Source organism: Homo sapiens, chromosome 12 (assembly GCF_000001405.40).
Source record: "Homo sapiens chromosome 12, GRCh38.p14 Primary Assembly".
Lineage (NCBI taxonomy): Eukaryota > Metazoa > Chordata > Mammalia > Primates > Hominidae > Homo > Homo sapiens.
Window position 1 is genome coordinate 84,840,680 of NC_000012.12, and position 474,224 is coordinate 85,314,903.

Below are 474,224 nucleotides of genomic sequence, written 5' to 3' on the forward strand. Positions count from 1 at the left end.
TTGGATTTCTGTCCTACTCAAAATGTTGACATTGTTACTACAGTTATTTTGACACTCAAATTATCTTATATTTGTTAAGTAGAAGCCTGTTCAATGTTGTTGCTGTATCTTTTTGACACACCTACATTATTCTTTGAGCACATTCTTACTCCAAGCCCAAGTGGTTCCCGGCTCATCCTGTATTTCCTTGCCCAAGCCTTGGAGTGAGCCACTTCTTCAAAGAATCTTGCTTCATTTTAGTGAATAATTATATTTATGAACCAAGACCAATGTGCTAATGTGCTCATTTCAAATGAAGCGTCACTATATATTGGCTGGTCGGTGGAGAGATTTGGGAAATATATGTGTATATATATATATATGTACACACACACATGCACACATACACATATATGTGTGTGTATATCTATATATACACACACACGTACAAACTCATACATGCATATCTATTTTAATATCAACTTATATATAATTTATTCTTGAAAATCATGATTTCACACTGCTACTTCAAATTCTAGCCATTCCATTTCCATGTCTGTAACTCCATTTTTTAACAGTGTGAAACTTAGCTTCCTTATTTCCTTATTCCTTGTTTGCTTATTTTCTTCATCCTCTTATATCGTATGTAGCAATCTTACAGCAGTCTTGGTAATAGCTCAACACCTATGGAGGGGGAAAAAAGAAAAGAAAAACGAAGAAGGAGATAATCTCACCATGTCTTTCAACTAGTTCAATTTCACCCTTGAGGTCTTAGCTCAAATGCAACTACCCTTTACAACTGGCCTTTTCACACAGGGCCACAGAGGGCCACACAAGTCCCACGTAAAAATATAAGAAAATTGACTACCTAGTTTTTATAATGTTTTATTTTTTCAATGTGTCAAATTTTTGATGCTTTATTCCAGTAAACTGGTTAAGATCTTAGACTTTTTGAGATTTGATTCTGCCATTTATTAGCATTATGAACTTGGGTGATGGATTTTAATTCTCAAATATAAAATGGAGCTCATATTACAAAGACAGCTAACTCATACAGATGTTGTAAAGAACAAATGAGATCAGAACTTAAAGTTCTTGGCATGAGTTTTATCTGGCATGTAGTAATCACTTCAACAAGAAACGTTAGTTGTTGCTGAAATATATTTGGGGTAGTATTGTTGTTGCTATCAGGTTCAATTGATGTTAATATTAGCATTAGCACTCTTAAGATTTTTTCCTACAATAATTTATGTATCTTCCAAATCAGAATCATATGCTATACAGTTACCATTAAACTATCTGAAGATTTTTTCTTAAGAAACATATAAATTCACAACAATAAAAATCTTGCATAATTTTAGCATAGTATTCATAATGATGTGAATATATTGATTATGTTAGCCTGCCTATTACAAAGAGATTCTATTATTTTCAAAGTTGATTCATGGCATTATACACACACTAATACACACACACATATATAGACACATAATATATGCCTAAGCAATGATGAAAAAACTGGCAAATTCATCTTTTAACTGTTTATATTTTAATAAATGTGTTTTTAAAATATATTACTAATGTCCAGAATTGTTACTAGAAAATCAATACATTATATCAATTTTCTTGATGCCTGCTTTTATTTAGAAAAACAAATGTTTAATGATTATCTGTATTTTGTTTTTAGGAATCAATAATGTTGGTCTCTCATGTTTTTTAAATAAAGGTTTTATTTCTAAATGGAAATAAAATACATTTTATTTTAAAATTGCATGATAATAGAGTACACAAAATAAAACTAAAACAACAACAAGAACCAAAAACAAGAGGATTTTACATAAACATACACCTTCCAAGCAACCAATTATTAGCATCAATTTACTTGGACATAATATGAATGAAAATAGCTGAAAACCTATTGGTATGGAAATGTGCCACTGCCCTCTTATGGAAGATACTTGAATGACACTCAGTGGTTTCACAGATCACTTTTGGAGTGGAGATATAATTAAGATTATAGTGAACAATATGGTTCAATTCATTATACTTTATTCTGTTCACCTATTGTTTAGATTTTTGTAAGTTAATTTCCTAACTATAAAATATTTTAAAATTATATTTGTATAATATTAAAATTCCCCTTAAACTAATCAACTAATCAGTATAGAATTTTGACAAATTTCCTTTTTATATAGCGTCCTTCAAACTTGTATCAGAATTATAATAGTATGTTTAGTGAAAAATTAAAATACAGTAGTTGAGCATTTATGTTTGAAGGTGGGTGACATAACTCATTTTAATGTTTAAATCATGGCTGGTTAACACAGATGGAAAAGCTGGATAGATGTCGAAAATAATAGTTCACATTATGTAACATGTATTATTTGACATGCATTGTTCTAGGTCTAAAGCATTCCACATTATTAATCCACTATATTCTTACATCAACCTTATGAATTAAGTACTGTTATCATTTCTAATTCAGATGGAGGCATGGAAAAGTTACATTAATTATTCAAAGTCATTTGGATTCAAAGTAGAAGAGCTGGTATTTGAGCCAAGGCAATCTGGTTTCAAATAATTTATATGAAGATCTTACACAGGCTTACCTTGTTTTATTACACTTTGCTTTACAGAGCTTTGCACATACTGTGGTTTTTCTTTTACAAATTGATGGTTTCTTCCTTTAATCCAGCTAGTCTATCAGAACCATTTTTCCAACACCATGCTCACTTCATGTCTCTATGTCACATTTAGGTAATTATTGAAATATGTTAAGCTTTTATATTAGTATTACAACTTCTGTGGTGATCTCTTATGTTAGATTATTGTGGTTTTGGGGTACCATTAACCTCCCCCTTATAAGACAGCAAAGTTAATAAATGTTGCCAGTATTCTGACTGTTTCACCAACTGGCTTTTCCCCAGTCTCTCTTACTCCTAGGGCTTCCCTATTCTCTGAGACCCAAGAATATAAAAACTAGGCCAATTAATAGCATTACAATTCTAAGTGTTCAAGTGAAAGGAAGTGTTGTTCATCTCTCACTTTAAGTCAAAAGCTAGAAATGATTAAGCTTATTGAGGAAGGCATGTCAAAAGCTGATATAGGCCGAAAGCTGATATAGGCTGAAAGCTAGGCCTGTTGCACCAAACAGCCAAGTTGAGGGTGCAAAGAAAAGTCTCTGAAGGAAATTAAAAGTGCTACTTCAGTTGTCACACCAATGATAAGAAAGCAAAACAGCTTTATTACTGAAATACAGGAAGTTTTAGTGATCTAGATAGAAGATCAAACCAGCCACAACACTCTCTTAAGCTAAGCCTAATCCAGAGCAAAGTACTAACTCTCTTCTATTCTGTGAAATCTGAAAGTAGTGAGAAAAAAAGAAAAAACTGAAGCTAAAGAAGTTGATTCATGAATTTAAGGAAAGAAGCCATCTCCATAACATAAAAGTACAAGGTGAAGCAGAAAGTGCTGATGGAGAAGCTGCAGGAAGTTATCTAGAAGATCCAGCAAAGATAATTAATGGGATGACTACACTAAACAACAGATTTTCAGTGTAGATGAAACAGCCCTGTATTTAAGGATATGCAACCTAGAACTTTCATGGCTAGGGAAAAGTCAGTATCTAGCTTTAAATCTTCAAAAGACAGGCTGACTCTCTTGTTACAGGCTAATGCAGCTAATGACTTTAAGTTGAAGCCATTGCTCACTTACCATTACACCAATCCTAGGACCCTTTAGAATTACGCTAAATCTACTCTGCCTGTGCTCTGCAAATGTAACAACATAGTCTGGATGACAGCATATATGTTTATAGCATGGCTTACTGAGTATTTTAAGTGCGCCATTGAGAACTACTCCTCAGGGAAAAAAAATCCTTTTAAAATCTTATTGCCCATTGCCAACGCACCTGTTCATCCAAGAGCTCTGATGGAGATGTACAAGATTGGTGTTGTTTTCATGTCTGCTAATATATTCTTCAGCCCAAAGAACAAGGAGTAACTTTGGCTTTCAAGTCTTATTATTTAATGAATACATTTTGTAAAGCTGTATTCGCCAAAGATAATTATTCTTTTGATGGATCTAGGCCAAGTATATTGTAAACGTCTGGAAAAGTATCACCGTCTAGATGCCATTAAGAACATTAGTGATTCATGGGAGGAGCTCAAAGTATCAACATTAACAGCAGTTTGGAAGAAGGTGATTCCAGCCCTCATGGATGACTTTGAGGAGTTCAGAGTCTTAAATGGAGAAAGGAAGTATAGATGCGATGGAAATAGTAAATGAACTGGAATCAGTAAGTGGAGCCCGAAGTTGTGACTGAATTGCTGCAATCTCATGATTCAAATTCAATAGATAAGAAGTTGCTTCTAGTGGATAGCAAAAAAAAAGTGGTTTCTTGAGATAAAATATACTCCTAGTGAAAATGCTATGGACATTGTGGAAATGACGAGAAAGGATTTAGAATACTGCACAAACTAACTTGATAAAGCAGCAACAGGGTTTGAATGGATTGAATCCAATTTTGAAAGAAGTTCTGTGGGTAAAATGCTATCAAACAACATCACATCCTACACAGAAATCTTTCATGAAAGGAAGTCAACCTATGGGACAAGCTTTATTGTCTTCTTACTTTTAGAAATTGCCACAGCCACCCTAACCTTCAGCAACCACCACCCTGCTCAGTCAACAGCCCAACCATCAACATTAAGGTAAGATCCTCCACTAGCAAAAAGATTAAGACTTGCTGAAGACTCAAATGAATATTAGCATTTTTTAGCAACAAAGTATTTTTAATTAAAATATGTACCCTATTTTTTATGCATAATACTATTGCACAGATAGTAGACTACAGTATTGTGCAAACATAACTTTCTATGCACTGGGAAATTTAAAAATCCATGTGACTTGCTTATTGTGATATTTGCTTGATTCAGGTTGTCTGGAACTGAACTTGCAAAATCTCTAAGGTATGCTGTGTATTTATCCATGATCCCTGAAGAGAACTTAGCAATGGTCAGCTCATCTCTACTTATATCATTATAATGAGTTTCCACAATTTAAGTGGGCAAACTAATTTGATCCTATAATAAGAGTGTAATTGTTCATATGGGGCTCTGTTTATTCTCCTCTAATATTTCTTCCTCTTTCAATACCTGCTTCTCTTCTACCCCACCTACTTAAAAAAAAATAAAAATGAAAAACATGTGTCTTCTATGTCAAGTGCTATGTAAGTTCTGGGAACATGATTCTGAACAAAACAAAACACCTCACTTTTGGGAGTTTATAGACTAATGTAAGAAACAGATAATTTCAATATAGTGTGATGAATGCTGTGCTAAGGGTGAGCAGAGCACACAATCAGGACAAACAGCCCCACAAAAGAAAATACCATCTGAACTAAGAACTGAAAGATGTGTTGATTCTAGTCAAAGTTAAAGGGAAGAATGGAGAGGGATGTGGATATAGGTAATAGCATGTACAAGGAAATGAAGTAGAAGAAATTTAGAATACAATAGTTAAAGAACTATGAATATAGCAATTGCTAGGGGACAGAGGCATAAACTTATTGCAGAGAAGGAGGGTTACCATCTTAAACACTTTGTACTGTAGGAAATAAAAAGACTTAAAATGATTTTTGTACTTTAGAAGGTGTATGTTTATGTAAAATCTTGTTTCTTTTTGTTTTCTTTGCTTAATGCTTTATTTTACACACCTCTATTAATGTGTAATTTTAAAAGAAAATGTACTTTTATTTCTCCATAGAAATAAAACTTAGTAAAATAATATTAAAAGGTCAACATTATTGATTCCTAAAAACAAAATACAATCATTAAGTGTGTTTTCCTAAATGAAAGCAAGCATCAAGAAAACTGATATAATATATTGATATTCCAATAACAATTCTGGACATTAGTAAAATATTTTGAAAACACTTTCATTAAAATGTAAATAGTGAAAAGATTAATTAGTTAGGTTTTTCATCATTGCTTTGGTATTATTGTGTGTGTGTGTGTATGTGTATTACTGTTTGTTAAATGCCATAAATCATCTTTGATAGTAATAAAACCTCTTTGTATTAAGTAAGCTAGCACAATAAATTTATTTACATCATTTTGAATAATATGCAATATAAATCTAATACTGCTAAAAGTAATAATAAAGTATAGATTTCACTATTTTCCTTCATATTTCTAGAGAAAAATACAAATAACTGAAATATTTAAAAGTATAATTCTAGTCTGATCATTCTCTTAAAAACCTAAGTCAGCCTTGTTAGTTATTCAATGAGCCAGACAAGGTTGCCATGTCTGGCTGATCAGTGAAGGGCATCAAAGAATGGAAAACAAAAGTAGGAGCTCACAGTCCATTACTCTGTCTAGTGCACACTTTTCTTTAATGATGTTACAAGGTAATACAATTTTATATTAAAAGATAAAATCTCATCCACATATAATTAGTCCTTCCTCTCTGATAATCAAAACTATCATGTGAACACAGAAATTTATATTTCTATTCTGTCTATTATCAAGTAATTATAATTTTTATTAAGACAAAGCATAATTTAATGCCAAAAATATTTTTCCCTATTCCAAAAACTTTTTTATGGCCTTAACATTACCTGAAATTGTATGACTATAATTTTTAAAAGTTATTATACTTTAATAATATACAACTATTGAATAAACTAAAAAAAACTACTTGTGAAATTTCAGATATTTTCATGTGGAAAAAAAAAATTGATTAAATAGAAAATTAGCTGGCAGAATCAAGACAAAATCTCAGAATTAATGTTTATCAGCATTATATGCATCATGAAGTGCACGCTGATGATGAGAATATAAAAAAAAGTGAATGTTTCCACCCATCATCACCATCATAGAGGTATTTGCTGACTCTGCCTAAGTGAATCAGTTCTAACAGCTTAATTTAAATAAATTGGAAATTTGAAAATTTGGAACCTCTGGAAAATTGAAGTTTAGTATTGAACTATTTTATTTTCTAAAAACACACAGGTAAATATACAACAAAGTCATGACAAAAATAACTGTTGTTTTTGCTATTGAAATGAGTGAATAGCAAAACCAGAAGATAGATTTATTTACTTATTTTGGTTGAAATTTGTTTGAATAGAAATATTTTATTAACAGTTGAGAAAAAATAAAAATGAAACAGTCCTGGATAAGAAAACGCTCCCTCTGCTTTATGGATAAGTTATTATTAAAAGAGTTATAAAGTAAAAACACAATAGAAAATAAGTTCCATATCATGATATTAAAGTGTATATGATGTAAATAGTCAGATTTATTTTACTGAAACTAATTACTAGAACCAGTTTGCCAGTGGCTTCATTTGGCAAAAGAAATGGAGAGTAGGGCTGGGCATGATGTCAAGTGCCTATATAGTCCCAACTACTCAGGAAGCGAGGCAGGAAGATGGCTTGAGCCTAGGAGGGTGAAGCTGTAGTGTGCAATGATCACATTTGTGAATAGTTACTGCACTCTAGCCTGGGCACCATAGAGAGACCTTTTCTCTAAAAAGAAAAAAAAGAAAGAAGAAAAGAAAGGAAAGGAAGAGGAGGAGAAGAAGAGGGAAAGAATGGAGGAAGAAGGGAGGGAGAGAAGGAAGGAAGGAGAGATGAAGAAAGGAAGAAAGAAAGGAAGGAGGGAAAGAGGAAGGAAGGAAGGTGGGAGGGAAGGAGTGGAAGGGAGGGAGAAATGGAGGGAGGAAGAAAAGAAAGTGAAAGAAGAAAAAGAAAGAAGGAAGGAAAGAAAAAAGAGAGAAAGAGAGAAGGAAAGAAAGAAAAGAAAGAAAGCAAAGAAAGAAAGAAAAAGAAAGAAAGAAAGAGGGATGGATGGAAGGAGGGAAAGAAAGAAAGGAAGAAAGAAAGAGAGAGAAAGAAAGAAAGAAAGAAAGAAAGAAAGAAAGAAAGAAAGAAAGGAAGAAAGATGGAGGGAGGGAGGGAAAGAAAGAGAGAGAGAAAGGAAGAAAGAAAGAGGAAGGAAGAAAGAAAGGGGAAAATAGAGAAAGAGAAAGAAATAGGGTAGATATTAATATTTAGAATAGCTGGTTGTTTGGTTGGTTGTCTATTTCAACATTTCATTACTTGATACAAGAACTCAGAAAAAAGGAATTTGAAAAGATTAAATCTCTTGTAGGAATGCTTACAGAAAGAAAGAATTCAAATTATTATTTCCAAAAGTGGATTTAGAAAGTATAGAGTGAATAGTTAAACTTTGATTTGATTTGTTCAGCAGCGATTCGGACATCCAGGTCCCTTCTGCTCAGACAGGCAATCTTCATTGTTCAGTTCTATAAGATATTAATTTCATTATTGTAATGCTCATATGTTCCAGTATTAATCCTTTTAATATTTGCTCAAATTGAAATCTTTAAAATGGAGGTTTAAAAAGGCATATCCCCGATGAGACAGAGAGTGCTCTGGAGGGAATAAATATAAGCCAGGTGTCTGCATTATTAATTCTATTGACCTTGCACTAATGTGTGTAAATGCTAGTGATGAGCAGATAGAATGGCTGCCACATTGTTATTGTGCTTGAAATTTTTAAAATTTACTCTATATTATCAGGTCAAGGTGTGCTGGGGTTTCATGTTCTACTTTTTTTTGCTTTTTATAATGAAACATTCCTTAAAAACACTGAAACAACCAATTTTTGGAACTAGTATATTAGACTGTTCCTGAAAAAATTCTATTCTCAGAAAAACAAATGTCAATCTCTACTAATTAGTTTTTTTTTAATCTTCTTTACTATGCAACTGAATATACCCTGAAAAGGCAATTGATGAAAAATAATAGCAGCTGGGATATCACCACTCATCTGCAGGAGATGGTTTCTTTTATTTATGCAGCACCACATATGGTATTGCAGAGGCACCACATGGCACGTTTTTGCTGTTCAAACAATTCAGGTGTTTTGGGTTTTGGTGGTGACAGTGTGTGTACATATGTTTTGATGGTGGTACTAAAAATGATCTTGGTGTGTTAAAGCAATAACCAAATCCAAAGGGCATTTAATTTAGGACAAGATAATGTTTAGTCCCTTTTTTCTTTTCACCTCCACATGAGAGGTATTCTTAAGACAAACTTTTAGGTAGAATTTCATGTCATAATAGCTAGAGGATGAGCCAACTTTGGAGTTAAGCATTTGAGGCAAAATAACATATGAAGCATTTTATTTCAGTTCCAAATTTTGAAGGTGAAAATATGCTATACTCAGTAATAGATAGCTTATGGAATGTTTTGTTTTAATATTTCCAATAGTTTTCTAGAGTTTTAAGGTTTTCTCTTTTTGTCAAAACTTTATGGCTCAAAAATTTACAACTAAGCACTTTCATTTTCATTCTGTTTGAGAAAAGGCAATAATAATTTGTCTTATTTCATTTTGTGTTGCTATAACAGAATACCAAAGTCCAGGTAATTTATGAAGAAAAGAGTTTAATTAGCTCATGGTTCTGCAGGCTGGGAAGTTCAAGAAGCATGGTGCCAGCATCTGCTTGGCTTCTGGTGAGGGCTTTTGTGCTGGTCACAACATGGTAGAAGGTCAAAAGGGAAGAAGACGTGTGAAAAGGGATCAACCAGGAGGAACTTCCCTTTATAACAACCCAATCTCATGGGCACTATTCCATTCTTATAAGAACTAATCCAGTCTCATGAGAGAGAGAACTCACTTCTGCAAGAAAGCCACCAAGCAATCCATGAGTGGTCCACTCCCATGACCCAAACGTCTCCCATCAGGCCCCATATTCCAATACTGCCACATTGCGGATAAAATTTCTACATGCATTTTAGTCAAGGAGAAACCACATCCAAAGGATATCAAAATCAATATTTTACTTGTCATTTTTAAATTTTCTTTGCACCCATAATTCCTAACCAAGAATATATATTAGAATAACTGTGAAGTTTTAAAACTATACTCTTGTCCTGCTTCCAACCCCAGAAGAATTTTTATTTAGTAGGTTGGAAATTGATATGGTTTGGCTCTTTGTCTCCATCCGAATCTTATCTTGAATTCTAATCCAAATTGTATTCCACATGTGTTGGGGGAGGGAACTCATGAGAGATAATTAGGTCACAGGGGTGGTTCCCTCATGCTGTTCTTGTGACAGTGAGTGAGTTCTCATGAGATATGATGGTTTTATAAGGGATTTTCCCCCTTCACTCAGCACTTCTCTTTCCTGCTGCCATGTGAAGAAGGACGTGTTTGCTTCCCCTTCTGCCGTGATTGTAAGTTTCCTGAGGCCTTCCCAGCCCTGTGGAACTATGAGGTAATTATACCTCTTTCCTTTATAAATTATCCAGTCTCAGGTATTTCTACATAGCAGTGTGAGAATAGACTAACACAGAAATATAGCTTTAACAAGTGTACAGGTGATTGAAAACATAATTATAGTTAAGGAGCACTATGTATTGATCTTGAATTTACTGGAAACACATACTGATTTGATGATTTGTTAAAAAGAAGTAACTTCTGCATAAAAATACACATAAACACAAACACATGAAAATGCAAATATATTTTCATGAAATTATGTCCTAAGGTCTCACTGTATCAATATACTAGACTATCTCATTATGACTCTAATACCTTACTCAGTACATTTTCTCCTTCATTCTTTTATGTTTTAATTTTTTATTTTTAATTATTATGGGTATATTGTAGGTGTACATATTTGTGGCTGATATGGTTTTTCTGTGTCCCTACCCAAATCTTATCTTGAATTGTAACGCCAACAATTCCCACATGTCATGGGGGTAACCCAGTGAGAGGTGATTGAATTACGGGGGCAGGTCTTTCCTGCACTATTCTTGCAATAGTGAACGAGTCTCACAAGATCTATGATTTTAAAAATGGGAGTGTCCCCGTACGAGTTCTCCTTTTTGCCTGCCACCATCCACATAAGATGTGATTTTCTCTTCCTTTCCTTCCACCATGATTGTGAGGCTTCTCCAGCCACGTGAAAGTGTTAAGTCCGTTAAACCTCTTTCTTCTGTAAATTGCCCAGTCTTGGGTATGTCTTTATCAGCAGCATGAAAATGGATTAATACAGTGGCATACATGAGACATTTTTATACAAGCCTGCAATGCATTATAATAAAATCATGGAAATGAGGTATCCATCCCCTCAAGCATTTATCCTTGTGTCACAAACAATCCAATTATACTCTTAGTTATTTTAAAATGTACAATTAAATTATTATTGACTATAGTCACCCTCCTGTGCTATCAATAGTAGGTCTTAACTCATTCTAGATAACTATTTCTTTTGACTCATCAAGCATCACCACCTCCCCCACACTCCCCAACTCTCCTTCTACCCTGCCTAACCTATGGTAACCATCCTTCTACTCTCTATCTTAATGATTTCCATTACTTTGATTTTTAGATCTCACAAATAAGTGAAAACATTCAATGTTTGTCTTTATGTTTCTGGTTTATTTCACTTTACAAGATGACCTCCAGTTCTATCCATGTTGTTGCAAATGACAGGATCTCTTATGCATTTTTATGACAGGATATACTCAATTGTGTAAAAGTATCACATTTTCTTTAACCATTTATCCATTAATGAGCACTTAGGTTGCTTCCAAATCTTGACCATTGCTGTGACAAACATCGGCGTCTAGATATATCTTTGATATATTGGTTTCCTTTCTTTTAGGCATATACTCAGCAGTAGGATTGCTGGATCATATGGTAGCTCTATTTTTAGGTTTTCAAGAAAACTCCTAAAGGTTCTCCATAGTCGATGTACTATTTTACACCCCCACCAAGAGTGTACAAGAGTTCCCTTTTCACCACATCCTTGCTAACATTTGCTATTGACTGTCTTTTGTTTCTGCATTCTCTATTCTGTTCCACTGGTCTATGTCTCTATTTTTATGACAGTATCATGGAGTTTTGGCTATCATAGCTTTGAACTATAATTCGAAGTTTGGTAATATCATTCCTCTGATTTTATTCTTTTTGCTCAGGATAGCGTTGGCTACTCTGGGTCTTTTGTGGAACTGATTTTGTATGTTGATTTTGTATCTTGCAACTTTACTGAATTCGTTTATCAGTCCTAACAGTTTTTTTGATGGAGTCTTTAGGTTATTCCAAATATAAGATCATATCATCTACAACAAGGATAACTTGACTTTTTTCTTTTCAGTTTGGATACCCTTTATTTTTTTCTCTTGTCTGATTGCTGTAGCTAGGACTTCCAGTACGATTGAGATGTTGAATAATAGTGGTGACAGTGGGCATCTTTGTCGTGTTCCAGATCTTAGAGGAAATGCTTTTAGATTTTCCCCACGCAGTATGATACTAGCTATGGAGCTGTCTTATATGGCTTTTATCATGTTGAGGTATGTTCCTTGTATATCCAGTTTTTAAGGGATTTTATCATGAAGCAACGTTGAATTTTACCAAATGCTTTTTCAGCATCAATTGAAATATCATATGGTTTTTATCCTTCATTCTGTTGATACAATATATCACATTGATTGACTTGCAAATGTTGAGCCATCCTTGCATCCCAGGAATAAATCCCACGTGGACATAACGAATGATCTTTTAAATGTATTGTTGAGTCCTGTTTGCTAATATTTTGTTGGGGATTTTTGCATGAGTATTAATCAGAGATATTGGTCTGGCATTTTATTTTTTTGATATGTCTTTGTCTGGTTTTGGTATCAGAGTAATACTCGTCTCATAGAATTAGTTTTTAAGTATCCCCTCTCTTATTCTTTGAAATAGTTTGAGTAGGATTGGTATTATTTCTTTTTTAAATGTTCGGTAGAATTCAGCAGAGAAGCCATTGGGGCCCAGGTTTCTCCTTGCTGGGTGAGTTTCATTGCAGCTTCAATATCATCATTTGTTATTGGTCTGTTTGGGTTATGTATTTTCTCATGGTTCAATCTTGGTGGATTGTATTGTCTGGGAATTTATCTGCTTCTACTAGATTTTCAAATTTATTGGCATATAATTACTCATAGTAGCCACTAACAATCCTTTCAATTTCTGCAGTATCAATTGTAATGGTTACGTTTTTCATCTCTGATTTTATTTATTTGGGTCTTCTCCCTTTTTTCTTTGTTAGTCTGGCTAAAGGTTTGTCAATTTTGTTTATCTTTTCAAAAAGCCAACTTTTTGTTTTGTTGATATTTTGTATTTTCTTCATTTCAAATGCATTTACTTCTGCTCTTATCTTTATTATTATGTTTTTCTACCACTAATTTTAGTTTTGGCTTGCTCTTCCTTTTCTAATTACTTAAGATGCATCACTAGATTGTTTATTTGAAGTTATTCTCCTTTTTTGATGTAGGCACTTATAGCTATACATGTTCCTCTTAGTATTGTTTTCACTGTATCCCATGAGTTTTGGTATGTTGTGTTTCAATTATCATTTGTTTCCAGAAATCTTAAATTTTCTTCTGAATTTCTTCATCGACTCACTGGTCATTCAGGACCATATAATTTACTTTCAATGTGTTTGTATAGTTTCCAAAATTTCTTTTGTTATTGATCTCTAGTATTATTCCCTTGTAGCCAGATACGATGCTTGGTATTATTTCATTTTCTTGAATGTTTTCAGACTTGTTTTGTGACCTAATGTATGATCTATCTTTTAGAATGATTCATGTGCTGAGGAGAAGAATGTGTATTCTGAAGCTGATGCATGAAATTTTCTGTAAATATCTATAAGGTTTATATTTGGTCTGTAGTGCAGATTAATTCTGATTTTTTTTGTTGATTTTCTGTCTGGGAGATCTGTTCAATGCTAAAAATGGGGTCTTGAAGTCTCTGGCTATTATTTTATTAGAGTTTCTATCTCTCTTTAGATCCAATAATATTTGCTTTATATATCTTGGTTCTTCAATGTTGGTCGCATATGTATTTATAATTGTTATATCTTCTGACTGAATTTACCCCTTTATCATTAAATAATGACCTTCTTTGTATTTTCTTGTAGTTTTTATATTGAAATCTATTTTGTCTGACAAAAGTATAGCTACTCTTGCTCTTTTTTTTGTTTGTTTCCAATGATTTGGAATATCTTTTTCCACCTTTTATTTTCAGTCTACATGTATTTTTATAAGTGAAGTGTGTTTCTTGTAGGTGACAGATTATTTGTTCTTGTTTTTTCATCCATTCAGCCACTCTATGTCTTTTGATTGGAATATTTAGTTCATTTATAATCAATGTTATTATTGACAAGCAAGGACTTCCTCTTGCCATTTTGCTAAATTTTTTCCAGTTGTTTCATTGTCTTCTCTTTTTTCTTTTCTTCCTGTCTTCCTCTTAGTGAATATTGTTTTCTCTGGTGGTATGATTTAATTTTTTTGCTTTTTGTATATCCATTGTATGTTTTTCAATTTGAGGTCACCATGAAGCTTGCAAATATTATCTTATAATATATTATTTTAAAATGATGACAACTTAACACTAATTGTATAAATGAACAAATATCCCAGAAGAAACCTTATAAAAACTCTATACTGTAACTTAATCTCCTACTTTAAAAACTGTTTTTATTTCTCTTCATATCTTATTGTACTATGTCTGAAAAGCTGTTGTACTCATTTTTAATATTTCATCATTTAGTCTTTCTACTTAAGATGAGTATTTTACACACCCCAATTACAATGTTATAATATTCTATGCTTTTCTATGAGCTTACTATTACCCGTGAGTTTTGTATCTTCTTGCTTATTAACACTATTTTCTTCCAAATTGAAGAACTCCCTTTAGCATTTTTTGTAGAAGAGGTCGGGTATGAATGAAATCTCTCAGCTTTTGTTTGCTTGGGAAAGCCTTTATTTTTCCTTCAGGCTTGAAGAATATATTTGCCAGATATACCATACTAGGGTAAAGGTTTTTTTTTTTTTTTTTTTTTTCTAATTTTATTTTTGGCTCCAGCACTTTAAATATGGTATGCCACTCTATTTTGGCCTGTAATCTTTCCATTGAAAAGCCTGCTGCCAGACATACTGGCATTCCATTATATGTTATTTATTTCCTTTCTCCTGCTGCTTTTAGGAGCCTTTCTTTATCCTTGATCTTTGGGAGTTTGATTATTACATGCATCAAAATAGTTTTCTTTGGCTTAAATCTGCTTCGTGTCCTATAACCTTGTTGCATTTGAAAACTGATATTTCTAGGTTTAGGAAGTTCTCTATTATTATCCCTTTGAATGAATTTCTATCCCTGTCTCTTTCTCTATCTCCTCTTTAAGGGCAATAACTCTTATATTTGCCCTTTTAGGCTATTTTCTATATCTTATTGACATGCTTGATTCTTCTTATTTTCTTATGTCTCCTCTGACTGTATATCAAATAGCCTGTCTTCAAGTTCACTAATTCTTTCTTCTGCTTGATCAGTTCTGCTATTAAGAGATTGATGCATTTTCTGTATGTTAATTGCACTTTTCAACTCCAGAATTTCTGCTTCTTTTTAATTATTTCAATCTCTGTTAAATTTATCTGATAGAATTCAGAATTTTTTCTTTGTGTTATCTTCAATTTCTTTGAGTTTCCCCAAAACAACAATTTAAAATTATCTGTATGAATGATCACATATCTCTTTTTCTCCAGGACTGGTCCCTGGTGCCTTTTAGTTCATTTAGCGAGCTCATGTGTTTCTGAATCATCTTGATGCTTGTGGATGGTCAATGCTTCTGGGCATTGATGAGTCAGGTATTTATTGTACTCTTTGCAGTCTGGGCTTGTTTGTGCCTGTCCTTCTTGAGAAGGCTTTCCAGATATTCAAAAGGACTTGTGCCTGAAGCCCAATAATGCTGTTTTTTGTTTGTTTGTGTGTTTGTTTGTTTTGTTTGTTTTTTTGAGATTCATAGAGATACTCCCTTGGTGACTTGAATAAGATCTGGGAGCATTTTCTGGATTACCAGGGAGAGACACTTGTTCTCTTCCCTTAATTTCTGTCAAATAAATGGAGTCTCTCTTTGTACTGAGCCACCTGGAACTGGGAATGTGGCATTGCAAGTACCCCTGTGGTCACCACCACTGGAACTATGCTGGGTTTGACCTGAAGCCAGCACAACACTATGTCTCACCCATTGCCTTCTGTAACCACCACCTGGCTACCAACTGTGTTCACTCAAGGCCCTACAGCTCCATAATAGGTAGGTAGCAAAGCCAACCAGGTTTGTGTCCTTCTTTTCAGGTGTTGGGTTCTCCCAGGTCCCAGACAGGTCCAGAGATGCTGTCTGGGAGGCAGGGATTGGAGTCAAAAATCTTAAAAATTTACCCAATGTTCTACTCTTCTGCAGCAAAGCTGGCATTCAAACCACAAGACAAAATTCTCTCCACTCTTCCCTCCTCTTTCCTCAGTCAGAGGAGCCTCTCTCTGTGGCCACTACCACCAGCCCATAAGGTGCTCTGCCAGACCACCACTGATGTTCACTTAAAGACCAAGGACTCTTACTCACCCTTCAGAAAAGTGGGCTCCCGTCTGGCCAAAAGCTGGTCCAGAAATGCTGTCCAAGAGCCTAGTCCTTGGCTCAGAGACCCCAAGACCCTGCTTGTTGCCCTAGCCCATTGTGGCGGAGCTGGTACCTAAGGTGCAAGACAAAGTCATCTTTATTTTCTCCCTGATTTCCTTAAACAGAAGGAGTGTTTTACTATTGTCACTAGAGCTGGGAGTGTGCTGGGTCACATATGAAGCCAGTACATCTCAGAGCCCAAGGCCCATGGCATACTACCTGGGTATCACTACTGGTTATTCAAGGCACAAGGGCTCTTTAGTCAGCATGTGGTAAGTCCTGCCAGAACTGGGTCTTTTCCTTCAGGGCAGAAGGCTCCCTTTTGGCCCAGGATGTGTCTAGAAATGTCACCCCCAGGAGCTAGGGTCTGGAATGGGGACCTCACAGCTCTACTCTGTGCCCTATCCTACTGTGGCTGAGCTGGTATCCAAGATGCAAGATACAGTCCTTCTTACTGTTTGATCTCTCCTCAAGCAAAAGGAAGGAGTCATTTTTGTTGCTGCAAGTCACACTGCCTGGGGTTGGGGGAGTGGTGGCACAAGCACTACTCCCTTAACCACCCAGGCTGGTGTTTCCCTAGGTCATGTGCCACCCTAGTCCACCCTAGTCCCAGCCCAGCAGTAGGAATTGCCTAGGAATTGCAGTCCTTGTGTCCTAGACTGCCTTTCAAGTTTACCTAGGACCCCAGAGCACTTTGGCCCATGTTGGTGAGGCTTGCTGGGACACCCAAGTTTTGACTGCTGGGATGGGCGATTTCTTTCCGGATATGTTTGGTCTAAATGCTCTCTCTGTGCACAGGTGCTGACTCAGCCTAGCACAGCTTTTCTCTCCTCTGTGGCAGGGCAGCACTGAGTTATATGTAAAAGTCCCTTAGTCACTGTGCTTTCCCTTCCCCAAGTGCACAGGCTGCACAGCAGGCCCTCTGTTAGGAAATGGGAAAGAGGTGGCTTCAGCAATTCAAGAATGTCCCCTACCCTCTTCAATGCCTCTTTCAGCAATATGAAGTTAAAACCAGTATTGTGAATGTTCACCTGATTTTCTTGTTCTTGTGATCGTGCTTTTCTGTGTATATGCAGTTGTTAAAATTTGGTGTTCCTGCAAGGAAGATAAAAGGTGTAGGCTTCTATTCCACCATCTTGCTCCACCCCCTCATCCTTTTATTCCACTTTATTATCCCTCCCGTCACAGTCCCTAGTCTCCTTTCTGTTTGAAGACAGACAAATCTTGGCTACATCACTTGGAGGTGCAACTTTAGGCCAGGGTTTATAGAAGTAGTGGAAAGTAATACAAATTTGAAAGCCTCAAATTTTACAGTATAGAGAAGGCTATTTCAAACCACCATTTGTTGATTAACTCTTACATTTCCTGGGGAAAGGCAGGTAGCAGGTCTCACTGGCAAAGAAGAGAAAATGGAAAAAAAAATGAATAGCATTTATACTCTAATTATAATGGTGTCTTGTATAAAGTACTTAGAATAAGTTAGAATTTTAGTTAATAGAACCTGAGTGAATAAATCAATAAATAAGTGTACAGCTGAAGAACTGACTGCATGAAGGAAGCAAAAAGAAGAGAACTTTGTTCATTTTTCTTTAACTTCTTTGGCCAGATTTCCTTATCTGCCAAGTGAAACCATAATAAGGGTTTTAAATTCTATTTCAATTCAAAAATAAGATTCCTGCATTGTTCATATTACTCAGTGAATAGAAGGATGGAGAAATAATTCCTAGTGCAAGGCAGGTACCCGACTGTAGATTATATCAAAAGGAAATGAAATCAGCACTTCATAGAAAGATCTGTGCTCCCACGTGCATTGCAGCATTATTCATAATAGCCAAGATATGGAAACAATTTAAGTGTCAAGCAATGGAAGAATGAATAAAGAAATTGTGACATATATACACAATGGAATATTATACCATTTGTGAAAGCATGGATAAACTTGGAGGACATTATGCTAAGTGAAGTAAGCCAGACAGAGAAAGAAATATAGCATGACCTCACTTATATGTAGAAATGTAAAAAAAAAAAAAAAAAAAAAATCAAGTATATGGAAACAGAGAGTAGAACAGTTGATTACCAGGAGCGGGAAGAAGGTGAAAATGGGGAGAAGTAGGTCAAAAGATTCAAAGTTACATAGAATGAATAACTCTAGAGGTCTCATGTAAAACATGAAAATAATAGTTAATAATATTGCATTGAATATTGAAAAAATTGCTAAAAGAATACATTTTAGGTGCACTTGCCACCAGAAAATGTAACTATGGGAGATGATGGACAAGTTAATCACTGCAACTATGTTTATGTATATCAAAACAGCATATTGTACACCTTAGATATATACTTTATTTGCTTTCACTATATTTATATACATCAAAACAGCATGTTGTACACCTTAGATGTATACTTTTTTTTTTAAGAGCCCCCATGGCAAGAGAGTGAGAGAAGAAGAATGGTGCTATTTGGCAATACATTATTGTGTTACGGTTAAAGTCTGGCAGGTTAAGTATTAAAGATTAGGGTACCATATAAAAATATTGCCTCAACACAAAAATAAACAAAATTTTTATTAGTTCAGCCTCTGAAATAAGGAAGCACATTTGTGAATATTCATACATAAAATGCTGTCCAAAATAAATTATTCACAGAAATAGGTAAGATATAGAAGAGAGAATATAGAATGCTGTCATTTATGTAATATATTGTATTTCCAGAAGGATACAGAAGAAACTGGCAATGGTGATTGCCTTTAAAGATGGAGAATGGATGGCCAGGAGAAATGTTGGATGAGAACTTACTTCACACTGAATTGTCATAATTTTTTAGTTTTGTATAATGTGCATATACTGCCTATTTATAAAATATTAAACATTTTAAAGGGATACAAACACAATATTCATGAATATATTTTAAAAGACTAAAAATTTATGCACCAGTGGATTTAATACTTTAAATGCTGTGATACCATTTATTAACATCTATCTATAGCAGAGCGAGAATACTGGCTGAAATAAATCAATTGATATGGCATGTGTATTACCTCACTTATTTTGCTGCTATATCCATCATTGTTTTAAAAATGTAACTGATCTGGTGGTAGGATAAATGAAAGATTTTTAACTAGAGGACACTCAGTGAGGTTCCTCTGCTCTATCCAATTTCATATATACAACAGTTTTATTTAAAAATCATAGTCTTTTATACTTTGCAGACAATATTGAATCAGCAAGCAGTCAATTGTACACATGGTTTCTTGGGAGGCTGTAAGTACTTTTTCAAGAATCATAAGACTACATAAGAACACCATTGAACCATAATACTCTATTTTTCCTTAGACTCTGAAGCGGTGGTAACTCTATTCAATTAATGTAATTCATCCCACTTGGAATGTGATGTTTAGTTATTATGAAATGTCTAAGTGCTGACTGAAATGAAAGACAATCCAGTTCAGGTGATACAAAGAAAATCAATGTGAAAAACAAACATCATTTTTAAACTTTGTTTATTTGTAGATTAAAATGTAATGCATTACAATTTTAACAATCACTTAAAAATGATTTATATTTGCATAAAACAGAAGCAAAACAGAAATATATTAATTAAAATGCCATCTTGCTTCAAGTTTTCAAATTAGTACTTTAAGTACTTAAATGCATTGCAAGTATATTGTATAAATATACTATGAATAATCTTGAAACCACAATAAATATCAAGTAGGTTTTTAGGCACACGGCATAAGAAAAATGCAGAATCTGCATAATTCTTGAGAGTGCTGAGTAACTCACTCTTAGTTCATTTTCACACATATATTTTACACAAAATATACAGCCATCACTCACATGATTCTCAGTCACCTCTGAATCTCATCTTTCATCCCAGCGTTAGTGCCTTCTCATGCTTTGATTGCTATTGCTCTATACAGCTATTACATAAGAAAATATTTTGCAGTTTTCTTCAACTAATTGCCTAAGAAGGTGTCAATGCTACCAAAATCAATACAGCCTATCTACATAATATATTCATAGAAATGTGCTGAGAGGCACCCACTTACAGAACTGCTCATTGTGACACTGGAAGTTACCCTGAAGGCAAACTTATAAATTTTAATGTATACCATTTTTAATTGTCAACACTACTAAACCCAGAAATTATTAGAAACTGAGGTAATACCATTTTTTTAAGAGATAGAAATATTTGAAAATACACCAAAGGTACTTAAAAAAAAATCCTGGCAAACATGTACCTCAGCCCTCCTAAGATTTGTCTGCAATCCTTTCTGCACAAATGTAAACCAAAGAATCCAAAAGAATGCTCAAGTTGAACTGACATATACTGTTAGGATTAAAGATCACAGCCACGGAACACCTGAGATTGCCCTCTGATAAGTGAAGCCTAATGCTTCTCCTACTAGGGCCAATGTTCATTGGTAAAAATGAACCAAATAAAACCCACTGACTTTTCCCCCAGCTACAAATCAGATTCTGGCATATCTGGCATAATATCTGCCATCAAGTACCCTATTCCATACCGTCCATTGGGAGCAGTATCCAGAGTTGGGGATCCACTCTGTTTTCGATAAATATTTTTACCAAAATTTGGAGATGGCATCTCGCTCGGTATTTTTCCGTGAATGAGGCTTGTATCATCGCCCTCTAAGTTCACAGGCTCTTTCAGGACCCTTCCTCTCTTATAGGTCACAGATGCTAAATTACCAGAACTATCATCTATAAGGTTGAAGCGACGAACAATGAAAACTACAGGGACTGGGAGTATTGCAAAGACAACCAGAGAGACACAAACAACCAGTCCCCATGTTGGATAGCTCAGAAATTCTTCAGATGCCTGTTAAAGAAGAAAATAATAATTATTAGTAATCTATCTTTCTTTGCACATACATAAAATATTGTACTTGCTTCAAGTTTGTAAGCAAAGAATCTGGGCTGGCTTTGTGACTTGCTTTGACCAATAGAAAGCAGTAGAAGTGACACTCAGCAACTTCCAAGACTAGGCCTCAAAGGCCTTCCAATTTCTGCTTCTTTCTTAGAATATTGCCCTGAATATGATGCTTGGAAACGTTATAAGTGAAAGACCACCTAAAGAGAGAGCCCAGCTCTCCTCCAAGCTGAATGCAACTGCTTGAGTTAGCCCAGGCAAGAAAAGAAGAAGAACTGCTCAGCTCAGCCACAGAACTGTAAGAAATAATAAATCAATGTCGCTCTTAGCCATTAAATTTCAGGGTAGTTTGTTACTAAGCAATAGATACCTCTTAAATGTGTCATATATCTTTCTAAAATCTGGAAACCAAACTTTTGAAGCACATCTGGCCCCAAGGGTTTTGGTGAGAGAACGGATTTGTTTATGCCTCAGTCTAGAATTATTAACCATAGGATAGTTAAAGGTCAGAAGTATCTCTGAAAATAAGCACTTTTATTTTATAACAGCTGACATATACCTAATGATTTCATTATTATTCAGCTTGAGAATAGAAATTGAAATAGTTATTGCTAATATAAAAATTATAACAGAACTTTACTTCAAAATTTACTTATTTTAAATTGTACTTTGCTAATATATATTTTTCATCATTACATAGAATCTGGGATACAATTTTTATTTATTTATTTGTTTATTGATTGATTGAGTGATTGATAGTGACTTGCTTTGTCACACAGGCTGGAGTGCAGTGGTAATCATAACTCACTTTAACCTTCAACTCCTAGGCTCAAGCTATCCTTCAGCCTCAGCCTGACGAGTAGCTAGGACTATAGCCGTGTGCTACCATGCCCAGCTAATTTTTTTCATCTTTTGTAGAGACAGGGATTCTCTGTGTTGCACAGGCTGCTCTCAAGCTGCTGGCCTCAAGTGATGCTTTTGCCTTGGCCTCCAAAAGTGTTGGGATTATAGGTATGAGTCACTGCACCTGGCCTGGGATACAACTTCATAAATTCATATATTAAAATATTTCTAGAGTTTTGATTAATATGTTTTCTAGAGTCAAAGGCCCAATAATTATTGGTTCATCAGTGTTAAGATGGATATATCTGCTTTAATAAGGACAAGGTTAGTGCTTCACATGTGTTGAAAACATCCACAATGTATTTAAAAAATCACATATGCTCGGGGCAGAGCACAAACGTAAATCTCATATCCTTGCATAAAAGCTATGCCATTCATTAAACAGCAAAAAATACTGTGATGGAGACAAAAGAAAAAGCCCTCTAAAAAAGCTTTTTATATATCTTTTAAAAATGTAATTCCCTTATTTTGTATTTACCTTATCTTCAATCCATGCGTTATAGCCAGGAGGACTTAATCCCATATTCACAACACTAGCTATTAGCAATGATAATAGCATTAGAGGAGAAATATATTTCCACATATAGTAGTAATATCTGCTGGGAGCAAAGCCCAGCATATCTTTTAGGTCTTCCATAAACCTGAATAAAAAGAAAGTATTTAATTATTCCTTAATTTAATATTGCTAAACCTTAAAAAATGTGCATTATATTAATGGTCTGACAAACATTTACCATTGATACCCTATGACATTTTATACTGTATCAAAGTTCCTCTTGGAAGATGACTATAAAGTAAAATGAAGCCAGGTAAGTACTATAATTTTTATTTAGGGAAAGCTCTCTTAAGCCAATTACTGATTTCTCCTTCTACTGATAACTTTCTATTCTATAAACAAAATATTTTCAGTATATTAAAAATTTCTTGTCTCTTTTTTAGTAATACAAGTAATAATTACAAAAAGGAATTATTTAGAAATTATTTCTTTTAGTAATTACTGCTTAAATATTATTAAGAAATATTAAGTAATTATATATTAAGGAATTATTACTATGCTATTAATACTATTCTATCAAGGAATTATTACTTTTAGTAATAATTACTTATTAGTAAATAATTTTACTAATTACTACTTTTCCTAATAATTTTACTATTACTTTAGTAATAATTAGTAAAAGTAATAATTCCTTAATATCACAGCATTAAAAGCATAATAATAATTCCTTAATATCATCAAATATACCTAATCAATGTTATATTTTCTGAACTCTTCTTTTTACATTCCGAATTTCTAAAAAGGTCTACATATAATAACTAATTGTTATGAATTGTTATGTCTCTTGAGTCCATTCTTTCTTTCTTTTTTTTTTTTTTTTTTGAGACAGAGTCTCACCTGTTGCCCAGGCTGGAGTACAGTGGCACAATCTCGACTCACTGCAACCTCATCTTCCCAGGTTCAAGCAATTCTCCTGCCTCAGCCTCCCGAGTAGCTGGGATTACAGGCGACCACCATCACGCCCGGCTGATTTTTGTATTTTTAGTAGAGATGGCGTTTCACCATGTTGGTCAGACTGCTCTCGATCTCCTGACCTCAAGTGATCTGCCCACCTTGACCTCCCAAAGTGTTGGGATTACAGGCTTGAGCCACCACACCTGGCCCAGTCTTAATCTCTATGTTTCTCTTCCCTTTTTCATTTCTTCCAAGTTGCTCCAGAATCTTAAAGGACATCTTCAATGTAAGAATTCTACACCTGCCCTTTAGAAAAAATATGAACTTTGAAGACCAAGAGACCTCATTTCAGATCACAGTTCTGTGTTCTTTTGATGTATATCTTAATCTCTCTAAGCTTCATTTTTGGTGTTTTCCAAAAATATAATATAATACCCACCTTTGAGGGTTATTACTAGAACCATAAACAATGGATGCTTAGCATACTACCTCACATATGGTACAAAATCGACAGATGCATCTATTAGTAGTAGTATTTTTTCTTCTGTTGTTATAAATAGTGTTATTCAGGAACACTAGCATTAAAAAGAGAGATTCTTTAGTAAGTCTATCATGAATAACGAACTGTCTAAATGGAAATCTAAATTACAAATGTATTTATTTACAGATCAGTCCAAAAACAATATCAAATTCCATCATGGTACAGGTTATGAGTTTTGAGTAGCCTAGTAAAGCTTAGAGAAACCTGGCCTTGAAATGAAGGTCAAGGTTACAGTACTGGCTCTACAGCTAACATATTGTATCCTCCTGTAAAAGAAGGGGCAGTTTCCCATCTGTAAGATATGGATCATGTTAGTTAACAAGGAGTATTTTTTGATTACACACTTTATTTTTTAAGAGCAATTTTAGGTTCACAGCAAAATTGAGCTGAAAGTAGAGAGATTTCCCATATAGCTCCTACCAATATATGTGCATAACCTCCTCCATTATCAGCAACCCCCACGAGAGTGGAATGTTGGTTACAATTGATGAACCTACATAAGTTAACACATCATTATTACCTAGAGCCCACAGTTTACACTGGAATTCACTGTTTGTGTAGTACATTCTCTGGATTTGGACAAATGTATAATGACGTGTGTCCACCATTACAGTGTCATACAGAGTAGTTTCACTGCCCTAAACATTCTGTGCTCAGCGTATACATCCCTGGATCTGGCCCAACCCCTGTTAACTGCTGATGTTTTTACTGTTTCCATAGTTTTACCTTTTCCATATTATAATATAGGGGAATCTTACAATATGTAACCTTTTCATATGTGACTTTTTTCACTAAGTAATGTGCATTAAAATTTCCTCTGTGTCTTTTCATGGATTGAATAATATTTCATTGTCTGGATGTATGACAATTTATCCATTTACCTACTAAAGGATATCTTGTTTGCCTCCAAGTTTGGGCAATTATGAATATAGTTGCTATAAACACCCACGTGCAGAATTTTAAGTGGGCATAAGTTTTCAACTCCTTTGGGTAAATACCAAGTAGCATGATTGCTGGATTATACACTAAGAGCTATTACTACTATTATTATACAGTACATGATTATTAAATGTAAGTTCTCCTAAGCTTCCTGACCTGGAGCTTTTGGCAACCACAAAAAACATTCTCTAAGCTTTGTTATAAAGCTCATTCAATACCCACAATATTCTTTATGCTGCTTAAAAGGACTCTGGCCTTCACTTAAGGTGCATGCATTACTACTTTACATAGGGCTGTAATGAGCTTGGTGATCTTACTACCTCTCAGTCCATGTATGTGATTAGAGACAGTGACTATAAAAAGTATTGGACAAATCCTCCAAAGGTCTTTTTCCCTTGAGAGAACTCTGGTGCTTCACATCATTTCAAATACATACACTTTTCACATCAGTGTACCTGAATGGTGTGAAAAGTATGTGTATTTGATATGAATTTATGAATAAATAGTGAATTTATTCATTATTTATGCGTATAGTGAATTTAAGTAATGACTCTATATAAAAATAATGTTTCTGTGCAGCAAATGACATATACATCTCAGACCTGGGAAAATATCATTTCCCAATATTGTCCTGCTATATAAGGCATTATGACACATGCACTCCTCTTATAAATCAATTTAGCAATATAATTAGGAGATAAGCTTTAGAGTTAAACAGAAATGGACATGAGTCCCAGGTCTGCTGCTGTCCAGGTGGGTGACAGGCAAGTCACAGGGTGTCTCTCTAAGCTTGATTTTCCTTATCTGTGAAATGTAGATAACAATAAAGAACTCAAAAGAAACTAAGGTTCTTGGAACTCTGCCAATACTTACTAAATCCTGAAAGTTAGCTATTTGATAACCAGGACCAAATCAAAGATCTAAAATTCTACATACTATTACATCCTATATAATTCTATTTGCCCAACAGGGAAATGTAATTTACCAAAACTGTTGAATCAGTGAGAGCCTGCAAAAGGTTTGATTTTTTAAAGAATTGTTCCCTCTATTCATTTATTTCCTCTTCTAAATGAAATGAACATTGATAATTGATGTTTTCAAACTAGAGATTAAAAGTGAATACATAAAAGCAAATATACTTACTTATCTATGCCATAAACAAAGCATACAGCAATATTCTCCAAAATGACTACAATTAGCAGAGGCAGTGTAGCAGAATAATCATCAAACATTGTAACAAAGTAATTTCCAGAGCGTTGCACAAATATCAGGCCAATACAAAATGCCAGAAGACAACAGATAACTAGACAAAAGAAATAAATGAAAAAATGAGACTCTATTCAGAGACAAGGCCTTTAAACTTTATTATAAATTATTATATTCAAACTTTTAAAACTTTTATAACATGTCCATCATATAAACAGGCAATACCTTTCCTGATACATGGCATATAACCTATTAGGAATTAGGTTACCTGGGTGTAGCCTCAACATTCATACAAATTTATTCTAAGACAGTAATTCATCTCCCTGAGCCCGTGGAAACTCATTTACCAAGTACAATAATAAATGAGTCAAAGTTTAGAGAAAAATTTAAAAGTATAAATTTCCATACTCTATTCGTATAATTAATAGCAAAGTGACTTCTTCAGGCACCAAATATTTATAGGTCATTTATTCATTTAATAATGTTCTACAGTGTTGAAATATAGATGAGATTTTTGAATTAATAATGAGACTAATATTGCTTATATTATTATGAAATATACATATTATATATTTGATTGAAATATGGTTACTTTTCAAGCATAAGTGGAAAAATCTGACCAGACTTAACCTCAGCAACAATCCACATTTATATCTTTATCTTGCCTGAACAGATTAGTTTGGAAACAAATTATAATGGAGTTGAGCAATCTGATCATCCACATAACATCTAAGAAAAATCATCTAAAAAGAGTTTCCCCAGTAATAGCTAAGAAACAGATGCATAAATTTCTGACCAGCTACTACTTAGAAAAGTTTTTGAAATTCATATAATATTCCCATATTTTTGTTAGACTCTGTTCTTTTGTGCTCATTAGCAGAGAAGCCTCCAAAGGTAAAAGATGACTGCATTCCATTTCTCAACCACATTTCGGCAGAGGTGAGTAAACTTGAAAGAAGTAGAGTAGTAATGGCAGCTAAGGAAAAAAGACATCCACGGAGTCAATCATATGAACACTCCCTAACAATTTCAGCAAGTATGTGTGACATGAAGAAATTACCTCCATCTCTTAAGTACTATACTAGTGCTGTGAGTTACATCTTACAGAAATGAATGTCATATGTAAACATATAATGTAGAATAAGAAAAGTAACATTTACTTGGATTCTACTGCATATTAAATTTAAATGCTTATCACAGTATAAAATAATATTGCATTCTCTTACTTAATTTTTATGACATCCCAGTTGAACAATGTATTACTTTGTTTACAGATGAGAGAAATGATCCTGAAGAACGTTAAGTAATGTGCTTAAATTCTCAAGCTGGAAGTAGCAGAGTTTGGATCTGCACCCAAATCTGTCTGCCTCAACAGCCTGTGTCACTTTCACTATCTCCTAATTACACCCCAGTATGAGGCAAATATAAAAAAGTGCATTATAAGTGGTACAGACAGTAAGAGTTTTGCTGGAGATGTGAGGGAAAAAGATAATGAGTAATTCATTTGCCTAAATCTTACTGCATAAAGAAGTAAACACACCTACCAAAGAAAATGAGGTAATATTTCATTGAGGTCAAACACGACTACGATTTGAAGTATCAGTATGATCCCAAAAAACAAGAAGTGGGAAAGAGGGTACATTCCCCTTTGCTCTTTCCAAATAAGTCTTCCAGAAGGTCTTAGAAAATACTACTTTGTGTGATTTTCCCTTTACACTGTTACTTTTTCCTTAACCTGCAAGCCTTTTACTACAGGAGGGGACGGTTTGGATATGGCGAGCAAGGATAAGAATACAAAAATGACTTTAGCCTGCATGTCAGGCAGGATATGGATTTTCATATTAAGTGGAAATCACTTTCTTGAATAATATAAAGCAGTTTCTCATTTCTGTTCAGCTGAATTGTGGATATATAGCTATCAATATTAACAGACTGCTGAAATTAAATTGTTTTATACACGCACACACATGCACATGCACAAACACATACAGACATAATTATCAGAGCAGCAAATGATAAAGGTATATATTTGAGACTTATTTAGACATATATTATTAGTAAATTTTTTATGGCTAAGAAAGAGCTGGGCACGGTGGCTCACGCCTGTAATCCTAGCACTTTGGGAGGCCAAGGCGGGCGGATCACGAGGTCAGGAGATTGAGACCATCCTGGCTAACACGGTGAAACCCCGTCTCTATTAAAAAAAATACAAAAAATTAGCCAAGCGTGTTGGCACGCGCCTGTAGTCCCAGCTACTCGGGAGGCTGAGGCAGGAGAATGGCGTGAACCCGGGAGGCGGAGCTTGCAGTGAGCTGAGATCGCACTACTGCTGCACTCCAGCCTGGGCGACAGAGCAAGACTCCGTCTCAAAAAAAAAAAAAAAAAAAAAAAGCCTTGGGGAATTGCACACCACTGCCCAGCATTCATGGTCATCTCTACAAAATTTGTATCCAATCTTATTTTACATCACTTACCAGTATTGTTTCTGTACTCTAGTATGGTTGGCTTTCTTATTGTTGCCTTTATCTTCATTTATGTATGTTTACTAGCTATCCTCTGACCCTTGAGAAGATCCTTCCTCTTTCCAATTCAACTTTCATCTCTTTCTCTGACAGTTCCATCGTATATTTAGATGACCTAGACTCTTTTGAATTCTTATATGTAAAATCCATTATGCTATCAGTATTTTACATGCTGTAAGTCTTATCTATGCAATCTGATTTTAATTTTAGTGTTATTGTTTTTGGAGAAGAGTTTTTTATATATTTGTATATCTCTTATAATTTATTTTATATCCTTTATAGCCCTTAAATGGGAGTATGATGCATTAAACTGGTACTTTAATAATCACTTGTAAATTGGACCTATTAACTACCATCCATATTGATAAATTGTTTTATTTTCTTCTCTACTTGGAGACATTAACTACTAGTAAATTACTACTGCTGCTGTATATGAGAACGGGATTTAGGTTTATCATTTTCAGCTATGCACTTTTTGGATAGGAATATCACATCTGAACTGCTCTAATTATGATTATTTGACTTGTATAAAAATTATACACAAACAGTCCATGACTTTATTCTAGTGTCAGTCATTCTTGATAATGCATTACTATTAATGAATTATAACAATAAATATTTATTATAAATGATAAAATATAATTTATATTAAAACATCCATATTATATTATACATACAATAAAAATTATACAATTAAAATAAAATAAAATAAATTATACAATGTATACAATAATAAATAGTGATAATAGACATTAATAAAACTCAAAATATAAGACTTTCCACTTTTCATCTCTAATCTTTCACCAAGAATAAAATGGCCTGGATTTGTTCAATGAAAAGTCAAATACAAAAAACTCACCAGTAAGAATTTCTTTCCTCACTTTGAAAGTGTCCACAATAGGCGTGACAATCCCTTCAATGGTTCCAAACATACTGCCAAGGCCTAGATTGACCAGCATGAGGAAAAACATCACTGACCAGAAGGGAGATGCAGGAAAATGTGTCATCGCTTCTGTAAAGGCAATAAAAGCTAAGCCGGTCCCCTGAACAGCCTGCAAAATACACAAAATAGCAACATTAGTACAGAGTAATTATTAAACAATGGCTCTATATGTCAGTTACAATGAGGAGGAAAGATCTCTGAATAATGGCCAGGACTGCTGGAAATAGACATGCTCAAATCAGCTCTTAACCTGATAAATCATGTTGTCATTCTCAGAACCTGGATTTAATTAGATCAAGCAGATCCAAATAATGAAATTTTGCCTATAATTAATAAACAGAGTACACGATTGTGTTGTATATACTAACTATTTCACAAGGCTCCTAGAATGAAAAACTATATTAAAGAATACATAATATTTTTGGTTTTGTTAAAGCTTATGAATATGAATAGTGACATATTATCATAGATATATAAATACAAATATATATATACAACTATTTCTGGCTCATATATAAAGATTTTAAAAATTTGGTTTTACCTTACCTCAAAGTGGCTCAATCAATTGTTGTTATATATATATATACATATACACTATGAATAATAAACTTGTTTTGATTTAAGAGAAAACTGCAAATGCAAAATAAAAGGATGTGAACAGAATAAGTAGATTATAAAAAGCCAATTTTTAATTTAAAAAACCTACATCTTTACCTTTTTTTACTTCTGATATTCCTACCTCCCTGATTAAAAAAAAAAAAAAAGTTGGGCTGATATACTGGTTTGCATAATTCAGAAGACACAATGAATTTCCAGTCAAAACTAATAACAAAATGAATAAAAAGACAGATACTCCAATTGGGCAGAAAGAAATTGAATTACTTGCAAATATTAATGTGAGTTTATTTTATAAATATCACAAATATTGAGTTGTAAAATAACAACTTACTTTGTCTAACTAACTGTACCTATAACCAAACTTCAAGTTGTGTTGTCTCATAAAGACAGATGAGAATTAAAAAAAAAAACTTTGAACGGTACATTAGTAATTAATTAAATATTTCCTTAAGGAATTCAAGGTTTTTATATTAATGATGGCTTTACTTTTTAATGAATAATATCCACACATGATTCTTTATGTTAGTCTCAAGTACAGTTAACTATCTTAAAGCAAATAATTAGTGACTAATTTCTCCATTATATTTTCCTTTTCGACATACAGGAGACAGTGGCAGCCAATATAAGGACATTTATTAATGGTGACCTATTTCTTATTTAATACAACATAGCTAAGAAAAAGAACTTCATCGGTTGGGCACGGTGGCTGAGGCCTGTAATCACAGCACTTTGGGAGGCCAAGGCGGGCAGATCATGAGGTCAAGTGTTCGAGACCAGCCTGGCCAAAATGGTGAACCGCCTTCTCCCGTCTCTACTAAAATTACAAAAATTAGCCAGGTGTGGTGGTATGTGCCTGTAATCCCAGCTACTTGGGAGGCTGACCAGGAGAATTGCTTGAACCTGGGAAGCAGAGGATGCAGTGAGCCAAGATCGCACCACTGCACCCCGGCCTGGGCGACAGAGAGAGACTACGGCTCAAAAAAAAAAAAAAGAACTTGATCATGACTTGTGGAACACAACTATTAAAATTTCTATTTTAAATATTATTCATGCATCAAAGCAATCATGTATGTGTAAATGAGAGCCATAATTCTAATTCTGTATTGAAAATTATAGCAAGAAAGATTTCAGACTAATCATCATTCTATGATGAAAATCACTTTATATTCATATTTTAAATTATTGTGGCTCAATCAATGAAATAACTTTTTAAAATAAAGCAAATCTTTACCATTTAAGAAAACATATTCTCTAAAATTAAGAATGTAAATTCTGAAGGACTTATAATGCCCAGGAGCTTCTCCGGGCATTTTAAGAGCTTCTTCGGGCATTTTAAGGCCCTTTTCCTGAAGGGAGTCTGCTGGATAATGCATATTTCAAGTGAATGATAATTATTTTATTGCTCAAACATGGCTTACTAACTTTATTTAGCTCTTCTTCAATTTTACAGGAATTGAGATGAAGAGCAGGAAACTCTTCTTCTTTCACTTTTTGAATGATGTCATAAACTAAATGATAATCTTCTGCAGTAACAGTTGAAAGGTTGATATGATGGGGAATAATATCCTGACTAATGTTCCCCATTTTCAAAAATTTCATGATCGTCTCTGAATTTCTGAAAAATAAAACAACATACAAATGAGCACATAAGAGTTCTTTGGTGTATAGTTTGTGAACGACTATGCCATTATAAGCTAATGAATGAGCAATGTTCCCAACACAAAGAAATGATTAATGTTTGAGGTGATGACTATCCCATTTACCCAGATTTGACCATTATACATTGTATGTTTGTGTCGAACTATCACATGTATCTCATAAATATGTATAGCTATCATGTATCAATAAAAGTATAAATAACAAGATAAAAACTAAGAAAAAAGGCAAATGGAAATTAATATTCATACTGTGTAATGCATTTCTCATTTATGACATTTGCTTTGAAGCCCAGAACTGCAAACACCACCAATGTTGCCAGGACAGAAGTGAAAAAATTGATGAAGGACACCAGGACAGCATCAAAGTGGCAGTTGTTGTCTCTCTTGTTGTAGCTTGAAAAGGCAATGACACCACCAAATCCCAGACCTAAGGCAAAGAACACTTGAGTAGCAGCTTCTCTCCAGACCTTGGGCTCCAGCATTATTTCAAGCTGTTTAAAAATAAACATAATAGAATCAGCTACAAAATAATGTTTCAGAATAATTAATTTTTATGGAATTTACTGTTTATGGAGTATACAATGATATTTATGCATCCAAAGTTTATTTAAATCGGGAAATAATATGTTCTTAAGCATAAACATCTATTTTTAGGAAACAAATAATTATGAGTAAGAAAGTTGATCAGTCCTTTACATGGAGATTTTAAGTACATGGGGATTTTCTACTTACATGGTGGTTTTTAAATATTTTAAGAATATCAAAGGAAATATGAAATGAGAATATGAAGAAAAATTAATTATCCTCAATCATTTCCCATTATGTCTTTTTTTCTTTCCATAGCAAAACAGGTCAATTACCAATAAAAGTTAATAGTTGCTTCACTAACACTCCATGTTTTGTGTTTTCTGCTGTTAATCTAATGGTCGAAGCAGAAAACAATTATAAACTTCGCAGAGTTGAACTATTTGTACTTTGCATATTCACATATGTATTCTTCATTCATTCAAAAGTCTGCTAAAAGATTTTTCTTTGAAAATTGAAGAAATTCACCTATATTGTCTATAAGATACTCTTTCAGATCCAAAGTTCTGACATTGAACAGATATTAAATATTGAACAGATATTTCATGTAGTTGTGCTTTATGTCTTAGATAATTATCACTGTATATAATCAAAACTTAAATGAAACAATTCAGATCAGCCAAGTGTGGCCCAGATCTTAATAAACAGTTCCTTTTGATTTCAGTAATAATAGCGTTTAAATTGGCATTTTATCTCTTTTTGCCATTACAATCAAATTGCCTTTATTGAGAGCAATGTCAAACATGACTAAGAACACGAATTCTACAGAGAGTTTCAGATTCTGATTCTGCCATTTAGTAATTTTAAAATAGTGCAAACAATGGCAAATGGCGTGTCCTCTCTGAGTTTCAGCTTCTTCAGAAAGATCAGAATAATAAGAAGTGTACCACTTACCACGGTGCCTACCACACTCTAAAAATGCTCAGTAACCGATAACATAGATGAGCTATAGCGGCATACACACCGGTAAGCATTTTATATGGTTTAACTCATTTAGTACTCACAACAACCCACGAAGTTGTTGCCACTATTAACTGATTCTTAGGAAGGTTATGTAACTTGCCTAAGTTTACACAGCAGCTCTGAGGTAGAGATGAAATAAGAACATAGGTAGATTCCAAAATCCATATTCTCTCAAACAATAGGATGTATTGCTTCAACTAATTTTGGTTATTAAAATCTATGAAATATGCTTATTAAACATAATCATGATTATCTTCATAATTTATGAACAATTAACATATGCACATTGTTTACTGACCATTGCTACATCATATTCTATTAAAATACACTCAACTGTCTATCTCTGCTTTAGCCACTAGATGGCAGAAAAGACCTATTAACTAAAGACATTACCAGCAGCCCAGTTTCTGAACTAAATCTCCACTCACTGTTTCACAAGTATTTGATGTGCTTATGTACTTTCTCCCCTACATAAACAATGTAAAATTTTTAAAAATTACAATTACTTCTCATATTGAGTATCACATCCTACAGAAATGTAATAGAGTCTTATCAACACTCAATGAAAAGTTAGCTGAAGGAAAACTAACATTTTAATAGTGATCCCTAGTCTAGGTCAGAAATGTTAATTCATGCTGCAGTTTTCAGTACTGGGGCCATATAGAATTATTACATATAAGCATTTAAATTCTAAAATATCTAGCTAAATCAAATGTTTAGAATTTTGTCACAAGCAATTGTCAGTTTAGAAAGAGAATATATTCTAGAAATTCACACAGAATTTTGGTTGTCTTGAACTCAGAAAACATTTTCTTCAATATTATACATATAAGTATTTTTGGTCATTAAGTGTGGCCCATTTGTAGCAGATTTAAATTATAGTGTGGCTGAAACTCGTAAATCTTAACTAGTTGTTCACAGAGAAGTTCCAAGAACTCTAAATGTTAAACAGGAATTTTGAAGTAGCTGAGAAAACCAGACACCAGTGTCAGCATTTTTGCTACTACAGAATGAATACCAACTCAGAACCACACACACAAAGAACACAGCTTCTTTTACGCAGTATCAAGGCAGCCGCCAGGAGTGACAAAGAATTCCAGAGAAGCTAATCCCTTATGCCCAAATCTCACAGCACAATGCTGCCTGCACATTCATCCTTCAGATAACTTTTAATTTCTAAACTAATTTTGAAATCGTATCTTTAGACAGTTTCATCTTAATGTCTGCCTATGATAGTATTAGCAAACTAATAGTGGGGTGCACCATATATATATATATATATATATATATATATATATATATATATATATATATGAGAATCAAAAACGTGGTCCCTGTTAAAGCAGTATAAGAAATTATGATTAAGCCCACACTTATGATTAACCAGGTTAAGTGGGCCCACCGTTGAGTTTAGCTCTACAAAGTTGCATGATGGATTATAAGTTCTGAGCCCTTGATGGAGTCTAATGAGAATTTTCCTAAAATATATATGCATCTATAGAAGTTACAGAACTTCACAAGCTGATTACTATAAATATTCTTCCAGAAGCTACAAAACTACAAAACCTCAAAAAAATTAACTAAGAAAAGAAAACACTTATTTTCTCTGAGAGAGTATTTTAGGGCTCTTAATCTTATTTTAGGGTCCATGGATTCTAGATGATCAGTCAACTTCCAGATACACTAAGCAAATTAATATGTTCATTTTTTTTTTTGGGAAAAAAAATCCTCGTCACTTTTTCAAAGGGATCCATGACACAAAAAGGTTAAAAACCACTAAAATAAAGGGGAAAGAGTTAAGGAAGACTGAAAAATTCTGAAGTCTAATCAGTATAAAACTTAGAAATAAATTTATTATAAAAGAGAGATTTTTGAAGTTGAAATAGTGGTAGCCTTACTCTAAAATCAAAATGGGATATAAAAAATGGAGATAAATGGCTATAATTATACATAAAAAATGCTGGTTTTTCCTAGACTGGTTAACAACTATAATTTAAAAGTTTAATGTACATACATTAGAACAATTATTCCTTAAATATAACTTAGAATATTTTAACAATAAACATAATGCTTTCATGATCATAAGCCTTAAATAGAAATATGGTACATACCTTAGGGGTAAACATGTGGCGAATGCCATCAATTGAACCATTTAAAAGGAATGCTCTGATGAGGAAGCAAATAAGTACCACATATGGAAACAGAGAACTAAAATATATGATCTGCAAAGAAATAAAAATAAAAATAAGTGAGATACAATGACCATTTTTTTATAGATAAGATTTTATATGTTAGTTTCTGTACTTTGACAGTCACTGTTTCATGACAGGATTAATAAAACTATTAATAACTTCTAAAGCCATTTTTTAAGAATGGTTTATGAGTCGTGATTCAGCCTTAAGATTTTATTTGAGATACAATTTACATTTAAAACACACTATCTCCTTTGAAAAAATCCATCAGCTATGGTGTAGCTTCAATAGTGTTGATTCCTTATAGTTCATAAAACAAGAAATATTTAAGACAGAAATGAACAGGCACTAACTACCTAATGAATTCCTACTTTTTTGTTGTTGTTCTAAGTAGCAAAATAAAGTCCTATTTCTTTTTCTTTTAACCAAATTTTCATTGTGATTCTGTAAAGCTTTCAATGCAGTATTGTTCCTATGCTGTATCTTCCAGAACCCAAACAATCAAACGTGTAAAGATTTTACTTTCCGCTTCAGCAATTTTCACTGTTAAACAGTTCAGCAAATATTTATAATAGAAAAGGAAGTGTGCTACTCAGACATTCACTGCCTCCTTGACATCTTCCTCTGGAGGCCTAATAGGTCTCTAAAATATTTCAGGTCCAGAGGGAAACTTCTGAATTTCCCTCAAAGCTATTCCCACCCATCTCTATTTCAGAAAATGGCCCCACCCTCCATCCCATTAGTAAAGCCAAACATCTAGAAATGGTTCTGGACTATCCATAATATTCTCCTAACTGAATTGCTGGCTGCCCCTTGGTTTATGTCATACCCTGCTTAAAACACTCCAGGAATTTCTAATGTCGTTGGAGTGAAGTGCTGATTCCACCCTCTGGCCTGCAAAGTCTTACCCTAGAGTGCCTGCTTGCCTGGCCACCACTCTTCCCATGGAGCTCTGGCCACTCAGGCCCTTGCTATCCTGTGAGTCTACCAAGCTCAGCCAGCCTTAAGATGCAGGGCGGCACCTTCCTTCAGAAGCACCTCTTCCTTATTTGCAGATGACTTGCTCCTCCTTACTATTTTAGTCTCATCTTCATCTTCTCCCTGAGGTCTTCCCTGACCACCCAAAATAAGGTGATGCCTTTTTCTATCCTTTCTCTCCCATCTGCCCCCTGCCAACCCTCAGTGATATTACCCTAGGTTTGTTGTTGTTGTTGTTTAGAGCACTTAGCACTTTTCAAATTTTATTTATGTGTTTCTGTGTTTATTTTTTGTATCCTCTAACAGGGTATAAGCTAGTAAGGGTAAAGATATTTTCTGTTTACTACCATATCTCACACACCTAACACAGTTGCTGACATAGTAACTCTATCATATGTATCTGTGGAAGGAAGGAATGGAAGGAGAATTGGAACAATGGAGGAAAAAGTGCCATAGCAGATGATGCTTCCGGGCAGGTAAAAGATACTGAATTCAATAATAACTACAAACAACATTAATATAAGGCAACACAATAAGGGGCACTCTCTAGTTTTACCCACTTAAGAATCATATATAAACACATGGCACACCTTAAGGAAAAAATATGGATAAAATGCCAGCATACTTTAGAACACAATATTTTAAAAATAAATTATATTTTAACTTAATTGGTTGTAATGAACATAATTTTTTAATAATTTCAAATTGGTTTAATCCTTTGATTAATCCTTCACTCAAATTTTTTGATTTTTTAAAAAATCAGAATGCTTTCGGATGGATTTTTTCATTCTCCCTGCGTACTTTTGGCATTCATTAAATTTGGCAGTTGCCTTGATCTCACTTGAATTAAAGTAATCCCCTTTATGATTCTTCTTCAGAAATGTTGTGGCTAGCCAGAAGCATGGATTCACTTTTGAACAATAGCTTCTTTTTATGTTTTTAAACAAAACTCAAATGTACTGCTTTATAAATAATATAATTGACTTCCATTAATTCTGCTTATATAAAAGTGAAAATGAAGATTATACATTATAAAGTCTAGATAGACTGATTATGATTTTATCTAATAAAATATGCTTTTTAATTTTGTTTTAATTTTATATTTTATCTTTATATTTTTAATATAATTTCTAATTAGGTACTAAGAAAAGATTCTTCCTGTACTCATATTATTCGAGGCTAAAATACTCTAATCTACCCTTAGTATGTCCCACTTCCTCAAATCCCATAAACCAACTGATCACCACACCCAGCTAATTCTACCACAGAAATCTCACATCTGTCCCTTTGCTTCACCTCTCAATAGCACAACACCTTTCAGTATGAAAACAGTTTCCTGCTCATCTTGCCTCCAGATTCTGTTAGCTTTCCTCTGCATCCCAGAAATCCATTTTTCACAGTTGCCAGAGCGATCTTTCTAGAAATCTGGTGCTATCACTGAACTATTAAAAATCCTCAAAGGTTCCACACTGTTTGCTAGCTAACAGCCCATCATTTTACAAGAGTCCACAGAGCCTCCAATATCATCAGTCAACTTGCATATCATCCTTCGTCTTCCACAAGCTGCACAAGTTGTATGCAAAAGTCACACAGAAATACTCAGCAGTCGTTGAGCTTTGTACATGCTGTTGTCTGTGCCTACACACAGTTCTCTGTGAACTTGCTGGTGAACTTCTCTTCAACCATCGAACCCTACTCCAAAATTTACATCCCCCGTGAAGCCTTCTTGCAAATCCAGTTTAATTGCAATTGCTGACTCTACACTATCACACACTTTCTTTTTTTTTGGAGACCGAGTCTCACTCTGTCGCCCAGGGTGGAGTGCCGTGGTGCAATCTCGGCTCACTGCAACCACTGCTTCCCGGGTTCAAGTGATTATTTTGCCTCAGCCTCCCGAGTAGCTGGGATTACAGGCACCTGCCACCATGCCCGGACAATTTTTTGTATTTTAGTAGAGACGGAGTTTCACCGTTTTGCCCAGGCTGGTCTCAAACTTGTGAGCTCAGGCAATCCACCCGCCTCGGCCTCCAAAAGTGCTGGGATTACAGGCGTGAGCCACCGCCTGGCCACTATCACACACTTTGTATGTGCTTCTGTTACTCCACTTAGTATGTTCTAATCATCATTACAATATGTTGCAATATGGTTGTACAATAATATAATACTAAAACATATTGCACATTAAGATAAAACTTATAGGAATTTAAGTTTTTCTTCTTGTACACAATTCATTCATTGAATTGTGGGTTCCATGAGGACAGACTGTGGCCTATTACTCTTTGCATATCCATCAGTGCCTGACAAATAGCAGATATTCAAATATATTGTTCATTGAGAGAGGATTTACAGGAATTTGAGTTTTTCTTCCTGCACACAATTCCTAAAATTGCAAGCTTATGGTTATTCTGCAGTATTTTGAAAATTATATTCTAATTATATGTCCAGACATTTCAATTTTCATTTATTAATTCAACAAACATTTAAATTCTTAAGGACACTGATCTGGATTCAGTAAGACTCTAACACAGTTTCCTAATAAGTTACAAGAACATTTCAAGCCTACAAGATGGAGAAAAATAAGTCAATATTTCAAACATTTAAGTGATATTAAGAAGGCAACACATCAATTTTATTCCTCTGTGAGCAGGTAAGAGGACAAAATATTTCATTTTTAAATTCCATGATTTAAAAAGATGTGTCTTAGGAGTCAGCAGGTTACTTAAATATCTGTGTCATTTATAAACACAAATTATTTGCATTCACTCATATGGCTCTAATCTTATTAGACCAAAACAGCCACTTGCATAATATTATTAAAATGAGTTAAATTCAACCTATTCACTGTATTTATACCAACCACTTTCTTCTCTCCATGCGTTACGTCTTATAACTTGAAGTTATTTTATAAATTTGTTTATTGTTTGCTGCCTCTGCCACTAAATGGAAACTCCATGAGGACAGGCACATTGTTTACCTTGTTAGTTGTATTTCCAAAACTAGATCAGTGTCTAGAACATAGTAAGTGCTTAATAAATATTTGCTCAAAATAATAATGAATGGGTGAATGATTATTACACATTGTCCAAGAAGTATACATTTTTAAAACTGGGAAATGATACAAAGAAACATGCTCCTTTGACTGATTTTTAAGACCCCTCCCCCGGGCCTTGACAACTATTATGCCTGTCAAAGCAAGTACGTTAGTAAGAGAGACTATTTTATCTTTCAAAAGATTGTATAAAACATTTTCATTTTACTAAAGTGTTTAAAAAATCGAAAACAAAAACCATTGTTTTACATATGAAAAATGTTTATTATAAACATACCTTCAGAATGTATCATTCTTTTTGAAAATTCTGTAGCCCAGTTTTAGCCCTGTCTATCATGTATTGGTTGCTTAATTCTGGCCAACTATTTATTTTCCCTGAGCTTGTCAACTTTGCAGTAAAATGGGGATAAAATATGCAAATTATCTAGCTGATAGAAAGAATAAACAAGATAATGTATGCATAGTATTTAGCATAGTAGTAGTAACAACAGGAAAGTAGTCAGAGTAGAAAATACTACCTTAGAGTTAAAAGCAAGCTTGGGGCTTCTCATTTCTGTCCTACATATTTGAGACAGTCATCCCCTTAATAGATTCTGTAACTAGGGCACATGCTACCTCTGTGTGACCACCTCCAGTGATGCTGAGCTCTCTACCATTGAGGCAACTGATTTCATTATTATCAAGTTTGATTCTTGAAAGGCCTTTCTTTCTTTGAAGGCTTACCACCATCACAACCTCCTCCATAATACCCACTATTTGATCATAGTTTTGCTCTCTATGGCCACACAAAGCAGCCCTATTCTTCTTTTGGTTTAACTATTTGAAGACTTTGATCACTGAGCTGAAATTTCTCATAATAAAAAGGAAAATACAAGATTTCAGTAAAATCCAGTATTGCAGATGTGGTCCAACTGATATGTGCCTACCTAGCCCAAAGGACAATGTCCCTATCATACCCCTCTTTTAATTCATGCAGTTTCCACTTAGCATTTTGGGGTATATGTATATGCATGTATGACTGTGTGTTTTGACCAAGCACATCACCAGCTGACTCATTCTTCTTTTAGCTGCTAAATCCTCTAAGTTGTTTTTCCATGTGCTAGCCTTAAACAATATTTCTCTCTTCTGTACTTGTGACACTGTTTATTTGGAGGCATTTTCTGTTTAGTAGGTAAACACAAAGCTTAACCTTTAATTCCTCATAAAGTCATTGTTATTATATTTAACTCATTGTTTCAGATTGAGGAATTGTGACAATTTTGGCTTCCACATCTTTGCTCACATTACCTACAGCTAGCTTTCTCCCCATCAGTGCCTGTTAAATTCTTTCTTCAAATATTGCCCAAATACTAGTCTTTTCCTGAGGCATTCTCATTAAAATAATAAATGTATGTACTAAATAAATTGTATTACATTTTCTATATAAATTTACACTACATGACATGAGAAGAACAACCCCAAGATTCTGTGATAAGAAAAGGATGAATAGTTCTTTAAGTGATGCTAAGACACAGACTAAGAAGAAACAGAAACAAAACGTGGTAGTAAGAGAACCTGAGTACAAGAGTTTTTGAGCTTCTCTGGATGACCACAGTTGGTTTTCTTTCTACCAAATGATATTATGTTAGGAATCATATAAATATGGTTAGGTCTTATTTAAGAATCCACTCCTTCATTTATAATGTGACGGGAATGTGGCTCTGACATAGTGGAAGACATACACAATTGAACAATTCGAAGTTATTTAGTCATATAATACAATAACATTGCCAAAGACTTAAAGATATTTAGATGTGTTAACAAGTATATTCACAAATTCAAAAGACAAAATGATACAGAGTTTCCTTCAGGAAGATAAATGTAAAATCAGCTACAATTTACAAGTTAAAAAGTCACTAAAATTTTTAATTAAATATAAAGTAACAGGAAGCAAAGATGAATTAGACAGACTTCTGCCCTAAAAGAGTTGACTAATTGGTGGGACTAGGACGGGGTGAGACATTATAGTGTTGCAGTTAAAGAACATGGGCTCTAGATTTAGACAGACTTGCATTTGACTCCAAATACTAGAACTTAATAGCCACGAAACTTTGGATAAGTTAAACTAATTCCTCAAACCTGTTTATTTTAAATCTGTAAAATGGTTCTGAAAATAAAAATTACTTCTCAAGAGTGGTTTTTATAATTAAATGGGATAAAGTATAAAAAGTAGTTATCACAGTACCCAAAGCAAAATACATTTGTAATAAATAATTGGCTTCAATTACTGTTCTTACCCTAATTCTTGTCAGAAACATCTTTATCATCATTTATTATTATTGTTATTATGACTACTTCTACTATTGCTGCTGCTACTACTACTACTATTGCCATTCCTGCTAGTATATGATGATGAGTGGTAATAAGTTAGCCTGAAATCAGTTATACTTTGAAAAGGAAAATAGCACAGCTGGACAGTTAAACGGCAGAGAGAAGAGCCAACAGTAAATTCTTGCTATGATCCAGCCAAGAGATGTGGAGAGCTTTAGAACAATGGCTGTGATAATGAAAAAAAAAAAAAAAAAGTAATACGAAAGCAAAATAGTGAATAGCAATTACTTTCCTAGAGCGTCCTTTAAAAATAATAACAAACAAGCTACCTAGAATTCACTTAATGTCTTTTTAAACCACAACCATTCTAATTTTCAATTTGCCTTAGAAGGAATGATATTTAGTCTTTTACATTACTCTGAATTCCTTGTTGGAATTATTATTAACTACTTAATGATGTTCAGAGCTTTAAGAAACACTTCACATTACATTATTTCAAAATGTCTTATGCAGCTATTCCTTAGAACACCTACAGCAGAGAGAAACAAATGATATCAAACAAACAAAATGAATGAATTACTCATTTTACCACTTTCCCCAATTTCCATAATTTAACTAATTGGTAATTAGAGAACTGAAACATTAGGACTAATTGAATAAAGGGCAAAAAGAAAGGACTTTTAAGTATTCACAAAAATTTTAAAGATCTTGTTGAAATAAGGAAAGATTATAATTAACCTTAGATTTCACTATAAAACACTGTTTTTATTTGTCTTTTTAAAAATGTAAGCACACTTTTGAAGTGTCACTTTTCACTAATATTTAACTACCTAGAATGAAGTGTTATGTGTGATTTGCCCACAGAAATCTGTAACAGAATTTGAGAGAGGGATGAATCCAGAAATGGTGATTAGCAGAATGAGGAAGGGCTCTAACATACTAACTTTTCCAGAAGACTGAATGCCTTTGATCATAGCCAAGCAAACCATGACCCAGGCAGCCAACAAGCAGATGGTCATCTTCCAGTTTAAGCCCCCACTTTCAGAAATGGAACTTGAAATATTCAGTGCTTCCCTGTACCAGTAATAGGTGGTGGCAGAACTTTGTTCACATTCTGGTTCTACAACTGTAGAAAGAAAAGTAACACACAATTATTTCAGAATATAAAGAGCAATGCGACAATTTCTTTTCCAATAAACCTGTAAGTGAATTCTTAATGCTTCCTAGAAAAGTACTACCATTGTATAGCAGCATGTAAATTCACAATGAACAATAAAAATTCAACTGTGCAACAAACAGAAATGTATCCTGTTAAATATTTCTTATGCAGTCCTGCAGTAAGAATATGTGAACCTCTTATCAAAGTAATTTTTATTTATTTATTTTTATTTTATTTTATTTTTATTTTTGAGACCGAGTTTTGCTCTGTCGCCCAGGCTGGAGTGCAATGGTGCGATCTCGGCTCACTGCAACCTCTGCCTCCCGGATTCAAGTGATTCTCCTGCCTCAGCCTCCCAAGTAGCTGGGATTATAGACACCCGCCACCAAACCGAGCTAATTTTTGTATTTTTAGTAGAGATGTTGTTTCACCACATTGGCCAGACTGTTCTCAAACTCCTGACCTCAGGGGCTCTACCTGCCTCGACCTCCCAAAGTGCTGGGATTACAGGAGTGAGCCACCGCACCCAACCCCTTATCAAAGTAATTTAAACAAATCAGGTTTATCACCCCTACTACCCTTGGAATTATGGGATTGACTCCCTGGGTAAGCATTGTCAAATATGCTAGCTGCTGGCCACATGTTGCTTTAGAAATGGGGCCAATCTAAAGTGACATGGGTTACAAATGTGAAATTTGAACTAGATTTCAGATTCAGTATAAGAAAATTATTGTGAATTATTATATTAATAATGTTTAGAGTAATTATATATTGAAATAGTATTTTTATATAATAGATTAAGTAAAATATTTCATCTATTTCTTTTTACTTTCTTTAAACATGTTTACTTGAAAAATATAAACTATATCTGTGCATTACAATCTATGTTTACTAGACATCACTACTATAGGTGACTGCTCTTTATAATATTTATATTATATTATGGGATTTAAAAAAATGATGGGAAAAGTATGAAACAACAGAACCAAAGACATAAAAGCAACTATTTTCATTCAAATTCTTATTTCTGTCCCCTTTCTGTTAGTTTTAATGAAAATGTAAGGCATCAATCAGGGCATACAAAATAAAGATTATCAAAGTTAATAAGTGAAGGCTTATAATACTTTACCCTAATATCTTAGGGCATAGTAAAGTAACTTGGAAAGAGCTAAAAAAATTAGATGGTCCCAAAAGTCTATCTCTAAGAGTATGTCAATCCTGAATGTGAGCAAAGTCTGTTATAATGATAATTTTGAATGATGTTTCTACATTATTTTAAAAAGAAAAAAATCTTGAAAGCTTGTACCTTTGCCACTCTTATAATGCTTAAATACCAAAACACTGTATTATACATATCTTACAAGTGTGTGAAGCATTTTTCACCAAAGGACACTGATCCCAAGGCAGGGGTTGCTGAAAAGACTGAGAAAAATAAAACAAACTCCAGCCAATGATGACGTTGTAGTAGAGAGCTACAAAATAGCACACCTGCAAAATAAAATGATATCCCATTAAACCTCTCATACCTCTTCCATTAAAAGAATGAGATCAAATGCATAAAATTTTATTTAACATTTTAAAATCCTCTTCATTTTATTATTTATTTGGGACACATTATCTTTTCTAAAAAGTTAATGTCTTTCTCAGGACTTAGAACAGGCATTAACAACATTGAGCTATATTAATATTTATAGTTAATCCATATGCCAGTAACGTTTTCTAAAACATAGTAAAAGAGTTGTTTATTAACACACACTCCAAAGTTTCATTTAAATGTTAATTATATAATTTGAAACCCTATAAAGATTACAGCATACACCAACAAAAGGAAACTTACTACACAACTTGCAAATCCAATCCCGCCCAGTTTAGGGCTTATGTAATTCCATACACCAATGCTGCCTCGCCGAATTCTTTGACCCACAGAGAGTTCCAAGAAAAAAAGGGGAATACCTATTACCATAAGTAGTATTAAATATGGTAAAAGATATGCACCTAAAGAAACAACAACAAAAAATAGATTATATTTTCAATACAGTAGAAAATACACTAGTTCAGTTTATCCCATTAAAGATAATATTTGAATTACTATATAGTGCAATTATGGAGAGCTCTGAAGAAGACACAATTTCATTACTTTGCACTTTCTAGATTCTGAAACTTGAATTTGATTTCTACAAAGAGTTTCTGATAATAAAATAATTAGGATAAAATTAAGAATATTAATGAATAGCTTTAGCTTAAATTTATTTAAAGAGTAAAACAGTTTCATTTTCCATAAAAATAATTGATTATTTAAAATTCATTCTTTTCTGGGGCAGGTTTCACAAACTCCTAGAAATCTTATTCACACAATGTTTATGAACTCATTTATTAAAATTTATACAAACTCATTGAAATAATGCATTCTAAATCAGAAAAATTAGAGTGAATGAGATTTTATGGCATTAACGTTGACTTTTTTTTCCAAATAAAATAACATCATGGAAGAAGAAACGTCTGCTTAGACTGAAAAAGAAAAAAAAAAAACAGCAACATAACTTCTACCAGAGACAAATGTCATTTTTCCCATAAATACTACATAAAAGAAGTACACAAATAGATTTTGTTTTCCAAAATTATCAGAAAAGGTAGTGAGAGTCATTAAGAAATTAAAACATTTAATATCTATTGTAAAAATGTATATGTTATTATCCTTGTAATAAAATTTCCATATTTTAAAAAGTATTTTTTAGTTAAATCACAAATTAAGACATATGACTATGACTAGTGATTTCAAAAGGTACCTAAATAGTTTGACAATGTTAATACAAGATTCTATTAACTGAATTATAAAAAGATGAATGTGAAACCTTTACTCATTTCTTTGTGTCTTTCTTTCCTTTTGGAGACAGGCTCTCACTCTGTCACCCAGGCTGAAGTACAGTGGTGTGATCACTGTTCACTGCATTCTCAAACTACCCAGCTCAAGGGATCTTCCCACCTCAGCCTGTGGAGGTCGTTCCTACATGAGGCTACATGTGCAAATTATTATTAAATGACCTCTTAGCTAAACTTCTTACATTCAATTTTTTAATCTGCAGTTTTGTCCAACTAGATACTGTTAAATGTAATGGTCTTACAATCAATGGTAACTAATTCCTATTTTCTATAAAGAGCCTTTTATTATACATTTCCTACATATTTATCATATGTTTAATGGCACTGAATAGATTTTTGAAGCTATTCGAATCGTCTTAATGGAATATTTAGTGGAACACAAATACATAGTGAGTAACTGTATTCAGCTGAAGCAGTGAAATAATGGATTTTTTCAAATTATTTATCTCAGCATCTGTTTATCTCTGTAATAATGATTATATCCAGGCATTTCCCTACATAGTGGTTGCTACATAATCTGAACCTTTCTATGACTGATTTTCAGTCTTTCATTCTTAGTTGATTCTAACAAAACTACATATACAATGTAAAAATTGGATGCATGAGCTTAGAAAACAAAATTCTAATTCTAAAATGATTAGTAACATTCAGGAACTGCTGACCTGAATGTTTTTCCCAAAGACTGAAAGTGAATTTTAACATCTGCATCAAATCTTAGATTATGAATGGATTTTTTATACGCATGTGAATGAGTAAGAAAAAAGAGAGAGAGAAAGAATTATGACTGAACTCATTAGGGATTTTTTTCCAGTCATGTGTGGGTGACATGCTGTTGGATACTTAGACTTTTCTTCTATCTCAAATTCTTCTATAGAAAACAGTATGAAGAACCCTTAAAGAACTGAAAGTAGATCTACATTCAATCCAGCAAGCCCACTCCTAGATATCTACCCAAAGGAAGAAAAGTTATTATATGAAAAAGATACTTGAGGCTGGGCACGGTGGCTCATGCCTGTAATCTCAGCACTTTGGGAGGCCGAGGCTGGCAGATCGCTTGAGTTCAGGAGTTCGAGACCAGCTTGGGCAACATGGTGAGACGCCCCCCGTCTCTACTAAAAAAATAAAATAAAATACAAAAAACAAAGGAAAAAAAAAAACAGCTGAGCGTGGGCTGCGCGCCTGTGGTCCCAGCTACTCGGAAGGCTGAGGTGGGAAGACTGACTCTTGAGTCCAGAGATGGGGAGAGGTTGCAGTGAGCTGAGATCGCACCACTGCACTCCAGTCTCGGTGACAGAGTGAGACCTTGTCGAAAAAAAAAAAAAAGCCAAAAACAAAAACAAAAAAAAGACACTTACATGCATATGTTTACAGCAGTACAATTCACAATTGCAAAGATGTGGAACCAGCCTAAGTGCCCATCGACTAATGAGTGGATAAAGAAAAGGTGATATTATGCACCACAGAATACTACTCAGCCATAAAAAGGAACAAAATAATGCCCTTCATATTAAATTGAATGGAGCTGGAGGCCATTATTCTAAGTGAAATAACTTAGGAGTAGAAAACCAAAAACTTTATGTTCTCATTTATAAGTAGGAGTTAGGCTGTAAGTATGCAAAGGCATACAGTATGATGTAATGCACTTTAGAGATTCAGAAGGGGAAAATTGGGATGGGGGATACGGTTAAAAAACTACATATTATGTACAATGTATGCTACTTGGGTGAGGGGTACATTAAAATCTCTGAATTCACCACTATATAATTCATTTATGTAACAAAAATCCACTTCTACTCCAAAATCTATTGAAATAATTTTTCTTTTAAGCGTGGCACGTTGGCATGCTGGATACCTTGAACTAAAGGAAATTGGAAGGACCTCGGAAGCCAAGGCTTCCTGGCCTTTTTCTTTACTCCTGTCTCCCACTCTTTTTTTGTCCCTGAAGCAAGTCACAGACACAAGATTTCTTCCCCTCAAGGTGGGTCATAGAAACTAGAATGCCTCTTCCCCAAAGCAAGCCACAAAACCTAGAAAGGTCATCTTCTCCCTTCTCCCTTGAAGATCCTCATTCCGGAGACGTCCTGTTTCATATCCAGGAGGAAGGAATGCCACTCAGAGAGGCCAAGAAAAATCTGAACAGACAGGACTTGCTGGGTTTGCTTCCTTTAGTCTATTCTCACTAGATCTACCCTTTTGTCCAATCACATTTCTATATGGCTGCCTATACTTCAGGTAATCTAAGCATAAAAACAGTTGCCTGGGCGCGGTGGCTCATGCCTGTAGTCCCAGCACTTTGGGAGGCCGAGGCAGACGGATCATGAGGTCAGGAGATCAAGACCATCCTGGCTAACACGGTGAAACCCTGTCTCTACCAAAAATACAAAAAATTAGCTGGGCGCGGTGGCGGGCGCCTGCAGTCCCAGCTACTCCGGAGGCTGAGGCAGGAGAATGGCATGAACCCGGGAGGCGGAGCTTGCAGTGAGCAGACAGAGATTGCGCCACTGAACTCCAGGCTGGGCAAAAGAGCAAGACTCGGTCTCAGAAAAAAATAAAAATAAAAATAAAAATAAAAATAAAAATAAAAAAAACAGTTTTCCCTGAGTCTTTGGGTCTTCATTTCTGAAAGTTCCCATGTCATGAAAGACTACGATTTAATAAATGTGTTACGCTTTAAATACATATATTTGAACATGTACTATTTGCCAGCCATATTTCTAAGCACATTACCTGTAGCTATTAATGTATCCCTTATAAGAATCCTTGGAGATAGATAAAATTATTAACCCTATTTTACAGGGTGGAAACTAAGCCTGAACAAATGAGGTAGCCTGTGAAAGGTCACATGGGTAGTGTGTAAAAGAACCAGGCTTCAAACAGTGAAATTGACTTCAAAACCTGATCTGGAAGTCTCTATACTATACCACCTACTTCGCCTAACCATTGTGTTTTAAAAGGATAATATCACTAGGCAAATAAACTTTATATTGACTCTATTACCTTTTTTTTCTATTACTCAAAAAGTGCTTAAGTGATTCATGAATAAGATTTTGATAGCCTGAGGCAGAGGACTATCTTCTGGTTGTTTAGTCAGAAGATATTCCTCCAACAATTAGAAGACTCAATGCCATACTGAATGGTGAGTACAATCTTTGGTACTGTAACAACCATTCTAAAGTGAAAAATCGGTTGGTATTTTATAATATGTACACTACTGCTTTCTAGTATTTCCATTTAGTAGAAAAGAAATAATACTAGAAAAGATATTTTGACTTTTTTAATATATGGAAATAAGAAGGAGGAGCCATTTGTGCTAAGAACCAATTACTACATATAAAATCTTTTAGCACTCTCCAGCAAGACAGAAATTGTACTAAATGGAAGTCAACCTGACTTTTCAGCCAAATCAGCTATCCTCCTTAATAGTGTGGTCAATACGACTTACAAGGCAAAAAAGTCTTAAAACCAGAATTGATATTCTGCTAGTCTTGGCAAATGGAATGATTTGTGAGAAACAAAAAGCAGGATAGTACATAGTTGCTTACAGCTGATTTAATAAATAATTCATGTGTGAGGTTACTGGCTAGCTAAGGAGATTTTCAGTATAGGGATGCACAGTGCGTCACTGACTCTACGTTCGATCTTTACCTCTAAGGCAGATTTGCCAAATGGACTACTTTTTCCAAACCTTTTGTTTTGTGCCTGTTTGAATTAACTAAAAGATATCTTAAACATATTTTGTCACCATAACATCTTAGAGTTTCATGTTTCAGTGGCCAGGAAAAAATTTACATACGCATGGGTTTTATTATTTTATTTGATGTAGGGTTTGTAGATTACAACCACATTAAAAATAAACCATATTTTTGTCCAGTCAATAAAATTATCACAAACTAGAATCAAATACCAAAATATTCTTTATATACTTTGTGTCCTGAAATGCATGACTTATGGAATATTTTATTTTCAGCCACACTTATTTTAACAGCATGTACGTGTACATAAATAATAATATTTCATATACATAGATAATAACATTTCAATCCAATGTTAGTTAAATTAAATTCAGTTTGGTTTTGGTGTACTATAGAATTAGCATCATATGTAAACAATTTTCCCCTTTGTAAAGTTTTTTCCCTAGACTTCTAAGATAATTTTGCTAAGTAAGCCTTTATAAGTACAAATGTAAATATTAATAGCAAGAATAGCAATGATGTTGCAGATAATTTTGTTTAAAATTAAGGTTGCTAATTTCTTTAAAGTTGTCTTTGAAATGGAACATTGTTCCAAAATACCCCCATAGAACTGGAAAGGAAATGCATAAAATGCCTAAGAATGAAGAATGTCTAGCATTGTATTATCTGTTTACATTCCTTCTGCTGGGATCTAAATGTTCTCATCAGCATTTGAAGATTATAATTATTCTAAGTTACATATCATTTTGTATTTTTTGAAGAATGAGGCAACTTAAAATTAAGAATTAATAAATCACGGAGAGAAAATTCTCTGTTTTCCTTCACCAGTATTGTCATATATCAGAAGCTTTAGGTTATTCTTCAAAGGGAATAATTTACAAGCACAAACGATGCAAGAAAAGTTTCACTCAGTTATTCAGAGTTGTTTAATAAGCTTCCGGAGAAAGAAGTTGAGAATGTGTTACCCTTAAGCAATCCCTGAGCATTCACAGCAAGCCCATCTGCTCCTGTGGAAACGTAATCTGAAAACATATCTGGGCTCACTTCCCACAAAGAAGTGGGTTTCTCTAGCTTTACAATGAAATTGAAAGTTTCAAAAATAATGAGAAACAGCAATAATAGGAGCTATTTGAGAAACCCAATTGCAATTTACTACAGTAATTTATCACTTAAAAAGATTACTTACCGCCCCCATTCTTCTGACATAGGTATGGAAATCGCCACACATTTCCTAAACCTACAGAAAATCCAACTTGGGCCAGGATGTATTGTAGTTTACTGTTCCAAGCTGGTCTTTCATCTTCGACTTCAGATCCTTCTTCAACATCTGTATCTTTCTCTTCCTGGCCATCAACAATTAGTTCACTTGTCTTAAAAGCATCATCAGCTGCGTCTTCATTGGAAAGAAGGTCTTTGACAGACTCAGTAACATCATCATCTAATTCTCTTTTTACCACCTTGCTATTTTTGGGCATTGGAGAGTATGCGAAGTATTTAAAAAAAAAAAAAAAAACTCCCTTATGGCAAATGTGTTAACTCTATTTTTCAAAACAATGTTACTTGATAGGAAGTAAAGACCGAGGATGATATCAAATAAATCCTTGATTCAAGGTGATAAAGCCTTATGGATTCTGAATCCGTATGTCCAGTATTCTGTAGGTACCTGTAAAATTATAAGTTGAAATGTGATCATATTTAATGATGAAAAAATTTAAATACAGAATTATTCTTTTTTATTTTTATGATAGAAACCCTTTCTACAGAGTATAAAACATGTAACTGTCTTTAGCATTTCAGAGCTTAATATTCCCGTAAGTATAAGAATTTTAAAGCACTTATGAGCTTCAAATACAATTTTCTTAGCTAACATCCTCCTTCTTGCAAAAATCTCAGATACACTCCAATGCATAATGAATATTCTGTTCATTAGTAACTAAACTTTTAGGACTCTTTTTCTTAATTCTTTATTTTTTCCTCCCTGACTAAAGCAGATATTTTCTTATATATCCCTGATTTTGTTCCTTGTGGAATTATAAACACAATTGCAAACCAACGCTGTAAATTTGTCTCATATATAATCTCTTCTGTTCAAACATTCGTCATTCACTCATTTGATATTAATTGTTCTTCTCAAAAATTTAACCTAGTTTATTTTATTTTATTTTTGGAGACAGGGTCCCACTCTGTCACCCAGGCTGGAGTGCTGTGGCAAAATCAGGACTCACTGCAGCCTGTACCTCTCCCAGAGATCCTCTTGCCTCAGTCCCAGAAGTAGCTGGGACTACAGGTGTGTACCACCACACCCAGCTAATTTTATTTTTCTTTTCTTTGTAGAGATGAAGTCTCACTATGTTGCCTAGGCAGATCTCGAACTTCTGGGTTCAAGGGATCCCGCCTTGGCCTCCCAAAGTGCTGGGATTATATTGCATAAGTGATCTCACCCAACCCATTTGATATTTATTGTGATGAGGCTTTATGGGATACAATAATCAATGAAACGTACAAAGCATGTTTTTAAGGATCTTATATTTAATAGAGAGAAAGGTACATCAAATAACAATTCTGTAGTGCAGAATTTAAATGACCCAACATTATTACAACAGGAAAGATCAGGAATGTTGGATAAAATTAGAGTTGAGCATAAATGGAGTGAGGTCATACCCAATCATAAGGAAAAGTATAAATGAGACAAGAAATGCTCAAAATGTACATTATATATGTGATCAGTCTCTTAACAGCTCAGGAAAAACACTGTAATCCCTTTGGGATTTTTTTTTTCCTTTCTTTATTTGTATGTTACGTCTCCTATCCTTTTCCCCACTCAGACACAGACCAAGTAAATATATAAGACATGTCTACAGTCCAGCGACACTATGTTAAAATGTGACTGAAAAATATGACTGCTTCTCTTCAAATCTGAATTAGGAAGTTTATGAAATGGTAGCCCAAGAATTCCGCCCTTCATTTCTGGAATAAAATAGAATTTATTAAGAGAACTGCTATTAGATTGACATTAAAAGTCAAAGAAAACAGCTATCATATTTCAATCTATAATCTTAATGAGCAAGACAAAGTGTTGGGTAACCCAGTGGAAAAAAAATTACTTAACTTACTATGTAACTAATTTGTTGCCTTTAGGTTGGGATGATGTTTAGTTGTTTTAAAATTAAAATATATACCCTAAGAGCAAACACTTCTCGTTTAGGATTTGGTGAAGATTAAGAGAAAACTGTTTAGAAAATTGTGAAAGAGATGCATTCCCAAAATATTTTGAGTGATAGACACATCTCCAGAATAGGTGTAAAACTTCCCACAGTGATTATTTTAAACTGATAAGAACAGATACTACACTTGATCTTAGCAAAAAGGCCGAGAAGCGATCACAGTGACTATTTCACAGAGGCCAACAAAGTTTTGATATGGAAATAATTCATGAGGTTTGACATTTTGTCTGTTTAATTTATATTATTTTCCCCTACAGCTCAGTAAATATTAGTTGAATACATTAATAAATATAGCCATTGAAAAACTGAAATAAACAAATTTCTAGATGGTATTTGCTGGAAGAAAACAACCTGACATATAAAAAATTGTGATTTGTAAGACATGAATTATCCAGAAAAAAGATTTACATTTATTAAATTATCTGAAGATAAAATGTGTTGGCATAGTAGCAAGTGATATATGGATAAGAGCATGGATTTTAGTCTGACAAATTTGGAGTTGTGTCCTAGCACTATAACTTATTAATTGTGTAAATGCTGATAGTTATGCCTCTCTTAACCTCAGTTCCCACAATAAACTTTGGTTTCTTATTCCTTTTGCTTTTTCCATACAGACAGAAAAGTAAGGAGTGTATCCAAGCTTAGAGATACTATTATAGTAAAAACACTCAACATTTTACAAAGAAAAAAAATTTTAAATAGTGTGAACCATGAATCTCCCCCAAATTTTTACGGAAAATACTATATCTCTTCTATACATTTATATTCTTTGGACAAAAAATACACACACAAAAATCAAAATAAAAGGTAATACCTTTGGCTACTACTGCATGTTTTTTACACACCAAGTGAATAATCCTCACCAATTTACATAAGTTATCCTTTGGCAAAGTTTACACTCAAATATTCTGATCAAACTACCTGAAGGTCATATTTTCTATTTTAAAAAATCAGTATCTAATGTAAACAAATTTTAAATGTAATATTATATCATAAACACTTTGAATATAAATAAATATATACTACAGATATCGTATAACAACTCTAGCCAAACTTTATAAAATAAAATACTTATTAAAAAGGGAGTTGAAGTGGGTATTTGCATGCATTAAAAGCTCCTTTTCTCATATGAGCAAAAAACTATAATGAATCCTTAATGATATTATAAATAAAATTATCTAAGCTCTCTTTTCTTACTATTTTTCTTACCCTGTCCCACTTCTTGGTCTGTCTGGGGTGGTTGTAGGAAGATAGGGGAAGAATTGTAATTAACATTAAAATATTCACAATAACATGTAAGTCTGGGAGAAAATAAGTTATTGCCTTGAGAATGACATTGTTTATCTTACTCACCCCCATATTACCAATGTTTAAACTTGTCTGTTGAATGAATGAACCGAAAGGTTTAAAGAATAAGATCATATAACTAAACAAGTATTTTGCACTTAGATGTTTTCATTTTTGTTTGTATTTTTTTTTTTTTTTTTTTTTTTTTTTTGAGATGGAGTCTCACTCTGTCCCCCAGGCTGGAGTGCAGTGGCATGATCTCGGCTCACCACAACCTCTGCCTCCCGAGTTCAAGCAATTCTCTGCCTCAGCCTCTTGGGTAGCTGGGATTACAGGCACCCGTCCCCATGCCCGGCTAATTTTTGTATTTTTAGTAGAGACGAGGTTTCACCTTCTTGGTCAGGCTGGTCTTGAACTCCTGACCTCGTGATCCACCCACCTCGGCCTCCCAAAGTGCTAGGATTACAAGCGTGAGCCACCATGACCAGTTTGTTTGTATTTTTACTTTAAGACCATGCACCCACTGAACATAAGAATTGACTTCTTGTGCACAGTTTTCATACAGCCAAAAGTAAATAGATAAATTTAGTTTCTGAAGAGATTTATTAAAACTAAGTATAGCAACAATAATTTAGAAGCCAGATCAATTTCACATTTTTAAGAGTAACTTTCTTGAAGGATAACCATTTTTATAAATTCTAAAAGCCCGCCTAAAAACTTAGTCCATAAATGTAGTCCATAAACATAGACAAAAAAGAAAATCAAAAGAGAGGTTGGCAATTGCCAAAAATGTATTACAATTGTTACATCTGAGAATAGAAGAAGAAATGAAGAGAAATGTCCAGGAAGAGAGATAGAGTGATAAAGTATCAGTGCTCGATAGGTCATATGGACAGTAGTGGAATCAGTATCAAGTAACAGCACAATCTCTGCCAACTTAGCAGCATCCATTCTTGTGATAGACAATCAACTAAGGAACAAGCTATCACTCACTGCACTTCATCTGCACCGAAGAGTTGTAATACTTGTCCTCATCATTATTTGGTAAGAGCCTCCTGTCTACAACTGTACAATAGAGCAGGAGTCAACAAAATATTGCTCATGGGCCAAATACAACCCACCATCTGTATTTTGTAAAAAAGATTGTATTGGCATGTATCCATGCCCATAAAATATTGCTCATGGACCAAATACAACCCACCATCTGTATTTTGTAAAAAAAAAAAAGATTGTGTTGGCACGTATCCATGCCCGTAGATTTACATTTTGTTATGGCTGATTTTGTGCTACAACAACAGAGTTATTGTTATGGACCGTAAAGCCTAAAATGTTTACTAACTCTTCACTGAAAACATTTGCCAACCTCTCTTTCAGAGAATAAATCTAAATTGAAAATGTGGAGTTCCCCAGCTCACTCAATTTGTATGGCACTACTTCCCATGTCAAAAAATATTCCAATATAGAAATTTCCCTATTGAAAATGCGTAGTTCCAAATAATGAAAAATATGTGTATGGAAATGGAAAGATAGAGGTGATAGTGGACACAGGAAGAAACATAAGCAAAAGACATATACAGAATATAAATATACACCAGGAAACAATGTGCTTCAGAGTTACAAAGAAAACATTTATTTAAAATAAATTTCATGGAAGTGAACTAAAAGATTAACTGAAAGAAAAAGGTAAGTGGATGAACACAAGAAATGGGAGAATTCATCAGAGGACTAAAAGTCACATTAGAAGCAACTGAAGGCCAGGTGTGGTGGCTCACGCCTGTAAACCCAGCACTTTGGGAGCACTAGGCGGGTGGATCACTTGAGGCCAGGAGTTCGAGGCCATACTGGCCAATATGGTGAAATTCCCTCTCCCCTAAAAAAATACAAAAATTAGCTGGGTGTGGTGGCAGGTGCCTGTAATCCCAGATACTCAGGAGGCTGGGGCAGGAGAATCATTTGAACTGGGGAGGCAGAGTTTGCAGGCAGCGGTTGCAGAGATCATACCACTGCATTCCAGCCTGAGTGACGGAGCAAGACCGTGTCTCAAATAAAATAAATAAAATAAAATAAAATAAAGAAAAAGAAACAACAGAAACTAGAATAAACACTACTGAAACTATATCTGAGGCATGGAGGACAGATGTAAAGAAAGTTCACAAAAAAGAAATGAAAAGTTACAAATATCTTAAAGTAATTTAGAAGAAAGCTAATGAAAACTGAAGTCAGCTAAAGGTAATCCAACAAACTTCTAATTGGTATAGCCAAACACAATAATACAATTAATAAAACACAAAATACTAAAAGAAAAGCAGAGGTTTTGCTTGAAGACTTGTATTTGCAAATAATAACAATACAGAAGAGTAAACACTGATAAATTACCAAGATAAGAATTCCTAGGGATTTCAAGCAGAAGTAGAAAGATCAAATTAAAACACTTCTCATAATATCTATTAATAGATGAAATTAAAACACTTCTCATAATATTCATTAATTTCAATAAAACTAAGAGAAAAATATATGATCTCCAATTTTATACCCAATTAATTTGTATTCCGATTATAAAAGCCACAGGCAAATATTCCTAAGCATAAGAGAAATGATGAGCCCTATGGGATGAAGGAGTGGGGTATGGAGGGAAAGACTACATAATCATAAAATTTAGCCAAACAGAGAAAACAAAGTAAAAGATCTTAGTAAAGAGGAGCCATGTTGAAGAATAGAAGTGAACATTAATTTAAACAAGGAAATATGGTTTACTTTTTATAGAAATTATGTGCAGGGGACAATTGTGAATTAAATTACCAAAAAAAATCAAAAATTGAAATGAGAGGAGAAAAAGAAATAAAAGTGTGAAAATATGCTCATCTTTCATGTAGGAAGTAATAGATACTGTGTAAATATGACTTGGTTGGGCACAGTGGCTCATGCCTATAATCCCAGCACTGGGAGGCTGAGATGGGCAGATCACTTGATGCCAGGAGTTCAAGACCAGCCTGGCCAACATGGTGAAACCCCATCTCTACCAAAAACTACAAAAATTAGCCAGGCCTGGTGGCATGCACCTTTAGTCCCAGCTACTTGGTTGGCTGAGGCACAAGAATCACTTGAGCCAGGAGGTGGATGTTGCAGTGAGCTGAGATTGTACCACTGCACTCCAGCCTGGGTGACAGAGTGAGATCTGTCTTAAAAAACAAACAAACAAACAAAAAACAACTTATTATATAAAAGAGGATAATGACCTCAAGCTCTTCAGGTTTTCATATAATCTTTCTTATTTGATTGTAATGTGACATTATAAGAATCAATACGTTTTGATGTGAAAAGACATGTATTGGTCCCAAATATTTATACATAGATTTTAGAAAGAGACTATCTGAGTTCAAATTGTAACTCTGTCACTTATGATTTTATGACCCTGGCCAAGTTATTAAACTGTGCTTCAGTTTCTTCATTTATAAAATGAGAACAATAATATACTTATCTACTGATAAAGTACATAAGTCAATGTCAGCACACTGAGAGGACTCAATATATTCTCTCTTTTATTACTATGATTATCACAACACTAAGACTATAATATAACTGATTTGTTGTAGATGCTTCTGTAATATTAAGGACAATGTTAGGTCCAGAGCCAATGCTGCATGTTTAATTTTCTCCTTAACACAACTTTTTGTTTGTCTCAGTTATCCATGGCTGCACATCAAATCTCCTTTATATTTAGTGGCTTTGAAAAACAATTTAATTCTTTCATGATTCTCTGAATTAGCAGTGTGAACTAGGCTTACATGATCAGTTGTTCTTGAATTCGGTCCTGCACTGCAGTGATCTGTCAGTTCCAAGAAGGTGTTCTAATATGGTCTAACTGACATTCTAGCAAAAGTCAGGCTGTCAGCTGGAGCACTTTGGTTTGCTTATAAGTAATCTCTCCAAAATACTAGCTGCAACTTGTTCATATTGTAGCTCAGATTTCCAACTGTAGCCAAAAAGAAAAGGTGAGCCCAATGTACAAGTGCTACTAGAGCCTCTCTCTATTTCACATTGGCTAATGCCTCATTGACCAAAGAAAGTCTCAAACCTAAGTCCATACTGATTCAAGAGTAGAGATAAACCTTACTTTTTGATGGAAGGGACAAAAAACCCTACTGCAAAAGGCATGCGTAGAAAGGAAAAAAAAATACTGCCACTATCTTTGAAAAAATTCAGCATTTGCTTAGTTTCCACCTCCCTGGAGTTTTAATCTTGAGGAGAGGCACAAAGTGATAAAAAAGTAGGCATGTCATCCAATTCCATCAAAGGCATTATGCCCAGGCTGTAAATACTACCGTAGTCATGGACATTGGTTCCTAGTTTTCAGAACTATTTTCATTCTTTCCTTTTTCCATTTCATTGCCAAGCATCCCATTGTTTCTTTGAGCTCCTGTGACTGCCAATATTACTTTTCTTTGCCTCTTATCCAGCATCACTTTCTAAAGCTTGCAAAGAACCCCAAATGGCTTACAAATTATGAATCAAAAACTACTGCTATATTTCCATTCATCTATCTATGTATATGAACATAAATACACAAATATGTTGGGAACTTTACAGTATTTAAATTTGAACTTATATTTACCTCTTTCTCAATCTCTCATTTTTTGTATCGCTTTAGTTATCTTCATATATTTTTCAAAATAAATCTATTTTGAAGCACTTAAAAGTAGATCCAAAATTTTTAAAATCATGATAATAAATTTCCAACTCAGTGGTTCTTAACCCCAACCATTTTACTTTTTGTGTTCTTTTTCAAGATTGTTTCACCTATTCTAGGTTCTTTTATTTCCACATAATTTTTGAAATCAGCTTGACAATTTCTACCACAAAAAACCCAGCCTACTAGGATTTAAAATTGAATTACATTGATTTCATTGATCTATTTGGGGAACACTGATATCTACCAAATTGAGTTTTCCAGGCTATAAACTTGGTGTATCTTTTTATTTATTTCATGTCTTTAATTTCTCTCAACAGTGTTTCAGAGATTTCAGTGTATTGGTCTTGCACAACTTTTGTTAAATTTATTTCTGATTAATGTGTGTTTGGGGTATGATTGCAAATTCTTTTCTTAGGTTTCAATTATATTTTGCTAGTATATGCAATATAACTGATTTTTAATATAGGTTTCTGCCCACAAAGATGCTAAATCAAGTTTTGCATCTTTCTAAGATCCCGAGGGACCTCCACTTACATAATCATGTCATCAGTCAATAATGATAATTTAACTTTCATTTTTATAATTATTTACTTTTATATCTTTCTCTTGACTTATTTTACTGGCTAAGACATCCACCAAAACATTGACTAGAAATGCTAAAGGCAAACATCTTCATTTATGTCTCGGTGTTATTTGTAGTCAATATTCCCCTACGTTCAATGTTAATTGGACATTGTTTTCATAGATCCCTTTATTAGTTTAGAGAAGTTACTTTATATTCCTAGTTCAGTGAGGTCATTAGTTTGAATTACTGTGTTAAATTTTGACAAATTATTTTTGCCTTTATTAAGATAACCATATCAGTTCTTCATCTATTCATATGGAGTATCACATTCGTTGCTTTTCTATCTTAAAACAATCTTTCATTTATGAAATAAACCTCACTTGGTCAAGATGAATTACTTTTTAATATATCACTAAAATAAATCTGCTATATTTTGTTATAGATTTTCTTTCAACTACATTCATAGGAAAGTGGGTGTATATATGTGTATAGATATGTATATATATACATACATATATACATGTATATATGTGTATAGATATGTATATATATACATACATATATACATGTATATATGTGTATAGATATGTATATATATACATACATATATACATGTATATATGCATACACATATACGTATATATGTATACGTATATGTGTGTGTGTGTATATATATATATAATGTATTTTGCTTCTCTGGTTTTGGTGGTGTCTTAGAAAGCTTTGAAATGATTTATCTTTTATTTTCTGAGAGTACATGTGTAGAATTAGTTTCATTCTTCTTTAAAAGTTTGGCAGCACTCGCCAATAAAGCCATCTGGGCTTGGGGTTTTCTTTCTGAAAATGTTTTAAATTAAAAATTCAATTCATTTCATTGATATACAGCTACTAAGATTTTCCTTTTCTTGTTTTACTTTTGGTAAGCCATCTTTTTGAAGGATTTGTCCATTTTATGTAAGGTGCCAAACTCATTGCCCTAAAGTGTTCTATAATATTCCACAGTTTTTTAAACACATATAGAATTCGTCATCATATCTTATCTTTATTACTGATATTGGTAATAGGTCTTTTTCTTTGTTTTTATCTTGACCAGTCTTGCTATAATATGTTCACTAAAAAATTAACTCAATACTTTCTGCCATTCTTGTTCCATCCTTCAAAATTTTCTACCTTCCAAGCCATTGTTACAATCTCTTTTGAAATTATATTAAATTTTAATTAACATTTCCAGTGAAAATATGCAAACACTTGAAGTAGCAGGTAGGTGTCTGCATCTGACATATATGATGGATGACTCAAACATATATATCTGCACTGGCTAATTTTTGGCATTTGTCACAAGCTTAGTATTCTATAATAAAGCACTAGAACACTAGTAAATTATCTCCCTGTCTTTGACAACTTAAAATTTCACTGAAAAAAAAGTTTTATTTAAATACAAACTAATTTGAATATGAAATGTTTAATTATTTATAGATTCAAATGAAATTCATTTTTCTATTTTCTAATATAGGACAAAAATAAAGACCATCCAAATAAAATCAAAATTTGGACCATACTGTAATGCTCAAGAAAAATTGTCACCGTATGCCAATTAGTTTATAGTTATGGTATAATTATAGAGGAAAAATATTTTCATCAAGAGATTTCATGAAATACTGAAATAATAATCTTGATGAATAATATGAAATATTTTTAACAATATAGAATTCAATAAATTGAAATGTATTTTGCAAATTGTATCCTGGTTTACATAAAATTTTTGCACTGAGCTATCAAATAAAAAATTACAGAGCCAATCAAAAGGAAGGGAACTTTTTTTACAAATAACAATACCAAGTCACTATTTATACTTCATTAAATGTATATTTTTTTTCCCAAAAGGTGGGCTACAAATAACACACCTATCAGAATGGCTAAACTTTGTTTTTTAAATTAATAACACCAAATATTGGTGAGGACATGTAGAAACTAAATCAATCACATGTTGCTGGTGGAAATGTAAAATGGTACAGCCACTCTGAAAAACAACTTGGTTACTTTTAACACTAATAAAGACTTCTCATAGTAACCAGCAACTATATTTCAGAGATATATCACAGAAAAATAAAAAAAAACTTACAAAACTTGTACACAAATGTCCATAGCAGCTTTACTTATAATAGAAAAAAAATGGAAACTATCCAGTATGCGTTTCAATGGGTGAATGGTTAAACTGTGCTACATTCGCACCATGAACCACTACTCAGCAGTAAAAAAGAACTATTGATACATGCAACAACTTGCATGTACCTAAAGGAAATGATACTCAGTGAAAACAATATAAAAATGCCAATTTCAAAGAAATACATATATAACAATTTTTATATAACATTTGTGAAATAACATAATTATAGAAATAAACAACATATTCATGGTTTGAAGAGTTAGGGATGGAGAGGGTAAATGGGTGTGCTTATAAAAGAGTAGCAGGAGAGAATCATATGGTAAGGCACACAGGTTACTATCTTCATTGTGGTAAGGGATAGAAGAAGGTATACATTTTATAAAATTTCACAGAGCTATAAACGTGGACATACTATGGATTATACCAGCATCAATATGCTGGTTTTTATATAGTACCGTATCTGACATAAGATGTTAGTGGTGGGGAAGTCGAGTAAATGGTGCATACACCTCCATGTGCACCCTTCTGTGAAATCGTAATTATTTCAAAATTAATTATAATCATAAAGCAATTTCCATAAATTGGAGTATATTTTTGTTGACTTCTGTGAATCAAAGATAGACAATCTTTCAAAATTCTTTTAGAGATTTCTGAAGTAGACAAAAAGTTTTTAAGACAAAGTTTTATTAACGTAAGGTATACCTCATGTAAGTGACGAGTTAATGGGTGCAGCACACCAACATGGCACATGTATACATATGTAACAAACCTGCACATTGTGCACATGTACCCTAAAACTTAAAGTATAACAAAAAATAAAATAAAATATACTAATATGCCCTAAAAAACATTGAGAATAAAAAAAATTACTTCAAATTTAATGTCTTAAAACAACAGAAATGTATTCTTTCATACTTCCGGAGACCAAAGAATCCAAATTAAGTTACAGTCAACCAAAATCAAGGCGTTACCAGGGTGGTATTTTCTCGGGAGGCTCTAGGGGAGAACATGAACCTTGCCTTCTCCAGTTTCTGGTGGCTGCTGGCATTCCTCAATTTGTGGCCTCATTACTCCATTCTCTGTTTCTGTAGTCAGATTGCCTACTTCCTTCTACTTCAGTCTAACATCCCTCTCCATCTTTCCTATAAGGATGCTTGTCATGGCATGTAGGGCCCATCTGGATCTTCCGAAATCATATCTTCATCTCAATACTATATCTGCAAAGACTTTTCTTCCAAATTAGGTAACATTTATAGATGTCAGGAAGTAGGAACTGGACACATCTTTAGGAGGCATATACTATTATTTAAACTAATTTATACTATGTTTTCTAAAAATATTAATTTAAAGGCACTGAATATGTTTTATTTGTTCATACATCCTTATACAATGTTGTTTGATCTTTTATAGTTATTTGTTGTAGTAGGCTGTTTTCCCTTCTTTTAAATCTGGGTTAACTTTGGTTTGCTTTGACCAGAAGGTAGCAGCAGTGAAACTATGCAAGTTCCAAGGCTATAGAAGCTTGGCAGTTTCTGCTTTCCCTCTTTTGGAAGCTAGGCACCATGTAAAACGTCTGCTTCTCCTGCTAGAAACCCCACATGGAAAGAGGGAGAGAAAGGGAGAGAAAGGGGGGAGGGGCGGAGGGGGAGAGAGAGAGAGAGAGAGAGAGAGAAATAGTCTCAAGCAACCATCATCTGAAGTGAAGCTCCAGGCATAAGAACAAAGGTATTGATATTCCAGCCCTAGCTGAACAGCCAGGTAACACACCAATTAGAGCAAATGAACCACCCAAATGAGCCCAACCACCCCACAGAAGAATGATTTTAAAAAGTCATTATTTTAAGACACTATGTTGTAGAATGGTTTGTTGTGTAGCAATAGATATCTGAAACATTTGTCTATGGATAAGATTACTTATGTATTGGATTTAACTAAAATTATACAAACTGTACTGAAATTTAAAATATTGTCCAATAACCTGTTCACAATGTGGCTAGATCTATGTAGAGGATATGTGGTTTAGGTTTTTAAATACACACAGTGATTTCATAGGTATTAGAATAGAAATAGGTATTAACTTTCAAAGCCACATTTAGTCAATCATATGTAAAGCTGCATAAAGTCAATTTCATGCTTAAGGCATCTTGGATATCGTAAGTGAAACAGGAATTATCATTGCAAAATCTGCAGACATCAAAATGACCATGAGAGAATACTAACAAAAACTCTACACACATAAATTTAGTAACTGAGGTGTAACCAATCAGTTCCTTAAAAAACACAAACTACCACAACTTAGCCAATAAGAAATAGAACATTTAATAGCTATATAACTAATAAATAAGTTGAATGCATAATTTTAAAACTGTCACAAAAGAAATCTCACTGGAAAATTCCACCAAACATTTAAAGAAGAATTAACATCAATTCTACACAATCTCTTCAGGCAATAGAAGATGATAGAATAATTTGTATTTCATTTTATGAAAGCAGTATTACTCAGGTACCAAAACCAGGCAAAGATCATAGTAAAAAATAAAAAACTACAGATCAATATTCCTAATGAATATAGACACAAAATTCCTTTACACAGTGTTAGAAAACAGAATTCAGTGATGTATAAAAAGAATTATATTCCATGATCAAGTAGGGTTTATTCTAAGTATTCAAGGTTGGTTCAATATTCAAAAATCAATATGTGATATACAATAATGACAGGCTAAAGGAAAAATCACATGACTATATCTACTGATGCAGGAAAGACAAAATTCAATGTCCATTTATGATCAAAAATGTCAAAAATTAGGAACAGAAGGAAACTTTCTCAACTTGATCAACAGCATCTACAAAAAATTTACAGTTGATATTATATTTACTGGTGAAAGACTAAATGCTTTTCCTTCAGGATAAGAAGCAAGATAAAAACGTCCACTCTCACACTCTTATTCAACATAGTATTGGAAGTTCTAAGTAGTGGCATAAGGCAAGAAAAAGAAAATACAGTCAGCCCTTAGTGTCCAAGGGACATTGTTGAAGGACCTCCCACAAATACCAAAATTCTCAGATGCTCAAGTCCCACATTCATCTGTGGGTCCTGCATCCCACAAGTACTATATTCACATCTGCATTTGGTTGAATCTGTGGATGCACAACCTAAGGACACAGAAGCCTAACTGTATAAGTCACATAAATCAAGAAACAAGAAAAGTCAAGTTACAAATTTATGTATAAGTCACATAAATCAAGAAAGAAGAACAGCCAAGTTACAAAAGATTTCCATCACATAAGGATTCCCTGTGTTGGCCTTTTTTAACTACAACCACTGTGCTCCAGTCCCCAGGCTCTCCTTAACTCCTGGCAACCTCTAATCTGTTCTCCATACTTATTTTTTGGTCATTTCAAGAATGTTATATGAATGTAATAATACAGTATTCAATTTTTTTGCAGATATTTTGATTGTCTATATTATAAATTCTAATGAATCTACAAAAATACCTTCTAGAGTAATAGTCCAAAAAAGTCACAGAATACACGGTAAACATACACAAATCATTTACAGTTCCATATGTTACCAATAAACAAGTGAACACAGAAATTAAAAATGCAATAGCATTTACAATCATTAAACTGACATAATTACACGAAAATGTAACAAAACCTGGATGGTACATTTTTGCTGAAAACTACAAAGTGCTGATAAAGTAAATGAAAGAAGATCTAAATGTATGGGAAGACATGCCATGTTCATGGATTAGAAAACTCAACATAAGAAAGATGTCAAATTTCCCTAAATTGATATATGGTTAAATGAATTCCTATCAAAATATCAGTGACATTTTTCTACAAAGAAGATTATTTCAAAATTTATATGAACAGGCAAAAAATTAGAGGAGCTACAACAATTTTAAACAGAAGAATGAAGTGGGAGGAATGATTCTATCGAATTTTGTGACTTATTATATAGCTACAGTAATGAAGTCTATGTGAGGTTGGTGAAAGGATAGACAAAAATGAATGTAACAGAAGAGGCTACCCAGAAAGAAGTGCACACAATATGCCTAACTAATTTTTGATAAAAGTACCAAAGCAATTTCAATGGAGAAAAAAATAGCTCTTTCAACAAATTGTTCGGGAAATAATTGGACATCCCTAGGCAAAAGTATAACCCTGAACCTAAATCTCATATCTTATACAAAAATTAATTCAAAATGAATTACAAACTTAAGTGGAAAATATAAAACTTTAAGAAACAAGTCATCAGATTAAATCTTTGAGATCTAGGGTTAACCAAAGAGCTCTTAGACATGACAAAAGCAGGATTCAGAAACACAAAAATTGATAAACTAGGCCCCAAAATTTGAAACTTTTGCTATGAGAAAGAATCTATTAAGAGGATGGAAAAAAAAAAGCTTAAAAATGGGAGAATATATTTGAAGGTCACAAATGACTGGTGTTTAGGATATATAAAGAACTCTTAAAACTCGACCGTTGCCAGGCGCGGTGGCTCACGCCTGTAATCCCAGCACTTTGGGAGGCCCAGACGGGTGGATCATGAGGTCAGGAGATTGAGACCATCCTGGCTAACACGGTGAAACCCTGTCTATACTAAAAATACAAAAATTAGCCGGGCGTGGTGGCGGGTACCTGTAGTCCAAGCTACTTGGGAGGCTGAGGCAGGAGAATGGTGTGAACCAGGGAGGCAGAGCTTGCAGTGAGCTGAGATCGCGCCACTGAACTCCAGCCTGGGCCACAGAGGGAGACTCCGTCTCGAAAAAAAACAAAAAACAAAAAAAAACTCGACCATTATAAATAAAATAAGAAAACAGGTAGAGATATTTCAATGAATATTATATATGAATGACAAAGAAGCACAAGAACTGAGGCTCGATATTATTAGCCATTAGGTAAATGCAAATATAAAATACTATGAGATGTTGCTATATTCCTATCAGAATGGCCAAAATATAGTGACAACCAAATTCTGGCAAGGATGCAGAGAAAATGGATCATTTATTCATTACTGGTGAGAATGTAAAATTGTACAAACACTCTGGAAAAGTTCGACTGTTCATTTAAAAACTAAACACACTGCTACCACATAACCGAGCAAGTGTTCTCATTTATCCCAGATAAATGAAAATTTATGTTCCAGAAAAGCCTATGCAGGAATGTCCATAGCAGTTTTATTTACATTAACCCTAAACTAGAAATAATCCAGATGTCATTCAATGGGTAAATAGTTATAAATTCTGGCACATCCATACCATTAACTACTATTTAGCAAAAACTACCAATATACATGACTTAGATGAATCTACAGAAAATTATGCTGAGTGAAAAAACATCAATTCAAATACATTGAATACTGTATGATTACATTTATATAATATTCTTGCAATGACCAAAAAATAAATATGGAGAACAGAGTAGAGATTGCCAGGAGTTAAGGAGAGCCTGGGGACTGGAGTGAAGTGGTTGTGGTTATAAAAGGCCAACACAGTTAATCCTTATGTAATGGAACTCTTTTGTAACTTAACTGTATCAATGTCAATATTCTGATTAGGAAGGTTTAATATAGTTATTACAAAATGTTATATTTGCAGGAAATTTGTCAAGAGCTCACAAGAACTCTCTGTGTTATTTCTTACCAACTACATGGGACTCAACACCCATCTCAAAATTAAGACTTTTTTTAATACCCTAAAATTATGCCTTTTTTGCTAGTATAATTAAATAACTTTATTGAATCAAGTACTAAATATGCTTCTCCAATATAATTTTATTTCTAAAACTCTTGAAAGAGGAAGCTTTCTTGTAAATTCAGAAACAACAACAAAAATCAGGGGGTCGTCAAAATACTCATTGACTTTTGTACCTTACTAATTCCATGGCATGTGATGAATGAATAAAACTCTACCAAAGGTGTTTATTTGCCTCTGTCTTTACTTTAAAATATTTTATATATTTATATTTTGAATACAAAATACTGTAATAAGATATTAAAGGGCAAAGAGTAAAGAAACATATATATATATATATATATATATATCTTCCTACCCTTTCTCCCTAGAATATACTGTACCATCTGTACCTCCCAATAAGTAACCAAAATCTTCAATAAATATTTTCTGTATATTCAAGCATATATATATGTGTGTATACACACTTAAACACTCTATATATATTCAAGCTAATATGTGTTTTCTCCCCACCAGCCCCCAATCTGCTTCTTTTTACACAACTATTACTATGTGCATAATTCTACCTCTTAGTTTTTCACTCTAATAAATTCTTCAAAACTCTTGATCTCAATGTAATAGCTTCATTTAAAAAACTACTGTATGATATTCCTTGGTATGGTATACCATATATTTAGATCATCACTGATAATTTGCTACTACAATGTTCCAACAAATTATTTTGTATATCTTGCATCTCCATATCTGTAGAATAAATTCCTAGAACTGGAACAGCTTGATCAAAAGGTATGAGCTTTTATAATTTTGATAAATATTACCAAATAGCCCTTGATAAAAATTGTGTCCATTTGCACTACCACCAGCAATGCATGAGAGTGCCCGCTTTCTTCTACTGTCTTCTGTATAACAAATAATCTCTTTGATCTTTGCCAATCTGATAGGTGAAAAAGTTCCCAAAGTATGCATTCTATTTAAAAATAAAAGTCAATTCATCTTATGTGAAAAGATACCTTAGCACATTAATCACAAGGAAATAAAGTGACCTTCAAGGCTGAACACAACTTACAGCTCTGCCCTGTGTCAAGTGATACTCTGCATTTGAAATTGCCCTATATCCCAGTTTATTTTTAGGGCTTGTTGTTCACAGAAAAAGAGATGATCATTACTGGTCAAAGTTAATATTTAAGCAGATAAATACATCAAAAATTGTTTAGTAAAGACAGCCAGAAGAGTGGTATGATAAGCAAAGTAGAAATAAATCTAATGATTCCTGCTATGTAACCTTGAATGTTGTTCATGCATCCAACTATGCCTGTAGATTTTTATTAATACTATCTGCTGAGAAACCATTTCAAAATCTACTCTGCACAGCTGCATAAGAATATACTAATATATCCTATCATGCATATGTATGTAGTAATAAAGAATTAACATACTCTTCCACAAGGTGAGAGGTCCATTGAGAAGTGAAAGAAAAGTTTTTAGGAGCTTTTGATAGCCACCAAGCTCTCTTTTGGGTCTGCTATTCTAAGTCAATGATTCAATTTCCTAGATGATATAATCCCAGAGTTAAAAAGAATGCAAATATCTTACCTATTCATATACAAATTATATTTTATGACAAGAGAAGCATATTTACAATTTCAACTATGATCACTGGGTAAGGTAGTAACTATGAATACGGACTTTAGAGTTTAGTAACTATTCTGACTTATTTTAAATGTTTCAGTAGGTGACAAGGAAGGCATCTCATCTGATTATTGGCATCTCTCATAACTGTTATCCAGTTTTAAGATTCTGCATTATTTCATATTTATTCAGTGATAGAGTACTGATCTCCTAGAAACATATAAAAATAACTTTCTTAATTCGATTAAAATACTACATCTCGAGTTAACTATATTAGAATTATAAAATAATTTTTCAATCAACTATATAATGTGCAATCAGAAAAAAGAAAAGCTTATCAACAGTAAAAGATTATCTTTCTTTAAAAATCCTATTAATTCCTGTCATCCTAAAAAAAAACACAAACTGAAAGCTTTATTTAGAGAAAAATGGTTAATAAATTCCATTTTAAATTTGTTGGGATATGTTTTACCACAACAAATACACATGGATCATTGATGATTCCATAGAAAAGGCAACAACACATAAAAATAAAATCGCCTGATTTTGATGGTCAAATATCTTGAATTTAATATGAGAGAAAAAAATACATACTGTTTGTTAGTCCAAACTGCACCATGTTGTAAGCTCCCTGCTATTTTGCAGACCTTGGTGAAAGCGAAACATTTCACAGGGGTTCGAGCTGTGAGAAACATCCCGTCTAACCAACTGACCACGAGTTGGACAAAGGCCTAACTAAAGAGACATCCCTATCATATCTTGCTGGACAAAGGTCCAAGGAACACCCTGAACAACAGAACGACATCGCGCCGGAACAAGAGCCAGAACCGCCTCTTCATGGAAGCATCTTATTAATATCCCGCGGAGCAGCAAGCCATACTGCTCAGACCCCTTCTGCCCGTACCTATAAATGGCCCCAGCCTGTAAGCGGCAGCGGGCTCCGGCATTAGGCTGGTCCTCCACTTCTGTAGGATTTATGCTGGACAGAAAGCCTGAATTTGCTGTTGAGCCGCCCTCTTTCCGTGTGTGTGTGTGTGTGTGTGTGTGTCTTTAACCCTCGCCTTCCCTTCAAAACCTAACACTGTTCAAAGAAGATTTAGTCCATCATTAAGTATTTATTAAGAACGTACAAGTCAAGCCCAGTACTGGGCGCCTAAGACATAAATAGGTCTGTGTTTCAGCAATGATCTTGCAGAAATGAGGTTGGGTGGGTGAGGGGCTTGTTGGGGCTGTGTCTGCACATAATAATTCCTCAAAACAAACACTTTGTTGCTGGCACAGCAGAAAAGCAATCAGGCATTGACAGGTAGAAAATAGCTTTTACAGCATGGGCGATGAGGAGCCCCAAAGCAGCATATAAAGCAAATCCTTCATTTCTCCCATACGTCTTAAGTAGTGAACCGCAAGGATGGTGCAGACTAAGATTGGGTCTACCTATAAGATCTGGAGGGGAAAACGGCAAGACCAGAAGAAACCGTCGCAGACTTATTTGCATAAGCACCCAAACACTGCTTACGTCACTGCGCCGGAGTCCGGACCCCGCCCCGTCTTACTCCAGCCTTTCCCAGCTAGGGAGGAGGATGGAAAGGGAAAGCGGGACGCTGGAGAGCGCGAGCCTGGGGGCTTTGCTTCCTAAAACGCACATCAAAGGCTGCTTCTCAGCTCAGGAAAAATAATTCCCGTTCCCGCAGCCTGTGCCACTGGGTGGGTCATGCCTGTTCCCGAACGCCTCGGGCGTCTTGATTCATTCTTATGTATCCAGTTGGTGCGCTACGTTAGAGTGCAAGGATTTCCCTGTACTCAATACCGTCTTCTTCCCAGTCACACACAGACCAGCCTAGTGAAAGAAAGGTAGAAACGATCTGGGTTTCTAACTGCTTCCCATCTTCTTACAGTCCCAGCAGCACCACCCTCACCGCCACACTCTCAAATTCCAGGATGCGCAGAAACACAGGAGCCGTGATTTCTCCAGCAGCCACGTGCCTTTCGTACGGCGAAAGGCCCCCTTTCGGGCCATTTATCACAGGATACCTCAAGCAAAGGGGAACTGTGGTCACGTGAAAACACTCTGTCCTCGGTAGTCGCCTTCTGCCTTTGCTAAAGCGAACGGAAGCGAATGAGGAATAAAGCTCTCTGCTCTCCCCGCCCCATCGCCCACCTGCACGAGGTTTAGCTTCCAATTCACCTCGCGTCTCTCTCTGCCCCAACCCTCCCAACTTTCCTCTTGGACTTTCCCGTGTTGGACCCCACCCTTCAACCAACCCCGACTTGGCTTGGAAACGAGTAGGTCTCTGGGGATGCTGTGGGCAATTTCCACGACGGGAAGAAAGGATGGCGGCACGTTTCAACCCATGTGCTTCCCCTTACATGTGCAGCCTGTCGCCCCCCACCCTGATTGTACAGAGATGCAGAGTTAGACGGTTGCCCGCCCAGCCCAGCTTCTCCCTCCCAGGGCTTTTGAGCTGCCCTCCCTCCTCCCACCCCAGGACGCAGCGAGTCCTTCCCGGCATCCATCCATCAATTCGTTCCCGGTGCTGGTGCCCAGGCTCCTGGGTGGCTAATGGCGAGCCCCACCTCACCCCCAGTTGTGCCCTTAGCGTAGGCGCTTGCCATTACCGTCAGTGTGTCTTGACCAAGCGCCTCTTGCTGCTTCCACGTCCGGGCAGCAGCAGCAGCAGTCGCGAAAGGGTAGGGTCCAGGTGGCTGTGACGGAGGCCGAAGAGGAGCTGTTGGCAGAGAAGCAGCTTCTTGCCTAGGTTGGGACCCGGAGCTGGGTTTTGGGGGTCGCCGCCCTGCAGGCTGGCAAGGAGAGACTCGTGAGCGCCTGTGTGTCTGCCAGGGAAACAGCACGGGATACAGGCGCGCGGGTGCGGGTGCGCGTGTACATGCGTATGTGTGTGTGCGCGCGCGCGTGTGTGTATGTGTGAGGGTGTGACGGAGGCGCCCACGTGCTCGGCCCGCCCGTGTTACGGCCGCCTACCGGCTGCAGAGGAGAAGGGTAGGCTGTGGGCGGCGGCGGGGCGCGGAGGGGTAGCCAGGAGCGCAGGCTGGGCTCCGCACCTCCCTGCCCCAAAACCCATTGATGCAGCGGCCACTGCGGCTGCCGAGCGGCGTCTTCCCAGAGCCCGGGGCTGTGCCCGCCCGATGCAGGATGCAACTGAGGAAGCCCGCTCCAAAGCAAAACAAAACAAATTCCTCCAGCCATGCCGTCTTTCTCCAACCCACTCAAGCGAAAGAATGGACACCAGTTACCAGCCGCTGACTTTTGTCTCAGTGAGAATAATAATAGGCATGGTGCTACCTGGCACCATCTGAATATTCTCCAAGAGTCAGTAATGGGACTAGAAAAAATGGGTGACCCAAAGAACCCTTTTCCCTACCTATTCCCCCAAGCCGGCCATTTACATCTCTTGCGAAAGAAAAAGCCTCTGGGCATTGGCTTCTCCGTCAGGCGGTGGCCTCATAGCGCTCAGTGATTCTCGCCAGGTTATGAAAGGCCGTTTTAGAAAGCTGGCCCTCACCCACCCTGTGTTGGTGCCTCAGCAGCAGACTTTTTTCCAAGGGGTCTCATTACAAGATGAAGCCTGACTTACCTCTGCTAACAATCAAGGCATGCTCGTAATTAAGCCACGTGGAGAATTCCTAAAATATACACCTCTGAACACAAAGCTTAGCCTCCTTTTGAAAATGGCTGAACCGTCCCCTAAACAGTGCGTATGCTCTAAGGATGAAATTTTCCGTCCTTGAAACGTTCAAAATTTGAAAGAAATACAAAATGAACCTAGAAGCTAGGTAGAAAGGTTCAGTAATTTAGCAAAGTTAATTTTTCACTTCCAGATTATTAATATTACTCTTAAAAACTACTTTTGTGCACTTTTAGGCCTTTTAACAATCCCTTAGATTTTTACGGTTCGTATCCAATTAAGATTGAATTAAATTAAAAAGGCCATTGCAAACAGGTTTTTCATGCAGTGAAAAATCTCTTGGAAAGAAATCACAAGACCTAAATTTCAGGTCAGAACATTGCTACTAATCCTTAGCTTTTAAAACAGCCAAGAGAGTTTTTTCTCAGCCTCTCTTCCAATCCCAACTTTGAAAAATTAAAAGTTAAGAAATTAAATTAGATTTGATTCCCTGATACGCCTCCCCTGCCATGAGTAAATAAATGCTCTTTGATAGATGCGCCACGTGAAAAAATAAAAACAGTCAAAATAAACCTTTTATAGGACTTTTTTTGCTTTTTACTTCACATTTTGGTGACAGGCAAATATTTAATGTTGATATATAAAGAAACTGAAATACAGTACCAACATTATCAATAACAACTGAGAAAATTTTAGGAAAATAAGGAGAGCTGTGTCCACCATGATCAGGATTAGGATTATCTGTGGGAAACAAAGTTATCCATATGCTGGCAGAAATCGTTTACGGTAGTACCAAGAAGTACGAAAATTATTTCTCTCCCACGCTTTTTCACTAGTGTCTGATACCTAATTCCAATACATATGCATAGGTCACAAAATATTTGTAGAGCGATGCCCTCCATAATGACTGATACTAATTTATGTCTCAATGCCAATGAAGAGAAGTAGGAGAAAGCAACTATTGTTTTAAGCTTCCCACTAAGTACCTGGGGCTTAATAATATCTTATTTAATCCTCTCAACTAATTAATGAGGTGATTTTTCCTAATTTAGAGATTAGAGAGAGGTGATACTCAAAAAAAATTGCAAAAAGTCAGAAAACTTGTTCAATGACAGAATGGAGAAATAAATTCAGATATGCTGGCCTCAAACTTCATGTGCTTTTATACTATCCTGTAACCCTTTAACAAATTATCTATTTTAACAGGAGGAAAGGGTGGAATCTCAACACAAGTGGTAGGCAACTTTGAAAACAATAAATAGATGAAGAATGGAGAGACCTCAAAAGGAGAGTCTGGGAACCCTAGCCAAAGGTAAAATGTATTCATTTTTAAAATTTAACAACAATGAGTCTTCAAAGATTTAAAATTCAATTGCTAATATATTTTAGGGTAATGATTACAGAGTTCTTTCTCTGTCACCATAGGGCAAAATGGCCAACATGGGATTGGTGTGGGAGGAAGAGGCAGCACACAGAAAGGAAAAAAACAGAACTTGGAAGAATTAACTACAAGTTAAGGGAGACTAGTGCTTCCAGCCACACTGTATTTAATAATATTAACAAGGATTGATTAATGTTAACTATGTGTCTTTGCAATGTACAGAATAATTTCTATATTTTATGAATATATACTTCTTAATTCTTACACCAAGCCTGTGATGTAGGTCTAGTTTTTACAAAACATTGCCAGAAAAGAAACTGAAGCTTTGATTGTCCAAGGTCATACCGTCAAAAGGCATCTGTTAGATATTGTAAAAATAAAAACCTGCCCTATCTAAATCACTTTCTGAAATTGATACCTACTTTTAAGCAATTAATGTTACACTTATTATTTTTAAAATTTGATAAAAGATCACATGAAGGAAAAGAGTATTCTCTTTGACTAGAGGAGAGAAGGAATCTGACTCACCAAGCCTTTCTACCTTATTTCTTAAACCAAATCCTTTAGAATAACAATATTATGTAAAAACTTCCAAAGATGTAGCACTAGAGTTCAGAAAAATAATTCAAACATTTACTAAAAGATGATTTTAAAACTACAATACTAAAGAAAAACATTGAAATCAATTCACATCCTAAGATTACATTAATTCATTTGCTTATATTGCTATATGGGCAGTAGAGTATATTGTGAGGATTTTTTTTTTGCATTTTAATAAAACTTTTTATTCTAACGTCCTCCATGCCAAATGTCATTTGATATATGGTCTCCAAATTTTTATGAAAACAAAGTCTGCACAAGCCCAAAATATCCACTGAATATTCTGTTCTATTCATACTACTGATGAAGAACTGAGAGGTAGATGCAAGGAAAGTAGGTTCTCTGATTTCTCAGTGGGTAGAGGATGGGTTAACTGAATTGGCAAATGTCAAAGTAATCAAATCAATTTTTTAACTAATTGACTAAGATAGTAAAGCAATCAAGACAATGTAGGAAATGATTGAATTTTACTGTTTCTGCACTTTGAAGATAAAGCCTAAATGGCCCTGGCGAGTAAAAATACCAACACAAGCTGTCATTTTTTTGACAGAGAAATGCACCCCCTACCTCTGTAAACTGATTATAACCACTAAGTTTTTAAGTTGCCCTTTTATTATAATGTTTAATATAATAGCAAACTATGTCTCTAAAACATTTTATGTGTGTCAGGTACTATGCTCAGCATTAGTCTATATAGCTACTTAAATATCCGAAACCAAAATATTTAATGGTATTTGTTTTGTATAAAGTATATGAGGTGCCTTTTATTTGCTGCACAATCTCATTGGTATATACAGATTCTATAGGCTCCATGATTTTTATACGTACTTCTAAAATATAATTTGAATACAAAAGTGATACTTGCTCATTGAATACATTTCAATCTATGAACTTGTACATGGTGAAAAGACCCCTGTGTTTATGTTCCCCTGACTTTGAGGAGGGTCCCAGGAAAGAGGGTAGAGTTAGATTTTAAATAGAGTGGTCAGGGTAGGTCTCATTGAGATTTTACTGGTGCAAGGACACGAAGGATTTGCAGGAGTTAGCCTTGTAGATATAAGGAGATAGGAGTAAGTTCCAGGTAGAGGTCAGTGAAAAGGGTCTTTTCAGTCAGTTTAAAAAGATTGTAGGATCAGTGAATAGACCCTAAAAAAAGAATTTAACTGATATGTTTGAGGAAGAGAAAGAAGACCCAGATATTGCAAATATGTCTTACTCCGTAGAGACAAGCTTATGGTTTTTACAATTTAATTTATTTTATAAAATTCATATTCATAGATTTTCTGTTATTGAACCATGCTTGCATCCCTGGAATAAATCCTACTTGATTATGAGATACTATTCTTCTTTATATAAATTGATGGACCCAATTTTTTCATATTTTTATAGAGTTTTTCATCTATACACATAAATGTATTTGATAAGTGATTTATATTCTCCTTATAAGGTTATTCTAGCACTGTAAAATGAGATCCAAAGCTTACACTTCTAGTCTCTCAAATACCCTTTTATGATATAGACATTGTTTCTTACTCACCTGAGAAATCAAGGAAAGTAGGAAAGTGGTAAGATAAAGATTTCTTATTTATGCTTTTTTTTTTTTCTTTTGAGACAGGGCCTGGCTCTGTCATCCAGACTGGAATGCAGTGTTGGAGTCACAGCTCACTGCAGCCTCAACCTCTCAGGCTCAAGTGAACCTCCCACCCCAGCTTCCCAGGTAGCCGAGACTACAGGTGCATGCCACCATGCCCAGTTAATTTTTTCATGTTTATTTATTATTATTTATTATTATTATTTTTTGAGACAGAGTCTCGTTCTGTCACCCAGGCTAGAGTGCAGTGACGCGATCTCGGCTCACTGTAACCTTCGCCTCCCGGGTTCATGCAGTTCTCCTGCCTCAGCCTCCCGAGTAGCTGGGATTACACATCACCATGCCTGACTAATTTTTTTGTATTTTCAGTAGAGACGGGGTTTCACTATATTGCCCAGACTGGTCTCAAACTCCTGACCTCATGATCTGCCTGCCTCGGCCTCCCAAAGTGCTGGGATTACAGGTGTGAGCCACCGCACCCGGCCTAATATTTATTTTTCTAGAGACAGGGTCTCACCATGTTGCCCAGGTTGGTCTTCAACTCCTGTGCTCAAGCAATCCTTCCATCTTGGCCTCTAAATATACCAAGATTACAGTTGTGAACCACAGTACCCAGCAATATGTTTTATTATTTATTGAGTTTTTCTATTGGTCTATTCAAGTTAACTAGTTCTTCTCGAGTAAATGAGTAAATGTTGGCAATTCATTTCTTTTAAAGTGTTCATTTCACCTAATTTTTAAAAGTGCTTCAATAATTTTTGTACTATTTTCTTTTGAATTTTAAATCCTAGATTACATTTATAGATATATGAACTTCTCCATAGGTTTTGTTTCAACCTTTTCTTCATATCTCTTTCAATCTGTTAAATGCTAAACATTATCTATGAGTCTTTTCAAAGAAACAACTATTGATATTATTGGTGTTATAATTTTTTATTTTCTGTAAATTTCTTTTCTTGTGTTATTTATATATTTCTCCTACTTTCTTTGAGTTCAGTCTTTTCCTAGGTTTTGAATTTGAACAAATATAGTACATTTTAATTTCTACATTGCTTCAAGGTTATAATTTATTTTATAAGCATAGCTTTAGCTGCAACCTAAACATTTTGGTTATATAATACTTTAAGTGTTCATTTAAAATAATTTCAGGAGCCTCTCTGAACCTATTCTGGCTTGAAGAGGCCGCCCTAAAAATAATAACCATAATTTCAATTCTTATTTGCTTAATTTATGAGCATATTTTAAACTTTTTTACTGTTTATTACTTATAGTTACATTTAAGTCATAAAACTTAATATTTGTGATATCAATTCTGTTGGATTTGTTGAGACATTCTTTGTGGCCTAGTACTTGTTCACTTTCATTTACATTATCTATGTTGTTTTCCAGAGTATGTATGTTTTATTTGTTAAATCCAGCTTATTAATTGTGGATTTCAAATCTTCAAATATGCGGCATAGACCTTTAAGACACATATGATTGCATAATCCTATTCCAACTGGATTTAGTTTTTTATTTGTTTGTTTGTTTTGAAAAGGATTTTTGCTCTTGTTGCCCAGGCTGGAGTGCAATGGCGCGATTTCAGCTCACTGCAACCTTCGCCCCCCGGTTTCAAGCAATTCTCCTGTCTCAGCCTCCTGAGTAGCTGGGATTATGGGCATATGCCACCACACCCGGCTAATTTTGTATTTTCAGTAGAGAAAGGGTTTCACCATGTGGGTCAGGCTGGTTTCGAACTCCTGATCTCAGGTGATCCTCCCGCCTCAGGCTCCCAAAGTGCTGGGATTACAGGCATGAGCCACCATGCCTGGCCTAGATTTAGTTTTTTTAAAAAAATTTTAGATTAAAAAAAAATGTGGGATGTTGGTTTGTTTTCTTTCTTTTTCTTTTTCCTCCTCCTCCTCCTCTTCCTCCTTCTTTGTCTTCCCCTTCCCTTCCTTCTCCATCTACTTCTCCTTCTTCTCCTTCTCCTTATTCTCCTTCTCCTCCTTCTTTGACTTCTATACCTCCCAGGGAAGACTTTGGCTATGTTGGGTCACTTTCCTACACCTGAGCCAACCAAGGTGGCTTCAGAAATGAAGTTCGTTTTTCCATATGATCAGAGTGGCATAAACTTCTCCCAATGAAAGAAAGCACTATTAACAGAAAAACAGCAAAAGGGAAAAAAAATTTTAAACACTCAAAAACATGAACAAATAAAATATCTCCTACACTTCATGTATGAAAATACATTCTACAGGGAGTATAGCTACCTTGGATACTAGGAACTGAAGAGTTTGAGTCATTGAGAAAAAGTTTGATGGTCTAGCATATAATTAAATGGTGATGTTTGGGCCTGGCTTTCTCAGCTGTTGGTGGAATCGTGAGTCATGAGAACTCAAATGAATGAAGAGCATCATCCCTGAGTAATGGTGAACTCTGGCCACCCCCCAGTGTTATTTCTGTATCTCATCCTTCCCCCCTCCCCACCACAAGCAATATAATAGGGGTGGACTAGTCTAATAATTTGGTCACTAGTCTAATAATTTGGAAGTTGGCTTTAGACCTAGAGAATTTGGAATTCTCTAGGTGTACAGGGATTTGGCATGCGTAATTTTATGCGGGTAGTAAATATTTACTCCCCCACCTCCCAAATCTGAATTTGACATATGCTAGAACCTCAGTAGGTAAATGCCCTTGGATTATCAGACCACATTCAGCAGTACAGTAGTCTCCCTTTATCCTGGGAGAATATGTTCTAAGACTTTCCATGGATGCTTGAAATCACGAACAGTACCAAACTGGATTGCCAAACAGTTGGAACATGTTTCTTTTAAGGTCTTTTATCCACAAATTTGATGCCTTTTCCATCTTATCTAAGCACTTATTATGCACTGTGGCTGTAACTTTTGCAGTTTGAAGTGCTATGGCAAAACCAGCACAAGTCTATTTTTTTTCACAATGACACAGATAGAAGAATTATTCTTAATGTAAATCTTAGCAACCTCAGCATACGATTGTTTCTTCTTTTCGTATTGAGAGCTTTCATATTTTTATTTTTATTTTTTAATTACTGAGACAGAATCTCATTCTGTTGCCCAGGCTGGAGTGCCTTGGTTCAATTATAGCTCACTGTAGCCTCAAACTCCTGGGCTCAAGCAATTATTCTGCCTCCGTCTCCTGAATAGCTAGCTGGGACTACAGGCCTGCATCACTACTCACAGCCTCACATTTTACTTAAAGAAAGCACTTTACTCCTTTCCTCTGGCATATCCAAATTGCTAGCGTCACTACTCTTGCACTTTGGGGCCATTATGAAGTCAAATAAGGGTGAATTGAACACAAGCATTGCCATCTCATGATATTCTATCTGATAACCAAGGCTGATACTAAGTGACTAATGGGCAGGTAGTGTCTACAGCATGAAGAATCTGGACAAAGGAATGATTCATGTCCTAGGCAGGATGGTGTGGTACAGAACAAGATTTCATCACACTACTCAGAAGGGAGTGCAATTTAAAACTGATAAAACTGTGGGTAAGGGGAGCCACTGTAGCTGCAACTCTTATTTCTATAAATTAACTTAATTTCTAACTCTGAACTCACATACAATTTATCTGCAAAGAAAAAAAAAAGTATACCTCATTCATTCTTAGGGCCTCCTTGCAATCTCCAAGCATCCTCTGTGCCCCCACCTCACTCCTATATTTTTATATCAAGGATTTTGGGACTTCCTATAGGTCCCAGGCAAAAGAGTTGGTATCATCTGATTATTGGGTTATGTATCTGCAGAGATAATCACTAAGATGTCCACTGTCTTTGCTCATATTATTCCTTCAGGTTCTATGGGGTACCACTCTTCCCATTCCAAGTTTGGGACACAAGACTCTGCTAAGGCAGAGTCTAAGTCTATGCTTAGAATTCCCCCCAACCTACAGTTAAACCTTGCTGATTCCCTGTTGCCTCTTTAGCTTAACAGATGCTAATACTAAGCCAGAAGCTATTAGGGTTTATTAATTGCAAGGCAGTTTGCTTGCTATCAAATAAATACCCATGTATACTTCTTCACAGACCCACATATGCTACCATGTGGCCCTCCCTACTCAACCTCAGTATATCTTTACTGAAAAACACATGCCAAAGAACAACACCCAGAGAGCTGGAAACACTGGAAAAGATTTCGTGATGCCCCCAACTTTACTTTATAGGGAAGGTACGTAAGTAAAATCTCATTATAACATCCTCCACAGGGAATTGTCCAATAATTACAATGACAACATTGTAAATTAATAAAATGGTTATGTTAGTCTCTGTTGCATGAGGAACACAAAAATAAACAAAGGCAAAGTTACTCACTGTTAGAGAATAAGAAATAAAGGAGGGAAGCTTGTCGTAGTGAAAAAGGGGCTATGTCATTCATGGGCTTCAAAGTAAGGGGCAGAAGCGGTTTAAATCAAGATCAAATATCTACATTTGGGTTTCAAATATTGCATTTGTAGCTCCTATAGCTTGAGTTTAGTCCCCCAACTAATACTTCGGTGACATTTCTTAGACTCAGTTTTACCACTGCTATGTAGTCTCTTTCCTAACACTAGAGAGATTGTCAGAATCTCATTTACTACTGGCAGGAAAGCCTTTTAATGTAAGCAGATTCTGGAACCACTTTCAGACTCCTTTCCTTAAAGTCACTTCCCGTAGAACCATTCTTGTATGAACATTTTTATTAGTCCTGGTTTGGTCAGCAAAGCAGAGCCACCATAAATGTTACAGGAATAAGATATTTAACATAGGAAATAGGACTTCAAAAATTTGGCAGGAATTAATGTAGGAGAGTAAAATTCTAGAATGCTACAGCCAGAGAATCAAATATTTACCAACAACTTTAGTTTCAAGCAATGTAGCAAGCTGGTTGTATGACCTCCTGAAAATTGTGGCTTCTATTTCTGTCTTCCAAAATACATGCCAATGTATCTTATTGTCAAGCTCTAAAAACCTACAGGGAAGATGATTCTTTGAAATGCACTGCCCACTACACTAGAAGAAAGTAACGGTAGCAAGAAATTGACAACAGCCAATCCAGTAAAGTATTTCCATCTATAACAGAAATTTTTTTCTCATGAGTGTGTGTTTGTGTGTGTGTGTGTGTTATTTTTGTTAGATGTTGTTATTATGGCAATGCTGATTTTTACAAAATGAATTGGAGATATTTTTTGTTTTACCAAATTGTCGAATAGCATGGATGTATCTTCCTGGAAGTATCTCTTCTTTGCAAGATTGAAATAAATTAGCTTGTAAAGCCATCTGGCCTGGTAGTCTTTGGGAGGTAATTCTTTCACATTTTCTCCAAGATCTTCTAAAAAAAATCTGCCTATTTAGTTTTTTCTTCTTTCTCCACAGCCATTTTGGAAATCTTTTCAGAAATCATTACTTCAAGAATATTATTTTATATTGAAAAAAATCAATTTTTCCTGTAAGCTTGTGTTTAGGTTAGTTCAGGTTGCTGTAACAAATTACCATAGACTAGGTGGCTTAAATAACAATCATTTATTTCTCACAGTTCTGGAGGTTGGGAGTTCAAAAGCAAGATGCTGGCAGGTCTACTGTCTGGTGAGGGACTGCTTCCTGGTTTGCAGATAGCTGACTTTTTGCTGTGTCCTCATATGGCAGAGAGCAAAGACAAGAAAAACGAACTCAAGAATCCCTTTTATAAGGACACTAATCCCATTCACGAGGTATCCACCCTTATGATCTAATTACCTAACTATGGATCAGTCCATGGCAGCTTGTCTCAGACAGCCTTACTGCACCACTATTTACCAAAAAATCTGAGTTCCTTACAACACAACACACATTTATTACTCACTCACATTACATTCCTGCAACTGTAGTTTGCTCAACTCTACTCAGCTCTGCTCCACTTTGCCCCATGTGTCTTCTCATTCTGGAACTTTGCCTGAAGGAGCAAACTTTCTACAGGACACACTTATTCTCTTAGGGAATAAGCGGGAAGGGAGGAACAAGAGGAGAAATCAAACCACACAATTACAAATAGAGCTTCTGTTTAGATGTAGTATGTTTCACATTTTTCAGTTTTCATTGTCCAAAGCAAGTAAAGTACATTTGTGGCTGCTCTTAATCTAGAGACATAGTATGGGGGGAAAGCCAAGTTGTCCAGCCTTCTACTCTTGCCACCAAACCCCACAATATAAATCCAATACTTAATGGCAGAATGGGGACAAGATTAGCTATGATAAGCACTACCATTTAGAGTATTCATTGGTTCATAGCAATTCTTAAGTCTCACTGAGCTAACTTTGTTGAGTGTTCCTACCCTGATCAAGGAAATGTTACTTAGAAGTTATGGTTCTCCTCCCCAGAAGTAGCACACTTGTCTTTTGTTCTCCATGACTCCTGGGTTCCCACTTTCTTTCCATTATTATCTTTGGCCACATCTGAAATGGAGAGTTTTTGTGCCTAAAGTATCTCAGTCTCTCTAACTAGACTGATGGTGTTAGGGCAACAGGAGCCTACGAGAGCCAGAGTAATGCCATTTTAAAATCAACTCCATTTTGAGACTAGCAAAGCACATTCCTTGCCAATCACAACCCATATTCACAGATGCTTACAGCAAAAGAAACAACCTAAGGATACCTGCAAGGACACACTCCTACAAGAGCAAAGTCCAGATCTCTCAAAACCAATAACAATATATATTCTTCAGATAATAACAGTTATGATTGCATGTAGTCACAAACTAGACTGTCAAGGCTAGTTCTCTTTAAATAAATAGAGTAATAAATTTGTCATAATGCCTGCTCTCCCACATGTGGACACAGCTTAGCTTAGTCTTTACATAGACAAGATCCCTATATGAGAAAAACTTAAAGCCAGGGCATTCCTCCTCTTGTTTGCTTGCTTAACCTACTGTGCACCCAGGCTGGAGTCCAGTGGCCGATCTTGGCTCACTGCAACCTTCACCTCTCGGGTTCAAGCGATTCTTGTGCCTCAAGCCTCCTGAGTGGCTGGGGTTATAGGTATGCACCACCATGCCTGGCTATTTTTATTTTTATTTTTATTTTTATTTTTAGTAGAGACGGGGTTTCACCATGTTGGCCAGGCTGGTCTCAAACTCCTGGCCTCCAGTGATCCATTCAACTTGACCTCCCAAAGTACTGGGATTACATTTTTACTTTTACCAGTCAGAGAAGAGAACAACTTATATTTCCAAATCCTGCAAGTGTTGAAATTTCTAAACTGCTTTTCTCTTTCATCTCATTTTGAAAATGAGCTGATTCTTCCCTGAACTTAACTCTTTCTTGGAAGATATCTTATCAAGTGCAGCTAATACCAAAAAGCTCATTTAATAACATTCTGTTTAAAAACTCCTTTTCCCAGAGCCACAGGTTCATTAGATACAATTATGTGTTTTTTAAATATTGCAAGTGACATGTTTACCAAATATTTTACCATTGCATTATGTGTGTTGCCATTTTTCTCATCTCTAGTAACTGTTTACTATCTATCTACAACCTGATCACGAGCCAATATTACATGTGTCAGTTTCTTGTTGATATTTGCTTATTTGTTATGTGTTATGTCAGGACCAACTTCTTGTATCAATTTCTCTGCTAATCCTCTTTATTGAATAACAAACATGCTTAATGTGGCTTATTCTGGAGCTCATGTAGCAGATGCCTATGTGTCCAGGCAAAGAGCAGAGGCAAGAATATAAGCAAAACCACATGGTCATATTCATAACTGCTAAGACATTCAGAATATTTTATTTTTGTGAAAGACCCAACTCTTAAACTTATTTATATATTTTATCAATTTTCCTACTTTCAAATTTATTAAATTTGGCTTTAACTCTGTTATGTTCTTCTGCTTTTATTGATTTGGTTTGTTTTTCGATTTCTGACTCCTTAAATTAATGCTCAATTCATTTTCCTTTCTTCCCTCCCTTCTTTCTTACCTTTTTTTTTTTCTTTGTTAATAAGGAAGTGATCTTGCCAGTCACAAAGTGATGATGTATTCAGCCTGTTTCCTAGAGTTGCTGACTCAGTGTCAGGAACTTTCCCCAGATGCCCGTTTATTTCAGCTTTCTCTGAAAGTTACTGTATGTTGTCTGTTGGCTTGTTGGCTTATTGGCTTATGGTTTGAAGTCCAGCTGCTTTCAAATTTATAGAGTTCCACTGCAGGAAAAAGAAAAGAGATAAATGGTATCTCTGCCTCATAGTTGATTAAAGATTTTACCCCTTGCTCTACAAATCAGAGTGCACTTAAGATGTTCTAAAAAGGCATATCTTTATTATTTAGAAGTGACACAACATTTTCAAGGAGAAAAATAATCCTCTTTATGTCTTCATTTGCTATATCTAGTTAAAATTCTTCACAGTTGTTTTTTAACATCTTTCTTTAGTGTTCACTTTATATTCAGAAATTTCTCCTTTAAAATTCCCTTTGATCATTGCAGTGAGGAGCCAAGGAGGACTTAATTGCCTGTGTTCGTCTTACTCAAAACTTTTCTTTTGAATCATAAACATATAATGCAATACAGATTTGAATAATATCTAAATACGCTGAAGTTGTAAGGAGGCAGAGTTTTTACTGGTGGAGAAGAGTGATACAAATAAGCAATGCTAGAAGTCAAAGAAGGCAAAAAATTTAAAGAAGAACCCCCTATTCTCTCAGCAAAATTCCAGGTATCAGAATAAGTTCATTACTTAAAGGTATAATTTAAGCTTTAAATGATTAAAAAGAGATGGGAACATTCAAAAGGATACAGGAAATAGCTTGAAAGACTTCCAACCTGATATATATATATGTATGTGTGTGTGTATATATATATATATATATGTATATTTAAATTGTATATTTGAATGGAAATTCAGTAGAATTTTATAAATTTTATACTTGTATATATAACATATACATTTAAAAATAAAATATATTTATAAATAATAATATATATCAATTTTAAAATAAAATTCATGAAATTTTACTGAAAGTGTCTAAAGTCAAAGACACACCTACCAATGAGTATACCTAGCAGCCTGGTCTTGGCTTCCAGATGTTATTCTCAATTCACAAGAATCAAAGTTTCTGAAGGGAATGGCTGCGTGAAGTTCTGGGACAGAGACAATACAAAATGAGCTTGCAAATATCTTGTGTCAAAAGTGATTAAAACGGGATAGGGACATATCTAAAGGAAACAGAAGTAGCTTAGAAATTAATAATAACAGTGATGTGGTATAACTGAGTAAATAGAGTAAGTCCAGACCATGCTCACAATAAATAAATCAATAATTATGGGGGGATAAAAAAGCTGCTTCTTACAGTAAAATGCCAACTAATAAATGTTGATGGAATGAAAGACTTAGAGAAACAATCATTTTGCATCCAGGAGAGTAATCATAGATTAGAGTAACAATATGATTTCGAAAGCTAGTGGTTAACATTTTTTCCAATATTTATTATGAAAAATCTCAAACGTACAGAAAAGTTTAAGGAATTGTCTAGCAAACACTGATAACCCACCACTTTGATTCTACCATTAACATTTTACTACATGTGGTTTATCACACATTGTGACATGATGAGGATGTATATTTGGTCTCTGCCCCCACAAGCTCCTAAACTGCTTGTCATTTCCTGGTTGACAGAAGGATTTCTTGTTCTAATGAGGGAACTCTTGTTGGGCTCCTGATAGCTTCATAGTTGGGGCTGGTTACCAGAAAGACCAAGCCATAATTAGAGTCTTGGAACTTTCAGCCCCACCCTTTATTTTCTGGGAAAGGGAGAGGGGCTAGAGGTTGAGTTAATAATTGATCAAGCCTGTATGAAGAAACCCCTATAAAATCTCCTAAACTATAGAGTTCAGCAGCCTCCAGGTTGGGGATGCATCCATGTACCTGGCATGGGGCACACCCCCACTCCATCAGGACAGAAGCTTCTGTGCTGGGGACTCTTCTAGATCTCACCTGATATGGACCTCTTCACCTGGCTGTTCATTTGTAACTTTTATAGTATCCTTTTCAACGAGCCTGTAAACATTATTAAATTTTTCCCTGAGTTTTTTTGGCTATTATAGCAAATTCTCAAACATGAGAAGAAGGTGGTAGGAAGCCCAATTTGTAGCCAAGCCAGATAGAAGTGAGTACCCTGGGCACTAAATACTTGTGACTGGTGTCTGAAGAGGGAGCAAGTCTTGTGGGACTTAGCCTTTAAACTGTGGGGTCTGCACTAACTTTGGATAGTTAGTGTGAGAATTGAATGAATTGTAGGATACCCAACTGGAGTCCACAGAAAATTGGAGAATTGGTTGATGTGGAAAGCTTACATCTTTGGTGGGAACTGAGTGTAAAGAAACAGTTTCCTATACACATTAGACCATCTTTTCATCATTCTACCTAACCATCAAACCATCATATTTTATTGAAGCATTTCCAAATAAATTTTAAACATCAATGCATTTTCTCCCTAAACACTTCAGCACATATTCACTGGAATTCAATATGTTTATAGTTCTTTTTTTTCCCTTGGAGATGAAATTTACATAAGACAAAGTTAACAAGTCTTAAGTATATCATTTAGAATCTTGACACAACTCTGTAACCCAACTACTTGTCAAGATATAAAACATTGTCATCACTGGAGAAAATTTGTTCTTTCCTCTTCCCAGTCAACACCTACATCATTACCCAGAGGCAACTACTTTTCAGATTTTCTTTTTCCAACATACATACATTTTACATCTCTACAACTTTGTATAAATAAAATAATAGAGTAGTGTCTTTTATTAATGCTAGTTTCACTGAGCATAATGCTTTTTGATTCATCCATGTTGTTTGCGTTTCTTTTTATGGCTGAGTAGAATTCTTTCAGATGAATACAAATATACAATGATTATTCATACTCTTAATTATGGATATCTGTGATATTTTCAATGTGGAATGTTTAGAATACTTTTGCTACAAATATTCTTGCATATTTCTTTTTGTGTACTTTTTTTTGTTCATTTCTTTTATGTAAATTCCTTGGATAGAACTCTTGTGCCATACCATAGTTGTTGTATATTTAGCTTTAAAGGAAACTGGTGGAACTTTTAAAAAATGGGTCTATCTTCCAAGTTTGTGCTCTCAATGACTATGTATAGAGTCGAGAGGGACTTTACAGGAAGAATAGGATTTTTTTTTCAAGGAGAAAATTTAGAGAAAGATATTTCAGATCAAGGGAATAATACCAAAAAAGTACACACCTGTCAGAGTACATTTCGCCCATGAGAAGAAATTAGATATGTGTTTGGATATAGTGAGAGATGAGATTGCAAAGGTAATTAAATCGTGTCCTGGAGATTTGCTTGATCACAGTGCTAAAGATTTGGGACTTATTGCCACAAAAAGTGGGCAATCATAGCAGTTTTGGGGAGAAGGAGTAACCATTTATTCATTCATTCTTAATAGAAAACATTTCCAAACTGCTAAGCATACATAAGCACTATAGTGGTCTCTCTAATAGTTTAAGAGGAGATGCAAGGGGTCTGAGACGGTATAATCTCAGGAAAGGAAAGAACATCTCTTGAGAATCACTGAAAAGGTGAAATCTAAGAGATCTTGTGGTTAATTAGATTTAGTTTTCTGAAAGAAAATAAGGGTCTGTTGTTAGCCCGAATGTGAAGAGTTGGGAAGCTAACATTGCCTTAACCAGAACAGGAAACCTAAAAGATAGTCAAGTTAAAACCAGAAAGCTGGAAGCAGAAAGTGTTTTTGAAGACACACGTCTTATGAAACACAGCAGTTCTGCTAGGATACCAAGTACCTCGTAAAAGAGCTTCTAATTGTGAGAGTTTGTGTTCCAGGTTTTACATAAGAAAATAAAACTTATTTAAACTGTTCTGCAATAAACACAGGGCTATTTTAATTCTAAGTTGATATGCCATAGTCCAGTTACAGTTATAAGGATCTGTCAGATAATTTCTTAGAATAGTTTTGTTTGTTGTAGGAAAGAAATACAGCCAAGAAGATCATATTTCCTTTGAAAATAACAATATTCAATGATTTAAAATTGGATTTCAAGCCAAGTGCAGTGGCTCACCCCTGTAGTCCCAGCACTTTGGGAGGCCAAGATAGGCAGATCTCATGAGCCCAGGAGTTTGAGACCAGTCTGAGAAATGTGGCAAAACACCAACTCTACTAAATATAAAAATTAGCCAGTCCTGGTGATGTGTGCCTGTAGTCTCAGCTATTTGGGGGCTTGAGGCAGGAGGATCACGTGAGCCCAGGAGGTGAAGGCTACAGTGAAGTGAGATCATGCAACTGTACTTCAGCCTGGGCAACAGAGCAAGATTCTCTTTCTAAATAAATAAATAATTTAAAATATATATATATATATATATATATATATAATAGATTTCAGAGCTTTTAAAATGTATTAATGTGCATTTTAAAAGGATTCTGAATCACTTTTCCAAAGTGCGTGCTAGAATCCAACCTCAGTATATCATGTTAGAAAGGTCTAATCTATCTTTCTAGAGCTTGATCTGTTTCTTATGCCCATAGTGCTTGGACTGAATTCTTTTCCAACCTCAAAAGTGGATCCACATGTCTCAAATATTGCTCATGGCAAGGATTTCCTGCTTGAAAACCTACTTGGCCAAAATATTACCTCTGAAAAGAGTTTTGGTTTTTTTGTGTGTATACTACATGCCAGATAAGCCCTTGGATGTTGACTTTATTCTGATTAAGGAAAGGTCCTTAGAGGTCTCAATCAAGTATCAAGAAAAACATTAAAGTTCATGGAGCTACCATCTTTTCATCTTTTTCTATATACAATTACATACCACATAACAACATTTCAGTCAAGGATGGATTAAATATATGATGGTCTTCCCATAAGATTATAATGAATCAGAAAATTTCTACCACCTGATGACATTATAGCCATCATAGGGTCATAATGTGATGCATTATTCATGTTTTCAGTGATGCTGGCTTAAACAAATCTGTGCTGCCAATTGTATAAAAGTGTGCTGTAAGGTCATAGGCCTTCATATTCATTTACCACTCACTCACTAATGCATCCCAGAGCAACTTCCCATACTGCAAACTCCATTCATGGTAACTGTCCTATAAAAGCATATATTTTCTTTAAAAAATCATTTATACTCTATTTTTACAGCACCTTTCCTATGTTTAGATATGTTCAGGTATACAAACTTACCATTATGTACAATTACCTGGAATATTCAGTACAGTAACATGCTGTACAGTTTTGTAGCCTAGGAGCAATAGGCTATACCACAGAGATTATATGTGTAGTATGGTACATCTAGGTTGGTGTAAGTACACTCTTTGAGGTTCACAGAATGACAAAATCACCTAATGATAAGTTTTTCGTAATGTATCCCCATTGTTAAGCAACACATGATTATATAGTATATTAGCGAATTCTATCAGCTATTTCATAAAACATTTCTCATATTGATCCATTTCAAATTATTCTTTCTGTTTCTACCATTGTCTCAACAAACATTTTACTTATGAAACAGCTCTCATCGCTGAGCTGTAATCTCTGTGAGCTATCATTTCTAACTTTGAACATCCCAAACACAGCTAGACATTTTATTTGAACATTTGGCTGCTCTCTTCAGTATGTTAGTCTTGCTAACCTTGAATCTACACAGTCTTGACAGGCAGACAACACTGCTGAAGACCACAGACTCAGAAGCCTCTTTTATTGGGATCGAAGCTCAACTCTGCCATGTGCTATCTGTATAGCTTTGGAAGCTCACTTAACATTTTTGTGTTTCAGCTTTCTTCTCTGTAAAATGGAGATAATAGCACCTACCTTACAAGATAGCTGTAAGTGTTAAAAGTTATGTAAAGCATTTATAAAAGTGGCTAACATCTAAAGAGGTTCTTAAAAAGTTCATGGAAAATGTGCATTATGAAAAATCTATGCATGAATTTCAATTTTTTTGCACCAAAATAAACATTGCAGACAATGTCCTAAAGAAATCAGCACTTTACAAATGGAAAACTCATTTTATGAAAAGACAAGAAGATGTTGAAAATGAATTCTATGGTGGCAGACCATCAACAATAATTTTGAAGGAAAATAAATTGTTCGCTTTTTCATGCCCTAATTGAAGAAGATTGAGGATTAACAGCAGAAACAATAGCCAGCGCTGCAGACATCTCCATTGGTTTAGCTTACACAACTCTGACTCGAAAATTTAAGTTCAACAAGTTTTCCACTTGATGAGTGCCAAAACGATTATACCCACATCAGCTGCAAATAAGAGCACAGTTTTCCATGAAAATTTTAAACAAATGAAACCAAAATCCTGAAGCATTTCTTCAAAGCATTGTAGCAGCAGATAAAACATGGCTTTACCAGTAGGATCCTGAAGACAAAGCACAGTCAAAGCAATGGCTACCATGCCAGTCAAGAGCAAAAGTCATGACAATAGCTTTTTGGGATGTTCAAGGCATTTTGCTTGTTGACTTTCTGATGAGCCAGAGAAAAAATAACATCCGCTTTTTATGAAGGTTTTGAGAAAGTTAATCAAAGTGTTACCAGAAAAACACCTGAGAAAGCTTCACCAGAGAGTCCTTCTCCACCATGACAATGCTCCTGCTCATTCGTCTCATCAAAGAAGGGCAATTTTGCAAGAGCTTTGATGGAAAAATCATTAGGCATCCATCTTTCTGTTTGGATTTGGCTCCTTCTGACTTCTTTTTGTTTCTAATCTTAAAAAAATCTATAAAGGCCACCCATTTTTCTTCAGTTAATAATGTGAAAAAAACTACATTGACATTGTTAGATTCCCAGAATTTTCAATTCTTTAGGAATGGACTAAATGGCTGGTATTATTGCTTACAAAAGCGTCTTGAATGTGATGAAAATTATGCTGAAAAATTGTTTTTATTTTTATCCTTTAATTTAATTTTCCTCATGAACATAATATATACAAGCTCCCTTGTGTATATATTATGAATTTGTTTCACTTTCCTTGTTCAATGCTAGAATTTCACACCTTGTTGGGGAGACCTAAAGAATCCATAATGGAAAAAAGTGAAGTTTCCACTACATAAGAACAAATAAAAATAAATATATAAAGCCAAAGAGACCAAATATAATGTCTAATTCAAAAAAATTAAATGTGAGAAAATATTTACTATGTGCCTTGCTTTCCTTGCCTTTGTATAAGCTATTGAACTTTCTTTCCTTCTCCAACTGACAAAAAGCTATTTGTTTTTTAAAATGCAATTTATTTTTTACTGGCATAACAGAAAAGTGGGGTAAAAGGTAAAGGAAAAGTTATAAAAATTCAAAATATTCAAGGTGAATAGTAAAATAATGGGACATCAATGATAGAAATAAAATTATCAGATGGGGAACCATTTTTGAAGAAAGACATTATTGAGATCCAACTGAAAGTTTTCAGGAAACTTAGCAATTATGTAGAAGAAATTCTACATTGTGTTAGAAAAGAACTCTGTGGCCAGGGAGGTCAAATAATTTGTTTATTGTCACATGGCTAGTTAAAGAAGAATTAGAAGAAAAACACCCTAAATACTTTTTCACGTACACTATGCTACCTTCTAACAAGTAACATACTTGAGGTCAAAATTAGACCTCCAGTTAGACAGTCCATGAGAGCACTAGATCAAGTGTCACTAGATATGATACTAGATCAAGTGTCAGGCCTGGATATTTAGAGGAACAAAGATTTATATTAAGGGCGAGAGAACATAAGTACAGAGCAGTATGCATGCTTTGATATCTTAAGAAATAAGTCATGAAAGGAAGAAAGAAAGGAAACTATAAAAAAGGAAAGAAAAATTCTGAGAGGAAGTAAGCACAGAAAGAGAACAACAAAGGTAATATGAAAGAACTTTGACACATGTACCCTAAAACTTAAAGTATAATAAAAAAAAAAAAAGTCAAAAAAAACCACTATGGAATACTATGCAGCCATAAAAAGGATGAGTTCATGTCCTTTGCAGGGACATGGATGAAGCTGGAAGCCATCATTCTCAGCAAACTAACACAGGAGCAGAAAAGCAAACACTGCATGTTCTCACTCATAAGTGGGAGTTGAACAATGAGAACACATGGACACAGGGAGGGTAACGTCAGACACTGGGGGCTGTTAGGGGGTGGGGGGTTTGGGGAGGGATAGCATGAGGAGAAATACCTAATGTAGGTGATGGGTTGATGGGTGCAGCAAACCACCATGGTACGTGTATACCTATGTAACAAACCTGCACGCTCTGCACATGTATCCCAAAACTTAAACTATAATAAAAAAAGAAAAAGAAAAGAAAGAAAAAAAAAAGAACTTTGAGTAACTTCATCCTGTTTTTGTTTTGTTTTGTTTTGTTTGACAGAGTCTTGCTCTGTTGCCCAGGCTGTAGTGCAGTGGCACGATCTTGGCTCACTGCAACCTCCGCCTCCCAGCTTCAAGCGATTCTCCTGCCTCAGCACCCCATGTAGCTGGGAATACAGGCACCCGCCACCATGAGTGGATAATTTTTGTATTTTTAGTAGATGTGGGGTTTCACCATATTGGCAAGGCAGGTCTTGAACTCCTGACCACAGGTGATCCGCCTGCCTCGACCTCCCAAAGTGCTGGGATTACAGGTGTGAGCCATAGTGCCCGGCCTGAATAACTTCATTCTGATGGTCATTTGCCTCTATTAGGGTTCTATTTAGTTTCTGTAGTATTAGGAGAAAAAAACAGAGAAAAATAATCAGTAACAGGAAAATATAGTGCCCTAGAAATTTAAGGAGTAATCAGGCAACAGGAAGTTGCCATAATTTATCTTAAATAATGCATTGTTAGTACAGGAATAATAAGGAAAGAAATCATTGTCATTCTTATTAATTTATTCAATAAATATGTTTAGGAAAATCTAATTTGTGCTAGGCACTTGCCTAGATGTAGGTTTTAGAAATCTGAGAAAGAAACATTTGGATGGGAAGTTGACCTTGAATTTGGGAACAAAATGAAAAACAAATGATAGGGTCAATAATAAAATAATTATTTGATTTTGTTTTCAAGATTAACACATTCTGCTCTGCAGCAAGCTATGTATTACTAGCACATTCCAGTCTACAAAGTGTACATATAGATTTTTAAAAATCAGCCAAATTAATGCTGTTTTTTAAAAACTTCATCTTTCAATATTAAGGATTTATTTCATTGTTTAAATTGATGACCATACAATGTTAATACGCATAATTGAAGTGTCCATGAGATTGAATCTTAGGTAGGTCTTCTTGATCTTTGAATTTTTAAATTTGAAAATTATTCCTGATTACTATAAAAATAACTGAATTCAAAGATATGGCCAATTGTGACTTAGAAAAAAATCTATTCTTTTTTTTTTTTTTTTTTGATGGAATCTCACTCTGTTGCCTAGACTGGAATGCAGCGGTGTGATCTCAGCTCACTGCAACCTCTGACTCCTGGATTCAAGCAATTCTGCCTCAACCTCCCGAGTAGCTGGGATTACAGGTGTGTGCCCCCACGCTTGGCTAATTTTTGTATTTTTAGTAGAGATGGAGTTTCACCATGTTGGCCAGGCTGGTCTCGAACTCCTGACCTCAGGTAATCCGTCCACCTTGGCCTCCCAAACTGGGACTACAGGCATTAACCACCGTGCCCAGCTGAGAAAAATATATACCTATAAGATAAAAAATAAATATAAGAATAAACTTTATTATTTGTTTTGCGATAAAGGTTGAGGCATTTTTGTCTGTATTCTCTTGGATATTACTATATTCCAGGACATAAAATTGGGAAAGTAGGTCTATATACACATAATTACAGTCACAGGACAAAAAGAAAATCAGTAATACATATTATACTCTACCCTCAATGGTCATTACATGGAATATAATCAAGTAATTTGTACTCTGTAAATAACTGGATATATTTAACAGTGCTAAGTTTTTGATTTGAAAAAAAGTTGGCCCAATTTAAAGAAATAGTTCACATCAACATCAAAAATGGCATTTTTATTTTGTCGTACTTTTTCTTTATAAAGAAATGATTGATGTGAACATATTGCATTTAAAGTGGTAGTGCAGAACTATGCCAACCTCATTATATTTGAATTACTAAAAATGTATCGTTTTGTAAGAACATTAGCTAAAAAAAAAAGGAAAATGAACCTTCCAATAAACAGTTAATACCTTTAAAGTTACAGTTCTATCAGAAAACTTCTGCTTCATAGAAATAGTTCTTAAAATCAGAGACAGTATAATGGGTATCAAGCTAGCTAAATAGATTTGATAATGCCTATTATCTTTTTGTAAAAAAAATTCTTTACTCAAAAAATTTTTAAGTTTAAATTTTGTGGTTAAAAATTGATTAGAAAGATTACTAATTTACATAAAAACTGGCTTATTATCATACCAGCTGCTGAAAAATTTGTGAAACAAGTTTCAGGTTGGCAAGCAGAACTACAGGCTGTCATAGATGTAAAAATATCTGCAAGTATGAAAGATGTTTTATGCAATTAGAGAAGAAGTACAAATCCAAGTTTTGAATTTCTCAGAGTTTCTCTTGTAGACAATTTTCATTCTCAGTGAAGATAGGAAGTAACAAGAGAAGTTTACCTGGCAAAGGTGGATACCCTGCAACTAAATTGACCTCTTCTCAGGTAAAAATATTATTATAGACAGGATCATGTAAGCTTAATGAATCAGCACGCTACAAGATATAGATGTGCGTTGCACATTTTCTTAATAAAATTAAATCAACGGGTAGTTCAGATTTTATTTTAAAGTCTTTCTATCCTTACTCCTGAGAGAGTTCAGAGTTTTAAAATATGTCCCTGTGGTTTCACCTATTTTCCACTCAATAGTAAAATAGTCAAAGATTAAAATATCTTTCTCTAAAAAACATTTCTCATTTTTTTTGCATTCGAATTGTTGACAGACCAAAATAAAACAAAAAACAAAAAAATTCACAAGAATGTTCTGAAATAGTTTCGTGATTTGCATAATATTATTCATTCTGTGGAATCTACTAGAGGTGATTTTTAGAAGAAAAATTATAAAATTATCCAATGAACTCAGCTTTTCAAAGAGCAGATGCTTCCAAAGTATTTTTAAACTGAACTCCTTGTGTTACATGAAGTTTTATAAAAACTTATCTCTAATCATTTTATTCAGTGACCTAATTATCTTCAGTCTATCATTTATATTTACTAGTTAAAAAAAAAACTAGAAAAACCCTGGTTTCAATTACATTGAAATACAAATATCAATTTAAAGGTACATGTAAACATAGTCAATATAGACAATGCATGGTTACTACAATAATGCAAACAAGATCCTCTGCTTCTCTATCACCTGGACTTGTTCTCCAATTTATTGGATTAGTTACTTTCACTACTGTTATGGGCTTTAGATAAAAATAATTTAAAAATAAAATTAAGCTAAAATAATTAAATTTCTACTTTATATATTCATGTGTCCATTTTTTTTACTTTAGGACCCTATATATTTTCTCAGATCAAAAATAAAATCCATATTGCCACTTATAGAAGGTAAAAACAGGGTTCATTTCCAATTTGTTGTCAGATTTGGGAGCTATATTACTTGTTTTTTTCTTACTACATAACTTAAACTTATAGAGGTTATTGGAAATTTCTGTTCATTTTGTGCTAAGTTTAACATAAATTTTACAAACTGTAAGGTCAAATGTAATTATATTTGTTGCACTACTTTTTGTATCTTTATGAGAAGAACAGTACCCAAGAATACTGTATTAATTGTTCTCAAGAATATCTTATTGGCTTACATTCACATTGCCTTCCAAAAAAGATTTGTATTTAAAATAATTTTTCACTCCTTTCTTTTTTCATCCTTTCTCTTTCACTGGTAGTGTCTCTTTCTTGATTACATATTTCTGTTAGGAACACAACAACTATTACATTCTCTCACCATAGTAATAATATAATTGATGAAAGGATTGAGTGAATTAACCTTTGTAATTATTTTATTAAAATAAACATGAGTATCTGATATTCTGAAACATATCATTAGATGTCACATAATATTTTTCATTACAGAACACATAATAAACAAAATAGCCAAACATAATCGAAAAATTTTTAAAAGCTTTCTCAAATTATTTAACTTAAGAAACTTTACAGCAGTGGCAAGATGGTGGAATAGAAACCTGTGTGGTTTGTCCCCAACACTGAAACATCAAATTTTAGCAACTATCTGCACACAGTAAAGTGCCATCACAAGAACCAAAAATCAGGTGAGCAATCAAGTACCCCATTTTAACACCATATTTCTGAAAAAGGCATCGAGGGGGGCAGGAGAGACAGCCTTGATGTACCAACAACACTCCACTCCCATCCTCCAGGCAGTGGCTTTCTGGTGTGGAGCGAAAATCCATGCACTTTGGGGAGGGAGAGCACAGCGACTGGGAGACCTTGCACTGAACTCAGTACTGCCCTGTCACAGGAGAAAGAAAAACCATGCTGAGCCCAGTCAGCCCCTGCACACAGAGGGAGCCTTTAGACCAGACATAGCAAGAGGGGAATTGCCCATCCCAGCAGTCAGAACTTGAGTTTCTTGGCAAGGCTTGCCAACACAAGCCAGAGTGCTCTGGGGTCCTAGGAAACATGCAAGGCAATCTAAGACACAAGGACTGCAATTTCTAGGCAACTCCTAGTGCTGGGTTGGGCTCAGAGCTAGTGGTCTAGGATGGCATGTGATCTAGGGATACACCAGCCTGGGTGGTTAACCCCCAACCCTAGGCAGTGCAGCTCGCAGCAACAAAAGTGACTTCTTCCTTCTGCTTAGGAAAAGGAGATCAAAGAGTAAAGAGGACTAAATCTTGCATCTTGGATACCAGCTCAGCCACAGTAGGATAGGGCACAAGGTAGAGTTGTGAGGTCTCCATTCTCCATTGCAGACCCTAGCTCTGGATGACATTTCTAGACACATCCTGGGCCAAAAGGGAGTCTGCTGCCTTGAAGAAAAGGACCCATTCCTGGCAGGATTTATCACCTGCTGACTAAAGAGCCCTTGTGCCCTGAATAGCCAGTAGTGGATACTCAGGTAGTAACTTGTGGGTCTTGGGCTCTGAGATCTACTGGTTTCAGGTGTAACCCAGCATACTCCTAGCTGTGGAGGCTGTGATGAAAGACTCCTTCTGTTTAAGAAAAGGAAAGTTAAAGGGACTTTGTTTTGTATTTTAGGTACCAGCTCAGCCACAATGGGCCAGAGCAACAAGCAGGGTGTTGGAGTTCCTGAGCCCAGGCCTAGGCTCTTGGACATCATTTCTGGACCAGCTCTGGGCCAAAAGGGAGCCCACTGACCTGAAGGGTGAGTCCCAGTCCTGTCGGTACACAACACAAGCTGACTGAAGAGCTCTTGGCCTTTAAGTGAATACCAGTGGTTGCCTGGAAGAACATCCATGGACTGGTGGTGGTGGTTGCCACAGGAGAGGCTTCTCTGCTTGTGTAAAGGGGAGGGAATAGCAAGAAGGTCTTTGTATTATGGTTTGAGTCTTAGCTTATCCACAATACAATAGAAATCAGGGAAACTGCTAAAGTTTTTAACTCCAATTCCTGGCTCCCAGCCAGCATCTCTAAACAAGCCCAGAGACTGGGATAACTTACTGTCCTGGGCAAGACTCAGTGGTGTGCTGGCTTCAGGTCTGACCCAGCACAGTCCCAGTGATGGTGGCCACAGGGCTGGTTGCGTCACATACTCCCAGTTCCAAGTGGCTTATTACAGAGCGAAGGAGACTGTTTGTCCGGGAGAAAGTAAGGGAATAGAACAAGAATCTCTATTTGGTTATGTAGAGAATTCTTCCAGATCTTATCTAAGACAACCAAGGTGGCCCATCTATGAGTCTGCAACAACCACAGCGTTATTAGGCTTGGGACCTATGCCCCTTCAAATACAAGGAAAGCCTTCCCAAGAAGGACAGACACAAACAAGCCTGGATTGTAAAGATTACAATAAATACCTAACTCTTCAACACCCAGAGAATGACGAACATCTACAAGCATCAGTATCACCCAGGAAAACGTGAAATCACCAAATGAAATAAATAAGCCACCAGGAATGAATCCCGGAGGAACAGAGATATACGATCTTTCAGACAGATAATTCAAAAGAGCTGTTTTGAGAAAATTCAAAGAAATTCAGGATAACACAGAGAAATAATTCAGAATTCTATCAGATAAATTTAATGAAAAGATTCAATAATCAAAATCAAGCAGAAATTCTAGAACTGAAACATACAAGTCACATGCTGAAGAATACATCAGTATCTTTTTTTTTTTTTTTAATGCAGTGCTTTATTATTCTCAACACCAATGGCAGTGGCCTCCATAGGACAGGGGAATGAGTTCCGTCGACGGAGGGGTGGCCCCTTCTTGCTGGCGATGAGCGAGTTCCTCAGAACCACGATGTCTCTGTCCTCACGCAGGAACGTCTTGGAGATGTAGTGGTCTTTCTTGATTGGCGTGGACTTCTTCTTGCCATTGCCACTCTTGGGTACCTCAGTCCACATCTCCTTCAAGTATCTTAATAGCAGACTTGATCAAGTAGAAGAAAGAATTAGTGAGCTTGAAGAAAGGCTATCTGAAAATACACAGTCAAAGGAGACAAATTAAAAAAGGATAAAAAACAATGGAGCACTTCTATAATATCTAGAACATTGCCTCACAAGGGCAAATCTAAGAGTTATTACCCCTAAAGTAGAGACAGAGAAAGAGATAAGGGTAGACAGTGTATTCAAATGGATATCAGGGAATTTCCCAAACCTAGAGAAAGATATCAACATTCAAGTATACGAAAGTTATAGAAAACCAAGTAGCTTTAACCCAAAGAAGACTTCCTCAGGGCATTTAATAATCCAACTCCCAAAGATTAAGGATGAAGAAAGGATCCTAAAAGCAGCAAGATACAAAAATCAGACAAAGACATAACAAAAAAGGAAAATGGCAGGCTAATATCATTGATTAATATTGATGCAAAAATCCTCAACCAAATATTAGAAAATGTAATTAACAATACATTAAAAATATCATTTATCATGACCAGTGGATTTACCCGAAAGATGTAAGGATAGTTCAACATATGGAAAGCAACCATTGTTATACATCATATCAATAGAATAAAAGACAAAAAGCATATGATCATTTTAATTGATTCTGTTGAAGCATTTGATAAATTTCAACATCCCTTCATGGTAAGAACCATCAAAAATTGTGTACAGAAGGAACATACCTCAACATAATAAAAGCCATATATGAAAGACCTGCAGCTAGTATCATATTGAATGGCAGGAAATTGAAAGCCTATCCCCTAATATCTGGAACATGATAGGGATGCCCACTGTCATCACTGTTATTCAACTTATTACTGGAAGTCCTAGCTACAACAATCAGACAAGAAAAAGAAATAAAAGGCATCTGATTTGGAAAAGAAGAAGTCAAATTATCTTGTTTGCAGATGCTATGATCTTATATTTAGAAAAACCTAAGGTCTCTGCAAGAAAACTAGTAGGACTGATAAACGCAGTAAATTTGCAGGATACAAAATCAACATACAAGAATTAGTTTAATTTCCATATATCAACAGTGAACAATCTGGAAATTAATCAAAAAAGTAATCTCATTTAAAATAGCTACATATAAAATAAAATACCTAGGAATTAACATAGCCCAAGAAGTGAAAGATTTCTTTAATAAAAAGTATAAAACACTGATGAAAGAAATTGAAGTGGCACAAAAAAATAGAAAAATATTCCACATTCATAGATTGGAATAATTGACATTGTTAAAATGTCCATACCACCCAAAACAATCTACAGATTCAATGCCATCTCTGTCAAAATAGCAATGACATTCTTCACAGAAATAGAAATTACAATCCCAAAATTTATATGGAACCACAAAAGACGCAGAATGGACAAAGCTATCCTGAGCAAAATGAACAAAACTGGAGGAATCACATTACCTGACTTCATATTATACTATAGAGTTATAGTAACCAAAACAGCATTGTATTGGCATAAAAATAGACACGTGGAGCAATGGGACAGAATAGAGAACAGTTTGGAGATTACTCAAAAAAACAAAAAAATGAGCTACCATACAATCCAGCAATTCTACTGCTGGGTATGTACCCAAAACAAAGAAAATCGGTATATTGAAGAGATATCTACACTCCCATAGATCTTACAGCACTGTTCACAACAGCCAAGATTTGGAAGCAACATAAGTGTCCATCAATAGACAAATGGATAAAGAAAATGTGGTGCTTCACTTGAACCCAGGAGGTGGAGGTTGCAGTGAACTGAGATTGCGCCACTGCACTCCAGTCTGGGCAACAGAGGGAGACTCAGTCTCAAAAAAAAAGAAGGAAAAGGAGAAGGAGAAGGGGAAAGGAAATGAAAGGAAAGGAAAAGAAGAAGGAGGGAAAGAAAAGGAAGGAAAGAGGGAGGGAGGGAAGGAAGGAAGGAAGCAAGGAAGGAAGGAAGCAAGGAAGGAAGGAAGGAAGGAAGGAAATGTGGTCCTTATACAAATGGAGTACTATTCAGCCATAAAAGAAATGAGATTCTGTCATTGCAACAACATGGATGCAACTAACCTCATTATATTCAGCGAAATAAGTCAGGCACAGAAAGACCATCATTGCGTGTTCTCACTTATCATTAGGATCTAAAAATCAAAACAATTGAACTAATGGAGATAGAGATTTGAAGGGTGGTTACCAGAGGCTTAGAAGGATAGCGGGAGGCTGAGGGGTAGGTAGGGATGCTTAATGGGTACCAAAAAAAATAGTCAGAAAGAATGAGTTCAGACCTAATATTCGAGAGCATAACAGAGTGACTATAGTCAATAATAATTTAATTGTACATTTTAAAATAACTAAAAGAGTATAATTGGATTGCTTGTACCACAAAGGATAAGTGCTTGAGGAGATGGATACCCAATTTTCCATGATGTGATTATTACACATTTCATACCTGTACCAAAATATCTCATGTATCCCATAAATATATACTCCTACCATGTACCCACAAAAATTTAAAAAAGAATCTTTAATGCTAATATATTTACTGAGTACCTTGTAAAGTTAAGGCAAAGTGATATATATAATATGCACCCTGTCCTCAAGCAATTCACTCACCATTCATAAGAGAGACAATACAAATATACTTAAAAGGAAGAATGAGTGCAACATTTTGAGTAAGTTATTTAGCATTATACGGCCATTTTAAGAACATAATATCTAGCTAAATTAATACAAGAACACATCAAACATTTTAAATGAAACTTAAAAATTGGTAAACTTCAAAACGCATTCAGATACGAATTACCTCTCATTCCTTCTCCATCTGTCATCCCTATATGAACCACCATCTTATCTTTTATCTACATTATTCTCATAGCCTCCTTACTGTTTAACCTGATTCTGCCATGTCTCTCTATACTTCATTTGCAGTAGCACATGTAATGAAACTATACTTTAAAAAATGGAAGGTATATTCTGTCTCTTCCATGCTTAAAAAGCTGCAGTGACTCCCCATCTCATTCAGAGTAAAGTCAAATTTATCAAATGACCTATCAGATCTTCTATGATCCCCCTCCTTTCCTTATCACACCACCCAGGCTTATTATGTGCGATTCTCCCTTGCTCATCTTCTTTGCTCAGTTAGCTGCTGCCACATTGGCTTCCTTTCTATTCTTGAACACTCCATGCATGCTCTACCCTTAGTAGGGCCTTTGCAGTGGCTATTTCCTCTACCTGCAATATTCTTGCTCCAAAGTCAAATGTTATCACCTTTAACTTTGCTCAAGTATCCTTGACCATGTTTTTTGTTTGTTTGTTTGTTTTTTGTTTGTTTGTTCTCTCCCCAAGATGGAGTCTCCCTCTGTTGCCCAGGCTGGAGTGCAGTGGCCCGATCTTGAGTCACTGCAAACTCCGCCTCCCAGGGTTCAAGCGATTCTCCTGCCTCAACCTCCTGAGTAGCTGGGATTACAGGTGCACACCACGGGCTGGCTAATTTTTTTTTTTTTTCTTTGAGAGGGAGTCTCACTCTGTTGCCCAGTCTGGAGTGCAGTGGCACAATCTCGGCTTACTGCAACCTCCGCCTCCCCAGTTTAAGTGATTCTCCTGCCTCAGCCTCCCGAGCAGCTGAGACTACAGGTGTGTGCCACCACGCCTGGATAATTGTTGTATTTTTAGCAGAGACGGTGTTTCACCATATTGGCCAGGCTGGTCTCAAACTCCTAACCTTGGGATCTGCCCGCCTCGACCTTCCAAAGTGCTGGGATTACAGGCGTGAGCCACTGCGCCCAGCCTAATTTTTGTATTTTTAATAGAGACAAGGTTTTACCATGTTGGTCAGGCTGGACTCGAACTCCTGACCTCCAGTGATCTACCCACCTCGGCCTCCCAAAGTGTTGGGATTATAAACCTGAGCCACCGCGCCCAACTAACCATCTTATTTTAAATCGCATACTACTCCTTAGCCTGGCATTCTCAATTCTCCTTAACCTTCTTTATTTACTGTTTTTCCACAGCACTTTTTACATTCTAATGAACCGTAATTATTTAGTTATTTGTTATGCTCAGTGTTTACTTTTTCTCCTTAACTCCATGAGGCTAAGAGTCTTTGGATTGCTTGCTGATATACTTCAAATCAGTAGAGTAATGCGGGACTCGCAGAGGGAACTTAATAAAAATGTGTTAGGTAAATGAACAAATGATTATATGAACGTATAGGAAATTCTAGTTTGATTTTTATAAAAGGTCAACTTTTACAATAATGAAAGTTACCTATATTGTATTTGGATTTTAATTTAGTTTTCTTCTTTATTTCTAATTATGAACTTTTGCTAGAAAAAAACTAAAATAACACCACTATGTATGTAGGAGAAACAAGAAATAATAAAAGAAAAATTATCATTGCACCTCTGTTATTATTGATTAAATATAAAATTTCAAAGTTAAAGTCTAATTATTTTCTTATTTGCTATTCAAAAAGGAATATCTCTTGTGATGCTACATTAGATAAATTATTAGTCAGATCTTCCAACAGGCAGATCAAAGCCTGGGCTTTGGACCACTGCCTGAGAGGGGCACCTTATGTAGGTTTGTGGAAGGATGAGAATGAATAGCTTTTCCCCCTTGATGAGAACAGACCTCTGCACACCTGTTTTGTTCCTGTCTTCATTGGTGCTGGCACTCTTTTTTTTCCCTTCCAGGACATAGGCCATGGATACATACTTAAGGATATAAACAGAACTATGTGAAATTAATTACTATTTTAACTATGGCTCTTCCTCTTTCTCTTCTGCAATAATAATAATAATAAGCATATCAGAATGCTAGTAACATTAGTAATTTTATATATAATCCAAGTGGTTTCATGAAAATATTTTAAAATTTATAAAAGTTAGCTTTTATTGCCTGCAAATATAAGGTAGGAATATAGATGACAAAGCAACAAAGGGTTTTGACACTGAGTGAAGAAACACTAGCTCATCAATTTCTGAGCACGCATTTGAGGGAAAAACAGGAAGTGAGAGGTTCCACTGATACATATTGACAGCTGACTATAGAACATTTATTGATTCATTGATTCATTAATTATTCAATAGATATTGAAACTTACGTCTCAGAAAATATATTATTATAACAGGGTGCAAATATAAGACATTGTCTTTTTAAAAAAGAAAGTATAAACTAGTAGGAGAAGGAGAGATAAAAAGATAATTAGAGTGAAATATGCGAATTTTGCTAGGCAGCAAAATATAAGCAAAAATTCCGTAGAAGAAATAAAATAAAACTTTATCCTCTCTGAAACTAAATAGCCAATATTCACTAAAATTTAGCTCAAGCAGTTCCCTATTTTGAGCATCCTATGATTTCGACTGTAGAATAAATTCTTTGACTTAGTTACACAAAAATATGCATGTATAAACTAAATCTCTCATGGTGATATAAACATGGAATGGACATCTAATTATTTCTTTCTGTGCTCAAAGTATTCCAATGTGCTCTTTTTTTGTCAGTTACTACATGACTTTTTCTAACTTGAGCCTCAAACTTTACCTCTCATGTTCTGCCTCCACATCTTGCTTTTCTAAAGTCAAACTTCTCCCCTTTCCAAAAACTGTGCTTCTTTTGATTTAACAAGGCAGAACCACATATAGCTTCCTCAAAACAAACTATGCTTTTTCATGCTTCTGAATTGTTGTTTGTGCTGTTTGCTATTTTCTATGCCTATAATACCATTCCAACTTCCCCTAAGAAAATTCTGCCTATTCTTTAAAACTTTTTATATCCAAATTATGTGAATTTTTCCCTGAGGTCAGAGTCACCCACTCCTACTTAGTACTCTTGAAATTGCATTTAAAAGTTTTTATTTTGCATTTATATATCACATTTTAAATGTTCCCATATTTCTTTCCGTTTCTTGTTAGCTAAAACATTCTGAGAATAAGAGATACAACATCCATTTATGCTTCCATTATCTCTCATAGTATTGGTATATAGTGGCTGATCAGTAAATATCAATTAAAATGAGCTTAATTTGAACGTTATATGTTTTTGTTATTTTTTGTTTATGTCATGGGAAACTTTTTTAAAGCATCACATTTGCCATTTACTTCTCAACAAATATTTACTTTGCCTTAGTCTCCTAGCCTACATGAATTCATCACTTTGTGTTAAACTCATAGACAGCTAATATTTTTTCATTATATCTTTGCCCAGAGCCACATTTTAAAACTACTAACATTTATATAACTTCCATTCACAACTCCAAATCAGGAAACTATGTATCTTTGTTTCTAGTTGAAGTACCTTCTAGCTACTTAATGAAACACATATATTTTTCAAATGATAGATTACTCAATCTGGCAAAGACAATCTGTTACTGTAGAAGATACATATTCATTTTTCTATTCGTAAGAAAATCATATTGATATTAACCTAAATTACTCAGATTCTTATTGTTTCAGGCAAGAAGGAAAATATAAAGAACCCAGCCATGTTATAATAAGAGCTGATCCTAGTGCTTTCTGTGTATTGGCTTATTTCAGTGTGTCACATTTCTGTTATTTCACTGACTCAACACGTTGGTGCAGGTTTACGAATCCTGACCTCTCGAGAAATGGTCCTATATTGACTAGCTGACAATATTTGAAACATTTGTGAAAAACAGAATAATTTGTCTGCCACTGAGAAATATTTTTATATTTATCAGGTCATATGAGTGAAATCACAGAATTAAATTATAATATTTATTTCTAGGCCAGAAGATTTCCTTAGTCATTATAGTGATTTGTCTGGGATGGGAGTGGGGAGGACAAGTTTTAAAGAAGAATTCTTTAATGCACCCATATTTTAAAATTTGAAAAAAAAATGTAATCTTCCTAAATCTTAGGCTAATTTTAATACAAATAATCAAGTTAGTTTAGAATATGAGGTAAATAATATACGAAGTCAATAGCTAGATAATAATATCAACCAGCACCAAAACATAAAGACTTGGGAGTTCACTCTAGAATAAATTTTGAGTTAGTTTACTCTACCCTGATTTACCCTGGAAATTTTAATAAGATTTGTGGCAATTATGACTTCCAACCTAGCTTTAAAAGGCAAAAGATTTATATAATCTGAAGAGTAACCAGAGTTTAACCAAGTTTAAGTCCACAGAGGAGTTATGATAAAGGAACACCAGACGTTCACACATATTTTTACCAATGAAAGTAGTCAGCTTGATTCTTGAAATTGAAAACAGTACTGTTTTATGATTGTGGAGATGGGGCAGGAAATGACAACAGAGGACTGTGTTTTCACAGTCAGTTTCAGCTAGTTTCATTGAGCGATGTAATAGTACCAAACATCATCTGGATTCTGTGATTTTTGCTTCCTATGCTGTATTAATATCACAATCTCTAAAGTCTCCAACATTTGCATTTGTAACTCTCATCACCCATCAACCCATTTCAAAAGGAATCTTTGCATAATCTATATTCCTAACCTTGTTAGACCCAGATGCTAAAGTAATTTTGTGATTTTATTCTCAACACTCTTACTATCTTAAAATGGACACAGAGTATGATTTTATATGCAAATGTCTGTAGATAGTATTAAAAGAGGAGGCTAGCAACATGGAGATGTTATTTTCCTGTACAATATGATAAAGGAAGCTTGGCATTATGAAATCCAACCTTGTTACTATCCTTTAGGTGCATATAAGAAAATGTATTGATCTTCTTATATACCCAACAGAATTCTCCATATACACTGCTGCAAATACATAGATTCCACTCTGTTAGGAAAATGTGTTGTTCATTAAATGATGTTTGGTGAAAACAAATCCGGTGACTGACAATCGCCAGGGGTAGAAGATAGGGAGAAAATTGCTACAAACATGTTGCTAAGATCAGTATACATGAAAAAATGGATTTATTAACAATGCCACCTAGCTAGTACCTTTAGCCAAAAAATTGGTAAATGGATTCACTGTTGTCACCTTAAGACAGTGCTGCAGGTTTTCAGCACTCAAATGCATTGTGTCTAGAAACAGAAGCTGATGGGCCGTGCGCGATGGCGCACTCCTGTGATCCCAGCACTTTGGGAGGCCGAGGCGGGCGGATCACGAGGTCAGGAGATCGAGACCATCCTGGCTAACACGGTGAAACCCCGTCTCTACTAAAAATACAAAAAAAATTAGCCGGGCATGGTGGCGGGCGCCTGTAGTCCCAGCTACTCTGGAGGCTGAGGCAGGAGAATGGTGTGAAGCCGGGAGGCGGAGCCTGCAGTGAGCCGGGATCGCGCCACTGGACTCCAGCCTGGGCAACAGAGCGAGACTCTGTCTCAAAAAAAAAAAAAAAAGAAAAGAGAAACCAAGAAGCTGATGGTAGCCCTAGGCATTGGAAACACTGTAAAAGAATAATATTCTTTTTGATAAAATCTCAAAAGATTGACAACTCAAATTGTTATTTTTATTTTGAAATTCAAACTTCTCTTTAATAATTTGAGTTAAGAGTTCATTGTTAAGGATGTTAGTGTTTAGAGAATGTTTTGTAAAGTCAAAAAATGCAAACTGATCAGACAAGTACATATAAAACCAAATTAAATGATACTACCCATACAACATTTTTCTTTGTTTATGTTATTCATGTTGTGAATTAATATTTGAAATGATTGGACACTTTAGGAGGTGAAAAAAATCACTGCAGTAAATTTAATGTAAACTAATGGAGCAATATTGTATCTGTCAGATTGTGCTTACACTTTTTTTTCACTTTATAATCTCTCTTTTTAAAAATTTTTAATTAAGCTATAACCCAACCCAACAAACCTGCCACACATTTCTTTTATAATATAAATCATGCTTCCAGGAAAATTTTTACAAGTTCAGTCAAATGTTGGAATGTATTAAGAAAGCCATAGTTGGGTAAAATGAGTTTAATATCAATATCCTATCATAAGGCACTTATGTGAAACAAAGTGAAGATTTCTAAATAAATTGAAATGCTCAGACCTTCTCATGGTATGACTTACATTATGCTAAGACATGCCCCCTTTTTCAACTTAGTGTATGCTTGATATTACAAAATAATCATTTATAGTAACAGAAAAGCATTCATTTATTTATCCATCTATTTGGTTGATATTTATTCATTGGTTTGTATATGACCTACACTGTTTTTAAGGAATGAAATATGTAGTTTGTATCTGATATGTATTTTTTCTTTATCCAACATCAGTTCCTTTAAGAGTAATCCCCTGCTCCTTTTTTTTTTTTTTTTTTTTTTTTTTTTTTGAGATGGAGTCTCACTCTGTCGCCCAGGCTGGAGTGCAGTGGCACAGTCTAGGCTCACTGCAGCCTCTGCCTCCCGGGTTCAAGCGATTTGCCTGCCTCAGCCTCCCAAGTAGCTGAGATTACAGGCGGACACCACCACGCCCAGCTAATATTTGTATTTTTAGTAGAGACAGGGTTTCGCTATGTTGGCCAGGGTGGTCTCGAACTCCTGACCTCAAGTGATCCACCTGCCTTGGCCTCCCAAAGTGTTGGGATTACAGGCATGAGCCACCATGCCCAGCCACCCTTTCTTATACCATGTGTTTCTGGTAGAGTTGAGTTTTTTTTGTTTGTTTGTTTTTTGTTTTAAATGGAGTCTTGCTCTGTCACCCAGGCTGGAATGCAGTGGCATGATCTCAGCTCACTGCAACCTCTGCCTCCAAGGTTCAAGCGATTCTCCCGCCTCAGCCTCCCAAGTAGCTAGGATTACAGGAGCCTGCTACCATAATGAGCCCTAACTACCCCACCACAGAGGTGAGCACATAATCCAGGCTAACCAAAAAAAAAAAAAAAAGTGAGAGAAAAGAAAAAAGAACAGATCATTCCACTGCACGTGAACAACTGTTCCATGATTGGGCACATAATAACTTGAAATCACTGTTTGCCTGTGAGTGAAATCTACACAGAAGTAAGCTCGGATTACTTGAGAGTGGAATCTACACAGAAATAAGATTGTCTGAGAGTGAAATCTACCCAGAAGTAAACTCAGAGAAGAAATGATTTCCTATTCAGTGAATGGTACTGGCATAACTGGCTAACCACATGCAGAAGATTGACATGGGACCCCTTCCTTTCACCATATACAAAAATCAACTCAATATGGACTAAAGACTTAAATGTAAAACCTAACACTGTAAAAACCCTAGAAGAGAATCTAGGAAATACCATATTGAACATAGGCACTGGCAGTGATTTCATGATGAAGATGCCAAAAGCAATGGCAACAAAAATAAAAATTGACAAATGATACCTAATTAAAGAGCTTCTGCACAGCAAAAGAAACTATCAACAGAGTAAATAGACAACTTAGACAGAATGGGAGAAAATATTTGCAAACTATGCATTTAACAAAGGTCTAATATCTAGGATCTATAAGGAACTTAAACCAACAAGCAAAAACAAAACAACCCCATTAAAAAATAGGCAAAGGACATGAACAGACAGTTCTCAAAAATAAATAAATAAATAAAAGACAAACATGCAGGCAACATGCATATACAAAAAAAATAAGCACCGCTAATCAGTAGAGAAATACAAATCAAAATTGGAGTGAGATACCATCTCACACCAGTCAGAATGGCTATTATTAAGTCAAAAAATAACAGATGCTGGTGAGGTTGCAGAGAAAAGGGAACACTTATACACTGCGGGTGGGAACGTGAACTAGTTCAGCCACTGTGGAAAGCTGTTTGGAGATCTCTTAAAGAACTTAGAACTATCATTCGACCGAGCAATTCCATTATTGTGTGTATACCCAACGGAATATAAATAATTCTGTCATAAAGACCCATACACATGTATGTTCAATGCAACGTTATTCACAATAACAGAGACAGGGAATCAACCTAAATGGCCATAATGGTGAACTTGATAAAGAAAATGTGGTACATATGCATCATGGAATACTACACAGCCATAAAAGACTACGCTTTGAAGATCATGTCCTTTGGAGTAACACAGATAGAGCTGGAAGTCATTATCCTAAGCAAATTAACACAGGAACAGGAAGCCAAATCCTGCATGTTCTGACTTATAAGTAGTCCACAAACATTAAGAACACATGGACATAGGAACAACAGACAGCGGAGCCTACTTGAGGGTGGAGAGTGGGAGGAGGGTGAGGATGGAAAAACTAACCATTGAGTACTATGCTTACTTACCTGGGTAATGAAATAATCTGTATACCAAACCCCCACAAGATGCAATTTACCTATATAACAAACTTGCACATGTACCCATGAACCTAAAATAAAAGTTTGAAGAAAAAAAAAACACACAGAAAATCATACAGAAACTGTCTAAAGAAATTATCTCTCAGACATGAGATGGAGGATATGCATTAAACTTACCTTTCATAATAAAAAGAAAAGAAAAGGAAAAGCAGTCACATCAACTTGCGAATGATAAGAAGAATCATAAAATTAGTCAGATTTAAAACTGATCTTGAGCAATGCAGGGAATTCCGGCAAGTACATGAGTGTGAATGCTGTTGCAGGCCTGGGCAGTATGAGCACATGTGAAGTATCTGCCTGTTTGCCTTCCTTCTTTCCTCCCTCCTTTCCTCACTTCCTTTTTTTCTCCCTCCCTTCCTGTCTTCCTTGTCTCCTCCTTCCCTCCCTTTCTTCCTTCTTTCCTTCCTCCCTTCCTCTCTTCTACCCTTTCTTCCCTTCTTCTCTCTCACTCTCTCTTCTTCCTTTCCTTTGTCCATCCTCTCCCTTTCTCCTTTCTTTTCTTCCTACCTTAAGCATTTTGGGGGCAGTAACTAAAAACCATAATGGATGCTAACGTTAAAAATGAAAATAAAGAGTTCCTGTCTTCTAGATCATGGAGTCAGAATGCAATATCTATATATTTTTGATTTTTGATGGAATTTTAAGTGATCCATGCAAAGCAACTTTTTTTCGTATTCCTCTTGGAATTCAGATAATACAGCATTTCTATAAGTAGAAATGTATAAGAAGTATGTTTTGTGGAAGTTGGATTTAAATCTTTGATATATGCCAAGTGATCAAAAATTATATATTGCCCTGAGTGTATTTAGAATATGAAAAATTGGGTATGAAGTAGAAAATAATTTGATTTTTACATGAAATATATAAATTTATTTGAAACTATAAAATACAATTAAACATTGTCTTTCTGACTCTATTGTTATGGTGTGTGATATGCATCTTTAAAAGAATGGTTTTAGCACTTTTTAGAGAACTGTGTGGCTGATGACTTTTCACATGGCTTAAATAATTATCCAATTAAATTTGTGCATATAAAGCCAAATGGAAAAACACTTTGTTTCTAACAGATGAATAATTTGATGAAGAAGGAATAGAGGGATAATGTATAGATAAATTAAAAATTACACACACACAGTGGAAATACTCTCATAAGAGGACAATTTCACCTTAATGTAATAAAAATTAAATGTCAATTAATTTAATGATTCTAAGAAAATAATTATATTATTTAGACTTCTTCAAGACTGTAGAATCTTCTATTTTTTTATATTGGCAACTATGAAATTGCTTTCTTTTTGTAGCCAGAAAGCACAGCTGACAGATAAAAAAAAAATTGTTAATTTCATAACTCCTAAAGACTAAATGGAGACTGGCATTAAGATTTGAGATATTCAATGCTATTTCTGTACAATATGTTTAGCTTGTTGTTTTCTCAATTTGATGTTGGGATATGGCCCAGAGTTTTTCTTTCTATTTTAACTGTGCTCTTGAGATATGCATTTCATAATTTTTGTCTCTATTACAATTGAAAAAAATGTCTACATAAATTACTCTAATTACATAAATTACCTAAATTAACTGAAGACAGTAAAAGGAAAACTTTGCAATTATCCGTTTCACTTAACATAGAATTTGCACAATATTATTTTAACAGATGTCTGCTTTATCCTTTGTTTAGACACAACTGTAAAGCACTTTTTGTGAGATTTCAACTGGGGAATTTTCTATGAAGATGTAAAATAAAAAATATGTTTGATTACAATAAAATAAAATTTATTCAATTATTCTGTGAGGTGCACATAATTAGACATTATAGGTAGTTCTAAAAGTATAAACATCGTTTTTTTCCAAAATTTTATTTATGAGAAAAAACTTTTTTAAGAAAAGGAAAATGAGTGGCTTTTCTATAGAATCTCATAAAGGTTTATTTTATCCACTAATAAGCTGTCTTACAGCAAATTAATACTCTGCTAATAAATGCCTGTGTATAAGACTACCCAGAGAACATAAAATGTTTTTTTAATAAGAATAATAGAATTAAACAAAAGTTAATAGAAATTATTAACGAGAAAGAAATGAGACAAAATATTTTACGTTGATTTTTGTTCAAACATTGATTTGGGTAAACTTATACTGTTAAATAAAGAATTGTTTAAAGCAATGTTACTATATTGGACATTTTGGTTATCTCCATTATCTATGACTTTCCAATACATTAGCCCATTGGTTTGTAGAATTCATCTCAGCTCAGTTAGGTGCTGCGAGTAATCTAAGCTTCTCGTTCTCAACACTGACGGCACATTAGAATGAGCAGGAGAGGTTTTTGTTTTTTTTTTTAAATCTAATGGTGTTAGGGCCTCACTTCATAGCCTCTGACCAGTATTTTTTATTTCTAGGGTCATTCTAAAGTGCAGCCATTACTGAGAATTATTGGTGGAAACTAATTACAATATTGCGTTTATCTATCCGACGAATATTTTAGAAACCAGGTTTGATTCAAGCGTGGGAATGTAGAATTGTAGATCCTGGTCAGGCAGTGGCATCTGGTGTCTCCTGGCAACATCAGAGAATGCATACCCACAGACAGATGAAACCTATGAGGCACTCTTCATGAGTGATATCTAGTGACTAGTTTGTAATGTGTCCAAGACATATAAAGATAGTCCCCATTGCATTTTAAGAAAATACATCTAAATTTCACATTTTAGATCCAGGTGACATGGGTTATTAGAATCAATTATGGTAACACTTTAAATTAAGTGTATTAGAGCTTCAGGGTGATATGCTAAGGTAGCTCCCTTGCTAAGCCCACTCTTAGGACTTGTCACAATCTGGAAGAACACACAGAATACTATTGCCAACATGACCAGGAAAACTGGAAAATGTCAGTTTTAGACATCCCAGTTGTCTCAGTGCTTTCTCAGTACCCTCCGCTGAAAATATATTGTCTACATTTATCACAGCAAAATATAACTTCTATAGAATTTGTCAGTGTTTATTTTTATCATGTCTCTAACCCATTCGCTTATGGAATTACCACAGCATATGATATAATTCTGTCCACTGACACATGAATGAAAGTTCATTGGGATTCCTAGAATACATTTTCACTGGGACTTCTACAAAAAAATTTCAGACACCTCTTCTAGATGTTGTAATATGGCTTTGAACCTTACAAAATGTTGTATCCTTTCGTTTGTATCAAATGAAAATGAAACTGGTGAAAGGAAGGTGGTGAATTGCAGAGAAGCATGTTGGAGATACTTAGGGCACCTCTGCAGCCTGGTCTACTTCTGGATTTCTAGTTACATGAAGCAGTAACTGCTGCCAAGAGCATGATTGCCGTAAGAGTTAGTACATGTTTACCCAGAAAACAGTATGTTCAGGCCCACCATTTTTATCTAAAATGCTTGGGATCGCAAGTATTTCATAAGCATTTGTATTATTTTAGGAAGGCCGTATACATGTTACATACTGTGAAATAAGCTTAGCAGAGCCTAGGACAGCACTACATTATCAAGAAAAAAAATCTCTGGAACAAAAAAAAGTGTGTGGATGAATGGTTGGCTAGAGAGATGGAAATAGATATACTGATACACAGGTATATACAGGTATTTGTGTACACATGTATACACACACATTCACACTATGTATCATAAAGACTATAAATAGTCTCACTTCAGTTCACTTCACGTCTTGTCTAAATTAGTCATAAGCCACTTTCAGTTTTTGGATTTCAGATTTGTGGACAAGCATTGTGAACCTTTTATACTTATATTACTCTTCTCTTCCTCTCATTCTTTTTTCTCTTTACCCTTTTATGTTAATCTTAGATTATGGCACCAGAGATAAGAAGATAATGTGAACAACAAATATAATTACAATCAGTCCTGTATGACTGATTTTTAAGATTATTTTGTTAATTTTTAAAACTCAATTTCTTCTAATTATATTTGGCAATGATAGGCTATATTAACTCATAATTCGAGCAATTTGAAAAAATTCAATTTAATGCTTATTCATTAAAATGTTCAAGAATCAATAATAATTTAATCATAAGACATAAGTACACATATTAAGATTGTAAAACTAATGGTCATCTAATTCTCTTAGATAATTAGGTTATATACAAAGATTGTCCAGAAATTGCATCTAATTAAAGCATGAATGAAGTAATCATCAGAAGTTCATAAAAGACTTTCCTTCATCATCTTCCTTTTCTCCCTGGTCATATTTCTCACTTTTCATTAGTTCACAAATTAATCATTCCAAGCTATTCAAATTCGGAGAGCAAGAAACTCAGAAGTAGCATAGCCTTAACAAGGGATGCATATGATAACACATTAAATGTATTTCAAAATTTTATTTCCAGGTTTTGCATACCGTGATTTTATATGTTTAGTGTTACAGAAAGGTTTAAAATATCTTAATCAGAATTTAAATGCACCGTGATCCTTGGGTATATGTTTTACATTTCAATCTCTACATTTTTTTCCACTGTAACGTAACTTTGCACATGAGTCATTTGAACTAGTTTATTTATAAACATGTAGCTCTGGCTGAAGAGACCTAAATGATTCCTTTAGTTTTAGACTCATCCCCATTTCTTACTCATCACCTGAATAAGGATATCCTACAGATACTTCCAATTCAAGAAGGTCAAAACTGACCGCAAGCTCCTAACAAAGCAAGCTCTCCTTTTTTAATTCTCCTTTTCATTAGATGCTATTCCATTTGCATTCAGTCAGGAACAGAGATACTTGGGGGTCATCCCCGACTCCTCTTCATCATCAGTTTCCACATCCAGTCTACTTGCAATGTTTGACAACATACTTCATAACTATCCTTTATCAGTTTTCTTCTTTGTCACCCACATTAACAAGGATTAAGATCAGCTACTTAGTGTCTCTTGCAGTGGCTGTACAATCATGTTGTGGTTTCCCTGATGCCACTTGTGTACCCTTCATATTCCTCTGTCCTAAATTGGCCAGAGTGATATTATTAAAATGTAAATATGGCCATGTCATTCCTATTCGAAATTCTGCAAGAACTTATGACAAATAATGTTCTATATGATGTGCCACTGCTTAACTCTCCAAATTGATTATCTGATAAATTCTGTTTCAAATGTTATCTTTCAATGTGTGTTTTTACCTACATAAACAATAATATGTTACCTGTTAGGACCAAGCACTGGGGATACAAAAAAAGTAATATATGGTCCCAACTGCTAAAAAGGCCACAGGCATGTAAACAAAAACTAACAAAGTTTTTGTAATAGTAGAGATATCCACCATATTTGATGACAACACAGGATGGGCTGAGGATAGCTAAATATACTTATTTATTTTCCGTTTATACACCAACTAGTGCACTTTGACTTTCTCTCCTTACCACTTTGCAACAGGTGCATCTTTCAAGGTCATGAACATTTTTAATTTCTTATTGAACAATAATATTTGACATACCCAAAAGATAATCTCTTTTAAACTTTATAATCCTTTGGCGTACATTAGAAAATTAGACTCTATAATTCTGTTTTCTCCTTAATAACACTTTGTTTTGTTTTCTCTTAGAGTCATCCAGCTCTGTTTCCTCTTAACCACTGTGTTCTACTCTTTATTATCCTTAAATGCTTGTTGAACAACCTCATCCACTTTCATACATATCAACTACTTACTTTATATTGTAATGTTTCACAGATGTCTGTCTCTAGGCTTGACCATCCTTTTGAGATTTGGATTCCTACATCTGACTACTTAACAGGTGTATATCCTCTAGATACTCCTGAAACAAGGTCTATATGCCCCATGCTATGAAGCAGCATCAAACATTCTAGTCCCCACATGTATCATCATATCGTTCTGATTGTATATTTTATCTTTCTCTTGTATTAGGTAGTTTTTAGAAAGAATACAAGTCTTGTACTCATTCTTTTGTAATTATTGCCAAATATTTTATTCTTTTTGATGCAATATTCAATGGAATTATTCATTTAATTATCAGATTTTTAATTATATCTATTTGATTACAATTGATTTTTTCTGTAGAGACTAAAACTGTGTGTGTGTGTGTGTGTGTGTGGACTACTATTTGATATATTGCCCAGGTTAGAGTGCAGTGCCTATTCACAGGCATGATTGTAACACACTACAGACTCAAACTCCTGGACTCAACCTATTCCCCTACTTCAGCCTCCCAAGTAGCTGGGACTACAGGCTTTGAAGGCAATTGATTTTTGTATATTGATCTTGCATCCTGTCACTTTGATAAACTCACTTATTAGATCTAATAGCATTTTGTGGATTTCTGAGGACTTTCTATATAGAAGATCATGTTATCTGCAAATAGTGGTTTTTTAATTAATTAATTTATTCTTGGCTCACTGCAACCTCCGCCTCCTTGGTTCAAGTGATTCTTCTGCCTCAGCCTCCTGAGTAGCTGGGACTACAGGCATGTGCCACCATGCCCAGCTAATTTTTGTATTTTTAGTAGAGACAGTGTTTCACTATGTTGGCCAGGATGGTCTCAATCTCTTGACCTCGTGATCTGCCTGCCTCTGCCTCCCAAAGTACTGGGATTACAGGCATGAGCCACCCCGCCTGGCTTATTTATTTATCTTTAAAATTTGCATGTATTTTATTTATTATTCTTCCTCATTACCCTAGATACCAGTACAATGTGAAATGGAAGGGTGAATGTGATTTTTTTTTTCCATAGAGGAAGCATTTCTTCTTCTTTTACCACTAAGTATGATATCAGCTGTGTATTAATCATAGATGCCCTTTATCAGGTTTGAGGTTGAGGTTGAAGTTTGTCAGGTTGAAGACATTCCCTACTGTTCCTAGTTTGTTGAGTATTCTTTTCAGGAAAGGGTTTGAGATTTTGTCAAATGCTTTTCCTACATATATTGAGATGACTATGTGATTTTTGTCTTTTATTCTTATTAGTATGGTATATTACATGGATTAATTTTCAGATGTTAATTCAAACTTACATTTCTGGGATAAATCCTACTTGACCATGGTACATCGTCCTTTTTGTATGTTGCAACATTTGATTTGCCAGTATTTTGTTGAGGATATTTGCAAGATGTGTTTATCATATTTTGGTATCAAGATAATGCTAGCCTAATAAAATGAATTGGAATATGTTTCCTCCTCTTTCATACTTTGGAAGAGTTTGCAAGGGACAAATATTATTCTTTGAATGTTTGGTAGAATTTACCAGTGAAGCTGAGACTGGGCTTTACATTGTAGGTAGCTTTTAAAATATCAGTTCAATTCCTTCAATTATTAAAAGACTATTCCAATGTTCTACTTCTTCTTGAATTAGTTTTGTTAATTTATTTATTTCTAGAGCATTGTCCACTTTATTCAGGTTATCATATTTGTTGGCATATAGTTGTTGATAATATTAACTTACAATCCTTGTATTTCTATAAGATCAGTAATAATGCCTCTTCTTTTATTCCTGATTTACTAATTTGAGTCTTTTATGGTTTCATTTATGTCAGGCTAGCTAAACTTTGCCATTTTGTTGATTTGTTAACAAACCAACTTTTAGTTTGGTTGATTTCCTCTATTGTTTTTCCAATCTCAATTTCATTCATTTTCACTCTAATCTTTATCATGCCTCTCCTGCTTCCTTTGGGTTTTATTTGTTTTTCTTTTCCCAGTTTTTCAGGGGAAAGCTTATATTATTTGAAATTTGAGATTTTTTAAATGTAGGCATTTATAACTATAAATTTCTCTCTAATCACTGCTTTACCTGCATCCTATAGATTCATCCATGTTGTGGCTTTGTTTTCATTTATCTCATGGTATTTTCTAATTTCTTTTGCTATTTCTTCTTTGAATGATTAGTTATTTAGGAATGTGTTTTTAAATTTCTACTTGTTTTGAATTTCCCAAATTTTCTTTTATTATTAATTTCTAATTTCATTCCATTGTGGTCACAAAACATACTATGTATGATTTTATTCCTTTTACATATATTGAGGTTTGTTTTATGGAGTAACTTATGGTCTATCCTGGAGAATGTGCCATATACACTTGAGAATGTGTTCTAGGGATATCTGTTAGTTATCATTGATTTATAGTGTTGATCAAGTCTTCCATTTCCATGTTGATTTCTACCTAGTTTTTCTATCCATTACTGAAAGTGAGCTAATAATATCTCCCACTATTACTTATTATTGAATTGCCAATTTCCCCCTTCAATTCTGTCAATTTTAAAAAATATATTCTAGGGCTGTCTTTAGGTCCATATATGTTCATAATTGTTTTCTTGCTTACGAACTTATACCTTTTCGTTTAAATGTTCTTCTTTGTCTCCAGTAACAAGTTTGCCTTAACATTCATTGGCATATACTTGTTGATGATATTATCTTATAATTCATGTATTTCTATAAGGTCAGTAATAATGGGCCAGGTGCAGTGGCTCACGCCTGTAATCCCTGCACTTTGGGAGGCCAAGGCGGGTGGATCACCTGAGGTCAGGAGTTTGAGGCCAACCTGACAAACATGGCAAAACCCATCTCTACTAAAAATACAAAAATTAGCCAAGCTTGGTGGTGGGTGCCTGTAATCCCAGCTACTCGGGAGGTTGAGACATGAGAATAGCTTGAACCCTGGAGGCAGAGGTTGCAGTGAGCCAAGATTGTGCCATTGCACTCCAGCCTGGGCAAGACTCCGTCTCAAAAAAAAAAAAAAAAAAAAAAACAGTAATAATGTCTCTTCTTTCATTCTTTTATTCTATACTAATAGTATAGCCACTACAGCTCTGTTTTGTTTACTATTTGCATGGTATATTTTTTTCATCCTTATATTTTGAACTTATATGTGTGTTTAAATTTAACATGTGTCTCTGGTAGACAGAATACATGTGGATCATGTAGTTTTACCAAAAATTCATTCAACTAACTTCTGCCTTTTGATAGGAGAATTAAATTCATTTATATTTATTATAATTGCCAACATAGTAGGATTTACAGCTGGCATTTTGCTATTTGTTTCTATATGTCTTATGTCTTTTTCTTTGTCTATTCTTTCATTACTGTTTTCTTTTGTACTAAATTAATATTTTCTCATGTGCTATTTAAAACCCCTGTTTCTTTTACCGTATTTTAGGATTTTTCTTAGTGATAGCCCTGAGCATTACAATTAAAATATTAACTTAAATATTTAGTTCAGATTAAGACCAAATTGATTTCAATAATAGTATATGAAAGTTTATTTTAATAGAGTTCCATTTCATCATCGCTTCTTTATGTTCTTATTTTCATACTTATAAGCCCATTGATACAGTTTTAATACTTTAGCCATTATTTTTAAATCGAGTAGGAGAAGAAAATAATTATAAACAAAAATATATTTATACTTTCATTTATATTGACCTATGTGGTTACCTTACTGCTCTCATTTACTTTTTGATGTGAATTCAAGTAAAATTTTAGTGCCTTAATTTCTGATTGAAGGATTTTCTTTAGTGGTTCTTATAAGATATGTCTGCTAGTAACAAATTCTCTCCATTTTCATTTATATGAATATCTCTGTATTTCCCCTTCAATTTTGAAGGATAGTTTTACTTGACGTAGAATTATTGGCTGACTGATATTTTCTTTTAGAACTTTGAACATGTCATTGTACTGTATTCTGGTTATTAATATTATTGAGGATTCATTGTATGTGATAAGTTTTTCTTCTTTCACTGTTTTTAAGAATCTATGTCTTTGGCTTTCAACAGTTTGAATATTTTGTGTCTAGGTGCAGTTCTCTGAGTTTATCTTACTTGAAGTTCATTAAACATTTTGGATATAGAGATTAAATGTTTTTCATCAAATTTTAGAGTTCCAGCCTTGAAAATATAGTAAGACTACATCTCTGCTAAAATTTTAAAAAATAGCAATTTAGCCAGGCATGGTGATATGTGCCTGCAGTCCCAGTTGCTTGGGAGTCTGAGGCAAAAGGATCACTTGGGCCCAGGAGTTCAAAGTTGAAGTGAACTATGATTGCCATTGCACTCTAGCCTGGGAAACAGAAAGAAACTTTGTCTAAAAATAAATTTTTTGAGAAGTTTTTGGAATTTTTTTTCAAATATTCTTCCCATTTCTCTCCCTCTCTCTTTCTAGGATTTCCATTATGTGTATATTGTAACACTTGTTGATGTTCTACAGGTGTCTGAGGCTCTGTTCAGTTTTTCTTTATTCTATTTCCTTTTCATTATTCCGACTGAATATACTCAATCACCAATTTTCAAGTGCACTGATTCTTTCTTCTGTCAATTCAAATCTTCTGTTAATTCCATCTAGTGATTTTTTTTTTAATTTCATGTATTGGACTTACCTATACCACAATATTTCTTTCTTTCTTTTTATAATTTCACTTTATGGATAAGCTCTATTATGTGAGATATTGTTCTCACACTTTTCTTTCACTCTGTAGAAAAAGATTTTTCCTTTGTTTCTTGAATAAATTTATAATAGCTTATATAAATTCTTTGCCTAGTTAAGTTCAAATCTGAACTTCCTCAGGGATAATTTATTTTTACTTTTTTTCTATGTAGGGGCCACCCTTACCTGTCTGTTTGCATGTCTCATTTTTTTAATTGAAAACTGAACATTTTAATTCACATAATGTGGCAAATTTGTAAATCAAATCCATAGCTGGTTGTTATTGCTGTTTCGATGTGGCTAATGCTGGTTTTTAGTGGTTTTCCTGGACTTATTCTGTAAAAGCTGTATTTTCTGTCATGTGCAGCTTTTGAAGTCTCTGCTCAAAAGACTATCTTAGTGATAATCTCATGACTAGACGTCATCTTTGGATGACTTAATCCAGTAAGTTTTCTACCCCTTGCCAAATGATTCTGTGCTTGTGTTGGAACATGGAATCAATGCTTTGGCAGTTTACAGCTCTGCCTTCTTGTCTTTCTTTACTGGTCATTCAGAGGCTCATAATCAGCTGGAGTTAAAAGATTAGTGATTCTGCATGACTTTCCTGAGCATGTACATATTTTTACACATGCATGTGGGCCAGATCATCAGAAAGATCTCCGTGTTTTTCAAGGCTCTTATAGTTACCTGATTTCCAGATCTCCCTTTTCAGATTTTTTGGCCAGCCTTTCATTTGTCCCGGTTGCTATCACTGCCTCACATAGATGAGATCCTAAATAATTGCTGCTGATTGTTTTTGAAAAATTACCTAGGGATGTTTATTTTTAATTTTTTTTCCTTTTTTTTTCATCGAGTGAGCTCTGGGTCCATTCAAATAAAGACAATTCCTATAAATGGGACTTTTCCAGGGAACTGCCAGACATATCAAATAGTGACAATTCTCTAGAAATAAGGAATTTTTGAGGTGCTGTTAACTTGGTCTATGTTCTCTATGTTCAGTGATGGCTAGACTGTTGGTTTCAATAGCTGTCATCATAGTGAACCTGTTGGTTTTCAAGGCTGCTATGGAGCTGAGAGGGCAAATTAAGACACTAAGAGGTTCACAGCTTTTGCTAAGATTCTGCTATTTTTCATGAATAAATACTCAGACCGTTGCAAGCCTTTGGTTAATTTCCAGAGTTCCAAAATGATTTTAACAATTATTGACTGTTTTCTCATTGTGCTCATGGAAGAATAGATTTTTGATGTCCTTACTATGCCATTCTGGAAATACTGCATTCCACCTATTTCGAAGGACTATCTTCTATTCTTCTTTTTTTCACCCCCAGCGGAAATTTTACATAAACACACCTGCTATCCCATTATTCCAAATGCCTTTCCTTTGGTCATAACTGGGACAATATGAAAAAGCTTCGATTAGCTGCTGGGGTTGATTACAAAAAACAATTCAATAATCACGACATTAAAACTGCCAGAATAGATGTTTAGATAGCATTGGCATAGAATAATAATTAATTGCTTCTCTTGATGTTTTGAAGGAGAAAGGAGCTGAGATAAATAGGGATGCAATTTTTCAGAGCACTTATGTAGATTGAGACTTTTAAATGACAGTATGCTGATCTCCAGAGACAGGGTAAAATAAAACCCCATATGATGTCACCAGAGTTTCATTTCTTCCTGGAGATAATGAGGATGAGCATGGAAAAGTGTGGGGAGAGGGAGCCACTTTGCATCATCTAGAATAGATGGTCAGAGTCTACATATTGACTAACAAAAATTAGATAAAGATATCATACAGCAGTAGCAACATCAAGAGTAAGAAGGCAGTTATAACAGGAATGAATATAATTTTTCCCCAGGGAAAGCCTGAAATTTGGATTAAAATGAATGATAATATATTAGCCAAAATAATTAATGCCAGCTACTGCAACAAAATTTTAGGGACTTATAACCAAAGATTTTTTTTCCCTCACTCACATAACATCGAAAGTGGCTTAGGTGCTTCTCCTACAAGAAATCTGTTCTTAATAATAATGAAGATACCCATATTATTTCCATCTTGCAGATCTACCTTCTTTGAATTGTTTCTAGCTGCACAGAGGAGAAAAAAGAAAGAATGAAGAGAAAAGACCCAAACATCCTTGGCTGCCTCAAAGCAGAGGTGACCCATTGCTTTACTTCTGCTCCTAATACATTGATGTTAAATAACTACCTACCTGTACCCAGCTAGACACGTTGTAGGTTTCTGTGAAATACAGGAAAAACATGTGGATAATTGGTTAGCACTAGCTATCTCTGCCATACGCTCACAATCTAACAAACCAAAGGATAACGAACAACAAAAAGAAAATATTCTATTGTGTTTCTGAATTTGATGGCTTCAAACTTCACCTAGTAATTTCTATAAGTTAGAATTAAATTCCACTGTGTAAAACTTGTTAATATTAGTTTCAATTATAAGAAATCTGAAAAATTATGACTTTAAAATACAAATATTACAAAAACTGTTTGGCATTTTTATATGAAGATATACTTACCATATGACCATCAATTCTTAGATATTACCCAAGGGAAACAAAAACCTATGTTCACACAAAACCTTATGTTCACACAAAAATGTGAATGGGAATATTTATGGTGGCAAGAATGGTTAATTTTGTCAACTGAGCTTGGCTGTGGTACCCAGTTGTTTTGCAAACATCAGTCTAGATATTGCTGTGAAGTTTTTTTTTAGATGTAATTAACATTAAAATCAGTACACATTGAATAAAGATTAACATCAAAATCAGTAGATTTTTGAGTAAAGCAGATTACCCCCTGTAATGTGGTAGGCATTATTCAATCAGTTGGAGGACCTAGGAGCAAAGACTGAGATTTCCAGCTGGGAAGGAATCCTGTCTCTAGACTGCCTCCAGACTCAAGATTGCAACATTGACTAATGGCAGAATTGTCAGTCTGCCGGACTTGCCATCCCCTACAATCACGTGAGATGATTCTTTATAATAAATCTCTCTTTTTTATTCTCCCTCTTTCCTTCTCTCACAGAGTTTGTTCTCTGCCTCTCTCTCCATATACATACACACACCCTATTAGCTCTGTTTCCCTGGAGAACCCTGACTGAGCATAAATTGCTTAGAAGAAGAAATGGCCAGATGTACAATTGCATAGAAACTCATTAGTTGGGACAAATGACTTGACTGAATGGTCAGGGACTTGGAAGAAACATTACTGGAAAACTGATAACAGGGAAGTCTGGAGAAGAGGTATATGGATAGACTTCTATGAATGGGCCAAAAATGTCAAAAAATAAAGTGAAGATATTTATGTCCCTTGTGAATGTTCACTAAAGAGTGACCCCAGCATAGGAAAATTTTAATCATTAAATGGACAGGATAACCCGTTGTCTTTCCCCACTGACTTTCACTGTATTCTATTCTTTTTCAAGGGAGTCACTAGGTCTAACCCATGGACTCAATGGAGTAGATCACATAAGGGTGTAAATACCAGGCAGGGGGATGGAGATCATAAGAGTCCTATCTACTATGTAGGGTCTGTCTTCCTTGATTAGACACTGGAGAAAAGGAGTTTCTCATTAGCACTGCTCACAGTATTTAGATGATAGTTTTGAAATAATAAATGTCTTCTTTATCTTTGTATTCCCTTCCTTCAGTATCCAGTGCAGGTTTAGCATGTAGGAGAAGTTCAATTAATATTCTTTGAACCGAGCTAAACTGAGATTCCCTTTGTGAACTCTTCATTCAAATTAGCCCTGAAAAGCCACCATCTCATGAACACATCATAGACCTTTTTTTTTCCATGTTTTTATTCATTCTATTGTCTACTGAGAATGGCTTTCTCTAAACTCTGCTTTAAATCCATTTCAAATTCTATTTCCAGTAAATTTTTATAGAATTCTACTGAAAATCAATAATGGTCATATTTACATATATTACATTGTTGTTTTAATATTATTTAGATTTTCTGCTGACTTTTAGCTTTTCATACTTTCCTATCTTCTCATCTCTACCCGGCTAAATTGTAAATGTGCTGAGAACAGAAATGCTCTTGTGAAATTCTTTACATCACTCAAAAAGACATATGGTGTAGCACGTGATTTTATGTTTTCATGGTAATGGATTGTAAGGCATTTTTAATATTAAGCAGTATTATGAAAACTTAATGTACTTATTTTTCCTTATGGTTATTATAATCCTTTTAAAATGACATGGCATTATTCAATAGCATTTTTCCCTTTAGGGTAATGTATATTAAGCCAATAAAAATAATGAAGTTTTATTGTACTGGAAAGTTAATTGTAAATTTCAAGCGTCAAAATATTCATATATACACAGAAGCACATTTACTGACTCAACTCAAGTCAAATTTTGCCCAAAACTAAAAATTTCACCAAAACAGTGAAATACCTCTTCAACTTACAGTATTCATAAAAATATAGATCCTTGTATATTTGCTACATAAATGATGACCACTTTTTTTAGCCAAATTTGTAATATGGTAAAACTTTTTATTTTATATTTGTTTTGACTTTTTATTTTTTATTATTATACTTTAAGTTCTGGGATACATGTGCAGGCAGAACGTGCAGGTTTGTTACATAGGTATACATATGCCATGGTGGTTTGCTGCACCCATCAACCGGTCATCTAGGTTTTAAGCCCCGCATGCACTAGGTATTGGTCCTAATGCTATCCCTCACTTGTCCGCAGCCTCTGACAGGCCCTCGTGTGTGATGTTACCCTCCCTGTGTCCATGTCTTCTCATTGTTCAACTCCCACTAATCAGTGAGAACATGCGGTGTTTGGTTTTCTGTTCCCGTGTTCTTTTGCTGAAAATGATGGTTTCCAGCAAAGGACATGAACTCATTCTTCACTCTTTTTTATGCATAGTATTCCACGGTGTATATGTGCCACATTTTCTTTATCGCATTGATTGGCATTTGGGTTCGTTCAAAGTCTTTGCTATTGTAAATAGTACTGCAATAAACATACATGTGTATGTGTCTTTGTAGTAGGATGATTTATAATCCTTTGGGTATATAATCAGTAGGGGGATTGCCGGGTCAAATGGTATATCTGGTTCTAGATTCTTGAGGAATCACCGCAGTGTCTTCCACAATGGCTGAGCTAATTTACACTCCCACCAAGAGTGTAAAAACATTCCCATTTCTCCACATCCTCGCCATCATCTGTTGTTTCCTGACTTTTTAATGATCACCATTCTAACTGGCATGAGATGTTATCTTATTGTGGTTTTGATTTGCATTTCTCTAATGACCAGTGATGATGAGCTTTTTTTCATATGTTTGTTGGCCGCATTAATATCTTCTTTTGAGAAGCGTCTGTTCATATCCTTTGCTCACTTTTTGATGGGGTTGTTTGTTTTTTTCTTGTAAATTTGTTTCAGTTCCTTGTAGATTCTGGATATTAGACTTTTGTCAGATAGATAGATTGTAAAACTTTTCTCCCATTCTATAGGTTGCCTGTTCACTCTGATGATAGTTTCTTTTGCTGAGCAGAAGTTATTTAGTTTAATTGGATCTCATTTGTCAATTTTGGCTTTTGTTGCAATTGCTTTTGATGTTTTAGTCATAAAGTCTTTGCCCAGGCCTATGTCCTGAATGGGATTGCCTAGGTTTTCTTCTAGGGTTTTTATGGTTTTAGGTCTTATGTTTAAGTCTTTAATCTATCTTGAGTTAATTTTTGTATAAAGTGTAAGGAAGGGATCCAGTTCCAGTTTTCTGCATATGGCTAACCAAAACCTAACATTTTAAAGTGAGACTCTTACACAATGTGAATGCATGGTCACCATTGACATAAGCCATCAGCAAGCACTTAATCCTTCCTTTGACCAAAGTTCTACATTCATTAAACTGTCCAGGACTATTCAGAGTGCCAGTGAAGTCTATTTCCACCAGTGCATTGGTTCACATCAAAATAAAAGAAAACTGTATGGTCAGGCTTTCACTTCTCAGTCACTAATTACTGAAACTTTAAAAATATTGATTTGATACAGCTTGATTTTATGTCTATATAATTCATTGAATTGAACATATTTATGTTTCCAATTTTACTCTGTAAGAAGTTACAGAAAATTACATATATTATGGAAAAACTGAAAATAAAATAACATTCTGGACACTTTTTCATGCCACTTATAATACTTCAAGTTTTTATTGTACTATCAATTTCTATTTGATTAAATCCACAACTACCCACATACATTTTACTCTTGCTTAATCTCCTAAATTTATAGAGTAATTTATATTCAGGTAAATTCATGCCACATTAACTGAGAGTCAGGCTAATTCAGAAGATGCTTTTCTTCACATAATGCTGCAGTAATAAGTAACTTCAGTAGACATTGGCTATGCTGAACAGATGCTGGAGACTCCAATGAGTCTCAATTTTATGGCTACACTAAGAAATGTTTGACTTCAGCTTAATTTTGTTATTGTTGCAAATCTGGACTGTAGTCTTAAGAAGGCAAGGGTCATATCTCTGTCCCTCTCTTTAATGTTTCTTATATCTAACTAACATAGCGCTGGGCATGCAAAATTCATTCTGTAAATACTTATTGAATAAATTAATTTATGCTAGATTAATTACAAATACAATAATCATCTCTCTACACTACTTATAAGTCATTCCCACTCTTTTTCCCATTAATTAGCTTAATGTACATTTTTTTTCTTTTTACTCCAAATTTTCTTCACTTTTTCTCCTTATCTAACCTTGGTATCCATCTCATAATGTCATGATCATGAGCCACAAATGGTTCTGTGTAATAGAATAGTGTCTCATATGCACATCAAGATTCTATGTGCAGGCCCTGAACTTGACATACATTAACTCACTTAATACTCCATATATTTGTGCTGGTGTTTTTATTTTTTAACTTGTCACTGACTTGAAGCTCATGTGAAGTTGGGATTATTAATATGTCTATTTCACAGATAATGAAACTGAGGCACCTAGAAACTGGTAATGTGCTTAAGGTCATACAGCTAGTGACACTAGGATTTTAATTTTGCCCATTGGACTCCAGAATGTGTATTCTAACATAACATTCTAGCCACTGCAATCTTATGCTGCCTCACCACTATGGTGTGATTTAAATTATGATTCACTTTTATAATCAACGTAGCTCTCATTGTATAAGAGCCTCTCCTTAGATAAGTTCTTATAAATAATTGATGCTTATATCTCAAATATATTGCTTAAAAGTTAACGTTTGTATTTTAAAAATATATTTTCCATCTACAAAATTTGTAATCAGGCCCAGATTCAAATTTTATATTTGCCTCGTATTAACTATGCCACTTTCACTATGTTACTTATCTTTACCTCTTTTAGTACAATTGTTTAATCTGTGACACAGCTAATACAACTGCTCTGAAGTTAAATAAGATGAAAAAACATTTTAAAGTACTTAACACAGTGCCCAAAATATAATAGCCTTTCAATAAATATAAATAGTAATAATACATTTTGTAAGGATTCTAACATAATTACTGTATTTGCAATATTTGTGCCAAATCTCCTCCCATATTTAGTTAAGGTTTATGGTTCAACATCCTGGGTAGCATGTTGTTAAATCTCGTGATCAAACATATAGTTTAGAAAGATTACCTATTGCTTTATTATTTAATTGCAAAAATACACATATTTCATGGGAGATGAATAAAGGCCTCTAAAAAGTTGGTCTTTAAATATAAAATATTTGCATGAACTCATAATGTTGAGTGTACTAGATCACTATATTGACACTTTGAAAGTATATATGCATCAACTATGCCCTTCTAGTTTCATCTCCATTGATAATCTTATTTAAAATCAGATCTATTCATATCTTCAAATTAAGAAATAGAATATAAAAGGACCTTAATTTCATTTTGTTTTCAAAAGAAAAAAATAAGTCAATAAAAAGCTGTGTTGTACAGGAAATAACACGTTTAACTAATAAATGCCAAAGGATTTATTTCAACATTGTAGACTAATGTTCAGTTATGAATGTACACTTTGAGGATTAGCCTGTGGGTACAGGAAACAACATGTTCAAGAGATCACCTTTTCAGAACAATGAAATACCCTAAAGCATTATGAGGCTTAATTGAATAAAATTTCACCATATACACCCATTTATAAGCCTACAACTCTTGACAAGTTCAAACTTCATCAAGAATTCAACATCAATAAAAATTAATTTCTACCAGCCATGATGCGTGAAACCCTAATCCAGACAGGACGATATTACTAACATCTACATTCTTTCTCCAAGACACAGTTGCCTCTAAGCTAATTGTAAAATGTGTTTCTCTTTTTTCCATTTCCCTTGAAGAGAGTATCAAACAAATGACATCCCATTCTTAGATTATTTTTTAAAGGACAAGACTTTAAAATTTTATTTTCCTTCAAAGGAAGTGATCCATCTCTGTAAAGCATTTACATATGTAGCTACAAAATATTCTTAGCCCTTCATAAATTAACAGTAGGATTATAAGAATAAATGCATTAGCAATATTAAAAGTATTATTCATTTATACAAATTTAGTACCTACTCAAAATCTCCAACAAATCAGGGCTTTCGACAATCGTTAAATATGAGTTGTGTGCCTACTATGTGAAATATGTATAAATTTCTTATTAATCAAAAATAAGGATAGTGCAGACTAAAGCAGAATGTGGTTAGTTTGTTGTAGATAATGATTTCATAGATTAGAGTCTTAAAGACTAAGAAATTTTGCTAAATTATATGATTAATTCTAAAAAGTAATAGCTATCTTATGTTGGATAATTATAAACAAAAACTAATGGGGTGAGCATGGTCTTAGTAAGTGCATACTGTGTCACTCAGATTATTCATAAGACAAATGATTTTAAATATATTCAGTTGTTTGTACCTAAGTGTTTTCCACCCTTCTGTTATGTTTTGATTACGTATTCAGTCTAAGAATATACAGGCTGAGAGAATAGAGTTATTGTGACTTTATTTGTCTTACTTGTCAAATTATTTGAAGCAGACTTTAGGTCAACAGCATTTAAAATTTCTATTAAATAGTGAACAGCTGAAGGAATTTTCCAGGAAGAATGAGAAGGAATGAATAGACTTTTCATAGATCCTAACATAGAATAAACAAGCTACGAAAAATTCCCTTTGTCTTCCTCATACCATTTTCTCTTTTTCTTCTTTACTTTAAAATCTACTAAAAAATGCAACCCTTGCTCTCTTTGGTTTTTAGAAATAAGTTTATTAGACTATTTAACAAGTCATTTAACTTCTCAGTGCTTCAGTCTTCTCATCTGCAACATAAGGTGACAGGATTAGAACATGTGGCCCACAAACTTTACGTGTGTGTAAGAATCAACATGGAAAGCTTGTTAAAATACAGCTTCCCAAGGCCAGCTTCAGAAATCCTCATTTAGTAGGATTGGGGTAACCCTCTGAATCTGGTTGTTTTTAATACACCCCTAAATATTTTTGAAGCTGGTAGTCTACATATCTTATTTAGAAGCCCTGAAAATATGACAAATTCTCTCCAAGTCTCCTTCCATCTCTCATAAATCGCCAGGTCAATATTTCCCTTAGAGTCCATAAAATGAGTGAAAACTAATTTTCTGGCTCCCAAAGGTAAAGTAGAGAGAATCTTGATATTATCAATGTGTTCCAATTCATCCATTCAGTTTTTTAACATCTATGTAGAGGCCACTCTAAAAGTCAACAGAGTATTGCAAGAGAAAATATACCTTCCTAGTGGTTATATTGTAGGTCATGGAGCATTTTATTAAATATTAAAAGACTATACAGAGATTGTATTATGATATCAGAACAAATACTCTTGTTTGAAAGTGTTGAGCTCTTATAGATTCAAGGTGATAACAGAAATAAAATGAATATGTACCTTGTCTTTTCATTTCAGTTTGTAATGGAACATCAAGAGGAATCAAAATTACGAAGTTTTAGAGGTTGTCTATTATAAATATTTCTATTCCCTCTAAGGTGTTATCTGCTCCCTGATACCAACAATCCAAGTGTCTTTCTGTTTGTATTCTGGTAGCACAGTTCTTCATTCACTGTAGACATTCAAAAAAGGACACTGAATGAATGAGAATAAATAAATGGAAAAGAATGCATTCCATCATTGAAGTACTGACAGAGACTCAGTGAAGAACTGGACTCACTTGTTAAAAGGCAGATCTATTTTTAGGGCATGGTCAGATATCTTCATTCCTAACAGAGGCTTTTAAACATTTGTGTTGTGCTTCTTTGTAAAATTAGCTCTTATGTCTCTAAAAATGTGTGAAGGGCTGCCTTTCCTTTTGCCTCATCTCCACTACCGCCATAGGCAACATATCCTGAAATGCTCAAGGAAGTCCCATTTTATTCAAAAAATTTTGCTACTTACAGCCTGTATGATTGAAAATCTTAATAATTCCAGATTACTTTTTTTGGAGTTAATGAGTCTTTCTGTGTACTACTTAATGTATACCTATCATATGGCAATAATGTAACAGGTTACAAACAATAGCTAGTAACATCTGAAATCATGTGATTCTTGTTTTATTTTTATTTGTGAGAATTACATCATAAAATGAGGCTTAATATTTTATATCACACTAGCTCAAATTCGCATGATTTAAATCTTCACAAAATGCAAAACACACACTCTCACCATTTTAATTCTGATGCACAAGTCTGAAAACAACTGGGATAAGGCTATCTTGGCAATCTCTTGTCAGTCTCCTTATTTTCTACATGGCCTTGCTTGATAGCAACATGTGTAACTGGAGTGAATAGTTATTTAATTTAGTCACTTGCTCCCGAGGAAAGGGGATACTGTCATCTAGCTTGTCGCAGTGTACAGGGGATGAGATTTTTCATGTGATTTGCTTTAGACAGATAAAATGCCATATGAATAAGGCAAAACATTAGGAGTCAATTCAAGGCATAATTAATACTTAATGTTTTAGCAGAGGTAGATTTATTTACTGAAAAAAAAGAAACAAGTTTAACATACTCAAGAAGAGGCAAGAGTATTCTCATTGTTTTAGTTATCTACGGTCATCTAACAAACCACCCCAAAATACCGTGGCTTCAAATAACAACCATTTTGTTATATCTCAGCTTCTGTGATACTCAGATTTAGGATTACTACTTAGTACTTCTCTTTAGCACTTTCTCTGCTGGTCTTGCTTTCAGTCTTCACAGTGTTACAGTTGAATGGTGGCTGTGACTGACATCTGGCTCATTGTTCCACCCCTTGGCCTCTCTTCATCCAGCAGATCTGCCTAAACTTCATTAATGTGGGGATTCGTGTTCTAAGAAGGAGAAAGGGGGAGTTGCAAGGCAGACTTTTACATTCCCAGACTCACAAGTCCCAGAGCATTTCTTGATTCACATTATGTTGGTCAAAGCAGGGGCAAGCCCAACCTAGATTCAATGGGAAGGGGCATAACCGGCACCTCTTAATAGGAGGAACAGCATTCAGGAAAACAGATGAGTGGAATTGTTTGGAAATTCGCTACCACACTTATGGATCTTCTAGGGAAATATTGATATACCCAGATTACAGATTATTGTGATCTCTGAGGACAGTTGTTGGATGCTTTCTGAAAGTATTTCTGTGAATTCTTTCTGAAGCCTTATATGGTTAAACTATACTATCCAGTATTATCTATGTACTTTTACAAAAAGGCAGAATAGCATTAATTGATTGTGTGGAGCAGACAAAGAAGAAAAGCTGGAAATCCTCTTATCACTCACACATCAACTCCTAGACCCTTGCTGGTATCACAATCCCACAATGAAAGATTCTTGTGGGTACAAACATTCTTTCTCTCTGAACTGACATCCCTAACAAAGATGTGATGTGTAAAGGATGCTTACTTACCCAGACTATGACCTTTGCCATTCTAGGGAGAGTTACAGGAATAGTGCAGGGTTTAAGATATTATCCTAGACAGATGGAAGACAAACCAGAGCAGCCCTAATTTTCCATGAGGTGGGTTCTACATTTTAAGGTTCTTCCCTCTTCTTCTAATAGTTTTTTTTTTTAAGACAGATGAAGATTGCTTTAAAGGGCCTTCTTTTCTCAAGGATGTGCCATCAGAAACTAAAGAGATGTATCTGTTATAGACTTACTTCTTCCTGAGACTGATTTGGAGGTATGAGATAGATTTTGTATTGTCTGAACTGCTGCTTCCTGCTATTTCTATTTCTATATTTCTAATAATACAAAATAATCGTAGAAAAAAACCTAAATGCTCAGACTTAACAATTGCTTTATGATTTTTTAAAACCCCAATAACCAAGAATACTTAATCCAAAAATTACTTAAGAAATTTCTGAGGTGAGCCAGGGAGTCAGTCCACATATGCCTGAATATAATTCTCTTTGAATCATGGAAGAGGAGAAGAAAATAGCAAGCTTATATTTCTACATTAGAATGGTTAAAAAAAAAATCTCCTAACCTTCTCTGAAAACTGGGTACCATGACAGAGCTTCACCACATGACTAGGATAAAAGACTGGGTCATGGCCTCAGTAATCCCTTGATTCAAGAGATTCTTCCTATAACCAGTGTATTGAACAAGTGGCTGTCATGAAATGTAACCATAAAACATATTTGATTTTGCATCTGTGGAGAAATTTTTCTTGGTGAAAACATGGGAAGTTTACACCTTGTTTTTAGACAATTAAAATTTCCTGGGTGTCTTTAAGTCATAAAACAGTGTCAATTTAATATTTACATTATCTGGTCCTGCATACTACTCAAAACTTTTGATTTCATTCAAGATAATAGCCAATTTTTTTTTTCCTGAAGCTTCTAACTCTTCTGTCCCATCTTTTAACTGTAACTCTGATTTTTCAGAGTTGAAATAAAGGGAGGCAGAAGAGTAAGGAGAGAAAAATAAGTCATGCTTGACTGGTATTCTTTTATCCTGGCTACATTATTGATGAGCTTTCCAAGTTTTTAAAGCTGACAAAGTCCCTAGTGGCTGTCTTCACACATTCCTCAGAGGCTCCACATTCACATTCAGTTTCCTCAGTCTGAGTGAATGATTCTCTCATGGGACCTTTTGCTTAATCTTGCAACCCCAAAAATATATTAGTTTCTAGCACTTAATGCTGAGGTTCTCTTGCTCCTCAAAATTGATCCAACTGGTAAGGCCCAGGACTATCTGCATTCTGCTCTTTTACATGTGCCCCACACATGGCCTTCAGGAAACACTCACACAACCTTTGTTTCAACAGTTAGTAAGAGGAAATGCTGATCCTAGCTAAGTGGCAAAACCTTTTAACTCTTGCCTTTGGAGCAGTTTCCCAGGCCATCCCTGCTGTTTACTACTCACAGATGAGGGTCAGGAAAAAATCTACTATGCTTCCCCAAACTCAAAAGTGGAAGTCAAGTTTTCTGAAAGGCCCATTGATGGGTCCCTCAAACTCTCGTTCTCACTCTCGCTCTAAATTTGAAAGGAAAAGGGAGAACCCCACTTCACTCCCGTGGGGAAGATTCTAGTCAAGATCTGGTCTTTCAGCTCTTTTATGTGCCTGAGGTGAGCCAAGGTGTTCAAGATTCATATAAGTGGTTTTGATTATAGCTCCTTGGAAATCCTTGAGCACCATCTGCATTACTTTGGTATTTGAGAAGCAGAGTAACGTAGTGGTCAAAAGGACAGCCCTGGAGCTAGGTTTCCCAGCTTCATATTCCAATATACTTAACTTTGCTAGTGTTCAGTTACCTCTTCAATAAAATGGTCTCACTTAGCTGGCATAAATAGTGCCTACTTACGTTCTTCGTGATGATTAAATAGGACACTGAAAGGAGTGGCCCAGAAGTCAACACAAGAAGAATCTTATTTTAACACCCTGTTAACATTATCATTATTGCCAGAAATGTCAATCAAAAGCTGGAATGTCAAATATGTTAGGGAACTTCCCTCCATAAGAGGAAGGAAGGTGAATGTCTAAGGATACTTTAACTTTAAAACTCAGATTCAATTATCCAGGCAACCTAGCTAAAGGTTCAATACTGCTACTAAGTAACAATGTGATCTAAGGAAGATTCTTTAATAACTTGTATGCTTAGATTTCTTATTTATATGTAAGTTTCATAGTTTTTCCCGCTTCAGGACATGGAACTGATGGCAGCAGGAGGCAGACAAATCCTAGGCAGACAGAGCCAGGTCCATGGTAAAACCAGACCTTCAAGCCCATGACAGTTTAAAGCCTAGCTACAAGTCTCAGGTAAATCCTTGGACTGGATTGAGAGCCTCTCTTCCCATTTGGAGTGCTTTCCTCTAACTGATACCCACCTTTCAGCTATTTTACATATAACTCCCCTTCCCTAATTTGTTTTCTACACTGTCTTGGCCATCTTTGAGCCATACCTTAGTTTTAACCCTTTTTGCATACTCACAAACCAATCTGAGCCCATAAAACCCTTGGACTCAGCTGTACTGGGAGAGAGACCACCCGGCTTTGGGTGGGAAACCACCCTTGCATTCCCTTTCTGCTGAGAGCTGTTTTGTCACTCAGTAAAATTCTTCTCCATCCTCCTGACCCTTCAATTATCAGCCTAACCTCATTCTTCTTGGATGTGGTGCAAGAACTCGGAACACATCGAACGCAGGTACAAAAAAGGCTGTAACACTGTGGCCCTCTTCCCTCTGCCAGTGAAGGCAGCCACCCCATGCAACAGAAAGCAGTGGCAGGGCCGAGCCAGCCTTGGAGCCATGGAACAGAGTGAGGTAACAGGGTTGGCAGAACTATTAATGCACCTCCATCTGTCAGGCTGCAGACAGGGGACTAAAAGAGCAAATTAGCATGCTGTAACACTCCCTCTGGGGCTTTGGGGTCATAGACACCCACCACATTTCCCTCATTTGGGTGCCAGAGTCCACCACAGGAGTGGCTTGCTACATGCCTGGTCCAGCCACAAGCCCCGCAAGGATCCCACTCCTGTGTCAGTGCTTGGAATGGCTGGCCGGACCCCACACTCACTTGCTCACACTCCCCTCCCAATGAGGGTTGGGCATGCGGTCATGGCAGCTGCAGGATCTGCACTGGAGTGCAGGCCTGGCACAGCCCAGTGGGCCAAGTGGTTGGGGTGTCTCCTGTGGTGAGCCCAGGCCCCAGGTGATGCAGGGGCATCACCAGCCAGAGGTCTCTGGCTGGCAAAATGACTGAGAAAAATCCTGCATCAAAACTTCTATGTCAATAGATATTTATTCAATAGGTACCTATTGAATGAAAGGTATTTATTCAATAAAGTACTTATTAAGCAAATACTATGTACCAGGTTCTCTAGGCTCTGAGGATACAGCAGTGAACAAAAACAGAAAAAATCATCTCTGCCATCAGGTATATTATACACTGCTGACAGGACCCAGAAAACAAATGAAATATGTGTTATGTCTTACAGTTGCTTCATTGTTCATAAAACCACATGGGAACTGACTTCAGGAGAGGAGTAATGGCCTGTGTGTCTGCACTTCCTTGTTGTGACAGAAGTAGTCCCATATTTAAGACATAAAATGATTTCCAGTCATCTCAGGCACAGAGTGGTTATGGGACTGTGAATAGTATTCAGGAAAGGAAAGAATGAGGCTTTCACTGGGAGCATGCAGAGTTCTGGTGCCATCTCTTTTGCTGAGCAATGATGATGTTGAGACTAGCAAGGAGTAGCCTTATTTGAAGAACACAGATCTTCTGGACTTCCTCTTAACTCCTGATGGAGTCTTTAGAGGCTGAGGAGAGGTAGTCTTACATGGTGCTCCTTATCCCATGATCCTTTCTGATTCTTAAAGCAAGAAATCTTTGAGACTTGTTCCGGTATCCTGCAGATGTGGGGACAAAGGATGATAAAAAAAAAAAATCTGTTTTTAAGGCTTGTATGTGTTTTTGGATTCTTTCTAACTAGAATTAAATACTGTTTTGTGATCTGTAAAAGAAGAACCTAGAAACACTAGTGTCATTTTAAAATTCTTGTTGGATTTATATTTAACAGAATGGCTAATACGAAAAAGACTGACAACACCAAATGTGAGTAAGACTGTAGGCCAATCTGAGATCTCATACATTACTGGTGTGAGTGGAAAATAGTACAACTACTTTGAAAAAAAGATCTGGCAATTTTTATAAAATTAAGTATACACCTACTATGTGAACTCCTGAATAGAATTTATTCAGGAGAAAAGAAAACACATGTTCACACATATATAAAAAAATACAATGATATTCATAACAGCTTATTCATAATAGTCCAAAACAAGAAACTGCCCACCAATTAGAGAATAGATAGACTGTGGCTTATTCATAGAAGATACCAGTCATCAGTGAAAAGGAATGAAACAACACAGAGGAATCTCAGCACATGGAGCTGAGTGAAAGAAATACTACACAAAAGAGTATGTACTACATGATCTATAGGAAGTTCTGGAACAGAAAAAAAAAACTAATCTATAGAAAAAAAATAAGAGTAGTGGTTGTCTCTGGGATGGTAGGAGCAAGGATTGACAGGGAAGGAACATGAAAGAACTTTCTGTGGTTACAGTAGTCTTCTTTATTTTGATAGGGATTATGGGTTGCACAGGTGTATGCCCTGTGAGCAGTTCCTGAACGGACTAAATGGTACACTGAAGAATTTTGCAATTCATTATACGCAAGTTTTACCTCAGCTCTAGTTAATGCCATGCATGTTTAAATATATGGGAAATATATTGCTCTCTGCACCTTATTTGGAAAAGCATCAAAAAATAAGATGAATTGTTAGAGGGGTAGTGGGATTAATAATTATATGATCAAACAAATTTATAAAGGGTTAAAAATAGAATCTGGGTAATGGGTACATGTTTATTTACTAAATAATTCTTTTATTTTCTGTGACCGTGATAATTCTCAAAATAAAATTTTAAGAAAAAATTTTAGTTTGAGCAGGGCATATGATATTTTATTATCATATTTTCATATTTTAAAAATTCAAACAATAGAAATATCTTAGTTTTATTATAAAAGATGAATTTATTAACTAAATAATTATTTATTAAGTAACTAATTGTCAATCTTCAGTGAGAACAGGCACAATAGTTTATTCCTGCCCTTATATTCTAATGGAAGAAGAAAAGGTACTTATTTTACAATTATTTCACAAATAAATAATATAACATTTGTATTTAAAATAATGTTTTAAAAATAATTTTCTTGTAAAATTCCCAATATTGCTTGAGTATTTTACTTATATTTGATTTGAAATATTTGCAATTAAAAATAAGGAACTGTTATGAAAATATGTTGTAGAAATTGGTTTTCTGGTGCTTTCTATATTGAACCAATAGCTAGCAATTTGTCTCCCACTAATATTCTTCATGTGTTTCATGTAAAGCACATTAATATTAGCCCATAAAATAAATGTACCCGAAAAGAAACCAGCAGAATAAGTAATCATTAAGAAGTACAAACTAGAACATTTTTAAGAAAACCAAAAAGAAAATCTTTTTGAAACACAGCCAGCAACATCACAAGATTTATCCTTAATACCTACATAATATAAATTATATCTGGCATGTCTCCTCAGTAAAGTCACAGTGTCCAGACAAACTAAATAGCTTTAAGCAAGTTAATTTGTAATCTCGTCCAGTAAGTGTATATGCAGCTGTCAAAAAACATTAGTCTTCTAGTTACTGATTGAAATACAAATCCTATTATCTCTATTATTGAAATGCTAATACCAAGCTTTTAATCAGTGAGATGTTAGGTCCAGTCCTTAGTCTTACTCCATTCTTTTTCTTTGTTCTTTTCTTTTGTGAATTTACCCAACTGGTCCTTTCCCTAAGCTCCAGTCTTATTTTGCCTAAATAATATTATGTATTTTTCTTTAAATATTTCCAACACTAAACTTTTCATCCTTCTCCCAAAAAGGACATGCAATTTTCTTTCTTAACCATAGCTCTACTATTTTCTCATCACCCAGAAGTTAAATTCAGTTCATTCTTCTGTTAATCTAGTACATTAAGCCACTGAATTGTATTAGATTGTTTTCTCTAAAGTTTCTTATGCCTCTTTTTTTTTCTTTTTATACTCATTGTCTCTAGTCTAGTTTAATGACCTTGCACTGAACTATTGCAATAGCTTTTAAAAGTAGAATTTATTGTTTTTCTGATTATTAAAAACAAATAGAAATAATTTAAAATATGAATTATTTAAAGCATAGTTTTTGGTATTGCTGTTCTTGTTAAAAGAACTGTTAACATATTATTGCATATGCTTCTAGTTCCTTCTCCCTTTTCTTTGAAAACAGTTTTTAAATATGTATACTACTTTTTCGTAAATACATCATATATATTTAAATCTACATTTTTATATTTATTTTATTACTAATTTTGTCTCACTATAAATAACTGATATAGACATCTGTGTGTGTCTATATATAAACATATATATATATATGTTTGTACAAACATCTGATTATTTCCTAAAGATAATACAAAGAAGTGGAAATAGTGACTTAAATAGTATTAATTATTGAAACTTAAAGTGATCTTGTCAAATTTCCTTTCAATCCTACTTCCCACCGTGTATGAGTATCTGTTTTGTCATCCTTGAAAAAAAAAATTCGGCATTATCACTTATAAGTAATACTTATCAATTGTGTAGCTTAAAATTTTATCTTGTTATACTGATCAGCCCTATTTGCTTAGTGATAAAATAATTACTCCCTTATTCATAAGTTTTACAGATCACTTATACTTCTTTATTGTTAATTACCAATTCGTAAATTTTCTTATCGGAGGGGCTGATCTTTGCTTATTTGTTTGCCATAGCTTTTTTTTTTTTTTTTTTTTTGAGACGGAGTCTCGCTCTGTCCCCCAGGCTGGAGTGCAGTGGCGCGATCTCGGCTCACTGCAAGCTCCGCCTTCCGGGTTCACGCCATTCTCCTGCCTCAGCCTCCCGAGTAGCCGGGACTACAGGCGCCCACCACCACGCCCGGCTAATTTTTTGTATTTTTAGTAGAGACGGGGTTTCACCGTGGTCTCGATCTCCCGACCTTGTGATCCACCCGCCTCGGCCTCCCAGAGTGCTGGGATTACAAGCGTGAGCCACCGCGCCCGGCCGCCATAGCTTTATAATCAGGATGTCTGTCTACAATTTTTTCAATTCTAATTTATCCTGTGTTTCATTTCAAGAGAAATATTGCCAATACAGTATTTGCTTGTCCACATTGTAAGTGTTTCTGTATTGCCCTACAGAGTCAAGACTTCAACATTCAAGCATTCTAATTCCCGTCTACCTACCTATGTATTAGTACATTTTGAATTGCTATAAAGGAATATCTGAGGCTGAGTAATTTATAAAGAAAAGAAGTTTATTTGGCTCACAGTTCTGCAAGCTGTACAAAAAGCATGGTGCTGACATATGCTTTTGATGAAGGTCTCAGGAGGCTTCCAATCATGGCAGAGACAAAGGGGGAGCAGACATATCACATGGTGAGAAAGAAAGGGAGAGAGAAGAGGAATCACACACTCTTTTGAGAAACCAGCTCTCCTGTGAATGCACAGGAGACTCACTAACTCATAAACACAGGATGGCACCATGACATTGATAAGAGATCTGCCACCATGACCCAAACACCTCATATTGGGCCCAAACTGTAACACTGAAGATCACATTTCAATGAGCTTTGGTAGGGACAAATATCCAAACTCTATCAGCCTGTCAATAAGTATCACTATCCTGAACACCAGTGATATATTTACCTTTCCCAAGTGTATGCAAAAAGACCCTTCCTTAAAGTCTCCTCTTTCTCTTCTCCATATAAAACCTACCTATCCTTCTGACTCATGCCCTGCATGAACCTTACTCAGTCACTGAAGCTCATCTGAATCTTCCCATATACTCTTAATTCTACTTCATAAATACACTTTTAAGTCTCTTATCCTGCCACCTATCGAGACCACGTCTTAATCCTGTGCTACCCAGGGTATGAATAGTACCTGCTACTGTGCATAATTCTTTCTCTTTTAGAAGCCTTAGTGACATTTTTAAAGGGTAAATTTGATTACAGTACTTATTCTCTTGCTTAAAACTTTGTCAAACTTTGGTACACTTAGGACAGAATATAAAATTCCTTATATGTCCTAAGATATCCTATAAGATTTGGCCACTCTTCCTCAGTCATCTCTCACTAGTTCCAACACCATCACCTTTGTTCACTATTATCCTCAAATGTCCCAAACTTCTTTCCTAATCATCACTATCCTATATCCTTCTTCCTCTGTGTTATTCTGGTCTTTTCTCTATACCCACATTCTATTCTTCTTGCAGTTATTCCTGTAACTGTAACTTCCTCTAGGTACACTTAGGTTTGTTCACTTTATTACTGAGGCTTACAGTATCTGATATTTTTCCCTGCAGTGCTTATGACAATTTTAATCACCGCCCTCATTCTTGCTTTTATTTGTTTAATATTTGTTGCCTTCCACAAGGTCAAATACTATGTCTCTATTTCTCATTACTGTATCCCAAGTACCAAGCAGAATGCCTGGCAAAAGCAGGAAACTCAAAAACATATTGTGGTCTGACAAAAAAAAAAAAAAAAGAAAGCCTAATTTATTCTATGGGTAGAGTTTTACTTGTTCTTTGAATTATTCCTGCGGTATAATTTTATTTTCTTAAGCACATTTCATTTCTTTCAAGTTAAAGACTGTATTCTATACTTCTCTAAAATCCATATAGCATACAACAGTTCTGAAACACAGCAGGCATAAAAAATATACCAGTTGAGATAAATGTGCAGTTGAAGAGTCGCAACTCTGATCATTTGGAAAAGAAGGAAGGACAGAGAGTCAAAACAAAAATTTGTACTGACGGAAACAGAAGAGAGGATAAAAATATCACCACTGATGGTTGACTAATAATCAAATTATTTTTATTTTATCCATTTTTATTTTTATTTTTAGAGACAGGTCTTGCTTGGTCCACAAGCTGGAGTGCAATGATGCAATCAGAGCTCGCTGCAGCCTCAAACTCCTGGACTCCAGTGATTCTCTTGCTTCAGCCTCCCAAGTACCTAGGACTACAGGCACACATCACCACACCACACATCAATTGTTTGTAGAAACAGGGACCCTATGTTGCCCAGGCTGGTCTGGGACTCCTAACCTCAAGCAGTCCTCTGTCCTCAGCCTTCCAAAATTCTGGAATTACAGAAATGAGCCATTGTGCCTGGCCTCTTGAATTATGAATATTGAAAACGTTCTTAGTTTCCTAACTACTTTCTGCTTATTTTGCTTATAACTGACATGAGAAAATCTGGCAATACATAAAAAATAATCTGTTTAAATGAAATTTAAACAAGAAGTTGAATTCATTTTTTTAAATTACCACTTTCTCTTACATGATGATAAGTATTAGTAGTTTTTATTTTATTTTATTATCAACTGATCTTTTCAAAGGTCAAGTCAATCAAGTAAATAGGCTTTTGGTGTTGGGTGGTAAGGTCGAGAAAAATCAAAAATCAAATTTGAAAACAAAAATATAATTAAGCCTGAGTTTAGTGGAATTTAATCTAGTTAGCTATAGGCTAAATCCAATACCTTTGCATCTCCATAATTAGGCATAAGCAGCAGGCAACTTGTACTGGTGACCAGCAGTCCACAGCCCAGATTGAGGAGACAAACTGAGCTTTGGGATTGGAATGGAGATGTGACTAGTGAGAGGAATTTTAAACTGGTAGAGCCCAGAGCCTTAGCTTCATCTAAAACAGAAACTCCAGGGGCTACTCTCCTGACCGCAAACCCTAACAGAGCCTGGAACCAGAATCAGTTAACCACTGCCAAATTATTCAGTACCTCTGTTTTGTTTTGTTTGTTGAGTTTGTTGTTGTTGTTGTGTGTGTGTGTGTTAAGTAGAGTTTCAGTGCCAAATTCTTCTTTTAAAACAGAATAGTTATGTACTGGGGATCTTAGGTGCTGAGTTCTTTGTGGGTTTGGAAATGCAAATTTGAGTTCAGGGACCAAAAAAAAAAAAAAAAAAAGCAACTTGTCCATCAAAACCAAAGAAGTGTTAGGCACCCCAGGAGGGAAATTTAGGTGACAGGGCTAGGGGCCAGGCCAGGAGTTAGAAGGGAACAGTAGGGGGCAGGACATGAGAGATTGCAATCTGCTACAGCAAAGACTCTTCCCAAATCTCCAGTTGAGTACACGGAAGCCCATTAAATATTTTGTCCAAGTGGACTGCTTGTGTGAACCACTGAAGGGGCTGAGATTCACGTCTGTGTCGATCTGAGATAAAACATGGAACACAAAAGAGAAAGCATCCCTGGCAGAAGCAGAGACTTCTAAATACTCCCCCCAAAAAAAGTGGTAAGATTTTTTAATCTCCACAGTTTACACTATGTTTAGGTGGCTGCACAGGGGTTGGAGCCTAAAACTAGCATCCCCAACTTATCTTCTTTTGAGAAAAAATAAGACCATCTCTGAAGGAAAACAAAGTGTGAAATTCAGTGACTGTTAGTAAAATAGTCAAAGAAGGGGCTAAGTAAAAGGAGGGAGTTTGGCTTGAATCACTAAATTATTTTTATAACTTTATTAACTTTTACAAATTATTAAAATGTGAATTATAATCTTATTTCTTCCATTTAAGGTTTTATCTTAAGCCAAATCGTTTCACAATCTTGTTCAAATTGTCTCATTTATAGCATGTAATTGATAATGTTTGCAGCATGTGACAGAGCTAATCTCCTAGGACCATTAGATCTCACAGATTTATGGCTTTTTGCCTGCAAAACCGAATCAAATATTTGAATATATATTATTAGCTAAAAGAAGCACATACTGATTAGTAAAATGGATGCCATTAAATAGTTCAATTTTCTTAATTTTAATGAAGGGCTCTTATGGAAAATTATATCTGAGTAGGCAAAGTAAAATAAAAGCATATTTTCTATGATAGTACCAAATGACATTATTATTCCCTATAATAAATAATTGAAAAATATTTGTCTATCCTTATTTTATTTTATATTATTTTTTGAGACAGGGTCTCTCTCTGTCACTTAAGCTGCAGTCCAGTGGTGCACCATCTAGGCTTACCACAACCTCTGCCTCCTGGGCTCAGGTGGTCCTCCCACCTTCAGCTTCCTGAGTAGCTGGGACTATAGGTGTGCACCACCACGACCAGCTAATATCCTTATTTTAAATGTCTTCACTTATTATATTTGGAATACATGATTCAACTACATATAGAAATAAATGTGCACATTTGTCAGTTTGATAATATTTCAAAATATTCTATTAGACAATAATAAGCAATAATTTCAAAATTCAGATTATATTTTGGTGTTAGTTTGTGAGTATTCCTTTCTCTGTTTTTGTTTTTCACTTTTGCCTGATCTCTCTCTTTTTTTTTCTGTGTAATTGCTAAATCTAGCAAAGTCCTAAAACAGTAAGTCAGTACCTAATAATGACACAACACAAATATATGTGAAAATATATTGTTTAAAAATATAGTTACATGAAAACGTTCTAATCCCATGTGATTTTCTATTTTACATATGAAGAAACTGAGACTCAGAGAGGTTAAGCGAGGTCCGATACCAGATCCTGCTGCCTCTAGGAGGGGGAATGGGAGCAGGGTACACCAACACTGGTATGCCAATAAGCTACACCATTATGGTGTGGTGGATGACGTGAGGGGGTGCTACATACAGCAGCTGTGTGTAGTATGTGCCTTTCTCTGTTGCCACCACAATTAAGAACAGGATTAAGAATTCAATTAACTATTACGATGCTTGTTTTTAAAAAGCTAGAGAAATGAATTTTCAGAGGAAATTCTTTTTCTGTAGTTTATACAACAGATGAAAATGAATAGAATTATTCATTTTAAGATCATATACATGGAGTAACATTATCTATGCCTAACGCAAAACTAAGATTTTAAAAATTATATATATTTGTGTATTGATATATGTAGGTAGTATATATATTTAAATATAATACAAATATAAATATACATATTTATATAATAGCCCAACATATTTATGTAAAAATATATAACATATTTATAAATACATAATATACAAATGATATACATCATATATAAATATATCATATGTATTTTTAAAAGCTATTTTTAAAATATTTACATTTATATGTTCTAATCCCACGTGATGCTCTATTTTACATATGAAGAAACTGAGACTCAGAGAGGTTAAGTGAGGTCAAATATTATATTGCGAGGTAGTGAAGGAGGAGAAATTCAAATCCTAATTTCTGATTTAAATCCATTTTCCTTCAACATCACCAAAAACTGAAGAACATAGAGGTAATATAGATATAGACAAATGACACCTAAAAACCAAATTCCCTTTTTGTGCCATCAAATACTTAAAAGTTTCCAATGATTTGATTATTTAAATAGCATTATTAATCTATACCTGCAATAGCAATGTGAGAATTGAGTAATGCCTCAGTGAGTTAGGTTAGTTAATGTGCTCAATCCTCTCTCACTTTAATTAGCTGAAAAATTGCTTCAACTTTTCAATTCTCTTTGTCCATGGAGACTTAACTTGAGATTCAACTTTCGTTTTGTGAAAATCACATTGTTTTTTTCTCAGAGAATCTGTTCAACTTTCTTCACCAAAATGATTGACAACTGTTCAGAATGAACAAAATTCAGATAAAACTTTACACTAAGAATTACTGATCCATGAAAGAATGGTTTCTTTACACTGAAAGAAAAAAAAATAGTTGGATTTAGAATTTTAAAACATTTTATATCATTTTATATACTTATATGTATTTATACCATAACTGTCATCTACTTAAATATATTTATGCTTTTATATATCTGTATGTGCATATTAAGTAGTAATTTTTTTTAAATATGTGAGATCCCCAAGACTGAGACACATTTACTTGAAGTAAAATCACAGGAAAAACAGCATATACAATGAACTATGCAGCAATATGAAAATTAAAAATTAAAGTTTGATATCGACTGGACCATACCCTTTTCTACATATGACCTTGTATTTTACATATTTTATGTATTTTTTATTGTCTTTTAAATAAGGTTGAGAACAAATTGCTATCTAAAATCAAGAGAAACAGCAACTGAAGAATCGAGGAGTTTATACAGTCTATTCTCATTATTCAGGCAAAAGTCTCAGTTTGTTATGAATCCCGTTTTGACTCTTCATTTTATCTAGTCATAGAGGCAATGAATTGATTACACATTAACATAGAAAGGAAATAAATTTTATTTAACTGAATTTAGAACCATATTTTAAAGGCCACATGATTACACGGCATATAAAATCATAAAACTTAAAGGCAAACTGCCTTTGAAATGTTTAAGCTGTTTCCAACCATCATGTGTTTGCGTGTGTAATGTGACATACAATAGCCAGTTTTTGCCATCTGTAGTGTTGCCCTTAGCAACAGAAAAGCATGTGACAGTGCTTATGTGACTCTGCTGGCCTGCAACAGTGTGTAGAAGGATTTAAGCAAAATGAAACAGACAGAAATATTGATCCAGACAACTGGAATTTTCAAGTGTATTGCAATGATAATGACGACTGGAAAGGAAAGAGAGGAAGGTAACAAAGAAAAGCCAAGAAAACTATTTGGAGTGAGAGACTATGGTAATATAAAAGGTATATTTTCTAGAAGTTATTATAAAGTTTAAGTTAAATTATGTACATGTATAACATATAATAATTTTCTTCTTTTGCATCATCATGTTATAATTTGCATTTAGTAAATAAAGTTAAACCCTACTCTGTTGCTGGACATGAAAGGGGGTAGTTCTATGTCACACACATCTTTCTCTGTTGCCATCACAGTTAAGAACAAGATTAAGAATTCTATTAACTATTACCATACTCGTTTTCAAAAAGCTAGAGAAATGAATTTTCGGACAAGATTATTTTCTGTAGTTCATACAACAGAGTAAAATGTATAGAATTATTCATTTTAAAATCATATATATGGAATAATATATAATCAGGCCTAATGCAAAACCGTAAGTTATCTCATATATATATATATATATATATATAGTTTTGGAAGCTTCAATAATAAAAGTAGGAAAGAGAAAATTCTGTAGTGTACATTTGCAAACAAACCCAACTTATTCACCCTGTTTTTAAGAAACTCTGGCTATATATCTTCAACCAGAAAGAAAAAAATGCAGACGTGACAACATGAGGACATGTGCTAGATAAATAGCATGTAAAGAAATATGCATCTGGGTCATTTAATTATTCAATCAAAGTTTCAGTGCATTTAATAGTCTACTGTGAAGAGAACTATGGTGGAGAGAACAAATCTCAAAAGGGAAAATACCTTCACTTTTACTATCGTATATTTACTATTGTAAAGAAGAAAATCAATAGATGAACTTTACACTTCCCAGATAGTTCAATTGTTAGGAGAGCCCAAAATACTGAGCATTTGTGATACCTAATTCCTTTATATTACCTCATTGTGAAATTATACCCATCTTAGAGATGAGAAACGTGGGGTGTTTATAATAGAGTGTGTTAATTTCCCATTGCTTCTACTCAGTAATTAAGTCTATATTTTCACCCAAGCCTTGTCCCCTACTCTTTTTCTCCACTAATTCACTTGGATAGAAGGAAGTGTGTATGCATGCACATTCAATATCACAGTGTCTCGTACAACTGCAAGAAATGAGCAGTCCTTTTGAACTCTGAGCTTCCAAAAAGTCAAACCAATAAGTACATGACAAGTTTTAGTTCTCTAATTTTTCCAACAAATATTCATTTAGTACTGTTTCTATGTCAGACATTGTGTTAGTCACTAGAAAGAGAATACAGGTAAAACAGGTGTGGTTCCTGCCTTATGTGTTCCAGCCTTGCCTCATGTATTTGTGTCTTCATGGAATTACCATGGTCTTTCCTCTTAGTCCTCATCAAAATGGTAAAATACAACATTAATCAAGTGTTATCTTTAGTTTTGTTTTCTAATAAGAATGATAAGAAGTGATCTTATTTTCACTGCTATAACCTAGAACTGTGTCTGACTCCATAATTATGCTCTAATGAATTACTAAAGAAATTAGACCTAACTATGTAATTAAAACTATGGAAGGAGGCATACTGGTTGTATAAGGAGCAGAGAAAATGCCAGATAGCTTCAGAAATGAAGAAGAGATATGAAAACAGAGATAGTAATTGGAAAGAACACTTGAGAAGTTTGGCTACCAATGGGAACAACAAGATAAGATAGCTTGAAAAAAAGAAGAGATAATAAAAAGTTTTAAATTTTTGAGTTTAACTTTGCTTTTTTTTTTTCTTAAGGTAGAAGAAATTTGAATAAGCTTAACCGTTGATTAGAAGTATGGCAGATGCTACTTGTCCTCCAAAAGTTATTCTCTTTTTCTATAAAAAGTGTTAGCTTGGCACATGGCCAGTGAGTTAGAGACTAAATTTCTTAACTTCCCTTGCAGCTAAGTGTGGCTCTAGACTCTAGCCAGGGGTATACAAGTGAAAGTGATCTTCGCAACCTCCACAAGGCTTAGTTAAAAGCAAACTTTGTGCTCTCCACTTCTTCCCTTTCCCTCTTTCACAGGCTATAATGTGGTAAAATCGTGGGGACTTAATTCCATCATATGGAGGTTACTGAATGTATCAGAGACAGCCTGCAGTTCATCACCACACAAATTAGGTAAGAGAGAAATAAGCATTTATCTTATTACTAATGTCTTTATTTTAGAGTCTCTTTTCCCCCATGCTTCTTTAGCTTACATTTTTAGCCTAGGAAGGATCCAGTGGAGGGAGAAGTTAGAGGCACCATAGTTAAAATAAATAAGTAAGGTTCATAAGAAATTGTAAAAATAAAGAATCACACTGTATATTGCATATATGAAAATATAATATGTATAGCAGTCTTTCCTGGCTCTGACACTTGAGAGAAATTTCTTTTGAGATCCTCATATCTTCAAGATATATTCAAGAACATTTTAAAATACATATATTGTATTTTATACAACTGCTTATTTTAACATTCCTCAATGCCTATCTATGAACTAATGTCAAACCTTATTTAATAAATATGGCTCTGTGAATCTAAATTTATATAGAGACAGCTCTATTAATTGGTAATAGGATTTTTACGTAATAAAATTGGGCAATATACAGGAGCAAGTTTAGTACTAGAGGAATGAGGATGCTGTTAAGGATAAAGACATTTTAAGTACATATTGTGAGTCCTGCACAATATTAGGTAACTTAACTATATTAGTTTATTTAATAGTGATAATGATGCTCAGAGATAAATTTTATTAAATTAGGGTTTTAGAAATGTAGAGTCAGAGAGGCCATGTATTTGTCCATTGTCTCACAGCTATTAAGTGGTTTATACAGAGTTCAAAGATGAAATATCCAATTCCTAATTCTCTGCACATTTCACTAGTCTCCTGATAACAAAATTCTTATTTGAATTCTAATTCAAATGTCTATCGTCTTAAAAATAAAATATCTACTAATCCAACTCAAATATCTAATAAATTATCAATAAGTAGTTTAAGGGACTATAATTAATGGAATACTAGCTTAAAAAAATTGCTTATTCCATTTCATGCCCGTGTCTTAGGGGAATTATAATTAAATGTGATCCTACTCCAAGTCTACATACTAAGTCTGATTAGATTCATTTGTAATTTGTCCTAGCCACTAGCCATTACTTTGTCATAATCAGGAGCTCCTCTTTTTACAAACTTCTCTAACTTGCAAACTTTCAAGGCCGGGCATGGTGGCTCACACCTGTAATCCTAGCAGTTTAGTAGGCCGAGGTGGGTGGATTGCCTGAGCTCAGGAGTTCTAGAACAGCCTGGGAAACACGGTGAAACCCAGTCTCTAAAAAACAAAAAGTTAGCTGGGCATGGTGGTGTGCGCCTGTAATCCCAGCCACTTGGGAGGCTGAGGCAGGACAATCAGTTGAATCCAGGAGGTGGAGGTTGCAGTGAGCTGAGATAGCGCCACTGCCCTCCAGCCTGGGCAACAAAGCAAGACTCTGTCTCAAAACAAAACAAAACAAACAAATAAAAAACTTTCATAGATTTGAAGCTACTTTTCAGAACAAAAGTATGTCACCTCTGCTTGTTCCCAATAAAAGGAACATTCACTAGTGCAACACTGCTATGTCATTATAAACGAATTTAGAAACAACCTTTCATCAGTTACTGTTTTCATAGAAAAGGGAGCTTTTGAACACTTTTGCTCCAGTGTTTCTCAAATCTTAGCCGTCAGTAAATCCCATGACTGGTGCTTAGCTGGTAACAACCTTCAGAGAATAGAAGTTGAAAAGGTTACTCTGTAGTCAGACTGCTTGTTCAAATCCCAGATCTTTTCACGTCCTAAAAGCAGGTTACAGTGCAAGTTACTTCATGCCTCTCTGCCTCAGTTTCCTTATCTGTGGAAAAGGTTGTTGTGAAGGGAAAATGAGATGATTTATGTAATTACAGTTAAAGAATATTTAAGATGCATATTGGTTAAAATATCCTAAACTTTTGCATTTTATTTACACATATGCAGTCATTATTCTACCCAGACTTTGTTTTTTTCTTAAGAAAAAGTATTAACTCACTCAAACTACACGGTTATTAACAAATTTAAAAATTTTAAACTACTGTAAAAAACAGTTTTGAAAACATAAGATACACTTCTTAAATCTTAAGAGGAGATTTTTAAATATGTAGAAAGCTGAAAGCTTATACATAAAATGATGTTTCTTTATTAAACTCTAGTACTATACTTACCTTTGTCACAGCTTCGGTTTTTTAAAGTAATAATTCAAAGAATTTTAAATCTACACATATGTATGCACAGAAACACACATATACAGCATGTGCATAAAGCTGGAGTTTTAGCTCAATGCTCAACTATATCCATTGGTACAATTCACTCCTATGGCAGGTATGAAAGGGACAGTGTTTCATTATTTATTTATTTCACTGCTTCCAAACAAAGATTCACACACCAAATTATGGAGGTAAATTATGAATGATAAGATAAAAGCTAAGGCCTGGCACACAATGGCTTATGCCTGTAATTCCAGCATTTTGGGAAGCCAAGGTGGGAGGATTGCTTGAAGTCAGGAGTTTGAGACCAGCCTGGGCAACAAAACAAGACCCTATTTCTTTAAAAAAAAAAAAAAAAATATATATATATATATATATATATATATATAGACAGGTATGATGGCACACACCTATAGTTCTAGCTACTCAGGAGACTGAGGTGGGAGAATTGCTTGAGCCCAGGAGGTTCAAGGTTGCAGTGAGCTGTGAGGCACCACTACACTCCAGCCTATGCAACAGAGAGATCCTGTCTCAAAAAAGATTAAAAAAAAAGATAAAAAGATAAACTCTATAAGAAGAAACTAAACATAGAGTAACTTAAAAGAGGTTTCTCTTTTAATTGGTGGTCTGGTCCCATGTTCCTGGGTTCGCATGCCATCTTCGCTATCAGAGACTTCACTATTAGAGACTCAGATATTTTCCATCTTATTGCTCTGTCACCCCTAAAATATGGTCCTCGTCCACATAGCAAAAGGTAGTTTACCACCACATCCACATTTCAGCCGTGGGAAGGGGAAGGGAGATAGGGTACAAACTTTTATTTTTATGGGCATGACCCTATAGTTGAAAATATAACTTCCAATTGTATTCATTGACCAGAAAGTGATTACATCCACCACCTTAGCAGAAAGAGAAGCTAGGAATTGTAGCCTAAGCTAGGTAGGCATAAGTCTAGCTAAGGCTTATGTAGATGAAATGGAGAAAAGGAATTGGAGACAGAAACATCAGTCTCTAACATAGTACAGCAAAGCCCAATTCTTTTGAATCCACAGATTCAAAACTTGCTGATGATCTTGTTTGCCAACCTATTTTACTTTTTCTGAAAAATTTAGGTTTATGTACAGAACAATAAATAATGACTCTGAGAAAAATATTTTTCAGTTTATTCTTGAATACATTGTTTAATGCCATCTGAGCTTTCATTTTGAATGGAGAGTAAAGCATAAATAAAGCTCAGTTTAGGGGTTCAGCCTGGGAAAGACCCCCAGGCAGGGGAAGCAAAATGTTACTGTGGACTTAAGGAAAAGGAAGTTGGAAATAATTTTCAATTTTCAGTGTTAAAAAAGAGTCTACGAAGAATATGCTGGGCATGACATCTTGCTTTCTTTTCTCTACTAGGAGCAACGTAAGAAGAGAAAAAGAAAAAGGAATTACAGATTAAAAAATGCAAGAGAATATAAACAAATAAAAATATGTTCAACTGGAATTTGTATTGGGATTGTATTAAATGGATGAACTAATTTGTGAAGAAATGATATCATTCCATCCAAGAGCATGGAACTCCTATTTTTCCTATTGTCTTCTATGTTTCTTTTTAAAAAGTCTTAAGTTTTCTCTGTAGAGTTTTTTGCATTCTGGATGATTTTAATTGAAACATACTGTATAGATATTGTTACTATGATAAGTGGTGCCTCTTATTAGATTTTTTAATTCATTATGATTGGTAAAGCAAATAGGAAAGATTTTGAGCATAGAAAACTGCCTCAATTACCTCATTACTTCAAAAAGTATTGCCATTGGTTCTATTGCTTTTTAAAAAAATACATGATGATATCTTCTGCACATTATGAAATTTTATCTCAACACTTTCAATCACCGCATCTCTGTTTGACACTGATGAACATTTCCAAAGTGAAATATTTTGCTCTCTTTATTTTTCTCCTTTTGCTCTTTGGGGCCTCTTTACTTTCTAAACTTGTCACTTCTTGGTTTATCTTCCAAACCTCTTGGCTTTTCTTTTGTGTAGTATACTTTAGCTTCATTCTGGGAGAGTTTTTCATTCTGAACTTTTCGATTCACTAGTTTATTCTCCATCAGTATGTATGCTAATTTTTCTTCCATTGACTTTTTTTCCCAAACACTTATTTTTCATACTTTATATTTTCACTTGGAATTTTGGGGGAATATTTTGTTCTAGTTTCAAATTGATCCTATATTTTTTGTCTCCTTAAGTATATTTATCAGGCTTATTTTAAATTCTTGATTTATATGTTATAATAATGCTACCTTAGATGGCATATGCTGCTCAATTTTTCTTTCCTTTTTCCACTCTAGTAGTGGTAGTCCTCTGGCTTCTGGTTATTTTTGTCTCTAGAGTTATGTTATGTTATTATAACAGATGTGAGAAAGGGCCCAAAACCAGGTTTTAGCCTGTGTCTGCTCTAATGAGTTAATGTGATTACTCTGGATGATCTTCAGAGTAGAATACAATAAGCAATTGTTGTTTATTACAAGTTTCGAATTTGTAACTGTGAAATCTACTGTGCTTCCTAATTTAGCACCTTTAACAATCTATGATCTAGGCTATTGCTTCCAACTTTTAAAGTTTAAGGGAAAACATTGATTGTCCCAAGGAAATGTGGTCAGAGGAAATAACAGAGGTAATACTCAAAATAAGAAATACTCAAAATAAGTTAATGTGAAAAATAATAGTATAGAAGCAGCTCAAGAAGGAAATGATGAGTTGCAAGGTCAGATTGAAGAACTGTTCCAGAAGGCAGCAAGAAACAATAATGTAAAATTTTTAAAATTAATAATAATAACAAAAAACTAAAAGACATGGAGGATAGAAATAGATATATATGGTGTGTTGTATGAGATGAGTCAGTTAACTTATGAGCAAGCAACCCAACCATATCTAAACATATACCTGAGTATGCTTTAACTCATGTACTTACAAAATTGCATTTCTTAGTGAAAAAAAAATCAAGAAAGAAAACAATTCCTAAGGTTAGTGATGAAAGTATAAAGTCAAGAGATAAACTAGTGATTTTCAAAAAAAAAAAAAAGTAACTTTAGAGTGGCAAATCAAATGTCACTCTGTTCATACAAGATTCATGAAACTGTTTCAGAGAGGGTTTTGTTCCTTGCAAAAGTTGTTCACCCACAAGAGACAGATTTTGTAAAATTTAAAATGTAGCTAATTTTCCATGTGATTAGGCAGTGTAATTTAAAGAAACTCAAGATTTTCTACAAATAATTTTTTGAGGCAAGAAGATGCTAAAGTCACTTGTACTGCCACTAAACTTTACTAAAAGTTGGTTTGAACACTTTAATTGCTTTTGAATAGATGATTGAAGCTGTGAAGAGGTGGCAGCAGCTGACATGTTGCCATGGTAGCATTTCCTCCCCAGCTGAGGAGGCTATACAGAAGAAAGGATATAGGTCAGAAAGTGTTTATACTGACAAAACAACCACATATTAAAATCAAATGCTTTTGTAAACATCATAAGCCAAATGAGAGTTGTGAAATCTAGTTTCAGGATATTAAAGACAGACTGATTTATCTTTAGGATGATGTATCAAGCTGTACTGTGAGAATGGAGCATTCAAGGTCAAGAATACTCTCCTTCCTGCATATTGGCAATTCAATTTTAAAAGATTGAAACACGATGAAAGTGTTTCTATCAGTTTCTTCTGTGTTCCTTGCAATAAGGATATATTTAATTGAAAAATTCTTCTTGAAGGTAGTTCATCTCTGAATAAACTACTCCAGGGTAAGGAAGATCAACTCTATGATCAATAAATATCTGTTGGTTAATTAGTCTTGTACTTTGACAAAATTTTATAAATGCAATTAAGGAAGATCTAACTACAATGAGAGAGGGAATAAGAGAGAGAAAGGTGGGAAGAAATGGAGTAAAGTTGGCCAGTAGTTCAGTGGGGAGACAGAATGAAAGAAATATGATGGGAAGAAGGAAGGAAAGAAAAAGGGAAGAAAGGAAGGAAGGAAGGAAGGAGATAGGTAGGTAGGGAGGGAGGGAGGAAGTGAGGGAGGGAAGGAGGGAAGGGCGGGCACTAGGAAGTGTCAGTCTTCCTGATGAAAGGAAGAGGGTGCCATTTGCAAGACAGTGGCTGAAATGGAAATTTGTAAATTGCCTTAACAGCATTAATCATTCCTCACATCTTCAGACAATTGAACTGTTTTTCATGAGGAATTCACACTTCACCATTTTTATTGAATTTGGTTTAGATAAGGTTAACTCAAGGTGCTGTTCTAAGTACAGCATCTGATTGGTTTAAGCTAATAATATATCCCATTCTTCCCTGGAAAAAGTAGTTAGTTCAGGGACAGGCAGCTAACCCAATCCGAGCATACTTTTTTTTTTTTTTGTTCCTAGAACATAAAAGCCCTTTTAACCTTTTCCTGGATTGTTAATACAAAAATTTGAGGTCTCTCTGCAGCCATCTCGGTACAACTAGGAAAAAGCTTGAAACTGGTAGAAGCCATCAATGAAGTCTGAAGATAGAGACATCGTAGGAGAAGGTGACTTGCATCTAGTGACATTTAAGCCCTGAATCTGAAACCAATCCTATAAACATTATAAAAATTAGTCAGGGAAGAAGGGAGGTGGAGAAACAAAAATAAACCAAGATTGCACCAAACTTAGCATTAATCATTAGGTAAACTTGATCTCTGACCCACTTCCTAATAGTTGTTTCCTGCCTACTCCACCCCCACCCCAGAATCACATAAACCTGGTCACAAGATTACAGCTCTCCCTAAATGTTCTATAGATGACAACTTAAACATTATGAAAAGTTACATTTTCCATTAGAGATATTCATTCAGGTCCTGCATACTAATGAAACTACTGATGCTAGCTGGGCTGAAGGATATCACTAATTCCAGCTGATCTAAAAGACCCTATGAGGAGCCGACACACCAAAAGAAATGTAGTTTCCACAACCTGATGATTTCATCCCCCTTACCTTAACCAATTAATGACCCCAATTTTCCAGTCCCTAGCCCTTCACAATCCCCTTAAAAATCCCAGCCCAGAAGTCCTCAAGGAGACAGATGTAAGGGTCTCTTCTTGTCTCCTTACTAGGCCTCTCTTTGATCATTCAACTCTTCCACTGCTACAAACCCTGCTGTCTCAGTGTATTGGTCTGTAACTGCACAGTGGGCATATGGACCTGTTGGTTCTATAATAAACCTGTAAACTAAAAAATATAATTCTAAGCTCTTCAACTGACTGAATGGACCCACTCCTGGCCAAGGGAACCCTAGATAAACCTTAAAAACTGAGTTCTTGGCCGTGATCAGAAGACTTATCAGACATGCCTTGTTGCCAGGTGCAGTGGCTCATGCTTGTAATCCCAGCACTTTGGGAGGCCGAGGTGGGAGGATCAACTGAGGTCAGAAGTTCGAGACCACCCTGGCCAACAAGGTGAAACCCCGTCTCTACCAAAAATACAAAAATTGGCTGGGAGTGGTGGCAGGTGCCTATAATCCCAACTACTCAGGGGGCTGAGGCAGGAGAATCACTTGAACTCAGGAGGCTGAGGTTCGCACCGTTGAACCCAGGAGGGGAGATTGCACCATTGCACTCCAGCCTAGGAGAAATGAGCAAGACTTCGGCTCAAGAAAACTTAAAAAAAAAAAAAAAAAAAAAAAAAAAAGACATGCCTTGTTATACCCCCTCCTTTTTGGAGTTTAAGCACAACTGACAAACATTAAGTTAAAAATAGAGGTCATGAGACTGACAGAACACTCTTTGTGTGAATAAGATAACAAGTTATAAACAAAGCCTAAGGCCATGCAAGGCAAGGGTTCAGTCAGGCCCTGCCCTACAACCATAAAATCTCATTGAACAGTTTTTTAAAATTATACACCTGGTATAATGTGGCTTACATTCCAAGGTGAGTCTGGTATGGCATCACATGACAGATAGCAGACCCCCTTGCCTTAACTAAAGCATTCCTTTTAACTGACTTCAAGTCTTTAGACAAAGCTTAGCTCCTTTAACCAAATGCCAAACTAACAATCCTTAAAAACATCTTATGACTTAAAAATCCCAGCTTTGAGATGTCCCACCTTTTCAGGCTAAACCAATGTACAACTTCCATGTATTGACTTAAGATTTTACCTGTAATTTCTGTCTCCCTAAAATGTTTAAAACCATACTGCAACCCAACTGCCTTGTGTGCACTTTCTCAGGACCTATTGAAACTGTGTTCCTGAGGCATGGTCACCATATCGGTTCAGAATAAAGCTCTTTAAAATGTTTTACAGGACTTAATTTTTTTTTTTTCATTAGCAAACCGATTACAACAGAAGGCAGAACTATCCATGAGCTGCAAGAGAAATTACATCCCTTATTTTGACTGAACCAGTTTGAGCTGAGTTTTCCATTTCTTATTTTGTAAAAGAATGCTAATAAAATTTCCCTTGATTCCCAAATCGTCCCACCCCTTTGAACCAAATGAAGGTAACTGAAGTAATTAAGACAAAATAATGGTCATCTCTTTGGGTTAGGATTCCATGAAAATCCCTTGAACTCATATTTGTCACCTCCCATGTGCAACAGAAAGGATTTAAAAATAAACAAGACAACATCTATGACATTGATCTGTGAAATCTGCAGATGTCAGGATAAAATCACTTTTGCTAGATCCAGACAAAATAGGTCTGAGAAGGCACAAAGGAGATGGGTTCATACAAACACGCTTAACTAAGAAATTGTTTCCAAGGACTTTCTAAAAACCCCACAAGAAATCCTTTCACATCTTTCACATGTTTCCTGTTTTCCACAGCGTGTATGTTTCACACATATTCATATACTCCTATGACAAGACTTATTACTAGATTTTCTTTAGGACTGTAGTAATTCGGATAAGATGTTCTGGAAAGAATATTTGCCCAGTAATGGCATCTCTGCCAATGAACTGACAACAACTCTGTCTTTGAGTCTCTAGAACGAATAAACTCTGTTTATAAGTAGCTTATGTGAACTTTTCCCATGTTACCAATAAGAGCTTCCTTTTACCTTTCCCTCACCAGATGCACTTGTGGCTGGCCACTCAGTGCATACTGGATCCTAATACTTATTTCTCATTCCCTCAAAAACTCAACATAGTTGGACATATTTTTCTCTAATTTTTGGAGGGAAGGGGAGCCTTGATAGAGCCTAGAAACTAACAAAGGCCAGGATGGGTAACAAATAATTAATAAGGAGGTAGATATTTTATTGTCATTATTTAAAAAAACCTGAGGAATTAAATTTAAATAACTGCCTAGAGAGGTGACAGAATTGATGGAGTATAGAGCTGCAGACCAAGCTACTTTGATTTATATGAACTGTCAGCCAACACATAGTAGTAAATATTATGTGCTGTCTATGTTACATTCATATACCAATAAATCCCACCTGTTTATGGGCATTTCTATTAGTAATAAAAAAAATAGCTGTTAAATTATAAAGAATTTGACTGGCATTTGCCTCTGGTTCCTAGGAAACAATAAATTATTGGGATTTTCCAAGTGATAGTATTTCTTTGTTATTCACAGCAGGCTTTGATAATTTATGTTAATGAGATGACCCATGATGGTCATTACTATTGGCTTCTGTTAGCCAGATGATTTGTGATGGGCATAAGCCACTGCCAAAAAACCAACCATGTGATAAAGGTATTGGAGCTTTGACTCACATGGTATCAGCCCAAGTTCCAACATCAGGGGAAAAAAGAAAGGCTGGAAGTTGAATTCAATCAGGTGCTCAATGATTTAACCAATAATACCTACTTAATGAAACTGCAATAATGACTCTGGACATCAAAAATTGATTATCTTCCTGGTTGGTAAATACACTGATGTGGCAGGAGGGTGATGTGCTCTGATTCCGTAGGATGAGTTCATAGAAGCCTTGTGTTTCTTTCTAGGTTGCACTGTATGTGTTCTTCATTTGGCTGGCTCTCCTGACTTATGTCCTTTGTAATACAACTGTAATCATAAGTATAGTGCTTTCCTGATTTCTGTGTCCTTTTAGCAAGTTATCAAAACTGATTTAGAGTCATGGAAACCTCTGAATTTATAGCCAGTCAGTCATAAGAAGTATGAGTGTCTCCTGATAACTCTAAAGTGTGGCTGTAGTGTATCAAGTCAGGGCAGCCTTCTTAGGGACCAAGTCTTATAATTTGTGGAATCTGTGCTAACTCCAATTGGTCAGCTGCAGAATTGAATTGCAGTGCACCCAGTTGGTTTTAGACAATTTGTGCTGAAATGGAACAACAACATAAACACCATAATAAAATTTCAGGAACTAAAAAAATCTAAGCAAAAAATGTATCTCAAGTCCAAATCTAATACAATGATATTTAAAGAAAAAATAAATTTTCCCTTGGCATTTTTTCATTAAAGTATAGCAAGGATTTAAGAAGAATTTTATGGAATGCACTGAGCTTTTGGGAGACACTTTAATGAAAGATTTGTGAAGAGAGATATTTTTAAACAGCTTTTAAATTAGAGTTGCTGCTGTTCATAGCTCATAGTTGAAGACTGAGAGAATTGCAGCTGCACATGAAGACAGCCATACCTGAATTCCTTCTGCACCTTATTCTGCAGTAAGGACAGAGTACTTCCAAAACATTTCATATGCCATTGGAGTCATTTGAAGTAAGTTAGGTGGGAAGAAGCTTCTGAGGCTCAAGCAATTATGTGACTCAAGAGTCTAGAAGTGGATCCAGGGCTCAAATTCAGGTCATTTAGTTCATAACTGTGTGGTGTTTTTCTGCTATAACATACTGGCCTAAGGATAAAAATAGGCTTCCACTAAGTCAATAAACAGGGAACATGTATTTACATATTCATTATTTATTATCGTTTTTACAAATCCTATAAAGTCCACTTCTCAAACCCTACTGACAGTAATATTCCCTGTAAGAGATGGACCTTATCAGAAATCCACTAGTATTGTCAGGAAATAGTGTTGATTTAATGTCAGTTATCGTAATTTTATTCTGTTCTGTGCAGTTGTAATATTTTATCCAGCAAACTTCAACTACGCCAGAGTCAGCGTAGACTTAGCTACTGAAATCAAGAGTGAGAGAAGGGTGGTTGAAAGATGTTACTAATGAATCCTGAATCTAAGTTAAAAAAGAGATGAGGACAGGAGGTTGGTGTTGACAAATAAAAAAAAATTCTAAGCACCCCTAACATATCTCTTCTTGGCCAAAGGGACCCCAGAGAAACCTTGGAAGCTGAGTTCCAGCCATGATGGCATAGGAGGTTGGGCATGCCTCATTATAATCCCTAATTTGCTATCCACTATTAGGCTTTCTTTCCTAAGGGATAAAGAGAAGTCATCCCTTTCAAAAGACTCCATCTCCGATTTCAACCGACTGATTTAAACTGGTTCTGATTTCAACTGCTGCTCTTCCCTTTTGCAGTTTCAACACTACTGACCTGCATTCCTTCTTAATAAGAGACCAGCAACTATGGAGTGATTCTGGACAGTCTACAGAGGATCCACATTAAGTATCTTCCTGTCTTCTCTTTCATGTTTTTTAGACAGCCAAAAACTCCACCCTTGGACCCATGAAGAGGCATGAGGCCCAATTGTGCCTGTGCACGTTTCTCCTTTTGGAAATATTTATGACATTCATGACTCCTTCTATAGCTCATTGAATATGTATATGTAGCCACCCATTCAGCATACATCTGTCTTATTCTTCTGAGCCTCCTCAAGTGCCTGTTTCTGGCCTCTGCCCAGAGGCTATGCTTCCCAGGCTGTGAAAATGGCCACTTGCAGGCTGCAACCCTTTATAAGAAATAAAGCTCTGCTTTCCAAATTTATGAACCTGTCATTCTTTAGTTGGCAGTATGATTAGCGAGGATGTGGAGGGCTCAATAGACTGGAGGACTACAGAGTAAAAAAAGTGTTTCTATGGGGCACTTAGAGGCAGGGTGGAAGTGTGGGGAGATACCAACATATTTTTCTAGTCTCATTTTAAGCCCTCTGAGTTCAGAGGACCAAGAGGCCCAATCACCCTAGCTGGTTGGATTTAGAAGAAAATAATATAACTCAAAGTCAAACACTGGTAAATTCAGAGGTAAACACTAAAAGTATTTTTTTTTCTTGCAAACTCCGACATACCTGAAAAGCAAACTTCCTAATGCTGTGTCTGTTTTGTTCACAGTTCATTTTGAGGTGACTGGTAGAATTTGATGGATTTTTGTGTGAAATTATTCTAGACTTTTTAAAAGAATGTCCCTCTGAGGTGTTCCTGAAATCAGGCACAGTAGTAACTTACCCCATTTAAGCTGTTCCAGGAGACTAGGAGACCAGTTCAGTCCAGCTTCTTAAGACATGAAAACACTTCTCTCTCAAAGTCTACTCTGTCACCCTTACTTCATGGATTCCAGTGACTGGCATATCATGAATATTCCTCAGAGCAATTAAAATACCAATATACTATATTCCTCAGAGCAATTTGGAATTCAGTATAATTTGTTTATTTTACCAATATGTGAATAATATTCCTTTACAAGGCATTAGGTCACATTCTTAAATACTTTGTAAACATCAAAGCATTTAATCCTAACATAGTAATACCTAATTCATAGGGTTACTTTTTATTATATGTATATTTTGAATAAGGAAACTGAACTACAGAAAGGTGAAGAAACTTGCTTAACATCACATAATAAGTGGCATGATTTGAACCAAGGGCATCTGACTCCAAAATTACGTATTGATCACTCCACTTTTCTGCTTCTCAGTGGTCTGTAAAGGACATTAGGTTTCTACCAACAGATTTGTAGGAGGCACTTTAAGCAATGGAAACAGAATGAACCAACGCATGGAAAGCAATAGGACATTTTTACAAAAAAAATCTAACGTGCTCAGATGTGACTGATCTGATGCTGGAATGAAATAGGAGTGGTATGAAGAGACAAGACGGCCTATTAGACACAGCTGGGAAGCAACTCTCTCACTGAAAGAAACCAAAATATTGAGTAAACCGTCACATTTTGAACAGATCTTTTAAGAGAAAACACTGAAAGTTGACAGACATGCAACAGAAACACTGAGATGGAAGACAGAGGAAGCTGGGAACTCTGAATAGAGTTGCTGAGCACCAGGACCAGCTCCCATCCCTGAAAAGGTAATTAGGAAGGGGTAAGGGAAGGAACTGCAGGACAACACACTCCCATTGTGGACCTCTGGGATCCTCACTACAAGAGATTCCACAATCCCCATAGTCAATTGAATTGGTGGGGGAAACTGCCTGCAGAGTAGGCCGAAGCAGAGCTCAGGCTGCATTTCTCTTTACTGATGATGTGATTCTATACCTAGAACACCCTAAAGATTCCACCCATACATAGGTTTCTAGGACTGATAAAGAACTTCAGTAAAGTTTCGGGATACAAAATCAATCTTTCTTTTTTTCTCTTTCTTTCTTTCTTTCTTTCTTTCTTTCTTTCTTTCTTTCTTTCTTTCTTTCTTTCTTTCTTTCTTTCAATGGTGATATGGTTTGGCTGTGTCTCCACCCAAATCTCAACTTGAATTGTATCTCCCAGAATTCCTACATGTTGTAGGAGAGGCCTAGCGGGAGGTAATTGAATCATGGGGGATGGTCTTTCCCATGTTATTTTCATTATAGTGAATAAGTCTCATGAGATATGATGGGTTTATCAGGGATTTGCCCTTTTGCTTCTTCCTCATTTTTTCTCTTGCCACGGCCATGTAAGACGTGCCTTTCACCTCCTGCCATGATTCTGAGGCCTCCCCAGCCATGTGGAACTGAAAGTCCAATTAAACCTCTTTTTGTTCCCAGTTTCAGATATGTCTTTATCAGCAGCATGAAAATCAACCAATATAGATGGGGTTTCACCATGTTGACCAGGCTGGTCTTGTACTCTTGAGCTCAAATTATGCACCTGACTTGGCCTCCCAAAGAGCTTACAGGCAGGAGTCACCATGCCTGGCTTCTCAGTAGCATTTCTTTTTTTCTTTTTCTTTCTTTCTTACTTTTGTTGTTGTTGTTGTTGTTGATGGCATCTCACTCTGTCTACCAGGGTGGAGTCCAGTGGCATGAACTCAGCTCACTGCAACCTCAGCCTCCTGGGTTCAAGTGAGTCTCCTGCTTCAGCCTCCCAAGTAGCTGGGACTACAGGCATGCACCACTACGCCTGGCTATTTTTTTTTTCTTTTCAGTAGAGACAAGGTTTCATCATCTTTGCCAGGCTGGTTTCAAACTCATAACCTCATGTGATCTACCCACCTCAGTCTCCCAAAGTGCTGAGATTACAGGTGTGAAACACTGTGGCTGGCCCTCAGTAGCATTTTTATACAGCAATAATGTTCAAGTTGAGAGCCAAATCAAAAATTTATCTAATTTGCAATAGCCACAAAAAGATTAAAATACCTAGGAATACATTAACCAAGGAGTTAAAAGTTCCATAAAAAGAGAGCTATAAAAAACTGCAAAAATAAATCAGAGATGATGCAAATACATAGAAAAATATTTCATGCTCATGAATTGGAAGAATCAATATTATTAAAATGTTCATATTGCCCAGAGCAATTTACAGATTCAACACTATTCCTACCAAACTACCAACGGCATTTTTTTTAACAGAATTAGGGAAAAAAAAATCTAAAACTCTTATAGAACTCAAAAAGAGCCTGAGTAGTCAAAGCAATCCTAAGCAGAAAAAACAAACCTGGAGGCATCACACTACCTGACTTCAAACTATAATATACTGCTACAGTAGCCCAAACAACATGGTATTGGTACAAAAACAGACATATCGACCAATGGAACAGGACAGAGAACCCATGAAAAAACTTTCCACCTACAACCATCCAATCTTTGACAAAGCCAACAAAAATAATCAATGGAAAAAGGCACCCTATTTAATACATGTTGCTGGGACAGCTGGCTGTCCATGTACAGAAAAAAATGAAACTAGACCCCTTCCTATCATAATATACAAAAATTAACTCAAGATGAATTAAAGATTTAAATGTAAGGCCTCCAACTATTAAAATCCTATAAGAAAACTGATATAGTTTGGCTGTGTATCCCCATCAAAATCTCACCTTGAATTGTAATAATCCCCATCTGTCAAGGGCAGGACCTGGTAGAGGTAATTGAATCAATAGGGGTGGTTTCCCCCATGCTGTTCTCATGGTAATGAGTGGGACTCATGAGATTTGATGGTTTTGTAAGCATCTGGCATTTTCCCTGCTCATTCTCATGCTCTATCCTGCTGCTCTGTGAAGAGGTGCCTTCTGCCATGACTGTAATTTTCCTGAGGCTTCCCCAGCCATGTGGAACTGTGAGTCAATTAAACCTCTTTCTTTTTTTTTTTTTTTTAATAAATTACTTAGTCTTGAGTATTTCTTCAAAGCAGCATGAGAACAGACTAATACAGTAAATTGGTACTGAGGTGGTGGGGCACTGCTATAAAGATACTTGAAAATGTGGAAGTGACTTTGGAACTGGCTAACAGGCAGTGTTGAAACAGTTTAGAGGGCTCAGAAGAAGACAGAAAAATGTGAGAAAGCTTGGAACTTCCCAGAGACTTGGAGGGCTCAGAAGACAGAAAAGTGTGGGAAAGTTTGGAACTTCCTAGAGACTTGTTGAACGGCTTTGACTAAAATGCTGATAGTGATATAGACAATGAAGTCCAGGCTAAGGTGGTCTCAGATGGACCTGAGGAACTTATCGGGAACTGAAGTAAAGATCACTCTTGCTGCGCTTTAGCCAAAAGACTGGAGACTTTTTGCCCCTGCCCTAGAGATCTGTAGAACTTTAAACTTGAGAGAGATCATTTAGGGTATCTGGAGGAAGAAATTTCTAAGCAGCAAAGCATTCAAGAGGAAGCAGAGTATAAAAGTTTGGAAAATTTGCAGCCTGACGATGAGACAGAAAAGAAAAGCCCATTTTCTGGAGAGAAATTCAAGCCAGCTGCAGAAATTTGCATAAGTAATGAGGAGCCAAATGTTAATCACCAAGACAATGGGGAAAACATCAGGAGGGCATGTCAGAGACTTTCATAGCAGCCCCTCCTATCACAAGCCTGGAGCCCTAGGAGGGAAAAATGGTTTGGCGAGCTTGGCCCAGGGTCCCCCTGCTCTGTGCAGCCTCAGGACATGGTGCCCTGGATCCCAGCTGCTTCAGCTCCAGACATGGCTAAAAGGGGTCAACATACAGCTCAGACCATGGCTTCAGAGGGTGCAAGCCCCAAGCCTTGGTGGCTTACACATGGTGTTGGGACTGCAGGTGTGCAGAAGTCAAGAATTGAGGTATGGGAACTGTGCCTAGATTTCAGAGGATCTATGGAAATACCTGAATGTCCAGGCAGAGGTATGCTTCAGGGTGAAACCCTCATGGAGAAACTCTGCTAAGGCAGTGTAGAAGGAAAATGTGGGGTTGAAGCCCACACATAGGGTACCCACTGGGGCACAGCCTAGTGTACCTGTGAGAAGAGAGCCACCATCCTCCAGACCCTAGAATGGTAGATCCACTGACAGTTTGCACCGTGCACCCAGAAAAACCACAGACACTCAATGCCAGCACATGAAAGCAGCTGTTAGGGGTGCTGTACCCTTCAAAGCCACAGGGGTGGAGCTGCTGAAAGCTGTGGGAGTTTTCCAAGTATGTGGGAGCCCACCTCTTGCATCAGAGTGAGCTGGGTGTGAGACATGGAGTCAGAGGATATTATTTTAGAGCTTTAGGGTTTAATGACTATCCTATTGGATTTCAGACTTGCATGGGGCCTGGGGCCCCTTTGTTTTGGGCAATTTCTCCCATTTGGAACAGGTGTATTTACCCTATGCCTAGGTATCCCCATTGTATCTAGTAAGTAACTAACTTGCTTTTGAGTTTACAGAGTCATAGGCAGATGCGACTTGCCTTGTCTCAGATGAGACTTTGATCTTGGACATTTGGGTTGATGCTGGAATGAATTAAGAATTTGGGGGACTGTTGAAGGGGTATGATTGTGTTTTGAAATGTGAGGACATGAGATTTGGATGGGGCCAAGGGTGGAATAATATTATCTGCCTCTGTGTCTCCACCTAAATCTCACTTTAAATTGTAGTAATCCCCACATGTCAGAACCAGGTGGTGGTAATTGAATCATGGGAGCAGTTTCCCCCATACTATTCTCATGATAATGAGTGAGTCTCATGAGTTCTGATGGTTTTATAAGCATCTGGCATTTCCTCTGTTCATGCTCATTCTCTCTTCTGCCACCCTGTGAAGAGGTGCCTTCTGCCATGATTGTAAGTTTCCTAAAGCCTCCCTAGCCATGGGGACGTGTGAGTCAATTAACCTCTTTTCTATATAAATTACCCAGTCTTGCATATTTCTTCATAGGAATGTGAGAATGGACTAATACAAAAACCTAGGAAATCTTCTCAATATCAGCTTTGGAATATAATTTATGGCTAAGTCCTCAAAAGCAATTGCAACAAAAACAAAAATTGACAGTGGGAACTAATTATACTACAGAGCTTCTGCACAGCAAGAAAAACTGTCAAGGGAGTAAAAACAGACAACCTACAGAATGAAAGATAATATTTGCAAACTATGCATATGACAAAGGTCTAAAATCCTGTATTTATAAGTAACAATTCAACAAACAAAAAACAACTAATCCCATTACAAAGTGGTCAAAAAACATGAACAGACACTTCCCAAAAGAAGACATACAAGTGGCCAACAAATATATGAAAAAAATACTCTACAACACTAATCATCAGAGAAAGGAAATCAAAACCACCATGAGATATTATCTCCCATCAGTCAGAATGGCTTCTGTTAAAAAGTCAAAAAGTAACAGATGTTGGCAGGACTGTGAAGGAAAAGGAAGGCTTATCCACTGTTGGTGGGAATGTAAACTAGCTCAGCCACTGTATAAAGCAGTTTGGAGATCTCTCAAAGAACTTAGAACTACCATTCAATCCAGCAATCCCATTACTGGGTCCATAACCAAAGGAAAATAAATCGTTATACCAAAGACACATGCAACTCTATGTTCATCACAGCACTATTCATAATAGTAAGGACATAAAATTAACCCAGGTGCCCATCAACAGCAGATCGCATAAAGAAAATGTGATACATATACACCATAAAATACTACACGACCGTAGAAAAGAATGAAATTATGTCCTTTGCATCAACATATATGCAGCTACATGTCATTATCCGAAGTGAAGTAATGCAGAAACAGAAAACTAAATATTCTATGTTCACACTTGTAAGGGGAGCTAAACATTGGGTCCACATGTACATAAAGATGGGAACAGTATACACTGGGAATACAGGAGGAGAGAGAGAAGGAGTGGGGCAAAGTTTGAAAAACTACCTATTGGTTACTATACTCACTACCTGGGTAATGGGCACTTCAATTGTGCTTTAGACCTCAGCATCACACAATATACTTTTGTAATGAACCTGCACATGTATCCCCTGAATCTAAAACTTTTAGTCAAACTATTGAATTTTGTCAAAAAATTAATAATAAGAGTGTTAAATGAAAATAGTTACAAGATAGTAATGACATCAATGAAGGAATAAAGATTCAAAGCAAATATTTTGGGTGAAGGTAATGTATTTCCATGTATTGAAAGCATCATGTTCAAGCCGTTTTGGTAGACTAGAATTATCCTTTTTCAGAGAGTGTGGTGAGAGTTCCCAGTGTGAATCTAGGTTCAGGGATTCACTAGAAGAACTCACAGAACTCAGCTCGTGACTATGACTTATTACAGTAAAGGATTACCAAAAAAAGTCAGCCAAAACAAACAAAAAAAAATGGGGCAAAGTACAGAGGAAATCTGGCACCAGCTTTTAAGAGTCCTCTGCCAATAGAGTCACACTTTACACATCTATTTCCTCTAGTAAGGAGGTTGTGGGAACACATATGAAATATTTTCTACCAAGGAAGCTCATTAACGATTCAACATCCAAGGTTTTCGTTGGAGATGGCTCACATAGGCACCTTCTGCCTAGCAGATACCTACATTCCAAAATCCCAAAGGGAAAGCAAGTATTCAGCATAAACCACGTTGCTTGTAGCAACTTTTTAGGTACAGTAAGCCATTCTTATTTAAGAAAAGTTTTATATCCATGTTGGAAACTCTGTATCAGCCAAGTTCCCAGATGTCAGCTAAGGGTCAACCTAGCAAGCAGGACTTTCTAAGGCTAGACAGGCTCAGGCCTGCCACATTAACTCTTTTCTGCACAAAGGGTCACTAGAAAAAAAAGTCCACAATTTGTCAGGTAAAGAATATTGCCTTCTATTTTGAGTATGAGAGTCTAAGTGAAAAAGATATCCATGTTTTCTTAAATATATTCATTTATTTGATGTATGCCTGTGATATGATGGAGGTACCAAATCACAAGAACCAAAACTGGTCTAAGTGTAGACTGTGATTGAGGCCTTAAAGCTGAGAATAAATAGCTGGAGAACCCCCTGTCTTGGTCCATTTTGTGTTGCTATAACAGAATACCTATGGTGCATAATTTATCTTAAAAAAATTTATTTCTTGCAGTTCTGAAGGCTGGGAAGCCCAATATGAAAGTGCTGTCAGGCCAGGCACAGTGGCTCATGCCTGTAATCCCAGCACTTTGGGAGGCCAAGGCGGGGGAATCACCTGAGGTTGGGAGTTCAAGACCAGCCTAACCAACATGGAGAAACTCTGTCTCTACTAAAAATACAAAATTAGCTGGGCATGGTGGTGCATGCCTGTAATCCCAGCTACTTGGGAGGCTGAGGCAGGAGAATCACTTGAACCCAGGAGGCAGAGGTTGCGGTGAGCCAAGATCATGCCATTGCACTCCAGCCTGGGCAACAAGAGCGAAACTCTTCTTAAAAAAAAAAGCAAGAAAGAAAGTGCTGTCATCTGGCAAGGGCCTTTGTGGTGCATCCTCCCATGGCAGAAGGTGAAAGGGCAAGCAAGGACAAGGTAGAAACAACAAGAGATGGTTGAACTGGCTTTTTACAACAATCCACTTCCAAAATAATGAATTAATTCCCAAGATAACGACATTATTCCATTCATGAGAGCAGACTCCTCATATCCTAATCGCTTCTTATTGGTCCCACTTCTTAATACCATCACAGTGGCAAATCAATTTCAACATAAATTTTGGAGAGCCATTCAAACCCCATAGCACCTCTCTCATATTCTTAAGTATACTGCAAGAGATTCTTGCAAGTCTTGCAAATAGGGTCGTCCAAATGAAATGGGCAAACCTTAGTCTATCTCATACCTCAAGAACTTATACACATCAGTGTAGTGTGGGATGTAAAAATAATGTTTTTTTTTCTTGTTTTAAATAGGAAAAGAAAACTTATAAAGTGTATTGGTAGAGGGCTTAATGAGATTTGGATGCTCAGAAGATGAAAGGCCTCTTTTTTTCATCCTCTGGGCGATATACAACTCTCCCTTAGGAGACTCGGGAAGGAAAATTTCCACCCAGCAACGACTGTAGTATTGGGGCTCACAGGTTTAATTCAGAAAAAATAAAGATAAGTGATGTTTCTGAAACACCTACGCTTTCTGAAGGCAAATCTATATCTGGTACAAGGTCTATGGGTTGAAGAGAAATCAGAGATATTATGGAAAAAAATTAGTTGGCTTTGAAATATACTAAAACTCAAGAATGAAATTGCTGAGGTGAAAAAATAACTTTGGTAATGTTTTTAATTAAAATGGATAAATATATGACCCTATAAATGCATAATTAATTGGTATGATGATCTACAGGGTAACTTCTTATGTTTGTTAAGAATTACTAATTAAATGCATAGTTGCAGATATCCAATACTAGATTAGATTTGAAGGAAAGGCAGATTAGATTTGAAGAAAATGCTTTATGCCTAAAAGTCAGCTAACAGTGGACACAAAAGTAAACACTAAATTTTTGTATCTTTATATACTACAGACTTGAAAAATAATCTCCCAATCCTGTTACCATTTTGTTTTTAATTCATTTGAGGTTGTTAATAATGTTTCCAAATTTTACTGTAGAATTACTCTAACACTTTTAAAACATTTTTTATTTTTTAACACGGAAGAAATTCTTATAAGCCTCAATAGGTTTAAATTGATCCATGACATGCTAGCCATACTTTTACTTAATAGAATTTGGGCACAGTATATAGCAATATACTTAGTAGAATACAAAAATTGCTTACTCACATCTGACATTGTTGTTTAAACATTTCCTAATACATTTTGTTCCTGGAGTTTTAATAGTAATAACACATTTCAACATTGAAAAAAGTTATATTTCATCCTCTTGGATGAAATAAATGAATAAATAGTAAACCACTTACATTGGAATATCGGTGATAAATTTTGATTTGCCAACACTTTAATGTGTCTCTATCCTAGAAATTTAACAATAAAAGACTCTGTTGATTTTGTATATATTATTTCTAATTCTACTGCATATGATACTTTTTGTTTTGTGTATATCTTTTTGTGGGCATTTTGTATATAATCTTTTGTATATAATATATTATTTGTATACAATATACATTTTGTATATAACATATTCTTTTGAATATAGCACATTCTAATTTTGTATATAACATTCTAATTCTACTACATATGATAGTTTGTGTTATATATTCACATATATTTATACACATATTAAACAAAGATTTGTATTTTAATAAAAACCTGTATAGATTCTTACAGACATATTCTATTGTCTAGTATCTTTTACATTGTTTCCCCTGAAATAAAATATCCTACTGAGAGGAATCATTAATCAAGGAAATCAATAGTTTTGCATATTTCAGTACATGTGTCTTCTCAAACATTAAGGAGGATGAATTACTACTATAGTTGAATATGGTCAGTTACAGGTTTAATAATACATCCCAACAATTGTTAAGCACTTTCAATTTATAAATGCAACTAATATTTTCATTATTGAAATATTGAAACTGGTGAAAGTTTCATCTCTATAATTTGTCAAAAAATAGCTTCTGCTCTCCGTTTTTGTCATTTATACAGTGTTAAAATCCGTTATTGTTCAGTAGTTATTTATAGTTCTACTAAAAATATGCTATCATTCTCTCTAATATAATAGGTGGTCCCCCACAAAAAAAAGAATAAAGAAGCAAAATAAAGAAGCTAAACTTATATCAGTAAAACAAGTGGTGTAGAGCAGTTTATCTGTTTTTTAAAAAAAATATTTTCCAGACCTTTATCATGGTAGTGAGAACATTGATTTTTAGTGTGTGTCTTCCTTTTGCCAGGGACTCTTATATCCCCGAACGGTTACTCCTCTAAGATCAGAAAGATAAAATGAAGGTATACAAATATTAAACAAATGCCACAAACACTAAACAAAAGCTTAGGACTGGCTAATATGATTTCTATTGTGTTATTCTCTTAAACATTTGTTTCAACGAAATCTTTTTAAAGAAGTTTTGATTCACAAATATCTCTCATTCAGGTTCCTAGAGAGAGGAGATGTGGGTGGCAGCGAGTAACTGAACTCGCATCTCTTATTTACCAAACACATCTGGACTTTATGATAGCCTAATGAAATCAAAACTATGGAATATAGTCAGCATCAAACTAAGAGGACAACTGGGCTTACGCTGATGGCATATGGAATAACCTGAACTTTTAAAGTTTATTAACATTTATTGTTAGGTTCTGAGCAGGGCTTTGAAGTTTTAAAAATGACTCAAAAAACAGCTAGCCTTAAGTTTTTTTGCTGACTAGTGGGGGATGCAGACACTCAAGAAACCATTTCAGTAAGATTTTTAAAGTGTTAAGTATTAAAATTACCTTGTTTCTTCCAAAGTCTTTCCCATTTTAGAAAATGGTAATTCCATCCTTCCAGTTACTCTGGTCATCCTTAACTCCTCTCTTTCATATTCCTACATTCAAACTGTGGGTAAATTCTGATAACTCCACCCCGAAATGCATACAGAATCCGATCACTTCTCAGTAACTTCACCTCTACTCTTCAGCCTAATCCACCACCATCTAGATTATTAGATAAAATCCAGTCTGTTTTCCCTGCTTCCACACTTGCCCCCTTTATTTTTAACATGGCAGCTATATTGCTCCTATTAAATACAAATCTGACCATGTCACTTATGAAAAATCTGCCAACTGCTTTACATCTTACTTGAGTAGAAATGAAAGTCCTGAGAGTGGTTGTCAAGTCCCGTCAAGACCTTTTACCCCTCTGAACCTTTCTCCATTCCTCCCCAGCCTCTTTACTAGGCACACTGCTTTTCTGCCTTTCTTTGAACTCAACATGCTCACAGCGCACTTTCCCCTTATTTTCTTGTCTCTATCAGTACTTTACTCAAAAGTCATTTTCTCAGTGAGGTTTTTTGTTTGTTTGTTTGTTTTTGTATATCCTGTATAGAACTGCAATCCCCACAATCCCCCATCTCCTGCTTATTCTACTTCCTCATTTTTTCTCTATAGCACTTCCTGCCATGACATTATGCCAACTTTATATTTTGTTGTTTGGTTTCCCTGACTTGAAGGTAACCTTCATGAGGGCAATGTTTTTTTAAATTTTTTTTATTTTGTTTTGTTTGATTCACTGCCATTTCCCTACCACTCGGTACAGTGCTGGACATATACTAGTTGCTGAATAAGTAATTGCTGAATTAATGACTTTTCTTTCAGAAGTGCTCTCTGAACCTCTAAGGCAAACTGGCATTCCCTCTCTTGGTGTCTATAAAAATTATTACATATATAAAATGTATTTGTTTTCATATCTGGCTGCATGACGGGACTCAAAGTTTAACGACAGGGACAGGGCCAGCTACTTACAAAGCTACTTACATGGGCCTCTTCTAAACGCAGGTTGCATGCCCCTAAAGTCAGCCCTGTATATCTTTTCATCTTCATATCCCAATAATTAGCAGTGTCACTGGTGAATGTATTATATGTTCTCCATAAATGCTTGTTGACTGAATGCATACATCCTTATCGAGAACAATTCTAAAATATTCTACTTACATAGTACCATCTCAATATAACCCTGATTTTTGAAACATAATTAAAATGGGGAGCCTGAAGCAAGTTAAATGTGTTTGTGTAAATGATACGACCATTTGAAGGGAAACTCAGAATTAGATGTTATCCTAGGTTCTAATTCACTGTTTCACTTCTGATCCAGATTAATTTTTAGGCCTTTCCAAATGTTCTATCTCAGATTTAAATAAAAAAACAAGATTAAGAAGAGAAACATGATTCTGATCTACTCTATTTCATTTTGCCAAATAAGTAGTTATTATATCCAAGGTATAAAGCAACTTCCTTCAAAACAATATTCCCTAGAATCATAAAGGTGATTGATTCAGTCAGTGGTGCATATAATTTTTGAATTAACTGTATTAACTATGAATAGGCAATCTACTATATACTTTTTTGATGTAAAATCAAATGATCTATAATAGTCATTTGATTAACAATAGTTTGGTTTTCAATTCCTAAGAGAGAGCTTTTTGCTATCAGTGTGATCCTGTGACATACTTTAGAGAAAACAGAAATTTGAAGATGAGTTTTAAATCCCAACAGAATATTTCCCAAAAAATAGAAGGTACATCTACTTGACATATCTAAACCTAAAGAAGGTTTCATTGAGGAAAATGGTTATTGTATTTTCTTTTGTGCTGACATTAAAAAGTCCATAAGTCTCTGAAATCTTCAATGTTCTAAATAGATGGATGAAAAGAGATATGAGTGAATTTGTAAATGAGAGAGAGCTTTCTATAGGAGTTGGAGCAATGCAGGATCTTCAGTTAATCTATCTTTTCTTCATGTCCTCAAGGTCAAGACAGCCTTTTGCTGTCATGAAGATTTAGTACAGATGTTAGTGTCATAAAATATTTTTCTTTTAAATGTCCTATAAAATCAGTATTGTTTTCTTAAGATTTGCAAATAAAAGGTACATGATATGATTGATTACTTAATTAGTATTTTCTGAACATCATATAGGTATTTTCTCTACAAAAGAAACTCAAAACATATGGTGATACTTTTGAATTTGGTATATATGATAGTACCCTTTAAATTCAGGTGAACTTCTGAACGGTAGAATTTAATATTTTGAAAAACAAAATTAATATAATTTCATGAATGTTTTATTATAGTATTCAGTAATTCAATATTACATATAATTAATAATTTGAATACATCTGTTATTTAATACAATTCAAAACGTTTTTGGAATAAAATAATATAATGTGATTTTTTAAGAATTAACTGGTTTCTTCTGAACAAATTGAAATCCAAAGGTCACATTTCTGCATGGATTATATTCTTGATGTTTTTGAAGAAACAAACTGTTAATGAGACTTGGAAAACCTGGAAGAAAAGGGAACAATAAGAGATTAAAATTTAATCAATGATAAGAGTAATTTGCAAAGTTAACAATATATAGTCACCAAAATGCGTATTGTAAAGGGAAAAGGGATCAAAACTGGTGAGAAAATTTCAGAATAAGGTACATACAGTTGTGAATAGGAAGTCTGCAAAATGAGTCTTCAAGAATAACCCACCTGTTACCAAGTTCACGTACAGAGGAGAATAAGGAAAAACCTTTAGGTTTTAATTACATTAGCTATCACTGAGCTACATGCCTGGACAAACTGCTGATGGTTTTCTTGTTGTTGTTGTTCGATATCTTTCTAACTATGTCATTAAATGTACAAAACTGCTTCTTTTTTTTATAGATAATGAAAGGTGGCTTGTAAAGGGCAGAAGATAAAATGGAACATGGATATTACCTCTGCAGTTTTGTCTTAAGATATTCCAGCATGAACACAGTAGAGAATAAACATTTAAAAACAATGATATTAATGTGTATAAAGAATGTCTTGGTTTACTACCATTCTGAGACTAAAATTGTTACCAATTGAAGAGATGAAAACTTAGGTCAGGGGCTTCATGGATCTATACAAAGTCAAATGCAGTATGTATTTGTTTTAGTGGCATAGTCCCCACTATAACACTCTATTTACTCTCAAAGTTTCTTTGAATCCATAGCCTGCACTTATTCTTAATAGTCTTCACTGAGACTGAAGAATAGCGTCTTGCTTCTGAAACTTAATTCTGCAGTTGACACCTTTAGGTCATGGAATGTGTCTATTTTGCATCTCATTGTATATTCAACATCTAGTACAGTACATGACACACAGTAAATGCTCCCCGTCCCTCCAAATACATTGAATGAATGAACATATGAGTGAATAGTGGATCTTACTAAAGTCAAACATCTGCCTAGATTTCAGAAGTCTGGCAACTTGCAGACTGCCCAACATGGTGCTCTTACTGCCAATATATGAACATATACACACACACACACACACACACACACACACACACACACACACACGTAAATATATCTATACATCAATAGATCTATTTATAGATATATATAGAAAGAAAGATAAAAATATACATAGGTACTATACATAGTAATAAAATCACTACCTCCAGGATGACCACTTATTAATAGGCTCCCCTGACCTGGCTGATTAAGGAATCACCTGTACAACTCTTGGATGTAAAGAGCCTCAAAGTCCTGGCTCTATTATATGAACTTATCTGATTAGGTCTCCACCTGATTGCTCTGCAGTCTATTCTGTATAGCTTATACTTAATATTTTTCATTTTAACATATGAACAAAAGCTTACCTCTGAAGTTAAAAGTCCAAAGTTAATTCCGATTAAGGTTAACACATTAACATTATACCATGCACTGATTTTATTTTCACAACCCTAAGAAAAAGAAGTTATTCAGATGGACATGGAGATGGAAATGATCTTATACATAAATCTTTACAAAAAATAAAAGGTAAACAGAGATTAGTAATTTACCAAAGTCTAAATAGTAAGTCAATATCTAATTGGCGAACTGGACTTTTAGTCCAGAAAGCTTTCTACGGCAGCAGGACACCTCAGTTGCTAATTTTAAAATTGCTAAGATGTTATCATGTAATTAAAATCAGAAATTTGTTACACTTTAGAAAGAGATTTTCTCTTCTGCAGACTATTGTAATTCATCAGGATACAGTAGTTTCCCTACTTACCCACCAGCAATACCCCCAGTGGAGGCCTGAAAACACAGACAGTATCAAACCCTAAATATATTACATGTCTTCCTATAGAAACATATATATAATAGAGTTTAATTTATAAATTAGGCACAACAAGAGATTAAAACAATAACTAATAATAAAATAGAACAATTATAACAATATGCCAGCATCACTATTCTTACACTTTGGGGTCATCATTAAGTAAATTAAGGGTTCTTGAACACAGGCACTGTGATACCTCAACAGTCGATCTTACAATGAAGATGACTACTAAGTGACTAAGGGTGGGTAGCATCTGCATCATGAATACACTGGACAAAGGGATGACTCATGTCCCAGGAGGGAACAGGGCAGGAAGACACAAGATTTCATCATACTACCCAGAACAGTGTGCAATTGAAAACTTATGAATTGTTTATTTCTGGAATTTTCCACTTAATATTTTCAATGGTTGAACTCTCACAATGTGAAACTGCAGATAGGGGCAACTACTGTATATATCACCACATAAAATGGTTATTTCCCAAAGAGTAGATGCTTTTTTTTAAAAAAAAAAAGTAATGTTCCATTTATTTATGAATTAATTATGCAATTGAAACAATACATCTTAAGATTAGAATAAGCTTAATATGTAAACTATACAAAGTATTCGCAGTTCTTAGGATGAAAAAATCTAGTTATCAGTATCCCACACCTGTAAATCGCAGTTGCTCCAGACAACCCTTTACTCTTGCTTCTGCTACACTTACTTGAACACCACATTCATCATTGCTGGGGTCCACTCCCTTTAGTTTTTGCCTATTCTTTTACTCCTGGTGTTTTAGCTCCCTTTCCAATCTTATGCACCAAGGCTTTGACAGAAGTGCCTCCTCTTTCTGCAGGACTTCTCAAGGAAGGCTGGGGAGAAAGACTGATGATATCCCAAGTTCCAAGAATACATAAATCATATACTCCCAGGAAATTTATTTACTTTACGTATTATACACTGGAAATGACACTACAATTTACCTAATTACGTGTTCAACTTAGGGAAGTGGATTAAGAATGTAGCCACCGTCAACAACATTATTTTTATATAAAAATTTGCTCAGAATTCTAAATTGACTTGCAAAATAAACAAACAAAATACTATAAATACTTGTAGAAGCCTAGATTTATCTTTACCTCAAGGTAAGTTGCATTCAGTGGCTCATCACAAAACCATTTTCTTAAAGTTGACTTTGTGCAAGAACATGGCACCTGTCCTGAATTTTCTTTGTTCTTATTCTTTATCCAGTCTGTGTAATTATGTTGGCCACAACACTGTAACTAGGAAAAAGCTTATATGAATTTTACCATAAAATGTTCAAAATGCAGTTAATTATATGAGATTAATATTGAAGTGGTTTTTGTGATGAAGATAACTCATTAATTTTTCCCCATGAACATGTAATGAATTAAATAAGTATATCTGTGCTTGTTTAATTCATTACTTTGTTTCTGCTATTATTGTTGTCAGCCATAGATAAAGATCTCTGCTCACATTAGTGGCTTGTGGTTGGATAGAATTATTACATCTGAATTTTATCCAGGATAGAAGATATACTTGATATGCTTATGTATAAATGATGCTTAGGACCATAATATAAAACAATCACTGGAGCCATATCTTGCTCCCAACTGTAGCAGTTCTCTTTGTATTTAAAGAATATGCAGTCATAACTGTTTGGTATACCTAAAAAGAGATGCAGGGTAATATCTACTTTTCTAGGATTAATGTGAGATGTTAACTTTCAATTTTGTATTGTGTGAAAATTACCACAAAGAACCAAAATAAGATAATAAAAATAGTCATAAAATGATCCAACTTTTAAGAAATGTCTCATTTGTAGTGCTGATTCTGGAATCCTATCAAGCAGAGTTAGGAGGATATGAAAGAATCTGTTTACATATTTGTCACTTAGGAAATAAGAGAAAGGTGAAGTAATTGTTTTCTAAACTTTTATGGAAAATGATAACATTAGTACTGCCTATGTTTACAATATATACCAACAATCTACGACAATTCTAGGAAATGCTGACGACTAAAATATTGATTGAGAGTTAGGTTACTGAAAGTTAGTTTAAACAAACAAACCTACATATATTATCTCAGTTATATTAATGGCTAGGAATTGAAAGCTGGAATTTCACTAATAGTAGTGATATGATAGACAGAATTGTTTCCTCATCATTTTCTGCCCATAGGAAGGTTCACTTCTCTGCTGTAAGTTGTAATGCAGTTTGAAAATACAATACATGTACGGATCACATACATAAGAGAAAAAGACAATGAGTAAAAGTATTTGTAATTACATTTCAATTCTCTTAAAATGTATTTCCGTTATCATATGTACTATAAATAAAACCTATTTTTTTATGTGAGGCATATAATATAGCAGTAAAAAGTACAGAATCTAGTGCCAGATTGTGTGGGTTTGAATCTTGGCTCTGCCACTTATTAGCTGCGCAATCCTCATTAAATTACTAAATTTCTCAGTTTTTCATCTATAAAATGAGGATAACAGTTCCTATGTTATAGGGTTGGGAGGACTGAATTAGCTAATATATGCAAAGCACTTACAAAAAAGTCTGGGACTATGTAAATGTTTGGTATTTTTTTAATTGGGCACTTATTATATTCCAGGTGCTGATCTATTTCTGTAAACCATTTAGCCGACAATACCCTTCTCTTACCCTTCCACTGCACCTGTCTGGAAAAATCTGCACTGTGAAATAATAATCTTTAAAAATTAGCTAAAAAGTGTTAGTTGCATTTATGCCCTGGATCCAAGCCTTTCTATATATAGCCTTTCTATAATATATAGAATATCTATATATTACTTCATTTATTCCTGCCAACCAGAGTTAGAGGTTAGTATGCCCACTTTACGAATGTGGAACTTGGAGTTTAAGAGGGTTACTTGTCCAGAACCACAAAGCTATTGCACAGCAATCCTGGTATTCAGACTCAAATGGTAACCACAATGCTGCCAGCAGAGACTACTGCTTAAACTTATCTCCCATCAGGTGCAGCAGGATAGACTATCCCACTTGGCAAAAGACCAGCAGCACTTTTCCAGGTGAAACTAAGTTAAAATGCACATCCATTAACACAGAAAAGAAGATAGGAGTTACAAAAGGAGGATATAAATCAAGATTTGTAAGTGTGGAGAATGCCCTTTTTGCCCAGTTTGTTTGAAAGAAATACAACAAACTTTCATCCATCTGCCCCATCCCCTGCCCTGACCTATTCTCTCTTCTGTCCCACAGTGGTCAATACTGACATCTAATTTTTTAGTTAATTTCATCTTACTGTTTTCTGTAAGGCATTCAGAATAGTCCACTTGGTTATATCTTCAGGCTTATCTTTAGATCCATACTCAGAAATGACAAAATCAATTTTGTCATGCCATAGTTGCTGAACCTGTAGAAAATTGTATTAAAAATGAAAATTTCATAGGAATGTATCCATAAAAATTTCATAGAAATTGATGGTTCCTCAAGAGTACCATCATGAAAAGAATATTCAATATTATTTTTCTGTTTTCTGTTTATTTCTTTTTAAAATAACTTTTTAACACTTTCAGTGGATATCAAATCATATGGTTTTTCAATTCATAATCTATAGGAAGAATATATTAGGCTCATTTTACAATTAAGGAAGAAGTAATGTGCTATTCTCATGCATATCTAAGGGAGATTTCTTCTCATACTCTCAGGAAAAAAACTGTAAAAGTATTTTATATAAGCCAAAAAAGTTTGTTGAGTGTCTTTTCAATGGACACTAGGCTTTTTCTGGCAAACTTCAACATTCCTTGATTCTGTGGGGGTTTGTACTGTACTTTTCATGGTTTATAATTTATTTTACAACTTTAGAAGTTGTAGAAAACTATAGTTATGCAAGTTATACTTGGTCAGACAAATGTACATTTTTCTCGGTGAAGGTATATTTAATTCCTTCTCTCTCCAAGCCTGTTTTGCGTCTATTAAGTGATGGCCTATATAAATGTCTTCTTTGGATTCTCCTTTGAATTAGTTTTCTATCATACTGGTTCCCTCATTAATTAAGATGTTAAATAAAATAATTGACTTTTGAAATCTACTGTATATTTCTACAAAAGTTATGATTTTTAAATTTTAAATATTATCCTTTCATAGTACTATCAGGGCTCAGAATACAACAGCTCCAAAATATAGCACCTTGGTATGTGAGTATTTTAAGCTCAAGGAAATTGAGAAAACTGCAGAAGCAGGAAGGTCACTTTCTGACCTTCTCCTGCCTTTCTCCCATGAGGCAGGTCATAATAGAATTCTCTGACCCATTTCCCCTGAAGGTATAGCATCAGATCCTCATTCCAGAGGGGTCCTGTCCTATATGCAGAAGCCAAGAAGCATCTGAACAGACAAGCCTTGCTAAATTTCCCCTAGTTTATTACCATTAGATTATATGCTTTTGTCCTCCAATCACACTTTCACATGACTGTCCACAAAAATAGATTTCCTTGGATCTTTATTTTTTGGTCTTTATTTTTTGGAGTCTTTATTTTTTGGTTAAGTAAATTTGTTATGCTTTTCATTTGTTAGTTTGTCTTTTGTTATAGGGATCTCAGCCAAGAGCCTTGTGATGAATGAGATATAACTTTTTCTCTCCAATACTAACACAAAAATGATCAGATTTGGATGGGGATAAACAAAACTCTGCAATTTCAAAAATCTAGGTAATGCAAAGGTAGAACGATTGTCGTAGTAACTTAAGCATTTACAAATTTATATAATTTTTTATAACAAATTACTAATTTGGTCCTCAATAATACCAAAAGGTAGGAAGAATAGATATTATTACTGTTTTATGAATGGAATACAGACACTCAGAGAATTTAATTATTTACTTTTGTTTACAAGGAGCTGAGACTTTTAAATATAATCATTTGAATACTAGTCTTAAGGATTTTTACTGAATTATGCTGTCTTTGACAATAAAAACTAAGTAACTGGTGGGAATATCACAGTAATTATAAAAGGCATGTAAGCTAAAATCTTACTTAGTTACTTATATATCTGTATTTTAATACATTTAAGAAGATTAGAATAATGAAAAGGAGATTTTAGATCTACTTTATACTCTGTTCATTTTTATTTAGAATAAATAAGATATATAGTGCTGTTGAGAGTGTGTTGGGGGTGAAACATATGGCCTCGTTTTGTTTCTAAAACATTATTTGGGAGATCCAGAATGCATATAAATGACAATTTCATACATAAGTACTTTCCTATGTAACCTATGTGACTAATGTATAAATAAAATTCCCTTATGCTTACTCAAATTTGGTAAGCATCTATGAAAGGCCTAGTTTATCTTCCACACTGAGTTAGGTACTGTAAATGGCATAAAAGATTTAGAGGCTTTTAAGAACTTAATCCAGTTTGAATGCAGAAGACAAATTGATGTAAACAAAGCTGTTAGCTCTGGGGTCAGCTAATGAGTATTTGAGTCTAGGCTCTGTCATTTGGCCATGAAATACTTTAACAAGCATTTCTCATCTCAAAGCCTCAGTTTTCTCTTCTATAAAGTAGGACTTACAGTGCTTCTTTAGGGGTTGCTATGAGGATTAATAATACAATGCCTATAGTGTTTATCACAGTCTCTGGCACATGGTAGTTATTAATCAGTTCTTATTTCTAATATATAGAGAGATACAGGAGTGTGTGCATAACATTGAAGCAAATATGGGTGACTGATAAACTATATTTACATATTGATAGCTCTTATGTGTCATATTTATGTTCTATAATGAGGTTGAAAAGTTTGAGGATGATAGATTGGGATTTGGTGTTTTGCCAGCAAAGCAGCTTTCCAAAACTTACCTGCTGCAGCTAACATACCTTTAAAACTCACACACACACAAACACACGCACACACACACACACATACATTTTAGATGTGGAGAAAAGTAATTTTAGTTCTAAATGCCAGGCCATTAACAGTAGGCACTGGATGATGAGCTGTCCAGTAAAGAATGAAGTTGGAGGGCAATGGTATCATACAGAAAAGATTGTTTTTGAACTTTGGCCATTACAGAAGAGTATAGATAGATATAAAGAAAATCTAGGAACCATATAAATTAATCAGGAGATCCTTCAAGATTAATTAAGGCGAGGTAAGAGAACTCTTGAGTAGCTACTTTACAACTGAAACTTGATAAATTGTCAGTTAATGACAACTCTGTAAGGTAGGTAGGTATTAATTATATTTTACAGATAAGGACATTATATTTTACAGATACAGCAACAACTTGCTGTAAAGCAAGTTGGTGATCCCTAACCATATTCATATCTGTATGACTTCAAGTACATGTTCATTTTACTATAGGACAATTAATCTTCCGTGATATAAGACAGACCTTGACTGAACTGAAATACTGAAATGTCCTAAAGGATTAAAAGTAACTGTAGGTTGTAATAGGTAAGTTTTGTTGATCAAAAGTTTTTTCAGGCTTATTATATGCTTTTTTGAACTAAATTTGATAAACCTAAATCTTGCTCTAATTAATCACTCATCACTCTACCTGTGGAAAATATAGGAATTATTCAGTATGTCTTGTTTAAGTGAAATTGCTAAATTTCAAATTAGTTAGAGTCTAAATTTGTTTCTTTGCAAAAACATAATACAGTGATTGGGTCAGTAGTGGTAGTCAGAGTTGGTAAGAGGAGAAGGTAAAAATTTGAACTCCTAAATCTCAGTACCACCTCCTCTTCCTCAATACTGTTTGATATTTAAAGCTACTTTCTAATCATATGCAAACAGAGTTAAAGGCAAGTTCCCCTATCTACCCTTTTCAATGTGACTCCTGGCCCCTTCCTATACTCTAGTACTTTTGTTAAATATTATTTTCCCCTAAAGAAATTTACCTTTGGCTTTTAATATAGGATCAATGGTCTCAATACTCTAAGGTATCCAATTTCCTTTAAACTTCAAATAACAGGATGTATTGAAAAGGATTTACTTTCCATACCTCCTCTTTCTTTGTGATGATGAATGCTGAAAGTACAACCTGAACAGCAAAGGTCCATGTTATCAATACTGCATACTAAAACAAAAGAAAAATAGAGATGATGACTATGCTACTAATATATGTTTTGTATGCTCAAATAATGGGAAAACACACACCATTGGAAATATGCAACCATAAAGTATATATGGGTATTGCTGAGGCTTCCTGCCTTCACAAATATGAATGAAATTAGTGAAATAGCAAGGCAAAGTAAAAAACAAATGAACATTTGGATAAGAGCAAGAGAGAAAGAAGTGATAGTAATTAATGAGCACCTTGGTCCAATAGAGTTGTCGATGATGCCATCTTAATTCAGTTCTAAAGCTATTATAGGGTGAATTTAATTATCTTCACCTCACATTATTTTGCTAAAACTAAAGACTCACTAAATTTCTGATGTACTATTTAAACTTATGCAGAAAGTAGAACGTATAACAAAAGCAACTGCAATAATAAACTTAATTCTTTACGTATACTTGGGCTATTTCCTGAAAACTGAAAATACTTGTATCCAAACCAAATAAAATAATTTTTACATTTATTAGACTATTTAATTTTTTTTTAAATGGCCAATTTAGTCTTCTTCATCATAGCTGTTGTCCACCTAAAAAAAAGGCACAAAAGAAAATTATCTCTAAATATGTTGAGTTATTCAAGAATAAGAAATAAAGATTATAGTCCAGATTGCATGAAATGGTAAACTACCAGTTCATTCTGTGAGGAGAGGGTAGAGAGAAGCATTTAGTAGCAAAATGGGCGAGATTTACATAAACTACTTAGAAACAGAGTTTATTGGTTCTAAAGATTGAAAGCCAGAGTTGTTGCCAGTTCACTGGTAGAGATGTCATTACTGGTCAAGTGCTCTTCCAAGAACATCTTATCTGAATTACTGCAGTCCTAAGGAATATCTAGCCATAAACCTTATAAAAGCAGGAGATGACTGAAGACAGTCTCTAGCTGGGAGTTTTCAGAAAGTCCTTAGAAACAGTATTTATTTCAGACACGTAAGCATGAGCCTCCTCTCCTTTAGGCTTTCCTGGCTCTATTTTGTCTGGGTCTGACAAAAGTGATTTCCTGCTGGTAACTGCAACTTTTACACAGCACATATTAATATATAAGATTTAGAATTTGGCTGGGCACAGTGGCTCATGGCTGTTAATCCCAGCACGTTGGGAGGCCAAGATGGGCAGATCACTTTAGATCAGGAGTTCAAGACCAGCCTGGCCCACATGGTGAAATCCCTCTCTACTAAAAATACAAAAATTAGCCAGGCATGGTGGCTCGCACCTGTAATTCCAGCTACTTCGGAATCTGAGGCAGGAGAATCGCTTGAATCCGGGAGGTGGAGGTTGCAGTGAGCCGAGATCGTGCCACTGCACTCCAGCCTAGTGACAGAGCGAGACTCCACCTCAAAAAAAAAAAAAAAAGATTTAGAATTCATAATAATTTTAAAAGTAAGCGGTCTGAATATTTACTAGGCAAAATATAAGTACTAATGATTTACTGTATTATTTATTTACTTTTTACTTGACCCTCAGAGATAAAAATTATTTAATTACACATATTTTATACATCTAATACTTTAAAATATCTGACCAAAATTTTCTTCTTGAGATAAGTTATGTTTCCTAGTTTCAGAGAAAAAAAAATTCAGAGACAAAAATGTAATCTTTACATCTATTTAGATGTTTAGATTTTTAACTTCTACATGCAATATCTCACTTAATCTTATACTAATAAGGGATTGGTAGAGGCAGGAAAAATTATATGAAACCTTTTTTTTTTTTTTGAGATGGAGTCTCACTCTGTGGCCCAGGCTGGAGTGCAGTGGCACCATCTCAGCTCTCTGCAACCTTCGCCTCCCAGGTTCAAGCGATTCTCGTTCCTCAGCCTCCCTAGTAGCTGGGATTACCAGTGCCCACCACCACACCAGGCTGATTTTTGTATTTTTAATAGAGATGGGGTTTCACCATGGTGGCCAGGCTGGTCTCCAACTACTGGCTGGTCTCAGGTGATCTGCCCACCTTGGCCTCCCAAATGGTTGGGATTACAGGCGTGAGCCACCACACCCGGCATATGAAACAATTTTTAAAATTACTGGGTATCTTAGATTAGAGTAGGAGTATGTTAAATCACCTTTAAGACATGGAATAGCTTTTTTTGTTGGGGGGGAGGTGGGGGATGGAGTTTCACTCTTCTTGCCCAGGCTGGAGTGCAATGGTGTGATCTTGGCTCACTGCAACCTCCGCCTCCCAGGTTCAAGCGATTCTCCTGCCTCAGCCTTCCAAGTAGCTGGGATTACAGGCACCTGCCATCATGCCCGGCTAATTTTTTGTATTTTTAGTAGAGATGGGGTTTCCCCATGTTGGCCAGGATGGTCTTGATCTCTTGACCTCGTGATCTGCCTGCCTTGGCCTCCCAAAGTGCTGGGATTACAGGCGTGAGCACCGCACCTGGCCCAAGACATGGAATAGCTTTTAGGCCTATAATATTTGCCCATAAGTTGACTGTGTGAATTAATTTGGTTCAGAGAAAGATATATTCATCAGAAAAATATTGGTAAATTCAGAGGAGAATAGCAAAAGTGTCACAATGGCCAAATTAGCAATACCCTTCCATGGAATGTCTAAAAGGAATGGTAGTATCTTGGTTCCAGGCCCTAATCTGTCAGATCCTATGTTCATGTATATCCTTATGATGGCGTCTATCAGGCTTTCTCATTCAGATGCCATTAATGCTTGAATTATATGAGGCAGAAACTTAGGAAATGTTTGTTTTACTCCCTCTACTTTCCCCCTTCATTTCCTATCCCCTGCCCACTACATTGTATAAGTAGTAGACTCTGCATTTCCTTTGCCTATATGGAAATTTGTGACAAGAAGAAAAAAATCAAGGTTTTCTTGCAAGCCATTTCTGTTCTGGTTTTTATATCCAAAATCTGAAGCTCAGTGAGAAAATTATGCTAAGGATCCTGGAAAGAGAGAAAGATAAGATTTGAGAAGAGAGGGTTGGCCTTGGAGGAGAATAAGAAGAAAGAATAAAGTCTCTTCTTAGACTAAAAAGATTTTGAGGTGGAATCTGGAAGTCTGTGGGTTTCCAGAGCAACAGAGCATAGTCCTTGGAATCCTGGCACTGCCCTGGTAAGGTGGTAAAACCCCAGAAGGAAATCAGGGTCCATACCTAAAATGCCTGTGCCAGGGTAATATTCAAATAGTAGTAGAAATTACTATTAATAGGAAGCAACTGATTCCTATGCCAGGTGTACCTCCCAATTGCTGTGTCACTGGGGAGGTCTGACTGCCTCAGGGAAGGAAGACTGAAGGAATGGAACTGAGGTACTGGTTATTTACCAATATTTCACAAAAGGGTTTCACTGATATGCCTGTATGGGTAAATACTAGATGAATAGCAGCCCTACCTTTGGCACTCATGGCCATTCAAAGAGCAGAGTGAGTAGACCTGAAGGGACCATGTGAGCTGGGAAAGTGAGTGTGTTTGTGGTAACTGGCATAGACTGATAACTAGTGTCCAGGGTGACTACCCAGACTTTCAGTGCTCCATAAAAGCTGAGTATCTCTGCATTCTTCCTGGTAAGGGACAAAATGACAGCAGCTGAACTTCCCATCTGCTTGGCTGCAATTAAAATCAATTTGATTTAGAGAAAAATGTAAAGGCTATATTTCATCTGAGTGTGTGAATTGTGATCCATAACTGCCACATGTATGGTAATTGGCTCATGTCCAAGTCAGTACTCTGGAATATAATTTGCCTTTTCACGTTACAAGCCTCGAGAGAAACAGTGGGCAACCAGATGCTAGAGTCTGCCTCTTTCAGTAATTATAGTTCTCTTTTAAAAATAACAATTTGTGATCTCAATTATAAGTTACCTTTCATGGCAATGGTAGACACTATTATTAAAGAGGGGAGGAAAAGAGTGGGGCAAAGGTTGAAAAGTAACTGCTGGGTACTATGCTCACTCATTAGCTGGGTGACAGGATCAATCGAATTCCAAACCTCAGCATCGTGCAATATACCCATGTAACAAACTTGCACATGTACCCTGAATATACAATAGAAGTTGAAATTATAAAAAAATACATACATACATAAGTTACCTTTCCGCGTGCCATGCCCACAGAGAGAAAAATGTGCTGACTATAGATCATGTTTCTTTTTCCCTGGTAAGCTACATTCCTCATTGACTTGAATACACTTTATTCTAATTCTAGCCTTCAGATTCTTAAGTTTGGTGAATTGTAGTTCACCCTAGGAGATGGAGAGTCCTATTGACTCTGTGTTGAAAATTAAATGTCCAAATGTGCTGAGGTACAGATTCAATTCATAGAAAACGCACTAAGAAAATCCTGTCAGGAAAAGTGACTTTGTTGGAGGGAGGAGGGTGTGCTTCATTTGAATTACTCTAAGGACATACTCTACTGCAGTGCCATGCTAATATAAATCAGTATTCATTTGTGTAACTTAGATACTTAAAAATCTAAGACAAAAATTCAAACTATTGACATGAAATACGTACCACAATTAGGAGCCATCTGATTTCGTTGTGAATTCCTATATAACCCAATAGACAAAAAAGAACAGTAGAAGATCCCATTCCAATCAAAATTTGAGAAATAGGTACTATGAAGTGATTATTTTCATCTGTGAAAAGTACAAATTTACTTATTATGAAGTGGTATTTTATATGAAGTGGTATTTTATTTATTTTCTATTTAAGAATAATTGCAGCAATCAAAAGTTTTTCTGAGCAGCTGTTGCCAAACCACTAGGATTCTCTGTCTCTCTCTGTCTCTCAATTTTTGACCTCATGTACCAGCTCTTACTTTTAGAAACAACCTTTCTTCCTTTTCTGACATGAAGAGAATTTCTTAAATTTCAGAAGATCGCTTTACCCTTATCCTCCTTGTCTTCTATGATAGAATAAATTTTTTTCTAAGATTTCATCTATGTCCAATGTATATTCAAACATTCATGTATTCATTCATTCATCAAAAATCTTTAGAACTTAATATGTGTGAGTTAGATGTATACACCCTGAATTTATTGCTAATATGATCCCTTTCAAACTATATTTTATTTTTCCCCATCTAGACTGTGAGCCCTCAGTGCTAGAGATTATATATATTTATCCAGTCAACAGGCTGACTGTTGAATGCTTGGTGCTATGGCACAAACAGCAGAACAATAAATGCTCAACAAATAATTGTTTTAAAAAAGAAGGACGGATAAATAAATTAAACATGTGGGAGGTGTTATGGGAGAACAGTGTAGGCAGTAGTGTGCTGGAGTGAGCTTGTACTGGCTCATAAAAGCCAATTGTGATATTTTCAGGAAATCTGCAAACCAACTGAATTCACTTTGACACCTTGAAATTGGCCATTGAGGAGCTGTTTAAACCATGGAAATGGGCAGATGTCATAAATCAATATTCTCTATTCCAGAACTGGTTGTTAAACGTTTGCCGGCATACTACTGGGAACAGAGGCACCTAAACCAGTTGGGGGAGAAGGTTAGAAGGTTTGGGCAAGGCTGCTGGAAAAGGTAACATCTGAGCATAGGCTTTATTGGTCATTGTAAATAACCAGGTTGGAATGGTGGAGCATTTCTGAGACATCCAGCAGCACAGGGTGTGTAAGAAACTCAGCTTTGTTGGCACTTACAGTTTGAGTCAGATGAGACTAAAAATGTTTGCAAGGATGACATTATAGGCACTTTGTTTTTCAGTCTTCTTCACTGAAATAAAGCTCCATGTGGATAGGAACTTTATTTTGTTTGCTCACTACCATATCCTCAGCTCTTAGGGCAATGACTGACACAGAGAAGATGCTTAGTAATATTTGCTGTACGAGTAAATAGTGGCAATGGGGAGTCACATAAGCTTTTAATAGGAAAGTTACATGGTTAAAATTGCATTTTTAAATTTTCTTTTTAAAGTGACAACTAATAATTGTACATATTCATGGGTGTTGTTTTGATACATACAATATATATAGTGATCAGATCAGAGTAATTAGCATGTCCGGTCATCTCAAATATGTATCATTTTTGTGTGTTGGGAATATTCAATATTCTTCTAGCTATTTGTGACTATGTAATACATTATTGTTAACTACAGTCATCCTACAGTAGTATAGAACACCAGAACTTTTTTCTTCTACCTAGCTGTAATTTTGTATCCTTTAAAAAATCTCTACAACTGATGAAGACTTTCAGAAGGAATGCTGGACACTTAATAAATTACAGAGAAATACTGCCACCTGCTGAATAAATTGTGTATACAACTGTTAAAAATTGAATGTCTATTTCACTGAGAGAAAAACAAAAATAGATACATACCAAAAGCTGTTAAAAAATTATTTCTATCTAATAAGAGCCATGCACCAAATCCCATGAATAAAAGTCCAAGAACCTAAAAAAAGAAAGTCAATGCTTATTTTTTTGTAATTGCCTATACAATAGATTACATTTTCTTTACTGTATAATTATGAAGATTCTTACCAAGAAAGCTCCATTAATGAGATTAAGAAAGTACTTAATAATTATTGTTTTGTTATTTCTTAACATTCTTTTTCTTCCAAGATATTGATGATTCTGAAAAGACAACCATAACTTTTTAAACATTCTACACAACAACTTTAAATATTTCTCCCTACTTATGTTCTTTATTTGCACATTTTTCTTCTCAAATCAATTATCAGTATAACATACTTCCATCTCTAAATGAAAGGATTTATTGAAGGTATCTTGAAACTGTACCTTGCCTGCATTTTCTTTTTACTAGAGAGTATCTGTACTTAAAATAATAAATATATATCTGCAATGCTTTGACTAGGCAATCAAGAGTAAGAAGACATTTGTATAACAAGTCAAGTAGCCTTACTGAATTTCTTGCAGTTTCAAAAAGTATAAGATATTTTGTTTTCCATCTTACTGTATTTTTAAATTTTTATTTTAATCCTAACCATTAGATAGCCAGGAACATTTCCAGTCTTAATATACCTTGTTCCCTTGGCTGGAAAGTTTTCCTCACTTCTGCATGCCCTTCCCCTTTCTCAGAATAATATTAGCTCCTCACTGAGGTGTTGGTTTGGGGATCTTTCTCTTAACCCAATTTGTTGCCTCTCAAATTTCTCATTGACCTGTCTTCTTCCCCACAGAGAGTCAGGGGTATTTAAGTGGCGAGAGTATGTCTTATATACCATTGTAACCTCCAGGTTTAGCACACAGCAGGTACTTGATATATATTTGTTGAATGCATGAATAGATAGATGAATTAAATTACTTAATCTATAATTTAGTTTAGTATGCAGTATATAAAAAAACTAAAGTAGCTTTCATTAAAACTTATTTTCCAGGTAGTCAATTTTCCTAAAACTTTCATGGAAAAATCAATACCTACTCCATTGGTTTTTGGTGCTGGTTTCATTAGAGATGAAAGTTTCAAATCTAATCTTGAGTATGTTCCCAGATTTTCTCTTTTCTCTTCTCACTGTTTTAATTCTAACTAGCACTATAATTTTAAACATACTGTAGTTTACAATGTTTTAATATATGTAGCGCATGATTGACATGATAGAAGCAGATTTAATAAGATTATTTTAAAGCTATTTGTCTGTCCCTAATTAGGCAGAAAGCAATTTGTTTATTGAACTGAAGGATCCTTTGAAAAGTGGAAAAAAAAGAGATGTCTACATTAGTCTATGTACTACCTTCCCTACTTTATCGTAAACCATCTTCCTCGTAAAATCTCCCAGTGTTCTTCTCAGTTTACGGAGTCACTACAGGTTATATCTTCTACCTATGCTTTGAATTCTCTTGCTGTCATTTGTTTTTTCTACTTTCCATCCTATTGTCTTATTCTTTAATTCCTCTAATGCCTGGCATGTTTTGATGGGACGCTCAGTTGGAAAGACTGCATGATTTTTATTTCAGTTTATTTCAAAGATGCTATAAATCTACATTTTTGGTTCCAATTCTATTTACTACCACATGTGAAAAGCTCTCTCACAGCCTGAACGAGAAGATAGGCACAAGGTCTTGGCCCCTGTCTGTGAAGAAGAAAGAGAATGGATACTAATGAACCAGAAAGCTCTGTGGTAACTCTGATGTGAAATGTTGAAGGCATGGACTTGAGTGTTGATGTGGTAATAATTAGCATGTTAGGCAGGGTCAAGCTGCAATACTTTATCAAAGGACCCAAATATAGAAGTAAACTTTTATTTATCTCAGTTCAAAGTAGGTGATTGGTTCACTTCTAGAAAATCATGTTAGAAACTTGGAGCTAACTCTGGCCTGTTCAACATGTGGCTTCCAAATTGGCTCCAGGTGCCATCTTTTATAGCTAACAGAAAGGGAAGGGGATGAGTAAACTCAGGCAGGCATCTTTTAAGCAAGTGAGGTTGAAGTTGTACACTTCTCTTCCATTTAGAGTCCACCAGCACAGACTTGGTCCCACAGCAATACTCAGCTCCAGTTGAAGGCAACCATGTACCCAGGATAAAGAAAAGAAAATAGGGTGGTGAGGGCCAAACAAAATGCCCACTGGTCAGAAAAGGCCAATTACAGAAGATAATTAGAAAAAAAAGAGAGCTTGGATTAAGCTTTAATATGCTTTACTGTGGAAAAGAATCAAAGACAATCAGAAAGATTCATGTAGGATGGGAAAATAAAAGAATAATGGTAATCACTGGAAATTTAAAAATTCAGGAAAATGGTTTAGAAGAAAAATTCATAAATTCAATATTTCATGATTAAATTTGAATTGGTAAAGAATATCTGTGGGTTATGTCTCATAAGGACTATAAATGGAGTGCAGATAAATGGGTAGCATAGGCTGTACAGACTTGAAAGTCATTCATAGAGAACCAGTGTCATGGGTGTGAATGAAAGAGAAGAGGGACTGTCTATAGATGGAAATGGGCAGAGGTTTGATGGTAGAGAATGAAATGATACAATTAAGAATTTGGAATTTTTAAAGCTGACTTTTACAGACTGAGAAGACAATCAAGGCATGATCTCATGGAAACCAATAGAGAAAGACAGTTCTAGATCATGGTGTCATATCATGGTGTTACATGGTATAGAAGTCAAAAGGGGTGAGAACTTAGTAAGCGCAAATGTAGGCAACGTGGTAAGGAAGATGTTTATGGTAATTTCAAAACTGTGGTTCAAGGTTACAAAGTTAAAACACAACAAACTGTGCATCCAAGCAACGATTCAAAGAAGCCCATGACTATGTTTACAAAGAATGGTAAAATGAGATGTTCATGTGTTGGCTTTTTCAGCCATAAGCTCCACATACTGGAAACAACGTCAATGAGAACAATGACGTGCCAACACAAAGATACACAGTAAGTTAAGTGTAGTTCTTATTTAAATATTTGTAGTGTGAAAGATCTATATTTTCTTTTGCTATAAACAAAGAATTTGTTTCTAACTTAATTAAATAAGGTCCTGGTGTGGCATTTATTTTGTTCAGTTCCTGATTAGTTAATTGATGTTGAAAGCTCAACAGCAGAGATGCTATAGGAATGGACAACTTACAATAATTAATCTATTCATAGGTATTATTTTGCACTAGTTTAATAAACTCTAATTGCTTCTTGTTATTGTTTTTATATTCTAAGTTCCAAGAGATGGGAACACACAAATGAACAAGTAAGAGAATGTCAAGGAGTCAAATATTAAAACCTGAATTATGTGTTGAGGTGGGGACAGGAAATAAAGGAAACAGGAAAGTTTCATAGAGAAGATGATTTTGAGATGACTCTTGAAGGAAGATTAAGAAGGTCCTAGTTAGATAAAAATGGGAGAGAGATAGGAAATATTCAAGACAGAGGGAACACTATGTTCAGAAGCTTTATAATGAGGTGTAAGGAGGCATGGATCAGAGTGGCAAGAGATGAAAGATAAGCTAAAGAAGTAGACTCAGTAAAGATTGTGACAAATCTTATATGCTTTACTAAAGATTTTTTTTTTCCTGAAGGTAATAGGGAGTCGTAATTCTGGCCTCAATGTGGAAGCCAAATTAGAAAAGACACTTAAGATAGGGGGATAATTTATAAATGGCTGTGGGAATGGAAACAGTATCACAATATGAGAGATGTAGTAGGAAGTAGAATTGCCAGCATTGGGATAACCAAAGAATCAAAGATGGAATGTAGTCTGTAGAAATGATGTAATTAAACTTTGAACATTATCTCATATTCTACATTGTCTCATTTAAATTGATTCCCTTTATCGTCGATATTTTGCAAATGCTATTATCCCCAATATCATCAATGAGGAGAGAAAGACTCAGCAAGGCAAAATTACTTGCCAAAGGTCACTTAGTTAATAAATGGCAGAGATGAGATTTAACTCCATTGATATAAACCACCCTCTCAATAACTTTCCCAAGCCCCAGTATCATCATCTGTAAATGCAGATTGTAATAGTACATGCCTCAAAGAGATGTTGTGAAAATTAGATGAGATTATGTTTGTAAAGCTCTTAGCCCAGTGCCTGGCTAGATGTTAGTTATCTCGTTATATCATAAGGCTAGAATCTCGTTATATCATATCTCAGTATAGAAATATTAAGATTATACAAGAGTCATGCATGTGAGAATGGGGAATGGGATGGAAACTGTGGGAAAGTCATAAATTCTCATTTTTCTGTGAAGTGGTTGGTCATGACAGCAGCTGGGAGGGAGCACAAAGAGAGTTAGAGAATCTGAAGGCTTGAGACACACTTTAAGTGGAACAAGAGAATGAGAGGCCTAAGAATACAATATGTGGTACTATGAGCTACATAGTAAATTACTTTTACTCAATAATTACGGTGCCTCAAGAAAATGAAACAAAGAAATACCTGCTCTGCAACTATTTTGAACACAACAATGATATTATGGGATATTTAAATTATATCACTGCCATATGAAGAATAAAGCAGTTGTTGAAAAATGCTCTTAAACTAAAATGATTTCACTACAACACATTTTCAAAGGAATATTAGTCTTGTCAGATAACAAAGAACAAACAGTTATCTCTCATTCTTTCATTCTCTCAATAAATATTTATTATGTACTCTCTAAAGGAAATATGCATTGTTAAGCCAATATGCTATAAATCAACCACACCTACAAATTGTTTTTAAAATTTAAATGAAATGAAGTTAACATGTTCAAAAGAAACAAAAGTCTACTCAGGTTAAAGAGTCATAGGCAAACCAACATACTCAATCTGAAGTTACCGTTTCTAGGAATAATGCAATTAAAATGGACTTCTGCTAAATACTACATGGTTGATAAACAACAGTGTCAAGTTAAATTTACTTATAATCTACAAATGTATTAGATAACTGCTGCCTTTTATTTTTGATTAGTTATATTCTAGCGAAATTATGACTAATTGATAAAGTTGTCCTTTCTTCCAAAGTAAAAAATCGCATGACAATATAGGAGATCTATCACCATGAATTAATTTATCTTCAGAAAATCTTTCACTGTTTTTCTTTTTTGCTGTCAATATTTGACAAAGTAAGCTTTGAGAAGGAAAGGAACTAAGGCATTATTTCCAAAATTATTTGATTATGAAAACTAGTTATTCAAAATTAATTTTGAAATTATTAAAGGATTTATAATTTTTAGAAGTCTGGATAGTTTCACAATCAAAAATAAAACTAATCTTAAGATTCTTATGTGAACTTCAACACAATATGAAAGTCTATTTTAAATGAACAGTTTGAGGTTCGAACACAGTAGCTCATACCTATAATCCCAGTGCTTTGGGAGGCCAAGGCGGGAGGATTACTTGAGTACAAGAGTTGGAGGCTACAGTGAGCAATAATTGTACCACTGCACTCCAGCCTGGGCAACAGAGGGAGACCCTGTCTCTAAAAAAACAATAAAAAATAGATAATTTCAATAGTCTATAAATCAGCAATAAAACCAAACTTAAAAAAAAGAACAAATTCCATTTGAGCATGGACTTTGATAATGAAAATACTCTGAATTTAATTAGACCTGAAACCAAGTGTAGTTTATTTTTTAAAATCATCTTTCCTGAAAAGGAAACTAACATGTGTGCTTTTAATATGAGAAATCTATTAACGTCTCACTTTATATTATTAGTTCTTATGTTGATGCAATTCAAGTTTATTGTTACCAGGAAATGTAGTCTATTTTTTTTCCAGAGGCTCAGTGAAATATTTGCTTTTAGCTTATTTTATAGCAGATACCTTTTACAATTATGGCTACTTCCTTTTAGAATTTAATGCCTTATTTGCAAACTTTAAAAGAAAATTAAAGTAAAAAATATGTTATTAATTAAAATATTATTTTGTACCCTATGTATTTGCTCCACAAAAAACTTTAATAAATTAAGTTAAAATTAAATAGCATGACATAAACTTAGAAATTAAGGTTTTATATTGAAATACTGTGTGACAATATTTTTACAGTAAAATAACTCCAGAAAATAATTTTTCAAATTTCTCACCCACATCCCTTCAGTTAGAGGTTTTTGATGGGCATTGATTGATGATTTTTTTCTTTTTTCCTTTTTCTTTTCTTTTCTTTTTTAAAAAACTGTTGTCATGGAAGGCAAACAACTTATTGACTTCTCTTCCATACTTCTATGTCCCACAAATCACTGTTCAGGATTAAGGGTTTGTGGAATGAACACCTTATACATGGGCAAATCACCAGATGGAAATATAAATATATGTAGCTCAGAAACAATTTAAAAAATTTAAAAGTGAGATTACATCTACTTGGGTAATTATAACAAAATTTCATTTTATTAAGTATTTTCCAAAGTTACTTAAATATTAAAATCTACCTGTAAAAAACCGTAAGCTCCTCATCCAGTCCCTGAAATGCTGCGTTCGTTTCAATTTAGAATCGAGATTGTTTGTCCTTCTAGAGCACCTGTAGGGAAAAACCGGTGTCTCTTCCTTGTGATTGGCTGTTGCCATGGATACGCTTTGTGTAGCGGCTATGGGCGCTGTCTTACAACAAAGCCAAGGAATCTCGCTGCTGAGGGGTGAGCCGGGGTCTTAAGACTGGGATTCCCGTTGAGGGAGGTGAACAGCTGTGGGAGCTCAGGCCGAGCCGGGACTCTCTCTGCCTGGCCAGACTTCCAGCAAAGGGAGAGACCGCGGGTCAGGGGATGGCTGTGCGACTCTGCGAAGCTCGAGGCTCCCTTCCACCCTGGAGATTTCGAGAACTCATTCAAAACTTAAAGAGATGTCTTGGCTATGTAGGGATCATTCGATGGTTACTCACTCACCGCTCCCCACAAACCAATTGACGTTATTTTCCTTCCTTCCTTCCCTTCTTGTCGCCCTCCTTTCCACCCTTTCTTTTTCTGTCTCTCTTTCTTTCTTTTTTTTTTGGTAATATATAATTTATATGAACCTTATAAAGTAGATTTCTCTCCCCTTTCTTTACAGGGGTTGAAGGGGGAGTTCCTTAAGCTTTTCTACTTTTGACAGCTTTAGTGAACTCCAAGTGATTCGTTATCAACTTAGAGCACTTTAATGTAGCCCATTTACAGTGAGACCCATCCATGACTGCACGTCATATACAGTAACCACTAACTGCAGGTGGCTACTGAGGACTTGAAATGCAGCTAATCCTAACTGAGATGTGCTGCAGGTGTAAAACACACAACAGATTTCTAAGAATTACTGTCCAAAGAAAGAATATAAACTCTTTGCAATGATATTAATAATTAATTTTGTTATTACACGTTGAAATATTTTGGATATATTGGGTTAAATAAAATATATTATAAAAATTAATTGCACTTCTCTTTTGTTTTTAAAAAGTTGCTAATAGAAAATTTAAACTTGCGTAAGTGCTCAAATATGTAATTGGACAGGGGTGATCTAATGAGCCAGTAGATGAACAGAGAAAGTCATGTAAAGGAAATGACTCTTACCTCCACCATACTCTCCTGCCTCTCTTTCTATATAAAGTTTAGTATACCCGTGCATTTTGCTTTGTAGGCATAAAAAAAAAATCTAGCTTTCCTTCTAATAAAGCTTTTTAAATGCACTTTGAGTTCCATTGCAGGATAATATTTTGCCCTGGTTCTGTCTGGAGTTCCATTTCACTTTGTTTTTCTTTTCTTTTCTTTCTTTTCCTTTTTTTATTTTATTTTTTATTTTTGAGTGAGTGAGTGAGGGTGGAAGTTATGGGTAGAACTGATTTTGAGATGATTGAGTAGAGTGAAAGGAGGAATTAACGAAAGGGAAAGAGGATGGAAAGAAGGAATGAAGAAAAGAACAAGAAGACAGGTGGAAAGGTCAGGCCCTTGAGTAAAGAAAGAAAGGTTTAAACTAGTGTCATGAAAAATAAAATGATAGCTGACTAGTACGTTTTCAAACCTTTTTTGGGACTAAGACCAACAGTGAAAAATAAAAAACAGAACATTAACAACAACACATATTACATTGCAACTCATGCATACATACCTACATTTATATGTATTAATAACTGAAACAAAAATTTTATAAACAATTCTGATCTTTATTATATATAGTAAAATTATATAAACATATAAATCAATAAGAGTATTAGCGTACAATTACAGTTGATCATTTTGTAGTCAAAGTTTAAAAAGAATGATTGAAGAGATAAAACAATGTTTGGTGTAACCATAATAAGGTGTGATAAAAGTTTGTTAAATTAAAACATATTTAAATAAATATGTTGGATTGGTATGACAAATTAGAGAACACATAATTTTTAGTGACATATTAGCCTCTTCATTTTTTAAAGCAGTTCTGTGCTTTATTATGAAGAATAATGGACGATGATGATGCAAAGCTCAAAGCAGAAATAGAAGCTGAATTGGATAAACTCAGCATTTCCTCCTTGGAAAAAGAAGACATTGAGAGTGATGCAAAATCAGAAACCCAGAGTGATGATAGTGATACAGTGAGTATTGCACTTTTGAGCCTTTTAACAGGAGTAGGCTTTTCAGGAGAAATATTACTTTTCTCAGGATGTTTTTATGTACTTCTCATTTTTAGCAGCATTGTTATAAACAATTTATATAAATATAAATTATATTGAATATATATAGTCACCTATACATCTTCGTAAAATTGGGATTATCATTATATATATTTATATCCTGATTTTTGTTTTTACTTGTGAACATTTTAGCATGATTAAATTACATGGGAAGAAAAATGTATATGAAATCTTTTGACATATCAAAATGGTTACTTTTGGAAATAAAACAAATTATCCTTTTATTTGTGTATATTTACCAATGTTTATATGCTTCAGAGTTTATTCATAGATTTATTCATTTATACCAATATCCTTAATCCAACTGGAATTTATTTTCAGGAATGTTATGAAATGTAGAACTAATTTGAAAATCTCCTGCACATATTGAGCTAATATTTCCAGTGTCTCTTGTTTAATAATCTAATTTTTCTCAATTGATTTATCATATGTCTTACTGATAGTTATTGTACATATGATCTATCCAAGGCTGTCTGTTCTTTTCCATTACTTTATTCATTATTTTCCTACTGTTGTATATTTGTAAATATTGAGTGGACCAAATTCTTCACATCTTTTTATCATTTGAAAATCTTAACTAAGCTTTTTTTGAAAAAGAAAATTTTTTAAAGATTTGAGAACTTTGTTATTTTATTAGGATTGCACTAAACCTACCTATTACATTTAGAAAAATTAACATTGTTACATTATTATGTCTTTTATCCAGAGCTCATTTAAATGAGGCAAAAAAATCTGAAATTCTTTATTTGAGTATGAAATCCAACAGAATAATGGATTGTTTTATATTTTATTATACCTTTTTATATAAAGGAAGAAGAAAATTTTAAAGCCCTTCTGTTTCAATTAAGATACCTCACTATTATTTATATCACTTAGAATCAGTGTAAGTATTATTACCAGGGGAAAAAATTATTAACTAAGGATTTACAGATTATGAACTATATTTCCCAAGACATAACAACAATCTCTACAATCCAGGTAGCTTAGAATTCTATTTCTTAGTTAAACAAGAAATAGAAATCTCAATGCAGGACAGATGTCAGAAAAGTAGAATTGATATTTTTGTCACTATTTTTAATACACTACTTTATCAGGACTCATTTTATGACATATAATTTTACATGCTTTTCTGTAGTACTAAAAGAAAGGTAATATTTTCTCATTATCTTCTAATGTTCATTCTCAAAACTAAACACTGAATTCCATTAGTTAGGATAGAGAAAATAAAGCTGGCTGTAAATCCTAAATTCAACACATGAAAACCCAGTATGGCAGACAATATTTGTTTTTAGTTAAATAAAAGCAGGTGCATATCATGTTCTTCTATATAGAAGCATTTATATCGTTTCATTGATGCCATGCTTGAGGTCCCTCAGTGAAGTGTTGTCATCATGTAGATATATGTAACTTCAAGATTATTATTAAAGTTGTTCCTAGATGCTTCAAGTATTTTGTTGTTATGAATATTATTTATTTGCATTATATTTTCTAACTAGTTACGGTGTTTATGGAGGAAGGAATTTTATTTTTGCATTTTGCATATCAATATATTTAGCTATTTAGAAAATTTACAAATCGAGTTACATAGGCTATATTGGTAGATATTTTATAATAGCTTACAAATGTGACTAAATTTGTGTATGATAATCACAAAGCCAGTTTTGAATGTAATAAATAATTATATCAGGTATTAGTTTGATATTAAATATTTTGAAAAAATAATCTTGCAGTTTTGATTAATATTTGATAATATTTATTTGAAGTTGGAATTAATCTAAAAATATATACAACTATTGAGGGCATTCAAAAATAAACAGCCTGTAATAAAGTTAACGAAAGTGATGTGTAGGTAACTCTTTTCATTTGTTTTCTTAGAGTTTTCTAGAAATGCACAACCACCTGAAAATTAAAAGTAAACTCTAGCCAAATATATTTGTCTGAACTGTGCTGTTTATATGGAATCTTTTTACTTCATTTACATGTTTTGGTCACATTTTTGCTGTGGAATGAAGGGTCCAAAATTTGACACATAATTTTGATAATAAACACTTTCACAGTTTCTTGTATTATTCAAATTTTTAGGATTCAGTTGAATTACCAGAATCAGTTCTTCACTGTATTAACATCATAAAGAACAGGAGTAAAGCTGTTGAAGAGCTCATTCTTCAGGACCTGGAAGATACTGATATTTTAAGTAAGTACTATTTTCATCTGTCTGGCAGATAAGCTTTCTGTAAGTATGAACAAATTATAATTTAGTAAACTAAAGTGCTTAAAGTTCTTATCTCTTACTGTGCACATGTGTATACATTTAGTGTATTTCTAATATATCTACAGTATATTGGACTGTTGGGTTTAGTTCATTCATTTTTTTTTTACTATCTTTCTTAGGTCTTCAGTAAATACCATCAGCATTTTGTTTCCGCAGTCCTAATTAATACCAGACATCCTATTATTTTATATTAAAGAAAATAAAACTAATCAAGAGAATTTTTTTGGCAGTATCAGTATATACATCTTTTTTTGGGAAAAATATAATCACTTATTTGAAAAGCCCAACAGTATTTTGCTTGAATTGTGCAAATTTACTTCTTGGAATTGTTCTAAGACTAATGGAAAGATCGAAGATTTAATTAGAATTAACCTTGGCTTGGTTTATAATGAGAAATGGCAGCATTCTAAATGTTCAACAAGACCTTTTTTGTTGACTAATAAACCTATTTTTAAAAATGACAGACAAATATTTAATGTAAAAAATATTCATGATATGTTAAAAGCTATTTTAAAATTAAATGGCATTTATGTATTAGTATAAATTACAATGTAGATATTCATATTCATTCAATAAATATTGCTTTGTGATAGAATGTGTTCTAGTCACTAAGAATACAGCAGTGAACAAAACAGGCAAAGATTCTGTTTCTCTGTTTTAATGTTCCAGTGTAGGGAGACAGATAATAAACAAATATGCAATATTTCAATAGTGATAACTGCTATGAAGGAAAAAAATGTAAGGAGATAGAGACTGGAGTTTGCTATTTTAAATAGTCAGGGAAGGTCTCTGTGACAAGGTGATATTTGAGCAATGACTTAATGAATGTAAAGCTGAGCCACATGGTTATCTAGGAAGCCTGTATTCTGGAAAGAGGGAAGTATAAAGGCCCACTGAGTGGATTTAATATGTTTGAATAACAGCAAGTAAACGTTTCTGGTTGTATGTGAGAAAACAAAGGATTAGATGATATAGGACTCTTCCAAACTATTTTGTGGACTTTGGATTCTATTCTCAACATATAAAAAATTTTGAGTAAGCAATGACAGTATCTGAATTTTATTTGGAAACAATCATTCTGTTGACTGTGTAGAGAATATGCCTTGAGGTAGTCAAGCTACTACAAGACTATTGCAATAATATGACAAGAGATGAGAGTGGTTTGAGTAGACATGAAGAAATATGGTCATATTCTGGACATTATTTTAAGGTAGAAAGAGAAGCATATATTGGTGGACTGGTACAAAATGAAGAAAGGAAGGTGGCTCCAAGAATTTTGTCCCGAACACCAGCATGAATTGCTATGTAAAGATTTACTGTATATTTTGACAATGATTATCTATGGTTGAATTATGAAGAATGTTGACATGTTTTGTTTATTTTTACTCAGGTTTAAACACTGAAAATATAAATACATTGACAGGTATACAGCCTATTTATAGCCTAATTATAAAAAAAATCAAGGAAAACACAATTGTAGAAATTAGTTACATGAACTGAGATACAACTACAGTTACAGCAGTGGTTTAGAAAATTATGAGATCTTGTATATAACTCTAACCTAATCTAATCTAATCTGATTTCTAATAAGATCAAATAAATCAGAGCCTTATAAAAGATATTTGACAATCGTAATGAATAAAGTAATTTTCCCAGAAAATTTAAATTAATTTAATTATTTAAAATCGTTAATTATTTAAATTATTTAAAATTATTAAATTTATCTTAGTAAAATTAAGTATAAATTATTAAAATTATTTTAATTTATTAAATTAAAATAATTGTTAAAATTATTAAATTTATTATCATCATAAGTTTATTATTCATTAAATTATACTAATATGTATTATTTATTAAATTTGAATTTATTGAAATTTAATTTAAATTATCCTGTGTAATAATTTAATAATTTACATTATGTATTCATTCTTATATGAATTATTTAATTTAAATTATTTATTACATTATTTGTTACACGGGATGATAGTTTAAAATTAAATTAATGATTTTTCAAGAAAACAAATTATCAAAATTATTTGAAAAAGTGAAAAACAAATCAATAATATGGCAAAGAGGTGGAAAGAGATTTTTCAAATGTTGCTAAACTAGGAAAGATGTTATAACTAAATTCTTACAACCTATTAAGGAGCAAAAATACTTTATTTCTAAAAGCTATATATTTCAGATCAAAATTGTACAAGCATAGCACAGATAAAAGAAACTAGAAGCTAGTTGCACTTATGAATATAGATGATTGGGGTTCTCAGTTGTAGAAAACAGACACTCTAGCTACTTTAGGCAGTAAGTTTTTTTGTTTATTTTTATAAGGAGAGATGTTCTAAATATTTATTGCTGTGTTATGAATATAGATGTATTGATCGGGGTTCTCAGTTGTAGAGAACGGGCACTAGCTGCTTTATGGGCAGTAAGGTTTTTTGTTTATTTTTATAAGGAGAGATGTTCTGAATATTTATTGCTGTGAAACAAAGTTAGAAAGTTAAAATAATTTATTACTATATCTTTTGGTTCTGTTGGTTGACTGGGCTCACCTGGACAGTTCTTGCTTGGGTTTTTCATGCATTTATAGTCAGATGTTGATTAAGTCTGTAGTCATCTGAAGGCTTGACTGGATTACAAAAAAAATAGCTCATTAAAATGTCTGGCTATTGATGCAACCTGTTGGCTGGAGAGTTCAGATGTGGCTTTCAACTGGAGGCACCTACATGTAGCCTCTCTCTGTGGCTTTCGCTCCTCAGATCATGTAGATTCTGAGAAGTGTTCTACAGCAAAATACCAAGAGACCAAGGTGGAACCTTGTAGGGCTTCTCATGATCTTTTCTCAGACATCATGCGTCATTTCTGCCACATCCTGATGGTCACGCAGGGTCAGCTTATGTCCTATGTGAGAGGGAACTACACGGGATATGTATACCAGTAGGTGTGATTCTTTGGGAGAAACATCTTTGTTTCTATAGTAGATAGAGACTATCTACTAGAATAAGTAACCGAGTTATTAATAAGACTGAAGAAGCAGTCTCTAGTCTAAACATCCAAGGTGTAGAACAAACCCCACACATATATCATAAAACTGGGCTGCATCAGAAGCTGCTGTCTGCTATACTTAAGAAGTTCAGAGACATTAATCCTCTACTATACACTCCTGTCTCCCAACTCCAAGCTCCTTCTACCACATTCTGGCTCATAGAAATTAAAACATCATCACCTGCCTCCCTTTATACATAATAATTTATGAAAAAAAGAGTTATGTAAATATATTTATGGACATAAACTAAATCACTCTCAGAAATCTAGCTGCAAAGGTATCTGGATGATGTCATTTTTTTCTTTTTGACCTCTCACACAGGAAAGCATGCCAGAAAGGTAGTGAATAGGTGTTAAAAGAAAATCTATAATATCTGACAAAATAGGTGTGAATAATCAGTTAGCCAGCAGAATGGTCCTCTGTAAAGTTAGTTTGCTATTAGGAAACATTACCATGTTATAACATATTAATTGAATGAAAGAAAATAAACATAACTACATCTGCACACATAATTAAAAATTATAAAATTCAACAACTCATAAAATAAGAAATATAATTCCTCTTCATTTACATGGTAATAATTATAATTTTTAAATTAATATTTTTATTAAAATGTTTTCAATATCTTGTGCAAGGTCATGTCTGGTTTGTGGCAGATAGAGTTGAATTTTTGTTGATTTCTAATCAAGATGCCGTTGCAATATCAAGCCAGGCATGATCCTTTTTGCCTGGGAAATAAACTTCAGGCACTAGAATATGGAAAATGATAGAGTCAAAGCACTTTAGAAATTTATTACTTTTATTTTTAGAATAAATATATCAGATTTCCTCTATTGTTTATTCTTAATAATTTTTCTGTTATTCTGAGTTACTCTTACTGATCAACAATATACCCTGATAGAATTTGAGGTTAAAAATTAAGAAAGGGTTTGAAATTTTGAGATGTTGTATTGTACTCTAATATTGGAAGTTATATACATTTTTTCTTTCTCTAGGCTGTAGTTATGGAGCAGTTTCTAATAATCATATGCATTTAAGAACAGGACTATCAACTGAATATGAAGAAAGTTCAGAGCAATTAATTAAGGTATATATTCAATATTTGACTTAAAATATTCACTATTACAATTAGAAATTTTCTCTCTTACACAAGATTGATACTTCACTGATTTTAAGTTCACTGATTTAAATATTAAAAATTTAATTATTCTTAAGCAAATCATCTGTGGTTTTATGGTTTCTTCTGGCATATGATATAAAAACACTCAATTTTCAGTCTTTAAGAATATTAAAAGTGGTGGGTTGAGCCATTTATACCTGGCAATTTAATGTGCATGTAGATAAAATAGGAGAACTATATTACACAAATTTTGTTGTCTAAAAATTCTGAGGAAAATAATGAATATACTCTTATTTACTCTTTCTTAGGATTGTACTATGTTCCTGCAGAGACGTTATAGAAAATTTAAATTTACAATACTTTATAGTAGTTTTTAGAAACAAATAAAAGAAAAACTTACTTAAAAAATAAGAAGAGCCTTAGCAGTTTAAGTTAAAAATCCCACAAATGGATTTAAGAGAAAGTCTCTCCTAAAGATTCACTTCTTAGATTGACTTTTACCTCTCATTTTATCCAGCTTTCTCTCCTTTTACCTATTTCTCCTCCCTAATGTGTTTAACATAATTTGAAAATTTCTTATATATCTCATTCTTTTTTAATGTTTTACTCTATTGAATTTTTTGTAATACTCAAATTTGAAATATTAATTTTCAATTATTATACTGTTACTTCCTTGGAATAAATAGCCTGTATCTTTCCAACTAAAGTATGGTGAAAATATAATTATGGAAAATAATTGATATAAATGATGTATATATAATTTAGGTTACAGAATAGTTCTCTTTCGTATCATATAGAATATATAAAAAGTTTGTGTATGTGAACAGTCACTACAGTCAGAAAAATAGAATATATTAAAAGGAAAACATTAGTAGAAACATTTTGAAGTGATTGTCAGATGGTTTAATTGAATATTGTGGAATAATACTAAATAATATTAAAGACTTATTAGAGTTCCGAAAAACATAAGGAGGGTTACTAATGCTTGCATGGGAAAATTTTTTATTCATTGTAAAGAGAATAATTATCAATGTGCTGCAGATTTGTATTTGAGAGATATCTGGAGTACATTAAAATTCTTGGTATATACATATAAATATTTAATGTATTATTAAAACGACAGCTTTACTCTCTATTTTGATTTTCTTTAATCATTGGTACTCATTTAACCTCTTAGATATTATCTGAAATAGAAAAAGAAGAATTTATGAGAAGTAAAACCGATTGTGCCACTCCTGATTTTGTTCCTGAGCCTAGTCCTCATGACTTGCCTATGGATGAACATGTTTTACCAGGTGGACTAAATTGCTCAATGATATGTTTGTTGATTTTTATATGATTGATCATAGTTATTTAAAAAAAATTGGACAGTTGATGTTTGTTCTGATATTTAGAAAAGCAATTACAATGTTTGAAGATTATTGTGCCTTTGCTATACTTATTAAATTACATATCATCATACTTTTATGCCTTCTAAATTTACTTGATTTAAATATTTTTTCCACATGTTCAGCTGATTGCAATAGACTTGACTATCCCTGACTTTATTTAGTATCTCTTAACTATCTCTTAATGACACACATACACACACACACTTGTGGGTTTATTTTTATATTAAGTTTTGTGGAATATTTTAAGTCAACTTATGTAACTTTATTCACTTTGGTGAAATTTCTACGTCTATTCAACAATGTATTTTATTGTTGCATATTCTCGCTTTGGGAATATGTTAACATTATTTTTTTACTTTAAGATTCCTCAAGGATCTAGAATTAGAAATACCATTTGATCCAGCCATCCCATTACTGGGTATATACCCAAAGGATTATACATCATGCTGCTATAAAGACACATCCACACATATGTTTATTGCGGCACTATTCACAATAGCAACGACTTGGAACCAACCCAAATGTCCATCAATGATAGACTGGATTAAGAAAATGTGGCACATATACACCATGGAATATTACGCAGCCATAAAAAAGGATGAGTTCATGTCCTTTGTAGGGACATGGATGAAGCTGGAAACCATCATTCTGAGCAAACTATTGCAAGGACAAAAAACCAAAAACCGCATGTTCTCACTCATCGGTGGGAATTAAACAATGAGAACACTTGGACACAGGAAGGGGAACATCACACACCAGGGCCTCTCATGGGGTTGGGGGAGGGGGGAGGGACAGCATTAGGAGATATACCTAATGTAAATGATGAGTTAATGGGTGCAGCACACCAACATGGCACATGTATACATATGTAACAAACCTGCACGTTGTGCACATGTACCCTAGAACTTAAAGTAAAATTAAAAAAAAATTAAAAAAATTACTTTTATACTTTGAATTAGTTTTGACAGTTTTGATCTTACAAATGATGATGTTATTTTTCTTCATGAGTGCAGATGATGCTGATATAAATTTTGGATACTGTGAAGTGGAAGAAAAATGTAGACAGTCTTTTGAGGCTTGGCAAGAGAAACAGAAGGAATTAGAAGATAAAGAGAAACAAACTCTCAAAGCTCAGAGGGATAGAGAAGAAAAACAATTTCAAGAAGAAGAAGAAAAGCGACATTGCTGGATGAAACAATTTAAAGTTGAAAAGAAGAAATTAGAGAACATTCAGAAGGTATTTTGCTTTTGTTTTTCATGTATTTTTAAAATCAGTAGCTACCTCTGAAGAATATTGATATTTGGATTGTGTTGCAGATTGAGCTTAATAGTATGACTTTTAATTACTCTCTGATAGAGGAAGAAATTGACTGTGAATTAACAGTATTTAATATGAGGTCCTTGATTAGTTTTTATTGAAATTCATTGGAAGGTCAGACACACTTCTGATCTTGGGGGCCAATGGAGTCTATGAATTTCAAGGGTCATCATGGATAGCCTGAAATTTACAATATAAATTGTTGTTTTTCTTTATATGCTTCTAAACATTGGAAAAAGCAATGAAAAATTCTTGAGTATGCATTAACCTTGCTCTGTGGTCTGGCATATGACATGTAAAACATATTTAAAAGTAGTTCAACCATTTAGAGTCAGTCTGCGCCCCACCTTCATAATTAAGCTACTTCCTTGAACTGGCAACTTTTTGGTGTGAAGTTTTGTACTGTTTTCATTTCTGTCGTATGTGTTGTTGGTGTTGTTTTCCCCCTAGGAGATCCACACAATCAGATCATAGTGGTGGTATATCGGTATTGAGAAACTGGTGGATTTTAGGACACCACTTGCAGGTCATGAGAACCTTAGAATATTTGGATAACAGGCATGACTGACTTCTCTATCTTTCATGATTAAAGTTGATTTATACATTATCCAGAACTTGCTGGGTTTGAGTGTTGCATATAAAGAACATTAGCTTGTTCAACATTTTTTAATCCTCCATGTTGAGGACATTTCATTTCTTGACTGTGTAGAAAATAAACACATTAAAGGCTGGGCGCGGTGGCTCACGCCTGTAATCCCAGCACCTTGGGAGGCCGAGACGGGTGTATAACGAGGTCAGGAGATCGAGATCATCCTGGCTAACACGGTGAAACCCCGTCTCTACTAAAAATAGAGAAAATTAGCCAGGCATAGTGGCGGGCGCCTCTAGTCCCAGCTACCCGGGAGGCTGAGGCAGGAGAATGGCGTGAACCCGGGAGGCAGACCTTGCAGTGAGCCAAGATCGTGCCACTGCACTCCAGCCTGGGCGACAGAGCAAGACTCCGTCTCAAAAAAAAAAAAAAAGAAAGAAGAAAAAAGAAAATAAACACATTAAATTGTAATATTGTAGAACCAGTTATGCCATGACTTTTTCTAATAGTAAGATATGAATCTTTAATTTTCCTTTAGTTATGTTTTCTTTCCCATAGACCAGAATGACATAGTCATTTCTGAGATCAAAAGCTTTAAAAAAAAGAAATCCAAAATAGGATTGAGTATAATGTAGATTATTGGAGTAGTATTTGTTGGTTTGTACTAAAATACATAATTGCTATTAAGTGTTAGTAGTATTTTCAGATTTAAGAAACATCTGATTTCAATCCTATTCAGCAAAGTTGTCATTTTTATTTGTTTTATAACCAAAATTTGCTGACTACCTTAAGGGCAAAGCATTCAGCTGTGTGCTTAGATGATGCAAAAGAGATCTAACAGCAAATCCCACCCTCAAAGAATTATAACTTATTTTTTTGAAACTAATTTGCAATTTATCATATAATTATGATTTAAGGAAATGCAATAATATTAGGTGTAATGAATTCCTAAATATGTCCTTCATTATGCCTTGGAGCTTAAAAGTTTCCAATGGTTCTAGCCCATATTTTGTATGATTGACTCTAAATATATAATTTACTTTCTGTCAGTAGTTCTTTCCTGGGTTGTTTGTTAGCTGCCTCTCCATTCCCCAAAATAGCAATCATAAATCTCTTAAGAATTACACCCAATTCCTCCCCCCTCATTATTAGCAAATAACCACATAACATTTTTTTGCATCAAATACAAACTTCCTCTTTGAATTACACAGCTATTTAGTATCAACATCTGTACTCATCCTTTTTAAAATTATTATTGGCCTTCCCTCCTATCCCAGTAAGAAATGCTTCTTTCTTCTGCCAAAGGTTAGCTTTTCCTCCTCTACTTTATATTTTATCAGTTTTCAACCTACACCTGCTTTTTCTATATGCTGAAACACTCCTATCATCTTCCTCCTTTTTTATTGTTTATAAGCATGTTCAATTTCCTCCCATCCTAAAAATAAAACAAAAGAAAAATCGTGAGATCATTCTTATGTTTTTCTTTAGCTGTTCTTTGATTGGCTTTTTAAAGGCTGTGTATGATAGGCTTCTTAAAGAGTGGTTATTTATACTGTATCAATTTTTTCATTTCTCATCCAATTCTAATCCTGCTAGGTTTTTTGCAGCATTACCACACTGAATGAAACTGTTCTTGAGGAAGATAACCAATGACTTCTATATATTATACTCACAGGTTTCTTTCAGCTATTTTGGACTCTGTAGCATTTTATGCCAGCAAAAATTTGATGGTTGACCATTTTACTTTCCCTTGACTTCTGTGAGATCACATTGTCTTGATTCTGTCACATCTTTGGCAATTACTCATTGATATCCATTTTAGACTTCATTTTCTCTCTCTGTCCTTGTGTTTTCCATTAGGCTGTTCCTGCATTGCTATAAAGAAAATGCCTGACACTGGGTAATTTTTAAAAGTGGCACACACTTTTAAATGACCAGATCTAATGTGGACTCAGAGCAAAATCTCACTTATCACCAAGGGGATGGTCAAAGACCTTCATAAGGGACCTGCTCCCATGATCCAAACACCTCCCACCAGGCCCCACCTCCAACACTGGGGAGTAGAGTTCAACCTGAGATTTGGGTAGGAACTAACATCATGGATTCTATTTTTGTCCCTTTCTTTTCTTACTCCATATACCTCCACCTTGATAATTTCATCTTAATGAATTCCCTAATGTGTCCTTTATTATGACTTGGTGCTTAAAACAAATGACCGTTGATAACCAAATCTACAATTGTATCAAAACAAGGTAGACTACATAACTCTCCTACAAAAACTGCATACTCAGAGAACTTTATGTATCTAAAACTGAATGCATTGTCTTTCTTTCTGAGTTGTTCTTCCCTGGAATTCTTAATTTTGATAAGCCACACTATTATCATTAGTCCAAGATAGAAAAATGAAGGTAATGTTTTATTCTTCCTTCTTTTTTATTACTATCTTTGATCCAATTATTGTATTATCCATCTTCGCATCCATGTACTTTACAGCTCCTTTGTAGTTCAAGCTGCCTGAGGGTCTAACTTGGGATATTTACTATATTCTCTAATTGGTCTCCCTACCTTTGGTCTTACATTTCTCACACTTATCCATAGCACTGTCAGACAACTATTTATTTAAAAATACGTTACTTCCATGCTTAAACCTCATCAAAAATTCCCATAGCTCATATGAGATAATGATCAAAGAACTTTTCCCACTTTTTAAAATATCTAATGAATTGGTAATTTGTGGCAATTTCATGTTTACGTTGTCTTTGCATTTGTTCTCACTCTTGCTACCTATCTACAGAAGGTCCTACTCATTCTCACATGGTCATTTCCGATGCTTTCTGATACAGTTTGGATGTTTATCCCCTTGAAATCTCATGGAATCACCAGTGTTGGAGGTGGGGCCTAGTGGGAAGTATTTGTGTCATGGAGGTGGATCCCTCATGAATAGCTTGGTGCTCTCCCCATAGTAATGACTGAGTATTTGCTCCGTTAGTTGCCACAAGATCTGACTGTTAAAAGGAGCCTAGCACTTTCTCCTCTCTCTCTCTCTCTCTCTCTCGCTCCCTCTCTTGCCATGTGACTCACTGGCTTCATTTCTCTTCCACCGTGAGTAAAAGCATCCTCAGGCCTCACCAGAACCAGATGCTGGCACCGTTCTTCCTGTACAGCCAGCAAAATCGTGAATTAAATAAACCTCTTTTCTTTATGAATTATCTAGCCTCAGGTGTTCCTTTACAGCAACACACTAATATAATTTGCTCACTGATCTCATTGTCTCCTTGGTTCTCTTTTAATTTTATCTAATGTAAACTGATGATTTTCATAAAAACAGTGATGTAATTATTTTCCTAGCTCAAAATGCTTAATAAGTGCCAAAAATGTTTCTCTTCTTGAAAACCTAGTGATTTCAAATACAGTCTTTTGCATAAAACCTTTCATGATCTAATTATCATGCCCATTATTATTTTTTATATTTTTCTCTTGCAATAAACTTATTCTGCTAGATTTTGGGTAATGTGTAAATTTATGATAGTGTCTTCACATTATCAGAAGAGTTTTTGAAGAAGGGGGTTGTATTTTACTGATCTGTTTATTCTGAGGAGTCTTATCGAATGTGTTGATAAAAACTTATTGAAAGAAAACCATCACTTACTGAACTGATTTATGTGAATTAAATGGTATGACATGGTGAGAAAACAATTGTAACACAAAACCCATTTTACAAACATTATTGTAATTTTTACAATGCCTAACAGTGTTTCGAGCCAATACATTATATTCTGTGAATAAACATACTCAAATAAATACAACTTTCCTAGGTTGCAAACTTCTTTATGTTCTCAGAATGGAAACCCTAGGTATTATGTGACACTTCAGTTTGAGATTAAAGTTGTTATCCCAGTACTAAAAATTGAAAGCCATTGGTTGGGTTGTCAGCTTTAACTATTGTTTACAAATATATGTTATGAGAATCATATATAATTAACATAATATTTTTGATATTTGAGTATAGTCATATTTATTATTATCATATGTTCAGCAAGAACAGGACAAGATGAATGATGAACTCTATAAAGAAGAGAAAATTTGGAAAGAGAAATTTAAACAGCATGAGGTATCTATTTGTTGTTTTTATTTAGCACATTAAGCTTTCTTTATTTGAAATACATTACTATGCTTGAAATGGTTATTTTTAGATAATGCTGCCTAAGTAGTATAAGATTTTAGTTTATTACAGCATTAAAAATTTATTAATCCTCAGAAACACTCCTTGAAATAGAATGTCTTAAAAATGAGAGTTAGCTGGTTTGGTGAGTGTTGTCCGTATAAAATTGTAATTCTAACATTTCTTTTAAGGTTTGATGAAATGTACCATTTTGAATATTTCTTTATGTTCAAAGATTGTTATGAAAGCTTACTCTTTTTCCTAAACACAATTAAATTTGTTTTGAATATAAGATTATTCTGATGATACATATACTGATGTTTTAGTTTTTATTTACTCTAGAGTTTTCATATACAATTATTTTAAGTAATTACAAATTTAAAGTAGATATCTCCATAATCCTGTTATTTAGCTAAACATTATCCTTTTTTGTATTCCTTTCAAATCTTTTTAAAATTTATATAAACCCGCTCCTGCAAAAGTAGGTGTCTACTACACATTGTCAAATTAAAAAGCTGGTTAAGCATGTAAAGAGACAGAGTCATATGAATGACAAGTGACAAAAAAAGACAATAATAGCTCACCTATAGATAATCCAAATGGTAAGTATAGTAGAGCTGTTAAAATACCTATAATTATCATCCAGTAGCAAAATACTTAAACAGGTGATGTGAAAAGAAAAATAGCATCTATAATGAAGTACCAACTCTACATTCTAGAGTTTAAAAAATTCAGTATATAAAATTAAAATTTAGTGGGTGAATTTGATTGGACATAGCAGATGACACCATTAGTGAAATGAGACAGTTCAATAGAAAATATCCAAATTAAAGCACAGAGAAGAAAAAAAATTGCAAGAAGAGGAAAACAGCACAAGAAATATGTGACACATGGTGAAAAGATATAAAATTTGTATCATATCTTGAGAGGAGACAGAGAATGGGGCAGAAGCAAAGAGGTAAAGAGATAATGGTTAAAAAGATTTCAAATTGTTTTTAAAAAATCAACCAGCATATTCAAAGATGAAAAATAATTTCCAAGTAGGATAAATACAAAGAAAATGCTACCTTGGAATAAATAATACAATTATTGAAATTCAAAACAAAGGAAAAATAAAGTCTTAGAAGCATCTGGAGGATAAAAGACGCATTACCTAAAAAGGAGTAACAGTAAAACAAATAGCCATCTTTAAGTAAAATGATGGAAGAAAGAAGACGATTCAAAAAACGTAAGTATTCAATGATAATGGTTTCTTTGTTTATTAGTGTTCTTTGAATCCTGACTCTTCCTCCATTTTCTGGACTCAATTTTTAATTTCCTGTAGTATACACTTAAATAGTTGTCAAAAAACATTTTTGGATGCTAGATTTTCTCAATCTTTGTTTGCATATTTGAAAATATTTTGTTTTGTTTTTTGTTTTTTAAGATGGAGTCTCGCTCCGTCGCCCAGGCTGGAGTGCAGTGGCGCCATCTCGGCTCACTTCAAGCTCCGCCTCCTGGGTTCACGCCATTCTCCTGCCTCAGCCTCCCGAGTAGCTGGGACTACAGGCGCCCGCCACTGCGCCCAGCTAATTTTTTGTATTGTTAGTAGACACAAGGTTTCACCGTGTTACCCAGGATTGAAAATATTTTTAGTTTGCTTTTAAAAATGAATGGTCAGTTTCTTCGGGTGTGGAATACAGATTTATTACCACCCTTAACAATGTAAAGATATGACTTTGTTGCATATTTATTTTTGCCTGTGCTATCTATGATTGCAAATTTGATGCCTTTTCCTTACATTCTTTTGAAGCTTTAGGATTTTTCATTTTATACATTCATCCACACATATTTACTGGTTTTCTACTAGGTCAGGCACTTCTCTGAGTGTTTAAGATATGACAGTACATAAAATTGAAAATAATCCCTACTTTCAAATGCGATACACAATTTCCAAGGAGGAGAGATACAAAGAAAATCACACCTTGGAATTAAATAGTACTATTCAAATTCAAGACAAAGGAAAAATAGTGTTGGAAGCATCCAGAGGCAAAAAGACACACCACCTAAAAAGGAGCACAGTAAAACTAACAGCTTACATTCCCCAGAGGTCTGAAATATTGCTAGCATCTGTCTAAGTGTGTTGTGTATGTGTGCATGCAATGTTCGGTCTTTCTCCCATGGCTTTTTGTTGTTGTTTTTAAGAAAACGTATTTTTCTATTATTTTCTTCCCTTCAGTTTTTCTCAGTTCTTTATTCAGGAACTCCTACTAGTCATATGTTGGAGTTTCTGTGTTAATCTTCTTTACCTCCGACATATAATTTTTATCTTTGTTATTATTTGTTGTTTGGGGAAAACATCTCATTTTGAAGTTTTTTTTTAAGTAATCAGCTATCCAGCCATTCTATTTTGATTATTGGTTTAAGTGAGTCGTTTTTATTTGAACACTTGAAATATGAGGTTATTCCTGTTTAAATATTTTTTCTAAAATATCTTTATTTAAATTTTTATCTAGTTTATTTAATAGTTTGATTTTCTCAGAAATTGGTTCTTCCTTCTGCTGATTAAAATATAGTCTCATATCCTTTTTGTTAGTTTCCGTTAGATATTTGCTCAATTTTGTTGATCTTCTTACTTTTGGTTTAGGACTCTAGTAAAAATAATATTTTCTCACCTAACTCTAAATATTTCATTAAATGCAGTAGTATGTGGTTATCAACTATTTTGATCATTGAGAAGGGATAAGATATGTGAGTAGGCTGGTTCTGTATATTGTTTGTATGTAGGGACTATCTGGCTTTCTTGGTACCATAAGTTTCACAAAATAATTCCTGTTTTTGCAGTCTCAATACTAGCTCTGAGTCTTCTTTATCAGAACTCTCATTCCAGAAAGTTTGAAGTCCTTTTCTTTTACGTGGTTTTTAGCCTGTGGTTTCCCTTTTGTTGTTGTTGTTGTTTGCTTGCTTATTCTGTGTCTTTCTGATTTTATATGCTTTCTATCTTCAAGGAAATCTTCAATTCATATCTGGGTGGCTTAGAATACATGTAACATTAGAGTATCAACTTAACATGATTCAATCTCCTAAATATTAAAAAAGTAATACCCTTTAAGATAAATGACTTTAGTTTCTCTAAATAAATTTTATAGAAACTTTATTAAGACTTCAGTTTTAGTATTTGTTTTCAATCTACATTTCAGATGACATTTTAGTAACATCTCATGTTTAGTTTATGCTGACTACCATGTATCTTACTTTGTTTTAGGAGTATATTAGAAACTTGCATTTACAAATGGAAGAAGAAAGAACAAGATTTAAAGACCAACAAGAAAAAGAAAAAAATTCTTTGTTAAAACAGCAGAATAATGCAGCTGTTAAAATTCAAGCTAAATATAAAGCATTTGTTGCCTATCAAAAATATGGCCCAATTATTAAAGAGCAAATTGAAAGTAAGAAAAGGAAAGCACAAGAGTGGAAGGAAAAGGAAGCAAAAATACGACAAAAGGAGGAAGAAAATCGAAAAAGATTAGAGGAGGAACAAAGGATAAAAGAAGAGAGAAAAAAGCAAAAGGAAGAGGAAAGGAAAAGGAGAGAAAAAGAATATGAAGAAAAAAAGAATATTGTGAAACAGGAAAGAGAGCAACTAATAAGCAAGGAAAAAATAATATTAAGAGAAGATGCAAGCCAACAGCTAATAATAAGTAGTGCATTAAAGAAGAGCGGATATAATAACAAACATTTAAGTCTTGAAGATATTTCAAATGATAAGGGTGATATAGCCAAAAATCTAGTGGATGAAAATTCAAAGAAGCAGGAAGATGTTCTCCTTTGGCTAGTTGAGGAATCAAATATGAAAGAAAATGTAGATAGACAGACTATATTAAAAGAATCAATACAAGTAAAGTTAAAAGAATCTATATCAAGCCAAACAATTCTGGCAGATTTTAAAATGGAAGAAAAAAATGAAAACCTAGCAAAAAAACGATGTTCAGAAGAATTGGTCAAGCAAGAAAGAAAATATGAAAATACAGATAACAAAACTGAATTGGGAAACTCTGATCTAAAAGGAAATCTGAAAGAACAGTTTCCATTGCAAGAATTAAAGTCTGATGCACAAAAAGAAGAAAAAATCATGAAACATGTCATAAATGAGAATACAGGACAAAAAACCCAGATAATATTAGGACATAACCAAGAAATCAGTGAGGTGAAAACCAATGAAGAGCAGAAAATAATCAAAGATAATCAGCAGAAAAAGATACAAAAAGTAGAAAAAGAAGAGATACAAGAACAGAATGGATTATTATATAAAGATAAGGATACTTTAGTTATTTCAGTGAAACAAAGATCACTCTCACTAACATCAGAAAATTCCAAAGATGTAAGAGAAAACGTAATATTACAAGAAAAAGAAATTTATTCAAAATCCAAAGAAATTGAGGAGAACCCAAAAGACAATGCTTGGAATAGTGGCATTGTGATTTTTAACACAACTGATACCATGATAAATATAGAAGGCAAAAGAAATGACCAAGATTATGTGTTAGGTAGACATGCTCCTTGTGAGGGCTTGAGTAACTATAATGCAGAAAGCTCCATGGTATCTAAAGAAGTCAACTCTCTTAAATCTGAGATTAGAAATATTTCAGAAAAATGCCATGAAAATGCACCTGAACCTGATAGCATGACCTGCTGTGTATCAGAGTCAACCCTTCTATATTCTATTGAAGAAAGGAGACTAGCCTGGATAAAATCATTTAAACCTTGGCTTGAAATTTTCAAGCAAAATCAACAAAAGAAAATTGTTAGAAGAAAGAGACCTGTGAAATGCCCAGCCAACATGACACCCGCTTTGGATAAACTGGAAATTCTTCGATGTGGCCCTTGGGATACTTTACAGCAGGTATTTCTAATTTTATAATAATTTTTCACATTTAATTACAATTAGCTCTTTAAAGTATAACTTTTCAGATCTTAGAAAAAGAAATATTTTGTATACAAGAATTGTCTCTTGTTTAATAAAGTTATGAATGAAATATTACCCCATTTGGGAGGGGATATATCTCAACAAATTGTTCGAGGCATCTTCCCTAAGTGACACTCTATAAAAAGCTTTGATTTATATTTTTTAATATCTTGAAGCCTGTGTTCAAGGGCCCTCCAGTCATTATTTAAACCTCTAAGAATGGAAGCATATAGAAAGTTAGGGTTAGAATTATAGTAGGAAACTCCTAAGTAAACAGAAGTTTGCTTTAGACTTGAGCCACCACACCACCTAGTGGCTGCTTTTGGAATAAAGTGGATTTTATGTCCATGACCACTGTTGTGAAAGAAGGGCTTGCATGATAGAAGACCCTGAAGACCCTAGAATTCCCATCTAGCAACAATTATTTAGCGTGTGCTATTTAAAGGTGGTGCATATATGTCTGAAATGTAAAATAGTTGTCATCAAATGTTACTAATTTTATATGGTTATGGAGAACATAGTTTCAACCAAAATTAAGACACAGAAACTAATAAACGTATAGAAAAAGAGAAAATAATATTTTAAACAGTGTAACACTAGAAAGCACTTATGATTAAAATACATATATTTAGCTAAGGCCTGAAAGTCAAAAGTATTCAATAAAGTTTATTTAGTTTCTTGATAGACTTTCTTGCTAGACAGATGCCTAGGAGAAAGAACAATCATATTAATAGATAAACATTATTTTGTTTATTCACTCAGCAAATATTCATCTATCCAATAAGATGATCAATATTTATTGGTTGACTAATAAACAAAGAAAACCCAGTCTTTTACGGAGCTTAAACACACATAAATACGTTATTATGGATCTTGAGAATTGCTGTAAATAAGGCTTCAGAGTATCCTGTGAGAGAATAATAAAATAGTGGGATTTTGAAGATATTTCTGGTATATGAAATAGCAATATAAGAGATGAGAACTGGGACATACACTTTTAAGTGTCTTTTATTTCCTGGGTAATGTATTTGCCACATCTGTCAGGTCTGCAGAGCTACATATAGAATCTCTCATCTGCTCTTCTCCAATTTTTTCCTTGCGCATGTTATCTCTGGAATCATGTTTTAGCACTTTTCTTTCTCTAACATATTGCTGCAGGCCTTCCAATATGATAACATTAGCAATTATTTAGTTTTCCTCATGAGTATCTGTTAAAGCTAGGCAAGAGTGATGGCTTCATGCCTACAGTGTACTTGCTTCAAAAGTGAAAATGAAGTTACAGAAACAGTAGTGTTCCTCCCTTGCTTTGTAGGTCTCTGTTCTGTCCAATGAGAAGGAAGTTAAGATGTGTGAGCCTCTTTCTCCTTGGCATTTCTTCTCCAGCTGACTCTCTGTTCCTTCTTTCGAACGTTTGTCAATTTACATAAAATGATAATTAACTCTTTCTTTTACTTCTTAGAGCAAGGCCTGGCAAACTATTAAAATCTATAGAATACCTGAAGCTTTGTAGAAATGTGGATTCTGATTCAATAGGTCTGGTGATCCACCCATTCTCCATTCTTGCAATGATTCTAAATGATGATGTTGGTGCTGGTGAGTGGACTAATCTGAGTAGCAGTGTTCTAAAGGGCACCATAATCCTCTCATCCCTTCTTAAAGCAACTATCTCAAGCTTTTAATTTAGCTTTGAAGCATCAAATAGGCAGTATAAAGATGAAAAATACATGTGAATGTGCCATATAGATGCTAAAATGTTAAGAAAATATCATCTTTTGTTACCAGACAACTCCTGTAAAGATTCTGTTTGGTAGATGGCTTACCATGGTGTCTTTATTCACCACTGTTACTACTGATCCATGGCTCAGTTTCTTTTTGACTTTCTGATCTTTTAGCTTCAGATCTTTATCCTTATCCTGATCACTCACTGCCATCCTTGGGATGTCCTTCTGGAGATCAACTTAGAAAAGTTTATTGTCTCCCAGTAATGCATTCATTTTGCTTACATTAATCTCTTACTTTGAGACTTCAAGACATAAATCGGATCTTCGTGTTGTTCATACTTCTTTACACATTGCCAGGCAAATAAAGATACTCCTCAAGTTACAATGAAGTTACATCCAGATAAACCTACATAGCTTACAACTGGGCAAAATCATCTGGCAACGTGGTACACTGTAGAGTATTTGTTGTTTACCCTCATGATCATGTGACTGACTGGGAGATGCAGCTCCCTGCCGTTGCCTGACATTGTGAGAAATGATCATACTTTATATTGCTAGCTTGGGAAAAGATCAAAATTCAAAATTTGAAGTATGGTTTCAACTAAATGTCTATTGATCTCACACCATCATAAAATTTAAAAAAAATTCTACGCTAAACTATCTCTTGTCAGGAACTATCTGTAATGACTTTCATTACCTGATTATAGGATGGATGAGTGGGGGGATGAATCAATTGATGAATAAAGAATTCCAGTCGAAATATTTAATGTAGAGGACGGGTTGATGGGTGCAGCAAACCACCATGGCACGTGGCACGTGTATACCTATATAACAAAACCGCATGTTCTGCACATGTATCCCATGTATACATGTAACCTAAAGTATAATTAAAAAAAAGAACTGCAATTGAATGTTAATCTTATCTCCTCATTACTACCAGTTTCACAGTTTAGATAAAGTATATTGACTGAAGAGGAAATGAATGTAAAATTACTGAAGTGTAGCTTATTAGACTACTAAGTTCTATGTTAAGACTGTTTCTAATTTTATTTCTGCCACTTATGGCTGTGACACCTTATGCAAATGCTTGACCTGTATGAGCCTCAGTTTTGTCTTTCACAAACTGGAACAGCAATATCTATTATATAGGATCACTGAGTTTTAAAATGCTGTATGTAAAGAACATGGCCCAGGGCTTCTAATACCACTTGTCAAATGTGGGTCTCAAGCAAGCAAAGAGAAGGCAAATGGATTGTTTTCGAGGGCTGCTTAATAGCCCGTTTCATCAAAAAAGTTATAAAGTTGAAAATACTAGACCATTGGGTTATATGCAGTAATATCTCAAAAGAGAAGACTAAAGAGCAATAATTATGGGTAATGAATATATTTTTATTTTTTATTTTTAAATGTTTTAACTATTTTTTATTTTTGGCATTTTGCTACTAATGGTAACTTGTATTAAGTAATAACCACCACAAAAAAGGGCACTGAGCTTAAGGATTTTTAAATATTTCTTTATACCATAACGTGAATAATAATATTTTAGCTGCTTATTAACTTTTAGATCAAGAAGTCTCACTTCTCTTATACAAAGTAAATTGTAATGAACTGCTATTGGAATAATAGGTGACATACCTGAAATTGTTTTGTAGCTGTTTTATTCAAACCACTAATCAAACCTTGGACTCAGTCCCTTTGCAGCTGATTTTTAAAACAATATTATTTTTCCCTGCCAAATAGATTTGAGATTGGACCACTGAATAAATGTTCTGAAAAAGTAAAAAAAAAATAAAATAGACTTGTTGCTTGCATTACTTTTGTAATTACGTTTACCATAGATGACTGACACTTCTTAGGTTGAACTCAAGAATAATTGAGAATAAAATCTCTAAATGTATGTTGCTGAGTTAGGGAATTTTATCTACAATGGGCTGTAAAGGATTTGGGAAAATACAGATGATTAAGTAGAAAATTGATTTGGAATCTGTTATTAAAATATAATGAGAGTTTCATAGCTTCTATAGGTGGAATAGTTCATTCTCAAGTCATGAGAGTCTGAAAGTATAACTTTTTCAAATGTTTTTACATAATTCTTTATAAGAAAAAGGAAGTAAAGTATGAGAGCTATAAATATAGTTGAGTTTTGCCACAGGCTAGGGAAGTTCATTCATTTATTTATTTTAAGAAACATTTACCCAACACCCATTATGCTCCAATTGCTGTTTTTCTAGTTGACCATACAGTAATGAACACATACGATTACTAATTCTATATTGACCTTAATTTCGAAGCATAAAGTGGTTTTATGTATGTGGCTCCTGTCATACATGTATCCATAATTAATACAAAAATTTATTTTGATCTCATGTATTTGGAAAAATCTGTGGTCGAGTAGGGGACTATATTGCTATACTATAAAGATTTTTTTTAAATGTTCAATGAAAAGAGCTTCAATTAAAGGAGGAAATAGGAAGCTCCTCATATTCAAAAGTAAATACCACTAACAAGGATACTGTAGCAGTTACTTCTGTACTATAATAAGATTAAAGGACAGAAATTGCCACATCATAAATAACTAGAACTTAATTGTGCTTGTATAGTTGATTGAAAGCAACATGTTACTAAATCACACTGAATAATATAAATTATAATGTTGAGTAGCATTTGTTACTATACAGCTGTAATTGTTGAATTTTCAATTCTTGAGTGCTCAATTCTAAATAATGTTTTCATTTTTAGTGTAGAGCCAGTTTTCCAATTACAGAATGTATATCTGTTTGTTACAGATTAACTAGGCAGTATATAGAAGTTATCTCCCTACAAATTGATGAGTATATTTTCTTTCTGAAAAAATTATTAAAAATAAATTTGTTTCAAAATTGCTTTAGATTATGAATAGTTGAGACATTCTTAAAATGATTTTGAAACTAGAAGTCTTATTTATCTGAAGTTTTAATTATTGCTTTTGGTACTTAAAATGGAGTGGTCTAATTCCTTTCTTTATATCACCATGAACACATGGTCCTTCAATTTACTTACATAAATATGTAAATTTAAAACTTTTAGTTCAATTTAATGCACAGGAAATGTTCCGTACAAAGAGGAGTTACTGCATTCTAAAATTTTGTACTTTTTCAGTGTTTTTTGAAATAATAGTGCTTCCAATTTTAATATAATGTTTTTATAATTTTAAGTATGGTATACACAAGAATATTCCTATCAAGCTAATGATTTTTAACTTTTACTTTAAGTTCAAGGGTACAAATGCAGCTTTGTTATAAAGGTATATTGCATGATGCTGAAGTTTGGAGCATGATTGAACCTGTCACCCAGGTAGTGAGCATAGTACCCAGTAGGTAGTTTTTCGACTCTTGTCCCCTTCCTTTCACCACTTCGTGTTTTCCCCAGTGTCTGTTGTTCCTATTTTTATGTCCTTGTTTACCCAATTTTTAGTTCCCACTTATAAATGAGAATATGTGGTATTTGGTTTTCTGTTTCTGTGTTAGTTGGCTTGGGATAGTGGTTTCCACTTGCAACCATGTTGCTGCGAAAGGCATGATTTCATTTTTTATGGCTATATGTTATTCCAGGCTATATATGTACTACTTTTTTTTTTTTAATCTAATCCACTGTTGATGAGCATCTGGGTTGATTCCATGTCTTTGGTATTGTGAATGGTGCTGCGATGAACATACCGATATATGTGTCTTTTTGGTAGAATGGTTTATTTTTCTTTTGATATATATCCAGTAATGGGATAGGTGGGTTGAATGGTGGTTCAACTCTTAGTTCTTTGAAAAATCTCCAAACCGCTTTCCACAGTGGCTTAACTAATTTATATCTCTACCAACAATGAACAGGTGTTCCCTTTTCTCTGTAACCTCACCAACATCTATTATTTTTTGACTTTTTAGCAAAAGCCATTCTAATTGGTGTGAGATGGTATCTCATTGTGGTTTTTATTTGCATTTCTCTGATGAGTAGTGGTGTTGAGCATTTTTTCTTATGTTTGTTGGCCACGTGTATGTCTTCTTTCAAAACATCTCTGTTCATGTTCTTTGCCCACTTCTTCATGGGGTTATTTGCTTTTTACTTGCTGATTTAAGTTCCTTGTAGATGCTGCATATTATATGTTTGTCCGGTGCATAGTCTACAGATTTTTTTTCCCATTCTGTAGGTTGTCTGTTTACTCTTTTAATAGTTTCTCTAGCCGTGCAGAAGCTCTCTAGTTTAATTAGGCCCCACTTGTCAATTTTTTTTTTTTGTTGCAATTGCTTTTGAGGACTTAGCCATACATTATTTGCCAAAGGTGACATAAAGAAGGGTATTTCCCATAAAAATTAATTTAAGATAGATGAAAGACTTAAATAGAAGACCTCAAACTATGAAAATCCTACAAAAGCTAATGATTTTATTTAATCTAATTTTTAACTTTTGTGGGTACATAGTAGGTATATATATATTTATGGGACACATGATATATTTTGATTCAGGCATACAATGCATAATAATCACATTATAGTAGATGGGGTATCCATTATCTCAAGTATTTACCCTTTCTTTGTGTTACAAATAATCCAGTTATACTCTTAGTCATTTTAAAATGTACAATAAATTATTATTGACTTTAGTCACCCTATTGTGCTATCAAATACTAGATCATATTCATTTATCTTATTATATTTTGTACCCATTCATCATCTCCACTTCCCTCAACCCCACCCCACTACCATTCCAGCCTCTGGTAACCATCATTTGACTTTCTAATCCTATGAGTTCAATTGTTTTATTTTTAGTTCCCACAAATAAGCGAGGATATGCAAAGTTTGTCTATCTGTACTGGTTTATTTCACTTAATGACTTCCAATTTTATCTATATTGTTGCAAATGGCAGGATCTCATTGTTTTTGATGGCTGAATAGTGCTCCATGGTGTATATGTACCACTTTTTCTCTATTCATTTCTCTGTTGATGAACACTTAGGTTGCTTCTAAATCTTGACTGTTGTGCAGAGTACTGCCGTAAAAATGAGGGTACAGATAACTCTTCATTATACTGATTTCATTTCTTTCGGCTATATACCTAGCAGCAGTATTGCTGGAACATATGGTAGCTCAGTTGTTTGAGGAATCTCCAAACTGTTCTCCACGGTGGCTGTACTAATTCACATTCCCACCAACAGTGTAAGAGGTTCCCTTTTCTCCACATCCTCTCCAGCATTTGCCTGACTTTTGCACATAAGCCATTTTAACTGGGGTGAGTTGATATCTCATTGTCGTTTTGATTTACATTTATCTGATGATCAGTGATAATAAGCATCTTTTCAGATGACTGTTTGCCATTTATATATTTTCTTGAGAAATATCTATTCAGATCTTTTGCCCATTTTAGATTGGATTATGAGACTTTTTCCTATTGAGTTGTTTGAGCTTCTTATATATTCCGGTTACTAATCCCTTGTCAGATGGATAGTTTGCAAGTATTATTCCCTTTCTGTGGACTGTCTCTCCACTTTGTTGATTGTTTCCTTTGCTGTACAGAAGCTTTTTAACTTGATGTAATTCCATTTGTCCATTTTTGCCTTGGTTGCCTGTGTTTGTAGGGTATTACTCAAGAAATATTTGCCCAGTCCTGTGTCCTGGAGAGTTTCCCCAATTAAAAAAATATATTATCAGTTTCATAGTTTGGGGTCTTAGATTTAAGTATGTTTAATCTATTTTAATTTGATTTTTGTGTGTGGTAAGAGATGGGGGTCTAGTTTCATTTTTCTGCATATGGATATCCAGTGTTTTCCAGCACCATTATTGAAGAGGCTGGCCTTTCTCCAATGTATGTTCTTGGCACCTTTGTCGAAAATGAGTTAACTGTAGATGTATGAATTTGTTTTTGCGTTCTCTGTGCTGTTTCATTGGTCTGTGTGTCTGTTTTTATGCCAGTACCATGCTGTTTTGATTACTACAGCTGTGTAGTATAATTTGAAGTCCATACCACTTTAAAAATCAAAAATTGTTGAAAACTCAGGGAGTGAGCTAATACATGATTATGTTGTTGCTTTTATGTATCTTACCTTTGGACTTGAATTTGTCATAGATGATTGCAATATTTTGTCCTTGTATGTGGGGAACAAAAGAGGCCAGATAGCTTAACAAATTGAGTTGTTAATAAATGTAGGCTTCAACATATAGTATTACTTTTCTTAAATGAATTTTCTAAACAGTTTTGTAAGGCTAATATTGTTTATATTCAGTTTTGTTAAATAACACTACACACTCCAATTTTCTTGGTTCCTCTAGGTTACAACAGTTACATTTCAAGATTTGCCAGGCTGTGTTCTCTCCACACTGGCAGAGTGTACAAATCTTCAGTTTCTATCCCTTCGACGCTGTGGATTAACTTCTTTGCACAGCCTGAGTAATTGTAAAAAACTTAAGTACATTGATGCACAGGTATGCTCTCTGCCCTACTGTTATTTATTTTATAATAAAATATAAAATGGATTTATGTTTACATTTCAGAAATGACCCTTTTGAAGAAACAATTACTAAACTAACCTGTAACTCAGAGCCTGAAGAGATCAGGTGGTATGGTAAAGTTTTGAGAAGCAGAGAGGGAAGTTTATTGGATGATACAACCTAAAATGACCTATCTCTTTTTGTAGCTAATATGGTTATTGTTTTCATTACTTTTGCTGCACAACAAATGATTATATTACTTAGTAGTTTAAACCAACAACCATCCTATTTGTTCATGGGTCTGTGGGCCATTAATTTGACTAAACTTGGCTGGGCATTTTTTCTGATTTCTATTATATTTACTGGGTCTCTTATGTAACTGCAGTGAGATGGAAGCTAGAGCTAGAATGTCCTAAATCACTTACCTTATATGTCTGCTGCCTTGGCAGGATTGTCCGGAAGATGGGAATCTCTCTAGTTATCTGGGGCTTCTTTCCAGGGTGCTTATAGGGTATTACTCAAGAGCAGGATCTGAAGAGTGAGTGTTCCTAAAAGACATGCTGCAGTATGCAAGTGCTTATAAAACATCTGCTTACATCATGTTGGCTAATGTTTTATTGGCTAAGCCCTGAGGTCATGTGGAAGGGGACCATATGGATATGCGAATATTGGTTTCTGATGTGTACTGGGAGCTACCAAGGTAACAGTCTATTAAAATCTATCCTCTGGCTTATAATGATTCACATCTTTCCCACATGCAAAATACATTCATATCCCAAATACACCAAAGTATCATTAACTTAAGGCATCAGGCTCAAGCTCAAAGCACAGGCTTTTCTCATCTAAATCAGATCCAGGTGGAGATGAGGCTCACCAGGTCCAGTTCCTTGGATGCATCCACTGAGGTGAAGCCCTCTCAACTCAGATATCTGCAATCTAAAATTAAAAATTATCTACTGCCACCCCACATACAATGGTGAGACAGGGCCTGATTAACAACAATAGCCGTTCTCATTCAAGATGAGAGAGACAAGAATGACAATATATTAACTTTTTAAAATTTATATTGTTTAAAATACTTGTTATCCTCTGTATTTTCTGTATTTTAAAACAATAATATTTAATATATTAAAAATTAATTATTTATTAGTTTACCTAATATTTTCATCCAAATAGTATAACAGTTTGCAGGGTTATCTTAGAAGTTAAAGATTCAGATATTAATTTGGAGATCCTATCTCATCTTTCTTTCCTCTTTTTGAAAGCTTTAAATAGTTCATTAATAAGCCATTGAAATAAAACTAATTACATTTGTTCTTTGCTTCAGGAAAACCATATTGAGGCTATTGAGTGTGAAAATTTGGAAAATCTCTGTGTTGTTCTTCTTAATAAAAATCAACTGACTTCTCTTCATGGTTTGGATGGCTGTACTAATATTCAGTGTCTTGAACTTTCATATAATAAAATTACTCGAATTGGTAAGAACAATGAAATTTTAATATTTAAAGATATATTTCTCATAATTTATTGTGTTTTATTTATTCCTTTTTAGGAGTAGGCCACCATCACAAATCTGCATATTTTATTTATGTTATACTTTTAAAATTTAGATTAAAAAAATAAAATTACTTTTAATGTCTATAAAAGGAATATGCTCTCCCACCACTGGCAACTCTGTAGTTCTTAGCAGTTAGTATATTTACTTCTCTGTTTCTTTTCCTACAACCAATAGTAATTTGAGCTCTATGGGAATATAACAACTTGATATTGTGCCATGATATTTTTATGGATCATCTGCTTCCCAAATGCCTCAGCAATTGTTGTAACTATTTGCTGGTAAACCTTTTTCATCACCACTCTCATTAGCTACATACATCACTTGGACTTATCTTTCCTTCTTTAGATAAAGTTGCTAAAACCACATGAAAGATTCATCAGGCTGCATCTCCCTAAACTTCTCAGTCCCTCCAGAGCTATATCTACATGTAACTATATTGACTTCCTTCCTTATATCTTATAATTTGTATAGGTAGCAATGAAAATCTCTTTTCTTACTTAAGGACCAGTCCTTTTATTTTTTGTTTTAGCAATTTTTTTGTGGACCCAACTTTTATCTTTTATTTTTTATTTATTTATTTATATTTTTGATATGGTCTTGCTATGTTGCCCAGGCTTGTCTCGAACTCCTGGACTCAACAGATTTGCCCACCTCAGTTTCCCGAGTACTGAGACTACAGACATGTACCACTACAGTCAACCAGTCCTATTTTCTATAAATATTCCCATCAGCCCGTCAGGACCTTACTCCATTATTTTACATCAGCCTTCTGTCAAAGTGTTTCTATTGCTGTGTCCTTTCTCTCACATTTCTAAATGAAATTAAAACAAAAGAGAAAATGAAAAAAAAGAAAACCTTTCCTCTTACCTCACATTGAGTTCTGTCATTGCCTCCCATCTCTTCTTCCCCTTTATTGTCAAGTTTCGGGAAAGAAAGAATGTTTTGTGTTTGCTTTTACCTCTTATCACCCAACTTCCCTCTTCTACCCACTGAAATGCGACTCAGGTTACTTCTGCATTATTGCCAGCGTGATGATGCTGAAATAAAAATTGTATTATTCACCTCCTGGCTTGATTTCTTCTATTGTTTTTTATTATTTAATTCATGATGAAATTCTCAAGGGCCTTGGTAGAGGCTTAATAATGGTTAATGAACAATCGAGTATCGCCAAAAAGTTGGGAACTGGATTAAAATTTTACTTTGATATGGGACAGATGGCTGAAATACTGGGCTCCCAGAGGATACCATACTGTCCACCTTTTCAGTCCTATAATCATTGGAAAGTTTAATCTAGACTGAAATATCAGAGTAGAAAGGGTGTAGATAGAGGAATAGAAATAAGCTTAATTTCTGTGTCTAGTCCTGGTTATACTATTAGTTTTGCTTGTTTGTGTATATTTTGTTTTTTCTTCTTTTATTGTGGAAAATTTCAAACATTTATAAATGTACAATAATACATAGAAATTCCATATAACCATTAGTTATATTAAACATTTGCTTCATCTTTACTTTTTTGGGGTTTTGATTTCATTTTTTTCTTTCATAAAGGAGATCCCCAGACCATGTAATTCCATTCCTTCATACTTCAGGAGACAGTTTTGAATAATATGGCCGTCTCTTACTTAACCCCATTGCATTATAACACCTAATGGAATTAATAATGAATCCTTGTATCAACTGATAGCACGTAATCAAATTTTTCTGATTTTCTAAGTGTCTGGGTTTATTGGAATCATAACATCAATGAGTATATATTACATTTATCTAGGTCTTTGAAGTCCCTTTAAATCTGCAGCAGTCCTCACGGCTTTTTTTTTTTCCCATTCCGTTGATTTGTTGCAGAACCTGTGTGAATTGTCTTACAGAATGTCCTGCCTCAGGCTTTGTCCATTTACTTTTTTTAGTTTCAATGAAATTGTTTCATTAAGCCCTGTATTTTCTTATTTATTTATTTATTTATTTAATTTTATTATTATTATACTTTAAGTTTTAGGGTACATGTGCACAACGTGCAGGTTTGTTACATATGTATACATGTGCCATGTTGGTGTGCTGCACCCATTAACTCGTCATTTAGCATTAGGTATACCTCCTAATGCTATCCCTCCCCCCTCCCCCCACCTCACAACAGTCCCCGGTATGTGATGTTCCCCACCCTGTGTCCATGTGTTCTCATTGTTCAATTCCCACCTGTGAGTGAGAACATGCGGTGTTTGGTTTTTCGTCCTTGTGATAGTTTGCTGAGAATGATGGTTTCCAGTTTCATCCATGTCCCCACAAAGGACATGAACCCATCATTTTTTATGGCTGCATAGTATTCCATGGTGTATATGTGCCACATTTTCTTAATCCAGTCTATCGTTGTTGTACATTTAGGTTGGTTCCAAGTCTTTGCTATTGTGAATAGTGCCGCAATAAACATACATGTGCATGTGTCTTTATAACAGCATGATTTATAATCCTTTGGGTATATTCCTAGTAATGGGATGGCTGGGTCAAACGGTATTTCTAGTTCTAGATCCCTGAGGAATCGCCACGCTGACTTCCACAATGGTTGAACTAGTTTACAGTCCCACCAACAGTGTAAAAGTGTTCCTATTTCTCCACATCCTCTCCAGCACTTGTTGTTTCCTGACTTTTTAATGATTGCCATTCTAACTGGTGTGAGATGGTATCTCATTGTGATTTTGATTTGCATTTCTCTGATGGCCAGTGATGATGAACATTTTTTCATGTGTTTTTTGGCTGCATAAATGTCTTCTTTTGACAAGTGTCTTCATATCCTTCGCCTACTTTTTGATGGGGTTGTTTGTTTTTTTCTTGTGAGTTTGTTGGAGTTCATTGTAGATTCTGGATATTAGCCCTTTGTCAGATGAGTAGGTTGCAAACATTTTCTCCCATTCTGTAGGTTGCCTGTTCACTCTGATGGTAGTTTCTTTTGCTGTGCAGAAGCTCTTTAGTTTAATTAGATCCCATTTGTCAATTTTGGCTTTTGTTGCCATTGCTTTTGGTGTTTTAGACATGAAGTCCTTGCCCATGCCTATGTCCTGAATGGTATTGCCTAGGTTTTCTTCAAGATGGATTAAAGACTTAAATGTTAGACCTAAAACCATAAGCTCTGTATTTTCTATAAATTGAAGTTAGTTAAAAACGGTTTGATTAAGTTAAAAAGTAAGCTGCTTTGGCGGGAATTCTTCATAGGTGGTGTTCTGTGCTTTATATTTGATTGCATCCGCAGTCATACAGTATTTGACGATTTACTTTTAGTGATGCTACACTTGAGTGTTTGGTGTAGCTGATGATAGCCTAAACGCTCCATTATAAAGCTCGCCATCAACCTTTCATCTAATGTTCATCCGTTAATTAATATGACCTGGATCAATTAATGCAGCAGAGGATGTGATTTGTGAATTTTCTATTTGATCATTTCTTCCACAGCCTTTAAGCTGGAATTCTTTAATCAATTAGAACTATTTTGTTATCCTGAAATGGTTTGTAGCAGAATGACAGGGCTAAATGCTTACTATTGTATGGAGAAATTCTTAAAGTCTTAGTGACTCTAGTTACTTTCAGTGGTGCCAACTTGTTTTTTGTTTGTTTGTTTAGTTTGTTTTACTACTTGTTCTACCTTTCTCTCTCTCTCTCAATATTCTTATGAAAATATACATTTTTACAGCTCAGAATATTTCAGTCAGTTGCTCTGTTATTCGTTTTGATACTCTAATTGTTTTGTATTGTGAACTTGAATTGAGGATAGCAAATATGCTTTAGACTTATAGCTGTATTCATTTTTTCTTCCACTATATTCCTTGGTTTATGGCAACATTAATATAACCACGTGCCATATCTTATCCATAAAATAGCTTCAAAACAACAATGCCACTATTACTATTTATAATATAGCTTACTAATTTTAAGATTTATTTACATTTTTTGTCCTTGCACTATCCCAAACAGATATGATTAAAATAGTATGTTATAAAATCATTTGAAATAGTTTATCTTTGGGATTAGATTATAAATTGATAATTTAGTTTGCTAAATTAATTTGATAAATTAATTCACTTTTCCCATTTGATTGTGTTTAACTTTTATATGTAACACAGATTCATGATTCCAAGATGAAAACTACATTAAAAAAGCATACTCAAGATATTGTGCATTAGTCCATCCTTTTCACTCTTCTCTCGCATTTACTCTTATATGTGGAATTTTTGTATAATATGTACATATATAATACGTAAAACATATATATGTGTGCATCTATATATATGCACGTATCTAAGGAAATACATGTTATGTATGCTAATCCTCTCACAAAATGTAGCATATTTTAAGTACTGTTCTTTGTCTTGCTTTTTTTACTTAACAACATATTATGGAACTTATAATTATTTTTCCATAGCTACTTAATATTCTATTGTGTGAAATGAGCAGAGTTTTCCTATTTTTGCCTTGCTGATGGATATTGAATGGTTTCCAATCTTCCATATTACCATAATGAATATGACACCTATTTAATTTCATATTTGATCAGATATATCTTCAGGTTAATTTCCTGCAATTTGTATCAATGGGTCAAAAGATACCTATAATTAGGAAGATAGTGTCAGACTCCCTTTATATATATTGTGCCTATTCTCATGCTGCTGATAAAGACATAGCCGAGAATGGGTGATTTATAAAGGAAAGAGGTTTAATAGACTCACAGTTCCACACGGCTGGGGCCTCAAAATCATGGAGGAAGACAATGCAAGAGCAAAGGGATGTCTTACATGGTGGCAGGCCAAAGGGCTTGTGCAGGGGAACTCCCATTTTTAAAACCATCAGATCTTGTGAGACTTATTCACTACCACAAAAACAGTATGGAGGAAACTTCTCCCATGATTCAGTTATCTCCACCTGGCCTGCCCTTGACGTGTGGGGATTATTACAATTCAAGGTGAGATATGGGTGGGGACACAACCAAACCATATCATTGCCATTTAGTACTTTTACCACAAATGCATGGTAATACTAGTTTCTTGGCTTTTTCTTTTCTGTTTATTATGCTGTTCTTTTCTATTTTGAGTTAAATATTTCATACAATTATTTTTAAATTTTTTCAATCGTATTGACATACTTAAATCTATAGATTTTCCTCTGAGCAATGCTTATTCTGTAACTTGTGACATGTAGATATTTTCATCATTTTCATAATTTTAGGGTTTTTAAAAATGTTTTACCTTAGATTTAAAATTTCCATATAGAAAGGTCATTTTTTTTGGTGATTCTTTTCAGTTTTATTGCTTTATAGCCAGAGAATAATTTTTATGCTATTTCTGTTTTTGGAACTTATTTTGGCTGTCTTGCTAATCTAATATGTGGTCAATTTTCATGAATGTTTTAGGTGTACTTGAAAAGGAGGCAGGGTTTTTTATTATTGGGATAAAGAGTTTATTTTGCATGTGTAAGATCTACCTTACTGATAATTTTTTTAAAGGTGATCTGTTTGCTTGATTTACTTTGGACTGAGGAAGTTGCCTGTGAATTTGCTTGTTATTGATTTGTCGTTAATCAGCCTTTTTTTTTTTGGTAAATCCTTTGGTTTCTGTTTTGTGAATGTTACTGCCGTGCAATTTTATAAATGTCTTATCTTTTTCGTAAATTTTAGCTTTGACTATTATGTTTTTTTCATTCTCTCTTTAATGCCTTTGAAACTAAATTCTACCTTGTCCGATATGGTTTATTTTTATTTTTGTTTGCCTACCTGGCCATCTTTTTTATTTTTAACCTTTTGAATCAAGTTTAGACATTTATTTTTATACAGTATAGATTTAGGTTTTATTTTTTGCTCCAGGTTTAAATTTTTTTCTCATATAAGCTATAACCACTTGCATTTATTAATTCGTCTTATATATTTGGTCTTAATTCTGTCATCCTACTCAGGATATTCCTTCTTTCTGGAAGAAAAACTTGTTGACAATGCAGGGTTCTGCCATCACTTGGGCACCTCCACTTCTTACTTATCCCTGGCACAAGTCTGGATTCCAACTGGATTATGTTGGTCCTGGATACCTATTACCTCACTTACAAAAAATTCAGATTGTAATTTCCTTATCTCCCACTTATACTGGAATTGTAAGTTGTGTTTATTTTTTATTTTGTTACTCTTTATGGATTTCTAGAGGAGGTATGGGGAGGGTTGGATCTAGGCAGTCACCATCATCTCCTTTATTTTTTTAAATATAGGTAAAATATAGCTGTTTTCACAAAATAAGCTTTATTTTGCAAACATTTCAAGGCATACTTTTGAAAATATAACATATAACATGCTTTAATGTGTTTATTTGCCTGCGTTCTTGTGCTGCCTGCTTTGGATTACTATGACTTCTTCCATATGGAAATGCTGATAGTTTTGACACAAATATTTTTACTTTAAAATTTTAGTTTAAAATAATTTTGTTGTTGTTGGAGTGAAGGCAAGTGCATTGATAATGTATGTTACTATATTGGCACACACTGAAGCAAACTTTAAAAAGAAAAGAAAGGCTGTTTGTAAAAAAAGAAATGCTTGAATTCCCGTTTACTTCATTTTCATTGCCAGCAGTGCTGTACGAATTTTTTTGGTAAGTAGTGGATTTCCTGGCATAGGATATCAGCAAGATTTATGTGAAAACTGCCATAGTATTAATTGATAAACCTGAGATATCTCTGTGCATGCAGTACAGAGCAAACAAGGTAAAAGACTTCTTTGGTGTCTGTTGGGTACAATGAAAACACTGTATTTATTGAGTGTGAGAATAGTATACATGAGAAAGTAGATTTTCTGAAGAGCAGTTGGAGTCTGTTTTTCATCTTCAGGAAATGCTTAGAGATTCTGGTTGAGCTAAGTGAAAAGCATAGATTTTGTCTTTCAGTGATATATTGATGCTAAGAACTCTTATGAAGGGAGACAAAGATAGATTTGTGTTTGTAAGTTAGTGAGTTACTATTCCATGCTATAATATTTCTTAAGGAGGTGAAATAAAATTGGAAGCAATACCACAATATTTCACATTGGTAGTTTCAAGTTTAATTTGTTTCTAATTCTTACTGTGCTATAGTTATCACAGTAGTTAATATGTAATGTTAACTGTATTCTTTTTATTAGAAAATATTAATGTACATATTTATTTGGTTGATACTATTTGCATTTAAGTGAATGAGAATAGTGAATGTATCAATCTTTTTAAGGCAATTTATTTGAAATTAGTTATGAATGTTTTCCATTCTAATTAAACTATGCAATTGTAAAAACAAAAATATAACGTGAAATATTCATACCAGTTTTATTTTATTTTTTAATTTTTATTTTTGTGGGTACATGGTAGGTGTATATATTTATGGGATAATGTGATGTTTTGACATAGGCATGCAATGTGAAATAATCATATCATGGAAAATGGGGTATCTATCCCCTCAAAGATTTATCCTTTGTTTCTACAAACAAATTACAATCTTTTAGTTATATTAAAATGTAAAATTAAGTTATTATTAACTATCATGCTGTTGTGCTATCAGATAGTAGGTCTTATTCATTCATTCTGTTTTTTTTATATATATATACATTAAGCAAGCATCCCCAACTCCTCCCAGCCCCTTACTAACTTTCCCAGCTTCTGGTAACATCCTTCTACTCTCTATTTTATGACCAATTTTAAATAAGAAAATCTTTCATGTTGTCCTTTGTTTGAAATTTCCCATAAGTAAATTTAAGGCAAAATTGGTAAAACTGTGTTTTCTATATGAGATGTGGCAAAAAATATATTGAATGAATGTTGCCACATGATTGTTAAAGTTTATAAAATGGTTCATGGAAAACCTTTAGTCCTTTGAGTCAGTATTTTTCAGTTAGTTTTTAAAGTAAGAATAGCCAAAGCAAATGAAAAATGGGATTTATAACTTAAAATCTAGTTGTCTTTATTTCTCTTATTTTATGTTGAATTTCATTGACTTTCTAGCAGAAAATTTTGAAACTAAATTAATTTTGAATAAATCCATATTTGAAAAAAGTTATTTTTTACATTTTATTTACATAAAAATACAATTAAGTGTTATACAGTAATAGATAGCTTTCTTACCAATAGGTATTTAAGTGCTTTATACAAATTAACTCATTTGCTTTTCACATCACTGGCATGAGTTAGGTACTATTAAATATTTTCGGCTGGGCACAGTGGCTCACGCTTATAATCCTAGCACTTTGGGAGGCTGAAGAGGGAGGATCACTTAAGGCCAGGAGTTCAAGACCAAACTGGGCAACATAGTGGGGCCCTGCCTCTACAATTTTTTTTTATTAGCTAGGTGTATTAGGCCATTTATGCCTTCCTATAAAGAAATACCCAAGACTAGGTAAAAGAAAAGAGGTTTAATTGGCTCATGGTTCTGCAGGCTTTACAGGAAGCATGGTACTGACATCTGCTTGGCTTCTAGAGAGGCCTCAGGAAACTTACAATCATGGCAGGAGGCGAAGCTGGCGCAGGCAAGTTGCAAGCAAAAGCAGGAGCAAGGGAGACAGAATGTGGTGGTGGTGGGGATATTGCCATACACTTTTAAATAACCAGATCTTGTGAGAACTCTATCTCCAAGACAGCACCAAGCCCTGATGGATCCCCCCTACCCCAATCATGATCCAAACACCTCCCAGCAGGCCCCACCTCCAGCATTGAGGATTAGAATTCCACATGAGATCTGGACAGGGACAAATATCCAAACTGTATCACTGAGTATGGTGGCATGCTCCTGCATTCCCAGCTACTCGGGAGGCTGAGTTGAGAGGAACTCATGAGACTGCAGTGAACTGTGATCATGCCACTGCACTCCAGGCTGGGTGATAAAGAGAAACCTTGTCTCAAAAACAAAAAAAAAAATTCTGACCCCACCAGATAAGAAAACTGAGACACAAAGAAGTAAAGTAGATTATCTAAAATTACACAGCTAGTAAATGATAGAGACAGGATTTGAAACTCAGCAGTCTATCTCTAGTGCCTAATTTTTAAATTACCTTATTCTTCTATTCTTCTACTTTTTAAATAAATATACATTTCATAATTAAGATTACTACTATTTTTATACTACATTAAAACTCTTTATGCTGAACAAATGTAATGATTTTGACATTTTTTCAAAATAAATTTATTGAGTACCTATATGTATAAGCGCTTTTTCAGCACTGAAATATTTCTGGGGATGTAGCAATAAACAAAATAAATGATTATCTTGACTTTTTCCACACAAAACAAACGACTCTCTTGACTTTAATATCATAGTGATATACATTTTCTCTATATATATGGAATTGGAATAAGTTATTTCTTTTATTAAATATTGAATAAAAATAAAAATAAATATAATGTTAACATGTAAGAGTAAATGATCATTTTTATATTCTTGTTCATGATGTATCTGTTTCTGTTTAGGAAAACTTTAATCTGAAAAAATATTTCTTTAATTTAAGCAATATATTTGCCAATTTATAAATTTCACATCATATATTCCTAAAAATTATCATGTAAATAGTAGAGATACTAAGAGTTTTTTTCCTTCTTTATTTTCTAGATAATACTGCTTTCTGGAAAATTGCCCACTAGTATTGTAAATATGAAAGATATGGAAATAATTTAACATTTTCACATAGGCTTGATTGCTGTGTCGTGGCTCATAGTGCTTGGAATAATTCTTGCTTTCAAATATTGTCTTTGAATCATTGGGAGGAAAAATAAAGTAAGAACTCTAGACATTTTGCTTATAAGAATCTTTTTCACTATTACCTATTCAGTGATTTTTTTTTTTTTTGGAGTCCACTAGATGGTGCTAGCTTACTTGTTAGTTTTGAAGGGCAACACAATGCTTAGTGTAAAGCTGAAAGGGATCTTAGGTATCTCGCCAGTCTAGGCTGCTTAGTTTACAGATGAAAAAACACCCACATAGTTTTCATCTAACTCATGGCAGAGGTAGGGCTGGGATCCAAGTTTCCTGATTCCTGTTTCAGTATTACTCTTTCTATACAACATGTATAATCCTGAAGTACTTTTGCACTAAAATTAAAAAGTCTCAAGTGCAACTTTGTATATTTGTATGTGTGAATGAAAAACCATCAGACATGGCAATCAGTGAACAGCTGAAGGAGGTTGATCTTCAGTGAAAAACCTCCAGCCTAATTTAACATTTTTAATTTTGCTGTTCCTTACAGAATTTTCTCCCCTGTGGCAGGAATGTTTTATTAGACCATTGGCTCATTTCTGTGGGAAGAATTATTTGAAATAGATATTTGTAGAAAGTATGGCCAAAAGTTAATTTTGCCATGGGCATGAGCCCTTTGAAGAGTAAACACACTTGACTTAAGTTTTATTTTGTGAGATCTAGGAAACTTTAAAAGAGCTGTTAAAAGAATATATTTAACCAGTAAGCTAAACAATATTTAAGCAAGTCTTTATTTGTATTATATTTAAGTCCTTTGAAAAGGCTCTTTAATATTTTTGTGGCTATTGTTTGTTTTATTTTGAATAGGGCAGGGGAAGAAATATTGGATATTTTATCTGGGAAAGAATAATTTTCTTAGAGGTGTTAAGGAATTAATGGTATCCTAAGATAGGACTTGCTATAAGTTTATTTTACTCAGTTGTCAGCCTTTATTTGACATTAAAGAATTTGTAAAATTAGGACAGGCATGGTGGCTTACACCTGTAATCACAGCACATGGTGGCTTACACCTGTATTCACAGCACTTTGGGAGGCCAAGCTGGGCAGATGGCTTGAGCTCACGAGTTGGAGACCAGCCTGGGCAACATAGTGAGACCTCATTTCTACTAAAAATAAAAAAATAAAATAAACAAAAAATAAGCCAGGTGGGCTGGTGCATGCTTGTAGCTCCAGCTACTTGGGAGGCTGAGATGGGAGAATCACTTGAGCTTGGGGGATCAAGGCTGTAGTAAGCCGAGATCACACCAATGCACTCCAACCTGGGCACCAGAACGAGACCCTGTCTCAAAAAAAAAAAAAATTGATTAAAGACAAAGGGTAGCAACTTACTCTAACTTCATTTACATCTAGAACCCGCCCACCCCTTCCATCCAAGTGCATTTATGGAATCGATTACTGTTTAATCAGTTGTGAATAGAGTTTTTGGAATGTATATTAATATTGTTTCTCCTTTAATGTTTGACTCAAAATTCAGCCCTCTCTGAAGCCTTATTTGGTCACCACAAATTTATAGTTTTAAACTCCTTGTTTTATTAAGAATAATTATTGGGAAATAATAATAGCTATCATTTTTAGTAGCTATCTTGTGAAAATCCTGTATAATATTATTTTTAATCCTCATAATGAGGTGAAGTTACCCTCACTCTATAAATAAAAAAGCTAAAGCTCAGAGAAGTTAAGTCACTTGTCTACCTTCAAATAGCTAGTTTGGGAGTAGGCTTGTTTTTTACAACTCAGGACAGCCTACTTCAGAACCTATATATTTTTGTTATGCCACCTGCCTGTTGATTAAGTGTGGTACTGATAATATTAGCAATGACTTCATGATTATTGTAGTTCAATCTTTTTATTCTTATATATTTTTTTACTTTAAATGTTTTTGAGGGCATGCTATTTGGTGCCTGCAAATTTATAACTGTTACATGTTTCTGTTAAATTGACCAGTTTCATCATTTTAAAACGTCTCTTTTCATAGGTAGTAAAGCTTTCTGCTTTAGTCTTCTGTGTCTTATATAATTAAACGAGCTTTATTTTAGATGCAGGACTGTTTTACATTCTCAGAAATTATTGAGGACCTCTCTCAAATAACTTATTTGTATGGGTTATGTCTAGCAATATTGCCAAGTAGTCGAAAAAAAATTTTTTTACGTTTTATTAATTCATTTAGAATTTCAAATAATAAAACTTTTGGATTCACAAAAATTTTATAAATGTTAATTCTGTTTTCTAAACAAAGAGTTATACTGGGAAGAAGGGTGTTGTTACACATTTTTGTAAATCTCTTTAATGTCTGACTTAACACAAGACATCTGGGTTCTCATATTTGCCTCTGCAGTCAATTTGCTATAATATCACAAGTCATGTAGCCTCTGGAAAACTCCACTATACTCTCTTGACCAAATGAGAGTGAAAAACCAAATAGCATTTTGGAATTATTATGAAAGCAGTACTGACTTTACAGAATCTTTAAAAGCATCTCTGGGAGGTCTCTGGACCACACTTTGAGAACCACTAGTTTAGTGTTCACATGATGTATCTTTATCTTTTTTTTTTTTTTTTTTTTTTTGAGATGGAGTCTCACTCTGTCTCGGCTTACTGCAAGCTCCGCCTCCCGGGTTCAAGCAATTCTGTTGCCTCAGCCTCTTGGGTAGATGGGATATTACAGGCGCTCACCACCATGCCCGGCTAATTTTTTGTATTTTTAGTAGAGACGGGGTTTCACCATGTTGGCCAGACTGGTCTCGAACTCCTGACCTTGGGGTCCGCCTGCCTCCACCTCCCAAAGTGCTGGGATTACAGGTGTAAGAGCTGCCACCATGCCCAGCCTCTATCTTTTTACTTAAAATATGTCTACAAATTTTGTTTCCAGTTTGTCTCTTTTTTGTAACACGAAAATTTGTTGATTTTGTTATTGCTTTATCTGGACTGGCTTACAAACTCTAGCTTTGATTTGTAGCCATTAGTCCTTAGCAATTAATTAGTTATATCATTAATTTCATATAATCATTGATGTATTTGAGATTAAACCATCTTACTATTTTTTATTCTGTTCATTCTGCCTGCTTTTTTCTTTTTGCCCTTATTTGGTTTGACTGAGGTTTTAAATTATTTCATTTTTTCCTCTTATATTTACCAGCTACATATTATTTTTCTATTCTTTTAGGTTACTATAGAAAAGATGACTATACCAATGGTAGTATTATTATGTAATAATATAGTATAAACTTTCCATTGCTCTTTATTTTGTCTTTCATCTACAATGTTCCTTCTGCCCAAAGAATATCTATTAGTATTTCCTTTATTGTAGGTCTGCTGGTGATGAATTCTTCAGATATTATATGCTTAAGTATGTTTTTAATACACACGCGCACACACGTACCCACAAATACATATACGTACGTGTGTGTGTCTATTTGAGGTATAGACTTACCATTTGTATTGCAATTTTTGCATTGTAAATATATTTTATTGTATTCTAGCTTTCCTGGCTTAAGTTGATCCTTGAAATATAATTTTCTTTTTCCATTTTTGAGATTTTTTTCTTTGTCCATTTTGGTTACCTTAATATTCACTCTGTCTGAATTCATTGTGCCTCCTAAATCTGTGGCTCAGTGTCTGTATTCAATGTTGAAAAATTCCAAATACACATGTTTTTATGATTTAATATATGTTAACAGATATAATTATTATATGTAACAATATATATTTAATGTAATATAGAGGGCATAATATATTTAATGTCTTTTATATGAGATGTATGTCCTATACTTTTCTTATATATGTATATTTTTTATAATTATACTCAAAATTATTGTATATTTCATTTGTCTCCATGTATTTCTCTGGATATTTTCTTTTAACTCAATTTACAGTTTCCTAGTCCTTCAAGCACATCTAATATAATGTTCAATCTATCCATGAAAGTGTTGTTTGCAGTTGTTGTAGTTTTTGGTTTTAGAATTTTTACTTGTTTTTTTTTTTACTTGACATTCAATTTGCATTTTTATAGTATCTAGTATTCAGGTATTTAATTTTAACTTTTATTTAACGTGTTCAGCAAAGTTTTTTTATATTCTGTGTCTGGTAACTTCATTATCTGGATTTCCAGTGGGTAGTTTCTATTACTTGTTGTTTTTCTTTATTTTTGGTCACTTAGTGTTATTTTCTTGCTTATTTTTTATTATTTGGCAGACAGAGAATACTATGAAAAAATAAAATTGTGGAACCAATTAGAGGCTAGTATATTATTATTTTCCTCTAGAGGTCCTTAGTTTTTACTTAGGGCAATCTCTGTGTAGTTGAATCTATACATTGGTATTGAGATTATTTGAAGTTTAGCTTCAGGCCCTCAGAACCCTTTCTGTATTTGAATGATTCTTACTCTTAAGGGATAGTGCATGCTGATCCCAACCAAAAGTAAGGTAGGGGTTTCTTAGGTCTACTCTGATGAAGAGGGCCCTAGAAGCCAAATTGTGACCTCCTAGGTTTGTAAGCTTTCTTTCTGAGGATTACTAGATATCCTGAAAGATGTGATCTTCTCACTTTTGAATCTTAACCGTATGATTCGGTAGTACCATTTTAATCCTTTAATGTCTTGAGCAGATATGTTTATATAATTTTCAGTTTTTCTACTTCTCAACAGATGAACTGTCCTTCATTACCTAGTCCATTATTACTATAATCAGAAAGCTTGTGCAACATATTCTATTTCTCCTTCCTCTCCTCTGTTGTCTTCTTTTGGATTGGCTTTTTTTTTTGTCATTTCTTGTTTTATTCATGAATTCCTTTAGTAGCTATATACTTTATTAATTTAATGGTTACTGCAGAAATTAAAAGTACACACTTAATTTATCTCAAATTAATATCTTTACCTCCTGTTTCCTGACTTAAAGGTGTGTGTGTTGCAGGATTTTAAATGTATTTTTATTTAACTCCGCAAGGAAAACATAATGATTATTTTTATAAAGTTTAATTATATTTGCTGACATTTGTCATTTTTATGCCCTTTATTTCTTCTTCTTCTTTTTTTTTTTTTTTTTTTTGAGACAGTCTCACTCTGTTGCCTTGGCTGGAGTGCAGTGGTGGGGTCTCAGCTCATTGCAACCTGTGCCTCCCAGTTTCAGGCTATTGTGCCTCAGCCTCCTGAGTAGCTAGGACTATAGGTGTACACCACCAAGCCTGGCTAATTTTTTTGTATTTTTAGTAGAGAAGGGGTTTCACCATGTTGGCCAGGCTGGTCTCAAACTCCTGACCTCAAGTCATCTGCTCGCCTCGGCGTCCCAAAGTGCTCAGATTACAGGCATGAGCCACTGTGCAGGGCCTCTTCTTTTATTAAAACTTTGACTCACTTTTCTTCCTTTTGATGTAGATCCTTTACATTTTTCTCTAGTAAGAAAATTGGTAGGTGGGAAACTCTACTGGATTTTGTCTGTAAATATCTTTCCTTAACACTTATTTAAATTATAATTTGTATTTTTCTAGGTCGAAGTTTATTTCAGTAATTTGAAGTATCAATCTATTATTATTATTGTTATTATTATTAACTTTTACTTTCACCAATGCAGTTAAGAATGCTATCGGTTATTTTTGGACTTTTGAGGATATTTTCTGTCTTCTTCAAATATCTTTTCTTTGTCTTTGCGGTTATGCACCTTTACATTGATGTGTCTAGGCAGGGATTTGTTTTTGATTCATCCTGTCGGGGCTTATTGCAGTTCATGAATATGTGGATTGCTTTTTTATTGTATCTATTTGTCTGCCATTATTTCTTCAAATATTTTTTCCTTTTCATTTGTTTTCTCCTTCTGAAACATTATGTATGTGTGATATATTTATTTTTATATCCTTGACTCTAGGCTTCATGTTGCCTGTATTCTATATCTCTATCTCTCTTTGATGCCCATAGGTAATTTATATGTATACATCTATGTCCCAGTTGACAAACTTGAAATTGCTCTTAATCGAGCTCATTGAGTTTTAAAACTTCAGCTAATTCTAATTTCCATGTAGTTCTGTTTCTGTGTGTTTTATTATTTCTGCTAACTCTTATGATACCATATTGCATTGTGTATTTCATGCCTTTTATTGTTTGGGTTTGGTTTTCTTGTTTATTGTCATCTTTTTATTTGCCCTGGAACATAAGTTTGTGATTATTCTTAGATTTGGAATGAAAGTTTGGCCTCTAGAAATAATTTTTCAGGTGGCTGGGGACACAAACAATCTACAGTCATTTATGGTACGTTTCTAGTGGCGGTTTTCTGATCACTATCTGAGCAAATCTGAGCTACAAACCTATGGGAGTGTCAGCTTGTGTTTATTATTTTTTAAATGAGATTTTTATCCCACTCTACTGAATATTGAGATTCGGGATAAGAGATTTAACTTTCAGCAATGTATAGCTGATTGATGTTCCAGGTTTGTGTGGGATTGTAGGTTATACCTGTCCACCTTAGGTGCATTTTGAATTTTGTTTCCTTAAGTTCTGAGGCTGCAGAAATGGATTGTCATATTCATCAGTTTAACAAGTTTTCTCACTTTAAAAAGTAGCTTTATTGTTTTGCTTATCTCTCTTTGCTTGCCATATTTATTTAGATTTTTGAATGAGAATTCATTACTTTCATAGCAGCTCTTTTGGAAATATTCTAAAAAAGATGACTTTTTAGTTATTTGCAGAGGTGAGGATGATCAGGCTATCTGAACAGAAATTTCTGAAAATGGATTATTAATTTTTTTCTAAGTAACTTTTTTTTTTTTTTTTAAGACGGAGTCTCACTCTGTCGCCAGGCTGGAGTGCAGTGGCCTGATCTCAGCTCACTGCAACCTCCACCTCCCAGGTTCAAGTGATTCTCCTGCCTCAGCCTCCCGAGTAGCTGGGATTACAGGCATGTGTCACCACGCCCAGCTAATTTTTGTATTTTCAGTAGGGACGGGGTTTCACCATGTTGGCCAGGATGGTCTCAATCTCTTGACCTCGTGATCTGCCTGCCTTGGCCTCCCAAAGTGCTGAGATTACAGGCATCAGCCACCGCACCCGGCCTGGTAATTTTTGTCTACATAATTAATACCTGCCTATTGTCTAAAAATTATACTGTAAAATGATAAAGCAGTAATCTATAATTGTGTCATCCAGATACAGCCAGTATGTATGAGCCTTCCAGATTGTTTTCTGTGCATTTGGAAAATCACTGCTGTAATTCTCTTAACAATAAATTGTATTTTTATATGTCAGTAATTATTTTTCTACTTGTATTTATCATATAAGAGATACTTGAAAGCAGAGATTCTGTCTTGTATTATTTTCTGTCTCCCAGATGACATGACACAGTGCTGAAACTAGTAAAACCAGTCTCTTATGAGTTTTATATCAGAGTAAAGCTATTTTTGGAAAAATAGATTTTCATATTTGTAAAAATGTAGAGAATATAATTGGTTTATATCTGCTTACATATAACATTCTATGCCTATTATTTCAAGAAATTAGAAACAAAAATCACATACAACTATTAAAATAAAATTGCAATAAAAATAGCAAACACCTGAATAGAAATTCAATAATCTTTGAGTACCAACAAATGTAAACACTAAACAAAATGTGCTCATATATGAAGGAGACATAGCATATGAAAAAAGTTGATTAAAATAATAATTTTTTTGAAATGAACATTGTAATAATTCAGCCAATGATGCCTACTTTTTCTATATAAGTAAATGTAGTTAGGGTACAGTTTAATTAGAAAAAGTTCAAGTGGATAATTAAGTAACTTTTAATTGATAATAATACTTATTATTGCTAGGGTATATGTAAACTGATATGTTTTCCGCATAGATTTTATATTTTAATATTAAAGAAATGTTTAAAGTTTTAGTACTGCTTTTGAAATGAAGTCTGAATTTTACACTACTGAAACAGAATATCAATTTTAATGTTTTAAAAGTACAGTGAGGCTGGGCATGGTGGCTCATGCCTGTAATCCCAGCACTTTGGGAGGCTGAGGGAGGCAGATCACCTGACGTCAGGAGTTCAAGACCAGCCTGGCCAACATGGTGAAACCCTGTCTCTACTAAAAATACAAAAATTAGCCAGGCATGGTGGCGCATGCCTGTAGTCCCAGTTACTTGGTAGGCTGAGGTGGAAGGATCACTTGAACCCAGAAGGCAGAGGTTGCAGTGAGCTGAGATCGCGCCACTGCACTCCAGCCTGGGCAACAGAGTAAGACTCCATCTCAAAAAAAAAAAAAAGAAGTACAATGATTTATAAAGTAAGTCATTCTGGAAATATATTATGGTACTAAAAATCATTTTATAATGCCAAAAAGCATCCACTTGTCAATTATGGTTGTAACATTTATTCTCAGACAATTTTCCTACAGATAATTTACTAAGATGAGACATAGTATTTGTTTTTTTGCGTGTTTCCCCCGCCCCCCAATTTATTTAGTTTCAGGGATTGTATTAGTCTGTTTTCACAGTGTGATAAATACCCGAGACTGGGTAATTTATAAAGGGAAGAGGTTTAATTGATTCGCAGTTCCGCACAGCTGGAACAGTTCTGCAACAGTTCTTCAGGAAACTTACAATCATGGTTAAAGTAAGCAAAGGAAGAACTTGCCAAATACTTACAAAACCACCAGATCTCATGAAAACTCACTCACTATCACAAGAACAGCATAGGGGGATCTGCCACTTGGGTCTCTCCCTCAGCACTTGGGGATTACAATTCAAGATGAGATTTTGGTGGGGACAGAAAGCCTAACCATATCAGGGGGAATATGTGCAGGTTTGTTACACGGGTAAATGGCATGTTGCTGAGGTTTGTTGTATGCATAATCCCTTTACCCAGATAGTGAGCATAGTATCCAATAGGTACTTTTTCAACCACTCCCTGCTTCACTCTCTCCCCTCTGGTAGTTTCTACTATTTATTGTTCCCATCTTTATGTCCATACATACCCAATGCTTAGCTCCCACTTATAGTTGAGAAGATGTAGTATTTGGTTTTCTGTTTCTTTGTTAATTTGCTTAGGATAATGGTCATCAGCTGCATCCATATTACTGCAGAGGACATGGTTTCATTCTTCTTTATGGCTGTGTAGTATTCCATGGTGTGTATGTACTACATTTTCTTTATCCAGTTCCCTGTTTCTAGTCATCTAGGTTGATTCCATGTCTTTGCTGTTGTGAATAATGCTACAATGAACATACAAGTGCAGATATCTTTTTGGTGGAATGATTTACTTTCCTTTAACTATATATTTAGTAATGGTATTGTTGGGTCAAATGGTAGTTCTAATTTCTTTGAGAATTCTCTAAACTGTTTGAACAGTCACTGAACTAATTCACGTTTTCACCAATGGTGTATAAATGTTCCCTTTTCTCTGCAACCTCTCCAACATCTGTTATTTTTTGACTTTCTTACTAATGGCCATTCTGACTAGTGTGAGATGGTATATCATTGTGATTTTAACTTACAATTCTCTAATGATAAGTGACGCAGAGCATTTTTTTCACATATTTGTTGACTGCATGTATGTCTTTGATATAGCTTAGATATTTGTTCCTACCCAAATCTCATATTAAATTGTAATCCTCAGTGCTGGAGGTGGGGCCTGATGGGAGGTGTTGTGTCATGGGGGAGGCTCCCTCATGGCATGGTGTTGTCTTCTGGATACTGAGTTGTCGTGAGGTCTGGTGGTTTAAAAGTGTGTAGCACCTCACCCCCACTCTTGTCACTTGCTCCTGCTTTTGCCATGTGACATGCCTGCTCCCCTTTTGCCTTCTGCCATGATTGTAAACTTCCTGAGGCCTTGCTAGGAGCCAAGCAGATGTCAGCACTATGCTTCCTGTAAAGCCTGGAGAATATGAAACAATTAAATATCTTTTCTTTATAAATTACCCAGTCTTAGGTATTTCTTTTCTTTTTTTTTTTTCTGGAGAGATGCACCCTCCTCCGAAGGAGGTTGTGATTATAAATAACAAAATAAATATCAAATTTGTGTAGATACAGTTGATGAAACTGAGATTCAGGGAGGTGGTGCCACTTCACCAGAACTCAACAACTAGAAAGTGACAGAGTGTTATAGAAACAAGTCTGTCTGAAACTAAAGCCTGGTTCTTTGTACTCAACAATGGAAATCTCTCCTCCTCCTGGCTTACAGGGGGAGTAGAAGCCCAGACTGCCTTACTCACTACTTTCTCCTCCACTTTGCATTCAACGATTGAATCTCAGATTGTTCTTCATTATTATTATTATTATTATTATTATACTTTAAGTTCTAGGGTACATGTGCACAACGTGCAGGTTTGTTACATATGTATACATGTGCCATGTTGGTGTACTGCACCCATTAACTCGTCATTTACATTAGGTATATCTCCTAATGCTATCCCTCCCCATCCCCCCACCCCACGACAGGCCCTGGTGTGTGATGTCCCCCATCCTGTGTCCAAGTGTTCTCATTGTTCAATTCCCACCTATGAGTGAGAACATGTGGTGTTTGGTTTTCTGTCCTTGCAATAGTTTGCTCAGAATGATGGTTTCCAGCTTCATCCATGTCCCTACAAAGGACATGAACTCATCATTTTTTTATTACTGCATAGTATTCCATGGTGTATATGTGCCACATTTTCTTAATCCAGTCTATCATTGATAGACATTTGGGTTGGTTCCAAGTCTTTGCTATTGTGAATAGTGCCGCAATAAACATATGTGTGCATGTGTCTTTATAGCAGCATGATTTATAATCCTTTGGGTATATACCCAGTAATGGGATACCTGGGTCAAATGGTATTTCTAGTTCTAAATCCTTGAGGAATCACTACACTGTCTTCCACAATGGTTGAACTAGTTTACAGTCCCACCAACAGTGTAAAAGTGTTCCTGTTTCTCCACATCCTCTCCAGCACCTGTTGTTTCCTGACTTTTTAATGATTGCCATTCTAACTGGTGTGAGATAGTATCTCATTGTGATTTTGATGTGCATTTCTCTGATGATCAGTGATGATGAGCATTTTTTCATGTGTCTGTTGGCTGCATAAATGTCTTCTTTTGAGAAGTGTCTGTTCATATCCTTTGTCCACTTTTTGATGGAGTTGTTTGATTTTTTTCTTGTAAATTTGTTTAAGCTCTTTGTAGATTCTGGATATTAGCCCTTTGTCAGATGGGTAGATTGCAAAAATGTTCTCCCATTCTGTAGGTTTCCTGTTCACTCTGATGGTAGTTTCTTTTGCGATGCAGAAGCTCTTTAGTTTAATTAGATCCCATTTGTCAATTTTGGCTTTTGTTGCCATTGCTTTCGGTGTTTTAGATATGAAGTCCTTGGCCATGCCTATATCCTGAATGGTATTGCCTAGGTTTTCTTCTAGGGCTTTTATGGTTTTAGGTCTAACATGTAAGTCTTTAATCCATCTTGAATTAATTTTTGTATAAGGTGTGAGGAAGGGATCCAGTTTCAGCTTTCTACATATGGCTAGTCAGTTTTCCCAGCACCATTTATTAAATAGGGAATCCTTTCCCTATTTCTTGTTTTTGTAAGGTTTGTCAAAGATCAGATGGTTGTAGATGTGTGGTATTATTTCTGAGGGCTCTGTTCTGTTCCATTGGTCTATATCTCTGTTTTGGTACCAGTACCATGCTGTTGTGGTTACTGTAGGCTTGTGATGTAGTTTGAAGTCAGGTAGCATGATGCCTCCAGCTTTGTTCTTTTGGCTTAGGATTGTGTTGGCAATGTGGGCTCTTTTTTGGTTCCATATGAACTTTAAAGTAGTTTTTTCCAATTCTGTGAAGAAAGTCATTGGTAGCTTGATGGGGATAGCATTGAATCTATAAATTACCTTGGGCAGTATGGCCATTTTCATGATGTTGATTCTTCCTATCCATGATGATGGAATGTTTTTCCATTTGTTTGTGTCCTCTTTTATTTCGTTGAGTAGTGGTTTGTAGTTCGCCTTGAAGAGGTCCTTCACATCCCTTGTAAGTTGGATTCCTAGGTATTTTATTCTCTTTGAAGCAGTTGTGAATGGAGTTACTTATGATTTGGCTCTCTGTCTGTTATTGGTGTAGAGGAATGCTTGTGATTTTTGCACATTGATTTTGTATCCTGAGACTTTGCTGAAGTTGCTTATCAGCTTAAGGAGATTTTGGGCTGAGACAGTGGGGTTTTCTAAATATACAATCATGTCATCTGCAAACAGAGACAATTTGACTTCCTCTTTTCCTAATTGAATACCATTTATTTCTTTCTTCTGCCTGATTGCCCTGGCCAAAACTTCCAACACTGTGTTGAATAGGAGTGGTGAGAGAGGACATCCTTGTCTTGTGCCAGTTTTCAAAGGGAATACTTCCAGTTTTTGCCCATTCAGTGTGATATTGGCTCTGGGTTTGTCATAAATAGCTCTTATTATTTTGAGATACGTCCCATCAATACCTAATTTATTGAGAGTTTTTAGCATGAAGTGCTGTTGAATTTTGTCAAAGGCCTTTTCTGCATCTATTGAGATAATCATGTGGTTTTTGTCTTTGGTTCTGTTTATATGATGGAGAAGTTTCTCAGTTATTTCTTTATAGCAGTGTAAGAATGGTCTCATGCAGAAAATTGGTATCAAGAAGAGGGGCATTGCTATAAAGATACCTAAAAATTTTGAAACAGCTTTGGAACTGCATAACAGGGAGACATTCAAAGAGTTTGGAGGGCTTAGAAGAAGATAGGAAGATGAGAGAAAGTTTGGAACTTATTGGAGCCTGGATAAATGGTTGTTGCCAAAATGCTGATAGTGATATGGACAGTGACATCCAGGATGCAGAGGTCTCAGATACAAATGAGAAACTTATGGGGAATTGGCAAGATTATGTGTGTTATGCCTTAGCAAAGAGTGAGGCTGCATTGTATTCATACCCTAGTGATTGTTGGGCATTTGGACTTGAAAGTGGTGATTTATGATTATCTGATTAAAGAAACTTCTAAGCAGCAAAGGGTTCCAGACTTCGCCTGGCTGCTTCTAACAACCTGTGTTCAGATGTGGTAGCAAAATAATGACTTATAGTTGGAACTTGTATTTAAAAGGGAAACAAAGCATAAACGTTTGGAGAATTTTCAGTCTGGCATATGGTAGAGAAAGAAAAAAGCTTTTTTGGGGGGAGTAATTAAAGCAGGCTGTAGAGAAATTACTTGCTAGAGATATTTGCATGACTAAAAAGGAGGCAAGTGCTGATAGCCAAGACAATAAGGAAAAAGCTACGAAGGCATTACAGCGATCTAAGAGGCAGCCTAGGAGGACTGAATGGTTTCCTCAGCGAGGCCAAGGGCCCCACTGCCCTGTGTGGCCACAGGATACTGCTCCCCACATCCCGGCTGCTCTAGCTCCAGCTGTGGCTCAAAGGAGCCCAGGCACAGCTTGGACTTCCACTTTGCCTAATGCACATCATAAGCCTTGGCATCTTCCACGTGGTATTAAGCCTACAGGTGCACAGAGTGCAAGAGTGGTGGATTCCTGGCAGCCTCTGCCTAGGTATCAGAGGATGTATGGAAAACCCTGGGGGTCCAGGCAAGGCAGAGCCCTCATAGAGAACCTCTACCAAAGTAGGGCAGAGGGGAAATGTGTGATTGGAGGCCCGACACAGTCTCTACTGAGGCACTACCTAGTAGAGCTAAGAGAAGGGTACCACGGTCCTCCAGACTCAAGAATTGTAGATCCACTGGCAGCTTGCACCTTGCATCCAAAAAAGCTACAGACACTCAACTCCAGCCCATGAGAGCAACCTCTGGGGATAAACCCGGTAAAGCTACAGCAGTGGAGTTTTCCCAGACCTTGGAAGTCCAACCCTTACAGCATTGTACCCTGGAGTCAAAGGAGATTATTTTGGAGCTTTAAGATTTAATGACTTCCTTGCTGGGTTTTGAATTTGCATGGGGATTGTAGCCCCTTTCATTTGGCTGATTTCTCCCTTTTGGAATTGTAGTGTTTACCCAGTTCTGATACTTTCATTGTATCTTAGAAGTAAATAACTTGTTTCTGATTTTACAGACACATAGGTGGAAGGGACTTGCCTTATCTCAGATGAGACTTTGGACTTTTGAGTTAATTCTGAAATGAGTTAAGACTTTAGGGGACTGTTGGGAAGGCATGATTATATTTTACAATGTGAGAAGGACATGATATTTGGGAGGGGGCAGGGGTGGATAAATATCTAAATACAACTTGGTTATTTGTTCCTGCCCGAGTCTCATGTTGAATTTTAATCCCCAATGCTGAAGGTGAGGTATGGTGGGAGGTGTTTGACTTATGGGGTGGATCCCTGATAGCTTGATGCTGTCTTTTCAATAGTGAGTTCTCATGAGATCTGGTGGTTTAAAAGTGTGTGGCATCTGCCCCCTCTCTCTCACTTGCTTCTTTTTTTTACCTTGTGACATGTCTGCTCCCTAATTGCCTTTTACGATGATTGTAAGCTTCCTAAGGTCTCTCTAGAAGCTGAGAAGATGCCAGCACCATACTTTCTGTAAAGCCTGTAGAACCAGGAGCCAGTTAAACCTCTTTTATTTATAAATTGTCCAGTCTCGGTTATTTATTTATAGCAATGCAAGAATGGCCTAATACAGTCTTCCTTTGAGAAGTGTCTGTTTATGTCCTTTGCGCGTGTTTTAATGTGGTTGTTTTTTGTTTGTTGAATTGTTTAAAAATTCCTTATAGATTCTGTATTTTAGACCTTTGTCAGATGTATAGTTTGGGAATATTTTCTCCTATTCTATAGGTTGTCTGTTTACTCTGTTGATAGTTTCTTTTGCTTTACAGAAGCTCTTTAGTTTAATTAGGTCCCACTTGTCAATTTTTGTTGTTGTTGTTGTTGCAATTGCTTTTGGGGACTTAGTCATAAATTTTTTGACAAGGCTGATATCCAGCATGGTGGTCCCTAGGTTTTCTCCTGGATTTTTATAGTTTTAGATGCTACATTTAGATCTAATCCATCTTGAGTTAGTTTTTGTATATGGTGAAAAGTAAAGGTCCGGTTTTATTCTGGATGTGGATAGCCAGTTATCCCAGCACCATTTATTGAATAGGGAGCCCTTTCCACATTGCTTGCTTCTTAAAAAATTTGTTAAATATTAGATAATTGTACGTGTATGGCTTTATTTCTGAGTTCTGTATCCCAGGGGTTCCCATCTTCCAGGTTATGGACCAGTAGCGGTCCATGGCCTGTTAGAATCCAGGCCTCACAGCAGAAGATGAGTGGTAGGCAAGTGAGTGAATCTTTGTCTGTATTTACAATGGCTCACTGCTGTTTGCATTACTGCCTGAGCTCCACCACCTGTCAGTTCATCAGCAGCATTAGATTCTCATAGGAGCGTGAATCCTATTGTGAACTGAGCATGCAAGGGATCTAGGTTGCACACTCCTTACGATAATCTGGGGAGTAGCTGCAAATACAGATTAACATTTGCAGAGAGTTTTGACTGCACAGAGATCATAACAAATCAGTTGCTTACAGAATCATATAAAAACCCCATCAGTGAGTGGCAAGTAACAATCAAACTGCATTTGGTGGCAGGCTTTATGGTGTCAAGAGAGTTGATGTACTTCAATTATACAGCTGCAACTTATGGCAGATTTTTAGTCAGAATCCAACACTTATTTTAGTCTGTGTGTGGCCCACTCATTATTTTATTTATCATTTCCATCCACACCTCTTTCCTGCACTGTGCACTTGCCTCAGTCACAGTTTTTGTAAGCCCACAAGATAACCTCAGCCAAAATGAGTAAAAGCCAAACATCACCGGAGAGTTTATTTGAAAACCGTGAAAGACTCTTCAAATGATGAGACATCAGAAGACTCTGTAAGACTGCCAACAAAAGGAAAGTTGCATCTAAAAGAAAATATCAAGATTTCCACTTAAATCACGAGTTCATTGCAACAAATGATTCACATTCTCCAAGTCCATTTTGTATAATATTTGGCATCTGGCTATACAATGAACCCATGAAACCTTCAAAACTTCTTTGTCACATGGAGACCAAGCACCCTGCACTAACCTTTGGTGTTTGTCAAAAGGAAAAACATGTAGAACAGAAGCAGTTATTGAAGGCCACCACTTTATCAAACGTGCCTGCGCCGACGGCATCATTCTTAGAGACTAACCACATCGCTAAAGCAAAGAAGTCCTTTGCTATTGATGAAGAGTTAATCCTGCCTGCTGCTAATGACATTTGTCATGAAGTTTTAAGAGAGGCTGCAGTTTAAAAGATGACACATGTTCCTCTTTTGGCTAGCACCATAACCAGACAATTAGATGAAATAGCAGAGGATACTGAGAAGTAATTGTTGGAGAGGATTAATGAGTCACCATGGTACACAATCCAGGTTGATGAGTCTACTAATGTTGACAACAAGGTAACAATACTTGTCTTTATGCGATATATTTTTCAGGAGGGTGTGCATGAGGATATGTTATGTACACTTTTGTTGTCAACCAACACAACAGCTGCAGAACTATTCAAGTATTTGAATAATTACATCTCAGGAGAATGGAATTGATCATTTTGTGTCAGTATATGCACAAATGGAGCAGCTACCATGACTGGACAGCTTTCTGGTTTCACTACTCAGGTCAAAGAGGTTGCTTCTGAATGGAAGTTATGCATGGTGGCATCCTTAAAGAAATGCTGGCTAGCTCAAAAATGTCACTTGAAATTAATGTTTTGCAGGATATGACTAAAATTGTCAACCACATTAAAGTGCATGCCCTTAACTCACATCTGTTTGCACACGTACGTGAGAAGATGGATGCAGAGCATGCATGTCTTCTCTTATACAGAGAAGTGAGATGGCTTTCTAAAGGTAGATCACTGGCCAGAGTTTTTGAGCTATAAGAGCCACTCCAAAGATTTATTTTAGAAAACACCCACCACTGGCAGCACATTTCAGTAACACAAAAAGTGTCCTCACATTTGCTTACTTCTATGACATATGACACCTCAACAAACTCAACCTGTCACTTCAGAAGAGAACAATAATTGTGTTCAAGTCGGCAGATAAAGTGACTGCATTCAAAGCCAAACTGGAATTTTGGATGCAACAAGTGAACACAGAGATTTTTTATATGATTCAGACAGTAGCAGAGATTTTTGAAAGAGACTGAGCCAAGGCCTCCTTTCTCCGAGCTGCTGCATCATTGCCTATCTCAGCTTTCAAAAGAGTTTGAGCATTATTTCCCAACCACAAAAGACCCCTGAACTGAGAAGGAATGGATCTGTGACCATTTGTGAATAAGCCAGGTGAATTGACTTTGGCCAGGCTAGAAGAGGATCAACTGCTTGAGACTGCAAATGATGGTGGCCTTAAAAGTACATTTGAGACAACTTCAAATCTCCATACATTCTGAATTAAAGTCAAAGCTAGATATCCTGAGTTTGCCAGAAAAGCGCTGGAAAGCCTGCTTCAATTTGCAGCATTTAATCTTTGTGAAACAGGGCTTTCTGGAGAGATAGCAACCAAAATGAGATTACTTTGTAGACTGGACATAAGCAACACACTTTGCATGTCACTGTCTTCCATCACCAACAAATGGGGCCATCTATTTGCAGGAAAGCAAGCTCAGGGCTCCCACTGATTCTACTTTGTGGTGAGTTGTATAATTATTTTATTATATACTAAAATGTAATAATAATAAAAATAAATTTCACAATAAAGGCAATTTGCTTGAATAATCCAGAAACCATCACCATGAAACCGGTCACTGGTGCCAGAGAGGTTGGAGACCACTGCTATATCCTGTCCCATTGGTCTATTTGTTTTTGTACCAATACCATGCTATTTTGGTTACTATAGTCTTATAGCATAGTTTGAAGTCTGGTAGTGTGATACCTCTGACTTTCTTCTTTTTGCTTAGGATTTTCTTGTCTATATGGTCTTTTTTATGTTCCATATTAATTTTAGAATAGTTTTTTTTCTAATTCTATAAAAAATGATGTTGGTAGTTTGGTAGAAATAGTGTTATATCTGTAAACTCCTTTGGGCAGTATGGCCATGTTAATGATGTTGCTTCCTTTAATCCATGAGCATGGAATGTTTTTCCATTGTATTATCTCTGATTTCTTTCAGTGGTGCTTTGTAGTTCTCTTTGTAGAGATCTTTCACATTCTGGTTAGATATATTGCTAGGTGTGTACGTGTGTGTTTGTGTGTGTATGTCTATTGTAAATGGATTTGTATTCTTGATAGGGCTCTCAGCTTCAATATTACTGGTGTATAGAAATGCTACTGATTTTTCTACATTGATTTTGTATCCTGAAACTTTACTGAAGTCATTTATCAAATCGAGGAGCCTCTGGGCAGAGTCTTTAGGATTTTCTAGATGTAGAATCACATCATCAGAAAGTGAGGTATTTTACTTCTTTTTGTGTGTGTGTGCCTTTTATTTCTTTCTCTTGCCTGATTGCTCTGACTAGAACTTCCAGTACTGTGTTGAATAGGAGTGGTGATAGTGGACATCCTTGTCTTGTTCCAGTTCTCAAGGAGAATGCTTCCAGCTTTTGCCCATTCATTATAATCTTGGTTGTGTCTTTGCCATATAGGGCTCTAATTATTTTGAGTTATGTTCTTTAAGTGCCTAGTTTGTTGAGAGTTTTTATCATTAACGGATGTTGGATTTTATCAAAAGCTTTTTCTGTGTCTATTGAGAGGATCATATGATTTTTGTTTTTAATTCTGCTTATGTGGTGAATTACATTTATTGATTTGCATGTATTAAAACAGTCTGGCATCCCAGTAATAAAGTGTACTTGATTGTGGTGAGTTACCTTTTTTTATGTGCTGCTAGATTTGGTTTGCTAGTATTTTGTTGAGGATTTTTGCATCTAGGTTCATCAGGGATATTGACTTGTAGTTTCCTTTTTCTGTTGTTGTTCTGTCACTGCCAGATTTTGGTATTAGAGTGATGCTGGCTTCATAAAGCTTTGCATCATGCATGAGGTATGGGGGAGTCCCTACTCCTCACATTTTTTTGTGGAATAGCTTAAGTAGATCTGGTGCCAGCTCTTCCTGGTACTGTATAATTCAGCTTTGAATCCATCTGGTCCAGGGCTCTTTTTGGTTAGTTAGTTTAGTTTTTCTTTTTTTTAAAATTACTAATTCAATTTCAGAACTCCATATTGGTCTGTTCAGGGTTTCTGTTTCTTCCTGACTTACTCTTGCAAGGTTGTGTGTTTCCAAGAATTTATCTACTTCCTGTATATTTTCTTGTTTGTGTGAATAGATGTGAATAGAATTATTTATACTACTCTCTGAGGATATTTTGTATTTCTGTGGGATTGGTTGTAGTACCAGCTTTGTTGTTTCTCAAGACACTTATTTGGATCTTCTCTCATTTTTTCTTGTTAATCTAGCTAGTAGTCTATTTATCTTGTTTATCCTTTCAAAGAAAGAGCTTTCAATTTTGTTTATTCTTTGTGTGGATTTTTAGGTCTAAATTATGTTTGGTTCTGTGGTGATTTTAGTTATTTCTTTTGTTCCACTAGTTTTGGGGTTAGTTTGTTCTTGGTATTCTAGTTCCAGTAGGCATGATGTTAAATTGTTAATTTGAGATTTTTCTAACTTCTTGATGTAGGCATTTAGTGCTATAAACTTTCCTCTTAACACTGTTGTAGCTGTTTCCCAGAGATTTTGGTATATTGTATATCCTTTTTCATTTGTTTCAAATAATTTGTAAATTTCTGCCTTAATTTTGTTGTTTAACCAAAAGGCATTCAGAAGCCAGTTGATTTCCCTGTAGTTGTGTGGGTTTTGAGAGACCATCTTGATGTTGATTTGTATTTTTATGCTACTCTGGTCTGAAAGTATGATTGGTATGATTTCTGTGTGTTTTAATTCATTCAGACATGCTTTGGGCTGAGTATGAATTTGACCTTAGCATATGTTCTGTGTGTAGATGAGAAGAATGTATATTCTGTGGTTTATGGGTAGAGCATTCTGTAGACACCTATTAGTTCCAGTTGCTCAAGTGTCAAATTTAAGTCTAGAATTTCTTTGTTGGTTTTCTGCTTAAGTGATGATCTGTCTAATGCTATCCATGGGAAGTTGAAGTCCTCCATGATTACTGTGTGGCTAAGTCTTTTTGTAGGTCTAGAAGTACTCTTTTTATTAATTTAGGAGCTCCAATGTTGGATCTGTATGTATTTAGGGTAATTATGTCATCTTGTTGGATTAAACCGTTTATCATTATGCAATGCCCTTCTTTGTCCTTTTGAACTGTTGTTGGTTTAAAGCATAGTTTATCTGACATATGTATAGCAACTCCTGCTCTTCTATGTTTTCTCTTGCATGATAGACGTTTCATGAACCCTTTACTTTGAGCCTATATGTTTTGTTAAATGTGAGGTAGACCTCTTGAAGACAGCAGACAGATGGGTCTTGTTTTTTATTCAGCTTCTCAATTTGTGCCTTTTAAGGGGGCATTGTATTAGTTTATTCTCACACTGCTATAAAGAACAACCTGAGACTGGGTAATATATAAAGAAATGAGGTTTAATTGACTCACCTTTCTGCATGCTTAACAGGAAGTATGACCGGGAGGCCCCAGGGAACTTAGAATCATGACAGAAGCTGAAGGGGAAACAAAGCACCTTCTTCACATGGTGGCAGGAGAGAGAGAAATAGCAGGGGGAACTGCCACACACTTTTAAACTCATCATTTACATTAGGTATATCTCCAGTGCCCTCCCCCCTCACCCCACCCTACCACAGGCCCCAGTGTGTGATGTTCCCCCCGCTGTGTCCAAGTGTTCTCATTGTTCAATTCCAACCTATGAGTGAGAACATGCGGTGTTTGGTTTTCTGTCCTTGCGATAGTTTGCTCAGAATGATGGTTTCCAGCTTCATCCATGTCCCTACAAAGGACATGAACTCATCCTTTTTTATGGCTACATAATTTTAACGAACAGAGTAACACCTACAGAAAAAAATGCATAGTCTAGTATCTAATTTAAAGAACATTTTCTAGATTTTTAATATCTTCCATGAAACTTTACACACTTCCTCAGCATCTTTTTCTCATGCTAACTCCTGATGGCTGATTTAAGCAACCTTCTCAGTTTTTTCCTTATGACCACTGAGTTACAGTTTCGAAGGCTCATCTAATATTTTGTAGATAGTATCATACTGATTTTAAGTTTATCTGGTCAAAGAGGAGGTCCCTCATGACAATATTGAAATACCTGAAGAATATGCTACTAATTCATTGGTTCTGTATTCAAATGGTAGGAAAATGACATTCTAATACTATACATGCAACCTGAAGCAAGGATTCAAAGTTCAAAGGCTCTGGAATGAGTTAAAAACTATTCTTTTAAGAAAAAAGTCGTTATATCTCTCCCTTGTTTTGTTCTTATTTGAATATAAAGCATTCATTCCCAGTGTATGCCTTTTAGTACTTTGTGCAATTTTTAATTGATAGATAATTATGTCATTCAAAAATATGTCACCCAGATGCCAGTTTAAATAATAACACAGTTTACAAGATATGTTTCACCAGGAATTTGGACTAAGTCCTCACTTGTAATTAATGATAGTGAGAAATACAAAGGTGCAATTATTTAGAAAAAAAATGGAAACTTTCTTCTAGAGTCTGGAAGACTGTATGACACAGGTGATCTTATAACTTTTTTCTTCTAGGTGGTTTAGAATCTTTGAAAAATCTTCAACAACTAATTTTGGACCACAATCAGTTAATTAATACAAAAGGTCTTTGTGATACACCTACCATTGTATACCTAGATTGCTCCCATAATCATCTTACTGATGTAGAGGGCGTTGAAAATTGTGGATTGCTCCAAATATTGAAGTTACAGGGAAATTATCTGAGTGAGGTAATTGCTTTGAATTAATTGATTTCTGTGATAAAGCAACACTTTTCTTTTGATAGAAATACCAATCACATATTAAAAGCAATTTTGAATAATTATTTTGTTCATTTTTCACCATGAAGTAACCTTTATCAAGAATATTAAATATTATACAGTTAATTAATAGAAATTTTATTCATATTTAAAAAGTCTTATACCTTATGATATGCACTTTATCAGAATCTATCTGTTGTTAGTTTTGGAAGGTTGTGTATTTTTTAATTGGGCTAAATGATAAAATATTTTGCTTAATATAAACTAATGAACCAAATTTAAATATAGCTTCCATCCTTGGAGAATCTTGTTTTACTAAGAGAATTGCACTTGGATGATAACAGCATTTCAACTGTGGAAGCATTTTCTTCATACTGGCTGCCTTTACTACAAAATATTACTATCTCTCAAAACAGGTAAAAGCATACTTAAGAAATAAATTCAGTGAATGATTGTTTAAAATAAATATGTGATGTTCATAAACTACCATAAAAGTTAGATTTCTCTAATAATTCAATGAGATTGCATCAAAATAAATTAGTATATAAATTATAAAAATAACATTATAGAATTTTTAAAAATTAAGATGAATTATTGGCATACCCTAAAATTTTAGTAGAATTTTAATTGTCCATTTATCTTTCTAATTTTATTTCTTCTCAAAGATGCACTTGTATAAATCTCTCAGGGAAGATTTGTTTATGTTTATACGGAGCATAGTCCTTGGAAAATACAGGAGGTAGTTAATTTAATTCAGAAGGATGTCTCATTCTCTCAAATGGTACTTATTAAGTCCTGGAAGGACAATTTTTACTCTGCTCTCAACTTGCTTGTCTTTTTGAAACTGTTAGGATGGATTTAAATTTGTTTTCCCTAAGGATATAAAGTAACACTTAAAAAAATACCTTAACATTCAATTGAAATGGGTACCTGCCTCAGAAGATCTATTTGAAACCACCAAACATCTGGATCTTTGCTGAGAATAACTGGCTAAACCAAAGCAGGAGCACAATATGTGTATTTCTCCTCTGCTTAATATTTCATTGTAATCCATTCACTATAATATGATTAATTTCTTCATCAAAGGCACAAGGAGTAGGGGAAAGAAACCACCTTTAACAATAAATTGTTTCTTTAAGTTATACAATGCTCACAAAACACACGAATAAGGACAATATCATTTTTACATATATACCTATTTTCCCCCAAGACATATAAAATCATCTCTCAATCTCTTCCACAACAGTGTTCATCTTTTAAGCAGGCATATACTAAATGACTTAACTTCCACCTATTACAATTTGACATTGAAAAACAAATATGTATTCAAAAAATCCCCTCAAATTACTTTAATCCAATGTAAAATTTAAAATTTGACTTGAATTTAAAAGGACATTTGTTCCCAGAGCCAGCTCCATCAGATAATACTGTGTAAGTAATTTGGGCAATTCACAAACTCCTTGGATCTTTTCAGAATATTTTCCAGGTACAGAGTATACTTTCAAAATGAAATATTCAGCTATGTTTTGGACATACGCAGTAAGTCACGGAGGAATTGAGATACCTAACGTATTTTATAAAAGTGGACCTCAAGCCACATTAATAAGCATAAAATATTTAAAGAGATTATAAAGAAAATCAAGAAATTTTTTGACAAGTAATGCCTTTAATTTATTTGGGCAATTTAAGTTATCAAAGATAGTCTATTTCTAAAAATTAAATTTAATACTAGCTGATAGACTTTTGCTCTATCAGTATGATATGACATATGCATATCAAGCTGATAAAATGGGAATTATATAAACTAGAGAATTAAATATTTTTTAGAACTGAGCATGATAATTGGAATGATTAATACAAATGTTTTCTATTTATAATTTTGTTTGCATAATCTTATAACGTTTGACTATTGAGATGGGGTTTGCTATTTGGGGGATAAAAAAATGAGTAATGTATGTTCTTACACCCACAGAGCATTTTGGCATAAAAGAACTTAATTTTTAAAACTCATCTATACCAAAAAGTAAAATTATTGTATAATATATGTGATTTTGACATTTCAAATAATACTGTCACTGATACTGGAATGTATTTCTTTTGAGTCTGTCAGAGCTCTTTGTACCTGTAACCTTCTGCCATTATTGAGAGGATGAAGGGAGAAGGCCCAAGAGCACCAGGGAAATGTCATTGATAGCAAAGGACATATGGAATACTAAAATGATTTTGTAATGTCATAGTGTAAAGATAATCTTCAACCTTAGAATATTTCACAAGTTTATTTTCATTGACTGTAGAAATTATCTATTTTAATTTATTTTAATTTATGCTCTTACATGTGAAATGACTTTTTAAAAAACCATATTAGGTTTGATAAAACCAAATCTATGTTTAAATATTGAACCTACAACTTGGTCAGTAGATGTTGAGCAATTCTGCTCTCTGACCCTCAGTTTTTTCTCACAAGTATAAAAGTGGTAATGCCTATCTTACCTAGTTTATGGGATTTTAATGATGATCCAAGAGGAAAGGGAGAATAATTTTATAATGTGATATTTGGATTTGTGTTTGGTATGGATTTTAAATTATATATACTTTTCCTTTAATTTTTGATATTTTCATCACAAAGAAGATATTATGTGTCCATATGCTTTTTTTCCCAACAAATGGAATACATATAAAGAATGATACTTAGTACATATTGTTTGAAATACTTGTTTCATCCTGATTTCTGTTTTAAATTTTCAGTAAGACATGTGACTGTTTTAAGTTTGACTTAGTGGAGTTCTAACTGGATGACTCTCTGGCTTTATAAGCCTTTTTACTTCCAGTGAGACTCTAAGTAGGAGCACAAAGTGGAAACTATTACCCATTGGCTGTTCATTGTACAAATCTTTTGCTTTTTGTCGTCTTTGAAATTTATATCTTTTTAATGCCCAGGGCTAATGTGACAAGGTCAAATGGTTTTAGGTTTTCACTAATGTCCTTTGTCTTTCTGGTTTGAATTTTCTTGGAAATAATATGCACAGAATGTCGGTAAAAGGAAAAGTTCTAGAGGTTTTTTAAAAAAGGATTATACTATTAAGTTTCTACCATCCTAATGAATAGTTATAAAGGTGAATGAGTAGCCAGTTTTCTTGATTAAAATTTCAGAAGAAGAAAACAAACATGATATTAACAGCACGGTTATCTGAAAAGATTACTTTCAATATTACAAAAAGATTTTTTCAAAGCGTATATTTCTTCACTTTGATTGATTTTTGCAAAGATTTATTGATTTTTGATTCTAAAAAAAATTGTTGGTTATTTGCATTTGAGGTCTTTTTATAACCTATATGTTACCGTATAACTTACTGGCTAAAAACATGAGATACTCTGAAAAAAGAAAAAAAGTTGTATTCTGAATGGTTTAATATGCCATTACTATTAATATTTCAAAATCCTTTCACTGGAAGGGTGAAGAGTTAGTATTAGAAATATATTAAGGGTAGAGCACAGAAACAATTTTCTTTTTAATAAGTACATTTATTAAAATTTTATTTTTACTTGAATTATATTTATATATATATTGCATGTAACAATTATACAGAACGTGCTTGAATAGGAAATGTCATAAAATTGAGACTTAAACCCACTAATTATGTAAAGGTAAAGCCTGAATTTCCTCTATCCCTCCATGTCTTCCCACCCCACTTCCCTTCCCTTCCCTTGACTTTTTTTTCCTTTTCTTTACTTCAATATCAATGTGAAATTTCAGTAAATTTCACTGTTATGGAGTATATGTACAAATAATTCAGTGTATGTAATGGCCAATACATTCTCACTTTTATTACCTTGGATATTTTTCTCCTGGAAATTGCTTTTAAGAAGTGGGATCTTATATGTTTAATATGAATGTAATATTGTATTTAGGATTGGCAACATGCAGAGAAATGTTCTCCCAGCCTCATTATATCATCTACTTTTTCATCAGTAGTGTATCTTCTTTCTCTCTGCTAATGCTGAAAGGGATAGTACAAGGGAAGAGTGAAGGTCAATACAAGGGTTAATCTTCTGCCACACCCCATGAGGCTTCCACTCACAGGGTTACTCTGTGAGCTTCTGACCTGAGAATATAAAAATAAGAGATTTTGTTGTTGTTGTTGTTGGTGGTGGTGTTTTCTATGGCAGTGAGTTTGTAGAAATAAAGAGGTAAAGGACCCTTCCAGGACAACTGGAGGGAGAGTATAAAAAACACGAAAGCAATAAAAGTGAAAATTAATGCATACTTATTTATTTTGTAACAGAGATAGACCTTGAGCCAAAGCATATTTTGAACAGCTATGGAATTATAGTGGGAATTAATTCAGAAGGCTTTTCTAATTGTGGCAAAAAAAAAAAAAAAATATATATATATATATATATATATATATTTTACTAAGGAGTTTTTATCTTGCTTAAAGATTCAGATGAGCTGGCTTCATTTAATTTCCAAATAGCTACAGGTAATGTGATATTATGTTACACAGTAAGTGTAGACTTGTCCTAGTTGGAAATGCAAATCAAAGTAGAGTTAATTTACCCTTTATAGCTTTTGTTTCCAATGACGTGGGTATTTTTAATATCACTATTTTTGTTTGAATATGGGTTTTCGATAACAATTATAACTTAGAAGACAATAAAAACCTTTAAATGGAGGAAAATTAATTATTACTATATTATAATATGCATAATTAATTAGTATTAATTTTAAATATCAGTGTGTTTTGGCCAAGTTTAAGTCCATTCTATTGAGGTAAAACATTTTGTGTTATTCTGTTCTTATACTCATTTATTTACATATTGAGTATATTTCCAATTTAAAAGTAAGCCCAGTTTAATTTTGAATACTTACAGTACTATAATACTTTCAATTAGTAAAGAAAGATTTTTTAAAACAAAACTAGTGATTAGTTAGTTCTCCTGTTGAAAAGTAGTAATTTCTCCTGTTGAAAAGTGATTTTTCATTTGTACCTTAAAAGTTTTGGTTATGTGTTTTAGGCAGGGAGAAAAATAAATAAAAAATGTAAATTCTTTGTAAATTTGGCCTTATATGAATACAAAACAAAATAATCAGAAGAAAACACACTTATTCTTATTTAAATAGCGAATACACATGAAAATCCATGATTTTTGTGATTGAAATTAGTAATTTCAGGATTTCTTTTACAAAATGAATAGAAGTCTTCCATCATAAATACGTAGAAGTCTATAATTACTGCATTTGTAAAAAGCACTGTTAGCAAGTGCTATAATTTTATTGTACAATTATAATTGTATATATAAAATTGTATAAAATGTGTATAATTATATAATTGTATTATAAAAATGTATTGTTATATAGTTACAATGGTAACATTAAGGACTTTCCAATTTAGAATTTTGATGAAGTTTTTGTTTTTGTTTTCAGCTTGACTAAAATCGTACCACTTTTTCATTTTGTTTCATTGGAAAAGCTAGATGTCAGCCACAATTGTCTTTCTGGTAAGTTTAGCATAATATATATATTTTAATAATAGACTTTTGACTTTCTGTTTCAAATATGATAAGGGGTTGTTTTAAATGCATAAGTTAATGGCATTTACATATAATAAACCTGTAAAATAAAGCATGCTGAAATAATTCACTTGAAATTTTATTTCCACTTTTACAGTCATATTACTTCCACATCTTTCTGGTAGGCCTAGCCAAAGTCACAGTTATCCTTTTATTTAAAAGTCATACATCTTTTACTTATGAAATATATAGCCTAATGAAGATGAGCAAACAGTATACCTTTCTAACAGGTATAGAGTAGTCACTCATTAAAAATTTATTAAAGAATCATGACTTGAATTGACTCCTTCCTTTCTTCAAAATTTCCTCATTCCCAGTCCCAGTCAGTCCACTCCTAGAGGCAGCCACAGACTGAATTTATCACCACACATTAATTTTGTCTTTATATTAATTGGATCAAACAGTACATTCCTTTTTTTCTACAACTTTCTTTGTGTGATATTAGCATCTGACATTCTACCACTTTATATATTTATTAAATATATTTATTTTTCTGAAGTGTAAGGGATATATGAATATATCACAGTTTGTTTATCCATTCCCCTGTTGAACATACTTTGATTGTTTGTGGTTGGGGGTTTATGAATACAAAGTTCCTATGGTTCTTGTACAAGTATTTTTGCAGGCTTAAGTTTTCTCTTCTCTTGGGTAAATGTGTAAGAGTATAATTGTTGGATAATAGAGTAGGTGTAACTCTAAAAGAAACTGACATACTATTTTCCAAAGTAGTTGGAACATTTTACAACCACACCAGAAATAAGAGTTACAATTGCTCCATTCTTGAGAGCTTTTAATAATTTACTATGTTATCTCATTGTGGTTTTAGTTTGCATTGACCTGATGAATAAAGACGTTGAACTTCTTTACAAGTGTTTATTGGTGATTTTTGCACCCTCTTTTGTTGTGTCTATTCAAGTGTTTCACCATTTTGGAAATGTGACTATTTTTATTTTTCTTATTGATCTATAAAAATGTTTACATATTCTGGACATCATTGTCTTATAAATTTCTAGCCTTTGTTTTACCTATCAATTTTCTAAATGGTATATTTAGATGAGTAGATATTTTTAATTTTTTCGTTATTTTTGTGTGTCCTTTTATAATAAAATTTTCACTCCCAGGTTGAAAAGATAATTTTCTGTGCTTTATTCTAGAAGCTTTTGTACTTTCAGTTTTTTACTGTTAGGCCTATGATCCCTCTCAAATTAATTTTTATGTATGGTGTGAAGTAGAGGTTGAGTTCATTTTTTATATGGATATCGAATTGTTCTAGCCACACTGGTTGAATAACCTTTTTTTTTCATAATCGAATTACTTTGCCACCTTTGTGCAAAAATTGTTTTACATTTTGTTTTCTTTGGGATATGTTTCCATTGATTGCTTTTCTCATAACTATGGCTTATGTTTTCCTATTTCTTTGGATGTCTAGTAAATTTTAACTATTTGTTGAACATTGTAGATAATTCTACATTGAACATTGTAGATAGTTCAGTAAGTCAGGGTGTTGTTGTCTTCCTTTAAAGGATGATAAGTTTTATTCTTGCAGGAAGTCAAATTAATTATGAATAATTTTTAAATAATTTTTTTCCTGCCGGGCTTAGTTTTATTCTATTTTAGGACAGGTCATTTTAGTTTTCTTTCTTTCTATTTTTTTTTTTTTTTTTGAGACAGAGTTTCATTCTTGTTTCCCAGGCTGGAGTGCAATAGCATGATCTCAGCTCATTGCAACCTCCATCTCCCGGGTTCAAGTGATTCTCCTGCCTCAGCTTCCCAAGTAGCTAGGATTACAGGCATGCGCCACCATGCCCAGCTAATTTTGTATTTTTAGTAGAGATGGGATTTCTCCATGTTGGTCAGGCTGGTCTCAAACTCCTGACCTCAGGTGGTCTGCCCGCCTCGGCCTCCCAAAGTGCTGGGATTACAGGTGTGAGCCACTGCCTCCGGCCCTATATTGACTTTTTTAAGGTAAAAAGGTCCATGCAATCTATTTTGTTGTATATACAATTTTAACACTTATCCTATTACTTTAGATTTTACTTCTTCAGATTTTGTGCTTACAATCTGTCACAAACTATTCTAAGTCTTTTACACACATTATCTCATTTAATCCTAACCCTATAAGACAGATATGAACCCGAATTGTAAAGCAGATTTGCAAAAGTTCACACAGCTGTTAAATGGTAGAAACATATATTCTGACAATAGTCTGTGTCCTTAACACAGTCTTCTTTAAAAAGCATATAGCATTCTGCAGAAGAAATAAAAATATTGCTTTTCTTTAATAGCAAACCAGTAAATACAGTGGTCATAGATTTATGATATTTGTTCTAAATCTGTGATGATACCTTTCAAAATGATTTTATTTTCTGTAGATCTTAAAAGTGCCATAAAATGGTTTGATGCATGCTATTCTCTCCATGAATTGTCTCTTACTGGAAACCCACTTCTTCAAGAAACAAACTGGAGGTAAAGAGGCATTGTTGCACCCCATGTATATCCATTATTATAGTTGCAGAAAAAAGTTTGATAAAAATTGTCCTGTGAATAACAATTACCTAGGATAAGTTAATTAAAAAATTAAAAGTCATTTTAAACCAAAAAAGTTTTGTAAAAGTAGTTTTAAAAATGTTTTTATTCTAAAATAATTTTCTTGCACATGTGTGAACTAATACAAAATTGAAATTAAAATTGTAATGTAAACCATTAATTATGTGACAAGTTTAGTGTGATATTAACTTGGGTTTTGCATTTATAGAAAATATATTTGTTGAGAATTGCTTTTTTGCCAATAATATAATTACATAGCTTCCTACTTAAATTGTTTCCTTTTTGAGAGTAATTTGGTTTTGTTTTATTTTCCTAATAGAGAAGGATGGTGTCTGTTAAAAAGTTTGTGTTATAAGCATATTTAAATTCTTGCTCCTCTTTGGAATATTGCAATACCTAAATGTAAACCAAGAAAAATATTTTGTAATTTTTAATACATTTTTGTAGAAAAAAGTTTTCTCATTTACACTTCTAATAATATACTAACACGATTTCCCCCAAATTGACCACCATCTTTTTTCAAAAATTAGCTATTTTGTGATAACTTACATAGCATAATTTTTATCATTTTTGTTTATGAATATGAATATTTTGTGAAAAACTGGACATTTTTATCACCTTAAGAAATACCTCATGCTTTTTTGCAATAAGTTCCCTCCCCTAGTATTTTAAAAACATCTCTCCACTCTTTTATGGCTTTCATTGTTTCTGGTGAGAAATGTCTACTGACATTCTTGTCTTTCTTTCTCTAAGAATGATTTTAAGATTTTCTCTTGATCACTGGTATTCAACAATTTGATTACAGTATGTTTTGGTGTGGTTGCATTTAGTTTACTTGGGATTTATCACACTTTTTGGATCTGCCATTTTCATAAAATTTGGAAAATTTATGGCCATTTTTTTTTCAGATTTTTTTGTTCTCCCTTTCACTACCTATTCTGCCCTAGTAGCACTCCAGTTTCAACAATATCAGACCACTTGAATTATCCCAGGAGTTGCTGTTGTTTTCTTTTACTTATTATTATTTATTTCCCTTTCCATGCCTCACTCACTCCGAATAGTTTCTATTGCTTTGTCTTCAAATTCTCTGATATTTTCTGTTTAAGTATCTACTCTGCTTTCAGACTCATCTATTTTTCATTTCTGATTGCAGATATATTTTTCCTCTATATAAATTTGTGTATTTCTTTAACATTTGTAATTTCTCTTCTAATCATGCTCATGCTTTCTGGAACCTTCTGGAACATATGGAAAATAATAATAGCTGTATTAATTTAACTTCCTTATCTGTTCTTTCCATCATCTCTATCATTTGAAGGTCTACTTGTATTGAATTTTTTTTCACTGATTCTGGATCATATTTCTCTGCTTCATTGCATGCCTGGTCAGTATTGGTTGTATTCTGGACATTTTGAATTTTATATTCCCAATGCTTAATTTCATTGTATTACTTTAAATAGCCTCTATTTTATGTTTGGTGTGCAGTGGCTAAGTTACTTGGCACTAATGCGATACTTTCTAAGCTTGCTTTTAAGTTCTGTTAGAATGGTCCAAAGAAATCGTTGGAGTAATGCTAATTTAGCCCTACTACTATGATGACAATTTTCTGAGTATTTTTTCCAGATGTCTCATATAGAGACAGGCTGGTCTCGAACTCCTGGGCTCAAGAAATCCTCCCACCTCAGTCTCCCAAAGTGCTGGGATAACAGATGTGAGCCACTGTGCCCGGTCTTCTATGTATTCTTTTAACTTTGCCTGTGGGAACTAATCTCCTATGTCAGTTCCTATAGTTCTGCCTTCAGTTTCTACTGGTCCTTTCCCCTGAATTTAGATGGCTTTTTCTTACACATCAACAGAAGATTACTGATTTGCCAAGTTTAAGTGAATTACCTCCCAGAATACTGAGAGAATTTGCATATGTCCACTGTGAAATTTTCCACTGTGGAATTGGTGATCATTCTGGCTTACACTTTTGTCTTTTTTTATGCTCAGAACATTCACTTTTGAGATGGTTTCACATTATTTATTGTACATTTGACATTTTTATACTGTCATTTCACTGGTACATCAAGGCAGGATAAGCCAAGCATAAACAAGGCTACAATTTAGGAAAATGAGTTTGCCAATACAAACATGCTAAGTATAGGGGAAGGCACACATTTACTAAAATACATATTAGGTAGCAAAATATGTATTAGGACCATTAGAGTTTAAATCAAATCAGGAAAACTTGTCAATTTGTTCAGGCAGTTAAAATACATTTATGAACAAAACACAAACTAAAAAAAAAATAGCTATAACACCTGATCCTAGGGCAGAAGCTGTTGAATTTTTGCCCTGATTTGGTTTCTCTGCAAGGTGTGGCCATGTCCAGGAAGATCCTGGATCTGACAATTTCAGAGGAGTATAAGATATATTACAGAAGAATTAAATGTCTGGTTATGTTTAAAATTCCCATATCTGACTTAATGTACCTGTAGAACAAGCTATTAGAGTCTGGGGAATAGTCTGTCTTCCCACTCTTGTCTGAGGCTACTGCAAACCTCTGACATTCTTTCTAGGTTAATTTGTTTCCTGGATTTGTTACTTGGTCTTTGGTTAAGAAGGTAGAAGCATTTTTACACTAACTCAAACACCTATGTAATTTACTGCATATTGGTAACTTGTATATCTTAGAAGAGTTATTATCTTGGCCCAGAAAGTCCATTTTTCTTTCTTTTTTCTTTAGAGCCAGGTTTCCAAAAAAGTTTCTAATAGTACAATGTTATTTAGGGAAATCTGGCATGTTTCCACGTTTTAGAAAAAAATTTGTCAACTTCCAGTTTAGAAATGTCTTTTCCAAGTGTACGTTAAGCTGTGCAGCACAGATGAAAGAGTATGACCTAGTACAGTGGTTCTCAAAGGTGTGTCTCTTGACCAGCATCAGTCATCATCACCTGGAAACCCAGCAGAAATGCAGTATTTTTGACACCATCCAAGCCTACTGAATCAGAAACCTAGGAATGGTGTTCAGTAATCTGTACTTTAAGAAGCCCTTTTGATGATTCTGATATATACTAAAGTTTGAAAACCACCATTTTAAAACAAGGATATTCTACCCCTACCCCATACTGTGTGATCCTGGACAAGTAACTTAATTTTCTTTTTTAGATATGTGGTCTTTCTATGTTGCCCAGGATGGCCTTGAACTCCTGGACTTAAGCATTTCCTTTACCAAAGCCTCCTGAGTAGCTGGGACAAGAGGTGTATGCCACCATGTCCAGCTCTAACTTAACTTTTTTATGTCTCTGAATCCCCAGTAGTAAAATGAGGATGATAGTCTCATGGGGTGGTTATGAGAACTGAATGGTATAATACGCATAATTTATTTAGAACAATTCTTAGAACGTGGTAAGATAATGAAAATTTACTATTTCCCATTACCATGTTAACCAGATTATATATGGGATCTTATTTAATCACCAAGTATTTTATGAACTCCTCCTGTATGCAGTGTCCTCAGTGTCCTAACATGTTGGACATTATGAAGGAGATTTAATGTAACCCATAATTTTAAGACATTTTTCTAATCATACTGGGGAGATAAAATGTAGGCACAGAATTGATAACCATGAAAAATAATAATGATCAAAACCACTAATACAACATTCACTCTGTGCTCAACACTGTTCTCATTTAATCTATACAATATGCCTAATAATTATGTATGTAACCCAGCCTCCCATTTTATAGTTGAGGAAACTGAGTCCCATAAAGGCTAAATAACTTGACCAAGGTTACATAGCTATCAAGTAGAGGAGCCAGGAAATCTAACTCATGCAGTCTGGCTGCAAAATCTACGCTTGTAACTCTTAGAGTTTTTGTGTCTAATAAAACACTAGTGTCAAATGATTATTGTAGGCAACATATAAGCTTTAAAAATTTAGAAAAATCATCTCAGTTTAGTGTGACAAGGAGAAACGGCCTTGGCTAAAGGGGCACACTTTTAGTTAAACCTCAGAAGTTTGCTAAGATTTAAAATCATAAAGAACTAATAAAAGCAATTCTGGGGGAGGAATATCCAAGAAAAGTAAGGAAGGTCAGATGTAGCTAGACTCTGTTTGAAGCTAGTCTATTCAGATGTAAAATGGGTATACTGGGAAATACCATTGGAAGGAGATGAGAAATCAAGTACTTACAGTGGTCAGAGAATAGACGAAGTACTCTCTCTATATATTACTTTATTTCACAGCACCCCTGTAAGTTGGGTTCTGTAATTGTCATTCTCATTTTAGAGAGGTATTTACAAAAGCCTAGAAACCTTATGATTTGAATAGTACTTATCTCATAGGGTAATATAGGTTAGGCTTCATAAAAAATAACCCAGAAATCTGTGTGGTTCAATACTAGATTATTTCTTGTTTACATTACATTTGATGTGGGTTCAGCCTGTATAATGTAGGCAGACTCAGAAACTCAGGCTGCTTCCATTTTGTAGACCTGTTTCATGTGGCTTCACTGTACTTGGCTTTTGTAAGCTAGTGGATTGTGGTAGGAGAGAGGGAAAGGGACCGACCATAGGGAAGGGTACAACTGACATATAACCACTCTGCTTTCACAGGTGGCAGTCATCACTTCACTCATATTCCATTCCGTTGACTGGTTCCATTCATGTAACTGGTCATATCACCAAACCTACTGCACGAGAGGCTAGAAAAGGTAAAGAACAAGGCAGTCATCACTTCACTCATATTCCACTCCGTTGACTAGTTCCATTCGTGTAACTAGTCATATCACCAAACCTACTTCACAAGAGGCTAGAAAAGGTAAAGAACATCAGCCAACACTAACAGTCTGTGTGAAGGCTAAATATGCTACCACATGAAAGCAATTTATAGAGTGCCTCTCACCTGCCACACTAAGAAAATATTAACTATTGTTTTTAGTGAGCAATAGAGAACATTTGAATATATGTGTGGTTATAAAAATGGTAGATTACATGTTTAGTTCTGAATATATTTCTGGCATTGTCCCAGACATTTTGTATTTCTACCAGAAATAAGCATTTTGGGAAGACTTTTTTCATCAGCAAACCGATAAGAGATTAGGAAACAAGTGACCAAATTTATTAGAGTCCAGGAATTATAAAGGGCTAAAATTCAGTCATGGAAATAGCCCCAAATTATTGTACAGATTCTTCCAGAATAGAGCTGGAAGGGGACATATGTACCATATATATGTATATGGTATTAGACATTTTATATATATATACACACACACACACACACACACACTCTCTCTCTCAATTCTTTCATTTTGTTAATAAATAAAAATTGAGGTGCAGAGATTAATTAGCATACATTAGATACGACATGTTTGCATGCACAGTTTTCTAAAAAATGTCAAAATATCTAAAAAATGATTTCTAAAAACATCTGAAGTATAAAAGTTTCCAGAGATGGAAAGATTAAATAAATATTGTTCATTTTATTATATCCTTGGATAGGACATTCTTCAATCTTGCATAGTTTATCATCTCCTGAATAGCTAGACTACATCTTCTTAGATTTGGATCTATTTTCTCTTAAAATGATTTTTATAGGGTTTATACCCTTGATATTATTTCCTCTCTTTTATTTACACATAGTTTTTAAAATCAATATTAATATTTTCTATTAATATTAAAGTTAATGTATAAATAGGCTATTTCTATACTTTTTATATTAATAGCATAAGAAATATTTCTAACTTGGAATATATATTGTTTTCCCATTCATACTAAACATATGCTATTATTTTCTCATGGCTTTCTTTTGCTTTTTAAGAGTTTTGCTTCTGAAAGACAAAGCAAGAAGAATTTTATGTTCTGAAATAATCTCTTTGGGTACTGGGGATTCTGTAGTTATAAAAATGGCAGTTTACATTTTTATTTCTGGATATATTTCTTGCATTGTCCCAGGCACTTCTTATTTCTACCAGAGAAAATTGGTCACTGCCTCAAGGCATGGGTTATTTTAGGGAAGTCTCAAATATTTTACTCATTCAGATGCGATTTCAGGGAAGCCATTAAAAATGCGTTAGTTGGACTCATGTAATGAGAACATACTCTTCCCCTCTCATTCTCTTATAGATAAGATCTTTTAACTTACTATCTCACAGGCTATCTTTAGGGCACAAAATCCCTGTTCTCCCGAATGTCTGGATGGCTTTTCTTGCCTCTTATTTAATTTATAATAAGCTTATGGCTTCCCTCTTGTCTTTTTGCTTTAGCAAGTTGGCATTCTGTTTACTCAGAGATAAATATCTCTCTTCATTTATTGGGGAAAGGATATAATCACTTTTCCTTACTAATATTATACTTTAGTCCTTCACCATGTGCCCTTTGGATGCATATGGTCAATTCTCAATCCGGAGACATTTGTGGCACCTTGAGTACAAATGTTCAGACCAGTTTCCTTAACTTTTGTTGAATACAAGAACAGAATTGCAATTTTAAAGAGAACAGAAGGAAACATAATTGGTGACAGAATTACCATTTATATCTTGGAAACAAATTCTGGAGGGTGCAGAGTACATTTCCTTTATTTTTTTAAAGGACATATATTCATTTACGCAGAGAGTTTAACAGCTTGATCTGCAGTACTGAATTGTGTAGATTGCACTTAGTTTGTCCATTTCAGGTTTGTGTTGTAGCATTTCACTGAGATCTGTTAAATTGAGAAATTTTATTTATATCCATTAATTTTTAAAAGGATATAATCTAAAACAGCCAACTAAAATGTTATATCCCTAATGGAAAAAATTTTGTTTATTGTTTTTGCTTCGGTTACATAGTACCAGCACAGTCCCTTGTATGTAATAGACACCCCAAAATATTTGTTGAACAAATACATTACAGTATTTAATTACATTGTAATGTGTAAAGGCTTGAGAAATTGCGTGTTTCTGCCCCCCTCCGCCAAGTTTTTCTATTGAACTCATTTAATTTTACATTAGTGATTAGAAATGTTATTCCTGATAAATTGACAACTGGTGTTATTGCTAATTCACAGTAATTGTCAGTATCAGGAATTGTGAAACTACAGTACTCAGACTTCTAAAGTGCTGTAGTATTTATCACATTCCCCAGGTTTCCTGAGAAACTGAACTATAGGACATATTACTACAAGAAATGTCAACTGTTGATGTCAAATCATAAGGGTATCAGAAATTTCAATTATTCAAATGAGTTTTGTGTGTGTGTGTGTGTGTGTGTGTGTGTGTGTGTGTGTGAAAGGCCACCTAAATGTGTTTCTAGACCTTTCGTGCACTGGGTATAGGACCCCCTCATCTGGAATAGAAGCAATCGATATTTCCACTTACCTGTAGTGACTCAAGTTCTGGGGCTATGCTTCTTTTACACTGGGTTTAAAGTACTCCTAATCTCCAAGTTTGGGATCCTCACTTTTAGGAGCTGGATCTTAAAGTGAAACTTCTCATACAAAAACAAGAGTATAATTACATCTAAAAGGCACTGCTTGGCAAGTAATACTGTTTATAATGAAAATATCTGATGGGTTGTTTTTAGGTGGATTTTTTTTTCCTAGTAACTATACGGGCCAAGCCTAGATGACAAATAAAAAATACTAGCTTTTCCCATGATTCAGAGCACGTCCTTTTAGGGCCATGAATTGTTTGTTAGTTGTTGAGCAAAAATGACATGAATTATCTTGCTGATCTGGTGTCACTTTCCATCCAAATAGCTGCCACATTGCCAGTTTCAACAACCAGAAACAAAATTAATGTCTCAAATAATCTTTCAATGTATTTTTTATCATTTTGTTTGCATGAAGCATGAACACTTATTTTATTGACTAAAACATACTTGTGGGAAAATAAATTGACATATTTTATTACAAATTTGTAAAGATAAATATTCACATTTTACTGCTTTTGTTGAGTTTATGTGATTTAGAGTTTTACAGAAAATACATAAGAATATGAAAGAAAATAAATAATATTTATAAGTATGAAAAATGATTTGGCTATAATTTCTATATTTAAATGAACTTTTCTGGACTAGAGTAATTCCCACTTTAGAATGTTGGCTGTCAAGTTTCATTTACATCAGTTGGCCTATACTTAATTTGAGAAATTCATTTATCTAAAGGATTTTAAATCTGTAAATCTATAAAATATGGATTTATTAATCAAAGGATCAACTCAAACTTTAAGCAGTGTATTCCAATGAACTTTACATAACCCCATGATACCAACAAAAGGATTAGTTATAAATTTTCCCAACTGGCTTCTTACTTTCATGTCTAGCCAGTGATAACAGGGACAATGCTGATGTACTAAAAAAATCTCTTTTTAAAACTTAATCCATAGACTCAGTTTGAAATCTCCTTTGGGAATTTCTCTCATTCATTCATGATTAATAGAGCTTCTTAAGTGGTGGAATATTCACCAGGAAATTTTCACCAAATGAAATATTGGTTCAGCCCTTGATTAGGAGGCGCCCAGCTGGAAAAGCTAATGTTGAGATCTCACAGTATTCTGATACTTCATTTCCAACATTCATCAACTTGTTATGACACTTTCTAATATATTCATCATAAACTCTTATAAGTCTGCATTTAGAACTTGAGGCCAATCCATGCACTGCTCTGTTATGCAGTTCTGAGGATTGTTCTTTAATAAGTAAATAACATGAAGAAAATGTTTAAAATAAAACACTAACTCCAATCTGGATACTGATTATATAAATCACAAATTTCAAGATATTGTTATAGTCTTAAATATCCAAGCAAACTAAATATCTACATTCAAAGGAATTCCAAATACTAAATCATTTGGAAACTTTTTATATAAAGGTGATAAACATAACATCAAAGTATTCCTAACGTAAAAATTCAACCTCTCTTGATCCACATTCCCTAGAATTGTTCCCCATACCTGAAATATTGGATGTAATATTTATATCAGCATCTATGACCAAAATATAGTATTTCATGATAAAATCATTACTTTGTTCCTTGCTGATCTGGTATCAGTTTCCATCTGAACAACTTTTGTGTAGTAACAGTTGCAACAACTAGAAACAAACCTATACTTCCATATTATCTTTGAATGTATTTATTTTTATTGTTTGGAGTATAAAATATTTTTTATTAAATAAAATATGCTTATAGTAAAATATATTTATCTGTTCATTTTTCTGATAAAACAAATATTTATATTAGATTATTGTGTTAAAGTAGCTCTTCATTTTGTCATTAATTATTCTGCATAGAAGCCCAGTGTCTCTATGTATTTGAAATGTACTCTCTAAATTCAGAGTTCCAGGAATACTGTTCTAAGACACGGTCATACTCTTTATGTAAAACAAGTGGAAATGTTAACCGGTGAACAAATTATCGTAGTATAACTGCAGCAGTGCCACAATATTTCTTATTGTACTTAGCAAATTCTTTTTTTGTTGTTGTTTGTTTGTTTGTTTGTTTGAGACGGAGTCTCGCTCTGTCGCCCAGGCTGGAGTGCAGTGGCGCGATCTCGGCTCACTGCAAGCTCCGCCTCCCGGGTTCATGCCATTCTCCTGCCTCAGCCACCCGAGTAGCTGGGACTACAGGCGCCCACCACCACGCCTGGCTAATTGTACTTTTTTTTTTAGTAGAGACGGGGTTTCATTGTGTTAGCCAGGCTGGTCTGGATCTCCTGACCTCGTGATCCGCCCGCCTCGGCCTCCCAAAGTGCTGGGATTACAGGCGTGAGCCACCGGGCACGGCCGGGTTCTTATTCTTTAGTGTGCATAAAGAAGGCTATATTTAAAAAATAAAGCTTACCCCAACCTATCAGCAGGGTTATTTCATACAATCAAAGACAGCAGTTTTCTTTTTTTCTGTTACTTTTATTTTAGGTTTTGGAGCAGATGTGAAGGTTTGTTACACAGGTAAACACATGTCATGGGGGTTTGTTGTAGATATTATTTCCTCACCCAGGTATGAAGCCCAGTACCCAATAGTTATCTTTTCTGTTCCTCTCCCTCCTCCCACACTCCTGGCTCAAGTAGACCCCAATGTCTGTTGTTTTCTTCTTTGTGTTCATAATTCTTATCATTTAGCTCCCACTTAAAAGTGAGAACATGTAGTATTTTGTTTCTGCCTTAGTTTGCTAAGGATAATAGCCTCCAGCTCCATCCATGTTACCACAAAGGACATGATCTCGTTCTTTTTTTTTTTTTATGGCTGCATATATTCCATGGTGTATATGTACCACATTTTCTTTATCCAATCTGTCATTGATAGTCATTTAGGTTGATTCCATGTCTTTGCTATTGTGAGTAGTGCTGCAATGAACATTTGCGTGCATGTGGAAAGACTGCATTTTTCAAAGCATCCCAGGTACAACTGATACAGTAGTTCATAAACAGTCATTTCGGAAACACTGCCCTGCAGTGTTGGAGGCACACTATAAGGATCTAGCCTTGAATTTCTTTCTTGAGGGATATAGAGAGTGAATAAGAAGCAGTTTGTTAGACCTTGGGAATATCAGGTAGCAGCCAGAGTGTTATCTTGCTTTGATGACGTCTCCTCATTCAGCCAAAATGAGACTTGAAAGATGGCTACTCAAAAGGGTCTCACAGGCATTATTGCATTTGCACTACCACTGTGGATCCAGGATCACTTTTCCCGGTGAAAAGTATGGAAGTTTCAACAGCTTACTGTTACTATTTAACTAGAAATTATTATAGTAGGAGAAGAAAAAATCTGCTTCATATAACTCCAAAAAGATACAACTTAAAAAAGAAAATCTGCTTTATTAATTTTTCTTGTAAGATATATCTATTTCAAAGACTAGAACATGACTTTGGCAGACCTCCTTTTTTCACATTCATTCACTCAGGTCCACTCTAGAGATCAAGGTGTCAGACAAAAATCTGCTTGGCATCCAAAGAATTAGAATAAACTGTGGGTTATTCTCAAGAGCTATTTCCATCAAGTTGTTGAAGCTTTATGTTTAGTCTTCTAATTTAGGAAATTGAATCTTGAAAAAGGTCCAGCAACAGAATCAGAGTATCTTCTTTTTGATACTGGTTGAAGAGATGCATTCTTAACTGCCAGTACACTTTATTGTCACATCTTAAAAACATCATTAGTTCATACCTGGCATTTTATAATCATAACTAAGTAAGTTATTTTGGCATCACAGTCATGCCTTTAAGAAAACTTGACTGAGTAATTTTATGGAGATTTAGAATACAATGTAGCTTCATCAGTAATACAGTAAACAACTTGGTGAGGTGGGTTATGGACAGCTGATTTCTTCATTTATTTTTGGTTATTACCAGTTTTATTTTCAGAAAGTAACCTTTCTTTGTTTTGAAGAAAGCCCTGGTCAAAGATTATCCCTGGTGATTATCTCTGATTATCTCCTAACCCCTCTGATGAATAGCTGTTATCTTAACATAACATTCTGCCTTTGAACCATGTCTTAAAATTAATGCAACCAGAAACACGATGTATGTTATTTATTCCTTTGTGGCAAATAGGGTAGTTTATGATTTGGTAAACATTGGTAGCTTCAAAACTACTGAACAAGTTCAAAATATATGGACTCATATTTTCTTAACTTGATCAAACTATTTATTAGCAAAGCGTCAAGATTTTTATCTGCTTCATAATATGTAGATCATCTGATAATTACCTTGAAGAAACAAATCCAGTTTATTTCCCTCTTCCCTTATTTAAATATTGATGAGAAAAAAGGTTTCAGTTTTCTTTCAGGGGAGGGAGCAGAGTGGGGGTTGGGAGCTATTTCTGCTCTCAGTACATGAAAAACTATGTTTTTTTTTTTTTTTTGCTTTTATAGAGGAAAATGTATTTATCTATCTCTTGTAATTATTTTTTAATTTACTATTACTACCAAGACTACTAAGATTATAACTATACACAGAGATACATTATTACTTTGGTTGGCCCTAGGCATTTTTGCCTTCATGGGCCACTTCTTTTGTAATACATATACATATGCTAAAATTATATTTCATAACTGTTTGTATAAATGAATATTTCATCTCAGACTATACAATCTAGGTAGAGATCTGCCTGAAGTTTTATTTCTTAAATCTTAACATTTTAATAATCTCGCTTTGTCATTCTTCATTTAGTGTTTAGGAATTGTTACTTTCTTTTTTTAATTAATAAAATTTATTTTTAGAGTAGTCATAGGTTAACAGCAAAACTGAGCAGAAAGTACAGAGTTCCCACATACCTCAACCCCATACATGCACAACATTTCCTGCTATCAAAATTCTGCACCAGAGAGGTATATTTGTCACCATCAATGAGTCTACATTGACATTGTCACTCAATGCCCGTAGTTTACATTAGGGTTCACTCTTGGTGTTTCATAATCTATAAGTTTTGACAAACGTATAATTACATGTATCCACTATTGTAGTATGATAAACTATAGTTTCACTGCCCTAAAATCTGTGCTTTGCCTATTCATCTCTGCCTCCCACCAACCCATGACAACTAGCGATCTTACTGTCTAAATAGTTTTGCCTTTTCTAGAATGTCATTAAATTGGAACAATATAGTATGTGAATTTTTTCATATTGACTTCTTTCACTTAATAATATGCACTTAACTTTTCTCCACCTCTTTTCATGGCTTCCTAGTTCACTTCATTTTAGCACTGAATAATATCCTATTTTCTAGTTGTAGCACAGTTTATTATCCACTCACCTACTGAATGACATCTTGGTTGCTTCCAAGTTTTGGCGATTATGAATAAAGCTGCTATAAACATCTGTTTACAGATTTTTGTGTGAATATAAATTTTCAATTCATTTGAATAAATGCCAAGGAGTATTATTGCTGGGTCATTTGGTGAGATTTAATTTAGTTTTATAGGAAATTGTCAAATTGTCTTCCAAAGTGGCTGTACCATTTTGCATTCCCACCAGCAACGAATGTGAGTTTCTCTTGCTCTATATCTTCACCAGCATTTGGTATTGTCAGTATTTCTGGGTTTTGGTTATTCTAATAGGTACGTAGTGGTATCACATTGTCTCGTTGTTATTTTAATTTTCAATTTTCTAATGAATATCATGCCGAACATCTTCTTATATGCTGGCTTGTCATCTGTATATATTCTTTAGTAAGGTGTCTGTTGAGGTTTCTTGCCTATTTTTAAATTAGTTTGTGCATTTTCTGATTGTTGACTTTTGTTCTTTGATATATTGGATAACAGTTCTTAAACAGATACATCTTTTGAAATGTTGTCTCCCAGTCTGTGGCTTGTCTTCTCATTCTCTTGAGATTGTCTTTCATACAGTAGAAAATTTTAATTTTAATGAAGTCAAATGTATTTTTTCTTTCCTTGATTTATACCTTTGGTGATTTTTGAACTCTCCTTCCTTTTGCATTTTATCTAAAAAATCATCATCATACCAAAGGTCATCTAGATTTTCTCCTATATTATATTCTAGGAGTTTTAACATTCTATATTTTACATTTAGGTCTTTGATTCCTTCTGAGATAATATTTTGTGAAGGGTGTAGTCTGTCTAGCTTCATGCTTACTCATGTGGATTTTGAGTTGTCCCAGGACCATTTGTTGAAAAGACCATCTTAGCTCTATTGTACTGGTGTTGCTCCTTTGCCAAAGATCAGTTCGCTATATTTGTGTGGATCTATTTCTGGACTTTCTATTCTGTTCCTTTGATCTGTCTATTCTTTCACCAATACCATACTGTCTCTACTACTATAGCTTCATATTAAGTCTTGAAATCAGTTAGTGTCAGTCTTCTAACTGTTGTTTTCCTTCAATATTGAGTTGGCTATTTTGGATCTTTTACCTCTCTATATAAACTTTAGAAACACTTTGTTGATATCCACAAAATACCTTGCTATAATTTTGATTGGCAGTGAGTTTAATCTATAGATCAATAAGGGAATAACTTATATCTGGACAATATTGAGTCTTCCTATCCATGAACCCCCCCAGTGGGATATCTCTTGATTTATTTAGTTCATCTTGGATATCTTTCATTAGAGTTGTATAGTTTCCCCATAGGAACTATTAGTTTTTAATTAGGGGATTAACTTTATTGAAGGAGTTCACTTTTCCCCTGTAACTATCAGCAGCCTGGTGAAAAGAGACCTACACTCTCTCCTTGAGAAGGGTTTCGGCTAGTAGTTCTAAATGGCTGAGCTTGATGGAAAGCTCTTGCTGTCTGACCTGGCTTTTTCACAGCATTAGTTTTTGTTTTTTTGTTTGTTTGTTTGTTTTTTGTTTTTTTTGTTTGTTTGTTTTTGTTTTTTGAGATGGAGCCTCGCTCTGTCACCAGGCTGGAGAGCAGTGGCACGATCTTGGGTCACTGCAACCTCCACCTCCCCGGTTCAAGTGATTCTCCTGCCTCAGCCTCCCGGCTAACTGGGATTACAGGTGCGCACCACCAAAAATTGATATAGACTTTTGCAAATACCTTGAAGATTTTTACCTTTATAATCCTTAGCAAGATTCAGGAGAAAATATAATTGTAGATGTTCCAGATCATGATAAACAGGGTAATATCCTACCTCTTTTGTTTTAGTCCTACTCTCAGTATATTTTACTAAGAGAAACAGAATATACCTCTATTTCTGAAATAAAAGACAACTTTTGGTAAGATTATTATAGTTATCTTCTGTTTAAAAGTTTATCTAATATTATTATTCTTTTCATAATGCATCTTTTTACACTCCAAATTCCAGCCTGAGTTTCCAAGTTTCAATCTTTCATTTGTGTTTTAGAAGAAAAAGGTTAAAGAACTAACTCTAAAACTTACTTTGTATATGACCTGATGCCATGCTTTTTAAAGAAATGTAACAACAACAAAAACAAAATCTAACTCTATCATTTTCCCTACAGTCACATTTTCTGAGATATATATCCTATGCTTGTATTATTTAAATGATTAGTATATGGTTATTTAGATACATACTCTCCTTATCAAGATCAGGATTATTAACTTTTTTGTTGTTTTCAATAGGGATTCTCTACTTAAAGTGTTGCCTGCTCTGAGAATCCTCAATGGCAATATACTAAACTCTAATTCAGAAAGCCGCACTGAAGAACACAATCAACTGGGATCAGCAGGTTTCCTGGCACTTTGTCAGTCTCAGATTCGAGAATTCAACTTGCTAATTGAAAATTATATAACTGGAAAAGGGTAAGATTGTGATCTTCCCATTGATGTATTTAGAATCAATAATGTAATTTATAAATGTGATTTTAAAGTATTCTGATTAACACAATTATACTTTTTTGGATTAGAACAGTGTGTTTTGGGGATATTCTACCTTTAAAAACTTTGGACATCATGTTTTTATTCTTGAAATATATTAATATGTATTTTGAACATAATTTCAAATATTTAAATGCTACAATATTAGATAAAGAAAATGAAAGCATGTGGATAGCATCAAGACAAGAGGCAAAAATTCATAATTATTCAGTCATAATTTTATTCAATAATTATTGTAGGCAAGACTATTTATCCCCAAATAATTCACAAATTAACATAAGAGAAAATTGGGTAAACACCTAGAATAGAGTGAGGTAAGTTTTATAACACATGTAATTTATATTACATATTAAAATAGTGTACATATACTTACGTATCAAGGTATCATGGGAGCACAGTAGAAAAAAGCAGTCAGCACTTGCACCCATTTAGACTACAGAAGTTGACAGTAATCAGAATCAAATGTTGAAGAAAGAAAACTTCCTATTCCCCACCTCGAATTCTGAATGCATTATAATTGATATTTCTAAAACTGTACTTTTTAATTTGCATTATGTCAGGAAATGTAAATTATAAACAAAGATGATTTTGTATTGTTTCACTTACAATGACTCTTCATTGCAATTGGAAAAATAACATGCACTTCCAAATGTCTAAATTTTCCTACTAAATTATATTCTTAAGGTTTTGCTATTGATACTTTTATATATGCTTGTCCTATGTAAAAGTTCGTTTTCTGTGTAAATATTTTTGAACATAGTCTATTTTGATTAAAAAGAAATCTCACATCATTAAAAATAATTTCAATTGTTATAAGTAATGTTTAATGTAACAAATACTGCGATTATTTACATTTGTCTTTATGCAAATCTAAAATAATATTTACTTGTATATATGTGGTAATATACAATTTTGTATGTAAAGGTGACTCTTCACATTCCCTTGAAGTCCAAATTTCAACATGAGATTTTAAATGTAGTCCTTTGGAACTTAAGTTTTATTTTAGCATTGAAAATGGAAAGACTATAGGAAGAAAGAAAATTCTAATTTTATAATATGTAAAATAGACTATATTTTATATGTTGAATGCATAAGTGGTGGTGAGTTCAACAAGTAACCATAAACACTTAATATTCTAATATTGAACTTTTTTTGCATTATTAGCCAATGAAATGAATGAAATACAAAATATAAAACATATATTGGATGAGCCTATGCTAATGTCTAAAATTACCTTTGTGAACATAGGAGCTATCAAATTGTCTCTACATTTTTGGAAATAATTGTAACTTTCATTTTGTTTGATGTGATTAACATTTTATTTTTTATATACTGTATTTTTTCAGAAAAAAATTAGGCAGCTTGTGGCAATATATTAAATATAGCCAGAAAATACAAGTTAGAAATAAGCAAAAATTTTTAGACATGAAATAAAAATAAAGGAAGACAAAATGTAGCCAAGAATAAGGCTCATACAAGTGAAAAGTCCTTTACATTTCTTACTGAGAACTTCAAATCCAGCCAACATTAAATTTTGATTAATTATACAAGTTATAAAATTCAAAAGCTAGAAATCCAATCATTGTTCAAGAGAATCTTAGCCATTAATGTCTTAAAGTACTTGAATTCTCTTTGCAATAGATTATTATTTTTCCAGAGATAAATGGGAATAAAAATTTTCCCATAATGTAAGTTCTTTGTTTAAAAGTCCAATACAAATATTTTGCGTGGCAAAAGTCAATGTAGAAAGCACTTTTAACTTTATTTCATAAATAACTTCTCCAAATTTAGTCAGCCATGATTTCTCATGTTTATGGTAATAAAAGCATGAATTTTTCTCATTCATTTATACCAAAAATACCTAGAATAAAAATGGTCCTAAAACTTCCAGACATTTTGTCTGGACTGATGGTTCTAAATTAACTAAACAAATGTTTTCAAATTTTGTTATAAACGAGATCAATTTTTATATAAACAACTAGAAATAATCTATAATGAATGTTGTACTGAAGTTTAATATTCATTTGAGGCCATACAGTGAAATTTTCAAAACTTGCACAAGTTTTAATATTTGCTGGTACTATTCTTATTAAATGTTCTCATCATTTATTTGTTCAGAGATGTATTTACCTTGGATACTGCAGAAAATCTCTGTCATTATTTTAAGAAATTGATGATACTTAGTACTGAATACCGACATGCACACGAACGAGGGGATGTAACTATCACCAAGAAAGATGAATCAGAAGCCCAGAAAAATCATTTGGCCCCTACAAACAGTGACAGCACTCTGCAAAATGGAGTCTTCTACTCTTGTGCACGTGAAGGTGAGCCAGACTCACCAGATATTCCTGAGAAATGGATGGACTCTGTCTCCAGCCACTCCCCATTAAGCAAATCCGCCACATGTGAAAATATGGAAGGAAGACATCAGGAAATATTAGTATGTCAGAAGAGAGAAGACAGCAAGGCAAGCAGTATTCCCACCATAAGAATCCCATTTAAGGAAGTAGTAATGACAAATTCTTTGCTGAGGAATCACCAAAATATTGAGCCTAGTGAAAAAATGTAAGATATATAAATAATGTTTCTTTTATAGATGTATGTTTACTCCTTTTGATGGATGATATTAGTCAATGGTACCTAGTAATTTGCTGAAGGATTCAAATCACAATCATATTTCATACCGATTCCATTATGTTTTCGTGAGGTGCATTATGTTTTCATGAGGTGCACAAATCATTAATTATAGTGCATATTAATTTGATTAAATTCTCATTTAATTTCTAGTAGTATTTAAATGAGTAAATGTGAGTTTTTTTCTGCCTTGTAATTTCTAAATAATTAATATGTTTTAAGGAGAAATAAAATATCACAGTCTAAAAATAATAAAAACATTTTCTGAGTAATCAAGTATTTTCATTTTTTAAAAATATACCTTTGCAGGCTGGGCGCGGTGGCTCATGCCTGTAATCCCAGCACTTTGGGAGGCCGAGGCGGGCGGATCACGAGGTCAGGAGATCGAGACCATCCTGGCTAACACGGTGAAACCCCGTCTCTACTAAAAAATACAAAAAATTAGCCGGGCGTTGTGGCGGGTGCCTGTAGTCCCAGCTACTTGGGAGGCTGAGGCAGGAGAATGGCGTGAACCCGGGAGGTGGAGGTTGCAGTGAGCCGAGATCACGCCACTGCACTCCAGCCAGGGTGACAGAGCGAGACTCCATCTCAAAAATAAATAAATAAACAAAATAAAAATATATATATACCTTTGCACATGCCATTTATTTGCCCATTGATTTAATAAACATTTAAAGAGCATCTTTGCACATATTTGAATGTATGTGCTATAGTTTTTTGGCATTAATAGATCTATAAGGTAGGGCAATATTCTGTATGATTAATCAAGTAAACCCCCTTATAACCATTAAATAATTTTAGAAAGCTAATGACTATTGAACCAGCAAGGATTAGGTTTTACTTTGGCCTGTCAATTTCTTCTTGTTCTTTTTACTTTTGGCCTCAGAGTCAAGCTAAGAAAAGAAAAATTGCTCAGATTTATCTTCTTTTATAAATTACTGGTGCTGAGCAGTGCAAATATCAGAATATCACAGTAACTAGCAAATCTTGCTTTTCCCAGTCTTCCTTTTTTCAAAAGTTGTCAGGGTAAAGAGTAATTTTTATTACTCTGGGAGCTAGGTTAAGTAATTTGATATGCTGAAACTAACTTGTTTCCTAATGTAAATTTTTAATATTTATCAAAAGTGGCTTTAATATTTTCTGATTTATGTTTTATCAGTTTATTTAATTGGTTGCCTTTGCTCCAAACACTTCAAACGTTGCCTATTGAAATTTCATATAAACAATATTTTTAACTTCTTAATCCTAAATAAAATAGCCAAATGATGATAGTAAGTAAGGAAGAAGAACTGAAAATATAGATAAACTAAAGACCCAAAGAATAAACGGGAAAGAAAATGTATACCCGTTGCTGAATCTTAACATTCAGTGATTCAGGAGATTCACTGCCAATTGTATAAGAGTTTCCTAAGAATTATTTGCATGTGCTCTTATTCTAAAGACACTTTTGACATTATAATTTTGCCAAAAACATGATGATCATGATGATGATCATGGAGTTGTTTTTCTTAACCTGTAGTGCACCCTACATTCAGGAAACCATAAAGTCAGCTTCTTTATCTGCTTTCAATGTAGTGAAAAGCAGTCCATATGTTAGTGTCACTGAAGAAAATACCCCTCATCTACCTTCTGTTTTTGTTTTCCCTGGGGAATTTTGATGATATTAGGCTGAGGAATTCATGCAATCAATGACTTTACAAGAAATTCACAGTTACAGTTCGTGAAACTTGCATGTGTCTATAAAGAAATATAAGATACTGTCTCAGGTTTGATGTGTTTTCCCATAAGCCTTTTAATTTTTACTGGTTACATATTACAAATGTGTTTTCTGATTCTTTTATCACCCAAAGTGCCTATTAAAGGTGCTTTGAAATCCCCTAATCCATTTTTGTTCAAAAGATGAAGTAATGAATGGATGATTGAATGAATAAATGTGAATTATATTTATATCAAAATTTACAAAGTTCTGTTTACCCTAGGAGGAGGAAATGATTTGTTGGAATATGAATATTTTTTTCAAAGTACTGGAAATTCAAATAGCTTATCTTAGACCATATATTTTAGCCTTTAACTTCAATATTCTATTCGTAGTAAAACAGATTGGAGCCTTCTACTGGCCTTACATAAAATGGGGATGATGATGTTAACAATGATGATGATAGTAATACCGATAATAAGCCAAAACAACAATAGAAAATGGCTTCATAATTCCTTTCTAATTTCCCAGAAATGTATTACTATGAGAAAAAAAATGTGTGGTCATATCTAGTAGAGTTTATCACTTCATTCCACTTTGCCTTAAACTAAATTGTATAAGGAATGGAGAAGTTTCATTGGATTTGGCAATTATAAAATTATTGAAAACTATTTCAAGGGAGCATTAGGAAATGGAGATAGGTCAAGAATTACTAATCTTTTTAAGCCAATGTCAGGAATTTGAAAAGAGAGTAAGAGAGAATAGTCAGCACTTTGACTACACTCTTTACCTTGTAATATTCCTCTAATAATCTATGTTGGGAAAGTAAAACATTTCTGATTAGTAAGAGTTAAATTACTAAACACACTGACAATCCACTTTTATAATCAATGTACATTTTAAATCACGTTTTGCTAATGTTGCTGGGCAACTTAAGGAGATATGGAAAACACATAACATTGATCCATTCAGTGCCTGAAATTGGCAAATAGATGTGGACCAGAAAAATGTTAAGTATTTACTACTGAGTCTGTAAGAGTGTAATTTAACTGTTTGTGGGCAGAGAAGAAAGTGAAGCTCCTAAGCACCTGATAGGGTCCTTCCTCTTACAGTAAAGGAAGCCTCCTTCCTCTTACATTCGAAGGTAATTTCTCCACAAGGAATAGGATTTTACCCGCTCTTGCCAAGTAAACATTGGCTCCTACATTTGTCCTCTCTCTTCTGCCTCACCACTTTTTCCCCTTCTCTCTGGACAAATATCCCCAGAATGATACAAGATCTCTATAAATCTCTCTCCTTAAAAGAAACAAATGAAACTCCCTTTTACCCACATACCCAACTACTGGCCCATTTCTTTTCTTCAGATTGGAAGGTTTTCTTACTATTTTTACTTCTATGACAATGGTTAAACAAAAGAAGTGGTCTTATTTTTAAATAATACTTTATGTGTTCTTTGTTTAAAATCTTGTTTAGGAGGACCTTTTATCTACAACTCTGTATTTACAGATAATAAAAAAAGTGTGTGTTTTTTTTTCTCCTCTTAATAGTATGGCAGCTGTGGTAATCCAGTCATACTGGCGTGGTTACCTCATGCGCAGACAGACTCATTTCTCCACAAGGCTACATACTGCTGCAACAGAAGGCCTGCCAAATTCTTCCATCAAGAATCAGACTATTTTAAAGAAAGGAAAAAGAGAAAATATTGTGAATATCCGAAAACAGAGGGAGAAGGCTGCTATTCTTATTCAGGTTAATTTCAATCTTTTGGTAACATAGTTACAAAAGATATATTAGTTGTCTTTCATGATTTATTCTGTATTAAAAATAACCTCCAAATCTCAGTGATTACAGTTATGTAGATTTATTTCTTATTCAAGTGACATGTTGGCTGCAGGTTAGCTGCAGGTTAGCTGCGGGTTGGCTGTGGCTCTGCTTGATATCTGGATTGAAGGAATAAGCCTTAAATACAAAATACCATTGCATGACTGAGGGTCAAGCTGGACCACACAACCATATTTAAAACTTCTCATCAAGGCAGGATGTGGTGGCTCAAGCCTGTAATACCAGCACTTTGGGAGGCAAAGGCAGGAGGATTGCTTGAAGCCAGGAGTTTGAGATCAGCCTGGCCCAGAAAGCGAGACTCCATATCTACAAAAAATACAAAAATTAGGTGGGTGTGGTGATGCACACCTGTAGTCCTAGCTACTTGGGAGGCTGAGGCAGGAGGATTGCTTGAGCTCAGAAGTGTGAGGTTGCAGTGAGCTATGATCATACCACTGCACACTAGCCTGGATATAGAGTGAGACCTTGTCTCAAAAAACAACAACAACAACTTCTCATCAAGTATGTCATTTGTCACATCTGCTAACATTTGATTAGCCAAAGCAGGTCTTGCTTGGCCTTGATAGCTATTTCTATATGTTTGAAAATCTACCAAAATAATTGTTAAAGTTTTTCAAATACTTTCATTTAAAAATTTAGAAAGCAAATAATTAATAGACTTGACTCAATCTCACCAAGACCAGGGTTTTCTTTTTAAGCAGTATAAAACATTACCATTTATTATTGTAAAATTTTTGTAACTCAGAAGTCCGAGCACAACATGGATGGATTTTCTGCTCAGTGTCTCACCAGTCTGATATCAAAGTGTTGACTGGGGCCTTAGATCTCGTCTGGGGCTTGGGTCCTCTTCCAATCCAACTTGTTGCTAGAAGAACTCATTTGCTCACAGCTGTAAGACTGAGGTTCCCAGTTTCATTCTTTCTGTTGTCCAGGAACTTCTCTCAACTCTTAGATACCACTGGCGGTACCTTACCAATTGGTCCCCACAGGCAGTTCACAAAGTATATTCCAAGACCAGATTTTAAAACGAAGTTCATGTTGATCACACTCATTTTTAAAAATTTATTTACTCATCAAATTTTTTTAGAAGGTACAACTTGTCAGGAATTGTTCTAGGCTCGGGAAATAAAACTTAAAATCAACAAGATTCCTACCTTCATGGAATTTATATCCTGGTGGAGGATGCAGATATAAACTAAATAAAATAAGATCTGTAGAAATTCGTGTTAAATGATAGTAATTAAACAAAATTTAGCATTTCCCTTTATTCATTCAGCAAATATTTCTTGCTACAAAAATCTTTGTAGCTTACATTCTGTTGGAATATGCAGTTCATAAATATGTTAGCTATGAGAAATATTGTGGGTGAAAATATAAAGCAGGAAAAGTGGGATGGGAGTATCAAAGAAAAGCTTATCAATTTAGATAGGATGGATGTGTAAGACCAGGAAATGTGACATTGGAGAGAGACTTAGCCATTCGATATCTGTGGGAAGAATATTCGAGGCAAAGGAACATCAGATTCTAAGGCCATGATTTAGTAGCCTACTCACAGTGTTTAGGAATTAGCAAGAGGCCAGTGTGACTAGAGAGTGATGAAAAGGAGCAAAGTAGGATTTAAAAGTCAAAGGTCTTATATGATATGGAAAGACACTGGTGGAATTTGAACAGTGGATTGACGTGGTCGAGTTTACTCTCTGTCACAATTATACTGTAAGAGGACAGAGGCAGAAAAAGCCAAATCAGTTAGCATCCTATTACAGTAAACCAGGCAAGAGATAACGTCAGCACGGACCCGAGTATCAGCAGCGGAGGTGGTAAGAATATCACATTCCAGAATATGTGTTGATTTTATCTTGAGAGTAAATACATGAGAGATAGGAATCAGGAAGGTCTCCAAGTTATTTAGGAAGAGCAACTGGAAAAATGGCCTTAAAATTCAGAAAAAAAGAAATTACCCTTCCTCTCAAGTTCTCAGCTCTTAATATTAAAGACATAGCTTTCAAGAGAAACACCTTTGCTGAGTTGCTAATCAAGGTATCCAGTATTTCCATTTACTTAATTTGTCTATACTGTACTCCTCCTGAGAACAGTGCATAGGCAAACCTGTTTTTGTTACCTGATAGAAGTGGGAGTGAGGAGACAGCAATTGATTCAAGGAAACTCTGAGAAAAAATAAAAAGAAACTTCACTTACTATCTCCAAATGTTATTTTGCTACCTAAGGAATGTAGACACCATGCATCCAAACTCCCGCCTGTCATCGGTGGATGAACAATACATTTTTCAGCATTGACAGTAAACAACTATTCAACTTTTGCTTCATTCCTCTCACTAAAGAGAAGGTTCATTACCTTATGAAGTAGTCTAGTTGTGACTGATACCTCTGTTGTGAGTTCTTTGGTTGAGCTTCTTTGTATCAGTAACAAAAGGAAGCATCATTCAGTCTTTCTTTGTAACTTAATGTAAGTCTCTTTTGTACATCCTATTACTTCACATCATTGAAGTGAACTCCATTTTCACATCTGTTGGGAACAATCATCTAGCTTCTTAAATGACTCATCTTAAAATATGAATTTTAGACTGCCTAAACATTCTGAGGGAGTACAGTGTGATATAGCAGAAACAACCGGGGCTTAAGAAGGATCAAAATGAAAGGTTTTGTGAAGGATGTGCCAGAGACTGCTCTCTGTTCACCAAAACCACATTCTTCTCTTCTTCCTGGCATAGAGCCAGACTAGATTTCCAAGCTTTCCTTGCAATTGAGCTCTCAGAGTTCTCGTCATTAGAATGTGAATGATAGGCCGGGCGCAGTGGCTCATGCCTGAGATCCCAACACTTTGAGAGGCCAAGGTGGGTGGATCACTTGAGGTCCAGAGTTCGAGACCAGTCTGGCCAACGTGGTGAAACCTTCATCTCTACTAAAAAAAAAAAAAAAAAATTAGCCAGGCATGGTGGCAGGTGCCTGTAAACTACTTGGGAGGCTGAGACATGAGAATCTCTTGAACCCAGAGGGGAAGGAGGTTGCAGTGAGCCGAGATCACACCACTGCACTCCAGCCTGGGCAACAGAGTGAGATTTTGTCTCAAAAAAAAAAAAAAAATTTCAATGGTAGATTTGTGCATATCACTTTCAGATCTACCCCATAAAATCTCCCACAGACACTCCTTCATTTCATTTTCCCTTTCTGATTGGCTGAAATGGAGACAGCACCCAAGTCACCTCATGTTAAAGTGCTGTCCCACTGGCTTGTTTACTCTCAGTGTTTGTTATGTGATCAAGAGATAAACTCTTGTTTTTGGATTATTATGCATTTTTACTCTGTTATAGCACTTACCCTACCCCACTTAAAGGATATGAGCTACACCTTAAGTAATAGTAGGACTCAATGTAGATAGGTAAGAGATAGGAATTCCAGGTATAAAGGACAGTGTAAGTAAAATAACATAGGATTTAATGTTACTTAACATAGGATTTCATGTCACTAGAATGGTAGTAAGCTTCAGCACAACAAGAATACCATAAGAACTAGAATCTTAAGAGAATGTAGGGGTAACATGGTGAGAGATGTGTGCAGTTTCAACAAGGAGCAAGTATATAGTATGCTACAGGGGGTAAGAGTTGATGATAGTTGGAGAACAAAAAGATGTTAGATATGTCCAGTAGAGAATTGTCAGGCCAGAGAATTGATTTGAATATATGAGAAAGAGAGATGAGTTAATCATAGATAGATTACTAGGATAAAAATGTGACTTAGTCAGAAATAAATAAGTTAGAAGAAGAATATGAATATTACTTACCCACATGTTTACATGACCATTATTTCTGATAAACTAAACAGAGATGGCTGGGTCTTGAATTTCTGACCCTAAGCAGATTCATGAGGGAGATATAGATATCTCTGTGTGACACACCAGAAAACACACATGCTATGTATTTTATAGTCTGGAGCTTTGCAGAAGCCCAGACCCTGATGATTTGAGCAGGATCCATTTTGAGCCACAGTGAATCAATCCTTTGGCTCATGTCACTTAGCGCTGGATGAAAGGTTGCCCTTGCCAGCTTCTTTTCACTAGGTCTGCACTCAATCTTGATATCATTATGTTGATATTTTAAAAAGGGAGGAAGGTAGGTAAAAAAAAAAGATATGATGACCTCAGGAAAAAAGATAATCAAGAGAAAGAGAGCATGTTTCCCTGATTCTTGGAACCTTTCGGGACAGGGTTGCAGAGGAAGGGATATGCAGGGTACCTCCCTAGCAGGAAGAAGCCACTTGGCCCATTTGCCATGTTAGGGAGAAGGCGTTCTGAAAGAAAGCAAGTAACCAAGAGAGCATAAATACCCAGATATGAAAATCTAAGGCTGGGCCTGGTGGAGCACTCCTGTAATCTCAGCACTTCTGGAGGCCAAGTTGGACAGATTGCTTGAGCTCAGGAGTTCAATACCAGCCTGGGCAACATGGCAAAACCCTGTCTCTATAAAAAATACAAAAATTAACTGGGTGGCATGTACCTGTAGTTTCAGCTACTCAGGAGGTTGTGGTAGGGGATCTCTTGAGCCCGGATGGTCAAGGCTACAGTGAGCCAGGATTGCACCACTGCATTCCAGCCTAGGTGAAAGAGTGAGACCCTGTCTCAAAAAAATAAAAAATAAATAAATAAAATAAAATAGAAATAAAAATAATTTTTTAAAATACCAAAATGAAAGAGGTAAAAGAAAAATAGTGTTATTTATCTCTGTGGTAGCTTGCATGCACTAGTCATCCAGACCATGTGACATGCCAATCATAAAGAGGGCAAAGAGCTGATGGTATGCTCCATAATGGGTAAGTTAAAAAGAGTAAAAAAGTTAGAGGTAAATATGATTAAAATTAATCAACTGTATTTTTTAACATTATACAATGTTAAATATCACATGATTTTCTTATTTGTTGAACTAAGTGAATAAAGTTGTCAGAAATAAAGCATCAAGGAAATTGGGGGAAATATATTTATTGAGTGCATATTAGGTGATAATCACATGCTTATCATTGTGTTTAAATTTTCTAGTTTAATCTACATGGCAATCCTATATGATTTTTTATATTTTTCCCTTTACAAATAATTTTGACCTTTCTTGAAAATATTGATAACAATCATAATTTGAGTTAGAATTTTGTAGGTTGGGTAAAAAGAAAGTTGTATCAGTAAAAAGTAGAAAAACATAGTTTAGGCAATAAATAGACTAGATAACATAGCCCCTCCTGGAGTCTCAAACCTACGCACACTTTCCTGGAAAAGAGATCTCAGTATGTGTAAATGGAATCTGAAACCTGACACATAAGCAATAGCAAAATAAATTGTAATTCTTCCGAGGGTGTGACAATATATTTCTTACTTCTCCTGTGGTGAGGTTGCCTTGGAGAAAGCTATGAAGGAAGCTGCTGAAATAGATGGTGAGGTTTGATTGAAACAGGTTTCTTCCAGGAAGATAAAGTGGCACTGGGGGTAGACGGAGTGGATATGTTTCAGGGTTTGAAAAGGATAATTGAATTTTCAAGCCAGACATGTTGGATGGGTAAAGGAGTAGAGTTATGAGGAACTAGCCTCTTTGACAGTGCTGTCTCTCCACTCAGAAAGTAGGGTAGGTAACTATACCTATTCCTAGAAGCCTGAGCTTCTCACAGCTTTTTGGGAAGAAGGAAGGTTAACATTGAATGACTCAAGTATTTATCACAGTCTGGGAAAAGAAAATCTCTACTATACTGTATCAGATAAATCAGACTATTAATAAGCATAATTAAGGACTGGGTTCACCACTTGTGAAAAGCTTGTAAATTCCAACACAGTAGTATCACTGAGGCACAGTATGCCCATCTGTATCAGCATCTTCCAACTCCTGCTCAGGACCACAGTCTCAAGACTATTGGCAGCAGTAGAAGCTATAGCACAGCTTCTGATTTGATTAGTGCAAGACCAGTTGGCCACAGAATGAGAGTGCAAGAATGCATAGAAGACAGCAGTTGTAGGCCACTGCAGAAATCTTGCTCTACTGAGCTTAAGCCAGAACAAGGGTATAAGGAATAACATTCCGGCTATTAATTTTGCCTGCTGATGGTATATTTAGGTTGGTGGCTCATAGGCTCCATTATGCACATATATTCAAATGTTAAATACACAGTGGGAGGTCCTTAGGATACCCTATTTAAAATAGCAATACCTCCCCAATGCTCCCCATCTCTTGTGACTGTTATTTTTGTCCATAGCATTTATTTAGCATACAGTTTAGTTCCCTTGTGTATTTTATTTTCAGTCTCAGTCCCCTTTAAAATGGGAAGTCCATGCTTAGAGATTTTTTTGTCTGTTTTAGTCACTGCTATGTCATGTGTGCCTTGTATATAATAGACATTCAGTAAATTTTGAAAACCATGCTACTTATTTACCCTCCTTGATTTGTATGGGGTGGGCTCCATGGAAGAATACTGTTCCTTTGCATTTCCATCAAGAATCGTGGTTATATCCTTAATCATTGGAAATTATGAATGACAACCAGCAAAAGAAGCTTGTAAGATCACGTGAAGCTTGATTTCTCACTTTATGTAATTTTATTGATTGTAAGAAAAAAGATAAGTGCACTATCTGTGACTTTCTAAACATTTAGTTACAAAACATTTCAAAAGTACAGAGAAGATCCAAGACCCCATATACCTACCTTCAACATGAGTTGAACTACTGGTCAATATTGACTCTTTTAAAACCCATTCACATCTACCTCCTCATCACTAGATTATTTGAAATAAATTATTCCTTTCATAAATATTTTAGCATGAACTTCTATAATTCAAGCAATTATATTGCTTTGAATATAATTTCAGTACATTACCAACCTTAAAAATAACAATTATTTTTCACTATCACCAAATATCATATCAGTATTACAAATTCCTGTAGCATTTAATACGTCTTTGCAGATTTTTCTTAATCAAAATAAAAGTCATCACTCAAACTTTTATATGTTAAGTCTTTTATTATACAGCAACTCCCTTCTTTTTCTTGCAATTTATTTATTGAAGTAACCAGGTCATTTGTCCTATAGGGTTTTCCAATTTCTGAATTTTGCCAAATGCATCCTCATGACATCATTTAACATGTTTATCATCTCCTGGTTTTCTGTAAATTGATACTAAGATCTACTGTTTGTTCTGATTCAGGTTTTTTTTTTAGCAAGAATATTTCATAGGTGGTGGTTGTATTACAAAAATGAGATACATAGTATCTGGTTGCCTCTCTTTAAGGAATATTACTGGCCATTGGTAAACATTGCCTAGATCGATTATTGTATTAATGGTTTGCACAATGGTGATACTTTCTATCTACTATTCTTTATTAACTAAAGTATGTAAAAATACAAAAAAAATACTTTATTTAACTAGTTATCCTAAGGTACAGTTCAAATTAGAAAGGCAAGTTAAATGCTTGATATTAATAATTTTCCTTAATTTACCAATTTTTAGATTAATGAGGTCTCCTAGCATTCTCCAAAGGTCACCAAAATGGGTACTATGATAATAAACACAGATTTTAAATATATGTGTTTGATTTCATTGCAGTTAGTAGTCTCATCAAGTTCAATTTTTGCCACAATTTAGTAGTCTTTAAAATTGTCCTTGCTTTCTAATGTGACACAATGTTCCAGGTTCATTTGACATACATTTTGCCCCAGGCCTAGAATCAGTCATTTGTCTAAAGATCCTTGGTTTCTTTAATGGAAATGACATATAGAGCACCCCATCTGGATTTTAGAAATACTTGTTTCTACTGGTTTGGTCATTATTTATATAATGTACATTCAATGTACTTAGTTTGCAGATAGATATTTTTAGGAAAAAAAATATACCATGGGTACATATTGATGTTTTGAAATTATAGTTAGGACTATAGGATTTTTACTTATTTAATTGTATATTTGCATCTCTTTTCTTCTATAGAAAATCTTGTTTTTTACTGACATTATCATAATTGCTTTCTTTACTCCTCTCCCTCACTCCTCCAACCTGCGTGTACTTGTGTATGTGTATGTGGGTGTGCACACACATACGTATACAGTGGAAATAAAGACCACACAAATGAGAAAAAAATGGGCTACTCAGAGTATATGCTAATGAAGGAGTCAGCCATCATCACTTGCCTTTGGCATAGACCCCAAAACGTGGAAGGGAGTGGGAAAGTTTTTAGTGGAAAAAGGGAACGCTTCAGGTATGCTCTATTGGAGGTTGTTGGCATGGGGAAAGTGGGTAGGGAGAGACTAGAAGTAGAACATATTATGTGATTGGTTTGGGAAGCATATTTGGCTTTCTCTGGTTGTTCCTGAGTTAGAAGCAGAGTTAAAAACAAGGAAGCTGGGTCATTGATCAAGTTTTGACCATTCTTGGCTAATTGCTGCAGAGGTTGTCACTTAGCATTCTGGGTTATTTGCTTCAGAGATTATGGTTTGGCTTCCTAGGCTGGCTGTTAACAAAGGTTGTGGGTGACTGCTATTGTCATAGAGGGTTTCACCATTTTGTATATTTCACTTTGCTCTCTCTCTCTTTCTGTATATATATATATTTCAGAATGAAAATACCAATCTCATTACTAACAATATGATTACTGAAAACCATTTTAAAATCTCTTTTGTGGCCAAATTTGTCTTTTGAGTATATTTCACCTGGGGGTAGCCAAATAAATCTATTTTAAGTCACTTTAAATAACTTGTATGGTTATTCCACAGCATGAAACATTTTTTATATTTTAGGCATTTCTTTCTGTTTCATATTTACTTAATTTGTTTCACAGTTCTCTTAAGCATGTGCATAGTTTGAAAGTCAAATCCAAGCAAGATGTATTTAGAGAAGTCTGGCTTCTATTGCTATACATTCTACCCTGTTTTATGCCTTTATAGGTAACCATTTTTAAAATTAATTTTATAATTCGAGCTTTTTAAAATTTATATATATACATATATACTTCAAAATATGTGTTAATGTAATGTATATATTTATACACAGTTTTTCATAGCTAAACAGTAACATAAAAAACACTTATTTCTCCCTTGGTTTTTACACAGTATATTCTGAAGCTCATTCCACATGAGCATAAATATATTCTTTATATTTATAAATATAAAGATATCCATTTTTTACAAGCTACATTGTACTTGGAGTTATAGTTAGGAAAGCTCATCCTACTCCAGGATTACTGAGGAATCTGAATATTTTAAATTTTGTTATTTTATGCTTAATTTATTTAAAAATGAAATTAATTCATCATTATAGGCCATAATACTCCCTGTATAATATGGCCATTTATATATGTTGATGTTTTCTTAATTGTGCTTTATTTTATACATAATCATTTGAACATTAGCAAAATGGGTTTTGCTTTGTATCTCTTTCTTCTTAGTTTAGAATGGGTCCTGGAGGAATTGTAACATAATTGATTGGTTGACCTACATGTGCAGTTGAGGGAGTTTTAAAGATTCTTTTTTGCTTACTACAAGGAAAGTCTCCTGAGATTCAGAACTTTAGACACATGTCGTCGTTTAATTTATCTTTCAGTTTTAAGTGTCACATAAAGTTCAGAAAACAGATTATTGTGTCATTAAACTTAGGTCTAAGATGTTTTATCTTCCTAATGGGATAACACAGATAATCTGGTTTAGGGTTTGATCTATAACTTTGTATAACATACTTTACATTTTTGTTTAGGCAGTTTGGAAGGGCTTTATTTTGCGAAAGAAACTGACAACAGCTCTAGAGGCTATTAAGAATGAAGAATCCGATGAAGAATACAGAGAAATAGATTTAGAGGATTTTATATTTGATGAAGTAAGTACGAACTATAGTATATAAATATTGGTCTTAAAATACATTAAGTGTACTATTTTGAAGATAAACCAGTTTCTAAGGTGTTTATCCTATTAATATTGTTACAGACTTTTTTCCTAACATTGAGAAACTTTTCCTAACATCATCTTCTTTTATCCTACAAGCTTGTATAGTGTGCAAAGGTGGCAGCAAAATACTTACAAGAGCGTCTTTGTGCCCTTCAACCATGTTCTCCAGTTATCAAAATTAGGGAATTAACATTGATGTAATACTATGATCTAATCAACCTTATCAAATTTGTGAGTAGTCTTACTAATGCCCTATATTTAGTCTGAGATCTAATCCAGAATCATAAGTTGCATTTAGTTGTCATTTTTCCTTAGTCTCCTTTAAACTAGAATAGTTCCTCATCTTTTCTCTGTATTTTACAAATTTAATACTTTTAAAGACTACTGAAAAATTATTTTGTAGAATATCTCTGAATTTGTGTTTGTTACATAGTCTCTTCTCATTGTATTCAGGTTATGTATTTTTGGTGAGAATACAACAGAGGTGATATTGTGTTCTTCTCAATGTATCACTGCAGGAAGGTGATGAAGTTTCTCAGGACATAAAATTATCCTAAACTGCATTTGGCTTAGCTACACAGTTATAAATCCCCTGCCTTAAAACTTTTTTGTAAGTGGATGGGATATAAATTAATATAACCGTAAAGGTCATATGATATAAAACAGAAATTTTTAAATGCTGTAATTCCATAATTTAAAAACACTTAAAATCTTTTATGCTAGAAAAAAAGCCTATGTTAAACAAACATGAAACATACAAATTTCTCTTTATTTTCTTTCATCTACCTATATGACCATCATTTTTCCAAAGTTCTCCTTATCTTTTTAAAACCTGACCATGAAGTTTATACTCTGATCATTGTAATCATGGTAGTCTTACGTAGCAGATGTGTGAATGGAGTTCTAGTTAATTTTTTGCAGCACTTAGCCAAGGCTCATGAGGAGTGAACAAGGATATGATGGTGAGAGAGAAACCTATGAAGATTCAGTGACTCATCACAGCAATGGAATTTCTAGGACTGTAATAAACTGGGACATGTTGGCATTACTTCCAAAGTAAGGGGTGGATTGTTGCTTCATGTAGTTTCCACCACTAAGAAGAATGAGTTGGTAAACCTCTTTAGGTTCTAGAGGCTGCATAGATCATTCTTGGGAATACTGCTTCAGGTTTAAAAAGGGCCCAGAATAGGAAAGATCTTTTCAGCACACCCATGCTATGTAACAAAAAGGGCATCAACTGTAGACATTCTGTTACTAAATCATTCAAAGATATGTGTAAGAATACATTTATTGTATCTTAATGAGCTTCAAGGTTCTCTTACCAGATGTCATCTCACAATAACTGGTCTAATTTATTTCTGGTAACTTTAATGTGTTGATAGGAAAATGAAATGGAAGTAATATCACTACGTGCCCTAACTGCAAGAGGTAAATATAGTCTTATGGTTTCATGTGTACATATGTGACACGTCAGTGAGAATTTTGATATTCAATTGTATGGTATTTTTCAGAATTCAGCTAGGAGACTTGAACTCCATTTTATAAACTTTTCAATTTTTTCTATCAAACGTAATTTACTGAAAGTCTCCAAATTACACTGCAATAATGAATTATGAATTTGTGAAAATATTATCAATAAGACTATGAAGATGAAGGTGTTGTAGAGACAGAACACTATTGCTCACGTCTGAATTATTTTCATAGGCATAATCATACCTTAATCAAAAGGAAGCCCTTAAAAATTCAACATTAATCTATTAGGTTAGGAAACTGCTTTTTTGGAACATGCTGCTGATTAGCACGTTTCTAGAAATGTCAGCATTAATATTTTTAGTTGATATTTGGGTAGTATAATTGTAAAATCTACCATTATTTTGCACTCTCTCAAATCTTAAATGCTCAAATAAATTGAACTGTTTCTTTCTTCACATTCTTGGTAAGGTCAGCTATTTATTCTCAGGAAAAAAAACTGTGTTTCTACTTCTATGTAATGAAAAAAACTAGGTATCATGAAAACAATGTAAATGCTTTTAAAATACACTTATATGCAAAATCTTTCTGGCTACTTTCTATTCTAAATTTATCTCCAATGTTTTTCAAAACTGAATTTAATTTACCTTGTTTTTGAAAATATTGAGTAAATCGAAGCCTGCTTTCCTCACTTCAGTTTTCCACAACAAACCTCAATGTGGAAAATACTATTTCATAATGACTTGTATTAATAAGAAGTCAGTTTCTCTTCTTTCTGATGTGTTAGTACTGACTATAATAAAATATTCAAAGCGTTTTGGAATATCTGAAATAGCAAGAAACCATGGAGATTTTGTTCGTAGTGGTCTTGTACATTTTTAGTTGATTTGTTCCTAAGTATATATAGAAATACAATTTATTTTTGTATATTGACCTCATCTTCAACCACTTTGCTGAAATCACCCATTAATTTTAATAGATTATCTGTCAAATATTTTGAATATACTGTATACACAATCATATCACCTGAGAATGACAGTTTTCTCTTTTTTTCCAGTTCTTATACCTGTTATTTATTTTTCTTGCCTTATTATCCTGATTACTGCTTCCATTATAATGTTAAATAGTGATGATATTAGCAAGCGTCTTTTTCTAGTTCTTTGTCTCAGGGTGAAAGCTTTCAATATTTCACCACTAAGTAAGATGTTTCCTATAGGTTTCTTAGAGAAACTCTGTATGGTTTAAGGAAGTTAACTTCCTTAGAATCTTAGAGATTAAGATGCTGCTGCTGCTGCTACTGATAATGATGATGATGGTGACTTTATATGCAATTTGGATTTTATCAAATACTTCTTAATACATCTAACATTGACTTTCAAACATTAAACCTTGTATTCTTAGAATAAACTAACTTAGCTATAATGCATCATCTTTTTCTACCTATTACTAGCTTATATTTGCTATTATTTTATTTAGCATTTTCTCATTTTATTCAAAAAGAAATTCACTATGTAAATTCTATTTCTTATACAGCTCCCTCTTCAGGTTTTAGTATCGTATTATGTTGGCCTTATACATTTTGTTGGGAAGTGTTTCCTCTGCTTCTGTTTTCAAGGGGAGTTTGATATAAGATTGATGTTCTTTGTTGTTCAAAATTTTGTCTCAGCATATACTATATTTTTTGAAATGTTTCATGTGAACATAAAAGGAGTATGTATTCTGTAGGTAAGTATATTGTTATTAAAAATCTCATTTACTTTAAGTTTATGGTTTTTTTTCTTTAATCTTCTGTATCCTAAGTGATTTGCAGGAGGGGCATTCTATGAGGTATTGAGAGAGGAGTGCTAAAATCTCTTACTCTGCTGGTGGATTTCTCTAAATTGGCTTTTATTTCTGTCACATTTGGCCTCATACTTCGGGGCTGTGTTTTTGGGGCATACACATTTTAAGGCTAGTTGAATTATTGTATCGCTGAACCTCTTATAATAATATTTTCCTCTTGAACAATAGTTTCTCTCTTTAACTAATTGCTTAAGGGCCATTTCCTTTGATATTTTTATACCTACAGCAGCTTTTTTTTTTTTTTTGGCTACTGTTTTCATAACGTATATCTTTCTAACCATTCTCATTCAACTTTACTGTGATTTTATATTTAAAATGTATCTTATAACTGCATATAGTTGGGTTCTGCTTATTTTTATATTTTATTCTGGCATTATTTTTATTAGAGTATTTAGACTGTTTTAATTGATTTTAATTTAGAATATAATTTGGTTTATACAATTTTCATTTGTTTTCTATTTGTTCTATGTTGATTTTTTCCTTTTTATTACCCTCTTTTGCATTTATCAAGTATTTTTGTTTTTCTATTTTTCCCTTTATTCACTAGTTAATTGAGTTTTATTTTTTCGTGTGCTTCATTCTTTCCTGCCATTAACATGCTTCCATCTAGGATCATTTTCTTTTGCCTGAAAGACACTCTCTAGTAGGAGTCAGTTTTTGATTGCTTGAAAATTTATTTCTTTTTTCAATATTTTGGAATATTTATCTAAATATTTATCTTCTCTAAGAATAGAATTCTAGTTAGGCTTTCAATTTTTAAATATGCCATTTTGTTAGCATTTCTGGCTTCCATAGTTCCTGTTGAAAAGTCAGTATTAAGTCTTAACTTTTCTTCTCTGAAGATATTGGCTTCCTATCCCATCCCCCAGGTAACTTTTAAGGTTGATTTTCTATTTTTGTTTTTCAAACTGGCTATGATTTTCTTTATTGCCCTGCTTGGAGTTGGTGAGATCATACAGCTTCTTGAATCTGTGGTAAATATCTTTCATTAGTTTTGGAAATCTCTTGTCCAAATTTATTTCAAATATTTGTTCTTTGATGTTTTGAAGTATATATACATTGTGAAATATGTAAACCTAGCTAATTAGCATATGCATTAGTTAACACATTTTTATAGTGAGAATACTTTCATTCGCTCTCAACATTTTTCAAGAGCACAATCTGTTGTTAGCTATAGCCATCATGTTGCATAACAGATCTTTTGAACTTATTCCTCCTCTCTAAGTGAAATTTTGTATGCTGTGACCAAGATCTCCTGCAACCGCCACCACCACCCCCACTGACCACCTTAAACCCTAGTAATCACCATTATACTCTCTACTTCTGTGATATTAAGTTTTTTGGATTCCCTGTCTGAGTGAAACCGTGAGGTATTCTCTTTCTGTGCCTGGCTTATCTCACTTAACATAATATCCTCTTCGTTCATTCACGTTGTTGCAAATGACCAAGTTCCCATCTTTTTTATGGATGGATAATTTTCCATTGTGTATTTTCTTTGTTCATGTATCCATTGATGGACACAGTTTCATTCCATATTTTGGTTATTGTGAATAATGCTAGAGTGAAGACAACGATACAGATATCTCTTCAACATACTGATTTTATTGCCTTTTGGTATACCTAGTAGTGGAATTGCTGGGTCATATGACAGTTCTATTTTTAATTTTTTTGAAGAGCCTTCATAGTGCTTTTCATAATGGCTTATACTAATTTACTTTTCCACTAACAGTGTGTGAGGGTTCCCTTTTGTCCACATCCTTACCAGCACATGTTATCTTTTATCTTTTTGATATAGCTATTTTAACATGTGTGAGGTGATATCTCATTGTGGTTTTAATCTGCATTTCCCTGATGGCTAAAGCTGTTAAGCATTTTTTCATATACCTATTAGCCACTTGTATGTCTTCTTTTAAGAAATGTCTGTTCAGGTCCTTTGCTCATTTCCAGTTGATTGATTTGTTGTTTGTTATTGAGTTGTTTGAGTTCCTTATATATTTTGGATATTAACCTCTTATCAGATATATGATTTGTAAATATGTTCTCCCATTATGTAGGTTGTCTCTTCATTTTCTTCGTTGTTTACTTTGCTGCACTGGAGCTTTTTAATTTGATGTAACTCCATTTGTCTATTTTTTGCTTTTGTTATCTATCTTTGCTTTGCTTTTAGGTTCATATTTTTAAAATCATTGCTCAGACAAATGTCATGGAGTGTTCGTGGTTTAATTTGGATGTTTCCTACTGACCTACTTTGTGTTCATTAATCATGCTCCCTACTTTAACTCATGATGTTTTTAGCCTATTATATTCTTATTTTGTTATTCTATTTTTAGTTATAAAATTCCTAATTGATTCTTTTTTATAAATTCCATTTATATGTTGAAATTTTCTATCATGTCCACTATTTTGTTGAACATAATAAGTATGGTATTTTCAAACCTTTGTAATTTAATGCAATACCTGGATCACTTGCAGATATCTTTCTATCAGGTGTTTATGTTTTGTTTTTTAGTCAGCTTAAAGAAGCAAGAGGTGTGTCCCTGTATTGAGCCAGAACTGAAATCTTTTTAAAATTTTTAAATTTTAGTTTCAGGGGTACATGTGCAGCTTTGCTATATAGGTAAATTACGTGTCGTGGGGTTTGAAGTACAGATTATCACATCATCCAGGTAGTAAGCATGGTACCTGACAACTAGTTTATTGATCCTCACCTCCTCCTGTCCTCCGCCCTCAAGTAGGCCCCAGTGTCTGTTGTTCCCTTCTTCGTGTCCATGTGTACTCATTGTTTAGCTCCAACTTATAAGTGAGAACATGCAGTATTTGGTTTTCTGAACCTGCATTAGTTCACTTAGGATAATGGTCTCCAAATCCAGAATTGAAATATTTATAAATGAGTATTTCAGTACTAAACAATCATTTTAAATCTTCTAGGCATTGTTCTTACCACAGTGAAGAAAAGAGATAAGATCCCTGACTTCATAGTATTTACATTTTATTTGAGGTAACAGACAATAAATACATATATAAATATATAGTAGAAAATAAGATATTGAAAATTACTGTAAAAATTAAGAAAGTTTAAGATATAGAGCATAGTGTTTAATTGGTTGATCAAGAAAGGCCTGTGTAAGGTATAACACTTTACTAGAGATGTGAAAATAAAGTGAGGGAATAAGTTTCATATAAACAAAACAGTATACTATTTTGGGCTAAGTGTCAGGCAAGTATGTAAGGCTTGAAATAGGAAATCAGCGTAATAAAGGAAGAGAAAGTTTACAATAGGTAGACTGATTAGTAAAGGAGAAAAAATAGAGAAGAGAAGAAATACAAAAGTAGCCAGGGATCAGTCCACATTAGGCCTAGGATATGATGTCAAGCACTTTGGATTTTATTTCAAGTGTGATAGAATGTTATTATTGGGTTTCAAGTAAGGGAGTTAAATATTGTTCATATTTTAAGTGGATAATTTTGTTTGCAATGCGGAGATTACTTCATGTGACCTATCTTTACCCCTTTTCCATTGCCATCACTTTATTTTAAAATCATCTTAAAACTTCAGATGATGTAATTGAATTGTTTTGTTTGTTTGTTTTTGTTTTTTGTTTTTTTGTTTTCTTTTTTCTTGCTTAAATTTTTCTGTATACAAAACTTACCTGACGAGGATTTCCCTTTTTTCACTGATTTAGTTGAAAAAAATAGTTGCCTTTAGGATTAAAACTTCTGGATTTTTAAGACATATCCTTATGTAATTATATAAAATCTTCTCAAACTTATTTTTTCCTTTCCTGCCAACAATGCTTACAATATGGCAGACACCATGCTTAGTGCCAGGATAGGTAAATAGACAGAAAAAACATAGCTCTAAGTTTAGGGAATATCAGAAATATATTAGAATGTTTTCAGTTAATTATAATTTTTATAAGAGGAGTAAATATAAAATTATCATGATAAATTAGCCAGGATCCAAAAGCCTAGATCAACTGTCCATGAAATATTTCCTTAGATTGATTTGTTGCCTCTCTGAAATGTGATTTCATTTAACAAGTGATTAACCACGAACACTTACAACCAAGAGTCATTTTATTTTAGTTTTGTTAAGTATAGTTTACCCTAATTTATTAAGTGCCAAGAACTATGAGGGATCTGAGATTTTATCCTACATGAACTCTAACAAGTTAGGATGCTGATAGAAGGAATGAAACTTCAAGAGACAAATACAGTTATTACCTGTAACAGCAGGCAGCAAGAGCTTCATGTACCAATTCTCCTTTTCCCCCAAGTTCCATAGGAGGAAATCTGAAGAATGTCTTCCTAGTAGTCTTGAGCCTAGGATATCCCATGTCTTCTAAACGGCTGTTAGCAACCCTGCCCATCCTGTGCTCCACAGAAAGTTGTTATCTTTATTACACCAGACAGCAAACAAATTTCTGCCCTCTACTCCAAAGGGAAACACAGTCTCTGCCTTCCCATTCTGTTAGTTTTATGAACATCTTTGGAAAGATAGTCTGTAACAAAATCTGTCGTAAGTCATGCAGAATTGTTAGAGATCCATGGAGAATTGTATCCCAAAAATATCCATCCCTTGTTTTTACATGAGAAATTTTCTAATAAGTATACTATTCCAGTGGCCACCCTGAATAATCTGACAGGGGCTGGGACAAAAATCAATTAGATTTGCCTCATGGTTCATGCAATTAAGGTTACTATCAATAGTCCAGGTGTTTTCTCCTTAATTTTTAAATTGATCTTCCCAATAGGCTTGAGACTTTAATCCAACTATAGCTGGACTCCTTCTTTTCCCTCAGGAAGGAATTACAGGACAATTCTGCCATCCAGAATAACCCTGGTCAGCGAGTTGAAGCTGAACTGAATGCTTTCTAGGGCTATAGTGCTGTTGACTTAACACTTAAAAGTATGTTATGACCACCACACCTTCTAGGTGGTAATTGTCCACCCCATGGGATGACTGAGGATGGGGATGGGGAAAATATCCACATCTGTTTCACAAGGGAAGTACAACATCTGGGGCCATGCCCTGCTGTCTTGATGGATTTCTTAGTAAACTTAAGATAAATTACTATGAAATTCTGTTCAGAGCCCCTTGGAAGGGGATGGCAGGTCCATTAGTAAGTTAAATTTAAGGTGCTTGCAGCAGTTTGGGACAGTCCTGCAGAAGTTTTGTTTTTGTTTTTGAAGGAGGCTATAGGGGCAGTTCAAAAGATAAAAATCTCCCTCTTTCATGCTTCCCAGGATTTAAGGTATTCCTTTCAAAGATTCTGGTTTTTTGTTCTCCACCTACTCCCTCAAAATTAGGGTGTTACATTTCAATAGTTATAACTTCACCATTTTTCTAATCATTCTGTATTAACACTTAGACCTTTCATCTTGAAAGTTCAGGAACAAGGAACAAGTGCACTTTTATAAACCATAACTAAGATTAGTTTGAATACTCTTACTCTTCTTTTGGCCAGGCTGTACCTTGTTTAATCATTCTGGCCTATACTCGCTGTTAGAGAAAAGAGATACTCATCATACCCAGGAATAGTCAGGATAGAATCCTGAGTTGTCCAAATAGATCTATATTACCTTCCATGCATTTTTCCTAATCATTGCCTAGGAAGTGACTGCAAGAATATGATATTTTTTGGGAGAGAGCCATGCTCACTGATAAAATTGCTTTATATAGATGTGTCGATAGAAGGAGGTGATAGAGGTAGGCGCAGACTATCAGTTCATTGTTGATTAGCTTGTGTCACAACTGTCACAATCAAATGGTACAGAAAACTGAAAACTTAGGCAACTAATTTCAAAGGCCACATTTGTATGGCCAAAGCCAGCTGATGGATAACCTAAAAGATATTAACAGTGGCAAAGATTTGAAGGTGTAGTGTAGTCAATTTTCCAACAGGAAGGGGCAAAAATCCACGAGATGAGAGACATCCTTCACTATAAGACAAATGAGAAAATTTTTCAGGAATCACAAGTCTGATATAAAAAGTAGGTCTACCTTAGATATAAAGTTAGACCCAATCAGTTACTTGATTCCAGTCATTCTTATTAGGGAATGGGCCCTTACCATAGGCATCTGTATGAATAACACAGACAGGGCTATAGGCAGCTGTGATTTGTTTTCCCTGTTTGAGGGCCCAAGTCATGGTGTCTTTGGCTTTTCATGTGGCAGACCCAACTGTTAAGCCATTGGCAACAGTCCAAGAATCAGCTTGCTTTCAGCTTAGCCAAACCATCACTGAACCAGGCTCAAGAATTTAAGCGAACTTGGGTGAATTGAGGTCCCTGTGAGACATCAAATTTGGTTCAGGCAGTGAAGTGGAGATGAGTATTCCCTGAGATAGATAGCTGCTATTTTTTTTTTTTTTCATGAGAAACCGAATGCTACTGAGGCACATTTTTGAGTATACCATTTTCTTTTTACAAGTGAAACCTTTTGGGACCTTCTCACCTTGTTGGTCATTGAATTCAAGTTGTCCCACCCAAAATGGGAATTATCAAGCCAGTGAGTCACAAGAACTCTAAGTGCCAGTCATTTAGTTTCTAAAGGAATCAAATAGAACGACAATAGGTGCTTTTCCATAGGAGTGTACCTGATTGCTGTATCAGAAAGGCTGCAAATCCAAAACCAGAAGTGATGTCTCCAGATGAACACTGCCTCCATTGCCAGTTACAAATCTATCCAAGTTCAACTTCATTTTCAATACATAAGTAATAAGTACATTTGATAATAATTCTCAAGTAGCTAGAAAGCTTTCCAGATCCTCGGTTGTAATTTAAAGAATATCTGAACAGAAGGCTTTCTTTTTTTTTTAAATGTATTTATTTATTTTACTTTTAGTTCTGGGATACAAGTGCAGAACATGCAGATTTGTTACATAGGTATACGTGTCCCATGGTGTTTCACTGCACCTATTGACCTGTCCTCACAGATCCCTCTCCTTGCCTCCCCACCCACCAACAGGCCCTGATGTGTGTTGTTCCCCTCCCTGTGTCCATATGTTCTCATTGTTCAACTCCCGTTTATGAGTGAGAACATGCAGTGTTTGGTTTTCTGTTCCTATGTTAGTTTGCTGAGGATGATGGCTTCCAGTTTCACCCATGTCCCTGCAAAGGACATGATCTCATTCCTTTTTATGGTTGTGCAGTATTCCGTGGTGTATATGTACCATCTTTTCTTTATCTAGTCTATCATTAATGGGCATTTGGATTGGTTCCATGACTTTGCTATTATAAATAGTGCTGCAGTAAACATATGTGTGCATGTGTCTTTTAGTAGAATGATTTATATTCCTTTGGGTATATACCTAGTAATGAGATTGCTGGGTCAAATGGTATTTCTGGTTCTGGATCCTTGATGAATCTCCATACTGTCTTCCAGAATGGTTGAACTAAATTACATTACCACCAACAGTGTAAAAGTGTTCCTATTTCTCCACAGCCTCACCAGCGTCTGTTGTTTCTTTACATTTTAATAATTGTCATTCTGACTGGTGTGAGATAGTATCTCATTGTGGTTTTGATTTGCATTTCTCTAATGATCGGTAATGTTGAACTTTTTTTTATATGTTTGTTGGCCATGTAAATGTCTTCTTTTGAGAAGTGTCTGTTTATGTCCTTTGCTCGCTTTTTGATGGGGTTATTTGTTTTTTTCTTGTAAATTTGTTTGAGTTCCTAGTAACTTCTGGATATTAGACTTTTGTCAAATGGGAAAGTTGCAAAAATTTTCTGCCATTCTGTAGGTTGCCTGTTCACTCTGATGATAGTTTCTTTTGCTGAGCAGAAGCTCTTTAATTTAATTAGATCCCGTTTGTGAATTTTGGCTTTTATTGCAATTGCTTTTGGCATTATCGTCATGAAGTCTTTGCCTATGCCTGTGTCCTGAATGGTATTACCTAGGTTTTCTTCTAGGGTTTTTATGATTCGAGGTTTCACATTTACGTCTTTAATCCAGCTTGAGTTAGTTTTTGTATAAGGTGTAAGGAAGTTGTCCAGTTTCAGTTTTCTGCATATGGCTAGCCAGTTTTCTCAGCACCATTTATTGAACAGGAGATCTTTTTCCCATTGCTTATTTTTGTCAGGTTTGCTGAAAATCAGATGGTTGTAGATGTGTGGTGTTATTTCTGAGGTCTCTGTTCTGTTCCATTGGTCTATGTGAGTAGAAGGCTTTATTAAGCAACAACTGAAATTTGTATAAATTTGCAGTGGTAAGCATGATATATTAACATACATTTTAAAAAACAGTGGTATATTTATAACTCCTAGCCAATTCCTCCTGACATTTTGAGATTTTATTTCCCTCAGCATACTAGGTAATGCCAAATCTATTTGATATTAATAAGCTTGAGTACATATAAATTCGTTGTCTTGGTAACATATTTTTGTTGCGATTATATAATTACCAAAAGCATCTTTAACATTTTATATAAAACCTTCTCTTTATGCTTCTAGAAATTTCTAAGAGATAGTAGTTAAATAATTGTTCTGGGATTCTATAAAAGTTTCTATAAACTTTCTATTCAGGAAAAAAAGGTATTTTCAAAGTTTTCTGTACTTTTAAATATTAATTAGAAAATGTCAATTTTATCCAGACTTTATGTAGCCTTTCCAAGGAAGAGCACTCTATCAACATCTCTATGATGTGGCAAAGAAGTTTATTGTGCTTTGTGGGATCTTGTCCTGCTGAAGAGAGAAAACAGCTGGATTTCTAGAGAATATAAAAAGTAGATGGTTTGGCAGGTGTTTAAGAAAACAAAAATTTTAAAAAGGCTGTTTGTATAAAATCAGTGTAAGAGTCAGGCAACTTGCCTGACAGTGCTGGTCGTTTTCCATAACCACTCCTCAGGTGGCATGTTGCCTTTGTAATATTGTCTCCTTCACATTTTCTCATCAATTTAGCAGTTTTCAGCAGAATAAAAATACTAATTCAATTATAGCTGATATACTGGCCCTTGATCTTCCCTGAGATATGACTGGATTTTCCCTTGTCATTGAAAAGAAAAAACAAAAAAACTCTAAGTTCTAAATCCTGTTTACAATTTTACATCAAATAAAAATTTCCATCCCCACCTTATTTTAACAGAAAAGTCATTAGATTTATTTGTCATTCATGATGAGCTAAAGAGAGAATTCTGATTGTATAAATCAGTGGGAGTTTACTGAGTTACTAGCCTGATTTAACAAGCAATCAACATAAATGGCTTAAATACATTAGAAATAAATGGCCGTATCTTTTTTTTCTGTAATTTTCCAAAAGTACCAAAGCATATGTGTTTCCTTTTATTTTAGAGTCTCCTTGAACTGTAGCCATTGTTTCTAGATTGCCATTTTCAACCCTTTTCTTTCTGTGAGGATGAGAAGGAGGAATACTCATGGCTCTGGTGAGAGAGCTTTGTCTCTCTCTGCCTCTCTCTTTTTCCAATAACGCATTTTTTTTAACAAATATTGAATTATTTACAAATACTGAAATTTGAATTTTTAATTGACAAATAAAAATTGTATATGTTTATTGTGTAAAACATGAGATTTTGAAATATGTATACATTGTGGAAAGGCTAAATTGAGCTTATTAACATGTGCGTTACCTCACATAGTTAACATTTTTTTTGTGGTGAGAATGCTTAAAATGTATTCTCTTAATGATTTTCAAGAATATACTATATTGTTATTAACTATAGTCACCATGTTGTGCAAAAGAGCTCTTGAATTTATTCCTCTCATATAACTGACAAATAGCAATTCTTCAACCAAATATATATTAAACCATATATAACTATGATATATATATATATGTATATGTTAATATTCGCTACCTAGAAGAAATTTAACAATTGATCTGTCTAGCAACTGAATAGAGGCACACTATTTACATAACATTCAAATGGTGCAAGTTTGGTTAGGTATCCTAAGACTAAATTTCATTAAGTGAAATTCTGTCATTGCACTACCTGCCTGTAGTCAATATGTCCTAGGCCTGCCTTTCCAATGGTCTTTCAAAAGGCAGTCAAGACACACTGTAATTGTGTGAATGAAAAATTGCATTTACATCCCCTCAGAATAAATTATTCTAGTTTTAAATCATAAAATGTTTGATTATTTTACAACCTTTTTTAAAAAAAATTGGTATTCTAAGCATCTTTTTTCCCCCAAAAAATTACAGAAACATAGAAATTAATTCTAAGCCATATTATATATTCAATCAAGTAAAAATCAGATAATTACATCCTAAATTATACAACACTAATATAATTAGCAGGTTCCATTGTGGAAAGATAGAGTAAATTTGGAAATTCCATAAATTGGAGAAATATGTCTTAAGAGAGGGAGTTTAAAACAGGAATTTCCAAATTTGGGCTTAAATTTATAATTTTGTTTTTTGAACAGTTGAATTAGAGAATATAAATCAGGGACCATGTTCCTTGTATTGTTTAATTCATTGCCACAAAATGTGGTTTTTTTACTCTATTCAGAAAATTTGTGAAAATAAAAAAAATTTAAGAAAAAGCTGGTTTATAGACTTTATAGAAAAATTGACACTAACATATTAAAATACTATAAATTTTCAATAGTGATGTCTGTAGTGTAAGAGCTAAAAAAATGACTTTACTCAGTTCCATCTAGATTTGGCTCAGAGTCATAGTTATAAACAGTTAAATACACTGAAGAGTCTGCACCTCATTTTTTAGAGCATTCAAATATCAAGTTTTCACTTTATCCAAAACTTAGGGATGAAAAGTCTTATCCCATTTTTAGCATGTTTTCATTAAACAGATGAATATCATCTCACAATAGTAAGTAGAAAATTTCCTGTAAATAAAAATTCTGATATACTTTGTCAACATTTGTAGTCTATAAGATGAATTAAAAGAAACATTGTAAAAGTTATGTAAGCTAAATTACATACATTTTAATATTATTTGTGCAGGCTGCCTTAGAAGAAGAATGGCTAGCATTAGATTCCACCCGCTTCCCTTCACAAACACTGCTTCTTTCAAACCAGCTGCATTGGCCAAAGGTAACATGTCATGGAAACTTCTGAGTCCTCGATCTTTGCTCATTTCTTAAGGTTATGCTATGTTGCAGTGATTAATAATACAATTTATTGACTTGAAAAACATAATTACTTTTAGAAGCCTCTGACTTCCTCCTCATCCCCAGATGTAATTTTTCATGTAGCTTTTCTTTCATTTGCTCCTTTTTTTCTTTATTTTGGATTTCTTTCAACACTTTATTTCACAGTAGCAAAAGAAAAAAAATGATATGCTTCAGCTGCATATTTGGCAGTAGACTAAAATCACTAGTTGACAGCACTTTAAAAATACAAAAATATGCATTAAGAGGGCAACAGCTGAAGATTTTCAGTCAGAGGTCAATGGACTGCAATATCTGTTATTTATTTGATAATCTTTGAAGTTTTAGTTTTCTGAGATTTTTAAAGATCTTTGCAATTAATCATTTTCTATGTGAGAGCTATCCCAAAAAGCATAATTTCCACCACTACAACAAAGGACATGTATAATATATTACATAAATTTCATTTTATTATAATTTTAATTTTATAATGAGTTTCCCTTAGGAGGCTATTTGGTAATATGCATGTAAAATAATACAACATAAATGCTAGGATTTTTTATTTTACTTCACACTTATTTACTTTTTTTGTGAAAAGATTCCTGGAAACTTAAAATGGGATGATACTTCATTTAATTTACCAAGTAATCCAGCTCAAGCATGGTTATGTAATGACAAAGAAAATTTGTCTTCTTCAGAACACACACAATTTAATAGCAGGTAAGCTAAACTATTGTTTTAGAGAATCAACTTGTGAATGACAACAGTATTACATATCATACAAAAGTAGTACAATTATAAAACTAGATGTGAATTTACTTGTTTAGGAAACAGAATATTTAGTGTTAAAAACATCATGGTCATGAAGAGTTTTCAGTGTAAGGAAAATGAATGAAGTAGGTACATTAAAGCAACTACAAAATTTATATGTCAGGGAAACAATGTAATTAATTATTGTAAACAAGTGGATCTTTAAATACTATATAGGTACAGATAATGATTAGACTAAAAATTCCAGTGCTATGTTACTTTTCACAAAGGGATTGAAATATGCTTCAAGTAATTGAAATGTAAACATTTTAAATTAATGGCAGACTTTTATTGCCTTTCAAGATAATGTTTTTTGCTAACTTAGATTTTATTTCCAAGTTTGAGACAACATAAACAGTTTGTAGTTTTAAAAAGTGCTGATATACTTGTGTTGATTCAGTTAAAAGTGGTTTTTTTCTATTGCCAGATCAGAAAATAAAACTTCTTCCTGGACACCTGAATCAAAGACCAGTAGAAAGAGTTTGCTAAAATCTGAAAAAGAAAAAAAAATTTCAGAAGAATGGTATGTAGTCAATTTGACACTAATAAATTAAAAAATTGAGAGATTGCTAAAAGTCCAAGACAGATACTTTTCAAGATTTTAAGAATACCTATATTAGTTTTTTATAAATTGTCCATCCAATTTAGTTTCTTAAATGGGAATTCACATTTATTTTAGTATGCTATAATTCAGATATGCATGTCTATTTTTATATGCATATCTAAATATGATCCGGGTATTTGTTTTACCTTTATTATATTTAATCTTTTAATAGGGGCTTTAAGGATATTTCTACTGCTCAGCAAATGTTGAAGAGGGCACAGAAAATGAAATCGAAGAAACTAAAGAAAAAAATAGGTGAGTAATTAGTGCTCTTTGAATAATAACTGTGTATGGAAAATTGAAGATAACTTCTTTAAAATATATTTTATAAATTATGTTTAATAAGAACAGTAATCAATTCACAGATGACTATGTCTAAGATACTCTGAAAAAAAATAAAACTTAAGAGAAAATTATGCTATGCCATTGAATGATTTATACTCTTAAACACTATTTTTACTTTTTCGGCTCTTTCTTATATACTTTGCTATTGATTGTTCTAGCTATTGTGTACTGAGAATTATAAGTTGTTTTAAAACTGGTTCATTTTGGCAAATGTTGACTCTAAAGAGTATCTGTTTCACTCCTTAGTCTTTTGCGTGCTTTTAAATTGCTTGATTATTCAATAAATTGTATAAATTTATCAGTTCAGTGGATTTTAGCTATGAAGACTTCACAACTTAGAATCTTGGAAAAGCAAAGTTTATATATTTTATGATTTTGTAGGACTTGCGAAATGTTCTAAAGCATCTTTTATTCTATCCCACTTACAAGGCTACTCTTTAAATCATTTGTTTTTCTTTGGATACCTCTAATCATTTTAGTGTAATTACTTAATATATGGAGTCAGAGAAGAAATATCAGGATATTATGATATCTTTAATTAAAACTATTTAAAATAATTGCATGTAACTTTATATATAACTGTAAATATTTACTCATATAAATATAAGAACATGTATTTCTTTTGTACATCAGTTTTGTTTTCTAAAGTTCTTACTGTTAGTAAAAAGTTTCCAAAAAAGACCAGTTACTCATGAGCAGTGCAATAAATGTATACTTTTCCTATAGATCTAGCTTATGTAATCATATGAAAAAATATTTCATAAAACTATTTTTATCTTTTTCTATTAATTATATTTTAATTATAATTCAGTAAATTCTAAGAACCAGATATAAATATAACATTTTAAAACAAGTAAATGTTGCAAAAGTGCTTTTGATTTTCAAGGAATAACTGATATTTATTGGCACATCACTGACTAGCCATTGATAAGTTACTGGTGATTCATTTTTATATTCTGAAGTGTTCAACTTGCATACCTTATTGTTATGTTAGTGATATCTTAATTTTTTTACTTTTTTGTGATAACATTTTTATTGAGTAGTAAATTTTTTCAGGTTTAAAACATTAACATTTCAAGCATTTTTAAAGAAAATATAAACACCTTGCTTTTTAATTTGTTTGTACCTCCTGCACTCTCATTTTGTAAGCTCCTATTAAGTTCATCAGGCTTCTCTGAACTGAATGCTATGTGGTGGTTACCCAGTGAAATAGTAACTCCAGACTCTTAACGATAGTGAGATTCTCTTTCAGTTCTCTAGATATAGAATCTAGTAGTGTAAATCTGGTAGTGTAATAAACTCTATTATTGCTTTGATGTCTATTTCTACCCATCTTCAGCAGTATCAAAAACATTCTTTAAACAACTGTTTTGAGAATAATAACAATTTCTGAAACTCCTGGGGCAAGTTCAAATATCAGAGGTGGTTTAAGAACTGATTCAGCCAATATTCAACAAATAATTATGACATAGTTGTATTCAAGGAATTTTGCTAGGCCCACTTTTAAAAGTATTTGTAATGTTTGCAATAAATAGCCTCCAGTAGTGAAAGCAGAGGAAAAGCTTAGCTTGTCAGACTTCCCATATGATTCCGTCTCTGGGAAATATATAGGTCTTTCTTGCCAACTCTTGTAATTGAGGGTTTTGTTGGGGGTGAGAACATTTTTTATAAAGCAGCATAGCAAGTGTTTTAGCAGAGGATTCAGTAAGGAATATATGCTAGTACATAAAAATCATTGCTTTAATGGCCACGACTAGAGATAATTATCAGGCAAAAATTAAACCTCTTTTATCAGTCACAAGGGGGCATGACAGGGTAACAAATGAAAGAAAGTAACCAGACATCCAGCTTAATGACCACATCTTTAACTTAACATTTTGGGTTAGGTTAAAATCCTAAATGGCAATTGTATAATATTTATGGGGACTGTTACTCCAATAACATGATTATAATCCAAATTGCATTCTTATTACCGTGTAAGGTTTTGTATCTCTATGTATCACTTTTGTTTTGCTTTTTTTATCAATATATTAGAATAATGAAACAAAACATTTTATGTTTAAAACATGAACGCTGAAATGTAAAATTTAGTGATAAGTTTTATACTCTTCTCACTTTTTTCATTCTATTTTTCATTCACAACAGATATACAGATTAGAAACATTAAAGAGAGGATTAATGGTGAAAAGCATGAAAAAGAAAATCTGAGAGATATTTTCTAATCATCACATTTTGTCTATCTTCTGTTCAGTTGATGATGTAGAACTTATTTCATTTTGTATCTGTGAGCAAATTATTTAAGATTCTGTGCCTCAGGTTTTCTTCTTATAGAATAAAAAATGTTCAGTACTTTTTCCAGTTTTATAATTCAATCGATCTGTGATATACCATTAACTTACTTGCATCTGTCTCAAATAATGACCATAATTTAAATTTTTACTCACTAATGAGTTAAAACAATGTTTTAAATATCTAAATTTGGTTAAACACTGAAAGATTTACTAGCAGTTTTTAAATATACTTGGAGATACATATCTTACATAGACAACTTGCCAACTTGAAATTTTTAAGCCACTAGAGAGCAACATCGTCTATAAAACTGCTGCGAGACTAACTAGATCTACGGGAGTGGGGAGCATGGCAGGAGGGGTGTCAGAGAATACAAACAATTAATTAATGTAATAAATTATGGCCTACAATCTAACAAAGTAGTAATCCTCAAGGAAATGGAGCACAATTGCAAGAAGTATGGTAGCTTTAATTCAAATTTCTGCCACAGAAAACCTTAGAGCGCTCAGTAGCAAGCACTTCATATTTTCTGTTTGTATTTTGTACATGTTTTTATCAGTCAAGGGATATGAGTCAATAATATTTTATTTATTTAAGATGAAAATGAAAATACAGCAAAAAGCAGAGGGTCAATTAATTTAAGAAAGTAGAATGTAATGGAATCAGTTGCAGAGAGAGGGAAGAATATGAGGAAGCTCATTTATGAAGAGGCAACAAACTGAGCGAGGAAAGATGTGGTATGGGCAGCTACTAGGGGAGACTTAGTATCGATGACTTCTATTGGTAGAAGTGAGACCATCTGATTAAAAGAGGAGGAGGGTGGAGAAGGAAGAGGAGGAATTGATTGAAAGCTACACGGTAAAATCTAAAATTGTGAGGAGTTATCATTACTTATACAGTTTATGTTTGGGTTATAGTGGTTGTTTTTCCTAGTGAGTAATTGCTTTTAACCTCTTGATTGGCATAAGCTTGAACCAATAATGACTGGTCTTGTATTTCTGGGTTTTATTTGTTTGTTTGTTTGTATTTATTGTTGCTTCATACACAGAAGCAGTTTCAGAATTTGGTGATCTGTGTTGAAATTTAGCAGATATCCAGGGAAGTTTAGAATTCAGTAGTGCAGTGAAGAAGATCCTGTGTAAGGTGAGAGTTACTGGTTTATTGAAAACATGCAGGGTCAATAATCTCACAACACTGAGTGTAATTGGTAGCAAGACTGAGATGAGGTGGATGCAGAAAGGGAGTGGGTGTTTGGTTTTGATGTGGAGCACTCCTCAGAGTGCTCAGAGAGAATGGGGTCTGAGTATAGGGATTTTGGTGGAGATTAGCTGGTAAGAGGTTTAAGGAACATAGTACGAAGACCTAACATGGATTTTTTGCCAGGAATTAAGCCAGCATTAAAAAAAGGCTAATTTTTTATGTCAAGTAAACAACTCATGGGCTATAGCAAAGCCATCAGATTGCAGAATGATAATAAATGTAACTAAAGAATGTTAAGGGGGAGGGACCAGCAGGGAATAGTATAGACAAAACTCTACCAAAATGAAGTTTATTCAAGATTTATTTTGTTTACCACATCAATTTTCAGAAAGATTTTACAAGAATTTTGATCAGATGTTACTGTGTTATGCTCTCAACCACAAAAAATTAATAATAAAATTCATCTGAATAGTAAAATCCTTGAGGGCTGAAACACTCTTGACATCTCAGACCTACTACCACCATGCCTAGCACCTGGTAGATATCCAATGAATGTCAATTGACTAAAAAAAAAAAACTAGATAAAAGTCACTAATATACATTTTACAGTATGTGTGTGCATTTTAGTCATGTAAATATATGCTTATATTTGGGAAAATTTAAATTAGTAAATAGTACTCCTTTTAAGATTATGAAATATTGCTAGTTATTCAAGCTTATTTTACAGCACTGCTATACACCTTATTTTACACCTGCAAAAAATGGGTAATAATAACCAGATTTGTATGTAAGAAGAAAAATACTAAAATAAAACAATGAGATAAATTAGAATTATAGAAGTTGAAAAGGGATTGTACAAGGAATTTAATAATATGGATACTCTAATGCTTAACTAAAATTATATTATTTAAATGAAATAATAAACTGTTAAGTATAGAGATGCATGCATAATAGGGACATGGTTACTTACCTAGGGGTTTCTTGAAACATTTTTGAACATCTATTTAATACCTATTTCCCCAACACTGGGCAAGTCATTGCTGGGAGATAAAAAGATTTATGTTTATAAGGCAACTTACACCTGCTGTTGATTACCACAGAGGAGTAGACTTAAGTGTACAAAACTGACTTTATAATGAATAAAAACGTGTAACAAACTATACTGTTTACAATTACCTTATCCCTTGGCTTTTTTTTTAACTGGGTTGTGTTTTTATTTATTTATTCATTTTTTTATTGAGGTAAGAATACTGCATTATTACCAGTGGTATTTTCAGGGACTATCAAAATCAAGTGATTTTTTTTCTATCTAAAAGTACTATGTTTCTTACTTCTTATAATTATCCCTTTGCAATTTGAATTAATTCAAGATTAAATCAATTTATGCTGATGCAATCAGAATGACTGATAATGTAGCACTATTGCTCTTGGAGAATAAAATTATTTTGAGTAACTTTAGCTAGATAACCTTTCTAAATATTTTGTACATATTAAATTATTTGACCTTGATAATAGTATGAGGAAAGTATGATTGTTTTATTATTTGGCCAAAGAAATGCCAAAGAACTTATAAAATATCCATAGCTTCTGTTCAGTGCACTGTGTTAAATGAAATGGAGCCAATTATGGTTCTATGTATTTTTATATATTGCAGTAAATTTTATGAAGAATGTAAGTTTTTTTTCTAAGAATATAAACTGGAAATGTTTCATTGTTGATGTCATAATTATGTCTGTGGTTGAGAACCTACACAAATGTGTGCATGGGACTGATTTTTTTTACACAAATGATCTCATTAATTTGTACAGTACTACTAGTACTTCAAAAACAATATTACTTCTGTTGGACAGAGGAAGAGACAGAAGGTGAGAACAGTTTTTCCGGAGTCATACAACTAGTAAAATTTGGCACTAGGATCTAACCCAGGTCTGCTGAATTGTTTGTGATGTTGTCAGAAAATACATAGATCAAATAAAAAGGCAAGAAGAGCAAGAGAGTAGAGAGATGGTTATAAGACACCGAACAGTTTGCAAGCCCATGGTAATGTCTTTCCTCATTGACTAATTGTTCTTTGACATGTCATTTTTTTTTGTAAATGACTTAGATGATATATAATACTTATTTTATGAAATATATATACACAGATTTTATTATTCTTACTGATAGTTCATATTGAATTCATAAGAAACATTTAATAACACCTGAGATTACATATATTAATACTTATGAAATGTACCTAAACATTGTCCAACATTTTCCCTAATCTTGAGAAATACAATCATTGTGAAAAATGTAAATCATACTTAGTAAAGATGAATTATTACTAGAAGACTAATGGAAATTGTCAGGTTGCTCATGCTGGAGAATAGCTATGCAAATACTATTTATTTTTGCTACTTTAGCATTTAATTAAAATATGTAATTTGGTATTTACAACATTAAAAATCTTGTTTCTTAATTTGATATGTATAGTCTGCATTCACAATCTATTTTTTGTAATATTAATAGATCTTGAATATTCTTGTCTTTGAATATATGGAGAAAATTTATACATCTTTGTTATCTGAAAATACATTAGGGCAAAGAAAAACCACTATTTTAGGTGTTAAATTAATGAAATAACCTTTTCCTACCTGTTTCTTATTCCATTAGTTGTCTTGCTTCCATCTTTTGTATCCCATCTCCCCACAGTTTAGATGGAAAAGTAGAGTATTTCTGTTCTTTAAGTATTGGCTATTTGTTTAATCAGATAACCAATAATACGTACATGGTTGGCTACCTTTCCATGTTATGAAGCTTAATATAACATCATCATCAATTTCATAGAGCTTTATAAAGTGGATTTTTTTTTTACTACCACCATATAAGAAATATGTGGACATTTAGAGAAGGAATTAACCAAAGATGAACTCTGCTCCTTTCTTATTCGTTTTGTTTAGATTCCACTGTGCGTCTAGCCTTATTCAAAAACAATGAAAATAAAGTGTCTCTTCCAAAATCACCAAAGATGGTACAGCCCAGAAGAGATGGTTACTTTGAAGGTATGGCTTAATAACAGATACATAGAGAGGTAAAAAGATAAAGAAAGATTAAAAGAATTATATTTACAATAAATTTTTAATTCTTAATCATAAAGTATATATATAAAGAATTATGTATAACATATACTTGAATAACTCAAAATATGGCTCTTAAAGCTGAAGTGCTAATTTAGTGTGCTGAAATATTGATATAGTCATTGAAAATTTGTATCAATGTTTACATAAATTTTAATTTTTTTATTTATATATGAACGTTTTATAATGATGTATCATCAGTGACATTAATGTTATTTAAATTTTACAGTGACAGATATATTAACTTGTATCAGTGGAAGTGATCACATGTCGAAATGATATTCTGTTTACTGCCAATTTACACAAATTGTATTAAGCCCTATAAATTATACTCTGGAATTTAAAATATTTTACAATATTTGAAGTTTGCCCAACTCACTGTTGGAGTGAAGGATTTGCACATCTAGGTGGTGATAGTTCTGATTATATCTCTGATTTCAACGTTCAGAAAAAACATGAACTTAAATTATTAAACAGAAATATTTAAATGTAATAAAGTAGCAAGCATGATGCAAAACAGTGCAGCAAACATGACTTAAAACGTTTGCCATCTGCTTTCCTTTTAATATTAATGTTTTTTAGTTTTTATACTAAAAAATTGTACTACTTTTTTAGTATAAAATTTTTATTTAGTTTTAAATTTTCATTTTAGTATAAGTTTTTTATAATTTAACCTATAGTTTGGATAGCAATTTTAATAGAAAAATGGAATCATATTTTAATGAAAAGGACCTATGAACATTTTCAATATTTTGTCTTCTATAAGATTTAAATAAATCTTAAAATTTAGGCATCTTCATAGCACGATTGAAAATGGAAACAGTTTGATTTACATTTCTGTTTTGTAATGTCTAAAACTAAAGAAAAGTTTGTTAACCACCAAATTTACACCATCCTAGAAATGCCTACTGAAGTATGTAGGGGTAGAAGTCATGGAGTCTAGAATTTTCCGTAAAGTAGATAGCAATAGTCTGGGCGTGATGGCTCACGCCTGTAATCCCAGCACTTTGGGAGGCCGAGGCAGACAGATCACGAGATCAGGAGATCGAGACCATCCTGGCTAACACGGTGAAACCCTGTCTCTACTAAAAATACAAAAAATTAGCCGGGCGTGGTGGTGGGCTCCTGTAGTCCCAGCTACTCGGAGGCTGAGGCAGGAGAATGGCGTGAACCCGGGAGGCAGAGCTTGCAGTGAGCCAAGATCGCGCCACTGCACTCCAGCCTGGGCGACAGAGCGAGACTCCACCTCAAAAAAAAAAAATTAATAATAAAAACATACATAGAAAGATAAATAAAACAAGTGTGGGAAATTATTTTGAAATTGTTGGACCAACAGATGATAGTGTGTAAAGATTTCCTTTACATTCTTTTTTTATATTAAATATTTTCCATAGTAAAACATTTAAAAATTTTGGTGCCCATTATCCATGTCAAAACACAATATTATTTCAACAAATATTTATGGATTAATATTTTGATAGAATTAAAATATATTCCCAATTTAAAATAAGGCTTGGGTTTTAATCATTGAGTATATTTCATTGTTATAGTCTTAACTCTACCATTTCAGTCTTTTTTTAAAAAATGTAGAAATTCTGCTAAAATCAGTAATAACTCTACAGATATTGTTTATTAAATAGGAATGTTGTTGCATTAGAAAAGAACTGCCTAGGAAGAAAGATAAGCAGGGTGTTTTTATCCTTTAATTTAACACATATCTCAGACTCATAAAGAGAATCTATCCTAATAGGTTCTCTTGCATCCTATCTTGTTCTATTAAATGTGAAGCTACATTACCATCTAGAATAGTATAATATGTATGTATGATATGTTTATTGAATTGTGTACTGGTATAAAATATGCTAGAAATAGTTCAAAGTAGTGATAAATTCAAAGTGGCCTATAGAATATAAAACATTTCCACATAAGCTTTACGATGTGATGTTCTATGATTTTGTTTTCTTTCCCCCAAGTGAATTTTGTTTCGTTTGCTTTCTTTTGGAACCAGGTAAAGTACATTTGGCATTTCATTAATTTCACTGAATGAGTTTTATGTATTTACCAGATTTTCTAATGTGCTATAGGTTTTTGTTGTTGTTTGTTTAGGAATAGGCTTGGCAAAAACAGTTTTATATGGAAGTTTTTTTTAACAGTTAATATGTTTATTCTTGTCCCTCTTTTTAAGGGGAAAACAGTGACGAAAAGTGAGGCAAAATCATTTGTTCATTGCTGGCCAAGTTGAACCCCATGTTGTCTTTAACTGCTGCTCTGGAATTATTCACTTCACAGAATCACAGATATTTCCTGATGCCACAGAGTGCAGCTTCCAAAGAAATATCCCAACTTACCCCTACTGCCCAGTAGAGAGTGCCTCCTGAACCCAATTCTTCTGAGATACAACTTTATTATAAAATGCACCTCTTTTAAAAGTGCAATACAATGAACTCTACTATATTTACAGTTACATAACCATCACCAAATCTAGTTTTAGAACATTGGAAGATCTTTTATTCCTTAAGAAAAAAAATCAAATAAAATTAGTGGTTGGGCATCTGATGCCCCCCAGAAAAGTGAGGAAGATCAAAATTAAATTTTCCTGTAGGTTCATATTGAATAATTCCATGTGGAACAGTATCTCAGCACAATGGTATGCCAACACTGTCTTATAATTTCCTTGGTTTTGTTGAAATTGGATCATACTGTAGAACTGCTTGACTATTGCTTTCCAAAATCCACATTTATTTTAGTAACATTGTATAAATTTAAAAAAAAATTACTTTCTATCTCCACTCTGCAATGTTGACTATATGGGGTTTCCATGATTCTTCTTACAAATTTGATTTTTATTGTGGCTTTTTCTGAACATCCCTAGCAAAAACATTAGTAGCAAGAAAGGATGGTAGATATATCTCTGTTGGTCTATGATTAAAAATATGCTTAAATTCAAGGAATAGTTGATATTAAATATCAAATTATATTAAAAATATAAGGTAAAATATTATACCATTTTTACAGTCTATGTTTTACAGGATGTTCTTCTATTTTTTCTATATTCATAAAATGTTGACCATTTTTGTCTGGCTACCAGATTTAGATCTTTAACTTAATCAAGTCTGAGGAGCCTTTGACCACGCCTGTCCCCAGAGTCACCTCATATATGTGCCATGTGTCACCTATTAGCCAGTTTTTCCTATGAGACAAGTCTGAGAGCCTGAACACTTTGCAGATTTAACATTGGCTTATTTTATTTATTTGTTTATTTATATTTATTTTGAATCAGATGCCTGTCTTTGTTTACCTTTGTTACCAACCTGTAATACCTACTTGGATTTCAATATCCTATATTGTCTTAGAACTCAAAACAATTTCTTGGTTATTGCCTTAAAGATCTGCAGCCAAGTTTCTTTTTTTTCTGTCTTAATTGTTTAGTTTGGAGCTCTGACATCATTTATATTCATCACTTGCATAAGAACAAGCATAGCTTAATGGACATTAGTGTAGATTCTGGAGTTAGTCCAACACAGTTTGAATCTTGTCTTTATCGTTTATTAGCTCTGTGACCTTTGGGAAGTTGTTTAACTTCTCTGTTTCTCATTATTTTTCATCTATGAAATAAGAGGCGAACAGTACTTAGGCATGGGGAGTATTGTGAGGATTACATAGATTTTATTTGTGAGAATCTTGGAACACACAATCTAAGTACATATTAAGTGCTCAAAATGTAATCATTAGCAATAGTCATTTTAAAAGTATGGCATCCCTTCTTGTTCTTGTTTACAATTAGTTCTCTTTATTCCATTTATTATTAAGTACTGTGCTGAGAGTTTTACTTACGTTCTCTGATTCAGTGCTTTCAGAAACTTTGAGAAAGGTATTATGACTGTCAACATTTTACAGATGATAAAACAGTAGTATTGAGAGATTGATAGGTGACTTGACCAAGGTTTCTACATAGAAAACAAGTGGCTGAAGGGAAATGGTAATAATTTCTTTGACAAATAAAGCTTGCAAAATCAAAACAAAATACAAATGTTAGAGAAAAAAGATTACCAGGTAACCATGAAATTTATACCACTTAGAATTAAAATACTTAGGAAAAAAGTAAAGACTAATTATTAAAATAAGGTAAAACTCTGAGAAAACCATAATCAATTTTGGTTTTTATTCCTTTCTCATAGTTGCATTAATATAATTTAGGATATCATTTAGTGCCAACATGGTAATGAAGATTTGATTTGTGACCTATAGTTAGCTGCTATCTTGGATAATGTTATTATTGATATTATTATGATAACCTAATATTAAATATCAAGTCTGTGAGATTATTAGTAAAGAGTGACCATTTTTAAAATAATTCCAACTTTTATTTTAGATTCAGGGGTAACATGGGCAGTTTTGTTAAATTGTGTATGATACTGAGGTTTGGGCTACAAATGATCTCATCACCCAGATAAAGAGCATAGTAACAAACAGGTACCGTTTTTCAGCCCCTGGTTTCCTCCCTCTCTCCCCACTCTAGTAGTTCCTGGGGTCTATTGTTTCTGTCTTTGCGTCCATGTGTACCTGATGTTTAGCTCCCACTTATAAGTGAGAACATGCGGTATTTGGTTTTCTGTTCCTGCATTAATTGCCTTAAGATAGTGGCCTCCATGTTGCTGGAAAGGACATGATTTCTTACTTTTTTTTTTTTTTTTTTTTTTTGAGACAGAGTCTTGCTCTGTCACCCAGGCTCAAGTGCAGTGACACTATCTCTTCTCACTGCAACCTCTGCCTCCCAGGTTCAAGCAATTCTCCTGCCTCATCCTCCCAAGTAGCTGGCATTACAGGCACACGCCACCACGCCCAGCTAATTTCTTTTGTATTTTAGTAGAGACGGGGTTTCACCGTGTTGCCCAGGTTGGTCTCCTGAGCTCAGGCAATCCACCCGCCTTGGCCTCCCAAAGTGCTAGGATTACAGGCATGAGCCACCGCGCCCGGCTGATTTGATGCATTTTAATGGCTCCATAGTATTCCATGGTATATATGTTCCACATTTTCTTTATCCAAACCACTGCTGACGAGCACCTAGGTTGATTTCAGGTCCCTGCTATTGTGACTAGTGCCGCGATGTACATACGAGTGCATGTCTTTTTGGTAGAAGGATTTATTTTCCTTTGGGTTTATACCCAGTAATAGGATTGCTGTGTCGAATGGTAGTTCTATTTTCAGTTCTTTGAGAAATCTCCCACATTTTGAATCACATGTTTTAATTTTCAGATATATGAGAACCTCCCCACAGAGCCTATATTTTTGCTTCATTATTCCTATTTTTATTTATACATAAATTAAGTCACTTTCCTGCCCTCATCTACTGAAACTTCTAAATTTGCTACTTCTAAAGTCAATGCCAAATTCAGACTTCTGGCTTTGGTCAGGGAAGGAAGTTAGCCAAGCCAGGAAAAAAATTTAGTCTGGCGCAACAACTTTCTGAGGAATACGGGTTTATTTAGTCTTAGCTCCTCCATTCCCTGGGACAATTGTACTCGATTTCAAGTCAGATTTTCTTAATTCCCAGTCTGCTGCTGTCATCACTAACATGCTTCCTATTTGTTCTTTTATAAAATAGAAGATTTGCAGATAACTCATGGTTTTATAAACATATATTCAAATATTTTTGTATTAAATGTTTAAATATTGAATGTATTAAGAAACCTATAACTTCTATAATTTTTACTCCAGAACATTTCTTTTGTGATACTTTTTACTTTAGAATTATAAGCATTTTCTCCTCCTGACTTCTCCTTTTTAATGCCAGCTTAGAGAACAGTTTATGTTGTGTAGATTGCTTTAAAGGAGGTCTTGCATTTCCCTAGCTGTTTATAGTACTTGCTAATAGTGCCAATGACTATGTATTAAGAGATGGCAGCATAAATGCCACAGGGCATATGCAGGCAACAAAATACCTGAAGGCAGCCCCGTAAGAAGAGATGCTCATAATTTTATTCCACTGAGCAAGATTCAATAATTAGTCAAAATTATCATGGATGCAAAGATTTATAAAATGTGATTTATCAGTATGTCAGTCTCCAACAAACACTATATTTTGAATTACTGTTTTCCTACTAAGTTTTGAGCTCCATGTATTTCTTTAATACCCCTAGCCCTTAGCACAGTGCCTAATGTATAATGGATAGTTAATAAATGTTTTTTGATGAATAACTGAAAAATACAAAGGACCCTGGCATTAAAGAGTGTCAAACATAGATGGAGTTGCAATATGCTTATATAATATTTTTTAACATGCTGTTTGCTTTGCCAAATTAGACTCATTGCCCTATGCAATCCAGAAAAATCTCTTCACTTGGCTAATTTGTATTATCTCAGGCATTTAATTTTTTAGGAAGACTTTTCTGATTCTAGTTTAGAACACCACTCACTGTGTGTCCTGAATAAACTTTTATATGCCATATGTATTATTAGTCAGGGTTCTCTAGAGGGACAAAACTAATAGGATAGATGTATATATAAAGGGAATTTATTAAAAAGTATTGACTAACACGATCACAGAGTGAAGCCCCACAATAGGCCATCTGCAAGCTGAGGAGCAAGGAAGCCAGCCCGAGTCTCAAAACCTCAAAAGTAGGGAAGCCAACAGTGCAGTCTTCAGTCGTTTGCTGAAGGCCCAAGTGCCTCTTGCAAACTGCTGGTGTAAGTCCAAGAGTCCAAAAGCTGAAGAACTTGGAGTCCAATGTTCTAGGGCAGGAAGCATTCAGCATGGGAGAAAGATGAAGGCTGGAAGACTCAGCAAGTCTCTCTTCCATCTTCTCCTGCCTACTTAATTCAAGCCAAGCTGGTAGCTGATTAGATGGTGCCCACCCAGATTGAGGGTGGGCCTGCCTTTCCCTGTTTACTGACTCAAATGTTAATCTCCTTTGGCAACACCCTCACAGACACAACCAGGAACAATACTTTGCATTCTTCTATCCAATCAAGTTGACACCCAGTATTAACCATCACAAGTCCACCCCTTGTCAACTTGAACCCATTCACATGTCCTGACATCACACATAATCTTCAAATAAAGACAATAATAAGGTCATAATAATGCCTAACCTAACGCAGCTAGCATTCATACAATCGGAAGTGCACTAATCCTTAACCTAAATGCTATTACATAAAGTTAACAACACTTAAATCCTGTCATGAAGTCAATAAATTTTATGGCACATTATAAAGGAAAAAGAAAGGAAATAAAATGAAGATATTTTCTTAGTACAAGTGTATACATGCACAAACAAGTTCTTAATGAAATAAGAAGAAAATACTCTTGACAATCACAGTCCTACCTTCTTCTAATACCCATCCCATTGCCTTCAGCAAGCACCTCAGCAGGTCATGGTTTTTTATCTGGAGGAGTGAACCAAACCTTCATTCCTGAAGGGGCTGGGCCATTTGTAGCCCTGCCTGGAGTGGGTTCCTGTAGTTACCTACTGACCTTAATCACAGGGCATGGTAATACTAAGGGACACCCTAAGGGATCTCCTGTCCCACTCATATTCCGCCTTACCTCCATCATGAAGTAGTAGACTTCATCTTGATACTCTGGGCCAATCACCCCAGCCAACACTACAGCTCCCTTGTTAGCCTATTGACTTAGAGGTAGGAGGAGCACAAAGTAGCCAGGTGGCAATCTTAACTTCCAGTTTAATGGAATTATTGTTGTATCTCCTGGTGGCAGCATTCCTCCTTTTGGAACTAAGACCTCTAGGCCAGCAGAATATAATGTCATAGGAATAGGAAGCAAAAATTTTGCTAGTGGGTCACTAGGGGTGATGGTGAGTGGTGCCACTTCCAATTCCGCCCCTTAATTCCTGGACCTGTGAATCCTGGCTATGGGAGAAAGAGTACCATATATTGGACACTGATTCAGGGCATACACAGCCTTCTGGAGAACTTTGCCCCAGGCCTGCAAAGTATTGTCACCTATTTTGTATTGTAATTGTGACTTCGAAAGGCCATTCCACCATTCTATCAATGCAGCTGCTTCAGCTTCAGATGATGGGGAATATGGTAAGACCAGTGAATTCCATGAGCATAAGCCCACTGCCACACTTCTTTAGTTATGAAGTTTGTGCCTTGGTCAGAGGCAATACTGTGAGGAATACCATGGCAACAACATATCATCAATAGGGTAAAACTAACCTGTCTCACAACACCACTCACTATGTTTCAATAGTATCCTGAGGAAATTATTATATACCATATAATATAATAGCCTCCTTAGTGTTGCTTATCATTTATCATTTGTACAAGGCACTGTTCTAAGTATTTTATCTCTACTAATTAATGACATTCTCACAAGCAGGCTTTTGAGATAGGAGACAAAACTTCATTCCTTTTGGAAAAGATAGTATCAGTAGAAATCTGCCTGCATTTGCAAGGAATGAAGGATAAAATAGCAAAATCTTGTAATCTGTTTTTTGCATGATTTTTTTTATAAGTCTTGACTAGTAGGGAGAGAGGAACCTGGAGAAAGAGTCAGTAACAAAACTAAATAAAATTGAAATGTAAGTTGGAAGCCCTTAGATAATTGAAGATCAGGAGCTATGTTTTGATTTTTTTAATGTGATATGATAGCTCTTGATATAATTAAGTATCTAAAATCTTTTCATGGCCTCCTGTTGTCCTTTGAATAAAAGCTGGACTTGATATTAAATATCATGTCCTACCGGACTGTAATTGTCAAGCCCTCTTTCTGTTCCTCAAGTATGATAAGTACTTTATTATTTTGTAGCTTTCGTATTTCATCCTCTTTCTGCCTAAACAGTGCCCTTAGCATTTTACACAAATGGCTGTCTTATTGTTTAGTTTCACATTTATCCAGTGTGAGAACCTTTCCCTGTAACACTATTTCACATAGCCTTTTCCTCTCTTACCAGCTCCTCTCTCTCATAACACCTGTCATTTTGTGGCATTTATTTGCTATTGTCTCATTTATTAATTTAAACTGCTTACTTATATATTGTGGCTCCAACAATAGTATGGAAGGAGAGCCATGTCAGAATGGTTTATTCTTATATCCTCAGCACTTAGAGCAGTGCCAGTAGTATATTGGTTCTCAATAAATATATGATTAAGAAAGAATGTAAATGTACATGACATCTTATAATTAAAACTTCCTAAATATATTCTAGGCAGTATCACATCATTTAGTAATACAAGGTTTGAAATAAATTTCAATTTTCTACAGAAAAAATAAATCTGATTAGAGAATTTGGTCCAGTGAAGCATAAAACAAACTATAACTTTTAAAACGTTTATATCTGGATAAGGTAGATTCAGGGAATGGCAATCTAAGGTCTGAGAGCAACCTATTCAACTATTTTTTAATCCAAATCAGTTATAAATAGCTCATATTTTTTGTATTTCCCCCTAATTCTGCCATAATTGAATATTTGTGTTCTATTCCAAAGTATGTATTTGTATGTGCATATTGTATATATATATATATATATGTACTTAAATGCTGATATGAAGTCAGTAAAACTTACATCACATAATAAAGGAAAAAGAAAGGAAATAAAATGAAGATATTTTCTTAGTACAAGCATATACATGCACAAACGTGTTCTTAACAAAATAAGGAGTCATATATACTATGCATATACAAAAAATTGTATATGCATAGTATATGCACATATTATATGTATATATAATTTACATATCCCATGTATAAATATATATATAACATATATACTTTATAGATACACTTTTTATACATATATGTGTGTATATATGAGAGATATGTATATGGTTAAATTTTTAAATAGGAAGAGATTTCAGAGCTCTTAGAGTTTTTTGAAATGGACCATATGTAGCCTGTGTACTTTTTGTTAAAAAAAAAGAGGACTTCCACTTCTCATAATAGAGGACTATGTAATTCTGATCAACTGTACTTCAGAGAACAACTACAAAAGCTGGAAAATTTTTGTTTTAAAAATTTCAGTGAAGTCATTGGAGACCTAACAAGTAAGAAATTATAAGTCAAGAAGGAAATCCAAAGAGCTGAGAAGCTGATAAAAATTTTTGATGTTACTTGCCTAGGTCAACTGGAAATAGATTTTTCACTAGCCTCTTACCTGAAACAAAAATAAATCATCTCCAAAAATAGATAACATAATTCTAGACTTCTTTTTATCTCCACAGTTTTTCATATAAAATATCTGGCACACAGTGAAAAATAAACATGGAAAGAGATGAGACATCATTATTGAACAAGAGAAACAAGAGACGATGTAAGTAGAGCCAATGAGACTTTAGATAATGGAGATTTTAAAATAAATGTACATAATATCTTTGAGGATACGGAAGAAGAAATTGAGAATTTCAGCAGGATATTAAACCTATAAAAATATCCAAATTGAAAGTTTATAACTTAAAACCACGACTGAACTTAAAAATTCAATGGATGGATTCAGCTACAGATTAATCAAAACTGAAGAGATAATTATCAACTGAAACACATTTAGAATCCAATAAAGAGAAGTGTGAGGCAGTGGAGTACAAGTAACATTTGAAGGATTTATGGTTGAATATTTACCAAAAGTGAAGAAAAAGCTGAAGTTGTAAATGCAAGAAATTAATGTGCATAAAGAAAATATATACAATAAAAACCACATCTTGGCATATCATCATAAAATTGCTAAAATCGAAGACAAAGACAGAAATTTTAATAAGAGCCACAGAAAAAGATACATTATCTTCAAAGAAGCATCAGTAATAAAGCTAACTTCTTCAGAGAAACAAAGCCAGAAGATAATTGTTGTGGACTGAGTTGTGTCCTTCAAAAATTCATAGGTTGAAGCCTTGATGTCCAATTTGACTGTATTTGGAGTTAGGAACTGAAAGAGGTAATTGAGATAAAATTCAGTCAGAAGGTTGGGCCCATAATCCAATAGAATGAATGTCCTTTTTAGAAGAGGAAGAGACACCAGGAGTGTGTGGGTACAGAGGCAAGCACATATGAAGAGAAGGTGGCCATCTGCAAGCCAAGGAGAGAAGCCTCTGAAGAAACCTCACCTTCCAGCACCTGGATCTTGGACTTTTAGCTTCTACAACTGTGAGCAAATAAATTTCTGTTATTTAAGCATCCCAGTCTGTAGTATTTTGTTATAGCAGCCCAAGCTGACTAATGTAATAATGTAGTGGTAGCTTCAAAGTGCTAAAATAAAATATCTTCCACCATGAAAGTTTATATCTAGCAAAACTTCTTACATCAAAAAGAAAGCAAAGCACGCATACCACCCAACTCCCCAATTGCTGCTTTCCTGGACAGCTACAAGGAAGAAGAAAGAAGGCACCTGGGTTCCTGAGCCAAAGCTTCACAGAGAAAGTAGGGAAGAATAGTAACTTTGGTGAAGTCCATGGCACCCCTTTGTCCCTTGCCCCTTGTAAGAAACTTCTCTGTCATCTGTATCAGGTACCCCCCTACCTGTCTCATAGGACACTCTGTATTTCTGGAATAGCTAGAAATTATATCCAAGTCTCAGAGAATTACTACAACATCTTGGAAAGTTTGTCATCCTTAAGAATATTGCCTTTTATCTAAACTAGGCTACATGAATTAATGAAGTGACAATGGATTTAGACTGAGAAAGTCTTGTGTTAAATCTTGCATAGACACTCACTAGCTAAATACTCCATGTCCTGTTTTTCTCAATTGCAAAATCAGAATACTAGCCTTTACTTCTCATGATATTTTGAAAATTAAATGAGAATCTAAGGGCTTCTGGATAAAAATGATGCTGCTGAAAATCTCCCTAAAATTTCTGTGGAGGTATTTTTAAGATATAGATGAGCAAATATGGGAATATTAGGAAGGGGCAACAGCAATAGAACTTTTTAGGCTAGAAAGTAAATATGTGAGTAATAATGAGAAAGCAAAAGCTTAAACCAGCAATGGGAAAATATGAGATCTGTCTCTATGTCAAAGGTTCGGGAATTGATGATATTAGGCCCTCTTGATATGAGATGAAGTGGGCATTAAAATAAATATATTGGCCGGGTGCAGCAGCTCATACCTGTAATCCCAGCACTTTGTGAAGCTGAGGCGGGTGGATCACAAGATCAAGAGATCGAGACCATCCTGGTGAACATGGTGAAACCCCATCTCTACTAAAAATTAAAAAAAAAATAGCTGGCATGGTGGTGCACACCTGTAGTCCCAGCTACTCGGGAGGCTGAGGTAGGAGAATCGCTTGAACCTGGGAGGCAGAGGTTGCAGTGAGCCGAGTTCATGCCATTGCATTCTAGCCTGGTGACAAAGCAAGATTCCGTCTCAAAAACAATAAATAAAATAAAATAAAATACTATTTGTCTTACCTCAACAAAATTTTTAACATTAATTCTGTAATAAAATTCTGTAAATTCTGTAAATTTAACATTAACATTAATTCTGTAAATACTGTCTCTGTATTTGAGAATACCAGGCTTATTTGAGATTCTTGGTGTCTTGTTAAAACTAAGAGTAATTGTAGGAATGTATATTAAATGCTAAGGCCCTAGGCCATTCTTCTAATTAGCTTCCAGAATGCTGATATATGTGTCCTAGTGAGCTCATGCTCCCATAACAAAATACCATAGTCTGGGTGCCTTAGAGAACAGAAATTTATTTCTCACAAATCTGCAGCCTGGGAAGTCCAATGTCAAGGTTCTAGCTAATTCAATTCCTGATGAGGGCTCCTGTCTTGGATTGTTGACAGCCACCTGCTTGCCATATCCTTACATGTGCAAATACACTCTTTTTCTCCCTGCTCACTCAGAAAGCTAGAGACTACACACGCAATCTCTCATACACACACACACACGCACACACACATACACACACACACAGAAAGAGAGAGAGAGAGAGAGAGGTCTTTCTCTTCTTCTTCTTATAGGACCAGTAATTCCATCATGAGGATCCCACCCTCATTTCCTAATTTAACCCTAATTACCTCCTTAAAGACTGCATTACAAATACCATCACATTGGGGGTTAGGGTTTCAACGTATGAATTTTGGGGGTACACAAATATTTAGACCATAGCACCATGCCTTTAATCTCCAGGCAAGAGATTAGAAGAGTCTTTCTGAAGATTCTTATCAGTGCAAGAGGAAACATCTAAAAACTGATATCAGGTATTACAATATAGGACTCATGTAAGTCACCTTTAGGTAAAACTCTCAGACAGTAGGGTTTGCAGTTTCCTATCAACTTTATAGACCCCCACTCTAAAAGAAGCAAATGACGATCATTAAACAAACTAAAGAAAATATATAACATGAAAATTAGGGAAAAAAGTAGCAAGCATAATAAAGATACCAGATGAAAAACATCTTCAAGAATACCATTAATATTTTAATAGACATAAAAAAGGGTATGCCCATGAAATAGAATGAGATGCTATAATAAGAAAGAGGGAGATCAGAGACCCAAAAATATCTCTTTGATAGCAGAAATAAAAAAAACTTGGCAGAAGATATTGATAAATAAGTCTCCCAGAAACCAGAGGAAAAATACAAAATACTAGAATAACATACAAAAGAAAATATAAATAGAGACTCAGTTCAGGAGGTCCAACATTTGATAAATAATCAGAGATCCAGGCCCGAAGCAGTGGCTCACACCTGTAATCCCAGCACTTTGGGAGGCCAAGGTGGGCAGATAGTTGAGGCCAAGAGTTCTAGATCAGCCTGGCCAACATGGCAAAACCCTGTCTCTACTAAAAATACAAAAAAAAAAAAATAGCTGGGCATGCTGCTGTGTGCCTTTAGTCCCAGCTACTTGGGACGCTGAGAAAAGAGAATCACTTGAACCCGAGAGGCAGAAGCTGTAGTGAACCAAGATCACGCCACTGTACTCCAGCCTGGGTGACAGAGCAAGAGTACAGCTCAAAAAAAAAAAAAAAAAAAAAATCTGAGATCCAGAAACAGAGAATAGCAGCAATGTCAACAACAAACAGATGGAAGAAAATTATCAAAGAAATAATTCCAAAAAAATGTTCCAAAACTAAAGGACCATTTTCCAGGCCCACTAAATGTTAGGAAAATGAATGAAAATAAACCAATCTTTTTGGCCCATATTTGAAAAATGTCATAAAACCAAGGACAATGAAACGAACCTCAAAGTCCTCCAAAAGGAAGACCAGATCTCTTGCAATGGGTCAGTTATCTAAAATATATTGAATTTCCCAACAGTAGCCTTGGATCCTAGAAAACAATAGAACAGTATTTTCAACATTCTTAGAAAACATTATTTCCAACCTAAAATTATATGAACAGGGAAACTATTAATAAAATTTAAGAATATAAAAGCATGCTAAGTCTTAATTTATTTCCCTTGCAATCTTGCTCAGAAAGCTACTGAGGGAACTGCTCCACTGAAGTGGTAAACCAATAAAAACTAATACATGAGATCCAGCAAGAGAAAGAAGCAAAGGAATTTCATGATGATAGTGAAAAGAGATCTCAAGATGACAGCTCACACGGGCTTAGAGAATAAACATTCCATGATGACAGAGAACACCATGAGCAGTCCTTCTGAGCAGGGAGAAAAAGAGTATATTTGCTATCAATACATTCAAGTATATCAGATCAACTCTAAAGTAAATACTAAAGAGTATTCTTCGGGCAGAAGAAAAAGACTTCCAGGTAAAATCTAGGAGATATAGGAAGTAATAAAAAGCAAAGAAGGGTTTCTATATGGTTAAATCTAAATAATCATTGGCTTCGTTCAGGGGTTTTAACAATAATAAGACATGAAGTCCTTTCCCATGCCTATGTCCTGAATGGTAATGCCTAGGTTTTCTTCTAGGGTTTTTATGGTTTTAGGTCTAATGTTTAAGTCTTTAATCCATCTTGAATTGATTTTTGTATAAGGTGTAAGGAAGGGATCCAGTTTCAGCTTTCTACATATGGCTAGCCAGTTTTCCCAGCACCATTTATTAAATAGGGAATCCTTTCCCCATTGCTTGTTTTTGTTAGGTTTGTCAAAGATCAGATAGTTGGAGATATGCGGCATTATTTCTGAGGGCTCTGTTCTGTTCCATTGATCTATATCTCTGTTTTGGTACCAGTACCATGCTTTTTTGGTTACTGTAGCCTTGTAATATAGTTTGAAGTCAGGTAGTGTGATGCCTCCAGCTTTGTTCTTTTGGCTTAGGATTGACTTGGCGGTGCGGGCTCTTTTTTGATTCCATATGAACTTTAAAGTAGTTTTTTCCAATTCTGTGAAGAAAGTCATTGGTAGCTTGATGGGGATGGCATTGAATCTGTAAATTACCTTGGGCAGTATGGCCATTTTCACGATACTGATTCTTCCTACCCATGAGCATGGAATGTTCTTCCCTTTGTTTGTATCCTCTTTTATTTCCATGAGCAGTGGTTTGTAGTTCTCCTTGAGGAGGTCCTTCACATCCCTTGTAAGTTGGATTCCTAGGTATTTGATTCTCTTTGAAGCAATTGTGAATGGGAGTTCACTCATGATTTGGCTCTCTGTTTGTCTGTTATTGGTGTATAAGAATGCCTGTGATTTTTGTACATTGATTTTGTATCATGAGAGTTTGCTGAAGTGGCGCATATACACCATGGAATACTATGCAGCCATAAAAAATGATGAGTTCATGTCCTTTGTAGGGACATGGATGAAATTGGAAATCATCATTCTCAGTAAACTATCGCAAGAACAAAAAACCAAACACCACATATTCTCACTCATAGGTGGGAATTGAACAATGAGATCACATGGACACAGGAAGGGGAATATCACACTCTCGGGACTGTTGTGGGGTGGGGGGAGGGGGGAGGGATAGCATCGGGAGATATACCTAATGCTAGATGACGAGTTAGTGGGTGCAGTGCACCAGCATGGCACATGTATACATATGTAACTAACCTGCACAATGTGCACATGTACCCTAAAACTTAAAGTATAATAAAAAATAAAAAAAAATTTTAAAAAAAATAAGAATTTTAGATGGGTCTATAATATTTATAGTCATGGTAACAATAACATTATGCTTTGGGTTTTTTAAACTATGCATTAAATTACTTATGCCTAAAATGGTTTTTGGCCTGTTTCTTTGTTTTGTTTTGGATGAGTCTTACATTTCTTTCTATTTTTGCTATCTATACAGCAGTGGCGGAATAAAAATCATATTCACCAACTTGGAGTTATGTAAGACAGAGTTTTGACTCTAGTCCAAACCTACGTGATTTTGGTTAAGTTACTAAACCTTCCTGTACTTGATTTTCCTCATCAATTAATTGGAACAAGTAATATACACCACATAAAGTCACTGGGTAAATTGAATAAAAATGTATAAAATCTACAAGAATGAGCTCACCTTTAGAATGTGTTAACTAAGATTTAATTCCTTATCTTCCCTATTTATTCTACCAGTACATGTTTATTGAATTTCTGCTTTGAGTTTGGCATTGCGGAAAAAGATGAGGGTACAGTGATCAATGACATAAACACAAACCACCTGTAATAGAGTTCTCTATCTAGAAGCAGGGGTTGGGGGTGAGGGGCAACATAAATACTCCATGTAAGTGTATAACACAAATGAGTAAAGGTCTGTGGAGGGAAGCTCATTTTGAATCTAGCCCAGAGACATGAGGGAAGAAGTGACACTTGGGCTGAGTTTGAAGGCTGAGTAAAAGTAACTAGGCAAGCGGGGGAGGTTGTGTAGAATGACTATTCCAGACTAAGGCATGGTCCTATTGAAAGACTTTGAAGACTAGGTTAGCCTGGGCCATTCAAAGAACTGAAAGAAGGTTGGTATGGCTAGAGAACAAGGAGTGAGATGAAGCTGGAAAAATTGGTAAGGCACAGGGCAATTTTAGTCTGTCCTTTTTAGTCCATATTGAGGATTTGACTTTCTATATTCCAATGATTACAGCCACTGTAGGATTGTAAGCAAAAGATAAAATGGTCAGATTTGTTTTCCAAGTAACAATTATGGAACATATGGTGTGAAGGATTAATAGGAAGGAAACAAGAGTAAACACAATATCAGTCAAAAGATCATGGCAGTGGTTCAGCACAGAGATGGTAACTTAGACCAGGGAAAACATAATAGATATGGAGATTTAGGTGGAAAAACAGCAAATAAATCATGGTTACCAAGTATGAGTATGTGCAACTTGCATCTCACCTATGGAATGAGAAGAATAATACCTATCTCAGAGAGATGTTGTGAGGAGTGAGATAACTGCTTACCATAGTAAGCGGTGCTCAGTATATGACAGCAATTATTATTTTTATTTCCATTATCGTTCAAAATTTTTCTATCACTTTCTTTCCTTCTCTCTTAGCAATTGGTGTCCCATTTCCTTTTTATGGCTAAAATTTTCATCTTTCTTTGGATGTTGTCTTACCTGATACATGATGATCTTCCATGGTGATCCCATATTTAGTTATCTCCTGTAGTTTGTTTCTTAAATTTCTGTCTCCATCATCTACCTTAGTTTGTTAAAATAAATATGTAGACAAGCTGTAATACTGCCATTGAAAATATTATTCCACCTCCTCCTCAGACCACTATCCCGTTCATCTGTCTTTAATCCTTGCCAACCTTCTTAGGCAGTCTAATCAGTGTCTTTATGCCCCACCTTTAGTTATTCTGCATTTTTTATTTTTTCAAAACTCACTTTTGAGCTTTCATTTTCTTCCGCTGTCCTTGAGACAGGATTCATGGTGCACATTCTACTCAAATTACATTCATTATAGTAATCAGTGTTAACCTCTTAGTTACTAAATTCAGAAACCTCTTTTCTATCCTCATTCTACTTATCTTCAGTATTTCATTCATCATTCTCCCCATAATTTATCTTAGTCCCTTACATCTTCGCTTCCATTCTCTCTTGGTTCTTCTATTTACCTGGGACCCCTCCTTTTTAATTATCTTCTCCATCTATTCCTGTTCATTAAATATAAATATTACATAGAATTTTGTTCATATATGACCTCATTCTCTACTCAAAACACATATTTACTTACTGATACAGCAAATATTTAGTGTGTCAGACATTATATTAGGCTGTAGGGATACAAAGATGAATATAGGGATACAAAAATGAGTAGCACATAGTCTCTGTCTTTAAAAAAAAAAAAACAGCCTCTGAGTCCAGTTGAGAAACCTTATGTAAATGGGCAAAACAAAATATTTTAGGAGTGTACAACACACCTATTCCTATGGCACAATGGAAAGATCAAGATAGAATACCTAATTCTGTTATGTAACCTATGGTTACAGGCAATAACAACCGAATATCTCCCTCTGTCCTTCCTCTTTTTATTTATACCATAAAGTATATTATATTCATTCTAATCAGAATCTGTTTGATTATTTTTATTTCCTGTGTCTGTTAATAGCATCATTAGCCACTTAATTTAGAAAGTCAGAATCATTCTTAATTCTGTTCTCTATCTTTCTCTCTCATTCCCTAAATACAAGCACTACCTTCACATATCCCACTGACTTCAGTGTCTCTTGCCTTGAAATATTGTAATAGTGTCCTTGTGCAGTGCTTTTCAACAGCAGTGTGCCATAAGCAGTGTTATGGTTTGTGAAGACATTGCAGTAAAGAAGTAGATGATAGCATTTGCAAGATTGAGAGATGTGTAGATATTGCAAAGGATACTATTACAATATTGTGATTATAATATTCTGTGATTACAGACTTGTGAAGGTGATGGTAGAAAGTGGACTAGGAACAATAAGTGAAGGGCATTGTATATGAAAGACTGGAATTCATCCTTGTACTTTCCTCCCCATCTCCTGAAATATTCACTAATTATACTAAAATAGTTCAGTATATCCCCAACTATGATAAACTGTGTTCTTTCTAAAATGTCCTATTCTACAAACCTTTATGCTGTTTCCTTTATCTGAAATGACCCTCATCACCTTTCCATCCGACACTTCCATTTATCCTTCACAATTCAGATAAATGTCATTTCATCTGCAAGTCATTCCTAATACACCAAGCCTCCCACAGGCCTTTGTCCATGTCTCTGTAACATCGTCTGTGACTATGTTTTTATCTATTTCCTCCCAACTGTTAATCTTTTCAAGGTCAGGGATCAAATCTTAATCATATTTCTGCTTCCTCCCATCCTCAAAACATAGTAGCTGTATTAGATTCATCTATACTAGGCACTCAATAAGTGTTTGTTGAATTAATAAACATTTCTGACTTAAAAAAATCTTTGGATTCTCAGAAACACTCTTCCTGCCAATTGCTATTACTCAAAGTCAGATACTGGCCTATTTCCAACTTAAACTTACAACTCATTCAGTGTTCACATTCAAGCTATAAGTTTCCCTGTCTCAACCACCTCTGAGATCTATTTAGCACACTTTGGAATTTATTTAATCATTTCCTACTGAAGTTCAACCAACTGTGAGGTTATGGACCCTGAAAAACTTAATCATTATAACCATTGTCCCTTCATTTTAAGGTTTCATAGCTTCTGAAACATTTTTCTGAAAGAATGGAAAGGGGTACTATACTAACATCAATATGTGTTTTTATGTTTCTCAAAAAACTAAATAATATTTTCCATGAAAATTTTATAGTACTTTAATAGAACTGGGGGATCCCACATATTTTCCCTAAAGCTTCAATACCTTCTGCAAGATTTCTCAAGATCATTATTTTAATTAAAAAAAATGATAGTTCAACCTAATGGTTAGGAGAGTGGGCTATGGAGCAAGACAATTTAGGTTTGAATTTTAACTCTGTCCCTTGCTAGGGATATGATTTTAATTAACCCCATACATTTCTTTGTCCATTTCCTCATTTTTGAATTTGCCATAATGAGATAAAATAATGCATAACTCACAGAGTTGAGTAAATGAATTAGTATGTGTAAAATGCTGAAAACAATACCTAATGCATACAAGTTCAATGAATGTATTGAACTTGGCTATTGCTATTATCAGGAACAGTAGCCATTTGCAATGAAATGTGTTAAAATTTAGAATTTGATTATAGTAACTGGATACATTTTGAAATATTACATTTTAAAATATGGTGTGTTTGTGTGTGTGTGTGTTGGGGAAATTTATTATTCTGCATAGTCAATCAATTTTCAATGGAAAGGAATTTTCTCGGTAATGGTGAATACAAATACTTGATAGATACGATGTAGATTCTGATAAATGATCTATTCTACTCTAAATTTTAGCTGGACAAATTTGATAAGCAGGTTTAATCCACATGTCTCAAGGTGATGTCAATCAATCAATCAGTCACACTTCTGGCATTAACCTACCACCCCCAGTATATATACTATCCCTTGAACTTAGGTAGCCCATTGAAACATGAATTAAAGAAGAAACTGATACCTTTAAACATTCCAGTAATAAATCTAATTATAAAAATTAACTTAGTTTTTATCCCCCACTTAGAGATAAAATATTTTCATTCAGATGTTGATATATGCTTTATAAAGATAAAATTTATATTGCAATATTTTTCATGAAGAATAGAAAAACCAACCCTTCTAGAATTGCTGAGCTGGAAGAGTGAATATATTTTCTATAATTCTTGTGAGTCTAGGATCTAATTTTTAACAATTTTGAGGCATTTATCAATATTATAGGGAAATAAAATTATCTTTTGAAATTTTCCAAAACATAACCTATGGTTCTTTGTACCAATGACCTTAAATTGTATATGAGATTTTTCTATTTAAAGAGAAATGATTATATCAATTACTATTTGAACATTAGTGAATTATTATAAATAACATTTAGATTTAATTTTAAGAATTTAAAATTTATGTACCATAAAGTCAACATTTTATCATCACACAAATGCTAAACTCAGTGTCAGTTTCTCAGAATTGCAACTTTTGAATGACACACTTATGTTCAAATGGACTTATCTGTGTTTGAGGTAGTTTATACATTTAAGCTACTCTCCTATCTCATTGTGAGGAATCTGCACATGTACATACATACATATTTCCATCTGATGAAATGAGTACTTATTCTTGGCAGGAAAAGTTAAATGAGAATTTATAACTTTTCCATTAAATTGCTTGCCTTTTTATCAGGTTTTGTATTGAAACCAAGATTCTGCATTAAAATATCCCTTATTTTTTCATGTATTTTTCTTTGATATATTTCTGTTACTACTAGAAGAAATATATTATTGAAATATTGAGAAAGCCTTTCTATTGTTATATGTGTCAGTAATTTATATATCTGAAGTATTTTAATGTTTAAAATATTTAAACTTAACTCAAATGTTTATAATACAAATCCCATTGCAACTGGAACCTTAGGTTCTTAACTATTTGAACATGTTCCCAAAAAAGTCAATGAAAATCTTCCCCTTTTGTACCATTTCTTCAAAGAAGGAAAACCGTTTCTGTTTTTAAAAATATTAATAGTCATGTTCAAAAAGGTCATCCGATCATCTCTGAGTTTGAAATAGTTTGAGGACATAAAAACACCTGAATTACAACTCATCTCACCCAAGTTAAGAAAAAAAAATGTTGAAGAAATAGAAACATGACAGAGGTTGGTAGATTAGAAGGAGAGTAGACCCTTTTATATGTTTTTGTTTGGCTATTAACTAAAATTATGTGTGCCAAGATTTAGGTTAGTTGAAAGCCCTACAAACTGGGCTTATGGAAATAGTAACTGAGCCTTCTAACATTTTGTTTTTTAATACACCACAAGAATGCATTTCCCCAAAAGTGTGAGATCCCTATCTTGAGATGTGATGAAATGCTTTAAAAAATTATATCATAAAAGAGAAACATCTTTCTTAAAATTCTAAATCATGTAGCTAATGTGAGCTCACACAATAGAGGCCCGCACATTGAAATATTTTCTCATTTTTAAGGGAATTAATGGCTCTCCACCAGCCCTTTAACATGTAAAATGAGTAGGTTACTTGTGTCCAGTACATCCAAAAAAGAGCCAGGATAAAATAAACATAAGGGGTTGGATATCTTGGAAAAAATCTGTCATGGGTTTGGGTTAATCATCTCCAGAAGAAATTCAACTTGATGCCTGAAATGTAAGACTTCTTGGAGAAAGCAGAAAGGCCCGAGGCAGTGTTGATCTGAAGGAGTGCTCTCCATGGGTCAGAGCTGCTCTGCTGGCAGAGTGCAAACCCAGTTCACAACCGCGGCCTCTGAAAAGTTGTAAAAGACTGCAGGAGCCTTCCAGTGCACGCACTCCAGCTTTGGTTACATAGTTTTAATGGCCTAGTTTCTTATTATAAAATAAAACTTAAAAATAAAATCTGTGCCTAATTTTCCAACCTTCTGTCCATCAATGACAGGATTCCTTCCTTCAACATTTGTAGAATAAAACAATTTCTTAAGTTTTAGTAATCATATAGAAAAGTATTTGGAAATATAGCACACTTGTATTTGATGCAGTTTTCGTGATGTCCTATTTGTAGGCTTCTGAACTTTGGAACGTGAGTTATTTAAGCAGTACTTTGGATTAATTTTCTTCTATCACTTTTCATACATTTTTGAAGTGTTTTTTCCAGCGACAAGTTTCTCTTTGTCTAAAATCCCTGACACTACATGCCTTGTAGACTGAAAAAAAAATCATTTTAATTATCAATAATGATTGTGAACTCCAACTAAACTGATCTTATGCCAACTAGCTCAACTCAGATATTTGCTCATTTTGCCCCAAATTCTCCTTGATTTTTTTTCAGTTTCATCATCATACCTAGAGTATATTCACTTGAAATAAAATAAAGTGAATATAAAAATATAAAAAGAAAATATCATGGGCTTATGTTAATCATTATTAGCACAGGAATAATTATGTGATTTTATCCTGTATGGAAGTTCAATGTGCTGCTAAGTTACCATGACAAGTTTTAAATCCACTTTAGAAGAAACATAGCATAAAGAAATAATTTTTAGTTCCCTTTGCTTCTATACATAATTTTATTGCACCCAACTGCCAAGGGAATTAAACTCAGGTAAGGTCTTAATTAAAATACCTGAGCATGTCTTAAAGATGCTTACTTTTTATAGACATATAAGGTTGTTTGTTTACTGTTATACTCTTATAAAATCTGTTTATGTTCTATGTAGACTTTTCTTAAAATTACATACAGGCATAACCTTACTAGTTCTAGCAGAGAAACTTCAAACTTTAAACAGTATAAAAGTCAATCAGTTCAATGAATAGAGTCCTAAGTGCTGAAGCATTTCAAATCCTTTTTCATTTGACCACTTGGTGACCTGATAACTATTTCCTGTCCCTAAATAAGGTTGTGACCCAGGTCTTAGAGTGCGAAACTCAGATAATTTTAGAAACAAGCCAAATACCATAGAATTAAAGAAGTAGAAGACAGTTCGACTGAAATTCTTTCTTTTAAAGTGGAGTATCTTAAATATGTAAAAAACTTGAAATATATTAACTTGTATTTATCCATCATATTTAAAACTATGAAATCATTGATTTTATCACCAGATGTCTCTGAAAGATTAACTTGCAGTGCAATTCCTCATTTCCATTTCATTATGATAACTGAGATTATAAAATAAATAAGTAAATACATCACATGTAATAATAACACTATTTGAATAAATCACCAGAATAGTTTGAAAACAAGTGATGTTAAAAATTATACATTAAACTTATACATATAGATGTGTATGTGTATTTGTCTGTATGAGTGTAATAATCTAAACTTTATTAATATTTATAACTACATAAAGTTGAAAGTTATTAAAGAGCAGTAACTACAAAAGACCTGTACATTTCAGACAATATGGCAGGAATATTTCTAGCCACCTATTTGAGCTGTTAAAATGCCTTTGGCGATTGGATTAAGGGAAGGAAGACCCTTACAAGTGCATTTTGCTGATCTGAAAATGTAATTGACTATAGTTTGTTTTGATAATTTTTTTTTGCTTTTCTGTAACTTGGATGTGAAATATAATGTTATGAAATGTTAATTATTTTAATGAGGTCAAGAAGTATTTCCTTAAAATAGCAGTTTTAATGTTAAACATACGTTTGATACTTTTTCTCTTTGTACAGTTAATAAAGCTATGGATTAAAATATATAAGAACTAAACTTAAAATATGATTTTTAAAAAGTAAATATTAAGAAAAGCCTCTGAAATTGACACTTAGCCTGAGCTATTTAAAGTAAGCTAAGGTTTACACTTTTCATAAGGATCATATGATTTATCAAACAAAAGAAATTCTCAGTGTTGGTCTCAAGCATTCTAAAGAATGATTATAAACTAAGCAACTAAAAACTATAGGGTTGATTAAACAGTGAGAAAGCGTTATCTCAGATACTGTTTTAGAATGTGATATGCCATATTACTCATAAGGATTACACATTTTTATTGATAATATATCAATTATACACTCGGAAAGATAGAATTTCACTCTTCTTCAGATGAATGTTGAACTATTGCCAATTCCACACTTACAATTTTCTAATTTGTTTTACTGTGTGTTTCATATGGAATTATATCATGGAAATGTGTATATGTATGTGTCTAATTTAAATATTAAAGGTAAGGATTTTCAAAAGTGAAATATAAATTAATATAAAATAAAACAAAACATCAAACTCTTGATTTGCTTCTTAGAGTTTATCTGAACAAAAAGAGAGCCCCTTAAAATCATTCTATTTTAAAGATGATTTGTGAAAAATATGTACAGAAATAAAATTTATACCATAATAATAAAGTTTAAATATTTAAGTTACAGCAATAACAAAAATTATAGCATAACTAGAGATGTTTTAAACATTTATTATTAAATTAACAGCCTAGAATAAAAGTATGAATAAAGTAAATTTTCAAGTGTGATCTGAGGTTTCTAGCAAAGTGGTGGTAATGATTCATAAATTTCAAATTGTTGTTAAAGTGTGAACTAATATTGTGCATTATCTGTCTCATATAAACAGAAATACAATTTTATTCCACATACATTTTATTTTTGCTCTTTGATTTAAATGAATGTTTCAGCTACCTATTTATAAACACAGCTTTTGCTACATATTACTACTATTTATAAATTTTGTGTATTTTATCAAAAATTACTTTTTTGAATTTTAATTGCTTATATATATAAGGTGCATGCTATGATATATAAATGATAAGTAACTGATAAAATTTGAAATTGTTTAAGACTATTTTTATTGTTTTAAGTATAATGTACTTTATACTTAATATTATGAAGTTTAAATCATATTACCACTGTAATCATAATTTTAAATAATATTTAAATAACATTGAAGAGCAAATAATAAAAATGCAATTAAGTTACAAATGCATACATTTATGAAAGTTTGTTTTATTGTTGTTAAGGTCAGACAACAAAAATTTATTAAGCATCTACTTGTTCAAAAGAAAGTTATAGTTATAAGATTAAAAACTGTCAGGGATTAAGACTAGAATTAAGCTCTAAGTACCAGGAAAGTAACTTAGATTTAACCTACAGATGACCTGGACTTGTTTGTTCAGATGACAGTTCTTAAAGTGTATAGGGAATATTCCTATTTAACACAATTATTTGCTGCAAGCCTTGACCTCAGTGATTGTCAGGGACCAAGTCTGAATTGGCCCATTCTCTGATATGGTGACATTGCTTCTGTTGCCTCGATTGTGACCTCTGATTGCATGGTACCCTTGAGAGTTCTGTAACAAGCGTAACTCCTGGTTCTTAGCCAGGAAGGTTGGTCTGCCTGCATAGATTTGTCAGCCCCTTTAGTCTGAGTAACATATGCTATCTACCCTGCCATGGTATACTAGTTATTTTATTTATATACATCTCTCCGAGTACTTTAATGGTAGCATTTCACAACTAGTGAAATATGCAAAAAATATATTTTTTTAATAAGAAGCCTGTGTAATTTATTAGTTCTTAGAATAAATGCTCATTTACTTTCAAGCAGGTTTATTGTCTTAGAGCATTGTTTTATATGTATGTAACAATTTCTCACCCACATACATACCTTTGCCTGCCTCAGAGAAGTGCACACCTCTTCCATCCCTCATCCCCTTAATCCTACAATATCTAGTATAAAGAGAGTTGATGTAGAGAAGTAGCATGGCATAATTTGATAATGATAATGATTATAAGAAAAAATATATTTTAAACTGCCTTAAAATTGCAGCTTCAGCACTGTCACCATGAACAAACTAGTTCTGAACCTCCGTAAAGCATCACTCAGAGTTTTAATCAGAATTAAATGAAAATTAATGTACTGTAAAGGGCATATCACAACTTCAGAACATACTATAATTATTATTATGATAATGATATTTTTCTATGCTTCCCAAAGGAGAAAAAACATGGGAACCCATACATCAGTACATACAGGATAGTTCCTAAATTTTTGTACTCACAGCATGGAATGAAGGATGTTGCATGCACAGCAACCTGAACAGAACAATTTACATAGCTTTCCTTACAGTTTAAAAGCTAGGATCAAGATAATGTGGAATCATTTGTTTGTCAGTCATGTGTTTAGACATGGTTTGGTTATTTTAAGTTAAATTATAAATGGGCAGTAGAAATGGAAATTTAAACATTTTCATGCTGAGATTTAGTGCCTTGTCCACCAGATCAGTGGTTTTCTAACTTCATATTTTAGCAGAAAACCTCTGTTTTCCCATGAAATATTGCTCACAGTTCAATATAGGATGTAAATCAGCAAAGAGTACTCATGCTCTGGTTTAGAAAGTGGGTCAGCCGGGCGCGGTGGTTCACGCCTGTAATCCCAGCACTTTGGGAGGCCAAGGCAGGTGGATCACCTAAGGTCAGGAGTTCGAGACCAGCTTAGCCAACGTGGCAAAACCCCGTTTCTACTAAAAATACAAAAAAAATAGCTGGGCGTGGTGGCTCATGCCTGTAATCCCAGCTACCCGGGAGGCTGAGGCAGGAGAATCGCTTGAATCTGGGAGGCGGAGATTGCAGTGAGCCAAGATGACACTACTGCACTCCAGCCAGGGCAACAAGAGCAAAACTTCATCTCAAAAAAAAAAAAAAAAAGAAAGAAAATAGGTCTGATCTTTTTGCTGCTTCCCTAGTAGCCACCAAGATGCATTTGCAAAGCCTCCTAGGGCTTCACAGAGCACAATTTAAAACCCTGATTAGACCTTACCAAAGAACAATCCCCATTAAAACACTCTCATTGTACTCAGGACCAACCTACATGTCCTTAGTGTTTATCACACACACAGAAGTATACATTTAAAAGCTATGACTAGAATGTCTTTATGCTGTGTGCTGCTTGAAGTTTGGGACTCTATTGGCTTACTGCTAGGTCCTCAGTACTTAGAATAAGCCTGGCACATAGTAAGCACTCAGTAAAAAAAAAAAAATCAAGTAATCCTTGCAAATACATCAAATTATATTAGAGTAACAACCAAAAATCATGTAACATGATTCTTGTTCTGGTTAGGCTAATTTAATGACCCAAGATTGACTGGTATGGATAATTACATTTTAATTATAGAATACAAGGTGCTGTTAAAGTATTAACTATTTGGTATTTCATTGATTACAAGATGTACATCTTATTCAGATTTTAACCACTCTGAACACAGAATGCATAAACAGCATAATAAATGGCACAACTGGTGGCAACTCAGAGTTGCTGCCAACCAGGTGATAGGTGGCAAATAATATAAAAACCTTTGATTGTTATTTTCCAGCAAAATCAAGATCAAAGCATTATAGATCCTATGAAATAATGTAGCCCTCTAAAATTTGCAGAGTACTCATAAGACTGACATATGTGTGACTGAAGCAGTAGTTAAAATATTGAAATACTCTCTTATCTGATTGTTACATAGCTACTTCCTGGAGTCCCCTTCCCACTACAGCAATGCCAACAACTGTGGCTGTCTTAGTGCTTCCCTTGAAAACCCCTTGCAAGTTTACAATATTAAGTAACTAAAGGATTTACATCCTGCACAGCAGAGGCCCTTCAGAACTCTGTCCCTGTTTAAAGCCAGTGTCCTTCCTGATTGGTCAGTGCCAGTGTCATACAGCTTAAAGTTCTTTACTATCACCTCTATTACACATAAAATTTTTGATATGATTCAACTCTGAGAGCGAGTCATAGGAATTATGATCCGCAGGTTTTATAGATGAAGAAATCAGGTTCAGCAAGGCAATGTTACCTATCCAATTCAGCAAACTTCATTTTGAACTGACGCCTTTGGTAATAGAGACTGCACAAGGTGGAGAATCTCAAATCCAAGCAAGTACAGGCACAAAACTTGATCGTAAGATTAAGTTAAAGTAAGCAAAAATCCCAGAAAAAAACATAAACAGTTAGCTAATTCAAAGATGCAACTCCACCAGGGAATGCCAAGATATGCTCCTGTTAGCAAAGCAGCCCATTTCCAAGAATGATTAGCTCTTGGGGCCTCCAGATGAAATGAAGAAAAGAGCAAATGGCTAAATTCAGTATCAAGAGACAGATTGCATATCAGCCCTCTCTGGGCAGCTCTGGCATTACTGTATTAATGAAATGACCCCTCTAAGAAGTGCCTTTACACACTGTAACTATGCTTCATTTACTGCTCTCTGATGTCTGTATTCTTGCCACAGTATGAGCACTAAGGAAATATTCAAATGGAAAAGACAATACAAGTAAAGGTAGGGAAAAACAAAAAACAAGTGAAGATTTTTTAAGAAAGGAAGTATTGGGGAATTATGAGAAATCTTGAAAAGCAAAATAACAAAATTACATCGATTATAACATCAAGAGATTAAGAAGCATAAAGGTATATCCTCCAAATAATACTCAGCCTCTGAAAGTCACCATGAAAAGTATAACAATATAAACATTAGTGACTGGATAAAAAATTATTTTTGGTACAAACTTTTTAGGTAATTCTTGACTGCAAAAACCTACATATGGTACTAGATAAAATAAGGAATTGAATTTCCTTTTCCTGGTGGGAAGATTAAAAATATATATAATATCTAATAATATATATTATTTATTATATCTGTAACTGTACAGTTAATATAAATAATAATTAAATATTATTGAATTATATATTATAATTTATATATTTATATAAGATTATATATTATATATCATATATTATATCTGTAACTACAGTTAATAATATAAATAATAATTATATTATTGTATTATATATTAATATGTAACATATAGTAATATAACAGTATATTATATTATATATAATTTAATATGTTATAATTTTAATTATATATAATATATAACCTATATAACAGTTATATAACCCCTATACATAATATGTAATATAGTTAGTTTATATCTGTAACTATAGCTCACATCAATAATAATTATATTATATTTATATATAATATAGTAATATAACAATATATTATGTATGATGTGTTATAATAATTCAATATATTATAATTATAATTTTATAATTTTATAATGATATATTAATATACATTATATTATATATTAACTGTAACTACACAGTTAACAACTATACAGTTAATAATTTATGTTATTAACTGTAACTATACAGTTAAAAACTACAGTTAATTACATAAATTATTAACTGTAACTATACAGTTAATAAATATACAGTTAATGTATATCATTAACTATAACTATACAGTTAATATAAATAATTATATCAAATAGTTTAATATTAATATAAATAGTATATTATGTAATTATATTTATATTATATACAATTTTATAGTTATGTGCATTAATATAAGTGAACATAAATAATAGTATATATTAATAATACATATGCTATTATAAGGTAACATAAATGCATATATTATCTATATTATGTATGTAAGTGTACAGTTAGATATTCTGATGGGCGTTTCAGACTGATTTTAAATTTGTAACTCTACCACTTTAAATGTTATACATAACCTGTCTGGGCTAAAGCATTCTTATCTTTTAAATGGAAATAATAATGTGGGCCTCTCGGAATTTTTGTGAGATAATGTACTGGAAGTGTAGACACCACTGCTGAGCATACAGTAGTCTTTAGTAGATGATAACTTCTGTTGCTGCTAAAGCCTTTTATCTCTAACTCCAAATTTCACCTCTAGCCATATGAAACAGACTTTCTCATGTATTGTCTCTGTGATATTGAGCTTCTGATTGCACAGCATATGTTAAACAGGTTTCTGTTTCTGGCAGTGTGGTGAGCTAAATGTTCATGTGCAGCTCACCTAAAAGTGCTGAAGTAAAAAACCATTTTTTAAATAGACTCTATATTTTAGTATAGTTTATGTCCACAGCAAAATTTAGCAGAAAGTACAGATAGTTTTCATGTACTCCGCAAATGTACAGTCTCCCTGGCTTTAAACATCTCTTAGTAGAGTGGTAAAACCTATACTGGCACATCATTATCACCCAAAGTCCATAGTTTACATTAGATCTCACTCTTGCTGTTGTGCATTATATGGATTTTGACAAATGTTTGATGACATGTATCCAGCCTCATAGTGCCATACAAAATAGTTTCTCTGTCATAAAAATCTTACGTGTTTTATCTATAAGCATCCTTCCCTCCCTGATTTCCAGCAACCAGTGATCTTTTTACTGACTCCATAATTTTTCCTTTTCCAGAATGTCACATAGTTGGAATCATGTGGTATATAGCCTTTTCAGATTGGCATCTTTCACTTAGTAACATGCTTTTAAGGTTCCTCCATGTCTGGTCATAACTTGATAGCTCATTTCTTTTTAGTGCTGAATAATGTTTCATTGAATGGAAGTACCACAGTTTATGTAACCATCCACCTACTGAAGGACATCTTAGTTGTTCTGAAGTTTTAACAGTTATGAATAAAGCTGCTATAAATGTCCATGTTAAAATTTTTGTGAGTGCACACATTTTCAACTTATTTAGGTAAGAGTGACTGCTGAATTGTATGGCAAGAGTGTGTTTAGTTTTGTAAGAAATGGCCAACGTGACTGTACCATTTTCATTTTCACCAGCAATGAATGACAGTCCTGTCATTCTCATTGTTTTGGATATTCTCCATTATATTAAGTGGGGGGTAGTACCACATTGTTGTTTATTTTACAATTCCTTAATGACATATGATACTGAGCATCTTTTCATATGTTATTTGCTATCACTGTATCTTCCTTGGTGTGGTGTCTATTCAGGTCTTTTGACCATATTTTAATGGGGTTGTTCGTTTTCTAATTGTTGAGTTAAAAATTTGTTTTAAGTATTTTACATTCATGGGTATACATGCAGATTTGTTACAAAGGTAAATTGCGTGTCACGGGGGGTTGTTTACAGATTATTCTGTCACTCAGGTAATAAGTGTAAGTATTATAGTATCTGATAAGTATTACAGCTTTTCAGTCCTTATCCATCTCCTGTCCTTCACCCTCAAGTAGGCCCTGATGTCTGCTATTCTCTTCTTTTGCCCACCTGTACTCGATGTATAGCTGCCACTTATACATGAGAACAAGTGGTATTTCATTTTCTGTTCCTGTGTTAGTTTGCTTAGGATAGTGGCCTCCAGCTCCATTCATGTCACTGCAAAGGACATGATCTCATTCTTTTTTTATGGCTCTGTACTCTTCCGTTATATATATATAAATATATATAGTGTATATATATTTATATAATTATATACATTTATATATATTTATATATAAATGTATATAGTTATATAATATAATTATATATAAATATATATAGTTATATAATATAATTATATATAAATATATATAGTTATATAATATAATTATATATAAATATATATAGTTATATAATATAATTATATATAAATATATAGTTATATACTATAATTGTGTATATATAGTTATATACTATAATTATAAATAAATATATATAGTTATATACTATAATTATAAATATATAGTTATATACTATAATTATATATAAATATATAGTTATATACTATAATTATAAATATATATAGTTATATACTATAATTATATATAAATATATATAGTTATATACTATAATTATATATAAATATATATAGTTATATACTATAATTATATATAAATATATATAGTTATATACTATAATTATATATAAATATATATAGTTATATATTATAATTATACATAAATATATAGTTATATACTATAATTATACATAAATATATAATTATATAATATAATTATATATAAATATATAATTATATAATATAATTATATATAAATATATAATTATATAATATAATATATAAATATATAATTATATAATATATTTATTATATTATATTTATAATAAATATAATATAAATATTATATTATATTTTATTATATATAATTATATATATTTATATATAATTATAGTATATAATTATATATATTTTTATATATGGGACCATATATTTATATATATGGGACTATGTGAAAAGACCAAATCTACATCTGATTGGTGTACCTGAAAGTGATGGGGAGAATGGAACCAAGTTGGAAAACACTCTGCAGGATATTATCCAGGAGAACTTCCCCAATCTAGCAAGGCAGGCCAACGTTCAGATTCAGGAAATACAGAGAACGCCACAAAGATACTCCTCGAGAAGAGCAACTCCAAGACACATAATTGTCAGATTCACCAAAGTTGAAATGAAGGAAAAAATGTTAAGGGCAGCCAGAGAGAAAGGTCGGGTTACCCTCAAAGGGAAGCCCATCAGACTAACAGTGGATCTCTCGGCAGAAACCCTACAAGCCAGAAGAGAGTGGGGGCCAATATTCAACATTCTTAAAGAAAAGAATTTTCAACCCAGAATTTCATATCCAGCCAAACTAAGCTTCATAAGTGAAGGAGAAATAAAATACTTTACAGACAAGCAAATGCTGAGAGATTTTGTCACCACCAGACCTGCCTTACAAGAGCTCCTAAAGGAAGCACTAAACATGGAAAGGAACAACCAGTACCAGCCGCTGCAAAATCATGCCAAATTGTAAAGACCATCGAGACTAGGAAGAAACTGCATCAACTAACGAGCAAAATAACCAGCTAACATCATAATGACAGGATCAAATTCACACATAACAATATTAACTTTAAATGTAAATGGACTAAATGCTCCAATTAAAAGACACAGACTGGCAAATTGGATAAAGAGTCAAGATCCATCAGTGTGCTGTATTCAGGAAACCCATCTCATGTGCAGAGACACACATAGGCTCAAAATAAAAGGATGGAGGAAGATCTACCAAGCCAATGGAAAACAAAAAAAGGCAGGGGTTGCAATCCTAGTCTCTGATAAAACAGACTTTAAACCAACAAAGATCAAAAGAGACAAAGAAGGCCATTACATAATGGTAAAGGGATCAATTCAACAAGAAGAGCTAACTATCCTAAATATATATGCACCCAATACAGGAGCACCAAGATTCATAAAGCAAGTCCTGAGTGACCTACAAAGAGACTTAGACTCCCAAACATTAATAATGGGAGACTTTAACACCCCACTGTCAACATTAGACAGATCAACGAGACAGAAAGTCAACAAGGATACCCAGGAATTGAACTCAGCTCTGCACCAAGCAGACCTAATAGACATCTACAGAACTCTCCACCCCAAATCAACAGAATATACATTTTTTTCAGCACCACACCACACCTATTCCAAAATTGACCACATACTTGGAAGTAAAGCTCTCCTCAGCAAATATAAAAGAACAGAAATTATAACAAACTATCTCTCAGACCACAGTGCAATCAAACTAGAACTCAGGATTAAGAATCTCACTCAAAACCGCTCAACTACATGGAAACTGAACAACCTGCTCCTGAATGACTACTGGGTACATAACAAAATGAAGGCAGAAATAAAGATGTTCTTTGAAACCAACGAGAACAAAGACACAACATACCAGAATCTCTGGGATGATTCAAAGCAGTGTGTAGAGGGAAATTTATAGCACTAAGTGCCCACAAGAGAAAGCAGGAAAGATCCAAAATTGACACCCTAACATCACAATTGAAAGAACTAGAAAAGCAAGAGCAAACACATTCAAAAGCTAGCAGAAGGCAAAAAATAACTCAAATCAGAGCAGAACTGAAGGAAATAGAGACACAAAAAACCCTTCAAAAAATTAATGAATCCAGGAGCTGGTTTTTTGAAAGGATCAACAAAATTGATAGACCGCTAGCAAGACTAATAAAGAAAAAACAGAGAGAAGAATCAAATAGATGCAATAAAAAATGATAAAGGGGATATCACCACCGATCCCACAGAAATACAAACTACATCAGAGAATACTACAAACACCTCTATGCAAATAAACTAGAAAATCTAGAAGAAATGGAAAAATTCCTGGACACATACACTCTCCCAAGACTAAACCAGGAAGAAGTTGAATCTCTGAATAGACCAATAACAGGATCTGAAATTGTGGCAATAATCAATAGCTTACCAATCAAAAAGAGTCCAGGACCAGATGGATTCACAGCCGAATTCTACCAGAGGTACAAGGAGGAACTGGTACCATTCCTTCTGAAACTATTCCAATCAATAGAAAAAGAGGGAATCCTCCCTAACTCATTTTATGAGGCCAGCATCATTCTGATACCAAAGCCAGGCAGACACACAACAAAAAAAAGAGAATTTTAGACCAATATCCTTGATGAACATTGATGCAAAAATCCTCAATAAAATACTGGCAAAACGAATCCAGCAGCACATCAAAAAGCTTATCCACCATGATCAAGTGGGCTTCATCCCTGGGATGCAAGGCTGGTTCAATATACCCAAATCAATTTAATGTAATCCAGCATATAAACAGAACCAAAGACAAAAACCACATGATTATCTCAATAGATGCAGAAAAAGCCTTTGACAAAATTCAACAACCCTTCATGCTAAAAACTCTCAATAAATTAGGTATTGATGGGACGTATTTCAAAATAATAAGAGCTATCTATGACAAACCCACAGCCAATATCATACGGAATGGGCAAAAACTGGAAGCATTCCCTTTGAAAACTGGCACAAGACAGGGATGCCCTCTCTCACCACTCCTATTCAACGTAGTGTTGGAAATTCTGACCAGGGCAATTAGGCAGGAGAAGGAAATAGAGGGTATTCAATTAGGAAAAGAGAAAGTCAAATTGTCCCTGTTTGCAGACGACGTGATTGTATATCTAGAAAACCCCATCGTCTCAGCCCAAAATCTCCTTAAGCTGATAAGCAACTTCAGCGAAGTCTCAGGATACAAAATCAATGTACAAAAATCACAAGCATTCTTATACACCAATAACAGACAAACAGAGAGCCAAATCATGAGTGAACTCCCATTCACAATTGCTTCAAGGAGAATAAAATACCTAGGAATCCAACTTACAAGGGATGTGAAGGACCTTTTCAAGGAGAACTACAAACCACTGCTCAAGGAAATAAAAGAGGATACAAACAAATGGAAGAACATACCATGCTCATGGGTAGGAAGAATCAATATCGTGAAAATGGCCATACTGCCCAAGGTAATTTATAGATTCAATGCCATCCCCATCAAGCTACCAATGACTTTCTTCACAGAATTGGAAAAAACTACTTTAAAGTTGATATGGAATCAAAAAAGAGCCCACATCGCCAAGTCAATCCTAAGCCAAAAGAACAAAGCTGGAGGCATCACACTACCTAACTTCAAACTATACTACAAGGCTACAGTAACCAAAACAGCATGGTACTGGTACCAAAACAGAGATATAGATCAATGGAACAGAACAGAGCCCTCAGAAATAACACCACATATCTACAACTATCTGATCTTTGACAAACCTGAGAAAAACAAGCAATGGGGAAAGGATTCCCTGTTTAATAAATGGTGCTGGGAAAACTGGCTAGCCATATGTAGAAAGCTGAAACTGGATCCCTTCCTTACACCTTATACAAAAATCAATTCGAGATGGATTAAAGACTTAAACATTAGACCTAAAACCATAAAAACCCTAGAAGAAAACCTAGGCATTACCATTCAGGACATAGGCATGGGCAAGGACTTCATGTCCAAAACACCAAAAGCAATGGCAACAAAAGACAAAATTGACAAATGGGATCTAATTAAACTAAAGAGCTTCTGCACTGCAAAAGAAACTACCATCAGAGTCAACAGGCAACCTACAAAATGGGAGAAAATTTTTGCAACCTACTCATCTGACAAAGGGCTAATATCCAGAATCTACAATGAACTCCAACAAATTTACAAGAAAAAAACAAACAACCCCATCAAAAAGTGGGCGAAGGACATGAACAGACACTTCTCAAAAGAAGACATTTATGCAGCCAAAAAACACATGAAAAAATGCTCATCATCACTGGCCATTAGAGAAATGCAAATCAAAACCACAATGAGATACCATCTCACACCAGTTTGAATGGCAATCATTAAAAAGTCAGGAAACAACAGGTGCTGGAGAGGATGTGGAGAAATAGGAACACTTTTACACTGTTGGTGGGACTTTAAACTAGTTCAACCATTGTGGAAGTCAGTGTGGCGATTCCTCAGGGATCTAGAACTGGAAATACCATTTGACCCAGCCATCCCATTACTGGGTATATACCCAAAGGACTATAAATCATGCTGCTATAAAGACACATGCACCTGTATGTTTATTGCGGCATTATTCACAATAGCAAAGACTTGGAACCAACCCAAATGTCCAACAATGATAGACTGGATTAAGAAAATGTGGCACATATACACCATGGAATACTATGCAGCCATAAAAAATGATGAGTTCATGTCATTTGTAGGGACATGGATGAAATTGGAAATCATCATTCTCAGTAAACTATCGCAAGAACAAAAAACCAAACACCACATATTCTCACTCATAGGTGGGAACTGAACAATGAGATCACATGGACACAGGAAGGGGAATATCACACTCTGGGGACTGTTGTGGGGTGGTGGGAGTGGGGAGGGATAGCATCGGGAGATATACCTAATGCTAGATGACGAGTTAGTGGGTGCAACGCACCAGCATGGCACATGTATACATATGTAACTAACCTGCACAATGTGCACATGTACCCTAAAACTTTATAATAAAAAAATAAAAAATATTATATTTATTATAAATATAATAAATATAATAAATTTAATAAAACATAATAAAAATATAATAAAATATATAATAAAAATATATATAATATAATTATATATATTTATATATAATTATATATTATATATAAATATATATAATTATATTATATATTATATATAACATATATAATATATTATATTATTATATATAACATATATAATATATTATATAATTATATATAACATATTATTTATATATAATTTATTATATTATATATTATATTATTTATATATAATATATAATATATATTATATATAATATATTATATTATGTATTATATGTTATATTTATATTTATATATATATATTTTTTCTTTATCTGGAATACTGTTGATGGGCATTTAGGTTGGTTCCATGTCTTTGTTATTGTGAATAGTGCTGCAATGAACATACGTGTCCATGTGTCTTTATGGTTCTCATTTATATTTCCTTGGGTGTATACCCAAAAGTGGAATTGCTGAGGTAAATGGTAATTCTGTTTTAAGTTATTTCATAAATTGCTAAACGACTTTCCACAATGGCTGAACAAATTTATATCCCCACCAGCAGTGTATATGCATTTCCTTTTCTTCACAACCTCACCAGCATCTGTTATTTTTTTGACTTTTTATTAATAGCCATTCCTACTGGTGTGAGATAGTATCTCATTGTGGTTTTAATTAGTATTTCTCTAATGGTTAGTCATGTTAAGCATTTTTTTTTTTTGAGACAGAGTCTCGCTCTGTTTCCCAGGCTGGAGTGCAGTGGTGCTATCTCAGCTCACTGCAAGCTCCGCCTCCTGGGTTCACTCCATTCTCCTGCCTCAGCTTCCCAAGTAGCTGGGACTACAGGCGCCTGCCTCCATGCTCGGCTAATTTTTTTGTATTTTTAGTAGAGACGGGGTTCCACCATGTTAGCCAGAATGGTCTTGATTTGCTGACCTCGTGATCCACCCGCCTTGGCCTCCCAAAGTGCTGGGATTACAGGTGTGAGACACCGCACCCGGCCGATGTTAAGCATTTTTTATATGTTTGTTGGCCGAATGTATGTCTTCTTTTGAAAAGTGTCTGTTCAAGTCCTTTGCCCACTTTTTAATGGGGTTGTTTGTTTTGTTCTTGTAAATTTAAGTTCCTTATAGGTTCTGGATATTAGAGCTTTGTTGGAGGCACAGTTGGCAAGTATTTTCTCCCGTTCTGTAAGTTGTCTGTTTACTCCGTTGATAGTTTATTTTGCTGTATAGAAACTCTTTAGTTTAATTAGGCCCCATTTATTAAGTATTTGTTTTTGTTGCAATTGTTTTTGGTGTCTTTATCATGAAGTCTTTGCCAGGTCCCATGTGCCAGATGGTGTTTTCTAGGTTTTCTTCTAGGGTTTTTATAGTTTTATGTTTTACATTTAAGTTTCCAATCCATCTTGAGTTGATTTTGTATCTGGTGTAAGGAAGGGGTCCAGTTTCAATCTTTCGCATATAGGCAGCCCGTTATTCCAGCGCTTTTTATTGAATAGGGAAGTCCTTTCCCCATTGCTTTTGTTGACTTTGTAGAGGTCAGATGGTAGTAGGTGTGTGACATTATTTCTGGTCTCTCTATTTGGCCCCATTGGTCTGTGTCTGTTTTTGTACCAGTTCTATGCTGTTTTGGTTACTGTGGCCTTATAGTATAGTTTAAAGTCAGTGTATTAGTCTGTTCTCCCACTGCAATGAAGAAATACCCGAGACTGGGTAATTCATAAAGGAAAAAGGTTGAATTGACTCACAATTCTACATTGCTGGGGGAGGCCTCAGGATACTTATAATCATGGTAGAAGGCAAAGGAGAAGCAGACACCTCAGGGCAGCAGGATGGAAAGAGTGCAAGCAGGGGAAATACCAGATGCTTATAAAACCATCAGATCTTGTGAGACTCACTCACTATCACAAGAAACTGCACCCATGATTTGATTACCTCCACCTGGTACCGCCCTTGAAACATGGGAATTATGGGGATTACAATTCAAGAAGAGATTTTGGGTGGGAACACAGCCAAAACATACCAGTCAGGTAATGTAATTCCTCCAGCTCTGTTCTTTTCACTAAGAATTGCCTTTGATGTTCAGGCTCTTTTTGGTATCATATGAATTTTAAAATAGTATTTCCTAATTCCATGGAGTATATCATTGGTAGTTTGATAGGAATACCATTGAATCTGTAAATTGCTTTGGGCAGCATGACCATTTTAACAATATTGATTCTTCCTATGCATGAGCATGGAATGTTTTTCCATTTGTTTGTGTCATCTCTGATTTCTGAGCAGTGTTTTATAATTATTGTTGTAGAGATCTTTCACCTCCCTGTTTAGCTGTATCTCTAGGTATTTTATTCTTTTTGTGCCCATTGTGAGTAGGATTGCATTATTGACTGGGCTCTCAGCTTGGATGTTGTTGGTCTTTAGGAATGCTACTGAATTTTGTACATTGATTTTTGTATGCTGACATTTTGCTGAAGTTGTTTATCAGATCAAGGAGCTTTTGGGCGAGATTCTAGGGTTTTCTAGCTATGAAATCTGCAAATAGAGATAGTCTGACAAATCTCTTCCTATTTTGATGCCTTTTATATCTCTCTCTTGCCTGATTGCCCTGACCATGACTTCCAGTACTATGTTAAATAGGAGTGGTGAGAGAGGACATGCTTGCCTTGTTACAGTTTATAAGAGGTTTGTTTCCAGCTTTTGCCCATTCAGTATGATATTGGCTGTGGGTTTGTCATAGGTGGCTCTTATTATTCTGAAACATGTTCCTTCAATGCCTAGTTCGTTGAAGGGATGTTGGATTTTAGCAAAAGCCTTTTCTGCATCTATTGAGAATTCTTGTGGTTTTTGTTTTAGTTCTGTTTATGTGATGAATCACATTTATTGATTTCGGTTTGTTGAACTAACCTTGCATCCCATGGATGAAGCCTACTTGTTGATCATGATGGCTTAGCATTTTTTTTTCTTTTTTTTTGAGACAGGGTCTCACTCTGTCACCCAGGCTGCAGTGCAGTGGAGCGATCTCAGCTCACTGCAACCTTCACCTCCTGGGTTCCAGCGATCTTCATGCCTCAGCCTCCCGAGTAGCTGGGACTGCAGGTGCACGCCACCATTCCTGGCTAATTTTTCTTTTTTTTTTGTATTTTTAGTATAGACAGGGTTTCACCATGTTGGCCAGGCTGGTCTTGAACTCCTGACCTCAAATGATTCACCCGCCTCTGCCTCCCAAAGTGCTGAGTTTACAGTCATGAGCCACCACGCCTGGCCGATGGTTTAGCTTTTTGATGTGCTGCTAGATTTAGTTTGCTAGTATTTTGTTGAGGATTTTTGTATCGATGTTCATCGAGGCTATTGGCCTGATGTTTTCTTTCTTTCTCTTCTTTTTTTTTTTTTTTTCAATAATGTCCCTCAGGTTTTAGTATCAGGATGATGCTGGGCTCATAGAATGAGTTAGCAAGGAGTCTTTCCTCATCAATTTTTTTCAAATAGTTTCAATATAAATGATACCAGCTCTTCTTTTATACATTTGGTATAATTTGGCTGGGAATCCTCATCCTGGGCTTTGTTTGATTGGCCAACTTACTACTGATTCATTTTTGGAATTCATTATTGGTCTCTTTAGAGATTCAGTTTCCTCCTAGTTCAGTCATGGGTGGCTGAATGTGTCGAGGACTTTATCCATTTCCTGTAGGTTTTCTAGTTTGTGTGAACAGAGGTGTTCATAGTAGTCTCTGAAGGTTTTTTGTATTTCTCTAGGGTCAGTGGTAATGTCCCCTTCGTCATTACTGATTGTGTTTGTGTGGATCTTCTCTCTTTACTAAAAAAAATTAGTCTAGCTAGTTGTCTTTCCTATTAATGTTTTCATAAAATGACTTTTGGATTTATCAATCGTTTGTATGTTTTTTTGTTTGTTAATTTCCTTCAGTTCAGCTTTAATTTTGGTCATTTCTTGTCTTCTGCTAGCTTTTAAGTTGGTTTTCTCTTGTTTCTCTAGTTCCTCTAGTTATGGGGATAGGTTGTTATAATAATTTCAGGTTTTTCTTACTTTTTGATGTGTGCTCTCAGTGCTATAAACTTCCCTCCTAACACTGTCTTAGCTGTGTCCCAGATATTCTAGTATGTTGTATTTTTGTTCTTATTCATTTCAAATAATTGATTTCTGCCTTAATTTTATTACTTACCCAAAAGTCATTCAGGAGCAGGTTTCCATGTAATTATGTAATTTTGAGTGATTTTCTTAGTATTGATTTCTATTTTTATTGTGCTATGGTCTTGATTGTGGTTAGTATAAATTCAGTTGTTGTTGTTGTTGTTTCAATTTGCTGAGGATTTTTTTTACATCTGTTTGTGTGGTCAGTTTTAGAGTATGTGCCATAAGCAGGTGAAAAGAATTTATATTCTGTTGTTTTGAGTGGAGTGTTCTGCAAATGTCTATTACATCCATTTGGTCAAGTGTCAAGTTCAGTCTCAGATATCTTTGTTTTCTGCCTTAACGATCAATCTAATATTGTCAGTGGTGTATTGAAGTCTCCCACTATTATTGTGCTATCTAAGCCTCTTCATAGATCTCTTAAGAACATGCTTCATGAATATGGGTTATCCTATGTAGTGTGCATATATATTTAGGATAGTTAGGTCTTCTTGTTGAATTGAGCCCTGTGCTATTATGTAATGGCCTTCTTTATCCTTCTTGGTCTTTCCTGGTTTAAAGTCTATTTTGTCTGAAATTAGAATAGCAACCCCTGATTTTTCTCTGTTTACAATTACTTGGTAGATTTTTCTCCATCTCTTTACTTTGAGCTGATGGGTGTCCTTGCATGTGAGATGGAGACTTTTCAAGACAGCATGCAATTGGGTCTTGCTTCTTTATACAGCTTGCCACTCTGTGCCATTTGATTGGGGCATTTAGCACATTTCCATTCTAGGTTACTATTGATATGTGTGAATTTGTTTCTGTTTTCATGTTGTTAGCTGGTTATTACCAGACTTCTCTCTCTGGTGGCTGTGTAGTCTCACTGGCCTATGTACTTAAGTGTGTTTTTGTAGTGGCCAGTAATGGTTTTTCCTTTCCATGTTTAACACTCCCTTCAGGACTTCTTATAAGGCAGTTCTGGTGGTAGGAATTTGATACAGTTTGGCTCTGTGTCCCCACACAAACCTCATCTTAAACTGTACTCCCATAATTCCCACATGTTGTAGGAGTGACCAGGTGGGAGATAATTGTATCATAGTGGCAGCTTCCCCCATAGTGTTCTCGTGGTAGTGAATAAGTCTCATAAGATCTGATGGCTTTATCAGGGGTTTTCGCTTTTGCATCTTCCTCATTCTGTCTTTGCCTGCTGCCATCCATGTAAGACAGGACTTGCTCCTCCTTGCCTTCTGCTATGATTGTGAGGTTTCCCCAGCCATGTGGAAATGTAAGTCCAATTAAACCTCTTTCTTTTGTAAATTTCCCATTCTTGGGTATGTCTTTATCAGCAGTGTGAAAATGGACTAATACAGTAAATTGCTATCAGTAGAGTGGGGCATTGCTGAAAAGATACCGAAAAATGTGGAAGTGACTTTGGAACTGGATAAGAGGCAGAGGTGGGAACAGTTTGGGGGGCTCAGAATAAGTCAGAAAAATGTGGGCAAGTTTGGAACTTCCTGGAGACTGTTGAGTGGCTTTGCCCAAAATGCTGATAGCAATATGGATAATAAGGTCCAGTCTGAGGTGATCTCAGATGGAGATGAGGAATTTGTTGGGAACTGGAGCAAAGGTGTGTCTTGTTATGTTTTAGCAAAGAGACTGGTGGCATTGTGTCCCTGCCCTAGAGATTTGTGGAACTTTGACCTTGAGAGAGATGATTTAGGGTATCTGGTGGAAGAAATTTCTAAGCAGCAAAACATTCAAGCGGTGACTCGGGTGCTGTAAAAGGCATTCTGTTTTAAAAGGGAAACAGCATAAAAGTATGAGGAATTTGCAGCCTGACAATGCAATAGAAAAGAAAATCCCATTTTCCGAGGAGAAGGTCAAGCAGGCTGCAGAAATTTGCATGAGTAACGAGGACCCAAATGTTAACCCCCAAGACAATGGGGAAAATGTCTCCAGGGCATGTCAGAGATCTTCACGACAGCCCCTCCCATCACAGGCCTGAAGGCCTAGGAGGAAAAAATGGTTTTGTGGGCTGGGCCCAAGGTCCCAATGCTGTGTGCAGCCTAGGGATTTGGTGTCCTGTGTCCCAGCTGCTTCATTGTCCCATGGCTAAAAGGGGCCAATGTAGAGCTCAGGCTGTGGCTTCAGATGGTGCAAGCCCCAAACCTTGGCAGCTTCCACATGGTGTTGATCCTGCAAGTGCACAGAAGTCAAGAATTCAGGTTCAGGAACCTCTGCCTAGATTTCAGAATTTTGCCTGGATGCCCAGGCAAAAGTTTGCTACAGAGACAGGGCTCTCATGGAGAACTTCTGCTAGGGCAGCAAGGAAGGGAAATGTGAGGTCAGAGTCCCCACACAGAGCCCCTACTGGGGCACCACCTAGTATAGCTGTGAGAAGAGGGCCACCATCCTCCAGACCCCAAAATGGTAGATCCACCAACAGCTTGCACAGTGCGCCTGGAAAAGCAGCAGACACTCAGTGCCAGCCCATGAAAGCAGCCATGTGGGAGGCTGTACCCTGGAAAGCCCCAAGGGTGGAGCTGCCCACGACCATGGGCACTCACCTGTTGCATCAGTGTGACCTAGATGTGAGAAATGGAGTCAAAGGAGATCATTTTGGAGCTTTAAGATTTGACTGCCCTGCTGGATTTTGGACTTGCATGGGATCTGTAGCCCCTTTGTTTTGGCCATTTTCTCCCATTTGGAATGATTGTATTTTCCCAATATCTGTACCCCCATTGTATCTAGGAAATAACCAGCTTGCTTTTGATTTTACAGGCTCATAGGAGAAGGGACTTGCCTTATCTCAGATGAGACTTTGGACTGTGGACTTTTGAGTTAATTCTGAAATGAGTTAAGACTTTGAGGGACCATTGGGAAGGCATGATTAGTTTTGAAATTTGAGGACTTGATATTTGGCAGGGGCTGGGGTGGAATGATAAGGTTTGACTCTGTGTCCCCGCCCAAATCTCATCTCAAATTGTACTCCCATAATTCCTAGGGAGGGCCTAGGTGTGAGATAATTAAATCAGGGGGGTGGTTTCTCTTATAGTGTTCTCTTGGTAGTGGATAAGTCTCACGAGGTCTGATGGTTTTATCAGGAGTTTCCGCTTTTGCTTCCTCCTCATTCTCTCTTTGCCCGCTGCCATCCATGTAAGATGGGACTTGCTCCTCCTTGCCTTCCTCCATGATTGTGAGGCTTCCCCAGCCATGTAGAACTGTAAATCCAATTAAACCTCTTTCTTTTGTAAATTTCCCATTCGTGGGTATGTCTTTATCAGCAGCATGAAAATAGACTAATACAGAATTCCCTTAGCATTTGCTTGTCTGAAAAATATTTTATTTCTTCTTGGTTTAGGAAGCTTACTTGGACTGGATATGACATTCTTGGTTGGGAATTCTTTTCTTAAGAATTCTGAATATAGGCCCCCATTGTCTTCTGGCTTGTAGGGTTTCTCCTGAAAGGTCTGCTGTTAGCCTGATAGATTTCCTTTGTGGGTGACCTGCCCTTCACTCTATCTGCCTTTAACATTTTCTCTTTCATTTTAACCTTGGAGAATCTGATGACTATGTGTCTTGGGGAGGGTCTCCTTATGTAGTATTTTGCAAGGGTTCCCTGAATTTTCTGAATATGAATATTGGCCTCTCTGGCAAGGTTGGGAAAATATTCATGGATGATATGCTGAAATATGTTTTCCAAGTAGCTTGCTTTCTCTCCATGTCTTTCTGGGAAGCCATTGAGCCATAGATTTGATCTCTTTACATAGTCTTATATTTATTGGAGGTTTTGTTCATTCTTCTTTATTGTTTTCTCTTTATTTTTGCCTGATTGAGTTATTTTGGAAAGGCAGTTTTCAAGCTCAGAGTTTCTTTCCTCAGCTCCGTTGATCCTGCTGTTAATACTTGTGATTGTATTGTGAAATTCTTGGAGAGAGTTTTTTATCTCTATCATCTCAATTTGGTTCTCTGGCCCCTCAGGGTTGGGAACTTGCTGGATTGTAAGGGCTGAGGTGTTCCTGGACCACTGGCCGCAACACTCTGAAGGATGGTGCTGACCAAAGCATTTGTCAGGCCATGGCAGCAAGATCCTTGCTCATTTGCACATGCCAGCAGCAGCACTGGCTCATCACCTTGGGCAGAACACTGGTGAGCCTGGGACTGCTGACTTCCAGGTGGGCTTTGGCAGTGTTAGTAATGGCAGTGCTGAGTTGCAGAGGGGGACTACTGGGGTCCATGTGTGTGTTTCCACCTGCAGCAGTGTGGGCACATGGGTGGGGTGCTGGCAGGCACTGGTGAGTGCATTCCATCTACAAGTGGTAGTGGCATAAGGCAGGTGGCAGGGCTGCTGGTTTCCCTGTCCATGTTCATACCAGTGACAGTGAGAGTGCAGGGATATGGGGCAGGGCCACTGGTGTCTGTGTTTGTTTTTGTGCTGGCAATGGCAGCACAGTGGTGCAGTGGCAGTAAGGGGTGGGTATGCTTGCACTGACAGCAATGGTCCAGTGGGGTACACACACACCCACATGCAGGAAGTAAAGGGGAGACAAAGTCTGTCCACATGTTAACCAGCAAAGCAATGGGGGTGAGGGGGTGCTCCTGCATGAGTGATTGCTAGCAAAGTGGCACAGAGGAGAGTGAGGTTGGAGAGGGTGTGGGTGGACTGTGACTCCAGGAGAATGCCACTCTCCTGGAGGTCTCCGACAATCAGGTGCACTCTGCCAGCAGGAGGTATGATGCAGACCCCAGGAGGCATCCTGTTAGATATCCAAAGCTGCACTGCAAGCAAGCATGGCCAAGCTTGGGCCCCAGGGGAGGCCGGCAGACAGAGGGGAACTCAGGTCAAACGGGCCTCATCTCACAGGCAAGATTGCTCTGCTCTGTTCAGGTCTTACAGTTCCCCTAAGACTACCATCTCCTAGCGGAGCATGGAGACCCTTGGAAGATGGGTGTCACTGACCTTGCTCCCCTGCAGATGTTCCCACACCAAACCCTTGGAGCTCCAAACGGGCTAGAATCCTGCCACTACCACTTCCCTAGGCAGCTCTTCCTGACAGTTCATGTCCTGGAGGACCGTGGGGTGTCCTGCTGCCAGGATTCCAGAGGTCTTACGGCATGAGTGGGTCACTTGTCACCTGCTCTACTGACCTTATCACCAGGAGTGCTTGGGGAGCCTGGAATAAATCCCAGTACACAGTAGCCTTGTGCAGAGTTCCCAGCTTCCAACCACTTCAGCCCAGCATCTGTGTCCTCCCTCCGTCCACTCTCAATGCCTTCCTTCCAAAGATGTGTTTGAAGTGCACCAGTCTTCTACTATCCTGGTCTCTTGGTGGCAGATGTGCCTCCTACTTTCATATGGTTGGCCATCATGTGTCCTGAAAAAAAAATTATTATTGAGTTTTAAGAGTATTTTGTGTATTTTTGATAACAGTCCTTTATCAGCTGCATCTTTGGCAAATATTTTCTCCCAGTCTGTGTCTTGTCTGCCCATTCTTTTGATGTCTTTCACACAGAAGCATTTTTAATTTTAATGAAGTCTGAATTATCAATCATTTTTTTCATGGATTGTGCCCTTGATGTTGTATCTAAAAAGTTATCACCAAACCCAAGAACACCTAGATTTTGTCCTGTGTTATCTCCTAGTAGTTTTATAGTTTTGTGTTTTGCACTTGGGTCTATGATTCATTTTGAGGTACTATTTTGAAGGGTGTGAGATCTGGGTTTAGATTCTTTTTTTGGGAGTGGGGAGGCATGTATCCAGTTGTTCCGACATCATTTGATGAAAAAAGTATTTTTTTCTCTATTGTATTGCCTTTTCTCTTTTGGCAAAGATCAGTTGACTATATTTTTGTGGATCTATTTCTGACTTGTCTATTATGTTCCACTGGTCTATTTGTATATTCTTTCACCAATACCATACTGTCTTTTTGTTTTGTTTCAACACTCTTTATCTTAAATAATGCTTAAATTGAATATGAAATATAGGTTCCTTTTTAGAGTAGTAACTTTCCTCTCATGTTCCTTTTTTTTTCAAATTTATGTTTTTAGTTGACAAAGTTTTATATATATACATATATTAACGTGTACAGTGTGCTATTTTGAGGTATATATATACATTGTGAAATGACTAAATCTGGCTAATCGATGCACTGTTTAGATTACTGTAGCTTTATATAGTAGGTCTTGAAGTTAGGTAATATCCATTGTCAAAAAAAAAAGAAATGAAAGTTGATAAGGAGTTCCTCAAAACTCAGAAATGACAAGAAAACAAACATATAGGTATAGTAAGTTATTGCTGAGAATTATCTATCTAGAGTAAGGAGGAATGTGCCTCCAGGTACCTGCCAAAAAGCACTTAAAAAGCTTTCTGAGTTGAAACAGTTTAAATTCACACTTCTAGAAATTCACATTAATGCGGATATATAGAACATAAATTAACTAAAAAAATAAGAAAACACTAAACATCTCAGGAAATAAGCCACAAGAATGATAGTAAATAGAAATACAAACTACAAAATTAGCCCATTTGAATACTTAAGATAGTGGATTCATCAGATACAGAATATGAAATAAGTATCTTTAGTTTAATCAAATGCATAAAAATTGATTTGATAATGTAATTAAGCAACGAGACCAGTAAAATTAGAAAACTAAAAAAATAGTGATTCTAAAAATGAAAACTATTATTGATATTACAAACTCAATGGATGGATTAAAGAAAATTAGAACTACGGACCAACAAAAGTGAACCCATTCTATTGTTACTATGCATTATCTATGCAGTTATATATTAAGTTCCAAAGGCAACACACTTTATTTGGGATTGTTATCTAATGTTATAAACTTGACATTTTCTTAGGACTCACATGACCTAAAATACTGGCAATTTTCTATAGAGACTTAAGAAATTTTTTCTGTCTTCTGGTGCTGTTACTCAAAAAGATATATTAGCAAGCATTCTTGACCCTTTTGAACACATAGAGCACTCAGCTATGAACTTAGACAACTTTAAACTCACCAGTTACCTTAATATTGGCAACATAGTGAAAAAGGGACCAGTCTAAGATTTAGAAAAAGGTTCCTAATTTGCCACTAAATAGCTCTTGCATCCTGGATGTCACTTAACTTTTCTCAATCTCATTTGAAAATATATCTATATTAGTTTGTTCTCATGCTGCTATGAAGAAATACCTAAGATTGGGTAATTTATAAAGGAAAGAGGTTTAATTCACTGACAGTTCTACAGGGCTGGGGAGGCCTCAGGAAACTTGCAATCATGGCAGAAGGAGAAGCAAACACATCCCTCTTCACATGGTGGCAGTGAGGAGAAGTGGTGAACAAAAGGGGGAAAAGCCCCTTATAAAACCATCAGATCTGGTGAGAACTCACTATCACAAGAACAGCATGGAGGTAACCACCCCCATGATTCAATTACCTCCCATCAGATTTCTACTACCATATGTGGGGATTATGGGAACTACAATTCAAGATATTTGTGTGGGGACACACCCAAACCATATCAATCTGTGTATCTTCTCTTTATTTTAAAAAAATGCATTTTTATTTGTAAGTTCATCTGAGTATAGCTACAGTAAATATCTAAAGTTGATTTTTCTACCCTCAGGCTAGTAGTTAAACACTGATTAGGAGCTCTAGTAAATATCTGTACCTAAGAAATTGATGCCTAAGATTTATTCTTAATATTTTGAGGTAGCTGCCACAGGAGAAAAGAGCATGAGATGCTATTTCTTGAGCAAAAAAAATATTATCTAGGGATTTTATATATCTGATTGTTTCTTCACAACATCCATGAAAAAAAATACAATTACCCTCATTTTTTTGGAGACTGAAACTAAAATTTTGAGCTTATGTAAGACTCATGAGAATTTGAACTTAGGTCTGACTCCAAAGCCCATGGTATTTCCACTTCATCAAGAAGCCATATTTTTCCATGAGACTCCTCTTAATGTCATATTTCTTAATATGGAAATGAATGACATTTTAAAATGTTCTTAATATACTAGCTATAATAAATAATGCAGAATTTCTTTTTTTCTTGTGGAAGACTTTTAGAAAATAAGGAATAATTTTGAAATAGTTTTTCATATTTGTTCCCAGAGGACCTTATACATTTCTACTAAATTTATTCAAATATTAAATTATGAAAATGACAAAGCACAATAAACATTCCAGTCCTAGGATATTATGTATGAATTGGTCAAAAACCACAGTATTCTATAACTCCATAGTTTTCCTATGTAAGTACATTCTGAAGAATAGCTTTTTCACACATTTGGAGAATAAATATGTTTGTGATCATTTACAGCATATTTCTTGCCAATGCTTACGGAAAAACTAATATAATTTTTAGTTACATGTGTTTCCACGCTGCAAAAGGATGATAAAACACGATGTTTTTGATGTAAAGATAGTAGAATTTGTTGGACTTGTTTTTCCATTTTTGTTTTCTCTTTTTAAACTAAAATGTAAATGTCTTGGTTTAGCTTCTTGTTTTTTAAATTAAGAAAACAGTTTTATCAAGAGAAAATTTTTACAAATTGAACACTCAAGATCACAGATAGTAAATAAGTTGGTTAGATTAACTACATCTATAGTGTTACTATAGTCGGAATTCTAATAGAAGAAAGAAGCAAATCATTGGTTTCGTATACAAGATGTACTTAGTGTTGGGAGACCGATCTCCATGGGACTCTCGTGTTTCTGAACATTCTGGAAGTGAGGCATGTACTGCCCTTTAGTTTCAGACTATTTTTTAAAAAATGTTTGTTTGTGTACTGAACAAACTTAGAAGATAAAGATAGTGTGCCCACTGAAGGTGAGGACTAATTCACTTGCTGCTCAGCACTATAAAGATAATGTTTTCCTCTAGTGCAAAGCATAGGTTGGTTTACAAGCAATTATAAAATATTTGAACTCCCTAAGGTTGGGATTTCTCAGCTATAACACAAACCAACCATGTGCATGGTGTCTACCTGAACTCCTTCACTTTACCTTTGTAGAAATTGAGGGGCAAAGGAGACCCACACAAATATGCTGATGCTCATATTTCTTCTTGTGCTGTGAGTAAAACTTTTTCTTTCTGAATTAGGAGTCTTGCTTCTTTTTCAGCATTCATAAAACTATGCCATGCTCACATCAACCTGAAAATAGGATAAAATCTCAAACCCTCAGAAGTCATGATATAGAAAAACTTTAATTTCACTCTTATATACCCAAGGATGAATACATGGAATTATAGAACGAATCATTCTTGCTTTATGAGTTGTTTTTAAGCATATGTATATTTTTCCCATCTTTTGACTTATTTACTTTGTGAAATGCTCTTTGTAACCATAAGTGTATAATTATGGCTTCTTACCCATGTCGTAGTTTTAAGGAACACCAATCTACAATATTTTAGGACTGCAATAATGTGTCAAATTTACCTAGCAGTGGCTGTGATTTTGGGATACGTGTTATGTAAATTAGCACAAACAAGCCTTATCCCTAAAAACATGCCATTTTATGTAGCAGAGAGAGAGAAAGTATTGGAATCACACAAACTTTGGCTCAAAAATCAAAATTGCCATTTCCAAAGTTTGCATCCACCAGAAATAACAAAGTGACAGTTATTTTTATATTTACTGTATTCAAATGATTTCACATCTTGCCTCACATATTGACATGTATTATTCCTATTTCACAATTAATAAAATTGATATTTAAAATGGTAATAGTCACTTTCTGCCTCTTAGTACAGTTTCCTCTCCACCATACCCCAAGTTATATTAAACTTGGATCATTCATAAATGATGGGCAATATTTTAATAATATATTTCTTTCCTTATAGAGAATCACACTGGAAACCAACTCTGTTTATCATTTCTTCTACTAAATTAAGAATCATTCAGTTGTATGTGGTCCTTTGACTTCAGAAAAGGTGCTCTAAGTGATCAGATAAAAGGAAACAAAAGGTTTAAAAAAATGGGGGCCAAGCATGGTGGTTCACACCTGTAATCCCAGCACTTTGGGAGGCTGAGGTGGGCAGGTTGCTTGAGTCCAGGAGTTTGAGACTAGCCAGGGCAACATGGCAAAAACCCGTCTCTACTAAAACTACAACAACAACAATAACAACAAAAAGTAGCCAGGTGTGGTGGCATGCACCTGTAGTCCCAGCTGCTTGGGAGGCTGAGGTGGGAGAATCACCTGAGCCCAGGAGATGGAGGCTGCAGATGGTGCTGAGATCACACCACTGCACTCCAACCTGGGCAACCAAGGTAAGACCCTGTCTCAAAAAAACAAACAAAAAACACCACAAGAAAAGAAAAGAAAAGAAAAAAAACAGGGAAACTAAATAGTGCAGAATTACTCTAGGCAAAGAAAGGCACTATGGGTTTATGATATTCAAGAGAAATACGTTTTTTTAAATGGGCAGTCTTTTTGGCCAAAAAAGTCGCAGATGGAAGATCCAAGTTGCAAGAATATAGAAAAATTAACTAAGAGGAGAATATGTTGGTGAAATCAAGCATAAATTTAAAATATTAATAACAGTAATAATATGAAATGTAATGTTACATGTAAGGAACACAGAAATATCAATATATAACTGAAAAATGAAGCTAAATTGAGTCAAAATGTTCTATGATTCTTGTATTCTCTAGGAGAGAAAAATGGTTACTTTTAGATTACGTTAAATTCCATGTATGTATATGTATATATATGTATATATATGTTCCATAAATATATGGAATATATTTATAATACGTATCGAATATATATTTTATATATATATAGAGAGAGAGAGAAAGAGAGAGAGAAAGAGAGAGAGAGAGAGGGTTCTAGGGTAAAAACTCAGTGAGTAGGTTAAAACAATATTACTGCCACACTACTAGAAAGAAACCTGTAGAAAGAAAAGAAGTACTCTATCGAATATGGAGTCAAGAAAGTAAAAAAAAAATAACACAGTACAGATGGCATATAGAAGGCACAAAATGAGATTGTGTACTTAAACTCAAAATATAAGTACTTGAATTACATATAAATGATTAAATAGCCCAGGTAGCAAATAGTAATTATTTCTAGATTTTAAAAAAATCCAAGAAACAAACTTAAACTATAAAGGTGCAGTAGGTTCAAAAGCAAAAAGATAGAAAAAACATGCCACAAAAACTCTAACAACAGCAACAAAAAAAAGCTGGTGTTCTTATATTTATATAAGAAAAAAATACACATTGGGGGGAAAAATTACCAAACATAAAGAGCAGAATTTCAAAATGATAAAAAGTTCCATTTACTAGAGATATGATACTTTTAATAAACTAGTATAACACAACCTCAAAAATAAGGCAAAAATTAAAGAATACTAAGAAGTAGCAAATTCCACAACTATATTGGATGATTTTAAGGACATTTCTATCACGTCTATATAGCATGTGACATCTATACTCAAAAAATCAGTAAGGGACAGGCTTTGATAAACTGGTTTAATAAAATTTTCCTAAAATGCTTATACAGAACATTCAACAATTGGAAAATGTACATTATCCTTAGGCCCACATAGGACTTTTATCAAACTTGAACTTATACTGGCCTTAAATCAGGTATCAAAAAATGTCTTCAGGATTAAAATCTTATGCAGGGTGTTTTCTGAATACAATGCTAGTAAACTACAAATCAATAATACCAATGTAACTAGAAAATCATTTTATTGGAAGTTAAAGAACACTTAAAAACTTATGAGTAGAAGAAATCATAATGATTTTAAAAAGTAACAATAACAAAAACACCACATATTGTAGACAACAATAATTAATGAAATAAAAAAAGTAATAAAATGTATCAATAAGACCAAAATTGTTCGAAAAGACTAGTAAATGTGATGCAACCCTGGCAAGTTTGATCCTGAAAATAAGAGAGAAAACACAAATAACCAGTATCATGAATAGAAAAGGGATAGATTGACAGATGATACCAACTGTAAAGCTTTAATAAAATAATATTGTGAACAACTTTATGTCAATGCATTTGAAAATTTAGAGGAAATTTAAAAACCTAGAAAAATATAATTTCCCAAACTGGCCCTATTCTTAAACTAACTCTATGAATAAACAATCAGAAGGAAAAGAAATGCAACCAGTAATAATATTTTTTAATCAAATATTGAAGATACATCTAACAAGAGATGCATAAGACCTTATGAAGAAAATCATAAAACTTTACTGAAAATGCTAAAGAAAAGCTTTAAGTATATTTATAAATTGGAAGACTAAATATTAAAGAACTAAGTCTTTCCAAATTAACTTATGACTACAATCTCAATTAAATCCCACAAGGTGTTTATGAAAGCTGACAAGCAGAATCTAAGATTTCTATGGAAATTCAAAATCCACAAATAGCCAATTACACTCAACAAAGATAAAGTGGAAGAATTCACCATATCAAACACCACAACTTATTATAAAACTGCATCATATAAGACAGTGAATATCATGTGATATGGTATGATATGGTGGTAATTGTGTGGTGGATAGACAGGGTAGGGAAAGGTAAGGATATAGAAAACAGCAGCGGGAGAGCCAAGACAGAGGCCCATACATATAATGTTTAGTTGATATTGTTATAGAGGTTGCATTCCAAATCAGTGAGGAATAGGTAGGGTTTTCTAAATCTTATTTTAAAGTTAGTTATCTATATTAAAATAAGTTATTCTGCCTACTTAAAAAAGACCTGTGTGTAAGAAGAAAAAATATAAAACTTACAGAAGATAATATGGAAGAATATATTTATAAACTTAGATATGCAATTATTTCTTTAAAATTATGCAAAAAGTACTAGTCATATTAATAAATATATACGCATTATAGTTAAGAACCCACATACATCGAAAGATGTCATAATAGTAGTGAAACAGCAGCTACATGGAGAAGGTATTTGCTACACAAACCAACAAGGCACTCACATCCAGTATAAATAATTCTGAGGAAGCATTAAAATAGAGACAGTTCAAGAGAAAAATAAACAGGAAGTTTTAACGTACATCTTGTAAAAGAAATCCAAATAACTCATGAACATATAAACAAGTGATAATCTCATTTGCAACCAGAGAAAGGCTAATTAAAACACACAAACAAATAAACAACAAAAGCAGCCTAACAGAACTTAGTATTATAGAGGACAAGAACCAATGAAACTCATATTTTGCTAATTGGAATATATTATAATTTGGGGTAACCATTTGACAAACAACTTTGACACTCCAGTAGAGTTGAAGATATGCATACCCTATCCTCCTTCAAGCAACACTCATAGATATTTGCATCATAGGAAGCCTTGCACAAGGATAGTCAGAGCAGTGTTGTTCTTTTCCTTTTTAAGTTCAGGGGTACGTGTGCCGGTTTGTTACATAGCTAGACTTGTGTCGTGGGGGTTTGTTGTACAGATTATTTTATCATCCAGGTATTAAGCCTAGTACCCATTAATTATTTTTCCTGATCTTCTCCCTCTACCCACCCTCCAACCTCCAATAGGCCCCAATGTCTGTTGTTCCTCTCTGTGTGTCCATGTGTTCTCATTTAGCCCCTACTTATAAGTGAGAACAAACATTATCGGGTTTTCTGTTTCTATGTTAGTTTGCTAAGGATAATGGCCTCAAGTTCCATCCATGTCCCTGCTGAAATGACAGAAGTAGGATGCAAGTGTTGTTCTTAATAGTCCCAAACTGGAAACAACCGATGTGGCCACCAACAATGCAATGGATAAGCTCTAATACATTCATATAGTGAAATATACAGTACAGCAATAAAAAAAGAACCGTATCTATACACAGCAACGCAGATACATTTTACAAACAATATTGAACAAATGAAAACAAAATAATACCTACAGAATTGTTCTATGTATAGTTCAAAAGCAAACAAAGCTATAATATAGTGCTTAAACATGTATGTGCTAAACATTATAAAGGAAATCAAGAAAGTCAAGGTTATAAGCTTAACTATAGTAGTTGCCCTTAAGAGAAGCAAGACCTTTTCTTTATTGTAATTTTGCTTTAAGTTCTGAGGTACATGTGCGGAACGTGCAGGTTCGTTACATAAATATACACATGCCGTGGTGGTTTGCTGCATCCATCAACTCGTCATCTACATTAGGTATTTCTCCTAATGCTATCCCTCTCCTACCCCCGCACCCCCTGACAGGCCCCGGTGTGTGATGTCCCCATCGCTGTGTCCATGTGTTCTCGTTCAACTCCCACTTATGAGTGAGAACATGCAGTATTTGGTTTTCTGTTCCTGTGTTTGTTGAGAATGATGGCTTCCAGCTTCATCTATGTCCCTGCAAAGGACATGAACTTCTTCTTTTTATGGCTGCATGGTATTCCATGGTGAATTAGGAGAGATTTTGAGCAGGACCGCTGGTATGCAGGCAGTGTTCTATATTTTGAAATGATCAGAGGAATATTTTTATGAAATTTCATTTATATAATTAATTTACATATAATTTAATATATAATGTATATAATTCTTTATATTTCATAGTATATTTATAAATCTTGCAATTGAATATACACATAGTATATGTAAAATTTTGTGTATGTGTTATATTTCAAAACAAAATCATTGAAAATAGCTTTCAAAAATTAATATTTACATGATTAATAGTTTAAAGCTAAAAAGTAATTTTACAGTGTAGACCAATTATTCCTACCTGTATTGACTCATTTCTCCAATAGAATATGAGTAGACAAGGACTGCTTTTACCTATTTTCAAATTAAACGTGAAATTCCTGTAAAAAGGACCTCATTTGTAAATTTCATTTACAAATGAAATTCTGCTACATAAAATAAAAGTCAGTCTTTCTAAAAATAGTACAATAAAAGATAAAACTTTGGCATTAATAAAGTATTCAGCTGGAAAACTCTTAAATATTCAGCCAGCTATAGGGATAATTGCTTAATATTGTTGCTTATGGAAAACAACAACTTTAGAACCAGGTTTATTACTTTCTAATATGTTGGCATGCAAATTGTGAAAGTTATTTTTAATTATTGCTTTGCATAATGCAAACAGTATTTTAATATATATTCAGTATTTCATTTGAACTTATCTCTGTATCAGAAACTTATCTATATAATTCAGTTTGACAAATACAAAAATTATCATAGGCAGAAGTTTATAATAAAATGATATAAATGCACATAATGGGAATTTCATTATGAACATATAGACATATGTGCTATAAGCATTTCTGTTATATAGCTATGTAATAATATAAAGTATGTTTTATTGAGTTTTTCAAGCTTCTATCACTAACATATCAACTCATACACTTATTGGTTTCTTTTGAAATAAAAGTTGTAAAGGAAATAAAACCACCTACTTGTCCCTCAATTAATAAATATATGTAAATCAGTAGAATTAGAAATACATTTTTATCAATGAGTGAAAACCTTTAGATAGAGCAGGGACCTGAAGTATATATATATATATATATATATATGTATATATATATATATATGTGTGTGTGTGTGTGTGTGTGTGTGTGTGTGTGTGTGTGTGTATATAGGTATATATATGTGTGTATACATATGTATATATATATGTATATATGTATATGTGTATATATATGTATATATGTATATATGTATATATATGTGTATATGTATATATGTATATATGTGTATATATGTATATATGTGTATATATGTATATATGTGTGTGTATATATGTATATATGTGTATATATATGTAATGTGTGTGTATATATATAAAATGTGTGTGTCTCTCTCTATATATATATGTAATGTGTTCATACACACATATATATGTGTGTGGCAGTAATATTTATGTGGCCACTATCACCATGTTATTCTGAAAGCCAACCTACTGACATCATTAGATGCTCCATTATGCTATTGAGCGGGCCCTAGTTTGGATGACTTACTATATTAACACTCCCTGAGGGAGTCTAGGTTGGATAGAGGAATATTTTTCAAGGATAATTAAATTGAGATGGTGAAACAGGAGAGAATCATGTCAATGGAGCCTCCTTCATGGTTATTACTAATTGATAAAAATAATTTGTAATAACTTAAAATCAATTAAGACCATCTACTCTTCTTATCGTGTGGAAATTGATTTTTCTTTTTAAGGATGCACTAAAATCCTTATATATTATGAAATAAAATACATTTAAAAATATGGGTTACATATTTAGAATTCTGGTAAGGAGTACTTCCTGGACTTACCCCCTAGACAATTTTTCTGGCTAGTTTTGTGTTAATCATCAGTCTTTCCCTCCTGTCAGTGACCCCCTAGAACCCCGAAGTTGACCTGAATTTAGAGTAAGTCTTGGCCTTTGGCACTTGAGATAGCATTAAGGCTATGCATGATGGAATTCATTTTACTTTTTTAAATAAAAAATAGTAATATGGCTAGTAAATCCTTACTATATGTTACGTACTCTGTGTTCATTCTATGTTATTATTTACCTTTTAAAAGGAGAAAACTGAGACAGAGAGAAGATAAATACTTTACCCAACATTATACAGCTAGTAAGTGAAAAAGCCAACTTACTATGTACAGTTTCGTTGCTAGGCAGATACAAAGATGGATAAGGTACAGACCCTAGTTTTACAGACTGAATTAATTTATTCTCTAATGAATTTCCTATAAGTCAGATTCCAGGACCTCTTGTAATGGAAAATGAGGTAGTGTGACAGCCTCATGGGAAAAAATCATAAATTCCATGGCTACTGGGTAGTTCTAAAAGCAATATCCTATTAACATTTACATTAATATTTCTCAGAAATGAATAAATACCAGGACAGGGACAGAATTAGTATTACTGATTTTTCCTTTTGCATCAGGCTTCAATACAACTTGGCATAACACTGTTACTAATCCTGTTATTTAAAACTTTGATATTTTGCTTCTCTTAAATTTTTGCATTACTTTTGATTTTTAAATATTACAGTAAAATATTATTTATCTTAATCACTGAGGTTTTTTTGCACTTTCTTAAATGTTATGCCTAAGGCAAGTACCTCACTTGTCCTACTCACCTTACTCTAGTCCCAGCCCTAGTTATAGCACACATGGAGACACATTACATGTTAATGTATATATGACTTAAGCAACCTAGGATTTTCCTGAGTTATGTGATTCTCTGGAAAGAAACCAAAGAATCACCCTTTATATAGTATTTGGTACTGCACAGTAAAGATATTAGTGAGGAAATACAGCCCAGCTGAACAATATACATGGCAAAACATATTTACTTTAATGTAGAGTTGTGTAGAAGTTGAATACAGATTATTTATTACAATTTGTTAATAAGCACAACTATAGTCGATTTGTTAAAGGATGTTTCTGCTATTGCAGAGGGATTCAGTTAAATCTAGTAATTCCGTAATATCAAAAAATGTGTCTTGCAAAATCTAAATATTTTCCATGATATAATTTAATAACTAATTTTATTTTTCTTTGCCTTCATAAAGGTTATTCATACACTTTATGTACTATCCCATACCCCAAATGGACCAATTTTGAGAATGAATTCAAATGTCAGAAACTAGCACATAACTTTTCATTTTAGTTTTTTTTTCCCTCTCTGCCATAAAATATAGTGAAATATGTAAAGGAGTGACTGGTGCTAATGTTAGCCTTTGACCTTATATATAGGTTTGGCACTATTCCCAAAATTTCTGTTTTTTAAACTTTTGCACCAACAATTCTCTTTATTCATGAAGTCATTTTTTCTGAGTGATCAATTACATATATACTTAAATATATTTTTAAAGAATAGGGATGTTGCTTGTCACACACAAATGGCTCTTATAGAGTTACTGGTTTCGTGCCAATGCTGTCAACTTTCCAACAACAGATTGGATTGGTTAAGGAAGAAACCATAAACAGCCTATCAACAAGTATTTATACGAATGTTAATGAAATTAAAATTCTGTTAGTGTAACATTTATGCCAAATTCCATTTTTAGTTGTGCTTTATTTGTGAGGTATAATGCAATAACTTATTTTAATAAACACATACAGACCACTTTTGCTTTATAGTGTAAATCAAAATTTTAGTATTGCCGACATAAGATACATAGAATCAGCCATTTATCAAAGTTACCAAAAATATTTCCATTGCATGAAGAAGTGTTTTTCTGAGCCACAACTATGTCCTCCAAAAACTTTTGGTAAGGAAATGAACTCATCTCTATTAATGAAACCAAGAGTATTTTATTATATTACTGAGAAAAGCCATTAAGGGAAAAGAAAATAGTCATGGGAAAGTTGCCATAAGTATTAAAAATATAAATAGTTAGCTTATTTTTCTGTGCCTTAAATGATAATTGAATCTTAATCTCCCTCACTTTACGATATTATGTTATATTGAAAATTTAGAAAACTGATTTATTTGAAGCATATGGGTTTAATGAACACTTTTGTTGTGCTTTTCATGAAAAAAAGAATAATGTTTCCATTAATTTAAAAAGTACTTCATTTCTTTTGGTGAACTTCTTAAAACTAATCTGCTTTCCTCTATGATTGAGTATATTTCAAACATTTTATAAAGTAATTTTATATGAATGAGTAGTGTTTCTTTTTTTTGGTTTTGTGTTTTATTTTTATTTATTTATTTTTATTTTATTTTATTATTATTATACTTTAAGTTTTAGGGTACATGTGCACAATGTGCAGGTTTGTTACATATGTATACATGTGCCATGTTGGTGTACTGCACCCATTAACTCGTCATTTAGCATTAGGTATATCTCCTAATGCTATCCCTCCCCCCTCCCCCCTGTTTTTATTTAATTTTATTTTTTGAGACAAAGTTTCGCTCTGTCGCCCAGGTTGGACGGCAGTGGCGTGATCCTGGCTCATTGCAAACCCCTCCCCCCAGGTTCAAGCAATTCTTCTGCCTCAGCCTCCCTATAGTAGTTGGGATTACAGGCGTGCAATACCACACACCCGGCTAATTTTTGTATTTTTATTAGAGATGGGGTTTCACCATGCTGGCCAGGCTGGTCTCGAACTACTGACCTCAGGTGATCTGCCCCCATCAGGCTCCCAAAGTGCTGGAATTACAGACGTGAGCCACCACGCCTGGCCTGGTTTTGTGTTTAATTCCATACCATTAGTTGTTAATTTTTATCCCAATCTAATCTTGACCTTCAGAGCTAAAGTTTCTATTATAATAATTAAATTAATCATGTTTAGACATATGTTATCCTCCACAATGCACAGATTTGTCCACATGCTAAAAACATCCAAATTCTAGTTCTACTTTTCTCAGGGTACTGAGACAACATTAATTGACTGTAATAATTATTTTATTTCACAAATATTTTTGAGCACCATCCTACTATGTACCACTTAAGGAGATTATATTGTATTAGACTGATGGAAAAGTAATTGTAATTTTTGCCCTTGATAATAGTAGGAAAGCAGACACATAGATAAGAAAATAAAATATAATGTAATGAATGCTATCATGGGGTATCTATACAGTTCTTTGGAATGAGTATACCTAACCTAATTTAAATAAGGAATGCAGCGTTGGATGATCAGGGAGCATACCCCAAAGAATGGAAGTTCTAAACTGAGACCTAAAGACCTGAAGCAGGAATACCCTTGGCAAAGTGCATAGTCCCAAGCATAGAAGACAGTATGGGCAAAGGTCTGTGGGCAAAAGAGAACATTTGGGGTAACTACACTATGTCTGGGGGATTGAGACAGGAACCTAACAGAAGTGTCTGAAGATATAAAGTAAGACCTATACTTTATGGAAAAAAACTTTGAATATTATCTAAAGGCAGTGGAGAACCAGGAATTTAACCTATGAGATGGCACAATTAGATTTGTACTTTAGCAAGATCATTTGCAGTATGGAGATATATCTGTGGGAGGAAGAATAAAAGCAGAGGCCAGTTAGAAGGCTGTTGCAGTAATTCAGTAGAAACAATGGTAGCCTGAATTAAAAATAGTGGCAGTGGGAATGGAGGGGATTTGATAGATTTAACATAGATGGTAAAATATGCAGTTGGAAGGTGAGAGGTGAGAAAGAATCAGTGCCACACTCTGCTTTCTCAGTTGTAAATTAATGATAGTGATAGCATTATAGAAAATTTAGGAAAAGGTTAAATAATAAACATGAGTTCAATTTTTTGACGTGCTTGAAGTATCTGTTGGATATATGTGAGGGGTCTTTGAATACATGTCTCAGAAGGAAATAAAGATGGCAATTGAAGCATTTGAATGGATATCATTATACGGAGAGAGTATAGCCTAAAAATAAAATGGGGCCAAGATAGAACTCCAGAGAAGAATCCTGAGATTGAAAAAGATGGCAAGGGAAGAGGGGCCCTTGGAAGAGACTGGGGTTTAGCCAAAGGATTGAGAATAAAAACATGGAGAAGGTAATGAATCCAGGGAAAACAAGCCTTTCGAGAAGGAGGGAATGGATAACAGTGAATAATACTATAGAGAAGTCAGTAAGATATGAACTTCAAAAAGTCCCCCAAATTTAGCATTATGATGCTTTTGATGTGCACAGTTCCAGTGAAAGGGTGTTGGGAGAAAGCCATAACGCAGATGGCAAGTAAGTCAACAGAGACTAATCTTTGTCTTCAAGAAGCTCATCTGATTAGGGAAGGAGAGAGAGAAGAGTCACTGGAGGGGAATGTAAAAAGTCAGTTTTAAGAATGCTGAAAATATAGAAGAAAAGGGAAACTGATGGCAAGGTATTCTAGATAATATGGAAGGATTGGGATCTGGTGCACAGTTCAAGGCGTTGGGTTTGAGAGGAAGAGAACCTCTTCTGTTGTGACAGGTAAGAAAGGTACCCTTACACATACATATATCACCACATATAGGACTGCTCACTCACGTTCAGAATGGGGCCTGAAGTAAAATGGTTGCAATGGCGAAAGAAAGAAGGAACCAGATTAGTAGTTTACCCAGGAGGTGGACTAGATCTTATTTCTGATTAGATATTTGTACTTAAAGAATAAGTAGCCAATATTGACTACAGACTGAGTAATCTGAGTTACTTCGGAATCCAGGAGGAAAAAACATACTTTAGTAGGATGATGATGGTAAAGACAAGTTGTGATTTTGAAGTTCAGGTGGAAATATGAGATACAAGAACAGGATTAAGATAGAGGTTGGTGATACCTAGTCCTCTCAGCTGTTAGTTCATGAGATAAGAAACTATGCCAATCAGGTTGACTGTTGTCAGAAGCTAGCACAGTGCCAGATATAGAGTGGGAACTGACTCCTAGGTACTTGTAAAATTGGGAGCACCAACATCTAAAGGAATCTAAAAAGGATCCTGAAGGGAGGGAATACTTGATGTCTGGTGTCCCAAAGACCTGCAGAAAAAAAAGAGTTGTAAGACAAAGGAAGTGGTCTGGAATCCAGCAGTGAGGTCAGTGAAATTAAGGAATGAATATAATTGTTAGATAAGCCAGTTTCAGGCCATTTTACAGTATCTTGTAGTGATATTATTTGTGAAAAACAAAATATTGGAAGAGTGTCCAATTTGTCCCTGAAATCCTCTTATATCTCATGCAGTTTATAGAATTGGGAAATACCTATAAATTATGAGAGGAAAGTAGCCTATAGTTTAGAAGATTTGGGGCAAATATATAAATCTATGCCTACAGAAAATGAAAATTGCCCCTTTTGAAAACAGAGTAGAAACTAAAATCAACCAATGGTCAGGAGAAAATATTTGCACCAGGGATAACAGAAAAAGAATTATAAATAGTCAAAAACAAAAAAGGAAACTAGAATCCAGTAGATAATTGAAGAAAACAAAAAAGATATTTTACAATGTACAAACTAAAATTATTAAATAATTATAATGTTCCATTTCACTAGCAAAGATGTATAAATTAAGACCATAATTAGACAGTATTGTTATCAAATTATCAGCAGTTTAAAAATATATGCTCTCTTACTGTTGACCAGGACTCAGTAAAATAAGCAATCTCATAAAGTATGTAATTGGTGAGACCTTTTAAAACCATTTGACAATATAGATTATATCAAATTCTTTAAAATATTTATACTATTAGATATTTTATTCTTAATTCCATCTTTTAAAATGGATTAATTATTTATGCAGACAGCAAACATATGAAAAAAAGCTCATCACTGGTCATTAAAGAAATGCAAATCAAAACCACAGTGAGATACCATCTCACACCAGTTAGAATGGCCATCATTGAAAAATCAGGAAACAACATCCTGGAGAGGATGTGGAGAAATAGGAACACTTTTACACTGTTGGTGGGAGTGTAAATTAGTTCAACCATTGTGGAAGACAGTGTGGCAATCTAGAACCAGAAATACCATTTGACCCAGCAATCCCATTAGCGGGTATATACCCAAAGGATTACACATCATTCTACTATAAAGACACATCCATACATATGTTTATTGCAGCACTATTCACAATAGCAAAGACTGAAGTCAACCCAAATGCCCATCAATGATAGACTGGATTAAGAAAATGTGGCACATATACACCATGGAATACTATGCAGCCATCAAAAAGGATGAGTTCATGTCCTTTGCAGGGACATGGATGAAGCTGGAAACCATCATTCTCAGCAAGATAACACAGGAACAGAAAACCAAATGCCACATGTTCTCACTCATAATTGGGAGTTGAACAATGAGAACATATGGACACAGGGAGGGGGAAAACACACAGTTGGGCATGTTGAGGGGTGGGGGGGCTAGGGGAGGGATAGCATTAGGAGAAATACCTAATGTAGATGATGAGTTGATGGGTGCAGTAAACTACCATGGCACGTGTATAGTTATATAACAAAACTGCACATTCTGCACATGTATCTCAGAACTTAAGGTAAAATTTAAAAAGAGATAATTAAAAACCTATTATATAATAAGTTGGTAGATCATAGTATAAAACCATGAAAATTGTGTCTCAGTTTTCTATTACATATAATACATTTATTATAATACTCACTGAAAAATAGGATATGAAGAAGACATATAATTACAGTCAGCCTCTCATATCCATGGGTTCTGCATCCGTAGGTTCAACCAACTGCAGATTAAAAAAATTTTTTTTAAATGCACTTATACTGAACATGTACAGATTTTTTCTTTCATTATTTCCTAAAAAAATTAGTATAACAGTTTATATTATATTGGGCATTATGAGTAATCTATAAATGATTTAATGTACCTAGGAGGATGTTCACAGATTATAAGCAAATGCCATTTCCTATCAGGGACTTGAGCATCCACCAATTTTTGTATTCAAAGAAGGTCCTGGAACCAATCCCTTATGGGTACTGAGGAACAACTATGTGTGTAAACTAAAGTCAAAACAAAACAAAAAAATGTGAAAACAGCTACAAGTAAATGCCTTTAAATATTAACCAGTGGTTGTCTTGATAATGGTGGTTGCAGATTGTCTTTTCTTTGACTTTTTACTTTCTAAATTTCCTATAATGAGTATGTATTATTTTTATAATAAAAGGTCAAAAAATGTTTAAATAAAATTACTTAAGGTTGTGTTTTGAAGTAAAAAGCATATATAAACAGTAGTAACTGGAGGACAGCAAGAATCAAAGGAAGGCATTTTTCTTAGGTTGATAATATAGGGAATTGATGATGCAAGACCCATAGAAGTAGCAAGGAATTGTGGACAAAGGGATTAGTGTTCTGCAGGCAGAAGGTTGCTTCTTCTAATATTGAAAGGAAGGAATTACTGGGCAGCCTAACTGGAAACTGATAAGTATCCGTTAATTTATCCAGGTCACCCTTATTCTTCCTACACAAGTTGCTAAAAGAAGGACTTCTGAAGCTTCCAAGAATAAATGTTACTTTCTCTTCCTCAGTAACAGGAGTAATTCTGAAATGATTTTGCTGAGACAGAACCACTTCCTCTAACATTTGAATTGCAGTATTTTCAAGTACATCCAGCCAATTTCACCACTATGCTTGTTCTGTTTCTTACACTGAGCTCATGCCAATCTACCAATTTATGCCTTGGGGTTAAAATGGTTAATAAGAATTGGATCCTTATGATTAAATCTCTCCTTTTTACTCAGGAATTGTTTAGAACTTTGGCTGAGTTTTGATGTAAAATTACTTAGTGTTTATGAAGTGTTATTGTAGAATTGAGGAAAGCTTTCCAAAATGAGTACTTTAAAAAGTGACCATTGCAAGTATATGTCACTATTTTTAAGAACAGGAAGACTGAGATTATTTCTGTTTTAACTAAAAGTTTGCTTATTACAAAAGGATTCTCTCCATATCAGGAGTAGGTGAGTTTCAAGTCTTGGGCTCAGTTGATCATCAGGGTCACTGAGTCATCACTGTTTTCTGTCACTGTGCTGTCCAACATCTGGCCTGGTCACTAAGGAAACCAGATCAGTAGCTGGGGTTTTGCTAGAAAGGAGACCCAATGCAGTGTGTAGCAATGCCAAATCTTCCCTTTGTTTGAGTGTGTCTTATAACTTTTGTATAATTATTTTTTTTCTACTTCCTTTTTTTTTTTTTTTTTACTTTAAGTTCTAGGGTACATGTGCACAACGTGCAGGTTTGTTACATATGTATACATGTGCCATGTTGGTGTGCTGCACCCATTAACTCGTCATTTACATTAGGTATATCTCCTAATGCCATCCCTCCCCCCTCCCCCCACCCCCCAGCAGGCCCCGGTGTGTGATATTCCCCATCTTTTCCATGTGTTCCCATTGTTCAATTCCCACCTATGAGTGAGAACATGCGGTGTTTGGTTTTCTGTCCTTGTGATAGTTTGCTCAGAATGATGGTTTCCAGCTGCATCCATGTCCCTATAAAGGACATGAACTCATCCTTTTTTATGGCTGCATAGTATTCCATGGTGTATATGTGCCACATTTTCTTAATCCAGTCTATCATTGATGGACATTTGGATTGGTTCTAAGTCTTTGCTATTGGGAATAGTGCCACAATAAACATACATGTGCATGTGTCTTTATAGCAGCATGATTTATAATCCTTTGGGTATATGCCCAGTAATGGGATGTCTGGGTCAAATGGTATTTCAAATGGTATTTCTAGTTCTAGATCCTTGAGGAATCGCCACACTGTCTTCCACAATGGTTGAACTAGTTTACAGTCCCACCAACAGTGTAAAAGTGTTCCTATTTCTTCACATCCTCTCCAGCACCTGTTGTTGCCTGACTTTTTAATGATCACCATTCTAACTGGTGTGAGATGGTATCTCATTGTGGTTTTGATTTGCATTTCTTTTTTTTTATATACTGTAAGTTTTAGGGTACATGTGCACAATGTGCAGGTTTGTTACATATGTATACATGTGCCATGTTGGTGTGCTGCACCCATTAACTCGTCATTTAGTATTAGGTAGATTTGCATTTCTCTGATGGCCAATGATGATGAGCATTTTTTCATTTGTCTATTGGCTGCATAAATGTCTTCTTTTGAGAAGTATCTGTTCATATCCTTCGCCCACTTTTTGATGGGGTTGTTTGATTTTTTCTTGTAAATTTGTTTAAGTTCTCATGAATAGGAAGAATCAGTATCGTGAAAATGGCCATACTGCCCAAGGTAATTTATAGATTCAATGCCATCCCCATCAAGCTACCAATGACTTTCTTCACAGAAATGGAAAAACCTACTTTAAAGTTCATATGGAACCAAAAAAGAGCCCGCATTGCCAACACAATCCTAAGCCAAAAGAACAAAGCTGGAGGCATCACGCTACCTGACTTCAAACTATACTACAAGGCTACAATAACCACAACAGCATGGTACTGGTACCAAAACAGAGATATAGACTAATGGAACAGAATAGAGCCCTCAGCAATAATACCACACATCTACAACCATCTGATCTTTGACAAACCTGACAAAAACAAGAAATGGGGAAAAGATTCCCTATTTAATAAATGATGCTGGGAAAACTGGCTAGCAATATGTGGAAAGCTGAAACTGGATCCCTTCCTTACACCTTATACAAAAATCAATTCAAGATGGATTAAAGACTTAAATATTAGACCTAAAACCATAAAAACCTTAGAAGAAAACCTTGGCAATACCATTCAGGACATAGGCATGGGCAAGGACTTCATGACTAAAACACCAAAAGCAATGGCAACAAAAGCCAAAATTGACCAATGGGATCTAATTAAACTAAACAGCTTCTGCACAGCAAAAGAAACTACCATCAGAGTGAACAGGCAACCTACAGAATGGGAGAAAATTTTTACGATCTACCCATCTGACAAGGGGCTAATATCCAGAATCTACAAAGAACTTTTGTATAATTATAAGGCTATTTATGAAAATGGAGTCTGCTCATGGATTCAATGGCCAATCCCCTCATGTGAAGTAAGTGTTCCTCTAATTGTAGCAACTATGGAAGAGTTGGCCTAAGTTCAGGTTTCAAGGGCTGAAGTCATTTTAGAAACATAAGGTCGCATAAGAAGCAATAGGAACTTTACTAAGTAACAGAGTTTTAGATACCCAAAGCATCCAGATTTTACGCTTTCCAGAGACCTGGCTTCAACATCTGTTTAAATTGAAAACTAGAGTCATTTCACTAATTACAACAGTAACTTTTAAAGAAGAAAGACATGTTAGATATATCATCCACAACATATTCTGAATGACACATGCTAAGCTTGTATGTATGTGTGTCTGCACGTACATGCACAGAGTATTCAAAATAGGTTTTGCACCATGCTTTATTCATTTTCCAAACAACTTGCAAATATGTAGACTTTTTATGTACAAACATCTATAACAAAAGAATATTTCAAAGTAATAAATTGACTTTAAATTTTCAGGTTTTTAAACTACAGAATTGTTCTGAGTTGATTACTGCGATTTAGGTTTTAAGAGGTGTCTCCCTCTGGTGTACTGTCAATCAAGTTTATGAAGCCAACAAGCCCTAAACCAAAAATGGAGCAGTCTAAAAGATCAAGTCCATGGAGGAAGGCTTTAAAACAACTAGTCTTCAGTGTAACTCTGATATGTATGAAATACTATAGTAGCTTACACAAAGCAAGCTCAGTTTTATGTAAATGAAAATTCAGGTTCAAAAACACTCAATATAATTTATAAATTCTCCATATGGATAAGAGTGGTATAAAAACAATTAGACTTTAATCCTGAAAAGACAGATAGGGAACAGATGTTTTTATATTAGAAAAATTCTACAGTCTACCAAAAAATAACTCTCTGATTTTTCTAATTAAAAACTCAAAAACAAACCCTATAAATGGTGATTGATTTTAAGTATTTTTTTCAAAATAGATGGGTTTGAAACCTAAGCAGGAAAAACAGTTAATCTGTGACTGACATTACTTTTCTTACTGACATTAGTTTTCTTACAGATTTAGCTCTCATAAGTTAGTATTTTTTTTTCTTTCTTGTGATAAAATGTTTAGCACAGATGGAACTGGTTGGCCAAAGTTTGGTCTCTTTAAATAATAAGTACACGTTCCATATTTCTTTCACAGGTATAGAAGAAGACCCTATCCACAAAGATACCACTGCAAATGAAAAATTAGAACGGAATAGAGAATATACATACCAATGGCTTCACACACAGGTTGGGGTTCATGAAACGACTAGTTCCAGAAATATGAAATGGTGAGGTCATTTCCTCTAAATTAGATTTTTGTATTGTAAACACATCTTGAAAATTGAAACCTAGGTTAATTGTGCTAAAACAAACATGACTTTATTGCCAAAGGCCAATACGCTACGTTGCCGGGTAATACAAAGGCCTTTCATATAGAATAGATTTAATTACTCCTTCTATTTTTCACCCTGAAATGTTTGGGAACAACTCTATTCTGTAATACTTGAAACCAACAGATGAGCCACAAAAATAATTCTACTCTATAAAGTAAAAAATGTGGTATTCATTAAATGTTTTTAGATATCATGTATATTATAGGTTGTGCTTTATTTTGCTTTATTTTTGTTATTTATAAGTTTGACAGTTAAAATTATAATTCAACCCTGTGGCTGTCACTTTACCAGTCATGTAATTCATTTCACTGATGCCCCAAAGCTTCAGTTTCCTCTTTAATAGAGAGAGAATAATTCTAACTCATGGCGTACAGGTGAGCTACAAGGTTGAAGATATCAAATGTTTATATTCTCTAGCAACAAGGTACCTTAAATCTAAAAGTTGCTTAATTAATTTTTGTTATATTAATGTATGTACCATTTTGCTAGGGCTGCCATAACAAAATACCAGATTGGGTAGTTTAAACAAGGGAAAATTATTTTATCTCACTCAGCTCCAGAGGCTACAAGTTCAAGATCAAGGTGTCAGCAGGTTTAGTATCTTTGGAGACCTTCTCCTTTGTTTGCAGATGGCTACTTTCTTGCTGTATCCTCACAAGGATGTGGACTGTGTTGTCTTTGTTCTAATCTTCTCTTCCTATAAGGACACCAGTGATATTGGATTAAGGCACACCTATATGATCTTATCTACCTTATTACCTCTTTCCAATCTCTAAGTACAGCCATATTCTGAGGTACTAGGGGTTAGAACTTCAATATATGAATTTTAGGGGACAGAATCCAGCCCCTAACAATATGATATAAAGCATATACGCATCCTGAACCAAAGATTTAAGGAAATAAAAGTCCAGAGATGATATTTTTACATAGGTTTTCAAGATTTTTGTTTTAGCTACATATATCCACAAAGGAGTAAAAGTGTTATTATAGGCATTTATTAAAAATGTAAGCTTGGCCGGGCGCGGTGGCTCACGCCTGTAATCCCAGCACTTTGGGAGGCCGAGGCGGGCGGATCACGAGGTCAGGAGATCGAAACCATCCTGGCTAACACAGTGAAACCCCGTCTCTACTAAAAATACAACAAATTAGCCGGGCGCGGTAGGGGGCGCCTGTAGTCCCAGCTACTCGGAGGCTGAGGCAGGAGAATGGCACGAACCCGGGAGGCGGAGCTTGCAATGAGCCGAGATCGTGCCACTGCACTCCAGCCTGGGCGACAGAGCCAGACTCCACCTCAAAAAAAAAAAAAGTAAGCCAATATTGAATATAAAGACAATTTTAGAAATATTTCCAGGCATTGTGGGTAGTAACTGTTTCACATGAGTATCAAACACACAAACAAAAAGCTATCATTATTACAGTTAAAACTTAGTTTAACAGCAAGTCAAAATAGGTTTAAAACAAATCTCGTTTAATAATATATATAAACCTAACTTTAATATGTGATCAATTATATCCATTTAATTCATTTAAAAATGTGAAAAATCATATGGAAATGAAAATAAAACTTTGTGATCTGAATTATGTCAGATTGTAATGTGAACAGAAAAGTAGGAATAAAGGCATCAATATTTGAGAATTTTTATCTTACTAAGTATTCAAATTAATGTAAGCACAATTTATTTTATGTTGTTATTAAGCGATTTAATTAATAGGGTAGTATTTTATTCTGTTTTGTGTTGCTATAACAGAATAGCTCAGACTGGGTAATTAATTAAAAAAAGAGGTTTAGTTAGCTCATGGTTCTGCAGGCTGAGTTGTTCAAGGAACATGGCACCAGAATCTGCTTGGTGTCTGATGCCAGGTCACAACATGGTGGAAGGTAAATGGGGAAATAGACACACATGAAGGGGCAAAACCCAAGGGGTATACTGGCTTTTCAACAACCCATTCTCATGGGAACTAATCCAGTCCTGCCAGAACTAATCCAGGCTAACAAGAACAAGAACGAACTCACTGCAAGAATAGCACCAAGGCAATCATGAGAGGTAACCACCCTCATGACCCAAACACCTCTCCACTAGTTTCCAGCACCCAACGTTGCTACATTGGGGATCAAATTTCAACATGAGTTTTGGTGAGACTACATCCAAACCATAAGAGAAAGCATCCTTAGAACTATAAACCAACGTACAATGATAGGATTCATAACTTACTATTTCTATTAACCAGATATAAGAGGTCTTGTTCAGAAAATTGAAAACATTAGAACAGATGTAAAGAAAAATATAAGAAAAATGTTTCATGATGAAATTTTGATATACTTAAATATTTAACAATAACCCTTACTCATAAATAAGTTATATATAAAATTTTAAACAATAAGCAATTGTTAATAAACTTTCTCCTTTGAAAATATAATATATTAAATAGGTAGTCATATTTTAAGAAAAAAATTATTTTCAAAGACAAGAGTTCTTGAAAAGCCAAATATCATTGTTCTAGTTTTAAACAGAATTTTATTTTGAATATTAGTATAACACATTAAACACACTAGAGCTATTTTAAAAGTAGGAAACTTTACTTTTTGAAAAGACGACTAAAACATGTAAGCAAATACAAATAAAATGTTGAAGAATTCTATAATTTGTTAACCATCTTTACTAGTACTAATCAATTGTGGCTCTTTGCATGTGTTTATGTTTGACAAAGAAGAGTGGTATTGAAGTGTTATTAGAAATTGAGTTTTATCTCAAATTGATTTTTTTAAATTAGAGAAAGATGTACATTTGTACTTATTTTTACTTATAACCTAATTTAAGAAAACTGTTGTTTCCATTTTGTAAATAACGAATTTCTCTCAAGCTTTTTAGTTGGACGTTTCTTTTATATGCTTCCTCTACATTTACATTATAAAATACTTTCTGTTTTTGTCACTATGCAGCAATCACTTTTTGCCTGAGTTAGATCCAGATGTACTTAATGGTGGAAGAGTTCAGCTTGTGGTAAGAAATGTGCTTAAAGTTACAGAAAAATGTTGTAGACACTAGTGCTCAAATAAATGGCACTTTAAGATATGTTTATAATTAAACTATGAAAATATCACAACTGTATCTATTTGGGATAATATCAAAATATCATGTGTTAAAATAATAACATGTTTTCTTGACTTGTAATACAATTTAAAATGTGACATTGCTTAAAAATGTTAATTTTATGTGACAGATGTAAAAATATTAGCATCCTACAACTTTAAAATAAAATTACTGTGGATGGAAAATTGAAACTTTTTTCTTGGATATTTTAGAAGAGTAGAATTTGTAGGCTATAACTGGAGGAAATACCAAAGCACCCTCATTACTCAGAAAATCCAACCATATAAAAAATTAACAAATAATTGTGAGCTCAACCACTCTATGTAATAAAGTGTAAAATATTGAAGCTTTTGGTACAACCAGGTTTTCAACATAATGATCAGAATAAAGACGCTATGCAGTATAACTGTATGTGCATTGCTAAAGTCAATTGCACTATATGCTACTAGATAAGCAGAAGGAGAATGGTCAATTTGGAGTCTAGGAAAACTGATCACATAAAATAAGAATTTTTCAGTGCGTTTCTAGAAATTTCCAGAGAAGAGAGTATTCTGACCAGTGACAGAAGTGTGTGGCCTTTTTGGTAGGTGAAAATGGATGCATCAGGTGACCCTAAGTTTACAACCAATCATTACCCCTTGCTCAGATTCTGCATTCACCAAAAACTGATTATAATTTAGCTTGGCTTATAGAATTTTATATTAAAAGATCATGTGATTCTTGAATGAAATGAGTATTATGATTTCCAGACCAGTTATATTCATCATTTTCATGAACAACTCATGCAAGGAGTTCTCCTGAAAGAGAAGCAAATATTAAGGTAGTCGCTAGCTAAATTGCGTGTGTTTTGGAAAATATTTTTGGAATCTAAGCACAGATTTGAGGTAACTACTCAGCAAATATCTTCTTGCATTTTAATAGAGACCTCTCTAAGAAAGTGGCCTGTAGATTATCCAAGGAAAATTGCTAATTTAGGCCATTAACACTACACATATTATTGATTAACACTTTGGCACAGATTGGTTAGTGGCCACCTTAGAGCAAGAATTGAGATCATAAATCTGCCAAGGAATGCAAGGATAAAGAAGTGATATAATATTTTGGTCAAGCATGGTGGTTCAGGCCTGTAATCTCAGCACTTTTGGAGGCTGAGGCAGACAGACTTCTTGAGCCCAAGAGTTCAAGACCACTCTGGGTAACATGGCAAAACCCCATCTCTACCCCCAAAAATACAAAAAAAAATAGCTGAGCATGGGGGTGCACACCTGTAGCCCCAGCTACTTGGGAGGCTTAGGTGGGAAGATCATTTGAGCCTAGAAGATGGAAATTGCCGTGACTTGAGATTGCACAACTGTACTCCAGATTGGATGTCAGAGTGAGACTCTCTTTCAAAAAACAAAAAAGTTATAATATTTAATTTTTCCATGTTTAAAAAGGAATGGAAACTGATTGGATAGATTACTGATCATAATAGGTTTATGAGATTAATGCAAGGATATTAATCCTTTTTCCATACTCCTCTATCTTCCACTATATACAAATAAATAATATACATTACAATGATACATTTTGTTTTCACATTGAAGAGCTAGATACAACTGAACACAAAAACAAGGTAAATGGTAGTAGAATAGAAATATCCAGATGTCTCTTTTTTTAATTGAGTGGATGCAGGGAAAGGCATCAGTGGCTTTTATCAAAAGGATACAGAGCTGACTAAAGGACCAGAGTAGGTATCTAGAAGAGTATTGGAGAATGAAAGCACCCCACTTGCCCACTTGTGCCAGGGAACTGGAGGCAGATAATTACACAATCGGTACAAGGCTATAACTAGGAGGAAAACTGAAAGTAAAAACAGAAAGAAAAAACCACTGCAACTGTTACTAGTATAAGATTCTTAAAAATGTAGTAATAACACCCACAATTAAAGGACAGAAAATTATGAAGCGAAAGTTATCAAATGTTAGAAAAGACAGATGGGTATGCAAGCAAACCAATTATAAACTCTGGAAATAAAACATTTCATTTATATACACTAGACTGGACTCTATAAAAGATAAATTTAGTAAATCAGAAGATTATCTACAAAGAAACAATAATTAGACTGACAGCTAACTTCATATCGGAAGCAATGAATGCCAAAAGACAGTGGATTTTATTTCTTAGTTATAGGGATGAGTATCATCCAGAATACTCTTTAGTAACCTTCAATAGTGAGGCAAGAATAAGGCATAATCAAACATTTAAATTCTGGATATTGAGGAAACTAGTAAATAACATTTCTGTCTTTCAAGGAAGAGCAAAGCATATTGCATGATAGGAATTAGAAAAATGGAAACAAAATATCATTTTCTTTACATCCAAAAATATATCAGAAGTCACGTCAAATATATAGACAATTTTATATTTAATTGACTAAATGGATCCCCTCAAACTCTGGAATTTTCCTGCAGAAGACAGAATTATAATTCAGGTTTCCCAGGAAACATACTCTGATAGTTTTATGTTTGAATGCAGAGAGTTTATTCAGCAGAGCTTTCCAAAACGACTCCTGTGAGAGATGAAAGAAGCAGAAAGGAACAGAGGAAAATGGTGACCTTCAATAGAGATGCATCAAAGAAAGTGAGGTCTGGAGACGGGGAAGACCCTTTTGGGTTGTCCTAGCTTGAGGCAAGAGGACTAGGCGTTAATAGTCCTGTATCTCCTCAGGAGAAAGTATGACTTTGATAAGGCAGTTCTCTTCAGCGAAGGATAATTTCCAGAGAGGGATTTGGCTGAGACCCCTCAGGCTGCAGTTTTCTCAGTGACTATCTCTGACTCAGTTGTTAAATATGATCTAGGTAGGGTATGATAATATCAAGGCAAGTTTAGTATTCATGAGTGCAACAACTTAGTCTAGAAAATGTGTCAGTTGTACCCAAATAAGTCTATACATTAGAAGAAATCTCATCCAATATTACAATGGTTGTTGCAAGCCTGATAAATCTCATCTTAAAATGTGTATTGAGGATTAAAAACCCAAGAATATGTGGGTCAACTTTGAAAAAGAATAGTAAGTTGTGTCACAAGACATAAAGGCTTAGTAAAAAGCTAAAGCAAACTTCATGGTTCTGGCACAGGAATGGATGAATAGACCAATAGAAATGAATAGCAAGGTCAGGAATAGATCTATGACTCTGTACTATAAAGATTGGAAAGCTGAGATTGTTTACTAAATGGCATTGAAAAAGTGCAGGAGTATGAATGCACACCTTTTACAACAGTGGACAGAATTCAGAAGGTTCAAAGATCCAAATATGAAAGGTAAAGCTGTAAAACAGGTAAAACAAGGAATAATATCTTTGCAACTTAGCAGTTAAAAATACATTTTTAAAAAGGTATGAATAGTACAAACTATATGGCAAAAATATCAGTTGACTCTGTTAAATTAAATATCTCTTTCTATTAAGGATTTTATAGAAAAGGTTAACAGGTATATGACTGCTGTTTTCAGTGCCTCATTTAACAGAGCTTAATATCTAAATACAGAAAGATCTCTTTCAGGTAACCCAATGAATACATTAGAAAAATAATATAAATTGGTGGTTCACAGAGATGATGCCTAAATGGGCAAGTGTATGTGAAGAGATGCTCGGTTTCCAGATGAGAGGAATGAAAATGAAAATTAAGTTGTCTTATGACAATACTAATCAAATGGCAAAAATTGGAAAACTGGATATTGCAGAAGGATGTCACCAATGTGAAAATCCTTGTGTACAGTTGGTGAAAGTAGAAGCTGGTACAGTCATTCTGGAAAGAAACTTGTCAGTGTTTATTAAAGTAGGTATTTGAATACCCTATTAGTCTGCAAGCCCGTTCTTGGAGGAAAAAAAGATACATATTTTTGGATACATATATATATTTGGATATATATATATGTATTTCTGGATATATGTATCTTTTTGATGTATATATATTTCTGGATATATGTATGTGTATGTGTGCATATATATATATATATATATATATATCTCCCAGATTATTTTTACATACAGCCATCAAAGAATATATACCAAGAAGTGTGTTGCTGTATTATTTATACACATATAGAGGCAACTTAAGAACTCTTTATTAAATAAATGAATAATTGGTTGGATATATATTATGAAACACAGTACTGCAGGCAAGAGGAGTAGATTAAAACCATGCAGAAAATAGATATATTTAAATTACATATTATTGTGTTTAAAAATTAATGACCAAAATGTTAATACCAATTTATTTGTTTTCCTAATTGTTTCTGCTTTGGGCTATGATGTAGTATAGACCAGTCCTTCTGAAGAAAAACGTTTTTATAAAACCTGGATAAAATTAATCAAACAACTATTTTATAAGTTGAAAAACAGGCAGCACAGGACTATGATCCCTGAGATAAAAGAAACACATGAGTTCCACAGTCAACTCAGGTAACAGCTTGGAAACACTTTCTGGACTACAGCAGAGGGAAGGGAAGCCTAAAGAGAGCTCAGTAGTTTCACTGAGTTGAAAAGAAAGAGAGAAAGGAGTGTTCAGAGTTGCTGAGATAAATGGTATTTACAGGGTAAAATACTAGAGAAAGTGTTGCAAAAATTGGTATAGTGGTTTCCTTAGGTGTTTGGCCAAGTACTAAGCTCTGTATATACTGCACTATGTGACTCATTGAGGTCCAGAAGGGAACAGCTACTGGGAATATCTGAACTGAAAAGAGACTCTAGAGACCAATCAAAACCGGGAAACATTGGAGTTCTGACCTGCTACAGTGGAGAACGTCCCAGACATTTAGTTAAGACCATGTAAAGTTAAACTTTAGGAAGGGGTGACTCTAGCCCTGGATTAAAAAACTCCTCTAGATCCACATAGTAAAACATAAATGTAAGCCTCAAAAAGACCAAGTTAATCAACAAATAAATCAACTGCCTGCTAGAATAAAAACTGCCTCTGTTAGAATAAAAGCTAACAGAGTTTAAAGGATGCTAACAAAATCTACAGATTCAGCAAATAAAATTACAATGTCCAGTGTGCAGTAAAAAATTGCTAATCCTTCAAAGCAGCAGGAAAATGAGCCTTGTAAGAAAAAAAATCATCACTAGAACCAAATCAGATAACCTTTTTAAGATTCTTGCCTGCAAGTTATAACATCTATTATAAATATATTCAGAGATCTAAATGTTGAGGAAACAGATTGAAATCTTAATAGAGAAAATAAACTTTAAAAAATAAGAAAATAGAAAATCTAGAACTGCAAACTATTTCACCTTAATTGAAAAAAAAATAATGGCTGGACTTAATAAATTAGACATTGGGAAGAAAAGTGCACTCAGAAACAAAGCAAGATAAACTCTCCAAAGTGGGGCAGAGAGAGAAAAAATAACTTAAAAAAAATCAAAGCTTGAGTGCTCTGTCAGATAATAGCAAGCAAGCTAATAGATATGTTGTTGACTTTCCGGAAGAGAGATTAGAGATGAAAAAATATGTGAAAACTAATCACTGAAAACATTTAAAATTTGATGAGAAATACGAGAAAACAGATTTAAAAAGCTTAACACAAAAATTACACCTATGCACCTCATAATCAAATTGCTGAAAACCAACAAGAAAGAAAAAAATTTAAAGCAGCTAAAGTATACATGATATACAGGGGACCATTTGTAAGGATTATGGTTCACTATCGATCACAAATATTGACATCCAGAAGAAAGTGGAAGAAAAAAATGTCAACCTTCAATTCTATATCTAGTAAAAATAGAATTGTAATTTACCACATTAACATAAAAAGGAAAACAATCATTATCTCAATATATGCAGAAAATGTTTACCACGAATTCAACAGATTTGTGGTAAAAATTCATAGAAAATTAGGACTAGAAGACACTTTCTTAACTTGATATACTTAGTGGTTAAAGGCCCAATGTTTTGTATCTAATATCAGGAACAAGGCAAGAAAATCTGATTGGAAAAGAAAACCATCTGATTTTCACAGATGACATCTTCTTGTACATAAAAGTCTTAAGAAATCCTCACAAACAGTTTAGACATAAGTGAATTTATTCAAGGACACACAATAAAGTTTAATTTAAAATATGCTACGTTTCTAAATATTAGCAATAAAGTTTAAAAATTAAATTTAAAAATTTCATTCATGACAATGTCAAAAATGGAAAATATTTAAAAATAAATGTTAACATTGAAATGTGCAAGCCCTCTACACTCATAACTGCAAAACACTGCTTTAAAAAATTTCAGAGACATACCATATTTATAAATAAGTTGAAAAACTCAAATTGTAAGAAATTAATTCTCCCCAAATGTTCTGTAGATTCAAAGCAATCCCAGTAAAATTTTTGGTAGAAATGTACACACTGATATTAAACTGTGTATGGAAATGGAAAGGACCTAGAATAGCAAATGCAATCTTGAAAAAAGAATAGTAAGACTCGTGCTACACAGAATTCAAGACTTGCTATCAATCCCCGGTAATTGAAACTGTTTTATACACACACACACACACACACACACACACACGTGTATATATATACACACACATATATGTATGTATATATATTTATATATGTGTTAAGATACAAGAATCTATCAATGGAAAGTATAGGGAGTCCAGAAAAATACCCACACTTGTAAGGTCAATTGATTTTTTATAAAGTATCAAAACAATTCAAGGGGGGGAAAGATAACCCTTTCTACACATAGTGCTGGACAACTAGATAACTATATGGAAAAAGAATCTTGACTCCTACTTCTCATCTTATGAAAAATGAAATTAAGATGAACTATGAGCCTAAATTTAAAAGCCAAAATTGTAAAACCTATTGAAGAGGCCTGGCATGGTGGCTCGCGCTTGTAATTTCAGCACTGTGGGAGGCCCAGGCAGGTGGATCATTTGAGGCCAGGAGTTTGGGACCAGCCTGGTCAACATGATGAAACTCCATCTCTATCAAAAATACAAAAATTAGCTGGGCATGGTGGCACGTGCCTGTAATCCCAGCTACTCAGGAGGCTGGGACACAAGAATCCCTTGAACCGGGGAGGCAGACTTTGCAGTGAACTGAGATCACACCACTGCACTGCAGCCTGGGCAACAGAGCAAGACCCTGACTCCAAAAAAAGTAAAATATAATCAAATAAATAAAAATAAAACCTATTGAAGAAAACAGTAAGATACATCCACAAACCTGGCATAGGCAAAAAGCCTAAACCAAAAGTTACAAATCAATTATAGTTCATATTTAAAAGCATTTGCCCTTACGAAGACACAATTCAGAAAATAAACAGAAATGAAAAGTCAAACCACATTATCGGAGAAACATTCATACTCTTTATTTCTGTCAAAAGCAAATGAAAACGTGTTCACTTAGAGAAATAATTAAAGCCACTATATAATACCACTCTACCCCATTAAAGTGGTTAAAATAAAAAATACTGAAATTATCAAATGTTGACAAGTATGCAGAGCAACTGTATCTCTCATGCATTGCTGGTGAAAATGGTACAGCCACTCTGGAGAAAAAAACTTTATAAGCTTTATAAGCTTGTAAAGACTCTGGTACATTCAGAAGCTTTATAAGCTTCTTATAAAGTTAAATATACACTTAACATACGACCTAATTATTCTTCCTTTGAGCATTTTTCCTAGAGAAGTGGACTTTCATTCAAACAAAAAACTGTACATAAACTTTCATAGCAGTGTTATTTGTAATAGCCAAAACTTAACACAACTCAAATCTCATTGAATGGGTAAAATAATAAAGAAATGATGGTACATACATACAGTGGATATACAACACACAATTAAAAAGCAATAAACAAGAAAGCTGTTGACATATACAAATATTTCCATCGATCTCAAGAACATTATGTTGAGTTAAAAAGGGCTAATCTCAAAAGATTACATGCTGTATTATTTCATTAATATAAGATCCTTAAGCATCACGTAATTATAGTAATAGAGAAAACGTGATTAGTTGCCATGCTTAGATTGGGGAAAGGATGTGACTATAAAGGAGAACAACAGAGTTTCTTTGGGAAGACGGAATAGATTTGTGTCCTAATTGTGATAATAGTTGAATCTATACATATTAATACAATACATAATCTATACATATATGTATGCATAATTTATACATATGATAAAATGTCATAGAACTGCAAACAAGAAAAAATTAGGGCATGTGAAAGCTAGCGAAGTCCTAATAAGGTCAGTAGTTTAGTAATAGTATTGATACAGTGTCAGTTTTCTGGTTTTGTTGATCATGATTTGGTTATGTGAAATGTTGTCATTGAGGCATGCTGGGTGTAGGGTGCATAGGGAACTCATTGCTATATTTTGTAACTTCTATGGGAGTTTTAAACTTCTATGGGAGTTGAACTTCATGTTTAAGGTCTTTGCACTTTACGGCATGTACATTATGTCTTTTAAATATTTAAAGTGCCTTCCCTACCCACATATGTTATATAACAAGACATCTGTCTTATTACATAAGAAAAGGAGTTTATGAAAAGATGATGTATTATGAATTTAGGAGTATGCATAATTCATTTTCTTTACATGAAGTTAAAAAGCTTTTAAAATCACTCATATGTCTAGATATATTACAAATAATTATGTGATATATTTATAGTATATATTGTAATTTTGCCATAATTTGCAAATTATTCTAACAGTTAAAATAAATGAACTAAATCTAGATCTCACATATATAATGTACAGTGAAAAAAGCAAGCAGCAGAAAATATATCATTTATGTTAATTTTGAAATAATACTCTAAAATGTTTGATACATATGTAGAAAAACAAAGTAGCATGTAAGGGGACTTCATCTTTATAAAACTCGCTTTCTCCCTTTATAAAGAAATATCTGGGTAATAAGTACATAGACATTTGTTTTTATGTGTGCTGTTTTGTATATCTTCACTTCCAAAAAGACAATACTTTTAAAATTAATAATTAATAAAATCTTGTTTATGAAAAAAATGTAGAAGAAGAGGAAATCCCTCTTGTTTAATATATGAGAGAGAATCTCTTTTTTAATTAAGTTGCCAAAGTTGGAGGTGAATCAGAATCCAAATGCTTGGAAAGTCCTGTCCCAAAATGTACATCCGTCATTTCATTGTGAAATTATAGGGCGGAAGTGGGGAGAGCGGCAATTACAAACCTTGTAGGTAGGGCGATAAAAGAGATCCGTTCCAAAAACAAAGACCTAAAAGAATTTTGCAAAATTACAGTCTAATAAGTATTTGCCATTATGTTGTATGTGAGAAAATTCTTATCTGACATTAACTTGAGATTATTATATTATAACCATAAAAAATATTGCACTATTTTGGAATCCAACATACGTTTTTGTAGAATAAATGTCGAATGTGTGATCAGTTATCTTCAGGTTAAGTTGGCCCTCCATATCTGTCAACCAACTCTGGATTGAAAATATTCAAACAAACAAAAAATAACAATACAACAATAAAAATGATACAAATAAAAAAACAATAGAGTATAACAACTATTTATGTAGCATTTACATTTATTTAGGTATTAGAAGTAATCTAGAGATTATTTAAAATAGAAGGGAGAATATGCATAGGTTATATGCAAATAATTCTCCATTTTATATAAGGGACATGAGCATCCATGGATTTTGTTATCTGTGGAAGTCCTGAAACAAATCCCCACAAATACTGAGGAACGACTGTATATACAATTTACATGACATTGAAGAAAATCTGTATCTTCTTTACCATTTCTCTATTTTTTAACACTAAGCAGAGAATGATGTTTAGTTGGGAAGCCAATGTTTTCAAAAATAAGATCTAAATATTGTTGCATATCGCTGTGCCAGATTCACTGAAAGACATTTAACTAGCCCATTTATGAAATTTCTAGGTTTGCTTTTAAGCTGCTAAATGGCATCATTGTGAAGCCATGTGTTTCCAGTAATTTTACTTCTAAAGTTTATTTCCTATGTAATTGACCAAATTAGTAACTGACACTAGTTATTTTCTACTTTGGAAAAAATCATCTTTGGATGTTAATTACTTAGATGATAATAAATTTTTTGGAAGGTGTTTATTTACAAATATTTTCTTGACTGTAGGTTTTGTCTTATTTAGGGGAGAGTGGGAATTCTACTTTCTAAATAGGTGTAGTGAAATTATGTCATTACATTTAAATAAATAAACCTCATTTTACAATATTAAGGCTTATAATCTTAAAGCCTCTTTAGTCTTCAGGAGGGTCCCTTATGTGGTTCACATGTTTTTTCTTGTTACCTAAGTAGCCTCTCCAAAATTGTGGTATTGCTTTGATATTTCCCCTTAACTTTTGACTGTTTTTTTTTTTAAGGTTTACCATTGATGGAACTTTTCTAATGCAGCTATTCTAATGTTAGACATGTACTCTTGGATACTATTGAAATACATTTCAAAAATAATGTATAACTTTTATTATTATTATTATTATTATTATTATTATTATTATTATACTTTAAGTTTTAGGGTACCTGTGCACATATAAATCACAAGTATAAATTGGAAACGATTTTTATTTATTTTATTTTAATGTTTTCTACCGAGGTTTTTTGACAATGTCATTATATTACTTAGCCAGTTACATTAAGAATGATTGACATTATACAATGGTTTATATTCTGAACTCAGCAAGAGCAATACTTGCTTACTTAAAAATAGTATGTGAGGCAATACATATGTTAATTTGCTCAATTTAGCCATTCCACAGTGTATATATATATTTTAAAACATTGTGTTGTACATGATACATGTATACAATTTTTGTTTGTCAATTAAGACCAAATAAACAGGGAAAATATAAATAAATTTGGAAAAATAGAAGTATATTAAAATAAATAAATAAATGTAAGTTCATATGTTTAAAAGTAGGAAGAAGGTGGGAGGGGGATGTAAAGGTGAAGGGCAAATATCTGAATTTTAAAGAGGGTCATTTTTGGATACTAGCTCCTTGAGTCTTTGTGGCTCATCTTATGGAGACAGCTTTTTAACCACAGTGGTGGTTTTATGCTTTTATTTTGCTATATTTAAGTTTTCCTAACATCAAACATTAAGAACAATGCATTTTCACAGGATTTCAAGCATAGTGTGGTTTTGGTTAAATCCCAGCTACTCTGAGGCTGCTTTGCTTTCCCTCATGGCATTTCCCCCTATTTCAGAACTGAATCCTAATGTATCTTTATGTAATGATATTCAACATTATGTACAACACTGTTTTATAGGTAAGAAGCAATTATTTTTGGCACTTAGATTCGGTCTAAGTAATACAAATTCAAAGGCAATTTGAGATAAAATAAATAATTTTTATGTTCATTAAATAATGTCCTGAAATATCTATATATTTATAATTATCCCAAAATTAGTATTAAATATATTTTTATATTGATAATGGCTTTAATGAGAAGGTAAAGATGGTCTGTAGCTTAATTGTATGCAAGCATAGGGTGAAAGGCATTTCAGAGAATTTTATTGATAAGACTAATACATATAAGTGGCAACATATAATTTTTGCAAAAAATAACCCCATATGACATGTCTAACATTCAATTAAAAATTAAATAATATACTTGGCAAATAAATAATGTTAAGCTCTTTAAAGTTTCATCAGCTACCTTTGATATTGATTTTCATCAAAATTACTGTACTAAAATGTTTTCTTTTGTTGTACAGACTCAAATAGCAATCCTCAATTTTACAATCGACTCTTATTTGCAAAAAATGCTTTGACATAGTGCATTTGTTCTGCCTGGGCAGCAATAAAGGATTGTGGTATCATTTTGAAGAAGGTTGTTTGACAGAGCCTGTTTGTTTATTTGGGGTAATGTGAGCTGCATTCAGAAAATGCCATATTTTGTTTCATGATTGTATACATTCTCTTCCATTGCTCCCAGGCAAGACTTGTAAGCAGAGAAGACACGGATTTAGACCTTTTTTCCATGACCAATGGAAGTGCTTTGTCTGTGAACAGAGAAAAAAAAAATCAGGCACACAGACACTCAGCAGGATCTTCAAGTAAGTTGTGGTTTCCTTCAAAATTAATTTAGAAATCACAAACGAATTGATGGAACCTAATGCCAACAAGCATTCTTTTTCAGATAGGGGGTAGGATGCCAGCAACCTGAACTGCCCAAAAATGTGTATTTAAATTTTTTCTTTCTTTAAATATCCTCTTTTGATATAAACAAAATTAAATTATTTCTAAAATTAACTGCATCAGTTTTTATTTTAATTGTATTTGGGGCTTCAATATCTCCTGCCCCCCACACCCTGTGAATCATATTGAATTCTTTGATCATTTAATTCTAAAAGAATTTTTTAGACTAATTGTAAGATGTTAGATTTATATATGAAAGTAGTGTGTCTTGGCCTTTTACCATTGATTTAATAGATACTGTATGTAAAGATAATTTCCAAAGATAATTTTTTTAAATAGAAGAGCTTTAAATAATATTATACTATCAGAAAGCATGCTTTCAAAAACTATTTCCATTGCATATGTAAGAGTTTGATTATGTCTATTAATGATGACTCTTAATTCATAAACCTGTCACACACATCTATTACCTTTAACTTGGTGAGAAATATACATATATATTAAATATATAATACATTTATATAACATATTTGTTATATATATGTAGAGAAAGAATATAAAAATAATGATTTCAACAAGAATTATATTGCAATTATTAACTCTGAAAAATGTAAACATTTAAAAAATAGCTGTATCTTGTGGTATTTCACGGGAATCAAGAGCGATTTCTTTCAAAGTCCTTATTTAACCCTAGAGAGTTTGAGATCTCTTCTAAAATGTGACAATACATTAGTATAAAAGATATTTTGCTTAATATTACATTTTGTTAATTTCCCCAATATATAGTGAAACTCAAGATTTAATCGTAATTAAGTCTTTATACTTAATTATAATTATTATTTTTGAAAGAGTTGTATTACTCACTGGTATTATAGTTACATATATACATATATATATAGAGAGAGAGACTCACACACACACACAATACAAAATCAATATTTGATTGAAAGTGAAAAATTCAGTGATCCAGATTGTGCTCTCCGGATAAATGAAAACTTCAAAATGATTATCTGACTTTCACTTTTCATCCAAGTACTTGGCTTTATTAGATTATAATCATTTATATTTATTAATACATGCAAGTTCATTTTGATAAATTTTAATTTACTTTTGAAATAATAATTTTAATACATCTAATTTTGAAATATTTTCCAAGTTTCAAAAACCCTGGAGAGCTTGAAGTTTTCTTACATGATTATAGAATCTGGTCATTGAAATGTTGCCCTAGTCAATATAGTTAAGAAATAAATATTTTAAGTTTAAATTATTCACCTAATGTAAACTTTTTAGTTTTTAACATAATGTACTAACTTTATCAAATTTCAAAATCTTTATTCCATTTCAGAAGTAATCAGCCTGTGTCAATATATATTAATAAATAATGATAATTTTACGCATTGCATATTACAAACTCATATGATATCACTTTGGAGCATTGTAGGTAAGAAATAAGCAAATTAAAAACAAAAACAAAAAATTGCTTTTTCACTTTAGAATTTCAAAACTTCTGTTTATAATGTATTACCTGAATGTTAGCACATGAATAGCTCAATAAATCAGCAACTAGTTTCAAATATGCAAGTTTCATCATTCACTTACATGATATTTAATTATGGATTTTAGAGATATAATTATATAGAGTTCATTTTAACACATTCTCCAAGAAGCTGAAATAATGCAATTCTCACTGTAATTCCAACTACTTGTCAACAAATAATATTACTGAAAACACTACTAATCTCTGAATGTGTTAATAAGCAACAATTTAAGGCAAACTACTTTAGAAGAGTAGAGTTTTAAAAAAATAATAAAATGATTATGAATCAAATACTACTTGCTTAATCACTGTAGTTGCTAAGTAACTATAACAACATCAGTATTATATAATAATAAGGAGTGTGGTCTCTGAGGTCAATTTGCCTGGATTTGAATGAGGACTTAATCTTTAAAATAGGAATGATAATAGAAGCACCTCTTTGTAGAGTTGTTGTTGGGATCAAATGCATACGAGTTAGAACACAAACTGGTACAAAATCAGTGCTTAATAAGTGTTCTTTATAATCATCACCTAAACATAGTTATATAAGAAGCATCTTTTGGGCTAAAGTATGGAAGTCTCAAGTATCTAGGCACATGATCTAATTGGTTCAGCTTATAAAAAACCTACTCTTAGTTGCTTAATTAAAATATTTGGCTTAGTCTATTTTTCTGTAGAAATCAAAGTCCTTGGGCCCTAGGCCTCCATGGCCCTGGGTCAACCAGTTAACAGCTTTGGTATCTTGAAAGCTCTTTTTCCTTTAGCTTTCTCTCTCTGTCTCAAAATTTGTCACCTTATAAAGCTATTAATAAAATATTTCTTTTAGCTTTGCAGGCCAAATCTAGAGAGTACTTTGTGGACTACAGCTGTAAAACTCTTTTTGAGCCTTTGAACTTTTCTAGATATTTCTCTTTTAGTGTTGTTATAATTTTATAACATGTATTCTTTGGAATCAGATAAATTCAGATTTAAAATCCCAGTTCCACCATCACATATGAGTTGTGTGCCCTTAGGTAAATTGTTTAACCTCTAACATTAAGTTTACTGTCTGTAAAATGGGAATAGTAATGTTTATATCATAGTTTTAGTGAGGAAAAATTGAGTAAAAATATACATAAAGCATATGATATATTGCCTTGGGTATTATAGGGTCCTAAAGAATAGTACCTGTTGTCTTCACTGTTTCTTGTTGTATGTTTGGTAATTCTCTTGAGTCATTATGAAACAACCCCACAGTAGAATTGTCTTCCTTTTCTGTGTGTCAAAAATAATAAGACCAGGAGGAGTATACTTTGAACATACTGGCCATCTCAGGCAATATTTCTTTTGTTAGAAAACTTCCTAAATGTTCTGTCCCTTTCCTTTTAGGCTTTACTGTTTCCTTACAAAGAGGCCAAAGCAGTCTTCTGCTATCTAAATTTCTAATCTTTCTTATGGTTTACAAAGTTATGAAAGAGATTACATTCTCATTCAAAAATTATCATTTATAAAATGGACATAGCAAGAGATTTCCTCATTTATATAATATTTAGTCAAAATATTTGAATTTACTAAATGATTTTAGTTTACTCAATTTCCTCATTTAATGCTTAAAGTATGCATTGCAATATATAATAATACTTTTATTGTTAGAGCAATTTATAGCTTTATACATTATCTTTATTTATCTTTTCTCATGTATAATGATCATATTTCTTTGACAGCTAACATAAATGAAACTCAGGAAACTAACTAATTTGCTTTTCACACAAAAATTAGCAAAGAAGAGCAGCAACTTGAATTTATCTTTGTTTTTGTTCTAAATCCAGTGATATATCATCTTTAATTTTTCTATGGACTAAAACATATAGCTTAGTTAGTAAAATAGTAGAAGAAAAATTATTATAATTTTTAATCATTAAATTATCCAAGAGTCATTTATTGAATGCTCACTGCTCCCTGCATACCCACGAGTGGTTTTCAGGTGTCTCCTTCTGATTATCTCTGTACTTTCCAGGATACATTACATTTTCACAGTTAGTTGGGGTTTGAAAACCCACAATACCTCTGTAATAGTGAGTAATCAGACCCTCCTGAAGTTGTTCTTTGGTTATATCTAAACTTATGAAAAGTTAGTCTTTTTAATATGGTATTGAATTTTCTGAATGTGACAGAAAACATTGTTCAGAAGAGAAGCAATTATAGTGGTTGAGGTGACTTAGAAAGACTTCTTAAAGGCACTATTCGTGATTTGTGCCTAGAATGACATTTGGGATTTAAGTAAGGAAAGAGGTAGAAGAAAAACCATTTAAGCAAAAGTAAAGGATAAAATATGAATGTATCATTGTGGAATGTTGAAGAGTCTGTCTGGGCCAGAGGTTCCATATACTGAAGTAAGTAATATAAGGTTGGATGAAAGAAGAAGCCCAGTTTTAAGTAAGTTTGAAAGTAAAGTAGAAGACTTGAAATTTCCTACTAATAATAAGTAACAAATGAAGATTTCAAAAAATAAGTGTTTTAGAAAACTAAACTATTTGTTAAGGAAAGGTATTCTGAATCTGTTCTAACATTACATACTTCCTCTAATATATTGAAAGAGTAATTTTATAGCTCTTATGAAAAAATATTGATTTTTGTGATAAAAACTTCAAAACGAAATAGATTGCTAGGAGTTCATGCCTAATATTGTTTACAGGTAGAAGTCTAAGGATAGTACCTAAAGCAAAAGTAGATTCCAAAGATGGATATTGAAGTTTATTTCAAGTAGAATAAGCACATTTCAATAATATAATTTTAAACTTGCAAATCAAGAAGGTAGCATGTTGTGTATTTATGTATATTTATGTACATATATTCATATGTATACATGTATATGAATATCTAATTTTTGCATACCTGGAAATAAATGTGTGTGTCTGTGTGCATCTGTGTGTATGTGTGTAACATGCATTATAATTCCACACTGTGTGAACTCAAGAACTATCATTGCATGTATTTAGGTATTTTTATATAAACCACACATCATGATAGTAAGCAGTTACATACCTACAATGTGAAAATCACTTCCACAAGCCATTAAGAAAATATAAATATGAATTATATGTGCCTAGCACATAGTAGGCACTTACATTAAGTGAATAAATGAATATATGAGCCATTGTTGCTACTCTCCTATATCATGTGTTCCTATCAGTTTATTTTTAAATGGATATTGTTTTCCACAGAAACAAAAACATTTTCTTTAACATTCATGGACTTCTTTATAAACTGTATGTATGAGATTTAGATTAATAAATTGTTGCAGATATTAAAGTAATATTGTCATAGATTATAAAAAGCGCTCTATGATGGAATTTAATCGACATGAAGATGGAATTTTCAAGGGCTTGGCTTATATCAGGGAGGAAAATCTCTCTTAAAAGCCCTAAACATACTTTCTTTTAAATTCCATTGTCAACAACAATGTTGTACTAATTTTTTTTTTATTGTTTCTTCTTCTCCTCTGCTAGAGTGTATGCTACAGGGAAGCAGGGAGTTTAATTAAATATTCTAGATACCTAGAACAATTCCCTGGCATATTGTCTATTATATGTATTGGAGGAATTGATACATGGATGGATGGAAGGATGAATATTGTCATTCTTTAGATGCATCAGAGCTAGGAAAATGAGTATCTGACATTTTCTTGCTCCGTAGTAAGAGGAAGGCTTTACCGACAAAGAAGCAGGGTAGAAGATTGCCTATTTAGTAGACATTCGACATCTATCATATCTTCTCAGAGCTTTGCAAAACCCTGGCATTTATAAGCCTTAAAAAATATAATTGCTCCATATGTTAAGTGTTTCATTTCAGGTGAAGTTTTCAAATACCACAATCAGAAGATGCAGATTTCCACAGACCTAGCCTATATGAAGCCAATCCTGTAATTTCTTCATTCAAAAATATTTATGAGCCAGGTGCAATGGCTCATGTATATAATCCCAGCAATTTGGGAGGTCGAGGTGGGAGAATTGCTTGAGCCCAGGACCTTGAGACCAGCCTGAGCAACATAGTGGGATCCTTACCCTACAAAAAATACAAAAATTAGCTAGGTGTGGTTCTGTGCACCTGTAGTCCCAGCTACTCAGGAAGCTGAGGTAGGAGGATCTATTGAGCTCAGGAGATTGAGTCCTCAGTTAACTATAATCACACCACTGGACTTCAGCCTGGACAACAGAGCAAGGCTCTGCTGCTAAGAGGCAATAAATAGATAATGGAATATGGAAAATATATATATATTATATTATAGATTATATATTATATTATATATAATATATATTATAGATTATATATTATATTATATATAATATATATTATAGATTATATATTATATTATATATAATATATTTTATATATTATATATAATATATTTTATATATTATATATTATATATAATATATTTTATATATTATATATTATATTATATATATTATAGATTATATATTATATTATATATAATATATATACCTTAAATTACTATTTTCTGAATATAATAATTTTCATATATGTATGAATTTGAATTATAAGTGTATTTATGAAGAACGTCTTTATGAAAAGTAATTTGGACTCAATTTTCTTCTCTTTAAAAGAGATTTGCAGCTTGGACCACATGAAGTCCAAGTATTATTTATTCACAACATTTTAGTCTAGAAAGTGTATTTGAGAGAAATTGAGGAAAAGCATAAGGACTGAAATTGTCAAGAAAGCATTGTTTCATCATTCTTTTTCTCTTTCCTTTCCTCTAAGTTTTAGAAATTTATAGACTGGCAATAGCCTATAAGATTATGTCATTAGCTAGGAAAAACTGTTAACTAGAGAGTGACTAATAAAGTATAATATAGCTTCTCATTAAACTGGAATTATGAGGTAAAGAGTAGTAAAAGATGATTAATATGCCGATTTAGGTTTTAAACATGGTGAGTGTGGTATCGATAAGAATATGTGTTTAGAGTTTGGGCAGTCTCATTCCTAGTCCTTGTTGGCTCTTTCCTAGCTTGAGGACTTGGTTAAATCATTTGCAACTCTTATGTAAATTTAGCCGGTAAAGGCAGCCTGGCATAGTGGAAAGAAATTTGGAGTAGACCATATCTAAATTTGAATTTGTTTTCTTACATATATGATCTTTGTAAACTTGAATAGGATATTTGAGGTCTAGTTTGTCCATTAAGAGAACATTATGGTGAAAATTAGAAAGACATATATGTGTATTTTGGACTCACGAGAAGTGGCGCAAAAAAAAAAAAACAGATATAGAGGAGATCAAGATTCCTTCTAGCTTTCAAATTCCATAATTCTGCAACTAGAACAATACAACTTTGTAGTCGACAATTTCCCAAATAAAAAGCAACAGAAACTATCGTTTCTGATATTTTTCAGTATGAAAATCATGCTTGAAACTCAAACTTTTCTCTGTGCCAGAATACTTTGCAATGATTCTAATCTTAAACATTGTTTAAATGGTCTCTAATTATTGTAGCTCAGCACAATCAACTGAGAGGGGAAAATCTTAATATTTTCTTTAAATGATTTTAAAGTAAAGATCAGAAGACTACATTATATGTGAGATATTACAGCTATTTTATAAAATCAAGTTGAATTTTAGAATGCTAAAACTCATATTAAAGCCCACAACCTCTACAGAAATAACCTATTTTAAGAATATTCTACTATAAATATTTAGTAGTTGATTTTTAATGTCCCAATCCATTTTCAAAGAAAAAGAAAAAAGGTAGTTTTCTATTGAAAAGTCAGTCCCTATCTCATAGAATGGCATTTGAAAATGATATTTTAGTTAATCCATAGCTAGATGCTTACTTTTTAGGAAAATGTTGTTTGTAATTGAAAATTAAAGACGCTGAGGAAGAAGCTAGTTATAGACCAACAGATACAATGTAATTTAATAATTAGATTATTTTGAAGGTGGTTATTAAAGTGTATGAAGTTTTTATACAAGTATGAAATGTTTTTATGAGAAAAACAAAGGAGTAAGATGCTAGCCAGCCATCTTCTTTAAGAGAAATTTAAGTTTTTCAATTTATGGAATTCTGTGAAAGGTGACCTTGGTTGTAAATCTGATTAATTCTGATGAAGAATATTAAAAGAGTCAGGCCTGAAATCTCTCTTGAAAAAAAAATAACAACAGTATATGTTTTGAAGAGAACTCTAGTATATTAATGGACCAAAATTGGGAGGAGACAGAAAGTTTCCTTTTTTGAAGATAAAGTTAATAATACTTTAAATTTACCCTTAAAAATTGTACCTTTGAAGTTATATATGGCCATTTGATTCAACAAACTCCTATTGAGCACTATCATATATTGAGCACTATTATATATTGTTGATATAATTTCAAATTTAATTTAATATCTAAGTTCTAAACATTAAAACCACAGGGCAGTCTCTGTACCTTATGATTACACTTAATATAAGTAAATGATACAGTTTTTTTAAAGTAGAGCTTAAGTTTATTTTCAAAAATAAAAAAAAGTAATGGGATTTCAAAAAGAAAACAATGTCTTACGTGAAATAGGCTTTTTTTCTCTCTCTGAAAGCATTAATAATGAACATCATCCAATTAAAACTGTGTAATGAATTGCAGCATTAATGTTTAAAGTTGGAGAACCTGCGTCTGGGGTCTTGAGTTTTCTCTTTCCATTCCTACAGCAAGGAGTGCTTGGGTGAGAAGGGTGTATTCTCCAAAGAAACCCCACTAAACATAAATACATGGTTCACTGTGGCCCATATGCCTTAGGAATTTATCTTTAGTAAATTACAGTTTGAGTAACTGCTGTTACTATTATCTAAGACTATTCCAAAATAGACTACTCACACAAGATTCATGCAATATTCTCAAATCTAGAAGTCCCTTATATATTTCAGGGAAGTATAGCTCTGGTACTGGACCAGCACCTGTTATTTAGAACCATCTAAGGAACCTTTCAACACAAAGAATGTGGAGATTTTCATACTTTATTGTCTCTTGCCAGCCAGAACCACAACATTCTCATTATAGTGTCTTCTCATTAAAGGAAGAGAAAATCATAATAATGTGACATTTTCATGTTACCAAGTTTCTTACTTGGATTATAAATTTACAGTTTTACATAAAATAGTAGGCCAAAGATGTAGACAGATAGTTCAATAGATTAGACACACAAACACAAATGGACACACACACACAGAACTTTACTTCCTAATCCTTGCTGTTACCATGTATGACTACAAGTATAAATTATTTTGTTTTAATTTATGAATATACTAATCACTGATGCTTCATCAGTGAATTTACCTGCCCATTTTGTCATCTTGTTCTCCAAGCTTTCTGCCTTCTATTTCTAATATATATCTGCTGATGTAGTTTGGATGTGTGTCCCTGCTCACATCTCATTGAAATCTAATCCCCAGTGTGGGAAGTGGGGACTGAAAGGGAGATGATTGGATCACAGGGGAGGATTACTCATGGTTTAGCGGCATCTCCCATGGTACCGTCCTTGCAATAGTGAGTCAGTTCTTCTGAGATCTGGTCATTTGAAACTGTGTAGCACCTACCCCCTTGCTCTCTCTTGCTCCTTCTCTGGCCATGTCACGTGTCTGCTCCCCCTTTACCTTTGCCATGATTGTGAGCTTCTGGGGAGGCCTCAAGAAGCTCAGCAGATGCCATCATGCTTCCTGTACAGCCTGCAGAACCACGAGCCAATTAAACCTCTTTTCTTCATAAATTATGCAGTCTCAGGTATTGCTTTACAGCAATGTGAGAACAGACTAATACATCTGCTTTGAAAAAAGTTTTTCCAAAGCTCCATGATGTTTAACTAGCATTTTGAACATTTTGGGAGCTCTGCTACTTCCTACTGGTCCCTTAGATTTCATAACTGAAATTTACAAATAAATTATTTCTACACTGGATGTTAGAAACATTTCACATTTACCTTAATTTTCTACTGCATATAGTGTTGAAAAAGTGAGCAAAAGTTATGTATTATAATGTCCTTGCTTGCATGCTTTTTAATATAGACTGCAACTATATATAAAAAAGAAGAAATTTAGTTTTGTTTCATCTCTCCACTAATTAACTAGCATATTAATTTTACTTGTACATGGCCTTTACAAAATTCAAATAGTTATATATTTCTGATGTATTTTCCTCAGACACCATCTTAGAGAAAATGTCATTTAGAAGTCTCTAGTATTCTCAGTCTATTTTTGCAAGGTTCAAAGTAGTCACTACTCATTAATGTTTTATTAAAATATGTGTTCATGTAATATAATCAAAATCATTCAAATATGAATATTCTTTGAATAACTCCAGAACTTCTGGTAATGTCAAATTTACAAAGAACTTGAGGAGTGAACAGAAATTTAGCAAGATAAGTAAAGGACATGAAAGTGTGAATAAACCTTTTGATAAAATTTTTAAATTAGAAAAATCATGTTGGAGTTATATGTACATATATAATTTTCTATATATAGAAATCTTTCTCTTCTAACTTATGAATTGAAAGTAGTATTGTTTTTCACTGATGCCTTTTATTCATTTTTAGTTTCATAGACCTTATTTCCAGGTAATATATATTGCTGAAGAGCAAATGGATAATGAGGAAATATGGGCAATAAGCACATAATACTCTACTATAACTCCAGTAGATTTGATGATAAAAATGTAATTATTAAATGCAAAATAAGAAAATTTAAAATATGTGAATTACAGTAATACTGTTAATTAACTGGCAAATTTGTAAGTGATGCCATTCTACTTATAAACTCTTCTAATAAAATAATTGCCTGATATCCACTATCTATGTCAATTGTTGCACAGTTTCACAGGAGAAGTCAACATTGACTTTCATATTTCCTATTAAAATATTAAAACTTCAATCCCACTCTAGATTTATCTTTTTCCTCATATAAAAACAATAAAATGGTAATATCTTATAAATAACTGTGGCCAATTTAAACTTTTTTGTTCCATACATAATGAAATCTGGGTCTTTTAAAATCCTCTTTTGCTTTTTATCTCAACTATTCAACTTGAAGTAATATATCAGTAACGAACTTATAGCCACATCTCATGAAATTATTTTTATTATTGTTATCACTTTATGGCCAGCAAGAGTTATTCTCTAGCAATGTAAAAATTCATATTTTAAGAGTCTTTTAAATTATTGTTTAAACCATTAAATCTGATTCTTGGACTGAAATTTTTGGCCAGGAACTTTAAGACACAAATTTTTTAGGTGTTGATATTTTGTTCCTGAACCCGGACAATTAATTACAGAAAAACATTAACACTTAAACCCTTAAAATAGTCTACTGACTAGACCTAGAAGATGAAAATTAATTGCTGTTACACCAAGAGCATATTTACATGGTTAGTGGACTCATGTAATATGGATTAATTTTAAAATCTACTTTTTAGAAGAGTAAACACATAATAGTTATTGATTTACTGTCTTTTAACAACTTGTTACTATCCTAAGTAACAACATTCTAAGACAGTTAAATGAGTCAACAATTATTCCAGGCACAGTTAAATATCACAGTTATTAGTAACTACAGAATAATGTTTACGGAGCTAAGACAGTAGCTAGTTTCAACAGCAGTTGACATTATCGAGAAAAAGACAAATTTCATCTGTATTTTGTAAGAGAACTAGTTGTACATATGTTAGCTACATTTATTCTTTATTAAAAATTTAACATTTTTTGACGACAGGATTCATGCATGCTCTATTGATAATACAGTAAAGCATGATGTTTCTAACTGTAATATTTTAGTTCTTATCCATTTATATGATCATTTTCTTTCTTAAATTGTTTGACTTGTATTTTTGTTATTTTTTTCTTTCAAACCAATTTTTCACACTAGCTAATGTGCAAAAATAAATGGATATGGTTAAATATGAAATGCATTTGTCGAATGAATGAAACTGGAGTGAAATAACATAATAAATCCTCAGGCTAGTTATGTTTATTGTTGCCAAATGTCTCCCTGCTAAGAACTAATAAGTATGAAAATGAATAATGAAAGTTTCCATGAAAAATTTTTGGGAGATCTATTCACAAGTCTTCACTATCTGGGAATGTGGAAATAAGTATTTGTTTTATACAAGTTCCATATGAAGATGGTAAAGATGAAATTAAGAAAATAGAGTCAAATAGAAAGCAACTACAGTATGACAGTTTCTAACATTATGTGGCTCACAGAAGAAAATTAACGGGAAAGTTCCATTGAAAGAAATACGTGTTGAATGAATATGTAAATAGAAGAAAGATTTTAAATTAAATTTTTCAAAGACTAAAAGTGATCTTGAAAATCTAATTTGAGTTTTAAATGTTTATATTCTAAAATAAATAGCTCAATAATAAGCATTTTGGAATTTACTTAAAATTCCTATTTTGCTAAAAATATACTTTGGCAAAATTAATTTGGGAAATATTGGGTGAGAGAAGATAATTAGAGGCTGAAATGTAATATATATACATATAATATATATTATATAATTATATATATAATTATATAATTATATAAATATATATAATTATATTATATAATTATATAAATATATATAATTACATAATATATAATATATATTATATATTTATATGATTATATATAATTATATAATAATTATGTATTAATTATATATTATATAAATATATATATATAAAGACTGGTTTCAAAGGAACATGCATATCCATCCAGATCCATAAAAAAAGATGCTCTCAACTATAAGCGTCACTTATGCCATTGTTCTTTAATTACAAATATTTGTAGACGCTTTGTTGTAAATATAATGAAACTGAATAGAGCCCTGAAGAGGACATTAAAAAATAAAAAATGATTGTGGAGTTTGGGAATAGACCTTTCCCAAACTAACAAAATAAACAGGACTTATATGACCTGATTTTCAGAATTCCTTTTAGAACTGTGTGCAGTAGAAAATGTGGGACCTAGATAGCTTATGGATTGTTAAATTGCATTCTTAACTGCTTATTGGATTACACTTTTGATTATCCAGTCAATTTAAAAGTTTAAACACCCAATAGGTATTAACTATTTCAGTGGGAAACCAGAAAACCACAATAACCAGCATTACATGGGGTAGTTATCAATGGAAAGATGGGTTTTAGTTAATTTACAGGCCACATGAGGAAAAGTCAATCTAGTTCTGAAACAAATCACAAAACCCTTTTAGATTTTATAACTAGAAACCACTCACTCAAAGAATTTGAAAAACCCTCCAAGAAAAAAGTGTGAAAACAATGTAAGAATGACAGAATTTAGTGAAGACTTTTTTTTTAGCACCACATTTGTAGCGCCACATTCCAGCCATCATTTTGCAAACACAGCCACATGGCATCTTTAAGAAAAAATCAACACACTGGTATGTTAAAAATAAAACCTGGGAAAACAGTGCATATTATAAGGCAGCCTCAGAGATTCAAATGTAAAATATGCATGGTAGATATTATAAAAGGTAAATAAACAGGCAAAATACATGAGTTAAAAAAACTATGCATTTATCAAAATGAGATTCCCAACCCAATGTGATATGTATTAGCTTTTACAGTCATTCTGAATTGTTTTTTCAAAATAAATATACACAGACAAAAAAATGTGTTACTCACATGTTTTTTTTTAAAACATTTTGATTATTAACACCAGTAATAATGCTAGTAACAAATACTGTGGATATTTTTGTGACTATCAAGAGTACCAAACATAAGTGATTTTCGTATTTATATGCCACTTAAATTTATATGAGTAAGAAGAATAAATGTGTCATGGTTCAATTGGGATTTGGAGAAACAAAAGTTTTATTAATTTTTTATAATGTACAAAAATACTTTTATTCACTGAAAAGGTAAAAAGCAATCTCAAAAACAAGAAAAATCACAATATTACGTTGAGGAAATCCAAATATGGTATAAACAACCTGTTCAATATTTATTTTTTATTTTCAGTGTTAGACTTTATCTACTTAAAGTTCACTATAAATGATTATTATAATTCAAGCTTGGACACAGCAGTGACCTTACAAAGCAACTGTTATTTGAATATTGTAATATCTACCTCAACCCCAAATTTGCGCAACGTAACTCATTCACAGCACTTAAATTGATGTAAACGCTTTGCTGCTAAAAATTGGTTCTGGTCACTTTCATTAAAATGTTTAATTTTTTTTCTCCATGCTTTATTTATGCTGTATCTGCTGTTAAGTAATAAAATATGGAAAGGATTTTGAAATAATTTCTATATCCAGACACATAATGTTGGGTATATCAATGAAAATTCAATGACATATTACTATACATCATGAAATTCCTATTTTGACCTGTTAAACGGTTTTTTATACATACCAGGAGAGTCATTCAAATCATTTTACATATTAAATTACTTATCAAAACACAACATATATATAGACCTTGACATTTTTTAAAGAACCAAGGATTTAACAATAAAATATTTAAAGGACCAGAACAAATCTTGAGCAGAACACAGATTATGTAGCAAAGAAGTGACTTCTTGAAAAATAGAGCATAATCATCAAGACATAGTTTCAGCACTTGTATAAGCAATTGATGAGTTGATTTATATGCTCACCTGCAAATAAGCAGCAGATTGTTGTTAAACATAAAATCTATAACAATAATGTTGCAGAAAAGGGAAAACAATTGTCAAAGATTTGTTAGTCGTACATATTTTTGTTCTAGGAGTCCATCAGTAGGTTTAGCTCCAATATCAATATTTTGAGGCCAGAGTCTCTTGCTATTTTATTTTCATATGGGTAATTTTAGTATGATTATACATTGACCATATTAAATTGCTTCTTTTTATGTTTTTTCATTTCTGGAGTAATCATAGGACAAAGTAATGACTTTGCAATGAATGCCAATATGTGATTCTCTCAGAGATGTGTTATTTTGCTCCTCAATTTATTCTCTATATATGTAGTGATTTGGGAATTTATATGATAACAAAAAACTCTCACTAAATGCAATGAGAGAATAAGCTATATAGATTACTGCTCAAATTGTTACTTTACACATAGCAGAACAATACAACTCAAGCTTTTAATCACACCTAAAATATTGTTTTGACAAAACATTATATATTCACTTAAGTGTTTGTTAAAGACTCATTTTCTATAGCATTTTCATTCCACTTCAAAACTGCTATAAAGCTGTCTTGTAATATTACACAATGTGCTTTTTAAATTGTAATTATTATTTGCTTAAGGAATTATACCAAGCAATGGAAAGTTTACAAACTGTTTTTAAAATATAGGTTTACGTTGTGAGTAAGTACAAAAAGATTTAAAGATTCATCAGCAGCTTCAAATACAACATAATAATATTGGGGGGAAATGTACCATATGGTAAATTTCTGTCAATAGAAAAGTCCCTTAAAATGTAGAAACACTGTTAAGAATAAAAGTTTGATCTAAAGAAAAGCTGGGCTTTAATGCAATTCAGTCTATTTCATTTTGAAATATTTTAGAAGCATATGAAATTATCTATATGTGTTTCAATACTTTATACAAAAAGTACTACCCTCCTTACATGTTACTTTTCATGTTGGTTAAAAAAAAAAAAAAAAAAAAAGCTTATATTAAGAATAAAACCCTTTGCATGCCTTTAGTCCCGGCTTCTGGGAAGGCTGAGTTGAGATGAGAGGATCACTTGAGCCCAGCATGTGGAGGCTTTGGTGAGCTGAGATTCAATTCATACACTGCACTCCAGCCTGGGTGACTATGAAACACTGTATCAAAAAATAAATAAAATGAAGAAAACCCTGAAGACATCTTTATACTAAGATAGTTTTATCAAGAATATTAACTAACGAGAAATTATATTATTGAATTAAATTTTAAAATACATACTTACTTCTACTTATTACCTTGAATAATGCTTGGAAGGCACTTGACTTAGCTTACTGTAGTGGAACAAAATGTATTAGTCATTTGTGAAAATCTGCTTACTGTTTTATTAATCTCTTTTTTATCTTAAATAAATATATCAAAATTGTAAAGTTACTTCATTAGTTCATTACTCAGACACCCTTCTCCCTCTACCTCCACCGGTGGCCCCAGCATTCTCCCTATTTAATGTATTCTCATAAATAAATATTCGGTATCCAGGCAACAGTTATATTTACAAACAATTTTTACTGCTGAGGCAAGATGAGGGTTTACTATTACTTTTATTGTTTTTTAAAATGGACCAAAGTAGACATTCCATTCTGTTATCTGGGAAAAAATATCAAGCTATAGGTTTCCAATGTATAAATAGTAAGTAGAAGGAGGATAGGTTTTTAAGACACTTTCTTAATGCATTTTAGGCCAATAGTTTATCATCTAAGAAACTCTTGCTTCTATGCTTAGTAATATTTCTGTTGCTTGAAAGAGTTCTTGCCCTTTCTTGAAGGACTACTGACTGATTCATAGAGAGTAGCTCAGCGTAGAATGAATCTGGCTAACACGTGGAAGTCAACTTCAGTTGGCATCTCTCTCAGTTGTTAGTCTCTCTACTGAGATTTGCCTTCACAAGTGCCAACCATGAAGGTCTCTAAATTCCTGAGCCATGATCTGTCTCTAGCTCCGTTACAGACTAGTGTCTGTAGACATGAGCATTAGTCTTTATTGTATCCTGCATGTCCTGTACTTAATCATTAGCCTTTAACTTTATCCCTGCTTTTTAGTGCTGTTCTCTTGGTGGAATAAAAGTAAAATATATTCCCTGTATGGAGGTTCATTAACTCCTTTGAATTTGTTTTGCTAATCATAATTTTAAGATTAAAAACCAAAATTCAGTACTCTGTATTTAAAGAGCTTTTAAACATAAAATGAACATTTACAATCAATATTCACCATCATGTTGCATCAAATTTGAAATTACAGACCAATTTCCTCAAATGGCCTAATGTTTGCTGACTCTTCTATTTGAATTTATATTTTTTAAATATTTAAAATTTTAGTTGGAAAAGTATTAATCTCAAAAAACATTCTATTTTTTTTTTCTCTAACCTTACTTAAGCACGAAAGCATCACAATGGAGAATCATGTAGTTTCAACCTTTGCCTCAAGCCAGTACTGAGGAAGCCCTGGAATGCCTCACTCTGCTACTTCCAAACCCTTTCCCCACAGATACAGCCCTGTGCTCTTGCTTAATCCTAAGGGGATTTAAAGCAGAGGATCATAATTTTTATTTTTTTGTTTATTTTATTTATTTATTTATTTATTTATTTATTTATTTATTTTTGAGACGGAGTTTGGCTCTTGTTGTCCAGGCTGGAGTGCAATGGCACGATCTCGGCTCACCGCAACCCTCCGCCTCCCAGGTTCAAGCGATTACCCTGCCTCAGCCTTCCGAGTAGCTGGGATTACAGGCATGCGCCACCACGCCCGGCTAATTTTGTGTTTTTGATAGAGACAGGGTTTCGCCATGTTGGTCAGGCTGGTCTCGAACTCCTGACCTCAAGTGATCCGCCAGCCTTGGTCTCCCAGTGCTGGGATTACAGGCGTAAGCCACTGCGCCAGGCCATAATTCTTTAATAGTATTCTTGATATGGCATCCTGGGGTCTTACTGAGTAAACATTCTGAATCCACGAACTATTCTTAGGACTAGGACTATTGTTTTTAACCTCTCAAAGTTTTTATTATATATAAATAATAATTTCTTCCATTTTATGGCCCCTGTGTACAAAGCAGTCTCACTGATCTTACTACCACTTACAACATAATCAGAAAGGCAGTCTTCACAATAATCCTGATGTGCATATATTATTTCTCTCATTTATAAAACTGATACTCAGAAAGACTGTTACCTGTCCAGAGTCACAAAGCTCTATTTTAGGTAGCCAAAGTAAAATTCATGAATATCTTGATATTCTAGATCTAATGTACTTTCCACTTTACCAAAAACTCCTTTTTCTGAAAAAGACCTTCATTCAACCGGACTATTTATAAGACAAATGTTAACATGTTTTATTATAATAATATAAATAATTATAGCAATTTAAACTATGAAAATATAAACAAATATAAGTACCTTAAAACTAAGAAGATTTATCATTTTATAGTTGTGAAACACCAACGATATTTGAATCTGTTGATAGAAGGAAACCATTATATCTATTTAATATTTTTAGTACCCTCCCTCTATTTAACCTAAACACATTTTATACCAATCTTGATTATACAGTATTACTTTGTAAACAAAAATAAGCTCAACAAAGATACGTCTGTTAAACTCCAAGATCATAGACTTTTCAACTGCATGTTTTTGACTTAAATATATTTCTTACTTTAAAATATAATGTATTTGGTTCATATTCAGTGAAAGTGTATATTTAATATCACTGTCTAGGTTGTTCAGTTAAGGGAATACCAATATCGCCAATAATAACAAATACAAGACCTTCTAAAAAAGAACGTATATCATTCCGAGACAATCCTGTACAACTCAGTGGTGGATGGGGAAGTGGCAAAAAGAAGGCGAACATTTCCAACTAATCCTTAAGGCTTCAGCATTCAAAACATGTGGCAAACTGTTTCATGAAGTCTGGATATCTAGTCATGTTACCAACTGGATACAAGGTTTTAGACTCCTATATTTAATTTGGTTTATTATACGTATTTCACAAGTTTGTTTTCTAGTGGAGCTATCTTATTTCTCTTCTATAAAATGTAGTTTTGCATTTCTTCCTGTGTTCATGTGGAATGGCCTCCAGAAAATTCTTAAGATATTGTAATGGAACTTGCATATCCAGTTTTTTTAGTTTTAATTTTTATGACACATGTATTCCAGATAGCTTTTGTTACCAATAATAAATATTAATGCTATACACATAAAAGAGAATGTAACTGTCTTACTGATGCTGTTTAATGTAGCAATAATGATTAATATATTAATAAACTTTATTAGATTATCGTACTTGAGTATTTCAAAGATAAATTAATACATGGAATAACTGAAAATAAACAGTGACAAAGGCCTTTATTTTTTAATTTTAAATTATCTTAAATAGATTAGAGAGTAATGATAAAATGTATAGTCAGTTTAAATTAAAATAGAAATTTAAGTAATTACCAATTGGATAATTGGATATTTTATCTGTAACGTCAGATGTTTATTACCCTTATTTATAGAGGTAGATGCTAATTTTGGTTCATTTACATTATTATACTAATTCAAGAAATACTTTATCATTTTAATTTTTCATTAAGGTACCTTAAAATTGTCATTTAAAAGTACTTTTTCAAAGTTCAACTTACCATTTTGTAATATTAACCTATTTTCTAAAATTACAGACCCATTTTATTAAAGTCTTACTGTTGTGTGATTAATGTTCTACCCTATCTTAGTAAATTTACAAAATGCTGTGTTTACACTTAGTTCTCATTGAGCTGTTACTCTCCCGAGTCTGGAACTTTTTTCATAAAGCTAAATTCATAGTATTTCAGTTACTTTCCACAGCTGTGTTGCTCAATAATAGCATCCAGTGAACTTTAGTATTTTTTTGTTTTTCCTGTATTTTATTAAAATATTTCATCTAGAGATAACTGAAGTGATGTAGAGATACTTGTATTAATTTGTATCCCCCATCTACTTTTGGATCCCTATTGCATTGCAAACCTATAAATCTCTTTTAACTTGATTGAGATAGAAACGTTAATGAGACTTCAGCTGTCAATCAATAAAGAAGATGTAGATTCATATGTGGTGTCCTAGAATTTCCACTCCATGTATAGTTGGAACTACATCAAGATCAGCTTTAATCTATAATTTCCTTATTCTGTAACCTGTGTAATTGTTTCATAATATTAACTTTGAGGATGATGAATGGTGCTGATGCTCCTAAATTTGTAGGTAATGATTGATATATATGTCAATAAAATACTTTCCTAATTATGGTGTGAAACTGGAAGTTTTTTTATAGTGCTGTTTATTGTGTTCAGCCTTGACATTATTATCTTTAAAAAATTCTTTCAATGCTCAAACTTATCATTTTGTAGCACTACTTAATTCATGTTGATGGAAATAGAAAAGTTAAACTGAAATTTTAAAAATTGGATAAAACATGAAAGAAATCAAACCAAGAAATAGTCTTTCTCCTGTTTCCTTGAGTCAACATTTTAACTAATATTTGTTTTTAAGATTCAGGGAGGTAAAAATATGAGCCTTTCTCTTCACTTAGTTGGCACTGAATTTTGGACTAACAGTGATGGACCTAGGCAATGTTACTATTCAAACATGTGACCCACAATGACTTTTTGTCCTCTCCTGTGCTCTATATCCTATCCCCAACCCCTTACAGATTTAATTCTCACCTTTCTGTAAATACCCCATCCCACTGATGTAACACTTATCATCACTGCCTTCTAGCTAGTAAGAATGGTAAAATGAATAGCTAATCACAAAAAGCTTGGTAGAAGTGCTAGGTAGGGGGTGTTTGGAGATTTCAGAATATTTTGATGAGAATCAACTACGTTGGTTTATGGAGATAGCCCCGTCCCAAGGTCCAATCCACCAACAATATATTTGTGTATATACTGACATGTGTAATACTGTGTCTGTGTAATACTGACATGAAGTTTAGACAAATAACATTAAACATTTATGATATATTTTGATTATATTTTACTCTAGTGTGCTATAATACAAGTAGCTGTAATAGGTTTCCTAGGAAAGAGAAACATAGTGATGTCCTTAAAGTAGTATTCATTATTATTTATCATGTAGCTAATTATTCATCATCTGGATTTATGGCTTTTATGACTGCACTGAGAGCAAAATGAGTTATAATTAATATATTTTAATTTAGGGGAAGAAGACCCCTAAGGGGTCTATGGAATTGCATTTGTCAAATCTAATTTCTAACTAGTCACTAATATGAGATGTAATTCTATTCTTCTTTTCAGTATACAATGAAATCTATTATCTGCCATGATATTTTTACTTACCTAGATGGAGTTGTTCTGCTCTAATTATTGTGAAATTCAGAGAAAGGCCCTTTCCGAGCACTGAAAGAACCATAATCTAGACCTTGCTGTGCAACACATTAGCCACTAGACAATTGTGATTAGGGTGTACTTAAAATATGGCTAATCTCAGCTGAGATAAAGTGTAAGTGTAAAATTCATATCAGATTTCAGAGATTTCATATAAAAATACAGAATTGCCCAATAATGTTATATTAATTAAAATAATAATATCTTGTTTCTTTTTAATTTTTTCAATGTAAGTACTAAAAAATTCAAATTTTATATACAGTTAACATATTTCTGTTGGACGACACTAACCTTGAAACTGTTGTGTAAAATAATATAGAAAGGGTGTTTTATGCAGAAAATAATTGGTAAGATATTAGGAGACACAGAGACTACACAAAACAGGGCACACAAATCCTAGTTTATAAAACAAGAGAACTTGGATTCTGCTAAACATAGTGAATATTATGAAATAAAAAGTGGAAATAACCCTCCATTGTGGTTCTAGACCTTAAAGTGGCATAATTGAATTTAACCCTTGATTTCCTGTACTTATTTGTTTTTAATCAAAGACCATCTTACAAAGTCAGGATAAAGTCTTTTATGTTATTAAAATACTTGTTGTAAGAAATAGGATTAGCCCCTGACTTGTAATCTATTTCATATCAGGTTTTACATAGATAGAGTTATTAATTATTCAAATAGCACAATTTGCACTGTGATATGGATGGATTCTTGTAATGAGAGCCATATTATATTTGACATCCTGTTGGATCATAAATCCAGTTTTAATCTAAAAGACACAAAATATAAGAGCCAACAGCAGTCGCGTAAGTGAATATATTTGAAAGATAAAAACAAGTATAATGCATTTATAACTTCCAAGAATCATATGATTATGTTTTATGTGGCACTTCCTGACAACCACTCACACTTCCTTTTCAAATATGCAGATCATCTACATTACTGGGAACCAGAATTTTACCCAAACCAAAAGTTAAACTGAAACGCTTCATGTGACTTCTCTATAATTCACATCCCTGTCAGCACTTCAGAGCAAGGGAGCAAGTAAGTTTCGAGAGCCCTCTCTAGTGGATCTGGAATAGCCACCTGTAGGAAAGGATCATGAGGCTTCATTAGATTTCAGTACAGAACAATGCATAAGGCAGCATGGAAGAGTGTCACAACTGCCAATGTCTGCTGTAGCAGTGGGAGGTTAGAGTGAGTGAGAACTTACTTGCTAGTAGTCTTTGCTGTAAGGCAATAACAAGCCAAGGTGCTACAGGAAGATTCTTTGAAGCTTTTGAGAAAAGTGAGCCAATTCAATTAATAATGCAACAGGAAAAGTTCTCCTTACATTTCATGGTTATATTTGCCATTAGTGATGAATATAATCTGCATAGCACTCCTACATTTTAGGAAGTGTTGTTATAACCACATTTATATTGCAAGAGCAGAGGTGAGAAAGCACTTCAAGTTCATAATTTCCTTGTGGAGGCCTGAATGCAGCTGCCAGTGATAACCAGATGAGTAAATGTAAAACTATTTTTTAAAATAAATACGTCTGAAAAGTAATTTTCTCCCACAAACGCTATAATAGAAACTTTCAAACTATTTTTATGACCCCCAAAGGATAGATCTAGATCAGCATTGTCCAATGTAAGTATGATGTGAGCCATGTATGTAATTTTACATTTTTAAGTCACATTAGAAATGTAAAAATAAATTGGTAAACTTAATTTAATACTGTATTTTATTTAATCTAATATATCCAACAGATACCTTTTATTTAATGGAATTATGAGGACATTGTCTTACACGAGAAAATTTTAGCCATATTAGCCCCTAAAATTACATGTCTTAAAGAAACAAAGATGCATAAAATAAAGTAATTTTAGATTAACATCTATAAGTATGTAGCTATTTGTAAATGTTAATACATGTTACAAATAAAATAATAAATGCTAAATTAATACTTTAAACTTTCATATGGATGTGAGGTTTTCTCCCAAAGTTATTGGATTCAAGAGTTCTCTACCAAAGCTCATGTATCAGTGGAAAATTACAAGGAGACTTAGTAAGGGTGAATCTCCTTCTCATCTTTCTCCACATTATTCAAATTTGATCCAACCATGGATTTTCTGTTAACTTCAAAATAAAACCAGTGCTTAGAATAACTCAGTGTGATACATAGACAAAGTAAGAAATAAGCACAACAATTTTGTTCTGCTAAGCACATATTTTGGTGTGAGACATATGGAAGAAAGTTAAAAGAACTTTTGTTTTTTTGTAATCTGATTGTGCTGTGTTCCAATCCTTGCTCTGATGGGCATCTTGAACAAGTGACAAACTCTCTGAGCCTGTTTCCTTACCATTAAGTTCAGATTAATGTATAACTCAATAGCGTCAAGTGAGAAAGTATAATGAGAAGCCCCTGGCCTAATATCTTGATTTTCATAAACATTCAGCAAATACCAACTTGATACAGTAAACCTTTCCAGAACAATATTCCAAAATTAAACCAAAAATACTCTAAGCAGATTAAAATTGGATCAATTCGACATACCATATTTAGGAAATATTTCCATGAAATGATGGGAAATATTTCCATGAAATGATGGGAAATTTTTCAAAAAAATACTTTGAGACCTGATTCCTCTAGATTTGTCTTGAAATGGAAGTAGAACTCAATGTTTCAAATACATAAATCTTAAGCCTCTTCCATTGTAAGTGTGTAGAATCTTTGGAAATGTAAAAGGTATAAATTTCTAATAGCATGTTAACTTATTTTTTCACATGGCAAGTACAAGACGCATTTCTAGAAAATAGGTGGGAATGTCAACACCAGGACTCCTTATGCAATGCTCTATACTCAAAAATACACCCAGAAAATGTTTCCACCACCAGGATCCCAAAGTGGATGCCAGATAATTGATTAGAGTGACCCATATTCTCTGTAAAATAAATTGGTAGAATAATTTAATATATACCTTTTATTAAATAGAATTATGAGGACATTGTCCTACAGGAGAAAATTTTAGCTGTATTAGCCCCTTAAATTATATGTCCTAAAGAAAAATAAAATACATAAAATAAGGTGGTTTTAGATTATTAACATCTGTAACTATGTAGCTACATTTTCATCCCTTTCCCTTTAAAGGAAATATTGGCTAGTTGTCTTTCTAGGGAGACAAAGAGAAGGATATCCACCACTTTGTTTTGTTTCGTTGTTAATCTTATTCAGTGTTTAAACTGTGCAATTATATTTTCTATTGAGAATAAAAAACTTTTTTGTTTTCTTACCTTCATAAACTATTTTTAAAGTATTGACCTAGATCCAATAAACAACGCTATAAGGAACTTATAGTTTAGTATCCTAAAGGGGATTAAAAAAATGTTTTGGAGGTAGGAAGGATTGGTTTCTAATCATAATGGGCAGGGAGCAGGTGTTTCCAGATTCTATTTAACTGACATTGAAGGATGAATTAACGAAAGCATTTTAAGTGAAGAATACAGCCTAAATAAATACCTGGAGACAGATCACAATAATGTATCCAGGTAATGGAGAGTAGAACAAACCAAGGACTGGATTATTGGACAGAACTGAGATAGTTTGGTGAGATACCGGAAATTAGTGGAAAATGTGAGTGGGAAACAGGATTGGATCAACTACCCTGATACCTGTCCAATCTATAGGCTTCAGGGTATTTGTATAATCTCTAGGTGGAAAACTGCTACGTGATGGTTTTCAAAATAGGAAGGCAATAGTATTCTCAGATAATGTTCATTCCAATAATTATTGGTGTATTTTGAAATAAAATTAGACATGGTTAGGGGAAATGGTAATTTAATTCAAATATGAAGCGATAACAATCAAGTTACCTACACTGAAGTCTCTACTTAATGGGTATATCAATTTATAAGTATTATTAAGTGCAAGAAAACTTGATCTACAGAGGTATTGGCATTTCATTCTGTTGATAGTTGATTTTACATATGCTGATTCCTCTTAAATCTCAGTGAATCTGCTTCCAAGTATAGACATTGGTAGAACCATTTGTAAATACTTTCCTCACAAGAATATTGATATAGACAGTGATTTCCTGAACAAGCTAATCTACTCAAGGGATTGAGTTCCTTGAGGCCTTCAGGAGCACTATGATGAGTCCTCTAAGTCTAGTATTGGCTGGAAAAAGCTAGAATTTCTAAGATTATTTATCTGGAATACATTAGAATCAAAGAATTGGAATGCCTTTCTATCTTAGACAGCTCAGGCTCCTGTTACAGAATACCATAGACTTGATGGCTTAAATAACAAATATTTATTTTTCACAGTTCTGGAGGCTGGAATTCTGAGATCAGGGTGTCAGTATTCGTGGGTTCTTGATTAGGGCCTTCCTCTTGGTTAAAGAAAGCCGTCTTCTTACTATATCTTCACATATCTGGGAGAAAGATCTTGTATCTCTTCATCCCCTTTCAAGGTGATTAATCCCATCATGAGGACCCCACCTTCATGACCTAATCTAACGTTATTACCTCCTAAAGGCCCCATCTCCAAGTACCATCACATGGAGGATTAGAGTTTCACCATAATGAATTTTGGAGGATCATGTCCACTCATAGCAGCATCTTAGAGACCATATAGTTTAATCAATAAGAATTATATTTCTAATAAACTTTTAAAAATACATAGTCTTACAATTGGAATATTTTAACAGGAGAAGCTGAGATTTTAAAAGGTAACTGTACTTGTTTTAGGTTATACAGATTGTTAATGACAGAGTTAGGAGTAGGATCCCCATCTCCTGAGTCACAAAAATCATGGAAAATTTATGTTAGAGGCAATACCTATGTTTATAGCCTACCTGAATAGTACTTTGGGGTAAACACACTTACCTTAATGCAGTACACACACCCCAGGACCTAGCAACTTCACAGAAATTTATTTCTCGTATGTGATCCATTTTCTTTCTTTCCATCTTCTAACAATCATAATTATATACTTCATATTCTTAATGTAAATAGTTGAATCTGTTTCTGCTTTTTAAGTCACTTTTCATTGCACAGCACCATTTGTTAATTATTTTTTCTATGTCCATAATCCTTAGTAAATGATCTCACAATCTGAATTTTAAAATATATAACAACAACAAACACATAGTGCTTATTTTATGACCAGGCACTGTTCTAAATGCTTTAGATACATTAACTTTCTTTATATTTACTCCTACCCTTGGAGATAAATAGCCTTCATTTGATAGAAGATAACATTGAATCAGAATCTCAGCATCCCACAGCCAGCGAGTGGTAGAGCTGGACGTAACCCCAGTGAGTCTGAAAGTAGTCTCTACATTATTACATTTTTGGTGTTATAGATGAAATAGATATGCATAAATACAAATTATGATACAAGTGTGTAACCAGTTAGCCAAACTTGCTTATCTGTATAATGAAAACATAGGCTAGAATGATACAATAGTTATTTGACGGAAGACACTCGTGTTCTAAGTTTAGTCTTTAATTTCAGCTTAAGGCAAAATATAAGAAGTTATTTTCTTCCTCTTAGAGAAAATTAATCCTAATTTAAGAAATAGTAGTACTATAACATATTTGTGAACAAACTTCAGATATGTAAACTATTGTGAGCATTAAAGATGTCATTTGGAAGCTTTGATTTGAAAGAGACTTGCATGACAGGTTTAACCCTGTAACACACGTTGTTCAGTGCAACTGAATGTGAAATTTTGAGAATCAGCCACTTTAGTTATAGGGAATTTTCAATGTTAGAAAGTTAGTCTTTTACATGAAAAAAAAAATTCTAACTCAAGTCAATCCACTTAGTTCCACCACTGGGGCAAAACTGAACAAATTTAATCACTCTTTCTTATGTCTTAGCTAAAATTCACTAAGTCTTTCTTACAACCATGCTTTAATATGATGTGGTTTACAAATCCTTTTTGCCTCAGCCACAGTACACAAAATAGCTTCATATTATTATTCTTTCTCTATAAAAATAGTTTCCAGAGCTCTTCTTAATTCTCTAGATTTCTTCGTATTTCAGTGTATTTTGAAGATCTGGTCTTCCTTGATGTGTGACTGCTTCATTTCTGTTAATGTAATATAAGCTAATTTTTTAAGCTTCCTTAGCAACTAAGTCATGCTGTAGACTCAAAAATATCCTCAGAGCTTTATTGTTTGAACCCCATAAGCTTTGTTTTTCTTCTCTATATTTTTTAACTTTAATTTGCAATTTTGGGTTTGCATCCATTAATTTAATCCTATCATGCTACCTTTGCCCAAAATATCTGCATCCCAATTGTTGTGGTATTCTAAAGATTTAGATGGCCAACCTAGGAATGCATAATTTGTAAAACACAGTAAGTACAAAATATATATATTTAAGTTTTTGGTGAAAATATTGGATAAAGGTACACCTTTAATGGATGATACCTGAAGAAATTTTTTAAAGTGATTTACAGGATTCCATGGTGTTCACCTCTAGAACTAAATAGTTGCATGACGTACCATAGAGACACTTTTATATCCTATATGGTTTGCCTCAACTGTGATCCAGTAGTTAGAGATGCCCAAAGAAGCTAATATACCTTAAATGAAACAGTACATATAGATCTACTTTATTTCATAAAAGCAAAAATTAGTAAAGTTTCTTTAGTTTATTTGCCAATATTTATGTTTCTTTTTAAGTTTTAAGCTAAATATTCAAAGTTTTATTAACCTAAAAAAGAATGCAAGATTAAAGGGCATTTCTACTCAAAACAGAGTAATTGGTTATTTAGATTTTGCTTAATTCAACTCAATTCAATTATTAAGCAATTCCTAATGTGGCAAAAGAGTGGCTGTGTACCTCTCCCCAAAAATAGCATATATGAATCAAATACAGTGTAAAATAAAAAATTTCAAGAATATTAATCAGAAATGAACCCAAAACAAGTCCTTTTTAAATACTTAGTTTATAGTAATTTTAATATTGCAAAAAGTGTTTGAAACCTCACAAAGAAATGGAAATAAATGTATTCTTTAAAGCCTTTTTTTTTTCTTTTGGTAACTTAAAAATACTTGTTTAGTGGAATGGCAGGAAACATTTTAATTGCTTATTATATTTGAACTGTATTAATAAATTGTGCGTTCATGAAGTTTTGTGAACTGAGAGAGCAAGTGTGAAGGTAAGAAAGTGTTTAATTTTTTTAGGATTTTATAACGAGGGTCCATTTGGGGGCATCTGATGTTGGAAACTGAAAGATGATGTAATCCCATGAGGTCTCTGAGGCTTTTCAACAGAGGTCTTCGGATGCCCAGGGCGCCACCCTGCTAGAGGTAATGCATCAACTTTGTTTAATAAAAAGGACATAAAATATCCAGTAAAGGTTAAGAATTTTTTACTGTGTGGAACAAGATCTTAAGAAGAGACATTACCGTGGCCTGGCATTGAAAATATTGGCAGTCAGGCTGAAACCTGGCTTTTTTTTTTTTTTTTTAAATCGGGGGAGTGGATCATTACTTGTTGAGGACAGGTAGTTAAAAGTGAGGTATGAGCTACTTTCGGGCGCTCCCCCCACCCCCAATTTGTCCCCCCAAGTTTGTGTGTGTGTGCAGGCGTGCTCTTTTTACTGTCAGAGAGTTACATGTCTCTTGACTAAAGTCGAAATCTGCCGCATTTTGTGATATGGATTAATTCTGATTGCCAACATGTGAAACAAAAAGGGCACTGTCCTTACCAAGGGACGGCTAGATGATCCATCTGCCAACATCAATATTTGGAGGGAAAGCTTAAAATATGCTGTTTTTCCAAGGGTTAAACTTTAAAGGGGTGAAAACACAACTGATGAAATGTTAGCATCAAATCGGTTAACCACTAACTCCTTTCCATATTCGTCGTCGAGGCTCTTTTAAGTTTCCATGAGAAGCGAAACTTCATTCTCTTTGCTCAGAATAGAGACTCCTCCACCTATGCGCGTTTAACCACAGAGTTGTTCTTGATTGTAAGGGACTTCGCCCACTTGGTTGAAGTGGAGAGCCGGTCCTCATTCCAGACGTCCCGCACGGCAGTCGCTCATGGCTCCCTCCAGGCCGGGAGCCAGGAAGGTGGTCCTTCACCGAGGTGCGCACCAAGCGGCGGTCCACCCAGGCAATGGGGTGCACCAATTTGCCTCCAAAAATTTGCTGCGCACACAACCTGTTCACAGTTCCTGATCAGAAAGGGCTAACGAGATGTCTGTCTACAGCTGTCTCTGGGCGAGGGCGCAGGCTTTGGGAAGTGGTTCAGCGCGATCGGGGACACCGCTTGCAGCCCTTGGTCCTGCACCCCTAGGAGGGGTGTCCCACAAGCTCGGCTTCCCTTTTGCGAGCCACAGAGAGCTTTTTGTTCCGAAACTCTCATTACGACAGATAGTATTTAAAACTCATCAAAATTCGCTTCAGAAATCTGTGTTGCTCGGGATAGGCAAGACAGGTTGGGAGGAAAAAAGGAGTGAATATTAATCTTTACCTTTCTCTAAAGTTCTTTGATGATTTTCGAAATAAAGGGGCTGGCGCTCTCTCCTCCCTCTTTTTTTCTCTCTGAATAATCCTTGATGTAATAAATGTGTTTGTGTTTTTCCTCTTTCTGTTGAACTTATAAAACACCATGACAGAGGATAAGCTAGATTTCGAGACGTTTTCATGGCCACAATGAGATGCATTCTAAGCTCAACACCTTGGGGTCCAAACCCTAGCCTCTTGTCCTGATATAAAAGGTATCAATGGGCACGGAAGGGGCACAGTAGGTGGAGAACTTACGGGAGGCCAATCTACTTCACTCCTTCGACTCTCTTTGATTTTGTATATTGGCTATACTCTGGTCGGGTTTGATTAATGACCACGGACTTCACATTTACGTTGCATAATTCCAGTCCAAAGGAGAAATATCCATGATTTTGTCTCAGTTATCTTTACTGAGATTTTTCTTTAAGGAAGTCTTTCCCTGAAATGGGAAAGCTCAAGGAGTGAATACGCACGCACATCTTTTTGAAAATAAGCAGCCCTGTCTTTCAGACATACCTAGTAACTCAGCAGGAAAAAAATGTATTTAAATATATCGAGTAGAAGTTTAACAATTCACTTATCAAACAAAATAGTGGAAAAACGTTTTAGAGACATGATTAATAGTTTAATAGTGAAATACCAGTCTATGAATTGAATACAGTTTAACTTACTTATGCACTTCTATATGTGTCATAGAGGAAGTCTAGCGTTAACGGTCTTTATTATGTTCAGAACTTCCTGGAAAAATGACGACAGCCATAGAAAGAAATAAAGGTGACTAGATTATTGCAGATAAATTATTTTTAAAGTTTGGAATAAAATACATTTTATAGTAAAAGCAAACAATGTCTATTGTAATGTGCACACATATGCTAGATAAATCAAGATATTTGCACCAAGGTCAAGGAGTCATACTGTATTTTTACATTTAAATTGGATCCTTTAGGAGAACAGAAGTTTATTTCTCTCTCTTTTAAGAAAACACAACTGTGTGAAAAACTATTATTGAAACACATTGGTATTCAGAAACAAGTATCACTTTTTGAAAAAACAGAAGTTTATGAAACACCAAAACATTTAATAATATTATTACAATAAGTGTAAAAATTTAATTCATCATACTGGACAGCTTTGCAGCAGCATACTTTAAAGACTTACAACATTGATTAACATCTGTGTAATTTTTTTTAAAGGCAGAAACTTCAAAAATCTCACAAAGTTACACTTTTGTCTGTAGGTGTGTTTTCTGGAGTAGATGATGGTGGATTGGGCATATATTTTAAAGAAAAGCCTAAATATTTCTTTGTGTGTCCAAATATTTTTATTTTGATGAAAACCTCTTGAGCTGCTTTGATGCAAAATATATTTCAGTATCTGTTATGTCTGCAGAGCTGTGGGAAGGCTGAAGATGAAGGCAGGGAGGGAAAACAGCAGCAGAGCACACAAAAACACGAGGCCACCTGGCATCTTGCCATGCTACATGACATTCAATTATTTTAGTACTTTTTCATGAAAGTTTCTCTCCACCAGCTCCTCCCCTCTTCAGACCATTGCTCTTCTACATTTGGCATAGTTCGCCTGATTCAGCACACATTTTTTTCCTTGCTCTACTTACAATAAGCCTCAAACTCTCACTGCAAAAAGGAAGTGCTAAGACTAAAATCCTAGCAATCCTATCTTGACATTCCCACTATTAGTATGTAAGTGTGACATTTCTCTCAATAAGTCGAAATCAGAAGAAACTAGAGTGGTCTATACATTTATTCTACCACTGCTTTAATGCTGCATATGTAAATATTTTTTTCATTTCCCAAAACATATTTTCAAAGGGATGACTGGCTTTAAAAGCAGCTTTTAGTCTGTGAGGTTTTTTTTTTCTTTTTTAGTAAAATGAGTCAAGATGCCTTAACCTGCGAATCCTTTATCTGAATTTTACTTTCTAATAAAGCACTACTTTGGGGGTGGGGGAGGGTCAAATACTCATTTCAATGGACTTTCTAATAATTTTAACTTCTTTGATTATTTTAATTCTAGGCTCTAAATGGGAACTAAAAAAAAAATACTTTAAAAATATCCCAAATCACTGTTTGGGAGAGCTGCCACCTAACAACAACAACAAACTGGTCGCAGGAATAATATTAGATGTCACTTCAAATGGTAGCATCAGTCATCTTTATCTTCACAAAATAGCTTCCCCCTCTCTGTTAGGATCCCATGGTGCCAGAGGAATGATCAAGTTTGCTCCAACACATCTCAATTACTAGAGGAGAAAGTTTTTCAGAGAGGCTGAGACTTGAATCTGTAATAGCCTTGTTAACCCTCATTATTCCTCCTGATCCCCGCCCTACACCTCACCCACAGGCACTGCTCCTCATCCCCATCAAGAAGATGTGAAGAAGCATCAATACGCAGTGAAGATCCAAAAGTGCTGAAATCCTAGGATGTCCTAAATTCTGTTAGGTTTTAAAAGAAATCAATGACTCCCCACCTCTGTTGCTCTCCTACCTCCTCTCTCACCCCACCACTTCCTGCAAGTGTTAGTGCCCATCGAGAAAGTTCAGATCTGAAGGAAGTAAATCAGAAAAGGATGCACAGCAGCTTATTCTAGTTAGATATCTTGACTGACATAAAAGAAGGAAAGCTGAATCCTGGGTTTATATCCTGAATATGGAAAAAGATGAACAATACTCTCAAAGGCAAAATAAGTGGGTAAAGAAGAAAACTGATGCCTGGGGTTGATGGGCTGAGGCCCCAGGAGATAAAACCCCAACTAGAACCTGACCTAATAAACTGGATCATATATATATACATATATATATACATATATATATGTATATATATATGTATATGTATGTGTGTGTATATATATATATGTATATGGCGAGCTGATTACCCCTCAGAACACACTTGCCCCTGAGGCCTGGGCCAAGCTGACTTGCTGGAATTGAGGAGGACTTTTAAAAGCTGTGGTGGTAGGAGCCAAGCTGGATCTGGACGGCTGAAAGCATTTATCAAAGTACTGTGGCCAATTTCCAAGAAGGCTATCCTAAAAGCATTGGTGGAAAAAGCCCAGGTAGATCTCAGGGAAAGTGAGACCATCTCCAATGTAATTTCTTCTCCCTTCTTGTGACTTTTAGAAATTATTGAATTATTATTGTTTTGATTAGTATTATTTTCAATGTATTATTAATGCCCCTATCTCTAGAGCTGTGTCATAACCATAAACTCCATCTCAACCTCTCAAAATTCATGTAATGCAGCTGTTGGCAACCAAATACCCAGCTTCTTGCCAAAAACTGCAGATTAAACATTCGTTATGGGAGTTTGCCATTAGCTGTTTCCTCTGTTATGGGCACATGTGGTTACATGTCACAAAACACACGGGATTCTGTGTAGTATATTTGAGTTTCCAGGGAGCTCCAGGGATATTATGTTGGTTTGGTGACACCTTACACCCCACCCCTTCAACCATTACCATCAAAAGTGAGTTTTGGTAATGGGGCAGAAACGGGTTTACTAGACAGCTCTTGTCCTTGGCTACGCTGTACTTTTCTCTATGAGTTGGACCTTTATTGGCATACAAGTATCCTAGAACTTGTATCACATGTCTTTCATTTAAAAGACACGTAATGTTTTTCCGGAAATTTAGGGCTTTTAAGACATATATTTATAAACAAGCTGACAGAGCTCTACAAGATAACTTGGTTGATAACTAGTTTGTATATTTCCTCAAGTCAGCAATAGGTGTTGTTGTTGCTGCTGTGAATTTTTGTAAAACATATTAAACGACCATTTTCTTATCTTTCCCGTGTTTAGTAGAGAAAGTCAGACTTTCAGGATACCTGAAAATAAGAAGGTACCGAAGGGGATAGGAAAGAATCGAAAATGGCTAACCCAACAGGAGTGAGTGAATAACGCAACACTCAACGTTTCCACAAGGCTGCCCGGGGGCCCGCTGGAAAGTGTCCAAAGAACGCAGAGCTGAGGCTACTGCTCACGCAAGGTCGGGATGCTACAGGACACTTTAAGAAGAGCGTTTCAATGGCTTCTTCCGACACCTCACTCTCTCCCCCTGGGCCTGACCTCAGAATGCCAGGTTGTCTGGTTTGGAGTTCCTGCGGCCCGACGCAGCCTGGCTTCCTGCTGAAGCTCAGTCCCTAGTGCTTTTCTTTGACCTTGCTCCCCTGAAATTTAACAATCTGCAGTTGGTTCTTGCAGCACTGCTCTGGAGAGAGTAATAATAATACAGCAGAAGCTAGTTAGTCCCAGGAATAGTGTCCACTTGCCTGAATCTGAGTGCGCGCTCAAGGCCACACTGAGCGCTGCGCCATGTGAACTAAGCTTGTGCGCCTCCTTGGGAGAACAGTCTGGGTTGGACTTTGGCCGGGCGAGCAAGGCTGCTGCTGCCAGCTGATCTGCTCGGGATCCGCCGGTCGGATCTGGGTGCTTAAGGCCGACCCTGCCTTTCGCGCAACGCTAAGGAGCAGCTCCGGGGTGCACAGCCCTCCCTGATTGTTACTCTCTGGCTGAGGCCTGGTCAGGTCTCGAAGAAGGTCTCACCAAAGAGGCGTGGGTCAGCTAAGACCCCCGCAGAAGGTGGAAACTCTCAAACCCATCAGCATGCCCACCACAGCTGGGCTTGGCCTCACCATCCTCAGAGTCCGGGCTGCTCGGCCTGCCCGAGGCCTCACCATAATTGCCAGACTTGTCTGGGGAAACGCGACGGCCGCTGTGAGTGCCAGTGTTGACAAAGGCTGTGTCAGGACGTCTAAGCAGAGGCCTACCTGGACCAAAACCTGTCTGGCTTATTTTCACCAAATTTGCTAGCTTAGGGTGCCTGACGCAAATGCGATTTTGTGCCCAGGGCACCGAACGCATTTCCCCCAAGCGCCGCGGGCTCCTAGGAAGCCAAGAGTCGTGCCAAAAGTCACACAGAAGGGCTTTCAACCTAGCAGTGCTGTCCTGCCTGCCCTACCATCCCCTCTGGTGGAAATGGAGGCCTTGGACCTGTCCGCGCCCAGGACGCCGCGCCGCGAGTGCCCGCAGCTCCGCGCGCTCACCACTCACTCCCAGAGCGCTTTTCGGAGTAACTCCACAGCAACTCTTTAAAATTAAAAGTAATTTCTGTAAAAATATGCAGACATTCCTCTTCTTCATAAACCCCTATTTGTAACAATCCTCACTTTGGCATTAGAGTAAAAGCCTTTCAAAGGCACTGATCCTAACGGGTTTTCTTAAAATAATTTGGGTCTAATGATAAAATCGTGGACCAAAGGGAAGGGTGGCGAAGAGGGTGTAGGGAATTGGTTGGCATTAGTATAATGGCTTCATTGCCTCTTGCTCGGCTTCTCTCTCCCACCCATCGCCACCGCGTCCACACTCCGCCGCATTCCAGAGAAAAAGAAAAGGCCACGGCCTCGTAAAGCTCCCAGCTGGCCCGGACCCCGAGCTCCTCCCGGTTAGAAGCCGAAGCGGCCCCTCTACTACGGCGGCTGCGATTAACAGTTGCCAATGCATCTGGTTCCTTGGGCTTCGGATTAATGTGAATCTTCCACGTAAACGATTTACGGATGAAATAAAAGCCTTTTAGAGCAATATTTCCTTTCAAGTTCTTAAGACGCCTCTAAATCTTTCTGGTAGTGAGTGGCCGGCATGGGGGCGGGGTGGGGACGGGTGGCTCAGGAAGGCGCAGGCAGTAGGGAGTGGAGGTTTAACTGCTTTGCGATCTCACCAAGATCTTCCGAAATGCCAGTCCACTGTCACGGCGGCAATGAATCTGGGTGTCAGGGGCTCGTCTCTCCTGGCATTTGTCTGAAATGGAGCTGTCTGTCTGTCTATCCTAGGCCTGGACGCCCTCTGCCCGGGTAAGTGGGGAAAATGGGGGTGGGGTAGGGGCGGAGGGGGACCTGGGGTGGAGTTAGTCGCCCGCCTATTTTCATATTCATTAGAACTGGGAGGCTGCCCGAGGAGGCCAGCTGAGTTTCAAGATATAAAAGCAACTTCGGGTGCTCCTTTTCCAGCCGGGACGTATTAAAGGGACCGGAGCGGGGCAGTTCCCGACGCCGCAGCGCTCGCTTTCCCTTCCCTCCTCTCTGGCCCTCCCTCCTCCCACCCACTGGCTCCCTCCCCCAGCGCTCTCCAGTTTCTGTGCCCCAGGAGCTACGCGACAGTCTTCCAGGATTATGGAGTTTCTGAGCGAGAAGTTTGCCCTCAAGAGCCCTCCGAGTAAAAACAGTGACTTTTACATGGGCGCAGGAGGTCCTCTGGAGCACGTTATGGAGACGCTGGACAATGAGTCCTTTTACAGCAAAGCGTCTGCAGGCAAATGCGTGCAGGCCTTCGGACCCCTGCCCCGCGCCGAGCATCACGTGCGCTTGGAGAGGACCTCGCCCTGTCAGGACAGCAGCGGTGAGTCGCTAGCGCCCCAGCCGGAGCCGCCGCAGCCCTTCCGCAATCGAAAATGCAGGATCGGTCTGATCAGGCAGGGAGGGAGAAAGGAGAAAAGTGGGAGCGAGGGACCTGGAAGGTGGAGGAAGGTAGTGGAAGGTGCTCGCTTTATGAAGCGGTGTTACTGCTGCTGCAGCCTTTGGGGGCGGAGGGCGGAGGGAGGGAGAGATCCAGCACCGGGTTGCCTCTGAGCGATTCTCCTTTCGCTGTAGGGTCTGGTCGCCTACGGATCCCTGAGTCCTTCTGTAATATTGGTTCCTGGAGTAAACTGATAGGGCGCTAAATAGAGCGTAATTGAGTCAAGACAGAACGCTTCCTCTGCGAGCCCGCCTTGCAGTCCGGGCGGTAGGAACTGAAATCGATCACAGCTCGTTAGAGTACGTCACTGTCGTCACGAGTAGGGAAAAAAAAACCGGAAAACAAAAACAAAAAACAAAAAACCCTTTGAGCTCCTTTAGGTAAAGATAAATCTTTTTAATTTTCCAAGACGTGGCGATATATTTTCAAAGTTTGAGGATCCCTAGATTTCTAGCGTGTGTGAATTTGTAATTTCTGCTTTTTTTTGCGTTTGCAATACAACACGCGTTGAATGTTTGTTAAACACTAAAGCACACTAAATAGCTTCGGGCAAACCATCCCCGGCCTAATCACTCATTCCCAGATTCTACGTTTTGTATTTTTATGACTTCACATTAAAAGTCACCTAAGGAGTCTTTGGAATGCTTCTGGGTGAAATCTTCAACTTTGAATGCCCAAGTATCTCCAAGTCAAAATGTTATCAAAACAAACCATCTATCTTTTCTATCTTGTAACCTAATACTAACCTATTATTTCAGATCGCGACAGCTAAAGCACGTTTACAATTCCAAGAGAACTTCTCCTTATCATTGTATATATTCCACAGTTAAGCTATAAGGGGCGGGTTGCTTTAAAATAACAAACGAATTAAGTGTGAAATATTTACAACAAGCCCCCTGCCCCCTATTTTATAGAAATTCAAAATCTGACAAAACACTGGCCTGTAGAAGCTCATTTTCTAAATATTTTGAACACAAGTTTTTTTCTTTTATTAATCTCATATTTAACTAATTTTATTTAACGTTGCAAGTAACTTTTGACTAAGGGTAAATCAAAAATAAAGGTGCAAATGATAGAGAAAATAATCAGCTAAGTCGTTTCAGTCATTTATTTAGAAAGATTCGAGCGTATACTTTTTGTTATTCTTACACTGAGTTGTTGGTTTTCTGGCTGCGTTTCAGACCTGGTATCTGTATTTGTGGAATTCTTAGGTGCATGCCTAACGTTATTTGAATTGACAGGTCTTTCTTTAATGATTCTGCAATGTCTTGTATTGACTCTGGATGGACTTGATCATAATATTTTATTTTGAATAGTCGAGAATCCAAAATAAGAGACATAATTGATGCGTTATCAACTTTTAAACAAATATCACACTATTAAGATGAATTATAACAAAGAAGTGTTAAGGAAGATGAACATAGGCAGTCATCCGCTTAATTTAGGAGAGATCCTGTCTTTCTCTTGAGATGCCCTTAGCCTCTCTGATGCTTCCCCTCCCCCATCCCTAATTGCTGCAGTTCCCCCTTTAATTTTGCCCAAGGAGATAGAACCGTTTGTTAATCAGTCATGGCTCTTCTTTATATTTGGTTTAACATCACATCTTCGTTTGCATGAAAACCGTTAATTTAAAAAATTTGTTATATATATATATAGACAAATTATAGTTGTATATATTTATGGGGTACAAAGTAATGTTAAGTTTTTTTAATGCAATGTGGAATGATTAAATTACGTTAATTGGCCATCACCTCAAATATTTGACATTTTTTATTATGAGAACATTTTTGAGAGTTACTCCGTTAGTGACATTGAAATGCACAGTACTCAATTATTAGCTATTGAAGTTATATGCGCATTAAACTTGAATATATTTGTATAATGATGAAAAGAGTTGTAAAAATACATTATGGGGGTAATTTTAAAAAAAGAAACAAATGAAAAAAGTATGATCATCTATTGGAAATTATTATTCTGGCTGGTTTGACTTTACTTTTTAAAAAGTGCTTCCCATTTCACTATGTGCATCCATTGCATTTGTGGGTGTTTGGCATTATATGATATATCTTTGTTTTATATCACACTGCAAGCATGCAATCAAATCTGAAGAAAATTACTGAAATTAAACATCCCTTAACAGAATGCCAGATGTCATGCTCTGTAATGTTTTAATAGCTGTTTTAATTTCTGTGTTTCAGCAGAGAAAATAGAAAAGTTTTCAATCCCAAAACTTATCTAACTAGCTAAGCAGAAATATGAAATGTTTTAAAAAGAACTGCGTAAGTTTTTAGGTAAAAAAAAAAAATGCTGCTTAAATCTAATTTCCGATAGAAAGCGTATTCAAAATTTGGCATGAAATTTATTTTGTCAATTTAGTAGATTATTTTTGAAGAAAAAGTGTAAATGCAGACATGGATATAAAGTTGAAATATTCAAAATTTAGTGGAAATAATGTCACATCTGAAATCTATCATCAGTACGTTTTACGTGGAGGAGGATAATAACTTTCAGATATTAGTACAGAGGTATTATTTAAGATTAAAATATATTTTCTGAGCCACATTAGTAGCTTGGTTTTATCTGCTGTGAATAAAACACATGACATTAAATTTGCTTCAGTTTTCAAAAATCATGGACACTTAAAGTTTCTTTCATGAAACACCCAGATCATCTTTTAATTCGAGTACATGAATTTAAGTAAAAAACATGTGCATAAACTTATAAATCCTGTAAAATAGAACTGCGGATTTTGGCAGATCATAGCAGTTGCATGAACACATTTTAAAATGGTATTTAAACCTGTCCTACAATGAATTAAGTATAGAAATGTGGTAATTGAATTAATACTAGCACAATAAATTATTAATAGGCCAATTTCTTGATACTCTCAATTACTTCTACTTATTGATTTAATTGAGATGAGTTTCACAATCCTGAGAACTGTTGTTTTTCCTCCTCTGGGTACAGTGAACTATGGGATCACTAAAGTAGAAGGACAGCCCCTTCACACCGAACTGAATAGAGCTATGGACAACTGTAACAGTCTCCGAATGTCTCCCGTGAAAGGGATGCAAGAGAAGGGAGAGCTGGATGAACTTGGGGATAAATGTGATAGCAATGTATCCAGCAGTAAGAAACGGAGGCACCGAACCACCTTCACCAGTTTGCAGCTAGAGGAGCTGGAGAAAGTCTTTCAGAAAACTCATTACCCGGATGTGTATGTCAGAGAACAGCTTGCTCTGAGGACAGAGCTCACTGAGGCCAGGGTCCAGGTAGGAGCCAAAAAGAGGCCTTGATGGATGGGATAGGAAAATAAATGGTGTTAGAATAATTGAATAAGTGCATTTTGCCACAAAGAAACAAACTGATTCCCTAGCTGAAGATGAGAAACGGAGTAATATATATGAATATATGTCTACTAAAATTATTTTTTAATTGCAAAAATTTTGACAACTCACGCAATATGTAAAACAAAAGAACACAAGTTATTACAGAGACATAAAAATTAACAATCATTCAAACATAACAATATGATAATATATCTCTGATTTTCAAAAGCAGTTTTTAAAGGATGAAAAGCAGAATCATGACTATTTAGTAATTGGTATATTTATTTGTTTTTTTTTTTTCGGTTTTATTAGCCACTAAGGTTCTTTTTTAGATTATATATCAGGTATTTGTAAATTATTTGTATAATAGCCCATACATCTAGAAATTTCTAGATTTGGAGGCATAATAAAAAAAAAAACAATCCCACAAATTCCCAATTGTTATGTATACCATGGAATGTTTTCACTATGGATAATTAAAAACAAGATCAAATAGTGCTCATTTACAATTTTATAGTCCTAGTAGTTGTCAACATGTAAATATTCCATTATAATGGTTAAAGTCTAGATAAATCATATGAATTTTGCATAGGCAATAAAAATAATGGCTTTAAAGTAAATTTTTGTGTATACTCAATTATGTTTATAAGATATATTCTAGTTATTAAATTGGATGATCCAATATGCTTAATTTTTAAAAATAATTTGAGAAAGAAAAATCATACCAGGTAAAATTTTACCTCTTAGGAGTACTTTATTTTGACTACATTTGATATTCTTAAACTATATTTTACTAGTTTCCAAGTAGTAAGAGTTTAAAATGCAACAATAATTCAGGATAATGGCCTTGGTCTTTGTGTGTGTTCTGACTCCTCTACAAAAGTATTGATTTTTGCAATTCCCATAAACTGCTAAAATGGGGGAATGAATAAAATAGTGAAAATTTTTGTTCTAAATCGAGTAACGGTATTTCTTCTTAAAATTGTAAGGCTCTTACATCATTAGAGACAACATCTGGTGGCACACGGATAACAAGCAGCAGATTTTTACTTGAGTTTGTGGAAGCAAATGGTTACTTTATCTTGGTTCAGGAAGTAAATATGTAGAAAGTTCATGCTAACAAAGAATTTTAGAATTGTCGAGTATTAACACCCGCTGTGTAAGTTTGAGATTTTTGTCTTTGTCTATATTTAAATTAGTTATACTTGTAACCATAAACAAATATGTTTGCACACAGAGTGACCAACTGTACATAATGCATCTTTTCCCCTTAACATTCACCAAGTCTTGATTAATTTTTGTCTGAGAACATGCACAGAGAGCCAACTTGAACTTAATTTACTCAGGTCGTTCTCTTTCCTGCTTTGCACATAAGAGTGGTAACTATTACTCATTTTAAGGAAATTGTCAAGTTCTTTTTGTCAATGGAAAAAAAAATAAAACCCAAAAACGTATTACTAAATTCCCTTAGTGTGTTCCTGGGGCTCATCTGCGGAGACAGCAAGAAAATTTGATTTGTTTTTTGTTGTTGTTGATGTCTTGAGCCTTGGCATAATGGATAATATGCATTTATCAGCAGTGTACTAAAACTATAATGAACATGTAGCTCTCTGGCTCATTTCAATTGCTGAAAACTCTGCAAAGTGCCATCTTAAATTTGTAATGTGTACTAAAAAATTAAACTGAGTATTAATATGTTGCCATAATGGTGAAGGTAAAGATATACAAGATTAGAATTGAGTATGAAAAAGAGTGAAAATTTCAAGTAAACTTCAACAAAAGGCTTTTACAACTTGCATTTTTTATATTTGATTTCTAGCCTTTTTCCTAAATATTTTATATTCTGAACATAATTGTGTGAAGAAGACTAGATTCCCAAAAGCTACTCCTATAATGTTCATTTAAAAACATCCAAGTATATATATTGAATATAATCTTCTGCATCTCCCTTTAATATTAAAGTGAAGATATTGGAATATTACAGGTATGAATTAATGAATATCCAACCTGCTGAGGAAGATGGTTCTTATAATAAATACTTCTAATAGGTAATTAGAGAAATTGTGGAAGATAGCTTAGTGACCTTAGCTGCCACAGTAACTGATAGACTTTCTTGACACTTGGTTCTATCTGCCCTATTTCTTATATTATTTCCATTACCTGTGCTTTAAATTAGAGAAATTACGTAAAGATATCCGAGCATTTTCATAAGGGAAAATAAGTTGCATAATGTATGTAATAAGCACATTCACGTATTTTAAAACCATAGTTCAACTTTAGATGATTCCTTTTTACCTATAATTCTTGTCATGCTTATTATAATATGTAATCTCATTTTTTCCTATTTCTAGATAATCATGATGTTCCTGCTGCTGCCATATATTTAGGTGTAATCTTTATGTTTAAAATTTTAAAAGATTATGTAGGTATGAGCACAACTGAGAAGAGCTTTCACTTTTGTGATATATTTTAAAGATAAGTTTTAATAGACTCAGATATTAATTTGCTTATAGATTGACTGAGTTTACGTTACGGCATATACATCTTCCAGACTTGCAGCATTCTCTTAAAGGAGACTTATCCATGACAATGTGGAGATATATGGAGTATTCAGGATCATATAATCTAATTGCTTTTTGTTTTCCATAAATGAGAAAACAGAGGCTCAGACGTATCAGATGTATTTCCCGAAAGTCTCCTGCCTCTTTCTATTAAATTATTTTGTCTCATGGGAAAATCACTTACCACATCAAGATACAAGAAAAAGTAAAATCTGTGGATCCTTTTCTAACATAAATACATTTCTTTTTACGTAATTTTTTTAACCTGGTTTACCTTTCTTGTTTGATGTCTTTTAACATCACATTTGCTTTATCAAATATTCCTTAGCTAAAATTCTAATTTTTATTAAATAATTAGGTTTGGTTTCAAAATCGAAGGGCCAAATGGAGAAAAAGGGAACGTTATGGCCAAATACAACAAGCGAAAAGCCATTTTGCTGCCACCTATGATATATCAGTTTTGCCAAGGACTGACAGCTACCCACAGGTATGCTAAACTACACAGAATACTGATCAAGAAAAGGATATTTGGTTTGTATATTCTTAAAATGGTTAGCATAGGCTTTATTATATGTAAGATAATAGCCAAGAATGAAAATCTAAGCTTCAGAAAACATTCTTCATGTCTGCTAAGTTTTAATTTTTCTGAATTATTTTCTTGTTGTTTTCTTACAGAGTCATTCATTTAAAAATATTTCAGGGTATTTTTTTCTTTTGAATTTTGTTGTATATTGCCACCAATGAAATAGCATCATTTAATGATACAGGTATTTTAATTATCCTACATTCTAATTACTCAGACTCTCTTCCTTTTGTTAACTTTTAAAAATACTGTAAATAGAGTGTTGCTTAGCATGCAATCTCTGTGGATATTGTTTTATGAACTATACTAAAACCTGATGTCAAATGTGGCCTATTAAGCCCTTAACTCCATTTAAAAATGTGTCTCTTTTTCTATGTTTTTTTTTTTTCAGTTTTCAAATTGCTTATTCTCTAAAGGTCCACATTTGGTCCTGTTTGACTTAAAACAGAGATAGAATTAGTATCAGACATAATTTTAAAAGTTAATCACAGATGAGTAACAGCTTCCCTTTATAATGGGTGCTCTTTTACTTCATTACAAAAAGTGTTAGAAATTCTTTTTCTTCTCATTTTTCTTTTTCAATATAAGACTATATATTTCTTTTTCATATTTTGTAATGAATGTAAATGTTTGTCTTTCTAATTTATTTTGTGTCACTTTTTCCTAATACTTAATAATGATATTCAGAACTGTATTTGATACATGATGAAAAAAAACCTACGTTATAAGCAACGAGCTATGCATTATTTTGTTATTTATTATTTAATGATATGCATTATAAGAGACCCATGTGAAAACACATATGAAACATATATGCTGGAGAAATACCTTGATAGTTCACTAACTAGATGATCTGAACCCCAAACTTGAGTATTCATTTTCTTCAACACTATGAGTACAAATTCAGTTCTTTAATGTTGTTCTTTCCTTGTGTTCCTATGCCTTTTATGATTCTTAAAAACCAGTTTTAGAAACCTCACTCCTCCAGATAAATCCCCCAAATTTATTAATATAATATTATATGTTAAATAAAAGAAGTCTTGGAGGTCACCTTGTTCAACTCCTTCCTTTAAAAAAGTTATGAAAACGGGCTCAATTGAGTTAAGGAATTGGTTTGTGATCATACAAGTGGGTTCCTGCAGGAGAGACTGTAAAGGTCGCTACGTCTAAACCTTTACCCAATGGCTTGCTAGAAGACTATTCTTATGGATACCTTTTCAATAAATGCCTCCTATCTCCTTGCCATAGGAGGAATCTTGTTTCTCTTTTAAAATTTATCTTAAAGAGGTTACCTTATGTTTTCTCCTATTTTAAAGCATGAGGCTACCTCTGGTGGTTACTTACCATCATAGGGCTAGTCAAATTTTGTTTGCCAAATATTTTTGAGTGCCTTAGTTGAGTCAGTGTGAGTTAGTTTGAGTGCCGTTAGTTTCTAAACAAAATTCTGTAAAAATCTTTCCCCTCTAGGCTGCAAGCTCCATGAGGACAGGGACTGCAGTGTCTTCATGGTTATTAACACTACAGTAGCCCTCACTGTATATCTGGGCACTGTTCTAAGCAGATTACATATATTATCTCATTTAATCCTCACAACAACCTTATGTGCTAGGTGTTACTAATTGTCTCCATTGCTCAAATGAGAAAGAGGTAAGGTGAAGTTCAGATTTGACCAGAGACAATTTGGTTCCCACTTGCCAGATTTTAACCTGACAATAGACTGTCTCTACCTGTGAATATATTTAAATGATACCAAAGGAGCATAAAGTTTGAGCTGCATTATTGTAAGTCTGCGCTTTAGTGTCAGGAGCCACAACCAGAGAAATAACAATAAAAATATAGGTGAAATGGAGAATGGTTTATATCATTTTGAACTACTTGACTGTGGTGACTTTAGACGTAATAAAGTAACAAATTATGAGCTCTTCACATGGATTTTAAACTCTTACTAAGTATATTCCACAACACTTGACTATGACTACTTTTTTGTGCATTTTATTCTTTCAGTCTTCATTTCCTTTCAAACCCCATTTCTGTCTGTTTTCAACTTTTCTGTCCCTGTACGTTGGTTGTTTTATATTTGACTCTTCTTGCTTCTTTGATAAAGCAATCAGAATAGGGCCTAGCATCAATTAAGACCTATATAAAGGGTAAAGCATTCAGAATAGTGCATATTCTGAATCTAAAACTTTATACAGCTTTAAGACATGTATAAATGCTCAATATGACTCAGTGTACTCTGAGTAACCATCTCATTTCCCTAAGATTATCTTACCATTGTGTTATTGTACCTCAAAGCTTTATATATTATTAATTAAAAGAATGAGGTAACCTAGACACCGATGGAGGAACGGACATGGTACACCAAATTATATATTTGATCATCTTTTTCACTCCAATGAAAAATTAATTTAAAAAATTTCCCCCCACAAATCATGGGAATGTTGCACTAATTATTCCTCATAATTTTGTATACATTGGCTATACCACCTGATAATTTAAGAATGGAGAACATATGTTGGAATTACTTCAACAGTGCCAATCATGAATAATAATAAAAATTAATACCATGAAGTCCATAGTACTTTCTTGTATTGGTAAATCATTTAATGTTTGGTTACCAAAATTTCCGAAATTATGTGGCTGCAACTCCCCACTGTAGATACTGGATAAAGCCGGGGGAATTTTTATTTTAACTTAAATATATACAAGATACTTTTTTAGTTTGTTTGAAAAAATAATTGGGCCAAGATCATGTCTCTCAAGAGTTAGCCTAAATGAAATGTTTTTTTTATCATGGGGCTTGAAAATAGGAACTTGTAATGGGAGAAATAGAAACAGAAGTAGAATCCAATATCTCAGTCTAATAAGACATTGGATTTGGTGACTGTTAATTACAGAAAAAATTATTAATTTCAGAAAAGTTGGAAACTAGAAAATGTTAGAGGCAGGACAGAAATAAAGAATTAGCAATTTGGCAGAAAGAAAAGCCATACATAGAAATACATGAAAAACAGAGATAGTTTAGAAAATGATCTCCTCAAGCCTGCTCAGTATGTACAAGCATAATATGTTTATTTCTATATAGTAATTAATACTTTCTAATATGTTCTAATAAATACTTTGTTTCAACTGGCCGTCTTTTTACTATAGTAGCAACAGCTGTAACAGTAAAAATAATTACTAATAATTGGGGGCATATTTAAAGCCAGACACTGTGCTTCCTTCTTGTATCTATTAACCTGTTTAATTTAAGCTCAGGTTTTCTGAGCTCAGGAGCCCAAAGATCTTTATGTAACATTATCTCTTTAATTCATCACTGAAGAGTGAAATTATTCAAATTGGATCCTAAAATATCACATCCTTTTTGGAAGGTAAAAATGCTTCTGGTTTTAAATTTATAAACATTTAAAAAGCCTAAACACCTCATTGACTGTTTCAAGATTTTTTTCTTAAACTTACTTATCTTTGATAGCAAACAAATAAGAAAGTGAGAGACGTGATGTTCATATTTAAATATTTTAAGGTAGTATATTTTGATGTACTGACAACAGTATCTTTTTGTTTAAGTTCTTTATTTTGGCTCAAGATATCAGTTGCCATTTGGCAATGCTGTGATTTAACTAAATTAATCTATTTATTTTTCCTCAAGAGTTAACGTTTTTGAAAGCATTCTCATTGCTTGGGATGAATTTGTTTCCTCTGTCTTGAATTTCCCTCCCTCACCTAAGCCATATTTACTCCATGAAGCCTCTGGGATGTGCCATCTGTCTGCACATCACTTTCTCACTGACATTTTGTTGGGTTGTATTAAAGGTCTGACTTCCCATTTACAATGTAAAATATTTAAAAGATGACCCAGTTACTAGTCACCTTTGTATCACCAAGGATGGTCTGCTATGAATTGAGCAAATTATATAGACATTGGATAGATATGAGTAATAGTACAGGTTCACTTCAATATATTAATATATTAAGTAGTGTATCATAAAACAAAAATAATCAATTTTCAATAAAACAGATTCTGAATTTGTTATTAACCAGTTTTGTGATATAAGCAATTAACTTTTCCTCAATTTCTTCCTCTGTTCAAAAAAATAGGCTAGAAAGATTTTGCAGACACTTTTCAGCTGACTTTTATTCCAAAGTTATTTGCCTTTCAAAACAAATATATGCCATGCACTGTTGCAGGGATCAGGAATATATAACTGATCTAGACAAAATTCCCTGCTTTGTAGAAAGACTAAAAACTGGGTAATATTTGTACTAAATTTGCAAACACTTCTTGGTGCAAACTAGGCCCAAGAAACCATAAATCTAAATAATTTTGGCCTTAAATTTAAAAAGTGAGCAAAGATCTAGTGATATTACATTTTAACTTGTTTCTAATATGGCAAAACCAAAGAATTTTAAAAATAATTATTTTAGTGAATAAAATAATTTATCTTAAGGTATAAGTATTTCCTTGAGAATTATAATTACCATTCATTTCTTACAAGGAACTTTACAATTTCATGTTCTTAGGTTTGGATTACATGAGCATTGACATTATTATCTAGATAGATAACTTTGAGTTACAACTTTGACTTGATCTTCAGATTCTTTATTTGTAAAATGGAAGTATTGTTGGTGCTGGTGTTTGTGGTGTTGATAGTGTAGATGATCAAGACGATGATGGTTTTTCTGTTATTGTGAAGACTAAATGGATTTCCGAAAAGGAAAGCCCTCTGTTTATAGACTACAGAGGTGAATCCTGGGATTTGAAGAGGGCCAGGGGTTAACATTAATGACTATGAGCTTTCCAGTCAGAGAGGTGTGGGTTCAAGTTTTGGCTTTTCAGTTTAATAGCTTTTAGACCTTTGGCAAATGAATTTACCATGAGGAACAGTTCTTTTCATTTATAAAATGGGGGTAAAAGCTCATACGATGCTTGTGAATGTTAAACAAACTTGTTTATGCAAATTACTTAGGGCATTGCCTAGTACAAAACAGAACTTAATAAGTAGTAGGAATTCTATCATTTCCATTAGTCATTATTAATTTTGTTCTAAAGTACCTGCCTCTCCAGGTAGCTAAATTGCTTGTTATCTTATGTTGTAGCGTTTTAATTAATCCAATCTCTGAGTAAATTTACTATGTAGGGATCTAGGGAAATATTAATTTCAGTTAAACATACTTTCCTTTTTAAATTGAAAACCAAATACGGTAACTTTAGAAAAGTTTAAGTATATATTCAATTCACCAGAATTATTTTCTTGTAAATATTTTCATCACAAATTTCAGAAAAAGAATTGAAGTGCTTTTCCCACCAAAATTTTGAATGAGGTTTCACTGAGTATTGTATAGTGAAAACTATCTCTAAATCTATGCTTACCAAATGTACCAAGGAATCCACACAGTGTCTTGTCTTCCGTTGTATTATTGAGGACTTCATAAATATATGCCACTTAGAATTTGAACACGCCAAGAGGTAGATTCAAGTTATAGGTAATTTGTGGTCATTTTTATAATTTAATACATAGATTAAAGCTGTAAAACATTTTAGTTTAACACATTCTATTTGAAATATTGTAATTATACAATTAAAAAATGAAATTTTAAGGTTTTCATGTAATAGTAGTTCCCATATAATAGACTGTAGACATATTGCTTATCTACCCTGGTTTTAATGGCAGTTTCTATATTAATCTTAATGGTTGTCTTAACTTAAGCTAAATAAGGAACATAGGACTTGTCTCCTTCAACCACTGTGGTTTATAATTAAAAGGCATTTGTAGCATTTTTTACCTTTGGAGAAAATATAATTTTGTCACTATAATTTCTATTTTTTCCCAAATATTTGAAGTAAACAAACCAAAATCTTTTAAAAATATTACTAATATAGCGGTAATTAATACATTGTATGATGAGTGCTTTTACATCCATGAAACAACCAATGAATGGTCATACAATGATACAGTGAAAATTCTTGTATGACTTATGACCAAAATGTTACCATCATTTTCAAAATATCATATTGATATTGCACAATTTGTCACTGATAATAAACACAAATATTTTAAGTGACAGAAGAAATATAATGATAATCTACCTTACTAAAATATAGTTTTTGCAGCGAGTAAATATACTGATTTAATTAAATTTATATAGTTTAAATAAATATGAATAAAATATTTATATATGTATGTGTGTATATATATATATAAGTTATGTGTAGCATGAGACAATTTTTGTCAGTATCATTAGGTGAAGGTACAGTTAGCTACAGTGAATTCTTTTCTTAATTTTTATTTTGTTGAAATATTTTAATTTTAATGAAATGGAATTCATTTAATGAAAAAAATTTTAATAAAAATGAAACATTTCATTTTTATTAAAACTTTAATTAATTTTTATTCTGTTGCATATACAAAGACTCTAAAGAGGCAAAGAATATCCTCCAAAAGAAACAAAGTGCACTCCTGTCAATTATGAAAATAATTAGGCCTGTTCTTTTGAAAATGTAATATTCTAATGTGACTGTACACAGTAAGTTAACAAAATTTTTTTAAATAAGTATTTTTTATTTTACAAGGAAACTAAATCAGTAAGTTGAATAGATAACCAAATAAATAAGAAGAAAATAAAAATGAATGTTGCAGAGTGCCAACGTTAGCTTATACATATAAAAACCTCACAAGAAGATGGAGAAATAACAGGCAGAAAATTAAGCCATCAAAGCCCAGGAAGTCTATTAGCACAGAACTGTTGTTTAAAATCTGCAGTTCACCCTATTGTTAGTGTGAACCTTATGATATACTTTAATCCAGAATTATATGCATGCCATGTTTATGAAGCCTCATGTGTCTATGGATTTTCTTTTTTATTCTGCATCATAGACATTAAATAGGTAAACTTCCGTACAAACTCACAGTTGATTTTTAAAATTACAAAAATAAAATGTCGACTTTGTAGTTAATACAAAGAGATGATGAGTAAAATCAATAGCTTCACTTAATATTTTAAGAATAAATTCAAAGTCCATAAATGACTCCAAGCAAGATCTCTAAAATTAAAAATTTTCTGTACAAATTAAAATATTTGTGTATTTTATTCATATTCTAAGCTATTTATGCATAAAAGCTTAATTTACAAGCTTACATTTTTATCTTTATTTCTTATATTGTGAATTTTGTTTCAATAGGATAATTTCATCACTAAAATGAATCAGACACTGATGAATCAGCAATAGCTATCATACATGTATTAAAATACATGAAAAATAATGCAACAAGTGTCTGGAAAATCCTCCATATGATAATTATTGCTTGATAGTAATAAAATAGCAAAGGTTAGGTGTTACCATTTTATTTCTTCCTTAAATGAGTTGATTTGAAAACTTTCATTTTAAAGCAATCGTGAGAGTTTCTATAAATCTTCTTTTTAAAAGTCACTTAATATAGAATTTAAGAATACAGTCAACACCAAAGAAAAATGTTCTTTATGTTCTTATATCTTGGACTTGGAGCATTTTTCAAATATTATTTGAATAATGAAAAATGTAAACACATTTATATGATGTTATGCTGAAAATTTACAGACATTAAAATTTCTTATTAAGCTTCGTGCTTTTAATTTTGCACTAAAAGTAGACATACACATTTATTTTTCTGCTAAGCAGTTTTCCTCTTAAATTATCAGTCTCATATGGGTGTGATATTTAATGGTGATTTTTTTTTTAATGGAAAAGTCACCTTTCTTGTTTCAAATCTCTGTATACATATCTAAGATGGAATTTTACTAAAAAATAAAAGTGACAGTATTTAGTATATGATCTGTTTCTGATGAATAAATGATTTCTAATCACTTTAGTTTAATAATATATATTGGAAAAGTACTTTAAGAATGTTTAAAATGTCAATAGACTTATCAAAATCTAAATATTTTATATATCACCTTAAAATATTTTTTGGTGAAAATTAGATCTAATGAGAAGACACTGATGAAAATGTGCCCTCACTTTTACCTTAGGCAGTACCTAAAAAATACTCAGATTAATCTTTTCATTGCTTAATTAATTCAAGTTGGGATCTTTTTTTTTCAGGTAGACAAAGTCTCAGTGTGTGTTAGTTACTGGTGGTAAATTCAATATTTAAAGATTCATTTATACTCTTTCTCCCTGCCAGCAACTTACTGATGTAGTAAATAGAAAAGTTAATGGGATCCTAAAGTTAGTCAATAGCTAAAAATATCTGCATGTTGCTAAGCATATGATTCTTATTAATATTTTGTCATGTAAATGTTACAGGAATATACTAGTGAATTTCATAAAAGTCTCTTAAAAAATTTAGCTGTTTTCCCAGAAATCAGTGTTTTCATTTTTAAGAGAACATGTACAAATCTAGTAAATTCAATTACATAGTGATACTGTCTTAATACATTTATATAGTATTAAATGATATACAGAAAATTAATAAATGTAAACATTATGCCAAAGAGGAAAACCAAATCAGTTTTTAGATTTTCATGTAAAGAGGTATTGCTATAACATCATCACAAGTAACTCTATAAATCTCTGATCTCTGTCTTTTAAAGTATCCTTTAATTCCCACAGGAAAGTGTGTGAGCATGTGATGCGAGAATTGTGTGAGTGTGCACATGGAGTGTGTGTGCAGACGTATGGGTATGTATGTGTGTTTATGCAAGTAAATATGATCGATGTTGGTGGCAGGAGATAGGAGCACTCTATATATAGATGAGAAGTAGAGTTAAATAAACTTATTTTAGTAGAAAAACGTTACTTAATTAGTTGTTTTGGAGATGCTTTAAAATTAAGGGAAGGTTGTTACTTACATATTTTCATGTTTAGTATTTCTATGAAATTTGATAGTGTTGTTTCTTCTAAATAGCACTAATATTAGGATATTGACTATAAAATGCTATCATGAAACTATTTTTTTGTTACACCGTGCTATTTTACAATTAAGTAAAAAACTAACAAACTCACTATTCTTTTAAAAGGCTTTTTTAGAAAAATATATTAAAAAGTACTCACTATATAAAATCAGTAAATATATTAGAAATGTAAACCAGGGTTAGAACAACAAAATCCACTTTGTAGTTGTGATTACAAAGAATATATTCATATCAAGGTTCTAAGGTAAAAAATAAATAATTTTCTACCCATAACTTACTGTAGTACTTGAATTTATTACAAATATATATCCACAGTAAAAAACTCTTAGTATTTATGTTTATGTTAATATATATTTATGTATTTTCCCTTCTCCTTCCTCTCTACTGCTTTTAATTCCTTGGAAAAAAATGAGTATTAAATGAATTAGGTTTCAGTTTGGAATAAATAAGACAAAAATAAAACTTTTCTCTAAAATTCCAAAGTCATGGGATAATTAAGTGTTAACATTTATTTGGTTAGAAAAACATGAAGGGGCAAACGTTCAAAGTGAAGTGCAGTAAATCCGCTGTACTTCCATTCATGCTAATGGGAGGTAGTTGGCTAAGTTCCCTGGACAGAGTTCCCTGGACAGTGCTTTGAACACACCCCTAATATTTAAAAAAAAAGTTTCAGAGAACGTTAAAACATGAAATGTTTTTAGATTCTCCACTCCTTTTAAACACAACAAAGAAAAAAAAATAAAGGCAGTCAATCTTTTTCTCTTTCTTTTTAAAAAACACACATACAAGAAGGGTATGGGAATTATTTGTTTCTGGTTGTAAAGCCCTTGAATATTAAACAGAGGCCTACGAAAACACCGTAAAATTATATGGTGCCAGGTATTGTCATTGCAGTATCTATGAAATAGTTCAAAATAAGAGTAGTTATCCTATTTAGGAAGAAAATTAATATTTTTTTACTTCCAAAATTGAACCACCAATATAATTTTTCCTTTAACGAATCAGAGTGCGATTTTGATGGGCTTCCCAGTTGACAAAAAAGTAATAGGCACTTTTAGATAATATGCACATGGATTTATACTTTCCAGGGCATAGTTTAAAAATTACTGCCTATATGAGAATATATTGGTGTAGGGATGGAGGAACAGTGTGAGTCCAGCTTGATAGCACTATAGTCAACCCTTAGCTCAAATAATGTTGTTGTTTAATCAGATCTAGATGGCCTAGAACAAAGATTTTATCTGCCAGCTTTTTCCTACAGCAATCAGATGATATGCAGTGTATGATATTCTGGTGTAAATGCTATGTATTGGTAAGGGTAAACGGTATTGATAAGCTCAGACATATCCAGAATAACATGATCTGAATGATACAGTGTCTAGAAACCAAGTCATATGAGGAATGGTTAAAAGCACTGGAGATGTTTACCTGGAGAAAAAGGATTTGGGGGTTGTATCATCATGCCCGATTACATTTTAAGATTTTTACATGTAAGAAAGATGATCTTATTCTACGTCATTATAGGGCACATAAATGGAAGCCATAGGTAGAGGTAGAGGAATATAACAGCTTACTTTTATAGAAAAGAAATGGAATTTTTTTTTAAACAGGTGAGCTTCTTATCACAAGAGGTAAACAAAATTGGTGTACAAAGAATTTTTCATTTGGAAGGAAGTTGGACTCCAGTAGTGTTTCCTAATTTCAATTGATTTTCAGAATTCCATGTGTGTATTTTATTACTATTATTTTAATACAGAGCCCCTGAGCCATACTAAATGAATCAGAGTCTCCAAGGATATGTATCTGTTGTGGAGAATCAGTGTTTAATAATAAAAATAAAGAACTTCCCAGGTAAATGCAGTTAGCAAGGTCTAGGAATGTAATTTTCATGATCACTGTTAAGATTATTGAGTATGGTGATTTGGGAGTTCATATTATGAAACAAAAATTTTGATATATTAACATAAATCATCCATAAAATTTTGATTATATCTGCAAGATGGATCAGTCCATATTTTTCAAGCACTTAATAACTTTGTATTAAGGACTTACCTTGTACCACATTAGACCTGAGGATGACAAAACAGTTGTGAGAAATAATTGTGGGTTTTTCTTTCAGAGAGTAGAGACTATGAACCTACACAAAGTAGGGATAATGAGTAAATAAATAATTTCAACTCATAAAACTAGTCATTATTACAGCATTTCTAAGGTTTCCTAGGTTGAGATTTGACCTCCACCATTGGAACTATGCAATCTTGGGTGATCTTCTTCAGCTCTGTTCTATAGTGTTACCATCCTCAAAAGGGGGATAGCAAAAGAACACGCTGTTTAGTGTACTGAAACAATTAAAAGTGTTCATAATATATTTAACATAATGCCTCACGCATGGTAATTAATTGGTAACCATTAGCTATAATGAACATGGTCTTGAGCATCATCATCAAATGTTTAAACACCCAGAGGGCAGGCTTCAGAGAAGTAAAATCACAATATACCGAGGATATTATCTTTTATGAGTTGCATCTAAATAAATTTACAATGTGGAAACCAACAATGTTTCTAAAGTCAAATAAAGATTTGCTGGAAATTTAAAAAAGGAAAGATCAGCAGTGGTGCTGGGGAGGGGGAAGAAATAGATATTTTGAAAACAAGATAGATCAGTAAAAATGTGTGAGGATATCTCTACCTATGGGAATAAATGACAATCTTCAAAATATTTAGGGTATCTTCACAAGCCCAACTAAAATATTGTTATCATATTTACTTTACCAGTCTGTTCTGCCCAGAAAAACATGTCTATATGTTAGAAATTATTTCATCAAAAGTAATGCATATAACGTGCTTGATCATGTCCAGATAAGAAGTTTTGATCAAAATAAAATTTGCTTTTTTATGTACTCTACAGAATATTTTTCAATTTATAGGTAGATTTATGTTAATTATGTTAGGGAGGCAATATTTTCTTAATTTATATCTATAGGTTACCTCCCTTGCCTTTACCTTTCTGATTTTAGCTTTTTCATCTAGTTGGTGAACATATTTCTGTGCATTTGGAATATGAATGAATGATTTTAATAAAAAATTCAAGAAACTGTATAAATCAAGCAATTCTTTAACAAACAAAATATAAATAATCCTTCTCTTTCATTATGTTGTCTTCCTTTTTTTTTTTTTAAGTAAGCAAGCAAAGTTCACTTTCATTTCTGAAAGCTCTTTTATCAGACATGTGACTATGGTTTTTGCCGAGTAGCACAATGTGTGTGATTGAATGTCAGAGGAAAATCACGCAGATGAAGTTAGAAGAGGTAGTTTGACAGAGTAATGACATTAGCAGCCCTCTTGTTGGTTTGATATACATAACTCAGCAATCACTGATACCAGTCATTATGTTTTGCCTAAAGTGGAACACATATAGTAGAATGAGCCAGAATTAGAACATAGCCTGAGACAATTTAAGGATTAACAAAATATGCAAATCATATATATATATAAAATATATATGTTTAGATATGGATATGTAGATTTCTCTCTTTGTCTCTTTCTACATATGTATATATTTAACAACTTTAAAGCAGCTTATACATATATTTATATAAAGAATTATTTTTTAAGACAACCCAGATATGTAAGCACCTTGCCAATCACTGAAACCCCACCTAAAGGTTGAAATTACTTATTAAGGTTTTTCTCTTACGTTTTGAACCTGGTTAATCAGTCCTTTCTTGAGTGACAGAGTACCTTTTTACCAGTGTGATCTAGAAGATTTATTAACATATTTTTTGCTCTTATTTGAAAATTAGTTGCCATAGAAAGTACAACTCAAGCATGGGTATTGTAAGACTACACCAGACCTTATATGTAGGTGCCTGGAATCTTTATGTAGAAACAAATATAGGAAGACATATGTGTCCTACTCATTGATGATTCTACTCTTACATCATGATTTTAAAAGATAAGGAAACCTGATGTGATTAACATGTGTATTGCTGCTATGTTCTAGTCCAAATGTATTATAATAATGTTGCTAAAAGCATTCAGTTTTATTTCATCTTCAAAGGGCTGCATCATAGTATTACTATCCCATGCAACATTTTCTTTTTTTACCTTCCCCAGCTCCTGCCATTTGTCATGATTTTCTCTGAGCTTCCCAGTAACGTATGGGGTTCCTGCTTTTGTTTGTTTAAATAGCTTGTATATTAAGATTGAGATATGTCCTACTTAAAATTCATGTTACATAAGGTCTATATCATGTTTCTTTTACATGCTAGTAACTTTAGATAAATTTGTACTTGTTAATATTGCATTGAATTGTTTCCTGTGGAGATTTAATAATACGAAGTGTGAATATCTCGGGTGTGAATGATAAAGCAGTTTCTACTCTATAGGAGTACTATATAACACAAGAGTAACTGCATTATACTCATCTGATGTTTTTGCTAAATAGTTGCACATCTTTCTCAGCTATGATTCCATTATTTGGTAAAGGCCCATGTTTTAAAATTCTAACTTTGTTTTACATGTCACATGTCTGTTTCAAATTCATTATATCATACATAAATCACAGAATAAATTTTTAAAATATGTATATTTACATATTTTGTAATTTCCCAGATTCTCAGAGCTGTTTCTTCAAGACTATAGGATACGAAAAAGCAATAGGAGGGCAAACATGTTCCAGAATAAGTTTGATCAAAAATATCTTTGCAGAACAGTCTATTGTCAGCAATGGTTTCCAACGAAAACTGCCACACCAGGAGTCCCAGTTAGAATTTTTTTTAAAAATGCATTTGTGTCATTTTGTTTAGAAAGACAAAAACTATCTTTAAACTTAAAACCAGATTTTAAACTACTTTTCTAATCGTATGAATTGGTCATGACTCAATCTTCCAGATTCATTTTTAAAATCATGACTATGAAAATAATACTTTTTTATAGGAGATAGACATGTTTGAGAGTACGTTATGTGGCCAAGAATGTGAGATTTGTTGCTCTATTTCAGTATAACAAACTAGAAGGATCTCTCAAGTAATTATTTTTTAGTCATTGTTGTATGTAATTACAGACCACCCAATAGGAGCAAACAATGAATAGTTAACCAAATTTAGTAAATACAACTTAACAAAAGTAAGAGAACAAAAGTGAGAACATGTAAATGTAATATTTGTTGTTTTATATATTCCAGATTCAGAACAATTTGTGGGCAGGAAATGCAAGTGGTGGTTCTGTGGTTACTTCATGCATGTTACCACGTGACACTTCCTCCTGTATGACACCTTATTCTCACTCGCCTCGGACAGATTCCAGTTACACGGGGTTTTCAAACCACCAGAACCAGTTCAGCCACGTGCCCCTCAACAATTTTTTCACTGACTCTCTTCTTACTGGGGCAACCAATGGACATGCATTTGAAACAAAGCCAGAGTTTGAAAGGAGGTCTTCCAGTATCGCAGTTCTTCGAATGAAAGCCAAGGAGCACACCGCCAATATTTCATGGGCCATGTAACATACAGTACTCTTTTATTTTTCTTTTAATAGCAAAGTTAAACATTCTTATTTCTCATATTTAAAGGATACCACAATAAGCTGCTGTGTGTGGAATTGCTAAAGGTCAAGATATTCAGTGAGACCAGCTTAAATGAATAGTTGTTATTTAACATTAAAATCTAAGAATGAACCTCTGAAAAGACTAAATAGGTTTACCATGTGCCAGTCTCCACAAACCCTGTTTTAGTAGTAAGGTTTTCTTTTTCTATTGTACAAGTCAATGAAATATGATCACGCAACTTATTAAAGAATAAATGTGTTAAACAAATTCTTCTGTTATAGATTGATTTATGTTACTTCTGTATAACAAGAAATCTCATGTAAAATAATACCTGATAAAGAAGGAAATGCACTGGGGAAAATGTCAAGATGCCAAAGTCGTCAGGTAAATATTGAATCAGGGTGTTCTGGGGAGTTAACTGCTCTCTCTCTCTCTCCAAAAAGCAGTGGGCAAAAACCCTGTTGCTGAGAATTTATTTTCAAGCCTCATTTTTGTTTTTGTTTTTACCCTTTGATGTTTTAGTGAATTTCCACTCTGTTAAACAAGGGATCTTTTAAAATAACCAACATTCGCATGAGATATTTGGGCATGGTTTCCTGAAGCCACATGGCTAAAGGTGATAACTGAAGTATTCTGGTGTGATTGAAAATATAGTCATGGGAGCGGACTTTATAAATGTCATTTTTCCAGTGAAGAAGCCAGCATAGACTCAATTACTTAATCATCACAAACAAGAAAAAATTTATAAACCTTGCTGTTGCTTTTAAACTAAGATCGTGTTGATTAAACTGTGCACATAAACCACTAATTAATACTACACTGAAAGTAACATTTTCTGTTAAAGCATCAGCGAGTTGGAATTTATATGTATTTTGTGGGTATGTGCATGCTTACATGCATGTGTGTTTGTTTCTCAACATATTATGCCTTAAGCATTTTTTGCTACTGTGGTTTTTGCATAGAGAATTAAAATGTCAGAAAGCTTTCTAAAATTTCTGTTGGAAAAGAAGAGAAGAAAAATACGTTGCATCTGGAAAATTGCTAACCCCTTTGATTTACTTCTCCTCCCTTTACCCTGTCACATTCCAAGCTTTTTCAGATGAGTGAAATGTCAACCTCCATGAAAGATTCTTAAGTTCATAAAGGCAAAGTAAATTAATTGAAATGAAGATGACTTCCATGGCTCAGATTAGAGCTGAGCTCTTTGTACTCTGTAGAATCTTCTTGTGGTTCCTGCAGACTTTAGGAATATGCTTGGGAGCTCTAATGGCTAAAGGACGAGAATAAATGAATTTTAAAATTAAATTTTGGAAAAAGTACTTAAATCCCGTAAGTGTATCTTCTTAGTGGGAAAATATTTATAGCAATTAAACATCTTTTGTAATAAAATTTTAAATCAAGCTGATGATAGAAATGAGTAATGTCCTAAACAAACATTCCCTGACTTCATAATACTTTATTCTTTATTACTTTTGTGTTCCCTTTCTTTATTTTTGTTTCTAAAAGAAATGTGTTCAATTTGGCTGTGAGAATTATGCTTTCATGCAAGATCTTTTGTTAAAAGTCTATTTAGGCAGCTGTTAAATATCCTTTTTGGTTTTAGAAGAGAATGACTTATTTTCATATATATTCATATATGTGGTTAATAGGAATTTGTGAACTAAAACTTAAAACAAAAAGGTAAGATTTTCTTTTCAAAAATTTCACAAATTAATAGTGTTCATTTTCATTTTCTTCCTCTTTAATTTAAATTTTAGTATCCCTTGGCTAGTACCATATATTTTTCAAATGAGAGACAGAAGTCATATTGTCAAGTTCAAATTTCATTTTCTTCCTCAGTTTTTCTAGTCTTTTTCTCCTTATACTTAATAATTAGGTAATAATTAGTTGGAGCTTCTATAACTATTTTTTCAATTGAAACATCTTTTTAATTAAGGTTTTACATCTATAATTCTCTGTATAATTCACATATTTTAAAAACATAGATGAAGGACTATTTGCAATAATAAAATAAGTAATGGAATCATAGTTCTTGTCCTTTATGAGTTCACAATCTTCCTGGACAAACACATGCCTGAAGTTTTTACCCTCAGCCATGCCTCAAATTGTATTATGGCAGTAAGAATCTCATGAATTTTCCTGTGTTAACATTCCAACTTCCTTTTTTACACAGTGAATTTTTATTATGTATTCAAGTTGCCAAAAATAAATAAAATGAACTTTTGATATAATAGGGTAAGATAAAGCTAAAACAAAGTACATAAAATGAATTTCCTGAATTTTCTCTTGCTCCTTCTGAATTTAAGTTTCAATACTAGAATTCATATTGATGTTATATACTTTTCTTAAGAGAAAAAACTAAGGAACATTTTACTTACTTTTATTTGGGCTTATTATTGATAGTATTATTGGGAGTTTTGGTACAATAAGTAATTTGAACCACATGGACATTTGTTCCCATGGCTATCTCATCCCCTATTTGCCCCTTCCATACATTTTCCTTGCATACATGGTTTAAAAGATGCTTCTTGTACTCTTTTTCTTGAGCAACATGGTTAACCCTTGAACCTCATGAGGAGAGATAAATTTATGGGAAAATTAGGTAAGGTTGCAGTTTCTTAAGGATAAAATGAAATTTAAGAAATGGTTTATAAATTTTTGAAAGTGTCTTATTTATTTGTTATGAATATTAAATAGTAAGTATTTTATTCTTACATAATATCTTATGAAAGTAGAAAAATAAAGTCACTGCAGTCTTTGCCCTGAGTCCTGACAACATATCTTAAAGGAATAACAGTTATGTAACCTATATAACCTTGAGGAAACTCATGAAATTGTGTGTATAAATTATGGGAATGTATTAGTTTCATCCTTTCATCTGACTGCTTATTTTGCCTTCAAGGGAGGGATAACAGGCAGACCATTTGACTTAACACAGTTCCTCCCAAGATGATATGCAATTGTTTACTTTTTGTCTCTTTACTTTCTTCTCTCAAATACCTTTGGACTTAATACAGTTCTTCTCAAGACAATATGCCATTGTTTTCTCTTTGTATCTTTACTTTCTCATCTCAGACACTTGGTGCTTGTTGTGATTGCCATGGTATAATTCACATATCACCTCTATCTGTGTGTGTGTGTGTGTGTGTGTGCGCGCGTGTGTGTGTGTGTGTGTGTGTTTTTCGGAGTTTCGCTCTTATTGCCCAGGCTGGAGTGCAATGGTGTGATCTCGGCTCACTGCAACCTCTGCCTCCCAGGTTCAAGCGATTCTCCTGTCTCAGCCTCCCAAGTAGCTGGGATTACAGGCGCCTGCCACCATGCCAGGCTAATTTTTTGTATTTTTAGTAGAGACGGGGTTTCGCTATATTGGCCAGGCTGGTCTCGAACTTCTGACCTCAGCCTCACAAAGTGCTGGGATTATAAGCGTGGGCAACCACGCCCAGCCTCCATCTGTTTTATGTAATGCTGTTCTATATATAATGCTATAGTTTTAGTTAACCAGCAACTAAAAAAATGCCTTGGATGAAATAAGAAGTGAAAAGATCAATTACAGTGTTTATATAAGCTTTGAAAATTTTAATTTCCTAAATTTATCAGTGGCTCTTATTTCTGTCTTTCAACATTTAATTCAGATAATATTCTATACAATAAGTAATTATGTTAGCATATTTTGTATTAAAATATTTGTCACTTATACTACCAAATATTTTAGGAGAAAAATTTAAATGATCTTATTTTTAAAATTCCAGTTGGTGGTGACCTCTCTTTTCTCTAATTAGAATGTAAAAATATATCTTTATTACTTAGCTCATAATTGTTCTCTTTAACCTATTTCTACTTTTAAAAATTAGGCATTTAAAACTTCAACAGATATTATTTCCTTATAGAAATTCATATATTGCATTGACTAAGAAGTATGACTTTTTGCAAGATAATCTACTTATTAAAGTGATATATTAAATAATATTTTAGCTCTTGGCCTCTAAGTCCTATTATATATATTTTATATACGCCAGGTAGTATTAAATAATTTCACTGGTGGTCAAATATGCAAATGAAGTCATAAATGAAATACCTAGCAGTACAGCTCCATTTATGGCCCAAAATCTCAAAAATGATTAAATGTGATATTTTATAGCACATAGTAAATGCTGAAAGAGGTTTTTTTTGTTTCAGTAATTCTCTTTATATAAGCATATTGTCATTAATCTTGGAAATGTACTGCAAGATGGTGAACAATGCTTCAAGACAGGAACTAGCTAATTCTTCAGTTTTACTGAATAAAATAGTAAAGAGCTGAAAGAAGCCCTTTTAGTGCCTTGTTATTCTTAGAATTGCATACCACTAAGCGTTTTCCATGTCCAAGGGGCAAATAAATGATTTCACTTGAAAATTTCATCATGACTCTATTTTATAGTATGTTTTTGATTTTTTTTTAAAAAAGAAACTTTATGTACTGAAGTTTTTTCATGTGTCTTCACATAATGTATACTTGCAATATTTATTTTACCTGTTTACCTTGAGGTAAAATTTAAAGGCTTAAGAGAATAATCCAGAACAATTGTTAGCATTGTCAAAACATGACAGCTTTTCAGTAGGAGGCAAAAGGACCCCCCTACGAGCTATTTACACAGTAAATAGGAGAGGATGCCTGTCTGAATATAATTTAGAGTTTCCATGAACTGAGATGGAAACTAATTAAATCTTTATTTTCACTAATACCTGGAATAAATCTTAGCATTTTCTTTCATTTAGTATATAGACAATAGATGTCAGTAGTATTCGCAATACCTGTGAATTTGTCCCCAATAGAAAGAGTAGATATTTTCATGAAGTTATTGTAGATTCCTTGCAATAACTATAATTAAAATTCATAATTTGATTAAGGCAGTTTTCAAACATGACTTCAACATTGACATAGTTTTAGCTCTGTTACTGGCTCTTGTTGATCTGTCATAAAGATGCACAGATATCACTACATCGAAGAGTTAGTTTTGTAACTATTTGGATGCCTCTATTTGAACATACTTGGTTTCGCTCCTAAGCCTATGCATTTTCTTTTACTTAAAATCATTTTCTAAGTAAGAATTCACAGACTTTACTGAATTGCCAAAAGTGTTCGTAGGATATTCTCTTTTGCCATTATTTTCACTCTGAATACGTTGACTATTTTTAGGGTTTTCCTTCTTAATATTTAGTCCTCTTCCTACCTCACTAAAAAAATATTTCTAAGGTGTTTCTATGAATATTTTTTCCTGACTTTTTTTATTTGAACCAGAAAACATATCCACAAGGGTAGCTCCTTTAAAAAGTTGCATAAAGTTTTAAATTAACAGAGCACTTTCATATTTATTTTCTCACTTGACTTTCACAGTTCTGTGACAGTGGGTATAATTATCATCTCCCTTTCACATTATGAAGAAACTTAGGGTCAGAGAGTATAAGGATCTCCTGTCAAAAGCATCTCCTGCTGCCTCCTTATCCTGCAGACTTTTTTTAAGCTATGAAAAAAAAATAATTTAGATATGCATTTTAAAAGTATTTTATTGTATTCTGTGAAGTACTTAAATGAAATTCCTTTAAAATAGGCTTTAATTTTTCCTTCTGTTAAGTCAGTGTTAGACTTCTTTCTCTTCATTTATGAATTTTTAAATTCAGTTTTGCTCAATATACCAAACATTTATTGACAACCCACTTTGATCCAAGACCTTAGAGAAACTAACATGCTGGTTGGGGAGACCAGAGAGTCAAACAAATAATTACAGTATGACATGAACATGTCTCAAGCAAAATGCTAGTGGAAAACAGGTAAGAGATTAATTAATTTAATATTTTATAGGTCATGGAAGAGTACAGAGAAGAGATGACATTTGAAACAGACCTTGAAAGATGAATATGAACTTATAGAAATGACATTTTCTCTCTTTTTTCTTTTAAATAGAACCCAAATAAGTTTAGAAAAGCTATGTTCATGCTAGTTAAAATATTTGTAATCCTTTAAGATTTGTATCATTCCACAACTTTTCTCGAATTTTAAATATTTCATTTTGTTTTTATTATTATGTTTATTAACTGGACCAAAGTTCTCAAGCTCAACAGAAAAATGTTTTTTTATTCAATAATTTTTTTCAAGTTTTCTATAATAATATTAATTTAAACAAAATGTGCTGAGCTCATACTACAATGTACTATGCCAGCCATGGAGGTTATGAATAAATTCAAGCCACGGACTTTGTTTTCAAGGAATATTCACTTTAGTTGGATGGGTGACATTATTGAAACTTTCATAATATGAAAAAATAGCATACATATTTTAATAGATCTATATATATAATGTATAACAAAAAGTGGTAAAATTATAAGTGCACTTCAAAATGCACATCTGTAGAAAGCTGATAGTAAAGTTCAATAAGAATAAGGTTTCACCCTGGTATATCCCTTGATCTCTGACCAAAAAAAAGAGAGAGAGAAGATTTTGAGGTCATTACAGGAAAAATACTCCCTACTCCATGAATGGGAGAAGAAAAAGAGGCAGCTGGGTATTGCTTTTGTGTCTTTAATTTAACTCTTTGCCCCACCTGGCTAAAGTCTGTCTCACTTTATACAAAACTGTTTTCTAAATTGTATAAGCCGAGTTTTAATGGAGGAATAGGTATCTCTTATCTAAACTCCTCTATTCCCAGCTGTGATATTGATTGATGTTTTTAAAGTCCTGAGGAGCTACCCTTGTGGATATGTTTTCTAGTCCAAAGAAAAACAAGTCAGGAAAAAGGGAATCATAGGAACACCTTAGAAATATGTTTAATGACCTAGGAAGAGAACTAAACGTTAAGAAAAGAAACTCTAAAAATAGTCAATGTATTCAGAGTGAAAATAATGGCAAAAGAGAATTTGCTAGGCTCATGTAGTTACATGATTCAGATTAGCATTTGTAGCTGTGTGAAGATTTCATAGATTTAAAGTTCTTCACGTGACGTTTCCATTGGCTTTGGCTGAAGTCACTATTTGGCAGAACAGAATCAAGATTCTGATGCCAGATATGTCACCGATGATCAGTTCCATCTCACCTCGCAGTTCTCAGAGTTCAAATCAATTCAGCAAATATTTATTGAGTGCTTATGGCTGCTGACTTTTCTAAGTCAGAGAAAAGTAATGAGATGTTAGTAAAATGTGACATGTCTCGGGTTAGACAGCCACAGATATAGAAAGCCACTATCATCATTGCTATTTTAAACCAAAAGTTTAATTAGATTGCATTAATAACACCAATAGTGTACATTGCTTCGAGTTACCATAATTTCCACACTGGATTCTTATTTTTAGCTACAGAAATCACTGGATATGAACTGAAGTCCCCAAGGCTTGACTTATAGGTAAAAGAACACCATCCCTCATCTAGCATCAGTTATGTATATTTCTAACAGCTCAGCTGAGGGACAGCATTAAGCCATTATATAAACTAATTGGGTTAATTCTGCTCTGGAATTTAGGCAAATAATGTAACTGAGATAAACAAAAGGTCACTTATGCATCTACTTGTACACATTTATCTACACTTCTTATTTATACTACTAAATGCTTAAAACAACACTAGGCTATAAATTTGCCTTTTCTTTCTGATTCTCTTGGCAGGGTTTCTTACATGCTTGACTTTTAAAGAGTGGAGATCGGTCTCCTCTCAAATAAATAAGAAAGCAGTGGAAGGAAACAACTGCAGCTACAAAGTAGTTCTAACCCATTAAACGCAGATGGCCCACAGGGGGTTTAATCATCAGGAGCGAACACACATCACACTGAAATATAGAGCTGTTTTCTATCACTTGTTACCATTTGAATGTCTGTCTCAAGAAAGTGAATTCCATATATCTTCCTGGCCATCAGTTGCCCTTTGAATACTCCTCTCTCTGATGTAGCTAGATTTCTCTTCAGAACTTACTGAGATGAATGAGCTCTTGCCACACGTAGAAGTGAAAGAAAACATTTCTTTCTTTGCCAGAACAGATGAGATTCGTCATTAGGAGAATGGATTTGACCTTGTAAAGTGGACCAAAGCAATTAACAAACAAATCCCTTTGGGGCAGATTGAGTTTATTCTAGTCCTTTAACAGAAGCTTTTTTTTTTTTTTTAGTACTCCACAGCAATCTTGTAAATTCATGGAATCTGAGCACAACAAAATCGAAAACACGGAATTGAAAAAATCATCTTCTATTTAAGCCTTTCCATGTAAGAGAATTTAAAGGACACTTAAAAAAAGGCACATAGGTTTATCCTCAGATACCATATCAACAAGTCAAATTAGTCAAGAAATCAAGAAAGAAAATAGATAAAACCAATTTGATAGCATCATATAAAAGAAAAACTAGAGATCAGCATTAAGGTCTATTGCAAAATGAGGAAAAACCCAATTTTAGGGCAATTTACCGTACCTAAGGGAAAGATTAATTGTACTTTGCGTCTCATACTCATTGTATGAGCTTCTTTAATATATTTATCTCTTATTGATGATGTCCCTTCTGTAGTGTCTTTCCCAGGCTTTTTATCTATGTCTTGTTCTTTTTAACTTTATTTTCCGCTTTCCTGGAGCCTATACCTAGCTAAAGTCCATTCTTCAAGTTTAAAGTCTTATGTGACATTCATGGAAAGAGCAGCTACCAATTCGTTGGACAGCACAGTAAGTAAGCAGCTTTCTTACTTTCCCTAGAGTACGTATTTAGCTAATGCTATTAAAGTGAATGACACAATCTTGAGTAAACCCAGCTGATAAACCCCATGGAAGCTGCTCATCTACCATGGGCCTGCAACACTTTGGCCTTGCTCTTTTATTTGTCTTTCTGAGTTTGTAAACCATTCAGCAATTTTGACACTTAGATGCAAATTGAAAGTTATTATTTTAACCCCTAAATAACCTAGTCAGTTCAAAGCATTAATAAAAAAGCATTTCTTCTTTTAAAATTTTGTACTTGTATTAATTTTTTTGTTTTGCAAAGTCTGCTTTTTCAAAATCCAAAAATAGGTCAAAGGAAAGATATCAGACTAGCAAAAGATCTGAGGTCTCAATATATTTGCAAACTTTTGGGTGCTTTAAAAATTTTATTATTAATGAGGAAAATATTAAATCCACTTATTTTTAATTTTTATTTCTTTTTACCAGTAGGTGGCACTGCACAGATGTAAGAGATATTTACATTTAATGTGATTTAGGGGACAAGAGAATCATCAGCAATGCTAGCTGGTGTGAAATTCCCTCCAATAGAGTTAGCTCTTAAAGTATTGTATCTGGGAGTCCCAACAGTTGTATAAGGGAAGAACATAAATTTATTAACACTAATTTTATTGATCAAACACTATAACAGTGCTCACTATGTGACAGATGAGTAGGTTCTCTTATTCTCCTATTCAGGTAAGAAAACTGAAGCACAGAGAGGTTAAGATTTCCGGATGTCAAACTTCTAGTGAGATATAGGACAGAGATTGGAGCTAGGCATTTGAGCCAGTCTGCGCTCTCTGCTTTGTTCCCTCTTACCTCACTAACATGAATCACTCATCCATCTATTCAGTGATTTCTAAGGAGCTAACTCGAAGACATAGAGTATTAAAACTAATACACAGTCCAATTAGAAAACCAGAGAAGTACTAGGAGCATGGGGGTAATCTTGAGGAAAGCGAAGGAGTCCTTAAGAGGAAGGGAACGTGTGGGTCTCCCTTCTAAAGAGCAGAGCTATATATCTGATCACCTACTTGTGCTCACAGGCACACCAGATATTAGGAGGCTGAAAATGGAACAAAAAATCCCAACCTACCCCTGCTTTTGTACAACATATACATACAGTTAATAGACTATATTTTCAAGAACAGTCTCAGGTTTACAGAACAGTTCAGTAGAAAGCAGAGAGAGTTTTGTTTACCTCTTTCTATTATTAATATTTGTATTAGTGCTCTACATTTTTACAACTGATATGACTTTATGAATACATTATTGTTAAATAAAGTCTACAGTTGACAACAGGTTTCATTCTTGGTGCTGTACATTCTATGGGCTTTGACAAATATATAATGACGTGTATTCACCATTATGGTAGCATTCAGAATAGATTTACTGGCCTAAGGATCCCCTTTGTTCCACCTTCTTTCCTTCTTCCAAACCTTTGACAACCACTTATCTTTTTACTGTCTCTATAGTTTTGCCTATTCCAGAACGTCATACAGTTGTAATCACACAGTATATAGTCTTTCTAGATTGGTTTCTTTCACTTCATTTCATCTGAGTTTTCTCCAAATATTTTCATGACTTGGCTCATTTTTCATCACTGAAAAACACATTATCATATGAATGGATGTAACACAGTTTATCCATTCATATTGAAGGACATCTTGGTTGCTGTAAGGGTTGGCAATTATGAATAAAGCTATTATAAGCAATCATGTGCAGATTATTGTGTGGACATAAGATTTCAACTTATTTGGGTAAATTACGGGGAGTATGATTCCTGGATCATATGGTAAGAGTTTGCTTAGTTTTATAAGAAACTGCCAAAATGTCTTCCAAAACGGTTCAATGATTTGGTATCCGCCCCAGTAATGAATGAGACTTCCTCGTGCTCCACATCCTCTCTAACATTTAGTGTTGTCCGTGTTTTGGATTTTAGTAATTATAAAAGATGCACAGTGGTATTTCATTGCTTTAATTTGCAATTCACTGATAACATGATATTAAGCATCTTTTTATATACTTGTTTTATATCTGTATATCTTCTTTGGTGAGGTGCCCAGATCTTTTACCCATTTTTAATTTTTGTTGTTGTTGTTGTCTTTTTGGGTTTTAAGAGTTCTTTGATATTTTAAATACAAGTTCTTTGTCAGATATACGTTTTGCATTTTTTCCTTATTCTATGGATTTTTATTTCTTTTTTTTTTATTATACTTTAAGTTTTAGGGTACATGTGCACATTGTGAAGGTTAGTTACATATGTATACATGTGCCATGCTGGTGCGCTGCACCCACTAACTCGTTATCTAGCATTAGGTATATCTCCCATTGCTATCCCTCCCCGCTCCCCCCACCCCACAACAGTCCCCAGAGTGTGATATTCCCCTTCCTGTGTCCATGTGATCTCATTGTTCAATTCCCACCTATGAGTGAGAATATGTGGTGTTTGGTTTTTTGTTCTTGCGATAGTTTACTGAGAATGATGATTTCCAATTTCATCCATGTCCCTACAAAGGACATGAACTCATTGTTTATGGCTGCATAGCATTCCATGGTGTATATGCGCCACATTTTCTTAATCCAGTCTATCATTGTTGGACATTTGGGTTGGTTCCAAGTCTTTGCTATTGTGAATAATGCCGCAATAAACATACGTGTGCATGTGTCTTTATAGCAGCATGATTTATAGTCCTTTGGGTATATACCCAGTAATGGGATGGCTGGGTCAAATGGTATTTCTAGTTCTAGATCCCTGAGGAATTGCCACACTGACTTCCACAATGGTTGAACTAGTTTACAGTCCCACCAACAGTGTAAAAGTGTTCCTATTTCTCCACATCCTCTCCAGCACCTGTTGTTTCCTGACTTTTTAATGATCACCACCATTCTAACTGGTGTGAGATGGTATCTCACTGTGGTTTTGATTTGCATTTCTCTGATGGCCAGTGATGGTGAGCATTTTTTCATGTGTTTTTCGGCTGCATAAATGTCTTCTTTTGAGAAGTGTCTGTTCATGTCCTTCGCCCACTTTTTGATGGGGTTGTTTGTTTTTTTCTTGTAAATTTGTTTGAGTTCATTGTAGATTCTGGATATTAGCCCTTTGTCAGATGAGTAGGTTGCGAAAATTTTCTCCCATTTTGTAGGTTGCCTGTTCACTCTGATGGTAGTTTCTTTTGCTGTGCAGAAGCTCTTTAGTTTAATTAGATCTCATTTGTCAATTTTGTCTTTTGTTGCCATTGCTTTTGGTGTTTTAGACATGAAGTCCTTGCCCATGCCTATGTCCTGAATGGTAATGCCTAGGTTTTCTTCTAGGGTTTTTATGGTTTTAGGTCTAACATGTAAGTCTTTAATCCATCTTGAATTGATTTTTGTATAAGGTGTAAGGAAGGGATCCAGTTTCAGCTTTCTACATATGGTTAGCCAGTTTTCCCAGCACCATTTATAAAATAGGGAATCCTTTCCCCATTGCTTGTTTTTCTCAGGTTTGTCAAAGATCAGATAGTTGTAGATATGCGGCATTATTTCTGAGGGCTCTGTTCTGTTCCATTGATCTATATCTCTGTTTTGGTACCAGTTGTTTTGGTACCATGCTGTTTTGGTTACTGTAGCCTTGTAGTATAGTTTGAAGTCAGGTAGTGTGATGGCTCCAGCTTTGTTGTTTTGGCTTAGGATTGACTTGGTGATGCGGGCTCTTTTTTGGTTGCATATGAATTTTAAAGTAGTTTTTTCCAATTCTGTGAAGAAAGTCATTGGTAGCTTGATGGGGATGGCATTGAATCTATAAATTACCTTGGGCAGTATGGCCATTTTCATGATATTGATTCTTCCTACCCATGAGCATGGAATGTTCTTCCATTTGTTTGTATCCTCTTTTATTTCCTTGAGCAGTGGTTTGTAGTTCTCCTTGAAGAGGTCCTTCACATCCCTTGTAAGTTGGATTCCTAGGTATTTTATTCTCTTTGAAGCAATTGCGAATGGGAGTTCACTCATGATTTGGCTCTCTGTTTGTCTGTTGTTGGTGTATAAGAACGCTTGTGATTTTTGTACATTGATTTTGTATCCTGAGACTTTGCTGAAGTTGCTTATCAGCTTAAGGAGATTCTGGGCTGAGACAATGGGGTTTTCTAGATATACAATCATGTCGTCTGCAAACAGGGACAATTTGACTTCCTCTTTTCCTAATTGAATACTCTTTATTTCCTTCTCCTGCCTAATTGCCCTGGCCAGAACTTCCAACACTATGTTGAATAGGAGTGGTGAGAGAGGGCATCCCTGTCTTGTGCCAGTTTTCAAAGGGAATGTTTCCAGTTTTTGCCCATTCCGTATGATATTGGCTGTGGGTTTGTCATAGATAGCTCTTATTATTTTGAAATACATCCCATCAATACCTAATTTATTGAGAGTTTTTATCATGAAGCGTTATTGAATTTTGTCAAAGGCTTTTTCTGCATCTATTGAGATAATCTTGTGGTTTTTGTATTTGGCTCTGTTTATATGCTGGATTATATTTATTGATTTGCATATACTGAACCAGCCTTGCATCCCAGGGATGAAGCCCACTTGATCATGGTGGATAAGCTTTTTGATGTGCTGCTGGATTCGGTTTGCCAGTATTTTATTGAGGATTTTTGCATCAATGTTCATCAAGGATATTGGTCTAAAATTCTGTTTTTTGGTT

At 34.1% G+C, this 474,224-nt stretch overlaps 4 protein-coding genes, 1 long non-coding RNA gene and 1 pseudogene across 38 annotated transcripts, besides 6 other annotated features; 3 read left to right on the plus strand and 3 right to left on the minus strand.

Annotated features, from left to right (window-relative positions):
• Nucleotides 1-18,811: 18,811 nt before the first annotated feature.
• SLC6A15 (solute carrier family 6 member 15) lies at nucleotides 18,812-72,120 on the minus strand. Of its 4 annotated transcripts, NM_182767.6 has the most exons (12): nucleotides 71,844-72,120; nucleotides 51,153-51,629; nucleotides 45,232-45,389; nucleotides 44,756-44,882; nucleotides 43,180-43,361; nucleotides 35,818-35,928; nucleotides 32,408-32,649; nucleotides 31,923-32,115; nucleotides 29,799-29,991; nucleotides 26,355-26,514; nucleotides 22,760-22,922; nucleotides 18,812-21,327 (listed from the first exon to the last, which is right to left on the minus strand). In NM_182767.6, exons 2-12 carry the CDS (start codon nucleotides 51,439-51,441, stop codon nucleotides 20,953-20,955), a joined length of 2,193 nt encoding a protein of 730 aa, NP_877499.1. In that variant the 5' UTR covers nucleotides 51,442-51,629; nucleotides 71,844-72,120; the 3' UTR covers nucleotides 18,812-20,952. The 4 variants fall into 4 exon arrangements, with proteins under 4 accessions (NP_877499.1, NP_001139807.1, XP_011536827.1 ...); NM_001146335.3 differs by lacking the exon at nucleotides 51,153-51,629; XM_011538525.4 differs by lacking the exons at nucleotides 18,812-21,327; nucleotides 22,760-22,922; nucleotides 26,355-26,514 and adding an exon at nucleotides 26,551-27,393.
• Nucleotides 53,194-53,347, minus strand: LOC124903121 (uncharacterized; annotated as a pseudogene).
• Nucleotides 70,690-71,238: an enhancer, noted in NCBI's record as "H3K27ac hESC enhancer chr12:85305148-85305696 (GRCh37/hg19 assembly coordinates)". NCBI's record gives its function as "activates a minimal SCP1, AML or CMV promoter by ChIP-STARR-seq in primed H9 embryonic stem cells {active_cell/tissue: H9 hESC(primed)}" and the evidence as "EXISTENCE:reporter gene assay evidence [ECO:0000049][PMID:30033119]".
• Nucleotides 71,787-72,334: an enhancer, noted in NCBI's record as "H3K27ac hESC enhancer chr12:85306245-85306792 (GRCh37/hg19 assembly coordinates)". NCBI's record gives its function as "activates a minimal SCP1, AML or CMV promoter by ChIP-STARR-seq in naive and primed H9 embryonic stem cells {active_cell/tissue: H9 hESC(naive and primed)}" and the evidence as "EXISTENCE:reporter gene assay evidence [ECO:0000049][PMID:30033119]".
• LOC102724680 (uncharacterized) lies at nucleotides 72,158-151,978 on the plus strand. 5 transcript variants are annotated; one of them, XR_945152.3, is made up of 5 exons: nucleotides 72,158-72,225; nucleotides 74,078-74,183; nucleotides 80,494-80,635; nucleotides 148,263-148,358; nucleotides 151,891-151,978. It is a non-coding gene; the product is annotated as an uncharacterized LOC102724680 (long non-coding RNA). The 5 variants fall into 5 exon arrangements; XR_945155.3 differs by having other exon boundaries at nucleotides 72,224-72,937; XR_945154.3 differs by lacking the exon at nucleotides 80,494-80,635.
• Nucleotides 72,335-72,881: an enhancer, noted in NCBI's record as "H3K27ac hESC enhancer chr12:85306793-85307339 (GRCh37/hg19 assembly coordinates)". NCBI's record gives its function as "activates a minimal SCP1, AML or CMV promoter by ChIP-STARR-seq in naive and primed H9 embryonic stem cells {active_cell/tissue: H9 hESC(naive and primed)}" and the evidence as "EXISTENCE:reporter gene assay evidence [ECO:0000049][PMID:30033119]".
• Nucleotides 163,446-163,978: an enhancer, noted in NCBI's record as "NANOG hESC enhancer chr12:85397904-85398436 (GRCh37/hg19 assembly coordinates)". NCBI's record gives its function as "activates a minimal SCP1, AML or CMV promoter by ChIP-STARR-seq in naive H9 embryonic stem cells {active_cell/tissue: H9 hESC(naive)}" and the evidence as "EXISTENCE:reporter gene assay evidence [ECO:0000049][PMID:30033119]".
• TSPAN19 (tetraspanin 19) lies at nucleotides 173,638-195,598 on the minus strand. Of its 6 annotated transcripts, none has more exons than XM_017018863.3 (9): nucleotides 195,525-195,598; nucleotides 189,202-189,294; nucleotides 189,040-189,112; nucleotides 187,220-187,344; nucleotides 182,647-182,721; nucleotides 178,947-179,057; nucleotides 176,777-176,914; nucleotides 175,209-175,292; nucleotides 173,638-173,876 (listed from the first exon to the last, which is right to left on the minus strand). In XM_017018863.3, the coding sequence occupies exons 2-9, from the start codon at nucleotides 189,265-189,267 to the stop codon at nucleotides 173,808-173,810; spliced, it is 741 nt and encodes a 246-aa protein (XP_016874352.1). In that variant the 5' UTR covers nucleotides 189,268-189,294; nucleotides 195,525-195,598; the 3' UTR covers nucleotides 173,638-173,807. The 6 variants fall into 6 exon arrangements, with proteins under 6 accessions (XP_016874352.1, NP_001094387.1, XP_005268726.1 ...); NM_001100917.2 differs by having other exon boundaries at nucleotides 176,777-176,920; XM_005268669.5 differs by lacking the exon at nucleotides 195,525-195,598 and adding an exon at nucleotides 194,454-194,577 and having other exon boundaries at nucleotides 176,777-176,920.
• Nucleotides 175,751-176,045: an enhancer, noted in NCBI's record as "tiled region #14945; K562 Activating non-DNase unmatched - State 24:Quies, and HepG2 Activating non-DNase unmatched - State 9:DNaseU". NCBI's record gives its function as "activates a minimal TATA promoter and a strong SV40 promoter by Sharpr-MPRA in K562 cells, with weaker activation in HepG2 cells {active_cell/tissue: HepG2 | K562}" and the evidence as "EXISTENCE:reporter gene assay evidence [ECO:0000049][PMID:27701403]".
• A 73-nt stretch (nucleotides 195,599-195,671) lies between the features above and the next one.
• Nucleotides 195,672-432,126, plus strand: LRRIQ1 (leucine rich repeats and IQ motif containing 1). 22 transcript variants are annotated; one of them, XM_011538819.4, is made up of 28 exons: nucleotides 195,672-195,728; nucleotides 197,471-197,629; nucleotides 199,811-199,922; nucleotides 204,039-204,130; nucleotides 205,341-205,458; nucleotides 206,568-206,791; nucleotides 211,498-211,572; nucleotides 214,868-216,505; nucleotides 224,583-224,735; nucleotides 226,069-226,219; nucleotides 232,228-232,419; nucleotides 257,676-257,869; nucleotides 258,188-258,315; nucleotides 263,325-263,398; nucleotides 265,843-265,936; nucleotides 281,018-281,197; nucleotides 283,391-283,840; nucleotides 287,153-287,354; nucleotides 297,171-297,290; nucleotides 311,601-311,690; nucleotides 312,345-312,466; nucleotides 312,984-313,079; nucleotides 313,333-313,415; nucleotides 319,934-320,035; nucleotides 388,838-388,970; nucleotides 392,017-392,077; nucleotides 404,110-404,230; nucleotides 432,069-432,126. In XM_011538819.4, exons 2-28 carry the CDS (start codon nucleotides 197,498-197,500, stop codon nucleotides 432,101-432,103), a joined length of 5,172 nt encoding a protein of 1,723 aa, XP_011537121.1. In that variant the 5' UTR covers nucleotides 195,672-195,728; nucleotides 197,471-197,497; the 3' UTR covers nucleotides 432,104-432,126. The 22 variants fall into 22 exon arrangements, 18 of the variants coding, with proteins under 18 accessions (XP_011537121.1, XP_011537119.1, XP_011537120.1 ...); XM_011538817.3 differs by lacking the exon at nucleotides 432,069-432,126 and adding an exon at nucleotides 422,236-423,778; XM_011538818.3 differs by lacking the exon at nucleotides 432,069-432,126 and adding an exon at nucleotides 406,676-408,752.
• On the plus strand, nucleotides 439,541-461,105 carry ALX1 (ALX homeobox 1). Its single transcript, NM_006982.3, has 4 exons — nucleotides 439,541-439,808; nucleotides 442,893-443,197; nucleotides 446,174-446,302; nucleotides 460,476-461,105. The coding sequence occupies exons 1-4, from the start codon at nucleotides 439,583-439,585 to the stop codon at nucleotides 460,794-460,796; spliced, it is 981 nt and encodes a 326-aa protein (NP_008913.2). The 5' UTR covers nucleotides 439,541-439,582; the 3' UTR covers nucleotides 460,797-461,105.
• Nucleotides 439,632-439,926: a silencer, noted in NCBI's record as "tiled region #79; HepG2 Repressive non-DNase unmatched - State 4:PromP, and K562 Repressive non-DNase unmatched - State 24:Quies". NCBI's record gives its function as "represses a minimal TATA promoter and a strong SV40 promoter by Sharpr-MPRA in HepG2 and K562 cells {active_cell/tissue: HepG2 | K562}" and the evidence as "EXISTENCE:reporter gene assay evidence [ECO:0000049][PMID:27701403]".

Coding starts and splice junctions, on each gene's coding strand:
- SLC6A15 (NM_182767.6), bottom strand. CDS start 51,441: ATGCCCAAAAATAGCAAGGTGGTAAAAAGAGAATTAGATGATGATGTT. Junction 44,883..45,231: donor TTGGATTTGCAAGTTGTGTA/GTAAGTTTCCTT, acceptor TTTATTTTGCAG/GTGTGCTATTTTGTAGCTCT. Junction 29,992..31,922: donor TTGAAGAAGAGCTAAATAAA/GTTAGTAAGCCA, acceptor TGTATTTTGCAG/GCTGTTCAGGGGACCGGCTT.
- TSPAN19 (NM_001100917.2), bottom strand. CDS start 189,267: ATGTTAAGAAATAACAAAACAATAATTATTAAGTACTTTCTTAATCTC. Junction 187,345..189,039: donor TAATTTTTTAACAGCTTTTG/GTATGTATCTAT, acceptor TACTTTTCACAG/ATGAAAATAATCACTTCATA. Junction 179,058..182,646: donor TCATCACAAAGAAAGAGGAG/GTATGGAAAGTA, acceptor AATTTTCTACAG/GTTCAGCAACTATGGCATGA.
- LRRIQ1 (XM_011538817.3), top strand. CDS start 197,498: ATGGACGATGATGATGCAAAGCTCAAAGCAGAAATAGAAGCTGAATTG. Junction 197,630..199,810: donor AGAGTGATGATAGTGATACA/GTGAGTATTGCA, acceptor TCAAATTTTTAG/GATTCAGTTGAATTACCAGA. Junction 404,231..422,235: donor ACACTCAGCAGGATCTTCAA/GTAAGTTGTGGT, acceptor ATCACTGTCTAG/GTTGTTCAGTTAAGGGAATA.
- ALX1 (NM_006982.3), top strand. CDS start 439,583: ATGGAGTTTCTGAGCGAGAAGTTTGCCCTCAAGAGCCCTCCGAGTAAA. Junction 443,198..446,173: donor TCACTGAGGCCAGGGTCCAG/GTAGGAGCCAAA, acceptor TTAAATAATTAG/GTTTGGTTTCAAAATCGAAG. Junction 446,303..460,475: donor GGACTGACAGCTACCCACAG/GTATGCTAAACT, acceptor TATATATTCCAG/ATTCAGAACAATTTGTGGGC.